Below are 576,716 nucleotides of genomic sequence, written 5' to 3' on the forward strand. Positions count from 1 at the left end.
CGAACCGTGTCCCCTGCATCGGCAGGCATACTCTCAACCACTGTGCCACCAGGGAAGCCCCACCCATTTTTTAAGTTGTATTGTTTTCTTATGGTTGACTTTTTTTTTTTTTTTTTTTTTTGCGGTACGCGGGCCTCTCACTGTTGTGGCCTCTCCCGTTGTGGAGCACAGGCTCCAAACGCGCAGGCTCAGCGGCCATGGCTCAACGGCCTAGCCACTCCGCAGCCATGTGGGATCCTCCTGGACCGGGGCACGAACCCGTGTCCCCTGCATCAGCAGGCGGACTCTCAACCACTGCGCCACCAGGGAAGCCCTTATGGTTGACTTTTAAGAATTCTTTTATATTTTGGATACAAGTCATTTATCAGATGGGTGTTTAGCAAATATTTTCTCCCATTCTGTGGGTTGTCATTTCACTTTGTTGATGGTGTCCTGTGAAGCACAAGTTTTTAATTTTGGTGAAGTCCAATGTATCTATTTTTCCTCTTGTTGCTTGTGCTTTTCATGTCATATCTAAGTACTCATTGCCTAATCCAAGGTCACATTTAATCCTGTATGTTTTTCCAAGAATTTTTATCATTTTAGCTTTTACATTTAGGTCTCTAAAGTTAATTTTTTATATGGTGTGAGGTAGGGGGTCCAACTTCAATTTTACATGTGGATATCCAGTTATCTGAGCACCATTTGTTGAAAATGCTGTTCTTCCCCCATCAAATTGTCCTGGCTTTTTTGTCAAAAATCAGATGACCATTGTGATAGGCAGAAGAATGTCCCCTGACCAAAGACATTGCAACCTAATTCCTGGGATATATGAAAATGAGATATTAAAAGGAGAATTAAGCTTGCAGACAAAATTAAAGTTGGCAAAATCTGGTCTTATAATAGGAAAACAATCCTGCATTATCTGGGTGGGTCCAGTGTGATCATCTTTGTTTGAAGATGGAGGATGAAGACCATGAGCTGAGAAATGCACGCAGCCTCTAGAAATTAGAAAAGGAAAGAAGTGGATCCTACTCTACAAGAAAGGCTTTTAAATATATAATTCTGTAGGCCTGTATTACATAATAATCATGATCATAAAAATAAGCTTTTAAAGTGCATGAAATCACTGTGGAATCCAGAAGCTGAAAGTCTTTCAATTCTTATTCCCTTAGTAGACTGTACTCTCCTTACTCAGAGGAAGACACTTTGAACTTGCTATTTTTACTAAAAAGAATCACATAACACACTCAACTGTAGTAAATTACACTGTAATAAGGTCTGAATTAGTGAAGTTTTCCTATGTCTTAACCAGTTTGTGTAAGATTGCTGCTATAAAAGAGCAATCTAATAAGTATCATATATAATCATGCTTTCCGATATGGTACAATTTCAGGAGAGAGGTATTACCTCTATTTCTAGTATAGGAAAGAACATGGACTTTGGAGCCTGTCATTCCTGGTTCAAATCCAATGCACTTAAAAGTTTTACAACCTGGAGAGAGTTATTACTTTGTCTTTCTGAGCCCCAGCATTCTCCCCTGTAAAAAGGATACCACCTCCCTTGCAGAGTTGGTGTAAAGATAAATGAGTTAATGTGTATAATATATGTTACGCTGATTTGAAAACATAGATCTAAATCGGGGGTCAGCAAACTTCTTTCAATACTTTATGATAGTAAGTACTTTCTGTTTTGCCAGTCATACATTATCAAGACTACTCAACCCTGCCTCTGAAGCACAAAAATAGACATTATGAGCTATTTGATATTGGCTGTGCTCCCATAAAACTTTACCAGAAAAGGCTGCAGGGTGGCCCACAAGCCATAGTTTGCTGACCCCTGATACAAATCGTCCAGCACAGTATCTGGCACACAGTGGGCACTCAATACCTGACAGCTACTATGATCATTGCTTTATTTCTCCCTATCACAGCTAACAAACACAATCTTTTATTGCTCCTGTGATTCATTCACCATTCTATCATTCCCAACTTCCAAAATATTCAAAATTACCTACATTGCTGTTGCAAAAGCTTCTGGGGTCACTCTACTCCCATCATCCAAACAACTGATCATCTTCCACGATGTTACTGGACCTCAGATGCTAAAGCATACAGGAGCTTCAGGACTATTGGTTCAGCTCAGTACTTAAATCCCTTCTATGACCTATCACACAAATGGTTGTCCAACATGTCTAAACACCTCCAATGACAAGGAAACCACTCTACGTCTAAGTGTCCTTTCTCTTGTCATGTAGCTTGGAGTTTTTCTGAAAGCTCTTTATTGCGAGCTTAAGTTCAATATGGTTCAAGGACTTCCCTGGCGGTCCAGTGGTTAAGACTCCACACTTCCACTGCAGGGGGCATGGGTTCAATCCTTGGTCAGGGAACTAAGATCCCACATGTCACACGGTGTGGTCAAAAAATTAAAAAAAAAAAAAAAAGTCCAATAGGGTTCGAGTTGATAAGTATATACTGAGTCCCTACTATGTTCCAGACACTACTACATGCTGGGGACACAAAGATGAATAAGATATGACCTCTATCTCCAACTCTTCACTGGACTGTCTTTGCCTGCTATTCTCACCAAAACAAGACCCATACTCTCCCTTTGGGAGTCCTCCAGGTTCCAAACTCCCAATTCCTTCAACAATTCTTTACAAATTCCCTCATCATTCTTTCAGACTGCCTTCCTCTGGACAGAAGATTCACATATGCCCTATAAAGAAGCCCAGGTGTGGCTGGACAATGGAGAATGGAGCCGACTTACAACTATGCAGATTTAGTGTAGTGTCAACAATCTAAACCATATTTGCCTCTTAAGAACTAACCCAGCCTCATTTAATTAACTCACATCCCTTTAATTTTCCAAATGGTTCTAAAGAATTAGAGCTAAGTGATAGATTTTTAGATGATACGGCAACCATTATTAACATTTTCCTTAAAGAAAAGCAAGATTTACCCTAAATAGCAGTCAGGGAACCTATTTTTAGTTGATCCAGTCTATGGGTGGCAGAATTAATAACAGCATTTCTAGACTGAATTGATCCCCAAAAAAGATCTTTAATTTAAAAAAAATTTTAAAGTAAATATACTAAAAAGGATTAAGGATTGCAATTGTCAGACTGCATGTTTAAAAAAGAAAATAGAATAGAAAATAAGTATCTCTTATATTAAGGTTAAGCAGTGTTTTATAAATATGTTTATGTGATAGATCCCAAAGTAAAATGTGCTTCTTCCTATGGTTCATGGTCAAAAGTTTTTAAGAATCACTGTTCCAGACCATGCCATCTGCTGAAGGAATAGAAGAGTGATTTTCTCTTATATCTTATAAAAACAGATAAATTGGACTTTAGAAAATTTTAAACTTTTGTTCTTCAAAAGACACCATCAAGAAAGTAAAAAGACAACATACACAATGAGAAAATTACAAGTAATGTATCTGATAAGGGACTTATATCTAGAACTATATAATTCTTACAACTCAACAATAAAAAGACAACCCAATTAAAAATGGGCAAAGGCTCAAAATAGATATTTCTCCAAAAAAGATGTACAAATGACCAACAGGCACAGGAAAAGATGTTCAACATCATTATTCATTAGGGAAGAGAAAATCAAAACCACAATGAGATACCACTTCATACCACTTCACAGGACTAAACTAAAAAAGACAGACAGGGCTTCCCTGGTGGCGCAGTGGTTGAGAGTCCGCCTGCCGATGCAGGGTTCGTGCCCCGGTCTGGGAGGATCCCACATGCCGCGGAGCGGCTGGGCCCGTGAGCCATGGCCGCTGAGCCTGCGCGTCTGGAGCCTGTGCTCCGCAACGGGAGAGGTCACAGCAGTGAGAGGCCCGCGTAACGCAAAAAAAAAAAAAAAAAAAAAAAAAAAAAAAAAAGACAGACAATAACAAAGGTTAGAGAGAATGTGGAAAAATTAGAACCCTCATACATTGCTGGTGGGATCATAAAATGGTAAGCAGTTTGTCAGTTTCTCAAAATGTTAGATGATTCAGAAATTCCACCCCTAGGTATACACACTAGAGAACTGAACACCTACATCCACACAAAAATTTGTACACAAATATCCATAGCACCATTATTCATAATAGCCAAGAAGTAGAAGCAACCCAAATATCCATAAACTGATAAATGGATAAATACAATGTGATATATCCATACAATGGAATATCATTCAGCAGTAAAACAGAATGAAGTACTAAAATACGCTACAACATGATCAATCTTGAAAATATTATGCTAAGCTGAAAGAAGCCAGACTCAAAAGGCCAAATATGATTCCATTTATACGAAATGTCCAGAGCAGTCAATCCATAAAGGCAGAAAGTAGATTAGTGGTTGCTAGGGGCTGGTGTGGGGGGAGGAACTGGGAGTGACCACTGATGGGTATAGGGTTTCTCTTTCAGCTGGTGAAAATGTTCTCAAATTAGATTGTGGTGATGCTTGCACAAATGTGAATATACTAAAACCCACTGAATTGTACACTTTAAAGGGGTAATTTTATAGTATGTGAATTATATTTCAGTAAAGCTGTTATAAAAAAATTTAAACCCCTTGACAGTTCTCCTTTACCCAAACAGTTTAGTGGAGCCTTCAAGTTCCTTCAAGTTTTGCATCACTTACTTCCAGCTAAATTTTCAACTCTCATCTCCTGCTATTTTCCCCTGCACCACCTTCTGCCTCCACCCTGAACACACAAAGCCATTTTATAATTCCATGCCTTTGCACATACCATTCGTGCTGCCAAGAATGTCACACTCTGTCTTCTCTTTCTCTTACATATCCTTCAAGACCAAATACTGTTTCCTTCAAGAAATCACCCCTTACTCCTCCAGACAAAGCTGATCATGCCCTCTCTGCTATAAATACTGGTTGATGTATCTATCTGCCTTGCGAATAGACTCTGAACTCCTTGAGTTTACTAGACGGCATCATCTTCAGCCCTAGAACCCAACGCTTGTAAAAACTTAGTAAACGTTTACTGAATAAATGAATGACAAAACATTCCCTCACTACTGACTAGAAACAGTGCTATTTTTTCTCCAACTAGTTTAATTGGTAAAATCCATACAAATGTAACTTGAGCGCCGGCCTTTAGAGACCAATAAAGTGAAATAAAAATACAAATTTGAGGCCAACGCTGAGACTTAATGGAAAATTACTATAAAGTAACATTTCGTGGGGGTTCGTAGTCCAGATAGTTATCATTGTTGACCGAACATACATACTGAAGTCAATACTCTTTTATTCAACATATTAAATGTGTTGTTTAACTCCGGTAACCACAGCTGTGACTTAGTTAACGATCTCAATAAATCCTACTTAAATCAGAGACAGGAAAAAATTATGCAAATGAATTCTTATCTGTTTTTCTACCCAAGGCATATTTGATAACAGATAAAACATACCCCAAATAGTCTCTACTTAATAGTCAAGAAGCCATTTGAGGTTTTATTTGAATCAAAATCAAATACAAAGAAGAGGAGAAGCCTGCTAATATTCACAAACGGTTTTATTTCAGAAAGAAATTACACATTAAAAGGAGACATAGTTAAGAGCTTACACTCATGTATGGAAGTGAATCTAAGAAAGTCAACAGTTATTAATATACAAAGCACATGATTAAAAAAGACAGTAAGAGATAATGACAGAGAGGCTTGCCTTAGATTCATCCACGAAATAATATCTTTTGTTTAAAAACAAAAAGATATTGGTCTTTAAAATAGCTCTTTAGAAACGAGTTCGCAGTTCCAGAGGACTTTAAAAATCAAACCCATCACACCAGGCTCCATGTAGGCTGTATCACACCCATACTCATCAAGCAGGATGGAAACCATTCATCAATTAAACCTTGCAGCTAGACAGGATGTCTTCCACTAATCTCTTGTAAACCCAGGCATCACCCTTAAGCCGCTGCCTCCTGATACCCACCACGTCGGGTTTTTGAAGCTGGCACACTTCTAGCTCAAACTGCATTGTCACTTTGCCAAAATCTGACTGTGTTTGACACTTCAGTGTATAGCTGTGAAAAACAAGATAAGAAGCCAGTTAGCAGGAGAACCATGAATATTCTGTATACTACAAGAGATTTCTATAAGCCTCTAGGAGGCCAGTGGGGAAAATGAACCATTATTTCGTATTAAGCAATATAGTCCTGCTTACAGTTTCCAGATGACCTAGATATGCTTTAGTGATGGAGTATGACTGGTGTTTTCCCAAAAGCTAACCAGGATCTCAAAAAAGAATACAGATGAAAAGGCTTTACCAGAACTCTCCCTTGCTCCAAAGAAAAGCCCTTTTTTCATAGCTATACATGCCATTCATGTTCAAGAAATCTTCCGGCATCCTTTATGCAAGTCTTTCAATGGTGTAATCTGTGAACATTAGGCCATTTCCACAATGTTCACAACAAAGGAAAGCAGAGGGAAGATTAAGAATATTTTATTTTGTGCACTTCATCAGAAACTTCTGTCTTTCATGTAAATAAAGCTGACGCCAACAACCTGTCGGTAGGACACATGTTTCTGAGGTTTTTCTAACAGTAATAAGAGGTTATGATCATTACAACACTTTAGGGCAGAGTTATAAAAGAAAGTCCAATGAGACAGTACATTCCCATGGCTGAAACATATGGCATATATAATTAGAACTGCCACATGAACTACTCTGATAACGGAAAGGCCCTGTCTATATGAAGCCTTCCACATGTCTTAAGAAATAGGTATGGTTCCTGCAAAGTTGCATAAATTGAATTCATGTAAATCAACTTTTAATTTGTTTACATTATATTTTAGTTTTATTTAATTGTCTTACTGATCTTCAATAGATAAATACAAACAGTAAACAATAGGATCAATTCTAAATTTCAGTTCCCTAAATATTTAGGGGCACACGATTAGGCACTGTTCCACGTAAATGGGGAGAAATTACTTGCATCTGTTATGTATTACAAGGTGTATTAAAATATCATTCTTTTTCTTACTAACTTAGTTATGTCCTTTGGGGCTTGATCTATTAAAAATAAGCAGTTGCTATCAGAAATGCCATTAAGGTAAACCCTGTAGTTAAGGTTCCTGATGGGAAGATGAAGCATAGAGCAATTTAGTCATATCAAAGATAAAAAGTGAATTTTCCTCATTGGAAGAAGATAGTAATGGAATATAACCTAGATTAGGGACACCACACCACTGAAAAATTTAGCTTTTGTTATTCTGCTTTGTCACAAAGAAGGTAAAAACAAACAGAGAAGGTAAAAAGAAAAAAGAAGGATAAAGGCAGATCTTCAGGTGGATCAGGAAGTTCGAGGAACAGATTACTGGTGAATAGCCAGTTACCGATCTGATAGATCATACGCTGAAGGAAAAATAATCAAAAGTTTTCTAACACAGATTTGGCGAGAGGTTCTAACGCTGTGGATAAACCCCAAGCATGAAGAACAGGTCAGAGTTAGATGTGATATAGTGATACCTAAAGAAGAAAGCCAGGGTTCACATAAGAGCGCTTGCCAACATTTAGAGATAATGAAAAGTAAAATTACTTTTGCAAAAGATTGTTTCTTGAAATCTTACTCTATACTGACTGTTCCAATTAAATGTTTTTGTTAATCCATCAGTGGCTCTTCTTGTTAGTGCTTTAATAATGAAATTTTAAAGAGACATAACTAAGTGGATATGTTTAGAAATATGAACATCTTAAGCAACCAGAAGAGGTCTGGCTGTCCAGACCATGAGATTGTGACCAAGGAGGCTTTGATGGCAGTTCACTGAACAGTGGGAAAGAGCTAAGGTGAAATAATTTTCTAAAGTACTGAAAACCAGTTCTGTCACATAGAACGTCATAAAGAGAAGGAGTCTATATATATCCTTGATTTGTTTGAGGTGTCTCATAAATTTAGATTACAACTTATAAATATTATTGTAAAGCAGAACATCAAAGAAAAATAGAAGATGCAAAAGAAACTGGAAGAAGTTCAGATTTTCCTATTTTGAAAAGTCTAACTTTGAAAGTGGTGATAATATGGGCACTTAAAAAACTTCTATAGCTGGGCTTCCCTGGTAGCGCAGTGGTTGAGAGTCCGCCTGCCGATGCAGGGGACACGGGTTCATGCCCGGTCCGGGAAGATCCCACATGCCGTGGAGCAGCTGGGCCCGTGAGCCATGGCCACTGAGCCTGTGCGTCCGAAGCCTGTGCTCCACAACGGGAGAGGCCACAACAGTAAGAGGCCCACGTACCGCAAAAAAAAACCCAAAAAACTTCTATAGCTCATATAAAACAAAAGAGAATAAATTATGAACACAGACACTAACATAAAAAGCTTTTTGGAAAAATGAGGCAAGAGAAATATATTTTTTAATTATGTTAAACAATTTATAATTTTTTAATTATATTAAAAACATAGGTTGGGAGGGGAATCAACCTCTGTTTTCTCGAAGTTCAAAAGACGTCAAGTAATAGATCCAAGTGTGCTTCTTACCCCTTTTGTACAAAGTCAACGTGCTTCTTTGGAAGAATAGACATTATTTCATTCAAGAGTTGATCTGGATTCACTAATCTGGTTGTAGTCACGTTATAGTGAGGCTTAAAAAAGAAAAAGAAGGGGTTAAGAAGTAAATCTTTACATCAACACAAAGACCATCCTACCTCATTTAGAGCTCCCAAACTCCTCAACATAGTACCATTTCAAGTGGAAATACTTCAAGAAAAACACTGAAAGAATTTACAACCAACTCTTGGTAAGTTGGATTGAGATGGCACTGGGAAAGCTTGGAGAAATCACATTTATTAATAAGTGCATCCATATCACCCTTTTTATCTTTGCATCTTCCTCTCCTACCAATTTTTTAATAAGTAAATAAATATTAAATAACGTCTATCTCTTTGAGCTCTACCTATTTCCCCCTTCCTACACGGTGATAAAGACTCCTGAAATGTAAACTGTGAGAAAAAAAATGCCCTAGAAAATTTCACTTGTATATAGTTGCATGTGTTTCCTTAATTCTTTCTTGATCATTTAAGGAATTTTACAGAATCCCAGGAGGTGATTCTATGACAATTCTACGAAGGAATGAATATAACAAGTATCCCTTTAAAAAAGTAATGTCAAGTTATTTTTTCTCATTCACTAACAGCATAATTCTCAGAAAAAATTTTTTTAATTAATTAATTAATTAATTTTTGGATGAGTTGGGTCTTCGCTGCTGCGCGCGGGCTTTCTCTAGTTGCAGCAAGCGGGGGCTACTCTTTGTTATGGTGTGCGGACTTCTCATTGTGGTGGCTTCTCTTTGTTGCAGAGCATGGACCCTAGGCATGTGGGCTTCACTAGTTGTGGCACGCGGGCTCATTAGTTGTGGCTCACAGGCTCTAGAGCGCAGGCTCAGTAGCTGTGGTGCACGGGCTTAGTTGCCCCACAGCATGTGGGATCTTCCCGCACCAGGGCTTGAACCCGTGTCCCCTGCATTGGCAGGCAGATTCTTAACCATTGCCACCAGGGAAGTCCAGAAATAACTTCATTCTTAATTAGAATCTATCCATCCATTCATTCAACAACTATTTATTGACGGCTTACTAGGTGCCAGGCACTGTTTTATTTTTTAATTTTGATTTTTAAAATTATTATTATTATTATATTTTGGCCACACCATGAGGCTTACGGGGGATCTCAGTTCCCCCACCAGGGACTGAATCCGGGCCACAGTGAAAGCCCAGAATCCTAACCACTAGACCACCAGGGAACTTCCCCAGGCACTGTTTTAATAGGTTCTGGAGACAGAAAAAAATCCCTACCTTTCTAGCAGTATCTTCACTGTCAAACAAAATTATACTTTCTATGTCTTTCAGATTTCAGTTCTTTTTATAAATAACAAAATGCTGAGGTTAGAAAAGACCCAACTATCTTACTTTTCACTTTAAGAACCTATGACCTAAAGAAGAGCTATAAGTTTCTTAAGATGGGGTTTTTCAAAATGTGATAAAAATAACAACTGGAGTTATACAATATAACTCTAAGTGGTACATGGATAAATACTTTTATTTTAATTTTATATATTTGTTCCAATCAGATTTAGCAAAATATGATTAGAAAAACTAATGACATATGGTTTCCTTTTAAATAAATACAAGTTTTTAAAGTTAGTCATCTTGGGGCTTCCCTGGTGGGGCAGTGGTTAAGAATCTGCCTGCCAATGCAAAGGACATGGGTTCGAGCCCTGGTCCGGGAAGATCCCACATGCCGCAGAGCAACTAAACCCGCGCGCCACAACTACTGAGCCTGCACTCTAGAGCCCGGGAGCCACAACTACTGAGCCCACGTGCCACAACTACTGAAGCCCGCGCACCTAGAGCCTGTGCTCCGCAACAAGAGAAGCCACCGCAATGAGAAGCCCGTGCACCGCAACAAAGAGTAGCCCCCGCTCACCGCAACTAGAGAAAGCCCGCGCACAGCAATAAAGACCCAACACAACCAAAAATAAATAAATAGATAGATAAATAAATAAATCAATAGTCATCTTGATTGTGGTGGTGGTTTCACAGGTACATATATAATGCCAAAGTATATTAATTGTACATTTTTAATATATGCAGATTATTGTATGTCAATTATACCTCTATAAATCTGCTTTTAAAATGCATCATATAAAGAAAGTACCAGATAAATAACAGTGCAGATGATATGCTGATATGCCGACATGAATGTGACTGTCAAATGACTAGAGTTCAGGAACCTCAGCTTCAAGTTATAAAAGGAACAAGTGGCACAGCTATGACAGGCCCCTCTGTCTCTTGGCTTCCAATCCAGGACTTTTTCACCAAATTAGATTGGCTTTTTCAAGATAATAACAAACTGAACACTTTCAAATCACAATTCAAGTGATTCCTTGGTAAAAATAAGAAATAATCCTATTTTATCTATTTAAATTTCAGAGTTTTATAGATTGCTTCCTCAAAGAGGGCTTAACTACATATGATTCGCTATCTTAAAAAATTAAGGTGTTCTTTGTACCATCTTTTTTTCTTTTTGGCCGCACCGTGTAGCATGCGAGATCTTAGTTCCCTAACCAGGGATCAAACCCGTGCTCCCTGCAGTGGAAGTGCAGAGTCTTAACCACTGAACAGCCAAGGAAGTCCCTTTGTACCATCCTTTTAACTTTTCTGTAAGTTTTAATTTTTTAATTTAAGAACGAGGTGTGGGGGCTTCCCTGGTGGCGCAGTGGTTGAGAGTCCGCCTGCCGATGCAGGGGACACGGGTTCGTGCCCCAGTCCGGGAAGATCCCACATGCTGCGGAGTAGCTGGGCCCGTGAGCCATGGCTGCTGAGCCTGTGCGTCTGGAGCCTGTGCTCCTCAACGAGAAAGGCCACAACAGTGAGAGGCCTGCGTACCGCAAAACAAAAAAAGGACTAGGTGTGGACTTCTCTGGTGGCTCAGTGGTTAAGGATCCACCTGCCAATGCAGGGGACACAGGTTCGAGCCCTGGTCTGGGAAGATACCACATGCTGCAGAGCAACTAAGCCCGTGCGCCAAAACTACTGAGCCTACGCTCTAGAGCCCACGAGCCACAACTACTGAGCTCGCGTGCTGCAACTACTGAAGCCCACGTGCCTAGAGCCTGTGCTCCGCAACAAAGAGAAGCCACCGCAATGAGAAGCCCGCGCACCACAATGAAGAGTAGCCCCCGCTCTCCACAACTGGAGAAAAAGCCCGCATGCAGCAACAAAGACCCAATGCAGCCAAAAATAAATAAATAAATAAAAGAACTAGGTGGAAAATGAGGATAATCTCCTAAAGTAAGTCCTTTAGTTCTGAAAAACTTAAAACATTAGAAAGGGTGAAAGATCCAAAGTTAGATAAATCTTCAGATCTTAGGTGTATGCTAATCACAACTGTGGTTCTGCTACATTGGGGTTAAAATGCTCAACAATGACAATAATAATGATACTCGACACTGGAACACCTTATATTTAGAAAGCATTTCATATGCAATATAACATCTCATACAGTCTCATTTATATATCCCAGCTCTGTGAAGCTGCCAGGATAGACATTGTCTCCAGTTTTTACAAATAAAAAAATTGAGATAGTCAGAGATAAAATGACTTATCCAAGCTACACGGTATGGAGCTGAGGCTACAACCCAGGCTTCTCATTCCCAATCTTGTGATTTTTCTCTTACATCCTGGAAGTACTGGGAAATATCTAGAAAGCCAACTAATATCACAGCAGTTCCTACTGAAAAATGCACTCAAGTTCCGAATAATTTACATTGGTGGACATTTTTAGAATATCATCTATTAGTATTTGATAACCACCGAGCTTCTCAATAATGTATATAATTGGACAAGTTTCCTTAATTTTCTTTAATATTTTCAGAGAAATGACACCATGATTTTCATAATCCCAACATCACGGTTTGAAATACCTCACAACTGTCTCCAACTAGAGAACTCTTAGAATAAAAAGATAAAATATGCCTAATAAACAGCCATATGCAACATAAAACTCCAGTACATTATGTAAGTTCAACAAGGCAACAAATACTAATGGAGAAGTCCTATCTTCTCTCACTTTAAGACAGGACATAAATGGGATCTCAGAACATTCTCCCCTGAAGCACCCTTCCACCCAGCAGCTCAGCATTTTTCTTCCCCCAAACCTGCCCAGATTTACTCAAAATGAGACTCTCAGTGCAAAATCTAAACACAGACCCAGTCCCCAAATCATGGGGAACACCACCACCTGCTCTTCCCTCCTTTGGGCCCCACACCTCTTGGAACATGTTTTTATTACAGCAATAAGCTCCGTGGATCAGAGCAACATCCCTGCCTGTTTTCACTGCCACTCTATGAGTTCCTCAAAGACATGAGCTGTGTCTTATTCTTCCCTTTACCTCTTACTTCCCTCAAACAAAAATGTCACTCATTAGATGTTTGAATGAATGCTCAGAGAGAATCCAAGGGAGTAAGAAATACTTTATATCTACTAATCACTTCTTTTTCTTTTCCTATCCCCACCAAATATACTGTCCACACCACTGACACATTAAACATGCTCTAAAAACATAATAGGTCTGTCAAGTAAGGTCCAAACGTCTTAGCCAGCCTATTTTCCTGACCTGTTGCTATTTTCCTCACACACACCACACTCAAAGTTCAAATTAACTTCCCATGCATTCAGATATTTCGTGAGGGCCTACAAAGGTACCCATGTGTCAGGGACTCTCCTATGTACCAGAGATAGGACAACTGACCTCAAGCCCCCATCCTTAAGGCAGTTCCTTATATATGCCCCATGCTTCCCCACCTCCTCTTTTGCCTCTGTGATTAATCCCCCTACATGAACTTTAATATTTGAATTTTAGTTATTTGTTCCTCCAAAGGAGCAACTGTATCTAATTTACCTCTGCAGTCTCAAAGACCACTGCATAGTAAAATGTATATTTTAGGTGCTCAAAAAATATGTATTAGCTAAATGGGTGAATAAATAAATTAAAAATACTAATCAATTCATTCATTCAGTACTTTTCTTTAAAAAGAAAAAGTAGTCCAGTTAGCAGTCAGCTTCCAAAATCCATATTAAAGAATTCCAGTCCACTTACCTTTAGTCTTCTTGGCCCATCTTTGGCCGAGCCCTTCCTTTTGCTCCTGGTAAGCACAGTGATAACCTTATCCAACCCCTTCTCAAGGCTCCCAAACACTTTGGTTCCTTTTCTTTTTGGAGTATCCTCTACATGTACTTGGTTAAGGTTGAGTTCCACTGAGCGACACCTTAAAAAAAAAACAATGAACCCACGAGTAAGAGTTGGACTTCCTGCCTTTTGGGTCCCTCACAGAGGTGCATTTGTCCTGGCTGTTAGGTGCACCTCATTCAGGTATGCCTGGCCAAGCCATCTTACTCTTCCTCAGGGAGCACAAAAGCCATCTTCCACTGAAATGTAGCCATCACCTCTCCCCCAAGTCAACTGCCAAAACTATTTTTCCCCTACCTTTTTTTTAGTGTCAAATATATAGAAAAGTTGAACAAAAAGTATAATAACCATCGACATATCCTTCTAGAGTCAACAATTGTTAATATTTTGCCACATTTGCTTTCTCTACATATATATAATAAATACATTAAAAATATGTACATCAAAGTAATCCATCTGAAGATATCACAACCCTTGGGACTTCCCTGGTGATCCAGTGGGCAAGACTACGCGTTCCCAATGCAGGGGGCCTGGGTTCAATCCTTGGTTGGGGAACCAGATCCCACATGCATGCGGCAACTATGAGTTCACCTGCTGCAACTAAGAGTCTGCATGCCACAGCTAAGAGTCCACACACTGCAACTAAGAGTCCGCATGCTGCAACTAAGACCTGGCGCAGAATGAATGAATATTTAAAAAAAAAAGATATCACAACCTTTTACTCTGAAACACTTCAGCATACATCATCAGTGAATAAGGACATCTTCCTACATAACCACAATATCATCATGATATCAAGAAAATTAATAATAATGCCATAGCATCTAATATCTAGTTCACATTCTAATTCTCCCAATTATCCTCAAAATGGAGCCTGCTCAAAAAAATAGCTATAAAAGATAATGAAAGGTCACTTATGCTGCAGACCTGTTTGTACAAGAGGAATGGGCTTTATCTGAAGCACCCTTTAGGATCTTTAATATTTTAGAGTGACTGCTGTTTGTTAGTGGATGTCTATACTCCACTGGCAGAAGTGTAGGGAGAGATGGGCCCCAGCACAGGAACTGTATTTTAAGTTAAGGTGCCAGTTGTACTGCTGATGAGTCTCACAATTGCACCCTGAGAAAGGCAGTGGCAACAGCCTCAGTAATGGCCACAGACCACGTTCATATAGACAGTCCCTGACAGAATCTACATGATGGTTTACCTTAATTGGGTTTATCATATATGAAAAAAGGAAATCTGGTTACATATACTAAAGAAACTATACAAAACTGAACACTTACCGCCTCTCAGGGCTAATGACACCTGTTATTAACTTCTCTGTTCCTGCTGAATTTACCGGCATTTTAACTGGGGTCTCTTTCAGGCACTGGTTTCTAGCTATTAGAAAAACAACAAACACAAACCATATGTAGCTGACATGCTATAGTTTCCAATTCTCCATCAATAATGCATATATCACCTCATTCATTGGCTCAGAAATATTGTAATCACTTGCCCAGTGATGTTAAGGCTCTAATTCTTTAAAGAAATATTTCCAGATGATTTATAATAAAAACAAAATCATTTTGCTTTACATGTGTGGCTCTTCTTTTTCTTCACTGTAAAACTGAGGCCATGCTTATGATTTTATCATAAATATCATATGAAAAATCTAAATAGATCACATAAATAATATTTCATGATTACTGATTCTCCTTTCTATAAATAAAAGTCAATCTGTATTTATGCCTTTAATGAATATATTACTGAGAGGTGTTAATTCAATTCATAGACCTTTCAACTCCTATCAGGCAAAGAGAATAGTCCCCTGTGAAAGCTGACAAAAGTTATTAAAGAGGTTGTAAGCTTTGGTTATTTTTATATTCCCTATTCCAAAATTTGGTGTTTTATTCTAGTAGGGTATTTGTATCCCAGATAGTTTGTGACAAACCTGCATTAACAAATCTGGTTACTACTCATTAGTTAACTTTTTGTTCATGATCTAAAAGTACACCAATTAGAGATAATAATATTCACTTCATAATAAATATAAGATTCCAAGCTTTTAAAAACAGATCGGGGGTTTTGTTTTGTTTGACCATACAGCATTACTCTCTATGACCATACAGCATTACTCTCACTGGTTCCATAAGGACAAGAAAATAAAATTGATCAACAATATCTATCAAAACAGTTTTCATCTTTGTATACTGAGAGTATACAAAAAATTTGAAGGTGATTAATATGCTTTCATTTCAACTAATGCAAATAACATATGCTTAAAAAGCAGCTTGGCTTCTCCTAGCAATCCCTGAGAGCATTGCTAGCCATTTCTGACCTGCTATATGTTTATTTAGCATGATAAGAAGAAGGAATTTCAAGATGTTTTACCACTGCTTAATCTACACAGCAAATACCTTTTGAAGGTGTACTGTAATGATTTGGTGTAGTGAGTATTTCTCTTTTATGCTGGTTCTTATTAACTGGAGTCTTTGGTTCAGGAAATGAAAAGCACTCGTCATTCTTTACAGCAGACTTAGGAGTATATACATTCTCTTTGTTCTTTAATTTATTGACAGATGCTGTGCATAATACTGGAGTTAATGATTTAGATTCCAGACCATTTGACTCTGTCCAATGCTTGGCAAACTGGAAAATAAAAGTTACTGGATAAAGCACACTGAAGAAGAAAAGTCAATTTCTTTACAACATGCCTTAATCATTTGCAAATTACCTTGCACCATTTTTATTAAAATGAAACACTATCAAAAGAATATTATGGGCAATACCAGGAAATTTGAAAATGTATATTCAGTTCTCTTTAGTACATGTAGATCACTTTAGGCTGTTCTATTGACGGGTAATTTTCAACATGTTTCAGGCCGTATTTAATCAAACATACCCAGATTCTAGGCAATTCAGGATGGGCACATATAAATCCCTAAGAATTGCTTCCCATACCTAGACTGCCAGTTTGTCTCTAATATGTAACAAGAAATAAAAGTTTAGTCAATGACCGGCTCAGAAAAACCATGTTAAAATACGGTAACAGAAATGCTGGATAGAAAATATATTTTAATCCTTTTAAATTTATGGTGGAGCTTGCAAAAAAGATAGGAAAATCCTCAGAGGCCAAACTAAAAATAGGAGCAGGAATTCAGAGATGTAATCAAGGCTGAAACTGTCCGCTGCCCTAAGGGCATCTACCTACTCTCTAGTATAATCTACAGTAGGAGTAGATTAGACCCACCAGGGTGCTAAATTAGAGCCAAAGCTCCCATGTAAAGCCAGGAGGGGGTATAACTAAAATGAAAGGGTGAATTAAATATAAACCTGCCCTGCAAAGAGCTCGGCAAGAAAACGTGTCTGTCCTGGCCATGGCTCTGCAGGAGAAAAGAGTTTCCTTTAATAATTTTAAAGAAGCCACAGGACAGGCTTCACACAGGTTTGGAACCCAAATTCATACTACGTGCATGATCCCCAGAAATTTCAAGCCTAGAATTTGATTTAAAGTAGTCCCAGTCCTAAACTGGTTGTGTTCCAGGAAAGTGACATGACAGAAGCAAACACAATTCCTAGCTGAAAGAAAAGCTTCAATCCAACACAACCCAAGACCTCAACCCTTAATCCAAGCTTCGAAGCATTTGCACAGAGTTCCAAGAAAAATGAGCCTATAAAAAAAAAAAATGCCAAAAGATACAAACACCATGAGCAAAAGTCAGCAGAAAAAAATAAAAGGATCAGACCCATAAAGATGTCATATTGAAATTACCAAGTAGAGAATATAAATATGTTCGTATATTTAAAATAATGAAAGAAATTGAAAACATGAAAAGAGGAATGTTAAAGCAGTTTTAAAAAAGAATAAAAATCTCTAGAAATAAAAAACGTAATGATACAAATGAAAAATTCAATAGACAGGTCAAATAACAGATTAAATAGAAATGAGAAAAAGAATGTGAATGTGAAATAAATCTGAAATGATCTAGAATGCAGTCCAGAGAGAAAGAGATGGGATATATGAAAGACAGTTTAAAATAAATAGAAAATGAAATTTAATGGTCTAACATATGCCTATTCTGAGTTCCAGAGATAGATAATAAAGACGATGAAAAAGCAGCAATTATTCAAGGAATTTTCCAAAATTGATTAAAGATACAAATCCTCAAATACAGGAAACACAATGAATCATAAACAAGATAAATAAAAAGAAATCCATATCTGTATTTACTAGGCTGTACTACTCTAGAGGACACTACCCACAGAGACAGTAACCCTAACAATGAGACTGCAGAACACCAAAATCAAAGAGAAAATCCCAAAAAGAGCCAGGGCGAAGACTAACTAGAAAGGAACCTGACTGACAGAGATTTCTCAATGGTAACAACAGAAGCAAGAAGACAGTGGAATAATATCTTCAAACTACAGAGTGTAAAATAACTGATAAACTAGAAATCAATACAGAAGGAAACTACATTCTAAAAATGAAAGTGAAATAAAGACAATTTTAGCCAATTTAGAAAGAGTGTTTGTCATCAATTGTGACTTCCACTAAAGAAATTTTTAAAGGATGTACTCCAGGAAGAAGAAACATAATTTTAGAATGAACATTTGAGAGATAAGAAGGGTAAGTAGGGCTTCCCCGGTGGCGCAGTGGTTGAGAGTCCGGCTGCTGATGCACAGGACATGGGTCCGTGCCCCGGTATGGGAAGATCCCACATGCCACGGAGCGGTTGGGCCCGTGAGCCATGGCCGCTGAACCTGCACATCCGGAGCCTGTGCTCTGTAATTGGAGAGGCTACAACGGTGAGAGGCCCACGTACAGCAAAAAAAAAAAAAGAAGAAGGGTAAGTGAACAAAAGAAAATGTGAGTCAATCAAATAAATACTGATAGTATACATTCTAAAAATAATATGTAATTTATGAAGTTAAAAATGTATAGAGCTAAAAACAAATTGTACCACAGTTATGCAAGATGTAACTACTGGGGCTTCCCTGGTGGTGCAGTGGTTAAGAATCCACCTGCCAATGCAGGGCACACGGGTTCAAGCCCTAGTCCAGGAAGATCCCACATGCCGTGGAGCAACTAAGCCCATGCGCCACAACTACTGAGCCTGTACTCTAGAATCCATGAGCCACAACTACTGAGCCCTCGTGCCACAACTACTGAAGCCCATGCGCCTAGAGCCTGTGCTCTGCAACAAGAGAAGCCACCGCAATGAGAAGCCCGCGCACTGCAACAAAGAGTAGCCCCTGCTCACCTCAATTAGAGAAAGCCCATGCGCAGCAATGAAGACCCAACGCAGCCAAAAATAAAATAAATAAAATAAATACATTTTTCAAAAAAAAAAAAAGATGTAACTAGTGGAGAAAAATGAGTGAAAGGTCCAAGAGACCTCCGTTTACTACTTTTGTAACTTTCTGTGAATACACAGATTTCAAAACGAAAAGCTAAAAAAAATAGATAGCTAAAATACTTACATATCGATAGTATTTAGTAATCTAAGAGAGGGTGATCAGAGATTAGTGTTCTAAGGATTTCATATGTTTAGAAGAAAAGTAAAGATGCAGATTAACTTTTTATTTGGTTAAGTTAAATAGCATGTTAAAAGATTAAATATTAAAATAAAACAGAAACCAATGGAATGAAGGGAAAAATTGACATAAGAAACAAGAAATATAGGAAAAAAATACAGAAAAAGTGGGACAAATAGAAAGCACAAAATAAGACAGCACATACATGATAAGAACATTAGTAACCAAAATAAATGTAAATTTGGTAAGCTCTCACTTGAAAGACAAAGATTTTCAGTTTGCATACCAAATCTAGCTATATGCTGTTTTTTAAGAGATATACCTACGGGGAGTGGAGGAGGGATGGATTGGGAATTTGGGATTAGCAGATGTAAACTATTATATATAGAATGGATAAACAACAAGGTCCTACTGTATAGCACAGGGAACTATATTCAATATCCTGTGATAAACCATAATGGAAAAGAATCTGAAAAAGAATGTGTGTATGTATAACTGAATCACTTTGCTGTACAGCAGAAAATAACACAACATTGTAAATCAACTATACTTCAAAAAAGTCATTTAAAATCTTTAAAAAAAAAAGATACCTAAAATATAAGGGCATGAAAGGTTGAAAATAAAAAGATAAAAAAATATAAACCAAGCAAATAACAACCAAAAAAATCAATATAGCTATCTTAATATCAGAGAAACAAATAGACTTCAAGGAGAAACATATAACTAGTAATAAAGAGGATCACTATAAATGATAAAAGGTTCAATTCCCCAGAATAAAAATTCTAAACTTGTATGCTAATTATATACCTTCGTACATATATATATGAAGCAAAAATAGAACTACAAGAAGAAAATGACAAACTACCATCCCATTAGAAGATTTTTAACATATCCCACTCTCAAGCAGATAAATTTATGGGTCAAGCAGACAAAATATTAGTATGGATGCAGAAGATTTAACAACAGAATTTAATAAGATTGGTCTAATAGAAAAATAAAGGCAGAAAATAACAAAATGGAAACTAAAATATAATAGAATCAGTAAGGCCAGAAGTTGGTTCTTTGAAAAGACTAATAAAATTGACAAAACTCTGGTAAGACTGATCCAAAATATGAAAGAGCTGCAATAAACAAATACACTTCAGCAATGAAAAGGGGGACATAAACACAGATACTACAGACATTAACAAGATCATAATATCCTCCTGTTGATTTTATCCCAAAACATTTTAAAACATGTATGAAATGGACACTAGAAAAACAAAATTCACCAAACTGACGAAAAGAAATTGAAATACTGTGTAGTCCTATGAATACAAAAGAAATTGAATCAGTAGTTGACTAGCTTCTCACAGAAACATTCCAGGCCCAGATAGTTACATAATAAGTTCTATCATACATTCAAGGAAAATATTATTAATAGCTCTTAAAAACCATTCCAGAGAAAAAAAAAGAAAGAATATGTCCCAAGTCATTTTCAAAGACTAGTTATAATCTTAATGTCAATCAGATACGATTAATATAAGATGGGATGGGCAATCTTAATGCCAATCAGATACGATTACTATAAGATGGGATGGGATGCAAGAACAGGAGAAGAAAGGCTTTCACTCTTTATTCAGCTGTTCCATATTGTTTGAATTTTTTACAAGATGAATGTATCTATGTACTACTTATGTATCAATAATAATAAAGTTTTCAAAAGAAAAAAAATCATATAAGAAAGAAGATAATAGGCCAATCTTATTTAAGAACATAGAAGCAAAAAACCTAAACAAAATGTTAGTAAACTAAACCCAGCAATGTATAAAAAAAGATAGTAATACATCATGACAAACTGGGCTTATCTAAAGAATACAAGATTGGTTTAGCATCAAATCTATTAATATAACATATACTACATTAACAAATGGAAAGAACAAAACCAGATGATTATCTCAATAGATGAATTCTATCCTTTTTTCTGCAACAGAGATTCATAATTTTTAAACAAATCTTAGCAAACCAGGACTAGATGAAAAAAAGGTCTTAATCTGAAAAATATGGGGTCGGGGGGCACAGAGGGGAAAGAGGGAAAAGAAGGATAAGGGAAAGGAGAACAGGGAGGGGGAAGGGGAAAGAGGAGGGAAAAAGAGAGAATAAACATCATATTGAATGATAAAATATTAGAAGCATCATTCTACAATTGGGAAGAACAGAAGAATGCTTACTATACTGCTAGGACTACTAAGTGCAGTAATAAAAAGATATTAAAGGCATGAGAACTGGAAAGGAAGTAACAAAACTGTCATCCATAGATGATATAATTTTCTACAACACTCAAAAGAATATATAAACTGTAAGAATTTAAAAGAGTTTAGGAAAGTTGTTGAATATAACATCAATACACAAAAATCAGTTTCATATCTTTACACCAATATCAGACAGTTTAAAAATGTGATTTAAAAAAACCTACCAAATGGGCTTCCCTGGTGGTGCAGTGGTTGAGAGTCCGCCTGCCGATGCAGGGGACGCGGGGTCATGCCCCGGTCCGGGATGATCCCATATGCGGGAAGATCCCACATGCCGCAGAGCGGCTGGGCCCGTGAGCCATGGCCGCTGAGCCTGCGCGTCTGGAGCCTGTGCTCCGCAACGGGAGAGGCCACAACAGTGAGAGGCCCGCATACCGCAAAAACAAACAAACAAACAAAAAAACAACCTACCATTCCCAATAGCAATAAAAAACAAAAGTACTCAGGAATAAATCTAGTAAAAGATATGTAAGATCATTTTAGAGAAAGTTATAAAATTTTATTGAAAGTAATTAACTAAAACCTAATAAATAGAGAGGTATACTGTGTTTACAGATGGGGGATTTGAGGATATAGACTTCAATTTTCCCCAAGTTGAAGTGTATGTAAAATTTATCAAAATGAGTCTAAAATGTATATGGAAATGCAAAGGAGCAAGAATAGACATTCTTAAAGAAGATGGGAGCAAATTGGCCAACCAGATAAAAGAAATATTATAAAACTAAAGAAATAAGATATATGGTATTTGTACAAATAAACCAATAAAACAAAATATTTCTCAGAAGCAGACACACTTATATAACAACTTGATATGTGACAGAAGTGCCATTGTAGATCAGTGCAGAAAGACTGGACTTGTCAATGGTGCTGGCACAACTGATTATAAGAGGGAAAAATTGATTCCCTACCTCATACCATACAAGAGAATTAATTCTCCACAGACTAAAGACTTAATGTGAAAGGAAAAGCTTTAAAACCTTTAGAAGCAATATATGTGAATGCATTTATGACTTCTGTAGAATGGTTTCTTTTAAAATACACAAAAATTATAAACCATAAAGGAAAATACTGACAACTTGTAACATTAAAATTAATGACTTCTGCCATCAAAGTAAAAAGACAAGTGACAAACTCAGACAATATACCTGCAACACATAACCAACAAAGGATTAGAATTAAAATTAAATTAAGAACTTCCTCAATACCACCAAGAAACAATCCAACAGAAAAATAGGCAAAGGACACAAAAAAAGCCATTTCATAAAACAGGAAAAACCATTGGCTGATTAATATATGAAGAGATAAATAAATAACCAGAAAAGTACAAATTAAAACCACAGTGAGATATCACTTTACACTCACCAGATTAGAAGATATTAAATAACAAAAAATATCAAGTACTGATAAGTCTGTGGAGCAACAGGGACATGTAAATTATACCTCATTTTTTAAAGAGATGGGGAGGGAAGGGAAGGAAAAAAGAGCAGTGAAGTGCTCCAAAATGGAATCTTGGCTTTCTTCAACTTGGAAATAATTGGCTTCCCTTTCATTTATATTCCAACAATCTCCCATTAATATTTTCAATGGCTTAGGAATTCATTAAATTTGCAAGCACAAACTAGATCTTATGTTAGAACCTAGATATTTTTTATAATTGAGGTAACATATTCTACTTTAAACAGTAATAAAAATAACCAACCTGTGGTGTTTGTGGAGTAGCCACACCTGTTGATGAAATGTCTTCACACCATTCATAGTCTATTAATCCAGCCACATAATTTTCATCACTGGCGATCACATCTTCTAGACTCAGATTCTTTGACTATTCAAAAATAGAAGAACTCAGAAACAACACCACCATGATTCCATTTTAAAAGAATATATTGCAGGCACAGGGCAAGGTCCTCGAAGCAGAAACAAATGAGAGACAGTAGACTGAAGGAGATCACCACCGAAAACAGGAAGTCAAAAATTTTTAATTCAAATTATTAGAGGGGCTTCCCTGGTGGCGCAGTGGTTGAGAGTCCGCCTGCCGATGCAGGGGATGCGGGTTTGGGCCCCAGTCTGGGAAGATCCCACATGCCACGGAGCGGCTGGGCCCGTGAGCCATGGCTGCTGAGCCTGCGCATCCCGAGCCTGTGCTCCGCAACGGGAGAGGCCACAACAGTGAGAGGCCCGCGTACCGCAAAAAAAAAAAATTATTAGGAGAATCTCTGACTCTCAAACAAGATGCCTTGGAACATTCTTATGTTATATGGCAATCTACTTAGCATATCATTATCAGATAATCACTATAACACCAGACAAATAACTGTTTTGCAAATCTATAAATAAGAAGCTCTCCGACAAAGTAGATGGAAGGGACTCTGAAATACAGGTTTCTTGGTTGCAAGAACATACTGAGTAGCTCACAATTTCTACTAGGAATAAATTAGACTTATGAAAGATCTCCTGGAGACAGGCTATTCGGGGTCCTATGCTAATAATACCACCAGTCATTTATTTTCCTTCACTCTTCCCCCTCAAAAAAACTAGGAGTACACTAGATATACCCTAAATTCTAAGACTATGGAGTATAGTTGGATTTTTTATTTTTCACTCCTTTCCTTTCCTTCAATATCTAGTTAGCGTGGCCAAGCAACTGTACTTGAATTTCTTACATTCCATCCTTTCTTTTCTAATTTTCTGATTCAAGGACAAATCTTCTCATACCTGAACTATTCAAATGGACAACATGGTCCCTGCCACCAATCTTCCCACCCTCTCAACCAGGGGTGACAGAGTTCTCCAGGGTTGTCAATTACCATCAACTAGAACTAGCTACATGGAGTGCTAGGCTGAGAAAAATACTAAAGCTAAGTCTATGCCCAGTGGGGAAAAGCACAGTGTCGTATGAATGAAGGCTGCCAGGGTACTGCAGTAGATAATAAAAGCACATAAACATCCCTGACTGAACAATCCCATATACAACTGGATGAACTCTGAAAATCAGTCATGTTGGTGACATGTCATGTCCTGCTCAAAAACCCAGTTTCCCATTACTTACAGCACAAAGTGTAACCCTCTGACCTGGCATTTCAAGGTTCCCTACAATCCAGCTCTCAGCTACCCTTCCAGATCACCCATTCACTCTCTTCCTCTTTTACTTTTCCCCCTTGAACTCTTTATTTTAACCAAACAAGTCTAGTCACTGCCAAAAGGATACATTGAGCACATTTAGGTGCCTGAGTTTTTGCTAATTCCATTTATCTTGCCCTGAATTCTGTGCTCCTTCTTTTGTATTTTTCTAAACTTAAATATGGATCCAGTTCAGATCACCCACGGTGACCACTCTCACCCTCTAAAGCCCCTACCGCACACCTCTAGCGCTTAGCTGGCACCCGCCACCTACTACGATGTAGTATTATCTATACGTATAGCTTGCCTCAACTTAACTGTTAGACAACAAGCACTACCCTGTACACAGATTTGTTTCCCAAGAGCTAGCACGGGGCCTGAAAATGCTAATGATGTTGATACGTGGTCTTTTGTGATTCTCAGATCAGATTGTATTATTGTTTCACTGAAAGTGGCATCTATTGATTAACCGCTCAGAATTACTTACTTTCTTATAAACAACACTCCAGAGAAAAAAGAGTGATTCTATCAAGGAGGAGAATAGCACAAAGAGACTATATAGCTTGCTTCAAGCCTTAGTGAGTTGCATAAAGACCAGAAAAAAAACCCAAAATTTGATTTCTACTTCATTGCTTGTCATTAAAATATCTCTTTATTGGCTATAAAAATTGGCTCAATAATATAAATGCCCAAATGATTAAATTATTAGGTAAATAAATGCTCATTAGATGGAAGATAAGAGTAAACATCTTCCCAGATCCTTTCTACTTGGATACTCTATGACTCACATATGCAGATGAATTGAGACCACATCAATCCAGATATAAGAAAATCTAATGGCTTAGGAAAATGTCTAAGACCTTTTAAACTAGGGTCTTAAACCTTAACTGGGGTGTCATAAACCTTAAAATTTAGCTGAGGTTTATTCTAAGTATGGAGGTATCTAATATCTTTCTGAAATTACCTTGATCAGAAGCAAAGTTTATGTTTTTGTGTCCTCTTAGACCCAAAGGTATTGACTTGGGTGTGAGACTTTAAAGGGTTTGCCCTGTGAGCAGGATGAGGGATAGGATGATTCATGGAGTCCGTGGGTAAAAGATCTGCCTGGGCATGGGATATTCACCAGCCCAGTACAACTCTCGAAGAACAGATTAGAAAAACAACCCAGCAATAAGATTATCTCACTTCAGAGATTTCTTTACACAACAGCCCCTTACACTAACACTTTTGGTTCTTAATTTGGTCAAAAGACCAACTACGGAGAGAAGGGAGACAAATTAGGTCTAGCAGGGACAAAAGACCCACTATACCTGCAGCACATGATTGAAGAGAGGTCAAAATTGAGTTGTTAAAGGAAATGACGGTGGCGGGGGGGGCATTCAGCGTTCAAAAAAAGATTATGAAAGAGGTGGCATTTGAACATTTTTTAAAAACAGAGTTTTGAGATCTAAAGAAAAAAATATCACCTCACACACATAATCATTTCTGCTATACTGGATTCCATGAAGAGGGCCAACTCTTTCTCTCTGAGAATGACAAAAGTACAGTTTCCTAATGTTAAAACCATTTAAACTGCAACTTGAATTAATGGAGGGAATATTATATTACAAAGCTCCACACCTATCTGGCAAAGTATTTGGAAGGTGGAATTTTAAGGCATGGGAGATACAAAGAATCACACAGAAAACAGACACTAATTTGATCACTTAGGAATGACATGGTGCTTCCAAATATGTAAGGCTTCTCCACCATTCTAAATGTTCATGACAAAGGAAAATGAGACAAAGACAACAAAATAGAAAAAAATAATTTGGTTATAACTCATACAAGGAATTTGAGTTGCATGAGCTACAGCTGCTGCTCAAAACAAACAACCTAAACCCTTAATATAAGTGAGTATCAAAATATTCACTGAAATACTTCATGTTATATAAAGTATAATATGTCCTATAATTTACATAAATTATATAAACAAGCATACTAAAAAAAGACTGGAAAGATACAATAAAATATAAACTATTTTATCTATAGGTGGTAGTAGCTTTATAGGTAAATTCTATTTTCCTTTAGCTTATCTGTGGCTTAAAATTATTCTACATCAGGAGTTACTTTTGTGGAAAAAAGGGGAGGGAGAAATTTTTTTGTTTTTAATGCCATGTAGACATTCAAAATTCTAGTGTTCGCATTCAGAATTTCCCATTTTCCTCATCAAAAATATTTAGATCATAAAAATGTCTTGCTTGTGGGCCCCTGACATCAGCAAAGTTAACTTCCCTGGCATGTATCCACTTATGAACAAGATGGGCACATGGCAAGAGCAGAAGGCACTCACACAAAAGCTTCTGACATTCACCTTGATGTTTGTGACTGCAGTCGAGTTGGCTTGTCCACAGGAAGAAAGAAGCCTTAAACGAACTGGTTTTCCCCGAGCCTTCTTGGCTAGGAGTAGAAGATAAGTAGCTGTGAGGTGATCATACTGCCACTGGAGGAAAAGAAAATCAAATTGTTTAGAAGACTAAACTTGCTTTTTGAAATAATGTTTTATTTTAAATTAATTTTTTCCTCAATGTAACAAACATTCAGAATTTAGATATTTTTTTTGGCTTTAAAGCATATAATGAAAGACAGCAATCCCCTACACCACTCCCACACACACACAATTTCCACTTCCTAAAAGGCACCTTTGGCTGTTTCTTCTATATTTCTAAATTAATTGCATATACAGCTTTAATTTTTTTCAGCTTCGGATATTATCTCTAGATTTCTTACTATAGAAAATAAGAATTTAGCTCTACTACAACTCCTTCCTTCCCCCGAACATATTTCCCTGCATCCTCCTACTATAGTTTTATAATTTTTAGTTAAATCAACATTTACATTATTATGATTATATAAATAGTATTTGCAACTAAGTAAAGGCAATATTCAAAATACTTAATTGGTACCCTGACCCCAGTGAATCAAAACAGAGGCCAAAATATGAGTAGGTTCCTGGGAAACCCCTGCCATGCCAACTATTAACCTTTTAATTGCTGGATATGAGGCAGGACCGGAGGGAGGTACCAGGCCTAAGGGAGGTTACAGGGCAACAGGGAGGGCACTCAGTGTAGTAGTTATTTACCAATCAGTATACAAATATTCTAGTATCTTAATAATCTGTATGGCCATACTGGTTGAGTATCAGCCCTGCAACCAAACCACACAGGGTGCTATCCTTGCATTTTCTTCTTTTGAAACTTTTTCTTGAAGTTAAAAATAAAAAAGAAGCAGTTAGTCATCTTACTAACTCAACTCCACACTCTCCAACACTCTTCACCTCCTCCCAACATGTTCACAACACATCAGCTAATCTGTCTCCTCCTCTGTCTCATTTTGGAGACATTCCACCTGATGTCTGCATTCTATGCTCCACTCTGGGCTGGCTTCTTTCTCAGCCTGCAACTCAACTGTCGATTGAGGGGTTCCCTTCACTTCTATTCTACAATATACCCCTTGGTTTCCTAGATCCTACCTGTTCCTTTCTCTTCGTTTACTTTCTTGTTTTGGTGGAACATTTCCCCCAACAACTTCCTGAGTGTGCATGAAGAGAAGGTAAATTTTTTGAGATCTTGCATGTCTGATAAATGACTGTATGCTATCCACACGCTTGACTCTGGTTTGCCTGAGTATGGAATTCGAGGCTGACAATAATTTCCACAGCTTTGAAGGCACCGTCTCATGGTCTTCTAGCTTCTAGCACAGTTATCGAAAAATCTAAAGTCTTTCTGATTCCCAAGCCTTTGTGTATGACCTTTTGTTTCTTGTCTCTAGAAACTTTTTTGGATCTCCTTTTCCCCCCTAGTTTTCTGAAATTTCACTAAAACAGGCCTTTGTGTGAATCTATTTTCATCCATTTTGCCAAACCCTAGTTAAGTCCCTTCATTCTTAGAAACTCATACCTTTCAGTTCTGGAATATTTCTTCTTGTACTATTTCTGTGATGGTTTCCTTCCCCTTCTTCTTCTCTGTTTTATCTTCCTGCAACTTCTATTATGTCTATGTTGGACCTTTCTTACCCCTTCTCTTTTCTTTGTGCATCTCTCTGTCTTTAGGTTCTACTTTTGAAAGATTTCACATTACCTTCATTTTCAAACATTTCTACTGAGCTTTTCATTTCTGTAGTCATATTTTAAATCTTCAAGAGTATCTCTTAAAATGTTACTTTTTAGTCATCTTATTCCTATTTCAAAAAAGAAATAGCTTCTCTTATCTCAGAGAATATTAATTATTGTTTCTTGGCTATTTTCTTCCACTCCCTGCATTATCTGTTTTTTCTGAGCATGTTTGCTTTTTCTTCCTTCTCTCCCACCACCCCATTTGTTTTGATCTTTGACTTTCATGTTAGAGGCCGTCCTCAAAAGTCTGGTGATCTTTGGCTGTCTGTCTCTATTTGAAAGCAAAGAGTATACTACGCAGCTACTTAAGACTCTTGTGTAGTTTAGGCCTGCTCATTACCTTATGGGCTTCTCTCTAAGGTGAAGAGACAGGAACCTGGCTCTCTAGAGAGAGAGAGATTTTTTCCCTAGAGATGAGTCTTCCAATATTTTCCCCAACCCCACTGCAATTAGGATAAAATCCTGATCCCAGCATTCTCAGAGTTGAATAGGGAAGAGAGTTAGAGGCAGTGGTTCACTGTTCAGTAACAGGAATTTGTGTGTCAATGCATCCATTTCAGAATGGCTCATCACCCCCACCTGAGCTGCATCTGGTACAAGAGTGCCTCTTGTTCAATGTCTCCAATCTTCTGCTGGAGTGGAGAAGAGGTGGCTATCATACAGCACAAGGCAAACAGAGGGACCTAGCAATCTAACTGCTCCTAATACAGACTTTCAACCAACCTTCCTGTTTCCACCCTGCTCACTTCCCTGACTCCAGAGGTTCCTAGGACCTCTGATTCCTGAGCTTTTCTGGAGCTCCAGGGCTCTAATCAATTTGCTTACTGCCTTTTCCCACTGCAGGCACTTTGCTTTCAGCTTTCTCCAAAGTGCTAGGTCAGCTGCCACTTAGCCATTTTGTAACTTCTAAAATTTTACTGACATTTTTTTTGTCTCCTCTTTTATTCTCTTCATTGTGAATTGTTTGTCTTTTTATTCCTTTACTGTTATTTTAGTGAGGTTTTAGGAAGTGTTGATGTAAACATGTCTGTTCAATCTACGTGAATGACTGAAAGTTTCTAAATAATGTACTCAAGACTTTGAGACCCTCTGCCCTACAAAAGTGTTAAATTTTAATGCTAAATAATATTTTGTGCTATGTACCTCACAAAGTGCACGATCCAAAGAGGTCTACTATCACCTCTGATTTTATTAATAAATTTTATCTGTTAACATTTTAGATGGCCACAATCATAGTATATGCTTTGAAATTTACATAATGGATCTATCAATATAGTGGAAGAAGTATAACACTGTGATAAATTATCATGGAATGTTACCTTTAATCCAGAAAGGTTGGGGGAAAGGAGGGACGGAAAAGGTTTCATGGAGGAGGTACTTGGAAACTAGGTGAAAACTACATAGTTATAATCACTCTCTACTTTCCAGAAGCTATGTTAAAGGTTTTTTCTGGGGGCTTCCCTGGTGGTGCAGTGGTTGAAAGTCCGCCTGCCAATGCAGGGGACACAGGTTCGTGCCCCGGTCCAGGAAGATCTCACATGCCGCAGAGCAGCTGGGCCTGTGCGCCATGGCCACTAAGCCTGCGCGTCCGGAGCCTGTGCTCCGCAACGGGAGAGGCCACAACAGTGAGAGGCCCGTGTACTGAAAAAAAAAAAAAAAAAAAAGGTTTTTTCTGTACCTCCCACATCCATGGTCTCATGGGTGATAGCTGCCTTTTTGAAAGAGATGCCATAAACTGATTACAGACAACTGCTCAGAAACAAGTTGCTACTTGCTTGTCAACAATGGCATAACCCAGGCATTGTAAACAATACCTGGAAGGCGCTAAGGGTTTTAGGTGGAATTTTCTAAATAGGCCTCAGTTTTATAATCCTGGAAACTCTACTTCCCTAGGCAAAAAAGCATCCTTTTAATAACTTTTTTGCCATAGCCACTTCATACTACTTATTAAAATAAGATGCACAGGGGAGTTCTATGTTTAATAACAGATAAATCAACACATTAGTAATGCTTTTCAGGTGATGTCGATCCCCAAGTCTAATGCAACCAATGTCTCCCTTATCTTTTAGGCAGCTCCCTCTTTTGAAAGTCAAATGTCTGAAAGTAAAGCAACAGGTTTACCTGTTATAAAGAAGGTTCCATTTCTAGAAAACAAAAAACATTTTAAAATCCCCAGTTACTGTTCAGGCAAGTTAAATGTTAAAGGACTGCCCGGGCACCTGGGCTGAGGAGAGGCAGCTACTGGAACAGAGGGTTTGAGAAATTGAGGAGTGGCCCACCATCCTTCTCCTGACCTTGCTCCCGAGGCCTTCAATCTTTAAACTTCCACCACCAGAATACATGGGTGTTTGCACTGTAGGGGTGAGAGGAAAGGATCTGTCTTGGTCTGTAGGTTCTCATGTGCACATGCGACCCTCAGCGAAGCCAGATACATAACTGGCTGCTTCACAATCCAGAGCCACTCAAGGCTGGAAGATCGGGGGAAAGTAAGGAAAGCTATGAAGTGGAAGCTCTAGCACCACAGGAGAAAATCTCAACAGGACTATGAGATGGCTCAAAATCATGACACATGAGAGACTCTCACTTCCACATACAAAAAGCAGTTTAAGAATGCTCATGTAGGGCTTCCCTGGTGGCGCAGTGGTTGAGAGTCCGCCTGCCGATGCAGGGGACATGGGTTTGTGCCCCGGTCCAGGAAGATCCCACATGCTGTGGAGCGGCTGGGCCCGTGAGCCATGGCCGCTGAGCCTGCACGTCCGGAGCCTGTGCTCCGCAACTGGAGAGGCCACAACAGTGAGAAACCCGTGTACCGCAAAAAAAAAAAAAAAAAAAAAAAAAGAATGCTCATGTATATAATATAAAAGTGGTAGTTCCATGAGTTGAATGTTTGGGAATAATATTGTTTCTCTCTCTTACACAAAGCTCAGCAGCACCATACCCAGCATGGATCACATTAAACTTATCTCTGTCCTGTCTAGCCAGCCCCTAGAGCTCCCAAGATGCCAAAACAGACCACGGCTGATCTCAAACCTGGTTTTCCCAAGGCTCTTTAAACTGGAAAGTACCTAGAACCAATGTGAATTCTCTGAGACCACCCAGACCAGGATTTTTCAACTTCAACGCTATTTTATAGTTGACCTGGATAATTCTTTGTGGTGAGTGGCTATTCTCTAGGATATCTGGCAGCATCCCTGGCCCCTACCCACTAGATGCCATTAGCATATACACACATCCCCATTGTGACAACCAAAAATGTCCCCTGAGGGGCAAAATCACTCCCAGTTGAGAACCACTGACTTAGACCAATGCTTCACAAGCTTTAATGTATAGATGAATCACTTAGGGTTTATTAAGATGCAGATTCTGATTCAGCAGGTCTGAGGTGGGACTGAGATTCTGCATTTCTAACAAGCACAAAGTGATGCTGATGCTGCTGATTCTAGATCACACTTTGAAGGCAAGAATCTAGAGTAATCTAGGAACTCCTGGCTACACACTGCAATCATTTGGAAAGCTTTTAAAAATTGTGATGCTTATGCCATACCCCAGACCAATGAAATAATAATTTCTGGGGGTGGGATTTAGGCATCAGGATTAAAGTTCCTAGGTGATTACAATGTTCAGGCAAGGTTAAGAAGATGTTGTTTACTCATCCCTAGGACTGGAAAGTAAGTATAAACAGGCATTTAAGAATGAGGGAAAAGTACACAAGAAGAAAAACTATTACTTTCCTCACACGTTCTTGATATTGGTCATGCCTAGCTTTCAGGATAACAGATCTTTAAAGAGATGTAACACCAGAAAACAATCTATCATGCCTTATTATTTTGTTTTCTGTATCAGAAGTAAGAAAACAATTCCCATTTCCATTTCACTTTTAAGTTTGAAAATTATATGTAGACACCACATAAAGGATACTATTTTAAAGACTTTTTTTTTCCTAATGATTCTTGAAATTCTGAGTATGTTAGTTTTAAGATTCAGATTTTAAAAGTTTGTGAATCTCATACCAAATTTTTTCTGGATAAAATGACATGATACATGGGACTTGCTTTGAAATACCCTAGCTAAAAAGGGCAGATGGAGGGTAGTGTTGGAATATAGATAAAATTGGCAAAGTGTTAATAACTGTTAAAACTGGATGATGAGTACATGGAAAACCATTGTTATTATACTAGTCTCTCTACTTTTGTAGGTGTTTGAAATTTTCTATAAAAAAAATTTAAAAAGAAATTTTTTGCATCCAAAATATAGTTTTCTATTAAAGAGCATTCCAAAGAAAAGGTCATGTAATTTTTTTTAACTTGTTTACACGAAAACTTCGAATTTTCATTGTAAAATACTAAGGACCTGACATATCTGGCAGCAGTTCCCAATTCTTACCATCCCCTTTCATTCCATGAAAAAGTAAATTATCATTCTGTTTTCCAGACATGTTCCGTTTGTCTGGAATTGTCATTCAAAAGACGTATTATGTTATTCAAAAGAATTCCTTCATATCTCCTCCTCACTGAAAAAATTGTGGCTTAGTAAAGTTTGGTTAGTTTAAAAAAAATTTGCTTAAGGCCTTTACCTTTCAAGTTAGAAAAGAGAAAAAAACAAATACGATTCATAGGTGATGAGAGACATAGTACTGAACCAGGAGCCATGTTGGCTGCAATCCCTGCCCATCGTGTTAGATTGTACTCAGAGACAGCTGTGAGTGCCTCCATCTCTAGAAAAAAACCACATGTGTCATCTAGAGATTAAGCATCTGAAAGAGCTAAAATGATCCAATACCAGAAATCATGATGATGATTCCATGGTATTTGGTTCATAAGGTTGGGGGTGATACGATGCTACAAGGTTGCTTTCAGGTAAAATGAAAACTGCTTTGTGTTTACCTCATTTCTACAACAGAATCACAGTTCCATGTTAGAGAATTTAAAGTAGTCAAAATTGAAACTCTGTCAATTCTCTGGACTCATTTGTTCTGTTTCTTAAAAGTTTTTTTTCCATTGTCTCTTTGATCAATCTCATTTTTAAAGAGTATATCCACCAGACATCAGAAAAAAGAGTTGAGTGGAAAACACACATAAACATAAAATAAGTGCAATATTTACACCCATGGTAAAATCATAGGTCTGAAAAATGCTATACTATTTTTAATGTACTGATAAAATAAAAAACAATGATGAAACAAAAGATATTACTCTCGAATTCATGCTGTATTTCTTACCAGTGAAATTAAATCCTCCATTGTTTGCCTGTTGTTTCTGTGATATACAGAAAGTTCCGTTACACAATCTTCATCAAGGTGAATAAGCTACAAAAAAATTTTATCAACTTTATTAACAAAAACTTACAAAATATTTATGGTTTTGAAATTTTAAAATTACCATAATTACCTGGCAAAATCAAACACCAACATGTAAAAACAACATGAGTTTGTCAAACTCTTGGGTAAGAATAAACATTCTCGGGCTTCCCCGGTGGCGCAGTGGTTAAGAATCCACCTGCCAATGCAGGGGACATGGGTTCGAGCTCTGGTCCGGGAGGATCCCACATGCCACGGAGCAACTAAGCCTGTGTGCCACAACTACTGAGCCTGCGCTCTAGAGCCCACGAGCCACAACTACTGAAGCCCGCACGCCTAGGGCCCGTGCTCCGCAACAAGAAAAACCACCGCAATGAGAAGACCGCACACTGCAACGAAGAGTAGCCCCCGCTCGCCGCAACTAGAGAAAGCACGCGCCCAGCAACAAAGAGCCAACACAGCCAAAAATAAATAAATAAATAATTTATTAAGAAAAAAAACACGAATAAACATTCTCCGCAATTTTTAAAGATATAAGCAGATAACAATAAGAAGTTCAAGAAGATGATGAGCTCTTTCCCAGCCCTTCACATCCCCCTCATCATCTGATCAACTGTTACAATTCTGCTGTGCAGCCAAGGGACTATATTCTCCTCCCCTACCGCAAGACAGGGACCGGTATTTGCATCACAGAGCAGTCATCTAGGCATCCAAAATCACTGGCAGGACAACAGACTGGGTAAAAGAGTGGCTCAGACTTGTAGCATATCGTCCCCCAGGTTATGTTTGGGTTTAGCACAATCCAAGGAGCCGTTATGATGGTGCCATAGATGCTGCACAATCATCATTACGCTGAAGGTACCAGTAAAGCACAATTTTTAAAAGGAAGAAGTGACACAGCCGCTACACAAACTTTATTTTGCTTAAGGACAGAAATTATCCAAGTATTGTGATCCCTGCATGATGAGACCTCACCAGAGATGGGGCCAGAAATGAGTTCTCAGAACCAAACAAGGATCACTGAGAATGAAAAGGCAGGAAGGGTCTGGCCTGGACCTGGAACAGGAGTTCATAAAATCATATGGGAAAAGAATCATAAGGAATGTAATTTTAAAGTCATGTTTCCAGGGGCTTCCCTGGTGGCGCAGTGGTTGGGAGTCCACCTGCCGATGCAGGGGACGCAGGTTCGTGCCCTGGTCCGGGAAGATCCCAAGTGCCGCGGAGCGGCTGGACCCGTGAGCCATGGCCGCTGAGCCTGCGCGTCCGGAGCCTGTGCTCCACAGCGGGGGAGGCCACAGCAGTGAGAGGCCCGCGTACCGCAAAAAAAAAAAAAAAAGTCATCTTTCCAATGTAAGAATTCGCTTCACAACAGCCCCAATATGGGATGTTTCATTTTCTGCTTTAAGTCTTCCTCTCCAGAACAGCTGAGATGGTTAGCTTCTTCCTCCTCCCCTAAGATCTGTCTCCCTGTGATCCCTACCCACTGTGAATTGGTACAATCTGACAGCTGACAGGCTTTGGAAGTAGAGAGACCTTGGTTTTAATCATTACATCACAAAATAACCGTGTGACCTTGAGCATATTACTACACCGCTCTGAACCTCAGTTTCATCATCTGTAAAACAGAGATGGCACCTGCCTTGCAATATATGTAACCTATGGGGTGTACCTAATACATCACCATAAATGAGTAGGCCCTCAAAAAACTGCTAACTATTTTTACTAACAGTCATAATTCTATTTCCTCTTTGGTATAAGAACTTTCAGAAATTTGAATATTCCTATTATCAACAACCTTTCCTCTCCAAGTTTTCTCTTTTCCAGTTCCTTTAACCACTGTTTTAATGATTAACCCCCCTTACCATTCTGGCCCTTTCTTTAGATCACATAGTTCAGGTTCTCACTGACCTTCAAGGTACCAGCACGTGGCAGAGCAATATCATGACCTTCCCTTGTTCTGGACACCACACTTGTAACATCGGACTCAAGAGAAAGTCATGTTGCCATCACGAAACTAGACGAACAGTACAGACAATGACCTGCATGATTGGCTGGTACAAGCTCAACCTCAAGGGCTAAGGAGAATGGGGAGACCACAAAGGTTTATACTGATGGTTTTATGAAAGTCAAAAATGCCACAAGTAAGTTTTCATTGTGTTGCTTTGACCTTAGCAGCTCCCCAAAATGTAGATTCCTGCTTCAGGAAGGGCTCAACCTCAGACGCCTGGACACTTTACCACCCAGTTGGGTATCTTCTTGTTGATACCACTGCTCAAGCATGAAGGAAATGATTTCTGGGGTTCCCTCCATTATCTTAAGTTACTTTCTTAAAAACCAAAACCTCTCCCCCATAGCTTCTTGCTCTGTAACTTTACCACAAGGTGTGTGGAGGAAAGGAAGGAAGGTAGGAAGGAGATGCTATCTTCTTTGCTGGGCTCCTGAACTGGAAAGAATGAAAAGAGTGGGACAAGACACCAAAGTCTGAAAAATACGGTTTATCTCAAGTTTTCCAAAGGGGCTCAACACTTTAAGTACTCTGAATTCTCAGCCACACATGCTCCAGTTAAATTAAGTACAAAAATGCATATCCAAAGCTAGCCAATTATTTTGGATTATCCGTGCCTACTACATTTCCTGTTCAGTAGGGCAGAAAATAGAACTGAATATAACTTCTATTTGATACAATATTTGGGTACTAGAGCTACGTGTGAAAATGATACAAGGAGATCATACAAAGAGTTACAGAATAGCATCTATACCTTAAATATCCAAGTAAATCTGAATTATTTTTTATAGTTCACTCTTGATAAAACACAATACTGAGGCAGAAAAGCAAATACTTCAAAAAGCAATAATCCCTTATAGCTCTTCTGTATATAACTCATTTGATCCCTGCGACAGCTCTGTAAGGCAGACATGACAGATTAATGACATAACATTTAAAGGCACTCTATAGATGACAAAACAGGATCCAAACATACAGAAGAGACTGGCATTAGAATACCCATATTAGAGGTGAGAAAATGAAGACTCAGAAAAATTTATGCAATTTGCCTGAAACTGGCATTTTTCATCCTAGCCCAGGGTTTTTCCTACCACACCATAATGCCACCTCTCCATGACTCTATTCCAGTAGCTATTCCAACAGAGACCAGACAACTAATGCTCATCACAAAGGCTACAGCTACACAGAATACAGGCCCTGAGTTTGAATTAGTTGGCCTGTCAGATCCATTATATTTTGGAGCCCTTATGTCTGGGTTAAAATCCTGGTTCTACACTTACTAGTTGTTTGACCTTGGGCAAGTTATTTCATGATTCTGTGCCCAGTTGCTTCACCTGTAAATGGGGACAATAACAGTACCTACTTCAGAGGGTTTGTATGAGGATTGAATGAGTTAATAAGAGTTAAAAACACAAAGCCTTTAAAGGTACTATCTAAGGGCTCTGTCTATATTATATTATAGTACTACAGTAGCACACTTTTCTATTATAGTAAGCATTCAATAAATATTAGTAATTATTATACTAAGATGTAAGGAAAATCATATACTTTTTTGGAACACTCAAAACTATGTATCTTACCTTATATTGTGCCCCAATTTAAAATAATATTTGTGTTGTTGAAATCAGAGACTTTCTTCATTCGGGCATCTGTTCCACTGCAAACAGTAGCATATCCTACCCTATTAAGGATCACGGCTGAGAAGACATGCAAAGCCCTCCCACATGTGGAGAAATGATGACCCCCAATGGCTGAACACAGGCATGTGCACCACCCATGTTCTCCACCTCACAAGGGCACGTCACAGCTCCCCTGGCCCTGCTGCTGCGCTGCTCAGACACCGTATACTCTACTGTCCTAGGCTCTCAGTGTTGATGGTTGTTAGCATTAAGTTGCAGCTCTAATTGTGTTTGCTCAATAGATACTAAAGATGTCTTAGAAGGTTAAAGGAAATATGGAGAAGAGAGATTTTAGGGGTTGACAGTCATAGGAGAATCAGGAGGAATTTCAGATCAGGCTGCATGGTCATAACAGTGGGCAGACTAGTGAGAAGGGGTTAAAAACAAACATAGTCTATTTTTCCAAGTATTTATATTTATTGGTATAATTCTTCCAGAAAGCAAATACCCCACAGCTGTATCAGGTCTACAATGTGGCATGTATCCAAGCTATTCTGTTGACCCATGCACATACCCCTCTCCATTGCAGACGTTGTAGTAGATTGTCAAAAAAACATCCCCGATTAACTGAAAAGGCTATTAAAACACTTCTCCTTTAAAGCATTAAAATGCTTTTCTAACTATGTATCTGTGTAAGGCTGCATTTTCTTCATATGCTTTAATCAAAACAACACATATCAAAACAGACTGAATGCAGAAACAGATGAGTACCCAAGTGTCTTCTATTAAGCTAGACTTTAAAGAAATCAGCAAAGATGTAAAGCAGTGCCACTCTTCTCACTAGATTTATTTCTGAAGTAGTTATGTTTAATTTCTTGATTTCCTTATCTATGAAAAGAGGATAAGAACTGTACCAACTTTGATGGCTATACTTTCCATACTAGCTCTGGGTTTTGCCTTGTGGCTTGCTTTGGCCAGACATTAGCAAGCACAATGCAAGCAGAGGCTTGAAAAATGCTTGAGTGTGGGACTTCCCTGGCAGTCCAGTGGTTAAGACTCTGCACTTACAATGCAGGGGGCGCGTGTCCGATCCCTGGTCAGGGAACTAGGATCCCACATGCCACGCGGTGCAGGCAAAAAAAAAAAAAAAAGCTTGAGTGTTAGGGTTTGCCCACTTTCTGGCTTCTTCTGGAATCTAGCTGCCATATCAAGAAGCCCAGACTAGCCCGCTGGACAGTGTGGCCCAACAAATAACCAGCACAAACAGTTGGTCTTCTGAGTGAGGCTTAGACCATCCAGTCACAGTCAAGTCACCAGTTAACTGCAGCCACATGAGTGACCCCAGGTAAGACTCACACAGGAAATGTCTGGCTGAGCCCCAAACTGCTGATCCACAGAATTGTAAATTATTATTGTTTCAAGTCACTAAATTTTGGGGTGGATTTTTATGCAGCAATAGTTCGCTAATATACAAAGTATACATACCCCTTACATAAAATAGATAAGCAACAGAGATTTACTGTATAACACAGGAAACTACATTCAATATCTTATAATAACCTATAGTGGAAAATAATCTGAAAAAATATACATATGCATAACTGAATCACTATGCTGTACATTTGAAACTAACACAATATTGTAAATCAACTATACTTCAATTAAAAAATATTATATATACCCTTTAATAATGCTCACATTTTTACCAAGTTCAAATTGCCATTTGTTAAAAACTATTTTTTAAAACATTAATGTAGGAATAGTTATTAATATAACTGCTTAAACTTGCATAGTACTTTGTGTTATTTAAAGTTCTTTCACACAGACCTACTAGAGAATGGACTTGAGGATATGGGGAGGGGGAAGGGTAAGCTGTGACAAAGTGAGAGAGTGGCATGGACATATATACACTACCAAACGTAAAATAGATAGCTAGTGGGAAGCAGCTGCATAACACAGGGAGATCAGCTCGATGGTTTGTGACCACCTAGAGGGATGGGATAGGGAGGGTGGGAGGGAGGGAGACGCAAGAGGGAAGAGATACGGGAACATATGTATATGTATAACTGATTCACTTTGTTATAAAGCAGAAACTAACACACCATTGTAAAGCAATTATACTCCAATAAAGATGTTAAAAATAAATAAATAAAGTTCTTTCATATATATATTAGACCAGTTCTCACGGTATGGTCTGTAGACCCCTGAGGATCTCCAATCAAAACATCATAGCAAAACAATGCAGAAGCAGGTGAGATCCAAGTGTCTTCTGTTAAGCTAGACTTTAAAGAAATTTGCAAAGATGTAAAACAATGCTAGTCTTCCCACTAAATTTATTTTTTAAATAGTCATTTTTCATAAAAATATTTGTGATAAACTGTAATAGGTTTAGTACTGTTACTTTTAAATGAATCGATCACTAAATATTTTAATAAGTGAATAAGAAGAGCATAAAGGGGCCCTCAGACTTAAAAGTTTGAGAACCTCTATAACCTTATAACTACTCTGGGAAATAGAAAGAACAGGTTTAACCTACTTTTTACAGACAAATATATAGGTTTGGAAAAGTTAAGTAACTTGCCTAAGATTCCCAGAGCACTGTTCACAATCCTGACTACGTGAGAAACACCAGGGAGCTTTTAAAAAATATCCATTAATTGCTGTGGGACAGAGCACAGCACTTTTTTTTAAGGTCCTTGTGATTCTCACGTGCAGGCCCGGTTAGGAGCCACTGTCCTAGAGATTAATGGGCAAATATACAATTCAGTTACAATCTCCCAAACACCAATCTGACAGATAAGTTTACAAAATATATTTTCTTTTGTATTTAGACCACATCATTGTACATCCTGAATCCACACAAAGTTTTTGTCTTTGTTTTTTAATTTTACTGGATTTCATTTTACTTACAGGAGTCTTGCTTTGCCACTCAACAGGACAGTTGTAATCTTGCATGATCCAGGGATGGTTCAATAGATTTTTCACAGAAATCCGTTTCTTTGGGTCCACCTAGTGGCCATCGAGAGGTAGCTGGAGATTAACATTTTAAATAGAAAGCATAGAACACCTTTCCTCCTGAGAACTCAAAATTCATCAGAACAGATGTAAACTTTATCATCACAAAAATGCTGTCAAAGACCTTAAAATGGCCTTGGAATAAATTCTTTTAAAAAGGGAATAGAGGCAAGAAAACTATAGCTACCAACACAGGCTTAGAAGATAAATGTTTAACAAACATGAACTTCATTGGTATGGACATTATTCATGAAGTTAAGTCAATCTATTGTATGATGTAATAGTCTTTTGCTGGAAAACCTATTCACAGGAAATATTCACCAATTTAATATTCAAGCAGGCACAATGCAGGGCATTCACACTGAATATGCAATCTCTACCTCCGATGAGCTTACAATCACATATAACAAGTTGAAAAGCACACCTTTCTTTTCCATTTGTAATTTTCAAATGTGAGGAGAGAAAAATTAATCAACAAAGATTAAGTTTTGGGGAGTTTAGAAGAAAGGATGAGGTGTTTTCAATCTCATTATGGAGATTTGGTGGTCTTGCCCTACTCAAGGTAGATGAGCTTAAGGTAAATTTTGAATAAAAAGTAGAGATGGCTTAATATATGGAAAAACTGAATACATAATAATGAAAAAAATATTGCTAATAAGGTACTCATATTTTTCAAAGTGTTTCCCATTAATCTCATTTTATCCACGTAATACTATGTAGCAAGCACTGAGGCCAAGCTCAGAATCCCCATTTTATAGGTCAGAACCTGGTTAGGTGGCATGCCTATTGCTTGGTAGAGTGGATAACTAGACTTCAGCACTCCTGTCTTTCACCCTTAGAGATCATAACACCAAATCAGTGGCTCTTAACGTGTGGTTCCCAGACCAGCGGTATCAGTGTCATCCGGGAGCTTATTAGAAATGCAAATTCTTAGCCCTGCCCCAGCTCTACTGAATTAGACACTCTCAGGGTGGTGCCCAGCAATCTGTGTTTCAATAAGCCCATTTGGCAATTCTGATACATGCTGAAGTTTGAGAACCACTGCACTAGATCATGAGGCCCACTCAATTGTACATCAGCTCATTTAAGCATTTATTTCATATCTACTATATATCTAATGGAAAAAGAGTGGGAGCAAGAAAACAGAAAACAGTGGAGCAAGAGCTGGTTAGAGAAAACAGACAATGCTCAGGAAAAAGAAAGAAAAACCAAGTCAGCAAAGATATATGGTAGCAGTCTTTTTTAAAAAATGCATTTGCAAAGAAAGCACCTAGTAGAGAATATCTGCAGAGTAGATAACAATGAATGGAATTTTTTACAGCTGATAGATAAATGTAGTAGCACTACAGACATCTTAAAATCAAATAATAACAAAAGACTTCTATTATTTTAAAATAAATAACAAAGATTACCTGTAGCATTTGTTGAAGAAGCAGAATACTACTGGGGGAGAGCCACTTAGGAACCTCATATTTCCCTCTCTACAAAAAACAAAGAAAGCATTTAAGAGATTTAGGTTCAATCAGCCTTAACACAAATTTCTAAGGTTAACAACATGCTGGAGGTTTACTTCCAAGCTTGAGGACTTCATCCAAGTTTAAGATTTCGTAAACATTATTAATAACATAAGAAACCCATTTCTTGCCTTAAAGAAGAAAATCCAGTTAGTTAAACACAATATATTGTCACCTCTAAAATATCCACATATCGGGTAAGGGCTAGAGCACAGATAATGTAAGAGTGGCAAACGTAAATGTTACAGGGCTTTGGAATCTATAGTATGATTAAATGGACAGGAAGTATACACTGTAGTCAGTGCTTTTATTGCTGAAGCAATATTTTAGTTTATAATCCCAGAGGAATTGTCAGTTGACAAAAGTGGGTCACAGAAAAGCATATTTGGTAGGAGGACACAGCCTGTGATTAAAAACAGGTCACATATCATCCGCAAGGCAGAATTCACAATCATTGAGGGAACTGATGAAAGCCACCTTCTAAGGCAAGTACCTCTTTTGGGAATGGAAGAGACTCAGGAGATAAATGTTTATAACCTGTTATACTCAGAGATTACAGTCACCAAGTTATCAACCAAAACAAGACTAGGAGCTTGCTAAACACAAATACGTGATATAATACCTCTTCACACAATCTGTCACACACCCCTCTTTCCCAATTCAAAGGAAATGATAGAATCATTTTTCTTAGCAGAGAACAAATTGTTTAATGATGCTAGGATAACAGGTTAATTATATGAGAAAAATTAAGATTGAACTGTAATTCACAGTCTATATCAAAATTAATTCTACCCAGATTAAAGAGTTAAATGCATACACTAAACCATGAGAATACTTAAAGAAAGCATCGGTGATTATTTTTTAGAACCTGTCTAGGCATGACAGCAATACCAAAAAACTATAAAGATTAACAGATGACAAGATTTAAAAGCTGACATTTCTGTACAGCAAAACACAACTAACAAAGCTAATTAACAACAAATTGAGGGAAAAAACCTTTCCGCCTAAATGGCAAAAGATTAATACACTTCATCACATAAAAAGCTCTCACAGATCACCACCAATCCTCTCCTTCCCACATTTCCCCTTCTCAGCAAATGGCGACTGCCTTACCAGCTCCTCAGGTCAGAAACCCTGGATCTTCTTTAGCTCCTCTTTCCCTCACACTTCGCATCCAATCCATCAGCAAATCTATTGGTTCTATGTTATATATCCAGAATCACCTGTTACTACCTGTATCACACCTGCAGGGTCTCTCATCTGATATATTGCAAGAGGCTCCTAACTGGTCTTCCAGAGCCCATCACTGTCCCTCACAGTCTAGTCTCTACTTACCAACACCAATGTTCTTTCAAAACGTTGGGTCAGGTCATATCACTTCACTATTCAAAACGCTCTAATGGCTCCCCAACTCACTCAGAATGAAATCCAAATTCCTCACTCTGGCTCCAAGGCCCTATGTGGTCTGTAACCCCACATCCACCCCACTCCTTGCTACCTCTGAAACTCACCTCCTAACTCTCTCCCGTACTCATCAAACTATGATCACATCACAAGTCAAACATAGTCCTGCCTTAGGCCCTTTGCACTCTTTGTTCCCGCCGCTATAATGCTTTCCCCAATATCAGCAGAGTTTGTGCCTTTATCTTCTTCATGTCTCCCCTTAAATACCAGTGGTATCATGAGGCCTCCCCAAACCAACTTTATAAATAGCATCCCTGCCCACCATCATCTCTACCTGCCTTTCATGGCACCTTCTTTACAGTCCTTATCCCTACTTGTCATACTACATATTTATTTGTTTATTTTCTGCCTCACTATATTAGAATATAAACTCTTTAATCATAGGGATTTTGTCTGTGCTGTTCACCTAGAAATTGTCTGGCCCTAACATATAAAAGGTGCTCAATTAATATATGTTCCATAAAAGAAGAAATGGGATCAAAGCATACACTCTAAAAGAAAATGGGCAAAGAATATTCACAGGTAATTCCCAAAACAAGAACTTTTAAATGGTTAATAAACATGAAAATATGTTCAACTAAATCTAGCAATAAAAAAGCAATTAGGGACTTCCTGGTGGCTCTGTGGTTAAGAATCTGCCTGCCAATGCAGGGGACATGGGTTTGAGCCCTGGTCTGGGAAGATCCCACATGCTGTGGAGCAACTAAGCCCATGCTCCACAACTACTGAGCCTGTACTCTAGAACTACTGAGCCTGTACTCTAGAACCCGCGAGCCACAACTACTGAGCATCACACATCACACATCACAACTACTGAAGCCCGCGCGCCTAGAGCCCATGCTCCGCAACAAGAGAAGTCTCCACAATGAGAAGCCCGCACACTGCAACAGAGAGTAGCCCCGGCTTGCTGCAACTAGAGAAAGCCCACGCGCAGCAACGAAGACCCAACGCAGCCAAAAAAAAAAAAAAAAAAAAAGCCATTAATTTAAACGAAAATATGATCTACCAAATTGATAAACTTCAAAAAAGTTATCCAGTGTTAGAGTTCGGGGATAAGAGCGCTTATATATACAACGAGAGAGCATAAACTTTTCTGAAGAGTAATTTGGAAATATGTATAAAAAGCATTCAAGATCACATATCCTTGATCTGGCAATTTCACTTATAGCAATTTATCCTAAGCAAATAATTTGGCATACAAAAATTTATTAGTGTTATGAACAGTAACATTCACCACAGAATTGTTTGTGATAACTTTGGAAACTAAGGAACATGGTCTGATGGAATCCAGAGGGCTCCCAAAAATAATCAATGACAAAATAACCTGAATGAGGATCCTGGGTTAGAAATATATCATAGGTCCAGGGAGACAAGGGCAAGCACGCGCGCACACACACACACACACCCAACAGTAATTGAACGAGGCTAGAACGGTGGAGGCAAGTAGGTGAAGAAGGCTTCAACTAGCACCAGCATTGGGGTTCTCTGTTCTTACAAATGAATTGTCTAGGACATAATTCTCACAGAAATCAGTCCAGCTTAACAGTGAGGGAAGAAACAGACAGTATAGATCACTCAGAATCCTAGAACTACATGACAGGCTGGATTTTGAATATGTTAAAGAAATAGTCAAAGTTCCCAGGAAGTGTTATCAAGCAATTTATTTAAAAAGAAAAGGTGTTAACGTTAAAACAACTCAACCTCTGATTCAGCCTCTCTGATGAGAGCAGACAGGCTGACCTACAAAGTGTTTCCTAGGAAGGACAAGAGCTTTCATTTTACAAATGACATTTAATGTTATTAAATTTTTCATTCCCCTTTATCTAAAGCACTCACTAGTACCCAGAGATACCACTCTTATTTATATCTTGCCAGGGCACCTTAACACTTGCCAATGTCAGATGCTGACAGTTTGTTTGTGAATTATAATAATGAAGCCTCTAATTCATTTCTCCTTACTATCCGTCATCCACCAAGCACTGAAGGCTCACTGCTGCCTGGGCTCCAGGTCTATCCCTGGGAAGGGGGGATTTTTGGATGCTTCAGCCACCTCGCTGGGACTCAGAAGCGAGTCACAGTTGCTGCATGGCTGGCCCTGATCTAGTTGGCCCCACTCTCTTAGCTGAGCTTTTCCTTATTCCTGAGACCAAATGCCACTCATGATTCAAATCCTGGGTACCTGACATGTTCTCTTTCTCGGCAAACTGATCAGATGCCTGGTACCTCAAATACTGTAGCCTGCTTTTGCCAGGGTCCCATAGAAAGTAGAGACCAGCCTATTACCTGCTTACACTGATCAAAGGGTCATGATCTACCTGAATTTCTGATCACAACCTGCACAACCTCTAGAGTGTCCTGTCTTGCTTTACTCACTGGTCAGAACCTGCACCTACTCCAGTGGGTCTCTCCTCATGCTGACTGCACACAAAGCCATTTGCTGCTTACTCTCTGGATACCATATGCACTGGGTTGAATAGTGACCCCCCAATATTCCTGTCCACCTGGAACCTGTGAATGCATCCTTATTTGGAAATAGGGGCTTCTGCAGAAGTAATCAAGTTAAGATGAGATCATATTGGGTTAGGCTGGGCCCTAAATTCAATATGACTGGTGTTCTTATAAGAAGGGGGAAATTTAGACACAGAGACACAAACACACAGGAGAGAACACCACATGAAAACAGAGGCAGAGACTGGAGTGATGCATCTATAATCCAAGGAATGCCAAGGATTTCAGGCAAACATAAGAAGCTAGAAAGAGGCAAAGGAGTCTCCCTTAGAGGCTTCAGAGACCATGGCCCTGCTAACACCTTGATTTTAGACTAGCCTCCAGAACTGTGAGAGAATAAATATCTGTTGTTTTAAGCCACCATCTTGTAGTACTTTGTGACAACAACCCTAGGAAACTAATATACCATCTATAAGGGTTTAACTTACTTGCATTACCTCTCTCCTATCATCACCTGCCCACCCCGAGGATAAATCTGGTTCCAGGTTCTAGACCTTTCTGGTCTGCTCCAACACACAGATAACAGGTCCATAACCAGAACTATGTAATAAAATAAATGTTATGCCTTTAAATTCAAAAACTACCATCCAAAACAAAAGCATTCTTAACTAAAAGTAGCAGAATTCTATAGAAATCAGATGTAAAAATCAATTTTCAGACCAAAGCACTGAATGACAAGAGCTCCACGAGCCTGATTCCAAGTTCCTCTTTGCCTCTTATTTATCACCCCTTTTATCTTCCCAACTTGAATTCACGAAGTATCTTTTAATAGATCCCCTGTGCTGTGCTGTAAGTTAGCATCATAGAAGCAATCCTATCCAGAGAGAGGCAGGGAGGTTAAGTAAATGAGAAGTGTGGTGCTTGGCACACTGGAAACAGGCAGAGACTGGAGTCATACATTATGTTTGAATCCTAGTCTGCCTTTCATTCGCTCCTTGAGCTTGTACAAGTTATGTCATCTTTCTGACCCTGTTTCCTAAGAGCAGGCTCTGGAGACAAATTGCCTAAATCCAAATCCAGGGTCTACCACTTACTAGCTGTGTGGATGAGCTATTTAACCTTGCCGTGCCTCAGTTTCCTCATCTGTAAAAAGAAGTATAATAACAGTATCAACTCCATAAATTGTTGCTAGCACTCAATGATTTAATACATATAAAGCACTTAGCACACGCACAGAGTAAGAACTCAATACCGTCTAGTTTCTACTATTGCTGCTGCCTCCACTACTATTACTATTACTACTACTACTATTACTACTGTTACTGTGAAACAAGTATAGTAATGCCACTTACAGGGTTATAAAAGGAATGGAAGAGAATGTATGTGAAAGCACTTGGACCAATGCCTTGCACATAAGAGACAATAAATGTTTGTTCAATTTGAAATAAATAGGAGGGGAAGATAGGGCTACTCAAAAAGGTAGCAGAGCAAAGATGGCATGTTGGTAAAGCCATGCATGCCAGAGTGCTAAATATTCAGTATAGTAAGAAAGGCTAGAGTCATTCTGAGGATGCACATGCCCTCTCAATAGAGCTTTGCCCCACTGCAGCTGCCTCAGGATCTCAGCATTGCCTGGTAAGAACACATCAACTAGTCATGTCCTGCTCACATCACCTCCTGAAACATACCCACCCACTTTCTCCATTTGAACAGAACAGCTCTATAGAGTACTATCGACAAACAAAGCATGAGGCCTGTGCCCCATCACCAAGACCTGACATTCTCAGCTTCATTCTCTACACTGAAGTACTAGCAGAAATAAAGTCCAGAGCTGAGTTCTGCTGCCAGGCTTACCCCAACCTCTTATTTGTACACAGTACTTAAAAACACACAAAGCACTTGTACATATATTTTATCCTGTGCAGTAGGCAGGGATTACTAACTACATTACACAGATGAGGAAACTGTCTCAGCCAGGGAAATCAAATACCTGTTCAACGTTGTAAGGCACTGGTTCTCAACTGGAGGTGATTTTTGTCCCCCAGGGGACATCTGGCAGTGTCTGGAGACATTTCTGATAGTCATAATTTGGGGGCTGCTACTGGCATCTAGTGGGTAGAGGCCAGGGATGCTGCTAAACATCCCACAATACACGGTCCCCCACAACAAAGAATTATCTAGTCCAAACTGTCAATGGCACCAAAGTTGAGAAACACTGTTATAGAGCAATAAAGGGGTAGAGACAGGACTAGAAGAGAGATACAATACTTTTTCCATTGTACCACACTGGAAGTTCTAAGGATACCTAGAAATAGACAGGGAGAAAGGCTCCTTATTTAAATACTGAAAGTATATATCTAAGGATCAAATAGAAAAGGCCTTGAGAGGAACAATTCTGCTGGGGAAGAGCATCTTCACAAAAGGCCCTGTGTTAACCAGGCCTGTGCCCCTTAACCCTGGTTTCTGCTCCATCTTTGGAGAATTCTTGTTTATTTAAGGGCTGATTACCTTGCAAATGAGATTAAGAAACAGGTAATAGAGGGAGAAACCAAGTGGGAGGAGGAAAAAAGATCTGTGTGCTAATAAGTGAGATAATCCTGGGAATACTAATGGGCTTGAAATTGTTTGTTTTTTCATACAGTACTAAGAAAGGCAGGTGATCAACCTCTCCAACACATAATAATAGTACTGCAGTCAACCCTATAATTGTAAAGTATTATCTCATAAAGAGATAACTTGCTCATTTTCTTTAAAATTATAAATTATACTTGTTAGAAAGCAATTTTACTTTCAAGCTACTCAACTTTCATTTACTAAATTAGTTATATTTCCTTAATATTTGTGTACCCAGAACTGGAATACAGTCACGCTTGTCTTTGAATGCAATGACAGCAGATGAATATGCGACATTAATAAGATTAATACTCAGTCTATTAGTAACCATGCTGGAAACTGCAGTTTAGCATTTTGCTTAAAATAGTCAACAAACACAAAAGATAAACAAAGTCTGCCTCTTAAACAAGAGTTACATACAGTGTGTCAAATATTGCTGGGTTTTTCAATCAAACCAAGAACTGAGGGAAGTGTTATTCCCAAGTGAGGAATTTTAGAACATTCTAGGCAAAGATACATACTGCATGCAGGTGATACGACACCTTAATTAGATTCAACCAGCAGACTGTATTACACTGTAACTCGGAACAATAGTTCTGAGCCAAGATTACAATAAATTTCAAAATCTATAATGTGTGAAATTAAATTCCATAATAATGCATAAAAGTCCTAATCTGAATCAATTTTCAACTTGCAAATACACGAAAAACTAAAAAAAAATGAAATTCAGAGTAGGAGAAACAAAGAATATACAGTATTAGTAAATAATATTAATTAGGAAGGCTAAATCTCTATTGAACAAGAATTAGACATTTTTTACCATACTCACTGTACCAAAGAAACATTTGATTTACCAAAAATATCAAAACTTGGATTTAATATCTACTATTAGGATGTAACAATTTTATATTATCTTGGGATAAGTCCCCTCCCCCAAAGGATTCATCCAGGATCCACTAGTGTACTCAAATAAATAAATAAAAGTAGAGAACACTGAAGTTTGTATGTTGGTACACTCATCTCGTATTGGTGAAACAGTACATTAATAATTATGAGCATCAGGAATTCCCTGGAGGTCCAGTGGTTAGGACTCAGCACTTTCACTGCCATGGGCCCAGGTCTGATCCCTGGATGGGGACCTAAGATCCCACAAGCCAAGCAGCGCGGCCCCCCCAAAAAAATATATACATATATACTTACATATATTTATAATATATTATATATTTTATATATATAATAATAATAATTAGGAGCATTAATTCCATGGCTGCCATATGAATGTGAACTCGCAGTAATAGCAAATGAAGGCAAATAAATAGCATAGGAGTTTGGGTCCAGATAGGTTAAAAAAAAAAAAAGCAAGCTTAGAGTTAAGTCAGTAAATGAGGAACACCACAGATACAGTGTAGCTTAATTTCAATAAGGTATTAACAGTCACTTATTTTATCTTTGTGGATAAAACCACAAAATCTTGGTTAAGTGTATCTGATACAGGCTAAAAACCGAGAACACTTAGGGGTGGTCTAGATCTATTCAGTTGTGTTTTTTTAAAAATTTTTAAAAAATATCTATCTATCTATCTGTCTGTCTACCTATCTATCTATCTTTGGCTGCACTGGGTCTTCGTTGCTGCACGTGGGCTTTCTCTAGTTGCAGCAAGCAGGTGCTACTCTTCGTTGCGGTGTGCGGGCTTCTCATTGCAGTGGCTTCTCTTGTTCCAGAGCACAGGCTCTAGGCGCATGGGCTTCAGTAGTTGTGGCACATGGGCTCAGGAGTTGTGGCTCGTGGGCTCTAGAGCGCAGGCTCAGTAGTTGTGGCACACAGGCTTTGTTGCTCTGCAGCATGTGGGATCTTCCCGGCCCAGGGCTCACCTGTGTTGCCTACATTGGCAGGCAGATGCTTAACCACTGCACCACCAGGGAAGACCTCTATTCAGTTTTTTAATCAACAACTTGGATTAGAGACATTTAAAAAATGTACAAAATGTCACAATCCTGGCAAGGACAGCTGATATTACATGAGATCAGAATCAAGATTCAAAATATCAACAGAGGAGAATACTAGGCTGAAACAAACAAGGAAAACTGAATGTGAATAAATAGAAGTCAGAGAACTTATAGCTATTCAGAGATGGACTGGACCTTGGAAATAATTGACTACGGCAATGCTTTAACACTACTGATAAAGAAAATGAGGACAAGTTGCTCTACCAGCGGTGACACCTAAATTGAGTAGAAAAACTGATGCACCATACCTAATATGAATTAGGAGAACTGGTAAATATAGTCCTGGTAAATCTGAAAAGTTGGGATGTCTGGGAACATTCCCAAGTTAATGGACACAAAAAGAAGCTTGGGATGGGGATCACTTTCTGCTCTGGGAGTCTACGATTCTCTTGAGACTAGCAACTACAGAGATAAGAAACAATATCTCATGGTGGTATGAGAACGGGCTCTGAGCTTGACTAGCTGAGTTCAAATCCCAGCTATGCCACTTACTAGCTATAAGACCCTGAGTAAGTTATGTAAGGTCTCTGCCCCTTAGTTTCCTCATCCATAAGAGGGGGACAATAATAGCAACTACCTCACTCAGAGCAGAGTCTGGCAAATAAGAAAAACTCAGGAATGTTTAGTATTACTTTTGTAATAGAATAAGAATAAGCAACCATGTGCAAGGGTCACAAAAATTTGAAAAACACATACTTCAGAATGCTCTATCTCCCTGGAGGAAAACAAAAGGAACTGGGGGAGAAAAGCAAAAAATTTCAACAACAAAAAAAGACTGATGTAGATGCTCTAGGCAGAGGAGACTTCAGCACAACCCAAATAAGCATAGAACTCTACTTCTGTATATCTAGAGATAGAGACTCAGACCTGGCCTGCTGAAGGCACCTCCCCCACTTTCCACATCAGCTTTAGAGATTCAAGACTCACACAAAACTTTATTATTCTACTTTTTAAAAAATTATTACTAGCAAACCAAATTCAACAGCATATTAAAAGATTTATACACCATGACCAAGTAGGATTTATTCTGAAATGCAAGTTTGGCTCAACATACACAAATCAATATATGTGATAGACCACATTTACAGAATGAAGGTGAAAACCATGATCATGTCAGTTAATGCAGAAAAAACATTTGACAAAATTCAATACCCTTTCATGATAAAAATACTCAACAAACTAGAAATAGGAGGAAACTACCTCAACATAGTAAAAGCCGTATATGAAAAATCCATAGCTAACATCATACTCAGTGGTGGAAGACTGAAGCTTTTTCTAAGATCAAGAACAAGACAAGAGGGCTCCCCTGGTGGCGCAGTGGTTGGGAGTCCGCCTGCCGATGCAGGGGACACAGGTTCGTGCCCTGGTCCGGGAGGATCCCACATGCCGCGAAGCGGCTGGGCCCGTGAGCCATGGCCGCTGAGCCTGCGCGTCCGGAGCCTGTGCTCCGCAATGGGAGAGGCCACAGCAGTAAGAGGCCCACGTACCCCCAAAAAAAAAAAAAAAAAAGATATTAACCAAACTTTCCTTGCATTTAGCACTCTAGAAAGGAGTAAATTAAGCTCCAACACAGACTCTTAACTATTCACACATATATAGAATTGTACATTATGCTACTTACTCAAGAGTGAGGTTTGGGAGGAATGATTTCTTGACAGAACAGCTAGTACTTTACAATATGATAAAACAAAGATATGTCCCCACCCACCGAACCCCCCCTCCCTGCCTACCTACCCTTCTGTTTAACTTGCCCCTAATGCCTGGGTATGACTTGAAAGAACTGAATGCATGCCTTCCTGCCAAGTATTCTTCTTACATGTGGATTACATCATTTTAACATCACAAATCAAGAATTATAGCCCTGTATAATCATTGCTATAAAGGAGATATAATTATTCTACAATCAAAGTTTATAGTTAGTAAATCCACACCTCATTTTGTTTTACTAGGTATATATCCACAGGGTATATGGAAGGTAGACTGCTCAAAGTCAGACATCTTTATTGAGACTTTTGCATGATCAAGGCAAGTATTCAAAAATCCTTACAGATTATGAGATCTCACTTCCCAGTTCCCTGACCACCAGGGAACTCCCCATTACAGTCATCCTTTACAGTATAATGGTTTACTGCAATTCCCAAATACTCATCACCAAGAAATCAAGTATCCTTGGAAGACTCAATGTTCACAGAAGGATGTCAATTCCTGCACCAGTTATACTGACATTTGCTTTTGCTCTTATTCAGCTCAGCCATAACTTCAGTAAATTTCCAGGGAGAATAATCCCTAATTTACTGATATTCAATAACTTGGCTGAGAGGGGTTATATTAATTGAGAGACCATCTAAAGAATATGTAGAGTTGACCACTCATTATTCTTGATTGGGGGTCTTCAAAGGCATGTAAGAAGACACACTAGGGCATGGAAAGAATATATTAGGACTTTCATTTCTATCTAAAAAATAAGACAAAAATTAAACTTTATTAAAACTTAGTATATGGATTGGCAATGGCACCCTCACTAGTCCCTACATAAACTACAGAATGAAGTCATTCTTCCTTGAGTGTGACAGTGACACATGACAGGTGACAGTGGCTCTACCTTGCACCACTCTGTGCCTATTGTGAACTACTGTGCCCAGTTAAATGGATTTACAGATCATAGTATCTTGTTTAACTAAACTAAATCTTCACAAAATAGACAACTGGTTTTAAAAGATTCTTGCAAAGAAACCACAGATTAAACGTTGTTTGTTTGATACAAGCACAAGCAAACAACAATAACAGAGCTGACACCTTTACTCTTAGTGTGAGGCCATCAGCCAAAACACAAGGTTAAAAAAAGACCTAGGGGCTTCCCTGGTGGCACAGTGGTTAAGAATCCGCCTACCAGTGCAGGGGACACAGGTTCGAGCCCTGGTCCGGAAAGATCCCACATGCCGTGGAGCAACTAAGCCCGTGCTCCACAACTACTGAGCCTGCGAGCCACACCTACTGAGCCTGTGTGCCACAGCTACTGAAGCCTGTGTGCCGAGAGCCCATGCTCTGCAACAAGAGAAGCCACCACAACTAGAGAAAGCCCGCGCACAGCAACAAAGACCCAACACAGCCAAAAATAAATAAATAAATTTATTTAAAAAAAAAAGACCCAGTAAGATCTAACAAGTGGTCTTGAAACCTGAAATTATCAAGACTATTTGAAATACACTTATGCACATTACTGCTAACAGTGAACCTCAAATCCAAGTACATATGGCTACATTGTCATCACAATTATAAGATTTTTAAAAACAAGGATCCAGAATATGAAAACAAATCTCTACAATTTTTTTAGTGATGTTTAAAGGCAAGAAACAACAGCAAAGCAAATTCCAAGTGAATCAAATATTTAAACGTAAAAAAAAATAAAATAAAAATGCTAGAAGGAAACATGGGAATTTTAAAAATAATCTATGTAGGAAATCCTTTCCAAATATGACAATGAAAGACTGATAAATTTGACCAAAAAAAAAAAAACAATTCCTGCATAGCCAAAAAAAAATCTTAAACATAGAAAAAGGTGACATACTATATTGATGGGATTATGGAGAAATAGGCATTTTCATGCTACTGCTGGTAGTTGTATAAATTGATAGAACTTTGCTGGGAAGCAATTTGGCAATATCTAATAAAATTACTAATTTACATACCCTTTGACCCAGACCTCTTCCAGGAATTTTCTTACAGATATATTCACAATGTACAAAATGACCACTTAGAAACTACTTAAATACCAATTAACCTAGGACTGGTTAAATAAATTAAGGTACATATATACACTGCAATTCTGTGAAGTGTATCTATGAAAAGGTTCTGAGCTCGGTATGAAATGGTGTGATTTCCAAGACACACTGTTAGGAGAAGAAGACAAGATACAGAACAGTGTTCGTGGTATGCTACCATTTGTATGAAAAATCTGGGAAGGGGGTAGCATAGAGAGATAAAATATAAGATTCCTTATATATTATAAACTAATCTGAAAAAAAAATACATAAAAATCTGATATACACTTTGTCACTGGGTAAATAAACAAACTTATGCCAAGAAATTTGAAAAATTCGACAAAATAGACATATTCTTTATGTTCAAAACTGATCTCCTTATCATCCCTGCCATACCAGGAGTCTTCTCCATCTCAGTTGATGGCAGCTCCAACTTTCCAGTTGCTCAGGTTACTCCCCTCATCCCATCCATCAGCAAATTATGTTAGCTATACCTTCAAAACACAACAGATTAGTCTAAACATATATCCTGACTATGTGGTGGCTACATGAATCTATATGTGTGTATAATCTATATATGTGTTAAAATTCGTAGACCTGTTACACACGAAAAATTATTTTACTCTATGTTAATTTTAAAATACATTTTTTTTAAAAAGACACCCAGAGGGACTTCCCTGGTGGTCCAGTGGTTAAGACTCCGTGCTTCTACTGCAAGGGGCAAGGGTTTGATCCCTGGTTGGGGAACTAAGATCCCACATGCCACGTAGCACAGCCAAAAAAAAAAAACAGATACCCAGAATCCAACCACTTCTCACTACCTCAATGACCACCATCTCTTATCTGAAAATTACTACAATATACAATATCCTCCTCACCAGTCTCCATGGTTCTCCTCTTGGCTCCTTGTAGCCTATTTCCTTCCACACAGTAGCCACTGTGGTCCTGATAAAATCTAAACCAGACCATGTCTCTCTTCTGCTCAAAACCCTCTAGTGGGGGCTTTTCCCTGGTGGCGCAGTAGTTAAGAATCCACCTGCCAATGCAGGGGACATGCGTTCGAGCCCTGGTCCGGGAAGATCCCACAGAGCAACTAAGCCCGTGCACCAGCTACTGAGCCTGCACTCTAGAGCCCGCGAGCCACAACTACTGAAGCCCGGGTGCCACAACTACTGAAGCCTGCGCACCTAGAGCCCGTGCTCCACAGCAAAAGAAGCCACTGCAATGAGAAGCCCGTGCACTGCAATGAAGAGTAGCCCCCGCTTGCCGCAACCAGAGAAAGCCCGCGCACAGCAACAAAAGACCCAATGAAGCCAAAAATAAATAAATTAAATAAATAAATTTATTAAAAAAAAAAACCTCTAGTGGCTCCCCATTTCATTTGGAGAAAAAGCCAAAATCCTTATAACAGCTACGGAGCCCAAGGCAGTTGGAGCTCCTGTCCCCTGAGACTTCATTTCCTACGGCTCTCCTCATTTACTCCACTCCAGTGGCACTAGCCCTCTGCCCTCCCTTGACTACACCAGGCATGCTTCTACCTACTAGCCTTTGCTCTGCTTCCTCTGCCTGAAACATTCTCTCCCTTGATAGCCTCTTGACTAACACTCTCACCTCCTTCAAGTCTTGCACAAATCTCACCTCTGACCACCTTATTTAATATTTAATAATGCAACCAGCCCTTCTCTTCCCTCCACACCCCTCCCCATCTGTTCTCCTGATTCCTCTTTACCCTGCCCAATTTTTTCTTTTTTCTAAAGCAAGTATCATCTTTTAATATAATTTATTTATTATGCTTATTATCTTTTTCTACCACGACCACTATTTTTTCCCTACCACTACAATATAAACTCCATGAGGGCAGGGACCTTCCATCTGTTTTATTCACTGATATATCCCAAGCATCTAGAAAAGTGCCTGGCACAGATTAGGTGTTCAGTAACTAGACTGAACTTAAGACTTAAGATTTAAGAATTTCATCCTAAGATGAGTAAGCAGTGAGGGCACTGAGATAATGGGAGGCCAGTTCACCTAGGATAACACCTACAGCCCACAGGGTGAACTCTGGCTTGTAGTACTTGAGTGAAACAGGAAAGAAGCCACTGGAGAGCTTCCAATAAAGGGATGTGACCTGACTTACTATTTTTAAATCTTCCCATAAAGAAGTCACTGGTGGAGATGGACTTTCAAGCACATTCCATAACACCCCAAAATTCCAACCTTATACTGCCCCCACACACACACAAGAAAAGAAACAGTAAAAGGAAGAATACTCCCAATCAACTTTATGTAGCTAGTAAAATCTTGAAACCAACAACAAACAAAATAGTTCTAGAAAGGAAAACTACATATTAATCTCTGAACAAATTTTAAGTCCTGAACAAAATACTGGCAAACCAAATTTAGAAACGTACGTCAATAATAATAGCTAGGACTTCCCGGGTGGTCCAGCGGTTAAGACTCCACCCTCCTAATGCAGGGGGCCTGGGTTTGATCCCTGGTCAGGGAACTAGATCCCACATGCTGCAACTAAAAGAGCCCACATGCTGCAAGTAAAGATCCTGCATGCCGCAAAGAAGATCCTGCACGCTGCAAAGAAGATTTCGCATGCGGCAACAAAGATCCTGCGTGCCGCAGCTAAGACCCAGTGCAGCCAAATAAATAAATAAATATTTTTTTAAAAAAAGATTGTTGGGCCTTTCATTAAAAATAATAATAGCTAACATTTATTGAGCACTACGATAAATGAACTAACTCATTTAATCCTAACAACACTACGTTATGACTACTATCACCCATTTTACAGATGAAGAAGCTGACACACATTATGACTACCACCCATTTTACAGATGAAGAAGCTGACACACAGAGAAGCTAAGTAATTTGCCAAAGTCCACAGATAGAAAGTAGAGATCCTGGATTTTAAAAATACCAATGAGATTCTGATTTAACTGCTCCAGGAGTTGGACCCTATATTTTTTAAAGCACCCCAAGAGATGCTGGTATGCTGCCGGGGTTGTGAACCACTGCGCTAAGTCCATCAGCTAAGGCTTCCCCCGCCCTGAGAGAGATTACTTGGACATAGCCAGGGCAAGAGATGTTTTAGTGAGGATTTAAATATGAAACAAGAAGCAGAGAGGAGAAAACATGATTGGTAAGATCCTTTCCAACAAGGAAATTCTATGATCATGTGTCCCCACACCGTCTTTCTAGAATTCTAGAAGGTATAAGATTTCATGCTATAACACCAAACAGATCCAATTCTACTTCATCTTTGGAGAACCTTGTCGGTCAGTTTATTCTCTGGCATGCAGTACCCCCAGCAGAAAAAGAATATGGGAAAACATATTAGTAGCTTGTAATACTAAAGTTATTTTCAGACCAAAAAACAGAGCTCTACTTTATAGAAAGAGCAGCAAAAAGAGGGAATAACTCAAGAGGTCAACCTAATGTTTTTAGAAAGTGTAACTGGAAAATTGTTACTGAGCTGCCCAAAGACCAAGCCTCCTTCCCACTCCACATCTGTTAACTAAAGCTGAAACTACAAAGCAATCCTAACACTACCCTCCCTGTATCCTGTTGTTGACATGGGGAATGTGGCTCTGTGAGGTCAGGAACTGCTGTCACAGGCAGGAAGCAGAGCCAAGGCAACAACTGCTACCCTGCAAAGTTTAGGGGAGGGTTTGTGAGAAGAGATGGGAGGAAATACGGGCTGTCTTGGCTACCCCAGCAGGCTCCAGGAGGTTGGCCTCCAGCCCACTGCCCCATCCATCTCCCCCCACCAAGGAGAAGCACAAGCACTCACGGTTCCCCAAAACAGTGGCAACAGCTACTGCTAACATGACTTCTCTTTGATCCTGTAGAATCAGAGCTCCTCAGCCTTCAAGAAATTGGAACTACTGCAATTCCATCACTTCCCAAAACTACTCTTGCAGTTTTGGCACTGATTTTAAAGCTTTTTCCAGGGTGGGATACAGGAAAAACTATTAAGTCAAATAAATAAAATAACTGCAGATTGAACTCAGTGCCCTCAGACTTGGTTGTTCAGTAGAGTAGGCAAAGAGCCAACTGGTTCTACCACTTTCAATTCTGTGTGCTACTTTCCAGAAATGAGAGCTGATGTAGGTAGTCTCCCTACCTAAAGGGTGTTAGAGACCTAATGGTCCAGCCACATAAAACTTCTGACCATTTCTTCCCACGTTTCTCCCATCTTACGCCTTGGCTGATACTGCCTACCAGGTATGCTCTCTCCCACAACCCTTTCTGAAGTGCTTCTAACCTTCTTTTAAAGCCCAGCTCAAACCTCACTTACTATAAGATGTTCTCCTAAATCCCACACCCACTCCTGTATTAACTTCATTTAAGATGTTATAAAATGGCACCCCTCACCCTTTCCCCTTTTTAGATAGCCTTGTATCTGTCTCCAACAAGAAATCTGGCAGACAATGATGAAGTTTCATAGATCTTTGTTCACGTCTTTCAGTATCTCATACAAAGAAGACCTTTAGGAAATATTTGTTAAACAGAACGGAATTCAAGCCACATTCAGAGAAGTTGCTCTGCTGGTCTGACTTTGGTTTGCTATGGACACAATATGGTGCTCTTCCTCTTTACATGTCTTCTTTTGTTAGCTTGCTTTGAATATTAACTCTTTAAAAAGAATTTTACTATTTTCCTTCCTATATATGATTTTTGAGTTTTTTTAATTGAATATAGTTTACATAACATAAAATTCACCCTTTTAAAGTGTACAGTTCAGTGGTTCTTAGTATATTCACAAAGTTGTGTAATTTTTACCACTATTTAATTCCAGAATGTTTTCATCAACCCAAAAAAAACCCTGCACCCGTTAGCAGTCACTCCCCACTGCCACTCCACCCCTCCCCCGCCAGCCCCATAACCACAAAACTACTTTCTATCTCTGACATATATGACTTTAACAAAGCTTACAGTACTCTTAACTGTGCTTTTATTATACCTTAAAGCCAAATTTTACCTTCAAAAAGAAACAGTTTCTCTTATTTTAACATAACTATAAACAAAAATGTGATTTAACACAGCAACTTACTAAGGCATCATTTCAGGAGACAAAACAAAAACTCTTACCAGAAAAATCAGCTTACATGTCTACTTTCTCATTTGTTTTTGTTTTGTTAAGCTTCTTACTGAAGTATAATGTTCATATAGAAAAGTACACCTATCATAAGGTATACTTTGATAAGTTTTCAAAAACTGAGTACAAGTATAACCATCATCCAGATCAAAAACCAAACAGAAGCCCCACCATGTCTCTTTCAGTCACTAACCACCTCCAAGAGTAACCACTATCCTGACTTCTAGCAGCATACATTACTTCTGCTTATTCTTGTACTTTTATAAATAGAAGCATATAGTTTGCAACATAGAAAACTTCTACAATGAAATTCTGTGCCTTGTAATACTCACCATAATCTTCTTGTACAAAGCCATGACATTATCATCATCGAATGGTAGAAAGCCACACATAAGGACATATAGGAGTATGCCCATGCTCCAAACATCTGCCTGAGAAGGAGAAAAAAATAATAATTAAAAAAAAATTAGAACGCATTTCAAAATGGCACTACATGGAATCTTCACAGAGCTGGAAAAGAGCTCAGAAATCATCCAATTCAACCTGCTCCTTGTACAGTCTGAAGCCCAGAAAGGAAGGCTTGTCCAAAGTCACCCAGTCAATGGCAGGCCACCCAGGTAGGTCTCTTGACCAGTGACCAGTTCAGTTCAGAGTGACTAGTTCAGTGCACTCCCCTCTAATGCTCAATAGAAAATCACTTCTAGTTGGCTTGGATGGATTCGGCATGATAAGGAAGAAGATGAGATTAAGTCTCTGATTCTTTCTTAAATTTATTTAGGCTGCAGTGGGTCTTAGTTGCAGAATGCAGGATCTTTGCTGTGGCATGGGGGATCTTTTCTTTTTCGTTTTTTTTTTTTTCAATTGCGGCATGCATGCGGGATCTAGTTCCCCGACCAGGGATCGAACCTGGGCCCCCTGCACTGGGAGTGCAGAGTCTTACCCACTGGACAACAGGGAAGTCCCTAGGTCTCTGATTCTGAAAGACAAAACTATAGTACTACTCAGGGTTTATTACATATGAGGATTATGTAAACATGCATGAGGATGTCAAAACAAGTCTTAAAATTTACTGCTGATAATCTGCAAATGTAACTAAGCTATACTGTAAAGTCCTCTCTATGTAGAGACACCTTAATAAAATTCAACAATTGATTTTTCAAGGATCGAGAATAGAAATTAGCCTGCCAGCACAAATAGGCCTACAAATCTCAAAAGCCCAGAAAGGATACAGTAGAAACTAACACGATATTGTAAAGCAACTATACTCCAATAAAATTTTTTTTAAAGGGAGGGGAGGGGGCAAGAAAAAAAAGTCCCAGAAAGGAGCTTAGCCTTTACCTTAGGAAAATTTTAAGAGGTAAAAGGGCAGCATGTAGCATGTTTAAAGAAAAAAAAAGGTGGGGGGAAAGGACAGAGGGGAGAAATAGAGTTAAAATAACTTCAGCAGCATCACACATCTAGGTAGTACCTATACTAAATAACACAAATTTCACACCTAGTCCTGCCTACCAAATCGCATCAAATTATTAGGACTCAACTAGGAAGCCCCGAGTGAACAATTTACTTTCAAGCAAACACCAGATTTTTCTTCCAAGTTGCAGGAGGTCAGAAATTAACCATTTATGCCTGAAAGATATCAAATGCTTCATCTATAAATTGAGTCTTGACGGCATGGCACTCCTGACCAGGGTGTTATAGTCAAGGTAAAGAGACTACACAGGGAAGAGTGGGCTAACATGGCCTCATCAAATGCCATAAGAAGAGGTCAAAAGAGAGATTACATCTGAGGTTAAAGGAAAAGATGAAGAAAATAGTAGTAACATCCCCACAGAAATCTACAAAAGCCTGCTAGAGAGAAAAAAAAGCAGAAAAAGTATTCTTCAGTTAACGCATCAAAGCACCTTCACTTCACTGTTTTGAAATGGATATGAGAATAAATGAATCAACTAAAACCATAAACCAAAGAAAATACAAGTAAATCTATAAGCTACCAACTGCCAAATAAGAAAAAAATAACTGGGGGGAAGAGGGGTTTGAAACCACTTCCTCTGAGAAATTACAAAATGAATTAGAGATGTTTACCATAGAACATTCCTTAAAGCATGATCTGGACCATGAGCAACAGAATAACCAAAACTACTTTTTTTAGAATGAAGATTGCTAAAGCCCCACCTCAGAAAACAAAACCAAAAACTCTAAACATGCACAGCCCTGAGCTCTGCATATTTTAACAAGTGCCCCCAGACAATTCCTTGGTACACTGTCCTTAAGAAACTGTCCTAGAAGGATAGAAAGTTGAACTAAAATGGATAAGAAAACAAGATCCTATAGGAAAATCTTGATGCATTCAAACCAGCAGGGCCTCATCACCAGACCTCTAGGAATCTTGTGAGCATCAGGCATATGATTACCACTCCTTCTGGGAGACTGAATGGAACAGTGAAAAGAGTAGAGGTGTGCAGTAAGGCCTCACTCAGTTCAAATCTTGACCCATAGTTGCCAGCTGTGACCCTGCAAAGGCACTTAATTTCTGAGCCTCAATTTCTTCATCTTCTTATGAAACAGAGTAACAGTATTCGCCCCAAAGGATTTTTGTGAAAGGATCTATCATGTGGAACCCTTGTGCACTGTTATGGGAATGTAAAATGTTGCTGCCACTACAGAAATGAGTATGGCAGTTCCTCAAAATATTAAAAATAGAATTACCATATGATCTAGCAATTCCACATTTGGGTGTATATCCAAAAGAATTGAAAGCAAGGTCTCAAAGAGATATTTGTTTCTATCAGCATTATTCACAATAACCAAAAGGTGGAAGCAATCCCAGTGTCTACCCATGGATGAATGGAAAAATAAAATGTGATATATACATGCAATGTATGTTATTCAAGCTTAAAAAGGAACGAAATTCTGATACATGCTACACAACATGGATGAAGCTTGAAGATATTACACTATGTGAAATAAAGCAGTCACACACACACAAAAATATTGTATGATTCCACTATACAAGGTGCCTAGAATAGTCAAACTCATAGAGACAGAAAGTAAAAGGGGGCTTCCCTGGTGGCACAGTGGTTAAGAATACGCCTGCCAATGCTGGGGACACAGGTTCGAGGCCTGGTCTGGGAAGATCCCGCATGCCGCGGAGCAACTAAGCCCGTGAGCCACAACTACTGAGCCTGTGCTCTAGAGCCCGTGAGCCACAACTACTGAGCCCGTGTGCCACAACTACTGAAGCCCGTGCGCTAGAGCTCGTGCTCCGCAACAAGAGAAGCCACTGCAATGAGAAGCCCGTGCACTGCAACGAAGAGTAGCCCCCACTCAACGCAACTAGAGAAGGCCTGCTTGAAGCAACAAAGACCCAACGCAACCAAAAATAAGTAAATAAATAGATTCTTTAAAAAAAAAAAATTCAAATTGAGGGACATTTTACAAAATAACTGGCTTCCTCAAAGATTTCAAGGTCATGAAGATAAAGAAAGCCTAAGGAACTCTTTCAGATTAAAGAAGACCAAAGAAACACAACAATGCGATGCATGATCCTGAATGGAATCCTGGACTAGAGGGAAAATATAGCTATAAAGGACCTTACTGGTACAATTAACACCATCTGAATATGAACTGTGGATTAAATAATTGTATCAGGGACTTCCCTGGTGGTCCAGTGGTTAAGAATCCACCTTCCAATGCAGGGGGCACGAGTTCGATCCTTGGTCGGGGAACTAAGATCCCACATGCCACAGGGCAACTAAGCCCAAGCGCTCTAGAGTCCGTGCGCCGCAACTACTGAACCCGCCTACCCTGGAGCCCGCGCACTGCAACGAAGAGCCCACGCACCGCAACCAAGACCCAATGCAGCCAAATAAATAAATATTTAATAAATTGTATCAATGTTAAATTATCTGATTTCAATAACTAAAGTGTGGTTATAAAAGAGAGAGTCCTTCCTTTAGGAAATATATACATGGTATTTAATGATAAAGGGGTATGATGTCTCCAACTTACTCTCAGTTGGTTCAAAAAATAATACACATACATACAAACATAGAGAATGATAAAACAAATAGGGAAAAATGTAAACAATTATGAATTTGGCTAAATATATACAGAAGTTCCTCATTCCACATTTGTGACTATTCTGTAAGTTTGAGATTGTATCCAAATAAAAGGTCACCAAAACAAGTTAGTCCCCATCTTCTCATGTTACAAATTAAGTAAACCGGCATATCTCAAAGTTTCTCCCACATAACACCAGTTCCAAAAGATGCTCCACGTAAAAAGTGGATTCTGTAGGTGCATAAAATTGAGACTAGCTGCCGTCTGTGATGTTCTACTCTCAAAGGACACTGTACAGGGCTTCCCTGGTGGCGCAGTGGTTGAGAGTCCCCCTGCTGATGTAGGGGACACGGGTTCGTGCCCCGGTCCGGGAAGATCTCACATGCCGTGGAACAGCGGGGCCCATGAGCCATGGCTGCTGAGCCTGCGCGTCCGGAGCCTGTGCTCCGCAATGGCAGAGGCCACACCAGTGAGAGGCCCGCGTACCGCAAAAAAAAAAAAAAAAAAAGACACTGTACAGGAACATATTAAGATTTGGAGATGTCCTTAACTAAAGAAAACTGTTCAACCTAGCATTTCCAGATCTTCTGACAACTAAACCTTTTTAATTTTATGATACTAATATCAGCAAAACCAGTACTCCAGAGAGTGGAAGGGGCTGACTAGCTCGCCGTAGCCAGTGGTTAAGCAGGCAATGCCCAGGCCTTCTGAGCCTGGGCCTCTTACACGGGACTGCTGGCCTTGAATAGTTGGCTGTGAACAAAGTACACGTTTTCTCTGTGCTAACCAGCATCTCTGAAAACTGCACCTATAATCCTGGCCTCATGTTCTACCTGGCTGGACTAATCAGTCTAAAACTATGGCACAGTTAAACACAAAAGCAACCACAACAAGCAACCACAACAACCAGAAATATATCCTTGTTTCAGAAGTATACTGTGTATTATTATATTTACTGCAAGTTGTTCATTTCACTTATTACTTTACATATCTCACTCTCTGAATACACAGCTCTTTGATTAACAAGTTTATTTCTTACCTCATTTCACCCTCAACATACAATGCCTGACTTACTACAGGTCACCAATAAATGTATATTGGTTATATATTTAATTAATCAGTGAATAATTACCTCTGATCCCAGATATGATTTGCCTTGTATTAACTCAGGTGCTGCATAAGCAAGACTCCCACAGCATGTCTGCAGGTGATAGTCCTTGTTACCCTGCCAATAAGATAAAAATGAAACACTTATTAACTACAGCCCTTAAGAAAATTAAAACCCTGATAAACATTCTTCAGCACAAGCAGAGAGATGCTAGATGAAGAATTACCCCAAATAATAAAAATAAAAGACTTCTGCTGCCAACTCAATACTCTGCCTATGTGCATGCACGCACATGTGGCTTCCTCTTCCCCGATTTCCAATACTACGACAACCCGACACAAAAAAAATCCTTCTCCCCTTAGCTCAGTCAAGCCAGGTTCGTACTTCCTAGGCATCCATTAGCATAATAATCAGCTTAGCATACATCCAAGCACCCATGTCTTCCCACTCCCAAGTACTCAAGGAAAAAGGGTTATTTCTCTATGGGACCCTATCTCCAATATCAAATCTTTACAAATACAGAAGAGTTTCTTTTCCCCTAGAGGGAAGAGAGCAAATGCTACACAGAATAGTGCCTTGGGAGTCTGCTTTCTAGACTCGGTTATAACACAAATCACGACCTGAGCTTCCAGATTGTTCAAATGAGGAATCTGCTCAACCTCCTCTGGTCTCCCACAGAAATATGGAGACATAATGAAAATGATACCACTGCCCAACAGTTATACAGAGTTCCACAAATGGCAGATGACTTGTGAAATTGTGAGATTTCATTTACAACTGCTACACACACCCAGAAGTAAGCTCCTCAGCTTAGGAAAGCTGAGGCCACCCTCTCCCAGCCAACCCCTGCTTTTTGAGATGGTGTCTGTGTGGGTTGAATCTGTGGCAGCCATAAATAAAGGCTAAGGGAGTCTGTCACACACATTCTCCACTGCCTCCTGTGATGAACATGACTTAAAACCAGCATATCTGCTCAAAGTATGCTTTATCTTTATTGCCTGCTGATCAGAAAAAATGCCTTCTAGCATTTGGTTCCCAGACACAAGACTCGACTGACAATCTCTGAAGAGCCAAGGGAAGGAGAGGAAAATCAGAATCAGACATTCAGCCAAAGGGGCAAAATCTGCCTCCCTTTGCATGCAGCTAACTCTGATTGGGGCAGGAAATAATCATGGGACTCCAAAGGGCTGAGACAGGTCTGAAATTTCAACATCCTTAATGAGGGTAGACAGCTCATTTTAGAGACTGTGAATACCATCATTAGAGAACTCGGGAGGAAGCTTCCTACAGCAGCCACACAGGAGAAGTTCAAAGTCACCTCAAAGAGAAGGTATGCTGGAGAACACCAGTACCTAACTATGGAGTGCAAATTAAAGAAATATATCACGGTATAAATTTTAAAGTGCATATGGACTTTTTCCTTCTTCTATTAGAAGGAAAGGGGATTGTCTCTCAAAATGTAACTAACTGCTAGTTATATAACCATTTGGATAATAAAGAACAGATTTGCACTAAATTCCCAAAACTCATATCTAAATCAACAAAGGCATCATCTAGTGGCAACACACTCTAACTGCAAGAACACGGTCAATTCAGCATTCACACCGTAACGGCCTCCTGTCACCTAGGTGCTGTAAATTCTCTCACAGCATACCCATGGGGTCTTCAGCAGGACCAACCCTGGACCCAGAGCAGTTGTTTTCAACCTTGGTTGTATATTAAAATCATCTAGAGAACTTATAAAAACCATGAAATTGAACATTCTTCTCAATGGACGCAACCAGGCTCAATAAAGACTAGGTGGAAGTCAGTGTAAGATAACATACTAAGAAGAACACTGACAAAGGAAATAAATGCATTTTTATCTCTGCACTTACCTTGGGTTTTGCACAGAGACCAAAGTCGATCAGCTTTAATTTATGATCTTCATCAAACAACAAATTTTCCTGAAAAAACAAAGATATTTTCATAACTATATACTGTCTTCCTTATATCACATCCCACCTCTAGCTATTTCTAAAATCACTTTAAGGTTGTTTATATTAAACAGCGTGGGTACAAGAATGAAAATCATTAAAAAAGAATGAAATGACAAGAACATAAGGGAAGAGAAGATGAATGTTGATAACTATCCTGCTTCCCCTCAAGACACATTAGCATAAACCATTTTCTCTTTGGTGCTCTGAGGTTCAACTACGAGCAAACACAATGTGTGCCAAAAGCAAGTTTGAACAAAAAGAGCAAGTCTGAACTCAAATCAAAGTGTTGGATATAAACAGAGGGAATGGATAGAAACAGGGAAAAGGATAGAAACTGCCATATCTTGTTAGACCAATTCTAGGTCCCTAACCCTAGTACCAAATAACATTAAAATCCATGTTCACCATCATGCATATCTGTCAGAGCCTACAGACTTAAGAGTATCAAATTTTTATTCTGTCCTTGAAAAGTTGAGTCTGTTCATTCCACTGAACTGTTCCTTTCTGAAGCATAATGGAATGAAAATTAAAGGAAGATGGTGTCAGGAAGAGAGTATTGAGAGGAAAATACTCAATGACAATATTCTCAAAGAAAATACTACAACTCTTCTTTCCTAGAAATAAAACCCTGAGGTTCATATTCTGCAGCTGACTACAAAGATATTTATAATGTCACACATGATTGACAGAGAAAAAGAATGCCAATAGTAAGTCTAACCAGAAGAGCCTACCAGGAGTCAAAAGTCAAGGAGGAAAAAGAAGTGATACATTAGGAATAGAACAACAACAACAACAAAAAGCAAAGCCCAGACAAATTCTAAACAGAAAGAACATTTGGAAACCTAGTAATGACAGGTAAATGATGTTGAACTCTCAGGTGACCATCTGTGAAGCAGTCACTTACTGGTTTGAGGTCCCTGTGAGCAAAGCCTTGGCTGTGCACGTAAGCAACTGCAGACACTATCTGACGGAAGACAACTCGGGTCTCCTCCTCCGACAGGCGATCCTGGGAAATTATGTAGTCAAACAGCTCTCCTCCAGGGCAATACTTAAAGAGCAATAGTCACATAAATATTGTTACTACTTACAGAAATCACTTCAGAGGAATTTAAAATAAAAAATTATACCTAACTCAGAGATATTATTAATTCAATTTACAAGCAAGGGAACAAACTAAGTAAGGCACATTCAAAAATACACTCTCAGTATTCCAAGAAAGAGAACAACAGCTTTTGGTCTCGAGCAGTTTTATTACCAGTAAGTAGAAGTAGAACCAACGACCACTGTGATTTTAAGTTCATTCAGGGTTTTTATATTTTTATAGCAAAGTATTAATACCCATTCTAATCTTAATGCACTCACATTTAGTGTAGTTACTTGAAACAAACAAAAACCCGCAGCAATTATTGCTTCTCCATTCGGAAGATCAGTGATTTTTAGTCTATACCAGAAAGAACCAATTATACACAAGTTCCTCAGAGGCTACAAAAGAACGGGTACCAGAGCACAAAGCTCTATCTAGGTTTTCCATCCCTTCTTCACCAGAGCAGCTCCACTATTCTGTAAATGGGGGTTTCCATTTAAGATTTCATTTCATTTTAGCAATATCAATTAAAATTACAGATGGAGATAGCCTGTGACCTCATACGTTCACATTTAGGAACTGTTCCTATAGATACACTCTCACATCAAAAAACAATGCACGTTTAAGATCATTCACTGCAGCAGCATAGCTTGTAACAGCAAAAGACTGGAAACAACACGAATGTACTCACACTACATAAAATGGCATTCCATGCAGCCATAAAAAGAAGGAAGAAAAAAAAAAGAGGAAACTCTTTATAAGCTGATATGAAACAATCTCCAATATTAAGTGAAAAAAGCAAGGTGTAAAAGAGAATATACTGATATAATGACTTGCAAAAAGCATTATGCTGAATAAAAGAAGCCAAATACAAAAGAATACACACTGTATGATCCTATTTTTATCAAGCTCTAGAATAGGTAAAACTAATCTCTGGTGATAAAAATCAGGTCAGTGGTTGTTGAGAAGGGCACTGGGATGGTGGGGTAACAGGGATTAACTTCAAGGGTCAGGAGAAAACTTTCTAGTGTAGTGGAAATGTTTTACACCCTGAGTGGGGTGGGAAATACATGGGTATGTACCTTTTTCAAAAACTATGTACCTAATGTGTTCATTTTCTTGTATATAAATTATACTTAGTCAATTTTTTAAATGCTATCCAATAAGATTTACATAAAGAAAACAGCCTACTTTGTATTTTCAAATAAAGAAATACAAAATAGAGTAAAACAGAAACATCAAAAATCTCTATGAATATGCATTGATGGTCTCCAAGCTAACATGTTAAATAGGGGGGAAAAAAGGTACAGAATAATATTATAGTATGTGACCATTTGTATGACAGAAACCAGTAAGCTACACATAAATATATGTGAAAACACATATATATATATATAAAATATACATAGGTATTTCTAAGTACACGGAAAATACATAGGAAACCAAAAAAGTAAGTGATTAACATAAGGGAAAGGAAACAGGATGACTGGGACAGAGGAGAGAGAGAATTTTACTTTTCAATATATACTCTCTCGTATCTTTTTTTTTTTTAATATTTATTTTTTTAATTTATTTTCTTTTTTTTTTTTTTGGCTGTGTCTTAGTTGTGGCACGCAGCATCTTCCTCAACGCATGCGGGATCTTTCATTGCGGCGCAGGCCTCTCTCTAGTTGTGGCGTGCAGGTTTTCTCTCTCTAGTTGTGGACCACAGGCTCCAGAGCACAGGGCCTCTGTAGTTCGCGGAACGCACGCTCTCTAGTTGAGGCACATGGGCTCAGTAGTTGTGGCACGCAGGCTTAGTTGCCCCACAGCATGTGGGATCTTAGTTCCCCAACCAGGGATCAAACCTGCATCTCCTGCATTGGAAGGCAGACTCTCCACCACTGGACCACCAGGGAAGTCCCCTCTCTTGTACCCTTTAAATTTTGTCCCAGGTTCATGGATTTTGGGTTTTTTTGAAGTATTTAATTTGGACAAAAGGATCAACTTTTAAAAAGGCTTTAAATTCACCACTGTAAACCATGTGGGTGGATCTACAGTGTAATAAAGAGAAAATGGCCCTATGTCCAAAACTTTCAGCATTATGAATTTTAAAATGTGCTTTTAAAACAGAGTTAATCTGTCAAAATGATGTGCAGTTACAAATTATTTGGCTGAGACTAAGGAAAATGAAACGAAATGAATGATACATGTTCTAAAGACTTTACATTTCAAGCCAAAAGGGGCAGGTTAAAACCTGAAAGAGTTTGGTTCAAATAACACATACATTAAAGTCTACCTATAGGCTGCGGGTTGAACTGTGTCATTCCAAAAAGATATGTTCAAGTCCTAACACCTGGTACCAGTGAATGTGACCTTATATGTCAATAAGGTCTTTATAGATGTAATCAAGTTAGAATGAGGTCATACTGGATTAGGGTGGAACCTAATCCAATTGTTTGTATCCTTGTATGAAGAGATAAATTTGGACACAGACACAGACACACAGGTAAGACAACACCATTTGAAGACAGAGGCAGAGATGGTGCATCTATAAGCCGAGGAATGCCAAGGACTGGCAGCAACCATCTGAAACTAGGAAAGAGGCATGGAACAGATGATTCAGAAGGAAGCAACCATGTACACACCTTGATTTCAGACTTCTAACCTCCAGAACTATGAGACAGTAAGTTCCTATTTTAAACCACATTTGTGGCAGCCCTAGGCTAATACATCATATAACACTGAAATGAATCCTTCCCTCTAGGAACAAATTCTAACATATTCTGTCCACTAAATTACACCATCCCATTAGGAGGGTATCAGAAAGGATACATTTACAATGTATCTTCAATTTATTATATATGCCTACTTGATCTAAATTGTTACAGAACTCAAACAGGTAAGCCATTTAACATTTAATCTTTCATCAAAAAGAGTCATGTACCAAAATGTTCATTGCAGCTCTATTTACAATAGCCCGGAGATGGAAACAACCTAAGTGCCCATCATCAGATGAATGGATAAAGAAGATGTGGCACATATATACAATGGAATATTACTCAGCCATAAAAAGAAACGAAATTGAGCTATTTGTAATGAGGTGGATACACCTAGAGTCTGTCATACAGAGTGAAGTAAGTCAGAAAGAAAAAGACAAATACCGTATGCTAACACATATATATGGAATTTAAGAAAAAAAAAATGTCATGAAGAACCTAGGGGTAAGACAGGAATAAAGACACAGACCTACTGGAGAACGGACTTGAGGATATGGGGAGGGGAAAGGGTGAGCTGTGACAGGGCGAGAGAGAGTCATGGACATATACACACTAACAAACGTAAGGTAGATAGCTAGTGGGAAGCAGCCGCATGGCACAGGGATATCGGCTCGGTGCTTTGTGACCACCCGGAGGGGTGGGATAGGGAGGGTGGGAGGGAGGGAGACGCAAGAGGGAAGAGATATGGGAACATATGTATATGTATAACTGATTCACTTTGTTATAAAGCAGAAACTAACACACCATTGTAAAGCAATTATACCCCAATAAAGATGTTTAAAAAAAAAAATTTAATCTTTCAGGTGAAATGTACTTTTCCCATAACTATTGATAAAATGAGTGAGAATGGTCTGAATGTTTGTGTCCCTCCAAAAATTCATGTGTTGAAATCCTAACCCCCAAAGATGGTGGCATTAGAAAGTGGGGCCTTTGGGAGGTGATTAAGACATGAGGGCAGAGCCCTCATGAATGAAATTAGTGCTCTTCTAAAAGAGGCTCCAGAGAGATCCCTAGCCCTTTCTATCATATAAGGACACAGCAATAAGGTACCAGTTATGAACCAAGAAGAGCGCCCTCACCCGACCATGATGGTGCCTTGATCTTGGAATTCCCAGCCTCCAGAATTGTAAGAAATGATTCTGTTGTTCAGAAGCTTCCCAGTCTGTGATATCTTGTTACAGCAGCCCAAACAGACTAAGACAATGACCAAATAACTTTAGGTCTCTGGAACATACTACTGACCTCGAGAACCATGAATATTTTGTTGGCTGTCTCTATCACATGGTAGAGTTGACATATATGCTGATGTCTCAAGTTCTTCAAGGCATCAATTTCTGTTTTGACCCGGGGCAAATCACTCTGTGACAAAACATTTCATTAAATGAGCAATAAACCTATTTGGGAAGTGCTCCAAGCATCAATATCACCAACTTTAATACTAAGTAGCAAAAGCAATCAACAGCCTCAAAACAATTTGTTCAACAATATAGAAATAAAAAACAAAACTTATTTGTGTGTACATTTTAAAAAGGCCTTGAGAGTTTTATGAAAGACAAGCTCAGTGTGGGGCAATAGTAAAACATCTAGAAAAATTAAAATAATCTCAGACTCCCTTTAGAAGGTTAGCATTCCAAACAAGGAAAATGACAGAAACACTACTCAGTGTACATGCCTTGGCTACCACTTCGGTCCCAGCAATGTCCATTAAGAAGCATGCTGAGCTAAAAATTGGTGAATGTAGATTAAAGGTATTCACTGTCTCAGTCTTCCAACTTTTCAAGGAGCTTGAAATTTTTCAAAATAAGAAGTTGGGAGACTTCCTGGTGGTCCAGTGGGTAAGATTCCATGCTCCCAATGCTGAGGGCCTGAGTTCGATCCCTGGTCGGGGAACTAGATCCCACATGCATGCTGTAACTAAGAAATCCACATGCAGCAACTAAAGAGCCTGTGTGCTGCAACTGAGACCTGGCACAGCCTAAATAAATAATAAATATTTTAAAAAAAAAAAAAAAAAAAGAAGTTGGTTGGGGAGGAGGGTAAACCAAGTTGAAAAACTTTCAAAGTCCATATTAAAGATAGAAATCCAGATATCCATGAAGTAAACAAGTAAAATTTTATTATAAAAAGGGATTTGATCTAATGATCTGTGGTTTAATATCCAATTATCTAGGGCCATGCAACCAGATATTAGTTCTTAACCAAGAATCAATTGTAACTTTGACTATTTTGATATGATAATTTTTTTTCCTTCTTTTTTGGGGGATGTGGGAGTCTGATGACTAAAACCCTGAAAGTAATCAAAATATTTTTAAAGTCCCAAGAAGTAACTAAAATAAACATAGTAACAATAAAAAATACAAAAACAAGTTTAGAAATAATGAACTAATATCATCATATTGATGATTTAGAATAAGTTTTGAGTACTCATGTGGTAATGCATTTTGTAGTAACAGTTCACATTTTGTCTGCTATTTAAGTGTTTGCTGTGTCCAAGTAAATAAGTCATACTAAAGTTATAACTGAAGTTGAAATTGCTTAAGGGAATTAATCAGTTTTGTAACCAATGTTTAAATGCTCAAGAAAAATGTTTTTTAATACCTTTTTATTAGTTTAATAAATAGAGTATTGAGCACTGAAAACAAAAATATTGAAGGAGAGCCTGAATTGTCAGTTGATAGGTTATTAAAAATAATTTCTGATATAGATCATTGTGTGATTCTGGCATATATTTCAGAAGGAGTTCAAAGAAGTGAGTGATGTTATTATAACAAAACATATTCTCTTTGACTAATTTATGTATGTTAATCAGCACTTCCATCCTTAAAAATAAAGTAACAATTGATATTAAACTCTGTCTCGTCCTAACAAAAAGAGAGACCCCCAAAAAAGTCCAACGTGTCTCATATAAACATGCATTTTCAGTAAAGTGATTTTTATGTTTGATAATTATCAACACATAAAATGTTTGTGCTGTTTTACTCAACTGTATACTAATAATAATTATAATGCTAACTCAATCGCAAAGAATAAAAAACTTTAACCCTCAGAGATTTTTGGTCAGAGGACAAAAAAAAAGATTTAAAAAAAATTTTTTTAATTTATCTCCAAAAAGACAAACAATCACAGATGCATACTAAGAGACTAGTGAATTCTCAGCAGAAAGAGACCAGAACAAAGCATAGAAACGAAACCATACAAGAGATGGTAGAAAGAATTAGAAAAAAAAAGACCACTCAGGATGACTTCAAACACTGGGAAGGGTATATAATGCCCAAAGACCATCAAAAGAGACAGATCCTCCCTTAATAGAAAAATGGAAAACTTTATGCACATTATAGCCAAGATCACAAATTAAATGGGCTGCTTTAGAAGGTAATGAGCAACTCAATCCTAGAAGCATTCATGTAGAGGAAAAAAAGGCTGATTAAGAAAAGGATTTCATAATTTCTAATAATAGAATAAATTTTGAGTAAAATTTATTCTTTGAATAAAATTCTGGGACATAAGATCGATCTATACTATAAAGTAGATCAACATTTAGTAAGGGTATCATGAGAAGATAAAGAAGGGAAATATCAATACCCAGAAATACCTACAAGACTATGAAACAACTGCAGAAAAATGGACCCTGTCAACTTCAAATATGTGCCATTGCCCTGTATTAAAATTAAGAACAAAGTAACTCCTTCCCCAGATTACTTTTTTTTTTAAATTTATTTATTTATTTATTTGGCTGCATTGGGTCTTCATTGCTACGCACAGGCTTTCTCTAGTTGCGGCAAGCGGGAGCTACTCTTTGTTGCAGTGCGCAGGCTTCTCATTGTGGTGGTTTCTCTCGTTGAGGAGCATGGGCTCTAGGCACGTGGGCTTCAGTAGTTGTGGCTCGCGGGCTCTAGAATGCAGGCTCAGTAGTTGTGGCGCACAGGCTTAGTTGCTCCGTGGCATGTGGGATCTTCCTGGACCAGGGATTGAACCCATGTCCCCTGCACTGGCAGGCAGATTCTTAACCACTGCGCCACAAGGGAAGTCCCCAGATTACTTTTTAAAACCATAGATTTATACATAACTGGCTATGGAAATATTATTCTAATAAAAGAGCAGTAACTAGAACATTAGAGCAAATTCAAGTTTTAATTCACAAAACTGATCTATAAATATTTTTTAAGTAATGTTAAACTTACCCCTAGTGCATTTTTATCCATGATTTTTATAGCTACCAGTTCTCCAGTGAGGATATGGAAGGCAAGTTTGACCTTTGCAAAGCCACCTAAGTATGGGAAAATGTATTATGAAGAGAGAAGCAAACTAACTTAAATATCATCATCAGAGCAAACTGAGAACTCAGGCACAAAAAACCTTTCCACATACTTTTATAAGGGTCTATTGATCTATATTTTTCTGAAGTTTGTGGCCCTTTCTTCTTGTTGCTTCCAAAGTGTTGGCCATGATCCTAGCCTCTCCTCATCCAATGACTAACTAAAGACTCTTTGCCATGATAGGATATCTTTAATTTTGCAATGAAGAAGTAGGAAAAAAGGATTCATTCTCTAGAAATTTGTTTTATAATTAACATTGCAATTAAACCTGCTTTATAATTAACATTGCCAGAACACAATATGAAGTTGGAGAGACAAAAGACAAGTAATATGAAATTTCCATTCAGTGTTAAAACTGTAAAAATAAGCAATTATGTTTCAAAACTGGCTCAAAAGCTGGATAAAGGTCTACATTTAGGTATCTAAAAGAAACCGCCAGCTGAGCGCTTCTAGAAAGAAGCTCCTGGTAGTTCCTCCCATGGTCTTCCTCATCTCAGTAAATGGCAACTCCATCTTCCCAGGTGCTCAGGCCAAAAATCCAGAAGCCATTTTTAGCCCCTCGCTTTTGTCTCACACCACATATCCAACCCTCCAACAAATCACACTGGCTCTGTCTTCAAAAATATATTAATGTTTACCTTGGGAGAAAGGCAGCAGGCACTGACTAGAAATTTCTATGTCCTGATCTGAGCAGGGAACATACGGGTATATGTGTACAAAAACTCCATCAAAATTAGTACACTTTGCTTATTTTACTATGTGTTATGCCTCAATATACTATACTTAAATGTACATATGTGTGTATATGTCTGTATACAGAATCTCACTCCTTTCTATACACAGAATCTCACTACCTTCAATTCTATCACCATCCAAGTCACCATCATCTCCAGTATCACTCACCTAAATTATTGCAATAACCTCCTAACATCTATGTTTTTCCATCCTTGCCCTCTCCCAGCCAGTCTTTTCACAACCAAGCAGCCAGAGTGAACCTTAAAAACAAAAGGTCAGACCACTACTTGGCTCAAAACTCTCTAGTGACTTTTATTCTAAATAAAATGAACCACAAGGCCCCTCCTACAATTCTCCTCTCTCTTGCTCCACTTTTTCTTACTAAAATAGGTTGAAGAATTTAAAAACTACATAAGTTAGGCTAAAAAGCTCTTGGCTGCCCAAATACACTATACTCTCAAATAGATGACCTATCCTCTCCAAGAAGAAAATAATTACCTGTCCCAACAGTTTCATATAATTCATAGTATTTGAGAAGTTCATCATAATCTTTCATAGTCCTCCTGGAAGTTTACTCAAAATTATAAAAAGAACCTGTAAGACAAAAACAAAAACAGTACATGATCAAAAAAGGAACTATTAAGAGACTATCTCCTTCATTCTTATTGAGATCCCTAAAAAATAAAAATAGAGCTACTGTATAAAAAAAAGAGAGACTATCGCCTTCATTCTTGTAACTACAAATATAAATAAGTCTTAGGCATATAAATGATACTGGAAAAACTGATTAGCCATATAAAAAAAATGGATTCCTATCTCACACCATACATAAGAATCAATTCCAGATCAAAGACTTAAATATGAAAGGTAAGCCTTTGAAGTTTTAATATAGTATTGTCATCATTTCAGGATAGAAGAGGATCTTTTAAATAGACACAGAAAGTGCTAATCATAAAAAATAATAATAGAGAATTCTCTGGCAGTCCAGTGGTTAGGACTCCAGGCCCTCACTGCCGAGGGCCCAGGTTCAATCCCTGGTCGGGGAACTAAACTCCCACAAGCCGTGTGGCAAGGCCAAAACTAAAAAAAATTTTAAAAATAGATAGATAGATAAATTTTAAAAAGCTAGCATTATTTAAATAAATAAATAAATATTAAATAACACTGAAATTAAGAACCTCTGCATATCCAATGACATCATTTAAGAAAAAAACAACATAAATATGAGAAAATATTTGCAACACTTATAACAGTGGACTTTCATCCAGAATACATATACTCCATCACAACAATATAGAAAAAGACAACCCCACAGAAAAATAAGCAAATGAAATAAAAAGGCATTTCACAAATAAACACAAATAACCAATAAAAAGATGAAAAAAGGCTCAATTTCATTAGTCATCAGGGATATGCAAATTAAGACTCCAATGATATACAATTTTAAGATACATGTAATGAGATACATATTTTATTATGCTTCACAACTTACGTGTGTTACATATACTCTGTTTGTTTGTTTGTTTGTTTGTTTATGGCCATATTGGGTCTTTGTTGCTGTGCACAGGCTTTCTCTAGTTGTGGCGAGCGGGGGCTACTCTTTGTTGTGGTGCACAGGCTTCTCATTGCAGTGGCTTCTCTGGTTGCACAGCATGGGCTCTAGGCATGTGGGTGGGCTTCAGTAGTTGTGGCACACGGGCTCAGCTGCATGTGGGATCTTCCCGGACCAGGGATCGAACCTGTGTCCCCTGCATTGGTAGGCAGATTCTTAACCACTGCGTCACCAGGGAAGTCCCTATACTCTTAAGTATATATCAAATAATTTATAAAAATAACACATACACACTATTATATATGAAAAAGATAAACAACAAGGACCTACTATATAGCACAGGGAACTCTACTCAATATTCTGTAATAACCAGTATGGAAAAAGAATCTGAAAAAGAATGGTTATATGTATAACTGAATCACTTTGCTATACACCTGAAACTAACACAACATTGTAAATCAACTATACGCCAATATAAAATAAAAATTAAATAAGTAAATGAATAAATAAATAATAAAAAATTAGTTGTAAAAGTCTTAGGAGGTCTTATTTGATTTTTGTCTTCCTGAGTTTTAAAATTAACTAGAATTACAAGACACCATGGGGTGAGTACACATGAGGTCATACTCACACCAGCTTTGTCTTATTTGGGGAGGATAAGTTCCTAGTTGACTTTAACTAGAGATTAGCACTGTATCTGGCAGAACTGCTAATGCAATCAGACTATTAACTCTGAACTTTCTTGTATTCATTCATTTATCCATACAGATGTGTTTACTGAGCACCAGTGATGTGCCAGACCTGCACTTGGCACCAAGGCTATAACAGAGAAGAAATATTGTTCCTGCCCTCATAGATCTTGCATTCCAGTGGAGAAGACAAAAGGAAAATTAACAGACAACGAATTAAATAATTATAATTTGTAATAAAGGGCTTCCCTGGTGGTTCAGTGGTTAAGAATCCGCCTGCCAATGCAGGGGACACGGGTTCAATCCCTGGTCCAGGAAGATCCCACATGCTGAGGAGCAACTAAGCCTATGTGCCACAACTGCTGACCCCACATGCCACAACTACTCAAGCCCGCACGCCTAGAGCCAGTGTTCCACAACAAGAGAAGCCAACACAATGAGAGGCCTGTGCACCACAACAAAGAGTAGCCCCTGCTCGACACAACTAGAGAAAGCCCGCGCGCAGCAACAAAGACCCAACACAGCCGTAAATAAATAAATAAATAACAATATGTAATAAATACTGGGGAAAATAAGCAACAGTGGTTAGAATGGGTCACTGAGAAGGTAATGTTTAAGTCAAGATCTAACTCAAAGAATGAGAAGCAAGAAAAAGCAAATCAGCCCTTCCCATCACAACTTGAACAACGTTTCCAATAGGAACTGTGCAGGACCATGTAAACAATGTTTCTATATGAAGCAGTTAAAATGATAATGTTCCTTTATTTGACAGACTGCTGCTTTCTCACCAAGGACATCCTCAGCACTACCTCATTCCTCCCACTTCCTGCTTCCTCAGATACCCAAATGCTGAAATGCTCCTGCTCTTTGACAGTATCCATTCCAAAACTGGTCCTTGGGACTTCCCTGGTGGTCCAGTGGGAAAGATTCCATGCTCCCAATGCAGGGGGCCTGGGTTCAATCCCTGGATGGGGAACAAGATCCTACATGCACGCTGCAACTAAGAGTTCACATGCCACAACTAAGAGCCTGCATGCCACAATTAAGAAGTCCAGGGCTCCCCCGGTGGCGCAGTGGTCGAGAGTTCGCCTGCCGATGCAGGGGACACGGGTTCGTGTCCCGGTCCGGGAAGATCCCGCATGCCGCAGAGTGGCTGGGCCCGTGAGCCATGGCCGCTGAGCCTACGCGTCCGGAGCCTGTGCTCCGCAATGGGCGAGGCCACAACAGTGAGAGACCCACATACCGCAAATAAATTAAAAAATGTAAAAAAAAAAAAAAAAAAAAAAAAAAGAAGTCCACATGCCGCAACTAAACAAACAAACAAAAAACTGGTCCTTGCTTCCCTAGCACAAGCCTAAATCCTGTAAGCCCCTTTCGACTCACTCTTACTGAGATGCCCAAGATCCTAGGGTGTATGGTTTCTCTTGCTGCAGCAAGCTAAGTATACCTAATTGTTTTTTAATCACGGATGTGTCCCTAATGGTCTGTGGTTGATAGGCCTTAACAGGAATTGTTAACCCAAAAAGAATGAGAGGAAGAGCATTCCAGAAAGAGGGAATTTAGGTGCAAAGATCCCAGAGGAAGAAAAGGCTGACATGCACTGAATTTAAACTGCTTTCAGAGGTACCAGGAAAAGGAAATGCAGATTTGGAGCGGGGACAATTGGTTAGGTATATGGGAAAAAAGAAAATTGGATCTCTACCTCACACCACACACAAAATCAATTACAGTAAAGACTGTAAAGTGAAAGACAGACAATTAAGACAGATAAGGCCTTTCCTATACCAGACCCATAGCTAGGAGTGGCAAGAGGAAGAGCATGGAGATAACAATTAGAAAAGCAAGAATTCGAATACAGTTTCATGGAAGCCAAGAAGGAAGGAAAAAAGCAACACTACTAAAAAGAAAGTTTCTAGGAAGTAGATTTCTAAATAAATTTGGAAGTGTTCCTATATAGGTTAAGTAGGTTAAGTCCTAGGACCTGAGTTTAGGTACTGCAAAATGGAGCTTTCTTAGAGGTAGACATGGGGTGCAAGCTCTCTGAACCTATATAGATAGTTTCTCTAAGGAGCTCTTCTTCCTAGGCCAGTGTGACAGGACAGGACTTGAGATTTCAACCTTGGAAAGAGATGCTTCCACACCCCTTAGAAAGCCACGCAGGAATCAGAGGGGCCCAGGGAAGTGGAGGTCACTGAGTCAGCACAGCATACCAAGGGCTCTGGAGTTCACAAAGGGCTTTGAGTCCAAGACCCAGCTAGTGATAAACTCCTTTGCCTGGTCTGACTCCTGTGCACAAATCTCCTTCTGTGCCCTAGCACTGGACTAGGTATGGCACCACAGAGTTCAAGATCCCAGGATCCCACTCTCTGTAACATTTACAAAGATTAGGTAAGTATATGCATAGCCAAATGGGACTTGGGCAAAGTTCTACCTGGAAATGCCTCTCAGTAGTGGAAACCTGGTGCTAGTGCTCATTTCTAGAGCCAGACAGTCTCCCTTCACCAACAGGCAGGGTTTTAGCAAGTCTGCTGAAGGCTCTGTGATTGGTTAAGTGGCCAGCACCATGTTTACTACTTTCAAGTTCTCTGTCCTTCATCCTGGCTCATCCAGAGCTGAGTGGCCAGCATGTTATTAAACCTTAATAACGGTATGACTTTGGAAGACCTAGAGTTATGAGTTCAACCTCAGGACTGTGGTGAGTTTATAAAGGAAAAGACAGAGCAATAGGGAAGGTCCTTGCTACAGTGAAGATGGGTATCTTCTTAAACTGAAGTGGAGAAAAAAAATGAATGAAATTATCAAAAGCCCAAGAGACACAGAGGATTTTTTTTTTTTTAAGATCCCTTTAAATTTCCTTACAAAATGCCTAAAGCACTCTGATTCCAGGAATCATTTTACTTGGAGATAAAAGGTATGCTATTTAGCAAGTAAAAAGTCTTCAAAAATTTGGTCAGTGAAATGAACACTAGAGCAGAAGTTCTGGAAGGAAAAATATCAAAACCCAAGAAAAAAATCAGCTTAAAAAAAAAGGTTTTAGTAGCAATGTCAAAGCTAAAATAGCAAGAAAGATAAAGATCATGGGCAAAAGACATTCTGATCCAATAAACAATATTAGTCATTTCCTAGGAAGAGGTGGCATTGGACCAACTTAATAAGCAGGTGGAACTTTTAATCTAGCTGAATCTGCATGAACAGCGTAGGCAAACAAAGGAAGCAAAGTCAAGTCCTGATAATAGCGGAAAGCTGGTGATATAAAATGAAATATTTCCGCTTCCACTGGAGTGGCAAAAGTTGTTCCAGGCAAGGAGACAGCAGAGAGGACATATTTATTCCCCCTGGGCACCTGAGACACAGGATTAGAAATATCCTTACTAATTCAGAAACCTTTTAAAGGGCATTTGTTACTGGAGCAAATTGGGAATTAAGTGGAACCACACCCCCAAAAGACAGGAATCATAGGACTAAGAATTTTTAAAACAGGAAAAATAGCAGTAAAGGTATAGAGGTCAACACAAGGCTAAGAAACCTTTGGGATCCTGATGATGGAGAAGAGAATGAGCAGGACTTTGGAAATGGGGGAATGTTAGGCTATAAATCTGTTCAGAAAGTGGTCTGCTATAAAAGTAGGCTATCAGGTTCCTTAGAGAGCAAAGCTCCAACTAATGCGGTATTGGGGCATTCAGAACACAGGGGTTAAAGAGGAAACACAAACAGACATTTCAAAGTTTAAAAACCATGAGATGGAGGGAGTTCCCTGGTGGCCTAATGGTTAGGATTTCACTGCCATGGCCTGGATTGAATCTCTGGTCAGGGAACTGAGATCCTGCAAGCTGCACAGCTCCGCCAAAAAACAAAAACAAACAAACAAAAAAAAACATTAGATGGAAATGGACAAAGAGAAAGAAGCAGGCCTTAGGAAGTATAAGTAAGACTCCAAATTGCCACCACTGCACATGCCTAAATTCCATACAAAGGACTGGGCTATTTCAAATTGCCACACTCAGAAAGAGAAAGCAATTAGTATGATGTTGGAATTCATTTTCCCAGACAGGGATATAAGAGTGTCATAACCAACTTCTTGATAGATTTTTCCCAAATGAGTTTTGAACTTCCAGGTTATGGCCTCCAGTCAACTAGCAGAGATCAACTCTCACCAGTGTAAGACTAAATCACACACCTCCTATTTTTCTTCCTTCCATTTTGTTATCTACCCCCTTCCCTCAAATCACACCATGTCTTTAGGTGAGTAATACCAATGTGGCCCTAAATTGTATCTACTGAATCCAGGGAACATCATTTGTGCTACTGTATAAGAAAACTGGTGTTTACATTGCAAAACTGCTATAATGATAGCAGATTTTACTTGGCTTTTAAATTTTGTAGAAGTGGAGCTGGTTCTAAATATTCTGAAGTGCTCTCCCTGTTTATCCTCTAGAGTCTGGAAATACAGAACACAGAAAAGACTTTTGACTGGAGTAACCCACTTGCTGCTAAAGGAAGTATATGATCAGTCAATGTGGAAGACAGCCTCCCAACTGTGGATAATGAAGAAGGAAACTAGACCCCATACACCTGAATGTCCTTCTGAATGTGACTAAGTAGAAGAACTGGAGCTATATACAATTGGGGTCTTGAACTTTTCTGAGGAAAGAAGGAATTGCCTAGATAGTGGAAGAAAATTTATCAGTAAATTTTATAAGATAGCAACAAATTGGGGGCATTTTCCTACCAACATAGTCTTATCTGGGCTATGCTATTACCTGCTGTATAATACATTTACATTATCTAGTGAGCTTGGTATGACACTGATGCTGAGGATATTTCAAATGAAAAGTAAAATACAGAATGGCATATAATGTGGCCTTGTAATACATTTAATTAACATACTGTCCTGCTCCCTTGCAGAGGCTTCTGGGAGCACCAGTAAAGAGGCATTCACTCCCAAAGGTAGTAAGGGACTGATCTGGCCATCTGGTTGGTCCATAGTAGAAATACTGAAAGGACAGATCCACTGGTGAGACACGCCCATGAAGATACAGTAAGGATGTTTCTGATTTATCCCACACAACAGAGATAGAAACCAAAATATGAACAAAAAAGTTAGGAACACTGAGCTGTAAGCAAAACTCCAGGCACTACCTTCCCCCTTTCCACTACCAGAAGAAATACCAATTGTGAAGCTCAAGGATAATTATTCATCCTAGGAGCTAGAGGCCTGATCACTCTCCTGGGACGCCCTCCTTTGGAAGTCTCCCTTTTTCCCACTGGTCTCCCGGTAGGTCACTCCTTTTAGTGCTATAGCATTCGGTGCATATTCCCCTTTTAGTGTTAAGGCTCTTAAGCCACTACTTTGGGAAGGTGAAGGAAAAGGAAGGCTTTGGACTCTGAAAAGGGGGTGATTAGACATAACACATTTCCTTGTTTACTGAACTGCCTAGTAAATTGAGTTGTACGAACAGAAATAACTCGAAACCCTTCTTTGAACTTCTTTCCCGGACCGTCAGTGTCATGGAAACATGTAATGGGAATTCACATTTATCACAGCCTCCTAGGTGGCAAGCGCTTTACCTCACCGATAACCCGGAGGCGGATACGATCCCTATCCCACTTACAGAGGAGGAAACCAGGGGTCGGAAAGGCTATCTCATCCAAGGAACCGTGCTCATAAGGTGGGACTCCGGTGAAGTTCCCCAGTCTCCTGTGAGCCAGGAGCACCCTGGGCCCGAGCCGCCGTCCCCCGCGCCGCGCACGGCCGGAACCCCGGCCTTCACCCACGCGGGACACACTGACCTGAGGGCGGAGGGCCGGGAGGGACTGGGCCAGGCAGAAAGACAGACGCGCCGGCCTGCCGTCCGAAGGGAACCGGTGAGCGCAGAGAGCTCCTAGAAACTTTTTGGATAGCCACGCTCTGGCCGTTTCCGCCCGCCAAGGGAATCAAACCTCGCGCGCCGGAAGGGGCGGGGACGCAGCGGCGTCTGGGCGGTCGCAGCGAGGCGGGGCGCTGTCGCCCTAGGACAGCGAGCGGGCCCAGGGAGTGGGATGGTTAAGAGGCTTCTGGAGCTTGCTGAGAGGTGAGTTAAGGCCTTGGTCTTCGACCTGGAGTGCCCCTCCCCGGAGGGCACGTGAAGATTTTCGTGGTGTCGTGAGCATACAAAGTTTTTACATAATTCAACTTTAAGTTCTCTTTCCTAAAATTGATTTGCAGAGAAGTCGCTAGTAGTCACAGTCTCATTTTCGTCCTCCCCTTGCCCAGTGGCCCTTCTCCCATCCAACAAAAGACAAGTATACCTCTCCCCTGTAAAAATCTTACTAAAATATGTTGCCACGAGGAATAAAACCCCCAGGGGACAAATTGTCCATTAGATAGCTCAAGGTACCAGAAACACCTACCTAGCATCACAGGAGAAGTCCTTCTAATACGTTTTACTGTTTGGTCATTATTTATGTGACTTTCATGGGCTGCATGAATTACTACAATTGTAATGAAAATCCAGAAGGAAAAAAAAATTATAGCAAGAGGAAAGAAAAAAATATTAAGTATAAATTTATATATGTATTTTTTAAATAGACTTTTTCTTAAAGAACGGTTTAGATTCACAGCAAATCGGAGGGGTACAGAGATTCCTCCTAAACCCTCTGTCCCAACCACATGCATAGCCTCCCCCATTATCAATATCCCCCACCAGAGTGGTACATCTGTTACAATTTATGAACCTACATTATCACCCAAAGACCACAATTTACATGAGGGTTCCCTCTTGGTGTTGTACATTTTATGGGTTTAGACAAATGTATAATGACATGTCTCCACCATTATAGTATCATACAGAGTAGTTTCACTGCCCTAAATTTTTCTGCTCTGCCTACCTGTGAAGTGGAATAGTGTTATATGTGTATTTTTATTGCAATGAAGTGTGCTATTGCACTGGATAAAAGATTTTCAAGCAAAAAAAAAAAATTAAACTAAGATAACATTCTGTGGAACCAAAATATGAGCTAGGAGAAAAAAGAGGGAAAACAAGCAAGTTAAAAAGTAAATTGTTTATTTTGTTCGTGTAATTTTTATCGGATAATAGTGGGTATCAAATCATTCTGGTATTTCCAATCCATTGCATATCTTTTAAGGACTTACAGCTTTACTTTCAGAGGTTTACAATAACCAGTTGTTTTAAAAAATATTTACAATTTATCCAAAAATTAAAACCTTTGTGACTATTTAAAATTATAACAAGAGAATGCATGGTGGGAAGCCATTCAGTGTTTATAGCCTGGCCTCCAGCATTATGAGAATACAGCTGAAACGGAAAGGGCTGGATTTTGAAGATGACACAGCTCTAAAAAGCTTGGAGGCAGTGCGAAGGAAGCTTTGTGCAACTCTTGGCAGGAATAAGGGTTAGCAAGGCCTCCGTGGTTCACTGCTGCTAAGAAGGCACAGCAGTCCTGGTCCCCCTGCCATGAGGCAGAACAGCAGTCCCCAACCTTTTTAGCACCAGAGACCGGTTTCGTGGAAGACAATTTGAACATGGGGCGAGAGGAGGGGTAATGCAAGTGATGGTTCAGGCGGTAATGCGAGTGATGCGGAGCGGCAGATGAAGCTTCGCTCTCGCTAGCTGGCCACTCACCTTCTGCTGTGTGGCCGGTACCGGTCTGCGCCCTGGGGGTTGAGGACCCCTGAGCTAGAATAGACGTCTCTATGGTCAAGTAAACATAGAGCCATTCCTCTCTTCCCCACCCGGTGGGGCTGCACATGAGCAGTAGCCACAGTATGGGAAAGATGGAGGAAGAGCAAAGAAGGAAGATCCCTTTGGTTCCAGAAAACCTCCTGAAAAAGAGGAAGGCTTATCAGGCCCTCAAAACCACCCAGGCAAAGCAGGCGCTTTTGCACAAGGAGGAACAGAGGAATGGAAAAGGGCTCAAGTTTAAGCAACTAGAATGGTTTCTACATGATTCCTGGCAGCAGCTATGTGACAGGGTGTGCCTCAGACGACTAGAAGTGAAACCTCATGGCTTGAAAGTGCCAGATAAATATTCTTTGGCCTTTGTTGTATTCATCCAAAGGATTAATGGGGTGAGTTCACTGGTGCAGAGGACCATTGCAAGACTTCGCCTGAATAAGATTTTCAGTGGTGTCTTTGTGAAAGTAACCCCTAAAACCATAAAAACGCTTTGTAGAGTGGAACCTTATATGACCTGGGGATTTACAAATCTGAAGTCTGTTTGGGAACTCATCTTGAACCGTGGACAAGCCAAGGTCAAGAACAAAACCATCCGACAGACAACACAGTGATTGAGGAGCACCTGGGGAAGTTTGGTTTCATTTGCTTTGGGAGACCTCATTCATGAAGTTGCCTTCCTGAGGAAGAATTTTCAGTGGATCTCAGGGGTTTTGTGCCCTTTCCAACTCCCAGTGGCCCATCAGGCTACCAAGAATAGAGTGGGTTTCCTCAAGGAGGTGGGCTTACCTGGCTATCGAGGAGAAAGCATCAGTCAGGTCATCCGGCAGCTGAACTAAACCCAGAATATTTGAAAGCACAGTGCATTTGGAAGCATGTGTTTTTGTTTTATGGAATTGTTACCCAGTATCTTCAAAAAAGATTATTTTCTACTATATCTTCAGAAACTGGAGGGGAAGTGTCAGGGAAAAGATGGTGATAGTCATGGCAGGCACTTTTCATCCCACGCCAGGTCCAAGGAAACATTCCTATGTATTTTCGGTGTTGGTCACCATCCATCTCTGAAACCAGCAAAAGACTCATGCCATGGAGGAGGGATGCTTTGTCACATCTTCTATCCTGGGGTTTAATGTTGGTGAATGAATACCCAAGCATGAATACAAGACAGCAGTGGACCAACCCCAGGGACGTACTTGAGCCTAGGGGTTCCTAGGGCCTTGTTTTAGAAAGAATTGTAAGTACAGTTAGAAGAGCACAAAAGCAGTGCTCGGTTGTCTCTGATGTGAGTCCATGTTCTAACTTCAGTGACAGTGTTGTGAGCTCTCAGACTTACACAGAGCTCTAAGTGTATATGATGGCTTCCTTATCCTTGCCTGCAGCTGGCTTAATGCTTTTCTTTAGCTCAGGATTTTAACCTGTTCTTGGATCTATGAGAAGGGAAGGACACTTTCCCCAGGAAAACATGCAGAAACTCCAATTCTGTCTTGGAAGTTTAGAGTATTTGTAGACCCTACTCAGGGACCCATGCACCTTATGTGAAGAAGTCCCGCACTATCAGGATTGGTCACCCAGGCTCTGACCTTCCTAGTCTCTTCTGGTTCCATGTCCTATGGAAGACCAGAGCTTACCAAGGTAGGTTTTTCCCTTCAAGCCAAATGAGTGTTTCCTTTTAAGAACACGGTGGTAGATTACTGAGTCCCTGTGCCATCTATGACTCAGGGAAATGCCCACCATTTAGTTCTTCCGGGCTTCAGGATGGAATTCTCTGGTTTCCCTGATGATCAGTCCTCTCCTTAAACCCAAATCAGGAAAGAGTGAACCATTTTCTTGGTTTGGCATGGATGAAATTAGCAATATTTGGCCTTCTAGGCTGCAGGCAAGCAGCTTAATTGGACCCTTTCCTTATATATTCTAGACTCCAGAAGTAGTGCCCGCTACCCTGCAAGTGATAATGTAGACCAACACTTGTGGAGATGTTAGACCTAAAAAGAGGGTCTGACACTGCTTGTGTTTGTCATCAGTGTCCACCCCTAAATGGGCCTTCCCTCTGCTCCTGTCACTCACTTAGTTGCCTCAACTTGCCATCTAAGCAGTTGGTGAGGGTGTGCCAGGCCCAGCTTAAGAGCTGAAAACATGCTTAGCTATTGTGTCCCCTGGTCCTTTAAGATCAGCTCTGCTGGGGCTTCCCTGGTGGCGCAGTGGTTGAGAGTCCGCCTGCCGATACAGGGGACACGGGTTCGTGCCCCGGTCCGCGAGGGTCTCACGTGCCGCGGAGCGGCTGGGCCCGTGAGCCATGGCCGCTGCGCCTGCGCATCCGGAGCCTGTGCTCGGCAATGGGAGAGGCCGCAGCGGTGAGAGGCCCACGTACCGCAAAAAACAGAAAAAAAAAGACCAGCTTTGCTGCAGTTTTGGTTCATGGGGCGCTCAAACATGTTACTGAGCCCAAGCTCATACTACTCGCCGCCCAACAGGCTAATAAATGGAGAGACGAGTTGTTGGGGCAAGGAATAGACACTTTATTCAGAAAGCCAGAAAACTGAGAAGATGGCGAGCTCGTGCCCCAAAGAACCATCTTGCCTGAGTTAGAATTCAGGCTTTTTTTTTTTTTTTTTTTCTCCAGGCTTCTTTTATACTGAAAGGGGAGGGCGTAAAGTCAAACACTTCCCGTCAGCCTCTGGAGGGGATGTGTTATTCGTTCACAGGTGAGCCTGGCCAGCTAAACAAAGGTATTTTAGCTTAATGCTCATTACCTGGGAGGCAGGGTTGCCAGAGATTGGCCGTTATGTATAATTTAAGCTTATAGGCAACATCCCTTTACTGATTAACTTGTACTAGAATACAAAATATTCTTCCCTATTACGAACATAGCTGTGAGATTGAATTGGAGGTATTAACAGTGCCTTAAAATGTGCCAGATTATGAGGTAATTAAATTGCTTGGCTCAGGAGTTAACCTGCCAGGATTAGATGTTACAGATGTCACTCTGATACTGTGAAACATTGTAAAATCAGATGACTTTAAAATGATGTGTCAAAAAGTAATGCGAAAAGAGCAGCTGTGAGTGTGGAAGCCCAGGGTTTATATCCTGGATCTGTCTTATACTAAATATGGGAATGTTTCCAGTCTTGCCTGTAAAATGGGGCTAATATAGTCAAGCCTGTCTGCCTCACATGGTTAAGAGTAGTAAGGAAAATTACAGTTTTTTTAACTTAGAATTCTATATAAATAAAGGAGGTTATAAAAATTATTACTAAAAGTATGGTGAGAAAATTTAGATATCTACTTAAAGTTTTTCAAACTTATGTTGAGTGTACATATTCAAAAGAGCTTGAGTATTACTGACTTAAGGAGAGTAATTAGGCTGCAAGACAAAACAGTCCAGTGCAAGGAGGCAGGGCTCTGAGCTGTGGAACCTGACCTGAAAGAAGTGCCTGCCCCTCTGTGAACCTGTTTCCTCAAATGGACAATAAGGAGATTGGATATGATTCTGCTGCTCCTTGTTTCTTGAGTCACTAACTGGGTGGGTCAGGCCATTTGGAATGTAACATCTCTACCAATAATAACACCATTAGCAGCAATAATAAAACCCTCTACAATTTTTTGAACGATTAATGTGCACTTACATGCATCATCTCTATAACCAAGTGTCTGCCTCTCTCACACAGGGTAATTCATGCTATTCATTCTTTTATCAGTCACCAGTGTCTACCCTATGCCTCACCCTGTTCAGGGCAATGCCAGAAAAGGGAAGAAAAGCGATGTGTCTTCTGTCCAAGGAATCTCAAAGACAGAATAGCCAGATCCATAGACAACCAACTTTAATAAAGGACCAGACAGAAGCACCAAATACAAGTGCACTCAGCCATGCTGTTTAGAGCTGGAAATGGGGAGCAATTAGTTCTGATCAGGGGATTGAGGTATTTTGTACTGGAGTTAGGCCTTGAAAAAAAAAGAAAAAGAAAAATTTGACGAGTGTAGAGCATTCCCCAGACAGGAGGAGCTCTATGTGCAGAAGCACAGAGGCAAGAAAACACAAGTCTCCTGGGAGAAAGGTATGTTGGGTGGAGCACAGGAAACAAGGGGTGTGGCAGGAAAGGAAGAGCCAGTAATCAGGGAACCCTTTGTGAAGGGCCTTGTGTGCCAGGCTAGAGTTGGGAGGGGTGCTGACCAGGAAAGGGAGATGAGCAGTTGTGCATTTCAGAGGAAGCCCACGCAGCCACTCTGCCAGCATAAGAGTATCCGAGCCTGGCAAGGCAAGGCGAGAGCTGTGCTTCTCAGGTGGTGGAATGAGTGCCTGAATGTCAGCACCATTTGCGGCTGAGTCATCAGTGGGGACGGTAAGCAAAGGCTTCAGTCTGTTCATAGCAATGCTGTTTCTCTTCTGAGGCCAGTCAGGTTAGCACACCTCAGGCTACAAACCATACCTTGATTCTTATATCCAATCCAAGAGAAAATGGGAAGCCGCACACAGTTAAGTTTGGGGCCATAGTCCTACTAGAAAAGGAGATAGCTCCAAAAAACCTATTAAAAATATTTCAGGAATTTGAATTTGAAAACTACTTTGGGAATTTGCTAAATTTCCTAATTTCGATAATTAAATTATGGTTGTATAAGAGAATGTTCTTGTTCATAGGAAAACATGACAGTGGGGGAGAGGAGGAGGAGGAGGAGGAGGAGGATGATGATGATGATAGGACAAAATGTAGAATTAGTGAATCTGGGTAAAGAGTATGTGGGAATTCCTTGTTCTGTTCTATCCTTGCAACTTGCCAATAACTTTGAAATTATTTCAAAATTAAAAGTAACCCAAGGGCTTCCCTGGTGGCGCAGTGGTTGAGAGTCCGCCTGCCGATGCAGGGGACACGGGTTTGTGCCCCAGTCCGGGAAGATCCCACATGCCGCGGAGCGGCTGGGCCCGTGAGCCATGGCCGCTGAGCCTGCGCGTCCGGAGCCTGTGCTCTGCAACGGGAGAGGCCACCACAGTGAGAGGCCCGCGTACCGCAAAAAAAAAAAAAAAAAAAAATGTAACCCAAAAATGTCAGGAATATGTTTCTTAATTCCGTTTATCCCTTAGCACCTACCACAGGATCTTAACATTACTGTAAATAACAATGATTTATCTCTTGAGTTCCATTCTCTGCTAGGCACTACTAGGGGTTGTATACACGTTATTTCTAATCCTGCAGAGTAGGTATTCTTATTCCCATTTTACAAATGAGGAAACTGAAGTTCAAGAAGTTTAAGTATCTGATAAGAATAACAGCCAGGAATCCAAAGCCCAGGATTTTTCTGCTGTAATTCTCAGTTAATTTTTGTTTAATGAAATATGAGAGAAGTTTGAATAATTTAAGGCACCATACAAATATAAGAGACTTTATGAATTACCGAGAATTATGATGAACACTCTGATCTAAAAAATACACTCATCAATAGGAAAAGGCTAAATGTCAGTGGACTACTGTGCAACCAACTTTTCAAAAGAATTAGGTAATATACTGCCATTAGGGTTGCCAAAGAAAATGGCAGCATGCTGGGACATATTTACACTAAGAAAATTATCCATTATCCAAAATTCAAATTCAACTGAACATCTTGCATTTTTATTTGCTATATTTGGCAACCCTAAACGCCATGAAACGATGTCTGTTTTCTAAGTGAACAAAATAAGCTACTGATATAAACAAAAACACAGCCCCATTTTTGTTTAGAAAAATGTGTAAGTACAGGAAAATGTCTGGGAGAATATACTTTACAGTGTTAACATTCTCTCTAGAAAATGGAATTAGGATAAGGTATGGAAAGAAGATTTAGTGTTTACTTTCTATAGTCTATTTTGTGTATTTTTAGTTGAAATCTTCATTGAGATAATTATAGATTTGTATGCAGTAGTAAGAAATAATGCAGAGAGTTCTGTTGTATGCTTTGCTCAGTTTCTCTCTAAATTGGAAAAAAAAACAAAACTCTTTTTTCTGTACTACTACTCACACTGAACACTTCTGACACCAGTTGGGTGTCTACAATTCAATTCAATTCTGACACTATCTACCTGAAATTGGCATTAGACCCCAATTGTTAAGAGCTTAGTCCCACAAAACTGCTCCCACTTCAGATGCCAATCTGGAATCCAGGCTTCCTGTACTTCTGACCAAGCAGCTATAAATCATGGGTTCTCATGACCCCCTTCTTGAGTTCAATAACCTGCTAGAGCAGCTCACAAAATTCAGAAAAATTAGTTTATTTACTACATTACTGATTTATTATTAAAGGATACAACTCAGGAAGAGCCAAATGGAAGAGACGCATAGGGCAAGATGTATGGGAAGGGGCGCAGAGCTTCCATGCCTCTCCAGGACCGTCACCCTCCCAGCACCCTGATGTATTTAGTACACTCTCCAAAAGCTTCAGTTAGGGTTTTTTACAGAGGCTTCACTATGTAGGCATGATTGATTAAAACTTCCAACCCTTGGGACCTCCCTGTGGTTAAGACTCCATGCTCCCAATGCAGGGGTCCCGGGTTCGATCCCTGGTCAGGAACCAGATCCTGCACACCGCAACTAAAAGATCCCGCACATTGCAACTAAAGATCCCGCATGCCGCAACTAAGATCCGGCGCAGCCAAATAAATAATAAAATAAATAAATAAATATTTTTTAAAATTCCAACCCTCTAATCACATGGTTGACTTTCCAAGCAAAAACCAGTCCCCCATCCTTAGGACCTTTCCAGGATCCTCCAGCCACTAGTCATCTCATTAACAACAAAAACACACTTACCACTTCAGAGATTACAAGGGTTTTAGAGCTGTGTGCCAGGAAAGGGGGAGTGGGGAGGGCAGACACAAAATATGTATTTCTTATTATGTCGCACACCACCAGTGGTAACATTTTGCAAAACAAATTCATCCAAGCTGTTGCATGCATCAATGGTGCATTCCTTTTTATTGCCAAGTAGCACTTCATGGTTGGATGTACCACAGTTTATTTAACCATTCACCTGTCAAAAGCCATCTGGGATGATCACAGTTTGAAGCTATTACAAACAAAGCTGCTATGAACATTTGTGTGCGGGTTATTGCATGCATTTTTAAACTAATTTTTAGATCTAAAAATAATAGATTATATAAAAATGTTATAACATTAATCTGACAAAAAATAAATAAATTGCAAAGCAAACAACAAACTGGGAAAGATTTATAATGTATACATAGACAGAATAAACTGGTAGCTGAGATGGCCTCTGGGGAACTGGTTGACCAGAGGAAAGGGAAGGAAAGGCTTCTCACCACTTTGGCTTTATACATTTTGAATTTTATACCAGGTTTGTCTATTACCCTTTCAAAACTGAATTGTTTTTCAAAGTAATACCTGCAGTTTAAACATAAATTGCAACAGGTATGATTACTTACAATTAAAAAAATCTTTTAATGAATGACCTTCTGGATGGAAAGAAAAAAAAAAGAAATCTGTATGTGGACAGTGGTTTCAGAGCTAGATAATCCTCTCCAAATGGCCTTCACTCCCAGAACCTGGGAACCTGGGCAGGAAGTGTTGCTCTGATTGGAAATAACAGAATTTATGAAAATCACCAAAATTTAGAAACCTGGCCCACCCAAAGAGCAAGATTGTGTGTTGCCCATGAAATAAAGATGCTTCCCTCAAATCTTTACCAGGAGAACAAAAACCAGCCAAGTAAAAGGGTCACAATTATCACAGAAACACTAATCCAGGAAAATAAGTTGTCAGTGACAAAAGTAGGGAAGGAGAAACAAAAGCAAAAATAAACAAATGAGACCTAATTAAACTTAAAATCTTTGCATAGCAAAAGAAACCATCAACAAAACAAAAAGACAATCTACTGAATGGGAGGAAATATTTGTAAATGATATGACCAGTAAGGGGTTAAGATCCAAAATATGTAAACAGCTCGTACAACTCAATATCAAAAAAAAAAACCTGATTAAAAAATGGGCAGAAGACCTGAATAGACCTTTTTCCAAAGAAGACATACAGATGGTCAATAGGCATATGAAAAGATGCTCAACATCACTAATCATCAGAGAAATGAAAATCAAAACCACAATGAGAGGGGCTTCCCTGGTGGCGCAGTGGTTGAGAGTCCTCCTGCCGATGCAGGGGACACGGGTTCGTGCCCCGGTCCCCACATGCCGCGGAGCGGCTGGGCCCATGGGCCCGTGGGCCCTGGCTGCTGGGCCTGCGCGTCCTAAGCCTGTGCTCCGCGATGGGAGAGGCCACAGCAGTGAGAGGCCCACGTACCGCAAAAAAAAAAAAAAAACCACAATGAGATATCACCTCACACGTGTCGGAATGACTATCATCAAAAAGGCCACAAATAACAAATGTCGGTGAGAATGTAGAGAAAAGAGAACCTTTGTACACTGTTGGCAGTAATGTAAATTGGTGCAGCCATTGTGGAAAACAGTATGGAGGTCCCTCAAAAAACTAAAAATAGAACTACCATATGATCCAGCATTTCCACTCCTGGATATATATCCAAAGAAAGTGAAACCATTAATTCGAAAAGACACATGTACCCCAATATTCATAGCAACATTATTTACAATAGCCGATACATAGAAGCAACCTAGGTATCCATCAACAGATGAATGGATAAAGATGTGGTATATACACACACACACACACACACACACACACACACACACACAATGGAATATTACTCAGCCATTAAAAAGAATGAAATTTTGCCATTTGCAACAACATAGATGGACCTGGAGGGTATTATGCTTAGTGAAATAAGTCAGACAGAGAAATACAAATACTGTATGATATCACTTGCATGTGGAATCTAAAAAATAAAACCAGTGAATATAACAAAAAAGAAACTGACTCACAGATATAAACAGCAAACTAGTGGTTACCAGTGGGGAGAGGGAAAGGGGGAGGGGCAAGATGGGGATAGAGGATTAATAGGGACAAACTACCATGTATAAATTAAGCAACAAGGATATATTGTATAGCAACAGGGACTATAGCTAGTATTTTATAATAACTTTAAATGGAATATGATCTATAAAAATTTTGAATCACTATGTTGTACACCTGAAACTATACTATATTATAAATAACTACACCTCGATTTTTTTTTTAAGTGGAGAAGGAAAGGGACCTGAGTAGAGCATTGAGGAAAGAAGGCCAACTTCTAAGACATAAATACTGTGTATCCAGTCCCTGTGGGTGGAGGACTTGTCACCAGAGGAGAGACTGAGCAGGGCAGCAGGGCAGCAGGGAGAATTCTGAGCCCTTTCAGAGCCAGAGGGGACTGTCCCACAGCAGCATCCCAGCACCTTGCCTCTAGCCTGCACACTCTGATCAATCTTCTGGGAGCTGAGAGTGGCCCACGTGTCTGTTGTCCTCCTGTGAAGGAACCTACAAGCTCTGGCTTTCTCTAGTAGTCTGGGAATTTGGTGACTGCTGTGAACACCCCAAAACTGGGATCTTCTAAGTTTGTGAAGCCTGAGGTATAGTTCTCAGAAGAATACATATACCACCTCTGTGATCATACAGCCTTATGCTCACATCTCCAGTAGTCCACTTAGCACCAAGGCTCGTGGCCAACTGGTCGAGTGTTACTCCTCCAGAAAGACTCTGTAACTCTAGAGACCAGAGTCTGTGTCTATGTGGCTTATCCAGCCTAGTACACAGTAGGAGCTCAATAAAGTTTCTTTTTGAAGTACTGTGTGTGTGTGTGTGTGTGTGTGTGAGGGGGAGAGAGAGAGAGAGAGAGAGAGAGAGACAGAGAGAGAGAGAGAGAGAGAGAGAGAGAACTCAGCTTAATTTTGAATTTAAATCCCCATTTTGCTAAAGGAGCAGAAACATAGCCTTTGGAGTCCACCCCTCAATTTCTCCCTCATCCCATTAAGATGATGGAGGTAAGCATCTGACCCTTGGTCATCAGCCCATGCCAGTGGCTCCTGCTACTGCTCTCATTCCTGACAGCCAGGCCTTCTGCCTGGAAGCTCTTTTCCCCTCTGTGCCATCTAAGAGTATGGGAATCAGGGTGCTCCCTCCTCCCAGGCTTCAGCTTTACCTCTTGGGGCTCTGTCCAGAAGGCAGGTCTTGTCCCTCAGAACGCCACTAAGGTCTCCATCATCAGGACTTCCCCTTTGTCTTTTCTTTTTTCCAGCCTCAGGGAAATCTCTTCTCTGTTTGAGGATGGGGTTCAGGAAGCCCTGCTCTCTCCCACAGAGATTTTGTCTATTCTTGGAGTCTTCTCTATGGAAATGCACACATTTTTGGACACCAAAGCAAGAGAGACTCCTTTGATTTTTCTTTCATCTCTGTCACATTCTTTCCATAAGGACAACAAAAAAGGCAGCACCTTGAATGAAGGAGGGTGTGGGGGGATGAGTTGAGGGGAGAGTAGTAAACCACATGCAGAAAGGAATATAGTTAAACATCACAAAAAATGTTATGTTATGTCATAACATAACAACTGAATACATAAACCATTAATGGAAAAGAATATAAAAAGAATGTATATATGTGTATAACTGAGTCACCTCGCTGTACACCAGAAATTAACTCAACATTGTAAATCAACTATACTTCAATTAAAGAAATAAATTTTTAAAAAACTCAATACATTTTAAATGGCATGTAAATAAATGAGCATCCACATCTGCCGAGGAAAAAGTGACATTGTGTTGTCTCCCAGCTCCCATTCAGCTGCAGCACTGTGCCCGAGAGCCGCGACCATCAGAAGAGCTGGTCTTCTGGAGGGCCATCTTCTACAGCCACCAGAGCCCACAGGTCACCCTCCTTGGCTACCAACAGAATCTTAAAATAGCTTTAACTCTCTGTTCAGAAGCTATTCATGCCAGCCAGGATTCCCAGAATCTCTGAAGCTGGATTGGAGTGTGGAAAGCCCAACCTGTTCACTCCGAGGAATATTTCTAGGTTCAGGCAAGGCAGCAGATCCAAGAGCAGGAAGATTCAGGCCAGTACTTTGGGACAAGATGGGCTGCAGCTGAGGCATTTTGCACCTGTCTGCTTGGCCTCTGTTGTGCACTCATTCCTCTGCAACAATTATTGTGGAGCCCTCCTTGCCATGAGTTCGTCACAGAAGAGCTTCCTTGGTTCTGCCTCCCCACCAGCAGAGCTGGCAGAAGACTCTGGGACGTGTGTAGATCTGAACTGAAGGAAAAATAGGAGGGCTGAGGTGAAGAAATGGCCGTGGCCACAGTAAGAAGGCTCATTGACAGTCTTATGAAACCTCCAACCCCATAGTCATGATACCACCATGCCCTTGAGAAGGGCTTGCAGATCCCTTAGGGGACCCTAGGGAGTTCACACACCTTCCACCCCCAAGTTCAGGAGGGGCCTGCACCAGGCTTGGAACCTTCAGAATCGGGGCCTGGATTCTAAGACACTCCAGTGAGCAAGCATATGACAAGTGCTTTCTGTGCATATAGAGACAGAAATGAAAGTGATACCACTCACTCATTAACCCACTAGACAAATATCTACTGAGCGCCTGCAAGTCCCTGCTCTCAAAAAGCTTACCTTCGAGTGGGTGAGACCTTCTAGTGAAATCACATAAATAAGTGATTTCATTTTGGATTGTGACACATGCTGACTAAGAAAACTAAGTAGGGACAGGGGATAGAAAGTGATGCAGAGAGAGAGTTGCTGTTTTATTTTTATTCATTTTTATTGAGGTGTAGTTGATTTATAATATTATACTAGTTTCAGGTGTTCAATGTAGTGATTTAGTATTTTTACAGATTATAATCCATTAAAAGTTATTATAAGATAATGGCTATAATTCCCTGTGCTATACAATATATCCTTGTTCCTCATCTATTTTATACACAGCAGTTTGTATCTCTTAATCCCACATCCCTATCTTGTCCCTGCCTCCTTCCCTCTCCCCACTGGTAACCACTAGTTTGTTTTCTACATCTGTGAGTCTGTTACTGTTTTGCTATATATAGCAGCACTATTTACAATTGCCAAGGTATGGAAGCAACCCATGTGCCCATCAACAGACAAATGGATAAAGAAGACATGGTATATACATATACAATGCAATATTACTCAGCTGTAAAAAAAAAGAATGAATTTCTGCCATTTGCAGCAATGTGGATGAACTTAGAATATTATACTTAGTGAAATAAGTCAGAAAAATACTGTATGATATCACTAATACGTGGAATCTAAAAAATAAACTAATGTGTATAGCAAAACAGAGAGCTGCTGCTTTTGATAAGGCCATCTGGGAAGGCCCCTCTGAGGAGGTGATGAGAGAGCAGCGGTGTGAAGGGCCAGAAATAGAGAGCCATGTGAAGATGGGAAAGAACATTCTACACAGAGGGAACAACAGAGACAGGTTCTGAGCAGGACCAGGCTTGGCATGTTCAAAGGCGGCCCATGTGCCTGGAACGAAGGCAGCAAGAGCAGAGAGGCTGGCAGATAGATGGGGAGGTGAGAGCCACCAGATTGCGTAGGGCCCTGCAGCCCCATGAAGTACTCCAAACTGCATTCCAAGTGTGATGTAAAGTCACAACTGGGGAGTGATATGACTGATTTACATTTTAAAGACCAGAAGGCAGCTGTGTAGGCAATCAGCTGGAAATGGGAAGAGTTTAAGCAGTAAGACCAGTCAAGAAAGCTACTGCTGTCCAAATGGATGATGGTGGCTTGGATTTGGGTGACAGTAGTGGATGATGAAAAGTTGTTGGGACACTGGATATATTTTGAAGGAAGAATTTTCTTGGGGAGTGAGGAGAAGAGAGGAGTCAAGGATAACTCCAAAGTTTATGAGCTGAGCAACTGGGTGAATCGTGATATCATTGACTGAGATGGTTATATATAGGGGGTGGGAGGAGGTCTGGAATCAAGAATTCTATCTGAGGCTTTGTTAATTTTGGAACAGCAAGTAGGCAGCTAGATATGTGATTCTGGAACTCTGGAGTTAGATTGAGACTACAGACAGACTGGGGAGTCATCCGTGCAGAGGTGGTATTTAAGCTTCAGGACTAGATGAGTTGAGTAGGAAGAGAGTGGAGATGGAGAAGAGGTTTGTAAATTGCACACCAGGACATGCCACCACGATGTGGTCAGGAAGAGAAGGAGTGGCTGAGAAGGTACAAGGAGGAGCACATGGTGACTGGGAAGGCCTGGAGAGGAAGTGCATCAAGGAGTGCATCAAAAGCTGCTAGGAGATTAAAAATAAGATGAGAACTGAGAGTTAACCATTTGCTAGGGAAGATGGAACCGGTGGTAACCTTTCAGAAAAGCGCTAAGGGGCTTGCCTCACTGAAGTCAACTGAGGAGAAAATGAAAGGTGAGGACAAGAGTGAAGAGAATGAGAGAATCCCAGCAGGAAACACGTGGCCCCTCCAGCTGCGCGGTTTTAAGAGCCATCCTAATGAAGATACTTTACTGAGGTAGGTGGAGTAAGAGTACTAAAGGGGAAGTTGAGACTCCCAGGGAATAGAATAGCAGGACGCTGAGGCCTGAGGGGCAAGAGAGGTATTAACTGAAGCTGGGTGAAAAACCATGGAAGAGGGGCCACCAGGCACAGAAGTTGTAGTTGAGGAAAGCAGCATTCGGAAACAGAGGGAGGTGGGGAAGAAGCCTGAAGAATAAATCGGGGTGAATTCAATTGGAAGTCATTGGAAGCCAGCAGGTAAGGCAGCCTGGTGATAGAATCCACAGAAGCCAGCTTCCCAGAGCAGGGATGGGTGGAGAATGAATGGGGGTAGGGTATGGAAGGGAACACGAAAAAAATCAGTAGAGCTGTAAGCTGGGGGAGGACAGCAAGTACAGGTGACTCCAGTACAAACCAAAAGAGAAGGTAGCAGGCTGCAGAAATGGTAGAGAGAAAAAGCATAGACATCAAATCCTGGCCTCACCACTGTTTTACCATGGACACAGTGATTAACATTCCTGGGAATTGTTAGAATTAAATGAGGAGACTTTCCTGGTGGTCCAGTGGTTAAGAATCCGCCTGCCAATGTAGGGGACACGGGTTCAAGCCCTGGTTTGGGAAGATCCCACATGACGCGGAGCAACTAAGCCCGTGCGCCACAACTACTGAACCTGCGCTCTAGAGCCCGTGAGCCACAATTACTGAGCCCACATGCCACAACAACTGAAGCCCGCGCGCCTAAAGCCCATGCTCTGCAACAAGAGAAGCCACCGCAATAAGAAGCCCGCGTACCGCAACAAAGAGTAGCCCCCGCTCGCCACAACTAGAGAAAGTCCACGCGCAGCAACGAAGACCCAACACAGCCAAAATACATAAATAAATAAATTAAATTAAAAAAAATAAAAATCATGGTGATTTAATGTAGATTCAATGAGGAAGACATGTCCCGCCTTCTGGGATCTCTGCTGAAAAGTGTTTCTTGTTCTGCTGCTTGAACCTGTGGCTATGTGTGCTGTTACCACCTGGTGGCAGCATGCCCCAATCATGAATTTCTTTGGAGAGCCGACTCCTTTTAAAACGTTATGGACAGAAAGACAACCAGACATTATGGACCTCCTGATGAAGTGCACAGCACCACCTTTGAAGTAGCCTTGCCAAAAAAGCAGACCTGAGTCCAATTCAGGCTCTGGATCCAACTACCAATTTACAGAAAATACAGGAATGAAAGAGCCACATTAAACAACCTCATGAGGATGCAAAGCAGCAAAACCAGAGTATGGAAATCTCTATGGGACAAATGCCTTAGTTTCTTAACAACAACAAAAACAAAAGGGCAAGGAAAAGACAAGGCTGGAAGAGGAATCTTCAGATTAAAAGAGACCAAAGAGGGCTTCCCTGGTGGCACAGTGGTTAAGAATCCACCTGCCAATGCAGGGGACACGGGTTCGAGCCCTGGTCCGGGAAGATCCCACATGCCATGGAGCATCTAAGCCCGTGCACCACAACTACTGAGCCTGTGAGCCACATCTATTGAGCCCGCATGCCACAACTACTGAAGCTGGCTTGCCTAGAGCCTGTACTCTGCAACAAGAGAAACCACCGCAATGAGAAAACCATGCACCGCGATGAAGGGTAACCCCCGCTCGCCGCAACTAGAGAAAGCCTGCGTGCAGCAATGAAGACCCAACGCAGCCAAAAAATAAATAAAGTAAATAAATTTTTAAAAAAAGGACTGAAGAGACAAATTAACATATCACAATAAAAAAAGCGTTCAGGGAAATATGAATGCTGACTGGATTTTGAATAATATTAAGAAATCACTGTTGAATTGAGGGGGTGGGTTGGTCTGGTGGTTATTTTTTTCAAAGGAAGTACTTTAATATCTCTCTTTTTTAAAAGATACATATTGAAATATAGGATGTATATTTGTAAAGATAGGATGTCTGATATTTACTTCAAAATAATCTGCAGAGGGCAAGGGGATGAGGAGCCAAAAGCAAAATTGGCTGTGAATTAATTATTGTTGAAGTTAAGTTATAGTACTTGGAGTTTCATTATTTCCTTGTGTTATGGACCGTATATGTCTTCCCAACATTCTTATGTTGAAGCCCTAACCCCAAATGTGATGGTATTAGGAAGTATTAGGAGATCATGAGGGTGGAGCCCCCACTAAGAGGGTTAGTGCTCTTATAAGAACAGGAGGAGACACCAGATCTCCCTCTGGTGAGGGTATAGAAAGAAGGCAGCTGTCTGCAAACCGGGAAGAGGGCCTTCACCAGAACTTGACCATGCTGGTACCCTGATCTCAGACTTACTAGCTTCCAAAACTGAGAAACAAATGTCTGTTGTTTAAGCCACCCAGTCTATGGTATTTTGTTAGGGCAGCACAAATATATGGTAGTTGTGGTCAGCAACATGTCAGTCACAGGGAAGCTTTTTAGAAATGCAGAGTCTCAGGCCCCACCCCAGACCTATGAGTCAGAATTGTAGTTTAACAAGCTTCCCAGGTGAATCATAGGAACACTTAATGCTTAAGAAACATCAAATTACATTATTCTGGGTTGCCCTGGTGGCACAGTGGTTGAGGGATGCAGGGGATGCGGGTTCATGCCCCGGTCCGGGAGGATCCCACATGCCGTGGAGCGGCTGGGCCCGTGAGCCATGGCCGCTGAGCCTGTGCGTCCGGAGCCTGTGCTCTGCAACGGGAGAGGCCACAACAGTGAGAGGCCCGCGTACCAAAAAAAGAAAAAAAAAATTACATTATTCTTTCTACTTTTGTGTATGTTTGAGATTTCCACAGTAAAAATATAAAAACTAAGAAATTATAAAAAGAAACTTTATAATGTATAGCAAACATTACATCAAAGATGCTCATTAAATATTGGTTGAGGTGAGCAGATGCTGCCCAGATAGCAAATATTTCTAATTTTCTTATCAAAAATAAGTGTATCATAATTTCAGTATGTTATAATTAAAAATACAGCACATATCAATATATTTGATCTTTGCAAAAGGCCTCTAAAGTAACCTTTTGTTACAGATTTCAGGGATGAGTAAAATAAAGTGTAGAGAGACCAAGTGACTCATCCAAGATCTCACAGGTTTTAAGTGGAAAAACTAGGACTTCTAATTCCAAAACCCATTTTCTTTCTACCACTACATCATAATTCTAGGAATTGAAATGTGTCCCAGGCTTTTGTAGTTTGTTTTTGTATAATTTGGTTTGGGTTTTAGTCTTATATATGCGTATTTTTATTTATTTATTTATTTATTTATTTATTTATTTATTTATTTTTGGCTGCATTGGGTCCTCCTTACTGCATGCAGTCTTTCTCTAGTTGCAGCGAGCGGGAGCTACTCTGTTGTGATGCATGGGCTTCTCATTGCGGTGGCTTTTCTTGTTGCGGAGCACAGGCTCTAGGCACGCGGGCTTCAGTAGTTGTGGCACGTGGGCTTAGTAGATATGGCTTGCAGGCGGCTCTAGAGCGCAGGCTCAGTAGTTGTGGCGCACAGGCTTAGTTGCTCCATGGCATGTGGGATCTTCCCGGGCCAGGGCTCGAACCTATGTCTCCTTCATTGGCAGGTGGATTCTTAACCACTGTGCCACCAGGGAAGTCTCTATATGTCTATTTTTAAAGTTTCTTCTTATAGCATGGCTTGTTGGGCCACAATTATTTTTACTTCCCCCTTTGATCTCTACTGACGTTCTGCTGTGAATATAATACAGCTCTGGCTTTTAAATCTTACTTTATTCAAGAGACAATTATCTCAGTCCTTGAATTTATCTCATTCATAAGATCTTGAAACTTGAATACTAAAATGACGGAGTTATGAGAATGGCATCAGTGTTTCATGAATTTGTTTGTATGTTGAAATCACTTGGGGAACTTTAAAACTTCCCAATGAAAAAAAAACTTCCCGATGGCTAGGGTCTCTGAGGGAGGGATGCCGGCATAAATTACCCAGGCAATCCCAGTGGGCAGTCTGGTTTGAGAATCAGTGATCTAGCTATTCTCTTTGGAAGCAATGCTACCTAGGGAACACTTCGGAAATATAGGGGGGAATTTTGATTACCAAAATATTAAAAATGGCTAAAATTTAAAACAATAAGTGATGGTAAGGATGCAGAAAAACTGGATCGCTCATACGCTGCTGATGAGAATGTAAAATGGTGCAGCTGCTCTGAAAAATAGTTGGGCGGTTCCTTTTAAAACCAAAAATGGACTTAACATATGACCCAGCAATTTCACTGTTAGGCATTTACCTCAGAGAAATGATAATTTATTTTCACACAGAAGCATGTCCATGAATGTTCATAGCAGCTTTATTCACAATAGCCCTAAATTGGAAACTGCCCAAGTGTCTTTCAATAGATGAATGGTTAAATAAACTGTGGTACATCCATACCATGCAGGATGGCTAATTTTATGTGTCAGTTTGACGAGCCACAGGGCACCCAGATTAAATGTTATTTCTGGGTATGTCTGGTTGAGATTAGCATTTGAATTGGTGGACTCAAAGCAGATTACATCCCCCACCCCCGCATTTGGGTGGGCATCATCCAATCAACCGAGAGCCTAAATAGAACAAAGGCAGAGGGAGGACAAATTTACCCCTTTTTTCCTGCCTCACTGCTTGAACTGCTGGGACATCTCATCTCCTGTTCTACCCCTGGACTAGGATTTATACCATCAGCTCACCTGGTTCTCAGGCTTTGGGACTCTGACTGAATTACACCACTTGCTTTCCTGGGTCTTCAGCTTGCAGACAGCAGATTATAAGCCTTCTAGCCACCATAATTGCATGAGTCAATTCCTCATAATAAATCTTTCTTTCTCTCTCTCTCTCTCCCCCTCTCTCTCTCCCCCTCTCTCTCTCTCTCTCTCTCTCTCTATATATATATATATACACACACACATACATATCTCTATAATATATATACATATATATATGTACATGTATATATATATATATATATATCACTATATATCTCTCTATCTCTCTCTGTCTCTATTGTTCACCTGCCACCTCAAGGTGGCCTTGGGCAGGTCTCTGCAGCATCTTCCACTGCCTCAGCACCACCTGCCCAGCCCTTGACAATGTTCGGAACATGTCCTCATCCTCATGGAACTTGACTATGAAATGGGCAGGAATTAATGTGTCCATTTTACAGATAGATAAACTGAGGCTCTGAGAGTTGCCTGCTCAAAGCGGCTGAGGACAGAGCAGAGAGTCTGGAGAAAGCAAGATGGGGATGAGGAAGATTTAAAAGTGTAAAGGTGAGGAGAGGAGGAGGAAAGTGTCATTGCTAACCCTCTGGTGGACCGTGATCTCAGACAGATCTCAGAATAATATATTATTGTTTTAACCACTGAGTTTTGGGGTGTTTGTTAGGCAGCAAGAAATAACTATTCTCAATGGCTCAAGGCATCCCCTGCTGGAAAGCAAATACTATTACCTTTAATAAAAAGGTATGGGTACTTTTTATAGGACAAATTTTCCAGCATATGTATGTATGTATAATATATATATACCTAAACATCAAATTTCAACATATTTTGCATCGCCTCCAAAACTCTGGCAAATAGACTGCAAAGCAAGGACTGAGTAAACTTTGCAACAATACAGCCTTAAATAGTCGAGCCATTTCCAATTTTCATGATGTACATGCAAACTGTAATTGAAAGGACCATGGGTCTCAGCAGGCTTCCAAGTCAAGATTGGACTCTATCAACAGGTTAATTCCAGCTTGGGAAACTGGGTACACAAATGGAATTCTTGAGAAAGCCCTGCCAAGGCGATTTGCCTTATGAAATTCTTTTGGCCACTCCCATTGCTGTACTTTGTACCAGACCACCCATGTGGATATGCATATTTCATTGCAAGCCTTCCTGGAGATTGGAGACAAGCCACAGCCACACCAAAAAGCACTAAAAACTAAGTACTACTGACTCCTCTCCAAATCACAGGTACCATTTAGGACTACGATAGCCTGAAAGGGAACTCCTAAGTTTTCACTGCTCTGTAGTGGCTTTCACCTGGAAAGAGAAGAGACATCCATAACTCACTAAGAGATACCCACTGTGAAGTATTCTTGGAGAACTGTGTGGATATGCAGGATAAATAACCCTAGGACTAGCTGTGTGAACTGGGAAACCTCAGAGTGAATCCTGCCTATAGGATTCCTTGCAGTCTTTACCTTACTTGTGATGGTGGTTTGCTGATGCCTACGTGGAAGATCTTCCTTCCCCCTCACTCACCTTCCCCAGCACACAGTGATGATGAACAGCAATTATCCCTAGAAAGGCATATCCATGGCCCAACAAATGCATAGGTATGTATTTGTGGATTCGTCTATCCCAACAGGGGAGAAAATGATGAGGAAAGCAGCCCCTTCCCAATGAAACACTGGAAAATATCATGCAGGCAAAACTCAGTTATCAAAAATATCTCTAATGTTTTGGGACTTCCCTGGTGGTCCAGTGGGTAAGACTCCACCCTCCCAATGCAGGCGGTCCGGGTTTGATCCCTGGTCGTGGAACTAGATCCTGCATGCATGCTGCAACTAAGAAGCCCACATGCTGCAACTAAGAAGCCTGCATGCTGCAGCTAAAGAGCCCACATGCCACAAGGAAGATCCCACGTGCCACAACTAAGACCTGGTGCAGCCTAAATAAATAAATATTAAAAAAATAAAAACCTCTAATGTTTTACTCACCTGCACAAATACTATAATGCTTTTATAAGAATTCTAAATGCTTTGTTGGACAAATAACTGATTTCTTTCAAATAAATGTTATTGCTGCTCTTTCAAAAAGCCTTTTTAAAAAACAAAATAAGGCTTTTTATATTGGAAATTTTGAAATATATGTAAGAATGGACAGAATAATATAATGAACACATACACTCATCAACAAGCTACAACACTTATCAACTCATGGTCAGTCTGGTTTCATCTATACCCCTGCCTACTACCCTCCTGCCCAGATATCGTATCTTGTCATATAAATATTTTAGACATCTCTAAAAATGAGAATTATTTTAAACCATAACCACAATGCTATTCTCACATGTAAAAAAGTTCATACAACTTTCTTAATATAATCAAATATCCAGAGTGCACATTTCCTTAATCATCGCATTTTTTTCCCAGTTTGCTCTAATCAGGATTCAAAGCATAAAGATCTATACTTTGTAATTGGTGGCAATGTTTCTTAAGTCTCTTTTAATATGTAGGATTTTTCTTATTCTTTTTCTCTTGTGATTTTTAAAAGGAAATGGTACTATTTACCTATAGAGTTTGTAATCAAATTGTTTTGGTTTTTTTTTTTTTTTTTTTTTTTGGCTGGGTTGGGTCTTCGTTGCTGCGCATGGGCTTTCTCTAGTTGAGGTGAGCAGGGGCTTCTCTTTGTTGCGGAGCACAGGCTCTAGGTGCGCAGGCTGCAGTAGTTGTGGCGTGCAGGCTCAGTAGTTGTGGCACACAGGCTTAGTTGCTCCACGGCATGTGGGATCTTCCCAGACCAGGGCTCGGACCCGTGTCCCCTACATTGGCAGGCGGATTCTTAACCACTGCGTCACCAGGGAAGTCCTGTAATCAAATAGTCTTTTTGAAGTTGGCTAACTTTTGATTACAAGATGTGTAATTAATTACAGAGTGTCACAATGTCTCATCTGCCCTACCTGTGTCCAAGGGTTCTCCTCCAGTTCAGTAGTGTGATCACAAGGTACTTTTTGGAGGAGACTCTGAGGTTTTACTGCTGGATAAAAGGAAGTCTCTATTTTGATGGGTTAAGGAATTAGAGTTTCATGATCCTAACCTCTGGCTGCAAAAGCAGCCATAAACAATATGTAGATGAACAGTTGTGTTTTTGTGTTTCAAAAAATTTTATGGACCTTGATTAATTCTTATTATTAGTCTCATTTTGACTTTTCTCAATCATTTAAAATGTAAAAATCATTCTTAGCTCACAGACTTTAGAAAAGCAGGCATTGTACTGGATTTAGGCCACAGGAAGGATTTGACCTACTGGCCATAATTTGCTGACCCTTACCCTAGGTCATAACTTCTATACAGATTTTCCCAAATTTGAAATCTGGCTTTTGGGGGGATGGAACTTGGTAGTAAGTTACAAATACATGGGATGGCTCCACTTTAGCTTAAGACAAGAAATAAAGATAATTCTTACATCTCATTTTAACTGTTGGGTGGAGAATGTGTCTAGAACTGAAAACTAAATCCTCAGTTTATTTCAAACATGATTATTATAGATGAGATGAAGTCTTGCGAGAATTATGAAGCCAGGAACGAAAAGCAACTGATCGTGGTCCACATTCTGCAGTTTGATACTTGATATTGATAAATGAATAGAAATCTCCAGCTTCTCTAAATAACTTACCTATGTGAAAAAGACACCTAATATTCTGTTTAAATGAACTTGATGGTTTAGCAAAGTAGCATAGCAGATGCCCAGTAATGAGTGAATGTCTTTGCTTTTAGAAAAGTGATTCTCAACCTTGGCTGCATTTTAGAGTCACCTGGAAAACTTTTACAACTCCAGATGCTGCGGCTGCACCACCATCATTTAATCACAGTCTCTGGAGATGAAAACTCTCCAGAGTTTTGGATAATTTGGATCCAATGTTGGGAGCTACTACTGTAGTATAATATTTAGAATTTCTGCTCTTTTTCCAGGCGCACTGTGTCATGTCCAATATCAAAAGACACAATTCTCAATGTTTACATGATCCTGTGTAGCCTAACTCCTAAGTAGATTCAGATTCTTTGATTATAGACACTTGGCCTTTCTTGCCTTGAACGCGTGTGCCAGCTCCAGGTGAACTCCAGGTGGGCTTCTGGATTCTGTATCTGTAACCTTGGCAACAAAGAATTCTACGTGTACAGATCAATTTTAAAAATAGCAAAAGACTTGAATAGACACTTCACAAAAGATCATATATGAATAAGCACATGAGAAGGTTCCCAACATCTTTAGTCATCAGGGAAATGCATATTAAAGCCAAAATGAGATATAATTTCGCACCCACTGACAATACCAAAAGACTAACAATGCTAAATATTGGCAAGGATAGAGCAACTGGAACTCTCATACAATGGTGATGAGAGCATAAAATGGCACAACTACTTAGATAAACTGCTTAGAGTTTCTTACAAAGTTAAACCCTCACTTATCCCATGACCCAGCAATTCCACTCCTAGGAAATCAAAACAAATGTCCGCTAGAAATGTTCAAGAATGTTCATAGTAGCTTTATTCATAATAGTTCAAAACTGCAAACAACTCCAATTTCCATCAACAGGGAAATGGATAAACAAATTGTGCTACATTCATACAATGGAATACTACTCAGCAATAAGAAGGAATGAAAAATTAATGCACACAAAAACATAGATGAATCTCAGAAACATTATGTTGAGTGAAAGAAGCATGACACAGAATACATACTGTGTGATTCCATTTATATGAGGTTCAAAGAGAGGCAAAACTAATCTATGGTAATAGAAACCAGAGCAGTTGTTTTCTGGGGGATGGGGAGGTGCACAAGGATTGACTGGAAAGGGGAAGGGGAATGAGGGAAATTTTTGAAGTGACAGAAATATTCTAAAGCTTCATTGGACTGGTGGTTACCGTGTGAATACAACTGTCAAAACTCATAGAACTGGGGCTTACCTGGTGGCACAGTGGTTAAGAATCCGCCTGCCAATGCAGGGGAACACAGGTTCGAGCTCTGGTCCGGGAAGATCCCACATGCCGTGGAGCAACTGAGCCCATGCGCCACAACTACTGAGCCTGCGCTCTAGAGCCCGTGCTTCACAGCAAGAGAAGCCACCACAATGAGAAGCCTGCGCACTGCAAGGAAGAGTAGACCCCACTCGCCGCAACTAAAAGAAAAGCCCAGAAGAAAAGCCCGCAACGAGGACCCAACGCAGCCAAAAATAAATAAATAAACCTCATAGAACTGTATACTTAAGAGCAATGCATTTTATTGTATATACGTTATACCTCAACTTAAAAGTCACATAAGAAGAAGGCTGGAGGCCCTAAGACCACATATCATAGTTTCTTGTCTCCAGGAGGCTTCTCGACCTTGGCTGAGGTGAAGATGGGCACGGGCTCTGAACAGCACTCTGACCAAGGCTGGGGTCCCAGAGCTTCCTCCCCACAAGGGCAAGGACCCAGAGGTGGCAAAGTGAAGGAGCGATTGGAGAATATCAAGTAGTGCCATTCTGCACACTGCAGTTCTGCTGGAGCACAGTGTATGTAAAGGGGAAGCTGGGAAACAGAAATGGCAAAGAGACCCTTGAATGCCAGGCTGAAGAGCTTGATCTTAACCATAGGTGATGCAGTCTGCTGGAGGTTTTGAGCAGAGAGCTTCTCAAATAAATGCCTTCTTCTTGAGGGTTTCACTGATTCACCTTTAATTCCTTCTTAATGCCTTTTTGAATTCAGAGGAATTCATGAAACTTATTAGCTGAAGTTCCTTCTTCTGGATTCTATCAAACTCATAACCTTATTCTTCTGACGATGAGCAAAAGCATGAAGGCTGCTGTTTGCTTTGGATTCAGACTTGTTTTATCCTTTTTCAACACCAGGGAGAAGCTTTCATGTAAATTTTCCCGAGGAGCTTACACTCTGGCTCCATTTTCCTCATTTCCAATTCACTACTCACACTCTGCAATCTTATTTTTCATTTCACTGTTCTTAAACCACTCTCACATTGAACCCCAATCCTATTAATTAGGGCTCTGTATTAGTTCATCTAGCAACATGAAACAAATTATCCAATACTTAGTTTCATTAAAACAGTGATAATCATTTATTATCTTTCATGTTTTCTGTGGGTCAGGATATCAGATGGGGCACCACCAGAATGGCTCGTCTCTGCCCTTTGATATCTTGAGTCACAGCTGGAAGACTTGAAGATTAGAGGCTGGAATTAGCTGAAGGCTCATTCACTCACATCTACTGACTGATTCTGGTACTGATTCTCAGTACCAGCTGAGACCTTAGCTGGGATTGTTGGCGAGAACACCTACACATGGCCTCTCCATGTGGCTTAGGGTTCCTTGCAATATAGTTGGGGCTTACAATGGCAAACAGAAAGAGAGAGGTGGAATCTGTACCTTTTGATACCTTAGCATAGGATCTCACACAGCACCACCAGGCCATACTCCACTGGTTAGGGCAGTCACAAGCCCTACCCAGCCTCAAGGGATGGGAACACAGACCCAGTCACATTGCAAGTAGAGAACGTACAGTGGGATAAATACATGGATACAGCCATCTTTAGGGAAAATAATCTGCTACACTCTTTCAGTTTTGTGTTATAGAAAACCCAAGACTAACTGGCTTAAACAAAGAAGAAATTTATTGAGTCACATATGTGAAAACTCCAGGGGTAGGGCTGACTCCAGGTAAGGCTTGAATAAATGTTAAGCTATGTCATTTGAACCCAATTTCTCTTTTTTTTTTTTTTTTTTTTTTGCGGTACGCAGGCCTCTCACTGTCGTGGCCTCTTCCGTTGCGGAGCACAGGCTCCAGACGCGCAGGCTCAGCAGCCATGGCTCACGGGCCCAGCCGTTCCGTGGCATGTGGGATCTTCCCAGACCGGGGCACAAACCCATGTCCCCTGCATCGGCAGGCGGACTCTCAACCACTGCGCCACCAGGGAAGCCCAAACCCAATTTCTCTTTATTCTCTTTAAGCCAGTTAGTCTTGGAGTTTCTGTAACATGAAACTGATAGAGTCTGTAGCAGACTGTTTTTTCCAGAGATGGCTGCATCAATATATTTATCCCATTGCACATTCTCTTCTTGCAATATGATTGATATGCCTCCCACCGAAGGGTGAGGTTATACTTCTCATACGTCAGGAATTTATATTTCTCACATCATAAAACACCTAGAGTCACACAGCTACTGGTGTCTATCCAGTGAGCAACGATTCAGGACTGGTAGAGCTGTGATTCTCTTGATCTTTCTACTTTTTCTCACAAGATGGATGCCCCAGTTCTAGTCATCATGTCTGTCTAGACATTATGTCTCCTTTGCGTCACACATCGCATTGCCACTGCTTGCTATAAAGTAATCGGGAAAGTGAGTACAGGGCAGGGAGCAGGTAAGAGAGAAGAGGGATGGGAATGATGTTAGGTTACCCAACCCACAGTGCCACATCAACCCCAGACATGGAAACATGTCACCTTCATCTGAACAACATGGCTGCAAGTTTCTGCATGGCTGTCTCTTTTGTAACAAAATTGGAGTGCACTTACCATAAGAAGGCTAATAAGGTGCTGGATGGCAAACATGAGAAATAACCACTAACTCCATGTCCTTTTTTTAATTCTGAAAAAGTCTTTTCTTTCTGTGAGAAGCTAGAAGAAACTCTCATGACCTCTTGCTGGTAATTGCCAAATTCTGTAGAAATTTAACTAATTTTCTTATGGGATCTCTCTTTTGCATTTGATGCTGTTGGTTTCTCTCCTTTCTGCAACTCATTTCTTCATTAAAACTCTGTTTCCTTGCTTCTGTGACACTGAGCTCTTTTGGTTGTCCTTGAACCCTTCTGACCATATGATTTATGCATTTGAGAGGCCCTTCTTCCTCACCCTGCCCCCTACCATGGACCTGACTGCAGCCTAACACCTTTCTTATTCTGTCTGCTCCCTTTTTTCATCAAGTTTCTTAACTAGACTGCTCAGTTCAGACATTTCATTCTTATTTCTATAATAAGGAAATTTAAGGTTTTTAATCTTCCTGAAAGTAGAGATTTGGCCCATTCCCATAAGCTTTGTTATGTAGTGCTCTCCCTTTGGTAAATATCTAAATAGATTTTGCTTTCCTTGAATTTATTTTGTCATATGAATAATGCATATTCTGCTTTCTTTTTGTTTGGACTTGCCTGTTGTCTTTTCCTAAAGGTTATGTTTAATGTTTCTGCTCATTCATATGTTGCACACACTTGACTTAAACACACACACTTGACTTCCATCTAGCACACATATAGACCCGCTTTATTCTCTATGTTTATTAGTTTAAATACCAGTGGCACACACCCAGGGATTTCTGAACTTGTAGCCCACTACTGCAAACACTTTGGATGCCCTTGATATACTTCATGGAAGAGATATTGAGGGAGCTGAATCAGGCAGGGTTCTTTGGTTGCAAGCAACAGAAATCAGCTCTGGCTAACTTAAGAAAAAATGATATGGGCTAGCTCACAGAAGTAAAGGAAAGGCTGAAGAATTGAACTCACCCATCACCCACAGGGAATGTTTCCCATCACCCCCAGTGAAATACTCAAATTCATTAAACATAGTGCAAAACAATACCTATTCCTTCCCCTGAGCCAGATACTGTTCTAGGCACCAGGTAGTCAGCGCAGAACATGATGGATATGACCCCTGCTTTTAAGACATGAATGTTTAGCATTGATCTAGACCCAAGGGTATGGCCCTCTTTTCCTGCCACTTTTCAACATACACCCTAAATCTCCAGCCATGCACTTCCTTGGTGCACCAGGTTCTTTAATGCTTCCGTAACTCTGATTATGCTTCTCTTGCTACCTGTCATGCCCTCTCCCACATCTTTACTTGGTGATCTTCTATTCAGTCTTCAAAAATCAAGCAAAATGTCACCACTGTTGGGAGGTTAATAAGTGACTCTCCCCTTTTCCCTGCTCAGTTCAGAACTATTTGAGACGTAGACAGAGGAACTGGCTGATTGAGAGTAAAATGTCATTTTTATTATTCATAAAGTCTAGGTTGGAGAACATGGCTTATGCTTGAAGCCAAATGACTTTGTTAATATTTGGCCCTGGAATTAGTCAGACTTTATTTCTTAATTTTTAAAATTTTATCTATTAAAAGTACTATTTCAAACATTATTTTAAAAATTAGTTTTACCTTATTTTATTAGTCATAGAAAAAAGCATTTGTTTAACCAATGATAATATTTTAGTGAGTGCCATATATTGAATGTATTTTGCTGTTTTTAAAACTTTTAAAATAATTTGTGATATAGATATTTGAAGGTCTATTCTCATTTCAGCTTTATTGGATATTTGTTTTGAGGCTGTCCTAGCTATAAAAGATGCTTCACAGCGATATGTAGATCCAAGACTTTGATATGTATATCGAAACCTGATTTCCTCTTTCAATTTTACACTCCTACTGCTTTTCGTTGAAATTCAGCTAATAAATTCCCATCTTCCTTTATGTTAATCAGTTTTTCCTGCAAACTATTTGCAAGATGTGGCATTACAATAATTCTAACAAATGAGTTTTTAAAAACCCGATGATGCTCTTTATCTCGAAGATTTTAAAACTGGTTAACCATTTTTTTCCCATGTTCTATGTGTGTATATGTAAATTTTATAGGTGACTCTCATTGATTTTTACAATAAAATCATGTTGTTACAGAAGATGCTTCTTCACAATCCTCTCTGCATTTACCTATTTAGTTTTTTCCCCAACTTTATTGAGGTATAATTGAGATATAATAAACTGTGCATATTTGTAGTGTACAATCTGATAGTTTTGACATTCCTGTATACCTATGAAACCATCAACACAATCAAGGTAATGAACATATCCATCATCACCTCTAAAAGTATCCCATACCCTTTTCTAATGCACCTCCTGCGCCTCTCCTCATTCAGCTCCCAGCAATCATTGATCTCCAGTAACACATGAGGTTTAAAGGAACAGTTCAGAATATCTGCCAGGTCCATGTGGGCTTGTGCCAAACAAAAAGCCCTGTCTGTGCTATTCCTTCCTCCAGACGCACCAGGCACAAGTCATAAGCCACTGCTTCTCTGTTTAAGGGGGTCCCTCCACTGGAATGCATGAAACCTGGGATAAGGAGGTTCCTTCCTCAGTAATCCCTGTGATGCTTTGCCCTCATCCTCATACAAAGTCCATAACTCTTCTGGACTCCCACTTTAAAACCACCTCTGTAAGAAGATGGAGGTAACATTACTCAGCAGAATTCCTGGAGGATTAGGAAAGGATTTGTTAAGACTGCTCTCTGTCAGACAAGCAGCTGGGAATAGGGTGTTAGAAAAGTGGGTTTTTAGAAGGTGGTGGAATGTCAGAGATGGAGCTCTCAGAGACAGCTTAAAGCTACATTTTATGTGATATCACCCCACCTGCATTTACTCTATGATAATAAGTCTAATTAGATTTTTTTATAGGTGTATTTATTTATTTTTGGCTGCGTTGGGTCTTTGTTGCTGCACGCGGGCTTTCTCTAGTTGCGGTGAGCAGGGGCTACTCTTCATTGCGCAGGCTTCAGGCGCGCAGGCTTCTCGTTGCAGTGGCTTCTCTTGTTGCAGAGCACGGGCTCTAGGCACGCAGACTCCAGTAGTTGTGGCATGCGGGCTCAGTAGTTGTGGCTCGCGGGCTCTAGAGCACAGGCTCAGTAGTTGTGGTGCACAGGCTTAGTTGCTCCACGGCTTGTGGGATCTTCCCGGACCAGGGTTCGAACCCGTGTCCCCTGCATTGGCAGGCGGATTCTTAACCACTGCGCCACCAGGAAAGTCCCGAAACTTGTTTTCTGTATTACCCAGGTCTGTACTTTTAGGTCTGTATTTTTAGGTCTGTATTTTTCTAACTCAACTGCTGGATTTCCCTAAAGGAAATGTGATACTGGATAGGGATGACATAGTGAAATTGTAAAGAAAAGCACTCCAATTTAAAAGATAGGCTGTGTTCCAGCTAAGAGAGGCAATTGGATCTGTCCTGGGCTTCCCTGCGCTTCCAGCTACAGTGATTCCTGGGACTGGTTCAAAAAGAAATACATTTCCTACAATCCTTCCACCTGCATGGTTCACTCTTACTGAGTTTCATGTTCTAAGGCCAGAGAAGAGAGTAAGGATGGAGGAAAGGAATGGGAGTGGAAGAAAGAGAGGAAGGTTTAGATTCTCAAACTCAAATATTGTCAGAGCAGGGAGGGACCTTAGATAACGCTCTAGTCCAACTTTCAAAACTCCTTTTTTTTTTACATTACAAAATTAAGATATACTTGTAACAGATTGCTATAAATAGCAAATAGACCTTCCTTCCTCTCCTGCCTTCATTTACAGGTGAAGAAACAGCTCATAGAGTAAAGTGACTATGCAATGTCATCTAGTGAGGGTGCCGGGGAAGTTTTCACAGAGACAGACACTGGGATTGAGCTGGATTATTTCCAGTAGAAATGGAAGAGGCTGGAATGTGAGGAGAAGTTTTATTCAACTATCTCTTTTTATATCTGATAAGAGACTGGAAAGAAAAACAAAAAGACTAGGGCTGACTTTAAGTTATATATTGAGTGCTTATTACTATACTGTGCTCAGAGTTTTACATGCTATTTTACTTAATATTACCACTCCCCTGGGGAGGGGGTATAGTTATTCTCATATTAGAAATAAGGAAACTGGGGATCAGAGAGCTAATTAACTTGCCCAATGTCACACTACTAGAAATGTGGAGTAACTAGAACCCAGGTCTCTCTGACCCTCAAGTTTCAATCCTGTGTCACCTGTGTAAATTAAAAACAGGTGCCTCTGCCTCTGGGCACATGAAGCCCTGCACCAGAGCTCATGGACATGGGTACATCTGCTGTGCATCGGTCATGCATTGTGCTCCAAGCTCGTAGCCCTTAACCACTATGCAATAATGGTTTATCAAAAGAATGGTATTTTCATTATGATGTCTGTATTTTTTCCTCTTTTTTTGTTAAAAAAATTTTAATTTGTATACAATTTTGAAAGCTTTCTTTCCATTTACAATTATTACAAAATATTGGCTATATTCCCCGTGTTGTACAATACATCCTTGAGCCTATCTTACACCCAATACTTTGTACCTCCCATTCCCTCATCCTTATGTTGCCCCTCCCCACCCCTCCCCATGGTAACCACTAGTTTGTTCTCCATATCTGTGAGTCTGCTTCTTTTCTGTTATATTCACTAGTTTGTTGTATTTTTTAGATTCCACATATAAGTGATATCATACAGTATTTTTCTTTCTCTGTCTTACTTCAGGATAAGCCTGCATTCATTCTGCAATTTCTCTCTTTCAATTTTTATTCTGAAGTGAGAGAATGGGAAATAGAGATACAGTACCTGTTGACATACTACAAGGAAAGGGAAGAGAGTCCTACTGCTCAAGACACAGTGGCACCATATCTTGGTCAGCAATGAAGAGAACCCTGGAGAACTGTGTTCTAGGGCTATCTTCCAGCATAAACTAGCTATTTGACTTGGGTCTTAGTTTTCTCATATGTAGAGTGGTACGAAGAAGGGATTGGACCAAATGAGTTCTGAGGTTCCTTCCAGCTGTAAGGTCTATGTTTCCAAGAATAGATAGAGGTGCCCAGTGGGAAGATGTTTTAAAATCAGCTAGAAACCTAGCAAGCAAAAAAGAAGAGTAGAAGACAGGTAGACTACAGAGATCATCTAATCCAGTATCTAAAACATTGAAAGGTGGTATCTAGTCTCTGTAGAAATGAGCCCTTGCCTCAATGAGATAAGCCATAACATTTATGGCCAGTTCTGATAGTTAGAATTCCTTATAACGAGTCAAGGTCGCTTTCTTAGTCCTAGCTATGCCATGAGGACCACAGAGCCCATTTCAAATACACTTCCTCCGGACTTCCCTGGCGGTCCAGTGGTTAAGACTCTGAGCTCCCAATGAAGGGGGCATGGGTTTGGTCCCTGGTCAGGGAACTAAGATCCCGCATGTTGCACGGCACGACCAAAAATAAAATAGTCAAATACACTTCCCCAAGTTAGTGCTACAAATATTGGAAAAATAGTGAGTATACCTCCTCAGAGTTATCTCTTCTCCAGGTTAAATGTCCTCTGGACTGCCTCCCTCAAAGGACATGGTGTTAAGTCCCTTGACCCAGGCTCGTTCATTCAACAAACATTAGTCAAGCGTATTACATGTGCCAGGTTCTGTGGAAGTAACTTAGAATACAGAAGGTGAATAAGATGCAGTCCCAGTACTCAAGGGGCTTAAATATGGGCCTGGTTCGTGGCACCCCAAAACAACTACATCAGTAACATCAAAGATCACTGATCACAGGTCACCATAACAAGTATAGTAACTAAAAAGTTTGAAATATTATAAGAATTACCAAAACAGACACAAAGTGAGCTGTTGGGAAAATGGCGCCAATAGACTTGCTCAATGCACAGTTGTCACAAACCCTCAATTTGTAAAAAAACTCAGTATCTGCAAAGCACAATAAAGTGAAGTGCAATAAAACAAGGCATGCCTGTATTATCTAATGGGAATGACAGGCAAACAGAGAAGCTCCTAAACCATTGTACCAACTCTAGTAGAAAGTGTGCAAGTCTAGTGGGAGTCCAAGAGGAGACAGTCAATTCCACCCAGGAGGTCAGGAAGGTTCATGGAGGAGGTGAGACTTCTGCCTCCATAGGTCCATGTATAAATCATTTTGTCTTCCTTTTCATCTAAGGACTTTACCTCCTTCTGCCTTCTTTTCTTGGCATTTCTCTAACACATCCTTTTGGAGTGTTATGTTTCAGGAAAATTTTTAAAAATATATCCATCTAAAATATATATATATATATATTCATCTGCCACCTTAGAAATGTTTTCATAAGAAAAAATCTAGCAGCTTGTGACAAGAATGACTATTTCAGCACATAAAGTCTGAGATAATTTCACCAGCTCCCATTTTTCTGACAGTCCATCTAACCTGGCTTCCTCTCTTTCATCATTCTTCTCTTTTTCTACCTCTCTCTTTCAGTCTTTCTCTCACTCTCCCTTTCAAGGCATTTTTATATTCTCATAGTTATTCCTCGCAACACAGCTTTTTAAAATAAATTCAAAGGGGTTAAGTGACTTGGTAGAGGGCACAAGCTGGGAAGTGGCAGAAGCAGGATTTGAACCTATCTCTTCTGATAAATATTCACATTCAATTACAGGAAATAGGTCACAAGGTTTTTACCTAACCCTTTGCTAATCCAAGAGTGCATATCTGAAAATCATAATCATTTCCATGACACGCCAAAACTCAGGCCTAACTCTCCCATCTAGTTACCCTCTAACCTTCCTGAATAAAATATCCTCTCCTAACTGCTTTTAACCTGTTTCTACTAAATGTACATATATCCAACCATCCAATCATCACTTTCACATTAAAAACTCATCTTCTCACAATGTCCTGAGCAGGTAAATTTATAAAAATACTTTATCTTATCTTGGAGGGATGCAGCATGATATGATAAATACAAAGTTTCCTAAACTTCAGTAATTTGTATACTTCTTTCATGATTTTTATCACATTCTGTTACCAGTTGCATGCCTTCTAAAAAATATTTTTATTTTAATTCATTCACCTTTCAACTTAAATTTTAAAGTAAACTTTAGATTACTATCTAATATCCCTATCCATAAAATCGAAGTTTAGTGTGCTTTTTATGTTTCCTAAACATTAAAATAAAGGCATAACTATTAGTATCCTTAAATGTTTGTTTGTCCTGAACTACTTAAAATAATCTGAGGAGCATGTTGGTAAAACCAGGGCTGTTGCATGCAAAAGTCTAAGGGTGCCATTTGCATCATGGTCACATCACAGCTGTTCAGGGCACAGCCTGTGGATGTACATATTAACCCTGAGTAAACCTTGGGAACTTTAAAAATAGTGGAAAATAAAGAGAGTATTTAGTGGGAGCCTATAAACCTGTGCTCTAGCTGTGGCACTGCCACTGATTTGCTGTGTGACTGGAGGCAATCTTTCCACCTCTCTGGACTCCAGCTTCCAGATCCGAAAAATAAGGGGGTTGGATTGGAGGAGCTATAAAGTCCCCTTTTAGTTGCTATAATCCTTCTTTCGAGTAGCTCTAGTCATTTTGGATATAATTCTGGGGCTTTTCCTAGCTTTTAATCCCAGAGGAAAGCCTTGCTATTATTGTAATTCAGTCAAATGAGTACTTAGATACTGAGGAAAAGAATTTTCTTTGTCCTTTGCTTAGGAGGTAAGATCAGGTAAGTCTTCCAAGATGGGATTCATGTTGGGCAAGAGGGCAGCTCCAGGCAAAACTGTGGGTTTGATGTTATTGTACAGAATCAGATGCTATCACTATGGTTGTAGATATTGCTATTTGTGAACTTTTCCCCCTCTTGACTAGAGAGTAAACTCTTTGAAGGCAAGGACTGAAATCCTCATAGGGCATTAATGCAGTAGGATCTCAATAAATGTTTGAATATGGGAACAGAAGGGAAAGGAGAGGAAGGAGAAGGGAAAATGGGAGGGAAAGAAGGGAAAGGAAGGAAATGAGACCGAGGGCTTCCCCTTTTATTCCTTAGAGTAAGCTAAATCATTTTGGTTCATCACAGGAGTGACACCTAGATGTGAAGGGTATTTTTTCACTATTCCTGCTCCCTGTCTTAATTTTCAAGAATGCACTATTTCATATAGTGGAAATATCATGTAGGGTGTTTTTCTAATCCTTCACTATAGTTAAGACTATTTTGAAATTTCCCTTATGTGTCTTTGACCTATTATTCATAAATGCACCCTATTTAAATGATTTAAATGCAATGCTAATGATTATATATTTCCATTAGTTCATTCATTTATTCTAAAAATACTTTCGAACCCCTACTATGTGTCAGGAATCATGCTAGATATTGTTGAAAATATAATGATGAATACAATATGGTTCATGACTTCAAGGTTTTCATAGGCTATTTTGGGAGACAGGTAAATTAGAACAGACCCTTGACATTTGTGAACTACTATTCATTGTTTCAACTATTCAATTCACAAACAGCCTCAAAGATCCATGACATGAATTTAATTGTATTGAGAATAATTATACTGATATTATGGGCTGTTGAAAGGATTAACTGAGATAATGCATTTTTAAGCACCTAGGATGCATCTATTTTTTAAAATAAATGTATTTATTTATTCTTGGCTGCACTGGGTCTTCGTTGCTGCACGCAGGCTTTCTCTAGTTGCGGCGAACAGGGGCTACTCTTCATTGTGGTGCGCGGGCTTCTCATTGCGGTGGCTTCGTTGTGAAGCACAGGCTCTAGGTGCGTGGGTTTCAGTGGTTGTGGCACATGGGCTCAATAGTTGTGGCTCGCGTCTAGAGCAAAGGCTCAGTAGTTGTAGCATATGGGCTTAGCTGCTCCGCGGTATGTTGGATCTTCCCGGACCAGGGCTCGAACCTGTGTCTCCTGCATTGGCAGGCGGTTTCTTAACCGCTGCACCACCAGGAAAGCCCCCTAGGATGTATTTAAATCAAGAGCACTGTAAAAATCTTGTACAAGGGGACTCATGTGGCTAGCCAAGCCAAACACAGGGTAACTGGGATGGTTGCAAGGAGGAGGGACTATGGGCAGAATATCCATTCTCCAGTTTGGGGGAGAGATGACATATATACATATAACCAATAAAAACATGGAAAAATGGTAGAACATGAAAAAATATATGAAATCAATTGTAGGAATTGTAAAATATAAGTCACAGTCCAACTTCTTACGTGGCACTATTTTTAAAAATCACAAAATATTTATCAAGATTGAAAAGAAGGGGTTTCCCTGGTGGCGCAGTGATTAAGAATCCGCCTGCCAACGTAGAGACACAGATTCAAGCCCTGATCCGGGAAGATCCCACATGCCACGGAGTGACTAAGCCCGTGCACCACAACTACTGAGCCTGCGCTCTAGAGCCCATGAGCCAGTACTACTGAAGCCCGCGCGCGTAGAGCCCATGTTCCGCAGCAAAATAAACCACCACAATGAGAAGCCCGCGCAACGCAGAGTAGCCCCTGCTTGCCACAACTAGAGAAAGCCCGCGTGCAGCAACAAAGACCCAACGCAGCCAAAAATAAATAAATTAATTAAATTTTTTTTAAAAAAAAGGATTGAAAAGAAGAAGCATGAGCACACTGGTGTAAATCCAGTGAAGATCATTCCTCCTGCCATTTCCACCTAGATAAAGTTCTGCTTCCCTGTCTGCACAAATATAGTTGTTCATATCAATACTTACACAGCTTTGCATCACTTAGAACACAAATTTATGACTCATCTTATCTATCAATCTTTGTTAACTCTGATGACATTATTTGAAATTGTCAAAAGAAAACTTTTTTTTTCCTCCCTGGCCTCCTTTCATCAAAAATGTTCTGAGCAGCCTCTGTTCTCTGTCCATTTGTCTCTCTCATTCAGCTCTTACTGTTTTTTTTCCTGCTATTGCTTCTTCCTTGCCTCATCAGAATTGTTTGGTGAGGTTGCTCAGATAGAATGGGTCTCAGGACTTCCCTGGTGGCCCAGTGGTTAAGAATCCGCCTGCCAATGCAGGGGACACGGGTTCGAGCCCTGGTCCGGGAAGATACCACATGCTGCGGAGCAACTGAGCCCGTGCGCTACACCTACTGAGCCTGCACTCTACAGTCCGCGAGCCACAACTACTGAGCCTGAGTGCTGCAGCTACTGAGCCTGAGCGCTGCAACTACTGAAGCCAGCGCGCCCGGAGCCCGTGCTCCGCAACAAGAGAAGCCACCGCAATGAAGAGTATCCCCCGCTCGCCACTAGAGAAAGCCCGTGCACAGTAATGAAGACCCAATGCAGCCAAAAATTTTTTTAAAAAAAATTTTTTTAAGAAAATAAAAAATTAGTGTCTCAGAGACTGGAGAAAGCAACTGGTGTCCTAGTGTGTTTGAAGGTTCAGGACCTTGGACAGCAACACAAGTGCCCTCCCCATTTAAACACTCATCATACTCTGCCTATACAGTCAATAATGAGCAGGAATCATAAATGTGTCTGTCAGGGACCTGCCATAAGACTTAATTTGATAAGTGTTATCCTAGCAGAATAAACAAAGTGCTGTAGGAGACTTAAAGAGGGAGAGATTTAACCTTCTTAAAGAATCTGGGGGGGCTTCCCTGGTGGCGCAGTGGTTGAGAGTCCACCTGCTGATGCAGGGGACACGGGTTCGTGCCCCGATCCGGGAAGATCCCACATGCCACGGAGCGGCTGGGCCCGTGAGCCATGGCCGCTGAGCCTGCACGTCCGGAGCCTGTGCTCCGCAACGGGAGAGGCCACAACAGTGAGAGGCCCGTGTACCGCAAAAAAAAAAAAAAAATCTGGGAAAGTTTCATATAGAAGGTGATACCATACTGGGACCTCAGAGAATAACAGTCATAGTATACAGCTGTTTGAGCTAAAGTGGATCTCAGTTTTATACAAGTTTAGTTTAAAAACAAAGTTTTGCTTAGTGTTTCAGGAGTAGAAATGGCTACATACAACAGAAAACCTAAATAAATAACTTAAAAAACAAGGTAGAAGTTTGTAAAAAAGTCCACAGACAGTTGATATAGAGCTAATATGGAGACTTCACAGTCATTAGAAACCCAAGATCCTTACGTCTTTCTCTTCCACTATCCTTAGTGGTTTCTTTTCTGAAGGGCAACTCATGACCCAAGATAGCAGCTCAAACTTCAACTCTTCCATCTATATTCTAAGCAGAAATAAGAAGAGGGCAATAATGGTACCTCTATTATCTAAGTGAGCCTCTTTTAAGGTGATGTCCTGGAAGTTCACCCTACAACTTCCATTCACAACTCACTGGTCATCCCTAGCTACAAGAGAGATTGGGCAGGGGCTTCCCTGGTGGTGCAGTGGTTAAGAATCCGCCTGCCAATGCAGGGGACAAGGGTTTGAGCCCTGGTCTGGGAAGATCCCACATGCTGCGGAGCAACTAAGCCTGTGCACCACAACTACTGAGCCTGCACTCTAGAGCCCGCGAGCCATAACTACTGGAGCCCGTGTGCCACAACTACTGAAGCCTGCATGCCTACAGCCTGTGCTCTGCAACAAGAGAAGCCACCGCCATGAGAAGCCCTCGACAACTAGAGGAAGCCCACGCACAGTAATGGAAGACCCAACGCAGCCAATAAATAAATAAATAAATAAATAAGAGATTGGGCAATGTAATATTTTGGATGGACACATTAAAGCCCATAACAAAATCAGAATTTTGTCAGTAAGAGAGAAGAGGAGAATAAATATTAGATAGGCAATCTGCAGTCTCTGCCACATTTAGTAAACCGCATAAGTGACCTTGGGGGTCATGTTCCCTGTATCCTAGAGCCTAGCACAGTAAATGAAAATATGCATGAATAAACTGCATTTTGGGGAAATTGTGAGGTCTCTAATTCCTCATGGAGGGTTCTCCTCACTGCACTCTTATTTCCCAGAGTTTGTACTCACTGATTCTTGTTCCTCTCTGAAGTCACCCTGAGCAGATCTGCCTTTTTCTTACAGGGCAAACATTTAGATATCTGGAGACACTTCTCATGCCCTGTCCTCTTCCCCCCGATCTTTACTTTTCCAGGACCATTACCTCCACCCTCTCGGCCATTTCTCATAAGACACGACTCCTGGGTTCTCCCTTTCAATTTGGTTTTATGGCAGTTTTGTTCCAGCCTGAAGCCGGGAATGAATGAATCCATTTCAACCATAGGCAGGACTTAATTTCAGGTACTCTCTGGTCTCCAAACTGACTAAAATAAGGCCTTATAAATTATTTTATTAAATTTCCCTACAATTAAACCTCTTACAAAATAGATGGGGAAAAAAGGGAGACACACGCAAAGTAAAACACCATCCTGAAAGCTGTTACTTGATATTCACAAAATATTACCTCCCCTGTGTTTTATATGAATAGCTCCTGGCATAGTAGAGATTTGCCTTTTGGTTCCAGCTCCAGGTGCTGCTTCCCTGCTTCCCGTGGGAGTTGATCATGCAGGTCATGTACCCCTATCTCTCTTCTCTTCAAAGCCTTGGGTCTCTCTGATTGAAACACTATTCACACACTGTACCATGGGGCTCGCACTCTCTACCCTGAAGAATCAGTGGGAGCTTTTCTAGAAGATACAGCCTCTAACCCAAGGCCTCAAATTTGCCTGATCTCCCATTCAACGTCCCACCCACCTTTGGGTCCAGCCTATCTTTCTGCTTCTGCATTCCTGGATTAACTCTGCTTTCACATATTTTATGAATATATACACCCACTCACGTAACCACCACAGATCAAGACAGAATATTTATTGCTCCCTGGAAGGCTCCTTTGTACTTCCTTCCAGTCAATACCTACCCCTCAACAATTGCCACTATTCTGGTTAGTTTTGCCTGGTTTTGAACTTCAGATCAGTGGAATTAGCCTGTAGGTACTTTTTTGTCTGCTTCTCTCCTTCACCATTATGTCAGAGAGATCCATCCATGTCGTGTGTAGCAGTGTTTTGCTCTTTTCCATTGCTGTGTCGATTGTGGCAAGTGATTCAAATATTTCAATTTGAGTCTAGTATGTGGCCAAGATTGAGAACTGTGGCTCTGGAGTCAGAAAAAACAGGGTTGGAATCCTATTTTCGTGACCTGGATTTGTTCCTGAAATGTCCATCAGCAGGTGCTCTTTGGGCTCGACTAGACATTTGGCCTCACTCAGTTACCATAGGCCTCATTTGGCATCACATTAACTAACAAGGGGCCAAGGTAAGAAACAGCATGCCAACAGGACAGCACCTGGTACTTCTCTTCAGCAGGAGTTCTTGTGGCAATCCAGCGGTTAGTCTTCTTTGGCTCCCCCAGCCCAAGGAGACAAAATCACACCAGTGAATGGGGCAACAGCCTTAGCTTAGAAATGCCCTGTCCCAAATAGGAATCAATCCCTTGTGTCCCACAGGCATAGCTTTCAGGTTCTCTGTGGGAGATGAACCTAGTCCCAAGAGTCACTGTGCTTAAGGTGGCCCAGAGCCATGGCTTCTCACCAGGTTCTTATATATCCTGGGCCAGATGCACTTTACCAATTAGGGGTTATTTTTACTATAAGCAATGCTGCCTACTACTATAGCTGATATTGCACCTTTATTACACTTCCAGGGAGACAGAGCTGTAAAGTTAGCCCAAATTTGTCCTAAGAGAAGGAGAACGTAAAATGCTCTATTCATACCCCCTTCAGCTGACATGCTGACCTTTACAGAATAGTTAACCAACAAGGTTAGGTCTGAAAATGTCCCTGTTCCTTGAGTTAAAATCAGTATTTGGCACATGAAGATGCTTAATAAATGTTTGTCAATGAGCAAATTAATGATAAATAACAACAAAACTACTTGACTTCTACGTTATCTTGGGCAAGTCTTACTTTCTGTTACATCCCTGCTACCTCTTTTGTAAAATGGGAATAATAACAGTTCTTATCTCTATAAGATTGTTGTAAGGATTAAATCAGATAAAGTATGTAAAAGATATTATGAACAGCTACACTTGAACTTTATTATTATAGATGGTGAGAGGAAGCTTAAGGAGAGAAAGGGATTTGCACCAGGTCACAAATGGTGGCAGAAATGCTCAGGTCTCCTTGACTCCCAGCCCAGTGCCTGTCCATAATAGCACATGGCTCCTTACCCAGTTAATGTGTAGAAAATCATAAATCTCAAACCAATTAGTATTTTTGTCCAGGAGAGAAAACGTTTGTGAAGGTCGACTTTGCACGGCAGACTCGTCACCCGTCCTTCACAGAATACAGTCCATTCAGGGTACTTCTCCTAGCATTATGGGTGAAATCAAGATTTTTCTCAAGGGCATGAGAAAAAGTGAAAATTGTGTTCTTAGCTTGCTGCTGATTAGCAGACAAACGGCAAACAGAACCTCTAAGCATTCATTCTTGAAAGCTCTGGTTCCTTTTTCCTTTCCAACAGCCACTGCAGGGAGAGGGATGTAAAAAGCAATATGATCAGAATGTAACGAAGGAACAAATCTCACTAGGAGTCAAATACCATTGTTTTTTGTTTTTTTTTTTTAAAAAAAAAGGCACGATGGCAGAAGCCCAAAAATCAGAGGCTTCCCCCAGTGCTCTCTGAATCCATTCTTTTTAAGCTGTTAAAAACACCCTTAAAATAAACCTGCCATCTTGTGAGGACAGGAAGAAGGTTGCCTGTCTTTCCACCACCATCTGCAGGGCTAGCTCAGCTTTAGGTTTCCTTGAGCCACACTCCCCCGCCTCCAGCCTGTTCTTTACAACATGTCAGGGTGGGGTTGATTATAGTCTTTTCCCCTAACTTAGCAAAATTTAGTTCCAGTTAAAATTTGAAGTGAACCAAGAAGAGACTGTAGAGATTGTAATTCACTTCACAGTGCACTTTATTCTTGTAATTTCTCTTTCTCTAATAAAGTTGACCGCGGGAGTTAGCGGTGCCCACCCACCGCACGGTTGAAAATCCCTCTATAACTTATAGTCTGCGCTCCTCACCTGGAGTTCCTTCGTATCCCAATTACTGTATTTCATATCTGCGGTTCCACATCCACGGATTCAACTAACCGCTGATTCAACAGTGGATTTTATAGTATTTGAGAAAAAAATGCACGTGGAAGAAGATCCTTGCAGTTCTAACCTGTGTTGTTCAAATGTCAACTGTAAGTTCTAACACTGTGCTTGATCCATTTGTATTTATCAGTCTGAGTTTGGCTCAGGTTAGTTTGTAAGTAGGTTCAGGGCTCGGGCTACGTCTAGCATTAGAGCTTGGTCTACTACTGGGGTCATGGCTCAGACTGTGGTTGGTGTCAGGGTTCACCGGGTAGCTGTGAGTAGGGTTCAGTCTGTGGTGGGCTATGAATGTAGTCTGTGATTAGGAAAGAGACCTGTCTGTGATCAGTATTAGGGCTCAGTCCGTACTGGAATCAGGTCTCAGCCTGCAGCAGGAATCAGATTTGTTTGTGGTGAGCGCTACAGTTCAATCCATAGCTGGGTTTATAGCAGGATAGGGCTCTCTTCCAGGAAAGAAGAGCAGGAGGCATTGATCAGGAGTAGGAAACGTCCATTCAGGGGCTGTTAGACCAGAACACTGAGCAGATGGGGAACCAGAGAACCGAGGTGTGTCAGGGGGGATCAAGATTGAGTTGCGACCCCCATCAAAATGGCTTAAATTAAAAAGACTTACAGTATCAAGTGTGGGTGAGAATGCGGAGCATCTGAAACTTTCTTGTATTACGGGTAGGAGGATAAATTGTACAACAATATTGAACAACTGTTTGGCAGTATATATAAAGCTAAGTGTACATACACCCTGTGGTTCAGCACTTCCACTCCTGGAATGAACAAACAACTGTTACATACAACATGGATAAGTCTCACAATATAGCGTTAAGCAAAAGAAGACAGACACCAAAGAGTAGATATTTTATGAGTCTATTTATGTGAAGTTCAAAAACAGGCAAAATTAAAAAAAAAACAGGCAAAATTAATCTGCAGTGGCTAGGAGCCAGAATAGGGGTTATATTTAGGGGTGGTATGTGCAGGAGATGCCTGAAGGAGCCTTCTGGAAAGATGGTATGGTATATATTTTGAACTGAATGGTGATTACACAGGTGAACATATATAAAAATTCACTGAGATGAACATTTGTACACTTTACCACATGTAAGTTATATCTCAATGTGAAAAAAAGAATACAGAAGTGTGGTTGGTTAAAGACTAGCTGGGAGTTAATTCCACAGTCCTGACTTTTCTGCCATGACAATTGTGATGTTACTGCCATGGTTTGTTGAGGCTGGGGGGTAGGCCTGAGGGGTTTTGGGGATGAGAGGGTGCAGCCCTTGAAGCAACCGCATTGGGCAATAATGTAGTATAAAAAGCCTCAGACTTGGAGTCAGAAGTCCTGAGTTTGGATCTTAGCACTCTGCTTAGTATCTAATACAGTGGGAAGCACTGGTGTGTTGTAATCGGTCATGAGGTGAGTTACAAATTATTCATTGGTAATTATAAATCACTGAAGCTTTTAGGAATTTTCTCTCAATTTATTTGAATTCATAATACATGCACTTGGTTAAAAACAAATTAAATCTTATAAAAGAGTATACAGTGAAAGGTCCATTTTCCTCTCATCCTTGAGCCCGAACACCAGTCCCCCATTCTCTCTCTTGAGAGGCAACCATTGTCATCAGCTTCGTAAATACCCTTCCAGAGATATTCTATGCATGTTCATGAATGATTTCCTTGAAGAAAATCAGAGCAGTTTCAAGGTATGCATATAATAATGCTGCTTGCATACTGAATGCTTTATTTTCAAAACTGAATAAGGTTTTCATTATAAAAATAATACATGATTATTTACAAATCGTGTAAAGTAAAAGTGAATGCTCCATCCATTCTGCCATGTCTCACTCCTCAATTCCAGGGTTAACCACTATGAACGGTTTCCTATGTGGCCTTTCTGACAGCTTTAGGCATGTGTAAACATACATAGAATATTACTATAAATAGTAAATTTGCAATCTGGTTTATTTTCATCAACAATATATCAAAGATATAGTTCCACATGAATTGCATATAGCTCTTCTTACCTTTCTTAAAGGCTGTGTAACATCAAATACTTTCCAAAGGTAGAGAAAGAGATGAAGATATGGCAGGAATTACATTGGGGAGTGTGTCCACCTGAAAGCATCATCTCTCAAAATGTTCCAGAAGAAAAAATGTTGAAAGCAGCTGATTTACTCCATTTGCGTCTCAGTTTCTCATCTGCAAAATGGAGACAATAATGAAAGCCCTGATTGCCTGACAAGATTGTCAAGAGGATTACACAGAAGGAGAATGAATGACAGAGTACTTCGAAAACTGAAAAGTGCTGTGCAGATGTGGGAGACTGTTATTCCTGGAAGGGAGAAGGAAGGGGCAGTAGTTCCAGGATCTAAAGTCTAACAACCACCACTAATAATAATTGCTTTTCCTGCCCTTCTTCGCCAAATGAACAGTTCATCTTTGCATAATAATTGTGAACATTTGTTAAGCTCTTACTTTGCCAGGCATTCTTCTTATATATATATACACATATATATATATATATATATATACACACACACACACACATATATATGATATATATTATGAGATAGGTACTCTGATTATCTTCATTTGACTGTGAGGCAATTAAGGCTGACATAGTTGCCAAGTGGCGGTCTTATTTCTGAACTGTGCCAAACTCTGTGCTATTCATTTTGAAGGCTTTTCCAGGCTTCAACTATGTGGTTGGGCTGAGACTTAGACAGTTAGGGATTATGCACTGAAGAAAGAAGGGGTTCATTCCACTGGTACTAAAACATAAAAAGCAACAAATGACTCAAAATCCTGGGTCTCATAGGTAGTCAGTCACACAGGTGGTCACACTGCCGCCTGCTCCGAGACCTTTCTTGACTCCCCTCTGCTAAGTAAAAGCCAAGCTCCTAAGCCTGGTGTTCCAAATCTTCCTTAGTTCAGTCAAATAACCTTTCCAGGCCTTTGTTTTATACTACAGGAACTTCTAAACCTGTCGTTCATACCTTTTTGGGAACCTGTTAGAGGTTAAATTGTGTCCCCTTAGAAAACGTATGTTGAAATCCAACACATACCTCAGAATGTGACCTTGTTTGGGAATAGCATCGTTGCAGATGTAATTCGTTATGATGAAGTCCTGCAGGAGTAGAGTGGACCCCTAATCCAATATGACCTATGTCCTTATGAGAAAATGACCACATGAAGAGACAATCAGGGAGAATGCCATGTGACCATGAAGGCAGAGGTTGGAATTATTGAGCTGCAAGCCAAGGAACGCCAAAGATTGCCAGTAAACCACCAAGGGCTAGGAAGAAGCAAGGAAGGATGCCCCTACAGGTTTTGAAGGGAGAGTGGTCCATCCAATACCTTGATTTGGGACTTCTAGCCTCTAGAACTGGGAGACAATACATTTCTATTATTTTTAGCTGGCTGGTTTGCAATACTTTGTTACCACAGCCCCAGGTAACTAATGCAGAACCTCAGCCATTTAACCCCCTGATACTGCATCAAGCCAAGATGCATCAGGCCTTCTTTTTTCCTGTCCCATTCCTGTTCTCTCGGCCAGCCATAGCATCCTTGGCATTTTGCTAGTACAACACAGACAATCACAGCCATGACATTCCCCATCTCTTCTGGCAGGCAACACACCAATGGTCTGTTTACTTCCCGACACACTCTGCGCAGGGCCAGTCAGGTCCCCTGCCCCCTGCCTCTTCCTGGCTCAGGGCCAGCCCAGCCCCTCTGGGGAGACAGTAGATTGAAGCCCCCTCCTACGTTGCCTAGGCGACAGTGCCTGAGTGCCCCGGAGCCAAGCAGCTGTGGCTACAGGGAAGGGAGGGACCAAGGGAAGGGGGAAGGGAGGAGGAGGACTACAGGAAAGACCTAAGGAGAGTCCTTAAAAGTGGCTCTAGTACAAACGCGGAAGATGAAATTAAAACTGCCTCACCATAACCAGCCTTATAAGGCAAAATGCAAGACTTGAGATGGAGAGGAAAGACTTTACTCAGAGGATTCTATACAGAGTTCAGCTCTGTGGGTCTTTGAGTCCAAACCCTATTGAAGCCCATGCTTTGAGACCTTTTGACAGCATGAGAGATCAAAAGATAAAATTCAGGCAAATGGGGACTGGCATTTTGCATACCAAGAGCAAGTCTTCTATAAACTGCCTTAAGGTGCACGGTAAATGAAGAGAAAGATGCCTGCGATTTTTAGTTCCCCTTAAGTAATGCCTGCTGTGTGGAGGGAAACAGACAGGGTGCTGGTTAGTTGGGGAGGGAGTACAGGGAGGAACAAGAAGTTATACTTGCCCTCAAGGAGCACATTGTCCTTCCTTCAATAATTACTGCAGCAATGGACTTCTATAGTTGCATGCTGGAACATTCCAAGGCAATTTTTCTTAGTCCATGGGGTTAGGTAGGGCTTCAGGGTGGCATGGAACTCAGTCCTAATCAATCAGGTTAACACAGTGCCCTGGCCACAGATTTGTACAGAGGTGGGCACGCACCCAATCTTAGCCAATAATGAGTTGTGAGTCTTTTGCTAGGATTGCTGAGAGGAATACATGTTTTCTCTTCTGTGCTAGGAGCTACCATCACCATCCTGCCACCACATGGAATCTTGCATGAAGCCAACATGGCGGCAATCACAGCTGAGAGATGGAGGAAGATTGGGAGCTGATGACATCATTTGAGCCCCTGAATGAAGCCAATACATTCTATGTTTCTTAACGTGGTTTCTGTTACTTCCAATTCAAAATGTTCAATAAAAGATAAGTTAGAAACTCTTTTAACTGATTAACCAGATTAACCAATGCTTTTCATTCCCTATATAAAATACACTGATTTATGCCCTTGTATACTGAACACTCACAGCCAATGGCTGCTTTTCTGGTATTTTGTCCCCCAAACTGTTTATGTTAGTTGTATTTATTACTGCAATTTTGTTAATTAATTAAATATTAAGTAACTGCAGAAACAGAAGTGCAAAAAGATAGACTTCCTGGTTCTATGAAAACTAAATTAAACGCTTTTGAAAGACTTGATATAAAGTATTTCAAAATTGCTTTGGGTTTAGATATGGATACACACATAGTTAAAAATGAAACAATAAAGATATGGATGGATTTTACACTCATCTTTGGAAGGGTCTTTACGTTCTTTTTCCCCTCTAAAGAGCCCAATGCTGGACATAGTGGATGATACATAGTGGATGAGGAGGAGACCATTAATTGTCTCATAAGAAGCCTTGCAGCTTTGACCTGGGACACTTGGAACATTTACTCTAGGGGGAGCCAGGCACTCTGTAAGAAGTCTATCTATCCTGAGACCACGGTGCTTTTAGGAAGCCCAAACTAGCCACATTGAGAGAAAAAGAGATGCCCTGTTAACTCCCAGCTATTCCAGCCATCTCAGCTTAGGGACCAGAAAAGTGAGTGAGGAAGCCATCTTGGATATCTATCCCAGTTGAGCTTTCAGATGACTCTAGCCCTAGCGAGAATCTGACTGCAACCTTATAAGAGATTCTGAGTGAGAAACATCCAACTGAGCCCAGTTTTCCCTCAGAATCATGAGAAATAATAATAACTTATTAATAATACGGTTGGTTTGTTATATAGCAGCAGATAACCAGTCCTTTGTGGATGAAAGGAAAGAGTTACAAGAAAAAGGAGGTGGCCTCTAATGTCAAATACCATCAAGAGATCATGGAGGATGAGAAAAGGCCATTGTGGTTAGCAACTGAGAAGTCATCATTGTCCTTTAAGCATTGCAGTTTCAATACAATGGTGGGAGCAGCAGCCAAACTGGAAGTGTTCTAGGGCAAGAGAGTGGTACGAAATTGGTAAAATGGTAGATTGGTCTTTTTTCTTTCTTTCTTTTTTAATAGTTTAACATTCAGTGATGATCCTTGCCTGAATAAATTATCTTATTGGAGATTGCAAAATGGTGATTTTCCAATTCTATCAGTCCTTCTACATTTATTAGCTACATTCTTCTATAAAGGAGAGTTTTCCCTCATCAATTGGGAATGAACCTAATTTCTTCCAAAAATGGCAGGTTAAATGTTTCATTCTTTCTCTTTAATTATCAATTTCCTGACAAAGAAGTTGGTGTCATAGTATTTCCATTGGTGCAAATGAGTTTTTTTCTCCTTTCACTCGTTCTCTCTTTGAGTATCATTATGGACTCACATGTGGACTCATGTATCACATTTATTCAATGTGTTACAATCAATTACAGACCAAGTTAGTCTTTAAAGAAGTAATGGAGGATAGGGCTAAGAATGTGGTCAGAAAATTCCTGGAAGAATACACTGGTTAAAGAAATACACACACACACACTCTTATCCTTATCAGTAATCAAAAATGTAAATCAAAGCTATATAAAGGAGAAAAAACTATAACATATTCAATTCTGCTACTGGATATATAACCCCCCCAAATTCTCACAGGTCACAATAAGGGGCATATATGAATATATTCACAGCAGTATTGTTTTTGGTTGTTGGGAGTTGGAGACAATGTGGGTGTCCATAACTGAAGAAGTCCTTGAGCAAAATGTGGTGGATAAGTACTATGCAGTAGTTAGAAGCAATGGACTAGATCTTAAAAACATATTGCTGCAAGGAAGAAAAAAAGAAAAAATATATTTTATAATACTATCTACATAAGAAAAAAACACATGCATCTAAAACAATGGTACACATTTCAAATAAACACCTGCAGACAAAAGGATGTACACTAAACAGACTGGAATGTTTTCCTACAGTGAGAAAGGGGAATGAGGTTGGAAAATATGGATAAAAGAGAATAAAAAATAAATAAACTAATGTGAGAGGCTTTGCAAGTCAGGAATAAGATCAAGTTAATCCCCTCTATTTAAGTAAAAATAAATAAATGACTAAATAAATAAATTGCTACTACAATCATTCTGGAAAGTAAAATCTTTAAAAACATTGACCTAACAATTCTACTTTTAGGAATCTAGCCTAAGCAAATAGAAACTAACACTTGTTAGTGTTGTAACAGTGAGAAAAATGGTCAGCATGTGTTCCTTTGCCCTCACCCACACCCTGCAATATATATCCCCAGGTGTTTCAGGGAAGCCTCAGAGGTGTTTCACAGGTGTTTGTGATATGCTTGTGAACAAGTGTAGTCACGTGGTATTGGTACTTAAATTCATCATCTCCAGCTCCAGCCCCTTCCATTTGGCATTGCTATTTCCACTGCCTTTTCTGGGCACGGTTATGACTGTCACTGTCACTCATCTGGAGTCCTTCAGTTGCTAAGGTTTCAGAGTGTTATTCTGCAGCATAGCCAAGATTATCTTGCTCTTCTTTTGGTTTTACATATTAGAAGTCTATAATTGTGGGACTTCCCTAGTGGCACAGTGGTTAAGCATCCACCTGCCCATGCAGAGGACATAGGTTCCATCCCTGGTCCAGGAAGATCCCAAGTGCTGTGGAGCAACTAAGCCTGTGTGCCACAACTACTGAGCCCGCGTGCTGCAACTACTGAAGTTCCTGTGCCTAGAGCCCATGCTCCAAAACAAGAGAAGCCATCGCATTGAGAAGCCTGCACACTGCAACGAAGAGTAGCCCCCCCTCACCCGCGCAAAGCAACGAAGACCTAATGCAGCCAAAAATAAATAAATAATAAAGTTAAAGTTAGTCTATCATTGTTACAAGTTTTCAGGAAATAACTCTTCCAGTATTTTCTTACAATCTCCCTCCTTTACCAACACGCCCCCAAATTTTTGCAAACCATGCTGGAAGACAAATGCAAGTAATAGATATGCTGGGCTGGAAAGTGAAATGGGAAATGTAAATCAAAACCACAATGAGATACAACTTCACATCAATTAGGATGGCTAGGCTAATATAAAAAAATGGGGGCTTCCCTGGTGGCACAGTGGTTGAGAGTCCGCCTGCCGATGCCCCGTTCATGCCCCGGTCTGGGAGGATCCTGCATGCCGTGGGGCGGCTGGGCCCGTGAGCCATGGCCGCTGAGCCTGCGCGTCCGCAGCCTGTGCGCCCGGAGCCTGTGCTCCGCAATGGGAGAGGCCACAGCAGTGAGAGGCCCGCATACCGCAAAAAAAAAAAAAAGGAAAGTAACAAGTGCTGATGAGGATGTAGAGAAATTGGAAGCTTTGTGCATTGTTGATGGGAATGTAAAATGGTGTAGCCACTGTGGAAAACATTTTGGTGGTTCCTCAATAAGTTAAGCATAGAATTACCATATGATGCACCAATTCCACTCCAAGGTAGAATTCAACAGAATGGAAAGCAGGGACTCAAGTAATACTTGCATACCAATGTTCATAGCAATATTATTCACAATAGCCAAAGGTGAAAGCAACATAAATGTCCATCGATGGAGGAATGGATAGGCAAAATGTGGTGTATACATACAATGGTGTATTATTCAGCTTTAAAAAATGAATTCTGATACATGCTATAACATGGTTGAACCTTGAAAACATTATGCTAAGTGAAATAAGCCAAAGTCAAAAGGACAAATATTGTATGAGGTACTTAGAATAGGCAAATTCGTAGAAACAGAAAGTAGAATGGAGGGAGGTACCAGGGACTCAGGGGAGGGGAGAGTGGGAGAATTATAATAGATACAGAGATTCTGTCTGGGATGATGAAAAAGTTCTGGAAATATATGGTAGTGATGGTTGAATATTGTGAATGTAGTTGCTATGGACCGAATTATGCACCACCCCCACCCCCCCACCCCCGCCCAATTCATATGTTGAAGTCCTAACCTCCCAATGTGATACGATTTGTAGATGCGGTCTTGGGGAGATTTTAGGTTTGGAGCTCATGAGGGTGGAGCCCTCAAGATGAGATTAATGCCTTTATAAGAAGGGACACCAGAGAGTTTGCTCTCTTTCTCCCCCCACCATGTGAGGACACAGTGGGAAATCAGCATCTATAAGCTAGGAAGGGAGCTCTCACCAGAAACTGACCACATTGGCATCTTGATGTTGGACTTTCAGCCTCCAGAACTGTGAGAAAATAAATTTCAGTTGTTTAAACCACCAGCCTATGGTATTTTGTTATGGCAGCCCGAACTAAGATAGTAGCTAATGCCACTGAGTTGTATACCTGAAAATTGTTAAAATGATAAAGTTATGATATGTATTTTTTACCACAATAAAACAAAATGGAAACAAAAAGTGAAAAGGGCAATTCTGGTATCTTGCCTCTCTTTGTAAATCTGCTGGTGCCAATCTTAGGACATTAGTAATTGTACAGTAGTGACTCTAGGCAACTCCCTCAGCCCTTCTGCCTTATATGAATGAGATTAGTGAGGATTAGAGAAGTAAACTGAATTAACCAGGATCGTAGTTCTCTCTTCCCCATCCTGTATTCCCTACCTTCAGGAATGGCACCACTATCACCCAGTTGCCCAAGCCAAAAATCTGTCATCTTTGATTCTCTCTCACCTCCCTCAACAGCTATGTCTTGGTGATTCTACTACCTTAATATCTCTCTATTCCTACCATCTCTGCCTCAGTTTGGGTCACTTTCATCCCCTGCCTATTATGATAGCTTTTTACCTGGTTTTATTACCTCTCTTCATATTCCCTTCCAGTCTATTTTCTACAAAGCAGCCAGAGTCTTTCCAAAGTCTAATCTGATCATGTCACTCTCATTAAACCTTTCAATAGCTCCCTTTAGTTACTTGGGGTAAGTTCAAATGCCTCAACCCGGCACTCAAGACTCTTCATGGTCTTCTGGTCTATTCTTAACTCTCTAGTCTGATCTCTCAGCTCACCACCCAGGCTGTGCTCCAGCCCTATTAAACTTGCGGTTTCCTAAACACATCATGCTCGTCTCTCTTCCAGATCATTGCTGGAGGATGGAAATTTTCAGAGATAAAGGTCACAGGACACAAGGATGTCATCCATTCTTTCTTTAACTGTCAAGGTGAGGCGGCCCAGGGCCTGGCCTGGCCCTCTCCCTTGTTTCTTCCTGTCCTGCAAGGCAGCCTCAGTGGGCTTCTTTAGTTACTAGATCAAACTGCTTTCCTGCCCCTTTTCTTCTAGGGATGGTGGGCAAAACATGTGACCAAACTGAAGTTGTAAGAGCTGAAACTGGAGCTTGGGCTTTGGAGTGGAAATAGGCCTGATTTCATTCAAGGCTGTGAGACCTATCAAAAGAGATAAGAACGCTATAGCTTATGGGCATTCTACAGTAGGCATTGGGAACCAAACCCAGCTAGTAATATGATGTTACCTGCCTTCTCTGCGACCAGAAAGTCAAGGGTGGGATTCAGGAAATACCAGGTGCTTTGGCTGATTATAATCTTAATGTCTTCCCCCAGTCTGCTCCACCTGGTAAACTCCTACTCATTCTTAAATTCTTAACTTCTAAGAATATATCTCACCAGCCTCCAAGGAGATGGTAAACTCTTTAAAGTCCTGGACTGTATCTCTATCAATGTATCCTAGTGTCTAGCATTGGTCACGATTGTATAAATGAAAAGATCATACACTTAGTTAAGTGTTAGGGTGTAATTTTAAATGTATGCTGCCGAAGATTCATCCCCACTTCTCTCATGCGGCCAGCCCACCACTGTAGCACCATGCCTTGTCAACTTGTAGCTCTCTCTCTACCTGCTCATTCCCCAGTTGGTGGCTGCATGTTGGGAAAGGCTGAGCATCATATTTTATTGAAATGATCTATTCAGCAGTTTAGTTGCACTCCTACCCCCACGGCTGTACTTAGAGGCACTCCTAGTACAGGACTGAATTTATTTTGCTCCCCTATGGCTTTGATTTGAGAGTCAGAGAAACATGAAAGGAAAATGGGTTCAGTAACTAACATCAATCACATCCCAATCACATCCAAGGAGAGGAGGGTGCAAGGGGGTCATGAATCTGCAGAGTTCTTCTCTCATAAGAAAACTGTCAGCGCATCTCGAAAGCCTTTCTGCACCTCACAGTCTCTCCCTTTCTTGAGACTAGGCACAGCCGAGTTGGATGGCTTCCTGTCTTCTAACAAGGGGGTTTAAAGAAGAAAGAGGAAGATAAAGTCAGAGAAAGGGGCGAGGGATCAGGCTGGCTTCTGCTCATAATTCAAGATGGGTCTCTAGACTCAGAGAAGGCAGCGCATCTCCATCTGTTTCGTTTCTGCTTCTGCTACCCTATCTGGGTCCACAGGGACTGATTTACCACTGAGACACAGCCCAAGAAGGGAAGGGAGAGTTTCTTTCCTAAGTGTCTGAAAAGGAAAAACTTTGAGGAAACAGCCAAGAGAGGGAGAGGAGAGAAGTCCGTGGCTCTAGAGTGGGGAGAGGTGGAGGAAGGAGGCCGAGGCGGCACAACCCGTGGAATGGGAGCCTGCGGGCGGGCGGGCGCGCCGGCGGGCAGCAGCTACCCGGGACAAGCCCCCGCCAAACTCGCGGGCGCCGATATCGGCGCCACAGGCAGCCGTGGCGGAGCCCCAGGCACCGCCGGGCCTGGGTGGCGCGAGGCCTTGCCCCGGAGGCCCGCGGCCTTACCCCGGAGGCGGACCGGGGGCGGAGCAGCCCCCGAAACTGGGCTCTCCCGGCGGACGGCCCTTAGCCTCCCCGCCTCAGCAGCAGAAGATGCCCCACGGCGCCGCCCGCCCAGCCCGTGAGCCTCGGTCGGCCGAGGAGCTCGCCGCCCATTGGCGGCGGCGGCGCTGCGTCCCCACCCCCCCTCCGCGTCCCCGCCCCCTCCGCTGCCGCCGCCGCTTCCCGGCTCCTCCTCCTCCTCCTCCGGGAACCGCCTCCGTCGCTGCCGCTGCCGCCGCCGCCGCCGCCGCCGCCGCCGCCGCCGCCGCCGCTGCTACCGCCGCCGCCGCTGCTGCCGCCGCCGCCGCCGCCACCGCCGCCGGCCCGGGCCCAGCCAGCGCCCGCCGCGCCGGAGTCGAGTCGCAGCCGGAGCTGCTGCTCGCGGCCCCGCCATGAGCGGAAGCGCCGCCGCCGCGGTCGCCGCCGCCGCCGCCTCAGCAGCCGCGGCCGCCGCGCACTTCCAGCCTCAGTCGTCGTCTCCCAGGCCGGGCCCCGCCGAGCTCGGGCCCCCGCGCCGTCCGCGCCCCCTGCCGCCGCCTCCCCGGCCCGAGCCCGCTGCAGCCGGCCGCCTCAGCCCTCCGGGCCACGGGCCTCTCCGGGCAGGCGCCCAGGGTGGCGGCGCCTGCGGCCGAGCGCCGGGAGCAGGTACGGGGTCCAGGAGCCGGCCAGGCGGGGAGGGGCGTGGGTTGGTCTCGGGTGTGTGTGTTGGGGGGCCGCCCAGAGGCGTGTGGTCCAGCCGCCCGGCCCCGCGGCGGGGGTGGAGCGTTGTCCGGGTCAGGTTAGTCCGGCCCCGGAGCCCCTGTGAGCTCTGTGTCTCCGCTGCGCGGAGCGGCTCACAAAGCGTTTTCCCCCCTGGTGGGTAACCCCCTCCCCTAGGGTGGGCAGGGCAGGACCTCTCTAGGTCTCCTCTGGGCGGCGGAGGAAACGGAGGTTTACAGGGGGAAGTGACTTGCCCAAGGTCACATAGCCGGCGAAAGTCGTAACTTGGCTGGGACCCAGGGTCACTATGGGCCGGCGCGGGCCCGGAGCAGGGGGCGCTGGGAGGAGGAAGAGCCCCTAGCCCCGGAGAACCGAGAGAGATTGATCGTGGAGGAGGGGGCGCTAGGCCTCGGCCCCAGGCACGCCCACCCAGCGCTTTTGGGGCTGGCTTAGGAGAAAGGATCTCTTGCAGGCTGGGACGGAGGAGAGCGGCGGCTGATTTGGGGGATTCGTGGTGTCCTGGGGAGCCGCAGGGGGAGAGACTCCTGTGAGGTTGTCCTCTCTGGGAAGAGGGCTTTCTTGAGTGAGTGGGTCAGAGCTTCAGAAAGTTCTTACTGCGGGGACCATTTGGTCTCTGCCAGGCCACCTTTCCCACCACTGCACGGACGAAACCAATCCAGCTGGAATTAATAGGTGGGAGGCCTGCCTGCTTTTGTGGAGACGCCTGTAAGGTGTCTTTTTCACGAAATGGCCCGAGTTTCGTTCCTGCCCCAAACAAGTGTATATATGGCCCTAGTAAAGACGTCTCTGCCACAGAAAGCCAAATGAGGTTTTCCCAGGTGGTCTGGACCTGTCACACTTGGGGAACCCCCAGAGAAAGCACAGCTATCCCAGGCGTGAAGGGGTAGGAAGTGAGAGGATTGGGACAGGTCACCCACCTGCCTGGCATGGAAGAGGGCCATGTACTGCATGGGATTCCCGTTTTTCTTTTGGGTGGGTTGTTTTTATTGTGGATGCATCTTGGAAAGGGACTTGGGGTTTTAGAGGCAACGAGAGAGAGTAGTGTTATAGTCAATGAAGAGGGTCCTGTGGAGTTAGAAAACAGAAGCTGTAGAATGGGGGAAAAGGAGGAAATTTAGTCATTGTGGGGGAAGGGAGATGAAAGGAAGGGGGACAGTGTCTAGTGTAGAGAAAAAGATTGGGCTGTTTTAAAGAGGGAGCCAAAGGTAATGAGCTTGAAAGGAGTCTGTTAGAGGTGGATGGTATCTTACAAGGTTGAGTAATAGGTATTGGTCTGCAATCACATCATTTTCTTTGAGTAAAGACAGTTGTAAGTACTTTTACATAATGTTTTGGGTACTCCCCATCCCCCCCATTCTCTCTCTTGTTCTAAGGCTGGGGGCCGTAGTATTGTCTTGGAAGTAAGCCTTGACAAAAGAGGGAAGGGAAAGACTAATTAGCAAATGCATTAATTAGGGCTCTTTGTCCAAGATGATTCCTTGTTTAAGTCAGCTGTTTTCTTGCTGCCCTCCCGCACCTCAGCTTTCCAGTTGTGGTGGCTGTTGGCAAGGTTCTTTGGGAAGAGCTGCCCTGATTCAGACAAGATGGGTTAAATTTTTCTTAAAAACTGAGAAAAACATATTTGACAGATATATATATATATATATGAAAATTTACTTGTCAAAGACTTAAAATCAGGGAAGTGCAAATTGAAACATCAGTGACATGCCATTTCACACTCATCAGATTGGCAGAAATTAAATGCTGTGATAACCAAGTGTTAGTAAGGTTATGGGGAAATCACCTTTTATATACTGCTACTGGGAATGTAAATAGATACAGTCACTCTGGAGAGTAGCATAGTGATGTCTAGCTAAAGGAGGGCAAGCAAATCCGTTCACCTAAAATGCCCATTTCTGGGTATATACTTTAAGAAATCTTTGCACACTTGTCCAAGAAAATAAGTACAAAAGAAGTACAGGAATGTTTATTGCTGCCTAAATGTCCACCAATAGGGAAATACATAAATTGTTAGATAGTCCCACACAATTGAATATTAGAGCACTGTGAAAAATAAACTATAGCCACATGCATTAAAATGGTTGAATCTTACAAACATAACGGGCTGGGGGAGTAAATAACAGAAGAATTATTAGAGAATGTTTCCACTTGCATAAAATCTGAAAACATGCAAAATAATATTGTCTGTGTCTGTGTACATATGTAGTAGTAGTATAAAAACATTCATGGTAACAACTAACACCAAATTCAGAGTAGTGGTAACCTCTCAGGAGAGTGGGTGAGGAATGGGATTGATCCAGGGGTACACAGAGGGCTTTAGTTATATCTAGTATTCTATTATTAAACCTGAATCAGATAATTGCAAATTAAGATTTGCTTATCTTGGATGTAGGGTACAGAGATATTTAAATATTTTTCAGATGTTTGAAATATTTCTCAACATGCAAAATAATTTCTTGTTTACATAGCAGAGGGTTTTTGTCCCTTAATAGTGAAACTCTAGCTACAGCATCCAGCCCAGCACAGCCTGTTAGGCATGCTGGCTGATGATCCTTTTCTCACCCCATTCTGACCCGCAAAGCCTAGTTTTGTGATGGATGACTTTTATTTTGGAACAGCTGATAGGCACGTGGAGGATTTCCCAGTCTTTCTAAACTTTCTGGTGGACCTAGGTCAGCAGTTTGAATTTTGTCAAAATATAAGTGCTCCAGGACATTCTGATCTGTCAAATGTAGGGAGGGACCCAGAAATCTGATTCTGAACATGTTCCCTAGTAGATTCTCATGCCCACTAAAGTTTGAGAACCACTGCCTTAAGGTTTCTTCTGACTCTGGGCTGTACTTCTTCTCAGCTTTGCCCAGCCTAGTCCCCAGGCTGCCTTCTGTTGCCCCTCCTGCATGACTGGGACTAATTTGGACCCATGTGACATTTAGCTCTTTTGTAGGGCATAAAAGAGTGATAGGGTTGGAAGCCATTGAATGTTAAACCCTTCATAATCCAGGTTGTGTATTCCTCTTATTTTCATGCAGGTAGCTAAGGGGCCCACCACCCACCAGGGCTGTTTATCAGGTTTTATAAACTTTAACCACTTGTATCACTGTGTATGGTTTTATAGTCAGGATAGGAGCAAAAAAGTGTCTGACTGAGAAGGAAAACTAGCAAATTGGAGAAAGTAAACCGCCAAAGGTAAATGTATGTGATCATGCCTTTCTCTGCAGATAGTGATTGTTTGCATGTTTTAGCTTAGCACATGCGTTTGAAATTCAGCTATTTGAACCTGTAGTCAAAGATTGGGGACTTTAGGAACAACATTATTCCTCTAGATGGAAGAGTTTCCTTTCTCTCAAATTTGCTAGTTTTCCTTCTTTGCTAGACCCTTTTTCCTCTGGTCCTAATATGTTTATGAATGAATTTATATTAACGTGTGAGAATTTCTGGTAATGAAATTTGTGAAATGCTGTTTGTTGTTGGTGACGTTCTTCTTTTTGGAAACCTACTTTGGAGGTGCAGTTTTGCCCCAGGGCTGCTGATTAGGGTTGTATAGGTTGTTCTCAGCACTGGGTGCTTGTTTTGTTTCGCAAGTGGGAGTAGAAACCCATTTTGTGCTCCGCTTACCAAGATGAACACCTTGTGTGGAAACTGTGTCCCCTTAGTGGGGGCACCCTTTTCTAATTCTCACAAAGGTGCTCTGTGAACTAGCATGGCCCTGCGGCTTTGTAACTGTTGGTCCAGCTGTTACCCGTCCATACTCACCACAGGCTCTGTGAAGAGGGCTGGTCACTGCTAGGCCTGAGACTCCAAAAGAGTTTTCTCCATGTGAGCTTTTCATGGGAAAGGGCCTACCCCTGGCTTTTCATTACCATGCTCAGTTGAACCAAAGAGTTGAACCAAAGAGTTCAGCTCAAAATTGTAAAATTTGTTATGGGTCTGGAGAAATTGTACAGAATAAACAATTTGATAAATACCATTATTTATGGAAAGACAATGAGAAAGAAATCATTAAAAAGACAAAAGCATCTGGTAAGTGAAGGAGAGAAAGTAGCTACGCGCGCATTTGCTCATGCAGTCACATAGTGCTCACTTTGAGGGGGAAATACGATACTATTTTTCTCTTCCTATTTCCCCCTACACTAGTATTCCTGAATTTCTTAAGACCTCAGGCTTTTTAGCCAATTTTGAAAATATTTGCCCATTTGTATTTTCCATTAAGCGGTTGTTTACGCTTCCTGCTGTTTCATTTTTTCTTGGAGAGAGAGGAAGGGGGAGTGCTGAACCAAGGACAAGACTGGACTTCCTACTGCTTTTGCAAATAATGGCAGTGTGTTTTTTCAGAACAGTTGTCATGGAAGAGTGCTGTTCTGCGGGCTCAAGGGAGAGGTACAATTTGAAGTGGTTTCTATTGTCTTTTTTATTATTATTTTTAAACATGATTGAGGGTGATGGATAGAGGGTTCCATTGTGCTTTTGCTGCTGTCTTGAAGAAATTGTTTTTTAAAGAAAATGTATGTAAATAAAACTGAAAATGTTTAACAGAACTAGTCTTACGCCCACGCAAGGAGAATAAACAGTTCTCACCTATAAGCCTCACCCAAAGCAGTTTCAGGGTTTTTTTTCTGTTCTTAGTTTAAATGGATATTAGTGCTATTCTAGGGACTGCTTGGGACAGTTAACCATGTTGGGCAGGTGGAGGAGAATGATGGGATTATACTAGAGTTTATCAGTAGCCCCCTCCGGTCATGATATGGAAAGCTGTCACTGTATTGTCTGCTTTTGTGATAAAATATGTGTAGAAATGAGGGAGAGATTGTAAGTTTTGATATAACCATTTGACCCTGTTGAAAGAAGGGAAGAAGTGGTAAAGAGGAAGAAATACATGCACGGAAGAGAGAGCTGCAAGCAATTAAGTAGTAGAACATTTTGTAGTGCTTCTGGGATGTACCTTGAGTTGAAAGTCACCTGTCAGTATCTGTTCTGCTTCAGCACCTTTGATTTCAGTGTTTGCAGATGGTGCTCACTGATCTTTAGTTGAAGTCTGTTTTATTGTCAGACAGAGCTGGAAAGTGAGCAGTTTTGAAGTCTACACTGAAGTAGTAGGGGAGGCAAAGTAAAACAAGTATTCATTTCGTAATCACTTGTGCAACTAGAAGATGGGACTCTAATAATTTAAAAAAAGTATTTTCATTTGGCTTTTAGGCTATTTTATTTTTTTAAATTTTTAATAGATTTGTCTTCCTATGTAGATTTTTGCTGCTGCCTCTATACATGTTTGAGTGAGCACCTACTGGGTGCTGGTAATACCAGTACTAGCCACTGATTCATTGGGGTGATAGCTTCACTGTCAGAGAGTTCATTACCTGAAGTACTGAGAACAGCACAAAGGAGTATGTTTCAGCTCCTGCTTTCTTTTCTCCCCCTTTTCATGCTCCCTTCTGTTCCCTGGCCTTTTGGGCTTGGTGGTGATCTCTCCATCTGTCAGAACAGGTCCTGTCCTTTACTCTCCTCATGGGAGGGGTGCAGAGGCTTTGTAGAACCTTTGGGCTGGACACCCACTAGTAAAACCCCTCACACAATATTGAACCAGACCCGAAGGCCTCCAGAGAGGCCCCAGCTCCTCTTCTTTCGTTGCTGCCTATGTTGCCACCACCCACACTTTGCTGTGGAGCCTGGAAGGTGCCCCCCTCACCCCCAATCATACAAAGAGGCTTTGTGCTCTGAGGATGTTTTAAAGGCGGGATCACTGTAATTATAATTCCCTAAGCACAACCAAGTAATGGGGGCAGACAGGGTAAAGATGGTATCCAAGTACTTGTTGGTAGGGAGAAGTCAGGCGGGGATTAAAAGCATCTGGAGACAGTACCAAAATGGATAATGGAGCGTTGTTGGTAATGCTGACAGGAATGTGTTTAAGTGAGTACATTTCAAGGTTTTAAATTCTAATACTTGCAAGATACGTGAAGCTTTAAAAAGCACAAGACAGCCGGAACTTTTTTTTTCTAGTCTAAAACTGTAACTGAAAAGTACTTTACAGTGGGACTTCCGTGATGGCACAGTGGTTAAGAATCCGCCTGCCAATGCAGGGGACACAGGTTGGAGCCCTGGTCCAGGAAGATCCCACATGCCGCGGAGCAGCTAAGCCCGTGCGCCACAACTACTGAGCCTGTGCTCTAGAGCCCGTGAGCCACAACTACTGAGCCCACGTGCCACAACTACTGAAGCCCGTGTGCCTAGAGCCCCTGCTCCGCAACAAGAGAAGCCACCGCAATGAGAAGCACGCACACTGCAATGAAGAGTGGCCCCCAATTGCCGCAGCTGGAGAAAGCCTGCGTGCAGCAACGAAGACCCAAGACAGCCAAAAATAAATAAATAATAAATAAATTTTTTAAAAAAAGTACTTTACAAGAAGGTATGTAGAAATCCAGGCCTACTTTGTTTTATGCTTGTGTTGCCAGAATGATTGATTGCCCAAGAAAGCCAAATCATGGCATGTTCTTACTAATTTTTTTTTTGTTTGTTTAAGTTTCTAAAAGTTAGCACTGACTGACATCTTGGGAAGCTGACTTCCCCCTACCACCACCAGAAAAAAATCAATGAATCTGGGGATATGTGTTTAGCCTCTTATATCAACCATCTTGTCATGATGTGCTTCTAAGATCTGTTGGCAATCAATCTTCTAGTGAACACTTTTTTTTACTATGTTAACTATTAGTATATTACTTTTACTAGTGTCTCAAATGTCTTTCTTCCTTCCTGCCTCCCTTCTTTCCTTCCTCCCTCCCTCCTTTCCTCCCTCCCTCCTTCCCTTCTTCCATTCCTTCCTTCCTTCTGCTCCCTCCCTCCCTTCCTTCCTTCTTTCTTTCCTTCCTTTCTTCCTTTCTCTCTTTCCTTCCTTCCTTCCTTTCTCTCTCTCTCTCCCTTTTTTACTGACAAATAAAATTGTATGTATTTAAAGTGTGCAATGTGATGGTTTGATATTTGTGTACATGGCGAAATGATTACCATGGTCAGGTTAATTAATACATTCATCACCTCACATAACTACCTTTTTTCTTGGTGAGAATGCTTAAGATCTATTTTCTTAGCAAATTTCAAGTATACAGTACTATTAACTATAGTCACCATGCTGTACATTAGAGCCTCAGAACTTACTTATCTTATAACTGAAGGGTTGTGCCTTTTGACCAACATCTCATTTCCTCCACTCCCCAGGCCCTGGTAACCACCATTCTACTCTCTGTTTCCATGAGTTTGACTTTTATATTAAAAACCAAATTATTACTATTATTATCTTTTTAGATTCTACATATAAGTGACATCTTAAAGTATTTGTCTTTCTCTCTTTGGCTTATTTCACTTTACATTATGTCCTCCAGTTTCATCCATGTTGTTGCAAATGGCAGGATTTCCTTCTTTCTTCATGGCTGAATAATATTCCATTGTTTGTATATACCACAACTTCTTCATCCACTCATTCATCAGACACTTAGGTTCTTTCTTTATCTTAGCTATTGTGAATAATGCTGCAGTGAACATGGGAGTGCAGATATCTTGAGGAAATCTGCCTTAAATTTATCATCACATAAGAACACTGGGTAGTCCATTACAAAGATATTGCCCAAATAATCCTTAAGAAGACTATCAATCTGACAGCTAAATTTTATGAGATTTAAAAATATACAAGGTTCCATTTTATCTGCTTTTAATGAAAAGTAAGGGTGATTACCCCTGTTTTAGGCAAGTATACTGCTCAGCAGTGACTTAACATTTTACCAGCTGTTACTTGGCTGCTTCATTTGTAATACATATTTCTTACAATACATATACATATAACCTCTGACTGTTTACTGCACTGCTCTGGTGGCCAGTAAAAGTAACAATAAAACATTTATTGAATGCCTACTATGTACCAGACACAGTGAGGATTTCAGATTTGATTCAGATATACAACAGTTTAGCAATAGACTCCAACAGTGTGTTAGTTGACCAAACAAATTTTTGGGTTTGAGAACATCAAAATTGCATAAATAGTAGTGATATGATATAATCATTATAATTAACATTGCTAAAGCACAGATCTGATCAGGTCACAAATTTAACTGGCTGCCTTGTAAGTAAAATATTTTTTGGTTTGGCATTCAAGGCCAGCATAATTGGGTCTTCATTATTCCAGTCTCTACTATTCTTCGTGAATATTCTGCAGGGAAGTGTAATGCCCTGTTTCCATGTGTGTGTATCACTTTTTCACCTCTGTTTGTTTGATTGTTGCTTCAGCTTTAATTTTTCCTATCTTCTCCAAATCCTGCTTATTTTTGAATATCTAGATAATAGTGGTCACTTACTGTGTGCTTATTACGTGCAAGGCTCTATTCTAAGTGGTTTACCTGGATTAATTCATTTAATTTTCACTACAGTCCTCTAAGGTTGATGCTTTTATCATCTTTATTGTGCGGATGAAGAAACTGGAGCACAGAGAGGTTAAATAACTTGCTAAAGATGACGCAGCTATTAAGAGTGTTATCTAGGATATGAACCCAAGCCGTCTTATTCCAGAGTCTGTATTTTTAGCCTTCATGCTTTACGTCTCACTTTATAGATAGCCTAAGCAAACATAGCAGTTAAGTTTTGGTAACAAGATTGAACATAAGCAAAGGTGACCACTGTCTTAGCCACTAGAGAGAATTTGCAGTCTTCAGTTTTACCTTTGTTCCTCCTGAGAAATGCACTCCTTTTAAGTTCTCAATTTTTGTGTTAGGATTATTTAATTAAATTTCTTTTTAGTCATTCACTACTTTTTCACATAATAAGGAGTAGGAGTACCTGCAGTGGAGTGGGTTCACCTCAGATCAGGCATATTTAAATTGCTTCTTGGAAAATCTCCCATGTTCTGTGATTCTGAACATTGGTCTTAACTCAGTGCTTGTTTGGTCACTTAAGCAGATATAAAACTTCTCGTAGAAAAATTTGGCCCTATTCAGAATCCCACCTTTTTGTGGATATGAGTACCTCCCTCTCTGAAATTAGTGTAAGAATGGATGTTAGACTTCTTTTTAGCCTTCTTAATTTCCATAATAAACTTTGATTTGTCACAAGCTAAAGCATAAATATATCCCTTTATTCAGTGGTATAGAATATGAATATTTCAGGCATCAGTTGGAGAGCCTGGTGCTGTGTTGATGCTGTCTGACATAGTAGATTATTTGAGGAAAATAATGTAGCATAGTGGTTCCCAAATGAACTACTTCAAACTTGGTTGGAATGCTTGTTGAAAATTCTGTCTTTAGGTGGCCCAAAGTTGGAATCTGAGATTAAATTTTCTCAAGCAGGTATAGTGTTTCTAATATTATTTCGTTTATGTTGTGGGCTTAATAGACATTGGTGGGCCATCCATTTAGAAAATGTTCTATGGGAAAATGGGATTCTAAGGTCAAAACGAGGTACAGTAGTTTTAGACTTTTGGAACATGTCCTGTTTTTGAGTTGAGCACTGCCAACTCAGTCTTTTTCTTTGTTTATGGATAGTTGGAAAAGAAAAATGAATTCTCCACCTTTCAAATTACTAAGCAATATGAGAATTAATTCATAGGAGGAAGATAGTCTTCTATTCAGGCAGGATAAAAGCTGATTAAATCCAGATAATTGAGGAATTTCCACCCATTTACTGGTTTGCATTTCTTTAAGAACCTTAGCATCAGAACACCTCTAGAGTTACAGTATGTTTGGGACTCTAATGGAAGACATTGTTGACTGTCTTTGCTGTATATGAAGAATATGAGTCATGAATTCTTGTGATCTAATTATCCAGTATTTCTATTAAAAACTATGCATATATTAAAAACAGAAATTACTATTCCATGATATTTTTGAGCTTTAAATAAAAGCCACCGTTGTGTGCTTAACAACAACAACAAACAACAACAGTTAAACCCAAAACCCTACAAAGGCAACAAGTCAAAAGATTTGCCTTAAAGTGAATCTGTGTTTAATTCATGAAATTATTAATGTCCATGAGATAAAACTAAAGTCAGAATTTGACTCTAGAATGTTTAGGTAATTCTGTACATATTTTGAGTCTAGCTTTTGGTAGAAGAAAATCTTTAAAAAATGAACTCTGTCTCAATTGCCATAAATGATTTTAAGAAACAATTGTGTGGGTTGGGGATAGAAATCAAACTAGTTTTACCATACCAAAATCTTTTTATAGCACTTTTGAGATGTAAACATGTTCCTTTCTTTTTTTTTCATTTTCTTTTTTTTTTAACATCTTTATTAGAAACATGTTTCCTTTCCAAATAGAATTGTTTGATAGAATAGTTATATTATTTTTCCTGATGCTATGTAATTAAAAACCCAAGGCCCAGATTTATCGTGTCTTGATTAAAACTTTCTTTGTGTGGAAGAAAAGTTATCAAATGGAAAAGGAGCTTTAGAAATTTTGATTTTGAGATTGCTTTAAGAAGGGAGAGGCAAGTCAAGTTGGGTTTGGGCCCCACAGAATTGACTGTGCTACTTCCTGTGTCAGGAAAGCTCAGAGAGAGGGGGCTGTGCTGCCTTGGGGCGGGGCATAAGCCTGGTAGGAGCTGGAAGTGAAACTGGAAGTGCCTTAAAAAAGCAGATCGTTGTGTTAGCCCGAGTCAGGCTGGCTAAGCAGTGAGACAGTAGGATTCTCAAGCACACATGTATATGTCGTTACTTTGGCAGATTTCCTGAGAAAGTCAACATGTTTGCCTGTGACTCAGGACAGACCTGAAGACTCCGTGGAGAAAAATGAGAGAAGAGCAAAGGAAGAGGGGCTTTAGGGTGCAGGTTTTGAAAGAAAATGTCAGCCTTTCAGGGAGGCAGCAGGAAGTTAAAGGTGGAATTCTGGGGACATTTTCCCCTCCCCACAAGCTATGTAGAGGTGGAGCCTGCAGTATGGAAGTGGAGGGTAGATACACTTGTAAATGTTGATAAAAGTATCCTTGTTAGAGCAGAAAAGGTGTATCCCTGCGCTTTGTTTTAAAATGATGGATTCCCATTACAGTATTAGTGATACAAACAGAGGTTAGCTATTCGTACGTAATTTTATTATGCCTGGGGTTAACATTCAAACTAACTTATTTTAAAAGAAAAATGAGAACTTATGATATAATATTGACACCTAAGAGCGGTACATTTCCAGGGTGGTTTAAAGGTAGTTATGTGCTGTCTGTCACGCACAAAAGACAACACTGCTAACATGCTCTGCCTAACTAGGGCATGCAGTGCTGATGTTTTTCCCACAGGAGTGATAGATTTAAATTCAAAGAGGTTAAAAACCACCGCTCTTTTTGCTGGCCTTCCCCCTTCCCATCCCCAGAAGCCACTCATAATACCCTGTGTGTAGATAGGTGCGGGTAATATGGATTGTGGTTAGGTTTATGGCTCAGAGGTAGACCGGCTTCTTAACACTTCAGTTTACTTACGCATCACCCCGGGATCTAGTTAAAAAGCAGATTCCTAGCAAGGGCACAGGTGATGGAGTAGTGGCACTCAAACTTTAGCCTGCATGATAGTCACGTGGAGGGCAGGTTAAAAGGAAGGTTACTGGGCCCCACTTCCTGAGCTTTTGATTCACTGTACTAGGGTGGGGCCTTTTAAACAAATTACTAGGTGATGCTAATGCAGCGGTTGGGGGAGTGGGGGGATACTTTGAGAACCACTGAGGTAGAGTGTAAACAACCCTGAGGAGATTTAAACTGTTCCTCTTGATTTCTTGAGCATTATTTTATAACTGAACTGAAAATGGTGAGAAAAAAAGGTTGCGGAAGGTAATAGGGTGATTAATACTGTTCATGTTGAGCAAACAACGCCTCCTAAAGCAATTCTGTGTGTTTTATTGTGGTGAGTGGTGTGTCTGTCTAGAAAAAAGTCAGTGACAGACCCCATCAAAATGATGATAAAAAATAAAGATGATTACTTCTGGAGAAAGATCCAGCATTATGGAGGGTGGAATTTTAGCTTTCTATGTAAGTTTTTCATTTCTAATGAAGATATTTTACTTCTATTTATGTAATTAATTTTATAAAAAGGTAAAAGAAATCTGGGCCCGCCCGGTACCTTCTATTTACTTCTCCACGCCTGTCCTTCACCCATTTCCACCTGGTTCTCTGCCCCAGGGAAAGAGTTCCCAGGTCTTCTCGTTTCTGGTTGGGTTCAGCCTTAAGAGGAGATTGAAGGGAAGAAGAATGAGGTCAGAATATTTATTCTCTCTCCACTCAGGGTAGCCGGCCTTATATTACCTGGGTTCTGGTACTCTCTGTGTCCTGTCTTTTTGGGAGCCAGAGGGATAATTGTTATGCTATAGCTAGTCCTGTTCATCCCCTGTCGTTTCTGTAGGCCTCACCTCCCAACTTTGTAATTATTACTTTTATAAATAAACCCCCTTCAGATTATTCTAATTTGAGTTTGCCATCTCTTCACTGTTGGGGTAATGACTGATGGACTCTCCATTCTTATTCCTCTCCTTACTATAATCCCAGAGGTAGTGACAGTGCTATTTAGATATGTGTATCTTTCCAGACATTTTCTATACATAGCGTGGCTGTCTAATAAACAAATAAATAAAACACAAGGGATCATATTGTACTTCCTATTCTTTACATTGTTTTTTTTTTACATCATACTATATTGCGACCAGCTTTCTACATCAGTGTAATCTACCTCATTTTTAATAACTGTAATATTCCATTTTATTTGATAATGGATGTACCACAATTTAACCAGTTCCTTATATATTTAACATGACATTTTAAATCATATACTGAATTTTCATTAATACTTAGATCTGTTTCTCATTCTGTTCTGTTGATCTGTCAGTATTCTGGCACCAATATTATATGTTTTACTTATTGTAGTTTTATATGGATAAATGCTTTGTAGGGCATCTCCTTGTAGTTATTATTATTTTGAAAAAAGACTTTTGCCTTTCATTACATGCTTTTCCCCAACGTCCAGATATATATTTTTAAAAGTTTTTGTCAGAATTACTGCGAAAATCCCATTGATACAGAGATTGGAAAAGCATTAAATTTATGAGGTTGGAAATAGTTGATCTCATCGCACTGTTAACATCTGTCAATCTATTAACATGATTTCTTTCCCGTTTTCTTATAGTATGTGCCTTAGTAGAGCTTAGTAGTGCCATAGTATGTGCCTTAGTAGGGCTTTATAGTTTAATTCACATAATGTCAATTCCATAGTATTTTATGTTCTTTTTAAAAAAAATTTATTTATTTATTTATTTATTTTGGCTGTGTTGGGTCTTTGTTGCCGCACGCGGGCTTTCTCTAGTTGCGGCGAGCCGGGGCTACTCTTTGTTGCAGGGCGTGGTCTTCTCACTGCAGTGGCTTCTCTTGTTGCAGAGTGTGGGCTCTAGGTGTGCAGGCTGCAGCAGTTGTGGCACTTGGGCTCAGTCGTTGTGGCTCGTGGGCTCTAGAGCGCAGGCTCAGTAGTTGTGGCGCACGGGCTTAGTTGCTCCGCGGCATGTGGGATCTTCCCGGACCAGGGCTCAAACCCGTGTACCTGCATTGGCAGGTGGATTCTTAACCACCGCACCACTAGGGAAGCCCCTCTTCTTACTTTTGACAGTGGGATGTTTTTCATCATATTTTTTGAGCTTTGCTGATGTTAGGAAAAGCTGTTGATTTTTGTATATTTATTTAAATACCTGCCAATTTCCTGAGCTCTTTCAGTCATTTTAGTAATTTTTCATAGATTTTTCTTGAGTATTCCAGCTGGACAACTCTATTATTGGACAGTGCTGCTAATTTAGACTCCTTTTCAATATTTTCCTCTGTTATTTTTCTTTCTTATTTCATTGGCTACACTGTAACATCCAGAAAATGTCATATTCAATATTTGACTGTAGCATAATGAGGCTGCCTCAGTTGTGTTTCACTGTTCATTGTGGGGTTGACTGTGGGTCTGAAAGCTAACAAGTTAAAGAAGTAGTATTTTTATTTATTAAGTGCTTTTCTTAGAAAGAATAAGTTTGTCAAATGCCTTCTAACTCAGTTATCTACCCTTGGAGGTTATGTCTCTTTTTACTTATTTATGTGCTGAATTACATTAATCAATTTTTAGTATGGAATTATCCCTAAATTTCTGTAATGGAGCTCATAGTACTGGATTGATTTGTTAGTATTTAGGGCTTTGGTATATAATCACAAGAGAGAAGGCCTGTAAGTTTCCTTCCTTGTACCATTCTTGATATAAGGATTTTGGTAGCAAGGAAAAATAGCCTTTCGGGAGGAAGGACAGTAACCATTTCTATTTTGTTTTTTAGCTTATTCCATTCAGTTTTTGGTTTTTGGTGTGGGTATGTGTGTTGGGGGGGGTAGTCAATTTTGGCAGATTTTTTTTTTAAGAAAATTATAAATTCTTTTCCAGATTTAAAAAAAAGTATGAGTGAGTTCATTATGTTCTTTTACTTTTTAAAATTTTCTCTGTAAATGATTTTATGAACTTTCTTCATAAGCTGTATTTTGTTCTATTTTGATGAGATTAAAATCTCCCGGCCTATTTCCTCATCTGTAAAATAGGTATAATGAAAATGAGCTAATATATGTGCCAACTACATAGTAAGCAATCAAATGATTGTTGCTGTTATTTTTTTTTAAATGATTATTTTTATTCTTGGATCTATTATTTCTATGTTTTTGTATACTGATTGAGGAATTTCTGTTCTTTATTAAATTCTGTCTGTACACCTTAAAAGATTTTTAAAATGTATACATTTATTGTCTTCTGATTATAAAAATGCACATTGCAAAAAATTCAAACATTACAGAAATATGTATCAGAGAAAATTAAGTCCCATTATCTGAATTCTTCAGAGATCAATGAGAACAGGTTTATGTGTATACTCGTGTGTGTGTGTGTGTGTGTTTTACTCTGCACGTACATATATGTGTATGTGTATAAATTTATAAAAAGTGGGACCATATTGTATATACGGTTTTGAAACTTTCTTTGTTTCCACTTTATATCTTGGATCCCTTTCCAAGTCAGTATTTATAGACCTAGTTATTCTTTGCTAAAACCTTTATTTGACATGTGATATATTTATAAAACATGCACATCTTGTAAGTTTGCCAATCAGTGAATCATCACAATGTGAACACACTTCTGTAACCAACAGTCAGGTCAAGAAATACAATATTACAGTTACCCCAGACACCTTCCATTGTGCCCCCTACCTCATTCTTTTATAAAATTTAACAGTTTTGTTGAGATATAACTCACATATCACACAGTTCACCCATACTAAGTGTACAGTTCAATGGCTTTTAGTATTTTGGTATATTCATAATTGTGCAGCCATCACTATTGTCTAATTCCAGAATCTTTTCATTGCTCAGAAAAGAAACCCTGTACCCACTGGCAGTCAGTCTCCATTTCCTCCCACCCCAAGCTTAGGAAACAAAGACCTACTTTTCTTTTTCTATAGATTTGCCTATTCTGGACCTTTTATAGTGGAATCATACAGTATACAGTCTTTTATGACTGGCTTCTTTCACTTAGCATAGTGCTTTCAGGTTCATCCATGTTGTAACATATATCAACATTTCATTCCTTTTCATGACCAAATAATACTCAGTGTATGTATATACTACATTTTATTTATTCATCTATCAATTAATGGACATTTGGGTTGCATTCACTTTTGGGCTAATATGAATAATGCTCCTGTGAACATTTGTGTACTAGATTTTGCATGGACATATGTTTACATTTCTTTAAGATACACACACACACACACACACACACACACACACACACACACACACACACACACACACACACACACACACACACACACACACACACACACACACACACACACACACATCACCCCAGGAGTGAAATTACTGGGTGAAATTATAACTCTGTGTTTAACCTTTTGAGGAATTGCCAAACTGTTTTCCAAGGTGGTTGTACCATTTCATTTTCCATTTCCACCAGCAATGTATGAGAGTCCTGATTTCTTCACATTATCATCAAAACCTGTTACTATCTGTCTTTCTTATCATAATCATCCTACTGGGGGTGCATTGGTAGTTCATTGTGGTTTTGATTTGCATTTCCCTAGTGGCTAATAATATTGAGCATCTTTTCATGTGTTACTGATCCATGTAGATTTTAAAAAGGCTTTTAAACTTTCTCTAATTGTCAGAGGCAGAGCTAAATAGTATCTTTAGTGTCCTCATAATTTTTATACAAGCATTTCAGTACATCTATACTTCTCCACTCTTTATTTTTTCTATATAAATATAATCTATAGTTTTATTTATCTGTGTTGTTTTCATAAATTGCATATTTTCTTTTGAGAATGATTTTTTAAATGTTTTCATGTAATTATGTAGCCAGATTTACAATAGAATTTTATTTTATTTTTTAAATTTATTATTTATTTTTGGCTGCGTTGGGTCTTTGTTGCTGCGTGTGGGCTTTCTCTAGTTGCGGCGAGTGGGGGCTACTCTTCGTTGCGGTGTGCAGGCTTCTCATTGCGGTGGCTTCACTTCTTGCAGAGCACGGGCTCTAGGTGCACGGGCTTCAGTAGTTGTGCCGCGCAGTAGTCATGGCGCGCAGGCTTAGTTGCTCCGTGGCATGTGGGATCTTCCTGGACCAGGGATCGAACCCATTTCCCCTGCATTGGCAGGTGGATTCTTAACCAATGCACCACCAGGGAAGTCCCTTTACAATAGAATTTTAAATTGTTTTGCTGTTGCCTTCCATTCTTCGCTATGCAATAAATGTAAATCAATTCATTGGGTGAGTACTGTGAATCATTTCGTTGGGTGAGTACTGTAGTAGTTGGGTGAGTACTGTAGTACTTAGATTATGTTTAAGATTACATGAGTTGATCTATATGACTTATTTAAACATTTCAAAGGTATGGTTAAGATTTTCATTTCATTGATGTAATTCAGAGCTTTGTTTGCTCTAAATTCATCAGGAGTTTCAAGGTAATATTTTCCAGTCAGTTACCCTTCCAGGGAGAACAGCCTGAGGTAGGGGGTTTGCAGAGAAAAATGATATAGTCTGTTTCTTTGTGATCAGAGAGATAAATAGGGAAACCAGATGGACAGACCGGAGAGCATGGTTCCATTATTTGGAAGAATCAACTAATCCCAGGGCATCATATCTACTTGCCTTTGTTCAAATATAATATGTATATATCTGTCTTCATATTTGTGTGATTCATCAGTTCCACTATTCTATCCATGACCCCTTTTCTGAGTTATTACAAATAGTTTTTGTCCAGTGTACTTTGCCTTAGCCAAAAGTTCATATTGAAAACAGTTCATATTGAAATCTAAATGGAAATACTCCTTGAAGAGTCTATAGGGGATGGCCCACAGGATGATATTGTGAGTTTTCCAAGGCATAGGGGCTAGTATTCAATTTCATGGGCCCAGAAACTGGGCTTTTTTCTGCATGTCTACAGGTGATCAGAAGACTCATGCTGTCTAAATAACAGAAGGCTTATATCCCTACTGAAAGTACAAGTTTGTTAATTTGTAATGTGAAAGGGCCTTTCTAATGATTTAAATGCAACAGATAAATATGAATGTCTACTGTGTACCAGGCCTACTTACTGGGTATACAGTAGTGAACAGAAACAGGTAAAACCTCTGCTCTTATGATGAAGCTTGCATTCTGATGATGTGAGACAAACAATAATTAATAAATATATAATATGTCATAAAGATGGTAAGTGCTAAGAAGATAAACAGAGTAGGTAAGGAAAGATGAGCAAAGAATGAAAGGAGCAAGTGCTATTTAAATCCATTGGCCAAAGAAGGCCTCTTTGTTGTGGTGACATTTGAACTGAGGCCTGAAGGAAGTGGGGAGTCAAACTGCAGGTGTAGAAGCCCTGAGGCTTCAAGGGGCAGGAGGGAATTCTGAGCGGCTAGAGGAGGAGAGTGGAAGGAGGTAGATAGTGACCTTCTAGGCCATTATAAAGACTTTCTTTTTGACTTTGTTCTGAGTGAGATGAGATCACTGAGCAGAGAATGTTGATATGATGTGACTTTCTTTTTAGCCAGGTCACTGGCAGCTGTGTTGATAATGGGCTGTAGAAGGGTAAGGATTGAAGGAGGAAAAGCCGTTAAGAGGCTGTTTTGGTTGAGCAGGAGATGAAGTGATTTGCCTGCTTCTTGGTTATAGCTGGGAAGTCAGCCCTCATCTACTTGACCCTTTTTTCTACTTCTGGAAACTGCTTTTGCCAAGATCAATGATGGTGAGTTGATGTGGCCTGTGGTTCAGGCCACATCTCAGTACGTGTCTTACCAGAATTCTCCATGGAATTCTCCCTCTTTCTTGAATCCTTATCTCTTGACTTATGTAATTACATAATCCTGGTTTTCCTCTCACCTTTGTGTGTACTTTTTGTTAGCCCCTTCCCCTCAATCGCTACAGGTTTGAGTTGCTCAGGGCTTGGTCCTGTACCCTCATCTCTTCTGTTTTCTCTTAATGATATCGTTTGTTCCCAAGGATCTTAAATATCATTTATATGCTGAGAATTCCCAAATTTACATTTTACAAGGAGGTCATATTTTACATGTCAAAAACTAAACTTATTATCCAGCCAAAACTGAGGGGGAACTTGTCTCCCCCGCTACCCCCCATTTTCCCCCTCAGATAATGGCATCCAGTTGCTTAAACTGGGAACCTAGGAGTCATTTCTGGCACCTTTGTTTTTCTCCCACCCCCTCCCTCTACATCCTTCACCAAGTCCTTTTCAACTCACCTCCAAAATGTATCTTGTACCCTTCCATTTCTTTCCATCGTATCCATCTCACCTTTCCCCCGAACTACCACTCTAGCCTTTCATTTGGTCATCACACTTCTCTGGCTTCCCTCCCATTTTCTCTGCACAGCAGCCAGAGAGCTTTTAAAAGACTGGGTCACATGGTTACTTAAAGCCATTCATTGGCTTCCTGTTGCACTTGAACTTACCCAGTTTTTCCTTTCCCTCTCACAAGCTGTTTTCTCTGCATAAACTTCTCATTCTGCCCTTTGAGTGCTCAGTTCCTGCTCATCCATTAGTGCTCAGCTTTCCTCTCAGGCTTTTCTTGGCTACCCTGTTAAAGGAGGTTCTACTTCTCTGCTCTCTTATTACATCCTGTTTTTTCCTTCATAGCACTTAAACACAATTTACAATTACTCATTCATGGGTTTGCATATGTGGCCCAGATACTTGTCTTGTCCTTTAGCAGAAGACTTTGGTCTTCATTGTAACTGATCACAGAGAAAGTGAATTCAGAAGAGGCTGCAAATAATTTTCCATTTTGTCTTGGGTGAGTTCCCAGAAGCCCATTCTCTGATCTTCCTTCCTTTTCTATAACCTTTTTTTTTTTTTTTTTTTTTTGCCCAAGACTGGGGAGATCTTTGACAGCTTGTGTTCAAGCCTGGGTTGACTTGTTCCTGGCTTCAGCCAGTAAGGTGTTTTGATCATTATGTTCTTCAAAACTGAACATTTATAGGATAGACCATGACCTCCCTCTTATTTGGCCAGCTCTCCTAATATTAACTTTGGTATATTATCCGAAAGTACCTCCTTCTGACCACAAGTTTGGCATTGGGAAGAATAGAAGGAATGAAGGGGACTCGGGTCCCCCTATCCTCCCCCGCCCCTTTAGAAATTGTCTTCCCTGCTAGACTGTAAGCAGCATGAGGAGTTAATGTCTCCTGTTTTCACCATCATGATGTGCCCAGGGTTTATATAGTGCCTGGCACTTAGTAGCTGCTCCGTATAGAATAAGCATAGAATGGAATTAGAGCAAAAACAGGTAGTTCATCTTGTGAGAATTTCATCTCAGTGATAAGGGGCTTGATGAAAAATCTCTTCCTCTCAGCAGTAGATGCCTCTAGTATCCAGATTTGTGTCTGTCCTCTCCTCTGGGCAGAGCTGGACATGACACGAGTGGTCTTAGAACGTGTTTCTCATTGCTTATTGCCGCCTTCAGGTGGCCCTGTGTTTGTTTGTTTGTTTTTTTCGGTACACGGGCGTCTCACTGTTGTGGCCTCTCCGGTTGCAGAGCACAGGCTCCGGACGCGCAGGCTCAGCGGCCATGGCTCACGGGCCCAGCCGCTCCGCGGCATGTGGGATCTTCCTAGACCGGGGCACAAACCCGTGTCCCCTGAATCGGCAGGCGGACTCTCAACCACTGTGCCACCAGGGAAGCCCGTGGCCGTGTGTTTCTTTATATGTTACGTGTTTATGTCACTGATTAAGCTAGTTGCTTCTCCCAGTCCATTAAGTGTTCCTGGACCTAGGAAAAACCTGTTTTCTACCACTATGTTTTACTTCACTCTCTGAATAAACCCTGTTCTTGTGGTAGGGGCTGGTGTGGGGCAGGCACTTGCACCCACACACTTTGTTGTCACTCTTTTTACATTTACTCCAGTATGTATGTGTATATGATACCTTGACTAAAGCAATAGAAATGAAAGAAAGTTCTTTTTATTTCTGCCTCTGAATTTCCTGTTTGGTTGCTTAAGTTTTAGATTAGGTTAGTTTCTTCCTACTTACGGTCACTTATGCTAGAGAAGTAAACCATCAGTTTTGCAACTAGCACAACCTATTCTTCCTTCCTTCCTATTTATTTACTAACTTATTTATTTTTAGGTGTCATTGGTTTGTAACGTTATATACATTTCATGTGTACATTATATTTCTACTAACGTGTATACTATAGTATGCTCACCACCAAAAGTTTAGTTTCCATCCATCATCATACAGTTGATCCCCTTTATCCATTTCACCCTCCACCCTGCTCTTTCCCCTCTGCTAAGAACAACCTGTTTTTAATATTCTCCACTACCTTCTTTGTTTGTCAGACACCTGCATGGAGTTGTGGAGAAGGTGTGCAGGTAATTAACTCTGTGTGCTGTGTCAGACAATTATGCTGTGCCTATAAATGGGAGAATTGGAATTTCTAATGTATTTATTGGTCATTACAGTTTTTAATTTTCAATATTGTTTTGTAGGCAGTTGATCATGATTTTAATAAACCACAAGAAAAATGTTTTTTTAATTACATTTGTGATCTTTAATTGGAGGCATTGATTTTGGCCCTGAGTATAGTTTTCAGATATTAAGAGGCATGATTTTGGTGAATGAATTGAATTTCTCTGCCTTTTAAGTTAAAAAAAGTTTTTTTTTTTTGCATTAAGATAAAAATTTTTCCTCTGAAGTGTTGGATAGCAATAGCCTAAAAATACATAGGTGTAAAACAGCATTTATGCTGATGTTACCAATCACTGGAGAATCTTGTGTTCACAGATTTCCTGACTAAATAATAATCCTTTCTTTATTTTCTTTTGCAAGAATGCTGAAATCAGTTAAAACTCATTCTTAGCATTTTACATGGTAGAAGAAGAATATGAAAATAAAAATTTCAAAACTTAACAGACCTCTAAAGTGAACAATTATTACTGAGTGGTGGTGGAAGGAAAGGATTTCTGTGTAAGCAACATACAGTATTTAGAGTTAATGTTTTATGTGGTCTGTATGTGATGGAGTATGGAGTATGTACACATACTCTCTAATACACACACACATATATATACTTTTCCTTCCCTCCCTCCCTCCCTTCTTTTCTTCCCTCCCTCTCTCATATGCATCCAAGGTGTTAAATATAAAATAATTCTTCATTCTCAGAAAATTCTAAGGGGATTTGTGATCACACTTATAAAAACATGATAATTGATTTATTCTCACAATACTAAATATTCAAAGTACCAAATGAGGAAATATTCCATCCCCGATGTTTGACAAAGAGGTTTTATTTTTGGACAATAAAAGGAGTTAATATCTTAACACAGATTAGTAAATTTAACCCTAAGAGGTGGCAGTAGTAGTTGAGATAAAGTATTTTCAGGGTGGGCTTTTGCTGGTTCATGGATGCTGGAAGGCTCTTTACCTTAGGGACTCCCCCATCATGTCTCCACCCTTCCCCCATCTTTTTAGTGTGTGGCCACAGAGGGCAATCTTGCTTTCTTAAAAAATATCTTGGGGGGCTTCCCTGGTGGTGCAGTGGTTGAGAGTCTGCCTGCTGATGCAGGGGACATGGGTTTGTGCCCCGGTCTGGGAGGATCCCACATGCTGCGGAGCGGCTGGGCCCGTGAGCCATGGCCGCTGAGCCTGCGCGTCTGGAGCCTGTGCTCTGCAACGGGAGAGGCCACAACAGTGAGTGGCCTGCGTACCGCCAAAAAAAAAAAAATCGTGGGTTTCCGTGGTGGCACAGTGGTTAAGAATCTGCCTGCCAGTGCAGGGGACACAGGTTCGAGCCCTGGTCCGGGAAGATCCCACATGCTGCGGAGCGACTAAGCCCATGTGCCACAACAGCTGAGCTTGCGCTCTAGAACCTGTAAGCCACAACTACTGAGCCCGCATGACACAGCTACTGAAGCCCACGTGCCTAGAGCCCCTGCTCCACAACAAGAGAAGCTACCACAAAGAGAAACCTGCACACAGCAACGAAGAGTATCCCCGCTCACCGCAACCAGAGAAAAGCCTGTGTGCAGCAACGAAGACCCAACGCAGCCAAAAATAAAATAAATAAAATAAAATAAATTTAAAAAAATATCTTGATGCTCTTTTGTTAAGAGACTAAATGTGGTGATAGGTTGGTGGGAAGATATAGTGGACTTAGTGTATATAGTGGATTTGTTTCCCAGTCTTATGACCAAGGAACTTTTGGTCTCTCAAGATTACCACTCTGTTGAGGTTCTGCATTCCAGAAGGGTTGGTGTGAGTAAAGAGAGCAAACCTTTGTTGTTGGGCGTTCTGCAGCCAGCAGTGAGCTAGCTGCCTTGCCTCCACGGCCTGCAAACTTTGTTTTACTGAAAGCTGTGATGCTGATCTTTTTTTTTTTTTTTTTTTTTTGATGCTGATCTTTTTGATGAAGCTGTAGATCTTCTCTCCTAACACATGCATCTGTGCATATACACACAGAATTTTATGTACAGTTTTTTGAGAGTTCACAGATCTCCTAAAGTCCATTGATAAATTTTTTTTTTTAGGGCTGTGGACTTCAATGTGAGAACCTGTGCCTTAAAGATTAACATGAACGAGATTTACCATCAAATTTATACATAAGGGTTTTAAGTTATTTTGAACAAAGACATTTAAACTATTTAAATATTAACGTCTGTGCTCATTTGCAGACTTTCAGAATTCCATGGTGTGAGGTGTAGTTCTTTTGAAAGGATAGGTGCATGCTATTCTCTCATAACTCAGTAAAAAATGAGTTAAAAATTAAAAGATGAATTGCTGAGATTTCCCTGGTGGTGCAGTAGTTAAGAATCCGCCTGCCAACGCAGGGGACACGGGTTCGATCCCTGGTCTGGGAAGATCCCACATGCCACAGAGCTACTAAGCCCGTGCGCCGCAACTACTGAGCCTGCACTCTAGAGCCCGCGAGCCACAACTACTGAAGCCTGCGGGCCTAGAGCCCGTGCTCCGCAACAAGAGAAGCCACCACAATGAAAAGCCCGCGTCTCAATGGAGACCCAACGCAGCCAAAAATTTAAAAAAAGATGAATTGCCAATTAGATGGTTTAAATTCAGTCAGAGGGAGTCTGTTTAAAGCATGTTCTACTCTAAACTGTTACCTATATGTAGAATGTGTGGTTCTGTGAGATAGTTTTATTTTATGTTTGTTTGTTTATTTTCTTATTTTGGCTGCGCCACTCGGCTTGTGGGATCTCAGTTCCCCGACCAGAGGCTGAACCCGGGCTATGAAAGTGCTGAATCCTAACCTGTAGACCATCGGGGAACTCCCTGTTTAGTTTAAATAGGGTTGATTCCTATGAGTTCAGTGTTTCCATGTTCTGGAAGAAAGCAGATACCTGTGATCAAGCTGGTCCTACCTTAATACAAGTTCACCTAGAAGAAATCAGAATTCAGGGTTTTATTGTCTTATTCCTAGAAGGACTAGTGTCCCTGAATTTAAAGAGTTTGGGTAAAATTTGGTGCTCTTAATAGTCTTATCAGCTTGTATCTTATTGTATGATAATCTTGGAGCATGTGAATGTTCATGTAAGTAGTGCAAAAAGCACTTGTACTAGAAACCAGCAGTTCTGACTGTTAATATCTTTCTGCCAGTAAATAATCCTGTGACCTTGGATGGGTCACTTCATCTTCCTGGGCTTTTACTCATGTATAAAACAGGAAGATTGAACTCTTATCACTAAGATTTTCATATCTTATAATACTAAAACACATCCACCATTAAATAGGTAAACACGGTGAGTGGCCAAAACAACCCAGTCTGTTGGTCTTCATAACTGGCATAATGTGGATGTAGCCATTCTGGACCCACGGAGGTGTGGGGCACTTGAGCTAGCTAGGAACAGAAGCAGTGGGCATTCATTAGATTCACTGAGTTCAGTAGGCTGAGAGCTGAATTGCAGGAAGAGGCCAAGAGAAACCCTCAACCCAGGTGGGGAGGCAGTTTCCCTTGCAAGTCAGAGCTTAGGATAGATCATTGAAGAGAACAACCAAGAGCTTGGCATTCAGGAAAGCAAATGTCTGTCTCCCTTGATTCTACAGCAGCAAACATCAGAGTTTGATAATTGATGTTAATGATGATTATGTATACTGAAAGAATTTTAATTTTAATGTTTTATAAAGTAGGAGAATGCATATTATACTTTGGAATAATATCAGTAAAGATGGTAGAAATAAAAATTATTTGTTAAAACAGCTAAATATCAAGAAAATTCATCCAGGTGCAGCCTCTACTCCCTACTGATGCTAGAAAAATTAAAAATTACTGAGCTGACTTTTCTGTGATCTGGTCAACTGGCAATTTATGAAAGAAAAATAGAATTAAGGAAAACAAGTACAGTTTTATTTTTTAAAAATAAATTTATTATTTTTGGCTGTGTTGGATTTTTGTTGCTGCGCGCGGGCTTTCTCTAGTTGCAGCGAGCGGGGGGCTACTCTTCATTGCAGTGCGCGGGCTTCTCATTGTGGAGCACGGGCTGTAGAGCGCACAGGCTTCAGTAGATGCGGCACGTGGGCTCAGTAGTTGTGGCTCACGGGCTTAGATGCTCCGCAGCATGTGGGATCTTCCCGGACCAGGGCTTGAACCCTGACCCCTGCTTTGGCAGGCGGATTCTTAACCACTGCGCCACCAGGGAAGCCCACAAGTACAATTTTAAACTGACTTATTTGCCTCCTAGCTTCCTTCTCCTGGAGATGTTTGAGAGGCTCCTTTGTATATTTGTGCTTACTATTAAAGAAACAAAAGCTTCTTAATTGAGATAAAGTCCAATATTGTATTTGCAGTTACTCAGAAATTTATTTCTACATACATGTGGGAATTGAATGCTGATAAATTTGATTTTTCACATTTGTAGCTGATGAGGTTTAGTTGGATATAACACAAAAGTTTTTGTTAACTAGTTTAAATATGTAATCTTGGAAATCTGCCATCTAATTACAAGATTTAAAATTAATGTATAATCGATACTTAGGTATAAAATGTCTTCCCAGGTTTTAAAAATAGCTGAAGAAAAAAAATTATCTGTGCAATATTGATGTATATTTTGCTTTCTAGGGTTTAAAAAAGTATGAAATCTCTGTATTTGTAATATTGTAGGCACACTTTTAATATTTGTTATAAAAAATTTCAAACATGTACAGATTTGGAGAGACTAGTATAATGAACTCCTGACCAGACTGTGACAGTTTTATTTCATCTACACTTTTACTTGCTTCCCCTATACCTATCTTGGATTATTTTGAAACAAGTTCCAATCTTGGCAGCCATGACACTCTCTTGCCACCTGGTGGCAGCATACCATAGTTTGAAAGTTATTAAGGCCTTTGAGACTATAATTATAAAAAATAAACGACAGGAGAATGAGGAGCTATTGCTTAATGGTTACAGGGTTTCTGTTTGGGGTAATGAAAAAGTTTTGGAAATAGATAGTGGTGATGGTTGCACAACATTGTGAATAAAATCTATGCCACTGAATTATACACTAAAAAATGGTTAAAATGGTCAATTTTATGTCATGTATATTTCACTACAATAAAAAAATACAAAAGAGGGGGACAACCTCATAACAGTATATGATAGCATATAAATACATGAGGAGAGTCAGTAGTATGGTTCTTGTGAAAATAACTAATATATGTTTGTTATGCTGTCTTCTTTTTTTGGGAGAAAGACCTAGTGAGCTTCCAGAATTACTTTGAACAGCAAAACATGATAAATAAAACACAAAATTGGAACTCCTTAGATATAGCGAGGGGTCTGGAAAGCTGCTTCCATCTAGTTGAGCAACTTCCCCCACTCACACCCCATTGTAGGGCCCAAAATGTTTTAAACCATGGCAGATCTCTGAGCAGTTCCTTTATGAACCAAAACCATTATTCACTAGAGTTAAAAGTATTTGTAGCGGAGATCCAGGTATTAGTTGGGTGTTTTAAGCAGTTTACCGTTCAGGTCTAGTTCAACGTGTGATAATCATATACTCAAAACTTTTATGGGAGGAGGGCATGGGACGTAGGCACTTTCTGGAGAACATTGCAAATGATAAGAAAACATGTTTAGTGTTCTAGATGCTTTGAGTTTCAGAGCTGGAAGGAATCTTACATTATTTAGTTCAACCTCTTCTTTTTAAAGATATGAAAACTGAATTCCAGAGAGATGGGCTTGAACAGTGCCTCACAGCGCGTCAGTCAGTGGTAAGGCCGGGCTGTTTGTACTGTACCATCACTACTTTATAGCATGTCTAGGAGCAAGATAGTATGTATTCATTCTGCTTTTTCCCTTTTCTCATGTTCTTTTTCCTGACAATAGTGAAGTTCAGTTACCAAAACAAACCTTTGGTAACCAGAAAATTAAATCAACTAGAATATGCAGTTTTTCTGAGAAGTCTGCTTGGGAAGATTTTGCTATATTTGATCATTTCAGTGTTGCATTGCATGATACTTTGACACAGTTTATCACAATAAACACAAATTTAGTAGCTGCAGAGAGATGGTTTGGGGTAGTAAATCACTGGCTTCACTGAGCTTTAAGACCTGTTCTGCCCTTTCTCTCCCATTAGCTCTCTTTATGCCCCAGGGCAAGTATCTTGACCTCAGTGGACCTCAGTTTTGTGCTCAGTGGAAACTGGTAGAGGTAGATTTTGGGGGGGGAGGGGCGGGCCACACCGTGCGGCTTGTGGGATCTTAGTTTCCTGACCAGGGATCAAACCCATGCCCCTGCAGTGGAAGCGTGAAGTTCTAACCACTGGAGCGCCAAGGAATTCCCTAGATCTGATGAGCTTTAAAGGTTCCTTTCAGCAGTGCCATCCAGAGCTGTTAAGCTGAATGTAGGCTTCAATATTGCAATGAAGAATCACCCTCTTCCATGCTTTTAGTTAAAAAAAAAACTCTCAGGATAGAAGCAGCTACTCTTGGTTGCCCATGACAGTAATTATGCACATAGTGAAAACAAACCCAGTTTTGAAGTTCACATGAATAAATTTTTATTTAGGTCTCAATACAGTTAATAGATTTTTGAATGTGGAAATCTCAAGCTTCTTCTTGGCCTTGGTCCTAAGGTTATTGGGTTTGAAAAGAAAACAGAGAAAGTAAAAGGTAGTTAGCAAGACCATTTCCTTTCTGGGTTTACATTTCTGTTACTTATGCAATAGTTGTTTTGAATCCCAAGCCTGCTAAGGGGGCTCAAAAATTCAGAGTCCAGGGCTTCCCTGGTGGCCCAGAGGTTAAGAATCCGCCTGCCACTGCAAGGGACACAAGTTCGAGCCCGATCCGGAAAGATCCCACATGCGGCGGAGCAACTAAGCGCGTACGCCACAACTACTGAGCCTGCGCTCTGGAGCCTTGAGCCACAACTACTGAGCCCACGTGCTGCAATTACTGAAGCCTGTGAGCCTAGAGCCCGTGCTCGGCAACAAGAGAAGCCACTGCAATGGGAAGCCCGCGCACAACAAGGAAGAGTAGCCCCTGCTCGCCGCAACTAGAGAAAAGCCTGCATGCGGCAACAAAGACCCTGCATGATTAAAAAAAAATTGAAATGATTGTTTAAAAAAAAATTGAGTCCATAAAGTACACTTGTATTTTCTTTGCTTCTCTAAGGGCTTATTCCTTTCCTTTGTTATCTATTTTATCAGGTCATTTTTTACTTAACATTTACTAACATCACATTACCAAATGCCCACACATCTAGGGCTTGAGGTGTGTAGATATTTATTGCTAATTTGGAATCCTTCAGAGATAGCAGAATTTTAGTTAGAAATTTGTCTTCTGAATTCAGAATGAGTATCGTGTTTTTCCGTTCAGAAGTGTTTATTTAACATCTATTATGTGCCCAGCACTGTGTTGGGCTTGGTTTAGCAAAACATTAAGTCATGGCTCTGTTGTCACGCAGCTCCTGGTGTAGCAGGAGAAGCAAAGCGTTGTGATGTGTTTTGACGTGTTATGCAGAGGTCTGTGGCAGCACAGAGGGGTATCTAGATCATGCTATTCAGGCACAGTGATGAGACTGGAGTCAAAATTTCTAACCACACTTCATCACAGAGCTTAATCAGTCTAATGTGCATCATTTAAACTTTATATTGAACGGTTTAGATTTCACTTTTATTTTAATGCAAAGAAATAAACAGTTGTCTCCAAACCATTCCCTTATTCAAAAATTTTTTTCCAAGAAGCATAGGGGAGAAAAAAAAAGCATTTCATATAAACTACTGTACTGAATTCACATTGTCCTCAGCTCTTAAGAAATTGTCAGGAAAATCCTCACTTTGTTTATGAGCCCTTTATATTAACTCCTTGCCCTAAAACTCCAGGAACAGAAAATAACCCTTCATGTGATAAAAATCAGTGCAACATTGCCAGAGCCTGTGCTTGAAGGGCCAGAAGTCCTGCCTGGAGGCTGTTAGCATAGTTAGGACTTTTGAGGGCTGTTTCACAGAGAAACTCCCTGACATGAGTGAGGTCCAGTTGTGCATGTGGACCACACAGAACAGCATGTGAGTTTTTAGTACATCACAAAGCCTGGTGGACTTTTTCTATGCAAGAGCCAAAACTTTGGGGGAAGGGGAGGAAGGAAAACAAGGACTAGTTTAGAGGCAGAATGAGTATGGGAGGACTAGACAACTGAAGTCCTAAGCATTGCACTGTGTGGGACTGGCTCTCATGTTCCACTTCAAGGTGATATGTTTCAAGCCTGGATGAAAGGGGGAAGAATTTCAATACATCTTTTTCTAGGCTGTCACTTCAGGTGACATGTTAAAACTGTGAGTTGTTTTTGTGAAGGAACATGTTCACTGTTGGTGTTTATTGTTTTGTGACACTCCTTGAGATCAGCTGACACTCAGAAGTTCTGAGTTGAAAACCTGGATTAAGGAGTTGTAGCCTGGCTTTCAGAGAGCCATGTGCTGCCGTGCTTAAGGAGAGTCTTTCAATAGCTGGTTCTGTCCCTCTTACCCTCCCCAGGTCTTTCTGGTCTATGGCTTGACTTCCCTGTCTTAGCATGGACTGTTTGCTTACACCTTCTCTCATCCCAACTCCATAATTTATTTGTAAGCATCTTTATACCAGTGTTGTAGCCTCCATTGCTTTGATACATATGGCAACCAGTTATCCAGTCTCAAATTGTGTACACCGTCTGACAAAGGATATCTTGATTTATAGAACTATGAATATGAAAGAGATTGGAACAAGTGATAAATAAGTTCATTTAATTATTCAGTTAATAAGTAACCATTATTAAAAAGAAAAAAATTATGTGAAAATGTTTTCTCTCAAAGTTGGGGACACGTGGCCATGAAATCTACTTTGTATTTCTATTGTCTGTTTCCCTAACCATGTTCAGTTTCTCTGCCATGTATAAATTTTCTCAGAAAGGATCTCATGATTAATTTCTTCCCATCTGGAATTTGTTGTTGTTGTTTGCCTCTACTTGTTGGTTTCTTGTTGATAAGTTGTCTTTGAGTGTTCCTAAGTCACATCATTTGTGTGTACCCTCTCTGCCATTCTAGGGTGGGAGTATCATCATAACATGCTGTCCCATGATAAGAAAGAATGAGGTGGTCCACCCTTGTGGATGCTGAACCCTGGTGAGGCACCATGTGTCCTGGGTCAGCCAGTGTAGTTTAGGAGATTTGAGCCTTTGTGATCTAGGCAGAATTTGCTGGGGCCTAAAGGATAATGCATTAACCAGAGTGTATCATAAGTGATCTTCAGAGCTGGCTGTCAAAAGAAAGGAGAATGGTTCTTAAAGCTATATGAAATCATGCTTTGTTTTCAGGTTAATAAAGAGAAATAACAGCATTTGGGGAGGGGAGGGAGAGTATTCCTTTGTTTATTCAGATTTTACTTTTTTTTTCTTCTGAAAAGCTAAACTATACAGTTGTAGTATTTGTAAAGCCACGGTCTATGTTTGATTTTTAATCAGGGATATGCAGAAAATTTTGTTAGATTAGCAGAATTTTCTGAACCCTGATTTTTCAAAAATGGCAGTTTACTGAAGTATTTTTGCTACAAAGTAGCTGTCAGGTTATTGTCTCTTCCAGGCCTTTATTCTATCAGTGAATTTCTAGTGAATTGAATTCTTTGGACACTTTTCAGCCTTGATTTTTAGTTGAAATTCCTGTTTATCACTATTCTTGAAATCCTTCTGCCTTTGCTTCAGTGAACTGTTCTGTCCTGATCATTCACTGTCTCTGTTTTGTATTTCTTTTTAGGTGCTTTGGTGGCTTTTTCTTTGTTCATGCCTCAAATCTGCAATGGCTAACTGGCAATCTGTGGTTCAAATCTGGTTTGTTGACATGTTTTATTTGGCCCTCAGTGTGTTTTGAAAATGTTTATAGTAGTTGCCAATAATAAAAATATAATATTTTATATTAAGAATTTGAATGTAACTTGGGGGGAAGTGACCTGGCTGCACTGGGTGGCCGTTCCCCTGTGGCAGTGATCCTCAGAGCTGCTCCTCTGGGAGGGGCACATGTTTGCTCCAGTGCTTTGGCTCCATGCTGTGCACTTCACTCGTTTGTTGTCGTCTAGCATCTGTACATTGCATTTGCAGACCATCTTCCATGGTATATTCACCAGGTTCTCATCTGAGGCCTCTCCTCTCCTCTCCACATGCTCTTCCTGAGCACCTCTGCCTCTATCAGTCGCGAAAGCCAGGCGGACGAGTCTGTTTGCCATCTTAAGGAATGTGTTTTCAGTTCAGTGGTTATGCCTGCTTTTCAATGTTTGAATTCATTTCTTCTTTGCATTTTAATGATGTTCTTTTCGTTGCTTTCAGATCTATAAAGTTTGATAGCTTGAAACAATTTTCTGGCTATGTATGTTAATTGAGACTTTTTATCTGCTTGTAGTGATTTCCAACTGTCATTTGAGTCTACCATGTCCCAGCAACTGAGTGGTCGTCGTATTGTGCATATAAACGATATAAAGATTAAATTGCTTTGTTTTTACTTTTTAATTTAAGTATATGTACAGCAGCATTGTCATTTTTCTTACTCTTGCAACTTTCCTACCTTTGCTTTAATACCTTTGTGTAAAAACCTGTCTTTGAGGTTTATACAATATTGCCTTTACCCCTCTTTGTGATCATCCACTAAAACTTCTGGCACAGACATTTCTCTCATCCTGTTCCCCTCAATTCATGAGAGATTTTGTCATCTGGTTCATAGTATTGCTATCCTCACTCTAAATCTTGCCACTGCTATGCCTGTGGACAATCCATTTAATATGCTGCCCACTAGGAGCTTAAAATCTACTTGGAGATAACAAACATAGTAAGTACATAAAAACAGTAAAAGTCTTACATAAAAATAACATTTTAAGTCATCTATAGAAGAAGTGGCATAGGTCTGTGTTTGATAAATTGCTAATAAAGTTATATAAGCAGTTTCTTGAAGGGTGGAAATCTCTTTCAGCCTAGATTCATGTTTCCGTGTAGAGGGATATCACTCCATGTAATTCCCTTGGCCCATCTTTGTCCAGGGAGGAGTGGCTGATCTTATTGGATAATTTGGGCAAGGAACTAGTCAGGGCCTAGCTCTCAGTCCCTCTCCTTTCTCCTTTCCTGGGGAGCAAGGTACCGGTAGCCTGTTCCTCTATGTTTTCCAGAAACTGACCTCTGTGTGGGGAAACCTGTGGTTTTCCGACTGTGACTGTGATTGCGCTGGTGAATTAGCTCAGTTCTTTTTTTAAAAAAATTAATTAATTAATTTATGGCTGCATTGGGTCTCCATTGCTGCACATGGGCTTTCTCTAGTTGCGGCCAGTGGGGGATACTCTTCGTTGTGGAGCACCAGCTTCTCACTGCTGTGGCTTCTCTTGTTGTGGAGCACGGGCTCTAGGTGCGGACCTCAGTAGCTGTGGCTCACAGGCTGCAGAGCACAGGCTCAGTAGTTGTGGCACACGGGCGTAGTTGCTCCGCGGCATGTGGGATCTTCCCAGACCGGGGCATGAACCTGTGTCCCCTGCATCGGCAGGCGGACTGTCAACCACTGCACTACCAGGAAAGCCTGGCAGGTGGATTCTTAACCACTACGCCACCACGGAAGCCCTAGCTCAGTTCTTGGGTGAAGTTTTAGGAAGACATTGTTGCTATGCCTTTAAGTTACATTTAGAAATATGAGCTTTACCTATAATAAAGCTGACAATTTGATCTCCATCTATTTGACTTTTCTGTCTTGTTTCTCAATTATTCCAGAAGTGGGTAGGTAGGTAGGTAGGTAGCTGGGAGGAAGGGATTTTATTTAATGATCCCCTAAACCCCAGTGGTAATCATTGCTAAAATGTTCATAGGGAACATGATGCTAGCTTTTTTGAGGTTTGAGGTGAGTATTGAGAGATGGCAGAATTCAGGTAGGATTTTTTAAATGTGTTGACTTGAGAAATTCAGGCAGATGAAGATGAGTTCAAAGAACAGGAACTTGAACTCAAGTTCAAGCCGGCTTGAGCAAAAGGCTTTGGTAAGATGTTGGTAGTGATGAGACCAGGAAGATTGACCAGGGCAGATTGTATAGGACTTTGAATGCCTGATTGAGAAATTTGACTTTTTAATCTTATAAGTATCAGAAAACAATTGACAGTTCCTATGTAGGGGAATGGTAATGTTAAAGTTATATGTTAGGAAAGAGTTTTATGAATTGATGTTTCAATAAAGTATAATACATACAAGAATATATCATCATTAGTGTCTAAGAGTAGGCTAACATTCAGTGGTAACAGCTATAAGTACCACCTAATCTTCACTGTAAATCATTTTGGAAGCACAAATGATTTAATAGGAAATAATCTTTCTTGAAGGTAGTCATTCCTTAAGTAGCTGTGATTTCTTTGAACAGAAGGCTGCTTCATAAGCTGATTTAGATGGACTTGGAGTCATCTTTTAGCATTAGAATTAACTTCCCAAAGCAAGCCTTTTTGAAGGAGGTGTACAAATTTTTTATTGAGGGTGGTTTTTATGAATGTATGTTGGACCGTTTGTAGTGTCTGACAAAATAAAATGAGATGAGAAAAATAGTTTTGGAATCCATCCAAGGTGATATGATTCAGTGTTAAGAAAGATTTGGCAGAGTAACCCTGAGCAGGTAAAAAGCCTGCTAAATGAAATTACATAAATTACATCTTTACTTAGCAGCTGACGTTCATGGAGAGTTTGGCTATGTGTCATGTGGATGGCTGAGGCCACAATAGGTGCCTACCAGTGTGGGCAGAGACCATTTTGTAACCCCAACAGTACGGTGTGAAATAGAGAAGGGTGCTCGTTTTTTCTTTCTCATAATTTCTTCTACCACTTTCTCCTCTACCCACACCAGCACCCCATTCTCCCACTTCCTAGCCACTATCGTGGTTAAAGGAGCCATGCCCAGCTTTGCCTGGGCTGTGTTAGATTGGCTGGCAGATGGAACCAAAAATAAGTCTGCTCATGGGGTGTCAGACCATGAGCTACTTTAGGAAAAACATGTTTTGGGTAGAGAGGTTAAATCAGTATCTGGGGTTATATAAGTGCTTTGTACGAATAATTTTCATTTTAATTATACAGGTAATACCTTTTTCTCTTTTGTTATTAGTTTTCAATTATGCAAGTAGTGCTTGTAATTGAAGATGCAAACAATATAAAATATGTAAATACCCCCAGTCCCATTATCCTTTTCAAGGATAATTATTGTTAACGGTTTGTATATATTCCCAGATAAATTGGACCTTATTGTATTTATTGTTATGCAGCTTGCTTTTTTTCACTTAACAATATATCTTGGTGGCCTTTCTATGTCAGTAACTTTTAGGAATGCTGTATAATAAGTAGATCATAGGAAGGAATAGCAATGATTTACTTAACCACTTTCATATTGATGGATACTGGTAAGATTTTCCTAGTTACAGACTATGCCAGACAATTTCTGGAGGTCTGGAAAAGGAGGTTGGTACTTTAACTTTTTCTTGGATATATTATAAGAATAACCACTTATTAACCCCCTTTGTGCCAGACACAGTGCTAAATTTTTTACATACATCGTATAAACTTTGCAACAACCTGTGTCATAGGTGTTAACACCCCTTCCCAGGTAAGGAAAAAAATTGAAGCTCATTTGCCCAAGGTCTCACAGCCCATGAATGAAAGAACAAGGGTTAAAACCCAAGCCTGTGTCATCACAAAACCTTGCTCCTTTTCCACTTCTCATTTCTAAGTCTAAATATATTATTAGCAAGTAAAAAAAAATTTTTTTTCTGCCAGTGATGTTGTTAGAATTAGCTTGAATATAATTTTCATGTTCTAATTTAAAATTCACTTCTTGTTTATTTGTAGTTCTGTAGTTTTCCTCTCTGTTGCTTTTCATGCATAGCTCTATTCTGCGTAGATTTGAAATATGGCAATAGGAATTGGCCCCTGTGGCTCATTCTATCTCCTATTCTAGTTTGTGGGTTAGAGAGTAGCGGTATACTATGTAGCAGTATTCAAGACTGAGAGAAATTTCTATTTAATAATTCTTTTTTTAAATTGAAGTATAGTTGATTTACACTGTTGTGTTAATTACTGCTGTACAGCAAAGTGATTCAGTTATATATATATTCTTTTTGTAAAAAAATATCTTCCATTATGGTTTATCATAGGATATTGAATATAGTTCTTTGGGCTATACAGTAGGACCTTGTTTATCCATCCTATACATAAAAGCTCACATCTGCTAACCCCAACCTCCCACTCCAGCCCTCACCAACCCCATCCTCCTTGGCAACCACCAGTCTGTTCTCTGTGTCTGTGATTCTGTTTCTGTTTCATAGATAGGTTCATTTGTGTCATAGTTTATTTACTTTTTTTTTATTTTAATTTTTTATCTGCACTGCACGGCATGTGGGATCCTATTTCCCCGACCAGGGATCAAACCTGCACCCCCTGCATTGGAAGTACGGAATCTTAGCCACTGGAATGCCAGGGAAGTCCCTGTGTCATAGTTTAGCTTCCACATATAAATGATATCATATGGTATTTGTCATTCTGTTTCTGACTTACTTCACTTAGTATGATAATCTCTAGTTGCATCCATGTTGCTGCAAATGGCATTATTTCGTTCTTTTTTATGGCTGAGTAGTATTCCATTGTATATATGTACCACGTCTTCTTTATCCATTCATCTGTCCATGGACATTTAGGTTGTTTTGATGTCTTGGCTATTGTGAATAGTGCTGCTACGAACATAGGGATGGACAGAAGACCTAAATAGACATTTCTCCAAAGACGAAGTACAGATGGCCAATAGGCACATGAAAAGATGCCCAACATTGCTAATTTTTTTTAAAATAAATTAATTTATTTTTGACTATGTTGGGTCTTCATTGCTGTGTGCGGGCTTTCTCTAGTTGCAGCAGGCGGGGGCTACTGTTCGTTGTGGTGCACAGGCTTCTCATTGAGGTAGCTTCTCTTGTTGCAGAGCACGGGCTCTAGGCACACGGGCTTCAGTAGTTGTGGCTCATGGGCTCTAGAGCTCAGGCTCAGTAGTTGTGGTGCACGGGCTTAGTTGCTCCGCGGCATGTGGGATCTTCCCAGACCAGGGCTCAAACCTGTGTCCCCTGCATTGGCAGGCAGATTCCTTAAGCACTGTGCCACTAAGGAAGCCCCAACATCTCTAATGATTAGAGAAATGCAAATCAAAACTACAGTGAGGTACCACTTCACAACAGTCAGAATGGCCATCATTAAAAAGTCTTTGAATAATAAATGCTGGAGGGGGTGGAGAAAAGGGAACCCTCCTACACTGTCAGTGGGAATGTAAGTTGGTGCAGCCACTGTGGAAAACAGTATGGAGGTTCCTCAGAAAACTAAAAGTAGAATTAACATATGATCCAGCAGTCCCACTCCTGGGACTATATCCAGACAAAAACTATAATTCAAAAAGATACATGCACCTAATAATAATTCTTAAGCTTCTGAGGTCTGCATTGTAAAACTTTTTACCTTGTGCATTGCTTTGCCCTCCCCCAGGCCGTGGCACTCTAAGGTAGTGAGAGCAAGAGAGAGGGCATCTCTACCCAAGCAGGGGACGATGTCAGGCCTCTTACCTAGCCAGCTGGGTAGAGGGAACTTTTTTCCTTCCAGTTAGGAATGGCGTTGACACTTGCCCCACCCCCTACCTCTTTGGCTTTGTGGAAGTAAGTGAATCTGAGAATGAGCGTGCTTTCCTACCTCCAGGCCTTTTGCTCAGCTCAGTGAAAGCTCTTCTCTGTACTGTACTGTATGTCCTGAAGCTCTTCCTGCTTGTAAGGGGATTGGGATGAAGTGTGGGGGGAGAAATCTTGAATACTTGATTTTAGAGTAGTGAACCTGAGAGGATCTGTTAAAAACCATTCACTTACAGTCCAAGTAGAACTTCTTGACAAGCTATTTTAGGGTCAACCTCTGATATTTAGACCTTGTTTCCCTTCCTAGGTTGAAAGCTGCCTGAAGATGGGGACCATATTTTTGCTGCCTTTACCCTCCTTCCAGCACCAAGCTCAGTCTGACAGCAAGTAGCATTAATTGGCTTATCACTCATCAGGTGATAAGTGAACAACACTGGATTTTAGAGTGTTGCCCTTAGAAAGGTTTGAATTCAGGTGGAAAGGATTAGTTACCCAGATGGAGGATAAATATTTTACAATTAAGGATGTGCGAATAATTTTAGGCAAGATACAACAGTAACTGACCAAGCTTAGGTAGATTTTCCTCTGAGTTGATTTTATATACTGGCATTTATATTTGGTCTCACTAACATCATCATAGATAACCAAGAATTGATATAAGAAGATATTTTAATTGTAAGATTTGTTGAGAAAAAAAGCAGATAGTATACATGTGACCCATCTGATGCTGGGTGAGAAGTGGCATCTTCGATAGTAAGATTGACGCATGAATTCTCTCACTTTTCTTGCCCTGATCAGCTGAAATGCCAGGAGAGGGAGGGAGGGGCTGGCCATGTGCCACTGCAGCCTAAGTGGACTTTTAAGTAGCCATTCCTGTCCTATTTGCTTCCTCAATGTTTAGCTGTGTAGGGGCAACCAAAAGGGAAAAAGGAAGGGCCTGACTTTTTTGCTGGTGGTAGAAGCTGCTTTCTTTCAGATCTAGCAGATCAGGAAACAAACTTCAAAGATTAGTGACCCAGGTTGCCATGGCAAGGCTAAAAGATGGATGATTATTCATTTTTATATTATTTATTCTTATGTTCCCATTCTTTTTTTTTTTTTTTTGCGGGCCTCTCACTGTTGTGGCCTCTCCCGTTGCGGAGCACAGGCTCTGGACGCGCAGACTCAGCGGCCATGGCTCACGGGCCCAGCCGCTCCGCGGCATGTGGGATCTTCCCGGACCGGGGCACGAACCCGTATCCCCTGCATCGGCAGGCGGACTCTCAACCACTGCGCCACCAGGGAAGCCCATGTTCCCATTCTTTAGTGCTAATCTTATTGTGTCTGTTTCCTGCTATTGATTATGCTTCTGTAAATTAGAATATCTTCCACACATTACAGAAGGAAAAAATGGATATAAATGAATCTAAGATGATAATTCAAAATATGCTATTTAAGTTTATCATTACTATTTTAATAATGGGCAGTCATGTTTCAGAAAAGGAGCTGAGTGGTTTAGCTCTTTCCAAACTGAATTGGGCTGTCTTTTCGTTTGGATCATGAGTTTCTTGTCAGCTTTCCCATGGAGATCATTTAGTACATCCCTGGATACTTTACAATGAACTTTCCCCAATTTTTTAGTTTTCTACTCACTCTTCACATTTTGGTACCTTCCTCATAAAAACAAAACAGAACACCCTGCTACCACTTAGGAGTGATCAAAGCCTAATTTTAGTGGAAGATTCATCTATAAAACGTTATTACACAATTATGAATATACCCTCAGAAGGCTATCTTTAGCATTAGGAGCTGACAGCATTATGTGGGAAGCTTAATATTTAAATGAATTGTTTTGCGATTTTGAAACAGGTGATTTTTTTTTTTTTGAGGCAAGTCAGAGAATTTTTTTTTTAATTGAAGTATATAGTTGATTTACAGTGTTGGGCTAACTTATGCTGTACACAAAGTGACTCAGTTATACACATATATACATTCTTTTTTTATATTCTTTTCCATTATGGTTTACTCCAGGAGATTGGATGTAGTTCCCTGTGCTATACATTAGAACCTTGTTGTTTATCCATTCTAAATGTCATAGTTTGCATCTCCTAACCCCAAACTCCCAGTCCATCCCTCTCCCTTCCCCCTTCCCCCTTCCCCCTTCCCCCTTGGCAACCACAAGTCTGTTCTCTATATCTGTGAGTCTGTTTCTGAAACAGGTTATATTTTTTAAGAAATAAAAATCTCTAAGTCCTGCTAGGTAAGAAAACACAGAATTGCAAAGAACTAGATTATATTTGTTGCCTAGAAAACCCTACTCTTCTTACGAGGGCCTATCTGTTTCTGAAATTTCTATTACTATCATTTTGATACAAACACAAAATGTGACATAATTATGTTGGAGGACTGGGTGAGATAGGAAGTGAAACAGGAGAGATGGAAGAGTTTAGTCGTCTGATAGTGGCATGACAGAAATTCAATAAATAACTCATAAAATTTGATAGCCAAACAATCGTCATATATGCATATTATGTAGGAAAATTGAGGTCAGTACTGGAGGAAATGCCTAGAAGATTTGACGATACTTGCCTCTGGGAAGGGAGACTGGGTTGGGGGGCGCGGGCAGTGGAAGAGTTCTTTTTTCATCATAAACCACTTCATTCTTTTTTATTTTTTAAACTTATGTGCACGTGTTACTTTTACATGATGGCATTTCACAGAGTTGACTGGGAAATGCGTCTTTATAGAATTGGTTAAAATATAAGGTAAATGAAGGGCAGAGACCTTGTCTTATTTATCCCATGTCCCTAGGATAGACTTGACACAGTGAGGGTTTGATAAATACTTAATGAATGAAGCAATTGCAGAGATGAAATTTCTGGAGTATGAATGAGATTAGAACCTTCAGGATAGAAGACAAATGCTCTCCACTGAGCTGTAAACTACATAGAGCAAGGGGTCTTGCTTGCTTTTTGTTGTGTCTTGTACATAGGTGTCTGGTATAGAGTAGGTGCTCAGCAAATGCTCAGGGCTCTCTTTAAAATAGACAATTCAAGAATTATAGCCTTGAAGGCGAGAAGTAAGGGTAGTTCCCTCAGCTTGTGTATTGTTGCATCTATCCAGCTGAAGCATACTCCTTGCCTCACTTGGTTGATCCTTTGTTAGGCATAAAATCAGAGCTAATCAATTTTACAAAGTCTTTGTATATTCAGTAAACTTTTTTAGTAGGGCTTTCTATGTACAAAACTTGGCATTAGGCTCTATAGAGGTTATAAAGATGAATAAGGCTCAGTGTCTGACTCCAAAGAAAATATAGTCCAGAAGGGGAAATCAAATTTCTATGTGTTTAACTATTATGTACAAAACATATTATGAGGCCTAAGCAGCTTGTGTGGGAGAAAGGAGGAAGGCATAATTAAATCTCACAGAGGGTGGGAGGGTAGAGAGACTGATTAAAGTGCAGACCAGGGAAGGGAGGGGATGAATCAGGAAGGCTTCCTTTGCTTTCTGTTCCCCTCTCCTCCCCACCTCACCCCCGCCTTTCACTCTTTTATTTCCTTTCTGCCTTCCTTTGTTTCTGCATTTACCTAGTGCCTGCCATGAGCCAGGAAACGTGCTACCTGCCAGAATTGAAAGATAAATTAAGGATCTTATGGTCTGGTTGGAGAGACAGACATGTAACCAAAAAATTACAGTATGATGAGTGCGATGAAAGAGTTCTAGCAAAAAATTAAGGAGTTAGGCAGTGTCTTACAGGAAAATCAGCAGCCTTGGTTTGAATAGAAGTGTTATTTATAACACCATTTCTTGAATTACAATGTGCCAGGCACTGTGCTGTGAGCATTTTTATATATTTACTCTTAATAATAATCCTCAGAACAACTCTGTGAAGTAGGTATAAGTAGATATTACTCTTCCCACTTTAGAGATGAGGAAGGCATGTGATATGTTAAATGACATGCCTTAGACCACATATTCAGTAAATGACTGAACTATATCTAGGTCTGACTCCAAGGTTTATTCTATTCAAGAAACAACTAGAGGAATCCTTATATATTGCTGGTAGAATTGTAAAATGATACAGCCACTTTGGAAAACAGTTCCTTAAAAGGTTGAGTAGAGGTACATATGACCCAACAGTTCCACTCAAGAGAAATGAAAACAAACATCGACCCAAAAATGAATGTCATAACAGCACTATTCACAATAGTTCTGAAGTGGAAACAACCCACAGGTCCCATCAGTTGATGAATGGTTATCCATACACTGGAATATGTAGTCATAAAAAGGAAATGAATTGATAACATGCTATATAACATGGATGAACCTTGCAAACAAACATTAAGCTAGGTGAAAGAAGTCAGTTACAAAGACCACATTTTATGATTTCATTTATATGAAATGTCCAGAATAGGCATATATACAAGTTAGATTAGTGATTGTCAGGGGCTCATAGAAGGGGAAAAGGAGGTAATGGCCTGGGGTTTCTTTTTAGGGGGTAATGAAAATGTTCTAAAATTGATTGTGATGGGTGCACAACTTTGTGAATATACTAAAAAAAAAACACTTTTAACTTTATACTTTAAATGGACGAATTGAATGGTATGTGTTTAAAACAAAACATTGTTTAAACAAAATAGTTTAAAACAAAACATCCTGAGACTCTGAAATTGAATTTTCTGCTCTAGGTAGCTAGAAGTATCATTACTTATTGTAAAAATAAATAAGCAACTGATCCTCACTTACAGAGTAAGACTGGCTTTTTCCTGGCATGTTATTTATCAACATTTACTTTACGTTAATGTCTTTTTTTTTCCAGCTGCTTTGGGTGTTAGTTGCTGCATGCGGGCTTTCTCTAGTTGCTGCATGCGGGCTTTCTCTAGTTGCAGCAAGCGGGGGCTACTCTTCGTTGTGGTGCACCGGCTTCTCATTGAGGTAGCTTCTCTTGTGGAGCACAGGCTCTAGGTGCACAGGCTTCAGTAGTTGTGGCTCACGGGCTCTAGAGCACAGGCTCAGTAGTTGTGGTGCACGGGCTTAGTTGCTCCATGGCATGTGGGATCTTCCCGGACCAGGGATCGAACCCATGTCTCCTGCATTGGCAGGCAGATTCTTAATCACTGCACCACCAGGGAAGTCCCTAATAATGTCTTAAAGTGTATTATTAGCTAATAGAGTTTGTCTAGTAAGTTTTAAGTAAGATTTCTAAAAATAGTGCAGCCTGTTTTGTAAGTTCATTTGGAGAAAGTTTGAAGCATTGAGGATAGATGTGTAAATAAAGTTGGGTTTTAACAATTGGTTGATACTTAAATCTTTGGAGCAGACATATGGAAATTGTTGGTTGTTAAAACTCGGAACCTTCCTGGCACTTTTCTTCAAAGCCATGCCATAGACTCTGGTATCCCGGTAGCAGTTGTGAAGGCTGCTGCAAGTGATGTGATTAAAACCCAGAGAGATCATGTTGCAGAGTGTAGCAGCCCCCAGGCCAAGTATTGGATAAGGCTCAATATGTTTTCGTGTCCTGCTACAAAATCAGGCACTTAAAAAAAATTCTTTCTGCTAGAGTGAAAGGAAAAGAGCCCTGAATAAGCAGTAGATGGGAGCAGAACCAAAAAATTAGACTTAAGTGCTGAGAGTCTCTTTTGGACAGTAATTACAGTGACAGTTACTTATAAAGTACAGGCAAGTTCCTGGGGGTGGATTTTTAAAAAGTCTACCTGTCTGTCTTATTGTAGAATGAACAAAAAAGTAGCTGTTTGGTTTTTTTATATTATTGATTGAGTTCAGATGCTTTTTAGTATCTATGCCAATTATTTGGATTGTGGTGGCTGGTAGGCTAATTAAGTTTTCAAAAGACTGATTTGGAAGGGTTGTTAATACCTCAGAAAATGGGACCAGATTTCAGAATAATTAATTAAATTTATAGAATACCCACTATGTGCAAGGGCCTGTACCAGTGTCCTAAAGAATCTAAAAGCAGTGTAAGACCTAGCATCTTTTATCTGAATTTTACTGTCTCCTTGCTGGAACTTATAAATCCATCTGCTGCAATGCATAATTGAATTCTCCCTTGCTAATCTTTGGATTATCAAAGAGATTCTGTCTGAGACATGACTTCCATCTTGGCCCACTTGTGACCCTAGTTAATCACTTGACCTCCTTGGGATGTGTGGACAGTAGTTGTTCTAAGCCTTGATCATCATCTCATGTACTTAACTGGTATATAAAAAGCCCTAGGTAGATCACTGAGGCATGAGGTTCAGTCCTTACCTGCCCAATGCTGTCCTTGAGCCAGGCCAGGCGAGTGATTCTATCTATGTCTCTACTCCCAGTTCTCTGTATGTGTTTGGGGGAGGATGGGATGGAGAGGAGAGAGACATCACCTTTGAGGGGTTTCATGAACGAGCCAGGTAAGCGCTCATAGGTTGGTCTCAACTGCCTTCTCCAAGGTACTTTTGTCAGAAGCCATTACAGATTTGGACTGGAGCTTAATAACAAAAAGAATGGAGTAAAAATATCCCTGCCTACACTTAGGCTAACGGTTGCATCTTAGCAGAACATCCTAACAGTTGCCACCAAGATTATTTTGTAGACAGGGTCTCAAAGGAGATAGAAGATAATGGATAGTTAACCTCAAGAATCCTGCTCATGGTCATGGGGGTGCTGTTGGAGTCCTCTTTTTTTTTTTTTTTTGACCTTGCTGTGTGGCTTGTGGCATCTTAGTTCCCCAATTGGGGATCGAACCTGTGCCCCACCTGCAGTAGAATCTAGGAGCCCTAACCACTGGACTGCCAGGGAATTCCCTCTTTTTTTTTTTGAGTCTTTTTTCTTGAGTTTGTTTGTCCTATTTGGTCTAGTATTCCTAGGGATACTGGGAGCTAGCCTTGGAGTTAGGCCCTTTTTTTTTGGGGGGGGGTTTTTTTTTTTTGCAGTACGCGGGCCTCTCGCTGCTGTGGCCTCTCCCATTGCGGAGCACAGGCTCCGGACGCACAGGCTCAGCGGCCATGGCTCACGGGCCCAACCGCTCCGCGGCATGTGGGATCTTCCCGGGCCGGGGCACGAACCCGTGTCCCCTGCATCGGCAGGCGGACTCTCAACCACTGCGCCACCAGGGAAGCCCAGGCCCTTTTTTTAATGAGCAAAAATAAGAAAAAAATTTCCTCCTGTTACCCAGGGATTACCATTGTTAGTATCATGGTGTATATTCTTCTGAACGTTTCCTTTGTATATCTGTGTACACATATACATATTTATTTAACCATCATGAAAGCATAGTATTCATATTCTCTATTCCGCTTTTTTAAAATCTTATTTATTTTTAAAATAAATTTATTTTTATTTTGTTTTTGGCTGTGTTGGGTCTTCGTTGCTGTGCGCGGGCTTTCTCTAGTTGCGGCGAGTGGGGGCTGCTCTTCGTTGTGGTACACAGGCTTCTCACTGCGGTGGCTTCTCTTGTTGCGGAGCACGGGCTCTAGGTGCATGGGCTTCAGTAGTTGTGGCATGCGGGCTCAGTAGTTGTGGCTCGCAGGCTCTAGAGCGCAGACTCGGTAGTTGTGGCACACGGGCTTAGTTGCTCCACGGCATGTGGGAACTTCCCAGACCAGGGCTCGAACCCATGTCCCCTGCATTGGCAGGCAGATTCTTTACCACTGCGCCACCAGGGAAGCTCCGCTTTTTTTTAAGTTAGCATTTAATTTCAGTAAGTTTTCATCTCATCTAATTTTACCATATTCAGATTTTTCCAATTCTCTCCCAAATATCCTTTTTAACTAGTTTATTTAAAGTAATATGCAATCGTATGCACATTGTATCTATTTCCTTTAATTTCTTTTAATCTAGCACAGTTCCTATCTTTTCTTTTTCATTTTATAATAATAATAACACTGACGTATTGAGAACTTCTGCAGAACCAACTTTTGGATGAGCTGATTGCTTCCTGTGATGTCTATCCCTTGTATTTCCTGTAAACTGCCAATTATATCCAATAGTTTGATGGAGCGAAGGAAAGTATTTTTTGCTTGGATGCCAAACAGAGCTTATGTCTGAATTTCACAGTGTATCACATCAGAAGTCACATCTGGTTGGCCCACTGTTAACGATGCCAAGATTGGCCATTGGATTAAGGTGGTGGGATTAGGTCTCTTTACAGTGTGGTTAGGTTCTCCGTGCAACCATAGATAACGTGGGTAGCGTTACTTTGGCACTTTACAAACCCCCATCAACCATGCACTTAATGACTTTAGCCTAATTGGTGACCCTTGCCTAAATCAACAGTTTTATGGGGCTTGCAAAATGATGTTTTCTAATTCTGAAATTCCTTCTGTATCTATTAGCTGGCATTCTTCTGCAATGTAGAACTAGGGCTATTCAGTTACTCTAAAAGGTAGGATAAATGCATGAGTTTTAAAAAGTTGCTATTAAGGGACTCCCAGATTTTCATTGATATGTGTTTTGGTTAGCTACAGTCTTTTCTTGTTGTTGTTTTTAATGCTTAAACTGGTAAAAGTTTGGCCAGTGGGAGCCGCTTTTTAATGCTTAAACTGGTAAAAGTTTGGCCAGTGGGAGCCGCTTTTGGTCCTGTAGAACAGGTTTCAGAAAGCATGTGGTGCTTAGGTTGGTGCTATTGCTCTCCCCATTGTCCACTTTTGTAGCTCAAAACCTTTACTTTTAAATCCTCAAATCTTTGGGAATTTCCTGGCGTCCAGTGGTTAGGACTCCACGCTCTCACTGCCAAGGGCCTGGGCTCAGTGCCTGGTCAGGGAACCAGGATCCGGCAAGCTGCCTGGTGCGGCCAAAAAAAACAAACAAAACCAAAAATGAGTCTAGGAAATGCTTGAGAGGGGCTCACTTCATACTTCTAGATTAACCCACTACTATTACAATGCAAACCCCCATCCTCACATGTGCACATTGAGGAATAATTCTAACAGTGCTCAAAATGCCACATTTTCATGACAACTTAAAGAGCCTAACCACTTTTAAAGAGATGTGCACATTTTGCCCAAGTCTCTGCAGTTCAGTTTTGTGGTTTAATGCCCCTCATTTTTTATACCCAGATTTCGAGGAATATGCATATATCTCAACAATGGTTTTCTGCTGATGTTTATCTAAGAAGATAATATGTTAATGTTTCACAAACTCAGTACAACATTTTTTTTCTTCAAAGCAATATGCAGAAGAGCTTCAGTTATTGATACATTCCAATTATCCTTGAGAGAACATGACATTTGGAAAACCATGCTGCATGTCAACAAAGAGGGTGTGGGTTCTAGATGGGCCTGGCACTAAGAGGCCTTATTACTGCATATGAAGAAATGGTGTTGTCTGACAGTGTCTTAAGGATATAACATAATAGCATGATAATTTGCTACAGGTGTGTTTATTGTGTTTTAGTTCCCTTTTAGGAAAGAAGAAGAGGTAGGAGACATGATCAGGAAGGTCTAGGATACCTAGGTCATGTGAGACCTCATAGACCAAGGAGTAAGGACTTCGTATTTTATTTTGAGTGAGAGACGGAACAAGATTTTCAAAGGAGGAATGACATGATCTGTCTGAACCTTGAAAAGGGTCATTCTACATGGAGAATCGACTGGGGAGGAGGTAGGGAAAGTTCATGGGGAAAGAGTGGAACTAAGACCAGTCAGGAAACCATTGCATTAGTCAGGCTTTGGCTTGGGTAGCCTCAGTGGATGATGCTGAGTAGTTATATTTCAGGCACATTTTTGAAGTGGGACCAACAGGATTTGCCAACTCATCAAATGTGGGATGTGAATTAAAGAGAGGAGTTGAGGAAGATGCCAAGGGTTTTGGCCAGAGCAGCTGGTGAATAGTTCTGCCATTTACTGAAACTGGAGGCAGGTTTAGAGGAGAAGATCAAGAGCTCAGTTTTGGACGTGTTATGTTTGAGATGCTGTTTAGATATCTAAGTGATTTTGAATAGGTAGCAGAATATGGAAATCTGGGTTTCCTTGGGGTGGGAGGTGGGAGAGTCAGAGCTTGGAAGTAAAGATTTTGGTGTCATCAGCCACGGGACTAGTTGGGATCACTAAAGGAGTGAATATAGATAGAAAAGAGAAGTCTGAGGATCGATCCTCGGGACATTCCAACCTTTGTAATGGGAAGATGAGAATCCAGCAAATGGGACTGAGTGGCAGTCAGTGATGTAGGAAGCTTTTGTGAGGCCAAGTGAAGAAAAGGGTTTCACGAAGGAGAGTAGGGTCAGCTGGGTCAAATGCTGCCAGTAGATCAAGAAAGGTTAGGATTCAGAACTGACCATTAGATTTTGCAGTATAGTGGTCTCCGGGAACATGACAAATAATGTCTCTGCTTTACCTCACTACCTTTACCCTTGTGGACTTAAAACACTATCTGATATTCTTGGCAGTTGCTCAGAAACTTCTCCACTTGCCACCGCTGTTTCAACCTCGACGTCTTTGTGTTTCCTAGTTCTAAACTACGGGCTTCATACCCCAACTTGAGCCCTCACTTCTGTTCTCTTCTCTCGATTTCACATACTTGTCTGACTCTTCCCAAGATGTTGCACATCTATTTTCCCTTATAATGCTCCTGATCTGGTTCTCCCTCTGGTCCCAGCACTTTCTGCTAACGATTTTGGGAGTTTGTAACTATTTTGGGTGTGTCATGGACTCCTTTGGTAATCAGATGAAGTTTATAGGCCCCTCTCCAGGAGAATACTTTTAATTGCATAAAATAAAATACATGAGATTACAAAGAAAACCAATCATACTGGAATGTAGTTATCAAAATATTAAAAACTAATTTGTGATAAAAATATATTTGTTATTATATTTAATGTATTAAATAACACATTCTAGCAGTGGGCCTAAGAGCTATTGTAAATTTAGAGTAATGATAAGTGTAAATGATATTGCAGTATACCTCCAGCAACTGTATTATATGAAAATATATGTGGTTTTTATTAGAGACAAAATCGCAGGTACTGTCAATCCTAACGTGGTTTGTTGTTGTATTCATAATAGAGTGGATTTTTTACATTTAGTTTCAAGTTAATGAAAATAAAGATAAAATTTTATTCCCATGTAAGTCTTGGTTAAGAACCTAGAGAGAGAACTATCATGCAGGTGTGAGGAGAGCACTGAGTGCTCACCAGGTGGGGGAGCAAGCCTGGTCTGCATGGAAGCATCCTGCCACATTTCTCATGGGGAGTGGAGGATTCAGACATTGACTTTATGCCTTGAGTAGTAGAGTGCCAGGGTAGGTTCTTGAGCAGGAATAATAACTTTATAAAATGCATTTGAAAAAATCAGAAAACCCATGGTAAACACTGTCATTTAATGTATGTTTGGCTAGATTCTTTCAATTTTCAAAAATTGGCTCCTTTATTTTAGTATAGAAGGTTTCTTCTTTTGCCTCTGTGTGCTTCTTTCCCTGACTAGCTATCCAAAGTTGCTTACGATCTGTATTTTATTCTTCAGGAGTTCAGTTTGAGTGATCTGTCTACATTCTTTTTCTTATGGGGCAGGGACAGCTGGAGAGGGAAACTGGTGCTTTTGTGCTTTCATTTGCCTCTAGGATGCTTCTGCATTGTTTTCCAGCAAAGGGCCCTTCCCTTTGTGGCAAAGGAGTGAATTCTGATATTCAGGGGAAAAAATCAGAGAGAAACCTTGCCCATTTAAAAATTGGGTTCTATTTTCTTCCTGTTGAGTTTTGTTTTTCGGTTTTTTCTTTTTGGCTGCACAGCTTGTGGGATCTTAGTTCCCCAAGGGATCAAACCAGGGTCCCGTTGTGAAAGCACAGAGTCCTAACCACTGGACCACCAGGGAATTCCCATTACTGTTGAATTTTAAGAGTTCTTTGAATACTTTTGGGTATCAGTCCTTTATTAGATACACATTTTGCAGATATTTTCTAGCAGCATGTGGCGTTGTCTTTTCATTTTCTTAAGTGTCTTTCACAGAGCAGAAGTTTTTAATTTTATTGAAGTCCATTTTACCATTTTTTTCTTGATGGATTATGCTTTGGTGTCAAGCCAAGGTCACTTAGATTTTTTCCTGTTATCTTCTAGAAGTTTTAGAGTTTTGTGTTTTACATTTAGGTCTATGATCCATTTTGAGTTAATTTTTGTGAAAGGTGTATGGTTAGTGTCTAGGTTCTTTTTTTTGTATGTGGATGTGTCTATTCACTTATTTTTAATACTCTCTTTTGGAAGAGATTTTTAAGTTGCTAAATAATGTATCTCAATCTTCATCTTTCCAACTACATGGAGTCCACGTTTTTGACAATGGTCCCAAATGGTGGTCTTCCTCATAGTTATTAGATGGTATTATGTGAACTATTTCTAACAAAGTTTCATTTTTCTTACATTGTGTCCAAGAGAAAAACACATAACATGATACGTTAAATACAACGGTTTTGCATAAGAGTAAGATAAATGTCTGTTTTGGTACCTCTTTGAAAGGTATCTAAATGTATGCTTATAATCATCAGTTCTTAGGGTTCTTTTCACCAGTCTAACTTCAGTATTACATGATATTAGACTAATAGGAGACTGAAAGTATAATTTTTACTAACTCCTTGAAACTCATCTACTGAATTTTTTTTTTTAATAATAAAGTTTTTTTTTTTTTTTGGCGGTATGAGGGCCTCTCACTGTTGTGGCCTCTCGCGTTGTGCAGCACACGGTCCGGACGCGCAGGCTCAGCAGCCATGGCTCACGGGCCTAGCCACTCCACGGCATGTGGGATCTTCCCAGACCAGGGCACGAACCCGTGTCCCCTGCATCGGCAGGCGGACTCTCAACCACTGTGCCACCAGGGAAGCCCCTATAATTCAGATTTTTAAAATTATTTTATTTTTATTTTTGGCTGCATTAGGTCTTCGTTGCTGCACGCGGGCTTTCTCTAGTTGCACCCAGCGGGGGCTACTCTTCGTTGCGGTGCGTGGGCTTCTCATTGCGGTGGCTTCTCTTGTTACAGAGCACGGGCTTCAGTAGTTGTGGCACTTGGGCTCAGTAGTTGTGGCTCACAGGCTCTAGAGTGCAGGCTTAGTAGTTGTGGCGCATGAACTTAGTTGTTCCGTGGCATGTGGGATCTTCCCGGACCAGGGCTCGAACCCATGTCCTCTGCATATTGGCAGGCGGATTCTTAACCACTGTGCCACCAGGGAAGCCCTCACCTACCAAATTTTTGACAGAATAGTTTATGTTGTGATTAGATTTGTCATTCTACTATCCCAGGAGATTTTAGTATTTGGGGACATTGTCGTATATATATTCTTTCTTCCAAATTATGGTTGTAGAATATGTTAAATGATGTTAACTGTTATCAGTACCAGTGGGAACTCTACGGTTTATATTATTCTCATCCATAATTGTAACTTTTTGGCACCTGTACCTTCCGCCATCTCATCCTTCCCAGAATTGTCATCCAGTGGCAAAAACTTGTTAAGCTTATTAATATTTCCGAGAAATAGAAATTAGAAAGATCTTTTGATGTGATCAAACTTTTTAAATTGTTTTTTTATGCTAATACTTTGTTGATAAATTTTCTTTTATTGAATTAGTTAAGGAATCAGGCTGAGTAGATTATAGTGACACACTATATTACATATGCTGTCAGTATGCTATATATATATATATATATATATATATACACACATACACACACATATACTGTATGCTACAACTTTATTTAGTATTTTTATTCCTGTGTTTCAGTGAAATTGTTTTCTTATTTTGATCCTTTTTATATTTTATAATCAATGTTATATAAAATGAGTTGGGAAACAACAGTTTATATTGGGAAGTTAAGAATAGTCACTGTCACTGGGATTATTGATTCTGTACATTTGAAGAAATTATCTGGTAAAGTTATCTAGTAAGGATTGTTGTGTGTTTTTTTTGGCTGCACTGCGAGCCTTGTAGGATCTAAGTTCACTGACTAGGGATTGAACCTGGGCTCCCGGCAGTGAAAGAAAGCGCAGAGTCCTAACCACTGGACCTGCAGGGAATTCTCCTAGGACTTTTTATCCTTTGTAGTTTTTAATAATTTTCTCTGTTGTAACCAGTTATTTTCTCATTTTCTTTTTATGAATGCGTAAGAGTAATATATGATAAAAATCTGCCTTTGAAGTCTAAAAGAGTTATTTCAATAAGTGTAAAACCAAAATTTTTATTGTTAAGAAAATGTGTCAAAGTTTAGTTGGCAGCATTCTTTCTCAAGCATATAGAATAATTGGACATCTGATTTGATGGCATTGTAAATTTTATAATTTTATTTGTCAGTGTAATGTCCACAGGAGTGACGGGGGATGTTTTCTTAGGTTCAACTAAACATTTGCACATTCAGACTGGTAAAACCACCATAGGTCTCACTTGGCAACATTTATTCAGAAGAATATAGGACAGAAGCTATAACTTATCAGTAAGACAGTGGGAGTCCTTGCAGCAGTTCATTCTTTCTGAAGTGATCTTCTCACAGCTTAGGTCTGAAGTGCTCTTCTCACAGCTTAGATTCAAAGAGATGAAATCCACATTGTGTGGTGCAGAGAACTCCATGGGCATAGTTTCCAGGATCTTTTGCCAGGACATGCCTAATTAGGTAACATGTCACCATACTCAGAGAAGTTCAAGAACGTGGCTTCCTACTAAGTGGCTATTGTACTTCCAGTCCAGATGCAATTTACTAATTTGGTAATTTCTATCTTAAGAAATGTTGCCAGGTAACATAGGTGGTATGCTGTTTAATCAGGTTAACAGGGATTAACCCAAGGTTGAATTCTCATACATTGGGAGAACGGGTTTTGCTCATCTTTGGTCCACAGTCATGCATGCTGATTTTTCATTTACACCTTCTTCTTTTAGTATCATCTTTCAGAAGGTTTTTCTTACTCCAAGATTATTTTTTAAATGTCATTTGTTTTCCTATTGGTTAGAAATGTCACTTTTGTCATAGAGCAGTTATTAGGAGATAGTTCTTCAAATTAACAAATGGTTGTGTATATTAAAAATGTATTTTTTAAAGTAATAAAAACCTATTTATAATCTTACGATTGTGTATTAGATTGTGTTATTTGTATGCTGAAAATTTATAGGGTCAATTTTTTCCTCAAAGAAACTATGTGTAGTCTGAAAAGCAGTATACTTTTTTCTAAATAGAAGTTTGCCTTATTGAAGGCTGTTGTGCTTTCTTAGGTGGCCTTACTCTGAAAACTAACCACTTAGTGTAGTAGAAAGTGGTGAATTAGGGGTTTGAATAATGGGGTTCTGGTTTCAGACCTGCAACTTCACTGACTGCTCCGTTGTGCAAGTCAGCCTCTCTGTGTTTTGTTTTGCTCAAACTGCATGAATAACAATCCCTATCCTGCCTATTTCCTAGTATTGTTGAGGATTAGATGGGATGATGGATATAAAGGCACTTTTAACTGGTAAAGCCGTTTAAATATAAGGAATTATTGCATCTTAACTTTTCCTCCCTTTCTCTTGTAGGTAGTGTTGGTGCTTCTTTTCAGTGCCAGTCCATCCATCACGACCACATTTGTCATGATGACAGTGACAAGGTGAGGTCCGTGTTGATGTCTACAATGGTGAAAATGCATGCTGCCCTTACATCACTGGATTCACTTGCATAACTGGTCGTAGGGGCAGAAGAGTGTGACTTGGGGGGCACAGTGTTGAGATGCAGAGAGCCTTGCTGGTTTGTGTGCCAGCTCACTAAGACTGCTCCAGAAAACTTGCAGATAATTCCCAGGAGGTGGGCTGGACTCCTGATAACGCATTTCCTTACCCCCATTCCTGTCTCTGTCACTGCGCTTCTTCTTTTCCTGCACAGCCTGGATGGATTATCTTAATATATGAACAGGTGCTCCCAAAGCTGATAACTATTTCATCAATTTGTGTCTGTTTTCAATTTGAAATACCTCAGACATTCCGATTTGGTTTGTTTTGTGGTTGATTGTATTATGGCTTATTCTCATGCTTACTTTTTCTTGGCTGTTTCCAAAGCCCAATTTAAATGTTGAGGAATGACGGTGGAACCTGTCTGATTCATGCAAAAGAATCCTGCTTTGGGCCTTTTTTATTTTTTAAATCAGGTCCAGACTTTTGGTATTTTGCTTCTGTTCTTTTTATCTCTAAAGAAACTGGTCTTTGGGGGCTTTCCAGTACTCATCAGCACCCTTGATGGCCCAGCCCTTGAAGTAGATACTAATGTGGGCTTGGTGTTTGGAACGTCTGGCTGCTGATATTGGATGGGCTTAAATTTAGTCTTTTCCATCATCAGTTTCCAGTGGTCTCCCTCCCATTTCCTGTGTCTTGTATGCAGGAATGTATCAGTCCCCTGGTAGTTTCCCCAGGCAGACCAATCCAAGTGCTGTTTTTCTGCGCTGTTGTAATCAAGATCCTCCTCCCTCATCCTGTTGGAGCTTGATCAAGATGTTGGTTGATCATTGGGATTTTCCAAATGGCCTTTTTGTTCTGTGTGTTGCTCTCTCTGTCTTTGTGAGCTTTGCTCAGTCAGATTTCAGTCTGTTTACAGAGAGAGTGGTATGATTTTAGTATTCCAGATTCTGTCTTATTATGATAATAATCCAGAGGCATGGGTTTAACTTTTAACTTCTTTTAGAAGCAAGCCACTGAAAAAGACTTCTAGACTATATAGTTAGCTCCCTAAAATTCAGTATACCACAGATTTTAGACGAGCATTTGAAAATAAGACTGATAGAAAAGGCAAAATCACTTTTGGTCAGTAATATTACAAAGAATTGTGTTACATCATTGTAAAGATGTTCGGGGGTTAAAATTTCTTTCCGCAGCTAGGTATAATATGCCTCTATCCGTTGTTCATTTACGGTGGAGAAGCCAGACTATTCTCTGTTCTGTCTCCAGGTTTAGAGTCAAGAGATGAGATTTCTGTCCATTTCTGCCAGATACTTTTTATCTACTTTAAAATGTTTTTCCTCCTAATTTCTGAATCTTTGTATGACTCATCTTGTGCTTTTAGGATGGGATCTTTCCTGAAATACATGGGGGGAGGGCAGAGAAATTTTAGGGATTTTTGTCACTTGATCAGCAGATCAAAGAACTGTCAGAGACTGCTCTCCTCTCCTGCCTACCATGCATATATTTATGATGGTTTACCAGAGGGAAATGGAGAGAATGGATTAGGGTCTCTTGACTATATTTATAATTGATTCAACTGATTCAGTCAGCAAATAATATTTGTTGATAGGCAGCTATGTTTCTTGGCACTTAGGGAATATATCAGGATACAAAACAAAGATTGCTGTTTTTTCATGAGTGCAGTCTAACTGGGGGAGGCAGACAAAAAAATAAACATAACACATAAGTAATATAGTATGCTACAATAAGCACAATGGATTAAAGAAATGTACAGCAGAATAAGTGGGATGAGGACCACCATGAGTTGGATGTTACAGATTGCAGCTTTGAATAGGATCATTAGACATCATTCTGGGGAGGAGAGTGGTGGATAGGACAAGAATCAGATCTCTGTGTTTGTAGCAGCTTCTGACTTCTTTCTTTCTATAATAAATGGGTATTGGTTTTGCAAAAGCAGCAACAAAACCTGCTGCCTGATATCTGATATATGCCACTTGGATAGGTATGTGTGTTCTCTCTCTCTCTCTTTCTCTTTCTCTCTCTCTCTCTCTCTCTCTGAGAATTGAAGGGATTATAGAGCACAGCTAATTCAACCCTCTTTTTAAAATAAACTTGCAAGCTGTGACCCCAGTGGGAGAAGAGACTTGTTCAGGAGTCACCCTGGAGTGCTGCAGCTAGATCACATCTTCTGTCCCTGATACAAGCCGTGTAAAGTAATTGTCTAGCTATTCTGAACACATTGTCAAAACACATATTGATGCTTTGCTTATTATTATCCTCACTTAGCTTTCAGGCATGGTCCATTTCTCAGATTTGGGAACAAAAGTTGATTTTTCTTAAACATTGTCTGAATTTTAACTAATTCATGTGTGATGTGGGTGGAACAAAGGAGAAAAAGGGCCAGTCCATTTGTCGGACCTCCATTCTACAACCTTGGAAGTGGTGGCAAGCCCCCAAATTCCATGGTTTGGCTTGTTTTCCAACTTAAGTTTCTCTGCTGCTGTACATCGGCTTGTCACTACAGTGTGGGAAGGAGCTGTTTCCAGCTCTGAGGTTTACTGTTAACTACTGTGAGTTACATACTCTCATGTTCAGTTTATATTGGGCATAGCAATTGACACAAAGCCCTCCAGCAATATTTTTATATTCATTCACAATGTCATACCCTATAATTTCCAGGTAGCAAACACTTATTATATATCAATATTTGAGTACCTATTATGAACTAAGCATTGTTCTAGGCATTGGGGACAGTGTATTGAACAAAACAGACAGGAATCTTTACTCTTATGGAACTTGCTCTCTGTAAGTGGGTTAGGGAGATGGCAAGACATAAATAAAGATACTGTTAGTTCATTTGTGTTATGAAGAATAATAAATCAGGTAAGGGATATAGGAGTATTGGGAGAAGATTACCTTCTAAACACCCTTTGAAATAGGGGTTGTTTTATCCCCATTTGTAGGTGAGGAATGTGAGACATAGATTAAGTAGTTTCCCCAAGGTTACCCAGTTAGTAAGTAGTAAAACTGTGATTCAAACACAAGCTACCTAATTCCAGAGTCTGTACTTGACCATCTGAAGAAATCTGTTCCTAATGTAGCTTTGCCCACTCAACTCTGACATGCTCAGGGGAAAATATCTTCAAGTGGAGAAGGCCCTGGAGAATCACAGTGAACCAAGTCACTTGGCAGGTAATCTTTGCCTGTCAGTTTTTTCTTGCCCAGCTCCTTTTGGCCTCCATTGTGATTCATGACTGTTTGTTACTCCAGGCTTCTCTAACCTGACACCCCTGCCCTGATTCATACTCAGAAATCTGTGCTTCTTTATAAGAAACCTCACATTGTGTGTTGCTGTATTGCACTGATCAAATGTGATGGTTATGTAGAAGCAGTTTAAAAGTATAAAGAATAACACAAAAATGTGATTGTGATAGCATATTTATGTTTCACTTAGATACTGAAGTTAACCTAAATCAGCTAATGTCACCTTGGGATTATTAAGTAGTCATCTTCACAGTGAGAACAAGCTTGACATGGGGGAATAGGTCTGTCCTGAGAATGAGATAAAACATTGAACAATATGATAAAAGGAGACTATTCCTTCAGGTGAGATGAATTAATTTGTAGCCTCAATGGTACACTCTTTCATAGTGGCCTGGTAATACTTCTGGGAAGTCTGGCCATTTGAGAGAGGGAAATGGAGAGTTCTTTCTAAACTGCATGTGAATGGCTCCTCAGAGCAGAAGTCTTTTCTGGACAAAACTTCCTTTTGCTAGCCTTCAGTCCCTTTGTCATGGAAGACGGTACCAATCTGATTTGTGTACAGGTATTCGCACACAGACTGCTTTCAGAAAGATGGGAAATGTGCTATACTGGTTTTTCTTCCATGACTGTATACTTCCTTTTATCTTAATTTTTTAAGTTTTTAGTTTTTTTAAAAATTACATGTTGATTGTAAAAAGATATGCAGCACTACCTTCAATCCCTCTCCCCAGAAGTAACAGCAATTGGAATTTTAGTATTAACCAGATTTTTTAAAGTTATATTTGTGTAAAATATTTTTCATCTTTTCAAACAGTGGTTTTTAGTATATTCAAAGAGTTGTTCATCTATCTCTACTATCTAATTTTAGAACACTTACCACCACCCCGCAAAAAACCTATACCCATTAACAATCACTCCCCATTATTCCTTCCCGCCAGCTCCTGGCAACCACTAATCTTTCTGTCTCTATGGATTTGCCTGTTCTGCACATTTCATATAAATGGAATCACACAATATGTGGCCTTTTGTGTCTGGCTTCTCTCACTTAGCATGATGATTTCATGGGTTTGTCTATGTTGTAGCATAAATCAGTACTCATTCCTTTTTATGGGTGAATAATATTCCATTGTGTGGATCTAGCACATTTTGTTTATCAGTTCCCCAGTTAGTGGATATTTGTTTCCATGCTCTGGTTATTGTGAATAACACTGCTGTGAACATTTGCCTGTGAGTGTGTTTTTGTTTTCACATGATTTTAACAATTTGAGGATCTGCCAAACTTTTCCAAAGTGGCTGCACCATTTTGCATTCCAATTGAGGGTTCCAGTTTCTTCACATACTTGCCAATACTTTTTTCCTGGTTGTCTTTTATAAATTGATTGATTGATTGGTTGCTACTTTGGTTCTTCGTTGCTGTGTGTGGCTTTCTCTAGTTGCAACGAGCAGGGGCTACTCTTTGTTGCGGTGCATGGGCTTCTCATTGCGGTGGCTTCTCTTGTTGCGGAGCACGGGCTCTAGGCACGCGGGCTTCAGTAGTTGTGGCACACGGGCTCAGTAGTTGTGGCTCGCGGGCTCTAGAGTGCAGGCTCAGTAGTTGTGGCGCACAGGCTTAGTTGCTCTGTGGCATGTGGGATCTTCCCAGACCAGGGCTTGAACCCGTGTCCCCTGCATTAGCCAGTGGATTCTTAACCACTGCGCCACCAGGGAAGCCTCTGGTTGTCTTTTAAATTATAGCCACTGTAGTGAGTGTGAAGTGGCATCTTATTGTGGTTTTAATTTGCATTTCTCTAGTGACTAACTATGCTGAGTATCTTTTTATATGTTTATTGGCCATTCCTAAATCTTCTCTGGTCAGTTAAAAAATGTCAGTTAAAAGTCCTTTTATTGTTCTTGCCCCTTGTGCTTAAAAATCTCCCTATGCCTCGTATTATTATTTTATTTATTTATTTCTTGCTTGCTTGCTGCGTTGGGTCTTCGTTGCTGCACGCGGGCTTTCTCTAGTTGCGGTGAGCGGGGGCTACTCTTCGTCGTGCTTCTCATTGCGGTGGCTTCTCTTTGTTGTGGAGCACAGGCTCTAGGCATGAGGGCTGCAGTAGTTGTGGCTCGCGGGTTCTAGAGCGCAGGCTCAGTAGTTGTGGCACACAGGCTTAGTTGCTCTGCGGCATGTGGGATCTTCCTGGAGGAGGGCTCGAACCTCTGTCCCCGGCATTGGCAGGTGGATTCTTAACCACTGGACCACCGGGGAAGTCCATATGCCTCGTATTATATCGTTACATGTGTTCCATTAGGGAAATGTGGGGAAATAGAATATGTCATAAGTAAACATACCATCTTTCAATAGATAACACTCTTAACATGCATTTTTTTCTTCAAATTTTTCTTTGCATTCTCTGCATGGTTAAAACAAAACTAAAGCACTGATTATTTATGGCTGTGTAATTAATTATCCTAAAACTCAGTGGTGCAAAGCATATCTTTTGGTATCTTTCATGGTTCTGGGTTTTCCTGTGCTCAGCTAGGTGGGCTCTTGCTTGGAATTTCTCATGCAGTTGCAGTCAGATGGTGGCTAAGGTTGGAGTCATCTCGATGTCTTCACTCACATGTCTGATGGTTGATGCTGGTTGTTAGCTGGGACTTCAACTGGGGCCCTCAGCCTGAGCACCTATATGTAGCATGGGCTTCCTCACAGTATGGCAGCTTTGATTCTAAGAGTGACTGTCCCAAGAGGACCACACAGGTGCTGTATGGCCTTTTATGACCTAACTTCAGAAGTCACAAAGCTTCACTTCCACCATAGTTACAGGCCTTACCAAATTCAAGAGGAGGGAGCATCAATCCTACCACTGGGGAGGAATGTCTACATAATAAGAAGAGAATGAAGGATGGGAGAACGTATCAATGGCCATATTGAAAAATATAATCTGCACATTATATATACATTAAACATCAGTTAAAATGTCTACATAATGTTCCACCATAAGGGTACATGGTAATTTATTTAACTTGTCTTCAATTGTGGAGCTTTAGGTCATTTTTTAAAAATTGTGCATTTATTCATTCAGCAAATATTTATAAGTGCCTACTATGTGCCAGGGATAACTGAGTCACCAGAGTACCATGGTGAAAAGACTGACAAAGAAGGTCCTTGTTCTTTGGGTGCTTATTTTTTGTGGATGGGACAGAAAATGAACTGTATATGTAAACCAGTAAATAATCAGATACTCTTAAGTACTGTGCAAGTAATTGGGCAGTTGGCTACTCTAGATTAGGTGTTAGGGAAGGCCTTTAAGAAGATGACACTTAAGCTAAGATCTGACAGATGGAAAAGAACAAATCGAGACAATCTGGACCATAGGAGAACATGCTAGGGAGAGGAAACATCTAGTGCAAAGGCCATAAGGCTAGAAATTGAAACAAACAGAAGGAAAGCTGTTGTGCACAAGCAAGGTGGATGAGGGTGGAAGTGGTGGTATGAGATGAGGTTGAAGGGGTAGGCACAGACTAGATCAAGTGGATCTTGGTAAGCCAGGGAAAGAAGTTTCAATTCTGCGTATTATGGAAGCCTTTTGGAAGGTTTTAAGCAAAGGAGTGATGTTATATTTTTTTAAATATCCCTTTTCCTATTGTGATAAGAATTTTTTTAAATTGTGGTAAAATCTGCAATATAAAATTTACCATCTTAACCATTTTTAGGTGTACAGTTCAGTAGTGTTAATAAGTACATTCACATCGTACAACCAATCTGTAGAACTCTTTTGTGTTGCAAAATGGAAACTATATCTGTTAAACAATAATTCACTCTCTTCTCCCCCCAACCCTTGGCAGTCGCCCTTTACTTTCTGTCTCTGAATTTGAGCGCTCTATGTACCTCAGACAAGTGAAGTCATATAATAGTTGTCTTTTTGTGACTGACTTAGCATAATGTTGTCAAAGTTCATCCATGTTGTAGCATGCCTCAGAACTTCCTTCCCTTTAAAGCCTGAATAATATTCCATTGTATGTGTATAATACATTTTGTTTATTCATCCATGGATGGCCACTTGGGTTGCTTCCACGTTTTGGCTATTGTGAATAATGCTGCTGGAACATAGGTGCACAAATATCTCTTTTAGACCCTGCTTTCAACTCTTTTGGGTATATGCCTAGAAGTGGAATTGTTAGATCATTTCTTTCTTTCTTTCTTTCTTTTTTTTCTATTTTTAATGTTTTGAGGAACCACTATTTTGTTTTCCAAAGTGACTGCACCATTTTACATTCCCATCAGGAGTGCACAAGGATTCCAGTTTTTCCACATCCTTGTCACCACTTGTTGTTTTCTGTTTTTGTTTTGTTTAATAGTAGCCATCCTAATGAGTGTGAGGTAGTATCATTGTGGTTTTGATTTGCATTTCCCTCCTGACTAGTGATGTTGAACATATTTTCATGTGCTTAACTGGACATTTGTACGTCTTTGGAGAAGTGTCTGTTTCAGTGCTTTGCCCATTTTATAATCAGGTTTTGGATTTTGTTTGGTTGTAGTTCTTTATATATTCTGGATATTAACCTCTTATCAGACATGATTTGGAAATATTTTCTATTCCGTAGGTTGCCTTTTCATTTTGAAGTCATCCAATTTATCTATTTTTTTCTCTTGTTGCCTGTGAGTTTCAGAATGAGCTCTTCCTTATATATGTCCTAAGATTATAATTGTTTTTCTTTTGTTAGAAATAAGGAAAAGGGACTTCCCTGGTAGTCTAATTGGTTAAGACTCCATGCTTCCAATGCAGGGGGCATGGGTTCGATCCCTTGTTGGGGAACTAAGATCTCGCATGCTGCTCGGTGTGGCCAAAAAAAAAAAAAGAAAAGAAATAAGGAAAAGACAAAATCTGACAAGAAATCCATAACTACTAAAGAAATCTAATCCAAGTTCAGATAGCTAACCAGCAAATTCTACCAAACATTTAAAGGAGGCATAACACCAATCTTATAGAAACTCTTGTAGAGAATAGAAAAAGAGAGAATACTCTGTGATTCATTTTCTGAGGCTAGCATAATATCTGTAACAAAACTTGATAAGGACATTACAAAAAATGGAAAATAACATCTAATCTCACTTAAGAACACAGATGTAAAAATTCTAAGCAAAATATTAGCAAACCAAATCCAACAATATATAAAAAGAGTAGTGCAGTATGACATGATTTTATTAGGAATGTAAAATTGGTTTAACCTCCAAAAAACAATCGAGGTAATTCACCCAGTAACAGAAAATCCATGATTATCTCATATACAGAAAATTTTGATGAAATTAAATATCCATTTTATGATAAACTTTTAACAAATTTGAAATAAGAAAGAACTCCCTTGATTTGCTAAAGGAATCTACAAAAAACCTACGGCCAACATCATACTTAATGGTGAAATGTTGGAAGCTTTCCAGTTTTTTTTGTTTGTTTGTTTTTGCTGTATGCAGGCCTCTCACTATTGTGGCCTTTCCCGTTGCGGGCTCCGGACGCGCAGGCTCAGCGGCCATGGCTCACGGGCCCAGCCATTCCGCAGCATGTGGGATCTTCCCGGACCGGGGCACGAACCTGTGTCCCCTGCGTCGGCAGGTGGACTCTCAACCACTGCGCCACCAGGGAAGCCCAGCTTTCCAGTTTTGGAATAAGATGAAGATGCATGCTCTCACTTGTATCTATTTAGCATTGAACTGGAGGTCCTAGCAAGTGCAGACAAGAGGAAACCACGTGGGAAAGAAAGAAATTGAACAGTCATTTTCTGCCAACAGGACTGTATATGTAGAAAACTGAAAAAAAATTAACAAAACTATTAGAATTAATAATTATATATAAAACCTAGAATAGACCCTAGAACAAATGTGCAAGACCTCTACAGAAAACTGTGAAGCATTATTGAAAAAATCAACAACTCCGGTAAATAGAAGGGTTCATCTTACCTGTTTACAGATTGAAGATTCAATATTGTAAAGATATCAATACCACCTAATTTATCTCTGGATCCCATGCTGCCCAATAAAAAAATCTTAGCTGTCATTCCCATGTGTTAGACTGGTAGGGCACCAGGGTAGACAATCCCAGTGACCAGATACATTGGAAGGAACTGCAATATTTTCCTCTTTGGTAAGCAACATACTGGTATATTTTTATTTTAGAAGTTGAGGGGACTTAAATGACTTAGGTACCTCAGGGAGAAGTTTTTAGTAGGCATTCACAGTTTTCATTTCTGTCATGAAAACAAATTTTAAAGGGCAGTCTTGGAGTCAGAATTCTCAAAAGTTCTTGCTACAAGCAACTACTTTTCGCACAAGTGCTGTACTGTCCCCTAGCCACATGTGACTGTTTAAACAATCCTGGTTAATGCATTAGTTGCACTAGCCCCATTTCAGGTGCTCACTCAGTAGCCATATGTATGTAGCTAATGGCTACCTTTTGGATGCTGCAGATGTTGAACATTTCCATCATTGCAAAAAGATCCATTGGACACCTCTCCAACAAGGCTTCCCACCTTTTTGGACCGACACCAAGTAAAATTTTAGGTGGACTGGGGTTGAGCCACTGCTCTGGCATAATTTACTTCCTGCCACATTAGGTGGTCAGTGGCCCACCTTAAAACGTAACCCACTCATCAGGTGTTTATTAGCAGGGTACCAGATTTTCTGGTTAAGAAAATCAACTAGAAAAGAAATTGCAGTACGAATTTCCAACGATTCAACCTTGAGGTGTGGGGAGCATTGTTTACATGTAGACAGACTTCTTAGGTGAAGCCTTCAGATCCCAGTTAACTAAGATCTCAGCCATTTGAGAAGGGTTCTCAAAGAGTGCCTGACAAAGGATTGGCTGAAGCCCAGGGGGAATTCACATAAGCTTAAGGGTTAGGAACCCTGGAGGACTGTAATAGATATTTGCTGCTGAAATTCAGCACTTGAGGAACCTGACTCTTAGGATTGGACAGCTTCCAAATGGTAATTTCCCTCCCTGTTCCCAATTTTTGTCTCTATTTCCCCCTCTCATTACATAGCCCATGCCCAAGTAAACAAGAAAAGCTGTTTCAGGGTGGTCTGTATTATGTAAGGAAGCTTGTATAGCTGAGATTCTGTTGGAAGATCTGTAATGCTAGGTGAATCCACAGCAGTAAAGGGGGTATTATGGGGGATCCAGATGTTAGAAGTGGATTACATTGGATGCACCTAAAGGTGTGGTTGGGATTTATGACTCTGTACTGTGAAATGAGGGGGGGGAAAACCTTAAAAGTTTGAATGTAATCATCTCCAAATTGGCTGCTTTGGAAGACTAGCAGAGAGGGCTTTGGGAGAACAGTCAGCTAGATAACTGGGCTACATATGGTGGTGTGGGGCTGGGGGAGGGGACTTGTTCATGGGGGCCAGTTATCTCATTCTAGCCTCTCTTTGTCCAGGAGTTGTAAAAACCTGTGATGTTATTGCTGGAACTTTGAATTCAGCAGTTGCTAAGCACCTGCTGTTGTATTTCAGGCTGTAGGTTTAGACCTTAGGGTTACAGAGTCAAAACAGGTCGCCCAGTGTGATATGGGAGACAGATGTTCACAAATAATTACCCTTTCGTGTTATTCATATCAATGCATAGAGGTTCAGAGGGTCCTGGAACATCATTTTAGTCTGGTTCCCTAATTTTCTACAGGAGGCAGCTGAGGCCCACAGCAGGAAGGAGACTGGTTTAAGTAATGCCAAAAGAACCAGAACCTGGGCTTTTGATGATTGGACTGAAATATGATCACCATCCTTGAAGACATAATTCCTATCTGCTTAAAACCCACTTCTTCGATACTGTCCCCTTGACTGCCCTCTTTTCCTCCGATACCATTTAAACTATTTTGTCCTTGTATTTATTGCGCTTTTATGGAAGATCTTACTTCCTCTTTTAGATCTCGAACGTGATTAGGACAGGCACCATGCCAGCTTCGGTCTTCGTACCTATCTCATTTCCTGTCCTCAGCACAATATGAATAACTGTTTAATTGAGCCTTACAGTAGGACAAGTTGGGTTTGAACCTGACTCTCCATTGAGACACCTTGGCCAAAGACACCTTGGCCAAATCACCTCTCTCTACGTCAATAAAAATTCCTAACATTTGGGCCACATGAATACATACTATATTGGGAATTTGAGTGAGGTTAATTACTGTTTGATGGCTGAGTTTTGGAGGCGGTACGCACGGACTTGCAGCAGCACTTGGGGAGAAATATATAGAACTCGTAGGCTCGGCCCGCCCGCGGCCCGGCATAGCGGCAGCCTTTCCGGGCGCCAGGCACGGGGGGCGGGGCGGGGCGGGGCTGCGCAGGGGTGCGGCGCGACGGCTCTGTTGCCGGAACTAGTCCGAGTCGTGCGCCTGGACGAGCGCAGCCCGCCCCGCCCCCTTCCCCCCGCGGGTGGAAACAAAGGGGGCTCCGCGCGCGGAGATAAGCCGAGGGGGAAAGGGGCGGAGCGACTGGCGGTCTCGCGCCCTGGGATCGCGAGGTTTGTTCAGGAGAGGGAGCGGGGTGGGGTGGGAGCGACCGAGACCCGAGAAGTGGGAGGGCCGCGTGCTCGCGCATCTTGCGGCCTAGCGGTGGGGGGTGTCGCTTGCGCGCGCAGCGCAGGGTACTGCGCCGGCGCGCCCGGTCAGCGAGCACCGGGGAGGGGCGCAGCGGGGCGGGGCCCCCCTCGTGCAGCGGTGCGGGGTCGTGCAGCGGCCGGGGCGGTTAGGGCGCGGGGGTCGAGAGGATGGAGACCCCGAGGCGTTAGCCGACTTTTGTCAGCTCTGGGCGTGCAGCCGTCGTTTCTTGGCGCGGCCCGTGTGATGGTGCCGGGAGGAAGGAAGCGCCGTGATAGCGCGTCGGTCGGAGCCTGGGTTCCAGGGTTGAGAAGGCCCGGGAACAGAGGATCTGGCGAGCTGGCCGCTGGCTGGACGAGCGGTCACAATAGGAGGCGGTGGCCCAGCGAGGAGCCGCGGGAGTAGCCCCGCAGGGCGGAGCCTTCCTTTGCAGGTACTGGCTGCCGCAGCCGTTGGTTCCCGCACGAGGGCGGGACGGGCCGAGCCTTGGGCCGTTGGGAGCCTGCGGGGCCGCGCTAGAGATGAGGTTGCTTGGTGTTCAGCGGGGCGCGGCCGGGCCGCCCGGCGCTCTTTGTTCCCGAGGCAGCGGCGAGGAGGTGCGGGCACAGCCCTCGGGAGCGCCGGCCCGCCGCGTCTGGCAGATGGCCTCGCTCTTTCGCTCCCTCCCTTTTTGCTCAGGCGCAGGTGAAATGATGTCACTCAGGACAACGCAGAACCCAGTCAGAAGGGTCCTGTCTCCGTCCTTGTGACGCCGCGGGTTTCTGAACAGGCTGCGTTTTGTTCTCGGGTTGGGAATTCTTCCTTTCAGGGCTGAAGAATGGAAGAGGTTGGTTTTGAGCCGAGAGTTTTTCAAAGTATTGAGGGCCAAAGAGAGTAAAGTTTTCGTTTACGTGTGTAGGACTTGTAAGACCTTGTTTTTTCTTTATGCTGCAAAAATGATGTATACTGTTAACATTAAAAGTTGGGTATGTTAGTTCTTGCACCGTAAATAGAAACGAATAATGTAATATTGAATTGCCTTTTCTCTTTTCTTACGAGGCGCACTTAATATACGAAAATTTAAGTATGCAAATCATTCACAGTCGTTTATTACCTTAGAATTGCAGGCCTTTTTGGATACTATTTGGCCTCGATTGCAGGTACTGTTGTTAACACAATTACCGCAAAATTCCTTTAAGTAGGTAGCAGCCCTGGTAACTAGTCTAAATTTTTTTTAAAAATCCATTCTCTCAGTTCTTAAGAAATCAAAACTTAATGAGGATCTAGGGACAGTTGGGATCAAAGTAAAATTGTTTGTCTTCCATTGGAAGAAATTGGGTTTCTATAGGAGTAACAATACAAGACCAAATATAGAGGTCAGATCAGTTACATTGCAGCTGGCATGTATTCAGTACTTGCAGTAAATAGATGAAAATTACTAACTGGATTTTTAAGTAGGAATTGTATCATTTAATGTACTCCAACTCTTGCTGGCTCATAAACGTATTGGCATAGTATATTTCACTTGAAAACTTATTAAACCTTAAATCTATTCATTATAGGGGTTCAATTTTAAGTTGACATTTGTAATTTTTTGTAAGGCTTGTTTCTAAAAGACTTGGTAGCCTTGAGAGGCTATAGTTGAATAAATTTTGCCACAAATTAGCCACGTGCTCCTCGAGTCCTCATCTGTAAAATATGAGAGTTGGATTTAAATGTTCTCTATGGTCCCTCCACTTCTGATATCTTCTGTGACTCTGGAAGGTAGTGTGTTTCTGTACTTGTTGAGTTTTATCTACCCATCCAATTTTTATAGCTAAACTTAAGTTGGAAGTTATTAATCTGAGTAACTATTGAGAATTTTCTGTACTAGAGCAACCTGAATTTTGAGCAAGGGTGGACAGAGGATGGCACAGTTAGACATAATTGAATATGTTAGCATCATAATGTGGAGTGTAGACCTGTTGTGTCTGCAGTTGCTTTGGATGAGGCTTTTAGTTACATCGCTAGACTGTTTATTTTATTTATTTTTGGCTGTGTTGGGTCATCGTTACTGCGTGCAGGCTTTCTCTAGTTGTGGCGAGCAGGGGCTACTCTTCTTTGCGGTGCACACACAGGCTACTCATTACCGTGACTTCCCTTGTTGCAGAGCACGGGCTCTAGGCGCACGGGCTTCAGTAGTTGTGGCATGCGGGCTCAATAGTTGTGGCTTGCGGGCTCTAGAATGCAGGCTCAGTAGTTGTGGCGCACGGGCTTAGTTGCTCCGTGGCATGGGGGATCTTCCCGGACCAGGGCTCGAACCTGTGTCCCCTGCATTGGCAGGCGGATTCTTAACCACTGCGTCACCAGGGAAGCCCCAGTAAGGTAGTTCTTGATTAGTCCTGTGATTGTTGTGTAGTGTCTGGGTCTAGTCACTAGTTTTCTGGTTGTTTTCCTGCTAACCACATATATCAGGCATCTGTTTTCATGTCGGTTCATCTTTGGTTAAATCATAGTTTGCTTTATGTTTTCTCTCGACAGTGTATGGATTGTAAACACATATTTGAACTCTATAGTTGTAGTCTAGTTAATTTGTTCAGTAAATGTTAGATTCCTAACATCACGTTGTCTATCTGTAGATGAAGCAAATGCTTGAACTCTATAATGAATTAACGAGTGAGATTTGAGCAAGTAGACAAAGAGGGGCCACGTACAGTCTTATTTTTCCCCAGCTTTTCTGTCATTTCATGTTCCTTTTTTTTTTTTTCATGTTCGTTTTTAAAAGATCTGAACAGCTTTCCTTCTCCCCTCTATGTTAGGGGACCCTGTTGTCCTCATTTATTCCTGTTGAATTTGTCCCTCCCTAGACTGAATCTCTTTGAGGGCAAGAAATATTTCTTTTTGTTTTCACAGCATCTAGCACATGGTAGAAATGCAATAAGTATTTGAATTAATTGTGACTTTTATTCAGTAAGACTTACAAAGCACTCAGTCACACTTCATCTTTTCAAATGTGTGTATGTGTGTGTATATATGTATAAATTTTTTATTGATTTGGACTGGTCATGGTCTAGATATTTTCCAAATCCATGTAATTCTTAAGAGATAAATCTTGAAAAGATGGTTTAGAGCAATCTACTTTGAGGTTACCAGCGTAAGTAAAATGATCTTAGACATACTTCCTTCAGGGGAAAATAATCCTTGTGCATGCAAATCTGGATTGTAGAACTGAAGGAAAGAAAAATTCATTAAAAGAATGTGTAAATCTTAACTTTTTCCTAACCTTTATGTTCACTTGCTCAGTACATGTAATAGTTAGAGACTTCCTTAGTTGCACGTGCCTCCCTTCCCCCCTTTCCCATTAATTTTTTGGACTGTGGGGTGAGAAAGGAGGGTGGAGCCTTTCGGCTATTTTCACCAGCCCTGGTTCTGCTCTGTTCCCAGAAAGACATGGGCCCAGTTTGTTGTTTGCCTTAACTCAAGAATGGGAATAATAGTTTATTTTTAAAAGACAGTGTCCCATTGCTGGACAGTAATGATCCTTCCCCGGTAAGTAGTACCAGTTCTTGAATGGTTTAATGACTGCATAATAGTCCGCCAAGCACACATACCATAATCTCACTTAAGAAATACTTATTTGTTAAACATTTAGGTTACTTCTAGTTCCCTTTTAAATTGTTGCTGTAATGTGATGGACATATTTGTGCTTATGGCTTTTCTCATATTTTGGAATATAATCTCAGAATTTGTCAGATGAAAGATCAATTATTCGAACTGTTAATTTGTTAATGAAATCTCCTTGATTACTTTCCAGGAGATTAATATTTGCCATCATGGAAGCAGTGAGAATATTTGGATTTTTAGATAATTTGGATTCGACCTCTTCATTTTTTAGGTACCCAGACTTGGACCTAGAGGAGTAAGGCACTTGTTGGAGTCAACGTTGACCAAGCACCTAACTCATCATTTTTTGGGTTTTTTTTTTTCCCTTTGTCTGTTAGCCTATGATTTGAGTGCCTTTGAGCAGATGGTATGCAGCTTTTGTAACAGTGAACAATTTTTTTTCTGGAGAGTAATGTGGCCATTTTGGAGAAGGCTGTTTGGCCTTTTGAGCAATTTATTTTGTGGAAAGTACATTATTTAATACTGGCCTAGAGATCATACACCTGTATATCCTCTACTTCACTTATCTGAGAAAAATGTAAATGAAGGAAGCTGTCATCAGAAGTGATTTTGGAGGAAGCAAGTTCTGGGACAATATGTAGACCTAAGTCCAATGTTATTTTTAACACAATAACTGCAACAATTTGCCACGGTAACAATAATACTACACTCTTAACACAAAGGTTAAATTGTTGGTTATATTATGGTTACCAAGACAGGGAAAGGCCACATTAAACAGAAGATGTCCTTAAAATAGAAATGTGTTATTGCTTAAAAGGTTAAACTGTTTTCTATAATTCTAGTCTTGTGAAATAGAAAACAGTTATGCTGGGTGAATTAGTCATGTAGTTATATGTAAATAAACATTAGAAATGAGAAGTGTAGGGAGTTGCAGATTCAGTCCCATCTCAGGAATGTTTTCATGGCAGGACTTTTTAAATATAGGTGCATCCTGAGAGAAGGCTGAAGTTACCATGTCCTTGTAATGCTCAGCAGTTGGTAGATTAGGGAAAAATAGAACTATTGATTTTCATATATAGTGTAATCTCAGTAATCTTAACTGAGGGAGAGTTAGGGAAGTAGTGGAAGTCAGAAGCAAGTTACAAGGAAACAAATTTATTTTTAAATGCTTAAAATAGCTTTAAATAGGCATTGTGGAATAGTTGTTCCTTACTAATCCAACTAGATAGATTATAAAGAAGAATGTTACTTTTAAAATTCTTCAGTTAGAAGGTGGTTTAGTGGGTTGAGTCTGAACCTTAGAGCCAGATAGACTTGGCTTCAAATTATGGCTCTGGTGTTTATGAGATGTTTCGCTTTAAGCAAGTTGGTTAACCCTAACTTGCAGTATGTAAAGATCAGAAAGCCCAGCTTGGTTCCTGGCATGAAGTTTACTATTACCAGATTGAGGTTTTAAAAACTGCTGTATTGCTTAGATAAAAAGTCATCTTTCATAATTAAACTAATACAGCTAGAATTTTGGAGAAGAAACTCCTTGAGTGTGGCACAACAGTTTTTATTCTATTATGTACATGTATGTTATGTTAGTTTTCTATTGTGTGTAACAAATAACCACAGATTTAGTAGCTTAAAACACAAATCTGTTATCTCACAGCTTCCATGGATCGAAGTCCTTGTATGGGTTAGCTGTAGAGTCTTCTGTTCAGGGTCTTACTTGGCTGGAGCTGTGAGTTTTATTAGAGACTTGATGGCCTCTTCCAAGCTCAGTGTTGTTGGTGTAATGTGGTTCTTGTGATTATAGGGCTGAGGTTCCCCCATTTTCTTGCTAGCTGTCAACTGGTGACCATTCTCAGTTCCTAGGTGCCCTCAGGTCTCTACCACATGGCCCCCTTCATATGACTTCTCAGAACCTAGCAGCTTAGTCTATAAGGTTGGCAGGAGAATCTCTTTAGGAAGGGCTCAACTTCTCTTTTGAGAGCTTTCTCTCATTAAGTCAGGCCTACCCAAGGTAATCTCCCCTTTGATTAACTTAAAATTCAGTGACTTGGAATCTTAATTATATTTGAAAATCCCTTCACCTCTGTGAAAGGGTTTGTGTAATTTAGGTCATATAATTTAACCTAATCATGGGAATGAAATTCACCATATTTACAGTCCTACCCACACACCAGGGAGGGATGGATTATACAGGAGATATACACCAGAGGTGGGAATCTTGGTGACCATCTTAGAATTCTCTCTTCCCTTCTCTCCCCCTACTCCCCCGCCCCCCCTTCCCCCTGCAAGGACCAGGGTTTGCCAGTTTTTTACACGTATTACTGAAATCTGTTTTCCCAGCCAGCTCTTGTACTAGCAGTTTGTGAGACTGCTTTAGCTATGATAGTTGAAGGTAGATGGCCTTGTTAAAACACTCTTCAAATGTACTTATTGTGCAAAGTGTAAGCTTAAGATTGCAGAAAGAACATGAAGCCTACATCAAGGAACAGAGACCATTTTGAGAAAGGAGAGAACTGCTTTAAAGTAGTAAAAGCACTCCTTACATTAAATGAGTCAGGAATGTGAAACTACTTCTTCCTTTGAAATATTTTCTACTCTTGCCCTCAGATAAACCCAGGGCTCCTACCTCTACTCTGATTTTTGCCTGTATTATGGCATTTAAAACATTATCCTGTAGTTGGCTGCTTGCATCTTTCTTTTTAAAACTAGAATAAGCTCCTTGAGCGTGGGATCCATGTTTTATTTCATTTTCTAACATAACTTTGCTTATAAGAGGAAGTGAGTAAATATTCCTTGATTCAGTCATTCATATTTCATCACAGTGGTAAAGGGTATTGGCACATTCATGTTTATAGTACAGAGAAAAGTTTTAGTTCATGTCCAAAACATTTTGTGGAGAAGTACTAATGAATTCTAAAGTTACTGCCGTCAATTTTGCTTTCAATCCTAGGAAGGTCTTTGGAAGTAATTTTACTGTTAGCAACAGGCCTGGTCATTTATCTGTTTACCAGGCTCGTAGCAAACCAGAAACAAAAATTTATAAAGGGGCTAAAGAAGGTTATTATAAGCAGGATTATTCATGTAATTAGCATGCCACTTTATGATCTGTCTCTGCCTTCCTCTCTGGCTGCTTCCTTACTGACCAGTTACACTGAACATTTTGTAGTTTCTTGACTACACTGTTAGCAATTACCTCTCCAAAGCACCAGTATGGACCATTATCACAGAAAGATACTTTTTTTTGTTTTGTTTTGTTTTTTTTGCGGTACGTGGGCCTCTCACTGTTGTGGCCTCTCCCGTTGAGCACAGGCTCCGGACGCACAGGCTCAGACTGCAGTGGCTCACGGGCCCAGCCGCTCCGCGGCATGTGGGATCTTCCCAGACCGGGGCACGAACCTGTGTCCCCTGCATTGGCAGGTGGACTCTCAACCACTGCGCCACCAGGGAAGCCCGAAAGATACTTTTTTATACAGTGATTTGCTTTTGTTTCTTTTTTATAGCGTATACTTCTTGAAGGTAGGAAATCGTAACTATCTTTTGTTTTTAGTGCCTGTCACAGAATAGACACTTAACATGTAAGGGAATGAGTGCAGCAATGAAACTAAAAACAAGACAGCCTTAAAGACATGGTCTTTAGTGTAGGAACAAGCGGGTACATAAACCTTAACCCCCAAAGGCAGTTCACGCCACAGCACAGTGGAACAGGTGATACTCATGATGTCTGTGATCAAAAATGCTACAGATTAAGTATACTTACATATGAGTTTAAGGGGATTAACTCACAATCTAGTCAAGCATTTAAAACATGCAGTCATTTACTTTGAGGCTTATGATCTTGTCCTTTATTCATTAGGAAGGTTGCTAGGTTTGTGTTGAAACCAGCTGAGATCTCCACAATGAAAATCTTGTTTTCTATACTTGGGATCACTATAGAAATTTTGCCATAGATGTTCTGAAATCTCTCTTCCCTTGCATGATCATTTGGAATGTTAGCTTAAAAAGAGAATGAAAAATTAATCATCGCCAGGTAGACACTAATCTTTCTGTACTTAAGTGATTTTTACTTCAGGTTTTCTTGACATGAAGTCTTATCTGTCATTTAGGGTTTCAGAATTAATGCCAACAGAAAAGATATCAATAGATATTATATGGGAAACATAGGAAGGACTTTTCCTTCTTGAGCAGTGCTATTTTGCCTTTAAAGAAAGTTTTTATAAGTGAGATCCATTGCCAGAGGCAACCTTTGTCATCCTTATATTTGTTTTGATGTTTAAGATTAATTTTTTATTTCTTTTCAGTCTCTGCTAACAAAATCATCAGATACCTAGAAAATCCAGACTGTCCTTCATAGGCATGATTCTCCACATTGGTGCAGCTAGCCATGAACTATCCTTTTCTTCTCCCTCTTTTTCCCAGATATCTCCCGGGGCCAATTCAGCACCTCTACCTGGCCATCCTAACAAGGTGATTTGTGAAAGGGTGAGACTTCAGAGCCTGTTCCCTCTCCTCCCAAGTGATCAGAACACTACCATTCAAGAGGATGCTCACTTCAAAGCTTTCTTCCAGGTTCTTATATATTTACCCTTTCCCTTCATAGGGCTGAAAGCCACAAGATACATTCTAGGTTGTTTCTAGGAAGGCTTGAGACAAAATTCTGAGAATCTTCTTACTTCTTATTTTCTATTATATGTGGGAATAAGTATTCTTCTTAGAGGGAGTCTTTAACATAACTTTTTCAGCCAGCTTTTCTGAAGAATGTTTGTCTTGTCTTGAGCTGCTGTTACTATTTGACCACTTAATATTCTTGTTTTTTTATCTTTTGGTCTTAGTCACTTGTCCTAATAGGTCTAGTTCTGTAGGAGGGTAGAAGATATTACAGAATATGTGAAGTTGTATAGGGAAGGAAAAATGGAAGCATGTAAGGTATTTTTTAAAGTCATCACTACTTATTTGCTTAACATCCAGAGTTTGATAGTAATGCATATTTCAAAGAGAAAACATGGTTACTTGCCTTCTGTAACTTTTTATACCTGTGGGTAAAATGTGTTTAAAAATTTGGTTACATACAAAATGAAAACAAATTAAGGTATGAATGGATTTAAACTGTCATTAGGTTATTAACAAGAATACTAGGATGTGCTCACATAAATCATTGGCTACTACATTTACAATCCATTATTGCTAGAGAAGCAAGTTTTAGTAATGGAATTCGTTATTACCACAAAGGAAACTAAGTTACAGAATTGCTTTTGTATACTAGGGTTGTGGGCCAAGTCATGTAATTGTATACTAGGGTTGTGGGCCAAGTCATGTAATTGTACATGTGTATATAAACCTGAGGTAGTGAGAGTTGCTAATCAAATCTAGGACTTTTGGATAGAGCTAGCTCATTTTCTGTTTGTGTGGGAGTGACAGGTTGGGACTTGGGACTAGTTCTGAAAGAGAAATGCTTGTGACACATTAAATTGGAGGTGTAGGATTTCTGAGGGTAGGTGTTTAGGTGATCTAGGGCTCTTTAATCTGCTTTCTTTGTTAATATTTGTGCCAGGTTCTCTGCTTTGTGTGTATTGTCTCCTTTTGTTTTTAACCGTCATAATAAACTAGTCCTGGATGGTTTTCTAGATGAAGAAATAGGCTCAGAGAATCTCGCTGAGATGCCCAATTACATATCTAGTTGTTGGCAGAACAGAAATTCAAATCCAACTTTTGCTATTTCTTGTCTACTATATCATACCAGCTTTGGATGTTAACAGATAATTCTGTAAACACAGTTCAGTGTATGTTAAGAGACATCTGTATTGAATTGAATGGCATATTGACTGCCATTTTGGATACAGCATTAGCTTGCAAGAGCTTGATCTTTAACAATAGACCAATATAGCTAAGGAAGAAATTGACTTTGTACCGTCGCTACTGCCACTAATAAACAGTTATTTGACACTTTCTGTGTTCTCCAGACCTCCTTTGAGTCTTTAAGTATTAACTCAATATTAACTTTAAACTCAAAGAGTAGCTGCCAAATGCAATAGATTAAACCCATGTTTTGGGACTTCCCTGGTGGCACAGTGGTTAAGAATCTGCCTGCCAATGCAGAGGACACGGGTTCAAGCCCTGATCCATGCCTACATGCCACAGAGCAGCTAAGCCCGTGTGCCACAACTACTGAAGCCCGCATGCCTAGAGCCCGTGCTCCGCAACAAGAAAAGCCACTGCGATGAGAAGCCTGCGCACCGCAACAAAGAGTATCCCCCGCTCGCCGCTACTAGAGAAAGCCTGCATGCAGCAACAAAGACCTAAGCAACCATAAATATATAAATTAATTAGTTTTTTAAAAAAAGAAACCCATGTTTTGAAAATAAAACCAAAAAGTTAGACTCAGTTCCATTGGATGTTGCAGAAAGGTGAAGGGTGTTACTGTTAAGTTTTTATTTATAGTCCTAATTTAACTTAAATCTTACTTTTCTCTAATTTTAGAATAAGGCCCTCAATGTACTTTGCTCCCAAGAGAGACTGGAGATTTTCTTTGCCCACTTATTACCCTCCCACTGTTCCACATGAAGCAAAGTAAATCCTTCTCATATCTCCTTCGAGATACTGTCAGATACCTTCAACCAATTCTGATACCATGATTAGGTGTGATTTCTTAGTTCCAGTTATGGTTCTCATCCTTATAAAACTTAGTTGCCATGTAAAAATGAGAACCTATGCAGCCACGTCGTATCCTCAGAAAGTTATTCCCTTAATGCAGTTTTCTCTCGGCTTTCCTCCAAGTTCCTTTCCTCCCAACTCTTTCTGCTTTTCCTTCCCCCTTGACTCCATCCATTCTAAACAGACTCACCTACCTCTTCCATTTTTTTCTTAAAACACCCTCTTCACTTCCATATTGTAGCTGAAACTAGTCTCTTTTACGAGGACATCATTTTCCCTGTAGCCTTTTCTAAGGGTAAAGAAATTACTGCTTTTTCCTGCTCCAAGCATGGGATTGGGTATGTAGCTAGTAGGTAGGATGCTCAGAGAGGTGAAGGAAAGTGTTGATACACTCCTGGATCCTTGTTTTTAATCACTAGTCTTTGAACAAAAAGCTTATCCTGGTTTGTTTTTTTTTTTGCGGTATGCGGGCCTCACACTGTCGTGGCCCCTCCCGCCACGGAGCACAGGCTCCGGACGCAGGCCCAGCGGCCACAGCCCGCCGGCCCATCTGCTCCGCGGCATGCGGGATCCTCCTGGACTGGGGCACGAACCCGCGTCCCCTGCATCGGCAGGCGGACTCCCAACCACTGCGTCACCAGGGAAGCCCCTCATCCTGTTTTTGATCTCTTTTTTCATCTCCACTACTTACCAAGTTTGTGTCACTGTCCTTGTTTATTAAAGACTTTTGCACTTTGCTGCTTTTTACTTGTTTTTCTAGTCAAAATCTTTCAAATTTTGTATGTTTTTTAATTTTAAAAATTATGAAATATTTCATATATGCAAGTTATAAAATATAAAGAAGACATATGTATAAGTTTTAAAAAACCACCATCTAGCTTAAGAAATCAACTATTGCCAATGTTTTTGAAGCTTCCATATTATATTCAGGTGCTGTCCCAAACCTGTGCCTTGGGTAAACCTCTGTTGAATTTTGTGTTCAGTATCTCTTTGCTTTTCTGTGTGGTTTTTACTACATATAGTATACCTCAATACTATACTATTTAGTTTCTGAACTTAATGTAAATGGTATCATACTTTGTGTATTTTTGCCATTGTGAAATTCATCTATATTGATTGCATATGGCTGTGTCCTGTAGATTCATTTTCCTGCTTTTAGCGTTACATTTATATGAACGTACTGTACTATAGTTTATCCCTTCTCTTTTTGATGGACATTTGGGTAGTCTCCACTTTTCTATTATTATTATTAGAAACAGTGTTGCCATGAATATTCTTGTATGTTTCCTGGTGTACATTTATTTGGTATTTTAATGTTCCTTTAAAAATGATGGCTTTGTGTATTTCTTGCTCTTTTTTTTTCCCCTACAAAAGAGGTTTAAGTAGATGCACATTTGCATCTCTATAAAAATAAGCCTATATTTAAAATTAGAATCAAAGTGCCTCCTGTAATTTTTTAAAATTAAAATTAAGGTATGATTAACATACAGTAAAATTCACCTTTTTCCGTGTACAGGTCTGTGAGTTTTGACAAACACATACAGATGTGGGACCATTACAATCAAGATATAGGATAGTTTCAGCACCCCCCAAAATTCCCTCATGTCTGTTTGCTATCTGCGCCCTATAATTTTAAAATTAGCATTTTCGTGCTACCAACCAATTCAGTGATTGTGATTGAAGATTGTATGCTTTCATTAAAAAGTCATGTACATCATGGGGAACTTGAATTTCAGGTGTGGCACAACCCTTGATTTCAGGTGTGTGTGTGTTTAACATACACATACATTCTTTTAAAAAATATTTTCCATTATGGTTTATCATAGGATATTGAATATAGTTTTCTGTGCTATACAGTAGGACCTTGTTGCTTATCCATTCTATATAGAAAAGCTAACCCCAGCCTCCCACTCCACCCCTCCCCCAGTCCTCTCCCCCTTGGCAACCACAAGTCTGTTCTCTATGTCTGTGAGTTTGTTTCTGTTCTGTAGATAGGTTCATTGGTACCATACTTTAGTGATATCATATGGTATTTGTCTTTCTCTTTCTGACTTCACTTAGCATGATAATCTCTAGTTGCATCCATGTTGCTGCACATGGCATTATTTCGTTCTTTTTTATGGCTGGGTAGTATTCCATTTGATGGACATTTAGGTGGTTTCCATGTCTTGGCTATTGTGTACAATGCTGCTATGAACGTAAGGGTGCGTGTATTTTTTTTTCAGTATGCAGGCCTCTCACTGTTGTGGCCTCTCACCCATTGCGGAGCACAGGCTCCGGACACGCAGACTCAGTGGCCATGGTTCATGGGCCCAGCTGCTCCGCGGCATGTGGAATCTTCCCGGACCGGGGCATCGGCAGGTGGACTTTCAACCACTGCGCCACCAGGGAAGCCCGCATGTATCTTTTTGAATTAGAGTTTTGTCTGGATATATGCTCAGGAGTGGGATTGCTGGATTGTATGGTCATTCTGTTTTTAGTTTTCTGAGGACCCTCCATACTGTTTTCCATAGTGGCTGTACCAACTTACATTCCCACCAACAGTGTAGGAGGGTTCCCTTTTCTCTTCAGGGCTGTGTGTGTATGTGTGTGTGCATGCACGCACGTTTCTTAATACAGCTATTTGATAACTTTATTTTGTAAATTTACTAAAGTTAGGTGATTGAAATTTGCTGATTTATACATATAAAGAAATAGATTTCTGAAAGTACTGTAAAAATGTCTCTTCTCCAGCAAATTTATAGACTTAACAAAAATTTTAGCCAAAAAAAAAAAGAAATATTTTAGAGCTTTACGAAGTTATTCTTTTCCTCCCCATTAATTAATTTATTTACTTTTGGCTGCGTTGGGTCTTCATTGCTGTGCGCACGCAGGCTTTCTCTAGTTGTGGTGAGCGGGGGCTACTCTTCGTTCTGGTGTGCAGGCTTCTCACTGTGGTGGCTTCTCTTGTTGTTGAGCACGGGCTCAGTAGTTGTGGCTCGCAGGCTCTAGAGTGCAAGCTCAGTAGTTGTGGCACATGGGCTTAGTTGCTCCATGGCAAGTAGGATCTTCCTGGACCAGGGCTCAAACCCGTGTCCCCTGCATTGGCAGGCAGATTCTTAACCACTGAGCCACCAGGGAAGTCCTAGAGTTATCCTTAAATTCATAAGATCATCAAAGGAAAGACAGGAACAAAAACTTTTCCAAAAATTGTCATAAAGGGAAATACACCATAAAGATACTAAATCATATTGTAAAGAAATAGTTTCAAGTCAGTGAGTTCCATATTGTTAAAACACGGTGGATGGGAAACAACCTAAGTGTCCATCATCGGATGAATGGATAAAGATGTGGCACATACATACAATGGAAATTACTCAGCCATAAAAAGAAATGAAATTGAGCTATTTGTAATGAGGTGGATAGACCTAGAGTGTCATACAGAGTGAAGTAAGTCAGAAAGAGAAAGACAAATACCGTATGCTAACACATATATATGGAATTCAAGGAAAAAAAAGTCATGAAGAACTTAGGGGTAAGACAGGAATAAAGACACAGACCTACTAGAGAATGGACTTGAGGATATGGGGAGGGGGAAGGATAAGCTGTGACAAAGCGAGAGAGAGGCACGGACATATATACACTACCAAACGTAAGGTAGATAGCTAGTGGGAAGCAGCCGCATAGCACAGGGAGATGAGCTTGGTGCTTTGTGACCTCCTGGAGGGGTGGGATAGGGAGGGTGAGAGGGAGGGAGATGCAAGAGGGAAGAGATATGGGAATATATGTATAACTGATTCATTTTGTTATAAAGCAGAAACTAACACACCATTGTAAAACAATTACACTCCAATAAAGATGTTAGGAAAAAAAAAAACAGTGGATGTTTTGCAGCCCTCATTCTACATGACCTCTTAGTTGAACCCTTGAAACTCCATTACACTGGCTTTCACCACCACACTCCACTCTCCTCTCATCAGGTACTCAACATAAAATGTTGGAGCTTCTCAGGGTTCAGTATTGGGCTTCCTTTTCATTTTATAAACTATTTTGAACAATTTTTGTCAATGCCTGTAACTTCGTTGACGTACCATCTATCTGTAGTATACCAAAAAGTCCTGAATTAACATATCTAGTCTGAGCTTCAGTTGTCTGCAGAACGACTCCATGTGGAGGGATCCCTTGATTCACAGGGATCCCTTGATTTCAGGTTGTTCTTAGCAGCTTTTCTGTTTTTGTTGGTTTCATGGTTATGCTTCAGATTATTTCATTGATCCTTGTTTATAGCTTCTGTGGAACTAAATATAGCATTTGAAAACAGTACAATTACAGCATCAAGGTAAATCAGTTTTTGTGAACCAGTGATGTTCTAAGAAAAATCTAGGACTTAAGGTTGTTAATACATTATTCAGAACTTAGCCAAACAGGCCTCCCTAAACTCAGGAAGCCACTGCTGGGTTAGCAGTTATGGCCAACGAATATAGAAACATAATATTTTCACATGGTATTTTATCCTCTTCATTATGATGGAATTGCAATATGTTATACCACTACATTCCCTTTGCAAGCACTCACTGCACATAAAATTGTTCTGTTCTTTGGCCTTTTATGAAAAAACACAGACTTGGACCATGTCAAAAAGCAAAGTTCTGATTTTTTTTTTTAATGCATGGTCTGGTAACTTTTGAAAACAGAATATTTGAAGTCTCTTTTCCCTCCCGTACCTACAAGTAAAATAACATTCCAGGAGGATGTACTGTTTGAGTGGTTATGAGGTTGGATTTTGTTCTGAAATCTTTTGAGCTGAGGAATCAAAGCTGTGCATTAGAAAATTAAAGTCCTTTGTAAAGTATATGAAACAGGACTATATATATGTTGTGTAGTTCAAAGGCAGTATATTCACTGAATTGTCTTTTGTACATCTTCACTAATAGAAACATATTTTACATAAATTTGAATATAGTTTAAACAAAGACTTCGTTTGTGGAAAATTAAATGAAAGAATGTGTAGAGATCATTTTGTACATTATGTGATTCAAATGTAAAGTTATTAATTATTATTTACAAAAAGGGATCTGTCTTGGTGGTTATTCTTTATTAGCAAGTTGCTTTATGTAGAGTGTTTCAGTTTTCTAAGTGCTTTCATGTCTCTTATTTTAAATGAATGGAATTCAGTAAGTATTTCCTCTCCTGGGCCATTTAAATTTAATGGTTGTGGAATGAGAAACTTAATCTTTTGTCAGATAGAATAAGGCAAATAGAGTCTGGAAGTTTAAAAGAGGATTGGGAACTCATAAATCTTGCTATGCTTATTTATTTGTAAATCTGAGATGAATGGTAGTCCTGAATAATGAGAGGAGAGGGGACCAGATTATTGGAGATTTTATCTCCCCGACTCTAGTTGCCCCCTTGTTCCTTTGAGAAGTCCTTGGGGCTCACTAGTGTTTGCTGAAATCAGAGGCACTTTTCAATCACCATTTTTAATCTAGGACTTGGAACCTGTTTATGCTTTGGGGAAAGTTTGCATTATCTTCAAGACTTCCTGACTGACATATATATAAATATTATTTATATTTTATGTGTGCGTGTTTATACATATGCACGTGTATTTGTTTTTTTTTTCTCCCATGGTATTTAGCATTTAATCATTTCTGATTTGCTTTTTTTGAAACTGTGGAATACTTTCTTATGGGTTGTTTTCACTTCTAATAATGATGTTTTGGTTATAAAGATTTGGTGTAACAGAGGTGTAATCCTGTACTCATTTTATCAGATGCTGAATACTGAGTATAAAAGCTAGCTGGCTAATTTTCTTCTGTCCTTCCTCCCTTGATCCCTGAATCTGCATCCGTATTCTGTACTGTAATATCTCTACAGTATTCTGTACCAGTAGAGACAGTACTAGTACCTGACTTGCCTCAACATCTTACAGGTTTAAGTTGTCAACATCTGGTACTTTCTAGTCAGCCTACAGGCACAGAGTCAGCAGGGACAGGAGGGAACTGCTCCCCCCTGAGATTTCAAAACGTAAATTTTTCTGTAATGGTGAATTTATCCTTAGGGACTTTTCTTAAGAGAGTCCCTTATCTCTTAGTTCAGTGGTTCTCAGAGTGTAGTCACAGACGAGCAGTACCAAGCATCATATGGGATCATGTTAGAAATGCAAAATTCTTGGGTCCCAATCCAAACTGTCTGAATCAGAGACTGGGGAGTGGACCCAACAATCTGGTGTTTCTGATGCATGCAAAAGTTTGAGAACCACTGGCCTAGGTAATAGGAGTATTCCTCCAGATTCTGCTTTGCATTTACTTCTGTCAAGAGTCGTCGTGGTAGCATAATTCTAGATCAGTTTTTATATTAATTTCTAAGTTTAGAGGTTCACAGACAACATGGGTAGTGAAAAATTTGAACCCCAGCCTTGGTGTGAGGAGCTAACCTGTGGTTTGAGTTCTCAGGGATGTGATCCCTTCTCCAGTTCTCAGTACATACAGAGTAGACACTCTGTGCCAATGGCTGACTTCTTCTAGTCTTCCCTTTTATTGAAAGCATAGTACTTTGGAAATTTTGGCCTTATGCAGGGGTCTCAGTGATAGGACCTTATCTTCTGTCCCTCCTGCGAATATCAAAAAACAAACCTGGTTTTCAGTTTTCCTCTTTGTTTCTGGTCCTTGGAAATTTCTCCTTTTCTCTGAATCCAGCAATACCTTTAAATTTTTTTTTTTGTATTTAAACCATTATTTCTAGATGTTTATGTTAGGATTTTCACTTCTGGTCCATGATTTTGTCACAGAAGTCGTTACAGTTACTTTATATCAAAGTTTATTTGATAAAATACTTATTTTATTATACTTATTTATACTTATTTCTGTTCTGTAACTACAACAGTGATCTTTCATGCCTTGTCCTATGTTGATTGTAATAATTGAAAACCAGTAAACATTCTTCATAGTATTAGGATACTTGTATAGTCATTGCAGAACCAAGTAGCATGTTTGGCCCATGGAGGAGGAGTTGTAATCTTTTGACTACCTGTCCTACTCAGAGGATGCTTTAGGTGACAAAACGATATGGATTTGTTTTCATCTTTGTCCTCCACTCTCTGATTGCCTTTTTTAAAAAAAATATTTATTTTCTTTATTTTTTTTGGCTGCATTGGGCCTTTGTTGCAGCACACGGGGTCTTCATCGAGGCGCGTGGGCTCTTCATTGGGGCACGCGGGCTTCTCTAGTTGTGGTGTGCGGGTTTTCTCTCTCTAGTTGTGGCGCGCAGGCTCCAGAGCACATGCGCTCTGTAGTTTGTGGCACGCAGGCTCTCTAGTTGAGGTGCGCGGACTTAGGTGCCCGACCAGGGATTGAACCCGCATCCCCTGCATTGGAAGGCAGATTCTTTACCACTGGACCAGCAGGGAAGTCCCTGATTGCCTTTTTATATTTCTTATGATAAGAGAGCTGTGGGCTTAAGTTTTATTAAGAACTTGTAAGTTCTCAATCATACTGTTTTTGAATCCACATTGTGTATGGTATTTTTCTCAGAGTCCTCTGATTCTTTCTAATTTGTAATGATTGTTTTTCAGACCTGCTGTACTGCCATCACCCTGGGATTTCTTTTCATTGCACTTCTGGGTTACTTCTATTTCTTGGATCCTGTATTTATATATATGTCCCCAGGTGAAGGAGAGAGCATGCACGCATACATAAAAATCAATCAAGTAAAATTTTCTGAATGGATATGTGAGAAGCAACTTTGAATCTTAATACATCTGGCAAGGTCTTTGTTTTTTCCCTTATACTAGACTAATAGTTTGATTGGAGTATAAAACTCTATATTCAACATTATTTTCCCCCAGAAAAGAGCATCTTTTGTTTTCTGTGGGAAGTCTAATGCTAATCTAATTCTTTTTCTTTGTAGGTTACTCCCCCTTTCTTTTTCTGGAAACTAAGAATTTTTTACACAGTTCCTTAGAGTATTAAAATTGATAAGGAATATGATGAAACCATATTGCATATAGTAAAATAACCTTTTAGTAATCCCATGTCACTAAATATCAGTTGTGGTTTCCTGTTACTTTGAGTGAAAAAGTAAGGCTTATTACCATAATCCTAATGAAGAGCTCACTTCCACATATTTCCCTTCACTTCCTAGTCTTTTTTTTTTTTGGCTGTACGTGGGCCTATCACTGTTGTGGCCTCTCCCGTTGCAGAGCACAGGCTCCGGATGCGCAGGCTCAGTGGCCATGGCTCACGGGCCCAGCCGCTCCACGGCATGTGGGATCTTCCCGAACCGGGGCACGAACCTGTGTCCCCTGCATTGGCAGGCGGACTCTCAACCACTGCGCCACCAGGGGAGCCCCACTTCCTAGTCTTTGTCTCCTCTTACACACTGAGAACCTTTCACAACACAAAGAGAAGGGATGGGAGACTTTCTCAGTCATCTTTCCTTATCTCCACTCTTAAAAGTAATGCATTTGTTGTAAAATAAGAATATGCTAACCCACAACCTGAACATCACTGAAAATATGTAAAGGTTGATAGCCTGAGTGTTTTTTCAATACTTAGTTATTTTGTGGATCTGTAGCATTCTCCTCCATTTGGGCAGTGAATTTTTAGAATTCAGAGTTCCATGTCTTAGCTTGCATCAAGCTTTGCGGTACAGGTTTATACATATGAAAGCCAATGATTATGATTGGTTGCTAGCATATTGTACCTCAGAAAGTCAATGTTAATCAAGTCTGTTTTACCACACGTGGAGATCACATTTCTAATGCTTATGTGTAGTTCATGTATGAGTTTGTCAAGTCTTAGTTGTTCTGTTGTTTTGTTTTAATCAGAATATCTAAATATTAATGGTTATTTTTCACTTTCTAAGTTTTAGGATTATCAGAACATAACTGATTTTCTTATTAAAATCAAGGGGTTAAAAACAACTACTTTTAATAGCACCATTAAATATAGGGAGAAAATAAGGTTAGTGTGAGGAAAGTTACAAGAGCATTTGTATATGGTTCTGAAAACTATTTTCTATTTTAGTTATAACAAATGTGAATTATAATACTCTTAAGTATAGAAGGAAAATGACATGGTTTTTTGAATACATCTGCTAAATAATTTAAAATGATCAAAAGTAACCATTTAGCAGTTTGCTTCATTCCCGTCAGTTTAATCAGTTCTGTTTTGTATGCTTATATTTTAAAATGTAACATAATATGTAACCTCATATATTCTTTAGCTAATATTAACATTTTTGTTGTAGCAGCAGGTGCCAATCAAAAGTTCCCTAATGCCCAAATGATTAGAATTTGCAGGAGTAGACTGGAGATAGGAGAGGCTCTATTAGAAAACACACAGCCCTCATCAGACTTTCAGTTAACTTGTAATTTTGACAGTTTTGATGAGAGACTCAATTGGAAAATTGAGTTGTGTGGGGAATCCTGGAGAGTTAATAATTCAGTTAAGTGATCCATACCAATTTTATAGCTAAACCCTTGAAAACTTGAGACTGTGCTTCAACATTAACAGGTATGGGTTTTTAATTATCTACCACTCCCATGATCTACCTGAAATGCCATGTCTTTCCCAAAGATATTCTATGACATTCTAGTTAAGAACTGATGAACTAGATCAGTTGACTGTTTTTTAATGTTTTAAATAAATTTTACTTTGTCCACATAAACATTATTAAATAATAAATGTAATGGCCTTAAATAACAGGAATAAAGAGGCAGGCAAGTGTAATTTTAAATCAAATCAAGGGCCTACTTAAATTATACCCCCTTAAGCAGAAACTGACACGCCGTTGTAAAGCAATTATACCCCAATAAAGATGTTAAAAAAAAATTATACCCCCTCCTAAATTGATCTCTCAGCTAAGAATTAATGCCTAAAATAGTAACTGTTAACTGATGGGAGGACATAGTAGATTTTCTCAGCTGAATTAGCGCTTTAAAGAGGTGGTCAAGTACCATAGAAATTGTTTATTGCCCTGTTGTGTACCTTGTGTGTTGTTACCTGGTTAATTTTATGATATTTTAAAGAAAAGTTAACTTTTCATTTGATATTATTTACTGTGTATCTCCCTTTCCCACCCCACCCCACCCCTCGTTTCTTTTAAAGGTATTTAATTCAGGTTGATAGTGTATTTTTTCCCTCCTTTACACTTTGTGGTAAACATACTTAAACACCTATGCATGTAAACAGTAATGCAAAAATCCTTAAAAGATTTTATTCAGTTGATTGATTTTGTTGCATTGGCAGAGTGAAGATAGTCCAAGTCCCAAGAGACAGCGCCTCTCTCATTCAGTCTTTGATTATACATCAGCATCACCAGCTCCCTCACCACCAATGCGACCATGGGAGATGACATCAAATAGGCAGCCCCCTTCAGTTCGACCAAGCCAACATCATTTCTCAGGGGAACGATGCAACACACCTGCACGCAACAGAAGAAGGTTAGTTGGTTACAGTTACTTATTAAATTTGTGGTCATTGGTAGATTTGTGAATTTTTTTTTTAACATCAGAAAGCATTTTTTCTGTAGGAATTTTATAAACACATCAACACCTTTTTACTTGTACGCTTACACACGAGAAACAACGTTACAAGTTGTTTAGATTTCTACAGTCCGTCATGAGAGTTCATTTAGCTTGTGACTGACAGAAGAAGGAATTGAAAGGCTAAATTGGTTTACCTAAAATCAATCTGTACCATTATATGTGAATTCAACTACTTTAAGGTTTAAGACTTTTTGTGGGCTAGCCTTCAATCCATATTACTGAAAAATGCATTTTATTGTTTATAACTATAAGGAAATATAGAACCATGGTCTTAGGAATGAGCAGCCTCTTTTTCGTGCAATTCTTATCCACTCCATTCTTAGAAATGAATAACCTCTCTCCAGATATTCCTTCTGTATCCTCTAAGGCAACTGGGAGCTTAATTAAGTTTCTTTAAAATTGTGGAGCCTGTGATATGAAGAGTGACTGAAATTTAGTTTGACTTTCAGTCCTGTCTTCCATATAGGACTTGCCCCTTGCTTTTCCTTCCCAGGGGAATACATTTCCTGAGCTGCTTCCTCTTTAGTAGTTGTCTGAGGTCATACCTTTCTTCTTCCAAGGAAATAGAGCATACTTGGGGTGAGACAACTGTTTATATGTCCAGGATGTGGTATTACAGACTAAATGTTTGTGTCTCCTGAAGATCCATAGGTTGATGCCTTAGCCCCCAGTGTGGATGTATTTAGAGATGAGGCCTCTAAGGAAGTAATTTAGGCTGAATGAGGTCATAAGGATGGGGCCCTGATCCAAGAGGATTAGTGTCCTTATAAGAGGAGACTCTAGGAAGAGAGCTCTCGCTAGAAACCAGCCATGCTGGCATCTTGATCTTGGACATAGTCTCTAGGACTGTGAGAAAATGAATTTCTATTGTTTAAGTGAGTCTGTGGTATTTTATTAGGGCAGCCCTAGGAAACTAATACTGAAGGAGTCTTAAAACCCATCATTCATTGTTCCAAATAAGACAAGATAAACCTGTTCCTGAGCTGTATTCTGTTGACACACTAAGACTTTTACATTATCTGGTGCAGTATTACCCAATTATATGGGAATGTTTAAGTAAAATAATGTTATGCCAACCAGGTAAAATATTTTATAGCTGTTAAATGTTATAGCATGAGGAAATAAGGTTGGTTGTTTCAAGGTTACAGCCTGAGCCCCTGCTGTAATCTTTCCTATTGCTTTATGGCGAAATGTGACGTACATTCAGGAGAACTTGTAAAACAAGTGTACACTTAAAAGGATAACACACAGGTGTGCCCAACACCTAGGTTAAAATAGAACATTAAAAACCCTCCTTCTGATAACCCCTGTCCTGTGATTTGTCGTCACTCGCAAACATTTGAGGAAAGCCAACATTTGAGGAAAGCCAACAAAGTGAAAGAAGGGCACTGAAACTCAATACAAGAAAGAACTTGAAGAAACCATTAATAGAAGAAATAAAACAATTAAGAGAATAAACAAAATAGAATTTTAGAATAAGTGTAGCATGAGAGAAGTGGAAGAGATTGTATCCATAAAAATCAACTGGAAATCTTAGTTGGTAAAATTAATAAACAGGCAGAAAAAGCATCTTGGTCCCTGGAAGATCAAGTGAAGGAATTTTCCCAGAATGTAGTGTAAAAGGGCAAAATGGAAAGTGTGGAAAAGAAATTTAAATATAGGCAAGAGTCGTCAGTTCTGAATATGTCTAATCATATTTCCAGGCGGAAACAATAGAAGGGAACAATTTAGACAGAAATAGTACAAAATCATTTTCAAGAATTGAAGAGGGACTTCTCTGGTGGCTCAGTGGTTAAGAATCTGCCTGCCAATGCAGGGGATGCAGGTTTGAGCCCTGGTCCGGGAAGATCCCACATGCCACGGAGCAACTAAGCCTATGCGCCACAACTACTGAGCCTGCGCTCTAGAGCCTGTGAGCCACAACTACTGAAGCCCATGTGCCACAACTACTGGAGACCGTGCTCCACAACAAGAGAAGCCATTGCAATGAGAAGCCCGCGCCACAACGAAGAGTAGCCCCCGCTCGCCGCAACTAGAGAAAGCCCGTGTGCAGCAACGAAGACCCAATGCATCCATAAATAAATAAATATTTTTTTAAAAATTGAAGAAAGACTGAGTGTTGAGCAAGATCTTGGTGAAATTTAAGAATATGCACAAACATTCAGAGATGAAGAATGTTGAACAATAAGAGATCCTCCCTGAATCATACATCATGATCAAGAGGGATTTATCCTGGGGTTGCAAGGATTTTTCAGTATCCACAAGTCAATCAGTGTGATACACAACATTAACAAATTGAAGAATAAAAACCATATAATCGTTTCAATAGATGTAGAAAAAGCTTTTGATAAGATTTAGCATCCATTTATGATTGGATAACTCTCCAGAAAGTAGGCATAGAGGGCACATACCTCAACATAATAAAGGCCTTATATGACAAACCTACAGCTGACATCATACTCAACGGTGAAAACCTGAAAGCGTTCCCTCCAAGATCAGGAATAAGACGAGGATGTCCACTATCGCCACTTTTACTTAACATAGTTTTGGATGTCGTAGCCAAAGCAGTCAGACAGGAAAAAGAAAAGGAATCCAAGGTGGAAAGGAAGAAGTAAAATTGTCACTGTTTGCAGATGATGTGATACTATGCATAAAAAATCCTAAAGATGCCACCAGGATACTACCAGAGCTCATCAATGAATTCAGTGGAGTTGCAGGTTACAGAATTAATATACATAAATCTGTTGCATTTCTATACGTGAATGACAAACCATCAAAAAGAGAAATTAAGGAAACAGTCTCATTTACCATCACATCAAAAAGAATAAAATACCTAGGAATAAACCTACTTAAGGAGTTAGAAGACCTGTACTTGGAAAACTGTAAGGCACTGATGAAAAAAATTGAGGATGACAAAAACAGATGGAAAGATATACCGTGTTCTTGGATTGGAAGAATTAATATTGTTAAAAGGACCATACTACCCAAGGCAATCTACAGATTCAGTGCAGTCTCCATCAAAATACCAATGGCATTTTTCGCAGAACTAGAACAAATAATTTTAAAGTTTGTATGGAGACACAAAATATCCTGAATGGCCAAAACAATCTTGAGAAAAAACAACAGAGCTGAAGGAATCATGCTCCCTGACTTCAGACTATATACTACAAAGCTACAGTCATCAAGACAGTATGATACTGGCATAAAAACAGACACATAGATCAATGGAACAGGATGGGAAGCCCAGAAATAAACCCACGCAGTATGGTCAGTCTGTGGCAAAGGAGGCAAGAATATACAATGGAGAAAAGACAGCCTCTTCAGTAAGTGGTGCTGGGAAAACTGGACAGCTACATGTAAAAAAATAAAATTAGAACATTCTCTAACACAATATACAGAAATAAATTCAAAATGGATTAAACAGCTAAATGTAAGACCAGATACTATAAAACTCCTAGAGGAAAACATAGGTGAACTCTTTCACATAAATTGCAGCAGTATTTTTTGAATCTGTCTCCTAAAGAGAAGAAAATTAAAGCAAAAATAAACAAATCGGACTTAATTAAACTTAAAAGCTTTTGCACAGCACAAAATTCATCGACAAAATGAAAGGACAGCCTACTGAATGGGAGAAGATGTTTGCAAATGATATGACCAATATGGGATTAATATTGAACATATATAAACAGCTCATACAACTCAATGTCAAAAAAAAACTCAGTTAAAAAATGGGCAGAAGACCTGAGTAGACAGTTTTTCAGAGAGGAAGTGCAGGTGGCCAACAGGTACATGGAAAGATGCTCAGTATTGCTAATCATCAGGGAGATGCAAATCCAAACCACAATGAGATACCACCTCACACCTGGCAGAACAGCTATTATCGAAAAGAACGCAAAAAACAAATGTTAGCAAAGGTGTGGAAAAAAGAGAACCCTTATACACTGTTGGTGGGAATGTAAATTGGTGCAGCCACTATGGAAAATAGTATGAAGATTTCTCAGAAACACTAAAAACAAAACTACCATATGATCCAGCAGTTTCACTCCTGGGTAGATATCCAAAAAAACCAAAAATACTAATTCAGAAACATATGCACCCCAGTGTTCATAGCAGCATTATTTACGATTGCCAAGGTATGGAAGCAACCTAAGTGTCCATCAACAGGTGAATGGATAAAGGATGTGTGTGTGTGTGTGTGTGTGTGTGTGTGTGTGTGTTCCACACAATGGAATACTACTCAGCCATTAAAAAGGCTGAAATTTTGCCATTTGCAGCAACATGGATGACTTGGAGGGCATTATGCCAAGTAAAATAAGTCAGAGAAAAACAAATACTGTATGACATCACTTATATATATGGAATCTAAAAAATACAGCTAACTAGTTGAATGTAAAAAAAGAAGCAGACTCACAGATACAGAGAACAAACTAGTGGTTACCGGTGGGGAGAGGGAAGGAGGACGGAGAGGGCTAATATAAGGGTAGGGGATAAGAGGTACAAACTATTAGGTATAAAATAAGCTGCAAGGATACATATACAACACGGGGAGTATAGCCAGTATTTCATAATGACTATAAGTGGAACATAACCTTTAAAATTGTGAATCACTGTATTGTACACCTGTAACTTACATAATATTGTACAGCAACTACAATTAAAAAAGAAATAATAAAAGAAAAAAGAGAGAACCTTCTTGAAAGAATTATTAAATACTGTACTCTAGGAAGTGGAAGAATAAATGTAAGAAGTAGGATTTAATACCATTTGATTAGGAAAGGAAACAAAAAAGACATACTGCTAAGTCTGAATAAAGGTCTGTTGTTCAAAAAAAAAGAAAAAATTTCAGGAAAGATCTGAATGTAAAATGGGGACAGAGCAGAGAGAAGTAAAAATGTGCAATCTAGATGTTTTCAGAAAAATTGAATTATGTGTTTAAAAATTCAAGTGTAGTCACTAGAAGAATAGAACTGGAACATATAGCTTCCACACAATGAAACAGATAAACAACATATATAGAAAATGCAATCCAACAAAAGGCAGGTCAGTGAGACCAGGAGGGAAGAGCTTTGTGCTGTTCACAAGTGATACATCTAAAACAAAGTGACAAAGTAGTACCTATCATAGATATAAAAGTCAACTGAAAGAAATATTTGTTCATCTTATCACTGTTTATTATTTCTAGATTTTCCAATAATTCTGCTTTCTAAATGTTCTACTACAAAGGCATACATAACAGATTTAATGAGAGGCAATTCAGTAAAGACAAGGACCAAAATTGTCAAGGAACTTATATGTGTCAGCATGAGAGCTTGGGTCTTAATTTGTGTTAAGTTTGAGTTATTGAAATTATGTTTGAGTAGGGAAGTGAGAGCAAGAAGCAACAACAGAATAAAACAATATTAAAAGGGACCCTTAAAGTTTGTGGACAGGCTGAGTGTTTTTTCGGGAGATGAGTGATCTGGGCATATATTTTCTATTTTGATTGTAAGGTACACATTTTTTCACATCATAATGTCTCTAAATTGATGGTATAGTATAATCTAATTGGCAGCTTTCCTCCTCTTTTTAGTGATACATTAAACAGTCCTTTAAAATATTTTTACAGGTATAAAGCTATGTACATATACGTGAATTAGTATACATAGATAAATTTTCTTGTTCTTTTCTCTTAGAGAGACTAGAAATAGTGTAGCAGTCGGCGCACTTACCTTCTAAATACCATTCCACAGTCAAAGGAACCAGGGCTCTGGAAAACTGGTTAATTCCAGAGTTGGTATAGGGAAAATACAAGATAAGCCTAGAGCATATTGTCCGTATAGTAAGGAACAGTAGTAAAAGGGCACAGGAGCTAAACTGAATGTGCTCCCATTGGACAAAGTTGAAATAATTTTAACAACAAAATAAAACAATAGTGTGGATTATAACCTAAAGAATAAAATAAATATCCATTAGCCCATACTCATAAATAAGTGAATAAACAAATAAATGGGAGAGAGGGAACAGTTCTTCCTTATGGAATTCCAATTAATACATGTGGAAGAAATGAGGGGAGTAGAAAATCACCATTAGAATATTATAATAGTGATAGCTGAAGGTCCATTCATGCATGCTAAAGTTATTGGCAAAACTTTTAGCAGAAGCAGAATATTTGCATGGTCTCAAAGTATCTCCCCCCCCTCCCCAAGTATTTGGTAATTACAAAGGGAAGAATGGTGATTTTGTAGTAGAGGGTCTTGGCAGAAACCAATTTAGCCAAGTGATTGGTGGTAAATACATAGGCATGAGTGATGCATGTGATGTCATGTGCCCCTGGATACAATGCACTGAAAAGGGCCTATCACCTCTGTGATATCCTTTCCAGTAATGCATAACGTCATGGAGATCATGCGAAAACATCAGACAAATCTGGGTTAAAGGGTATTCTGCAGAGTAAATATGTCTTAAGAGGTATCAAGGTCGTGAAAGACTGAGGAACTGTCATGGATTGGAGAAGACTAAGGAACCATGACCACTATATGCAATGATGGGATCCTGCACTGGATTTTTAGACCGTGAGGGGATATTGGTAGAAAAACTGGGTAAAATCTGAATACATTCTGTTGTTTAGTTAACAGTATGATACCAAGGTTTATTTCCTAATTTTGATAATTATTCTAATGGAAGATATTAACATGAAGGAAAGCTGGGTGAGGGGTACACAAAAATTATATTAAAATTATCTCAAAATAAAACATTAAAGTGAGTTCGAAGGTGGGTGGCATCTGAAAATCAGTGAAATACAGTATGTCAGTTTTGAAGCAGAAATGCAAAAAAGAGTTATGCTGAAAATAAAGATAGAGGAAGCAATAAATGGAGCAAGAACCTGGGGGTTAGTTTTAAGAGCACTGTAGAGGAGTTGATGTTGCAAAGGAGTGTCCCTTTTTCTTTTTAAGACTGGGCAGTTGAGAGTGAGAAGAAACAGATTTAGAGGTGCAGAGTGCAACAATTAAGGGAAAGGTGACCTGTCCTCAGTAAATGCTGCTGAGGTGGCTGTGTGCAGCTGTGTCTTGAAGGGGGCTGTTCGGCCTCTTTTGCCTAATGTGGAGTACATTTTTAATGAGGCCTGCTGCTTTTTCGAATTGTTATGCGTGCTGAGGCATTGTAAAAAGCAGTGGAGCTGAATTGTGGAATTGTAGGGAAGTGGAAGTTGGAAGTCTACTCATGATAACTTGTTATTTGTGTTAAACTATGTCCATGACAAGTGCATGGGGAGTAAAAGTGGTTTCCTTCAGTAACCAGATTCTACCTAAAAATTCTGTATATTACTGGAACATTTATGCTGATGCTATTTTGCCATCATTTCCATTCTCGGCATTTACCCAATTACTCGATTATTTGCAATTGTCAACAAATTAAATGTGTTTTAGTTATTTTATGTATTTTCTACTCTCATTTTTTAAAATTGTCATTTTGGGCATATAGGAACTATGTCTTTTCTATGTGTCTTAGCCAGATAGACAAACATAAAATGCCCATTAGTCATATGTGGATTACAGCCAAGGTACATATGCAAATTAAAATTTGTTCTAAAATGTTTATAAAATAAAGGAGGCAAAATAATAGGTTAAACCATATGAAATTGCTGATATTTGACTATATTTGCCTATAAAAGGATCAATTTTATACAATTAAACCCCCTCCCCCAAAATGACAGTGATTGGCTATTGATTTCTAAATAATCTCAGAGCTGATTATCAATTTTGTTTACTTCTGTTATATTTGAAAAACATATACATTCTATTAAAATTTGTAAGTGTTCAGAGCTGATGATGAACCACAGCAATTCTTTAATACTCAAGCCTACCTTAGCATATACTACTAATGGATTACAACAAGAGACAATACAGAATCCTGATGGATCACAACAGTAAACATTATAACAACCTTTTTGACATTTTTGCTATATTACAGTCCTCCTGTCAGGCGCCAGAGAGGAAGAAGGGATCGTCTGTCTCGACATAATTCCATTAGTCAAGATGAAAATTATCACCATCTCCCTTACGCACAGCAGCAAGCAATAGAGGAACCTCGAGCCTTCCACCCTCCGAATGTATCTCCCCGTCTATTACACCCTGCTGCTCATCCACCCCAGCAGAATGCAGTAATGGTTGACATACATGATCAGGTATAGTAACAGAATGCCCAGGAAATACAGATGCTGAAAGTTGGTAGCAGTTTATTGAGGTTGGTTGTTTTTTATTGTAGATTTCTTCTAATTTTACCTAAAAGGAAACAATTTTACCCAAAATGAAGCTATTTTAGGTAAGTTCATCATTCTTCATTGAGGATTAAAATTTAAATTCTACACAGCTTCCTTAGAAGAAGGTTGAACTTTAAAAAATTAGGATCAAGGTTGTGAAAGCTCAGAATGACTTCATTATAATAGTTGGTTTAAAATGACCAATACAGGATTTATAGCGGATCTCAGACAGCTGGTGGTTTGAGTCTATATTCCTGTTTCCCTCTCCCTTCCGGTTTCTTCTGGAGTAATTCAGTAGGCAAGACAGTTGGGTGCATCTTTGATTACAAGTTTCTCTAGGTCTCCATGGAGATGACAGGTACAGAGCTTCCTTTCCCTTTGTTCCTTCCAGGAACTGAGGGACTAGCTGAGAAGAGGGTTTGCCAGTCCTTAGAGCCTGAGGCCAAAATTGTATGATTTTCTGAGGTCAAAAAAGACACAAATCTAGGGACTTCGCTTGTGGTCCAGTGGGTAAGACTCCATGCTCCCAATGCAGGGGGCCGGGTTCAATCCCTGGTCGGGGAACTAGATCCCACATGCATGCCGCAACTAAAAGATCCTGCATGCCAGAACTAAGAATCGGCGCAGCCAAAATAAATAAGTAAATAAATATTATTTTAAAAAAGACAAATCTAGACATATTCTTATAAAGTTTATGGATTTTAAAGATAAGGAAAAAAAATCTTCCAAGTTTATAGACAGCAGAAATTACAAAGGAAAGGAAATCAAATCAGACTAGCGTTTGATTTTTTTTTTTTTTAATCTACTGCACTGGATGCTGGAAAACAATGAAAGTACCGTATACTGACAGTTGAAAGAAAATGTGATTTTGCTCAGACATCCTTCTTCCTTCAGCCATGTTCTTTCCCTTTATGTTCATGAAACACTTAAAAAAATTAATCACATAATAATAAGTTTTAAAAAGAAAAGTTTTTCCAGACCATATTTTTTGTGGTCATAATCTGATAAAACTGTAAATCATAAGTTTTAAAAAAAGATTTTAAAAAAATGACACTGAAATATTTGAGACAAGGTTGTAAAGGAAAAATCTTCATACCATAGTCAGTGGGACAGGCCAAAGCTGTTCTCCAAGAAATTTTATAAACCTTCATTATGAACACAAATTGCTTGAGTAATTAGGGTGAAATGTTACAGAATAAACCAAAAGGAATTGGGATGAATAACTTACCAGGCAAACAACTAAAATTAATGATTTGAAAATCTATTCTTTTAATAAGGGAAGTAGCACAAAGAAAACCCAATCCTAGTGCTTTGAAAAGTTGGTAAGGATGGCACACCTCTTCTGAGCTTGGTTATAGAAAAAAGAACAAATGTAAAGAAGAGTAGGAATGATAAAAAGATATATCTCTATATGTAGGAAACATTCAAAGAATTTTTTCAGTTGTAAAATGAAAATAGCACCTGTTTCATAAGGGGTGTTGAAAGAATTAAGAGTTAATCCATTCTGAGCACTTAAACTAGTGCAAGTGGTAAGTGCTCAAGTATTGCTTCATTATTAACTATTATAATGAAATTTTATATATAACCCTGGGGGGGACAAAAGAAAACTTGAAGTTCCAAAAATTGACCCAATAATAACAGGAAAATTTGAATTACCACAGAAGTGTGAAAGCTAATCAGAGATTTACCAAGGCACGGTGACAAGATAGCTTCACAGCTGTTTTCTCTAACCTTTAGAGAGTGCTCAAATAATTCCAGGCAGCTTTTTTTTAATAAGTCAAACTCTCTATTTTGTGAAACCAGCATAGTTTTAATACCAAAAGCAAATAAAGATAGTAATCCCCCCAAACTCCCTAATGCATAGGCAGAATTTCTAAATAGATGTTTAAAAGTACACTATAGCACCATATCAAAAGAGTAATAAACTGTGACCAAATAAGATCTATTCCAAGTAAGAGACGATAGTTTTGTATGAAAATCATATCGCATTAGCAAATAATAGAAGAAAAAGCATATGATTATAATCAAAAGATGTTGAAAAGTCAGTTAAAGTTTACTAAGAACTCTAACAAAATAGAGCAAGAAGGAAATTAATTATAATAAATAAAACTAATAGCAAGTATCCTAATCTGTGAGTGACAAATCAGTAACTAGAGAGATACTTGCTCTGTTCGTATTTATTCAGTGTTATGTTAGGAGTTCTACCAAATGCAGAATGATATTGTAATGGATATAAAACATTGAAAGAAATCATTGTATCTTTCTCCCTCTCATTATATAATTGTAGTAGAAGAAAACACAAAATATTCTAGTTTGAAAGAATTTGATACAGTGCCTAAATGCAAATTACATGTACAGAAAGCAATAACTTATGTCGATCAGCTGATGAATAGATGCAATACGGTGTATCTGTGCAGTGGAATATTACTCAAAAAGTAGTGAAGTACTAATTCATGCTACCACATGGGTTAACCTTGAAAACATGCTTAGTAAAAGAAGCCAGTCACAAAAGGCTACAGATTCACAGTTTGTATGATTTCATTTATATGAAATGTCTAAAATAGGCAAATCCATAGAAACAAAGTATGAATGAAGTGATTGCTTATCATTAGTAGAATAAATTAGGATACCTTCATACCATGGAATGAATCTATTACAAAGAATTACTTAGAATTATGCCAGGAATGTGAGTGATATCTGCAAGATATGGTTGAGCAAGAAAAACAAAATTGAGGCAAGTGTTACGTTCAATTTTGTAAAACATGGTGATTAAATATTTGTATACATAGGACTCTGAACATAGAGAAAAATACAGAGAAATATATACTAGGCGTGAGGGGGGTGAGTGCTAAAGTGAAGGGAAAGGGAAGGAGGGTAGAGATGGAACCAAAGAAAGAAAAGGAAAAGACTTAATTTCAGAAAAGATGGTATCTCGTTTATGTAAAGTTACTTATTGAGTCTACATATTGAAAAATGAAACAATTGCATATGTAAACACCAGAACAACACAAGACGTAGAAAACCTGAACAGACCAATAGCTATGGAAGAAATTAAAGGCATAATAAAAAACCTGTCTTTATAGATTACATCTGAATTCTGTCTAATCTCTATAAAGAACTGAAAGTTCCAATTTAAACTGTTCCACATCATAGACAAAGATAGAAATTTTCAAAGTATATTTTGTGAAGCTTACATAACCTTAATAATAAAACCTCAGACAGTACAACAGATGAAAGCGTTCAACTAGTTTCCCTCTTGAATACAGATGCAGATGCTTTAAATAATAAACCATAGCTAGTGTTATACTAAAATAGTCTATTAGCAAAGTTGAAATAATGATTATTAGAGTTTATCCTGGCAGTGCAGGATAAGTTCAACATTAGGAAAACTTTTTTTTAGTTTGTTTTTGTTTTGGGCTGCGTTGGTGCTGCGTTGGGTCTTTGTTGCTGTGCGCGGGCTTTCTCTAGTTGCGGCGAGCAGGGGCTACTCTTTGTTGCCGTGCGTGGGCTTCTCCTTGCGGTGGCTTCTCTTGTTGTGGAGCACAGGCTCTAGAGCGGAGGCTCAGTAGTTGTGGCGCACAGGCTTAGTTGCCCCATGGTAGGTGGGATCTTCTTGGACCGGTGCTCAAACCTGTGTCCCCTGCATTGGCAGACGGATTCTTAACCACTGCGCCACCAGGGAAGCCCAGGAAATGTTTTAAGGTAATAGATTTCATCAACACTCTAAAGGGAGAATGTTTTGTTAATAGATGCAAAAATATAAAATTTAGCCATCATGTCCAATAAAAGGTCTTATAATGGAAGAGGGAGTTTTATTTTCTAGAGCTGGTAGGCAAGGTTATTGAGACCGTCCCCATTGATTGAGGACAATTGACCATACTAGATAAATTATTAATATCCTAAAAGCATCAAAAGAGCTTAAAGATCAGAAGGAATTGCCAGGTCAAAATTTAAGGGATAGTAGGGATGATAGTTATATCCTGAAGGCATGTTGTTCATTTATGCAAACTTGAACTTCAATTTTAAGTCCCATCATGAGGCACAAGAGAACAGGAATCAGAGACCACTGTTTAAGGAGTCCCCTCCTACATAGGTGACCCTTCTTAGGTAAAATAGGCACCTTAAAGGGCTGTATCCTTAGAATAAGAGTGATCAGAAACAAATGTAATTTGCGGCCAAATTCATATCAGACTGTGAAATTAGTGAAAGTACTTGGGATGGCAGGGGCCTAGAAAACATGCAGATTCTCTTTGGAGAAAGAAATCTTCAGGCTAGTTTTCAAAAAATTCAGGGACAGTAAGCAGTAAACAAAGTTAACCAAGTATGTGAGGAAAAAAGGACTACAAATGAAAACCAACAGAAATAGATCTACAGTGAGTTCACATAATCTATTTTCTTTTTTTTCTTGATCTTTATTGGAGTATAATTGCTTCACAATACTGTGTTAGTTTCTGTTGCACAACGAAGCGTATCAGCCTTATGCGTACACATGTCCCCCTATCCCCTCCCTCTTTAGCCTCCCTCCCATCCTCCCCATCCCACCCTTCTATGTCATCTCAAAGCACTGAGCCAGTCTCCCTGTGCTACGCTGCTGCTTCTCACCAGCCAGCTATTTTACATTCAGTAGTGTATATATGTCGATGCTACTCTCACTTTGCCCCAGCTTCACCCTCCAACCCCATGTCCTTAAGTCCATTTTCTGTGTCTACCTCTTTATTCCTGCCCTGCAACTACGTTCATCAGTACCTTTTTTTTTTTAAGATTCCATATATATGCATTAGCATACAGTATTTGTTTTTCTCTTTCTGACTTACTTCACTCTGTATGACAGACTCTAGGTCCATCCACCTCACTACAAATAACTCAATTTCATTTCTTTTTATGGCTGAGTAATATTCCATTGTATATATGTGCCACATCTTCATTATCCATTCATCTTGTCAGTGGACATTTAGGTTGCTTCCATGTCCTGGCTATTGTAAATAGTGCTGCAGTGAACATTGTGGTACATGTCTCTTTCTGAATTATGGTTTTCTCAGGGTATATGCCCAGTAGTGGGATTGCTGGGTCATATGGTAGTTCTATTTTTAGTTGTTTTTTTTTTTTTTTGCGGCACGCAGGCCTCTCACCGTTGTGGCCTCTCCCGTTGCAGAGCACAGGCTCCAGACGTGCAGGCTCAGTGGCCATGGCTTACAGGCCTAGCCGCTCCAAGGCATGTGGGATCTTCCTGGACCGGGGAACGAACCTGCATCCCCTGCATCGGCAGGCGGACTCTCAACCACTGCGCCACCAGGGAAGCCCCTATTTTTAGTTTTTTAAGGAACCTCCATACTGTTCTCCATAGTGGCTGTATCAGTTTACATTCCTACCAACAGTGCAAGAGAGTTCCCTTTTCTCCACACCCTCTCTGACATTTACTGTTTGTAGATTTTTTGATGATGGCCGTTCTGAGCGTCAAGAGGTGATACCTCATTATAGTTTTGATTTGCATTTCTCTAATATTAATTAGTGATGTTGAGCATCTTTTCATGTGCCTCTTGGCCATCTGTATGTCTTCCTTGGTGAAATGTCTGTTTAGGTCTTCCACTCATTTTTTAACTGGATTATTTGTTTTTTTGATATTGAGCTCCATGAGCTGTTTGTATATTTTGGAAGTTAATCCTTTGTTGTTTCATTTGCAAATATTTTCTACCATTCTGAGGGTTGTCTTTTTGTCTTGTTTACGGTTTCCTTTGCTGTGCAAAAGCTTTTAAGTTTAATTAAGTCCAGTTTGTTTATTTTTGTTTTTATTTCTGTTACTTTAGGAGGTGGGTCAAAAAAGATCTTGCTGTGGTTTATGTCAAAGAGTGTTTTTCCTATGTTTTCCTCTAAGAGTTTTATAGTGTCTGGTCTTACATTTAGGTCTTTAATCCACTTTGAGTTTATTTTTGTGTATGGTGTTAGGGAGTGTTCTAATTTCATTCTTGTACATGTAGCTGCCCAATTTTCCCAGCACCACTTATTGAAGAGGCTGTCTTTTCTCCATTGTATGTTCTTGCCTCCTTTGTTGTAAATTAGGTGCCCATATGTGCGTGGGTTTATCTCTGGGCATTCTATCTTGTACCATTGATCTGTATTTCTGTTTTTATGCCAGTACCATACTGTCTTGAATACTGTAGCTTTGTGGTATAGTTTGAAGTCAGGGAGCCTGATTCCTCCAACTCCGTTTTTCTTTCTCAAGATTACTTTGGCTATTCGGGGTCTTTTGTGTTTCCATACAAATTGTAAAGTTTTTTGTTCTAATTCTGTGAAGGATGCCATTGGTAGTTTGATAGGGATTGCATTGAATCTGTAGATTGCTGTATTGTGATCTGTAGATAACAATATTGATTCTTCCAATCCAAGAACATGGTATATTTCTCCATCTGTTTATGTCATTTTTGATTTCTTTCGTCAGTGTTACATAGTTTGCTGAGTACAAGTCTTTCGCCTCCTTAGGCAGGTTTATTCCTAGGTATTTTATTCTTTTTGTTGCGGTGGTAAATGGGAGTGTTTCCTTAATTTCTCTTTCTGATTTTTCGTTGTTGGTGTATAGGAATGCCAGAGATTTCTGTGCATTAATTTTGTATCCTGCAACCTTACCGAATCCATTGATTAGTTCTAGTAGTTTTCTGGTGGCATCTTAGGATTTTCTATGTATAGTATCACGTCATCTGCAAACGGTGACGGTTTTACTGCTTCTTTTCCAATTTGTATTCCTTTTCTTTCTTTTTCTTCTCTGATTGCCGTGGCTAGGACTTCCAAGACTATGTTGAATAATAGTGGCAAGAGTGGACATCCTTGTCTTGTTCCTGATCTTAGTGGAAATGCTTTCAGTTTTTCACCATTGAGTATGATGTTTGCTGTGGGTTTGTCATATTTGGCCTTTATTATGTTGAGGTAGGTTCCTTCTATGCCCATTTTCTGGAGAGTTTTTATCATAAATTGGTGTTGAATTTTGTCAAAAGCTTTTTCTGCATCTGAGATCATATGGTTTTTATTCCTTAATTTGTTAATGTGGTGTATCACATTGATTGATTTGCGTATATTGAAGAATCCTTGCATCCCTGGGATAAATCCCACTTGATCATGGTGATCCTTTTAATGTGCTGTTGGATTCTGTTTGCTAGTATTTTGTTCAGGATTTTTGTATCTATGTTCATCAGTGATATTGGTCTATAATTTTCTTTTTTTGTGTTATATTTTTCTGGTTTTGGTATCAGGGTGATGGTGGTTTCGTAGAATGAATTTGGGAGTGTTTCTCCCTCTGCAGTTTTTTGGAAGAGTTTGAGAAGGATCGGTATTAGCTCTTCTTTACATGTTTGATAGAATTCGCCTGTGAAGCCATCTGGTCCTGGACTTTTGTTTGTTGGAATATTTTTAATTATGTTTTCAATTTAATTACTTATGTTAGGTCTGTTTATATTTTCTAATTCTTCCTGGTTCAGTCTTGTAAAATTGTACCTTTCCAAGAATTTGTCCATTTCTTCATGGTTGTCCATTTTATTGGCATATAGTTGTTTGTAGTAGTCTTTTATAAAACTTTGTATTTCTCCAGTGTCAGTTGTGATTTCTCTTTTTTCATTTTTAATTTTATTGATTTGTGTCCTCTCCCTTTTTTCTTGATGAGTCTGGCTAAGTGTTTATCAATTATGTTTATCTTCTCAAAGAGCCAGGTTTTAGTTTTATTGATCTTTGCTGTTGTTTTCTTTGTTTATATTTCATTTATTTCTGCTCTGATCTTTATGATTTCTTTCTTTCTACTGACTTTGGGTTTTCTTTGTTCTTCTTTCTCTAGTTGTTTTAAGTATAGGGTTAGATTGTTTATTTGAGATTTTTCTTGTTTCTTGAGGTGAGATTGAATTGCTATAAACTTCCCTCTTAGAACTACTTTTGCTGCATCCCATAGGTTTAGGGTCGTCGTGTTTTTGTTGTCATTTGTTTCTATGTATTTTTTAATTTCTTCTTTGATTTCTTCAGTGATCTCTTGGTTATCGACTAGCGCAGTGTTTAGCCTCCATGTATTTGTGTTTTTACAGGTTTTTCCCTGTAATTGATTACCAATCTCATAGCGTTGTGGTCAGAAAAGATGCATGCTATGATTTCAATTTTCTTAAATTTTCCGAGGCTTGATTTGTGACCCAAGATGTGATCTGTCCTGGAGGATGTTCCATGTCCACTTGAGAAGAAAGTGTATTCTGCCACTTGTGGGTGTAGTGTTCTATAAATATCCATTAGATCTGTCTGATCTATTGTGTCATTTAAAGCTTGTGTTTCCTTCTTTATTTTGTTTGGATGATCTGTCCATTGGTGTAAGTGGGGTGTTAAAAGTCCCCTACTATTATTGTGTTACTGTCGATCTCTCCTTTCATGGTTGTTAGCATTTGCCTTATGTATTGAAGTGCTCCTATGTTGGGTGCATAAACATTTATAATTGTTATATCTTATTCTTAGATTGATCCTTTGATCATTATGTAGTGTCCCTCCTTAGCCCTGTTAACAGTCTTTATTTTAAAGTCTATTTTATCTGATACGAGTATTGCTACTTCAGCTTCCTTTTGATTTCCATTTGCATGGGATATCTTTTTCCATCCCTTCACTTTCAGTCTGTATTTGTCCCTAGGTCTGAAGTGGGTCTCTTGTAGACAGCATATATATGGGTCTTGTTTTTGTATCCATTCAGCCAGTCTGTGTCTTTTGGTTGGGGCATCTAATCTGTTTACATTCAGGTTTATTGTTGATATGTATGTTCCTATTACCATTCTCTTAATTGTTTTGGGTTTGTTTTTGTGGGGTTTTTTCTTCTCTTGTGTTTCCCACTTAGAGAAATTTCTTTAGCATTTGTTGTAAAGCTGGTTTGATGGTGCTGAATTCTCTTAGCTTTTGTTTGTCTGAAAAGCTTTTGACTGCTCCGTAGAATCTGAATGAGATCCTTGCCTTGGTTGTAGGTTTTTCTCTTTCATTACTTTAAGTATATTCTGCCACTCCCTTCTGGCCTTCAGAATTTCCGCTGAAAAATCAGCTGATAACCTTATAGGGATTCCTTTGTATGTTATTTTTTGTTTTTCCCTTGCTGCTTTTAATATTTTTTCTTTGAATTTAATTTTTGTTAGTTTGGTTAATATGTATCTTGGTGTGTTTTTCCTAGGGTTTATCCTGTATGGGACTCTCTGTGCTTCCTGGACTTGGGTGACTATTTCCTTTCCCATGTTAGGGAAGTTTTCCACTATAATCTCTTCAAATATTTTCTCAGACCCTTTCTTTTTCTCTTCTTCTTCTGGGACCCCTGTAATTCGAATGTTGGTGCATTTAGTATTGTCCCAGAGGTCTGTGAGATTGTCTTCAATTCTTTTCATTCTTATTTCTTTATTCTGCTCCTCAGCAGTTATTTCCACCATTTTGTCTTCCAGCTCACTTATTCATTCTTTTGCCTCAGTTATTCTGTTATTGATTCCTTCTAGTGTATTTTTCATTTCATTTATTGTGTTGTTCATCTCTGTTTGTTTGTTCTTTAGTTCTTCTAGATCTTTGTTAAACATTTCTTGTATTTTCTCAATCATGCCTCCATTCTGTTTCCGAGATTCTGGATCTTCTTTACTGTCATTACTCTGAATTCTTTTTCAGGTAGATTGACTTTTTCCTCTTCATTTATTTGGTCTTATAGGTTTTTACCTTGCTCCTTCATCTGTGACATATGTTTTTGCACCCTCTCTCTCTCTTTTTTTTTTATGAGTGCGATTGTGATCCTGTCTTAATGGTGGTTTGGCCTGAGACTTCTAACACTGCGGTTTGTAGGCTGTTGGGTAGAGCTGGGTCTTGGTGCTGAGATGCGGAACTCCGTGAGACCTCACTCTGATGAATGTTGCCTGGGGTCTGAGGTTCTCTGCTAGTCCAGTGGTTCGGCCTCAGAGCTCCCACCACAGGAGCTTCAGCCTGACCCCAGGCTTGTGAACCAAGATCCTGCAAGCTGCCTGGGGCACGGTTGGGGCGGTGGGAACCACAACAATAACAAAGTAAAAAATAAAATTAGACTAGGAAACTAACAGATGTTAGGAAGAATATAAAAATAAAAGTATAGATGAAACAACAGCTGGAAGGTACATCAGTACCACAGTAGTAAAAAGGAGGGGGGAAAAGGAAAAAAAGTGGGGGGGAGGCCTTGGCTGTGGAGGGCGGGGCCTAAGCAACGGTGAGGTTTGGGCGGTGGGTGGGGCCAATGCTCAGGACCCACAGGGCTGGAAAAGGCCCTGTGGGGGGTGGGGCTTAGGCTCAAGGAACAGAAAGAACCCAGGTATGCCCCCCACTTCTGGTCTCAGAGGGCAGGGGACCTCACCTGGGAGCCCAGAAGGCTTCCTGGGCTCGAGTGGGTGGGGCAAACTCCCTCCCACCTCTCCTCCTCTGGTCTGGGAGGGCCCCTCCCACCTGCCTCTCCTGATCTCCCTGGCCTGAGGGGCACTGATCCTGTCTGGCCTGCATTTCTCCTCCCCACTCAGTCCCCCTACATCCTACTAGTTCACTTTGGGGTTCCTCCCATCTCCTTGGCCATCAGAGTCCCCCACCAGCAGCTGGCAGGTGCCCTAGTTGTGGGGAGATGCTAGCTCCGCATATTCCCACACAGCCATCTTCTGCGTTTGTTCCACATAACCTATTTCAAACAGCATAATTAATGGTAAAACTTTGAGTGCTTTGAGTGTTGTCTTTTAGAAATAAGTACTGAAACATTTATGAAGTGATAGGTTCCTAGGATTTGCTTCAGCAAAGTACAGGAAGGGGAGAAGTTGATGGGAGTGGATTGGATATATGGTTTTGTGGTTTTGGAGGCTATATGCTAGATATGGGGGTTCAGTATACTGGTATTGAACATGTTTGAAATTCCCCATAATAAATATGCAAATAAGAAAGTAACATTGAAAAATCAAAATAATACAAAGGAAGTTAAGAATCTTTAAAAGATGTTCAAGCCCTCTATGTAGAAGATTGTAAAACTGTCTAAATACTAAAAGATTTGGCTTGAAAGATCAAAATTTGTAAAAACTGTCTGCTTTCAAAACTGACATACAGGGTGAGTAGAATTAGTGTACTCCCAAGTAAATTTCCAGTTAAGTTTTTTGATGTTACTTGAGAAGCTGATTCTGCAATTTCTATGACATTTTAAAGGACCTGGGATTATCCAGAGCAGGGAAAAGCAGAGTATTGCTGGCTGTTTTTGTAGAGTCTTATTGGGATACAACTATGCTTATTTATTTATCTGTCATTTGTGGCTGCTTTGTGCAGGGACCAGGATGGCCCACAAGCTTAAAGTATTTACTTTTCTGGCCCTATATGAAATAGTTGGCCAACTAACGCTCTGGTCTAGAATCTCTAAGGCCACTTGGTCCTCAGAGTATGTCTTGGATCAGCTGATCAGCAGCAGCAGCATCACCTAGACATTTGTTAAAAATGCAGATTCTCAGACTATACAATAGACTTACTAGGTAAGGGATCCAGCAATCTGTTTTAACCCAGGTGATTCTAATGCACACTACAATTAAGAGAACCTCTGGTGTATAATTCTGAAGTAGAACAAGGTGGGTAGAGTAGCTCTTCCAATTATTAGGACTAATTATAAAGCTATATGAAGGTATTTTTGCCAGAATAATTAAATATGCTAGTGAAATAGAATATAAGCTCAGAGATAAACTAACAGATTTAAGAATACTTTATATGTGATATATAACTGCAGATGAGTTGGGAGAAGACAGAAGTTTTAATAAATGATGCTGGGACAATTAGATATCCAAATGAAAACATGAAACTGGATCCTTTATCTCATACCATCTACAAATGTCAGTTCCAGGTAGATTAAAGATGTAAATGTTAATGGCAATATAAGCTTTTAAGAAAGTAAAATGGGAATGGCTTCATGACCTTAAGTAGGGAAGGCTTTCTTTAAGACATAGGAAAAGCACTAACTATACGGAGAACTGTTGATAAATTAAAGAACTTATGTCCATTGTGAGAAATAGACTTAGACATATATTTTGGTCACTTAATTGTTGGCAAAAATGCCAAGGGAATTGCAGGAGAGAAAGGAAGGTCTTTTTCAGTAATGGTGTGAAAACAACTGGATATCTATGTGGATAAATTTGAACCTTGGCTCCTACTTCATATAGTACACAAAAATAAAGTTGGTTTCTAGATTTAAATGTGAAAGATAAAGAAAATAAAATAAAAGAGATGTCTTCATAAGGTAGGCAAAGATTTCTTAAACAGGATATATGAAGGTACTAGCTGCTTGGTAAAACACCAACATACTGGATTTCATTAAAATAAAAAATTTCTGCTCATCCAAAAGCCAGTATTTTAAAGGTGAAAAAGCAAGCCACTGTCTGGAAGAAAATATTCTCAATACTATGTCTGAGAAGGGAGTAGAATCCAGAACATTAAAGATTTTGTATACATATCCATTAAAATCAGATCTAAGATAGGTGCCTGTGAGCATCATTTTTGAAGGTTCATTAGTAACGCAGAAAGACAAGAGTAATAATTGTGTTGAGTCTTAGCAAATATAGTTGTATACATAGAAAAGGAGATTGTAATTTTTAAAAGTACTAGAATTAAAAAATTGGATAACGTTGTTAGATTCGAGAAACATAAAATTAGTAACTTTTCTCATTACTAGCACTTAACCAATTTGACGTGGGGACTTCCCTGGCGATCCAGTGGTTAAGACTCTGAGCTTCCACTGCAGGGGGCAAGTGTTTGATCCCTGGTTGGGGGACTAAGATCCCACATGCCATGTGGTATGGCCAAAAAAGAAAAAGAAAGAAGAAAAAAGGCAGTTTGACATGGAAATAGAGAAAAATAATCTATCAGCAATATAACAAAGTCTACAAACTTACAAAAGAATTTTGAGGAATAAATTTAATAAGAATAATATAATCTTTATGAAGAAAACTAATTTCTTGAAGGTACAGTACTGTAGTAGTGAACATGTAATGACATGTATTCCAAAGAAAAGCTGTAATATAAAATTATGTCCTTTGTAAAATAACATTTAATACAATTAATATAAATTAGGATTCCAGTGGGTTTTGAAACTGGATAAAATTACTTAAGGTTATTTACATAAGAATAAATGTGTGAAAATGGCCCAAAAATAAAATGAAAAGAAAGTATGGTAATGAGAAGAATTTGTCTTACTAGCTACTAACTTTTCTAGTAAGATACTAGAATTGACACAGCACAAATTTGGCAGGAAATAGATCCAGGTATGTTTGGGAAGTTATTGATGGAAAAAAGATGTACTTCAGTTTAGAGGAAAAGGGAGGGTTTATTTACCATTAAATAAAGGGTTTAATAGAAGATAAAACATGAACTGGGAAAATATTTTTGTTCCACGTATCTCTAATTAGAAAGCCAAACTATAATGTTAATGGACAACCTTGTAGAAAGTGGGCAGTGAGCAAAGGCTATAGATTATTTACATAAATATGTAATGGTTAATAAACATATTAAAAGATGTTGAACCTTTCTAATCAGAGAAATGCAAATTTAAAGCAAGCCGGTTGTGATATTGTTTTTTTTCACCTCCCCCATTCTTCTAGTAGGTAAGCATGCTTGTAATGCAAATACATCTACCTGGAATGGAGGTGCTGGGAGTCCTATTGTTACTGTTGAGATTGTGACTTAATCCATCCAGACTTTTGCTAAAGTTTAAAATACATTCACCCCTTTACCCAGTCACCCCTATGAAATAAATGAAACTAATATGTAAGGATATATGTTCAGTGACATTTTTTATGGTTGTATTTGAATTGGTAAAAAGAGTGAATACAACTTGAATGTCCACTAGTATATAAATGATAGGACTGTGTTAAAGTGATGAGTGTACTTGAAATATCTTGTTAGTGTCAGAAAGAATGAATTGCTTTTAATTTCCTTGAAGAGATATCTACAATATTAATTGAAAAAAGTAAGTTGCAGGGTAATATCTCATTTCTGTTAAGAACAAAACCAAACATGACAATAGTTCATGGATAATCATGCTAGCATATGTTTATATACTCATGGAGAATGATGTGGGAGAACACATTATTAATATTGATTTCTTCCAGATAGGTAGCGTGGGAATAAAACTGGCCAGGAGAGAAGGAAATTATTTAACTTTTTAAAAATGCTATCAATACTTTACATTGTTTCACTAGTTGCAATTAAACAAAGTTTTTTTTTCTGTTGAATGTCACCAGGTCATTAGAAGATATGTTTCATTTTTCCAAATGTCCTCTTTAGAAAAATTTTCTGCTCTTAAGAGCAGGCTAGAAGAGTTAATATAGCAATTCATTATTCTCCTGGACTTTTTAAGTCTTTTTGAGGGAAGACTTTAGACCCAAGTCACTGGGTATCATATAGTACTCTTGAAACAGTCACCTTTCTTTTCTTTTGATAAGAATATTTTGGTTGAAACTGTAATACATTGTGAAAATATGTGCAGTGAAGAGGAGAATCAATAAATGCCCAGATCTTAATTTTTAATAGTTGATGTTTTATCCAAACAGTTAAAACTTCTAATGTTCTGTTTTTCTTTCCTTAGCTCCATCAGGGCACCGTTCCTGTTTCTTACACAGTAACAACAGTGGCACCACATGGGATTCCCCTCTGCACAGGCCAGCACATCCCTGCTTGCAGTACACAACAGGTCCCAGGATGCTCTGTGGTTTTCAGTGGACAGCACCTCCCTGTCTGTAGTGTGCCTCCTCCAGTAAGTCTGTGCAGTCCTTCTTTAGAGTGGCTAAATGTGTTATATAAGCAAAACCTGAGAGACTTGTACCTTTTCAGTTTCAAGTAAAAAAGGCAATTTTATTGCAACAGAAATTTCAATAGCACCTGTACAGTAACAGTTTAATAAAATTAGCTTTAAAACTTGATAACGTTTTTACATTAATTAAATTACACATATTTTAATATCCTTTGAAGGTCAAAGCATGTTCCTCACATATCAGCACTTTATAATTAAACCTTGATAAAGACTGGGCTTGGGGTTTTAACATAGGATATTGGACTGGTTAGTAATAAAGTCTCAGAGACTTTAGTGATCAACATTAATAGTCTCAGCACTTACTGGGTTTTAACAGGCACTTTGAATACTTGGTCTTACTTATTCCTCACTATAGGAAGCCTGATGAAACTGAAAATGACTTTAATATCATAAAGAAAAATTAGCTTGAGAAAACAGGGGTTCACGCTCACTTCTTTCTGCCTCTTACAAGCTATGCTTTATCCTTTACCAGCCCCCAGTCTATCCTCCTTATTTCAAAAATGAGGTTGCTGAAAACCAGAGGATTTAAATGACTTGTCGAAGGTCAATAATGTCTTCAAAGTAAATCACTTTGCTAAATCTTAATATAATCCTAATATCCGTGTTTGAATTTGAGATTAAAACAAACACATACATACAAATACCAACACCAATTTAACAGATTAATTTACCCATGCTTGGTTTCTCAGTAATAGATTATAGAACCAGTGTTCTAAATTAGCAGACTAAAATATTGAGAGACCATAAAGCATTTAGTTGTGAGTTGGGCTCTTAGAAATAAAATCTACAAGATTGAAAAGGAGAGCTTCTTGGAAAGTAGTAGTATCTGCTGTATTTTAAACCAAGTGGAAAGAGATTCCTCTTCTGTGCAGCACTTTCCCTCCATTTCATAGGTGTTACAAAAGCTTAAGTAAAAGGTACGTGTTTTGACTGGTTTATAAGAACTATATAAGATCCAGAATAATTACTAGTTACCATTATTTTACTAACAGATGCAAAATACACTAGTATTTCATTGTTAATATAGGTTATTAAAACGTTTTGGTATGATTTTTGGGAGGGATATGGCAGTAACATTTTAATCTCACTGTATAGGTTTTTTAAAATTAATTATATATTCTAATACTTTTAACAAAAAATAATGGTTTCTCTTACAGATGCTTCAAGCATGTTCAGTTCAGCACTTACCAGTACCATACGCTGCGTTTCCACCCCTTATTTCTAGCGATCCATTTCTTTTACATCCTCCTCACCTTTCTCCCCATCATCCTCCTCATTTGCCACCTCCAGGCCAGTTTGTCCCTTTTCAAACACAGCAGTCACGATCGGTAGGTATCTCTACTCTTACTTATATCCTTAACTTTCACAGAATGTTTAGACCTAAAAGACAGATTAATTCAGTAGATGTAAGTTGTTACCATTTAAAAATTATAACTTAGGCACTTCTGTGGTTCTTAAAAGAATTAAGGAATCCCCACTGATACAAATATATATAGATATAATTTATCTAGAATTATCTTGGCTTCTTAAGTTTTTCTAGTTATTTTATATGTCACTTATCTAATCAAATTTATTCTTTCGTATCTGCAGTCCTTTGGGAAGTAAATGTAAAAAAAATACAGTCTGGTTTTTCCTTTCATGTGTTTCTAAAATGGAAAATGAAAATATTATAGAATTATTTATACTCGTTAGAATAATATTTATATTCATTTAGGCAAGTAAATTAATCCTTTGAACCTCAACTGTTTTTTCCAAAGGCTGGTTTTCTACTGTGTTTTGATGAAAAGTATATGAGATAGTCTATTAATATAGTTAACTCTGTCCTGGGGATGGAATGTAGCTGAGAGGCATATTATTTCACCGGGCTGGAAGAGGTAAGCACTGTATCAGTGGAAGGAAAGACACAGGAAGAAGACCCCATTGTTTTTTTAGACAGGCCAAGTTGAACCATCTGAACCATCAGGCATTAAGGGAGAATAGGGGAAAGAACATATAGAAATGGTTAGAGTGCAACTGGAGTGGAAATGGTTGGCCCTGTGAAAGGAGTTTGACGGTTACTCTAGCAGAGCCTGACCATCCTTTACTTAGGATTTATGCCCCATGCTCGGTCTCAGGCAGAGGTGAGAGGTGAGGTTACCTGGCTAATCTGAAAAGTTAAAGTTATTCCTACCAAAAAATCTTTTATTAGAATCAGGATAGGATTCATGCCAGGATGTTCCTTAGGAAGCTTTTCCCGTACCTGGGAATTCAAGGTTAAAACTAAATTTAGTCATCATACAAGCATACATAAACTTCCTCAATCAAGCGTACATAAGCTTCCAAAGTAAAGTGTTAGCAGTTACTTGTATTTGAATACTGTGTTGCCATTTTCTAACTGTGGAAAGAAGTTAGACTAACATTTAAGAATGTATGTTCCCAAGAGAATCAAAATGAAAATATTATCCCCAAAATGTCCTAATAGCCAAAAAGTGGAAACAGTCCAAAAGTCCATTAACTGATGAATGGATAAAGCATGGCATATCTACAGTTGATTATTATTCAACTATAAAAAGGAATGAAGTACTAATACACAAACTACACAAACACAAGATGGATAAACTTTGAAAACATTCTGCTAAGTGAAAGGAGCCAGATACAAGGGCCACATAGTATATGATTCCATATATATGAAATATCCAGAATAAGCAAATCTGTAGCAAATGTGCTTTGCATAGCACTGTGTGCTTTTTGAGCATTGTCTCAGTGTTCACAACGCACTTTTTAAGTAGGCTGTGAACATATCAGTTCTGTAGATGATAGTATTGAGGTTCAGATTATAAGTAATTTATATATAAGCCACATGGCTCATTAGTTGCAGTACCAAGAGTTTGTCTAATGCCAAAGCCTGTAAACTTTCTACTATAGTGTACAGCCTGCTGTGTTCTATTCCATTTAGCCTTATTTAGTTCTCATTTACAATATGTACTGTTTGATTTCATCTGTTAAAGGTTGTTTCTGAAAACCTGATGTAGGTCAGTGTGCCATGACTAAAAAAGTAATATTAACTTTCATATAATTGGCTTACTACATGACTTTTTGTCTTTCCTTCTGTCATTTTTAAAGAACGTTCAAATAGTGAAAAATATTTAATAACATGTTTGAGAGATTTTCTTACTGAAATTCAGTTAAAGGCAGTAAGATTTTACTATAGGCTGTATGTCCACATGTATGAATTTAGATTGATGTAAACATCAAGAAATGCATGACCTTAAAGATGTATTTTGGGGTTTTTGATTTTTGTTACTATAAAGTACAATCTGTTTAAATATTGGAAGTATATTAGTTTGCTTTTTCCCACCCCTCAGCCTCTGCAAAGGATAGAAAACGAAGTGGAACTCTTAGGAGAACATCTTCCTGTAGGAGGTTTTACTTACCCGCCATCAGCCCATCCCCCAACATTGCCTCCATCAGCTCCTTTGCAGTTCTTAACACATGATCCTTTGCATCAGGAGGTTTCCTTTGGAGTAGTAAGTTTTCATTCATTGTTATTAATTTATTACTTGATTACTTGTTTTGAGTTCTGTTTCCTTTTTTTTTTTAATATTTATTTATTTATTTGGCTGCACCAGGTCTTAGTTGCAGCATGCGGGATCTTTAGTTGTGGCATGTGGGATCTAGTTCCCTGACAAGGGATGGAACCCGGGCCCCCTGCATTGGGAGCACGGAGTCTTGACCACTGGACAACCAGGGAAGCCCCTCGAGTTCTTTTTCAGTATAACTCTACATGTTTAGAATTTTAAATGTATTCTTGCAGTCAGTTGGAAAATTATATTTAGAAGTACACCTAAGTGTACGTTTTAAACAAGCTGTCGCATCTGTGTTAACATTTAAGAAATACTAAATACCACTTGAACAGTAAACTTCCTAGGTTTTTAAAAAGAGACTTTATTCGACAGCTTAAAAAGTTGTGAACGTAGAATGATTTAAAATTGTTTTACCATTTTTTTCTCTACAGTCTTACCCTCCATTTATGCCTCGGAGGCTCACAGGACGTAGTAGATATCGATCCCAGCAGCCAATACCACCTCCCCCTTATCATCCCAGCTTACTGCCATATGTGTTGTAAGTTCTGTCTTTTTTATTTTAATGAGTTCTGAATTTTGACATCCTTGAGATTCTCTTTCCTTTATGAACATTTCTGTGTGGTATATATTTAATTTAGAGTGTGTTAGATATTTGTTTTTATTTAACAATATTAAGAGGTCCCCCCCTCTTTCACTTGTTAAGAGGTTGGGGTCGGGGGGACCATTTAAGGGTGAAAGAAAGAGCAAGGACAAGGTAGAAGTTGGGGGGCGTGGGGGAGAAATTTGTGAGCCAGAAGATAGGTTTAACGAATCAAAAGATAGAGAAGTTTAAATTTTTTGCCTCTTTTACGGCTGGCATCACTTGCCACCTTCTTTTGGTTATCGAGCATTTGATGATGCTACTTCTCTCAGAGGAAGAGGGAGAAAGAAGTTGTATTTTTGTGCCTTAGAAATACTCTTCTAGGATTAAGTTTGTAACAGAAACACCCATAGCTTAAATATGACAATTCTTTATTTCTTTCTCATGTAATAAAGTCTAGAAGTAGGCAGTTCAAACATGGTTTGTTAGCTCCATAACCCTGAGGAATGATTCTACTATCTTCAGAATTTTATGGCTTCCTCTGCATGATATAAGATGACTCCTCAGGCTCTAGCCATTACATCCACATTCCAGCTAGCAAAAATGAAGATGGATCTCTCTGCCTACCTGCCTCCTCTCAAGGATACTTCCTAGAAATTGCATGTATGACTCCTGCCTACGCCCCATTGGCCAGAATTTAGTCTCATGTCTGTAACTACCTTCTAGGAAGGCTGGGGAATGTTATCTTTATACCAGAGGGCCATGTGCCTGTATCATACTATTTTGATAATTGTAGCTTTATTGTAAGTCTTAAAATCAGATGGTATAAATCTCCCAACTTCATTCTTAAACTGATTTTATTTAAAGTCTTTTTCATGTCCATATAAATTTTAAAATCAGCAATCAGTTTCTACTTTTAAAAAGTTGGCATTGTGGTAGGGATTACATGAAATCTGTAGGTGAGTTTTGGAAGAGAATTGACATCTTTAACAGTATTGAGTCTTCTGGCCTACTTATATGGTATATTTCTCTATTCATCTTTTAAAATTTATCCTAGCAGTATTTTTACAGTTTATATTATACAGGTCTTGCACATGTTTAGTTAAATTCATCCATAATGTTTCATGTTTTTTTATGCTGTTGTGAATGGTATTTTTTTAATGTCAGTTTTTAATTGTTTATTACTAGTGAAGTCAGTTTCTTTAAAAGGTTGTCACTGATCAACACTGACCATTCTTTATCCATTTAGCACTGGCCTTGTTCTTCTCATCCTGTTCATTGAAATAATGTATTAATGCATTATCAATGCTTGTGTTGCTTATTTTCATTGCAGATCAATGCTTCCAGTGCCACCTGCAGTGGGCCCAACTTTCAGCTTTGAATTGGATGTGGAAGATGGAGAGGTAGAAAATTACGAGGTTAGTAGGTGAAATGTGAATTAATTTGGGGAATTTTGTACGCATTAAAATATTGTGCTGCTCAACTCATTGATGTAATTAAACATTTATTAGGTAAATCCATTGTATATTTCAAGATACAGATGTGGGCTTCCCTGGTGGTGCAGTTGGTTGGGGGTCCGCCTGCCGATGCGAGGGACACGGGTTCGTGCCCCGGTCCGGGAAGATCCCACATGACGCGGAGCGGCTGGGCCTGTGAGCCATGGCCGCTGGGCCTGCACGTCCGGAGCCTGTGCTCCGTGGCGGAAGAGGCTGCAGGAATGAGAGGCCTACGTATCACAAAAAAAAAAGAAAAAAAAGATACAAATGTGTCAAAAATACTGTTCATCCTTAAAGATATTTCAGCATGTACCACACAGTTATGATAACAAAATAGACTTTGGTGCTCTATTAGAATTACATACAATTCCTGTGAAAGAATGTAAAAGAAAATGGTGAATTATGAGTGGATGTTCTGAAACCATGCCAGTTCTGAACTATGGGAACTGCAAATAGAAAAGAGTACATCTTGAAAGACATTTTAACACTGGAATCAACAGGAGTTGATCATTGAATGGTTTGTGGTAGTGTCAGGGTTATAAGTGGGAAGGTCGCAAGAGAAGATGCTTTGCAAAAGGACTACAATAGCTAGTGCAGAAGGCAAACTCAAAGATGATGGGGCAAATAGACAGTGTTGACATTGTCATATTATTTGAGGTTAGGAATAGGACAGACAGTTAAGGGTTGGAAGGCACATTTGGATTTGGAAATGTTGAATGTGAGTGACTATGTGACTGTTTTTGTACTGCCTTACCCCAGCCTCACTCTATTTATGAGTCTCTATTTATGCAGTATGAATACTGGAACAGGGTTTTTTTGTTCATTTTTTTAGGTGAATTGAACCTGGGAACAGGGAGGAAAGACACATATGCAAACACAGTCTTGCAGCACCTTTTTTTTTTGCATGTGGAAGAGATCAGGCCAAATGCTATCTATGTCCTTTTGTAATTTTTAAAATGCCATTATGTTACTTTCTGCATATACAGTCACAATGCAGTGTCCTTTGGATTGCATTCTCAGATTTCTTGAGAAAGGGGCTATAATAATTTCCTGTTTCTACACTGTTCATGCTAGTTTTGTACAGAGTAGTAAGAAAAGGAGTTGGTTATCCTTTAGGCATTCTGTATTAAAATTAAGTCATAAGTCATGTTGCTGAAAAGGACAGCTCTTTGTTAAATCATATACATATCAGTGAAAAAACAGTGATACATACCATCCTAGTATAAGAAAAATATTTTGTGTTTGGCATTGGAGTCCCTTTCTTGTTTTTTTTTAATTTTAATTTTAATTTTTATCTTTTGGCCCCGCCATGTGGCAGCAGGATCTTAGTTCCCTGACCAGGGATCAAACCTGCGCCCCTGCAGTGGAAGCGTGGAGTCTTAACCACTGGACTGCTAGGGAAGTCCCAGGAGTCCCTTTCTAAATTGTATTTTGGGTTGACTATGTTTAATCTTCTGCAAAGTCATACTTTAATCCAGTCAATAGTCTTGTTTACTTTTCTGGTTTTGTCTCATAGTATACATGCCTACAACACACCCTAGTCCAGAGTACTCACCACTTTTTGAGTCTGCCCTATACATCCTTGCTTCAGTGCCTTTATTCCCCTTGATTCTTCTGCTTAAGAACTTTTCCCCCTTCCTGCACATGGCCATCTTTCAAGAACCAGTTAAAAACCTGCTACCTCTGTGAAAGGCATTTCTAGCCCATTCCCAGGTCTATGAGTCTCTCCCTCCTTTTTGCTCTCATAGGTCTTATAAAACAATACATACTAATCATGTCCTGCCTTCAGTTGTCTTGCTTTCAGACCATGTAGGTTTGTTGAGGGTTCAATTATCATTACATTCTCCATCCAATAAGGGTTTAAAATAATGGTCATAAATTATATTACTTGACCTATAGAATATAAAATATAGGTGTAAAAGATATATCACCTCTATCATAAACTTTATAGCTAATTGTAATCAGCATCAATTAAATTTAACAAATTACCATCTACTTAGGGACATGCATGGGGAAGGGGGAGCAATTTATTTAGAAGACACAATTCTCCAAATAAAGCTGCACCAAAAGCAGTGTTGCAGCAGCATCATGTTAAAACACAGTTATCACAGCATTGATTATTGATATTATGGGAAATTAAATTTATTCCTCTCATTGTCCATCATTATTTCTTTGTTACCTATCCTCTTAACCCTGTGGCAGCCTTAAAAAAATAAAAAAGAGGGGAAGCAGCATGCACATGGCTGCCTGATTGTAGGATAAAGCAAATAAGCAATTAGAGCCATTGAAAACTGGGAGAAAGGAGGTACTAGTGTAAAATCAAGCATAATAGCTGCAATGTGTTGAAACATATCAACTGTGTTAAAATCCATGAATTCATAAGTGATACTTCAAAAAATAAAAGAAAAACTCATTGGCCTTATCCTGCCTATTTTATATAAATTAAACTACTGAGTATAGTTTAATATGAGGCAACTGATCAGTGTAGAAGTATTTCATCTAATGAAGAAAGAGTGATAGAATACTACCGTTTTGCCATCTTTAATGAATTAATGGATATAGGCAGTGTTCCATCAGTGCTAACTAACATAACAACTAGACGTGCTGAGCCTTACGATGGAAATAGTAAAATCTTCCAATTTATAGTAAGTACAGGGTACAAGGAAGGCACGTTATTAAACCACATGAGTCAGGGATGGGGAGGTTCAGTCAGCAAAATTCAGACTACGAATTTCTATAGGCCATTAACCTGGTTTCTTTAACAAATAAAAGAGTAAAAAAAAATACTTGAGATGTCAAGCAGTGGTAACATGGATTTATTTGGATCCTAATTTGAACAAACTATTTCAAAAAGTGTTTTGAAAATAATTGAAACAATCAGAGGTACTTGACATTAAGGAATTACTAATTCTGGGGGTGTAATGATGTTAGTGTGGTTATATTCTTTTAAAAAGTGTTTTAGTTTTTAGATTGGTGGTGGTTCTCAACCTGGGGACAATTTTATCCCTTAGAGGCTATTTAGCAACATCTGGAGATATTTTTGTAGAGGCCAGGGTTACTGCTAAACATCCTACAGTGCACAGAAAAACGTCCCACAAAAATTTATCCAGCCCCAAATGTCCAAAATGCTGAGGTTGACAGACTGTCTTAAAGATAACAAACAGAACTATTTCACCAATGAAACACCATGTTTTAGTTTTCTTTCAAAATAATCTGGGGTTTAGGAGTGGACAGTAAAAGATGAAATAAATTAGCTGTGAATTGTTGAGCCTGGGTAATGAGCATATGGAAGTAATTTCTTTATACTATTTCTCTACTTCTGTATGTATTTAAAATTTTTCCATAATAAAGGTAGTTTAAAATATATATATATTGGAATATAAAATTTAAAGAAAAATGCAGCTATGTCTCTCTTTCCCTCTGCAGGCCCTGTTAAACCTAGCAGAGCGACTGGGAGAGGCCAAGCCTCGAGGACTGACTAAAGCAGACATTGAACAACTTCCTTCTTACCGGTTCAATCCTAACAACCACCAGTCAGAACAGACTTTGTAAGTATATTTTCCTGACCTCATTCTGTGTTAAATTTCGTTTTCCACCTTTTGTGAAATAAAAGCTTGGAAGTCAAAGATAACCTGATAAAGATAAGTAGTGACTATTTCATACTCTAGGCCTATGCTGTCCAGTAAGATAGTTGCTAGTCACATGGGGCTATTTAAATTAAATAAAATAAAAGTTAAAATTTTTAGTTGCACTAGCTAGTGATGCTATATCAGGAGATGTAGATGTAGAACATTTCTATCACCTGAGAAAGTTCTGTTGGACAGTGCTGTTCTGGATTTTTAGGTGGCCTAGAAATCTTATGGTTTTTAATTCAAACACTAGAATTATATTAGATTGAAGTTTCATACCTGTAAAATTTGAGGGTTTTACCTGAAGATTCTCCTTATTATAGTATCTTTTTTAATAGCAACTCTGCTAGATACAATTCACATTTAAAGTGTATAATCCAATGGGTTTTAGTATATTCATAGAATTTTGCAACTCTGAATTTGATTTGCATCATCACAATCAAGTTTACACCATTTTCATCACCCGCAATAGAAACCTCATCTATTAGTAACCACTCCCCATTTCTCCCCAACCCTCTAAACCCTGGCTCAGCCCCCTACTGTATCACTTCATTCCTAATTGGCTATACCATTTTACATTCCCACCAGCAGTGTATAGAAGTTTTCAGTTTCTCCACATCCTCACCAACGCTTGTTATTGTCTGTCTTTTGATTCTAGCCATCCTAGTGGGAGTGAAGTGGTATCTCACTGAGGTTTTGATTTCCATTTCCCAGGTGGCTAGTGATGTTGAGCTCTTTTACTATACTTATTGGCCATTTATATATCTTTAGAGAAATGTGTATTCACATTCTTTGTCCATTTTTTAATTGGGTTGTCTTTATTGAGTTGTAGAAGTTATTTGCATATTATACATATAAATCCTTATAAGATTTATGATTTTCAAAAATATCTTCCATTCTGTGAGTTAGTTGTCTTTTCACTTTATAGATTGGCATCTTTAGAAGCACTTTTTTTTTAATGGATGAAGTTCAGTTTATCTGTGTTTTCTGGTTGTTGTTTCTTGTGCTTTTGATACTATCTCTAAGAAACCATTGCCTATTCCAAGGTCATGAAGATTTACTCCTGTGTTTCCTTCTAAAAGTTTAATTGTATTTAGCTTTTACATTTAGGCTTTTCATTTTTTAGTTAATTTTCGTATATTGTGTGAGGTAGGGGTCCAACTTCATTCTTTTGCATATGGGTATCCAGCTGTTCCAACCCCATTTGTTGAATATAATAGTATCTTCAGTATTAAGGTTGTCTTGGATGTTAAGCCGGAAATTTTCTTGATGATCTCTCACTCAGTAAAGCAAAGCACTCCTACTAAATCTCTTAATATCATGCTTTTTTCGAGGTATTGATAGATTATTTTGTTTTAAAATTTAAATATTTTGATAAGTGAGACGGTAAGTGGTTTTGTAGGCTTCGATAGTTGTAACAAAATAGAAACCCCACTTGGTTTTATGGTTAAACAATCTTTTTGCTTTATTTTAGGTGTGTAGTATGCATGTGTGATTTTGAGTCAAGGCAGCTACTTAGAGTTTTACCCTGTAACCACGAGTTCCATGCCAAGTGTGTCGACAAATGGCTTAAGGTAAAATGATGGCATCTGAAGAGAATGACATCGCATTTTCTTTCTTATGCATCATAGTTTCATGTAGAGTAAGTCCATGGTTTGGTGGAGGGTGATTAAGGAGACAAAATTGAAACACAGCTTTCAGTATGATTTCTGCAAATTAAGAGAAAGACCAGTAGAAATGAACTACAATCATCAGTGTGGGAGTGATTGAGCAAAATCTGAAAATGGGTTTTCTGTCCTTGATAATCAATATGTCCTAACTTTCTTCTAAGAGTTTAGAGGGGACCTCACTGGAGGTTCTTTGTCAGAGATTTACATGAGAAATAAACCTCTAGTGCTTTTACATAATTCTGACCATTTTCTCCTTTGTGTATATGGGTCGGGGGGAGTCCAGAGACACAAATTCTAATAGTATGCCAGGGTGAAATTATTTCAGGGACTTCTTATTTTCTATTTTTGATAATAGTAGGATAAAAATGTGATGAAGTAAAATAATTTAGTAAACTTAATGGTTTGTTTTAGATTATTCTGAGTAGGAGATGATAATACTGGCTTAGATAACTTCACGGTTGATGAGGAAGACAGATGAGTTAAAATAAAATAGAATCAGTCCTCTGTGTGAGCACAGATTAAGGGTACCCAGTTTAGTCCAAACTGAATCCTGAAGGCAAAGAGTCTAGACTTTTTAGAAAAATGAGGTTATTATATATGCATAGCCCTGACATGTGAGAACAGAGAATGACCAGAAAATCACGGGTTCCATGTGGCTGATGGCTAGAGTGTGAGGGAGAGAGGCAAGAGAAGAGAGGGGTTCAGAGGTAAAACCAGGAGCCAGCTTATTGCAAAGTCACTGTGAAGTGTGTGGGAGTTTGGACTTGATCCTGAAAACATGTGAGAGGATATGTTTTAGAAAGATCACGGCCACAGTTTGGAGAATGGAATAGAGATAATTTCTGAGAGACAGAGAGATGAAATAAGGATGTTCTGGGCCAGATGGAGAAGAAACAGTAGAAGTTGGATGAAAAGAAGAGTACTTGATATGAGAGCTATCATAATGTAAAAATGAGAGTATTTGATGAAAAATGCTTCGTAGAACGTAAGAGAGCAGGTGTTGCTTAATGTTTCTGATTTTAGCAGCACAGTCAATGGTAGTGCCATTTGTTGAGATGGAGTTTTAAGCCAGTTATTAAATTTGTCTAAACTGGTGATGGGTAGTTTTGTCTGTATGTTGAAACGGACCTATTAAAAAATTATTCATAGGCTATTGTTTTTGAGGTTTGTGGAGTATATTTTGAAAGATTAAATGATTGCTTTGTACCTTCTTAAAGAAACAAAGAATGTAAAAACTATGTGGAAAGTAAAAATAGTTCTATTGCTTTTAATATGTTTCACCGTATAAGTCAAAATTCAAACAAGTTTTCTCTTCTGTGTTTCAGGCAAATCGTACTTGCCCAATCTGCCGAGCTGATGCTTCAGAAGTGCATCGGGATTCAGAATGACCAACTTAAGAGCACAAATTTAATTTGGGTGTTCCTTATCACATGTATATATGGACTATCCATTGAACTTAATCTGTGTGGCTTCCAGCCCTCCCTTTACCAAAAGGGTCAATGGACCTTCCTTTGCACTGTGTGACTTAATCAACTATAAAAGCTTACAATTAGTCTTCACAATTATGGGATTGTTATACTAACCGTGTGATTGGAACTCCAAAGACTTTTTCTTTAGCTTAATTTTGTGTGTGCACTAACATTCCCTGGTTTTCGTGTGATCATTCCGAGTGTTGCTGCAAGATTACAGTGGACGTGATCTTTTAGCATGTGCTTTTATAAAAAGTGGTAGCTCCAGATGATATAGCAATCTACCTTATATAGAGCCTTCAGAAACTGTGAGTGGAAATGAATGCAGCGTATGACTGTTGGTGATAAATGTATCTGTGTGTGTGTGAGAGAGAATGTGTGAAACTACTTGTGTGAGGGCATGGTAGCTCAAGTGTGTATGAGATCCTGTATACCAGCATGTACCAAGAATGTGTGTGTAGTTTTAATTATGCTGCAATGTATAATCTGGTGTGTTATTTAAACAGCACTAGTACTGTACACTGGTTTTTTCCCTTGTGTTTGCTGTTGCACACTGATTGATAAGGGTGCATCAATTATAAGCATTGAATACTCCATCCCCTTCCCTCCCAATGAATGGAATGAGAAAAGCCTTCTTCCTTTGCTTCAGGCAGCTGTCACCTTCTCTTCGTTGGTGATCCCACGTGGGTCACTTAAGGAAAAAAGTGTAACAGATTCTCACTCCATGAACCTGATAGTTTCATTCTGTTGTGAAAAAGAAATTTTTAAATCTCCAACTTGCTGTTTCCAAAAAGAAGGTGCAATATCATACATCATCAATTAGCAATATTAGCATTTCAATCAATGATTTGAATGTTGATACTCTCTTGTTTTCCCTTTACCTTTCCAGTAAGCTTCTTACCGGAAGTACTTGTGATTTTTTTTTTAATGTTTAGATTTGTAGTCTATTCTGAAGATATTTGAGTAATATATTTCTAAGAAATACCACTGGTCCCATGAAGTCTCACCTCCTCTACTTCCACCAGAACAAAATCTGTTAACTCAGCTTGACTTCTGATATGTTCTTTGTTCAAGCTCCCATAGGCAACTAAATTGTTTTCAGAAAACTATATTTCTGTCCTGCCAAGCTCCAGTTCTGAAAGCTGTCTAGTTCTTTTCCCCTCAGTAAATGTGCTTCTCATCGAAATCCTCATTTCCAGGATAGATCAAGTGCTGTGACAGCTCAGGTTCTTTAGACCTGATGTGCTTTGATGTTTTATTGCTTTTCTTTTTAATTTTTGTTTGAATGAGAAAAAGATTAATTTAACAGGTGTCCAGAATACTTGCAGTATAAATGAAGATTTGATTTTTGTATAAAAAATAATGCTGTAAAACAGGAATTGACCTTCATTTAGTTGATCTGAAAATAATACATAGCTGTGTGGGTTTTTTTAACAGGTTCATTGAGCATAATTCAGATTGTTTAAAATCATTTTTCCAGCAATGTTTGGATTCCTCTCTCATTCTTCTAGTGTGCTCAACATTGCCTCTTCCTGCAGTTGATGTCCTTGCTCTGTTTGCAGTAGCACAAGCTGCATAACTCCAGTCGGGACTGTAATGACTTGCTGCCAGCCTCACTCAGCTTTCAGTTGGCTCTGTGTCCGTTTTCTACTCAGTGTTAACTACTTGTTACTGCCGTGCTACTTGCCTTCCCTTGAAGACTCTATAAGCTCATCACAGCTTAGAGTTCAGTAAAGTCAATTCACACAGAAGCACAATTTTGCCCTTTTCCAGACACTGTTGCCTCTATTTAGTCATACAAGTAGGATTTTGTGTACCTTCTGTTTGCCCCTGTATTTGTCAGTGCATCAGAAATACATCTAAACAGTGGTAAAATGCACGTTACTTTTAAATCATTAGAATATCCTCCACCTGTTCCTGATGAATCAAGTGTGTTAAAGACCAAAATTATTGGCGTAATAATCAGCTACATTACAAATCACGTATAGTTTAATCTTTATTTTTTTTAATTAAGAAATCATGTTTAAAATGGCAAAAGCCCATCTTATACATAGACTTTTATATAGCTGCAAAAAATTTATATCTGTACAGATCTAACATAACACTACTACACTCAGTATTCATTTTATTGAAGCATGCAAGTAAAGCACTTTTTCTAATTTATATAGATACCTAATTAACAAGGCACATTGTACTAATGACTAGGAAAAGTAGCTCTTTCCTCCCTCCCTCTGACGAATTCTTAATACCCCTTTTCCATTAAAATTTTGAGAGGTTGTTGGCAATTTAGGAGGCAGCAGGGTCTATTTTGGTAAAATCCTGAATGAATTGTTGCACTCTCGTGACTGATCTGTCTTTGGGAATGTCTTCTTTGCATGGGGCTCTTAAGGATGTGTGCAGACTTGCTTATTAAGTGGTTAGTGCATAATAGGAGCATACGTGCATGTGTTCTGAACCAGCTTAGACTAGACTAGCCACAGTGAGCAACTTTGTGGCTAGCAGAAGAGAAAGAACAGTTGATTCATACCCAGCTGTTGACACCTTGGGTGATACACCAGATAGCAGGCAGATGTTGGTTTGTTGCCTTCTTCCTCTTTCCTCCTAAAACAATTTTGGCTTTACCACCTTAACTCTGCTGTGTTTTTTGTTTTTCTATGCATGAATTACCATCTTTGTTTGTTTGTTTTTAGCTCCCCCTCTTCCCCAAACAGAACAAAACAAAAAACAAGTCCTCCAGGTATCAAGATCTCATTAGGATTTTCTGTCCTGAATTTTTTTGAGAAAAATCTGGAAAACGTGAAAGCATATTTAGATTTTATACACTCTCTGAAATGTGATTTGTTAAGATTCTTATATTTGGGCCTCTTATAGCATTTTGAAAGAGATCTACCAACTCACTTATGAGAATATTTTTCACAGATATCTTTAGGCCTGTTAGAAAGCTATTTTCCCCCTGTTGGTACATTTGGTTACCTCATTTTGCTGTTTCTTTCAGATTATGAAAGCTTACAGGGGTGTATCTTTGGAATCATTTGCTGAGTCATTTCCTCAAATCATACTCCATTGTATCAGTTAACATAGTTTTAAATGTACGTATTATAAATATCTGTAACCAAATCATTTGAAGGCTTGATAAATTTTTAACAAAGTTTGTACATTTTTTATGAAAGTTACTAGTAATGCTTTACTAAGTAGTGCAATGAATTTTTATTTTTAATCCCTGTGCCCAATTTTGGAGTTGAGAGGGTTGTTGGTAATAAATGTATGATGTACACTTAAAACATTCGGTTGTGTTTGGTGTTACTGTGTTAGGGAAGGGTAGGGGTTGTGTATGTTTGGAGGGAGGGGTGTAGAGAGGGATTCTCACAGGAAGATAGAGCTCTTGAGCTACTAGCAGCCAGATTTAACTTTTAGGCAGTAATTCAGATTTTTGTTTCTGTGTTTGTGTATAAACAACTTAGAAACATAAAAGCAACTTGCATTGTAACTCATATGGTACATATTTATATCTTTACAAAGGCCAAGAAGATAGCTTGAGTGTAGGCATACACATGGTGTATAAGCTTATTGAACATTAAGGTTACATAAGTGGGCAGCTAGATTTCTTTCTGTGTATGTCAACTATAAGATGTAGGAAATAAGAGTACAAAAGATAATTGGGGGAGATGCAAGAGGGAGGAGATACAGGGATATATGTATATGTATAGCTGATTCACTTTGTTATAATTATACTCCAATAAAGATGTTTAAAAAAATAAACTGTGGAAACAAAAAAAAAAGATAATTGGGCAGATTTGTTCACATTAGCTATGTCTGACTTGTCAATATAATATGGAAAGAGGAGTCTCTGCTTACCATTTTCCATACATGTTTGTGTAATTGCTTTCCTTTGACTAAAAAAGGAAGAAAGTAAAGCAGTCTATATATATGCTGAAAGTAGAAGTAAAATACCAAAAAAAAAAAAAAATGAGGCTAATAGATCCCAATTCTCACTCTTTCAGGAAGCAGTCCTTTGGCTTAAGGTGATACCCTCAGCCTGGCTCCAGTCCTCCCTTGACAGAAGCATTCAGAAAAGGGACTAAGTCCTGATTGTTTCCCTCATTTTCCCAGCATACTTGAAAGAGTGAGTGTTTGTGTTGGACTTTGAATGACTCAAAACTTGTACTGTCTTACTGCAGAAGCATTTACTGCCCAGTCAGTACCTATGCACTCTCTCCCATCCCCCTTCCTACAATAAGGCAGCGAGGCCTGTGCAGCTGGGTTTGACCAAAGGACTATAAGCTTAGGCCATGGGGGAGCATTTAAAAGCTAGCTCTCTTTTCCTCTGCCATGTTGATGGCATCCCTGGATCCTGAGCCACTGTCTGGAAGAGAGCTGTCCTAGAAAGCCACTGGACTCCACAGATTTTCTGCTAACAATAAGTAGAGGTCCTTAAACTACCCTTCATCAGGACTTCATCTTTGCCAGTTTATTTCCCCCCTTTACAAGTCTTTTTAGTCTTATTCTAACTACATTTTGATAATACTAATCCTCAAATGTGCCAATTAAACATCACTGGCTACAGTTAACTTTTACTAGATCACAAGATCTGATTTGCACCACAGGATAAAATTCTTCTGAGTGTTTGTGGTCAGATCACTATCAAATGTTTCAAGTCTCCTGTGTGCTTCAGACTAATGAACTGTATAGACAAGGATGTCCAATAGAAGTGTAATTAGCCACATACATAATTTTTTAAATTTTAGTGGCTATGTTAAAAAATAAAAAAGTTTTTAAAAAATATATTCAACCTGGCATACCCAAAATATTTCAATATGTAGTCAGTATAAAAGATTATTGAGATAACTTTGTATTTTCTCGTACCAAGTCTTTTAATCCAGTGTATAAATTGTATTTACAATACATCTCAATTTAGCTACATTTCAAATGCTCAAATAGCCACATGTGGATGGTGGCTACCATGTTGGACAGGACAGACCTAGATGCCAGGTTATCTGGTTTCCAACTAATTGAAGGTTACTCTTGATATCCCAAGGCTTCTTAATGTTTTCATTGCATGCCTTTATAAACTACAGTATGATTAGAAATATGTTACTCTTTGTAGAGTGGAATGTAACTCGTTGCTATATTCAAAACATAAATACATAAAAATCAGACTTAGTTCCTGTGAACATCGTATATAGCTTCCCTGGCTAACATTCAAGAACAAAGTTCCTTGTTTGTCAGTTAATTCCCAAATCAAACATTTGCTTATAGCACCTTCAGGATTCATACCTATTTAAAAGATTAACTTGCCAATCAGAAAATTGGGCATTCTGAAGAGAGTAAGAAACTTTGAACCCACACGGAGAGGGTGGGGTGGATCCCAGCTGAGATTGCTTTACATACAGTGCACATGCTCTTAACCTTTTTCATGTGGCTATCTCTTGCCTCCCAAACTGGCAGGAGATATAGGAATAAGAAAGATTTGAAGAAAAAAAAATGAACATAGTGACAGCAAGGGATACTGAATGTCATCTTATATTTTGGAAATGTGCTGCAGAATCAGTATGGATGTTTTCTCACTACAAAGAGGGAGAGAATTAGGAGGAAGGAACCCACATTCCCTTCAGACCTCTGATTCTTGGTCTACACATGGAAACAAAGTATAGCGGCTGGTTAATAGAAGGACCTACAGCCCACACCCAGCACTCTGCCAGTACCCAACCAGGTACACAGTAAAGGTGTTTACCAGCTGCCGCCTTAGCCTCCCTTTCAGTGTTAGAATCCCTTCCCCACAGCCCTCCCTTAATAGGGCTTAATAAGAGATTCTAAAGCAGCCTCCCTCTTCCCACTACCACAGTACTTTCAGGTTTACGTGAGAATAAGCTTTATATTATCCAGCCTTCTTGGTAGTTATTATCTTTTAATAAAGAAGAGTTCTCCAAACATGTGCCAAGTAGGTTTCTGACAGTGCCAACGTAATCCTGGTAATAATAGACATTTCTGTAGTCAGTGCAAGCAATATGGTGTCCACATGTTTTAGTTCTTTCTCTCCCCTTCTGCTTTTGGATATGTTCATACTGGACTTCAGCTAAATGAGAGAACAATAACCTTGCCTCCATTACCAAAACAAAGCCATCCTTGCCAAGAAAAAAATGTACCTCAATCTATGGCGATTCAGGCTCAGAATGCCCCAGTTTGATATCAGTGAGGAGGAACATAGATTGCATTTACTCTAATTCCACAATATCTAAAAGAAACTTGGATCCTCTATCTAATCCAAGCTACTAAATTTTAGTTGGAGCAAATCAGAAAGGAAAAAGTGCAAGGTCAGTCAATTCCTGTTTCCCACAAAATAAGGAGAGATCCAGGTCCTTCCTAAGGAGTCTGCTATGAACAGACTGCTACACAAGTTTTTATTAAGCACCAGCTTAGGCCAGGCAGCTTCAGAATCAGGAGGTCTTAATGTTTTAGTTTTCTATGACTGCCGTAACAAATTTCCACAAATTTGGTGACTTAGAACAAATTGACTCTCTCAGCTTTTGGGCCAGAAATTCAAAATCGGTGTTGGCAGCCTTGTTTTACCCTGGAGGCTCCGAGTGAGAATCTTCCGTGCTTCTTTCTCCTTGGAGTTCTTCGGCCTGTAGACACGAAACTCCAGTCTCTGCCTGTCTATACATGGGTCTTCACGTCTCCCCTGCATCTCTGTGTGTCTTCAACTGAATGGAAGTCCCCACACCTCTACATAGAAGTCAGCTATAGGGGTACCTCCAAGGGAAAGCCAGGTTTGTCCAATCTCAGTAAATTTTTTGAATCTGTTTCAATGAACTCAAAATTCCAGAATTTCTTTTCTTTTTTTTTTTACAATTTATTATTTTATTTTTGGCTGTGTTGGGTCTTCGTTGCTGCGCACGGGCTTTCTCTAGTTGTGGTGGGCAGGGACTACTCTTCGTTGGTGGTGCGTGGGCTTCTCACTGTGGTGGCTTCTCTTGTTGCAGAGCATGGGCTCTAGGCGCGTGGGCTTCAATAGTTGTGGCAGGTGGGCTCAGTAGTTGTGGCTCGAGGGCTCTAGAGCACAGGCTCAGTAGTTGTGGTGCACGGGCTTAGTTGCTCCACGGCATGTGGGATTTTCCCGGACCAGGGCTCAAACCTGTGTCCCCTGCATTGGCAGGCGGATTCTTAACCACTGCACCACAAGGGAAGTCCCCCAGAATTTCTTGTAAAGCATGACCAAAATAATTTTGACTTGGAAAGTGTTGAAGGGGCTCCTTCCTTTATCTTCAGTTCATTCTTGCAGCCAAAGATAAATCTCAGTCATGCTCTCACAGATTGATTCAGAGTAGCACAGCTTCCTAGTATATCCATGAAATTGACTGTGAGAGTTCAATATGAAATGTACCGTCAGGTAAGTGAACAATTAGCAATTTTTTTTAAAGGGGGAGTGAATAAATAGGAACAAGCCTGCATTCTATGTCCCAGGTGTACGATTTGATCCATGAGGGTTCCTTTGTTGAATCAAAATCTGTTGAACCTTGAAAACATTATGGTAAGTGAAAGAAGCCAGATGAAAGGCCACATATGGTATGATTCCATTTATGTGAAATGTTAAAGGCAGATCTGTAGACACAGAAAGTAGATTAGCAGTTGACTAGGCTGACTTAGGAGGGTTGGGGGTGACAGCCAAGGAGTATGGGTTCCTTCTTGGGGTAATGAAAGTATTCTGAAATTGTGATGGGTGCACAATTCTGTGAATATATTGAAAGCCATTGAATTGTACACTTTAAATGGGTGAACTGTATGTGAATTATATCTCAATAAAGCTGTTTTTCAAAAACACAACACAATACCCACCAGAATGTCTATAATTAAGAAGATTAACAATACCATGTGTTGGTGAGGGCATGAAGCAAAGGGAATTCTCATACACTGTTGATGAGAATATAAGTTGGGACAACTGAGTTAGAAAACTGCTTGATAGTATCTACTAAAGCTAAGCATATCCTATAACCCAGTAATTTCTCTCCTAGGTATACACCAAACAGAAATGCATACACAAAAAGTACGTACAAGAATGTTCACAGCAGACTCTAATAGCCCCAAACTGGAAACAACCCAAATTTTTACCAACTACTGAATTGATAAATTATGGTTGATTTTTGCAGTGGTTTTTAAAACAGCAGAGAGAATAAAGTACAAATACACAGAGCAACATGGATGAATCTCAACGAATATATTGAATAAGACACAAAAGAATACATACTGATCATTCCAATTATTGAAATTTCAAAGTCAAGCAAAATGGGTCTATGCCATGAGAAGGCCTGACAGTGGTTATCCTTGGCAGCAGTGGTAGTGACTGAAAGGAGCAGAGGGCACAAGGGGCATCTGGGCTGTTAGGAATTTTCTGTTTGTTAATCTATGTGCTTCTTTGCACAGTGGTTCTATTTGAGAAATTAATTGTAATCTGTGCTTACGATTTGTTCAGTTTTCTGTATATATCATTTTATGAACTTTATTTTAAAAATAAATGGTAGGTCCCACTCTGTGACCCTTTGGTAGAAGCACAGGTATACAATGCACGTGGACAAATGAATTTTTATCTTTTTTTTTTTTTTTTTGCCACATGGCTTGCAGGATCTTAGTTCCTCGACCAGGGATTGAACCAGGGCCCACCTAACTGCTGGACCACCGCCAGGGAACTCCAAATTTTTGTCATATTAAATGAACCATACCAGGTACATCAATACCCCCAATGTTGCATCACATAAAACTTAAGCTCCCCAAATTAAACACTTCCCCATCCCAAAACATCTGTGTTTTGAATTTGCTTTTTAAGTTAAACAGAAAGTGTGAGAGCAGCAACAATATTTCCAGAATATTGCCTCCATGCTAATAAAAGGTAAGTATTTAAGCATGACATCTACACCAGGGGGCACTGTTGTACAAAACCAGGTTCCAAATAAAAGCCTTTTAATGTACAGGTCAGGACTGATGTGGTTATAAACATCCAAAATCTGTTTTAATGTTGCTTTTATTTACAGAAAGCATACATTAAAAAAATCTGTTTCCCCGAATAGTACAGGATCACTACAGCTAAAAGACTCCTTTCTTCAAGTGCCTTTGGCTGTTACAGTCCTCTTCTCACTCCCATCTTCCTGTTTCTCTCTTGAGTTTCTTCTCTCTCCTGTCTCTCTGAGTTTCTTTGGCCTGCAGCTTTAATATCAGGGCTCCCTAGGACACGTCCCTCACCCTCTGGTTTTCTCATTCCGCACCCTTTCTCTTGAGTGACCGCATCCTGTCCTACTGATTCAACTGATCAGTCTCATGACCCAGAGATTCACATCTCCGGTCCCAGCTTCTCTCCAGAGTTTCTGCCTACTGAACATTTCCTCCTGAACTTCCGCCTCCCCGTTCCGAACAGCCCACAGGCACTCAAACTCAGTGCATCCAAATGTGAACTTATCAGATTTCCCCCAAACTTGTTTCTCCTCCTGCATTCTCTGTTTCCATTGCTGACCCCACCACCCACCCAAATAACGCAGCCAGAAACAGAGAAGTCGTCCCTGACTCATCCATCTTGTGCCTCTGTGATATCTAATCAGTCTCCCCTTTGTCTCCTCCCCTTCCTCCACATCCCCCTAGTTCAGGTTCCATCATCTGCCTTTACAAGCTCTTGCTTCCAGCTATGCACCCCACCCCCTCATATTCAGACCTCTCCACAGCCTCCAAAACGAGTCCTTCAAAGTATTAATCTGGCTCCCTTCACCCCCATCCCCACCCATAGCCTCAAACCCTTAAAAGGCTCTCATTGCCTGCAGGACACAGTCCAAGCTTACAGCAGGAGCCCCTCTCCAACAAAAGCCCCATTTCGGTCTGCTGCTGACTGTGGTCCCAGCCTCAATGCTCAAGACCCCTTTGCCTTGTAACTTACCCTCTAACAGTATCAATCTGCTGAAGGTTCCCCAGACACGTCGTATTCTTTCTTTCTTTATATTTTCTCAAGCATACCCCTCTGCCCGGAAGGCCTCTTCCTCCCTTGCTCTCTACTTGAATGACTCAACTCAGGTATCACCAGAAGAACTTTCCTGGTACTGTAAGTCAGGTCAGGTGCTTTAACTCCTGTAACAGCCTGGGATGAGCCATTTCTCTTCCCCAGGGTGTTGTCAGCACTTGTGGGGTTTGTTCGCTAGCCTCTGAGCATCTTGAGTCTGCACTGAGGCATGTCTTTACCTCTAGGGCCTAGCACAGAATCTGGCGCAGGGTAAAGGTTCAAGAAATGTTTCCTGAGTGAAGGAATGGAGAATGGCTCCCCAGCTTGAATGGTTAGGTAGGTGGCTGGTGGGAACAATCACCCAAGGGATGAATCTGCACGAGGAGCAGTTTTGACAAAAGTGAGGACGGGAGACGAGAGCGTGAAGGATGGGGGCCTGGCCTTTTAGACTCCCGGTGAAGTGCACACGCAAGGGCAGATGTCCAATGGGCAACTGGATGACCAGGTTTGGAGCTCTGGAGAGAAGCCTGGGCCATTGGGTTTTGGAAGCGTTCAATTGTGTCAGCTAAGAAGACAAGGCTGACTTCAGAGGCCTCAGGAGGGAGTCTCCTCAGGGCTGGCCGAGAGGTGGGGGACCAACCCTCCCTTCCTCATGAGCTAGAGCATGCTGACCTGGGCCAGGCTCCTGGTGGCTCTGAATGGTGGAAGATAAACAGACACTCCTTTACTCAAACATGCTAGGGAGAGGCTGCCCCAGCTGTCAGTGACTCTCCCAGTTCTGAGAGAACCGCACTTCCTGGATTCGCATGTGGGGTGAATTGGTTCAGATCAACATTGACTCAGGCAGGTGAGAGCCTCGCCCCTCATACTGGCCTCACTCACTAGTAGACCCCGATCAGGAGCAAGCCCTGGCCTGGGCACCGAACACAGATGCCATCGGTTCTTTGACCACCTAGGGTCCAGCAGGGCCAATTCTCCAGAGAGGGCCTTGCTTGCCCCCCAGGGGATGGAGTGTTATGATCCTTCCCGGGAATCCACCACCCAAACTCAACCTGGATCCAAAGGCCATGCTGGAGGAAATGCCCCAGAATTTCTTCACGACACAACGTGGCAGAGAACTCTGAGGTCCCAAGTGACTATTTCATCACGGGCTCTCATCCACTTTGTGAATTGCACAATAAACAGCCACAGGGGCTGCTTGGACCAAATGCCCACAGAGTGAAAAAGTAGGCAACCAGCAGAAGTTGTGGGTTCCAAGCTCCTTTCTCAGCAACCCGCTAGCCGAAAGGTGTGATCCCTTTTGCTGGTCTGCAGAGAAAATACTGCTTCTGGGGTATCTTCTCAGGTCACCATGGCCTTACTTAGTTGACACCCATCCAAAGGGAGGCCAGGGGAGCGGCCATTTCGGATAACGTCATTCACCCCCTGTGTCGGGGTGTGCCTTCCCAGGATTTGGGGAGGAAGAAAAGGACGGTGACTTACTGGCCTCTTCTCCTGCCTCAAGGCCTGGAGAAGCAGAGAACATGTCTGCCGGAGGAGAGAAGAATGAAGCAGAAACACAGAAATGAGCGGAGACAAAAGAGAGTCTTGATGGCTTTTCAGTCCCTGGTTCTTTTCCCACCTGTGTCTCAGCCCTCAGGCTCCACGAGATACCCTTGCATCCTTACGACAAATGTCCAGGGTTTTGACTCGGCTAAGTCCACTCCAACTCACTGAGAATCCTAATCAGTCCTGGAAATGTGCCACTAATTAGCTCTGTGCCCATGGGTAATTTGCTTAACCTCTTTGGGCATCATTTCCTCGTCTGTCAACCGAGGATAATAAGGTTCTTCACAGGATCAAAGGAACTAAATCAGATAATGTAGTGCAAGGGAAAGTGCTGACGATAGTACCACCCACACAGCAGGCTCATGACTGATGACTTTCCCATCGACTCCTTCCCTAAGAGATCAAAGGCCCCACAAAGATCTGGAGAGAAGACTCCAGAGTCATTCACATATTGGTGATGGGTGGTTGAAACCCAGAATTGGATGAAAAATCAGTTCTTTTTCCCCCTAAAAGAGGACTAGAGCATTGAGTGTCTTCTGAAACTGAAGAGGCAGCATCTTTCTCTGTACTATGTTCTTAGGATGGCAGATCTAGATGCTTGCCTAAAGGATATTTTTCATTACCTACCATTCCCTCATTTTTCCTTAAAGTCCCCACCAACCTCCCCATGCAGCACACGTTCTCAGGAGGAAATGGACTTCAGTCCTGGCTCCAGGTGGGCCCTGGGTAGTTAAAGCCAGTGAGGACATTCCATTCCTCTGGGCACAGTCAGGGCTTTGAGGGGCAAGTTATGGTGAATCTCCAGCTCTTCTTTGGAATGTTGGTTCAGAAATGCCCTCTGTCCCCCTGGATGTAAACATGGATGTATGTGTCCCTTCTGGCTACCCAGAGTCATCCTACAGGGATTAGCCTCAGGATGAAGCTGACCCCGTGAAGGCAAAGGAGATTTGTAAAGAAATGGGACCAAAGTTCACTTTCATCTGACTTCTGGCCATGTGAGCCAGCAAAGCCCCTGTTCAATTTGGCTTTTCTGTAACTGGCAAAATAGGATCATAACTGATAGAACCGTGAAAACATCTTCTGGGGTTCATGATTTCAAAAAGATAACCATAAACAGTGCCAGTGTTTAAACAGAAGCAGCACTAGTATTTGAGATGAAGGACAATTTATGCAAATTTCTCCCCAAACATCAGAGTTCTCAACCAAAGTTTTTACCCCAAGGAAATTCCTCTAATCACCTGGATTTAGCTATTACTCATATGTCAATAATGATCAGATTTGTGTCTCTCCTGAGCCTCAGATTGGATGTCCCCTTGGCAGCTCAGAAAGAAGAGAGGTGCTGAAGTTGAAAGGCCTGGGCTGTTGATCAGGTCATCCTTCCAGAAGTTAGCCCTCTCAAATTGCAGTTGTCCGCAGCAGTAATCCTGAATTTCTGACCTTGTGTTAAAACCACATAGGGGTACAGAAATAGTTGCATATGGAGGCCCATGCCTGCCACGGTTACTTCAGCATAAATTTTTAATAACCAGAAAGGCTAAGCGTGAGAGAGGTCAAGAGAAAGACAACCTGTAGTCAAGCTGTTTTATAAAAGAAACTGTGTTACAAGGCAGGGCATTAGTTTTTTGCTGCATAACAAATTATTCCAAAACTTAACAGGTTAAAATAATAAACATGTATTATGTCACACAGTTTCTGAGGCTCAGGAATCTAGCAGCGGCTTAGCTGGTTCTGGCTCAAGGTGTGATTTAAGTGATTCACACTTCAAGGTGTGAATGAAGATGTGATTAATCTGTCAGCAGGGGCTGCAGTCTCTGGAGACTCGACTGGGGCTGAAAGGTCTGCATCCAAGCTCATTTATGTGGTTGTTGGCAGCCCTCAGTCCCTCACTTATGGCCTCTCCATAGGGCTGCTTCACATGGTAGCTTGCTTCCCACAAAGCAAATGATCCAAGAAAGAGAACTCAGGTCCTTCATAACCTGGTAAGCTTATAACCTCATCTTGGAAGTGACATGACATCTCTTTTGCCATATTCTATTGGTCACACAGACCAGCCCTGGCACAGTGTGGGAAGGGACTACTCAAAGGTGTGGCTACTGGGAGGCAGGGATCAGCAGGGGCCTTCTTGGAGGCAGCACATTTCAAGATGTCCCGAGAGGCATAGGAGAACATCTCTAGGGGCACAGGAGAATAATTGTGCATCTCCTGGAGGTCTGGCACCAAAGCCCTAAGCAGCTAACTGCAAAGGAGAAATGTTCTTGATGTCTCCCAATTTATCCCTCTTGAATTAAATACTGAATAATTATGTTACATCACCTTTTCCACCAAAACTTTTACATAAATGAGATGCTCTCATAAACCCCGTGGCATACATTGGGTATGTCCAGTGCTAAGCTTCTCCCAGTTTGAGAAGCAGGGCAGGGGGACCTCTTCCAGGGCTGGTGGGATGGTCTGGGGAAGCCAAAATGACAACTGTTTAGAAGAATCAGCAGCTAAATTAAAAGCCTGCCTGTGGTAGCTCGTAAGCATATGTACACATACACACACATACCCTCTTTCCGTCTCTGTTTCAGCTGAGACCCCAAAGGCTGAGAGTACATGATAGAGGCTTAATTCTCCTGCATCCCAAGAGAGGAGCCAGACCACATATGCAGGACATGCTAAGATGTCCTGAAACCAGCCTTGCTGACATTAATGCTCACCCCATCCAGCCCACAAGGGACAGAGGGCTGGAGAGTTACTGGAGTGCTGGGGCTTCCTGTCCCCTCTCCCCACACTCCCCACAGGGAGGGAGAGATGCTTCCCCTTTACCTAAAGTAATGTGAGAGGAACCTTCAGGGAACAACTAGAGGGCTTACATGTGCCCTCTGGACTTTGGGGGACAGAGGGGACAGGGTCTGATGCCTGGCTGAGAAGTGTAGCAGGGCTGCGTGGAGAGGCTGGGCAGGGCTGCACTGGCAGGAGCTGCCTTACCACTGACAGTGCTGGACAGCAAGCTTGAGAGTGAGCTCCCTGCATTTGAATTTCTAGAAGGATAGAACCCTGAACATTAGCAGCGACTCTCTCTGCAGAGCGGAGTGGAATTAGGGGTCAAAAGGTGTGGAAAGAAACTCTGATGTTTTAATCCAAATACTTCTACATTGCCCAAAATAAACATGTTTATATGTTACCATAAAAGGAGAAAATAAAGGAATTTTTAAAAAGTACATACAGGGCTTCCCTGGTGGCGCAGTGGTTGAGAATCTGCCTGCCAATGCAGGGAACACGGGTTCGAGCCCTGGTCTGGGAAGATCCCACATGCCGCGGAGCAACTGGGCCCGTGGGCCACGACTACTGAGCCTGCGCGGCTGGAGCCTGTGCTCTGCAACAAGAGAGGCCGCGACAGTGAGAGGCCCGCGCACCGCGATGAAGAGTGGCCCCCACTCGCCGCAACTAGAGAAAGCCCTCGCACAGAAACAAAGACCCAACACAGCCATAAATTAATTAATTAATTTTTTTAAAAAAGTGATTCACTTAGGATTAGACCAAAAAAAAAAAAGTACATACAATGAACACATAACAATAAATGGTTTGCTCAAGGGGTAGTACTGAGAAACATTATTTCCAGTGATTTCAGATTTTCATTATGTTGAATTGTTTTACAATAAACACGTTTTATTTTTAGAAGCAGAAAAATATCCAGAGATAGCACTGAATGAATGAATGAAAGCTACCAGAAAGACCAGCTTTGCATCCCTCTTCTCTCTCATTTAAATGCAGAACTCTGACTAGTTGGGTAGGACGGCAGCTGGCCAGTCCCGATCTCTGCTGTGGGGCAGCAGGTGTCAGGCCCAGAGAACTCCTCTTTTCTCTGGCTGCCCACACCGAGGAGGGGGCTTTCAGCCAGCACTGGGAACGGGTCTGTGCTCCTGACCAGCCACCGTGGGGACACCAGCACCTTGAGAGTCCTGGCTGTCTCTGGCTGGGACTCTGCCACCTGCCAGACCTCGCTGCTCCCTCAGTTCTCCCCGTGTGAGCCTGGCTCCCCAGAACCGCACCCACCTGCCCCCTTGCCCCTCCTCCCTCTTCCTCTTCCACTGATCTTCAACCATGGTTAACCTTCTGACAGGGAAGCCGAGGCACCCTGGGACGAGAGTCACCCAAGGTTCAAGCAGGGAGTGAGAGGCAGGGCTGCCAGCTGCCAGCAGAGCCTCTCCCATCTGGTCCGCATCCCTCCCTGTTGGCTCATGGCCACACCCTTCCCTCCTCCAGGACTGACTTGGGTTAATGGGGTGGCCCCAGAGTCAACGTGTCCTTGACACATGGCCAGACTCCTCAATAGCCTTCTTAATGAAACGTGGAAGCTGCAAAGTTCAAGTGGGTGTTTAGTATTGAGCTTTGGCTCATACACTCAGTGATCAAATAGCAATAGACTCATCGAACAAAGACCATAAAGTTCATCTCAGCCTTCTTAAGGAAAAGATGTTTGGAGTCTGGAAGTTTTTCAGTAGGCTGGGCAGGTGTTAGAAGCAGCCTGGGAGTTTTGAGCAGACAGCTGCTGAGTCTGTGAGGGGTACCCAAAGGCTATGGGCTCTGAGCCTCTGCTGGTTCAGCTCTAACTTATGAGCTTGGATTCGGCTATACAGCGTGTTGGGGGACGGCAGCGGGGAGTATGGGCCATGATCTTCCCTTTCTGCATGTCTCCGGGGACCTCCACCCATTCTGCTCCCGACATCTCCATCCTGTTCTCAGGCCTTCAATCAACTTTTGAGGGCAAAAGACATGAGCAGCAAAGGGCTTTGTGTCTTCTGAAAAGGATGTTGAAATGGAACTCAACATATATCTTGTGTTTTCAGAACCTCCCTTTGCTGGCTGCTGTTCTGAGCTCTTGACCTTTCCGTGTGCTCTGACTCACCCCTCTGGCAGGCCGGCGAAGCCTATGGACCTCGTCTCACATTGCTGATTCTAATGTAAAATAACCACAAAGGGCTATAGAGGGAACCGAGCATATGAGAATATAGTTATTAGAATATAAACAAATTTGTGATGTGGAAAAAATGCTAGTTTACTAATGCATTAAATGACACGATCTAGCAATAGGTCTAATTACGGCTGTGCTTTTGAAAAAGTGATGGATGTAAGTGATATTTCAGGGTCTCTGGGACAACCAGAGTATGATGGTGAAAGCATCTGTGATTCTAGTTGTGACAAAGTCACAGGTTCTCTGAAGCATGTGGTTTGTTACCCACATGCTTAACTGAAGGGCAATGTAAATTGCAGTTAGAAGTTAATGAAAATCAGGGTGTAATTTTTTCCTTGCTAAGGAAAAACAGACCCTCTCGGTTCTATCTGTGGGCATCTGACTGTGAGCCCCCGAGTCAAGGCTTGTGCAGTGGGCTCTTTGCCTGGTAGTGCTGGCCTGGGTCTTGCAGCCTGGCTCCCCCTTTATTTTCACCTCTCTCTCTCTCTCTCTCTCTCTCTCTCTCTCTCTCTCTCTCACCCTCTCACCTCCTTTGGCCTCTTCTAAGTGCTATTCATGCAGGGCTAAATGTTACATTTTCCGATTAAGATTGACTTGGCAAGAGGCAGGAATTATGTGTAACTTCCCCGAGCTTTCCATGAGTGTCAGACTCCAAACCCAGGTCTGTCAGTGTCCAAAATAATGTTCTTCCCACTAGGCCTGGGGCTCTTCCCCCCAGAAGAGCAATGCCTGTCCCTGCCTCCCTCTGGCTGTAGAAAGTGTTCATCTAAACAAAGAGTGGGGCCTGTGATAGGGGGATTTTCAAGCTGCCAGTGCACCTTGGGCAGCCGAGCGCTCCCTTGGCCTTGCCTGTCCGTTCTTCAAGCGCTCTGGCCTGGCACACCCCAACATGTGCGGGTTTCAAAATGTCATTTGGCAAAGATTTAAAAATAATGCTCCCCCCATCGTCGGCACTGCCAAAACTGGAGAAAAGGATCCAACCCCAAACCTCTCCCTCCAGAGGCCAGACTTGCCTATGTTTATTGTCTCCGTGTACTGCAAACATTAATCAGACAGCCTTTTTGACCAGACACAGGGAAAATAAAGGTCACACTATCTCCTGCACACAGAGCTCTGAGGCTGAACAAGGCAGACCCACAAAGGCAGATGTCTGCTTCTGCTCTCTTTGCCTCAGATTTAAAAACCTGTTCATTAGACCTCTTTCTGGATGGCTCACCTGGCCCCCATCAACACCCTTGTCACCCTGCTCTAGTCCACTGAGGGATCCAGACGGCCACCTCAGGTCCATTCGTGCATCTATTCACCCATTCACCAAATGCTCCTTGAATATGAAGGTATGTGTGTATCCTGGCACTATGGGGATGAAACCAATCTCAGCTCACAATCATTGGATTAAATTCTCTTTTAAGAAGGTCTTAAAGCCATGTTCTTGTGGTGCATTTTTATTTTTTCTAGAAACACTTTTAAAAAGAAGGTAGCTTGTATCAGAAAGCAATTTATACATAACCTATACATTATGGGTGATTGTTATTTTATTTTATTTTTTTTAACTTATTTTATTTATTTTTATTTTTGCCTGCATTGGGTCTTTGTTGCTGTGCGCGAGCTTTCTCTAGTTGTGGTGAGTGGGGGCTACTCTTCGTTGCAGGGCGCGGGCTTCTCATTGCGGTGGCTTCTCTTGTTTCGGGGGCTCTAGGCGTGCGGGCTTCAGTAGTTGTGGCACACGGTGTCAGTAGTTGTGGCTCACGGGCTCTAGAGCACAGGCTCAGTAGTTGTGGCACACAGGCTTTGTTGCTCCGTGGCATGAGGGATCTTCCCAGACCAGGGCTCAAACCCGTGTTCCCTGCATTGGCAGGCGGATTCTTAACCATGGCGCCACCAGGGAAGCCCTGGCTGGTTGTTATAAATACAAAACAGACAGAGCTTTAGTTCTGATCTGAAGGACTAGAGGGTAGAAATCTGGCCTCCCTCCCCTGGCAGCCAGTGCTCTCTAGGCCACCACAGGGACAGTCCCATGTAAACCCTTGGCTCCAGGAGTTTGTGTCTGGCTTAGCCTTATACCACCACCCTCACAGGAAGCATGCCCCTGCTTCAGCCATCCTTTGAGGCCCAGTGGAGCCTTTCCTGTCCACACTGAAGTGATGCCCTCTCCTCTGCATGGACATACTGTTGCCTATGCTTTTTATTGGATGATGGTCTTGTGATTTTTATGACATTTCTTGCATTCTTGCCTTGCATGCATTTAACGTTGCTAAGTTATTTAATTCAGCTGTGCCTAGGTCTTCTCTCCAGGTTCTGAAGGTGCTTCTTTATAATATTTTTTACATCTGAACCCTTTTTTCAGTTAGCCCAAGCCCTTGTCACTTCATCCCTGAGTATAACCATTTATTTAGCATCAAGTGCCTACTTGATGCCAGGCCTTGTTCTTTTTTCTCTGCTTTATTGAGGTATTATTAACAAATAAAATTGTAAGGTATTTAAAATGTGCACATGATGATTTGTATATGTCTACATTGTGAAAGTACTCCTACCATTGAACTAATAAACACATCCATCACCTCATGTATTTACCAGTTTGTTTGTTTTTCTTGGTGAGAACACAAGTTCTTACTTTTTCAGCAAATTGCAGTTATACGAAACAGTATTATCAGTATAGTTCCCACGTCACATATTAGATCCTCAGGGCTTATTCATCTTATCTCTGACAGTTTGTATACCAGCCTCCATACTGTTTTCCATAATGGATGTAACAATTTTCATTCCCACTAATAGTGCAAAAGGGTTCCCTTTTCTACACATCCTCACCAGCATTTATTTCTTGTCATTTTCATAAGAGCCATTCCAACAGGTGTGAGGTGATATCTCACTGTGGTTTTGATTTGCATTTCCCTGATGATTAGTGATGTTGTGCACCTTCTCATATATTTGTTGACCATTTGTATGTCTTCTTTGGAGAAATGTCTATTCAAGTCCTTTGCCCATTTAAAAAAAAATATTTATTTATTTGGCTGCGCTGGGTCTTAGCTGCGTCATGCAGGATCTTCGTTGCCACACACGGGATCTTTAATTGCAGCATGCGAACTCTTAGTTGTGGCATGTGGGATCTAACTCCCTGATCGGGGATCGAACCCAGGCCCCCTGCACTGGGAGCGTGGAGTCTTAGCCACTGGAGCACCAGGGAAGTCCCCCTTTTGCCCATTTTTAAATGGGGTTATTTGGGAGTTTTTTGCTATTGAATTGTATAACTTTCTTGTATATTTGAGGTATTACCACAGATATGTGGTTTGCAAATATTTTCTCTCATTCCATAGGTTGCCTTTTCATTTTGTTTTTTTAACTTTTTTTTTTAAATTTATTATTTTTTGGCTGCGTTTGGTCTTCATTGCTGTGCGCGAGCTTTCTCTAGTTGCGATGAGCGGGGGCTACTCTTTGTTGCAGTGTGTGGGCTTCTCATTGTGGTGGCTTCTCTTTGTTGTGGAGCACAGGCTCCAGGCACATGGGCTGCAGTAGTTGTGGCCCGTGGGCTCAGTAGTTGTGGCTTGCAGGCTCTAGAGTGCAGGCTCAGTAGTTGTGGCGCACGGGCTTAGTTGCTCCATGGCATATGGGGTCTTCAGGGACCAGGGCTCGAACCTGTGTCCCCTGCACTGGCAGGCAGATTCTTTTTTTGTTGTTTTTTGTTTTGCGGTACGCGGGCCTCTCACTGTTGTGTCCTCTCCTGTTGCGGAGCACAGACTCCGAACGTGCAGGCTCAGCAGCCATGGCTCACGGGCCCAGCCGCTCTGCGGCATGTGGGATCCTCCTGGACTGGGGCACGAACCCATGTCCCCTGCATCGGCAGGCAGACTCTCAACCACTGTGCCACCAGGGAACCCCTGGCAGGCAGATTCTTAACCACTGCACCACCAGGGAAGTCCCTACCTTTTCATTTTGTTGATGGTTTCCTTTCCTTTGCAGAAGCTTCTCAGCTTGATGTAGTGCTGCTTGTTTATTTTTGCTTTTGTTGCCTTTTCTTTTGGTGTCAACTCCCAAAAAAATCATCTCAAGACCAGTGTTAAGGAGCTTAGTCCCTATGTTTTCTTCCAGAGGTTTTACAGTTTCAGGTCAAGTCTTTAACCCATTTTGAGTTATTTTTTGTGTATTTTGTAAGACAGTGGTCCAATTTCATTCTTTTGCATGTGGCAGGCTAGTTTTCCCAACACCCTTTATTGAAGAAACTATCCTTTCCCCATTATATGTTCTTGGCTCCTTTGTCAAAAAGTAATTGACCATATATGCATGGGTTTATTTCTGGCCTCTCTAGTTTGTTCCATTGGTCTATGTCCATTTTCATGTCAATACCATACTGTTTTGATTACTATAGCTTTGTAATATAGTTTGAAATCAGGGTGCAGGATGCCTCCAGCTTTGTTCTTCCTCAAGATTGCTTTGGTTATTTGGAGTCTTTTCTTGTTCCATACAAATTTTAGAATTTTTTTTTCTGTGAAAATTCCATTGGAATCTCTAGAGGGATTACATTGAACCTATAGATAGTTTGGGGTAGCCCACTTAAAAACTGCTTCTTTGGGCTTCCCTGGTGGCACAGTGGTTAAGAGTCCACCTGCCGATGCAGGGGACATGGGTTCGTGCCCCGGTCTGGGAAGATCCCACATGCCGCGGAGCGGCTGGGCCTGTGATCCATGGCCACTGAGCCTGCGGGTCCGGAGCCTGTGCTCCGCAACGGGAGAGGCCACCACAGTGAGAGGCCCGTGTACCGCAAAACAAAAAAACAAAAAAACCTGCTTCTTTGTTTGCTATTGTCCTGGGGGCCTCGTGGATGCAAGCCCTCTTGGCTCTCAGAGCTGGGTGATCTGGGGGACTGTCCTTCGGGTGGCAGCCCTAAAAATTGGGGTGTGGACAAACTCCTTCTAGGGAGGTACTGATGACAATGTTATTGTTGGAGCAACTGGTTGGAGAAGGCAGGGGAAGCGCCCACCAGCTTTCCTAAACTCCAGACTCTGGACTCTAGGAAGGATCGTAGCCAGCCCCTCGTTGTGGGCTAAATTAGAACCCAGACCCTCAGGCAGCAGCTTGTAAAGTAAGCAATCAAACCTCTTTCATGGAAAGCCTAGGAGGTGGGCGTTTTTTTGAGCTCCCTCTGTGCTGAGCCCTGTGCAGGAATAGCTGCGGGGAACGCTCAGGCACGGATAAGGAACGGTTCGTTTGTTTGCTATAGTACTGTGGGTCTTGTGGACACCGGCCCCATTGTCTTTCAGAGCTAGGTGTTTTGCGGGCCTGTCCCTCAGGTGGGAGTCTTAAAAGTTGGGGGGCTAGACACCTTGTTTTTAACCCAGTGAGACCCATTTTGGACTTCTGACTTCCAGAACTCTGAAATATGTGAGTTAAATAATAAGTATGTGTTGTTTTAAGCCACTAAGTTGGTGGTAATTTGTTGCAGCAGCCATAGGAAAATAACATAGAGAAGTGAAGGGGTGTCATGGAGACAACTTGGAGTGGTGGCATGGTGACAGTCTGGAGAGTGCCTACCCAACTCACAACTCCTGTTCAGTGCCAGCCAATATTTCTTAGAGGGAATAAAGGTTCAGAGTTGTCAAATTTTTCAATTTTCCAAATAAGGTGAAAATACAGATTTCTATGTGGAAAAAAAAAGTTGGGCGGCTAGATGTGTGGTGCAAACCATTCACTCCTCATAAGCAGTGAAATCACCTCCTTTCAAAACTAAGGAAATAGAAAGGTTGTGGAAGTGAATTGCTCAAGGTAACAAAACTTGCCATCAGTAATATTCCTTCCTTCCAACCTAGGACTTGCAATAGGAAAAAATTAACTATATGTGTGAATTTTATAAGGCGAGACAAATTGACTATCAAGTTACTACTCTGAATTACACCCAGAAAACAAATATGCCCAGTATGGTTTATGCCGGAAAGATCCTGGTGCTGTAGGAGGTGTCACATCTATGCAAACATTACACTTCAGAGCAAACAGAGGCCTGAAATTGCAAAAAAGAAGCTCAAAAGTTTTGGTGGTTTAAAAGAAAAGTCCCACATACCATGAGGAAAAAATCTGCTTTTTGATGAGGAGTTATTTACTGAAAGCCAGGGCAGGATTTAACCATTCATTTATTCTTTAATTTGTTCATTCATTCAGCAAATGTTCCCTAAACATCCCTTGAGGAGCTTACTTCAGCCATGGGTCAGAAGAGTAACCAGTAAATAAAATCTATGTGAGACAGAATGAACTAACTGGACGAGGCTCCAGTATAGAATTAGGAGAGCATCCAAAAGGAATAATAATAACTAATCTTCCTGGGCACTGACTACGTTCCAGGCGTCTTCTTATTTTCTTTTTTTTTTAAATTGTAAATCGTGTTTTTAAAATTTATTTATTTACTTAATTTATTTTTGGCTGCGTCAGGTCTTAGTTGAGGCATGCTGGATCTTCGTTGAGGCATGTGGGATCTTTTGTTGCGACGTGTAGGCTCTTCGTTGTGGTGTGCGGGCTTATCTCTAGTTGTGGCGTGCAGGTTTTCTCTTCTCTAGTTGTGGCGCGCAGGCTCCAGAGTGTGTGGCTTCTGTAGTTTGCAGCACGCAGCCTCTCTAGTTGAGGCACGCAAGCTCAGTATTTGTGGTGTGCGGGCTTATTTGTCCCGCGACATGTGGGATCTTAATTCCCTGACAAGGGATCGAACGTGCGTCCCCTGCATTGTAAGGTGGATTCTTTACCACTGGACCACAAGGGAAGTCCCCAGGTGTCTTCTAAGTGTATTCGTTTATTTAATCTTCACAAAAACCCTGAGGTGAGCAGTAGTATTCTCCCCAAATTTACCTTAGAAAATTCAGGCACAGAATGGTTTTGTCACTCACCAAAGGTCACAAAACTAAGTGGATTCAGGCCACCTGGCTCCGCAGCTTTCATCTTTCATGGCCTCACTCCAGCTGCTGAGAGGACAAGGCAAGTGATGAGGTCACATCTAAGGGATCAGGGAAGGCTTTGTGAAAGAGATGGTATTTTAGTTAAGCCCTGAAGGTGAAGGGAAAGAGCATTCCAGGTTGAGAGAGGAGATACAGAGATGCTAAAAAAAAAAAAAAAAAAAAATGTATTGGGAGTAAGCATCCGGCTGGCAGGAGTAGGTAGACAACGTGGATGGGGAAGGTGAGGTCTCTGATAAGTTTGCATGTTATTCTGAAGGCGCTGGGAAGTCAGAGTTTTTCTGAGCAGGGAAGTTCTCTATTCTAACACCTTCTATCTATCCCTTCAATCAATATTTGTTTAACATCTAATTAAACACCTGTTTGAACACCTAATATTGGGTGCTGGTAGAGGGGGATCGTTTCTGCTATCAAAGAAGTATACCTTAATTGATGACAGAAGAAATAACTTTTAAAAATTGTATACAAAGCTGGGACGAAGTGAGAGAATTGCACTGACACATATACACTACCAAATGGAAAATAGCTAGTGGGAAGCAGCCGCATAGCACAGGGAGGTCAGCTCGGTGCTTTGTGACCACCTAGAGGGGTGGGATAGGGAGGGTGGGAGGGAGACGCAAGAGGGAAGAGATATGGGGATGTATGTATATGTATAGCTGACTCACTTCGTTATACAGCAGAAACTAACACACCATTGTAAAGCAATTATACTCCAATAAAGATGTTAAAAAAATTGTAGACAACTTAAAAAATATGACACAAAATGTGTTCCAAGGCAGTACATGCTGGATTGTTCAACAAACCATTTTGTGAAATTTGGCAAATTTCAGGGTCTGTTATTTTGTGTGTGTGTGTGTTTTTGAGAAGCATTTCTTCCTTTTTTTTAGTATTTATTTATTTATTTACTTGGCTGCATTGGGTCTTAGTTGTGGCACATGGAATCTTTCGTTGCAGCACGCAGGCTTCTCTCTAGTTGTGGCACGCAGGGTCTAGAATTTACAGGCTCAGTAGTTGCCACACATAGGCTCTCTCGTCATGGCGCGCATGGGCTCTAGAGTGCATGGGCTCCAGAGCTTGTGGGCTCAGTAGTTGCGGCGCTCAGGCTCAGTTGCCCCACGGCCTGTGGGATCTTAGTTCCCTGACCTGGGATTGAACCCGTGTCCCCTGCATTGGAGGGCAGATGCTTTTTTTAAAATTTTATTTATGTATTTTATTTTTGGCTGCGTTGGGTCTTCGTTGCTGCATGCAGGCTTTCTCTAGTTCTGGTGAGCAGGGGCTACCTTCATTGCGGTGTGCAGGCTTCTCATTGCAGTGGCTTCTCTTGTTGTGGAGCACGGGCTCTAGACGTGTGGGCTTCAGTAGTTGTGGTGCGTGGGCTCAGTAGTTGTGGCTCACAGGCTCTAGAGCACAGGCTCAGTAGTTGTGGCGCACTGGCTTAGTTGCTCCGCGGCATGTGGGGTCTTCCCAGACCAGGGCTCGAACCCGTGTCCCCTGCATTCCAGGTGGATTCTTAACCACTGAGCCACCAGGGAAGTCCCTCAGGGTCTGTTAATTATCTCTCGGGCTTGGGTTGAGGGTTTGCAAGGGTAAAGTTGGAGAGCAGTCTGGGAAGCCAGTTGGAGCAGTTTGTGGTGCTACATATATAGCTAGCCCTTGAGCTACAGAACACAGGAACAAAATGGTTAATGTCGGAACCGGCTGCCTCAGCACCTTCACCCTAATCCACATCATGGCTCAGGGAGAGGAGAATTCCTGTAATCAGAGACTGGGAGGGAGGCACTGGCTATAACAGGGGCCTGGTCCCATGATTCAGGGTGAGAAAATTCCAAAGCCTCCCTCCTAGATCAGTCTAATTGTATAGGTATCACTGGGGAAAACTGTCCAAGATTTGGAAATGGACAAGAGAGATTACTAGGTTTCCTTTCAGTGGAATGCTTATTGTTGCCTGCTGGAATCTCTGTCATTTTCTGATTCTACAGGTTTATGCAAATTGATTTCTTATTGACCAGGCTATTTTCCATCTCTGGAGGAGTTGAAGTAAATTTGTAAAAAAGTTTATAGTAATGCAAAAGGTTCTTGTCCTTAGCAATGCAAGTGAATTTTGTCTGGTGAAGATACAATTGATTTCTCCTCTGTAGAAAAGGTAACCCCAAACATATTTTATTGCATGAGAATATTAACCAGTTTTGCGTGTATTAGCAAAACCATTTTATCTTTTGTCATTGCCTCTCTGTTTCTCAAATTCTCCTTTGAAACAGTCTTAACATCTTACTGGTGTCTTCATTAATTAATGGGTACCAGTGTGATACCCACTAACTAATCTTTGACTCATTCATTTTATAACTGTGTAACCGTTATATTTTTACATTTTAAAAAATCATACTTTAACACTGTTAACTCCTGCAGGTTTTCCAGCATCTAGGTTAATCAGAAGAAAGGAATTGCCACAATTTCCATTACTGAGCCAAAAGTAGTTTCCAGAAATTCTAACTGTGGTGCTCGTTGGCAATTCTTTGAGAATCCTAAATGGAGTTCTCAAACAGATGCTTTATGAGAATTTAGAAAGAAAAAGGAAAAAAACATTTACTATTATATTGCCAATTACTGTGCTAGGTGATTTACATATATTATCTCAACCCTTGGGAAATTTTTGAAATAGGTATTATTGTCCTAATTTTTTTTTTTTTTTTTTGTGGTACGCGAGCCTCTCACTGTTGTGGCCTCTCCCGTCGCAGAGCACAGGCTCTGGACGCGCAGGCTCAGCGGCCATGGCTCACGGGCCTAGCCGCTCTGCGGCATGTGGGATCTTCCCGGACCAGGGCACGAACCCGTGTCCCCTGTATCAGCAGGCGGACTCTCAACCACTGTGCCACCAGGGAAGCCCTATTGTCCTAATTTTGCAGGTGAGTAAACAGGAAATATTTGATTAAGTATGGTAGCACTCATCTGCAGATCAAGTCACGTAAGTGGAAAATTACAGTAATGGTTCATGAACCCTGGCAGTTAAAAGGGCACATGGTAAATAAGGGTATAAAATTCAATAAAGATGTGAGTGAAAGGATAACCAGCAAGACTAAAGTCCTAAACAAGAAAAACTGGTGCCAGTGCTTGGGCCGGAGCTCTTAATTACATGGGTACAGCTTGAAGCCTTCTTCAGATATCCTGTTTCTTTAGACCTCATTTAACAACAGACCTGCCCACACACCCACCCTCTGCCATCTGCCCTCCTTCCTGAGAAGAGAGAGTGAATTTAGGGACCACTTCAGCTCCTGCCTTCCTACATCACTCTCAAAGGGATGTGTTGTCCACTCCCACAAGGCAGCCCCACTGACCATGGGGCTGATGGCAATGAAGCAGCTTCTTAGAAAGATTGGATCCACAGATCCACTGCGTCTGTGATACTTTCTCTCTGAATAAGATCTGATGCAAAATGGCATAATGCTAAAATTTTAAACCTGGGTTGTTATATTCTTCTTTAATTGCCTCTTATATTTCATACAAAATAAGTTTATCATTAAGAAGAAAAGGAGAATCTGGAGGGAAAGAGGTTTAACTTATTTGTTTTGATTTTGAGCCATGCTCTAACAGCAGAAACAGAGGCAGAGGGAGAGCAGGGACAGTGCCAGGTGCACTTAACAAGCCCTGGGGATCTGGTGCTGCCCCCGCTGCTCCCAGACCACTGGCTCTTCTCATTCGTGTTTGGCCTGCTGGTCAACAGCCCTTTTTGTCTTCTACTTGACAGATGCCTCCTGCTTTTGGACACTGTCTCTTAGGAAGTACAGGACAGCTCCTGGAGACCCTTCAAGAATAAGATCTGCTGCTTTAGGCCACAAGAGTCTCTTCAGGCCTCATCTCCTCCTCTGGTTCTCGGGTCCTGACTGCAGGTCTCCCTCCACTCTACCATCCGTCTCTTCTATTCCTCCCCTCTGTGTCTGCATGCTTTATTTTATATTCTCATAAATGTGTCCCCCATCTCACACACACAGACACACACACACGCACACATACACAGCCCAGACCAGTGTGTTAGGGGTTCTGCAACTTATTTACAAGTATTTGTTGGTAAAAACCACAGCCTGAGGCTTCCTGCCCAGTTATGCCTGATGCTAACTCATCCCCTCTGCCTCTGGAAGCTGCTGCTGTAATCGTAAACGGGTAGGTGGGAGCCACCTGTTTCTACTTCCTCATCACATTCCGGTGCGTCTGCCCAAGGAGTTTGAACGAGCTTGGGCTTCTCCAGCAGCACTTGAGCACAGTTCTGGGAAAGCAGCCTTCGTTCCTCCCCGGGGCGCCTATTTCCTGAACAGTGGAGAGCTCTCTGCCGGCTGCATTCAGAACCCGCTGATGTTTAAAACAGGTATCGCCATTGCCTGATAAAAGGAGCATCTATCTGTAAGGGCCTCCAGGTCTGTGCAGCGTGGGTGGTTGAGGGAGCCTGAAGCAGCAGCAGGGAGGGGGCCCTGCTCACCCGCCGTCCCTGGAGCACTTCCCGGGGCCTCTATTTTCCCGTCACCATTACCGGAGGAGGCTCAGGTCACTCTGACACAGTGTGGTGCCTCAGGAGCCCTGCCTTCTCCCTGGGCTCCGTCCACAGGTGTTAAAGGTGAGAGGTTGACTTCACCCTCACCTGGCGCCCATGTTGCCTTCTCATCCATAGTCTATGATGATAAGCTGTGACTGATGCCCCTCTGACCCAGGCGCCCAGGTCTGCACTCGGCCCTGGCAACTCACCAGTTGGCTCCCTGTTAACAGCGGGCAGGACGGCAGGCCTGTCGCGCCCTGTTCTTTAGGAATCTCCTCGTTCTTCTGGGCCGCCTGACTCCCGGGCTCACGTTACGCTTCCTTTCTGAAACCCTGAGCTGTTCCCACCGGACTTCCCAGAAGCCTGGTCATGAGGCTTTGGCCATTTCTATTTTTAGTTCTGGGCTCCAAGAAGGAAGGAGGACAGCCAAGCACGGCAGCCTTTCTCTCGTGGAGGCCGAGGGCCTGACGCAGGGCGGAAGGGCAGGGGGCACAGACGGGGCTGCTGCAGGGGTGGACGAGGGTGGGGAGACAGGAGGGCCCTTGTCCTGTGGGGAGGAGGAGATGGGTCCGGGAGCCTTGAGATGGGGCAGCACGTGCTGGCGGCCAGGGAGGGTCCACGTGCCCCAGCCTGCTGGGGTCCATGAGGAGCCTGGGAAGGTCACTGCCAACTCTTAGGAGAGCCATTTCAGGAGGGTGGTGGGGCCTGAGGACAGACCGGGGAAAGTCAGGAACGAGCAGGTGGCTGGCAGACAGAGACCCTAAGTGTACCCCCTTCTCCCAGCATGCTGTCGTGAGGAAGGAGAGGCACAGCACTGACATGCGAGGGGCACGTAACAGGGAGAACTGGTCTGCACGGGTTGTGTTTGGTTTTGCCATAGAGAAACATTCTGGTACTCAGAGAGGAAGCCCTTGGAGAAAGGTACAGACTGAAAAGGTACTGACAAAGCCGAGTCCCCAGATCACGCTGGAGGTGGGAGGCACTGTGGGAGGGCAGGCAGCGTGTGGAACCCTGATGGGCACAGGTAAAGCTGGGCTGGGGCTCTTGGCTCAGCCGAAAGGTAGCCTCTCCTATGCTATCCCCAAATCTGAGTCTTGCCATCTTAAGGGGGCCTGGTCCTGCAGCCCAGGGCAGCCTTGTGAGAAGAATGTGGACCCCTGAGGAAAAGGAAGAGAGGGAGTGTGGCTGGCTGGCCAGTCACTGTGAAGTCCTGAGCCCATTTACTCATGCAGCTGCCCTGAAAGGGGAAACAAAGGGAGAGAACACACACACACACACACACACACACACACACACACACACACACACACACACACACACACACACACGATGGACAAACCCACAGAGCAGGCATGAGTCAGTTTTTCTTTCAGTCACCTATAAGGAAGAATCAGATGGAAGGCAAGAAGACACCCAGGGTCTAAAATAGATCCACCGCCCTTTCTTACCTCCCTCCCATTGCATGGGGGCAAATGCAGAGCAGAAGAAAGCCTCTGACTCGAGGCCTGGGATTTAGTACACCCCAACTAGGTACCTCGGTAAACACTTGACAGAGCTTCCTAACCAGTGCGACTGACCCTCTCAGCCCTGGGAATGAGTGGCGTCTGGAGTCAACTGCCTTGCCTGGGTGCTCAGAGCCTAGAGCTGTGCCAGGCTGTTCGCACAAAAAAAGGCACTCTAATACCTGCTGAATGAATGACTACCTGAACGTATTCATCTATTGCATATTAGAAGAAAGATTTATAACTAGCCTGTTAACCCTACTGAGATCATAAAAGGCACCCTTGAATGAGTGACTAAGTGTATTTATTGTGCCTTGGAAAAAATATATATAGGGCTTCCCTGGTGGCGCAGGGGTTAAGCATCCGCCTGCCAATGCAGGGGACACGGGTTCAAGCCCTGGTCCGGGAAGATCCCACATGCCGCAGAGCAACTAAGCCCGTGCACCACAACTACTGAAGCCCGTGCACCTAGTGCTCGTGCTCTGCAACAAGAGAAGCCACTGCAATGAGAAGCCCACACACCACAATGAAGAGTAGCCCCTGCTTACCGCAACTAGAGAAAGCCCACGCACAGCAACGAAGACCCAACACAGCCAAAAATTAATTAATTAATTAAATATATATATATATATAATTAGCAAGTTAAACCCATGATTTCACAAGTGTCTAGGACAAGGCTAATTAAAAAAAATAATTGATTTAATTTCAGGAAAAAATATAAGTAAAATAACATTACAAGCAGATAGGGCAGTCATCAGACCAAGATGCACCGTTTCCCCCATTGCCTGCATTGCTCATGAGGGCCTTGTCACCATTCTGTCCTGGTTGGGGGAAAGGAAAGAAATTCACTGAGTGTCAGGTACTGGGTATACATTTGCATCAGTGTCTCCTTCAACCTGGTACCAGCCCTCTGAGTATTATCTCTTCAAAAGTACTGTCAGCCTTAGAAAAGTTAAGTAACTTGTCCAAGATCAATCAACTGTAAATGGCAGAGCAGAATTCAAGCACAGCTCTGGCTGACTTCACAGCCCTGCTCCTTTCACTATCCGCCAAGCAAGGAGAAGGGTGAGTCAGTCTATAGCAAATGTTCAGCTTAGGGTAGGAAGCAGGAGGGAGTTTCCTTGGAAGGTTCTCTGTCTCTATGAAGTCAGTGGTGAGTCCATCTGCTGAGCCACTGTGCGGAATTGGATAAGAAATCACCCTGACTTATAGAAAATTAAAAGAACTGGGAAAGGAAGACACTTAGAGAGTGTGTAACACCCATGGCACCCCACGTCAGGAACTAATACTTAATGGATTTGTCCACTGCAAGATACCTTTACACTTATCCCCACATTCAAGGGAAGTCTCAAGTTTTCACAAATCCTCCCCTCCCCTTGGGTAGATGCTCGTGTAGTGGGTTGAATGGTGGTCCGCTGTGTTAGTTAGGGTTCACCAGAGAAACGGAACCAATAGGATGTAAATATATATAGCGAGAAAGAGGTTTATTTTAAGGAATCGGATCACATGATTATGGGGGCTTGGCAAGTCCAAAATCTGATGGGGGAGGCAGCAGGCTGGAGACTCAGGAAAGAGTTGTAGTTTGAGTCGAAAGACAGTTAGGCTGGAGACCCAGGAAGAACAAATATTGCAGATGAAGTCCAAAGGCTGTCTGCTGGCAGAATTCCCTCGTGCTCTGGGGAGGTCAGCCTTTGTTTTATTCAGGCCTTCAACTGATTGGGTGAGGCCCACCCACAATATGGAGGCCAATCCGTGAATAATGTTTGAGCACATATCTGGGCACCATGGCCCAGCAAAACTGACACATAAAATTCACCATCATATCCCCCTGTCAAATTCCTGGAACCAGTGAATGTTACCTTATCTGGAAAAAGAGTTTCTGGAATTAGGTATCTTGAGATGGAGAGATAGATCATCCTGGATCATCCAGGTAAGCCCTTAATCCAGTGACAAGCGTCCTTACAAGAGACACACAGAGGGGAGATGCACAGGACGGAGAAAGGCCACGTGGAGACAGACAGGAGACGAGAGTGATGTAGCCACAGCCAAATAAGCCACTAGGAGTGAGAAGAGGCAAAAAACGATCCTTCCCTAGAGCCTCCAGAGGCGTTGCAACCCTGCCACCACCTAGATTTTGGACTTCTGGCCTCTAGACTGTGAGGGGATACATTCCTGTTGTTTGAAGCCACCCAGCTTGCAGTGACTTGTTACACCTGCCACGGGAAACTAATTCAGCTGGACAATGGTGAGAGGCTCCTCTCCCTCACTTCTGTGCTGTGGTTCCTCACCCTTGCACCTGCACACACAAGGAGTTTCTAGCAATTGCCACCAGTTTCTAGCAATCTGCTTAGTGCCTGCCCCTCCTCTACTTTCTGGGTGCAAGGGTCCCATTGTGCGGGATATTAGAACCAGAATTTAACTGTGGACCCTCTTAAAAATGTACACGGTGTCATTTTTTGGTCTTTGCTGTGGAAGAAGCCATAGGCCAAATGGAAGTAAGGCAGAGGCTGAATTTGACACAAGGAGTTACCAGTCGTTATTTCATCAAAACCATGGACCCAATGCTTAGTTGTGTTTGTATAAGAAAAGATAAGGAACAATGATGTTATGTTTCCCAATCTAGAGTAGTTCAAGTTTACATAAGTGTTAAAACAGTACTAGAAAAATGTGAAGTGAGGCCTGATTTCAAATCCTGCATCTTAAAAGAAAAAAAAAAATTCACACTGCAAAATCCACTTCAATAATCAAGATAGTTCATCAGTATAGATTTGTATTTATTTATCAACGTCTCATATTCTTTGAGTCTGAGTATGCTTTCTCCACATCTGACTTTCTTTTTAAAAAAAAAATCCTCTTTCATATCTTTGATATAGTTGTTCTCACTTTCAATAATCCAAAACATGTTGAATCACTTTTAATAGATCAAATAATCTTCTCTAGACATAAAATCATGAAGATTAAGACTGAGCTGAGGGCTTCCCTGGTGGCGCAGTGGTTGAGAGTCCACCTGCCGATGCAGGGGACACGGGTTCATGCCCCGGTCCGGGAAGGTCCCACATGTCATGGAGCGGCTGGGCCCGTGAGCCATGGCCGCTGAGCCTGCGCATCCGGAGCCTGTGCTCTCCAACGGGAGAGGCCACAACAGTGAGAGGCCCGCGTACCGCAAAAAAAAAAAAAAAGACTGAGCTGACCTTCAGCACCAAAGAGACCATTCTGCCTTTCTCAGGTTTCTTCAGCCTTCTCATAAATACCTCATCCCAACCCATTTTAATTTAATTCACATATTGAGTGCCTACTATGTGCTTGGCACTATGCAAGATTCTGGAAATACAAAGATGAACAAAATAGCTGTGGTGACCCTAATGGAGTTTACAGTGTACTCCCAGTGCCAGCCTGTTGAACTGTCGTGCACTGGAGCAGCGGTTCTCAAAGTGTGGTCTGGGGTCCGCCGGGAAGGGAGGAGGGGTCCCTGAGATGGGCTGTGTGTGAAGCCCAAACATACTGCTGTGTTCATCATAATACAGCCTATTCTCATTTTTTTGCAGTACGTAGGGTCTATACAGCTGTGAAACAGCGAGTTAGTGAATACCGAACTGTTTATCACCCCTAAGAGAAACATAAACTTAGGTTCCTGTGAGCCCCTGGTCACAACATTTTTGTCCACTGGTCAATATATAACCTTGTTTGGTGTGTGTTTCTGTTTAAAAGACACCTTAACGTGAGAGAATGGGAGACTTGTAACCCGTCTCCCACCTACCTCCCTACCTTCCCCGGGAGGATATCATGGCATGATTTCTTAGGCCTTCCAGGTTCTGAGGAGGAAGGGGCTTCCTGCCCCAGTCCCCTCAAAATAGGGCTGCAGAATGTGAAACTCCTTGCTGTAGCCTAGAATAGGCTCCACAGCAGTGGGGTGTCCCACATCTCACACTGCAGTCAACGGGCCCTTTTCGTCTCTGTGTTGTCCTGTTTGGTGTGTGTGACAAGGACCAAGGGAGTTGGCACCATAAAAGTGGCTTGTTGTATCTTTACTCTTCATCTGGTCAGGCCCCATCTTCGGCCTGCTGTGTGCTTGACAACTATGAGCAACCAATGGGCAGCTGTCGCCTGGGTGCCCTGCACAGGGACTCTACTCATGGCTGAGCCGTCCGGCCCCCAGATACCCAGAACATTCTCCGAGTCAGCCCTCAGAGCTGAGCTTTAGTGACAGAGACTAGAAAAGGAGGGAGAGTGCTTTTTAAAATAGAGTTTTTAGTTAAGTGAGGAAAAGCAAACTGGATGTGAGGAAATGGATGGGAATGAAGAGTGGACAGTTAACAAAAAAAATGCTGCTGAGGGTTATGTATACCCTTCATCATATTTGGGAAATGTAAGAAAAATTGTAAGAAAAATTTTGAGTTATTTAAAAATTACTCTTTGGTGGCCCCAGCTGATTTCTCTAATTGCAACACTGCTACAAGTTCAGACCATGGCTTGCTTCATAGTCTGTAAATATATAATGATTAACTAGGAATTTTTGTGCCTGGAGGGAGATCCATGATGCCTAACCCTCTTGAACTTCCCAACCAAACTGCAGAAGACAAGTCTATTATTTTTTATGGAACTGCAAATTCCTTAAGCTTTCTACATATGGTGAAAGGAGAGTGGGCATAATACTTTAGCAGAATTTCTCAGTGGAAATATTCCTGCCATTTGGGGCAGAATTTTTTAGTGTGCAGGACAGTTTCTGGCATTGCAAGAAAGTTCTTTTTACCCAGTGAAACCAAAAGCACCTGTTCTTCATTGTGACGGCTAAAGATTACCTGCCCCCGTACACATTTTGGAATACACCCCTTTTGTGTATGGAATTGCCTCCCTTGAGAATGACTGCCATCCAGGAGAAGATGGAGAATATCTGGGAAATTCAGCCCAAGCCTCCCTCTGCCTAACCTTATACTGTTTACTTCACTCCTGCAGCCACCCCATGTTGATGGGGCCTGGTGAAGGGGCCCCATACTGAGAGGCAATGTTATGAACTAAACGTTTGTGTCCCCCCCAAATTCATATGTTGGAAACCCCCCCCCCAAATATGATGTATTCGAAGTGGGACCTTCAGGACATAACTAGGATTGGCTGAGACCGTGAGAGTGGAGCCCCTCATGAATGGAACTAGTGCCCCTATAACAGTGAGGGGAGGACTTCCCTGCTGGCGCAGTGGTTGAGAATCCGCCTGCCAATGCAGGGGACACAGGTTCAATCCCTGGTCCGGGAAGATCCTACATGCTGTGGAGCAACAAAACCCGTGCGCCACAACTACTGAGCCTGCGCTCTAGAGCCCGCGAGCCACAACTGAGCCCGTGCACAATTACTGGAGCTCGTGTGCCGCAACTACTGAGCCCACGTGCTGCAACTACTGAAGCCCGCACACTCTAGGGCCCAAGTGTCACAACTGCTGAGCCCCCGTGCTGCAACTACTGAAGCCCACGCATATAGAGCCTGTGCTCTGCAACAAGAGAAGCCACCACAGTGAGATGCCCGTGCACCGCAACAAAGAGCAGCCCCTGCTCGCCACAACTAGAGAAAGCCTGAGAGCAACAACGAAGACCCAATACAGCCAAAAAAAAAAAAAAAAAACAGTGAGCGGAGCACTGGCTTTCCCTCTGCTCTCCACCACGTGAAGGTACCACAGGAAGTGGAGATGTCCATAGTCTGCACCTCGAAAGAGAGCCCTCATCAGATCTTCAGCACGCTGCCACCCTGATCTTGGACATTCAGCCTCCAGAACTGTGAGAAATAAATTTCTGTTGTTTATAAACCACTATGTGTTATGGTAGTGCTCTGGTAGTTTGTTACAGCAGCTCAAACAGACTAAGGCATCCCAGGTCCCAAATGGCAAGTTGGGTCAAATCTCCTCTATTTTTGTCATCCCTTTTAACCTGTCAACACCCCAGAGCACACTCCAGATTTCAGCCTAGAGAGGGGGAATACAAGTCAGGCTCCCCTGATCACTGTCTCCCCACCCCACTCCCACCTTCCTCCCGCCATCCAATGGGGCTGCAAGAAGTGGACTTTTCCTCTCTCGCATGAATTTCCCCTGCCTCATCTCCTTGCTGTGGTGGCATTTGACCTCTCCCCATCCCTGGGGTCACAATGGCAGATGCAGTGGAGGAAGACAGGAGAGAGTGAGTCTGGAGGCATTTAAAATTTTTATTTTAGGTGTGTTGCATTCTACCTTTCGAAAATCTTGGTATCACACTTTGGCAGTGGCCAGGGGCTCCCAGTTTGGGAGGGAGGCTGGGGTGGTGGTAAGGTTCTTCCCCTCGCCCAGAGGTATTTCTACCTGCTTCCCCAGTGGACCTCCCTGAATTTGCCTGGCAACCTGAGCCTGGAGGTCCTGCAAAACACAGTGAGCAGCTTCTATGGAGGTGGGAGGAAGCAGTGCTTGGAAGGGGGCTTCGGGATGCTGCTAACAGTCCATTTTCACCTGGGCAATGGTTACACGGTGTGTTCACCTTGTAACGATTCATGAGCTGTACACCTTATGATTTGTGCCCCTTTTTTGTATATGTGTTCTACTCCAAGTGAAAAAAAAAAGTTTAAAATTTTCCTTTGGTCCACTAACAAAACTCCAGCCTTAACTAGAATATAGTAACTCAACCTAATCACCTGAACTTATCAAATTAGCACTTCCCTCTCATACTATCCCAGAAACTTTAAATATTGTGATATTTTCTTTTGTTAATCATTTAAAATTATGTCTATTATTCTATTCTAAAAGTACTGTATGCTAATTATAGAAAATTTAGAAAAGTATAAATAAGAAAATTACAATCTGCAATTTTACCACCCAGGCAACCACTGTTATTTTCTATTTCCTTCTTAGTTTTTTTAATACATACATAAACTTTATATATAGTATATATAAACAGATTTTTTTTTACAATATTAGGATCATTTTATTTAAAAATTTTTGAAGCCTACTTTTTTCACTTAATACATTGTGAACATTTTCCCATAATTTACTATAGTTTGAAAATAAAATTTTTTAAAACAATGCATGCGCATACCTTCTGTTTTTAAAAATTTTTAATTTTTTAAATTTTTGGCTGCCTTGGGTCTTCGTTGCTGCACGCGGGCTTTCTCTAGCTGTGGCGAGCGGGGGCTACTCTTCGTTGTGGCGCGTGGGCTTCTCATTATGGTGGCTTGTCTTGTTGCAGAGCACTGGCTCTAGGTGCGTGGGCTTCAGTAGTTGGGGCACGTGGTCTCAGTAGTTGTGGCTCACAGGCTCTAGAGCACAGGCTCAGTAGTTGTGGTTCACGGTCTTAGTTGCTCCGTGGCATGTGGGATTTTCCCGGACCAGGGCTCGAACCCGTGTCGCCTGCATTGGCAGGAGGATTCTTAACCACTGCGCCACCAGTGGTGGGAAGCCCCAAAATAAAATTTTAACGCCTATAAAACATTTTATACTATCATTATGCTATTGTAGGTCATTTATTCATTCATCCAACCATTCTAGAATGAGTTTATTGAGTACTTACTATCCTCTAGGCACTGGCTAGGTGCTGTGAACACAGTAAGAACAAGACAGGCGTGGTCTCTTGTCATCAAGCAGTTTTCAGTCTACAGGGACAGAGAAATTTTAAAAATTAATTAAACCAATAAAAATCCCAAATGGAGTTTCTCATGGAACTTGGCAAGTTGATCCCTAAAATTTATATGGAAAAGCAAAGAATAGAGAGAATACTAAAGGGTGTCATAATAGTAAAATAGTTAAAATAGTAAAGACTATATATCTGAATTCTCTAAGTTTTTAAGAGGCATAAATGAAGATTGGAAATCCTGTTTGAATTGTGCTTTTTTGAATGTTGAATTGCTTTAGGAATAAAACATATGGTTTAATGACTACAATATGGTTAGTTACATATCCATACTTGTCTATAAAATGCATAGAATATAGATTAGATAATTTTTTACATACGTGGGATCACACTTCATATAGCTTTTTAAAAGATTTATTTATTATTTATTTATTTAATTTATTTATTTTTGGCTTCATCGGGTCTTGGCTGTGGCACACGGGATCTTTGTTGAGGCATGCGGGATCTTTCGTTGTGGCGTGCGGGCTCTTCGTTGTGGTGCGCAGGCTTCTCTCTAGTTGTGGGGCATGTTTTCTCTTCTCTAGTTGTGGTGCACAGGCTCCAGGGTGCGTGGGCTCTGTAGTTGTGGTGCACAGGCTCCAGGGCGTGTGGGCTCTGTAGTTTGCAGCACGCGGGCTCTGTAGTTGAGGCGTGGGCTCAGTATTTGTGGCACTTGGGCTTAGTTGCCCTGCGGCATGTGGGATCTTAGTTCACTGACCAGGGATCGAACCCACGTCTCCTGCATTGCAAGGTGGGTTCTTTACCACTGGACCACCAGGGAAGTCCCTTCACATCGTTTTTTTTTTTTTTTTTTTTTTTTTTTTTGCGGTACGCGGGCCTCTCACTGTTGTGGCCTCTCCCGTTGCGGAGCACAGGCTCCAGACGCGCAGGCTCAGCGGCCATGGCTCACGGGCCCAGCCGCTCCGCGGCATGTGGGATCTTCCCGGACCGGGTCACGAACCCGTGTCCCCTGCATCGGCAGGCGGACTCTCAACCACTGCGCCACCAGGGAAGCCCATTCATATAGTTTTGATGCTGCTTTTTCATTTAGTAATATGCCTTAGGAAGTATTCCATACTGATACATTCCATACTGATACAAAGGAATACTTAGGTAGTCCTTTTAACAAGTACATGGTATTTTACAGTATGGATATTCTATATTTATTTAACCAGTCTCCTAGTGAGAGTTATTTAGGTTATCTCCAATTTTTTAAAGGTGCAATGATCGTAATTGTACATATATCTTTGTACACGTTAGCAGGTATACATGTATGATAGATGACTTGAAGTGGAAGTGAGTCAGAGTATGTACATTACAAATTCTGATAGATGTTGCCAAATTGTTCCTCCAACCATTTATACTCTCATCAACAGAGTATGAGAGTTTTCTTCCCCAACACCATCACCATTATTATACATTATCAGTCCTTTTAGCTTTGTAAGATTTGATGGACAAAAAATAATTCCTCTTTGTTTGTTTTCATGTATATTTCCCTAAGTGCTAGTGAGGTTGAGCATCTTTTCAAATATTTATAGAAATATTTCTATTTCTTCTTCTAAGAATTATGTTTTTCTCCCCTGCCTTTTTTCTCCATTAGCTTGCTTATGTTTTGTCACATCTCTGTAGGAATTCTAGATATATATTACAGTTATTAAGCATTTGTCTGTGGTATATGTTGCCAATATTTTTCCCAGTCTTTTGCTCTGAGGAGTTTTAAATTTCTGTTTAATAAAATTTGTCTGGTTTTTCTTGATGACTGAGTCTTTCCCACCCCATGATTATAAACGTATTGTCTGGTGTTTTCTTCTATACTTTTGTAAATGCAGATCTTGAGTCAATCTGGATTTTTTTCTGAGTATGGGATGAGGAAGTGATTCACTTTATTTTTTTTTTTCCTTATGGCTCCCACTGTCCTAGTACTATTTTTAGAGTAATCTTTCATTTTCCCACTGTTTGGAAATTCCACCTTTATCATACGCTAAATTCCTTTGAATACATGGGTCAATTTCTGGACTCTATTCTCTTTCATTAATCCATATGTTTATTTGTTCTCTGACACTCCATTGTTTTAATTACTGTAGTTTTATAGATTGTTTTCATATCTGGTAGGGCAAATTCTCCACCTCATTTTTTCCCTCAATTTCTGTTTTTTGGTTATTTTTGTTTATTTTCTATTCTAGAAGAACTTGATAAGCAGCTTTTCATGTTCAATTAAAAATCTTGTGAAAATTTTCATTGGGCTCCCCACTGAATGTGTAGATTATTGGGGAAGAATCAACATTCTTCCAGTAAGTTTTCCTCATATAAGTCTTGCACAATTTTTATTAGGTTAGTTCCAAGTACTCAGCTGTCTTTGTGGTTCTTGTGAATGGGATTTCTTTTTCCAGTTACATTTTCTTATTCATTATTACTAGGGATTTTTTATCTAGTCACCTCAGTAACCTCTCATTCATTATAATAGTTATTTTATTTGATCCTCTTGGGATAGCTAGGTAGACAACCACATAATCTACAAATAATAATAGCTTTAATTCTTACTTTCCAATATTTATATGTCATATTTTTCTTGTTGCACTTGTTACAACCTTCAATGCAATGTGAATAGTGGTGGCAATAGCATGAGAGGTTTTTGTTTCACCATCACATGTGAGGCTTGCTACAGATTTTGGTAGTTGTACTTTAATGAGTTAAGGAAGTTTCCAGATATCCTACATGAGAAAAAGAGCTTTTGTCTTGTTTTTTTTTTCAATTAGAAATGGGTGAAGCAAACTTTTTCAAAGTCTAATTTATTTAGTTTTTCTTTTTTGTTAATATAACATATTATATCAAAAGACTTCTAAAGCTGGATCATCCTCACAGTCCAGAGACAAACATTATTTGGTCATTTAGGTATTATTCTTTTCATACATAGTTAGATTTTATTTACTAATATTTTATTTAGGATTCTTTAAGTCAATTTCATATTTTGGTTTGTGCCAGCCTGTGCTAGGCTATATGCTCCCCATTCTGTTCATTAGTTTTTAAAAACGGCAGTATAGCATGTTCTCTTCCTAAAAATGGGTAACTTTTTTTTTTTTTTTTTGTCCAAGAGGCTTGTGGGATCTAAGTTCCCCCATCAGGGATTGAACCCCGGCCCCCGCAGTGAAAGCACCGAGTCCTAACAACTGGACCACCAGGGAATTCCCAAAAATGGATTACTCTTTTTTTTTTAACTTTTTTTTTATATTGGGGTATACTTGATTAACAATGTTGTGACAGTTTCAGGTATACAGCAAAGTGATTCAGTTATACACATTACATGTATCTATTCTTTTTCAAATTCTTTTCCCATTTAGGTTGTTACATAATATTGAGCAGAGTTCCCTGTGCTATACAGTAGAAAATGGATCACTTTTAATTTTAGCTTTCCTTAAGTAGAATGTAACGTTATGTGGTAGAAAAGGCTAGGATGGTGATGTGTTCAAATGAACATATATCAATGAAATCAAAATAAGCAGATTATCAGCCTATATCCCTTGCCACCAATCTGGCTGTGGGGTCCCTGAGCACCAAAAGTATAAGGTTCCTCCTTTATAAAATGTAGCAACAATTTTCTATCCTAATGTAGCTTAGATAAAGTGCAACAATATTGATTTTTCCTTCAATCTCAAGAAACTAAGGGTTCTAAGTATGTTGAGGCCTGTGACTATTAAAGAACCTTAAATCCTCTAGTTTAATCTCTTTTAGTTCTTTCCTCTAAGTAGCATATCAATAAATGTTTTAAATGAACCTGTGTGAAAACAATGTGAAAAGGACTATTGAGATTTTGATTGTAGATTTTTGTTTCTACCTTCAAGAAACTCAGAAGAAAATAATTTTTCTGGTGGAAAATAAAATTATCAGGTAGAATTGTGTATCAAAGACTAGAAAGTAGCACTCAGACACTGACTGTCCTACTTTCAAGCTACTGTCCAGAAATACAGGAAGAGTTTAGAGTCATCTTTTTTTTTTCTTCCTTTTCAGAGAGCCGGGGCTGAAGATTTAGTCTGGAAATCAGATGCCTATTTATCACTGCTCTGTGGCAATTAAACCAAGAGAACAAATAGCTGCCCTCCTCATTGATTCAAACAACACGAGGTACGGAGCTTGTGCCACAGGATGGAAATCAATGTGTATCCTCACCGAGTGTTGTGCTTTCCAGGCCCTCATGTAAGTAACTTAGCAATCAATAGACCTTTATCACTGAAATTGCAATCAGGAAAAAAGGAGAAAATGACAAGGAGTAAGAGGAAAGCTTTGGTTTTAAATCTGTCACATCTGCCATTTTTTTCTAATGTCATTTTTTTTACTGCTAACTACTGGTAGTCACTCTCTGGGTGCTATTTGTTTCTCAGTGATGCTTTCACCACATAAAGAGGGTTAGCTTTTACTTTTTGAATCTTCTGCTTCATAAATGTAGTTTATTTCCAGAAATGCAGTGTTTACTGTGACTGTTTTTATTTTTTCCTTTGCTTCTGAAACATACAGAGCTGCCTGGCTTGGAGTACTTTTTCTCCCAGCTATTTATCTATTGACTTACTACATTGGTGAGGGGAGTGCATTTATTTTGAGTTAATTAGTATCTAAGCCAAATTAACTGGAAATTACCATGTTTATCAATATATAAATATGTCATATAGTGTATTATATTATAACAGAGTTTATTTAGCCTAAAATTTTTATTGAGGCATATGGAAATCCAGATGTTTTAGGAAATCATCATTACATTTCAATTTGGTGAGTTTTTAAAAATTTATTTATTTTATGTATTTATTTTTGGCTGCATTGGGTCTTCGTTGCTGCGCATGGACTTTCTCTAGTTGCGGTGAGCGGGGGCTACTCTTCGTTGCAGTGCGCAGGCTTCTCATTGCGGTGGCTTCTCTTGTTGCTGAGCTCGGGCTCTAGGCACACAGGCTTCAGTAATTGTGGCATGTAGGCTCAGTAGATGTGGCTCGCCAGCTCTAGAGCGCAGGCTCAGGAGTTGTGGTGCACGGGCTTAGTTGCTCCGCGGCATGTGGGATCTTCCTGGACCAGGGCTCGAACCCGTGTCCCCTGCACTGGCAGGTGGATTCTTAACCACTGCGCCATCAAGGAAGCCTGGTGATTTTTTTAAAAGATGTCTATATGTATTCGATTTTAAAATTATTTACAGTTAAGGAATTGGCTTATAAGCACTTTTCAATCAAATGATGTCATTCTTGCACTTATTTTCAACACAGTCTACTTCTAGTTATATCACTAATGAGTAATTTCAATTTGTCTTCTTCAAAGAGAACTTATTATTTTTATTTTTTAGTAGCACTTGTACTTCATTTAAATTCAGGGTCAGATTTTCTGAGCTTCTAGTTGTAACTTCTTTGGGTTTTTTTCCTCATGTCGTCAATGAAGTGTAAGAAATGGTTGTCTCCTAGTTACAAAGGTAATAGTTGCTCTGACTCCCTTTTTTCAAGTGACTGACTTTTTAAAAAATGCACCTTGAAATTACCATTTCATCCATCTGCCTAATATTTGGTGGTTCTCCAACCACATCAACTCTGAAATATTCTGTGCGGCCTTAATGTTACCTTCCAAGGTACTCTCCCACTTAATAATCCAACCATTTTCCCCAATGTTTCTCAACAAAACTTCTCCCACGAGGCTAGTCTCACTCCCTTTTTGTTATCTTCAACCACACTGTGTTCTCATCTAGGAAAATGCTCATTTAAAACGTAAAATAGGCAGATTTCCTGGCAGACTGAGTTTGAAAGAGAAAGGAGGAGAAGTCAGGGATGGCTCACAGGTTACTGGGAGGGTGACAATACCATCACCGATACAGAAGAGGAAGAAGAGGAAAATTCACTGTGGCAAGTTGATTTGAAATGTCTGTGGAACACATCCGAATAAAGGTGTCCTAAAAAGAGCTGGATATTTGGGTTTGGACTGAGAAGACTGGGCTAGACATTCAGATTTAGAAATAATATTAGTGGTTGTTTGTTAAGCCATGCAAGTGGATGAGGTCACACTAAGTGTGTACTAAAATGAGACGAAGGGAAGGCTTAATAGGGAATCCTAGGAAACATTAACTTTTAAGTGGGCATTTGGGGAAGTATAGCAGCCAGAGAGGTTGGAGGTAGGCGGGAAATTGGGAGATGTCATGAAGCCCGGGAAAAAGAAAGTTTTGGGCTTCCCTGGTGGCGCAGTGGTTAAGAATCCTCCTGCCAATGCAGGGGACACGGGTTCGAGCCCTGGTCTGGGAAGATCCCACATGCCGCGGAGCAGCTAAGCCCATGCGCCACAACTACTGAAGCCTGCACACCTAGAGCCCGTGCTCTGCAACAAGAGAAGCCACCGCAATGAGAAGCCCGCGCACCGCAGCAGAGTAGCCCCCCGCTCACTGCAACTAGAGAAAGCCTGCGCATGGCAATGAAGACCCAACGCAGCCAAAAATAAATTAATTAATTAAAAAAAAAAAGAAAGTTTTAAGAATAAAGCAGTGGCCAAAAGTGTAAAGAAGGGGTTGAGAGCATAGAAGCTGGAGGGCAGAAAAGATTATGTGCATGAGCAGTTGGATGAAGTGAGCTGGAAAAGGGGGAACATGGCCAGGAAACACCATGGAATGTTTAACATAAAGTGCAGTAAACTGAAGTCCCTGAGCTTCCACAGAACTTCACTCTCTATGAAATTAAATTAAGTGATGTCTAAGAGTCTGATTGTCTAAGACTTAGATAACTACTATACGTAAAATATTATAAAAAGAGTTCTGAACTGGCCAAGAGTAAAAGTATAACAAACTGGGAGCCAGGAACATTATAAAAATCTGGTGAAACAGGTAGGACAAGAAATGTAGTTGGATGCCTCGGGCTAAGAGTGAGCAGGGTATTTCAAGACAGATACACATTTTATTGAGTGAGTTGTGCCTATCACAAGTCCGTCTCTCCAACCCATATCCCCATGTCCCCAATCTCATGCAAATGTCCTTTAGAGGCTACAAATTCAACATATGCAAATCAGGTCTCACTGTCTTCTCACCTACTCCAGCCCCTCCCCAACCTGCTTCTCCTCTATTTCAGGGAATAGCACTGGAGCCATGCTGTAGACTGAAGTGGAAACCTCTGTCACTCATTCTCTTCCATCGTCATCCCTCCGGTCTCATCTTTGTCATCAAGTTCTGTCCATTCTTTCTCCACCTTCTTTTGATTCCATCTTCTTGCTTTTCATTCCCACCACCACAGCTGCCACTGTATCCAGGTCCTGAAATAGGATTCCTAACTGGCCTACCTTCTTCTAGTCTCTCCTCCTCTTCCCAGTCCACCTCCACAACTCTAAGAAAGCAAATCTGCTCACGTCCCTCCACTGGTTAAAAAAATCTCCCAATTCCAGTGAGGAGAAAGAAGGTCTGACCTCCTTAGCATGACATCATGCGAGGCCCCTGCCAACCTGGCCTTGCCCCCTCACCTTCGCTGTATCGCAGTGACCTTCTGCCTCCACACATCTGTCTTAGAACACCGTGAAGTTTCTCCTTGTTCTTCAACCCACCCGCTCCTTGACGCTTGATTCACTCTAAAGCCTGAGCAAGTCTTGTGCTACTACGATCATAAGCTTGGGTGCTGGAGGAGGGCAGACGGGAGAAGTTGAATATAAGTGATTTGGACCAGCCATAGAGAAAAGAATAGGGGTAGCGGTGCCTCTTGATGAGAGGTGTGATCCCCCCATTGAACTCAGTGCTTAGTAGACTATATTTCTTTTTTCTTTTTTTTTTTTTTTTGCGGTACCCGGGCCTCGCACTGTCGTGGCCTCTCCCGTTGCGGTGCACAGGCTCCGGACGCACAGGCTCAGCGGCCATGGCTCACGGGCCCAGCCGCTCCGCAGCATGTGGGATCCTCCCGGACTGGGGCACGAACCCGTGTCCCCTGCATCGGCAGGCGGACTCTCAACCACTGCGCCACCAGGGAAGCCCTATATTTCTTAAATAAATCACAATTCAAGGGAGACAAGTATACCTAATAGAGCTAACTGCAAGGAATTTATGATCTGATGAGAGAAATAAGACATATAGAATGTGAACTAATGTGATTGATTTTTTCCCATTCATTATAAAACATTGGATTCATTGCTTTACACTCATAAACATATACAGACATTCAAAGATACCAGATAATTAATAATAAGTGTGAAATAAGTAGTCAAGACAAGTCCTACAGGAATTTAGAGGAGGAAGAGATTACTTCGGGATGGGGTGTTCAGATAACGTTTCACAACAGACATAGGACTTGAAGCCTGAGTAGGGTGTACGTAGCAGGAGGAATAGCCTTCTAATTGTGGGGAATGACACAAACAGAGACAGAGGAGGATGTGTTCACGGCAGAAAGATCTGGGTAGGGGAATAATGTTGGTAAGGACAGGAAGACATCAGGGTGTGATTGTGGTGTCCCTTCGATGCCCAGCTTGATCCCCTAGGCATACTTGCATACTTTACCTATCAGGGAATGGGAACCACTGAAGTTGTTTGTTCTTGTTTTTGTTTTTGCTGCGTCGCACGTCATGCGGGATCTAGGTTCTCCACCAGGGATGAACCCGTGCCCCTGCAGCGGAAGCGTGGAGTCTTAACCACTGGACACAATGAATGCAGTCTTTTAAGGAGATTAATCAGGCAATAGTGTGCAGGACAGATTAGAAAAGCAAGGGAATGCAGGCCAGAAGAACAAGTAGAAGCAGTTATCTGGGTCTGAGATGCCATAGATTTTGATTCTAAGACTATTGACATGATAGATTTTTTTTTTGAAGATGTTGGGGGTAGGAGTTTATTAATTAATTAATTTATTTTTGCTGTGGGTCTTCGTTTCTGTGCGAGGGCTTTCTCTAGTTGTGGCAAGCTGGGTTCACTCTTCATCGCGGTGCGCAGGCCTCTCACTATCGCGGCCTCTTTTGTTGCGGAGCACAGGCTCCAGACGCGCAGGCTCAGTAGTTGTGGCTCATGGGCCTAGTTGCTCCGCAGCATGTGGGATCCTCCCAGATCAGGGCTCGAACCCGTGTCCCCTGCATTAGCAGGCAGATTCTCAACCACTGCGCCACGAGGGAAGCCCAACATGATAGATTTTTGTAATAAAAAACTCACATTAAACGTATACACTGATTATAAAACAAATCTTTATTTTTAAGTATGTAAAATTACAAAAATGTAGGCATCTTAGAATTAAGGAAATAAGATGAAGATCTGAACTAAGGTGGTGATGGTGGGAATGAGAAGGGAAGAGTAGATGCAACAAGAAAAAACAAATCTTGAAGAATTTGAGAATTTGGATGTTAAAAGTCAGAGAGAGAAGATTAAAATATGACTCCATGGTTTTTAGTCTGAATGAAAGTGCCAAGTTGGTACCATTAAAAGAAATGGGGAAGTCAAGAGGTAAAAGAACCAAACTAAATTTTATGTATTGAGTTGGAGGTGAGGAAACAGCTAATAGACAGTTGAAGATATGGGCTTAGAACTAGGAAGAAAGGTCAGGCTAGATCTTTCTAGATAATAGATCTTGGATCTATTATCCAAGGAATTAGCTACACACAAGTCAGAATGGAAGGTCTGAGAGTGAATGACATTCTGAAAGGTCAAGCACGTAGAGAACTGGGGCAGAGGTGTAATCGCAAGGGAGTACCCACGTTTCGGGACAGGAAGCAGGGTAAGGAAGAAAACCAGAAATGTTCTGAAAGGTTGAATTAGATTCATTCCATAGTAGGGGCATGAAAGCCACGAGAAGAGGGAGGTTGAAGCCTTATATTCATGCCTAGGATTTATGGGTGCTCATCGTGTGCATTTGGGTGTGCCTTAAGCCTTCACACTGGTGTGCAGAAGCCCACTGCAGTATTCCAAAGCAATGTTCGCTTGGGTCCCCGCCTTCAGCCTTAGCTGGATGCTGACTACTAACTGTGGGCTATTCCTCAGCTCCAGTAGTTCTGGACCAGTACCTTGGCTGGTTCCTCAGCCTTTGTCGAGCAATCATGAAATTTCTCCAAAGGCTTGTTGCTAGTATCATGTGCAGTTAATCTTAGCCAGATCCTATAAAGTCCAAAAGAACGTACTTCCCACCTAGCTCTTTAATGAGCAGTTATTTAAGAATGTAATTTTGTTGACCCAACTTTTTTTTTTTTTTTTTTTTTTTTTTTTGCGGTACGCAGACCTCTCACTGTTGTGGCCTCTCCCGTTGCGGAGCACAGGCTCCGGACACGCAGGTTCAGCGGCCATGGCTTCACGGGCCCAGCCACTCCACGGCATGTGGGATCTTCCCGGACCGGGGCACGAACCTGTGTCCCCTGCATCGGCAGGCAGACTCTCAACCACTGAGCCACCAGGGAAGCCCCGACCCAACTTTTTATAACAGAGTCAAAGTTAAAGGCAAACTAGTTTTTAGCACTTTACCAGTTCAGCTGGAATAGCTGTGCCAGTTAAACTTTCTGAACCCCTATTAGTCAGGGATGACTTAGTTCTCTCTGTCTTACCTTATTTCCCTGGCAGACAGATAAGAAATAAAATTATTTATTGGTTTAAAATGTGATTCTTTCACAGCCCATAAAAATACATTTAAAAATTGTCCAATGAAGGGCAGTATTTCACAGAAACAAACACATAGTCATTGAATTTTTTTGTAGTTTTCTTCTATAATTGGGAGAGCTAGCACAGGCATGTCTCACCATCACAGGAGCTCTAAAAAGCTGATTGGCTGACATGATTAGTAATTGGGAATATGAATTGTGATATATGATCCCGAAATACAAATTTCAAAAAGGCTTCTCTTCTTGTCATGAGTATCTTAATCAGGACGTTTGTAAGCATATCTTTCAATCTCATGCTCTTACAAACCTGAAGTTGACCCATACAGTTTAGATTGTTACTGAATTATTTTCGGCTAGTGTAAACTTAATCCTCACATGCCTTTCCCAAGAGGAACAGAAGTGCTTTCCCCTCTGTGTAGTGAAGCCTCATCAGTGTAACAGGAGCAATTCTCTCTCTTGTGGGGAAGTGCCCATATGACTTGGCTAGGCTGTAAAACATCTGGCTTATGCAGTCATATCTGGTTTGTAAGATGTGTCTTACCTCTTTATATGCTCAAGAGACTGGCCGTTAAACATGTTGTGGCTGGAGAGTCCGAACCGACAGCCAGGAGCCCGCACGCACCTCGCACCCTGAGACGGCGACGCGCCCCGCACCGCTCTGGGACGACCGGTCACTGGGTCACGCGCCCCGGCCCCGCGCCCCGGCCCCGCCGCTGCCGCTGCTGTGGACCGCGGCCGTGGCGCCAGGGGGAGGCCGCCGGCGAGGAGGCGGCTCCCGCGGGGCCCTCAGTGTGCTAGGCGTCCCCGCCCAGCGTGGGTTCGGTGCAGGAGCTGGCTCAGCGCGCCGCGGTGGTGATGGAGGGAAATGCGCACCCGCCGCAGCGGCAGCAGGGGGGCACTCGACAGGAAGGGGGCGGCGGGCGAGGCAGGGGCGCGGGGAGGCGAGCGCCAGCCGCCAGCCGTGGGCCCGGGACCATGCCCTCCTGGCCCACGGGCCCCGCGCCCAGCGCCGCCGAGGCCGGAGACGAGGCGCCCTATCTGGTGAAGGTGCACCAGGAGTGGGCGGTGAAAGCCGGGAGCTTGAAGAAGGACTCGCTGCTCAGCGTGCGCCTGGGCGCCTGGGGCCACCCCGCGTTCCCCTCCTGCGGGCGGCTCAAGGAGGACAGCAGGTATATCTTCTTCATGGAGCCCGATGCCAACAGCAGCGGCCGCCTTCCGAGCATCCTTCCCCCCTCTCGAGACGGGCCGGAACCTCAAGAAGGAGGTCTGCCGGGTGCTGTGCAAGCGGTGCGCCTTGCCTCCCCGTTTGGAAGAGATGAAAAGTCCGGAGTCTGCAGCAGATTCGAAACTAGTGCTTCGGTGAGAGACCAGTTCTGAATACTCCTCTCTCAAATTCAAATGGTTCAAGAATGGGAATGAATTAAACCCAAAGAACGAACCACAAAACATCAAGATACAAAAAAGGCCAGAGAAGTGAGAACTTCGCATTAACAAATCATCACTGGCTGAGTCTGGAGAATGTATGTGCAAAGTGATCAGCAAATTAGGAAATGACAGTGCCTCTGCCAATATCACCATTGTGGACTCAAATGAGATCATCACTGGCATGTCTCAGACTCAACTGAGACAACGTGTGTGTCCTCAGAGTCTCCCATTAGAATATCAGTATCAACAGAAGGAGCAAATACTTCTTCATCCACATCTACATCTACCACTGGGACAAGTCATCTTGTCAAGCGTGCCAGAAGGAGAAAACTTTCTGTGTGAATTTAGGCAGGTGCTTCATGGTGAAAGACCTTTCAAACCCCTCAAGATACTTGTGCAAGTGCCCAGATGAGTTTACTGGTGATCCCTGCCAAAACTACGTAATGGCCAGCTTCTACAGTACGTCCACTCCCTTCCTGTCTCTGCCTGCATAGGAGCATGCTCAGTCGGTGCTGCTTTCTTGTTGCTGCATCTTCTCTCAGATTTCACCTAGAGCTAGATGTGTTTTACCAGGTCTAACATTGACCGCCTCCGCCTGTTGCATGAGAACATTAACAAAAGCAATTGTATTACTTCCTCTGTTCATGCCTAGTTGGCTCTGAGATACTCATAGGTGTGCGAGGCTCCGATGTTTCTGAAATTTATCTTGAATAATGTGATACAAAATGATAGTCTATATCATACAGTACAATGATAATAAAGGCATTTAAAAGTCTCACTTTTATTGATAAAATAAAATCATTCCACTGGACAGTCCATCTTCTTTATAAAATGACCCCATCCTGAAAAGGATGTTTGCTAAGTTGTAACCAGTACACACTTGAAATGATGGTAAGTTCATTTCAGTTCAGAATGTGTTATTTCTAACAAATAAGCAGAATAAAAAGAAAAAAATAAAAATGTTGTGGCTGAGATATAGAGTGGGGTGAGGGGAACAGCTAAGGGAAGGATATTTATTAAACTGAAATATCTAGCTTAATATGGTGATTAATTACTCAGTTTTTTCCGTCTATTGATTTCTTCATCATATGGGCTAAGAACAGGAATAGCAAGTTCATGGCACCATCCCTGCCTCTCTTCCACACACACCCCCGCCCCCACCAAAAAAAAAAAAAAAAAAAGCCCGCATGTCAGACACCACAATACTCTTTTCCATTGAACTCAGCCTCAGACTCATTTTCCATGGTTCTCCAGGCAGCCACTACCAGTTGGTTCAAGTGGGGAATTGAAATTATGAGGTTGGGGATTCTTTGTGGCTTACAGTTTTGGTGTTAGTATCTTCTGATTACAAGGAACAGGGAACCTTAAGAAAAAGAGGATTTATTTTAAGGATACACATAGTTTGGAGTCAGAGAGTTGTTCAGGATCCAAGGCAAGTCAGAGACTGGATTCTCACCCTATGGTCCACCTGTTCAACCTCTCATAACATATCTGTGTCTCTGTTTTTAATGTGCCCTCATTTCCCAACTGGCCAATCCTCTTTGTATTCCACAGTCTAAATGCTTCAGAGAGCTAATTTAACATGCTTCGTTAATTACCATTGTGTCTATTACTAAGCGTAGCCTTGGTGCCAGGTTTTGTCATGGGTCATGAATAGGCAGCCCTTGGGTAGGCAGCCCATGGATACTGGTAATGCTTTCTTTATCTTAGTGGTAGTTATCCAGGTGTGTTCACTTCATGAAAATTCAAAATTCAACACGTGCTTCTTATGTGCAAGTTTCTTTGTTATATTTTAATAAGTTTATTTTTCTAAAAATAGTTGTGGCAAACTGATCTCATTTTCTTTTTTGAAGGCTTTATCAAACTAGTACATCAGGAGAATGTCATAGACATATATGTTCATCTTAAAGAAGACATCTTTTAAAATTTCCTAAGACCGTATGTGCAGTTCAGAGAGATGTGGGCTGGATAGTAGAACAGTTATGTGAATTCTTAACTAGTGGAACAACTTATCCAAAAATTGACAATCAAGATCAACCTGAAGATAGGTTTCTGTCATAATGTGTGAGGGTTCTGTTCAGTATAGAGAGGAAATACAGGCTAAGCATGTGGGATCAAGGGCTGGGCTCTTCTGCTTAATAGCTGTTTGACCTTAGGGAACTTTTCTTTCCGTGCCTCAGTTTTTCTATCAATAAAATGGGAGTCTGCATCTTAAGATGGCTTAGAGTACTGAGTGAACATAGTGTTCAGAAAAGTGGGCCACTAATATGCAGGGAGAATTTGTAGAGTGGCAGAGTACTTTATAATTAAATCACCAAGTTAAAGAGCAAGATAAGTCCCTGTTAGAAGAAATGTCCCCAGAGTGGCCAGATGAACATCTGTCAGGGATGCTGTAAAGAGGTCCCTTCCTTTAATGAGAAGGTTGGATTAGATGATCTCTCAACGTCTAGGATTCTTTGTCAGTTTAATTGTGCCCTAAATACTTGAAGTTATAATTCTGCTTATGGAGTAATTCTATAGAATTACTTGCCAAGAGGAGATGGGGGTCACCCATAACAAAATGGGCATGCTTTGGAAACATCTGAGGACTTGGAAAGCCAGTAGCTCATCTTTCCAATGTTGGGTGAAAACATGAGAAAGATACATAGCCACAACCTAGAGAAAAACACCGACCTGTAAAACTGAAGAAAGAAGAAAGAAACAGAGATTTGGCTGCTTCGTTTGGTCTTTAAAACGAACATCTGCCTTTACACATCATCTGAAATATACATTAGGCCCAATAGGAATATACACCTTCAGTAATCTGCCAACAATATCAAGGTAACTTCCTTGCTTTGTTTGCAAGAAGTTGTTTGCTAATTTTTTTAAAATCTGATTTTATTATACTACAAAGCCATCAGTACTTTTTTTGCAGCCTGTACAGCCCTCAGATTAAAGCCAAAGGCAATCAAACCAAATGAACAAAACTTAATGACTTGAGGAGTGGCCAAGATGGTGGAGCAGAAAGACCCTGAGCTCACCTCCTCCCAGAGGCACACCAAAATTGCAACTATTTATAGACAAAGTATCCATGAGAGCAACCTGAAGACTAGCAAAAAAGGTCTTTTAAGAGCTGACAGTTACAAAGAAGGAACCACAATGAGAAGGGGAGAAGGGACAGAGATGCAATTAGTCAAGACTCATGCCCACCAGGTAGGTGACACGGGAATGGGAGGATAATTACAATTGCAGAAGTTCTCCCGCAAAAGCAAGGGGTCCAAGCCCCACAATGGGCTTCCCATCCCAGGGATCCTGCACTGGGGAGACAAGCCCCTGGAACATTTGGCTTTGAAGGCCAGTGTAGGGAGACCCAGAGATCCGTGGGAAATAGAGACCCCACTCTTAAATGGCACACACAAAATCTCACACACTCCAAGACCCAGGGAAGAAGCAGTAATTTGAAAGGAGGCTGGATCAAACCCACTTGCTGACCTTGGAGAGCCTCCTGAAGAGGCAGGAGGCAACTGAAATTCACCCTGGGGACATAGATGCCAGCAGCCGCCATTTTGGGGAGTTCAACCCACCATGAGGACACTGGCACTGGTAAGCACCACTGGAATCCTCCCTCTAGCTTATTAGTGATGGAACCTACCTGCCCACCAGCCAGTCAGCATCCTCCTAGGATGCCCCAGGCCAGGTGTCCCAGATGGGCAGGGACACGACCTCACCCACCAGCAGAAAGGACCCCCTGAGGCCCCAGCCCTGCCCGAGGACACACCCTCACCTGCCAGATGGCCCAGGACCCAGCCCCACCCAACTAGTGGGCCTACACCAGCTCTGGAACCTCCAGCCCCTCAGTCAGAGACCCCAGGACCCAGGTCCACCAGTGGGCTGACACTAGCCTTGGGAAGAGGCCTCACCCACCAGTGGGGGGACACCAGCCCCATGAACACCAAGACCCTCCAGCCAGCTGTGTCAGGACCCAGTGCATTCACCAGCAAGCTAACACCAACTCCAGGAGCACCAGGGCCCTGGCCCTGCCCACCTGCGGGCCAGCACCAAATCTGCAACCCCTGGCCCCCACAGCCAGAGACCCCAGGACCCATCTCCACCCATTAGTGGGCTAGCAGTAGCCCCAGGACCTGGCCTTGCCCACTAGTGGATGGGCATCAGCCCTGGGACCCCCCTGGGCCCAAACCCCACCCACCAGTGGGCTGACCAAACCCCAGGACCACACAGACCCACTGACAGCCATGTCAAGACCACACCCACCCATTATCAGGCCAGCATCACTCCAGGATGCCCTGGGTCCTGGCCCTGACCAATGGGAGGACAAAAGCAGCTCCAGGACACTTTGGGCCCCTCAGCCATCCATGTTAGGATCCGGCCCCACCAAACACTGAGCCATCACCAGCGTTGGGTCACCTGGGACCCTCAGCCAGCCATATCAAGAAGCAGCCCCACCCACCAGCGTCCCACACCAGCCCCAGGACACTCCTGGGCCATGGCCCTGCCCATCAGTAGGCCAACACTAGCTCCGGGACCCCCAGCCCAGCATTCAGCCACTCTGGGACCGAGCTCCACCCACCAATGGGCTAGCACTATCCCTGGGACCCCCAGGCGGGATCTGTAGACAGTTGCCTCATGACCTGGGCCTGCCCACTGGTGAGCTGGCACCAGGACCAGGACACCCCTCGCTGTGCAGTCAGCCATGCCAAGACCCAGACTGAACAAAACAGAGCCTTACAACCAACTGGAATGACAACCAGCAACACCTGCCAGCATGTCCACAGTAGTCAGCCGACCACAACAGAAGGTCCCAAGCAGCCCACATAAGAGGGCACCCCTAAAGCAAGTAGCTCTGGTAACCACAGGAGAGTGTGCTGCCAGGCCCCATAGGACGTGTCCTGCATAAGGTCACTTCTCCAAGATTGGGAAGCATAACCAACCAACTAAATACATAGAAATAAAAACAGGAAATTAGACAAAATGAGGCAACAGAGAAATATATTCCAAATAAAGGAAAAGAAAAAACCTCCAAAGAAGAACTAAGTGAAGTGCAGATAAGCGAATCTACTTGATAGAGAGTTCAAGGCAATGATCATAAAGATGCTCAAAGAAGAGCCTCCTTCTGTCTCTCTCATCCTGTAGGACCCTTGAAACATCCTGCAGGTGGCTCCTATCTTGTGGGAATGTTATTCACAGAAAATCATATCACCTTGTAAGGCCTTCCTCTGGTCTCAGGGAAGGTATAAAGGAAAGCAGGAGGGGCTGGACAGAGGGGTCAATGGTTGCCTGGAGAGGTGGCTATTGACAGAACCACAGGTGGGGAGGAAGCTGTGCTAATTAACTGGATCTGGCTCTACAGCTTCCTTGGTCTCCTAAGCCCAGGATGATACCTGCCTCCCTCAGTGTGCTCTGGCTAAGCTTAGAAATGCTTCCTTAGGAGGAGACTGAATAAATTTGAGTTTTGAAGTCAGAGGCCCCAGATCTGAATACCAGTTAAGCCACTTCCTGGCTGGGTGATTCTACCAAGTTAACTTATCCTCTCTGAGTTTCAGTTTTCCCATCTGAAAATGTGTGTAAAATCAGAACCTCTCTCTGTGGATTTTTGGTGAGGATTAAATGAAAAAGTTCTGAGAACTGTGAAAATATAAAATGAGTACTAAATAAATATCGTTAGTTGCTGTGGGGGAAAAAAAGATGCTCGAAGAACTTGGGAGAAGAATGAATGAAAAGAGAGAGAAGTTAGAAGTTTTTAACAAAGAGTTAGAAAATATAAAGAAGAACCAAACAGAAGTGAATAATTCAATAACTGAAATTAAAAATATACTAGAAGGAATCAACAGTAGATTAGATAATATAGAGGAACAGATCAGTGATTTGGAAGATAGAGTAATTACTGTCTGAAATTACTGAAACTGAACTGAAAAAAATAATAAAAAGAAATGAGGACAGTTTAAGAAACCTCTGGGACAACATCAAGCATACTAACATTCACATAATAGGGGTTCCAGAAGGAGAAGAGAGAGAGAAGGGGGCAGAGAAATATTTGAAGACATAATAGCTGAAAACATCCCTTCCTGGGAAAGGGAAAAAGACATCCAGATCCAGGAAGCACAGTGAGTCTCAACATGATCAACTGAAAGAGAACCACACCAAGACACATTGTAATTAAAATGGTGAAAATTAAAGATAAATAGAAAATATTAAAAGCAGCAAGGGAAAAGCAGCAAGTTACATACAAAGGAACTCCTGTAAGGCTATCAGCTGGCTTTTCAGCAGAAACTCTGCAGGCCAGAAGGGAGTGACACAATATATTTAAAATGATGAAAAGGAAAAACCTACAACCAAGAATACTCCACCCAGCAAGACTCTCATTCAGATTTGATGGAAATATCAAAAGTTTTACAGACAAGCAAAAGTTAAAAGAGTTTGGCATCACCAAACCAGTGTTACAAGAAATGTTAAAGGGACTTCTCTGAGCAAAAAAAGAGAAGGCCACAACTAGGAACATGTAAATTACAAAATGAAAAAGCTCATCAGTAAAGGCAAATAACTACTTTAAATATAATTGGACTAAATGCTCCAATCAAAGACATAGAACGGCTACAAAAACAAGACCCACATATATGCTGCCTACAAAAGACTCAGTTAAGATCTAAAGACACACACAGACTGAAAGTGAGGGGATGGAAAAAGGTATTTTATACAAATAGAAACAAAAATAAAGCCGAGGTAGCAATGTTTATATCAGACCAAATAGATCTTAAAACAAATATCGTAACAAGAGACAAAGAAAGACATTATATAATGATCAAGAGATCAATCCAACGAGAAGACATAACAATTGGAAATATATATGGACTCAGCACAGAAGCATGTATTTACTTATTTTAAAATTTATTTATTTATTATTTTATTTATTTTTGGCTGTGTTGGGTCTTCATTGCTGCACATGGGCTTTCTCTAGTTGCAGTGAGTGGGGGCTACTCTTCATTGCTGTGCACAGGCTTCTCATTGTGGGGACTTCTCTTGTTGCAGAGCATGGGCTGTAGGTGCGTGGGCTTCAGTTGTTGTGGCACATGGGCTCAGTAGTTGTGGCTAGCCAGCTCTAGAGCACAGGCTCAGGAGTTGTGGCGCATGGGCTTAGTTGCTCCGTGGCATGTGGGATCTTCCCAGACCAGGGCTTGAACCCATGTCCCCTGCACTGGCAGGCAGATTCTTAACCACTGTGCCAACAGGGAAGTCCCAGCAGAGGAGAATTTAAATACAAAGAGCAAATATTAATAGACATAAAGGGAGACATTGACAGTAAAACAATAATAGGGGACTTTAACAACCCACAGATAGCAATGGACAGCTCTTCCAGGGAGAAAATCAATAAGGAAACACTGGCCTTAAACAACACATTAGATTAGGTGGACTTAATAGATATACATAGAACATTTCATCCAAAAGCTGCAGAATACATATTCTTTTCAAGTGCACATGGAATGTTCTCCAGGGTAGATCATATGCTAGGCCACAAAACGAGTCTCAGTAAGTTTAAGAAGATTGAAGTTATATCAAGCCTCTTTCTGATCACAAACCTATGAGACTAGAAATCAACTGTAAGAAAATAAGTACAAAAAACACAAACACATGGAGGCTAAACAAATACTACTAATCAACGAATGGCTCACTGAAGAAATCGAAGAAATAAAAAAAAAAATCTGGAGAAAAATGAAAAGACAATGACCCAAAATCTACAAGATGCAGCAAAAGCATTTCTAAGAGGGAAGGTTATGCTGATAAAAGCTTACCTCAGGAAACAAGAAAAATCTCAAATAAACAACCTAAACTTAGACCTAAATGAACTAAAGATCAAACAACACCCAAAGTTAGTAGAAGGAAAGAGATCATAAGGATTTAAGCAGAAATAAATGAAATACAGACTAAAAAACAATAGAAAATATTAATAAAAACTAAGAGCTCATTCTTTGAAAAGAAACAAAATCAATAAGCTGTTAGCTGTTTCATCAAGAAAAAAAAAAAAAGGACCCAAGTCAATAGAATCAGAAATGAAAACAGAGAATTTACAATCAACACCATAGAAATACAAAGGATCATAAGAGATTACTATGAACAATTATATGCCAATAAAATGGACAACCTAGAAGTGTACAGTCTCCCAAGATTGAATCAGGAAGAAATAGAAAATATGAACAGACCAATTACCAGTAATGAAATTGAATCAGCAATTTAAAAAAATTCCAACAAACAAAAGTCCAGGGCCAGATGTTTTCACAGCTGAATTCTACCAAACATTTAGAGAAGAGTTAACATCTGTCCTCCCAAGCTATTTCAAAAAATTGAAGAGGAAGCAACACTCCTGAACTCATTCTGTGAGGCCAGCATCACCCTGATACCAATACCAGACAAAGATATTACAAAAAAGAAAATTACAGGCCAATATCACTGATAAACATAGATGCAAAAATCCTCAACAAAATATCAGCAAGCCAAATATTAGCAAACCAAACCAAATTCAACAATATATTAGAAGGATTATACACCATGATCAAGTGGGATTTATCCCAGGATGGTTCAAGATCTGCAAATCAATCAATATGATACACTACATTAACAAACTGAAGAATAAAGATCATATGATTATCTCAATGGATGCAGAAAAAGCTTTTGACAAAATTCAACATCCATTTATGATAAAAAACTCTCCAGAAAGTGGATATAAAGGGAATCTACCTCAACATAATAAAGGCCATATATAACAAACCCACAGCTAACATCATACACGTGGTGAAAAGCTGAAAGCATTTCCTCTAAGATTGGGAACAAGAGAAGGATGCCCATTCTCACCACGTTTATTTAACATAGTATTGGAAGTTCTAGCCACATAAATCAGATAGGAAAAAGAAATAAAAGGAAGCCAAATTGGAAAGGAAGAAGTAAAACTGTCACTATTTTCAGACGACATGGTACTATACATAGAAAATCCTAAAGGCACCACCAGAAAACTACTAAAGCTCATCAATTTGAATTTGGTAAAGTTTCAGGATACAAGATTAATATACAGAAATCTGTTGCCATTCTATATGTGAACAGCAAACTATCAGAAAGAGAAATTAAGGAAAACAATCCCATTTACCATCACATCAAAAAGAATAAAATACCTAGGAATAAACCTACCTAAGTAGGTAAAAGACCTGTACTTGATAAGACACTGATGAAAGAAATTGAAGACGACACAGATGGAAAGACACACTGTGTTCATGGATTGGATTTTTTTTTTTTTGGCTGTGCCACACAGCATGCAGGATCTTAGTTGCCCGACCAGGAATCGAACCCGTGCCCTCTGCAGTGGAAGCACAGAGTCCTAACCACTGGATCGCCAGGGAATTCCCTGGAAGAATACTGTTAAAAGGACCATACTACCCAAGGCAATATATAAATTCAATGCAAGCCCTATCAAAATACCAATGGTACTTGTCACACAACTAGAACAAAAACTTTTAAAATTTGTATGGAAACACAAAAATACAAACACAAAATAGCCAAAATAATCTTGAGAAAGAACAAAGCTGGAGGAGTCATGCTCCCTGACTTCAGACTATACTACAAAGCTACAGTAATCAAAACAGTATGGTACTGGCATAAAAAAACAGACATATAGATCAATGGAACCAAAAAGACAGCCCAGAAATGAACTCACTCTTTTTTTTTAAGATTAAAAAAAAAAAACAAATTTATTTATTTATTTATGGCTGTGTTGGGTCTTCGTTGCTGTGCGTGGGCTCTCTCTAGTTGCAGTGAGCGGGGGCTACTCTTCATTGCAGTGTGCAGGCTTCTCATTGCGGTGGCTTCTCTTGTTGTTTCTCTTGTTGCAGAGCATGGGCTCTAGGTGCATGGGCTTCAGTAGTTGTGGCATGCAGGCTCAGTAGTTGTGGCACACAGGCTTAGCTGCTCCACGGCATGTGGGATCTTCCTGGACAAGGGCTCGAACCCACGTCCCCTGCATTGGCAGGCGGATTCTTTTTTTGTTGTTTTTTTGGTTTTTTTTGCGTTACACGGGCCTCTCACTGTTGGGGCCTCTCCCGTTGCAGAGCACAGGCTCTGGACCCGCAGGCCCAGTGGCCATGGCTCACGGGCCCAGCTGCTCTGCGGCACGTGGGATCCTCCTGGACCGGGGCACGAACCCGTGTCCCAAACCCGTGTCCCCTGCATTGGCAGGCGGACTCTCAACCACTGTGCCACCAGGGATCCCGGCAGGCAGATTCTTAACCACTGCGCTACCAGGGAAGTCCTCAAGATTTTTTTGATGTGGATCATTTTTAAAGTCTTTATTGAATTTGTTACAATATTGCTTCTGTTTTATGTTTTGGTTTTTTGGCCGCTAGGCATGTGAGATTTTAGCTCCCCTACCAGGATCAAACCCACATCCCCTGCACTGGAAGACAAAGACCTAACCACTGGACCGCCAGGGAAGTCCATGAACCCACTCTTATATGGGCAATTAGTCTATGACAAAGGAGACAAGAATATATGATGGAGAAAAACAATGTCTTCAATAAATGGTGTTGAGAAAATTGGGCAACTACATGCAGAAGAATCAAATGGGACTACTTTCTCATACCATATAAAAAATAAACTCAAAATGGATTAAAGACTTAAATGTAAGACTGAAACCATAAACTCCTGAAAGAAAAATAGGCAGTACTCTCTTTGACATTGGTCTTAGCAATACATTTTTTTTTTCATATATCTCCAGGCAAGGGCAACAAAAGCAAAAATTTAAAAATGGAACTACATCAAACTATAAAGTTTTGCACAGTGAAGGAAACTATCAGCAAAATTAAAAGGCCATCTACTGAATGGGAGAACCTACTTGCAAATGATATATTCAATAAGGGATTAATATCCAAAATACACAAAGAACTCATACAACTCAACATCGAAGAACAAACAACTCAATTTTAAAATGGCCAGAGATCCTGGATGGACATTTTTCCAAAGAAAACATACAGATGGCCAACAGGCATGTGAAAAGGATGCTGAACTTCACTTGTCATCAGGGAAATGCAAATCAAGACCACAATGAGATATCACATCACATCTGTCAGCATGGTTATTATATAAAAGATAACAAATAACAACTGTTGGCCAGGATGTGGAGAAAAGGGAACCCTCATGCACTTCTGGTGGGAATGTAAATTGGTGCAGCCACTATGGAAAACAGTAAGGAGGTTTCTCAAAAAATTAAAAATAGAGCTACCATATGATCCAGAAATTCTACTTCTGTATATTTATCTGAAGAAAATGAAAACACTAATTAGAAAAGCTATATGCACCCCTATATTCATTGCAACATTATTTACAATAGCCAAGATATGGAAACAACCTAAGTGCCCATCAAAAGATGAATGATTAAGAAGATGTGATACACACACACACACACCCACACACACACACACACACAGGACTATTACTCAGCCACAAAAAAAAAGAATAACATTTTACCATTTGTGACAACATGAATGGATCAGAGGGTGTTATGCTAAGTGATATAAGTCAGACAGACAAAGACAAATATTGCATAATTTCACTTATTGTAGAATCTAAAAAACAAATGAAAGTGAGCCCATGCGCTCTGGAACCCATGTACCACAACTAGAGAGAAGCCTGTGTTGCAACAAAGAGCCCACCTGCCGCAACTAAAATAAAAATAAATAAATAAATAATAAAAATAAATAAATATTTTTTAAAATTTAAAAAATAAAAAACAACATTTTTCCATTTTGAAACAGCGGACTGAACATCTTTTTTTTTTTTTTGCGGTACGCGGGCCTCTCACTGTTGGGGCCTCTCCCTTGCGGAGCACAATCTCCGGACACGCAGGCTCATGGGCCATGGCTCATGGGCCCAGCCGCTCCGCGGCATGTGGGATCTTCCCAGACCAGGGCACGAACCCGTGTCCCCTGCATTGGCAGGCAGACTCTCAACCACTGCGCCACCAGGGAAGCCCTGAACATATTTTCACACCCCAAAATCTCACTGAAAAGGCAGAAGAAGAAAAAGAAAAATACAATAGAAGATTATCCAGGAATCTAAATACCAAAAACATCCAAATAAAGGAATTTCTCTAAAAAAAACAAAAAAACAAAAAACAAATGAACAAACGTAACAAAACAGAAACAGAGTCATAGATACAGAGAACAAACAGGTGTTGCCAGAGCGAAGGGGGCTAGGGGGAGGAGAGAAATAAGTGAGGGAAGATTAAGAGGTACAAACTTTCAGTTACAAAATAAATGAGTCATAGGTATGAAATATACAGCATGAGGAATATAGTCAATAATTAGGTAATATCTTTGTATGGTGACAGATGACAACTAGACTTATCATGGTGATCGTTTTGAAATGTATAGCAATATTGAATCACTATGTTGTATATCAGGAACTAACATAGTGTTATAATTCAATTATCCTTCAAAAACAAACCAACCAACAAACAAACTCATAGAAAAAGAGATCAAATTTATGACTACCAGTGGTGAGGGGAGGGGAAATTAAATGAAGACAGTCAAAAGGTATAAACTTCTAGTTACAGGATAAATAAGTACTAGAGATGTAATGTACAACATGATAAATATAATTAACACTGTTGTATGTTATAAATGGAAGTTGTTAGAAGAGTAAGTCCTAAGAGTTCTCATCACAAGGAAAAATGTATTTTTTTCTATTTCTTTAGTTTTGCATCTATATGAGATGATGGATGTTCACTAAACCTATTGTGGTCATCATTTCATGATGTATGTAAATCAAATCATTGTATTGTACACCTTAAACTTATACAGTGCTGTATGTCAATTATAACTCAGTAAAACTCGGAAAAAGTCAGCAAATTATTATTTAAAGTAAAAAAAATTAAAACTTAATGGCTTGAGATTTTTGATATGTATTCATACTGTTAACTAGCAAAGTAACAGAGATCCAGAAATGTAATATTTACCCATAGAAAAGTGATCTTAAAAAGTCAGGAGGGGGCTTCCCTGGTGGCGCAGTGGTTGAGAGTCCGCCTGCCGATGCAGGGGACACGGGCTCGTGCCCCGGTCCGGGAAAATCCCACATGCCGCGGAGCGGCTGGGCCCGTGAGCCATGGCCGCTGAGCCTGCGCGTCCGGAGCCTGTGCTCCGCAATGGGAGAGGCCACAACAGTGAGAGGCCCGCGTACCGGAAAAAAAAAAAAAAAAAAGTCAGGAGAAAATGCCCCCTACAGCTCCTTGCTACAACTTCATCTCAAGAGAACATAGGAGAAAATCCTAAAAAGGGGTCACTTTATTTAGAGTTAAATGATTCTATGAACACAACCATTCAACTATATATGGAAATATAAAATTCTCAATATTGGTCAAACAAACACAAAATCTCCAAGTGGCTTAATAAGTGTACAAATTCTCAAAATTGTATTTCCTATTATTACAAGTATTTATATTTCTAGTTATTATTTTCCTAGCTATAATCTTAAGCATTAAATATTTTAGACTTTTTTTTTTTTGCATTACGCGGGCCTCTCACTGTTGTAGCCTCTCTCGTTGCGGAGCACAGGCTCCGGACGCACAGGCTCAGCAGCCATGGCTCACAGGCCCAGCCGCTCCGCGGCATGTGGGATCTTCCTGGACCGGGGCACGAAGCCGTGTCCCCTGCATCGGCAGGCAGACTCTCAACCACTGCGCCACCAGGGAAGCCCAAGCATTAAGTATTTTAGAAACATATTATACTTACAATATACATACAAAAAAGTGCATATATCTTAGGTGGACAATATGAATTTTTACAAACTACACATACCCATGTAATAAGCCCCTAGATAAAAACTGAACATTAACACTGTTTTGAAATTCTTTATTCACTTTCAAGAGGAAAAAATTAATGTTCTATTCTGGATACTTGGTGGCATGCCATGTAACTTTAAAAGCAACATACCCATCTTGAACATCTTCTGGGACTTTCTATTTTTTTTGTTTTGTTTTGTTTTCACATTTATTTATTTATTTATTCGTTTTGGTGCACAGGCTTCTCTCTAGTTGTGGCTCGCGGGCTCCAGAGCACGCGGGCTAGGTAGTAGTAGCATTTGTGCTCTCTAAATGTGTTGCGCGGGCTCTAGAGTGCGCAGGCTTAGTTGCCCCACAGCATGTGGGATCTTAGTTCCCAGACCAGGGATCAAACTCACGTCCCCTGCATTGTAAGGCGGATGCTTAACAACTGGACCACCAGGGAAGTCCCCCGTCTGGGACTTTCAATATCACTTGTGGTAGACAAAATAATAGCTTTCTAACGATATCCGTGTCCTAATCCCCAGAACCTGTGAATATGTTTCCTTACATACCAAAAGAGTCTTTGCAGGTGTGATTGAATTAAGGATTCTGAGATGGGAAGATTATCCTGAACTATCTGAATGGATCCAATGTAATAAATTATAAGGGTCTTTTTAAGTAAAAGAGGCAGGCAGGAGAGTCAGAGAAGGAGATGTGACAAGGGAAGCAGATGCCAGAAAGAGCATAAGGCAAGGAATGTGGGTAGCCTCTAAAAAATGGAAAAGGCAAGGAAGCAGATTCTCCCCTGCAGTCTAAGGAAGACAAAACTACTGATACCTTTGTTTTTTTTAATTGAGAAATAATTGACATATAACATTATATTAGGTTCAGGTGTACAACACAAGGGTTTGACATATGTATATCTTATGAAATGATCACCACAATAAATCTAGTTAACATTGATCACCACACATAGTTATAAAATTTTTTTCTTGCGATGATATCTACACTGCTTCTTTGATTTTAGCCCCTCAAAACCCATTTCAGACTCCTAACCTCCAGAACTGGAAGATAATACAATTGTATTTTTAAGCCACTAAGTTTTATGTAACTTGTTACAGCAGCAGTAGGAAACTAATACACCATCTGGAGTATGGTGAATCTGTGTCCAGAATCATATATCTTATTGCCTATCTAATAGCTTCATGTGGCTATCTCATAGGCATCTCAAACCTAACATCACAAATTAAACCTTTATTTTTTAACTCCCCAAACCTGATCACTCCTTCAGCTTTTCTCATCTTGGTAAATGGCACCAATCACCCAACTACTAATGCCAGACATCTGGAAGTCAACCTTGTTTCCTTCGTTTTCTGTCATCGTCTCATACCCAATCTATAATGAAGTTGCAACAATTCTACTTCCAAACTAAATATCATATCGATCCACTTCAAATGAGTTTCACTGCCACCATTTTTTTTACAATTACTTTTATTTTATTCTCTTTAATATGGAATGTGTGCATATACTACAAAATACAAAAGATATAAGTAGGAATTCAGTGAAAAGTCTATCTCCTCCCAACCCTTCCAGATGCAATCAGTGGTACCAGGTTGTTTGTATGTGTATGTTTGTGTGTGTGTGTGTGTGTGTGTGTGTGTGTGTGTGTTATCTTTCAGAGGCTTTTTTTTCTTCCACTGCTACCATTCTTGACTCTCACCCAATCCCTTCTCCACAGAACAGCCAAAGTGATATTTAAAAAAAGAAATCTCCTGGCACTTCCTTGCATGAAACCCCTTAATGTCTGTCCTTTTGTGGCTGATATGATCTTTTGGTGGCTCCAAGCTAGCTGCAGGGGAACTAACAGTTCACAACTATTCTGCAAATTAAAGCATCATTAACTGAAATACATCAAGTGCAAAAGTTTGATTGGACTTGAAGTTCACTTTATAGCAAGAACCGTCAGTGAATTGTTAGGCTGTTTAAATAGTTTCGCCTGCGATAAATTCTTTAATGGTTGTAAAAAAAATATTTTAATGTTCTGTATCACCAATTCAAAGCTTCTTGTCAATGGTGACTAGGAATTCGAAACGATCATTAGAAAGTCTTCATCAGGAGCTGTGTGAGGCCTTTCCCCACAGTTTCTTGGCCACCTCTGTGCTCCTCCCTGGAGCAGGAAGGCCTGGGTGTTCCCTGCAGGGGAGGCCGAGGCTGAGCTCATTATAAGGATCAGCTGGTCTCTGCCTTGCCTGGGTCATCATCAGCACTCCACTGAGCCCTCTAGCAGACACGGTTCTGGAGTGGCACAGCTTCACTCAGGACAGGGCTCTGGGTCGACCCCGAGACGACCGTATTGTTTTGGTCATGCCTATGAAATGACTGCGTGGCTGGAAGGCGTTAAGAAATTGCATCTCGGGCCCAAGGCCAAAACAATTGCCTCGTGCGGCGCTCGGCTTCCGAACTTTCGCGTGGCACGCAAACGAGCCCCTCAGGGGCGGGACACTGGCCGGCCGCCCGGGGCTGTGCCACGACCACGGAAGGCACCACCCCGCCCCGGCCTCCTCGCACAGCCAATCGCAGAATTCGTCCCCGCTTACGTAAGGCACGTCGGCAGATTCGGGTGGGAACGCAGGGCGCGCGGGGTGTGCGGGGTTGGGGTCGAGGCGCGTCATCGCCCGCGGGGTCGAGTGGCGGAAGCCAAGGGGGCGGTCTCACGCCAGCCTGCTTTACGGCGTGGCGCTCAGCTCTTGTCCACGAGGCCCGGCGGCGGCAGCGGCAACGCGGGAGGAACGGCGGATCGGCGCCTGGTGAGAACCGCGCGCCCGCCGGGGACTCGGGGGAGGCGGGCTCGGGGAGCGCAGCCTCCGGGCCCGCACCCTGAGGCCTCAGCTCCCCGGCCAGAGGCTCCGCACCCGGCCCGAGGCTCCGCACCCGGCCCGAGGCTCCGCACCCGGCCCGGGCCTGGCTCTGTCTCCCGCGGGCCTGCACGCCAGGGCCGCTCTTTAGTTCCTATGTGGGCTCAGCCTTTGGCCCGTGGAGCAGACGGGTTGAGTGCGGGCTCCGGGCGAATAACCGGGAGTGGGGCGCGGGGTGTTAGAGGGAGGCCAGCTGCACTCCATCCCACCGGCTGTCCTGAAAGATAGCAAGCATCCCGTCACGGAGGTGTGCAGGAGAGGGCGGAGAGCTCCATGACGGACAAGTGGCCCCGGGGTGTAAAGGGTTGGACTGAAAGATCATCTTGAGGGTCTGCGCCCCACCCTGACTGTATTCTGAGTCTGGGCTTTCTTGGAAGCTTGATATGCGTTTATTTTCCCTCCAATCCGGAGCACACTTGTAAAAAAGCACGAAAAAGTTTTTTTTTTTTTTTTGAATTCTAATGGAGAAGAGGGGTGGGGTACAGCTTGGCATTTAGAGATAACTGGTTAACCCGGTTGTGGGAGCTCAGGAAGAAGTCACACCAGAGTATAGCTCAGGATAGAGTTGTGAATTTCAGACCCTCCTGATTCCTGTGTCATCCCGTCTGCACTGAGGGAAGAGAGTGATACATCATATGTTCCCTTCATTTCCATGGTGCCTGGCAGGACCAGGCATAAGGAAGGTTCTCACTCATGGGTGTTTATGAAATGAACAGACACAGGCAAACACTGGATATGGGCACTATCTTGAATGCTGATTTGGTGTTTGGTTCTGGTAATTGTTAACTGTGATTTGGGGCAAGTAAATTGGTTTTCACTGTACCTCATTGTGCCCATTTGTGAAATGGGGCTAATAAGATAGGGCTGTGAAGATGAAGTGAGTTAATGCTTGTGAAGCTCTTAACACAGTGCCTGGCAATTGTTTACTTTGATGGTTTCCTCTGCTCAGAGACTGCTTGAGCCAAGTGTTTGTCTTTTTCTATAGTTGAGTGGGACAACAGTATTTATTTTTCTGGACAGGGTCACTCACCTTTTGTCAGTATTAATAATGGTCAGTCTTGAGTTGAGAGAATGCAGGTTTCTCAGAGATTGCCAGTGAGATCAAGGTGAAGTTGTATTTTTCGGGTATTTTTCTGGTTTTAGTGGCTCTGGTTACTAACTATTAGGGAATTGAGTGAAATGGATGTAAATATCCAATCCATCTGCTTTCTGAGCTTTAGGCTTTAAGGACTGTGGACAGTGCAGCTTCAGTGTCCATTTAAAAGATTTCTTGTTTTTAATAAAATATTTCAAATATGCTGAAAAGGGGGCTTCCCTGGTGGCACAGTGGTTGAGAGTCCACCTGCCGTTGCAGGGGACCACGGGTTCATGCCCCGGTCCAAGAAGATCCCACATGCCGCAGAGCGGCTGGGCCCATGAGCCATGGCTGCTGAGCCTGCGCGTCCGGAGCCTGTGCTCCGCAACGGGAGAGGCCACAACAGTGAGAGGCCCGCATACCGCAAAAAAAAAAAAAAAAAAAAAAAAATGCCGAAAAGGACAGAACAATACGACACTCTACCAATCATCAAGATTGAAGACATATTAACATGTTACCATGTTAGTTTCAGACCTCTACTTATGTTATTTTAAAAATGTTTACATAGACAACAAAAACCCTTTAGGCCCTCTTTTCCTTTCCCTTCCCTCCTCCTTCAGACGTAACTACTTTCCTTAGTTGCTGTGTAATTTTATTACAGATCAATAAACAACATACAGTAATGTTTTACATATTTTAAAAAATGGCCCTTTTTTATCTTTTTAGAATTTTCTGTTTTCCTCTAATGTTATGTTTTTGAGGTTTATCAGTATTGACACATTTAGACATAGTCCATTTGTTTTCATTGCTGCCTAGGATTCCAGTGTGTAAAGAAGCTAGTTTTATCTTGTTTTACATTGCACTTTATGCAACTTAAATCCTCCTATCATAGTTTAAGTCCATTATCTCACATTTATTCATTCCATACTGATCATGGAGACTTTGGTTACAGTTCTTAGTATAAAAATAGATCCTTGGGGGGCTCCCCTGGTGGCGCAGTGGTTGAGAGTCCGCCTGCCAATGCAGGGGACACGGGTTCGTGCCCCGGTCCGGGAGGATCCCACATGCCGCGGAGCGGCTGGGCCCGTGAGCCATGGCCGCTGAGCCTGCGCGTCCCGAGCCTGTGCTCCGCAACGGGAGAGGCCACAGCGGTGAGAGGCCCGCGTACCGCAAAAAAAAAACAAAAATGGATCCTTGGGCATGACATTTTAATGGTTTTTTTTTGTTTTTTGGGGGGGATCTTCCCAGACCGGGGCACGAACGCGCGTCCCCTGCATCGGCAGGCGGACTCTCAACCACTGCGCCACCAGGGAAGCCCAGGCATGACATTTTATACAGAACAAATAATAATGTATACTAGGCGGAGAAAGAAAATTTGTTAATTTTGTTCCTGGTGCTTCTGTTTGGGAAAGTGAACTGGTAAAGATCTATTATGTGGCCAGGTGTCATGTACTAGATTGTAAGTTCCTAAAAATCAGAGGTGAGGTCTTTCTCAGCTCTGTCTCTCAGTTTTTGTTTTGTTTTTTGGCCATGCCACGTGGCATGTGGGATCTTGGTTCCCCAAGCAGGGATCAAACCCCCGCCCCCTGCATTGGAAGTGTGGAGTCTTAACCACTGGACTGCCAGGGAAGTCCCTCTCAGTTTTCTTTACAGTGCTCTGCACAGAGTCAGTTCTCAATAAGTGTTTGTGACATTGGTCATTTTTACTTCCAGGGCTCTCATAACCCTACATATATTTGAAAAGTTGATGGCCAGCAATTTTCAAAATTGCACTTTTAGGTTTGATATTTCTAATGCCTTTTAACTTTCCCATTTTACCACTTAATTCAGAAACATAATTAAGAGCAGTTAAAAAACAAGGTATGCAACAACAGTGTAGTATAAGTTACTAATTGCATGATACACACTCTATGTATTTATAAAATATATTTGTATTTATATGTGTGAAGAACTGTGTATTTATTTGTATATGCATAGTTTATCTGCAGAAGGATAGATAAACTAGTAATTCTAAGCATTCAGGGAGAAGAACTACATGTCTGGGAACACAGATGAGAAGACGTTTTGCTCTATAGCCTCCTGTGCCTTTTCAGTTTTAAACCATGTGAATGTACTACCTAATAAAAAAAAAGTTAAATAAAATTTTTTTTTTTTCTTTTTGCTGTACGCGGGCCTCTCACTGTTGTGGCCTCTCCCGTTATGGAGCACAGGCTCCGGACGCGCAGGCCCAGTGGCCATGGCTCATGGGCCCAGCCGCTCCGTGGCACGTGGGATCCTCTCGGACTGGGGCACGACCGCGCGTCCCCTGCATCGGCAGGTGGACTCTCAACCACTGCACCCCCAGGGAAGCCCAAGAATTCTCCTCTTAACAAAGGATTTTTACCATTATTATTTTTTTTCCTAAGATTTAACTTTATTCCTTAAAAAAGTTTTGGCCTTAGTAACATTGTTTTATTTTTCATAGTTTGTGTATATGGCTACCTTACTTTCAGTTTTGGTATAATAACTTTTGAGTTACTTGGTAAATACTAAACATTTTAGAATTGCCCAATGGAAAGTTTACTATTCTCTTAAAATAAATACAAATTTATCAACCATGAATGATTTGCTTTGCCTCACCCAGCAAATTAAATATCACCAACAATTTATTCAGATCACATTTAATGATGAGTGGGAAAAGATTTATGTACAAGAACACTTAGGACAACTGTTTTTGGAAAAATATTTTTGTCTCTTTGGTTAGGTAGTGCTTAGATCTCACAAATACAACTCACTTGACAGAATGCTCGCTTCACTATCTTACAAATGCTTTCCATTGGGTGGAATTAGCTCTTACTGGAGATTATAAATTCTGAATGGGCCTAATGATGGGCAATTTGTGTGATTATAGAAGTTCTAGCCTACGAGAGATGAGATATCAACAGCAGAAGGCTACTGACGAGATTTCCACTGAGTTTCAGAGTCTGCCCTGATTGAAAAGGCAGCTTCCCTTTTATTGGCATCCTTACTCAAGCTTCTCTGGATTCCTGATTGCAAATTCTAAATATTGATACACTTCCAGAGACATAAGCATTGAGATCAGTCCGTGAAGTGAAATTTTACATTGATATAAGGAAGTTTTAAAAGCTCCTTGAAACATAGCTCTTATCCCTTGCCCCTGGTTTTTACTTTTTGAAAGGAGGGTATAGAATTGTGGGGGGATGGGTGGGCAAAGGAGTTGAGCAATAGTATATGTGTATATTATGGGACCACAGTGCTCAGAGGGAGGCAGCCACGAAGAGGGGTGGAGTAAGGAGGAACTGAGGTTTACGCGAAGGCTTTCCAGAAGAGATGACACTTAGCCTGAGTTTTAAAGGATGAGGAAGAATCCAGGCAAGAGGGAAAGGAAGTTTTAGGTAGAGGAGCTTGCATCTACAAAGGCACAGAGATATGGAGACCCACTGGTTGAACTGCAGGCACTTTGGCATGGCTTTGGTTCAGAGTGAGGATAGTTGTAAGGGGACAAATGGTTGGAAGGATGAACTAGGTCCAGATCAGCAATTTGCAATTTATCCATAGGTGGTATATCCTGTTTAGCAATGTAATCAGATTTATAAACTTTGGAAAGATCACCCTGAAAGTTTTTGGGAGGCAGGGCAAGACTAGAGACAGGCAAACCACTTTGACAGCTGTTAGAATAGCTCTGACCTAAGATCAGGGATTGGACTAGGGGATGTTCTGGTGGGTGGGGATGGAGAGGAGATTGATTTGAAAGATATTCATTCCGGAGGTTGAACTGACAGGACTGAGGAGGTACAGGGTGAGGAGCAGAGAAGACAAGGAATGCAAGGCATTTGGATGAATGGAAGTTCATAACAGAGTTAGAGAATAAGGAAGGAGGAACAGATTTGGAAAAGAAAGTGAGTTCAGTTTGGGACAGTGACTTTGACGTGCCTATGGGACCGGAGATAGCTGGTAGGTATTTGGAGTTGTCAAGTGTGTAGGTACTGGCTATGGATGCTAATGAGGCCTTGAAGGTAGGGGTTTTTGTTTCATCTTACTCATCTTTTCCTTAGCACTAATCACAGTGCTTTGTATATAGTGTGTAGCATGAGGGTGAATAGCTCACATTGCTTATAGGATGTGATCTTGAATGTTGGGGAAGTAATTTCCTCTCTTAAGACTTGTGTTTTTCTCTTTCTGTAAGTGGGGGAGTTGAACTAGATCAGTGGTTCTCAACCAGACTTTCGCTCTAATCTTGTATGTTGGGATCAATTGTGAGGAATGGCAAGTAATTTTTAGTTAATAATAAAGAGCTGATGTTTGCTTGCCTTTTAAATGAGAGTTGATTTATATTAAACTGTTTTTAAATTGCATTCCAGCATGCTTTCTTAAGAGAAAAGGGTGGAGTCATAGTTGGTCTGCTGGAATGTCATAACTTGATATACCAGTGGGTGTGTCACACAGAAGTGGGGTGGAAAAGTTAAGAATCACTATACTAAATGGTGCTTAAGGACTTAAGACGGCAAAATTTTACGTTTATATCTAGGACCTATTATTCTGATTATAAAGAATTTTTATTTTTTGTGTCTATAATGTCTTTTAAATTTATTTTTTACTGAAGTATAGTTGAACTACAATGTTGTATTAATTACTGCTGTACAGCAAAGTGACTCATTTATACATATATATACATTCTTTTTCATATTCTTTTGCATTATGGTTTATCATAGGATATTAATTTTTATTTTTGCAACTTCAGGAACTCTATTTTAAGAACCTCTCAAAAAGAAAACAAGTCATGGAGAAGAAGGAGAATAACCGAAAGCTTCGGGTTTGTGTTGCTACTTGCAACCGTGCCGATTATTCTAAACTCGCCCCAATCATGTTTGGCATTAAAATGGAACCTGAGTTCTTTGAACTTGACGTGGTGGTACTTGGCTCTCACCTGATAGATGACTATGGGTAAGATGAAAGCATTTTCTTATGATATTCTTCATTGCAACACGATGTACCGGTGAGAACTTTGGTCTTGGAGCTGTGTGGACCCGGCTTCAAATCCCAATTCTACCACTTAGTTTTTAGGTAGCCTTGGAGAAGTTGCCTAGCATCTCTGAGCCTCAGGTTCCTCAGTTATAAAATGGAGTGAAAACTTGTGTTGTAGGTTATTGTGAAGAATGGAGATAGTGACATAAAGTATCTATACAGGGATGCTGCCTGTTAGATGGTTGGTAAATTATAGCTATTATTATTATTACTTTTATTTGGTATTACATCCGGAAATGCCATTTATAAATATATGTTGTGTGACTATAATGTGATTCTATGTAATCTGTTTTGTGAGTTCTAATGCTAATCCTATATTAAAAATGCATATAAAGTAGTAGATATGGAACAAGATTTTAAAAATCTAATTGATCCACAAGATAAAGTAGAATTTTATAATACCGTTACCATTAATTCTTACTTTGGAGACATTAGGTTTGTTATTGATCACACTCTAAATATGAAAAACGAAACTTGGGAAATCTTTGAGGGAGCAGGTGTATAAACCAAAGGTGAACATTTTGTTACATGTAATAAAGTGGCATTTAGTACACCCTTGTGGCATGAAAACATTAATGCAGCCTCCAAAGTATTGAATATGAAAGAAGCTTGTGTTAAGGTAAAATTGTCTTTTTAAATGTCCTTTAACAATAAGATAATAACAGCAAAAACAAATAAAAACCTGCCCCCCAAAACCAGTTTAGCAATTTGCTCTAAGAAAATACTTTTAAAGACAAGAGAAGAAACTTATGGAGAGCTCAAAAGTTCACAGATTTTTAAAATGTGAAATGAATTCTGGCTGTCTAAGAAAATCCACTTGGGTTTTCTTACATTATTGAACAGAGATAGGACAAAGTAAAGGAGAAATTTTAGCTAGAGCCTGAGGGGAAAGTCTAAGTGTGTTCTTTTACTTCTGTGAGAAAAGTTTGGCAGAAGACTAGTCGGGGAGAGGCTTTCAAGGAGATTGTGGTAGGTTTCTTATCTGCCTACCACAGTAATTAAGCGGGGAAGGTAGTATTTGTCAGGTGAGACTGCTGAAATGGAAACTTGACTAGTACTTAATGGAAATGTATGTCTACAGTGCATTCTAGCACAAGAAATTGGTTGCTTCTGGGGAGAAGAACTGGATAACTGGTAAAACAGAAGTGAGAAGTAGCCTTTTCACTGTACAAGCTTTTGTATCTTGAGTTTTGTTTTATTTATCTATTTATTTGTTTATTTATGGCTGTGTTGGGTCTTCGTTGCTGCATGCGGGGCTTCTCTAGTTGCAGCGAGCAGGGGCTACTCTTTGTTGTGGTGTGCGGGCTTCTCATTGCGGTGGTTTCTCTTGTTCCGGAGCACGGGCTCTAGGCGCGCAGGCTTCAGTAGTTGTGGCACGCGAGCTCAGTAGTTGTGGCTCATGGGCTCTAGAGCACAGGCTCAGTAGTTGTGGTGCACGGGCTTAGTTGCTGTGGCATGTCCATTCTAAATGTCATAGTTTGCATCTACTAACCCCAAACTCCCAGTTCATCCCTCTCCCTCCCCCCGCACCCCCTAGGCAACCACAAATCTGTTCTCTATGTTTGTGAGTCTGTTTTTGTCTTGTAGATAGATTCATTTGTGCCATATTTAATTTAATTTAATTTAATTTATTTGGCCACACCATGCGGCTTGTGGGATCTTAGTTCCCCGACCAGAGATTGAACCTGGGCCGTGGCAGTGAAAGTGCCAAGTCCTAACCACTGGACCACCCGGAAGTTCCCTGAATTATCTATTTTTTCTTGATTCAGTTTTGGTGGGCTGTATGTTTCTAGAAAGTTGTCCATTTCTTCTAGGTGGTCAAATTTGTTGGCAAATAATTTTTCATAGTGTTCTCTTATGGTTTTTTGTATTTCTGTGGTATCATTTGAGATTTCTCCTTTTTCCTTTCTTATTTTGTTTATTTGGGTTCTCTCTCTTTTTTTCTTGGTGAGCCTGGCCAGAGGTTTGTCAATGTTGTTTACCCTTTCAAAGAACCAACTCTTGGTTGTATTGATTTTTTTCTATTTTTTAATCTCTATTTTATTTATTTCCTCTCTGATCTTTATTATTTCCTTCCTTCTGCTGACTTTAGGTTTTGTTTGTTCTTCTTTTTCTAATACTTTTAGGTGGTAGGTTAGGTTGTTTATTTGAGGTTTTTCTTGTTTTTTTGAGGAAGGCCTGTATTGCTATAAACTTCCCTCTAAGAACTGCTTTTGCTGCATCCCGTAGATTTTGTATGGTTGTGTATTCATTGTCATTTGTCTCACGGTATTTTTAAATTTCTGTTTTGATTTCCTTATTGACTCATTGGTTTTTTAGTAGCATGTTGTTTAGTCTCCATGTAATTGTTTTTTTCTCATTTCTTTTCCTGTGGTTGATTTCTAGTTTCATGCCTTTGTAGTCAGAGAAGATGCTTGAAATAACTTCTATACTTTTAAATTTGTTGAGGTGAGTTGTTTTTTGTTTTTTAAAAATATTTATTTATTTATTTTTGACTGTGTTGGGTCTTTGCGGCCGCACCAAGGCTTTCTCCACTTGCAGTGAGCGGGGGCTACTCTTTGCTGTGGTGCGCATGCTTCTCATTGCAGTGGCTTCTCTTGTTGTGGAGCGCAGGCTCTAGGGGTGTGGGCTGCAGTAGCTGTGGCATGCGGGCTCAGTAGTTGTGGCTCATGGGCTCTAGAGTGCAGGCTCAGTAGCTGTGGTACATGGGCTTAGTTGCTCCACGGCATGTGGGAATCTTCCTGGACTAGGGCTTGAACCCGTGTCCCTTGCATTGACAGGCGGATTCTTAACCACTGCGCCACCAGGGAAGTCCCGAGGTGAGTTTTGTGCCCTAGTATGTGGTCAATCCTAGAGAGTGTTCCATGTGCACTTGAAAAGAATGTGTATTCTGGGTTTTTTGGATGTAAAAACTGTCCTGAAAATATCAGTTAAGTCAAACTTGTTCTATTGTATCATTTAGGATCTCTGTTGCCTTATTGATTTTCTGTGTAGAAGATCTGTGCATTGATGTGAGTGGGGTGTTAAAGGCTCCTACTATAGGGCTTCCCTGGTGGTGCAGTGGTTGAGAGTCCGCCTGCCGATGCAGGGGACACGGGTTCATGCCCCGGTCCGGGAAGATCCCACGTGCCGCGGAGTGGCTGGGCCCATGAGCCATGGCCGCTGAGCCTGCGTGTCTGGAGCCTGTGCTCCGCAACGGGAGGGGCCACAACAGTGAGAGGCCCACGTATCGCAAAAAAAAAACCCAAAAGTCTCCTACTATTATTGTATTCCCATCAATGTCTTCCTTTATGTCTGTTAATATTTGTTTTAAGTATTTGGGTGCTCCTATGTTAGGTACACATATGTTGACAAGTGTAAAATCCTCTTCTTGTATTGATCCTTTTATCATTATATAGTGTCCTTCTTTATCTTTCTTGATGGCCTTTGTTTTAAAGTCTGTTTTGTCTGATATGAGTATTGCAACTCCTGTTTTCTTGTCATTTCTGTTTGCATGAAACATCTTTTTCCATCCCCTCACTTTCAATCGATGTGTGTCCTTTGCCCTAAGGTGGGTCTCTTGTAGGCAGTGTATTGTTGGCCCTTGATTTTTAATCCAGTCTGCCACTCTGTGTCTTTCAATTGGAGCACTCAGCCCATTGACATTTAAGGTAATTATTCATACATATGTATTTATTGCCATTTTAAACCTTGTTTTCCAGTTGATTCTATGTTTCTTCTTTGTTCCTTTCTTTTTCCTTTAATGGTTTGATGATTTCCTTTTCTTTTATGCTTGTGTTTTCTTCTTTTTGGTTTTGTGAATCTGTTTTATGTTTGTGATTTGTGGTTGCCCTGTTTTTCAAGTATGTTAACCCCTTCCTATATTTGCTTGCTTTAGACTGATAGTCATATAGGATCAGACACATTCTTAAAAAAAAAAAAAGCAATCTACATTTTCTTACTCTCCTTCCCCACATTTTGTGATTTTGATTTCCTTTTTTACAACTTCACGTTTATCCTTTTGCCGTTCCTTGTGTTTATCGTCACTTTCACAAATAGGCTTTTTAAAAAAAATCTGTATATTGGCTTAAGTGATTTACTTTCCTACTGTGATTTCCTCCTTCCTATATCTTCTTGCTTCTTTTCTATTTAGAGAAGACCTTTCAATATTCCTTTTAGGATAGGTTTAGTATTGCTGTATTCTTTTAGTTTTTGCTTGTCTGAGAAATTCTTTATTTCTTCTCCTAAATGATAATCTTGCTGGGTAGAGTATTCTAGGTTGCAGATTTTTCCCTTTCAAGACTTTGAATGTACTTTGCCACTCCCTACTGGCCTGCAGTGTTTCTGTAGATAAACTAGCTGATAGCTTTATGAGGGTTCCCTTGTAATTAACTCTTTGTTTTTCTCTTGCTGCCTTTAGAATCCTCTCTCTAACTTTTGCCATTTTGTTTTGTTTTGTTTTGTTTTGTTTTGTTTTTTGTTTTGCGGTACGGGCCTCTCACTGTTGTGGCCTCTCCCGTCGTGGAGCACAGGTTCCAGACGCACAGGCTCAGTGGCCATGGCTCACGGGCCCAGCCACTCCGCGGCATGTGGGATCCTCCCGGACCGGGGCACGAACCCGTGTCCCCTGCATCGGCAGGCGGACTCTCAACCACTGCGCCACCAGGGAAGCCCCAACTTTTGCCATTTTTATTATGATATGTCTTGGTGTAGCTCTGTTTGGGTTCATCTTGTTTGGGACCCTCTGTGCTTCCTATATCTGGATATCTGTTTCCTTCTTTAGGTTTGGGAAGTTTTCAGCCATAATTTCTTCAAATACATTTTCAATCCCCTTTTCTCTTTCTTCTTCTTCTGGAATTCCTATTATACATAGATTGGCATGCTGTATATTATCCCATAGGTCTCTTATATTGCTTTCTTCGTTTTTTTGTTGTTGTTGGCTTTCTGTCTGCTGTTTTGATTGGATAATTTCCATTATTCTATCTTCCAAATCACTTACTCTTTCTTCTGCATTATTCATCCTGCTATTCTTTGCTTTTAGCTTAGCTTTCATCTCGGCAAATGAACTTTCTAATTTTTCTGGGCTCCACCTTATAGTTTTTAGTTCCTTTTTACAGTACTCTGCATTTCTGTGATAGCCTTTCTTAATTCCTTCAGTATTTTCATTACCTCCTTTTTGAACTTGGTGTCTGTTAGACTGAAGAGGTCTGTTTCATTGTTTGTTCTTTCAGGGGAATACTCTTGGTCTTTTAACTGGGAGTGCTTTCTCTCCTTCTTCATTTTGCTTATATTTCTTTTACTCTGTGAGTTGAGGTGGAAAATTATCTACCCTGGTCTTGGAGGGCTATTTATATGTGGCAGCGTCCCTGCATAGCTTGTGTGGATTTAATTTTTTTTTGCCGTGAGGGCTGTTTTTAGTTTGGATGCTTGCCATCTCTTTCCTCAGCATGTGCTCACTGTTATCCCCTTGATAGGGGGTGTGCAGGTGTACGGCCCGTGTGCGCTCCTGGGAAGGTGAGGGCAGCGGGTGGCACCTGGTCGAGGGATTCTTGGCAGCAGTGGCAGCAGGCCACGCATGCTCCCAGGAAGGTGGGGGCAGTGACCAGCGCCTGCTCACAGGACCCTCAGCGGCAGCAGCGGTCTGTGCCTGCTTCTAGAGTCCGAGATGGTAGTGGAGGCTCTCGCCTACCCCTGGGGCTCATGTAGGCAGTGCCCTGCCGCTGGCTAGTGTGTGAGCAGAGAAAGAAGCTCCTATGGCGGTCCCGCCCGTCTCCTTGTGTGCCACCCAGCAATGGCACCCTGCCTCTCTGGCGGGCCCAGTCCTTCTCCCATATGACACCCTAGTCCCCTCAGGCTGTCTCCACGCAGCCAACCCCAGTCCTCTCCCCGGGGAGTGACCTCTGAAGCCTGAGCCTCAGCTCCCAGCCCCCACCCGGCCCAGCGGACCAGCGTCTCAGGCTGGGGAGTGTCGGGCAGCAGCACTGACATTTGGTGCAGGTCCCTCTCCCTTCTACCCTCCACAGGCCGGTTGCTGCGCTCTCTTCTGAGGCTCTGAAGTTCCCCCTCCCATCCCGGCTGATCTCCCCACCAGTGAGGGGACTTCCCAGTGTGTGGAAACCTTTCCTTTTTTTACTGGTCCTTCCCAGCAGCGCAGGTCCCATCCTGATTCCTTTCTCTCTTTATTTTTCTTTTTTCTTTTGTCCTCCCCAATTACATGGAGATTTTCTTGCCCTTTTGGAAGTCTGAGGTCTTCTGCCAGCATTCAGTAGATGTTTTGTGAGAATCGTTCCACATGTAGATATATTTTGATTTAAACATTTTGATATGTATTTTCTGTAATATCTTCCATAAGATGTTACGGAAAAACCCGAATGAACTTTTTGGCCAATCCCATATTTGTGGAGAAGGTGAACTCCACATCCTACTCCTCCAGTTTGATCCGATCTCAGCACATTTTTTTAAGAGGCTAGGGATGTTTCTAAACATCCTACAGTTCATGGGTCAGCCCTCCACGACAAAGAATCTGTCTGGCCTAAAATGTCAATACTGCTGACATTGAGAGACCTTGCTCTATGGTATTTCCCCCACAGAAACATGAAGAAAATGATGGGAACAATGTTGTATTTTGGTCTGAAAGGTTGGCTTAATCATTAGCTAAGTGACTTGCTCTCCTATTAAGGTTAATGTCAAATAGGTGGGATTCAAATTCATGCTTAGCAAAATTGCACATGACTTCATGACTCCATGACTTGGTATTTCAGGAATGCTTGAGAATTTTAAAGTCATGCATGCAAAAATCTGCTGTACTTTCTTTTCTGTGTGTGTAAGTAAATAACCTTCTTTCTCTCTCTTCTTTCTCTCTCTCAACACACAGTATTTAACACAGATAGAGTGCCCTGCACTGTATGCTCAACTGGTGCTCATTGCATTGTGAAGACTTTCCCAGACCAACTAGTTTCTCATTTAGAGAGGGTTAAAAATGACTGTCGTAGACTCAGAAGGATTAATATTCTAATAACTAAAGGAAGTTGTGCTGGATAGAAAGTGAAAATAAAAACAAATTAAGGTGAAAAACTTAGAATAAGACTGTCAAACATGCTAATTAATTGTGGAGGTGGGAGTATCTTCTCTGGAGGAATTGAGTAATTTTTAAGTCTAGTTGACTCTAACAGAATAAGTATCTTCAGCACAATTATGCATAACTTTGGTATCTCAAGACAGCAGATAGTTGGCACTCTTTATGCAGCTGTCTGAGCATTTTTCTGCAGGAAGAGACATGGTAGGGGGACCATCCCAAATGTAAAAGCTGAGGAGAAAACTTAAATCCCTCAAGGATCAGATTCCTTCTGCTATTGGAGAGGTGAAGTTTGAGAACTGCTAATCATATTTCTTTATACTTTTAATATGCAACAGCACAAAGAAAAATAATCAGAAAACAACAACCGATAGATCATTCAACTGATTTTCATCTGAGAATGATGCTTCCAAATTAGAGACAAGGTTATTTAAGAGGAGGAGGAGAGATACTATCAGTAAAGATTAATGAGAAGATTGGTTGTGGTGGTGTGGGTACCATGACAGCCCCTACTGCTGTGAAGAGGTTCAGTTTGGGGACTTAAGACAAATGCACTGGATCAAGTCTAATTTCATTTAGAGATTATATCGGTGGCCTAGTTTTGTTACAGTCCCATAGTTTTTGAAAATGTTCAAGTTTGGCAGCAGTTCAGACTAAATACTTAAAACATGTTTGTTTAATACATGTTTAATACAGAACTTAGTTTAAAAATAAACTCAATATTTCAGTTTAATTCAGGGCTTAGCAAATTCTTCAAGTATATTTGGTGTTATGGGACATAGTGTTTTGTTTTTTGAGATGCTATTTCAAGGGAATTCTGATTCTGGTTCCTGATTCAAACAGTTAGGTATGAACATTCTGTAGGCGGGACAGTCTCAGAATTAAAGCTATGTTGCAATCTTAGAAGAAATACTGGCCAGAGGTTTCCAAATTTGGTAAAAAAACAAACGAAAAAACATCGATGTACAGATCCAGAAAGGTCAACAACCCCTAACAGATAAATACTAAGAAAACTACCTGTAGACAAAATCATAGTCAATTTGCTGAAAACAAGAAAATCTTGAAAGCAACAAGACAAAAATTACATTTCTTACAGGGGAACAATGATATGAATGATAACTAACTAACTCACTGTCTGACAGTGGAGGCCAGAAGACAGTGGAGCATCTTTAATGTGCTCAAAGGGGGAAAAATAACTCCTGTTAACCCAGAATTTTTTATCTGTGAAAATATCTTTCAAAAATAAAGTTGAAGAGAAAAGCTAAGCAAATTATCACCATCAGGTATATACTACAAAAAAATGCTAAGGCAGATTCTTCAAACTGAAGAGAAATGATACCTGTTGGGAACTTAGATCTACAGAAAGGAGTGACTAGAAATGGTAAAGTACATGCATATATATAAAAGAAAGAATGTCTTTAAAAAATAGACCTAATTTTTTAGAACAGTTTTAGCTCTAACAGCAAAATTGAGCAGAAGGTACAGAAGTTTCCCGTATACCTCTCTTCCCCTATACATGCATAGCATCCCCATTATCAACATCCCCTACCACACTTCAGTGGTACGTTTTTTACAATTGATGAACTTCCACTGACACACTGTTATCACCCAAAGTCCATAGTTTACATTAGAATTCAGCTTGGTGGTGTAAGTTCTCTGGGTTTGGACAAATGTATAATGGCATGTATCTACCATTATAGTATCACACAGAGTCATTTCACTGCCCCCCAAGTCTTCTCCTCTACCTATTCATCCCTTCCCCCCAACAGTCTCCTGGCAATCAGTGATGTTTTCACCATTTCCATAGATTTTTGCCTTTTCCAGAATGTCATATAGTTGGAATCACATATTATGTAGCCTCTTCAGATTTGCTTCTTTCATTTAGTAATACGCATTTAAGTTTCCTTCATGTATTTTCATAGCTTGATAGTCATTTCTTTTTTCACTGAATGATATTCCATTGTGTGGATGTATGATGGTTTATTTCTCCATTCCCTTACTGAAGGATATTTTGGTTGCTTCCAAGTTTTGGCAATTATGAATAAAGCTGCTATAAACATTCATTTTGCAGATTTTTGTGTGACATAAGTTTTCCGCTCGTTTAGGTAAACGAAGGAGCATGATTGCTAGATCGTATGGTAAGAGCATGTTTACTTTTGCAATAAACTGCCAAACTGTCTTCCAAAGTGGCTGTATCATTTTGTATTCCCCGCAACAGTGAATGAGAGTTCCTGTTGCTCCACATCCTTGCCAGCATTTAGTGTTGTCAGTGTTCTGGATTTTGGCCATTCTAGTAGGTGTGTAGCAGTATCCCGTTTTAATTTGCATTTCCTTGATGACATATAATGTGGAGTATCTTTTCATATGCTTATTTGCTATCCTTATATCATCTTTGGTGAGGTGTATGTTAAGGTCTTAGGCCATTTTTATTTATTTTTAAGTAAATTTATTTTTTTTCATTTTTGGCTGTGTTGGGTCTTCTTCGCTGTGCGCGGGCTTTCTCTAGTTGCGGCGAGCGGGAGCTACTCTTCATTGTGGTGCGCGGGCTTCTCATAGCAGTGGCTTCTCTTGTTACAGAGCATGGGCTCTAGTATGGGCTTCAGTAGTTGTGGCACTCAGGCTCAGTAGTTGTGGCGCGCAGGCTCTAGAGCGCAGGCTCAGTAGTTGTGGCGCACAGGCTTCATTGCTCCGCAGCACATGGGATCTCCCCGGACCAGGGCTCGAACCCATGTCCCCTGCATTGGCAGGCGGATTCTTTTTTTTAAAGTGAAATGTGATTTATTTCAATGTTTTTTTAAATTTATTTTTTAATTTTTGGCTGTGTTGGGTCTTCGTTTCTGTGTGAGGGCTTTCTCTAGTTGTGGTGAGCGGGGGCCACTCTTCATTGCGGTGCGTGGGCCTCTCACTATCGTGGCCACTTTTGTTGCGGAGCACAGGCTCCAGACGCGCAGGCTCAGTAGTTGTGGCTCACGAGCCTAGTTGCTCTGTGGCATGTGGGATCTTCCCAGACCGGGGCTCGAACCCATGTCCCCTGCATTGCCAGGCAGGTTCTCAACCACTGCGCCACCAGGGAAGCCCGGCAGGCGGATTCTTAACCGCTGTGCCACCAGGGAAGCCCTTTAGCCCATTTTTATTTTTATTTTTATTTATTTATTTATTTTTGCAATATGCGGGCCTCTCCCTGCTGTGGCCTCTCCCGTTGCGGAGCACAGGCTCCGGACGTGCAGGCTCAGTGGCCTTGGCTCATGGGCCCAGCCACTCTGCGGCATGTGGGATCTTCCCGGACCGGAGCACGAACCCGCGTCCCTTGCATCAGCAGGCGGACTCTCAACCACTGTGCCACCAGGGAAGCCCCTTTAGCCCATTTTTAAATCGGGTTTTTTATTGTTGAGTTTTAAGCTTAGGGGTCAAACAAGAAATCCTAAGGGAAATTAGAAAATGTTTTGAATTGGATAATAAATATTGCAGTATATCAGACTTCCCTGGTGGTGCAGTGGTTAAGAATCCACCTGCCAATGCAGGGGACATGGGTTCGAGCCCTGGTCGGGGAAGATCCCATGTGCCACAGAGCAACTAAGCCTGTGCGCCACAACTACTGATCCTGCGCTCTAGAGCCCATGAGCCACAACTACTGAAGTCCGTGCACTGAGAGCCCATGCTCCGCGACAAGAGAAGCCACTGCAGTGAGAAGCCTGCGCACTGCAATGAAGAGTAGCCCCTGCTCACTGCAACTAGAGAAAGCCCGTGCACAGCAACGAAGACCCAATGCAGTCAAAAATAAATAAATAAATTTAAATTAAAAACAAATATTACAGTATTTCAAAATTTGTGGGTATAGATTAAGCAGTGCTTATGGGGAAATTTATAGCTTTAAATACTTATGTGAAAAAAGAGAAATATAGAGTCAAGGATCCATTTCCACTTTAACAAACAGGAAAAAGAAAATTAAGCCCAAAGTAAGTAGAAGGGAGGAACGGTAGAGTGGAAATCAATGAAATGTAAGAGTAGATTAAACAGTAGAGAAAATTAATCGAGGCAAAAGTTATTTCTTTAAAATAATAAAATTGACAAGCTCCTGCAGAACAAGAAAAAGGGAACACAGTATTTACCAATATAGGATAACAAAGAGGATATCATCTTGATGTTACAGCCGTTAAAAGAATAAAAGGAGAATATTAGGCCAGTAAATTTGACAGTCAATTTAGATGAAATGGACAAACTCCTTGAAAAACACCACTTACCAAAATTGACAGAAAAAAATAGAAAATCTCGATAGCTCTATATTAAAGAAATTGAATTCATTATCAAACACTTCCTATAAAAATAACTTCCTACCAAGTTGGCTGCACTTTTGAATTCTATCAAACTTTTAAGATCCTATATAAACTTTTTCAGAAAATAGAGGAGCCATGGGACTTCCTAGATTATTTAATAAGGTCAGCATAATCCTGATATCAAAACCTGAGAAAGACATTATAAGAAAATTCAGATCAGTATCCCTCATGAATTAGACATAAAAATTTTAAACAAAAAATTAGCAAATCATATCCAGCAATATACAAAAACAGATAATACGTCATGACCAAGTGGGTTTATCTCAGGAATTCAAGATTGATTTAACATTTGAAAATCAATTAGTGTGATTCACGTATTAACAGAGTAAAGTGGGAAATCAAATGGTACAGATGAACCAGTTTGCAAGGCAGAAATAGAGACACAGATGTAGAGAACAAACTTATGGACACCAAGGGGGGAAAGTGGGGGTGGGATGAATTGGGATATTGGGATTGACATATATACACTAATATGTATAAAATAGATAACTAATGAGAACCTGCTCTATAGCACAGGAAACTCCACTTCACTGTACAGTAGAAACTAACACAACATTGTAAAACAACTATACCCCAATTAAGAAAAAAGGCGGTGGGTGGGGGGACCAACACATTCATCTCAATAGATATTAAAAAAGCATTTGACAAAATTCAACAACTAGTTATGGTAAAACCTTTAGCAAACTTGGAATAGAAAGGAAATTCCTCAGTCTGATAAAGACCACCTGTGAAAAACCTATAGCTAACATAAAATTTGTGCTTTTCTCCAAAGATTGGTAACAAGGTAAGGACATCCACTTTCACCCTTCTCTGTGTACTGCATGTAACAGCCAGTGCAATGAAACGAGATATAAATAAAGGCACAAGATTGTCTTTATTTACAGATGACATCATAGCTTTTGTAGGAAAATCCAAAGGAATCTATAAAATGACTACTAAGGCATCAGTATGATGTATGTAAAGAATCCTTCATGATCTGAGAAAATATAGTGTTAAATGGATTAACTAGATTACAGAATTGTACTATGATGTGTTCTCAACCATGTTGAAATACTATGCATAAAATGGCTAGAAAGAAATCAAAATGGTAATACTGATATTGCCGAGTGGTAGGTTTATGCATGATAATTTTCTGTGTTTTCCAATTTTTAAACAATAAATGTATATTTAGAAAAAAAAGTCGGATCTTTTAAAATCTAGTCATAACAGGCAGGAAACTTTAAGGCATTGAGAATTGCTGTTGTTACTGAAGCATGAAACAGACCTGAAACTGCATTTCACAGCCAATTTAAAAACCTACATTTTCACCCCAGTCAGAATTATGCTGCATTAATGGTAACATACAAAGAGAATTCAGGAGATAATTTCCATCATTCAGAAATTTATATTATAGTGACATGTCAGGTATCCTGGTTCCATACTACTTTTTTTAATGAGCTCTGCTTTTATAAGTAATTTTTTTCTATTAAGTAGCATATTTCTTTTTAAAAATTTATATATATTTTAAAAAAGAAACAAATAGTTGTGACCACTGTAAAATTTACTCTCTTTTCCTGATAAAAACATTCTCCCTCCAATATTTCTCCCTCCAGGTGCTCACTGAAGGGGGCACAAGTGAGACCTCCCAGGTGCGGGATGTGTTGATCTGGGTGGTGGCTAGAGGGGTGTTTGTGTAGAAAAATTAATTAAGTGATCTGTATATTTATGGTCTGTGCTTTTATTTTTGTTTGTAAGTTACACTTCAGTTCATTTATTTTAACAAGGAAATTTTGTGAAATATTTCTCCCTTCAGGGTTAATGTTGATGTTTTTATAGCCCTATACTTAAGAACATGCTCTCACATTGTTATTTCTCTCCTGCTTTAGAAACACATATCGCATGATTGAACAAGATGACTTTGACATTAACACCAGACTACACACAATTGTCAGAGGGGAAGATGAGGCAGCCATGGTGGAGTCAGTGGGCCTGGCCCTTGTGAAGCTACCAGATGTTCTTAACCGCCTGAAGCCTGATATCATGATTGTTCATGGAGACAGGTTTGATGCCCTGGCTCTGGCTACATCTGCTGCCTTGATGAACATCCGAATCCTTCACATTGAAGGGGGGGAAGTCAGTGGGACCATTGACGACTCTATCAGACACGCTATAACGAAACTGGCTCATTATCATGTGTGCTGCACCCGAAGTGCAGAGCAACACCTGATATCCATGTGTGAGGACCATGATCGCATCTTGTTGGCAGGCTGCCCTTCCTATGACAAACTTCTCTCCGCCAAGAACAAAGACTACATGAGCATCATTCGGATGTGGTTAGGTATGTATCAGACTTCATTCAGTCTAATGGTTGCTTTTGTCCGAAAGTTCGGGTATGCTTCTGTCCTTTGGAAACTACTGTGGGTAGAATGTTCCATTAGCAATCAGAAGGCCAAGGTTTTTAGTTCATAGATCTCGCCCAATGGTATGACTTCACCTCTCTGAGACTCACCTTTTCTATAAAATAGACTTAATGGATTGAATTTTTTAAATGGAATGCTTTTAATCCATTAAATATAATGTTATAGGTGAATATTAGTTACAGGGACCGATCCTGATATATCAAAAAGGAAAAAAAAGCAAGCTATAAAATTACGTATAATGATACATTTTTATAAAAACAGTAACGTAGAAAGGTCGGTAAGTATGTGCACCAAGTCATTTATAATATTCACTTCTGGTTAGTAGAATTAAGGTTTTTTTTTCCTTTATTTTGCTTTTTAGCTCAATGAAACAAATTGTTATTTTTAATTTTAATGCCATTCTTATGGGCTTGTTGGAATACTCAGATGAGATAATGGATGTTGAAAGCAGTTATAAGGGATTATGATTATTATTAAAAAGCAGAAGTCATAGTTGTACCATTAGAGATTGTTACCTCTGTAAGTAAGCCTTAAGGTCTGAAATCTTCAATGATCAATGATCTAGATTCCTGGAAATTATTTTTGCTACTCAGAGGCAAAGAAAATAGGTTTACACACAATGTCTATTAGTTAATTTATAGTGAGAGTACTATTTAGAGGGCCAATCAGGACTAATCGTCTATTTAGGTATTTAGGACTTTCCTCTGTGAAGAGGTAGATCTGTTGAATAATGAAGTTAATAGTAAATTAATTTGGTGATTGTGTAATCAAAGTGATTGTGTATATTTTAAATCCAGATCACATTAGAACAGGAAATAAATTGGGTTTTTCTACTATATAAGTTAATCCATTCTATATATTTCTTATCCTTGGACAGATTCATAGCTATCAGGGAACCTGTCAAGATAATGCTGATGCAACAGGCTTCTGTCTCTTCAGTCTCCCCTTTCTGCATGCTTCTAAGTAAACATTCTTGCATTCTGTTCTGATTATAGTGTTAGCTCACTATGTCTTCTGAAAAACTTTGTATTTCTGAAAAACTTGTAATGAATAGAAAATAACCCTTATAAAGCAGAATACAGCAAAATTGTACTTGCAGGGCTTAAGGTTCTCCTTGGAACCTTTTAAGCAGTTTGTGAAAAGAAGAATGACGAAATAGCAAAAACTAGATTTTTTTTTAAACCAGTGGGGGGGAAAAAGACATTGAGCCAAAGCCACCTGTCCCTGGCAATAATACCTTTTGTGCAAAGCCTGTACCTGCTTCTCAACCTGCAATTTCTGACGTTATCCTTCTGCTTATAAGAAAAATAGTATTGAGTAAGCCACTCAGAACATGCAGCTTTGTAACCAAAACATTAATAAATAACAGTCCTAATAAAAATATTAGCAAAGTTAAAAAGACATGTTACATTCCTAATATTGAAAGAAATACCACAGTAAATATAGAACTTTTTGACCCAAAACCAAGTAATGGTACCGTAATGGAAACGGTTGTGTGGAAGGGCTGAAGCTGCTGAGTTCTGGAGACAAAGGCAGATAAATGTCAGAAGTCATACATCGAGGACCAGGTGCAGGCTTTGCACAAAATGTATTATTGCCAGGGATGGGTAGCTCCAGCTCATCGCTCTGTGTTTTCTTTTTCACTGTTCTTTTTTACTACTTTGAACAAAAATTTAGTAATTATATCCCCACCCCACCCCCAGTTTAGAACATGATATGGGACCAGTCATTTTTTAAAATAAAATTTTGGAGCCTGTAGTCTTTTAAATCAAATACTACTGAAGATTCTTAGTAAAAAATTTCTGTTACCATTAAATCATAAAAAGTAACTGCTGGGCTTCCCTGGTGGCACAGTGGTTGAGAGTCCGCCTGCCGATGCAGGGGACACGGGTTTGTGCCCCGGTCCGGGAAGATCCCACATGCCGCGGAGCAGCTGGGCCCGTGAGCCATGGCCGCTGAGCCTGCACGTCTGGAGCCTGTGCTCCGCAGCGAGAGAGGCCACAACAGTGAGAGGCCCATGTACCACACACACAAAAAATTAATAAATTTAAAAAAGTAACTGCTACTGATTGAATTTGGATTAATGATAAACATAATTCATGATAAAGTTGATCATTAAAATTAATATCACAAATAAATATATTCTTTCATTAAAAATAAGTGAGTAGGGGGCTTCCCTGGTGGTGCAGTGGTTGAGAGTCCGCCTGCCGATGCAGGGGACACAGGTTCGTGCCCCGTTCCGGGAAGGTCCCACATGCCGCGGAGCGGCTGGGCCCGTGAGCCATGGCCGCTGAGCCTGTGCGTCCGGAGCCTGTGCTCCGCAACGGGAGAGGCCACAACAGTGAGAGGCCCACGTACCACAACAAAAAAAAAAAAAAAAAAAAGAGTAGAAGAAAACAACAAAACAAACAAAAAAATAAGTGAGTAGAGCTCATCTTCAGTTTTATAGGATAATATAGGCCCTGTTGCAGAATTCTTTGTGTTATTTGGCATGGCACTGTCCATCCAAATCTTTTACACTTTACATTTTTGCTGAGGAACTGTCCTTGGGATCCCAGCCTGGGGATGAGTGAAGCCTTTCTAGGCCTTTGAACAGAGTTAGAAACACTGGTGGTTTGTTGAATCTGGTGGGCGATAGTGGGGAAATGCCTATGCATTATACGAAATTTATTTCATGCTCAATCAATCTCTAAATGCCCTGATTTGCAACACATTATTACTCATTAATATTGCTGATAATTCATTAGAAACACTAGTTAGAAATTGGGAAGAGTCACATTTTTCTAACGCTTTGAAATATTGTGAACTTTAAGACAATGAAGTCTAGTGTCTACTATTTAAAATTATGTATTTTGTTTGTGGTAGCAAGCACCTTTGTAAAACGTTAAGTTCCCTGAAGAATCCTTGGACTTGTTGCTGTAAGTTCTTATCCTTTGATCCGAATTTGGATGCCCTGCTTAGAATGTGACAAATTGTTTTTTCCTCAGAATTTTAAAACATAGACTTTGGGGTCTTGCTTTTTAGAATTTGCTTCTTCCTCCTTTAAGATTCTTAACTAATGAAGCAATGTGGTTTGATTTTTCTTTAAACAGGTGATGATGTAAAATCTAAAGATTACATTGTTGCACTACAGCACCCTGTGACCACGGACATTAAGCATTCCCTAAAAATGTTTGAACTAACATTGGATGCACTTATCTCATTTAACAAGCGGACCCTAGTTCTGTTTCCAAATATTGATGCAGGTAATTTAACTTGAAAATGAAAGTATGCCACCTACCTTACCAGTTTTATGTTTCTATTATGTCTTCTTTTGACCGACCTTCCTATCTTGCTCATCTTATCATTGAAGGCCATTCTATTCTGAAATGCATTCTGATTTTCAAAGGATCACCGATTTTGCAGTAGATTGAGGAGTTTGTGATATTATTAAGTCTAGTAGAAACTTAATAGGAAAGAAATAAATACTTAAAAAAAAATCTCAAATCTCCATTCTAGTTTCATGTTTAGTCTCTTCCCTCCAGTTTCCATCAACGAGAAAAATGCAATAGCCAAAACTATTTTTTTTTTTTTTTAGATTCCATATATATGTGTTAGCATATGGTATTTGTTTTTCTCTTTCTGACTCACTTCACTCTGTATGACAGACTCTAGGGAGGGAGACACAAGAGGGAGGAGATAATGGGGATATATGTATATGTATAGCTGATTTGTTATAAAGCAGAAACTAACACACCATTGTAAAGCAATTATACTCCAATAAAGATGTTAAAAAAAAATGCAATAGCCAAGAGATATAAACCTTAGAAGCTGAAAGAGTGTCTCTAGGAAAGTAATGATCCTACTGACTGCAGTAAAATAGCCATTATTTTTATTTCTTGTTCTCTTATTTATGTTAGCTATACCTTAATTTAATCTTGAGCTTAAGCAATTTCGATCTCTAGCTCCCAACCAGTTGATCCTTAAGCCTAACCTGATTGATCACCTACTGGTGGATGGAACCAGTGCTAGTAAGACCTTAGGTTAATGGTAGGGATATATAAATGGGAAATGCCAGAGCAGGGCCTGATACTGAGGGATTTTCAGATACTGGTTATTATTAGCTGATACCACTCATTGCTGAGCTCTTAGGCATTTTTTGGTAAAGGAGGCAGGATCCCTTCTCTGCAGTGCCAAGATGTCACCATCTTGCACTGAAAGAATCCTTCCCTTAGTGTGTCTTGAATAATCTTTTCCGTTAGGGGGAACAAAGTAGGGTGTTAGTAGGAAAAAAACTTTAAGACCCCCAACCCAGATTTCATCCAGGTTATGTATCAATATTTCAAAAACCTTAATATTTATTCTTTTCTAATCCCTTAAATTTTTGCATAAATATTTATAATGTAATTATATCTCTTCTTCAGTATTGTCAGTGATATTGTTTGTAATATACCTTCCTTATTGTATATACTTTAGAATTTGAGATTTTTTACCCCTATGAAAGGAAAGGGTCCCAGGAATGCCTAAATCATGTCTGCCACTCGCCTCTCCTTTTCACAGGGTTTTTGATAAAATATACACAAGGAACAAGAGGGAAATAAGAATCAAGGCATCACTTTCTCATTATCTGAGTTAGTGCCCCATTCCCTAATGTAGGCTTTTCTGGAAAACAGGTTTAGTGCCTGTCGTATAGGGCCAAAGAGAAGCCTTCAGTTGAACCCAAATCTGAACCTTGGAATAGTAGCAGCTTCTGGCGTGCCCTGCACTACACGAGTTCTAGGTAATGACTGGCATGTTCTGGCAGGAGAGAAGTGGCCGGGCCTGCTCTAAGGAGTTAGCCCCTGAGTCTGTTGCCTGCCTTGCCATGGAGAAAGTTAAAAGGAGAACACATGCATGCCCAGCTTCTGTTAAATTCGCGGCTCCTGCACACCAGTGGACACAGTGTGGTCGTCGTCCTGCCTTGTAACTGATCAGATTAGCCTCCTTGCCCGCCTTGGTCACAGCCACTAGGAAAGGGTGAGTAGAGAGGCAAGCAGAGGGACACTGAATATCGTCTCCCCCTCATACATCTGTAACTTTTCAAAACAAAGTCATGCATGTAAAGTAAAATATCAGCCACAGTTTCAGAATCTGTATTTGCTTAGAGCTTGTTTAGTCCACGTAAGTGGGAGCGCTTGCTGTCCCATCGAGCTGTCGTTACTGTAGATGTGAGCATAGCTGAGGCAGAGGCCCTCTGATCGGCTTGGTACGTGGAGCCCGAGACCTTTCCATTTAGGAACTCCTGGCTTAAGAGACAGAGACTGTTGGCCTGTCTTGAGCCTCTTAATTGGTAAGGTAAGAGCTTTTACTGGGGTGTTAGTATTTGCTTTGTGGAGTGCTGTTTGAAGAGACCCACTGCTGCTGTTTAAAGTTTCTAGACGAGTTGAAACACAGGGCTGACCAGATGTTTTGGATGTTCATCATTCATGAAAAGATCAGTAATTAAAAGGACTGTTTCCCTAATAACTGTTATGAGTTTTTATGAGGGATATTTCTTTAAGTGGGGCTATACTTGCCGATGAAAGTTGTTCCTTTATCTCGTAAACCATTTAACAGTTGGTTCTTTTCATTTTCACAGGGAGCAAAGAAATGGTTCGAGTGATGCGGAAGAAGGGCATTGAGCATCATCCCAATTTTCGTGCAGTTAAACATGTCCCATTTGACCAGTTTATACAGCTGGTTGCCCATGCTGGTTGTATGATTGGGAACAGCAGCTGTGGGGTACGAGAGGTTGGAGCTTTTGGAACACCTGTGATCAACCTAGGAACACGTCAGATTGGAAGAGAAACAGGTATTTACCTTTGCTTATATTTCAACTGACTAAGCTTAATACATTTGTATGAGTTATTATAAAGTATGCGCGTATCAGTGCTGGCATGTGTGTTTATCAATAAGTGAGTGAATGAGGTTAATGACCATTTGTAGCTGAAACGTATAGGTAGCACACATTGATTACCATATTTTTTATTGTCTTTGTAATATCAGAGCTAAGAATTTCTTAGTTAATTATGATCTTTGATGGCTGTGTTTAAGAGAGAATGTGGTTGAATGTGTTATATGAATGCCAGTCTTTCGTTTTCCTGTGCCCAGTAAAATGAAGAAGGGAATCAACAATAATTCTTACACTTTTGGTTTGAGTAGTGGGGGTGTTCTTTCCTGATACGGAGTACCCTGAGGACGGAATAATTTGGGAGTGGGTAGAATTAAGAGTTCTCTAATGGCCATGTTAAGTTTGAGATGCCTATTAGATATGAGTGGAGATGGCAGGTTGGCAGCTATGTTGTTCCAGGGAGAGTTGAAGTTGAAGATACAAATTTGAGAGTGATGGCGTATAGATGGTGTTTAGTTAGGATATCAGTTCAGCTGCTGTAACAGAGAGACCCAAAATAAGAGTGCCTCAAATAAGTTAGATTTTCTTTGTTTCTCACTGTAAGTCATCAGAGACTTAGCCTCCATCTATCTTCTTGATGGTTGCTCCATCTCTTGCTGTCAAGTGCACATTTTAGCCACTGGGAAAGGAGGAGAGGGGAAGATGTCCTTCCCTCTAAAAGCACAACTTGGAAGTTGCAAGTATTTCTTCATACATCCTATCAGAATGTCGTCACATGGCCACATCCAGCTGCAAGGGTAGCTGAAGAATACATATACCCTTTAGCTGGGTGATTAGATGCCAAGCTAAAAATTCTGCTACTGTACAAAGGATATTGAGGATAATGACGCACTGTGCCAGAAATGGTATTTAAAACCAAGGGATGAAATGAGATTACCCAGGGGGAACATGTAAATAGGGAAGAGAATGGAGCCTAGGACCAAACTCTGGAGCCCTTCTGATGAGGAGGGAAGGGCCAGGAGGGAAGACTGAAAAGGAACTGCCAGAAAACCGGGAGTGTGATATTATTAAAGCCCAGAAAAGAAAGGGTTTCAAGGAGATGGTGTTGAATGATGCTGAGAGTTCAAATAAGATGTGAACATTGGATTTGGTACCAGGGTCTTCTATCAAAAGCAGTCTGTCCTGGGACTTCCCTGGTGGCACAGTGGTTAAGAATCCACCTGCCAAGGCAGGGGACACGGGTTCGATCCCTGGTCCAGGAAGATCCCACATGCTGCAGAGCAACTAAGCCCGTGCACCACAACTACTGAGCCTGTGCTCTAGAGCCCGCGAGCCACAACTACTGAGCCTGCATGCAACAACTGCTGAAGTCTGCACGCCTAGAGCCTGTGCTCCACAACAAGAGAAGCCACCGCAATGAGAAGCCTGCGCACCGCAACGAAGAGCAGCCCCCGCTCACCTCAACTAGAGAAAGCCTGCCTGCAGCAACAAAGACCCAATGCAGCCAAAAATAAATAAATTTATTTTAAAAAAAGATTTCTCTTAAAAAAAAAGGCAGTCCTTTCTGCCACCACACTTACACAAACACATGCCCCTCTATCCTTTCCTTCTTACCTTCTTTACATTGGAGGGTGTGGGGTCACCCCTGCCTGTCCACTGCTCTGCCTTCTACCTGTGTTCTAAATCCCCACCCCTCTTGGCTTCTCAAGGACGTTTCTCTTCCATGTATCTTTAGCCTCCTCGGCATTTAAACATGCCTAAGTCTCTGGTGTCTTCAAAACAAAACAGTACAAAACAACCTCTCCCCAGCCACCACCCTTATGCTTTTCTCCTCTTCATAGCCAAGTCTATTGAAAAAACATGTCATTGTCACTGTATTTACTCCCTCAAATTGGTCAGAAAATGTATGGAAAGGAAGTGACTGCATCAACAGCTGACTGGCCAGTTGACTAACTGGCAACCTGGCCTGACCAGTTGATCCCACAACTGGCTGAGTAGATGGAAGGTAGGGCAGATGGAAAGAGTGGACACGCTGGATGAACAGATGAGTGGCAAGTGGATACTGGATTAATTACCTTATTTATTCCAATAAACAAACGAGCTTGATTTATTCTCTTTGGGAGTAAAGGAACCTACGGCCCTTTACTTATCTGATATATGGAGATCTTGCTGAGAGTGCTTTAAAAGGTATAAAGTAGAAAAGTTCGTCTCTAATAGAAGACTTGTTTGAAGCCTTCTGGGTTATAGGGCTACTTATGAGCACGACACACTGCTCATTTCTATATTCTTTGGTTTCTCCCACTTCCGAATCACTATACGGCACTGGATTTACCTAGGGGAGAATGTCCTTCATGTCCGGGATGCTGATACCCAAGACAAAATATTGCAAGCGCTGCACCTTCAGTTTGGTAAACAGTACCCTTGGTGAGTGTATACTTTTAAAGTGATTTAAAACAGGAGCTGTTTTGGGCACCATTTTCAAGCTGTGTAGTCACCCTAATGGTGCTCTCATTCTGCATCCTTAGAGGTCCCTATCTGCTGGTGAGACAGGGCTTGCTAATCTACCCCCTGTTACTCTACCAAGGGTTCCAGTGGAGAATAATTTGTCTCAGTTAATACAGCACTTCTGCTAGGAACTACTGCTTAAGCCTAGTTTGAATTTCTGTAAGTATTAGAAAGTAATGTAACGATTTTCTTTATAAATAGTATAGTTCAGCATTTTAATTTAGACTATCCTTTCTGTTTCAAATTAATCAGATTTTCCTTTATTTGATTCTTTTTTTCTGAAAATAATTTTTTCCTTACAAAAGTAAAGATGAAAACCAAAAAAGCAAAAAAAATTTTTTTACTGTCCCAAACTATGATATATTCTGAAATTGGCTTAACAAAGATAATTTTTCTTTTATCTTACAGGCAATTTGTTAATGATATCTCAGGAGGAAATAGTTGTATTGCAATCAACAATGGTTTTAGATATTCTATTGATAATATGAAGGTATTTAGTTAGAGTGTGGCTGAAGAGATCCAGATGTTGTTATTTTAAAAGAAGAAGCCCAAACTATTTATTACCCGAAATTTCAGATTCCAATAATACTGTGTCCTCAATATAATTTAATATGTACAAGAGAAACAATTTAATTGACTTTTTGGACATTACAGTTCAAAGATATATGGGGATGGAAATGCTGTTCCGAGGATTTTGAAGTTTCTCAAATCTATTGATCTTCAAGAGCCACTACAAAAGAAATTCTGTTTTCCTCCTGTGAAGGATAACATCTCCCAAGATATTGACCATATTCTTGAAACTCTAAGTGCCTTGGCTGTTGATCTTGGTGGGACGAACCTCCGAGTTGCAATAGTCAGCATGAAGGTAAAATAACTCCTAAGGTTTTAACTTTATATCCCATACGAGTAGTTGATTTTTAAAAAGTGTGGTTGGAAGGTAGGACTAGAAACATACACAAGAGCTTGTAATCATTTGCCCACAGTATTGACTTTTGGTTCCATTACAATGTGTGTCTCACTATTTTACTAATCACTAACATTTTTTTTTTTTTTTCCTGGTACGCGGGCCTCTCACTGTTGTGGCCTCTCCCGTTGCAGAGCACAGGCTCCGGACGCGCAGACTCAGCGGCCATGGCTCACGGGCCCAGCCGCTCTGGGCATGTGGGATCTTCCTGGACTGGGGCACGAACCCATGTCCCCTGCATCGGCAGGCTGACTCTCAACCACTGCGCCACCAGGGAAGCCCTCACTAACATTTTAAAGAAGTAAAGTTCTCAGGGAATCCAAGTTAGTAGACTTGAGTTGACAATGGGAGACCCATTAGGCATCAGAGAGAGCATCTGCCACCCAGGAGACCTGATATTCTATACTTGGTAACAGCTTGGAGCATGGAGTATGTTGATTACTCTCACTACCCAGGGGAGGGCGTCTGCAAATGGTGAGGGGAATTGCTTCTCCTCTAGATCATGATTTCAGTTGCATACAGCATACCTTCAATCTCTTAACCAAACCAGCACCACAGTGTTGACAGAACCTTTATAAAACACCAAACTGTCCATGTTAAAATGATCTCTGGGGCTTCCCTGGTGGCGCAGTGGTTGAGAGTCCGCCTGCCGATGCAGGGGACACAGGTTCGTGCCCTGGTCCGGGAAGATCCCACATGCCGCAGAGCAGCTGTGAGCCATGGCCGCTGAGCCTGCGCGTCCGGAGCCTGTGCTCCGCAACGGGAGAGGCCACAACAGTGAGAGGTCCGTGTACCGCAAAAAAAAAAAAAAAAAAGATCTCTGATGACTTAACAAGGAAGAATAAACCTAACAGAAAAATCTTTGTTTGAAGCATTGTAGATGTGTGAAGTTTCAGGAATCCATGAGAAATACAGAGGATTTTAAACACAAAGTTGTTTAGATCAAATAAAAGCAAAACAAAACATAATTTTAGTGAAGACAAAGACCTCCTTTATAAATACTCTTTAAAAAGTATTAATAGAAAAATATTTTCTTAACATAAAGATATATTCCATATCAATGGTGAACACCCTCTGTAGCGGCATTTCTAGAGGTATTCCTATTAAAATCAAGTGGAAAAGAAGGATGTTTTCTGCACCATTTAACATAATTCTCAAAGTTAGGAAGGGAATAAAGCAAGGAACGAATAGCAAAAATGGCGATTGTGGACAGGGTAAAACAAAAAATGTTATTTATAGACAATACGAATAAACCAACAAGCTTGTAGAATAACACAATTGAGTAAAATGGCTAGATATGATAAATATATAAATATCAATACCTTTTTACTTATATGAAATTGTAGGTAAAGATTTGAATTTTTCTGTAGGTGAGTATTTGTCAACCCTGATTGCATATTTGTGTTACCTGGAAGCTTTAAAAAATATATGGATGCCTGGCTCCCACCCCTGACTAGTTAGATGCCAGTCTCTGGGGGTAGGGACTAGGCATCAATATTTGTTCAAAGCTGCCCAGGTGATTCTGATGCACAGTGAAGGCGGAGAAGCACAACTAGGTTTATTTTTAATGACAGTCATTAGTGACAGCTTTAACCCTTGTAAATGGACAAAAATCCATTAATAACAGAAGAATGGAAAAAGTGATCCTATTTAGAACAACAGAACTTATAAAATAAAGTTTTCTGGTTTCCTAAACCAGAAAACTATATGATCTATAAAAAGAAAATCTAAAAACTTTAAAATATAAAGGCTTGAAAAATATCCTGGTTAGGAGTGCTGAGTATTTTTTTAAATGTCAGCACTTTCCAAATTGAATTATGAGTTTAACGTAATTCTAGTCAATTTCAGTGAGGCTTTTTAAAGTTTAACCACATTATTCTGAAATTTACTTAAAATAATACACAAGTGAGAAGAGCAAAGAAATTTAAAAACAAGAATAATTAGGAGGGACTGTCCCTGATTGGTATTAAAACATATCACTAAGCACAGTAATTTAAACATCATGGTTCCATACCATTATTGACTTCAGTTATGGCAGATGATTAAAGCTTAATGACTTAGGATATTTATTTAGTTGCTTCAGTATTTAAACAAGGAAATTTTGTCAACCTGAAAGAGTTAAAAATGACCTTCTAATGACGATTCAGATTAGCCAACATTCACCTTATGTTTAAGAGAGGGCCCATCTGGTTGGCTGTGGAGTTGTCATTGCTTCAACGGCCATATGCTAGGTTGTCTTCCCAGGAAACTACCTGAGTGTATCCCAGGGCTGGCCCAAGCCAGACAGTGGATCCCTTCCGCAGCAGTCATCTGACTCTGCAGTACTGTCCTAGAGTAATGTCTGATTTATTGTGAAAAAGGTCAAAGATTCAGTGTATGCTCCTTAGCTGAGACCCATGAGACAGATCTGTTTTTTCTCTTTCAGGGTGAAATAGTTAAGAAGTATACTCAGTTCAATCCTAAAACCTATGAAGAGAGGATTAATTTAATCCTACAGATGTGTGTAGAAGCTGCAGCAGAAGCTGTAAAACTGAACTGCAGAATTTTGGGAGTAGGTGAGATTGTAAATTACATACCTAAGCAATGTTCATTTTAATGTACAGTTTGCTGAGTTCTGATGCATGATGGAACATCAGGTCACTGTCTGCCCTGTGTGTAGATGGTTCCAGGTCCTGTCTGTGGGCCCCAAGCATGGGGCCTTCCTGGGACCCCAACAAACATTGTGAGAGAAGCATTGATGGAACTGTCAACCTATGGGGAGCCACAGATTTAGCTCAGAACTGCCTTACATTTCCTTGCAGTCCTTGGTAATGTTTGTTTTAGGAGATCTTGGGTGAATTAGTGTTCCAAGCCCAGAAAGTCAGCACACTTTTCTGAGATTGCTCATTAGAATCATTTTCCTTGTGTTTGTGGTGGAGCCCAGGCATTTCCACAGGTGGCCGTGTAAATCCTCGGGAAGGAATTGTGCTGCATTCAACCAAACTGATTCAAGAGTGGAACTCTGTGGATCTCAGGACCCCCCTGTCTGACACTTTGCATCTCCCCGTATGGGTAGACAATGATGGCAACTGTGCTGCCCTTGCAGAAAGGAAATTTGGCCAAGGAAAGGGCCTTGAAAACTTTGTGACACTTATCACAGGCACAGGTAAGAGGAGTAGAGACGGCTGCTTCAGGAGCTAGGGTGTGTGTTGGGGCACATGCCTTTACCACTCAGCCAGGCAGTTTACAAGTCAGCTTTCACCTTCACTTCCTGCTTGAGTAGAGCCTGAAGGTTAGAGTGAGGGCCCGCCCAGGTCTTTTCTGAGCATGTGCCCCGCCCTGTGCGTGCATTGGCCTTCTAACTTCCCAGGAATTGTCTGAGCTATTCAAAGCCCTTATTCCCCAAAGCTTCTCATTGCTCATTCTCCAGGATTTCCTCCTACTCTCTTTGGTTAGTATATTGTTTGTCACAACTGTTGTCCATTGCCCTAGGCAGTAGAGACTAATAACTATATTTTGCCTTTAAATGTTTTTGATGAGTGCCCCCTGGATAGCCCCCTCAGCCCTGGGAAAGTTCTGGGGTAGGTGAGATAAAGGCAAGCCCTTTGAGCTGGTCCTCTGGGAGCCACCAAGCAGGTCAAAACAAACCACCACAATTCTTTGAGAAGAAGGTTCATTCTGCTCTCTCCATATTGCCATCTGTACTGGCAATGTAGGCTATTATTCTAGGCCATCGCCAAGCTGGGGGGTGAGGGGTGGGCGTGATGGGACCAGAAAATGCCAGAAATGTCTTACTAAGATTCAGCCGGTTTTTTCTTGATTAATTGTTCCCCTGGTTGTTGTAAAGTTTTGGTTAGTTTCCAGAGTTCCAAAAAACTCGATTCTGACAGTTTTTGCCAGTTTGTTCATTGTTTTAGTGAAGGGATGGGCTTTTGGAGTTCCCTACTCTGCCACTTTTGCTGATGTCCCAATTTGTTTTTTTTGTTTTGTTTTGTTTTATTTTGTGGTACGCGGGCCTCTCACTGTTGTGGCCTCTCCCGTTGCGGAGCACAGGCTCTGGACACGCAGGCTCAGCGGCCATGGCTCATGGGCCCAGTTGCTCCGCGGCATGTGGGATCTTCCCAGAACCGGGGCACGAACCCGTGTCCCCTGCATCGGCAGGCGGACTCTCAACCACTGCGCCACCAGGGAAGCCCCCAATTTTTTTTTTAAATGAGAAGACGGGCTCAGGTAGTCAGTGTTTGAGGCAGCACTTGGTCCCACATATGCCTAACTTCAAACCGTGCGTGCTCTTTTTTTTGTTTTTAATTAGGGTATAGCTGTTTTACAATGTTGTGTTAGTTTCTACTGTACAGTGGAGTTCCCTGCGCTATCCTAATATGTATAAAACCGTGTGTGCTCTTAAACTCCACGTTATACTACCTCCCTAATGCTGAGCTCATGCACTTCTCTTAGTCTCGGACACAGTTTTAGCAAGCTTGGATATCATTTCCTAGTTCAGAGCAGTAATAACCTGCAAATTAGAGGAGTGAGGGTTGATGAGTAGGTGCCACAAGAAGTAAGAGATGGCAGGACAACTCTAAAATGCAGACCCTATTAAAGCAAAACGCCCTTTACCCCTTACTAGCTCCTCAACTCCATAACAAAAAGTACTCATCAATATTCAGAATTATTGAATCATAGATTTTTAGACATGGTGGCATTATGAAGAGGCAAAACCATGTTTCATATTCTCTGTTTAAGAAAGCAGGTGGGGGCTTCCCTGGTGGCGCAGTGGTTGAGAGTCTGCCTGCCGATGCAGGGGACGCGGGTTCGTGCCCTGGTCCGGGAAGATCCCACATGCCGTGGAGCGGCTGGGCCCATGAGCCATGGCCGCTGGGCCTGTGCGTCCGGAGCCTGTGCTCCTTAACGGGAGAGGCCACAACAGTGAGAGAGGCCCGCGTACTGCAAAAAAAAAAAAAAAAAAAAAAAAAAAGCAGGTGGTGTATGAAACCTTTCAGAAAGATTGTCTTATCTTGGGTTTCTCCCACAGCAGAGCCTGAGACAAGGAGTTCAGTGTAGGTATTTTATTTTGGAGGTGATTCTGAGAAGCAGGAGTGAGGGAGTGGGAAGAGTGGGACAGAGCAGGGGAGCCATTAGAGGATGTATTATCAAAGTTGCCTTGAGGACAGTGGGGGTTGAAATCTACCCAGAGTTGTCTACTTAATCTGCTGGCTCCTGTCTCTCCTTGGTTGACAGCTGCTTCTGGGCAACTGTGTGTGCATGGCTACTAGGCTCTTACTTGAGTGTTGGAGAAGGCCTTGGTGAGAACCAAGTTGAAATCATAGTGAGCCAAGCAGATGCAACACAGGGCATTGGAGGATCAGCTAAAAATATTTCCATACAAAATGATTCCAGGTAAAGCTTTGGTACTTAGTAAATTTCAGCTATCTAGGAAAGTAGGCACCATATAGAACCTCACATTCCAAAGCTTTGCTAAACAGAGGAGGCGTTGCCATAGCAGTTTTCTGTTTCAGGTGCAGAGCCACTTCAGTGATTGTCGTCTCTCACTATAGGAATTGGCGGGGGGATCATCCATCAGCATGAACTGATCCATGGCAGCTCCTTCTGCGCTGCAGAGCTTGGCCACATTGTGGTGTCCCTGGATGGGCCCGACTGTTCCTGTGGAAGCCATGGGTGTATTGAAGCATATGCCTCTGGAATGGCCTTGCAGAGGGAAGCAAAAAAGCTACATGATGGTTGGTTTCTTTCACCTGAGGAATTAAATAGCCAAATGGTAGACAAGTACTTCAAAGTAGATATTCCAAAGAGAGCTGAACGCTGACACCAGAACTTTTAACCTTTTCACTCCCTAGAGGAAAATCAGGGCTCCACATACTGCAGCTCAAAGTCTTCTTGGTCCTGACCCGTATTAATACCCTTCCTCTCCAGCACTGGGAGGGCCGGGGTCTTGAGCTCCAGGATAGCAGGGGAGATGTCTTTCATTTTTGCCTTCTCAGCCCCTAGCACAGGTTGGGTACTTAATAGAGATTTTAATGGAGAATTAAATGGATGAACATATTACAGTTTTTCAACTGAGAGGTTTATTTGAATTACACCTATTTCTGGACATGTTATTAATGTCAGGATGGTTTCTAGTCTAATTCAAGAGGGAGTCGTTTAATATCATTACAACATGGTGTGTCAAGTGGAATGAGAACGATGGCCAAGGAACATAGATGCATATAGGAAGGACACCAGTGTTCCCTCCCCGCCCTCTCCATACAGGGAAGGGAGCGTTAGGGTGCTGTCCTGGGAGTTGAGAGTCAAGAGGGTAAACAGAATTATTGAGGCAAGTTTGGATGAGCCAGGGAGCATTTCCAAGCATAGGAAACAGTGGTGTTGGTGCATAAGGGCAAGGCAGGGTATAGTGTAGCAAGAGGTAAGCCAGGACCAGCAGCTAATGGAAAAACCACTGAAAAATTTTAGGGTAAAGACATAGATCCAAATTTTAGATTCTTCACCACACTTTTTTTTTCTAGCGGGAAAATGGTAGTTGAATGGAGGCTGGCTTTAAGGGGGACAGTTCTAGAGTGACTTCCAGTTTTCTGGGTGGACACCTTTGGGGGTGGGGACATGAGAGGAGGAACAGGGCTTGGCAGAAGCTGACGGTTGGGAACCAGTGGGACATGCAGGTGGGAGCGTGCAGGAGGCAGCTGGCTGCAGGGGTCTGATGCTCAGGAGAGGGGACAGGACTGAAGTCAGGATTTGGAATCATGGGCACTGAGGTGGCCATTAAACCTGTGAATGAGACTTGCAGTGAGGTGAAAGTCCAGGGTGGAATCCTGTGAAATGTCAGCACTTGAGGGCAGGGAGGAAAACCAGGAAAGGGTAAAGTCACAGGAACCAAAAAGGGAGTGTTTCAGGGAGGGTAGTGGGTAGTGTCAAGTGCTGAGTAAGAGGAAACCAGAAAGTTAATTGGCTTTGACCCTGAGGAAGGACATCATTTGAAGCCCTGAAAACAGTGTTTATTTTTCAGTCTCATTTTTATCAACACCCCCCCCCACTAAGGAGCCTAAATGTTTAGACAATTTTTCCTAATCATTCAACCCCATGAAACTTTAATACCACAGATACATTGTTTATCTGTTGTTACTGTCTGTATAAAAAGAGTAAGAATTTTTTTGCCCACAAGAACCAGTTTTTGCCCCCATGGGGGTAAATGCATATCTTAAAGAAGTTCAGTCAAGTGGGAGCAGAAGCCTAACTACCCTGAGTAGGAGCAGAAGTGAGGGTTGAGAACGCAGGAGGGGAAGGGTGGAGGAGCCCTTACAAAAAGGCCTCTGGGGAGAGAGGGAGAGATGAGCTGTGAAGCCCTGGTGGAGGGGCGAGAGAGGGAGAGCAGCGGGATTTGCGAACACAGACCTGTTTATAAGCTGGGGCAGAGGAGTAAGGGAGTTCTACCTGGAGGCATCCTTTATCTGAGAGGTCAGAAATGGGGAAATCTCTTGGTAGCGGGAGCTGGGATAGACAGTCTGAGGAGATGAAGGCTGAGAAGGGCAATGAACGGGAATGGGAGAGAGTGGCCAGAGCAGCTGTGAGGGCCCCTGGAAGACAGGAGACCACCACTTGGTGTCTAGGTAACCGTCTGCTTGGTTGGGATTTTCTCCCATCAGAGCCCAAGTTAATAGCAGATGAGGAAGGAGTTTGAATCTGGGTTGGTGGCTGGCAGTGTGAGGGGCAGAAAGTCAAGGACTACAGATAACTACAGAAATATCTACCATTCATTTAGCATTTACTCTGGCCAGCACTTAACTTGAGTACTTAAGTCCATTTTCTCATTTAATCCCTAAAGGAATCCTGCTAGGGTAGGTATCATTACCCCAGTCTTAGAAGAGAAACACGTGGAGGTGACATGGGCAGGGTAGTGCAGCCCATGGTGGTAGAGCTGACAGCTGAACCCAGGTCTGTCCGTTTCTGAGGTGCTGTGCCTTCCTGCCACTGTGGGTCACTGGCAAATAATGCAGCCTTGCATCTGGCATAGATAAGGGAGGAGATGAATGCAGAGGAGTTCTGGTAATTTTGGGGAAAAAAAACACTTCAAGATTGTTTAATATGGAAGGGGGAAGTGAAGGAGGCTCTGGTCAGAGTTGAGGATTTCCAGTTAGAGAAGTTCTGGATGATGTATAAGCAGGCAGCAAAGCCCTCTGGCAAATGTATATGGATATTTACGAATGATAAAAAGCTTTGCAAATGTGAAAAGAGATTATCATCTTCCCACTTGGAGGCTTGCTGCCCACAGGCATAATTATGAGCTTGGCCTTCCGAAGCTCATGAATGACTGCTTCTCCTTCTCACCTCTGCTCAAACAGAAGACCAGCTCTTGGTGGAAGGGATGTCAGTGCCAAAAGACGAAGCTGTGGGCGCACTCCATCTCATCCAAGCTGCGAAACTTGGCAATGCAAAGGCCCAGAGCATCTTGAGAACAGGTGAGCACGCGGGTCTGGGCAGCTCTGACAGCCCAGGGCTCCGACAAATGCCCAGCCCTCAGGACCAGTGCAGAGGTAATTTTCCTACTTACTGTTCAAGGTATTTGGCAGTGTTACCTTTTTAAACAGGTTTTTGTTTTGTTTTACAACTATGAAAAAACTACTTGTTCATTTTCTGGAAATTTAGAGAAATACAGGAGAGTAAGAAAAAGTATCTTTTAGTTTTACTGTTCAGAGATATCAACTATTAACATTTCCTTCCAGTCTATTTTTTTTTACATAGTTGAGATCATATAGTATAGTATATGTACAGTTTTATACCCAGCTCTTTTCATTTCAAAGTATCACATAATCATTTTTTCATATTAAGGATAAATCATATAAACAGCTTTAAAAGTACTGCTTCCATGAGGTAGTGTGAACGAACTATTCCTGGCTGGTGCTCTTTTCCACCTTCCTCTTTGACTTTGGATTTGGCTCTCTCCCCGAAAACTTGTTTTTAATTTTTGTTTTCCTGTAGCTGGAACAGCGTTGGGTCTTGCGGTTGTGAACATCCTCCACACTATGAATCCTTCCCTTGTGATCCTCTCTGGAGTCCTAGCCAGTCACTATATCCACACTGTCAAAGACGTCATCCGCCAGCAAGCCTTGTCCTCGGTTCAGGACGTGGACGTGGTGGTTTCGGATTTGGTGGAACCTGCCCTGCTCGGCGCGGCCAGCATGGTTCTGGACTACACGACTCGCAGAATCTACTAGTCCTCCGAAGAGTGGACGTGGACCGAGATTCAAGAGCTCCTTGGCAGAATCAGGTTGTCTTCTAGATGAGCATTTCTTAAAAGGCAAATTTGGTATTTCAATTTATTTGGCAGGCGACTTTGGCAGAGTTTTTGCTTTTAGTCTCTTCCAGAGTCACTTTTCCCAACCCGTTTTTGTAGATGCTGCTCCTTGTGCGGTCATTTCAGCTCAAACCTTGTCACAATCTTCTGTGCCAAAAGGAGCTACAGTAGTAGCCGAGGAAGCCTTAGGACTCTGCTTACTAGATGTACCACTTAGACCTGCAGGCCTTGCTTGGGGTGTGACCTTGATACTGGAGTTTGGATTATTAATCCTTCCTCCTCTGACCCTAAGTTCAGAACACAGAAAGGGATCCAGTCAGGGAACAGAAGGAAATCTCACCATGAAGGGCTTAAGTAAAAACCTTTTTAAAGCAGTTTTATTGAGGTATTTTTTAAAGTGCACAACTTGGTTGAGTTTTGACATATATATACCTATGAAACCATGGCCACGATCAGGACATCAGGTGTATGTATCTCTCACCCCCAAACATTACTTGTTGAAAGATGTTATTTGCTATTACTCTCTCAGAATCTTGAGCAACTTTAGATCAGGGATCTGAATTACAGTGGCCTTAGTGACCTTGTCCTTATCTTCTTAAGGGCAGCTGAGAAGCCACTAGGACTTACAGCCTCTGAAAGATTAACCATCCCACAAGGATCGTTGCTACTGACAAGCAGACACCTCTCCCTTCAATAGCTTTTCATACTATGTTGAATATGACCCTGGAGTGTTGATTAAGGCAGTGTTTGTTGTGTGTCATACCTAGAGCCCACATCTGTGAAATCTGGATTCTGGCTAAATAAGATTCCACGCTCGAATTGGTGTCAAGATAACAAAGGCCAAGGTTCTTGCTATTAATTTCAACCTGGAAGAAATACTGATAGCCACCATTTATTAAGTGCCTACTGTGTGCCAGGCTCTGAACTTGGTGCTTCATATGCATTATTCTAAATTCTCACAACCAGTAAGGTAGGTGTTTTAATTCCCATTTTATAGAACCCCAAACTAAGTCAAGTGGTGTGCCTAAAGCCGCGTGGCTAATGAGTCTTAAAGACAGGGTTTGACCCGGGTCCCTCTGTGTTTTTTCTGCTAAGCCACACAAACCTCTCTTCATATCAAAAACTTCCAAAGTGCAAATATATTCTAATTTATTCCAGGCTACCAAGAGCTTTCACAAGAATATCTTATTAGCAAATGAATCGATTCATCCTTGACACTATCTCTCAGTGGTGAATTTAATAAAATATTCCTGTATGCTGTGGTAATTTTGCCAGTACAGTATTTGGTCTAGTGACAGGTTTTTATGGGTACTTTTAGATGACCTTAAAAAGGACATGCATATGTTTTTCAGATTGTTTATTATTTTAGGAAAACCTGAAGGTTTCTACAGCATTATTTCTGTGTTCACGTATAAAATGAAGGAATCAAGTTTGCATTTGAATTACTTCCTTCCTGGTGGGTTAATGTGAAAAGCTAGGTTGGCTGATTCTTAGAACTCTGTCAGCTCTGAAATAATCTCCAGGTCCTGGTTGATTCCTGGGAAGGAAGCTAGTTGGCTTGGCCATCAGTGTCTGGGGCAGGTCGGTATACCATGAAGGGGCATCAGCTGTTCTTTGATAAAACCTACAACCACTGCATACACCAGACAGTTGCACTGCTACCAAGTTTCATACCAAATATTTGGAAGGATGGTATTGAATCTAAAACCAAATCTTAGTTTTTATTAAATTCATGGAAAGGCTAATATATTCCAACATAATTATTACATATAGCTAAATGATCACATCTTAATTTATTTTAATATAAATATTTTTATTTTACTGTTCTGAGCCAAATTCTAAAAAAATAAATGTATTTCCTTGTGGAAATCCTGCCATTTCTGTATTTTGTTTTGTTCTTAATTAGCTCATTAGCTAAAAGCATTCCCCTTCCCAAAAGAGATTTGTTGTGCTCCTTACTTTCTGAAGGTCATATAACTTCTTTAAGGCATTTAATATTGATTTAACAACCACCCCACCAAAAAACTTTGTTAATAGAAAGCATTGTTATATAACTTTAAAATATATATTGCAAAATGATCACCACACTGTCTAGCTAATATCGTCACAATACATAGTTAAGAGTTTTTTTCCCTTGTTAAGATCTACTTTCATAGCAACTTTCAAATATGCCATATAGTATTATCAACTATAGTCGCCATGCTGTACATTACATCCCCATGACTTATAACTGGAAGTTTGTACCTTTTGACCCTCTTCACCCACTCCCCACCTCCCAACCCCCCACCTGTGGCAACCACCAATCTGTTCTCTCTGAGCTTGGTTTTGTTTTTTTAACATTCTACATATAAGTGAGATCATACGGTATTTGTCTTTCTCAGTCTGATTTATTTCACTTAGCATAATGCCCTCAAGGTCTAGCCATGTTTCACAAATGGCAAGATTTCATTTTTTTTCTAATGGCTGAATACTATTCTGTCATATATATTTACACATTTTATTTATCCATTCATCCACTGATGGACACTTAGGTTGTTTCCATTACCTTGGCTATGTAAATAATGCTGCATGTAAGAGTGCATATATATCTTTTTGAGTTAATGTTTGTGTTTTCTTCAGATAAATACCCAGAACTGGAATTGCTGGATCATATGGGAATTTCATTATAATTTTTTGAGGAACCTCCATTCTGTTTTCCATAGTGGCTGCACCAGTTTACATTCCCACCAGCAGTGCACAAGGGTTCCCTTTCTCCACCTCCTCTCCAACACTTATTTGTCTTTTTGATAACAGCTATTCTAAGAAATGTGAGGTGGTATCATTGTGGTTTTGATTTTCATTTTCCCTGGTGATTAGTGATGTTGAGCACCTTTTCATTTACCCACTGGCCAGCTGTTTGGCTTCTTTGGATAAATGTCTATTCAAATCCTCTTATTTTTAAATTGGATTGTTTTTATGCTATTGAGTTGTATGAATTCTTCACATATTTTGGATATGAACCCTTCACTGTATGTATGATTTGCAAATATTTTCTCCCTTTTAGTAGGCTGTCTTTTCGTTTTGTCGATGGTTTCTTTTGCTGTGCAGAAGCTTTTTAGTTTGATGTAGTCCCAGTTATTTTTGCTCTTGTTGCCTTTGCTTTTGGCATCAAATCCAAAAAAATCATCACAAGACTGATGTCAGGGAGCTTATACTGCCTGTGTCTTCTAGGATTTTTATGGTTTCAGGCCTTATAGTCAAGTCTTTAATCCATTTTGAGTTTATTAATTTTTCCAATCCATGAGCTTGGGGTCTGTCTTTAGTTTCTTTCATCGGTGTCTGATACTTTTCAGTGTACAGTTTTTTCACCTCCTTGGTTATACTTATTCCTAGGTGTTCTATTCTTTTTGATGTAATTGTAAACGGGACTGTTTTCTTCTCTTTCTGATAGTTCGTTATTAGTGTACAGAAATGCAACAAATTTCTGTATACTAATTTTGTATCTTACAACGTAATTCATTTATTAGTAGTTATTAGTAACAGGTTTTTGGTGGAGTCTTTAGGGTTTTTTTATATATAAAATCATGTAATCTGCAAATAGTGACAGTTTTATTTCTTCCTTTCCAACGTGGATGCCTTTTATTTTCTTGCCTAAGCGCTCTGGCTAGTACTTCCAATACTATGTTGAATCCATTTAAAATTTGACATAAAAATCAAAGTGGTCCCAAGAAAGAGGTTTGAAACTAAATACTGAGCACTCACTGAGTTTCTGAACCAACTCCTTCCTTTTTATGAAGCCCCATGTGAGTAATGTAGGCATTAGAAACAATCCAAAGCTACTACTGCCACCTCAAAACTTAAGAGGCTTACACGGTAATCATTTTCTCTCATGGTTTCTGTGGGTCAGGAATTTTGGAAAGGCTTTACCTGGCAATTATGACTCAGGGCATCAGATGCACGTGCAGTTAGACAGTGGCTGGAGCTGGAATAGGAGGTTGGAATAGGGCTGGCCATGCATCTCTCTTTGCTTGTAGTTTCCAGGTCTCTCCACGTTGGTTGATTTGGGCTTCCTCATAGCATGGTGGCTTCAGGATTGTAGAACTTTTTACATGGTGGCTCAAGGACTACCAGCTTGTGTGTTCCAACAAACCAGCCATAAGCTGTGTTGCCTTTTACAACCTAGCCTTGGATGCATATAGCATTACTTTTGTCATATTATCCAGTCACCTCTTGATTTCGAGAAAGTCAGACTTTACTGACATCTGATTAACGGCCACATCCACCCTCAAGAAGCCCATCCTGTGTGGGAGGCAAGACAAGTCCAAATGACACCAAGACAATATCAAAAGGTAAGCTGTTGCACGTAGAGGGCCATGGGAGCTCAGGGGAAAGGAAAGGCATTACGGAGGTGGCCTTTCAGCTAGTTCTTAAACCAGATTTCAACATTTTCAAGGGCATTAAGCAAGGCCCAGGAGCAACTAATGGTTGGTGAACAACAGCAAGTGATTGCTTGATTGCAAGCAGAGGTGGCTAAAGGGGAGGAATAGCAAAGAGGCCAGAAATGCGGGCCAGATCAAGGAATGCCCAACTAAGACGCTTGGAGAGGGGAAGGTAGGCAGAAAAGTAAATGTTCCTCTCCCTTCCAGACATAATTACCATAGGAGAGATGGTGGACTTTCCTTCTCGGCAATGGCAAGACCTACCCCTGCTCCACCTCCTGAATGTGGCATTACATCAATCTCCAACTTGGACTAGTATCAGGTAACCATTAGTAGCAGATTTCTGAAATACAGCTTTATCAGTCACTCGAACCATCACCTAAAATGTGACAGGTTCTGAGAGCAAATAATGAATGTGTTGATGCCTGAATGGAACACAGTCTCCTACAGGCACCTATTGTGTGGATCAGTGTGGTCCAGAACATTCTATGATGATGTAAATGTTCTATAATCTGCCCTGTGCAGTCCGAATGCTACCTAACTACGTGCGGCCACAGAGCATATGAAATGGAGCTAGGGGCTAGAATTGTATTTTTAATTCTGATTGACTTAAATAGCCACCTGTGGCTACTGTACTGGCCAGCAAGGTCTAGATGAAGGACTTGACAATAGAAATATTAGCAAAGTGCTAAGGATGGCACAGATCCCAGTGTGTGCTACAGGGATTCCGAGTTAATGGGGCCAGCCACATTCATGCCATCCTGACTCAGGTTTACTGGCTGAATCCAGAGGAGTGAGGGTCTCACTAGCTTTATTTCCCAGAGAGACCCCTGCTGAAATATACTATCCAAGATCCTACGGTAAGGGACCGTGACAAACAAGAGCCACCTGGGAGAAAATGTCTAGGGTGGTGTGGGGATTCAAAGCTCTATCTTTGGTGGGCAATAAGGGTTTAACTTTTAGCCAAGGAACTCCCTTTTCAATGGAAACTTCCACAGACTCCTACTATAGACAACAGACTCCTACTATAGACAATAGAAACTCAGAGCTATTTTAGTTCAAGGCAGGGGTTGGCACCCAGTGGCTGTGCCTCAGCCCTAGAAAGGATAAAAGGAAATTCCTCACCAACCTCACTCCCAACTGCAGCATATCTTGTGGTCAATAATGAAGCTTCATGTTTGTTTATTGTCTGAAACAGAAATTTATTCTCAGAGTAACGCACGAAAGCATAGGTTGAGGCTGCCATTGGGAGGCTTCCCCTCCCTTCCTCCGCCACCTCCCCTCCTCTTTGAATGCCAGGGACAACACAGTTGAAGGAAACATGCAATCACAAACAATGATCAACTCTAAAGACAAAAGGTTTGGTCCAAAAGAACTCAACATAATTAATCCAATTACCGTGAAGAGCTTCACTGAGTAGGATTAAGATATTGCAGATGTAGTGTTTCCACAGGGCGGCTCTTCAGTGCACCAGGGGGGCCTGCTTGAGGGAGATGAGGACAGAACGCATGCGGGAGACATCTTTGGCCTGCTTGCTGGACTTGGGGTTAAAGTCACACAGCCGGGCCACCCGCTCCCACTCAGTGCCTGGGGACGACTCTTCAATGTCATTTACAAAGGCTTCTTCTGCTGCCCTGGAAGCAACAAAAGATGTTGGTTTAATGTAAAATCCTTGGTAGCTACCTGGCAGCTGCCCTGTTATGAAAGCAACTGCCTCTTTATGCCTGACTTGATGGCATTCTGGTTTTCCAAAGAGTAACAGCCCCTGGCCCAGGTCAGACTCGGGAGCATACACATGGCCAGCTTTCCTAGGCACAGGGGGCCCGGACTGCTGTGTAAAATGTTGGAATACAGGTGTTTGGTTCAGGACTCACTCTCTCTGTTGATACAGAGAATTTAAAAAGCCAGTCCTTAGCCAGCTACTCACCGCCTTCATTAGCAAGGGCAAAGCAGCAGGCTGGCCAAGAACTTGAACAGCAGTTTATGTTGGGCTGTACTGAGTTTCAAGTAAATTTAGAGACCTCCAAAGAAGTCCACAGGTCACTGCACAATAGCCTCTGGATTTATTCCTAAGGCTGGAGAGAAATAGGGCAGCTCAAAAGGAATTCAAGACAAAGCTCCCATGCTAGCAGGCACTAGAGACTAAAGCCATTCTGGAAGGGGTTTGTTAGGACATTCTCCTCAGCCAAAAGTTTGCCATTTTCCCTCCAGCCGGGTACCATGGGCCTCTTGGGGCACTCTGGCAGGGGTGGGCGCCCAATGGCTGAGAGCCAAGCAGTGTGAACTGCTTTTTGGTAGGATGCTGCTCCAACATTTTTTCACACCAAGGTCAGCCCATCCCCAGTTGGGAGCTAACTTGTAAGAGCTACAGCCTAAAAGGACAATGCTAAGAGGAGGGAAGACACACTACTTCATCTACTCCAACAGGCATCACAGGCAAAGCGAAAGCAATGGAGATGACTGGTCTGTGGGGACAGAGGGGTGGCACTCTCACAGGGATGGCCGTGGCAAACACCGCTGAAGCCCAGAGCCACTACAACACTGCGACTTCATGGCACACACAGGGGCAGTGAGAAAGGTTTACTTAACTGTTCTAGGCTGTAGCAAGGATGGTTTATGTTTGTGCTTAAAGGTGAAGAGAAGAAAAGAAGAAAAACTTTAGGTCAGATACAGAAAATGAGAATGAGCTCAATGCAGATGGTCAGTAAGCTAGACATGCCCTTGCCACTCTGTACTCTTGGGGACGTGCGGCTGGCTTTGCTGGGCCACCCTGCTGCCCAGCAAACCCAGACTTGACTTTTCCAGTCTCCATTTCTACTCCAGAGAGAATGTGCAAAAAGTAAATCCAACACCACCTGTAAGTCCAGCATTTCACAAGTCTCATTGCAAATGCACCCACGGGCCCAGGAAACCCAGCTCTATCTCCTAACGGGATGAAGGGCTCAAGGTCATGCACCGTAAGAGGCTCTACAGACCTGAGCCTGTTGTCTAGTCTTCCCACAAGTTCCTCACTTCCTTCATTCCACCCTCATCTCCCTTACATCAAAAGGCTAGTCCTAATTTTCAAGGAGGAAACAAGCAATTCAGCAATACTGCTTTGACAACAGAAATCCTTAAACCAAAACAAAACAACACTTTTCCAGAGAGGTTGCAGTTTTCTTTAGGAGGAAAAGCCACAGTGGCCTGTGTCATACAGCTCTGGCTATCTCGACCTCAAAGCTGGGGGTCTCTTTATGCCAGAGTGGGGGGCAGGGCATCAGAAGCTGGCCACTAAACAACAATTTCTGGTAGGAGACCACAGAGGAACAATTACAGACCCCACGGGAGACTGCCGCCTCTGCTGACTCTTCTGCCCCAACCCCACATTCTTCAAAGGAACCCAGTGTAGAAAATGCTGCTTGCACTGGTTCCTAACCCAGGGCTTCTTCCCCCTCCCCAGGTGGGGACACTCCCCCTTCCCACCTGGGGCAGGGAGGCAGCAGTGGCAGCAGCAACAAGAGGTCAGAGCCCTCCCCAGTCCCAAAGCCTTCCCAGACGAGATCACGAATGACTCACATTTTGAAAGTGAATTAGCTTCCTTCCCTCCAAACCCCAAAATGAAAAATGGCAACCAGAGTTGCAGGGAGTCGTGGTTCTGTGAGACAATCAATGGAACATTCCCGCAGCTTATCAACTCTTAGGCAGCCCCCACAGTGCCAGTTTGAAATAATTTTAAAAGCAAAGCAACTTGTGACATAAAAGGAGCATTAACTATAAACAAAAAGTAGGAACAATCAAGACAAGAAAAGGAATTAGTTTTGCAACATACACATAACCAATCACGTCAGCGAAGGGTTGTTTGTAGAAAGCTTCATCTGCCACCCTAGACAGCAAGAGGTCCAAAAGGCAGGCAAGCAGGCAGGAAAAAAGAGAGAACATTGAGAAGCAGAAACATCTCAAATCCACAATAGAGGCACGACTGTGCTCTGGGGAGCTGCTCCCAAGGCTCCATCCTAACTGAGTGAGGCTTCCAGCACCAGACACTCCAGCAGGTGAGGCTTCCTACTGGCCTTCCCCGCAGGATTCTCCAGGGTAAGTGCTGCCAGCTTCATCCCCAGGCCTTACCCCAGCAACCACCAGCATTTCCTAGGTACCCACTTATGGGCTGAGCCCTCTGATAGACGTTGTGTCCATTTCATCCTCAACCCCAAACAACCCAGGACGCTGAGTGTTCTCCCCGCACTTTACAGATGACGTGATAGGGAAGGGAGGCCTCGAGATGAAGCAACCTGTTTGGCAACAAGTAGCAACAGGGGTGGCAGAACTCACAACCAAGGCGGTCTGGCTCTTTTCACTGTAAGTTACTGCTGCTCCCCAGCTGGTGTGCGCTCAGGAGGCCACGCCTCCTTCCCGCCAGCCTCAGTAAACACCACGGGGCACAAACGCTGCCAGACGCCAGGAACGCTAGGGCCCAAAGCCAGCTTAATCTTGGATTATCCGACTACTGCTTCCCCACACTGACTAGCTGGGACCAACTGCCAGTATCCTGGGAACATAGATGGTCATTTCAAAATGCCCACCTTTGAAAAAAGAGGAGCTGGAGGCAAGCAGTGAGAAGACCTGCAGACAAGGGTCCTGGCTCTGGCGTACTGTGTGTCCCTGAACACAACCGCCAGTCCGCTCAGTCCTCGACTGCTTTGACAACGTACAGCCCAGAAGCCAGAACTTCATCCCCCCTTCACTCTCACATGGGAATGGACCAAAATGGCAACTCTGGGACAAGAAGGAAAGGGGGGCAAGCTGGGTGGACAAGTTCACAAAGCAGGGGACAGGCTGAATCCCTGGGCCCAGCCAGCCCCCCTCATCCAGCATGGGTGGGCAGGGAACCTCCCTCAATGAGTCTTACCCTCTCCTTTGCCCAGTGGGTTTGGGGCACAGGAGTGGGAGGAACCCTTTAAGGACAGTCATGCCTGGTCATTAACCTAAGCTCCCATATTTATTTGAAGGGAAATTCTAGTAATTTTATTTTTAAACTCACATACCCTTGCTTCTCTCCCATTCTGGTTTATACATAGGAGGTGTTTTGTGGAAATTTAAAGAAAGCAAAAAGAACAGCCTGATTGTAACTCCAAATAAGTCAGCAGGAAAACAGAGTAGTTTGTGGGCACAATGAGTGGGAGGGAAAGGAAAGGCAGGCCAGCTTGTAAACCCATAATCCTTTTAGTTTACACACAGGGCTAAACCTAGTCAATTTCAACTTGTGCTTGCCTCTGCTGGGAGAGAATAAAGGTTTAATGACTCTTGTTCAAAGCATTACTGAGACAACAAAAGCTTGCTGTCAGGCTTTTGCTCCTTTGCAGCTAGCCCGAGAGGAAGGAGCTGTTGGTGACAGGACAGCACAGCTCCATCGAGGCTACAGCCCCAGAACAAAAGGGAAACCACACACGAAAACTCAGCTGGCCCTTCCACCTACTTAGTGCGGACTGAAAGCAGCAATCCTCAGTGAAGGCAGGAAGGGGACTCCACACCTGGAGGGTCAGCCTGGTTTTACCAAGTACTTCGGAGCAGATGCACGGCCTGAGGCAACTCGCCAAGGTAAATAGGGCCTCACAGGGTTCCTGCACCAAGCACCCATCCATCCTTCTTTAGAAATCTGAACTTGCATCTGGGGGAAATCACCCTGAATGAGCACAGGATTAAGGAACCTGGACCTGTCAGCACTTCAAACTGACCACAATCTCACAGCAGAAGCCCCGGCAGCTAACGCTACTACCCTCAGCAACTCAACCCCGACCAGAGGGCCGCCCCACCATACTTGTCACAAAACTTCAAATGGAACCTGACAGGCACACATGCCCCATAGGAAGGTGGCCAGGACAGAGGCTCGAGGCAGTGACAGAACCAAGAATGGGCAACGGGAGACAGGTAGTCGAAGGCTGCTGCACAAACAGTCCATCTGTTCTGCCGTAGCCGCCCCACGACAGCAGAAACTGTCTGGCAAAGAGGTTAGCTCCCTCTCTTCTGGCAGATTTCCACTTAAGAGCTGCCAGAGACAAGGGTACTTAAACCCACTCCTGCCTCTGAGAACAAGGACCCAAGCCTCTTTACCATGAAAATTACAAACAGCCCCAGGCCGAGTCTAACCTATCTTTTACACTTAAGTGGGTGGAGTGACTATGAAGTGAAAGCCAGTTCCCAGTCTCCAGTCTCACAGGGGAAGCAAGCCCATTGGCCTGTGCCCAGGTGAGCAGTGCTGCCCCCATCTCTCTTTCTGAGCTGCTTCCAAGTGGACTCTGAGCACGGAGCATTTAAAGACCACAGCTGCTGGTCGGTGGTGAAGGAGAATGACACTGTTTACTCCCTACAACTACTTAACCTTCAGTAAGTGAGTAAATTCTGAAAAGAGCATTTTTAAAAAGTCAACTCAAGATTTTCTTAGACACAGATAATAAGCACCCAGAGAACCCTTAATTCTGAAGTCACTGTGTTGGAAAATCTTGGCTACCTAATGACGAAACACACATCCCTACTACTGGACCCTTTGGGGAGCAGCCCTCAGAGGCAGGGGATGCGACATGACTGAGTCTATAATCACCTCCAAAGTACTAAGATCCTGGAATAGTCCTGAAAGTGGCCTTTCATTCCAGGGTTACATTTTTTACACGTGGACTTGATCCCGTGAGATGACACTTCCTTCTGCAGAATCATACCATTACAGGCAGTGCATACTAACCAAACTCTCAGCTGCAGAGCTAGACTCACTACAACTAGTGTGGCAAAAAAAACAGGCTGAATTACTCACAAGATCCAAGAGACTTGTAACCCTTACGTTTCAAGTATATTTTTGAAAACCTGCAAAGACATTTCACACTAAAAGACGCGGCAGCCGAAAACCTACACTGGCTGGTGGAAACGGACCTGATTTTGTCTTGGCAAACGAGCTGTTCTAGAAGCAGTACGGACTGACCTGTTATTCGCTTTCGTCTTCTGTAGCTGCTCGTCCTGCCTCGCATACCACTCATCCAGCTCCTTTATTGCTTTTTCTTTCCACTCTGCTTCCTGCTTCCGAGAATTGGCATCTTTGAAGGGAAGGAAAAGAAAGACGATACAAATGAGGCGAAATGCAAATTGAAGTCCGCTTCACCGTGTATTTGGGCTTATTAATCTCATGCTGTGTGCAGGCGCGTGTGTGTGTTGGAGGGAGAACACTCGGGAGGGAAGATAAAATTCTCTTTTCCCTGATTGTATGTCCAGCTCTCGATCTCAGCAATTCTATCCAAAGTGTTTCACCACCATTTATCCCAGTCCACCTACACGTTAGTGGATCACTAGTTTGGGGTTTTTTTTTTGAGGTGGGGGAGAGGTGGAAATACTGACTTTTAATTTTAAAAAAGGCTTTTGGGACACCAACTGGGGAAAAAGCAATTACAGGTGATTCTTTAATGATGCTGCCAGTTCAGGGTGGACTATTCATATTAAATAATCTTTTAATAAAATCTCCTCACAAACTATATTCCACACAGGTTGGACAATTAATGGTAGATGCACATCTATGAAGCAAGGAGCTATGAGAAAAATTATCAGAGGTAGAGATGATTCCAGAAGCAGGAAACAGTAGGGTATAGATGGAATTGAGGGGAGCACAAAATATCTACTCCCGCTTAGGCCACAGAGCGAGTCTGTGGCAGAGCTAGGGCAGAACTAAAGGAGAAACTCCAATGCGGAGAACTGTGGGGGGAGAGGTGAGGGTCGTCATTAACAGCTATCCAAAAGGTTCTAGGTGAGAGAGAAAAAGCACACCTAGCAGGTGTGCCAGATTGGGTTCTCACCCACAAAGTTTCTCAGGACTAAATACGAGTTTCCCTAAGATACTAAAAGAAACTTGTCAGTAAATGGTAGAGAGAAGGAAATACAGGTCATACTTTTGCCACAGTTGACACCGGAAGTCACCCTAATACCTAAACTTTAAGCACATTCTTAAGGATGTCCTCTCTGGCAGGTGTTTTACAGACATCTCATTTAATCTTTACAACAATCCCAAGAAGGTAAACTAGTCCCATATTCAGCAGTGAGAAAAGCTACAGCTCCGCAAGTTTGAGTAACGTTCGCAAAGGTTATAATAAGTGGCAGAGCCAAGATGCACACCCAGGTCTGACTCTAAAGCTCACACATTCTTACTTCACTGTGCTGCCTCCAAAGAGAGGGACAAGGGACGGAAAGGGAGGCAGGCCCAGCAACAGTCACAGATGTGACCAGCAGATGGGCATCAGTGATCCAGAGCCCAACCTGTAATGAGTGTCCTTGAGGAGCAAAGTACAAAGCAAACAACTTCTTGAAGGGAAGAAAGTAAGCATTCAGGGGCAATTTTAGGGCCTTTGCAAGAAAGGTCTTGTAGTAACAACCTGCAGAAGACTTTGTAACTACTAGAAATAACCTAGTAGCAGCTAGAAACTCCCGCAAACTTTCAGATTATAAAGAACTTTTTACCCTGTTATCTAACTTATCAGAAGGTGACATACTGGCTCAGGAGGAGAATTATTTCACTCAAATTTTCCACTGATGACTCAAGTATACACAGTAAACTTGTGATGTGTGTCTGTCCATGGCATTAAGTGTATGTGGAATGGAGGGTGCTGTGATGCAGGGAGAGATGCTGTGGGCCGATGGTGCCCTGTGGACAAGAAACTGAAAAAACTTTAAAGAATAAGGTCTCCTTTTCAGGAGTTGTGAAATTACTTCCAAAGAATTACTTTTTGATTGGAGAGTATTTTCTTTCTGTATAGTCTAATGATCATTTTACTGCATAAAATAGTTCCTTTAAATCGTCTTCTTTTATAAATTTATGAAGTGACACTGGCAATAAGAATTTAGAATTCTTAAACACTTAGCTTGATGGAACAAAGATCCAAGCTGTAATACAGCGTCTCTGAATCTGGGAGGGAGAAGGGAGAGGAGAGGGTGAAAAATCCTCTTAGAGAGCAGGGTACACTGACAGCTGTCTTCTCTGGCCATACGCATTAATGTTCACAGAAAATTATTGGAAAACGTAGCACACAGCTAAGCTTAAGACCATGGACATTGCTTCTCTATTTTTAGCATCTTGCACTTTCTCACAGTTCTTGCAACAGAAAAATGTGAAACTGCAGAAACACCTAATTCACGGACCAGTTTAATTCGATTCTACTGGAATGCGAGGCCAAATGTTTGACTTCCCTCAGGAAGGCAACATGAGTTAAGAAAATAGCACTTCATGGAATATTCCCAAAGGGCCCAATTTGATAACTGACAAAGAAAATGATATTTTTCCAGACACCAAAGTGTATGCTCCTCCACGGAGAAGACAACTTTGCTAAACTTTGGGGAAAGAGAAAAGATAAAGCTGGGTTCTGCATCATGAAAAAGACTCCAGTAGTACTAATACCTGCTAAGTCTTGCCTCTAAGTCTACTCAGAAGAGATGCTCAAAGAAGAACAAGCAAGGACCAAGGCTGTCTGCACCATGAATACCTATCTTCATCTTTCTAAAGCTGCACTATCCAGTACAGTGGCTACTAGCCTCATGTGGCCATTTAAATTTATTAAAATTAAATAAAATTTAAAACTCAGTTTCTCAGACATAATAGCCACATACAGTTAGTGGCTACCATACAGAACAGCACAGATATAGAACATTTCCATCATCAAAGAAACTACTATTGGATACTGCTGTAAAGGTTAAACGTAAGTGTGCCCTCTGTTCTGAAAGCCACAGAAACTGGGCTGGAGAGACACTAATGGGCTGTATTATCTGGGTCAATTCCTTTCCTATTTCTAGGTGTCCTTTCCTATTTCTACACCATCTAAGTCATGTTTTCACTAGTTCAGCGATTCTCAAGAAGGAATAATAATGCTGACACTGTGGTAACATAGAAGCATGTTGCTATTTCTAGTTGTACAATAAAATATTTAGGCATGATGTATGTGGTGGTGTCTATATCTTAAAGTGAATCAGGAAAAAAATTATGTGTATATTCACAATACACATATAAATGTATGCACATGTTGAGTGTATAAAACATACACATACATGCCTCATTTATACAAAGACAACCCAATATGGCAAAATGTTCATTACTGAATCTGGAGGAAGGGGCACACGTTTGTTTTACTCTATTCTGTGTCTGAAATTTTAATTAAAAATTGAGAAAAGAATACCCTCTGGATAACACACCCCCCCCCACCTCTGCCACACCTTTCCAACCCACGTGTACAGATACCAAGTCTCTTCCGATCTTGACCAACAGCTGACACTCCATGGAGAAGGCTCTTCAGCAAAGGCCAGGCTGGCTAGCACTGATTCTCAGGCTCAGCCTGCCCCTCAAGATGGCGTACACTAAATGCGATGCGGCTGAAGGGATGGGTATAGATTCTGAAGCAGAGCAGACTTAAGCTGAAATTCTGACTCCACCACTTACAGCCGTGGTGATCCAAAAACTTACTCTTCCTCTGATCCTCACTTTCCTCACCCATAAAAAGTAAAAACTTACAGGAATATTAGGGTAAGAAAACCAAATTGTACATATTACCTAACATCTTTCACATTTTCCTCTCAAGCATTACTTTAAATCCAGCCTTCAAATGGTAAATGGACTGTGCAGTCCCTCACATGGATATGCTACCTTCAGGTTTACAAAGCACTCTCATAAATACCATCTCAGACTACCCTTGGGGTTAATAACACTGATCTTACTTCACAGATGAAACAGATTCTGTAAGGTTTGAGCAACCAAGTGCCCACAGCTGATAAGTTACCGCTGGGCCTGGAGCCCAGTCTTTCACTCCAAGTCCAAGGCTCTTTCCACAGCACCACTCTGCCCTTCCTGAGAGGAGAGATGCACTGTGGCTCTCCGGGCTGCCCGAATCCCCACACAGCGGCCTGTGATTAAGCATCTCCATGTGGTGGCCTTGTGACCTTGTTGGGAAAGATACCTTCCCCAAAACTGTACAAGAACATTATGGCTAATTCATGTTAAAAAGGGATAAAAGTAGAGTCAAGGTCAACTATTCCACTGAAAACAGATACCCAAAGACAGAAAGGGATTCCTTACCAAGGGCTTCCAAGCGTTCCGTTTGCTCTTCTCTCCATTTACGGATACTTTCAGGCTCTGACTGCAATCGATCCACTTGTGAAATAGCTGCATAACTGTCTGTTGGCCCATTACTCTCCTTAACACAAAACACAGTTGTGCTCTATCAGTACCAAAACCTCCTCCCAGAAATGCGCTTCACCCAAGTTAGAACCGCTGTTTATGTGCAACACTGATGGCTGTGGTAAATGTAAAGGATTACCTTACGAGCACCACCACCACCTTACGTGCCAATAGGGAGCTTTCAACATTATGCATTCAATCCTTGCAATCCACAAGGGAGCCTGAGTAGTTCTTATCCTGTTAATAAATGGGACTTGAGTGGGAGATGGGAAAGCTGGGGAAGTGAGTAATGGACTTACTAGGAAACAGTGTGATCAGTTTTATTTTCCTTACTTGACACAGAGATTGTGATATCTTCAAAGTAACAAAGGTAAATACACAGCACGGCAAGGCCTAGAATCTGACACTTCTAAATGTTATTATACAATACAGGGAAAAGTACACTTCATACCACCTAATCAAAATATAGTGAATTCTAGGAAAAAGAGAGTCCAAAAGAAAATGTATAGTTACTACAGTCACACCAAAGAAAATAAAAAGGCAGGCCAATGTGAGTCACAGCGTATGGGGAGGGGAGGGAGACACACAGGTTCTTTATAGTGGTTAAGATTTGGAAGCTAATAAATAAATTGATAAAGATTCAAAAAGAATCTAATCTTTATAGAATTATCTCACCTACTGAACTAGGGAATATTACCAGCTTAACCAGACTATAAACAAAGATGGAAAGAAAATTATTTACAGTAGTATTTATTAGTAACTAACTTATTGTTAGTACTTTCCATGTTTCAGCCACATAAAAGCTTTATCTCCCAAACACCTTACAAGTCAAATTTTTATTCCCATGTCAGCAGTTGGGGGATTAAACTGAGGCGCAGAGAAATGACATGTCCAAATTCACAGCTAGCAAGGGATAAAGCCAGGACTGAACCCCATTCCATCTCACTCTAAAGACCAAGCTCTAAACCAGGGACTGGAAACTATAGCCAGCTCAGCCACCTGTTTTTGTAATTAAATTTTACTGAAACAGAGCTATGCCCATTCGTTTACATACTGTCTACAGATGCCTTCATGTTACAGCAACAGAATAGGTTGACAGAGACCTTATGACCCACAAAGCTTAAAATGTTTACTATCTGGTCCTTTACAGCAAAAGTTAGTCCACCTTTGGCTTAAACCAATTAGACTAATCTCATCCTTCCTGACAGTTAACTGGTTGAAGGGTGGGCAGAAACCCAGGCAGAAGCAAAGCACCACGCTATTTCCCCAGGCTACAGTGATTACTTCCATCTGGTCAAGAGGGAAACACAGGACTTTTGAGTGGTTGGGAGAAACCTCCATGTTGTTCTAGATAGTATGACATGCACATGTGAGACCCGGAAGTGCTGTAGCCATTCTGCCACGTGAAAGAGTATAAAACTGCACACTCAGCTGGCAGAACCAGAGTCCTAGAGGAACTGAGTCGGAATCCAGGTCCGAGGACCCCTAGCCTATCTCAGAGTTCTTTCAATTATATGAGCTAGTGAATTCTCTCTATTTAAGCCAATGCAAGTTGGGCTGGTGACCAAAAACTCAGTGATACAGAGGGAAAATAATGGTAGTTGTCACAAATACCAGCCACCCCCCACCCTCAAGACAATCTAAAAGCTGAAAAGTTCCAATGCTGCCCCACCACATACTACCTTTGTTACTTTTAGACTCCTGGTTTAACCTCTGTATGCCTCAGTTTATTCATCTGTAAATGGGAATAACAATAGTTCAGGTCCCTCAGATTGTTGTGAGAATTAAAGAAAATTCAATATAAACAGTGCTTGACACTACATGGCACAGTGTTTAAATCAGCCACCGGGGCTTCCCTAATGGCACAGTGGTTGAGAGTCTGCCTGCCGATGCAGGGGACACGGGTTCGTGCCCCGGTCCAGGAAGATCCCACATGCCGTGGAGAGGCTAGGCCCGTGAGCCATGGCCGCTGAGCCTGTGCGTCCGGAGCCTGTGCTCTGCTGCGGGAGAGGCCACAACAGTGAGAGGCCCGTGTACCGCAAAAAAAAAAAAAAAAATCAGCCACCACTGCCACTGCCACCACCACTGCCATCATCATGAAGGGTCATTTCTTGAGAATAAAGTTGGTAACACTAGGGTCAGGTCAATCACATTTTAAAAGACTACTCTATCAATGTTACCTCTCTTCAAATCCTTCCACTTTGGCAGGTAACATACCAGTAACTAATACATCCAGGAAAGTCAAAGGAGTGGGATCCTTTCCAGGTCAGTCAATTCAAATCACAGGAAAGGAAGACTCTCAACACTATCATGCATCATAATCAGAGTACTCTGTACCTGGTAGTATTCGCCATTCATGATTCCTTCAACAGCATCTGCAAGACATAAGATTTCAATCTGTCAATCAGGGCTGGTCATATGCTGGGCCAAAGGGTTACAGAGTATGACACAGTGCTGTAAGTACTCTAAGTTACTATCCCTGTGCTAGGTACCAGATAAACAATGGACAACTTTCTATTTAATGAAATCAAGATGTGCTTACACAAATGACTTCACCAAAATGTGGACAAATCTGTCCAAAAGCTTTTGATAATTGTCTTCTGGCTTAGAGATAACACTTAGAAGCCCGGCAGAAGAGCCTCACAGAGCAACAGTTTCTCTATCAAAGTTCTAAAGAAGGCAAAGGATAAGGGTGGCCTGGAATCCTTCACAGCGAGCAGAGATATGCAGCTTCATATTTAAACCAAGGTGCTTTCTTGGGGTCAGGACTCTCCATCCTTTGGCTAGAACAGGTTTGGCACCTGAGGGTCTACACTTGCGACTTCTTACTAATTCCTCTAGTCTACTTGGAATTAGTCCAGAACAGTAAGCTTTGGGCATACCAAATTAAATTAGTGTTTTCAAGGATGCAAGTTACAAAAACTCAAATTGTATACAATCTGATCTTATTGGCACAATTAATTGTTCATGAGCTAAATGAGAAAGTCCATCTCAGAAATATGAAAAATGTCTAAGACTCAGATTATCAATCCATACAGTTCAAAATGGTGGTCCACAGGCTGAACATATTTTATTTAAAATACAAAGCACTAAATCAGGAAATTTCACAAAATCAGGATTCCCAGTGTGTGTGTGTGGGTGTGCAGACAGAAGATCTGGCAACACTGGGCCTGCATTCCTAAATGAAGGCAGGCTTTACGTGCAGCATGCTCTGGACAATTTGCCAGTCCCCACTAGCCCCATTTTTTTTTTTTAACCCATTCTGTGTGTCACTAATTCAGTTACCTGACTGGCCCAATAAGCATGTGTTTCTAACCCATGCCCTGACCCAACAGCCGCCACTGATACAGCCTGTACCAGGCTGCACACCAGCCCTTTGGAGTGGCTGCTCTGCCTCCCCTTGAAAGCTTCAATACAGGCACCATAAAAATGCAGCGTCCACCTACATATTCTACGTATTCTCTATCTGTTGGCTGACCCGTATTTACTGCCTACTATGTAGGACTTACAGTATTTTGTCCAATTGTTTTCAAACTATGATGACCATGTTATTGCATGGGATGGGAGAGGGAAGAGGAGAAAAGAGATGAACCTAAAAGATATAAGAACCCAAGTAGTAAAAGGAATGCAGAGCAGCTAGTGTGGGCCACCATCACAAGGCCCTCAGAAACATCAGAGGTTTTCCTAGAAGCCAGAGGCAGGGTGCTCTCAGTTGCATTCTTTCCTTTGAACAGGCAAAGATTTCATCAAACCACTCCAGTTTTCTTGGTTCCTAACTAATTAAACCCAACTTGAACCGCCTATTTTCCAAATCAACCTCGTTCTCTTGCTTCTCCCAACTACCCTCCTCTTAGCTTTGGGAGTACTGAAAACTTTCATTTCCCCAGCATGCCTCCCTGATACCAAAACATTGTTTTAAAAAAAAGGAAAATGGAGACAGAAGAAAATGCCACATAATTTCATTACTCAGCCTATTGGTTTCTATTTTTTTACTTTATCTAATGCATACACATAAAATTTCTTCCCGCAAAATGACTCCTATAACAGATGCTTTTTAGTAATCCATTCATCTATATCATTAAATTCTCAACTTTTTTAGTATGAAAACACCTACTACTTACTGCTTCCAATGTGCCAGGCACAATGTTAAACACTTTCTATACATTAAGTTTAATCCTCACAACAAATCTGTATGTATCAGCACTTCACAAACGACCTTAAAATACATGTAGGGTTGGTTCCTTGAGAGGTAAGTAAGGTGTTCTTGAAGGGGCAGATAATAATAACAGTATTTTCACTCTTAAATTTATTTTTTATGTTTAAGATATGTAAGAAAAACATTAAATGCATGTATCATGAGATAATCAGCATTTAAAAAGTGGTGCAATACCTGGGCAAGCAAGAAGTCAGAGGAAGGATCATCAGATAACCTGAGGCATGAAGACAAACCACAGGATCTAAGCACTTACCAACCCATCACAGCTCTGATCCATGTTTCACTTGCTGGTTATCTATCAATCATTTCAACATATTTCTCGTACTTTTCTTAATTTCCTTACTTGTTTTACTCCTATGCTTTATTTATAAAAGTACAAAAATGAGTTTCTTGTAGTTTTTGTTAGTGGCTTTTTTCTACTTTAAGCTGTTTCTGTGCCACCTATCCCTATCATTTTTAAAATATTCTATCAAGTTTTGAAAATGTAAATTTAGCAAAAAACTAATAAAAGTATTTGCAGGGGGCATATTCAATCCTTCCTCAGCAATAAATTTCTTGACATAGAACTGATGGATCACAGAATATATATTCTAAAGACCTCTAAACACCAGACATTTGCTCCCTTTGGTCCACCATTTGTATTTCCAGCATCGCCACGAGTGCCCCATTTTTCAGACCTTCATTGCTACTAGAGACTGAGTTTTAGCGTGTTTTAAAATTTTTGCTAATCTGATAGCAGGAAAAAAACCCTTCAGGTGGCTTTGTTGTGCCAGTCTTCTGTGGGTGATCACCTGACATTTGATTTTCTTCTTTACTAAACTGCCTGAGTTTTGCCCATTTTTCTGCAATCTTTTGACTTCTAAGTATTCTTTCTGTATTATTTGTTTTCTCACATTGCAAATATTTTCCCCATTATCTTTCTGTATGGTTTACAATAGTTAATGCCTAGAACTACTTAACTTGTATGAGACACTATCAGGTTTTTTTTCCTTTATGATTTCTCTGTCTGCATTTATGATGAAGGCCTTTCCTACTCTAAGATAAACATTCACTTTTCTTCTGGTACTTAAAAAAGAAAAAAAAAGCCTCTCTTTAATCCACCTGGAATTTATTTTTTTTGAGTAAAATTTAAAAAGTGAGATACGGGACACGGGTTCGAGCCCTGGTCCGGGAAGATCCCACATGCTGCGGAGCAACTAAGCCCATGTGCCACAACTACTGAGCCTGCGCTCTAGAGCCCGAGAGCCACAACTGCTGAAGCCCGCATGCCTAGAGCCCATGCTCCACAACAAGAGAAGCCACCACAATAAGAAGCCTGTGCACCGCAACAAAGAGTAGCCCCTGCTCACCACAACTAGAGAAAGCCCATGTGCAGCAACGAAGACCCAACGCAGCCATAAATAAGTAAGTAAATACTATTTTAAAAAGTGAGATAATTTTAAATCTTCGGGCCTACAATGGCTAGTCTGGCCAGGCCTACGTTTTGGTTAATATATTACAACTAACACACCAACTATCCAGTTAATATTTATTTCAACCCAGGGCCACTGTCAGTAGGAGAGACCTTGGTCACTACCCCAGACACAACATCAGAAGCAATTCTCATCCCATAGCTCTTTCTAAGTCGCATGTTGCCTGTCCTTTAGGTCTGAAGACTCATCCAGACTCACTGGCAAGTGCTTTGAGCTTTTATTAGTTACTGTACTACTGTACTGACATTCAACTGGCTCAAATCAAAGGATCATCTGTTGCTATAGAAACATGTAGAAGAAAGGCCACGCAGGGCCTTGATTTATTAGGACAACTAAGCTAACCAACTTGATGCCCCAGAAGGAAACTTTCTAGGGCATCTCTAGAACTCCAGACACAAACAAGGGCCAGAATAAGTTTCCAGAGATGAAAGACTCTTTATCCCAAACCCACCTTCAACTTCCCATGTTCCCCAACCAATGGAAGTCAAGCAGACCTGGGTCTGAATTCCTGTGGAGTCATGCATTAGCTTGCCACTTTAGGAACCTGGCTTAACTTCCACAACCATCAGTTCTCACCTGAAACAGGATGACACTACCACTCTGCCTGCAGTTACTGCATGGATCTGAAAGTACACAGAGAACCTGGGGCACAGCAAATGTGCAGTATCACTAAGGATCATGCATGCAATTTCCCCGAACTTCCCTCTGCTACCAAGAAAATTACTCTCCACCTCCAGAAAGCTTTCCTTTATGTACCTCTCTTCCTTTGATGAGTGCCTCACTGCCATACTCTCTCAGTAGCTCCTTAATCACCTCTCTTAGCCTCCTCCATCCTCAGCCCTCATGATTGAGGGCTTTTCCTCGGCTCTAGACTCGAGCTGCCTCTTTCCTGACCGTTTGTTCTTACTCAGTATCCCCAAGCCACTTCACTCAGCTGGTTACCTCCCACCTCTAAACTAATGTTCTTCTCCGGATGTCCTAACAACTGAGGGCGCCATCCAAGGCTCAGGCCTAGCCCCTCCTCCATGGGAGTCTTCCCCAAGGCTGGGAGAGTTTAGGTATGTTCCTCTCTCCTCTCTCCTGCCTATATATCTCTGTACGGTAACACATCAGATACAGAGCTCCCTCGTAAAAGCTGTGTCTTCAGCACACCCCAAAGCCTATAGGCTTTGTAACACCTTTCTCACCTCACTCCCAAGTAATAATAGGCAGAGACTGTGTGTAGTCATAACATACCAGGTTCTGTGTGTAAGCACTTTATGGGTGCTCTCCAATATAATCCTAGCAATCCTGTGTGGTGAGTATCCGCACCTTTTACAGAGAAGAAAACTGAGGCAGGGCAGTGGCAGCGATGGTTATGTAAGTTGTCTGAGACCACAAAGCTAAACTCACATTCAAGCAGTCTAGGACAGCACAGAATCTTAACCCCTAGAGAGAGAGAAGAAAAGAGAAAAAGAAAGAAGATAAAGTGTCCAACTAGTGCTCTAATCCTCAAAGGAAGTGCTGAGCATTGCACTATTTTTTTTCTGACCACTGCACTATTACCAACCTCAACTACACTGTCAGAGATCTGGCTTTAAGTCACTAAATGCTTAGTTCACTAAGAAAGTCCTTCCTAGGAACTAAGTCAGCAATTATCCCTTCCTTCCCTTTGCTGAAAGCTTGATGCAGAAGGGATCTGTGTGTCCAGCTCTATTCTTTCCCTTTTACCCCTCCCATCACCAAGATCTGCTGGTTCTATACAGGACCCCTGTACCTGACATTTTTGCACATTCCTTTGTACCTACTGTGTGCCGGACACCCTGCTAGGCACCAGGGATACAACAGTGAGCAAGAGTCAACACTGTCCTTCAATCAGGACAGTCTTCTATGAGTCCTGATACCCCCAACTGTCCTCCCCAGGGCAACCACAACTGCCTTTCAGAAATGACAATCTCTTATCCCACGCCACCCCTGCTTAAACAACTGCAACAGACTATGGCACAGTCTAAGGTGGGGGGACTTGGCGCTCAGCTATTAACTTGCCCTTTTTTCTTAAGCAAGTCGTTTCTCTGCAGGACTCAGTTTTCTCCTTCTATTCAATGAGTGAGATAAACGAAGGATCTAAAAATATTACCATTCTCAGGCAAATGCTGAAGACCTCCCGACAACAACAAAGAAACCCTAATCACCTAAAGCCAAATTCATTTTCCGGCCACAGCCTAGTTCAGCCCAACCTGCTTGCTATAAATTGCATTTTCAGGTATACTACCCATTCTCCTGTAGATTCTTATTGGGCAACTGATTTGCTCAGGAGGCAGCATGATGTAGTATAAAAATTCAGGCTGCAAACTAGCGGTCTCCCCACCCCCACTCCCCAAATAGGTTCTGCTTGGCTGAAGACTTGAGATTTTGGAGTCCGAACGGTTTTACGAAGACCACTCACTACTCTAGTGCACCAAAGCCGCAGTCTCCAATACTCCTTATTACCTCACAGCCCGCATGTTTCTCTCATTTATGTTACCTGCCTGGCCCCTTAAGGTCTGAGTTTAGGGTAGCATAAACACCTCTATCTGTCCCACCTGTACCTTGTTCTCCCTTAGCTGGAAAGTTTTTTAAAGAAATGAAAAGCCGCGTCCCGTTTCTTCTAGCTCATTTCCTACTTCCCTATACGATTAAAAAGGTCTCTTAGACTCATCCTTTCCTCCTACCGCCACAATCCAAAGCACTGCACACAGGTAAGGCATTCAGAAGTCAGACTGGCAGCCTGCCACGTGCTCGCTTTCTCTTTTTTGCTGGAGCTTGGCTGGGGAAAGGCCACACTACTTTTTCCCTTCACCTCATAGAAGACCGATCCAGGCTAATCTCGGGTTCTGCTTAGGCAACACTGCCTACCAAAGCTCTTCCCAGAGGAAGGAGAGCTCCAGAAGTCCTAGCAGTGATACCTTCCACAAGCGGTAAAACTCTTGCCCTCTTTGGCCACAGTTTCTCCAGGGCTAGACCATCTTTCTCGCGTTCCCTATTCATTCCTCCTTCCCCCACCCCAACATTCTGTACACCTTAAGTGCTGAAACACTGAACTGCATTGCCATTTTCGTTTCTGTCTCGAAAACGATACCACGATTCTTTTTTTTTTTTCCCGGCCTTCCTTCCTACTAACTGGTCTGTGTTAGGCTCAGACTGGCCTGTAAGTCTGGCCAAAGTGCGCCAATGCGGCTGTGCCTCTGAGGCCAGGCTCAAGGCACAGCAAATGCTCAATGAAAGATACCTGCATTGAACGGGCTTCTTCGGGCTCCTCAGCTTATCCTATTTTCTTGACTTTTTCCCCCGCCCGTGCCCGGGAGCGCTCAAACACATTCACAGAACGGACCAGGCTTGCCGAGCCTGCGTTTCTGCATGACTGAGCCGGGGTCCCGTTTCCTTTTTGCTTCACCTCTCGCTCAGCGAGATACAAGACTTACACGGAGCTTCTCAGACCCGCTCCGGGCCGAGTTTCCGGGCAAGTGCTCCCGCCCCGAACGCGCCCGCACTCACCCGGACCCCCCGGCGGCTCGCCGTGCGGCTGGGGCCCGTGGGCGCCGCCGTCCAGGATAGCGAAGGCCTCGTCGTTCTCTATGCCCGCAATCTCGCTCTCCTGCTGCGCCAAAAAGGCCGCGGCAGGGTCCTCTTCGCCGGCCACTCCGTTCCCCAGCGCGGGGCCGCTAGCGTGGGCGCCGAACGGATCTAACTCAGCCATGGCGGGCAGTTCAACAGCACGGTCACCGACGTTGAGAGACACACCAACCGACCAGCCAACTCCGCGCCCGGCAGCGGCCGCTGTGGTGGCGACGGATATCAAGCGGGAGGAGGGAGAAGACGGAAACGGAAACCCTGCCCCAATATCCGGTCGGTCTGGGCTGTGTTGGAGAGCCGAAAAGGTAATAACCAATCAGAGGACAGAAGTGGTTCAAGAGCTAACCAATCAGCCGGAGGAGGGTTGGGCCCCCGAGTGAAGCTCGTGACTCGGGAAACACCTGCGAGGAGGGTGCCGAGGACGGCCGGCCCCCGGCAGGCGGAAGTGCTGCGTGACTTAAAGCAGCTTTGCCTGACCCGCCTTTGTGGCTGGACCGACCCGGGACCGCCACCTCACAGAGGACTCTGAACCGGGAAGTGAGGTGAAGTTAGGGCGGCGATGATTGGCCGATTGCAGAAGAGTCAAGCCACTTAGGCTTTCTGAATCTCAGTTTCCTCATTTGTAAAATGGGAACAAGAATACTGCACTATCTCCCTCCCAGGATTACTGGGAAAACTGACTCCTTTTACGGCTGTGTACTGGCTTTCTAAAAAAATTTTTGTTAACCCATTGACCCAGTCTGGGTTGTTTTCTCCCCTAGAGCCGCCTGACTTAAATGTAATCAATTCAAATACACTCTGACATTTCTCCCCTATAGTATTGTTATAAAAAGGCGAATATATCTCCTTATACAAAGCCCTTTTGCAGCCAGTACTCTTTTCAGAGCTCGACAGAAGTTTCTAGGGCTGAAAAATTCCTTAAGGATCATCGGGTTCGTGGGGAAGCTGAGGCCCCCATGAGGGGTCAGTCCCACAGGGAGTCAGTGGCCAAGAGGAAACCCTGGTCTCCTGGGCAATCCCGAATGGTACTAGCCACAACATCTTATATGTGCGCACCCTTCCCACCTAAGGACAGCAGGAACTTGCTTAGAAAACAAAGTGCTGTCAGTATTTCTTTTAAATCAGGGACATGTTAATAACATGGCTAGTTAATTTTGTCTACACCCTAGGGAGGATAATCCAGTGATTCCAGTTTCTCGTGCTCATGTTGAGGAGGGGCTTATCCACTGGCCAAAAGAAGGACCTTTCTCCACCACCACCACCCTAAAAAGTCGAAAACAGAAACAAACCAAAAGAACCAGCCAGAGGTCAAAGTTGCCTCCAGAGGTAGTCAGCAAGGGACAAGAAAGTGGGTCCTAAAAATATACACTAATCTTTGTTGACACAAAAGGGTAATTGCTTCCTTAAAGCATGTATTTACCTTTAAAGTCGTTTAAAGTATGAAGTGTAGGAAAGTTTTGAAGAAAATCATTTAAGAAATTTAAAATTTTAGGGCCTGCACCTGACTCAGTTTCCCCCCTCTTTTTGTTTTAATGCTCATCCCTAACATAAATGGACTCATCCCTAACAGAAATTGGCAACAATGCATGAAGTAGTTTCACATTCCTCTTCTCTTTGAAACAATATATCCTGCCCCTGTTAGGAGGATAAGGGACGGGGACTACCCTGAGAGGGCCCAAGGAAGACAACTTTTGGTTGCTCACAGCAGTAGTAGCTGAGGGACAGAGAGCATTCTCTCGGGGGCAAGCGCATAACTCTGGGGAAGCTGTCCTGAGAGTCACTTGCTAGAGGGGGCACCATCTCTCATCATGCAAAATCAGCAAGTGTTTATTCACTCAAAATTGAGGAAATCAGCTCGTCGTTTAGGGATGACTTCACAGGGGAGGTGGCTTGGAGTTCAGTTATGATATTTGGGTAAGGTTTAGAAGAGTTACTCCTGGCGCCCTAATGTTACAATTGTGCAAGGTTTCATAGCTTGGCATGTCTGGGGGACAGAGAGTAAATTAGTTTGGCTGGGCCTGAAGGGCTTAAGTAGAGGAATAATTGAAGGTAAATATGGAGACATATGCTGGGGTCTTGAATGCAGTCCATGCTAAAGAGGCTTATTAGCAATAGGAAATTATGGAAGCTTCCAGAAAAAGGAATGCTTTGATCAAAGTGCTGCTTAGGAGGTTAATCTGATCCCTGGGTGCAGGATGGATGGGAACAGAGGCTGTGGGAAAGAAGTTGAGGAATGGCATGATGAAGGTCCAGGCAGGGCAGTGATGTGGACTTCGATGATCTGGGGAGCACTGATGGGAAGTCCCTACCTACCACAAGAGGTAGGGACTGGGAGAGTTGCAGGGGGAAAGGATGAGATCATAAATCATACCTGAAATCACCAAAGCCACTAGTTTATGCTCTCTGGGGGAGTTCCAGTAATTGCCAGGAGACAGAGAAGATGATTTAGGTGATATCCAGAAGGTGGCTAGAAGTATACACAAGGAGGGGAGCTCCTGGCTGGAGTGGGAGAGATGGGGAGAGGGAAGTACTGGGTGACACAGCTGGGAAGAACCCTTGGTTCTAGGGAGAGGCAGAGATTGGACTGTGCAGGGTCTTTCCTCAGCACTCTGCCAGAGCCAGACCAAGGGCCACACAGTGACGTCTGATGGGTCTTGGTTGAGAGGTTAAGACACAGACCCTACTCTCTAAAGCCAAAAAGTATCTGATCCAGAAGAAGGGTGGTAAGAAATGCATACAAATTACTCTAAGATAGGTGCAAATGGTGATGTGGTATGGGTGTGGAGAGGGCAGTGGTGAGCAAGCAAGAACTGAAAAGACGGAAGGGAGGCAAGTCACATTTGGTTGAGAAGTCCTAGAAAAGTTTCATATGGGAGATAAGTGCAGTGTCTATCTCTCATAGCTTGGCATGTTTGGGGGACAGAGAGTAAATTAGTTTGGCTGGGCCTGAAGGGCTTAGTAGAGGAATAATTGAAGGTAGATCTGCTGGGGTGAGGGCAGGGGCCATGTATGCCTTACTTATCTTTGTATTCTTAGGGTCTAGCATTATACCTGGCACATAGCAAGTGTTCAATAAACATTTGTTGCTGGAATGGAGTGGCATTTGAGATGGATCTCAAAGGAGAAGGGTTGTGAGATATATATGATGGAGAGGAAGAAAGGCAGGCTGTGCTCTGGGAAGTGATTTGGCTAGGTGATGGAAGATCAGGAAAGTAAATGGATACAGCTGAAGAAAGTGTGTTGGAGTCAAATCATGGAGCACTTGAGAGCCCAGGTGAGGATTATTACTACATTTGCAGAAGCTGTGGGGAGCCTTTGACGGATCTTACCTGGCCAATGACTCTGTCAGAACCCTGTTCTGGAAGAATCTTCTGGCAGCTCAGGCAGTTAGCATGGCAGAGGGTTCTAAAAACAGGGAGGACAGTTAGGAAAGACTGCTGCAGGGGTTCAGGAGGGAGATGCAGGGGGCCAAGGATGATATTCTAGGAAACAGCAGTGGGCTCAGGTGGAAGGAAAATAATGGAGGTAATATACATAATATAATACTTGTAAGTAATAGCAGAGAGAGGAGGCACAGAGAGAGAGAGGAGATTCACAGATAACTTTTATAGCTTGTGAAACCATGAACAGAAATAGCCACAACAGGAAAAGCCGGTTGTGTGGAATGGAAGGAGATGAGGCAAATGAAGAGTTCAGTGTGGACATATTGAGCATGAGGGACCTGTGGGATATTCAGGAAACATTCCAAAGGATATTGGAAATCTAAGTCTGAAGTTCAGGAGAGAGGAGGATCTAATTCCAGCAATGGTGGGCAAGTTGTTCTGGGCCAACTCTTCTGCTGAAAACAGCTAGAAGATCTGGGCAAAAAGTTTTAAAAATCTCTTTGAAGGCATCAGAGGACTACCAAAGCAGTGAGGAATTGTGGGCCAAAGTTCTAGAAGGGAAGGGAAGCCAAGAAAAGTGAGCCTAACATTTGGAGCCATTTTTCCTCTCAAGGAGACTGTTAGTTGTAAAAGCAGAGGCTGAGAAGCTGAATAGTTGAGGGCCTGCCAAGAAGAAGGGGCCCTGATAAATGTACCAGGCTTTTTGTTGGGACCCCAAAGGGCTACCTACTAGGAATAAAGGGGGAAAAGGCCTTGACTGAATAAAATCGATCCAGGCTTTCTAGTGCCCTTACCTTAGAGCTGCCTGCCAAAAGCAAGAGTAAATTCTCTCTGACAGAAGAAAATTTCATCCAAAAATAAATAAGCACAAAAAGACAAAACATGTTCAGAAATATTTTCAAGGACAGGCATACGATAGAAATTCCAGAGGATTCAGATAATGGAGTTATCAGACCTAGACTTTAAACTAGCTATGATTAAAGACTTCAAGGAATTAAAATAATGAGAATTTCAGCAGTTCAAAATTTTGAGAACTAAAATTTACAGTATCTGATATTAAGAGTTCAATGGAGAGGTTTAATAGTGGATTAGACATAGCTGAAAAGAGAATTAGTGAACCAGAAGACAGAGCAGAAAAATATCCAAGCAGAAACAGAATCAAAAGGATGAAAACCACAGAAAAGAGCATAAAAAACATGGGATATGAGGGACAGGTTTTATAATGTAATTTTAGCAAGGAGAGGACTTCCCTGGTGGTGCAGTGGTTAAGAATCTGCCTGCCAATGCATGGGACACAGGTTCAAGCCCTGGTCTGGGAAGATCCCACATGCCACAGAGCAACTAAGCCCGTGCGCCACAACTACTGAGCCTGTGCTCTAGAGCCCGTGAGCCACAATTACTGAGCCCGCATGCCACGCCCACTGAAGCCCGCACGCCTAGAGCCTGTGCTCCACAACAAGAGAAGCCACCACAATGAGAAGCCCACGCACCACAACAAAGAGTAGCCCCCCGCTCACTACAACTAGAGAAAGCCCACACGCAGCAACGAAGACCCAACACAGCCAAAAATAAATAACTAAATTAATTAATTTAAAAAAAATTCAGCAAGGAGAGTAGAGAAAGAATGGAGCAATGTTGGAAGAGAAAATGGCTAAGAATTTCCCAAAATTGGTAAAGGAAATCAAACCACAGATTTAAGAGAATCACCATGAACTCCAAACAAGATAAAAAGAAAAAAAACCAAAAACGCTCCCTAAAAGAACTGTTTAAAATCTACATGCCTCTTGTGCATTTTAAAATTGACATCTAATTTTTTTCATAACTTAATTAGTTGTAAGGGATATAATTTCTCATATCTTGTAATAGTGATCCTTTCAAATAAAATCGTTGCATTGCTCTTTTAAATGTATCTGGTAGCATCTAAATACCATAGTGATTTGATACTCACCATAATCCATTAAAAAATGATAAAGCTTTTCATTAATATTAAATTTCAGATTCTTACTTTTTCTCCATAACACATACTACCATTCCAACACTTGCCCCTATCATACTTCCTGGTAACAAAAATATGTAATATAATTAATTTTAAAATATCCTATGACCATAAGGCTCTGAATGTTAAAATTTTGTTTTGTATTGACATCATTATTAGTAGTATACATTTAACCAAAGCAACAAAATATACCAGAAAATTTTATAAATAATTACTAAATATAAAAAGTAAAATTTTATTAGAACTTCATGTCTTAAAGATCTTGATGGGCTTGTATTATCTATTGTGTAATTAGAATTTAGTACCTTAAAATAACAAACATTTATTATTTCACATAGTTTTTGAGGGTCAGGAATCTGAGGGGCATCTCTCATGAGGTTGTCTCACGTGGCTATTGTCAGGAAGTGTCAGTTCCTTGCCACATGGGCCTCTCCAAAAGTTTGCTCATGACACAGAAGTTGACATCCCCCAGAGTGAGTAATCCAAGAAAGAAAGAATGACCAAGACAGAGGCATGGTATCTTTTTAATAACTTTATTGAGGTAAAATTCACATACCATACAATTAACCCATTTAAAGTATACAATTCAGTGGCTTTTAGTATAGTCACAGAACTGTGCATATATCACTACTATCAATTTTAGAACCTTTTTATTACCCCCCAAAAGAAACTTTGTACTTTCAGTCTCCACTTCTCACTACTCTCAAATTCCCCAGCTCTAGGCAACAACTAATTTTCTATTTTCTGTCTCTGTAGAGTTGCCTATTGTGGACATTTCATAAAAATGGAATTATACAACATGTGGTCTTTTGTGACTGGCTTCTTTCATTTAGCATAATGTTTTCAAGGTTCACCCATGTTATAGCATGTGTGAGTACTTCATGCCTTTTTATGGCTTAATAATATTCCACTATATGGATATACTACATTTATTTATTTATGAGTGGAGCATTTGGGTTATTTCCACTTCTTAACTACTATGTATGATACTGCTATGAACATTCATGTACAAGTTTTTGTGTGCATACATGTTTTTATTTCTCTTGAGTATGTATACCTAGGAATGAAATTAATGGGTATGTATACCCAGTATATATATTACTGGGTCATATGATAACTGCATGTTTAATCATTTGAGAAATTGCCAGACTGTTTTCCAAAGTGGTTGTACTATTTTACATTCCCACCAACATTGTTTGAGGGTTCCAGTTTTTCCACATTCTCACTAATATTTCTTATCTGTTTTTTTTTAAGTTATTATAACCATCCTAGTGGGTATGAAGTGGCATCTCATTGTGGTTTTGATTTGTATTTCACTGATGGCTAATGATATTGAGCATCTTTTCATGTGCATGTTGGCTATGTGTGTATCTTCTTTGAGGAAACGTATTCAGATCCTTTGCCCATCTTTAAATTGCTTTTTTTCCCTTTTATTACTGAGTTGTAAGACTTCCTTATATATTCTAATACAGGTTCCTTGTCATATATGTGCTTTTCAAATATTTTTTCCATTTGTGTCTTTTCACTTTCTTGATGGTGTCCTTTGAGGCACAAAAGTTTTTAATTTTTATGATGGTTCTTTATGTTTTTGGTAATATCTAAGAAACTACTGGCTATCCAAGGTCATAAAGGTACCTATGTGAGACTGACAAAAGTTTTTTAAAAATTCAAATCAGGAATAAAAATAGGATCACTGAAGAGTCTAAAGACATTATAAAGATCATAAAAGTATATACAGACAATTGTATGTTAATACATTTGAAAATGTAAATGAAATAGAGAAATTCCTAGAAAATACAACTTAAAAATAACACGAGGAGAAATAGAACTGAATATTCCTATAACTAGTAAAAACATCTTAATAAAACACTTCAAAGAAAATTTCATTTGGCTTCATTAGTGAAAATTCCAGTCTTCACAAATTCTTCCAGAGAATTTTAAAAAGGAGAATACACTTCTTAACTCGTTTTATGGGAAGCATAATCTTGATACAAAACCCAACAAAGACAGTAAGAGAAAGGAAAATTATAGGCGAAGTCATTCATGAATATAGTTGAAAAGACCCTGAGTGGGAGTAGGATGGAGTAAGCACATCCCTCTTGGTCTTTCCCACTGAATGCAGCTATAAAACCTAGCCAGAATAAACGGAGCAGAAGCTACCTGAGGACTCTGAAAAGGACTCTGGCAAATTGGGGAAGACCGAAATATGGAGCTCTGAACTGGCAATGAGCTCACCATTTTTTATCCTCTGGTCCTCTGCCACTTGACTGCAGACATAGGCACAGCTATGAAAATGCATGGCAGAGTGGGCTAAGTAAAGCTCTAGCTTTCACTTTACTCTGGCTGGCAAATCAAAAAGAGTAACCCTGGGGAACTGAAGAGTACAAGGGAGATCATAGAGAGTGAGGAGCTTGGGAGAGTGACACCATAAAAAATTGTTTACAAATTCCTGGGCTCAGCCCTTACCTGTAGTTTGGTTGACCTGGTCTTAGTCGGCATATAAAAGACTTACAGAACTGAATTTACCATCATCCAGGTCCCAGACTGGCCACTGGGTTGTGCAAACATGGGACAGATCCAAATACCATTGCAAAATCCTTGAAGATTGAAATGAAATCCCAACCACAGCTCACAACAGGTCAGTTGGAACTTATGTCCTGAAACTAATTAGGTCAATTGCATACTAATACAAAAACATCAACATTCTTCATAGGATTTAAATAAGACTCAAGTCTCATGTCATGGTATTCAAAATATTTATGATACAATCTAGAATTACTTGGCATATGAATAACCAGGAAAATCTCAACTCACAAATAAAAAGTCAATCAACACATGTCAATGCCAAGATGACTTAGATATTGGCATTATCTGACAAAATCTTTACATCAGCTATTATAAAAATGCTGTAACAAATAACTGTAAACACCCTTGGAACAAATGGAAAACTAGAAAGTTTCAGTAAAGAAATGGAAAATATAAAGAATAACAAAATGGAAATGTTTGAACTGGAAGATTTTAAAAACAAACTTAAAAACTCACTGGATAGACTCCAAAACAAAATGGAGATGACAGAGGTAAGAGTTATTGAACATGAAGATTGATCAGTAGATATTAGTCTGAACAGTGAGGGAAAAAAAGAAAAAAGCTGACAAGAGCCCCAGGGACTTGTGGAACCACAACAAAAAGTCCAACATTCGTTCCATCAGACTCCTAGAAAGAGAAAGGGTGCAGAGCTGGAAAAAATATTTGAAATAATAAGAGCTGAAAACTCGTCAAATTTGGCAAAGACATAAATCTACAGATTCAAAAAGCTCAGTGAATCCCAAACAAAATAAAGCCAAAGAAATTTATATCTAGACTCATGATAAAACAGCTGAAAGCTAAAGAAAATAAAAAATCTTGAAAGCAGCCAGACAAAAATAACACATTACTGACAAGGGAACAATGATTTGAATGAATGTTGAATTCTCATCAGAAACCATGAAGGCCAGAGGAAGTGGCACAACATTTTTGGAAAAAAGAACTATCAAGCTAGAATTTTATATCCAGTGAGAATATTTCACCTTCAGTGAATATTTCATGAAGATTTCATAAAGATAAAGTCATTCTCAGGAGGAAAAGTAAGAGAATTCATGGCCAGCTGACATATTCCAAAAGAAGTGCTAATGAAAGTTTTTCAGAGAAAAGGGAAATGACACCAAAAGGAAACTCGAAACATCAGGAATGAAGAAAGAGTGACAGAAATGATAAATATCTAGGTACATACAATAGATTATTATTTTTCTCTTGAGTTTTTTAAAATATGCTTGATATTTGAAAGCAAAAAAACAACAGTGTCTGATGGGGTTTTCAGTGTTTGTAGGTGTAATATATAAGACAACTATAATATAAAGAAGGGAAGTAAAAGGATCTATATGGCAGTAAGGTTTTTATATTCCACTTGAAGTAGGAAAGTATTAATTTAAAAAAGACTATTGGGAAAGGTGGGAGGGAGGGATAAATAAGGAGTTTGGGATTAACATATACACAGTACTATATATAAAACAGATAATCAACAAGGACCTACTATATAGCACAGGGAACTCTACTCAATATTATGTAATAACCTAAATGGGAAAAGAATCTGAAAAAGAATAAAATATATGTATATGTATAACTGAATCACTTTGCTGTACACCTGAAAGTAACACAGCATTATAAATCAACCATACTCCAATATAAAATAAAAAAAAATTTTAAAGACTACTAAGTTCAGTATGTACATTGTAATCCCTAAAGCAACCATAAAGCCTTTATACAAAGAGATATAGTCAAAACACAATAAATTAAGATGGGATACTAAAAAATTTTCAAATAACCCAAAGGAAGACAGATGAATGAAAGAGGGAAAAGGGGGAAAAAATAAAAAGACCTAAATCCAAATGTATCAATCAATTGCATTAAATGTATTTTAAACACACCAATGGAAAAAAAACCAGAGGTGGTTAGAACGAATAACAAAACAGGAACCAATTGTATTCTGCCTATAAGAAACTCACTTCAAATATAATAATATAGATAGATTCAAAATAAAATGATGAAAAAAGATATACCATGCAAACACTCATGTCAGACAAAGTAGACTCAAAGCAAGGAGAATTACAAAGGATAAAGGCATATATTACATAATGATAAAAGGATCAATTCACCAAGAAAACATTACAATTCTAAATATGTATGTAAAGCAACAACAATCTCAAAATACATGAAGCAAAAAGTGACAGAAGTGAAAGGAGAAACACAAATCCACAATTATAGTTGGAAAAAGTACAATGTATGTTCTCTGATTGTAATGGAATTAATGTAGATATCGCAAACAGAGCGATATTAGGAAAATTCCAAACCTTTGGAAATTAAACAACACACTTCTAAATAACTCAAAGTCTCAAGGGGAATTGGAAAATATTTTGAACTGAATAAGTGAAAATACAACATATAGAATTTGTGGGATGTAGTTTTTAGAGTGAAATTTATAGTATTAAATGCTTATATTCGAAAAGAAGAGAAGTCTCAAGTAACTAATCTAAGTTTCCACCTAAGAAACTAGAAAAAGAAGAGCAAAATAAACTCAAAGCAAGCAGAAAGAAAGAAATAATAAGAGTATAAACCCATAAAACTGAAAACTGAAAAATAGAAAATTAATGAAATTAAATGCTGGCTCTTTGAAAAAATTCAATAAATCTCTCACAAGACTGGCAAGAAAAGATAGAGGACATAAATTACCACTGTCACAGAATGAAAGGCCTGGCAAACATTAAAAGGATAATAAGAGAATATTATGAACAACTCCATGCACATAAATTTGACAATTTAAGTGAAATGGACAAATTCCTGAAAGCCATAAGCTACTCAAACTCACCAAAGATGACACAGATACCCTAAATAGTCCTATAACTATCTAAGAAATTGAATTTGTAGCTTAAAACCTTTCATGAAAATAAACCTCCAGACCAGATGGCATTGCTGGCCAGTTCAACTAAATATTTAAAAGAGTAAGACAAATTCTACACAATGTCTCCAGGGGAAAGAAAAAAGAGAGAAATACAAAATATCGTAAATCAACTATATTTCAATAAAAAGTTTTTAAAAAGAGAGAGAGAGAAAAAGGAGCACTTCCCAACTCATTTTATGGGGCAAGCATTACTCTGATGCCAAAAGTAGACAAAGGTAGTACCAAAAAAGAAAAGAAAACTGTAGATCAACATCCCCTAAGAACAGAGATGCAAAAATCCTACAGAATGTTAGCAAACTGAATCTAGCAACATATAAAAAGAACAATATATCATGACAAAATGTAGCTTATCCCAGGATGCAAAGCTGGTTCAATATTTGCAAAATAAATCATTAATCCACCACATTCACAGTCTAATGACTAAAACTCACATAATTATATTAATTCACACAGAAAAAATATTTGACAAAATTCAACATTCATTTTTTATAAAATCTCAGCAAACTAGGAATGGAGCAGAACTTCCTCAGCCTGATAAAGGACATCTATGAAAAACCTATTTAATGGTGAAAGACTGAATGCTCTCCCCCTAGGATCAGGGATAAGTCAAGGATGTTCCCACTCATCATTCCTATTCAACATTGTACTGGAAGTCCTAGCCAGCACAGCAAGACAAGAAAAAGACATAAAAGGCATACAGATTAGAGAGGAAGAAATAAATGTGTCCCTATTTGTAGATGACATGATTGTCTACATAGAAAATTTCAAGAAATCTACCCAATAAACTCCTAAAATAAGTGAGTTTAGCAAAGTTGCAAGGTATATGGTCGACACACAAAAATCAATTGTATTTTTATATAGTACTAGCAGTGTATTATTAGAAACTAAAAAATTGAAAATACCGTTTATAATAGCTCCATATGATAACTTTACAAATAAAAACCTGAGTGAATATATAGTGGATGGAATCTGGTAATATTTTAAAGAAATTATATAATTACTGAGGCTAATAATTATATAAATGTATATTGTATTTTATATAAAAAAATATATGTAATATGTCATAGGCAAGTTAGGTTTATCCCAGGAATGGATGGATGGTTTTACATTGACAAATTAATAAAAGTGAATTGTCCTAAAACAAGGAAAATACATGCTCATTTCAATAGATTCAGAAAAATATTTGATAATTCAACATCTATCACAATAAAATCTTTTAGCAACTTGGAATAGAGGGAACTTCCTTAAAAAAAAACAAGTCATTATTTATACATGATATAATTGTGTACATGGAAACTATGGAAATATCTCCAAATAAATTATTACAAATTCTTTCTATATTCTGGATGCAAGTCCTTTGCCAGATAGGTGATTTGCAAATATTTTCTTCAATATGTGGCTTGTCTTTTCATCCCCTTAACAGTGCCTTTCCCAGAGCAAAAGTTTTTCATTTTGATGAGGTCCAATTTACCAATTTTTAAATGGATCATGCTTTTGGTGTCGTATTTAAGAAATCTTTGCTTAACCCCCAGTTACAAAGATTTTGTCCATGTTTTCTTCCAGAAGTTTTGTAGTTTTACATATTACATTTAGAGCTGTGATTCATATTGAGCGGAGAGAAGATATTTACCACATGTACAACTGATAAAGGGCTCACATCTAGAATATCTAAACATCTCCTACAATCTGCTAAATACATAATGAATATACAGAAATCAACTGTATTTCTATAGACTATAAAAAGAGGAAATGGATTTTTAAAAGAATACTATGTATTTTTAAAAGAATATAATATACATAACTATATATATTTTAATAATATTTGTTAATTTTAAAACATCAAGTACCTAGGAATAAATCTAACAAAAGTTGTGTAAGACCTCTACAAAGTATAAAACTTTAAGAGGAATTAAAGAAGGCTCACCAAAATGGAAACATACCAAGTCCGTGAATTTTAAAAACTGATATTCTAAATATACGAAAATTTCCTAAATTGATCTGTAAATTCATTGCAATCACAACCAAAATCCCAAAAGTTTTTTTGGGGGGGATCTTGACAAATGAATTCTAAACTGTATAGGATATGTTAAAGCTATAGAAATGGAGGCTGTGGTATTGGCATAAGGTCAGACGGATAGACTAATGGAATAAGAGAGCTCATAAGCATGTCCACCCATGTATGGACATGTGATTTACAACGAAGGTGGCACTGCAGAGAAGTGGGAAAATTGGTACTGGGACAATTATATATCCATATGGGATATTCGTGTCCTCTGGGTAGAGAATGGTTTCCTCAAGTATCACGAGCAGTAACTAAAAATGAAAAGACAAATCAGACTAACTAAAATTAAAATATATCATTATGAGTGAAAGGGCAAGCCACAGAGTGGAAGAAGATATTTACCACATTTGAAACTGGTAAAGGACTCATATCCAGTATATATTAAGAATTCCAACAAGTCAAAAAGAGAAAATAGTCAACCAAATAGAAAAAAGCAAAGATTTCACAAAAGAGGAAATCCAAACGTCCAATAAACAGTAAAAGGTGCTTGACCTATAATTATCAATCAAGAGAATGCAAATTAAAACTGCATGGAGATAATACTTCATAATCTGATCGGCGATAATAAAAGTCGGACAATACCAAGTACTGGCAAGCATGTAGAAACAACAGGACTTCTCATGTACTGCTGATGGCAATGTAAATTGGCACAATCACTTTGCAAAATAGTTTGGCATTATCTAGAAATGAAGACAGCAATTCCACTGCTAGGTATATGTCCAGATAAACTTGAGTACACGTGCACCAAGATACATTTACAAGAATAGCATTGCCTGTAATTGTCCAAACTGGAAACAACCCAGATGTCCATCAACAGGAGACTGGATAAATGAAAGGATATGTTCATATGACAGAAAACTATACAGAAGAAGGATGGGAAGAACTACACCTACATAACAACATGGATCAACTGTGAAAACAATTTGACTGAAAGAAGCCAGACACAAAATAATTCACACTGTACAATTCTCTTATGTAAAGTTCAAGGACAGGCTAAACTAATCTGTGTATTAGAAAGGCTTACTTAGATGGTAAACTATATAGAAAAGCAAGGAAGGCATTATCATAAAGGTCAGAGGGGAGAGAAGGGATATAATCAGGAAGGGGGCCACATAGGAGACTTTTGAGGTATTGGCAATATTCTATTTCTTGAACTCAATAGTGGTTACATGGATATTTACAATAATTCGTTAAGCTATACAATTATGTATTTTCACTTTTCTATGTGTGTTATATCCCTAATAAAAAAGGTTTTAAATGTTTCTTACAAGTCTGAATAAAGCATTCTAATAATAAAATTTTTTAAATTTATTTTTGGCCACACTGCACGGCATGTGGGATCTTAGTTTCCCGACCAGGGATCAGACCCATGCCCCCGGCAGTGGAAGCACAGAGTCTTAACCACTGGACCACTAGGGAAGTCCCAAATATTGTTTTGATTTTTTAAATTTTAATTGTAATTTTTTTGGCCATGCTGCACGCTTGAGGGATCTCAGTTCACCGACGAGGGATTGAACCCGGGCCCTCAGCAGTGAAAGGGCGGAGTCCTAACCACTGGAGTGCCAAGGAATTCCCAATAAGCGTTCTAACTTACAGTTGATATATTTACTTTTGCTCAAAGATATAACACTGTTCTTTTGAAAGTAAACGTGGGGGACTTCCCTGGTGGTGCAGTGGTTAAGAATTCACCTGCCAATGCAGGGGACATAGGTTCGAGCCCGGGTCCGGAAAGATCCCACATGCCACGGAGCAACTAAGCCCGTGTGCCACAACTACAGAGCTTGCACTGGAGAGCCCGCGAGCCACAACTATTGAGCCCATGAGCCGCAACTACTGAAGCCCGCGTGCCTGGAGCCCGCCCCGCAACAAGAGAAGCCACCGCAATGAGAAGCCCGCGCACAGTGACGAAAACCCAATGCAGCCAAAAATAAATAAATTATATAATAAATTTTTAAAAAAATTTTTTTAAAAAGTAAGTAAATGTGGAACTTTTTATGTCATCCTTTAAATGCTACCAAATATGCAAATAGACCCAGGAGAATGGGAGTGCTTTCTTAATACTGAGAATAGTGAAAATGCAGAGAGGACATGCCTGGTAGTGGATATTTTCTAACATACTTTTTAAAATCTTAAATATTCTAAGATAGATGGCTAGGTAGGAAGGCATAGAGACTTGTCATGATTCTGTGGCCTGAATGAAATAATACATAGAGACTTGTCATGATTCTGTGGACTGAATGAAATAATGAACTACAACTGTCATGTTTCTGAGCCAGGCTATCTTTGTTTTGACTTCACAGAACTCTTCCTCAAGAGTAATACTTTCTCTCCTAACAGTTGAGCACAGAAGAGGCAAGGTTATTAAACAACTGTAATCAAAAATAAGCCCCTGAAAAGATACCCAGCATCATTAGACATCAGGGCAATACAAATCAAAACCACAATGAGATGTTACTTTCTCCCACTAGGATGACTATATTTGGGAAGACAGATAATAAAAAGTGCTGGTGAGGGCTTCCCTGGTGGCACAGTGGTTGAGAGTCCGCCTGCCGATGCAGGGGACACGGGTTCGTGCCCCAGTCCGGGAAGATCCCACATGCCGCAGAACGGCTGGGCCTGTGAGCCATGGCCGCTGAGCCTGTGCGTCCGGAGCCTGTGCTCCACAACGGGAGAGGCCACAACAGTGAGAGGCCCACGTACCGCAAAAAAAAAAAAAAAAAAAATCACTAAAAAATTAGAACCCTAATACATTGTAGGCGGGAATGTAAAATGATGCAGCTCCTCTGGGAAACAGTCTGGCAGTTCCTCAAATGGTTAAACATAGAGTTAAAATTTGATCTAAAAATTCTATTCCCATGTATATACCCAAGAGAAATGAAAACATATGTGAATACAAAACCTTGTACACAAATGTTCATAGAGCACTATTCTTATAGCCAAGAAGTGGAAACAACCCAAATGTCCATCAACTAACTGATAAACGGATACATAAAATGTGGTATAACCTCACAATGGAATAGTATTCAGCTGTAAGAAGGAATGAAGTACTGGCACATGCCACGACATGGATGAACCTTGAAAACCTTATGCGAAGTGAGAGCTAGAAAAAAGGTCGTATTTTATATGAAATGTCTAGAATAGGCTAATCCATAGAGACAGAAAGTAGCTTAGTGGTTGCCAGGGGCTGGGAAAATGAGGGGGTTGGAGTGTTACAGGTAAGGGGTACAAGGTTTCTTTTTGGAGCAATGAAAATGTTCTAAAATTGATTGTGGCAATGATTGTACAACTCTGTGAATATATAAAAGCCATTGAATTCTACACTTTAAATGGGTGAATTGTAGTATGTGAATTACACCTCAATAAAGCTTTTAAAAATATGTCATCGTACCATTGTGCTATTTAACATTTCTGAAAAACCCAACTTGGACCAAAATACCCCAGTTTCTAACACCAGATTTCACACCTTAGCAGAAACACTGTCTAGAAAAGCCAGAAAAATACAATAAACCCTTCTTTGGATATTGGTGTCTTGATGAAAGGAGTCTTTGCCGACACTTCACTGACACCAGTTTATACCCTTATGTGGCATCCGGGGAAGTGCATCCTGGGAAGATTTGGGATGGTTAAAGTTTGCTCTGTGTGTGTGTATGTAAAATGTTTGACAGATAATTTTGAAAGGGAAGATGGGAAAAGGGAGCTAGAATGAAATCTCCACCACAGGTGTATTCTCAGATCAATTTTAGGAAAAAGTTGAGGATCTGGAAACTGATTCCCTTAAAACTATGAATGTCTGAATTTCCCTTGGAAAGACTTCATGTACCCCAGTTTGAAGACCTGGATTGCAGTACAAAAGTCATGTCTTTCAAGACCATAATCTCTGCTATGAATTGCTAAAGTTCCCCTAGCAACAAAAGAATTGGACTCTGATTCCTACATTCAGCTGTGTCAGCCTCCTCAAGGTGATAAACCCGGATGCTTCAGCCTCATGGTCTAATTTTAACGTGGGAAGGAGGAAGGAAAGGCCACATTGGTTAATATATCAAATTATAATCCCACTATGCTAAACATCTCCCATTTTAGCAAGTACTCTAGTGATTCTGCTGCAGATGGGAGTGCCCAATACTGTCCAGTACTGCAAGGAAAAGAAAGAATGCTGAGAAAAAGACAGAGGACAGTGTCATCAGGAGACAGTTTGGTGGCATGGTGGGAACAGAAGCCAGACTGAGTGGGTTAGAGATTGGTCTGGAGCCAGAGAGCAGAAGCAACATTTAGGAAGCTCAGCTGAGGAGAGATATGCACAGATAGCAAGAGGCGGACCTCAGAACTGAGGAGGGTTTGTTTTCAGAGAAGGAGAACCTTGATAGGAGAACCTTTATGGGATGAAGAGAAGACATCAGGAAGGGGATGTGGAGAGAGATGGGCACTGGGGAGCCTGAAAAGTTGTTAGGTCACAGAATGGAGAGACAGGGAGGGGGGCTTCCCTGGTGGCGTAGTGGTATAAGAATCCGCCTGTCAGTGCAGGGGACATGGGTTCGAGCCCTGGTCTGGGAAGATCCCACATGCCACGGAGCAACTAAGCCCGTGCGCCACAACTACTGAGCCCGTCCACAACTACTGAGCCCATGAGCCACAACTACTGAAGCTCGCGTGCCTAGAGCCCGTGCTCCGCAACAAGAGAAGCCACCGCAATGAGAAGCCCGCGCACCACAACAAGAGTAGTCCCTGCTCACTGCAACTAGAGAAAGCCCGCGCGCAGCAACGAAGACCCAACGCAGCCAAAAATAAATAAACAAAAATTAAAATAAATAAATTTATTTTTAAAAAAAGAGAGACAGGGAGGGGTCAGCTTTGAATCATGGAAGGACACCTCTTCCTCTGAGGTGCAGAAAAGAAGCAGAAGCTCTGGGGGATAACGGATTGTTTATGGTGCTAGGTAACTTGACCTCTATTTCTTTGGAGTTCTGGTGGCAGAACGAGAGGTAAGTGGCTGAGAAGAAAGAGAAAGGAAGGGCCGGGCCCCAGGACACCAGAGAAGGTTGGAGAATCAGCACTAGGGAATGGCATCTGGTGTCATAAGAGGTGACTCTGAGGTCAGCCAAGCCTGCTGGGGTGCTGACGGGGCAGCTGGGCTTAGCTGCGTGGGTCTCTAAGACCCTGTTCTTCCAGCTGGGGGATGCAATGAAGTGAGCAGAGGCGGGGGCTGCCCAGGATTGGAGAAGTGAGAAACGTGGGAGAAGTTCCAGGGGAGAGCGTGTCAGCTGTGACGTCCAAGGTCCTGGCCTGCAAGGAGGAAAGTAAGACTTGGGCAGAGGGGTAGGCTTTGAAGAGGGAGGCCACCTGTCAGCGAAGCCAGGAAGATGCTTCGAGGCAGGTGGAGTAGGACTGAGTGGGAAAAGGCAGGGGATGGAGCAGATTTGAACCATGAGGATATGTAAAGTATCCTGCACTGTATAATACAGTCGCCACTAGCTTTGTGGGGCTATATGTATGTAGTGAGTCCAAAATGAGCCATGCTGTAAGTGTAATACACACTGGCACAGGGACCTGCACAGAGAGGCCTCAGTGGCTGGTGTGTGTGTGTGTGTGTGTGTGTGTGTGTGTGTGTGTGTGTGTGTGTGAACTGATGAGTGGACAAGTAAATTCATGAATGAACGAGTGAATGGGTGAATGAGGATTATATATAGTGTTCGAGGACATCCATCGTTGAGTCAGTTTCTTCTAAATTGTTGAGGATTATACGCAAGTACACGAATGAAAGGTAAGAGGGAGTTAGAATTGAGGAGAGCTCACTAAGACTTTGAGGTAGGGAGTCTCAAAGAACATTGTATGGAACCTAACTTAATATAAAGACCCAAGAACCTAGACCCTTGCCTCACTCCTCTCTTTTTTCTTTTTAAAAAGTACTCCCACAGCACTTTAATATATGCCAGGGACTGTCCTAGGCATTTTGCACATCACATCACCCTGTTAGGTAGGCGCTCTTATTGTCCCCCTTTTACAGATAAGGGAACTAAGGCACAGAGATGTCAATAGCTTTCCCAGGATTACCCAGTAAGTGATGGAACTGGTATTTGAACCAGGCCATCTGTCCCCAGTGTCCAGACCCCTAACTGCTACACCATCCTGTCTCTCATCCCGTCACCTTATTGCCAATCTTCTCTCCAACAGAGATGCAGTTTCCTTTTTCTCTCGCATTACTCACCTCTCTTCCACCCCCAGCTCCTCAGAACTTGTATTCCTGGAGTAAGTTCCCAATGAACCTTGTTTACTGGAAACAATTGTAAGTAAACCCCCAACTTTCCCACAAATGAGACACAAACACACCATAGCTGCGTGGCCAAACACAACAGCCAAGTAACCCTGCCTCCCCTCCCATCCCAACCCCACTCCCTTTGCCCGCATCCCTGAGCCTGGCTCACACTGCCTTCCCTCTCCCCAGTCCGGGAGGCTCCTCTCCCAGACCTGAGATTGGCCCTCCCCTGCCTTCCTAGGCAGACTCAAGGGAAATGAGTGTTGGAGGAGTCTGAGGCTTCACAACTCTAAGTAAATGCTTTAACTGTCAGTCTAGCAGATGCCCGCAAGGTGACTACAGGGGTATAGAATAGGGGGCCTTCCAGACATCACCTTGGCCAGTGCCTGGGAGATGCCTCAATCTCACCCACCAGGGATTCCCTTCCAGTCTCTGCTTGGATCTCTCCAGTGACGGAGTAGCCCTGAATTTCCACCTACTGGGAGCCACTACCCAGGAGATGCCTTGATCCCACACATCAGGGACTCTTCCAGCCTCAGCTTGGATCCCTCCAGTGACAGAGTGGCCGTGAATTTCCCCCCACTGGGGGTAGCTGTAGCCCAGCATCTCCACCTTTAGGGCCAAACAAAGACTAAGAAGGAACCAACAGGCCATCTTCTTCTCTTTCTCGCTCTCATTAAATTGTGAATAATAATGCATTTACTTATTCTCCCACTTAAAAAGCCATTTAAATCCTTTGAAGAATCTTGCAAGGTAGCTTGGCTAGACAGCAGGCAGGACAGTCCAGGGCCTCTGGTGGGGGGGCCAGGGTCTTCCACTCACCTGCGTTTTGGTCCAGCATGTAGGCGTTTGGACTGATGGTGTAGTCCTTTGTCTGGACATCACTGGCTGTGGTGACACCTCCACATACAAACACCTTGTTGTCTCCAATGGAGCATATAGCATGGGACACATCCAAGGGGCAGTTGTTGGGCAAGAGAGGCACTAAGGTAGTTGTCTTGTTGGCCTTTATCTTCTGCAGGTTGATTTCCACACTCTGCCGGTGGCTGTACACACAGAGGATGTTGTCCTGATGAAAAGAGAGCAGGGGCCGGTGGTTGAACTCAATGGGGAAGGTGATACACTGGACCACGTCCCCAGAGTTGGTGTCAAAGCAGTCCACCACCCCGACCCGGGAGATGTAGCCCTTAACCAAGCACCGCCCAGTGACAATGTACAGGTTCCGGTCACCCTTGGTGATCACGGCTGTGCCGTCCATAGGGATGCTCATCTTCCCTGCCAGGTACCAGGCCTCCTTGCGCTCATCATAGCGATAGATGTTAGAGACATACCTCCTTGGGGCAATGCTCCCACCCACTGAGTACACTGTCCCCCCGCAGGTCACCATGGTGTGGAAGACAAGCCCAATTGGCAGGTCGGGCAACTTGGTCCAGGAGTTGTCATCCATGTCATACCGCCAAGCCGTCTTCAGCCCTGAAATCTGCTCAGTGGTACCACCAGAGATGTAGATGTAGCGACCAGCAGAGGTGGCACTAAGTGCTGCTGCCCGATAGGGCATTTCTGAGAGCTTCAACCACAGGTTCTCCTGAATGATATAAGCAAACACTCCATCGTTGAACTTGCCGTGGGCCTTTTGGCCACCTAGGATGACCACCGAATCAAGCAGGGCCCCTTTCCGCTGGTAGCTCAGCAGGCTGGTTGGCCTCTCCTGCCTGCGGTCCACAAGGACACTCTCAATCAGGGTTGCGTGGGCTGAGCTGTCCTCCATGCCCGTCAGCTTGTTGCTGGCAGACATCAGCGTCTTGTTGGAGACAGCATTAAGATTGATGTAATTGAAGAACTTCTTGAAATACTTCTCCCGCTCATCCTTCCGGAAGTATACCCAATTGATGAGTGCATTGAGAGCCTGGTCCTCATTGAGCACATGCAAGTTTTCATCTCGGAGCAGGCGGCTGAAGATGACAGGTGGACAGCGCATGAACTGCATGGAGGCCTCAGGACTGGCCCAGTAGTGGAAGTTGTCGCGAATGCCAGAGTAGGCCAAGTCTGATATCTCTTTGAGCTCAAAAAACTCAGCCAAGAAGAGGTAGCGCAAGCAGTTGGCACGGCGGATGGACTTAATCAGGAAGTCACTGCAGTGAATTCGAAGGCGTGGTGTGTTGAAATACTGGGCCCCACGAAGCAGCTCCTCCACATTCTTCTCTGAGATTACCACCCTTCCGCTGTAGAAGTAGTCCAGGAGCTGGTCCACCGTGGTCGGACTCAGGTAGTTGGGGTCAATGGTGATAAAGAGCTCATCAGTGGTCTTCATGTTGTGGTTGGAGATGAGACTCTTCACCAGTGGAGAGACCGCGGCCAGCACGTTGCGATGTGCAAAGAAGACATGGTGGTCCACAGTCAGGGCCATGTCCCAGTACTCTTTGCGCTTTCTCTGTTTGTTCAGGTTCTGAAGCACGAAGCTGTTGTAGTTTTTCTCGGTGAACTCCAATTTCATGGCGCCTCTTGCTGGCTGAGGCAGAAGATCTGCAGCAGGTACTGGAAAACAGACTTTCTCAGGCCTTTGGGATTCAGACTGATGGTTGTTTGCAGAGCAGTTGATCAGGGAGGAGTGGGGGTGGGAGAGAGGATGATGTCACAGAGTGGATGAGGTCATCACAATGCAGGGCCCCCAGAGGCCTTTCTCAGAGGCACAGGGCTTTTCTCCCCTCTGATGGCCCTGAGCTGCCAAGGCCAGATGCCCTGCGAGGGCCTAGTGTCAGGGCCGAGAACTCAGGAGGAAACTCAGAGATGGGTCACAACTCCCACCTGGGACCTTCAACCTCAGTTCAGGGCTGCTTCCGGAATGTCAGAGCCAGTTTGGGCAGGGATGGTGTGGAGAGGGTTAGGAAGGCCGGGGGTGGGGGGAAGGAAAGGGATTATTAGATCATCTAGAAGAATGTACATTGCATTGTACAGGAGGGAAACTGAGGCCCAGAGAAGAGAAGGGACTTGCCCAAGATCACATAGCCAGTTGGAAGCAGAGCAGGGCCTGGAACCCAGGCCTTCTGTAATGTAGGATTTTTCCCACCCTTCCAGGATGCTCAGCTTTCCTCTGTCTCTGATTCTCAAGCCCCAAAGCACATTCCTCTGCCAAGGCTCCTGGATATCAGAGAAGAAAAGCTCTGTCCTTTGGCTTCTGACCTTTGTGGTTACAGATACCATTCTTTATAAAATAGAGGGAGAGGCAGAGGCCACTCTCAGGAGCAGGGACACAGGAGTAAGCTGCATACTGGGGGGGGCCTTCAAAGCCCTGATTATTTCAGTTCCACCGAAAACTGAGACATTCTCTCCACATTTCCAAGTCTCTAGCTTGTAAAATATTGGGGGTTGTGATGGGTCTGCTCTCTCCATCAAGTGTGGACTTCTCTCTAAACCTCCGTTTCCTCCTCTGTGAGATGGGAATAATAATAGTACCCGCTTCAAAGACTAATAAGAGGGCTTCCCTGGTGGCGCAGTGGTTGAGGGTCCGTCTGCCAGTGCAGGGGACACGGGTTCGAGCCCTGGTCCGGACCGGGAGGATCCCACATGCCGCGGAGCACCGAAGCCCGTGCGCCACAACTATTGAGCCTGAGCACCCTAGATCCCGTGCTGCGCAACAAGAGAAGCCACCGCGATAAGAAGCCCGCGCACCGCAACAAAAAGTAGCCTCCCCCCCCCCCCCCCGCTCACCACAACTAGAGAAAGCCCGCGCACAGCAACGAAAACCCAACGCAGCCAAAAATAAATAAGTTAATTAATTAAAAAAAAAGATTAATACGAGTTTACAAGAGAAAAGGACTATAAGTGTTAAGCACAGTGTTTGCCTCGTAACAAACCTTCAATAGTTGCTAGCCGCCATTACTTTAATATTACACCAGTTCGCCAAACTCCGGCGTCCCTGGCTGGCTGCTCCCTTCGAAAACCCGTGTGGTGGTTCCCAGTTTGCAGTGGTTGGGAAGTCTGCAATCCCCATCCCCTCCGGCCGGGCTCCATGCGCTCCCTCGGCCACGCGGTGGCGCTAGAGGGTCATCTCCCGCCTGGGAGCGGCGCACCGCCCCCCACCCCCTCCTCCCTGTAGCCGGGCCTCCTACAATCAACACAAAAGACAACTGTGCCCATTTTCCAGAAGGGGGCATTGAGCCCCAGACTGCGGGCGCAGGGCCGGGCGGCCAGAGAGGAGCCATCCAGACTGGGCGTTCCCCTCGGCGCCCCGCGGGGTGGGGTGCTCGCGGGCTCGGCCAGCTCTCACGTCCACTGCACTCCCCGCCTCCGAGCGGGCGTGGGTCCCTCGGGGTTCCCGAGGCGCGGCTGTACCCAGGAGGGGATAAGGACCAGTCGGAGCCTCCCACGGAGGAGGGCCGGCTCCTGCGGGCCCCACCCGGACCAGCCTTTGGGGGTCCCCAGGAAGGGGCTCAACACGCAGACCCTGGCGGCCTTGGCGTGGTCGTGCAGCGAGGACCTGGCCTCGGGCCGCGTCCTTGATCTCCTCCAACCTGGGCCCTGAGCCCCAGTCCTGACCCTCAGGCCGTCCTTAGCGTCCCTGCTAGGAAAACTGCCATTGCAGCCTGGGGAATGTGAGCCTGCCAGGTCTTTCCCTCCCTCGTGTAGTCAAGTTCTCATTATCATTCACTGTCTCCCCCTCATCCTTTCATTCCAGACCTGGCTTTTTCTTAATTCGAAAATTATTTTAAAGTACCTACCTTTTAATGCTGAATTTGTTCACCTTGATGTCTTCAGGGTTAGAGGCACTCAGTCTCTGGAGATATGTGTCTGCACAGGACTAAGACTTTCTGTTTTCCCCAAAGGAACAAAGCTTGGCTTTCAGCCCCTCCACGGACTAGCTGTGTGGCTGAGGTGAGTTCCACCTGGTCCGTTCTCTCCCTGTGAGGATAATTGAGCTCTAATTGCTTCTCCTGCTCTGATCTCTGGAGAGGGGTGGCGAGAGGCAGCGGTGACTCAGGCGGAGGAGGATGAGGTCTCTTGGTGCTGCTGTCAGGCACTTGTCACTCCCATTGGCTTCCAGGCCTGCCCACCCAGGCTCAGGCCCTGGTGCTTCACCACTCCTTTGCCCGCACACCCACTTTGGTGGAGGAGGTGGCCATGCCCCTCTGTTTTTGTTTCAGGTCCCAGAACACCATGGAGGGAAGGTCTTTCATCAGATGCTTCCTTCCAGTTAAGAAAGCTGGGCTTATGGGCTGTCATGGAGACCTGAGAGCATCCAGTAGACTTAACTCCATGTGCCAGACCTTGTACAGATGGACAAACTGGGGACCAGAGGGGGGAAGGGGCTCGTCCAACTCAGTTCGCAGAGCTAGGGCTGGGAGCCAGGGTTCCCAGCTCCTTCCTCTGCCCTCTGGCTGCAAAGGAGAGCCGGCAATCTGGCTTGTCTTCTCCTCCTGTTGAACTTGTGGGAGTTGCCATCTTTAAGAAATCCATTAAAGAAGTTAGATTTGTGCCCACCCGCTCAGCCAGCTTTGTTGTCTGGCTTGTCTTCAGCCTGGAAATCTCCCCTGGTCAGCTTGTTCCTTACTCCAGCCAACTGAGGAAACAGACTCCAGCCTAAAGAGGCTGGCAGCCTGCCAGTGTCCACCACCTCGTTATGTATGTGTGTATTGGGTAGAGTGTGTCCCTAGGAGCCCCAGGAAATTCAATGACTGGTCATTGAGTTTGTGTTGTTCGTGGTAGCTGCCTAGGTGTGGCCAGAATAAGACCTCATCTCAAGGCCCTCAGCTGGCTCTCTTTACTCCATCCATCCTCAGCTTCCTGCCCAGCTCAGCATTTTCTGTTCACGGAAACTCCCTAAGGGAGGGGACTCTAATATTCTAATCTTCTGGGGACCATCAGCTGATATATCAACTTGTTGGGAAGCCCTGAAGAAAATGAAGGGTATGTTTTAAAGATACAGATTTGGCCTGGAACTAGAAAGGTCAAGAAGAGTCTTTCCTTATTTCCACCTGTTTTATACCTCTGACAACTGGCTTTCTCACTTCTATATATTTCCAACTCATAACAGGGCTTGCACATAGCTTTGGCTTGCCGTGGCCTTAATTCAAACTCGTGGCATCCGTATTTTTTCAGTTCCACTGGTAAATTCACTCCATATTTCTTGGCTCAAATTCCCAGTCCAAGGCCAGCCTAGGGATTGGCTGCCCTTGGATCACATGTCCACTCTAGACCAGTCAGCTGTGTGATGGTAGGTCACGTGATTCAAAACATAGCCACCTAAGGAGCACGGTCTACAGGGGAGAGGTTGGAAGTATTCAGAATCTTGAGTTACCTAAGATGGGAACTCAGAGTTATGGATTACCTTAGTCACTGATACAGAATCGGGCATGAATCACATGGGAGTAAGATATTACACAAACAAAAAAGATTTTATCAATATCCCTGGGTGAAATGAAGGGCACAGAATGAGCCTGTGTTCACAGTGCCACAGAGACCTTCAAAGACTGGCCTGCACAGACTCCCAGCCCTGCCTATCTCACCACCTGGAGATGCCACAGTTTCAGGGACACACAGCTTGGCACCTGGGTTGGTCCCTCCCACATGGACCACGTGAAGTCATTATCCAAGAGGACTTTGTGTAGTTTGAGGCAAAACACAGAACTAAATTAGCGACGCTAAGCCCCCGCATGGGAGACATCTTCCTGGAACATTTGGGCCTGTCACACATTCCTGGAGGGAGCAGCAACACAGCTGCCAGGAACACGCCCCGGGCTCCCACCCTGTGCGCTGGGGGGAGGGCAGAGGCTGGAGGGCTTCCTCCGGGGGCCCTGAGTGAGCTCACCCTCACCCCCACGCTCACTGACTTCATCCTCCAAGGCTGCTTGGCCAAGAGCCCAGGCGGTGTGAGGGGCTTTCTCCCAGAACAGGCCCTGGGCCACCAGGCTGAGTGGGGGATGGGTGAATCGCAGGCCTAGCCCAGCTCCCTGGAAACCAAGGTGGTGCTGGGGGGCGTATTGAACTCTGAAATGCCCGTGGATTTTAAGAAAAAAGGGAGGGTGGTGGGTGGGCAAGGGGCGGTGGAAGGTAGAAAAATGCAAGGAAGTAAAGCTTTTTTCTCCATTTGTTCTTTGGCAATCCCACCAGAGAATTCCAGGAGGCGTGCAGATGACATCATGGCTTACAACGGAGAAATCTCAGTAATTCTGTGAAATGGAGCCCCTGCCTACCCCGTGTTTCCGATGGAAGCTGCTTTATATTTATGTGTTTAAAGCTGTATCTTGTGTCACATTTAATGAGGGTTTAATATTCTTAAATATCTACCAAAAGTAGATTACAATGCATGAAGGTCACATAAAATGAACTTCATTTTCTCAGCATCACAAACATTTGGAATACAGAAAGTCCAGGGATGGATATTATAAGTAAGAAAGGTACAAAAGGAGTTTGCTTAAAAAATTTTTTTAAAGTTTACAAATTGATTTCCCCCCCCTCCAAAGTCCAAATAATTGTAGTCTAGGGAACCATCAAGGTAAAGGCTTCAAATGCTCATTTCTTTGGTAAGAATGAATTCATGCAGAACTGTAAAACCGAGTGTGCGCTCAAGAGACTCACAGCATCACACGAGCAAGCACATACACCCACAGGAACAGACACACAGCTGAGTTTTTGTTGTTCTAGGCACTTCAAATCCAAGTTCTTACGTCTGCCACCTGCCCGTTACATTGGCCAAATTACTTCTTTGGAGGCAGGACATTTTCTTCAAAGAAGCCCTGGTTGACGACATTCCCTGCTGGGAAGTATCTAGCCACCACGAAGGAGGACCCATCACCTGCAGATGCCTTCCCCACTCCCATCTTCTTTGTATTCTTCCATACCATGGCAGTGAAATGTCCTGTAGGGGAGCAGTCATGGGGAGAGGGAAACAGATTAGTTAGCAAAGCCTGGAGAATGATGCTGCAAGGGACTCTTGAACCCCTGTGCCGTCCTGCCATGCTGTGAGAGGCTTGGTCTTCAGCCACCGATCAGAGGGAGGGGACACAAAACACGGACCAATTTTCTAATGCATCGGGTCCTCTCAGTCAGCCACAAAGACCCTACTCATCTCACTCTCTGATGCCCAAAGGTTTCATGGTCTCCCAGAGATCACGGCAAAGCCCAGAGACCCCAACAATTAGGATGCCACCCTACCCGGCACCTGCTTCCACCCCTCCCCCCGAACTGTACTCTTCAAGGTCACCAATGATCTCCATGTTCCTTCCCAATGGTCACCTTTTGCCTTCATCTTACTTGACATCTCAGGAACATTAATGGAGTCGACTCCTCCGCTTTTCAAAGGACTCTCCTCTTTTGGTTTCCTCTCTTGGCATTCCTCCCATGTCACTGCCTCTTCCTCTTCCTCCTCTATCTCACTTGTGAATATTAGAGGACCCGCATTTCCCAAGGCTCAATCCTGGGCTCTCTTATCTTTTCTTTTTGCACTCTTCAGGCGATTTCATCTTTCCCTGGCTCCCAAATTTCTTTCTCCAGCCCAAATCTCTCCTCTGTGTTCCAAACACAACTACTTACTTGACATTTCCACTTGGATGAGTCACAGGCCTCTCAAATTTAACCTGCCCAAACCTCACTCTTGATTTTGGTCCCTCCCATTTCCATGTCTGGTACCTCTGTGCACAAAATCCTCAGGGTGGCTCTGTATTCCTCCCTCCTGCCCATTTCCTCACAACAACCCATCATTCAATCCTGAAGAATCGGAAGGGTAAACTGTGACAAAGTGAGAGAGTGGCATGGACATATATACACTACCAAACGTAAAATAGATAGCTAGTGGGAAGCAGCCGCATAGCACAGGGAGATCAGCTCGGTGCTTTGTGATCGCCTAGAGGGGTGGGATAGGGAGGGTGGGAGGGAGGGAGATGCAAGAGGGAAGAGATATGGGAACGTATGTATATGTATAACTGATTCACTTTGTTATAAAGCAGAAACTAACACACCATTGTAAAGCAATTATACTCCAATAAAGATGTTAAAAAAAAAGTTCTGAAGAATCTAACTCCAAAATACATCTCTAGTCCACCCACTCCCCAAACTGTGGTCTCAACCGCAAACTTTTCTCACTTGGGACCACTGCAACAGCCTTCGCCTGGCTCTCCAGAAGCCACCCTTGCTGCCTCAATTCACTTTCCACTGACATAGCCAGAGTGATCATTTTGAGACATAAGTCATATCTGTTTACTTCTCTGCTTAAAAATCCTTCCATTGTTTAGTCGTACCTAAAACGAGAGTGAATGCTTTGCCCCAGTGGCCTCGTTTCCATTCCTTGAACACATCCGGTTATTTCTGACTATAAAGCCTTTGCACACACTGGCCGCTCTATGCAACGCTCTTCTGATGACCAGCGTTTTCTTGTCCCTTAGGTGTCAGCCCAAATGTCACTTTTTCAGGGGCTTCCCTGGTGGCGCAGTGGTTGAGAGTCGGCCTGCCGATGCAGGGGACACGGCTTCGTGCCCCGGTCCGGGAGGATCCCACATGCCGTGGAGCGGCTGGGCCCGTGAGCCATGGCCACTGAGCCTGCGCGTCCGGAGCCTGTGCTCCACAACGGGAGAGGCCACAACAGTGAGAGGCCCGCGTACCGCAAAAAAAAAAAAAAAAAAAAAAGTCACTTTTTCAGAGAGGCCTTTCACAATCACTGTTATTTCCTGAACACCTCCCTCCCTTGAGTCTTATTGCACCATTTTCCCCTTCGTATCATTCTTACCATTTGCAATGGTGTATCTGATTATTTGCTAATTGTTTGGCTCCTTCACTAGGCCATGAGCCCCACATGGGCAGGAACCAAATTGATTTATTCATCAAAGTACATGCAGTGCCCTGGCACAGCCTGACACATGGAAAATGTAAAATAAACCTTTGTTGAATGAATGAATGGAATGCATGAGTGAATGAATGAAAAGCATATGGAAGAACCATCTTGGACTAAGTTCTGCCACCACTGGAAATGCAGGCTTTCTACAGTTTGAGCTCTTTGAGACCTTGACAAGTTAGAGCCTCCTTCAGTTCCCCCTGCTCTGAGCCAAATAGCCCAGTTCCTTCTCAAGCTACTGCCTGCCCCTCCAGGTGCTTCTGTGGCTTGCCAAAGCTTCCCAGCATCATTCTCTCACTGTTCAGGCTGCCTGCCCCTCACTCACTGGTATTTTCAAACTGCTAACATAGCTTAGCTTCTAACTCCCCTCCTGCTTTGGGGTCAAAGAGCTGATGCTGTAACATACTCTTTGCTCAATGACCATAAATTCTCATCTCCTGGGAGTAGAGACTGGGAGTTCATCCTTTGCACCTTTCTCATAGAGATCCTTTGACAGGTCAATGGGATATTTACTGCCATGTCACAGAATGGCATTCATTTTCGAAAACAACCCCAAAGATATTATATTTCCTCTTTGAGGGCAGGCACCATACCTGTCTTATTGACCATTGGGCTTGGCACATAGTAGATGCCCAATTAATATCTGATGAAGAAAGGAAGAGACAGAGGGAAGGAGGAAAATTGTGATCAGAGTAGCTAAGCTTCCAGTGGCTGGTTAGGAAAGAAAGAGGGCAACTGCTTTATACCTATTAAGATGGAAATTATTTAAAAAACAAAACCAAATAACAAATGTTGGTGAGGATGGGGAGAAATTGGATCCCTTTTGCTTTGCTGATGGGAATGTAAGATGGTGCAGCCACTGTGGGAGACAGTACGGCAGTTCCTAAAATAATTAAATACAGAATTACCGTATAATCTGGTAATTCCACTTCTAGGCATACACCCAAAAGAACTGAAAGCAGAACTCAAATATTTGTACACCAGTGTTCATGGCAATATTATTCACAACAGCCAAAAGGGGGAAAGAAAACAACTGCCCGTCGACAGATGAATGGATAAACAAAATGTTGTATGTATACACAATGGAATATTACTCAGCTTTAAAAAAGAAATAAAATTCCAACATATGCTACAACATGGATGAACCTTGAGGGTATTATGCTAAGTGAAATAAGCCAGACACAAAAGGATAAATATTGTAGGATTCTTACCTATATAGGTAGAATAGTCAAATTCATGGAGACAGAAAGTAGAATAGTAGTTACCAAGGCTTGGGCTGGGGGTGGTAGGAAAGGATAAGAGTTATTGTTTAATGGGTTTAGAGTTTCAATTTGGGATGATGAAAAAGTTCAGCAGATGGATGGGGGTGATGAGTGCACAAGGACATGAATGTACTTAATCCCACTGAACTGTATGCTTAAAAATGGTTAAAACGGTAAATTTATGTTAAGTGTATTTCACCACAAAATAAAGAAAGAAAGAGAAAGAAAGAGGAAGAAAGGAAGGAAGGAAAGAGACAGGCTGGTACCCACACTCTTCCATTCAGGGAAGAGACAGAGTTGATATTTCCCATTGTGTCTTGTATTTGGTAAGGACTAAATAAACCATCATTAATTAAATTGTGTTTTTCCCCCTATAAATGAACTCCATTTTTATAATTTTGAAATTTAGGTATAGTTTATTTCTTTGTCTACATCCCTAAAAGATTTGAGTTTACTAAATTCTTTATGAAAATAAGCAAACATAAACACTAATCAGTAGGGTTAATGCGATACAATCAAAGCAAGAATTAAAAGAAAACAAACACTAAGTACGATTATGCATCCTGACCACTTATCCTTAACCTCGTGTTAACTGCTGCTCAATACACTTTGATTCTCACCTCAGAAAAGAAGAAACACTACCTTCCAATTCACCCTTGGTCCTTACACTTTTTTTTTTTTTGGGTCCTTACACTTTTGAGTCACATTTCTTTCCCATCTCCAGGCTGTCAGCAGGTGTCATTGCTTCTATAGACTGTCTTGTCTTTTCTTCTTCTTCTTTTCTCTTTTGTTTTTTCTAATTTGGCCACACCATGAGGCATGTGGGATCTTAGTTCCCCAACCAGGGACTGAACCCAAGCCCCCTGCATTGGAAGCATGGAGTCTTAACCACTGGACTGCCAGAGAAGTCCCTTAGACTGTCTTTTCATTAAGGCTCAGGCCCTTTTTCATATAAGGCTTTTCTCCAAGAGACCACATGCTTTGGCCACTGACTCACCCACTCTCTCTGTCACCCAGACAAGGAAGAGCTGCCATTTATCCACTGGTTGCCAAGAAAATATTTACAGACACCACATGCGCACCAGCAGTGTGAATGCCCGTGGAAGCCTATTCCAAATAGATGAGACTAAGTAATCCTTCTTCTGACTGGAGAGGTTTCTGTCTGCAGAGATAATTAAGCCTGGGTATTTAGAGATGAATTAAAGGACACAACTTCCTTAGCAACCATCAGATACACACTGGTTTCTAACCCTAAACTACTCACAGCTTCCTTCTTTTTCTTTTTTTTTCCTAAAGGGATCACATCCTCTTTCCTGCTATGGACCCAAACTTCCTAGAATATGCATTTGAAAAACAAGTTGAGTAAGTTACAGTACATCCTTGCAAGAGAATAATGCATAAGAAAGAGGAATCTCTTTCTGTATTGATACGGAACAATCTCTGCCAAGCTGCTGTGTGGACAAAGCAAGTGCAAAACAGATCATCTATCTGACACCAGAGTATAAAAAAGGGAAAAGGGAGCATTTACACAACTGCTGGTTCAGAACATCTCTAGAATGATCCACAAGAAACTGGTATTACTGGTTGGGAGGGAAAGCGCTGGAGGCCAGGAACGGAAGGAAGACTTGCCACCTTATACAGCTTGCAAATTTCATGTCATATAAAAGTATTATTTATTCAGAATAAACAAAGCCTACTCATTAAAAGAAAACATAAAGGGACTGCAGGAAGCTATTTTTCTCCGCTCAGCACAAAGCATAGAACTGTGTCCTTCATCACAAGACTTTGACCCAGGTGGGGTGCGGTAGGGACAGATTATAGGATATTTCAAAGGCCTTTGCACCTGCAACATGGACTCAGGTCAGGGAACCCCTGAACCATGGTGCAGCAAGAAGCAGCTCTGGGGGAGGCTGACTCATGGGGGATGGGCCTGAGCATCTTTAAGGGTCTTGCGAGACCCGCTTATATCACCACCCAAAGCTGTGCTCCTGTCTGAGGATCAGGCTCTGTGTGACCCAGGCATTGTCCACTGGCACCTGGGATGGCATACGGGCTGGAGGCTCTGGGGTTTTCCTCTTTAGGGCTGCGAGATGTGGGGCAACAGACAGGATCACAGTGGGTCAGTGGTCACGGAAAGTTGAGTCCCATCTCCAGTTCTGACACTTGAGAGATTCCCACCTTGGAGCAGGGGCCATGTAAAAAGCATCAGATTGAGGATAGAAGGTAAACAGGAGTCTCTTCCCCTTTCTGGGCCTCAGTTTCTCTTCTGCAAACGGGTGGAATAAAGCCCCACCTTCAAATGGTGTTGCAGGGTTACGTGGCCATGGAGGCAGAGATGCTTTTCACCGTCAAGTGGCGTGCACACACGAGCAACGCCAATCACTTGCTCTGACACATGTCTGATTGCCCAAGAATCTTGCTCAACGGAAAAGGACGTCCAGACGCTGTGAAATAAAACGTCTTCTGGACACTGATCTTTATGAAAAGAGGACCAGGTTCTGCCTACACGTCCTTAATCACTGGTAGGAGGTTGTCACTGTTCCCTCCCTCACCTCTCAAATCTAATTGCCACAGAACCAGCAATTCTCATTCAGGGCCTGACAGTGGCCTCCTTGTCCTGCCCCGCAGGGCAGACGCTTCTACCTCTCCCCACACGACTGCAAGAACCCCTGCCCAAAGGGGTGAGCACAAACCACAGGAAACGGTGACTGGCTCTGAGAACATGTCACTTCCTGCTTCTGAAGAAGCCTCCAGGGGGTAAGAAGCCATAAGTGGCTCCATCCATGGGTGGGATGGGGTGGGGCAGAGGAATGGGGGGTGGACAGAGAACCCCCTTTCCAGTTTCCCTGGTGCCTTCTGGTCAGAGAAATGCACAGCCCCTTCCAACCCATCCTGGGCCCCGGGTGCATGTGAGTCGGTCCTGAGGAAAGACAGGAGCCTGGTGATCGCTGCTGAGGGGCAGGGGGGAGCCCAGAGCTTGGAGCGGCTGCCCGGGGCTTAGTAAGCTAACCATTTACTGCTCACCGGGGAGGCCTATGCAAAGGCTGATGGTCCCTGGCCAGTTCCCTGCATCTAAATACTGGCTCTCAGAACGTCCCATAGAGGCCTCCGCTTTGTCCCTCTCCCTTGGGGACAGGGAAGAACAGGGAGTCGACCCTAGTTCACACAACTAATAGTGCCAGAGCTGAGACTAGATCCAAGCTTTCTGCATTCCAGGCTCTCCTGAATGACAAACTCGAGTATAAAGGTGAAGGGAGAATGCCTGGGAGGCTGTGAGGAGTGAGGTGCAGAGAGGAAGGATGTGAGGGTGTGGGGGGAGGAGGGAGCTCAGACCAGAAGAGCCAGCAGCTTGGCCGTTTTCTCAACAGCCCCAGGAAGCCACTGGTAGCTTAATCAGGAGAGCAGCGTGGGCAGAAAGGGTCTTAGAATATTCTGGCTGCTGGGGAGCAGGCTGGAGCAGAAGCGGGATGACAGGGTAAAAGCGCTGAGGCATCACTCCTGGAGAGAAACACTCAGCAACCTTTGAAATCCACAGCCTCCTTATATCACACTCCAGTCAGGTGAAGAGGTTTGAGCTGGTGGGACAGGAATTGGCAGCTTGGGCGCTCTTGGATGGAGGGTGTGTGTGTGTGTGTGTGTGTGTGTGTGTGTGTGTGTGTGTGTGTGTGTGTGTGTGTGTGTGTGTGTGTGTGTGTGTGTGTGTGTGTGTGTGTGTGTGTGTGTGTGTGTGTGTGTGTGTGTGTGTGTGTGTGTGTGTGTGTGTGTGTGTGTGTGTGTGTGTGTGTGTGTGTGTGTGTGTGTGTGTGTGTTGGGAGAGGTGTTGGGGAAAGAGGGTTTTGCCCTCTGGGCAAAGTCAAACCACAGAAATATGGAAGAGGTGAAACAGGAGAGAAATAATTGATTTTCAGAGGGTTAGTTCCTCTCTGAAGTCAGACCCAAACTGCAACCCAGCCCAGGGCCGGGTCACTGGTGTGACCATGTCACTCACCTGTCCCGGAAGTGAAGCCAGGCTGCTGAAAGTTGTAGTTCTTTATTTCACTGTACCATCTATCAGCCACCTCCTTTCCTGTATGGAAAAGAAAGTTTAAAACTCAGCAGCAAAATCAACCGACTCCCTATTCCTTCCATCTCCTCCCATTAACCCCAAAGCACCCATCCCACAGTTAGACGTCTCATAAAGCACCAACGAGCTGACATGGGGACTCCTGCCCATGAGCACATCCAGGCTGCAGGGAGGGCCTTGTTAGGGGTTGGAAAGAGCCCTGGCCTGAGGTCAGGGGACCAGCATCTGTGTCCCTGCCCTGACACTAATTCACTGTGTAATCCTGGGCAAGGCCTGCCCCGTTCTGTACAATCGGGTTGAATGCAACGTACTCCAAGGGTTTCTAATGATGCTCTGAGTTTCTGGGAGACCACACCTTCATCCCACCGCAAGTCTGGCTCCTGAAACACCCACAGGAGGAAATGTAATTGGGCCGGTGGGTCAGGGTCTCCCCTGCAGGCAGAAGGGTACTCCCCTGGAGCATCCACTGGTCACAGCATTTCCCTGGAAGCGGCTGATCTCAGGGCCAGAGAGCTAGGAGCCTTGGACCTCAGAGCAGTAAGTCCTGAACTTGAATGAGTGCACCGATCACCTGGGGCTCTTGTTAGAATGCAGATTCTGACTTTGGAAGATCTAGGGTGGAGCCCTGAGTCTGCATTTCTAACAAGTTCCCAGGTGCTGCTGCTCATCCGTGGACCACACTTTGAGGAGCAAGTCCTTCGAGAACAGTGGCTACACAGCGGCCGCAGCTGGGGAGCTGTTCAAAATTACTGATGCCTGGGGCCTGCCACAGGCTGACTGTATCAGTGTCTCCGGAGGAGAGATCCAGGCACTAATATTTTTTGAAAGCTCCACAAAAGATCCCAGTGTGTAGCCATGGTGGGGAACCACTGCCCTAGAGATGTCCTACCCAACCCCTCTCTGTAGAGATGGGGAAACTGGGGCCAAGGAAGGTAGCAGATTTGCTCAAAGCCACACAGGGAGCCAGCACCAGGAGCCCTGTCTCCTGCCGGCTCTCTCCCACCCCTCTCCCTTCTCCCCGCCAAGGCCCACAGTCTGAGCCTGGGGAGGGGCTGCGGGCCTCAGGCTCCTGCTTTCCCCGGGAGCAAGTGCACACTTCTCCTGGAGGGACTCGGCCCCAGGGAAACCAAGAGGACTCCCAGGGCCTCCCCGGGGAACTCCCAGGAATGTGAGGCCAGGGAAGGAGCAGTCATTCTCCCGCGGGAGTTTGGAGAAAGCTTCAGAGCACGAGGTAGCTCTCTCCAGCATTTTTCCTAAAAAGCCACGACAGCCTTGTCAGAGCCAGGAAGCTCAAGAATGTTTGGTCAGTGTGGTGGGACCACCATTCCAGGCTGTGACCTTGGATGAGAAATTGTCTTTCCCATTATTACTTTTTCCAGCACGGAAAAAAGCTCTATTGCATTTTTTCTCGTGAAGAAAGTTAATACACAAGCACTGTAAATATTTTCAGAAAAACGTGAGGAACGTAAAACCCTTCTGAGGCTGGGGATGCTTCAGGGCCCGCAGGGTCAGGCTGAGACTCAGCCACAGAAACGGTCTGTCTCCCCGCCCTCACTCCTCTGCTGGGAGCTCTTCTGGAAGGGGGGTGGGGCTGGGCAGTCTGACTCATCTCTGTGTCCCTGGCAGCCAGCACAGGCCTGGCCCTGAGCTGGCCATCAGAGACCTTGTGGTGAGCTGCAGTCAGCTCCTGGGAGCAGACAGACAGCGCTGGGGTTCTCTTCCCTTTTTCTGGGCCTGTGGCTGCATCACAGCGACAACACCACGGAGGGCGCTGGGGCCAGGAGGGGCGTGCATGCTGGATGTCCTAGGCCCGGCTCAGGCAGGAGCGGGGGAGCCGAGAAACGACTCACCTGTCTGATCGTAGGATGCCCACGCCAGGTTCTCCCCGCACTGGCCACGACTGGACTCCGGGCTGTGCTTGAGGATCCTCGTGCTGGCCAGGGCCTCTGAATACCTGCCGGGGTCCACGGTGCTTCCTTAGAGCGAGTACGGCTCAGGGAAGCCCCCAGAGTAGGAGCCCTAACCTGGTGTGGCTGAACTTCCTTCCCTGCCCTGGGCTCGCCGAGGCCATCAGGAGCATCACACCTGCAACTCGTCCAAGCCCCCACTCCAGTCCCATTTTACAGAGGAGCACACTGAGGCTCAGAGGAACAACGGGACCTGCCTGGGTAAGTGGCAGAGTGGTTATTCAAGTCTGGCTGTATTTGCCCCCCAACCCACGTCCCTCCTGCCTTCCAGAGCCCATCTGGGACTGCAGCAGGGGCAGCACCGGGAAGGGCCCGAGTTGCCCGGGGCCCCGGGGGGACTCACTGCTGAGCCTCCCGGTTGAGCTTCTTGCAGAGCTTCAGCGGGGCGACGCCATGCTGCTTCCGGTACTCATTGTGGGCCTTCAGGACCTCGTCATTAAACTGCTTGGAAGCTGCAATGATTTCAAGATGGAGACTGTCTCAGCGTGGAGAAAAGAGCCACGGAAAGTACGCCAGCAGGCTTCAGAGCAAAGCCCAGCTCAAACCTCAGCCCACGTGCCCAGGCTGCTGCCCCGGTCTCTGCACACTGATGCACCCTGGACTACGCAGGGCCCCATGGGGCATGTTAGGCATTTGGATCTTTATCCAAGGCAATGGGAAGCGACTGAATGGGGGCGGGGAGTGAGCTGAGGAGAGCTGTGTTTCTGGAAGACCCTGCTGGCTGCTGAGTGGGGGATGGGCTGGAGGTACAGAGCAGATGGTGGGAGGCAGGACAGGAAGCAGCAGGACTTCTGCAAGAAAATGTTTGAAGGAGACTGGGTAGCTCAGAGCGGACCTACAGTGCATGGTCAGGGGGACTGGCAAGGGCTGGAGGTGGGAGCCCAGAGAGAACAGGCCTGGCTGGGGTTGAGGGGTGCCTGCACTGTCCCGAGAGAGAGGGACAGATGAAGAGAAGAGGACCAACCAGGGTAGGACAGCATTGGGAAGCAGAGAGAGGGGAGAGTGTGGAAAACAACGCGGTGGTGGGGTGGGATCAGCTGGGCTCAGGCTTGCAGGTGAGGGAAGAGGTGGAGCCTGTGTCAACTGGGTCACAACCTCAGAAAAAGCAAGGCCAAGAAGTGGTGAAGCCAAGGGTAGGCCAGGTCAGCAGTGGACAGAGGTCCCTTCAATTCGTATCTGAAATGGAACCCCATCCATCCCACATCCTCCATCCATCTCTCCACCACTCATCCATCCACCTATTGATTCATGATCTAAGCATCAACATCCAACCACCCATCCATCATCCATCCAACCCCAGCCCATCCCTCTGTACATCTGCTCTCTGAGTGCCTCCTCTGGGCGAGGTCCCATATTGTACGCTGGGGGTCCAGAGACAAATCAGCCGTGTCCTGCCCTCAAAGAGCTCACACACAGAAGGGAGACAGCCTTGTAAACAGACACTAGCCAACAGTGCGGTAGGGCCAAGGTGCAGGTGAGCACAGGTCAAGAGGAACTCAGAGAAAAGCAGCCTAACATGGTCTGGGAGACCAGGAAGGCGACCCCTGATTTGAGGCCCCACAGAGGTCTGGACAGGAGCTGGCCAGGCTAAGATTGTGAAGGCGCAGAGCGCAGCCTTAGGAATCTGGGAGTCCCCCCTCTCCCCCCCCACCCCCCCTCCACCATGGAAACAGCGGGTGAGCTGGGTGAATTATGAGCGATGGCCACAGAGGGTCCATAACACTGAGCTAGTCCCCTCTGGCGGGAGCCTGCCCCTGAGGCCTGGCCACGGGCAGGGAGGGTGTAAACCGGAGGATGAAAGAAGCACCCCTCTGTCCACTAGCCTAGGTCACCTTCACCAGCCACCTTTCTCCTCCTCTGCTGTCTTCCCCCAGAGGCCGTGGAGATGAAGCAGCAGGGGTCCTCTTCCCCTCCCTTAGCCAGATCCCTCAGGTCTCCTGGGCCTTCAGATAGAGTCCCACTGGGCCTCTGAGGGGATGTGAGGGAAGAAGACCCAGGGCTTGCCGTCCGGAGCTTTGGGCTAGACACCAACCCAGCAGAGGGAAGGAAACTGCAGGCTATGCCAGTGGTGGTCGAGCTTTCCAAGGGGTTTCCAAAATATTGGACAGCGAGTGGTCCTGACCTCAAACATTCCAGGGCCCGGCAGGGCAGTCCAGTGGGGTCCAGTCACAGTAATGTGGAGTGAGACAGGGACAGGGGTGGGAGAGGGATGCTGAATGCCAGGATCTGGGAGATCTGGGTTGACAGGCAGAGATGGGGAGATGCTGTGACAAAGGCGTGGAGGTGAAAACCCTGATGATGGTAACTGGGCACAAGGCAGAGGGTGGAGCTGCCACCTGAAGTCTCAGGCCTCTGTGGCCAAGAGGCCGGCCAAGCCCTTGCTGGAACGAAAGACAAGGATTTGGGGTTTATTGGAGGGAGGGGGGAAAAGGGAAGATGCTGTCTAATGGGTATAGAGTTTCAGATCTACAAGATGGAAAAGTTCTGGAGATCTGTTTTACAGCAATGTGAATATACTTTACACTACACTAAAAAATGGTTAAGATGGTAAATTCTATGTCATGTGTTTTTTACAATTAAAAAAAAAAAGATTTTGGGTTTAGCATGTTCCTGTGGATAATGGAGTCACAGAGGCTTTTAAAGAACATCTCAGGGGCTTCGCTGGTGGCGCAGTGGTTGAGAGTCCGCCTGCTGATGCAGGGGACGCGGGTTCGTGCCCCGGTCCGGGAAGATCCCACATGCCGCGGAGCGGCTGGGCCCGTGAGCCATGGCCGCTGAGCCTGCACGTCCGGAGCCTGTGCTCTGCAACGGGAGAGGCCACAACAGTGAGAGCCCCACGTACCGCAAAACCAAAACCAAAACCAAAACCAAAACAGAATATCTCAGGTGCAAGTGGCGGGAGCCACAACAACTCACGGGAACCGCACTGGGGCCTCGCTGACAACACGCTAAGGAGTCAGCTGGGTGGCGTGGCAGCCAGAAACCCACGGGCTCCGGGGCGATGTGTTGCACAAGCCAGTGTCCAGCTGGAATGCTTCACCCAGCCCAGGCCCCACCTTGCATTAGAGGCAGTGAGAATCTGAAGTGTGTTCAGAGGTGGTGATGAGGTGAAGGAGGGGCTGGATAGGTGGTCTTATAAGGGATGGTTGCAAGTACAGAAGAAGATCAGACTTTGGAAGACACCGTAGAGGGCCCTGCTGAATTCTGGGGCCGCACAGGGCAGAGCTGGGGCCAGTGGGTGGAAAAGCCAGGATGACAGATTTCAGCTCAGCCTAAGAAAGATCTTTCTCTCCATGAACGCTTTCTGAAGACTGAAAAGGCTACCTCGCAAGGTAGTGAGCTCTCCAGCACTGGGGACAAACAAGCAGGTGATGCCTCTCAGAGGGATTCAGGCACTGAAGACCCAGTCAGATGACCTTTAAGTCCCTTCCAACCCTGAGATCCTATAAGGTCCCATCAGGGTAGGGGTGAGAGGAGGCAAGATGACCGACTGACCCCAAACTTCCAGGAGTTCATAGCTTGTCTAACGAGTGATCAAGGTAAGTGTATGTGTCCATGCAAGGGCAGGTGTGGATACACACACAGTGGCAGAAGGTCTCTATCTGAGTGACAGACCTGGCCAGGCCCATTCTAACATCCCTTCCAGCTCCTATGTCCCAGGCAGGCCACGGTGGGACACTACGGGAGATGCATGGGACTGAGTGGCATGGGCAATGGTGACCACAGATGTATCAGGGAAGGCTCCCTGGAGGAGGTAATGAGGAGGCAAAAGCGCAGAAAGGGCCAGTGTGGAAGGGACCTGGTGTATCCTGGGGCTGTGTGGAGGAGGTGGAGATAAGGGGAATGGGTGGGTCGCTAAGGTGAAGCCCGTTTAAAGACAGCTCTGAGTGCTGGGGTGAGATACACTGGACTCTGGAGTGCTCAGGCCCTGCAGTCTCCTTGGCAGAAGGGACATAAGGCTGCTAAAAACTAGGTCACTGCATTCCCAGAATGTGGGAAGTAGTGAAACAAAAGTGAAAGTTCCTGCGCCCAACCTAAGCTTGTAGCCCAGAAGCTGAAGCCAGTCATTGATCCCAGCAGAGCCAGTGCCCTGGGCCAGGGTTCCTAGGAAGGGGTCAGGAGGGGTGCCCTCTCTCCCTGCCCCTGGCTGGGAGGCCTGGCGGCCCCATGACCACACCCCTGGCTGACTCACTGGTCCCCTCTCACCACGGCAGCCAGTCCCAGTCCAGGCGGCCCCTGTGAGCAGAACCTCAACCTCAGGGAAGCAAGATACCACTGATGACCACACCCAGAAAGAGGCACACCTCACTTCTGAAGAGAAACCTGAGAGCAGATAAACATAAGGAAAAAAGGAGTCAGAGAAAACCCACCCATCCCTGCCTGATGCAGGGAGAGCCCTCAGAGCCACCCCATGGTTGTGGGGGGAGAAGAAGGGAGGGATTATGCCCTCATTTTGTGGGAGGGTAAACTGAGGCTCAGAAGTCACACAGCCTCAGGGTACCAGCCTGGAATGAAGGAGGACCTTTCTTCTGCTCGATGGCCAGCCATTCTAGGTGCCAGGCCTGTGCAAGATCTGATTTACTTCTCACCACCATTGTGGGAGCTTCCACTACTGTACCCATTTTTTGGATGAGGAAACTGAGGCTCAAGAAGGAAATAACCTGTCCACATTCCTACTACTGGTCCAGAGGTAGGCCCACGAGGAGAGAAACCCTGCCCTTAACCCCACCCCACCCCAAGGGTCACGAGACAGAGGAAATCATTGAGAAGAGAAAGATAGGGCCACCAGTCCCAGGAGGAGGATCAGCCTAGTGGGGTTGGCAGCCGCCTTCAAATCTCTGAGGGGAAAGAAGAGGAAGAAGGAAGAGGAGAAAAGAACTAAGATTTCTCAAGAGCCTCCTCTGTGCCAAGGCCTTTATAGACAGACCGTCGTGAGGGGCCCCAGAGGAAAATCAGGGGCTGTGGAGTAGAAGCTCCAGGGGGCAGACCTGGGGCTTAAGGCCAGAGCTGTTGAAAGGTGGAAGGGGCTGCCTGGGCCTGGCTCCTGCGGCTGAGGGAAGGCGGCTGGCCAGGGCGGTCTCTGCCGCTTGGAGGGTGCAGGCATCTTGGGTGGGGCTGGACTGGGGGCTCTTGAAGGTTCTTTAGGGCAGAGCTTCTAACTGTTGAATAAAGAATCTAAGGAGGTCCGTGCCCCTCCTCCCTCACAGCTGGTGGCTGCGACGGGCTCCTCCCTCAGCATCCATCCTCTTCGGAGGCCTCCCAGAGCCCAGCTGACTCATTTCTCAACCCTCGCCAGACTCCCCACCAGAGAGGCCCAGGACCGTCAGGGGCCAAGGCAGGAATTATGGACAGGCCCCTCTGGTCCCCTGGCAAGAGGCTAGAAGGCCTTTGGGGCAAAGCTGGTTTTGTTTGGTCCCCTGGCAAGAGGCTAGAAAGCCTTTGGGGCAAAGCTGGTTTTGCTAGTTTATCAGGAAGAAAGAATAAAAAGTTGATTAAAAAAACAAACATATGGGCTTCCCTGGTGGCACAGTGGTTGAGAGTCCGCCTGCCAATGCAGGGGACACGGATTCGTGCCCCGGTCCGGGAAGATCCCACATGCCGCGGAGCGGCTGGGCCCGTGAGCCATGGCCGCTGAGCCTGCGCATCCGGAGCCTGTGCTCTGCAACGGGAGAGGCCACAACAGTGAGAGGCCCGCGTACCGCAAAAAGAAAAACAAAAACAAAAACAACCCAAACAAACATATATACACTAATATGTATAAAATAGATAACTAATAAGAACCTCTGTATAAAAAATAAATAAAATTCAAAAAACAAACAAACAAAAAAGCAATGAGTTCCAGATGAGTAGCTCTTTTCAGCTTGGGTTCCAGGAAATTCAAGAGGCAAATCCCAGCTCTGCCTTTTACTAGCTGGGTGACCTTGGACAAGTTGCTTCATCCCTCTGTGCCTCATTGACTCCATATACAAAATGGGGATAACAGTATTCACCTCACAGGGTTGTTGTGAGAATTAAATAAATTAATATTCGTAAATGCTTTAGAACAGATCTGGAGCAAAGTGAACAACTATAGTTCAACTAAATGTCAGCTATAATTATTATCATTACTGTTGGGCAGAGGAGTCCAAAGTTCCTCCTGGCCTTGGGGGAACCTGCTCCCATCAGATCCCTTCCCAGATTTTAACAGGAGCAGGGCTGCTGGTATTTAACCTGGCCTTGATGACCTCTTTCAGTACCTCTGAGCTCAGATATTTACTGAGTAAGTGAGCACAAGAACAAATGAATGAGATTCTCACACCATCACTGGGTAACCCTGAGGACGGGATCCTTCTCATTACAGAGGAGGAAACTTTGGTCTTTAGGACATGTGAATTGCCCGAGGTCACACAGTGAGCCCACATTAGAGCCAGATCTAAGAATGTCCCTCCTTTGCCCCGGATCTCACACACTTTCCACCTTACATACATCTTCCTTTCCCTAAGCAAGAATGACAAGGATGTCCCAGTGTATCGGCTGCCCCTTTGTGATGGGCAATAGTCACTGAAGGGCTGAAGAAGCCAGGGCAGAGAGAGCGCTTGCTCTCATCAGCAGACAGGTGGTCCCCTCTCCAGCCCTGCCTGCCGCCCCTCAGGCCTGCCCGCCAGCACTGGGCAAGTCCCCACCTGTGTGAGAAGGAAGGATGACATCTGTGGTTTTCAAAATAGCTTCAAGGCAGGGAAACCCTTTCTTTGAACCTTTCTTTGGAATCAACAGATGAAAATGGTACTGCTGGGACTGACCTGGCCACATGGCCTCCCCCTGCAGAGGTGTGAGGGCCCTGCTCCGTAGAAAATTCGGATTAGTTGGTCCCTGAAGGTCTTTCTGCTCTGATAACCTCTGGGGCTGGGAGATGTGGGTCAAGGGATAAGAAGATTCTTAGAGACAATTAGAGGGTGTGTGGATGTCCCTAAGGGCCAGAGTCCAGGCTGAGAAACAGGATGACAAGTGGTCATTGTGGTAGAGGGGACAGCACCCAGCTGGGAAGTCAGAGAGCTGGGTACAAATCCTAGTTTGTCTACTTATTGGTCAGGGTGTGAGCTTGGGCGAAGTACTCAACCTCTGTAAATCTATTCAGCTGATAACAACTGCCTCACAGTGCTGTTATGAAAGTTAGTAACACATGTGAAATACCCAGCTCCAAGCCTGGCACACAGCAGGAGCAGAATAATTGGTGATCACTCTTATTAGGGACTATATTAGAGGCTTTCACTGAGCCCCAGGGCATTGCCTTTCTCTGCCCGGCTGCAAACTGAAGCCCAGCAGGGAGACCAGGGCCAGTGGCCAGACCTGGAAGTCTCTGAACACTGGGCCAAGTGACTCCTGGAATTTAAGCTGTTTTAGTTATGTGACATTTTTCCAGCAATGCCCGCTACCCCAACAGCTCTGGGGTATATCTGAGGTTGAAGATTAAAAAGAGATGGGCTCCTATGCAGGGATGAGGAAACTGAGGCCCAGAAGAGGCAGGTTCCTTATGAAGGTCTTTGTGGAACCACAGAAAGCCCCTGGGTGGATACACGTCTGTGATGCCGCCTGTCTTTTGGGCACAGACAGCCTCAGGCTGGCGGCCCGGAACATCAAGGTTTGGGCCCGTGTCACCCAGAAAAGTCATTTTCTCTTGGGGACCCTTAGGGGAGCCAGATACTATCCAGGGGGCTCAGAGTCTTCGGGGCGGTGGGGGGGGAGAGAAATAAAATGCATGTGACTAAGGGCCAGCATTCTGAAAGGTCCCTGGGTATATGTGGAGGGTAGGCATGGGAAGGGGGGTGGAAACTGCCTGAACCACCTCTAACCTGTCTTCCACCACCATCCTGATCGACTCTGCACCTCCAGTCCTGGAAGGTGTCATCACCTTCCTGCACCCAGATTCATACCGCTGACCTTTCCTTCTTATTCACAGCAAGTTAGTCACCAAGTCTGCTCGAGGCTACCATTTCAAAAATCCATCCCCGCTTCCTCTCCAGTCCCTTAGATGTCTCTGTCATCTCTTGCCTGAGTAACTGCAGCAGCCTCTCCCTGACGCCCACCTCCACCCTCTTCCCATCTGATCCGCCCTCCACCCTGGAACAGCTCTAGTCCTGCGGCTTTGAGATCGATGCTTTTCAATGGTCCCCCCAGGTCCCATCGGAAAAAGTCCAAAGTTGCAAGACACTCTGGGGTCTGACCACCTCTTCCAGGAGCCTTCACTGGACACTTGGGCAGAGATTTTCCCCTCCCCTGAGCTCCCACTTCTCTTCACCTGTACCTGTCTTGTGGCTTAGATCACTTTCCACCTCTTACTGGAGCCATGTGGTGCCTGTCTATCCCCCCAATCCGCTTTATGGTGCATTTCATAATCCACATGAACACCCCTGAGGGCAGGGGCCATGCCCGCCGCAGCACTGGGTCCACAGCTTGGTACAGAGCTGATAGATGGTGGAATGGAAGGATGAGAGGGAGGGAAGGAAGGATGGAGGGAGGGAGAGAGGGGGAGAGGGATGAATGAACAAATAGAAGATAGGCACCCGGCAGTTCTGGAAAACTGTTTCTTAGGGAAGAAGCCAGAAACAACTGATTAAAATGTAGCTGTAGAGAATTTGTGGATTTTCTCCTAATCTATAGAGAAAGGAACTGATTTCCCAAGTAGGGATCTCAAAGTGCCCTCTCACATCTTCCATGCTCCTGTCCCCGCCCTCCTCTCCCCACACCCGCCACCTATCACATTCTTCTTTAACTGCAAGTCACCTTTCCATACTGTAAAAGACCCTGGGGATGATATAGGCCATCCTCCTTGTATAGATGAGGAAACTGAGGCACAGAGAAGGAAAGGGCTTTGATTGAAATCACACAGCAAGTGATTAGCAGAGCCAGGGCTGAAAGCCAGACCTGTAACTACAGATAAGGGCAGGTTAGGACCAATGCCAGAGAAAACTACTTACTCCCAACACTGGTACCTCGTAAGTCCAGATCTTGAGGACAGATTCAAGAAGAGACCCAGCCTTACCCATCTGAGGCTGACAATCTCAACTTCCCATGAAGCAGGACTTTTGAACTCTGTTCAAAAGCTGTTCATTAAAAAGCCTCCTGTGAGGCAGGAACTATGCTGAGATAGACATGCTTCCTGGCTGCCAAAAGTGAGGAGTCTGTGGGAAACTGATCTTTGGCTGGGTAGTGTCCCAACCTGACTGCTGGGAGGGCTGCAACAAAGAAGACACCAGGTGGGGAAATCGGGGTGGGCTCCCAGCACAGGAGTTGAGCCTTAGAAAGACGGGGAGGATTTTCAACTTCACCGAAGTGGGAGAGGTGGAGTGCTGGTGGTGGTGGTGAGCGCTGGGAAAGGGAACCCAGCGGAAGAGCTATGCCCAGAGCACAGCTGAGTGCTGGGGGAGGAAAGGGGCTGAAGAATGTGTACTCTTTTCACCTGCAGACAATGGGATGGAAGGTGTTAGGGAATGACGGCACTTCACCGGGACAGCCACCTGGTGAGGATGGGCCGCGACAGGTCAGAGAGAAAGGGGAAGCCGTTGTTGGCAACCGTGTGTAGCCTGACTGAGTCTGGCACCGGGTAGGGGTGGAGGGGCACTTAAAGGAGGAGAGACAACGACCGAAGAAAAGGATGCTCAGAGCTGTCTTTCGGAGGGTTGGTCGGGGCAAGCTGTTTTGCAGGAAGAGAGGCTGTCACAGTTCTGTGGCTTTTTCCAACTCTAACCCTGTCCTGAAACAAAGCAAAAGCCACGCCTTGGCCGGACGCTGAGCGCTAATCCCATCAGTGCCTGGAAGCCCTCCCTGACGCAATCTCTGGCTCGCAGACAGGAGGACCCTCCCTCGGTCTCGCCTTCCTACCTCTCTCCCGAGGGCCCGACGGCCACCCCGGCTTCCTGGCTGCCCCGGAAATCGCCCGCGTCGCGAGCCCCTCCATCCCGCACCCAGTGGTCCCGGAGCGCGGCCGGAACCGTGTCGCCCCGGCGGAGGCTGTCGACCCGCTCCCCGGGGATCCAGCCCACCGCGGGAAGAGTGACAGTGAAGACCCCGGAGCCTCGGGCTCCGAGCCATCCCCGCACCCCGGCCCGGCTGGCACGGCGGGCTCACCTGATTTGCCCATGGCAGGCTCCGCGCGCTCTTCGGCTCCCGCTGCGCTGCGCTCCCTGCCGGCCCCGCGCCGCTCCGAAAGCCGAGGAGGAGGCCGGGCGGCCGCAGCTCCTCCCCCGGCGCGGCCCGGCCCCCGCCTTATAAGGCAGCGGCAGCTGCAGGAGGAGGCGCCTGGGGCCACGCCGCCGGCTGCCTGGAGGAGGCACCGCGCGCCTTCTCGCGCTGCTCCCGAGAACTTGCCCGGAGTGGGGACCCCAACGACCGCTCAGGGCTCTCCAGGTGCGGACGGGGAGCCCAGGGCGTACTGGATACCTGTCCCTCTCGGGACACTGAATGGGGATGCAGAGGGAAGCCCATGTTCCTGGTAGATGCTCACCCTGTTCCTGGTAGATGCTCAGCAACTGATGCGCTACGGGGACCGCGGGGCTCACAGTCGAGGTGTGAGGGTCGGTTCCGACCCGCGTCACCAGGGGTCGGTGCTCTTCCCGCCGCGGCCTGACCCCCACAAACCCCTAAGGCCCCGAGCATGCCGCCTTCCCCTCCCCAGTGACCCCGGGCTCCGAAGGGCATCTTCGTCCTCTCCCCAGCACACACCCTCTGGTGCGAGTCCAGGTGGGAGATGGGCACTCCCCAACCCTCCTGCGTGGCCGTCCCAGGGAGGCTCCTGCAGCCCCGCTCTGACCTGTCCTCTTGTCCCTCGTTGCCTGTCACACCAAGCCAAATCCCCCACCCCTGAAGTCAAACTAGACTTTTTTGCGGGATTGGGAGGGCTCGCCAAGCGGCTTGCGGGATCTTAGTTTCCAGACCAGGGATCCAACCCGGCCTGGCAGCGAAAGCGCTGAGTCCTAACCACTGGACCGCCAGGGAATTCCCCAAAGTAGACTTTTTGATATTCCTCAAACATGTTCTGAGATTCCTCGCCTCCTTGCCTTCCTCAGGCTGTTCTGTCAGCATGGGCTGCTGGCCCATCTCTGCCCATTCAAGTCCTACCCTTCCCTCAGGGCATATGGGTCCCTTCAACTTCCAGAGGTCCTGACCTTTTCTGGCCTTGGGGCAGTGGTCAGTACACACCTGGCACTGGGGAGACTTGGTCTCAGTCACAGCCCCACCCTGTGTGAGAAGAGTGGGGAATAAAGACATAGCCTGGGGCACCTGTGTGAGATTCCCCAGAGTAACCCCTTATTGGGGAAGGGGCTCAGTAAACCCTAATTGAAGGAAGCTAATTTTAAGACCTTTCAATAAGTGGGCACTGAAGTGAACTGACTTATTATAAGGGTAGACCTTTTTTTTTTTCTTTTGTTTTTGGGCTGTGTTGGGTCTTCGTTGCTGCATGCGGGCTTTCTCTAGTTGTGACAAGCGGGGGGCTACTCTTCGTTGCGGTGCACGGACTTCTCATTGCAGAGCACGGGCTCTAGGTGCACAGGCTTCAGTAGTTGCGGCGTGCAGGCTCCGTAGTTGTGGTGCACGGGCTTAGTTTGCTCTGCAGCATGTGGGATCTTCCCAGACCAGGGCTCGAGCCCATGTCCCCTACATTGGCAGGCGGATTCTTAACCACTGTGCCACCAGGGAAGTCCCTTAAGGGTAGACTTTTTAACACCAGGGGCTTCAAATATCCAGTAGGGCAAGGCTGGGCACTGCCCTCTTTATTCCCTCCCCTACGTCAGGCAAATACATTTACTGTAGTTTCATACTTTCAAACAGCATCAGAGGGGACCAAGTTGCTGCCCACTCTAAATCCAAAGAGACTTCTGGTGCTAGGTGGGGGTCTAATTCCCTCTGTTCAATTCCTCTCCCATTTTGCCAACAGATCCCCATTGAAATGACCAAATGAACCCAGTAGGAAGAATTCCATGTCACCTCTAGAATCTCTAGAAGGTGGTTTCCATTGTAAACAAAACTTCAAGGTGGTGCATGGGCTGAGAGAGCTGAGCACAGTGGAGCCACTCACTGCACGCAGCCAGAAGCCCTTGTGGGGACCAAGTTTCACTCACATCTCCTTGTATAGAGTTGAGGGCTAGAGGTGAGAGCCTGAGAATGGGTGGGGGACAGGATCCTAAGTAGTGGCATCTTTGGAGTCTGTGTAGGGTGGGATGCTGTGGGCTTTAGAGCTGGCTTTAGCAGCAGGCACGGGGCAGGGACAGTGTGCTGAATGTCAGTGCCAAAGTTGACCCCCTACCAAGGGCCCTGGGCTGGTTGGAGGGGGAGTCGCTGCCTAGCTGGCCTCAGAGAAAAGAGATATGGCAACAAAAGTCATACGGAAAGAGTGTTTGACCCAAGTTATTTTTTGTTTGTTTTATGTCCTATTTAAGAACTCCTTACCTACTCCAAGATCATGAAAAGTTTCTATATTTCTTCTAGAAGTTTTACAGTTTTAGCTCTTACATTCATTTTGATTATGGTGTATGGTGTGAAGTCAGGGTTGTAGTTCTCTCTCTCTTTTTTTTTTTCTTATTTGGCATATAAATATCAAATTGCTCCAATAAAATTTCTTGAAAAGATTATTCTTTCCCAATTGGCCATATATATATATGGGCTCTCTATTCTATGTTATTGATCTGTATACCTATTTTTACTAATATCCCACTGTCTAGATTACTACAGCTTTTTAATGTCTTGAAATCAGATAGTGTAAATCTCCCCGTTTTTTCTTTTCAAGGTTGTTTTGTTCCTTTTAAGTCCTTTTTATTTCCATGTAAATTAAAAAAATCAGCTTGTCAATTACTTTAAAACAAAACAACTAAAAATAGCCTGCTGAGATTTTGATTGGGATTGCCTTGAATTTATAGATAAACTTGGGAAGAACTGTTACCTCTTAACAATATTGAGTTTGCTGATCCACCAGCATGGTATATCTTTCCGTTTATTTATATCTTCTTTAATCCCTCTCAGATATGTTTTGTAGAATGTTGGTCTATAGTTAGTTTGCTATTCTTGTAATGTCTTTTTCAGACTTGGGTATCAGGGTAATGCTGGCCTTATAAAATAAGTTGGAAAGGGTTCTCCTGTTTTCTGGAAGTTTGTATAGAATTAGTATTATTTCTTAGATATTTGCTGCAAATCATCAATGAAGCCATCTAGGCATGGAGGTCCTTTTTTGGGACTGTGGTTTAAATGATAAATTCAGCTTTATTAATGGATATAGAATCTTTCAGATGATCTATTTCTTCTTGAGTGAGCTTTGGTAACTTTTTCTTGGTGGTGGTGGTGGTGGTGATTTTCCTCCTTAAAATGACCCCCAAGTGAAGTGCTGAAGTGCTGTTTAGTGTTCCTAACTGCAAGAAGGCTGTGGTGTGCCTTAAGAAGAAAATGTACATTAGATAAGTTTCTTCCAGGCATGAGGTATAGTGCTATTGGCCATGAATCCAATGTTGATGAATCAACAGTATATATTAAATAGAATGTCTTTAAACAGAGACACACATAAATCAGGGTTATTATTGATTGTCAGACAAAAAAATGTGACTAGAAGCTCACAGGAACCTAACCCTGTACTTTCTCTAGGAGCAATGGTTCAGTATTCTCTAATTCAGTGTTCCCGGCAACTTTATAAAGCATAATTACTGCAAATAATGAGAATCAACTGTACTATTGATCTCAGAAAAACAGCTTTTGGGTTCATTGATTTTCACTATTGTTTTCCCATTGACAATTTCATTAATTTCTCTTTATAAATATATATGTGTGTGTATATATATATATACACACACACACACACACACACACACACACACACACACACACACACACACACTTACTTTGGGTTTAATTTGTTCTTCTTTTTCCAGTTTCTTAAGGTGCAAGCTGAGGTCACTAATTTTAAGCCTTTCTTCTTATTTTAAAATAGTTAATTAATTAATTTTTGTCTGTGTTGGGTCTTCGTTGCTGCCCACAGGCTTTCTCTAGTTGCGGCAAGCGGAGGCTACTCTTCATTGAGGTACGTCGGCTTCTCATTGTGGTGGCTTGTCTTTGTTATGGAGCACAGGCTCTAGGCGCGCAGGCTTCAGTAGTTGTGGCACACAGGCTCAGTAGTTGTGGCTCGCGGACTCTAGAGCACAGGCTCAGTAATTGTGGTGCATGGGCTTAGTTGCTCCACGGCATGTGGGATCTTCTGGGACCAAGGCTCAAACCCGTGTCCCCTGCATTGGCAGGTGGATTCTTAACCACACCACCAGGGAGTAAGCCTTTCTTCTTTTCTAACATAAGCATTTAGTGCTATAAATTTCCCTCTAAGACTGTCTTTAGCTGCATGTCACCAAATTTGATATGTTGTGTTTTCATTTTCATTCAGTTCAAAATAATTTCTGACTTCCCTTATGACTTATTCCCTGTGACTTATGGGTTATTTTAAAATGTTATTTAGGGACTTCCCTGGTGGCGCAGTGGTTAATAATCTGCCTGCCAATGCAGGGGACACGGGTTCGATCCCTGGTCTTCCCAGACCATGCTGCGGAGCAGCTAAGCCCATGTCCCACAACTACTGAGCCCATGTGCTACCCGCACGCCTAGAGCCCATGCTCCACAACAAGAGAAGCCCATGCACCGCAATGAAGAGTAGCCCCTGCTCGCTGCAACTAGAGAAAGCCCGCGCACAGCAACAAAGACCCAACACAGCCAAAAAAAAACCAATGCTATTTAGTTTCTAAATATTTGGGAAACAATATTGTTTAATGATTCTAATCTTTTGTTACATTTACTGAGAGTTGTTTTATGGCCCAGAATGTGACTTATCTTTGTAAATATTCTGTGTACCCTTGAAAAGATTGTGTGTTCTGTTGTTATTGGGTAGAATATTCCACAAATGCTAATTAGATAAAGTTGATTATAGTGTTGTTCAAGTCTTTTATATCCTTACTGATTTTTTGTCTACTTGTTCTATCAAATATTGAAAGATGTTGAAAGTTTCAGCTATAATTGTAAATTTGTCTGTTTCTCCTCTATATTCTAATCAGTTTTGCTTCATGTACTTTGAGCCTTTAAATAAAAAGGTAATGCTCCAAATAAAGAGCACAAATATTGACAATTCATGTATCATTTTGATAAACTGACTCCTTTGTCATTATGCAAGGACACTATCTCTGGCAATACTCCTTCTTGTGAAATCTCTACATTGTCTGAAATCAATATAGTCGTTCTAGCTTTCTTTTAATTAGTGTTAGTAGGTTCATTTAATTTCCATCCTTTAACTTTTTCTTCCTTCTTTCAGCAACCCAGAAGACTACTGTTTTACATAGCAAAACACCATTTTGCTTTAGTGTTTTATAGAATTATAGCCTTATTGGCATAAAACTTGATATTGACTTATTTGGAAGGTTGTATATATTGACTGGTATACAAAAGACAAAATTTGCACACATAGGCAAAAACTGTGTACTTTTTGCTTTATTGCAACATTGTTCACACTAAATCTAATACATGTGAAGTACTTAGAACACTTCTTGGCAATATTAAGCACTGTAGAAATGTTTACCACCACTCCATTCTTTAACTTTTAACACAGCTGTTTCTTTACATTAAAAATGGCCAGCTTGCTTCCCTGGTGGCGCAGTGGTTGAGAGTCCGCCTGCCGATGCAGGGGACACGGGTTCGTGCCCCGGTCCGGGAAGATCCCACATGCCGCGGAGTGGCTGGGCCCGTGAGCCATGGCTGCTGAGCCTGGGCGTCCGGAGCCTGTGCTCCGCAACGGGAGAGGCCACAACAGTGAGAGGCCCGCATACAGCAAAAAAAAAAAAAAAAAATGGCCAGCTTGTAGTTGACAAGATGTATTTGGGTCTTTCTTTTTATCCAGTCTGACAATATCTGTCTTTTAATTTGTATTAAGACCATTTCTATTTGATAACATTATTTTCAAATTTCTATGGAACAAATACAAGGTTGACCAAATATTAGGCCTTAAAGTAAACCATGATAAATTCCCGAAAGTAAAAACTGTTCAGTTAAATTTTCTGAACACAATATAATAACACTAAAATTTAACAAAATATTAACTGAAAAATTTTGAGCTATTTAGAAAATTTTAAAAATCCCTCCTAGAGCACAGAAAGGTGAAGTCAAAACAGGTGTTCAGAGATGAATGGCAATTAGAATACTCAGTTAAGAGCCTGGGGCATGGACTTGAAGTCATGTGGCCCAAATCCATGTTCTGACTCTGCTGCCCACTGACTGATTGTGATCCAGGTGCTTGAAATGAAGACAGTAATACCTATCTTAGAGGATTTTTTTAAAATTAAACGAGATGCTACTTAAAAGCATGCTTTAAAAATCATTTATTTTTGTGTGTGTAATATTTCACAGTCCCAATTTAGATACGTAATAAGGTAACTTTTTCTCTGTATAGATCTAGTCCAAATTCTGCTGATGATAGAAAACTTAAACTTGCATATTGACAGAAACTCAGTCACATCTATTTTAGTCTCTTGGGGGTAAATATTCAAGCAATCCAGAACCTTTCCTGGCCCCTCTCTACACCTCTGGGTCAACTCTTCCAGACTCAGATTCTTGGGCAGGAGCATCTGTTTGGCTGATACTGAGTCACATGCCTTCACACAAGCTTTCAGAAAGAGAACAGAGGAATGTCTGCCCCCCTTCAGCTTCCATAGTTAGATACAAGATCTTTTACACTCATACAGAGACTTCTCTACATGCTGAGCAGCCGAAACCCAGAAGATGTCTACCATATCTCCCTTTTCAGAAAGGGAAATTTTGTTTCTGTCCTAAATGTTTGCCCAGAGTGTGCTGCACTCCATGATTCAGCCTTTCTCAGTGTCTAAAGTCTTATATTCTTATGAATTCTTCCCTAAACTATGGTTTAAGATATGTATAATGCTTTAAGCCCTTCAGCCTTTGGGTCTTGATCTGCAGAGTTATTTGGAATAAAAAGTTCATTGTAATAGTTCAATGGGTAGAAGGGCATGGCAACTAGAAAAGTGGGGGAAAGAAAAACCTTGGCAGAAAATCTCCTTATTTTATTGGGTTAGGCTGTCTTTGTTATTGTTGTTAGAAAATATACGGGATGCCGCCAAAGCTGTACTTAGAGGAAAATACACAGTATAATAAATATGAGTATAGCTTTGAATTAGACCTAAGTTCAAAATATCCCTACTCTGCTACTTACCAGCCATGTGACCTTGGAGAAATTATTTGATCTCCTCAAGCCTTAATTGCATCAACTGTAAATGATATTAATAATACTATTTCACTCAGAGAGAGGTTGTGAGAATTGCATGAGGTAATGCATTTAAAACACTTGACCACTATGCTTGTGTGAAAGGAATCCTTGGACAATCTTGAGAAAATGGTCTAGGAACCTTCTTGGTCATTTTTCACATAATTCTTCCAGTGGGAACCGTCAGTAGAAGAGCATGATACACAAGGCTTAAGCTATACTAGTTCCATGAGATAATAGATGTAAGATATAACCAAGCATGGCGTGTTTGCTAGATTTTACATTTTGCTGATTTGTAGTATAGTATTCCTGTTAACACACAGACCAAGTTCATCTCTCAGTGTTCCAGATGGAAAGAAAAGCTGTAGTTAGATGACATCACTGTCAAACTTGGATAAGCAAAGGAAGGTAAGGTGGAAGGGAGAGAAGCAGTCGCCACAGCATATCAATGGAGCCAAACTCTAGATGAGTCTCTTACCATATCCCCTTCTTAAGAGAGGGGACACACCCGACTCTCTGCCCAGAGCTTGGAAACCAGTAAAGAGAGAAGCTTCACCATCAAAGGGCTGAGAAAAATGTCTATAGATAGTGACTTATTACTTTTTTTTTTCTGGCTGCACTGGGTCTTTTCTTCATTGCGGTACACAGGCTCTCCATTGTGGTGCGTAGGCTTCTCTAGCTTCGGCACACGGGCTTCTTTAGTTGTGGCTTAGTTGTCCTGCGGCATGTGGGATCTTAGTTCCCCAACCAGGGATCAAACCCGTGTCCTCTGAATTGGAAGGCGGATTCTTAACCACTGGACCACCAGGGAAGTCCCCGTGACTTATCGCTTGATACTTCTTTGATTTGAAAATAAAGGGACTTCAGGGAAAATCCCTTCTTACTGATAACTGTATTGCTGTAGACAATGTTTGTGTCCTACTGAAATTCATATGTTGAAACCTAATCCCCCAATACGCTGGAATTTGGAGGTGGGGTCTTTGGGAGGTGATTAGGTCATGAAGGTAGAGTCCTCATGAATGGGATTAGTGCTGTTATAATAGAGACCCCAGAAAGCCAGCAACCTATTTTTTTTAATATATAAATTTATTTATTTATTTTTGGCTGTGTTGGGTCTTTGCGCGAGGGCTTTCTCCAGTTGAGGCGAGCGGGGGCCACTCTTCATCGCGGTGCGCGGGCCTCTCACTGTCGTGGCCTCTCCCGTTGCGGAGCACAGGCTCCAGATGCGCAGGCTCAGTAGTTGTGGCTCACGGGCTTAGTTGCTCCGCGGCATGTGGGATCTTTCCAGACCAGGGCTCGAACCCACGTCCCCTGCATTGGCAGGCAGATTCCCAACCACTGCGCCACCAGGGAAGCCCAGCAACCCATTTTAAAAGCACCCAAGTATAGACTTATTTCACTAGACACATGATCAAATTCATTTTATTATGAGGATTTTGTCCCTTCTTTACATGCGACAGCCTGGGCTGCTTTAGGAAGAAAATGAATACTCACGTTGAGGAGGGTACTTGCTCTTGGGCAGCTCCTTGCTGATGGGGAAGGTGAGCTGGATCCCGAAGCCTGGTCCTCTGCTTGGGAGGGGAAGTGTTCTGCCATAGTCTGAACAAGCACAGCCCGTAACTCTGCTCCTGTCTGGAGCGCTACAGGCTGGGAGCGCGTTTGTGTGACTCAGGAAGGGGCAGAGGGCCTGGATCCTTTCTAGGTCGTGGAGGGGTGGGGATTCTCGGGGAGCTGGGGAGAGAGTCTGGGAAATGTGGGCATGAGGAAGGGCTATGAGAGGAGGATAGAGAGGAACTGAGAAGGCTGAGTGAGGTCAGGAAGGTAGGCGTGCTCAGCGGGACCCCTCCAAAAGTTTAAATCAAGAGGGAGGTGCACTGGAATGAGGGGGCAGATACTGTCACATCTCCTGTCCTCTTACTTGGCATTGCCCTGTTGTGCTGGTGTCTTCTTTCGCTCCATTTCCTTCCCTAAATTGACTCTGCGCCCTGCTCTCTGCTGGGAAGGCTGACCTGTATAGTTGCAGCAGGCCCCCTTGTCCTCTGGCTTCTGACAGGGTTCAGCAACAGGGGGAGACCTGAGGGCGGGGCAGGACGCCTGCTCTATGCAGCACTCCCCCTGGGCTCTGGTAACAACCTCACTGATTTGGGCCAAGGGGTGGCTAACAGCCTCATGTTATAGCTCATGCCCTGCACTCTTCCTGTGGTTTCTTACATCCTGCTCACACCTTTGTAAATAGTCCCTTTATTAAGCCTTCCTCAAATTATCCTGATTTGGGTGGGCCACCTGTTTTCCTGCTGGGTCTTGACCAACATAAATGCCTCCATGACTCCTTAGTAAAACTGCGGCTCACGTCTCCAGCAGAGGCCAGAGGGAGATTGTCCAGGGAAACAGTGAGGCAGGCTCCAGGCATAGGACAGCTGATGACCCGGCGAGGTTCTGGCCGAGATGCAGCTTCCACCTGCGGACCATCAGGCAGGGAAGTGCCAACCAGCAGGCAACGTCCCAGATGTGAAACCATGGTCCCGGGGTAACCACCTGCGTTCCCACGCACACAGAGGAAGGACCCTGCCCCAACTAGGTACAGAGACAGCTCTAGAAGGATTCTGCGCTCATTTGTAGAGGCAGGGGAAGGAAGGTGCATTGAGGGTGACTTTTTCCTTTGTTTATATTTCCAGGTATTTGGGGGAACGCACACAGATTATTTTTTACATTAAGAAAACAACAGAATTTCATTTAGGAAAAATGAAAGAGTGGGTGGAGCTGGGGGCAGGGGTGTTAACACACTTTCCCATGTGAAGGCTTCCTGCCTTACCCTTACCCCCACCAGCCTAACTTCCTGAGAACCTAACCAGACCTTAGACTCAGCACGTGCCCTCTCTGTACCGTTTTCTGTCACAGAAAGGGCAGGAGAGCTGTGTCTGTTACGTTTATGATCCCTGTTGCTCCTTGGACCTGTCAGACCCCACTCAGGTGCCTGCCTTTTCAGCCCGACCTGATGCTGAACCTAGTTCACTCGGGCCACTCCTGGTGTCCACCTTCGCGGAGCTCTCCTGCATGGCTGGCTCCATCCCTGAGAAGCACAAATCCTGCCCGGCTGCCTTGTGCTGGGGAAGGCCCAGAGCTGGCCTCAGGCTTGGCTCTGCCCTGACTCGCAGTGTGACCCTGGGCTAATATTGCTTTCTGGGCCTACTGCATTCTGTGTACAAAATGGATGTCTGCTCCCCAGCTCCAAGATTGCTGGACTGGGGAAAGGAATTTCCTTAGGAATGATCCCTCAGCATTCCCTTTCCCTCGCCTGGCAAAGCTCACATGCAGCTGGGAGGGAGGGCGACAGGAGCAGGTCCTCTGGTCCCTTTGAGAAATACAGTTCCCTCTGTGGGAATGTGTGGGTTCGACTCCCGTCAGCCAGGGCTAGAGCAAAACCATTCAATCAAATGAAGGAAAAGAAAATGTCTTCTACGGATTTTGTGTCAAGACTATCAGCGTTGTTGGCGGGCTTAACTTTCTTCCAAAGGTGGAGCTGAAACAGACCCAGGCTGAACCCTGAGGGAGGGTACCAGGCCGAGGGGAAGCCTGGCACCCAGCCAGGCTCAGTTAATGTTTCCTCCGTAGAGTCCAGGATGTTCACAGGACAGAGGGGAAGGGAGCACAGCCCCATCACAAGATCAGTGGGTGATCTTGAAGGTCTCTCTGGACACTGAAGTTGGATGGCCACGGTCCTACGTACACCAGAGCTATCCAGTCAGCCAGTATAGCGGGGAAGGCAAGGCCAGAGGCTTTGGGTGCCATTCTGGTCTGGCATTCAAGGCTGCACACATGACCTGCCTTATACCTCCCCTCACCACCCCTCCCCAAGTTGTCAGCTCCACTGTGCTGCCACTGGGACGGACCCAGACTCTCCTGCTTCTGTATCTTTGCTGAAACCGTCCCTTCTACTTAGAATGCCGCACCTCAAAGCAATCTGGCGGAGCATCCCCATTTCCACCAGGCCCAGCTCAAATCAAGCGCCTTGGGAAGCCTTCTGTCTGCTCCTTATTAGATTTTCTCTCCCTCTCCTCACACTTCCCATGACACATTGTACAATTAGGTTACCTATTCCTGTCTTGTACAGGCAAACCATAGCTGAGGGCAAGACCACTCAGCTCTTGGTTGACAAGTTTTCTTACTAGAAACTAATGTCCCACAGTTTGTACTGAAGTCATCCTAACATCTGTGACTGACGCCACTAGTGACACCATGATAAGCTCACCGACGCACTGAGAAGTAAGCCTTGCCTCTGTTGGATGCAAAAAGACCATCCCTGCCACGCCCCTACTCTAAGCAAGCATCTAGGCCAGAGGAGGTGAAAGAGGCCTTTGCATTGGATATGGGATTGAAGATTTAAGATAACCAGGACAGAGGCCTGAGAAATGAAGTGAGGCTGTTTAAGTAACTGGAGGAAAGCACTAAAGTTATGAAATCAGCCAGCCGTTCTTATGGGGTTCCACTACCTAGTTAGACATAGGGGTCCAACTAAAACAGCCAGGGGCAATTACTGGAAGAACAAAACTTTTCATATTTATACTCTAACAAGTTGAGACTGTAAAAAACTGGCTTTATCTTAAGGCGAATGCTGTTGGCGGCCTTGACCATCTTACTCTTGTCCTCCTGCACCTCGACTTGGTTGGGGCAGCAGTGTGTGCAGCCCCTGACTAGCCAGCTACAGCTATCCTACTCCTCTTGGCCAACTGACTTGGGTTGGGAATATTACCTGATCCTGAAGGAAATACAAGGGACAACTGTTGAGGGATTTCTGAGAGATGTTTTTTCTTACTCGTAAGAGGCGCTGGCAGGAAAAGAAGGCACCACGACTCTCATCCCCTTTTTTCCTCGCTCAGAACGCTGTGCTTGAAGCTCGGCTTGGAGTGGAGACAACCACCAGGAGACCATGACGGAGCCCTCAAATGACGATTTGGTGGCATGAATGACATGCATTGGCCGTCCCTGGTTTACAGAAAAATGACTTAGGAGGGACTCACAGTTTAGTGTTATCCAGCGACAATCAAGTCCTAAGCCCGGGTCCCGGGTCCTGGAGCCCTTGGGAAGCTCCCTGATAGAGCTTGCTCTGGAGCGAGGCACCCAGGAGGCAAGCAGAATCTTCCCCAAGTCGGCTTGCTTCTCTTTTGTACTGATTTAAAATTTCTGCACTCATCACTCTCTCCTTTTTGTTGGCACTTTTGCTCTGTGGATAACAATTACTTTATTATCAATCACTTTGGATAATTCCCTTTTTCAATAGGTCAGTCTCACAGGGACCCTGTTGGTTGTTCCTGGGCTCTGGTGGCTGACAGTGTGACAGCTCCAGGTGTGCGCCCGGCCTGAGGGCGAGGCATAGCTGTGTGCTCCCAGGCTGAATTGGTTTGGGGGCTAACGGCCTGTGAGAGATGCACACACCCCAGAGGACACATCTAGCAGAAGGTTTCTTCTAGGAACTGCGCTGTTTCCTGTGAGAAATCCATTCCATCTGGTTTAGGTGGGGCTGAAGCTCTCCTGATTTTCCTTCTCTGCCACAGAGGTGAGCGTGTGACCCAGGCCAGGCCTATGACTCTCCTAGGGTCCATTCCTGTCCAATTACTTCCTGTAGGCTGGATAGGGGGCCATCTCATCTGTTTCCTAGAGACTTGGCCTCATCACCCATGGCCATAGGAGCCTCTGAATCTTTCTCTGGAGTCCCCTTTTCATGCAGTTACCTCACCTGCTAAACTGTCCCCATCCTGCAGAACCATTTTCTCCTGGACTTCCAGGCCCCCATCCCGCTACTAAGCCCTGGCAGAATTACAGGGGCACATGGGCCTCATTTCTCTCTCTCCCACAGCCCCTCTGACTCCCACAGGGTCTCTGCTAGCCTGCTTGACACACTTGGGCAGAGCCAACCAGCAGGGGCTCTGTCCTGCTTCAAGGCCAGGAAGCCACTGACACCCTGTCCATGAGGCAGCCTGGCTGTGATCACCACAGCCACTGGCCAGTGAGGAGCACCATCTCCTGAATTGACCAGCACTGGGCTTGTTTGGCCAGTGACTATCGTCAGAGTTCTCATAATTGTGTGATTGTGTCCTCAGGGCAGGACCAACCTTTAGATCTTTTCCTCCCTTGATATTCCCTCTCCCCCAAACCCAAGCACCTCTCTCATTCTACTGCTTTTTTGCTTGTTGTTGTTGCAGTACGCGGGCCTCTCACTGTTGTGGTCTCTCCCGTTGCGGAGCACAGGCTCCGGACGCCCAGGCTCAGCGGCCATGGCTCATGGGTCCAGCCGCTCCGCAGCAAGCGGCATCCTCCCAGACCAGGGCACGAACCCGTGTCCGCTGCATCGGCAGGCAGACTCTCAACCACTGCGCCACCAGGGAAGCCCCTCTACTGCTTTTATAATAAGAAATTTAGTCAGTCCTGGCTATTGTCCTATCCTGATGAGAAAGGGCCTCTGCAGTATACTGTATCATTGTTCAAAATACTCATGGTCCCACCCCCAGCTTCTTCCCTACTGCCTCCTGCCAACACACACACACACACACACACACACACACACACCAGAAGACGATAAATCCCTACCTTTTGAACTCGGGAGTGACTTGCTTGGGCTGGTAAGACGCAGGCAGAAACGACAGTGTCACTTCTGAGCAGAGACCTAAGGGCCAGTTGTGGTTTTCTTCGCCTCCTTCTTCTCTTTGTGAGGACACTGGGTGGGTCCAGAAGCGAAGACAGTATAGAGAAGAAGCGCAACTGACCCACAGCAGACATGTGATGGGAGCAAGATGGAGGTTTGGGGCTTTAGCCTCTGCTGACTGACAGAACCTTTCGGGCCTGCTGACCAGTTCCCTTTTTCCCAGGACATATCCTGGGGCTGGAATATTGGGCCGAGGCAGTGGGGAGCAGAACTCCCTAGTCTGTTCCTGGTCTTGGAGGGCCTGAAGCTCTCTCTGTCCTGAAGACCTAAAGCTGGGGTCTTTGTACTTGACTTTCTGCCACAGCCTGGCCTCTGGTCATGCCTGGGTCTGGTCTGACCAGCTCTGTTCCATCTGCTCCACTTTCCCAGGTTTGGAGTAATAACACTCCCATAACTTCTTATTCCAAAGCAAACGACATAGCTTGCCCAAGAGTGATCAGTGGTTTCATTTAAAATGTGCACATTGCTTGGAAATACACATAATCATATAAAATTATTTTATTAAAATAGAAAAGCTTTCCAGTATATTGCATTGAAGACATTTATATAGAAAAAGCAATTGCAACAAACATGCTACATCACCACTGAGAAATTTTGAAAGCTTTAAGTGCCCACTTTTTTTCTTTCTTTCTTTTTTTTTTTTTTTTTGCGGTACACGGGCCTCTCACTATTGTGGCCTCTCCCATTGCGGAGCACAGGCTCCGGACGCGCAGGCTCAGCGGCCATGGCTCACGGGCCCAGCCGCTCTGCAGCATGTGGGATCTTCCCGGACCGGGGCACAAACCCGTGTCCCCTGCATCGGCAGGCGGACTCTCAACCACTGCGCCACCAGGGAAGCCCTAAGTGCCCACTTTTAAACATTTTGGTATAATATGCATATCCCTATATTTTTCAGAAGGTACATATAACACTGAAAAAAACACTTCATGTAAAATCTAAGCTTAGGTGCATATAAACAAGAAGTATTACACTGAATAGCTTATTTCAAACTGTGAAACACATTCAAAGTATTCAATTTCTTAGACAACATGCAAACATTTTCAAACTTAGATTGACACTTTTAAATATATAAACCACAATTCTTTATAATTCTATGTCAAAAAAGAAAGTCAAACAGAACACTTATCTACACTGTGCATATCACAAAAAGCAAATGTGTCTTCATGAACGGAAAGTACTGGGTTAACACACATGATTGTCATTTTACAAATATGGCTATTCACCTTCTTCATAATAAAATAGAAAAATCATGTATTATTTACACGAACTACTAATTATTTCACTTTTTGGCCATTACATAAGTAGCAGCAATTGGTTTAAAGGTCGATCTTTAAAAACTCTAAATTTAACTTGGATGATACCAAAGAATATACATCTGGTTAATATAAAAATACATAATACAAGTCGCTTTGATGGGCTATAACTTCTCCCTTTCACAAAAGTCACAGACACACATTAGGAACCACTGAGACTGTCACTTACACAATATATTATATGAGTGCCATTTACTTAGCTTGCTTTTGCTTACCACATTAAATGGATTCCTGAATTAGATTTCTGTAAATTAAATTTGCCTGATGATTTATATGATAATTCCAAAGATGCCTTATCTTTATTTCATACTCTAATAGCAGTGGCTCTTTGCTCTGACCCCTCACTTCTATACAGAGTAGGGAATATCTGTAAACAAACACACACTCTAGGGGCACTTTAATACTAAAAAGAACTTGGAAATGAAGTTTTTGTGATACGAAGCCCACAGTAAAGTGAGCTATATTTCTACAATGTGATCATCTCATTTACCAATGATATAGAATTTGTTTTAGAGTGGGGGACCCAGCTAATGAGCAAAATGTAAATTGTAAGGCAGTGATCCGCCAGAAGGAGACATCCTCTTTTCATCAGTATTTGGAAGAATGTATTGTAACATTTGTAGAAACAAAACAAAACCCTTACTAACACTGGTGATTAAGAAAAATACTGTGTGGTGCATAGAGGTTAGAGGTGACAAGCGCTTTGACTTGGCCACTATTCAACTATAAACCAGCAGTCCTGTACGTCTTTTCCAAAGTAGAAAGATTAGATCGAGGAATATTTTGCACTTTTCATGGGCAGTCAGTTGTGTGTCCAGACCCTGTGCAAGGCGAGACCCAGGATGAGGAGGAAGAGGTGGGAGTGGCAGGGAGGCTGGGCCCTGGCAGCGGCCGAAAGCACACTGCTGGACACCTGCACCTGAGAAATGATGAGGGCGGACAGAGGGACGTGGGCCGCCAGGGTAGGGCTGTCGGAGTTGATAAGGGATTCGATCTTCTCTGCTTCCTTATTGCAAGCCTCAATCTGGGAGAGGATAATCAGATTCTTTTAATATAAAATCACAGAATCCATGAAAAGGTCAAGTCAGACAAATTCCACAAATATCCTAACACCAGGAATAGGCTTTCTCTTTGTCCTTCTTTTCTTAGCCAAAGTAACATTTTAATAGTCTCAATTTATTACACAGAAAATAACTGCATCAATGGAAATCAAATGAAAAAAGCCATGACCCACACTGCCACTGCCCTTTCTTTTCCCACAATCCTGTTCACCCCTTCTCCATGCTTAGAAGTTATCTTTTCAAGCTTAAACATAGTCACAGGGAGTGGCCTTTCAATGCCCACCGACACATCAGGAGGAAAGCAATTAGACTTAATGAGCTTCCTAACTGTGGCAGTTTATAAATGGCTGTATTCACCCCCTTCACTGGAGCCTTCACTATGTTGACACTGAAGCTTGGGCCTCCTGAGTGAAGTTCACCTCTAGATTGTGAGCTGGCCCATAAGACCAGCGCTGGTGGGCTCCTCCTCCCCAGTGGGGGCACAGCCCTCGGGAGACAGGAGTCGGTCCTGGCTTTGTTACTGCGTGACCTGTGTCAGTCCCTGCCTTCCCTGGGCCTCAGCCGCCTCCTCGTCTGGATGATGAGCAGATGCCTTCCATCTCTGCACGCTCTGAGTCACAGCATCTCAACCTCTGCCCTCTCCCACTCCTTTGCGTTCTGTTGGCCACTGCTAACCTAGTGCAGCTCCGCCCCTCAGAGACTGCCATGCTTTCCTTCCTCCTGCCCTCACCCCCTCCCAAGGCCTCCATACTTGAAAGTAACAGGATGCTTGCACAACATGTGCTGAGCCCCACCTGCAAAGCTTTTGGATAATGATCCACAGGAATGATCAGGATCACAATTTCTGATTCGATGCTGAAGTATCCAAATACGTCACACTGTGGGACAGACACATGCATGCGGATCTTCTGAAGTATTTCCAGAACGGTTATTGGCTTTTTGTTTGCCACCTAGAGAGAGAAAAAAATTCATTACCTGAAAAAAAGAATTCCTTATTACTGCCCAAGCTGCCTTGCCACCTTGCCTAAGCCACAGAGGCTCTTTTAACCAAGGAACCCCTAAGTGCGGGGCCCCAACAGGGCCTTGCTGGCTGAATTCTAAAATATCCACAGAGCCCATTCCAACGGGTTTGTTGTTTTTGTTTTCTGACTGCTGAGTTTTCTGGCTGAGATAAACACTCTCACGAAGAGCTTTTTTTTTTTTTTTTTTTCTCCCGGTACGCGGGCCTCTCACTGCTGTGGCCTCTCCCACTGTGGGGCACAGGCTCCGGACGCACAGGCTCAGCGGCCATGGCTCATGGGCCCAGCCGCTCCGCGGCATGTGGGATCTTCCCGAACCAGGGCACGAACCCGTGTCCCCTGTATCGGCAAGCAGACTCTCAATCACTGCGCCACCAGGGAAGCCCCAGGAGCACTTTTTTAAGGGACAGTTCTGAGTTGGACGCCACAGGAAAATAATTAAAGCCTTCCTGTAAAAATACAGGTGTTTTCATAAAAATGGACATAATTTTCTAGGCAGTGGCAGGTGTTGGCTGCTACATTTCTAGAGACGAGTCTCTAAAACAGCAAGCAGAAAAAGTGATGATACAGCAAAGGGAAAGAAGCAAAACCATCAGAGGAATGTGGCCGGTTCTGGACGCAGCCCCCGGCGGCACGGGGACCATGTGAGGGCTGGCAACCTTGAGACCATCTGGGCGTGACCAGTCCCTGGCTGCCTCGTCTGCCTCCACTATGCCGGCAGGGGACCTTTTCTGAGAAAGGCCCGGGCTGATGGATTGCAGAGCAAGGTCACCACACAGCCAGGCTGTAGAGGGAAGGAGCACAGGACGGAGCCAGACACCTTGAGTTCAAACCCCAGTTCTCCTGGTTGTGAGCTACTATACGGCCTTGGGCAAGTTGCTCCTGTGCAAATTAGTTTCTTCATCTATAAATGACATGACTCATTCTGTCTGTAGGACTACTGACAGGTTTATCGATAAGGTTTCAACAGTACATAGCACATAAAGCAACCTACCTTAGCAATAGTATCCAGTTTTTCTTTGTCAAATAAAACTCTTAACATCCCAGCACATAACGGGCAACAAGCACCTGTATAACAGAAACCATTTTATGTGTGTTCAGAATTAGAAACAAAGAGAATTCATAATAGTTGGTGAAATGACCAGCCCTTCATTTTGTGCTGGGAAAGTCACAGCAGTCCTTCCTGATGACTGCACTTTTAGATATGTTCCCTGACCAACCTGGAGTCTTATACTCTATACATTTACCGAAATCCTTCCTCCATCCTTGCTTTCCTCCTGTGCTACTTCTCAGGTGGGGCAGCTGTGGTTTAATACAGCACAGGGAGAGCTGGCCTTTCAAGACAGGCAGGGCCTAGACCCTGCCCTGCTCAGAACTCACTGTGTGATCCCGGGCAAGTGTTTCCTGTCTGCGAAACACAGGAGCAAGTGTTTCAGGGATTCCATGAGTGTTTAATTCAAATTTAATTTTAAAAATTATTTTAAACTGTTAGACCATAATAAAATGTCAGATCGTGGTCTCCAGGAGGAAAGAGGCTTTGTTCTGCTCACTGCTGTGTCCCCAGTGCCTAGAAGGTGTTTAGGACATAGTGGAAGCTCAAGAAACATTTGCTGAGTTCATGGACAGAGGAATGAACTTGTTAGGCTCCAGGTTAATCTGTTCTGTGCAGACTTGGGATAAAGTCTCTTCTGACACCTCTGTTTAACCGCAGAGTATGAGACTGTAAGGTAAGCTGTTTGAAAATTGTCACCACTTATAATAGCCTGTACGAAACAAGACTTTCTTGATTATATGCAACCAAAACAATTAAATTAGATGCTAAGGCCAATCTAAGACAACAACCATCTTCTGTTTTTCTCAATTTCAAATGTTTGTGTTCATCAAAACTACTTCAATTATTCATTCATTAGTAACCAATTCCTTATTCATTAACTTTATATATGCAAACACTATGCATTTGAACTAATAACCATAATTCTAGCAATTAAATATTGCTGTTTATCTATTGGTGTTTAAGGCAGGATTGAAAAACGTTTTCCACATTGTTTTAAAATCACCAGACCAGATGATGTCTAAGGCAGATCCACAGCTTTTTAAGGTTGGCCCAGAGTAATGCATCTAATCAGCATCAGCTGGAGTCAAGACTTTCTGAAAAGTTTAAACACACTAGTCATCTCTCTTCTCAGTGACTCACTCTCTGGAGACAGATATGCAAATCCTCCCACTTCCACCCCTGCCCCACCCCAAATACTGCCAGCCTACCGGGTGGGATGATGGGTTTGCATTCGGTTGCCGAGAGCGAAGGACACTTCACAGCAGCACACTCAGTGACAGAACTGTGCTCAGAGAGGACCCCGACAGCCTGGCAGGGCCCATAGTAATCGACCGCCACCCGGTCCGAGTAGGCAGCACACACGCTACTGTAGGTCTCCCCGTTGTGCCCGCAGATGGGCTCTGGGGCTCTGCAGAAGGGCTGAGGGCAAGAAAGCACAGTTAGCCTGTAAACCTCTGTGGTGCACTTTTCCTAACCAAGAGTGCAGAGTAGGTCTCCCTATTTTCAGGAAGGAAGAAAGACAGTATAAATTTTTGGACCCTCTGAAGTAAGCTCCTGAGGTTGCTAAACATGGGGTGGGGCTGGGGGCAATAGGGCTGTCCCAAGATGAATTGAAGAGATTACTTTTCTCAGCCTCTCTGGGACTTGGGTACTCATTCTCTATGAACTGATATGAGATAAAAATCCTCCCTCCCTCCAGACTTCCGTTATTCCAGAAGAACCTGTTAGAAGAAAACAAGACCAATCTTCATGCAAATTCAGAGGCCTTATCATTTCATGCTGGGATAAGGAGAGGGAAGAGTGGAGAGATCAGGAGAGCAGACAGACTGGCTCCATGAGGTAGGTTAGGAACATGGAAGCGAAAACTTGAAGCCAGGAACAGGGAACAACAGGAGGAGAAGACTGGGAATTCAGAGTAAAGGTATCAGTGCACTTGGAACATGATCTCTGAGGGGAAACAAGCCCAGGGGGATGACCTGAAGGGATTTTCCGACAATGAAGACCAGGAAATGAGCAGCCAGCAGGTCCGGTGTCAGCCAGCTGTGGGCAGGGGGTGCTGGCCCAAGGCTGGGCTTCCCCCAGGCAGAGGGCCCAGCCCATAGATCAGTGGTACTGTGGGAGGCCTCAGTGGGGTTGTCCTTGGGGTTATTTTTAACATGAATACAGATTTCACGGCCCTCAAAGACTGAAAGATAAACTGATGTAAGACAACATTAAGTTTCAGAGAAATTTTCAGTCACTTTTCATACCTCAGGTGGGACTTCAGTGGGAAGAGTGGGGAAAGAGCTCTTTTCTTCGTTGTTTTACCTCGCATCCTTCCTGGGCTGTTTTCTAATGAGGGCCTGCAGAACTAGGGGAAGTGAAGATGCTGCTGACCAATGCCAGGGGTGTGAGACTTTAAATTCTTTTCCTAATGGTTGGCGGCAAGAAGCCTCCCTCTTCTTGCTCTGTACACTAGATGTGCAAAGGTTCACACATGAGCAAGGGGGCCCTCCAGTGTTAGGAAGAAAAGCCAGCCTCGGGATGGCTCATTTTTGGTGGAGGACTGAGTGCTCTAGATTTGACGGGATCCACAGCAGACCCTGAAGGGGTCTCACTGCTGATTCATGTGTAAAAGATCATAAGCTGATTTCATGCTCAGTGTACTTGGGTTTGTCAGGTAAACAGTGGTACCTGGCACGGGCCTTTGTATAAGAGGCTCTTCCCCCTCTGGTACAAAGTGCAGAGATTGCTGTGCTCCATGTGGTTTGTATCACAAACAGGATCTCGGACCTGGTCACAGGTGAGCTGTCTTGGCAAACACTCATATTGGCTACATCCAAATTTATCAAAAGTTGTCAGGCAGACTTGTGGTTTGGGTATGCATCTGAAAAACACAAACGCAGCACCATGAGCCAGTGTCGTAAGGGACCATGGTGGGGCCGGCAAAGCACTGACGGGGCACAGGAGGCTGAGGAGAAAGTAAGAGAGCAATCAGAAACAGTCCCTGTGCCCAAGAGCTTATGGAGAGTGGGGAGTCGAGCGTGCATGTAAAGCAGGCTATCAGGTAGAAAATCACACACCAAGTGATCGTGGGAATGAGTCATTCTGACTGGGGAGCCTGGAGAAAGCACCGGGAGGAGGTAGAACCAGGAGGATGAAGGCCTGCCAGGCTGAGGGAGCAGCAGAGCAAAGGTGTGATGCCTGAAACCCTGTGGTGCTGGGGGAGAGGGCAGGGGACCCCGAGAGCAGGAGCAAAGTATGCTTGGGGTGGAAGAGGCATCATATGAAGCCATCAAATGGGCTGGGGCCCAATGCTGGAGGCCTTCTCGTTAATAATAAATGGAGCATTTTCAGAGGCTTAATTATCAGCTTGGCTAATATGAGTCTATCTTAAGAGAAGGCTTCACAGTATGTGCTTAAAATTTCAGGTTTCTGTGCTTACAGGGCTGAGGACCTGATACTGGCTGGTAGTGAATCACTGAGAGAATGCCACCCCCTGAAGCTGGGTTTTCCTAGTAATACCTGAACCTTGCTCCATTCTCAATCCCTGAACTTCTTCAGAGGGGTTAGGGAGGATGGTTCTTTTCTTCTTTAGACTCTTTTTGTCTCCCTCATTTCTATAAAGGGTATTTATAATTTTCTATAACAAGATAAGACCTACGAAAATGTTTAGCTTTTACTGGGTATTTGAAATAATAAGATATACAAATATTAGTCTATAAAGTAAAAGGAGAAGAATGTATTAGCTAGCATCATATAATTTCAAAGGAAATTGCTTCTATTCTTTTTAGAGATAAGCTTCCTGCACTGAAATCACCACCACCACCTTCACTACTACTAATGTGGTTGCCTCTTCCGATGGGATTTAAAATTAGGATGCACGTAAAGAGAAATTAAGAAAACAATCCCATTTACAATCACATCAAAAAGAATAAAATATTTAGGAATAAATTTAACTAAGGAAGTAAAAGACCTGTACTTGGAAAACTATAAGACACTGATGAAATAAACTGAAGACGACACATAAAGATGGAAAGATATGCCATGCTCATGGATTAGAAAAACTAATATTGTTAAAATGGCCATGTTACTCAAGGCAATCTACAGATTCAATGCAATCCCTATAACAATACCAATAGCATTTTTCATGGAACTAGAACAAATAGTTCTAAAATTTGTAAGGAAACACAAAAGACCCTGAATAGCCAAAACAATCTTGAGAAAGAAGAACATAGCTGGAGGTATCACTCTCCCTGATTTCAAACTATATTACACAGTCATCAAAACAGTATGGTACTGCACAAAAACAGACACATAGATCAATGAAACAGAATAGAAAGTCCAGGAAGAAACCCATTCTTATATGGGCAATTAATCTATGAAAAAGGAGGCAAGAATACACAATGGGGAAAAGACAGCCTCTTTAATAAATGGTGTTGGGAAAACTGGACAACTACATGTAAAAGAATCAAATTGGACTACTTTCTCACACCATACACAAAAATAAATTCAAAATGGATTGAAGACTTAAATGTAAAACCTGAAACCATAAAACTTCTAGAAGAAAACATAGGCAGTATGCTCTTAGATATTAGTCTTAGTAATATTTTTTAGATATGTCTCCTCAGGCAAGGGAAACAAAAGCAAAAATAAACAAATGTGACTACATCAAACTAAAAAGCTCTTGCACAGCAGAGAAAACCATCAACAAAATCAAAAGGCCGCCTACTGAATGGGAGAAGATATTTGCAAACGACATATCTGATAAAGGGTTAATATCCTAAATATACAAAGAACTCATACAACTCAACATCAAAAAAAACAAACACCCAATCAAAAAATGGGCCAAGGATCTGAATAGACATTTTCCCAAGAAGACATAAAGATGGCCAACAGGCACATGAAAAGATGCTCAACATCACTAATCATCAGGGAAATTAAAGTCAAATCACAATGAAATATCATCTCACACCTGTCAGAATAGCTATTATCCAAAAGACAACAAATAAGTCTTGGTGAGGATGTAGAGAAAGGGAAACTTCGTGTGTGTGTGAGCGCTCACACACACACACACACACAGAGGAATATTACTCAGCCATAAAAAAGAATGAAATTTTGTGACAACACGGATGGACCTAGAGGGTATTATGCTAAGTGAAATAAGTCAGACAGAGAAAGACAAATACTGTATGATTTCACTTATATGTGGAACCTAAAAAACAAAACAAATGAACAAACATAATGAAAGATACAGAGTCATAGATACAGAGAACCAACGGGTGGTTGCCAGAGGGAGGAGAGTGGGGAGAGGAGAGAAATTGGTGTGGGAGATTAAGAGGTACAAACTTCCAGCTGCACAAGAAAGGAATCACAGGTATTAAATGTACAGTATGGGGCATATAGTTGATAACTACGTACAATAATATCCTTGTATGATGAAAGACAGTAACTAAACTATTATTTCAAAATGTATAGAAATACTGAGTCACTATGTTGTATACCAGGAACTAACACAGAGTTGTAGATCAATTATACTTCAAAACTAACAAACAAACTCATAGAAAAAGATCAGATTTGTGGTTACCAGAGGCAAAGGGTGAGGCGAGGGAGAATTAGATGAAGGTAGCCAAAAGATACAAACTTCTAGTTATAATATAGAGATGTAATGTACAACATGATAAATGTAATTAACACTGCTGAATGCTATATATGAAAGTTAACAGAATAAATCTTGAGAGTTCTTAGCACAGGAAAAAAATTTTTTTCTATTTCTTTAATTTTGTATCTATATAAGATGATGAATATTCACTAAACGTATTGTGGTAATCATTTCATGATGCATGTAAGTCAAATAATTGTGCTATACACCTTAAACTTATATAGTGCTATATGTCAATTCTATCTCAATAAAACTAGAAGAAAGAAATTAGAATGCATGTAGTAATAATTTTACAGAAATTTAAGACATTTGAAGAGAAATAATGAAAAAGAAGAACATTTAGAACTTCACTATCTATTAACATTGAAGGAATGAGAACAAAGAATATCAGGAGAAATTTGGTAATTTTGGAAGGAAAAACATTACCAATATGAACGTACAGAAATAAGAGGATCAATAGGAAAGGCTGAGACTCTGGGGGGTAAATTAAAATAAACACAATCAGGGCAGGGACTTTGTCTTGCTTACTATTGTGTCCTAGTGTTTAGAAAGATGCCTGGTATATCAGTAGATACTTGATGAATGACTATAACTTTATTTATTTATTCTCAACTTTTTGTTTTTTAAACAATTAGTTTTTGAACAGATAATACAAGCCCATGTAGAAAGTGAAAAGACACAAAATCATATACAGTGAAAAGTAAATCTCCTTCCTACTCCTTGTGCCCCAGCCACCTAATTCCTTTCCCCAGAGGCAACCATTATTATCAATTTTTATTTATTCTTCCAGAGATATTTTATGTAAGAATAAGCATTTATATATGCTGACTCAAAAAGTATGTGCATTTAAAATTTTGGTAGCCTTGGACAAATTGCCCTCCAAAGAGGATGTACCAATCTTCACCCCCAAATCCTCTTGTATGGGAGTGCCTACTTGCCTACATTTTGTTATCAAACTTTTTACCTTTACCAATCTGGTAGACAGAAAATGGTACACAATTGTAGTTTTACTTTAATTTACATTTCTCTTAATATGAGAAAGGTTAAGCATTGTGGTAGATCGGCTAGATGATCATTCATCAAATTCATTTAATTTTCTTCCTGGGCATATATCTAGACTACATTTCCCAGCCTCCCTGGCAGTAGTTCTGGCCAAATGACTAAGTTCTAGACAATGGAGTGTGGCTGGAAGTAGAGATGAATTTTTAAACTGGCCTATAAAAGCTTCTCAAGAGCAACCTCCATCATCTCCCTTCTCGTGTCTGCTGGACAGAGGAGGACTAGAGGCTGTAGGAGCAGAGTTGCTAGATGGAAGGATCCTAAGTCTCTGAATCACATGTAGAAAGCCACCTGCTGAACACCCAAATGGACTGTATTTGAACTTCTACTATGTTAAAGCACTGATATTTTGTATACAGTAGCTAGAGTTACTCCCCGCCAGCTAATATAAGCATCTTTTCAAGTGTTTAAGAACCATCTGTACTTCTTCTCCTATGTTTACATCCTTGGTCCATTTTCTATTGGTTATTGATCTTTGCCCATTTTTATACTAGGTTGTTCATCTTTTTCATATTGATTGGTAGGGGTTCTTTATATTGTAAGGACATCAGCCCTTTCTCTGAGATTCTTCTCAGTTTGTCATTTGTTTGTTACCATGCAGAAAATTTTCATTTTCATGTAGCTGCATTTTTCAAACTTTTCTTTTATATTGATTTTGTATTATACCCAGCCAGCCCTTTCCACTTTGAGATTTTATTGTTTTATTATAAAAGCAAGCCAACCTTATTCAGAAAGGTTAGCAAATAGAGGGAAACAAACAAATACCAAAACAACCCTCAATTCTACCTCCCAACACAACTATATTATCCTTTTGACTTATTTCTTTATAATGTTTCTTTATGTATAGCACCCTGTCCTCTTTCCATAGCAACTCTCTGGGCTTAGTTTTCATGATGTAAACTTTGCTAGATGGGTGACCAACTCTCTTTGCTAAAAGAGAATTTAAACTTGTTAAAATAAATTTAACACACGAGAAGATCTTTCCTTCCCTTCATGCTGCACCAGGATTTTCAGGATGGAGAAGTAGTTGCTTGTTCTCCACAAAACCTTCATAAGGCAAGGACTGTGGCACTGGGACATGTCCTGCTCAGCTCTCTGAGGTAGTCAGTGAAAACTCCAGTTCTAGAAGCTTGAAACCTAAGTGAATCATCAGGACCCTCATCCTGCAGCCACCACAGGCAGAAATCCATCATTAAGGCAAGGTCAACTGCACTCTGAGCTCCTGAGGAAAATGCAGAGAAAGGAGCCCCTAAACAACTTCATAAAATACTGAAGTTACACTTCCAGAGATTTCTCATGTCCCATCCCTACAATGGAGGTAGGTTTTAAGTAGAATGTTTCCTATTGCCATCAGGCATAAGTAGCTAGTAACAAGAATGCATCTACTTCTCTTGTCTCAACTGCCACCTCTCCTTGCCTCACACTTTGTTCCAGTCTTACAAAACTGCTCTAGCTCCCGGCATACACCACGCTCTCTCCTCGTTTCCAGCAGCCAAGATCTTTGCTCCTGTTACTCTCTCTACCTTCACCAGCACCACCTTTCCTCCACCGTAAACCTTGCTGTCAGTCTCCTCCTCGTTTTTCCAGCCAACTGTCACATGCTCTAGAGGCTTTCCCAGGTTCCCCCAGGCTGTGTAAACTGCTCAACTTCTGGGTCCCCAATCAAAGCATGTTACCAAGCAGCTTTACCTGGATCTTTCCCTCTAGACTCCAACTTTTCAGGGCAGAGATCACCTTAATTCATCTTTGTATTTTCACTGTCTGGTATAGAGTAAGTGGTGACCTTCAGTTGAAAAAGATAAGGAGGCATTTGACTTACCTTTGGTTTTTTGGGCAGGGGTTAGGAGTACATGGATCTTTTGAGATGCATGATCCAAACTCAAACTGATGGTCTTGGAGGCCCACACAGCGAGCAATGCAGGCACTGGGGTAAGTGCGTCCATTCTGCCCACACACAGGGACAAACTGATCTGCACAGTTACAGGGCAGACCTGAAGGGAGGAGAGTGCCTTAACAATGTGCATTTGTACGGTCCCCTTCCCCTCATGTTTCCTAATTAAGGCAAACCACTAACAAGCACGCAGAGGTCTCAGGTTAAAATACAATTTTAATAAGTCAGAAAAAAAATCCTTCCAATCTCTGACAGTGTTTTTAAAGGTGGCAAGGTTCTGAAAAGCCATTTGTCTGCATAACGACTTTCCTTTGTTCCATTTATTGCCAGCTAATTGAGGGCCTCCGGATCTTGATTCCAGGGGTAGAGACGAACAGAGCTATGGGTAGGAAAAGTAAAGAATGTTTCTCCCAATCTGGTATATAAAATCTGAAATTTAGATGTTTGATTCTGGCTTAGGGGATTTCTAGAATGTTAAAGGATAATATCAAAACCAAGACAAATAATGAAGGTTGTAAATGCCTCACATAGGTTCCTTCCATCTCCTTAGGGAGGGGGAAGAACAAGAAGGTAGTAACTTGGGAAATTATTGTAACTTGAGACTTAAGAATGTTCATGAACATCTCCTTCTGAGTCCTGTGTGGACTGGGGCACTCTCTGAATCCCCCCAAATGTGGTATACTTTGTGGCCAGTAAAATCTCCTTAGAGTCTGCTAGCTAAATAGTCATTAATGTAATTTATCCCAGGACACGAGGGGCTACACACTACAGGGGAAAAGCATCCTGCTAGTTGTAAAGTTCAACTTCCCAAAACACTTAGATGTAAGTAAATAAATAAAAGTCTTCCGTGTACATCCTTAGTTCATTTTTCATCCCCACATCATTTTAAGTGTTTCTCTAAGCAGAATGAATTGTCCTCATCAGACCAAGCAGACAAAGGATAAAAATAAAGGACAACAACAACAGAAGAATAAAGCAGCAAAGGCTGGTACTCATTAGGGTGGATAGAGGATGGGGTGGAGCTAGTCCTCCCTCTACTTCCTCATCAGTCTGCCGTTCACTTCTTATTTCTGATCTCCTTTTTATTTCCAATGGGCTGGAGATACAAGGTTGGTAAAACCCTATTCTGTTCTCTTCCTACCCCACTCCATGTGTAATACCAACTCCATGGAAGGAGAATCAAGCTGCTGGTGCAGCAGCAAGAAATGGAGTAAGGGCAGCTACCTGGTTCCTCTTCACCCAGAGCCAACGGTATTTCAGATTTGGGAAAAAGCAGATACCAGCAGATGCCAGCCACTGTGCTGTTGCTGTTGACAACCGTAGCTTCTTTTCAAGAAAAGAGCATCCCATCAAGCTAGGTTTTTCACTTATTGCAGCTGGTGTGAGCATAATACCAGCAGCATAAAGCAAAGGAAAGTCAAGAAAGTCGTATTCTTGACCGATTGTTCACAAAAATTCTTAAGTTTCAAAATTACAATAATTTCCTGAGTTACTTTCCTGTTTTTCCCCATCCCTAAGGAGATATGAATGGAAGGAATCTATGTAAGGCGTTTACAACCTTTGTCTTTGTCTTGCTTTTGTTATCACCCTTCAACATTCCAGAAATCTCCCAAGCGAGACTTGATACATTTAACTTCTAGATTTTATATAGTAGATTGGGAGAAACACTCTTTATTTTTTCTACCTATAGCTTTGTTTATAGGGGTCCCTACCTATATGAATTCAGTAAGACAAGGTAGGACAAGAAAGAAAGTGGTAATAAAAACATTAAAACAGAAGCAAATTTAGAAAATACATGGACACTTTAGACCATAATGGTAGGGATAAATGGGTATTTTAGCAAGTAGAAAAATTACATTTAACTAAAACCATCCCAATCACTGGCCCTGCTCTTTTTGATTCATGGAACTCTAAAAGGACCCTAAGAAACCACTTAGTTTAATGCCTTCAATTTATAGAGGAGGCAACAGATCCAGAGAGGAAAGTACCTTGCTCTCAGGTTATGTATTAATTTTACTGTGAAAATTTGCAGTTAAGGCAAGACCAGAGAAGCTGCCTTGAAGGGAACATGAGTACAAAGGGATGAGGGCAGCTTCTGGGTGACCATGGTTACCTGTGAAGGTACGACGGTCATCTTCTGAGCTGTGCTCACTGAGACACAGGCGGGTAGAACACACCAAATTACCAGCAAAACAAGAACAGATATTGCAGTCAATATTAAAGGAAGTTCCATGACCTGAGAGAAAGAGAAATAAAATGTTGATCTATGTAATGCATTTATAAATAAATCATAAATTAAAAAATGTAATAGTTTAAAGAGCTTTAAAATAGAAATTCTTGAAAGACGACTTCTGAGTACACAAACTAGGGAGTTAAATTTCTAATACTTATAGTTTTGTATTTACCTCCCACCATACCCCTCCAAACCCCTAATGTGCTCATCTCACCAGACTGCTCCTTATTCTCTGAGAATGTTCCTGGCTACCTCTTTTGCCTCAAGTACTCATTCCTTTCCTCCTGGAACTTTATTCATCTTTCCAGGACCAGTCCTGATGCCATCTTTGGGTTGAAGACTCTCCTGATGCCCTGGCAGAAATGACTAGCTCCTTAAAGTACATACATTTGGTCTGCTCCTTTTTGTGGCTCAAATTCTCTCCCTTCTTAGCATGCAAAGCATGACCTCAATCCCTCACCCCAGTTTCAGCTCCACAAGGCACTAGTATGTTCTTTTGTAGAGAATAGGCATTTAATCAGTGAAAGCTTATGGAAGGAATGAACTTGTCTATCTTCAGATGTTTTCTGTGATTCAAGGTACATACATTACATTTTAGAATATGGACTAAGCAATGAATACCTGACTTGCTGGTCTAAGCAGAAATTTGCAAACCCTTTTTAGCCAAAAGTACTCTTCTTAAAATAAAATCTCACCCAGAAGAGTAAAGCAAGAGGCATATGAAAGCTGAACTACTCTGGTTGATGGGTAGGGGGATGGACATAGAGGTAAGGGTAGCAGAATGAGCACGTGTAGTGCGGAACACATTCTCAAAAGTGGTATTTTTTCATAATTTTTGAGGTTATATATTGATATGAACAGTTATTAGGGCTATAAGCAAAAGATGGTTAAGGAAACAGTGAGAAAGCAAGACTCTTAGACTTTTAGGGAAGGCGATAAAGCAGGGCACCTTTTAATGTGCTCTCTCGCAACCACGAATCAACAGTGTAGTTTCCATCCCCCAGTTTGCTTTGCATGACGTCAAACTCTGAGTTTTACTTCTGGGAAAGGGGCAGAGGGGAGAGAGACTGTTGAGGAAGGGGTGGGGAGGGGTAGACCTGTGTCCTTGCCTGTGGAGGGCAAGGGCTTTGGAGTCGAATAGGCCTGGGACTGAATTCTGCTTTGGTCACTCACTAGGTGGGTGACCTCTCTTACCATCAGCTTCTTTACAATAGCACCCGTATCAAAGAGCAACTGGGAGGATTTAAGGAGATAACACAGGCCAAGACTTAGCATAGTGCTTGGCACACAGTTAAGAGTTCAAGTGTTAGTTATTATTAGCTATTAGTCCCTTCTTGATGAGGCTTCTAAGAGGGTTCCTTAGAAGTCCTCATGTTCTGTAGAGTTGAAAAATACTTCCCTGGAATATCTGCTTTGTAGACTTTACTTTCTGGTGAGAACCCATCCAATGTTCTCCCTACAAAATTAATATAACTAATCTCATGTTAAAAACAAAAACAGTTCAAGACTCACTTTTTCTTTTTCCTCCAACAATACAAGACTTCTGAAGGTCTATACAGTGCATCTCTATACAGTTTTCTAAGAGTCCACTTTGCCCGCATGAGCAAATTTTATAACAACCAACTTCCCCTGCAGATGATGGCACTTGGATCAGTGTCCCTTGACGGACAATAAAATCAGATGCTTCTCCCAATTTGCAACCTGTATAGACAAAATTAGCTGAGAGAATTGGTATTGTTCTCTGATATTGTTTTATAACATTAGATACACTTCACACAAGTCTTATAGGTACTGTGTGGCCACTGAAGATTATGTAATAGAACTTTCACTAAACTAAGGAACTGCTTTGGTTCACTGGCCAAAAACATATCCTCTCAAACAAAAATTCCATGTTCTGTGAGATGGTGGTGATTAAACGACATGTACCTCAAAGTTAGCAATAGTTCTGTACAAAAATGCTATCAGATATGTAGTTTTTTATTTCTTTAGGCTTATCAAATGTATGTTAAAATCACAGATATTTTTAAAATGGAGTATGGCGACTGACTAGTTTTAGAATAATCTTGGTCAGAAAACTTTTAGTGATGGAATACAAGTACATCTTAAATTCAAAGAAAAGTTGAATACTTGATTGGACTTAAGGAAAACCCATTTGTTTCCAAATTTAACAAGATTTATTATGATGCTATAGCTGATATATTATAGCATTACACAAATATTATACATGGTCTTTTGAGACATCATGCTTATTAAATCTTTTGTTCCTTTTTACTTCACACATGTTTAAAAATGTTGATTCTAACACGATAAAGAAACATTTTCAATTGGGAAATAGATAAAAGAAAGCAACTATATTCTAAAGGGACCCACAGAGAGATAAAGACCATAAAAATTCTATGGGATAAAAATTTTTCAGCCTTAAGATCATGTGCATTTCAGCACAACATTAAATTTATGAAGATAATTACACATCCGATTGAGAATGCTATTTCTCCATGTTTTAAAGGAGAGAAAAGAAAAAACACGAACAATGTGCAGTACATCTTCTCAAACATTACAGCATAGAAGACAAAGTACAAAAAGCTGGCCCAAGGGTCTTTCTTCTTTTGTTGTCAAGAACCCTATGACTCGTTATGAGAGTCTGGTTTTGGATTGAAATTAGGTTACAATCAAAATGACTATTGAAAATTACATTTGTCTTTGTCTTTTTCTGCTTACATAAATAATACATGTTGGAAAAACCTTGAACATTATAGAAAAACATAATTTAGAAAATAATCTCATTCCAAAGATAACTCCTGTGAAGAAACAGCAGAGGCACGTACTCATACCCACCCCACACCCCACCCATCTACCTCTTACCTTGAACACAAGAGTATGGAAGGCAGGGATCACCAGACGGACACCCTTTCCGGTTTACCTCACAGAGCTCATTAGCGGGGCAAGGATTTGGGTTACAGGGATGAGTCACTTCTTCTACAATGTTACCCAAAGTACTTGGTCCTGAAAAAACAAAAACAGATCAGTTTAACCAACCCAAAAGAGTAACAGAGGTCTATAAATTGTCTGAGTTAATGACATCTGGAACAAATGGACAGCTCATGAGGACTGATTCTAGTAAGCTATCAAAATACTCAGATTCCTTGATCATTTGTGCATTTAGCATAAACATACATTCATTCATTTGTTATAAATAAATGTTATTGGGTGCCTACAATACACCTGGCAAGGTTCTAGGTACTGGAGATACAGTAGTGAACAAAATAGACAAATCTCTAACATAGAGTTTACATTCTGATCAGGAAATAGACAATAAATAGACACTGTGTGTGTGTGTGTGTGTGTGTGTGTGTGTATCTATGTAAATAAAAAGTCAGATAACAATAAATAATAAGCAATGTAAGGGGATGGAAAGTAACAGGTACATTTTCAATAAGGTAGTCAAATAGCTTATGTCTAAGGGATAATTTAGCACATTTCACCATAAATGATGATAATTTATTATGGTAAGATGGACCCTATACCATGATTATATTTCTTGTTAAACAATGACCAAGGAAGAATCTCATTTAATATACAGTCATCCCTCAGTATCTGTGGGGGATTGGTTCCAGGACCTCCATGGATACCAAAAACTGAGGATGCTCAAGTCCTTTATATAAAATGGCATACAGGGGCTTCCCTGGTGGTGCAGTGGTTGAGAGTCCGCCTGCCGATGCAGGGGACGTGGGTTCGTGCCCCGGTCCGGGAGGATCCCACATGCCGTGGAGCAGCTGGGCCCGTGAGCCATGGCCACTGAGCCTGCGCATCTGGAGCCTGTGCTCCGCAACGGGAGAGGCCACAACAGTGAGAGGCCCGCGTACCGCAAAATAAATAAATAAATAAATAAAAAAAACCATTTAAAAAAAAAAAAAGCATACATAGTATTTGCATATAACCTAAGTACTCTCTCCTGTATAGTTTAAATCATCTCTAGATTATTTATTTATTTTAATTAAATTAATTAATTAATTAATTTTTGGCTGTGTTGGGTCTTCATTGCTGTGCGCGGGCTTTCTCTAGTTGCGGCGAGCAGGGCTACTCTTCGTTGTGGTGCGCGGGCTTCTCATTGCGGTGGCTTCTCTCTTTTTTTTTTTTTTTTTTGTTTCCGATACGCGGGCCTCTCACTGTTGTGGACTCTCCCGTTGCGGAGCACAGGCTCCGGATGCGCAGGCTCAGCGGCCGTGGCTCACGGGCCTAGCTGCTCCGCGGCATGTGGGATCTTCCCGGACCGGGGCACGAACCCGTGTCCCCTGCATCGGCAGGCGGACTCTCAACCACTGCGCCACCAGGGAAGCCAGGGGTGGCTTCTCTTGCTGTGGAGCACGGGCTCTAGGCACATGGGCTTCAGTAGTTGTGGCTCGCGGGCTCTAGAGTGCAGGCTCAGTAGTTGTGGCGCACAGGCTTAGTTGCTCCATGGCATGTGGGATCTTCCTGGACCAGGGCTCGAAACTGTGATCCTTGCATTGGCAGGCGGATTCTTAACCACTGTACCACCAGGGAAGTCTATCTCTAGATTATTTATAATACCTAATACTATGTAAATAGTTGTAAATAAAATGTAAATGCTATGTAAATGGTTGCCAGGTATACAGCAAATTCAAGTTTTGCCTTTTGGAACCTTCTGGAATTTTTCTTTTCCGAATATTTTCAATCTGCAAATGCAGAACCTGTGGATATGCAGGGCCAACTATATGTGTGATATTTAAAAAGAGTATTGAAATTTAAACAAAAGCATTTCTTTAAGTTTCCTCCCACTGAAAAAGTTTGCTTCTACACATATATTTGACTGCTGTAATAGCATCCAGGACTGTGAATACATTCATTTTGCCTACTTGATTTTAGGCCAGACTCACCCTCTAAGGCTAACAGAGGTAGAGGGCTCTTGGAGTTTATCTCATCCAGCCCAATCATTTTATAAATAGGGAAGCTGAGACTCAAAGAAGTGATCTGCCTATGATTCTAGTCTAATGCTCTCTTTTTTTCTATACTGGTCACTAAGGCTAAGGGACACAGTTTGTTTGTCTTGAGAAAATATAGCAGACATTTTCTGCTATATATAGCAGGATGGCAATGGGCCCACAGATAAAAACATCTCTCCCAGTTTCCCTTACAATTAGGCGTGGTTTTCCCTTACACTAGGATATGGTGGCTAGAATTACAGTAGTCATGTTGTGACGATAAATACATGAAGTAACCTTGATGATGGAAGCCAAGCACTAAGGATGGTGGAGAAAGAAAAAGGAGGCTAGGTTCCTGATGATGGAGCCACTATAACAGCCCTGGACTATTTACTTCTGGGCTTTCTTTTGCTTCTATCTGTTCTGTTATTTGCAGTTGAACTTAATCCTCTCTAACACAGGAAAACAAAGCTAGCAGGAGCTGAACTCACTGCCTTTCCAGCTAGCCCACAGCACTAATGCCCCCTGGTGGCAGCCTAAACACTTCCCTTACCCTAACTGCATGGTGTGTATGAGTTCTACTTGTTAATCCCTGGTTTCCACCACACATAGTCACCTCCTGCCAGGAAGCTTAGCTCCAGAATCCCTCAAGAAGATACCAACTTATTCTTCTAGCTCTTGGCAGGAGTATTTGGCACAGAAAAATTCCATTTTTCATGAACTAACCCAGACCATCATTCCTTACCCCCTATTTGGTGGATAAGTCCAAGCCAACACCTGGCTCAGGTCCACTGATATTCCGACGACAGAAAGCTGAAGAATCCCTAGGGGAAATTCCACTTCTTGGTCAAATCATGGCAAGGAGACGGCAATGATAAAGAGCTGGTTATCTGAGTATGCTGGCCCCTGATTCACCACTTAGAATTCCTGATTGATAACAGTTCACTACCTCCTCAGACTGATATAATAATTGCTTCTCTGTACATATTTTAAGGTGGGGGGGATTGACATATACACACTACTATATATAAAATAGATAACTAATAAGGACCTATTGTATAGCACAGGGAACTCTACTCAATACTCTGTAATGTCCTATATGGGAAAAGAATCTAAAAAAGAGTGTATATATGTATATGTATAACTGATTCACTTTGCTGTACACCTGAAACTAACACAACATTGTAAATCACCTAGACTCCAATAAAAATTAAAAAAAGAAAAGAGAGAAAGATGACAATTCTACCCTGAGCCAAAGAGGCCAAGCAAATAAGAGTCTGCAGTTGAGGTAGTATCATTAAACCACATGTTCTTAACAGAATGATACTCATCCAAAGCAAACAACAAGGGCAGAGACAGAAGGGAGAAGCCTTTGAAATTAAAAAAAACAAAGTACTTACTGAGATATGTATCCAAAGGTATACAGTTCTCCAGGTCATCTGTAGGTGACAGAAGCTCACAAATACTTTCAGCTGTGTGGTCTTCAGGGAATTTGTTCTGGTCCCCACATTTCTTCAGAATCTCCACACAATCTGATCTTGAAAAGGAAAACACACACAAATTTAGGGTTTGAGGAACTGCCTCACGTTGTCTAGCCAATATCAATTCTGTTTCAGTTTTCATAACTCAACAATGTTTCACACTTTATAGGTGTAACTATGACAAAAGAGAATAGGAGTGATAGCAGACCTTATTAAGTTGAGGAGTAAGTAATGTATTACCATATCAAAGCATGCCTAACTTTCTCCGACCTGACATCAAAGGCCTTGCTCAAATGTTACACTCATACTTACTGTTACTACCATCAGTGTGGCTTTTCACTGTCTTTGAAAGGAAATGAACCTAGGCTAATCTGATTTGCTCTTTGCAAAATCATACATTGTCTCAGGACCTTATGCATGCTTGCTTCTTCCTTTCTTCTTCTATCACTCCCTTCCTGCCGTTCTCTTTTTAAAAATCTGCTTTGTTATCAACATTAAGGTGTTTGGCCTATAACAACTGGAAAATCCACTACTTTAAAATTTTCTGTCTTCAATAGGGATTTGACATCTATAAAATTTCTGTGCTAAGAGTCTACAAATTTCCCACTTGTTGCCTCTTGCTTGTCACCCAGTAGTTACCCCTCATCTCTCCCCTACTCAGGCCACCCTCAAGTCATGTCAGAGAACAGATCCGGACGCTATTCAAGGTTGAAATAATCTGCAGTCAGTCATCAAGTGCCCAGCAGCACTGAGCCACAATACCAACACCTTAAGGGCTGGATATTACCTTGGTTTTGGAAAAAAAGATGCTCGAAGAGCAGCTGACACAGATTACTATGTAGTTAATGCTTTTGGTTTCACCCACCATAGCAGCTTTCATCTTTATCTTAGATCCTTTTTTTTTTTGTCTTCCTATTTACTTTTTAAAAATTTTATTTTTTATTGGAGTATAGTTTTATTTATAATGTTGTGTTAGTTTCAGGTATAGCAAAGTGATTCAGTTATATATATATATATATATATTATTTTTCTTTATATATATATATTCTTTTTCAGATTCTTCTCCCTTATAGGTTATTACAAAATACTGAGTATAGTTCCTTGTGCTATACAGTAGGTCCTTGTACTTTATCCTAGATCTTAAGCAAACCATTCACAAAATGTTTTAGGAACAGGCCCTAATGACTATATTTACTAAGTCTTTCACTCATCAAACATTTTTGGAATACCTATTGCATATTAGGATTATGCTAATCCCTGAAGAGGAGAAAAAGAGGAGAGAGGAGATAAGAAAAGAGAGGTACAAAGAAGAATAAACTCCTCAAGGAGAGCAAGGTCTAACAGAATATAAAACAAGTACACAAATTAAAATATACAAATAGAATTGTGCATTGAAGATATGCAATGTTTCTTGAACTAAGTTCCATAAGAGAAGTACAAATAAAGGTCTACAGAAATTTGTAGTAAGGATAAATTACTATCAGCTGGAGAAATCTGGGAAGATTCCATAGGAATGACTGGTATTTGAGAGGGGCTAAGAAGGACAGGCAGTGGGCGAGTGGAGATGGAAGAGTATTTTCAGCAGAGGAGGAAAAGCATTTAACATGTGGGGGTGATGGGCAAAAGGAAGTGGTGGGAAAGAAAACTAAAGATAGGCTATAGGTAGAGATCATGAAAGGTCTGAACCAAAACCAGAGAGTCATTATGATGAAAGAAACTTACTTGCAAATAATACTTCCCCGGGATTTACTATGACAAGGTTTAATCTGCAGTGAACAAGCTATTGCTTTCCACATTTCTGGCTGGCACTTTTTAATGTCAAGAACAGGTATGTTGATAAATGGCATCTTTATGCTTCCTTTCTCCCACAGCTTCATGTCATTCATGGCTCCTTGATCTGACTGAGCATTGCAACTCCTGAAAAGTTCTGTTGGTCTGAAGAGAAAAAAGTCCAGAAGGAATCAAGAGGCAATTACTTTCTACAGAGAAACAATGTGTAAAATCTTGACATGCTAATGCATCAGGAAAATCTGATTTTTTTTTTAAGGAAGAAAGTACATACAACCTATCAAAGATTGTCAGCTTTGAATATATGAAAATTCAATGTAGACACAGACACTAGCATTAAGACTCTAATTGCAATTTTTCTTTATAATATGGATTTTTGTGAGGCAGTTAAAAACTTTAAAACACTGTGGACAGGACTATCATCTCCAACTATACCATTTCTTTCATTTCACAAAATAAATATTAAAGTCCAAGTTTTAAAAATTGAGGTATTATTTATAAAAATAAAATTTACAGATTTTATGGTTAGTTTGATGTGATTTAACAAACATGTACCTTTACACAGGAATATCCAAATCAATAAAGAAGCATTTCCATCATGTCAGAAAGTTCCTTTGTGTCCCTGTCCAGTCAATGCCCTCCCTGCTGACTGCACCCCAGAGGCCACCACCATCTGTGCTTAGATCACCATCGATTAATTCTGCCTGTTGTAGAACTTCATATAAATGGAATCATACTATATGTATTCTTTTGGGTCTAGTGTCTTTAGCTAAATAATCTTCTTGAGATTTACTTATGTTGTTATACATACAAATTGTTCTTTTTATTGTTCAGTAGTATTCCATTAATAAATGTACCACAATTTGTTTATCTCAGTGGTTCCCAAACTTTTTGATCTCATGACTCATTTACATTCTTGAAATTATTAAGTTCTCAAAAAGTGTTTGTTTATGTGGGTTATATCCACCCCTACCCATCACACTGTAAATCAAAACTGAGAGATTTTTAAAGTACTTATTCATTTAAAATGATAATAAACCCATTACATGTTAAAGCAAAAATTAGTGAGAAGGGTAGATCTGTTTTATAGTTTTGAAAATCTATTTCATGTCTGGCTTTATAGAAGACAGCTGCATTTTCATATCTGCTCCTACATTCAATCTGTTGCTGTATCATGTCTTAAAGCAGCTGGAAAACTTCACTCTTCACTCTTTTAAGAATGTGAGTGAAATAGGCAAATAACATCTTAGTATTATTATAAAAATAGTTTTGATCTCAAGGGGTTTTGGGGACCGCAGACCACACTTTGAGAAATGCTGGTTTATTCATTCACTGTTTTATAGACATTAAGGTTGTTTCTAGTTTTCATATCTCTTTCCCCTGGCTATGAATGGCATTTTTGGGTCCTAACTTATTAAGAAACTGCCAAACTGTTTTCCAAAGTGGTCATACCATTTTACACTCTCACCAGCAATGTATGAAACTTCTAGTTGGTTTACATGCTTGTCAGTCTTCTAATTTTAACTATTTGGTATGAGGAGGCATCTCGTTGGGGTTTTTATTTGCATTTTGCATAACTAATGGTAATACACTTTTTCATATACTAAGTGGCTCTTTCGATGTCTTCTTTGATGAAGTGTCCTTGAAAATTTTTTGCCCATTTTTTAATTGGGTTGTTTGACTTTTTATTATGAGGCTGTGGGAGTTATTTATATATTCTGGATACAGGACCTCTGTCAAATGCACGTGTGTGTGTGTGTACATGTGTAATATATTGAATATTTTTTCTCAGACTGTGGCTTATCTTTTCAAATTTTAAATGGTGTCTTTTGGTGAACAAAAATGTTTACTGTTGAACTCTAGTTCATTAATTTTTTTCTTTTATAATTAGTGTATTTTGTGTCCTGCCTACAAAATCTCTGGCTATATCATGGCTATCAACATAGTCTCCTTTTTTTTTTTTTCTAGAAGCTTTTATTTTTAGCTTTTTTTTTTTTTTTTTTTTTTTTTGCGGTACGCGGGCCTCTCACTGTTGTGGCCTCTCCCGTTGCGGAGCACAGGCTCCGGACATGCAGGCTCAGCAGCCATGGCTCACGGGCCCAGCCGCTCTGCGGCATGTCGGATCCTCCCGGACCGGGGCACGAACCCGTGTCCCCTGCACTGGCAGGCGGACTCTCAAGCACTGCGCCACCAGGGAAGCCCTATTTTTAGCTTTTATGTTTAGTTCTACGACCCATCTTGAATTAATTTTTGTGGATGGTATGAGATGGAGGTTAAGGTTTTATTTTTTTTCATACAGATATTCAGTTGTTCCAGCATCATTTGTTGATAAGATGTTTCTTTTTGCACTGAATTGCCTTGCTGCCTTTGTTGAAAATCAATTTATATGTGTGGGTCTATTCTTGCCTATTTTCTCATTGATCTATTTGTCTAAACTTATGCCAATATTATATTGATTTAATTTCTTTTTAAAATTAAAAAAATTTTATTTATTTATTATTATATAATTTATTATTATTCTTTTTTGGCTGCACCACACGTCTTGTGGGATCTTAGGTTCCTTGACCAGGGACTGAACCTGGGCCCTCGGCAGTGAAAGCACAGAGTCCTACCCACTGGACCACCAGGGAATTGCTACATTGACTTAATTTCTATTGCTTTATAATAAGTCTTGAAATCATGTACTGTAAGTTCTCCAAATTTATTCCTTAAAAAAAATTGTTTTAGTTCTTCTAGGTTATTTGTCTTTTCATATGAATTTTAGAATTAGTCTGGCACTTTCTATTTTAAAAAGCTGGTTGGGATTTTGATTGAGATTGCACGGAATCTAGAGATTGGTTTCAGGAGAATTAACATCTTAACAATATTGAGTCTTCTAATCCATGAACATGGTACTTCTCTCCATTTAACTTCTCTCTTCAAAGTTTCCTGGTTCCTAGTGTAGAGTTCTTGCACATCTTTTTGTTAATCTCTAAGTATTTCATATTTTTGATGCAATTGTGTATATTTTTTTTTATAAATTTCATTTTCTAATTGTTTGTTGCTAATATACAGAAATACAATTGGCTTTTGTATGTTAAAGTTGTACCCTGTGACTCTGTTAAATTCAAGGATTTAAGGGGAGCTTGTATGCAGATCGTTGGGGCATCTCCTTTTGTGGTTCCCTCCTTTCTGAGATTTTCCAATTTCATATCCAGCCACTCTGGCAGCCACAAACTGTGATCTCTTAACTTCTCAGCCCAAGACTGCTGCTTTTTGCTTGAATTCTATATGCCATGTCAGGGGACTGAGAGTGCCCATGAAGAAAAAACTGGATAAATGTGGCCCCCACTCAGTGTGGCTTCTATCTTTCATGAGATGTACTTCCTCCTGCTTTTGGTCACTCTCAAATGGCTTCAAAACAATTATGTTTTTATATTTTGTGCAGAGCTCATAATTGGTACTGACAGGAGTGGCAGTCTGATACAAACTGCTCCACCATTACCAGAAGCTAGAACTATGTGCAAATTTAACTTGAAACATTTCATAGACTTCAAATTTGCTCAACCTCTAAGCCAGGTCCTTATTGGCTAACACTAGTTGTAAAGATACCTCAATTTTCTTACTCAAAATAATAATCTGAATACTTTTAAGAGGATCGGATGTGTGTTAGCTTGAGGTGAGTATCCTCTGAACTTCCTTCTGCCTCAACTGAATGATTCTCTTCCTTTTTGTGTTCTTGATCTCTGGGCTGCAGCTCATAAAACCAGCCAGTCTCCTTTTCTTTAGAAACTCTCCCTCTCTGGCTTCTCTGATATGGCATTCTCTATGCTTCTGGATGCCCTTTTTCTGTTTTCTTCATTGCTTCTTCAGCCATTAATTCAGTTCTTGGCCCTTATTTTTCATACCTTAACTGATATCTCAGGGAAACACCTATTCAAATTGCTTCTGTAAAGAAAGTTTTTGTATGAAATAGGGGACTCACTGAGTGGGAACTTCAACCAATCTGAAGGTCTTTCAAAACAAATTGTCCGGGCTTCCCTGGTGGCGCAGTGGTTGAGAGTCTGCCTGCCGTTGCAGGGGACACGGGTTCGTGCCCCGGTCCGGGAAGATCCCACATGCCGCCGAGCGACTGGGCCCATGAGCCATGGCTGCTGAGCCTGCGCATCCTGAGCCTGTGCTCCGCAGCGGAAGAGGCCGCAACAGTGAAAGGCCCGCGTACCACAAAAACAAAAACAAAAAAACCACAAATTGACCGTAAGAGGGCATTTGGATGAGCAAATTGCTCACAGTGTTTTATTCTGCAGTGAATTATTTCCACTGGTGGTGCAGCAGAAGGGAGAGGGGAAGAATGGTAGACTGAAGGCAGAGGAGACTCTTTGAGTTCTAGAAGTTTGAAGTATCTCGAGATTAGAAGGGACTTTGTTACAGTGCTTCCTTTCCCAGGGGTGATTTACAAGATAGAATATAGCATTTAAAGATGAAATGATAAAGGTATACTACTTCCTTTTAACTTAGCAGGAACAAAATCAGAGTAAAATGATCTTTTCACTTATTTAAAAACAAGGCAATTAATGATAAAATACTTCTATTCCACGTATAGTAATTTGCTCCTACCTGTTGTTAAAATTAGTACAGTAAGTAAGATTTCTACAGCCCAACTGGCAAGGTTCCCGAACATCTGCTAAACAGGTCAACATGGACACTTCCACTGGATTATATTCACAAAAGCGATCAAACTCTTGCCAACTCTGTGTATTGCCCCAGCTCATGCTATAAAGTTTAGTGCACAGTTCCCTGAAACAAAAGAACAAATGAAGAAACGTACAGATGAGCCAAATGAATAAATATTTGATTTGCATAAAACGTGAACTCTATGAACTGTACTTTAGAACATAAACGAAAAAAAAAGTACAAAAACCAAAAGACTAAGATCTATCTTCTAGAATTTAGAGCCTGAAAAAGTCATCTTTTATATGAAAAAGTTAGCTTTATTATCCATCTCTTTCCTTTTTGCTATGGTTTCTAGAAAGCTCAGTGCTAAATTTAATGTTTAATTATAGTATTGTACATCCTTATTCTTGGCACAATTATTCCCCTTTATATTTCTGATCTCTCTTTTACCTTTACTTGAAGTAAGGTAAAGCATATGGTGTTGCCTCCACAAAGATATAGTCCACTATATTTATACTTCAATCACAGGAGGCAAAACTGTGACATGATCCTCAGACTCCTTTTTTTTTTTTTTTTTTTTGCGGTACGTGGGTCTCTCACTGTTGTGGCCTCTCCCGTTGCGGAGCACAGGCTCCAGATGCAGGCTCAGCGGACATGGCTCAGGGGCCCAGCCGCTCCGTGGCACGTGGGATCTTCCCGGACCGGGGCACGAACCCGCGTCCCCTGCACTGGCAGGCGGACTCTCAACCACTGCGCCACCAGGGAAGCCCCAGACTCCTTTTAAAAAGCATATAGACTTAGGGTTCACTGGATTCTCCCTGAAAAAGTATCCCCAAGACACTTATATTCCTTAAGATATACCAAGATAGCCTACATGTAAAGGCTTTATGAATTCCAAAGCTGCTATAAACTATTGTATATAGTAATATATACTATATATATATATATATCTCTCTATACACTATTGTAGTACATATGCATTTTTATTTCAGTACTCGATGATTATAAAGCAACTTCAGTGCATATATAAAGCTAAAATAACATCAGTATCATTTCCAAAGTGCTTTCACACATCATATTCATTAGTTTAATTTTTAACATTTATAAATGTAATAAAAGTGTCAAAAAAAGTAACACATAATATAAAATTTTAATACTACCGGAATATGCAAAATCACAAGTAGAAATTCTCCACCCCTGTCACATTTTGACTCTCATAATTACCCCTATGAGGAGGGTATCTTTACTTTTATAAGTTTGCTCATTCACTCTACCAGCATTTATTGAGTGCCTGTTTTGTGTGAGGCCCTGTTGAAGGCAATGGAAATGCAGTGGTGAATAAAAGAGACAAAGTCCCTGCTCTCAATTGAGCTTACACATGATGGGGATGAGAAAGCTGATATCAAGATCCATTAGGTAGGGACTTCGCTGGAGGTGCAGTGGTTGAGAGTCTGCCTGCCAATGCAGGGGACACAGGTTTGAGCCCTGGTCCAGGAAGATCCCACACGCTGCGGTGCAACTAAGCCTGTGCACCACAACTACTGAGCCTGTGCTCTAGAGCCCGTGAGCCACAACTACTGAGCCCACGTGCCACAACTACTGAGCCTCTGTGCCTAGAGCCTGTGCTCCACAACAAGAGAAGCCACAGCAATGAGAAACCCGCGCACCGCAAAAAAGAGTAGCCCTGCTTGCCACAACTAGAGAAAGCCTGCACGCAGCAACTAAGACCCAACGCAGCCATAAAAAAAAAAAAAAAAAAATCCATTAGGTACCTTGATCTGGAAATCAGTCCTTTCTTTAGTCCTAACTTTCTGAATGACCTTGGACAGATTGTTTAACATCTCAGAGTTAGTTTTCTATATATATACAAGAATTATACAAATTGACATCAGTCATAAGATGATACCAGTCATCTTGTAAGGTTTCATGAGGATGAAACAAGATGAAAGTGAAAGCATTCAGTAAACCATAAAACCTTACATCAAGGTAAGAGGTGCCACGTTTCTTGCTGAAATTCTTCTGGGAATACACAGCCAGTCCTATCTCCAGTGACTACAGGGCATAAACTCTTTTGTAGACATTCAAAGAAGTACTCAGCATCCCTCCCATATGTACATTTATTAATTCCTATCAGCAATACAATTTCCTGAATTATAGGGCCAACTTAACTTCTCTTTTAGCCCTTCTGTTAATTTTCTTTGGATGTTTTCCAGATTTTTTCATATCTTTGATAAAGTCTGATGAGCTATTCTAGGCACAAGTTTTTGCTAAAGTCCATCCAATTTAGAAACCAGAGGAAAGATCGTTTCACTCCTCGTATGTCATATTCATTTCAGGATATTCTAGTAATATGTGGTACCTTTTCACCCAAAATATCTCTAATAAAGCAAACTTCTGTTTCACCTGTGTTAAACCTTTACCTTATCTCCATTTATTCTTATCTCTAGATTGTGTTTCCTCCAACCTACACAAATAGTATTGCCAATTTTTTATCCCTAGGTGTATCATCCAAATGAATGCCAATACACTGCTGTCTAACTTTGGATATAAGTGCCAGCCCAGGTTATTCACCAACACATGCAAAAAGTTGATTAAGTTCAAAGTTTCACAATTTAACAAAAAGAATATCCCTTAGGTGTCTGGTCAAAACATCTCCTAAATTGTAAGCTTACTTGACGATAACCTCGAGGGTAGAATTCATATTGCATCATCTTTAAATATTTATTGCCCTGCCAATGCTAAACCTCCACACCGCAAAACACAGTGCTTTTAGCTCAATGTACAAAAACAATGTTCTATATATACATCATGCTCAATAAATATCTGCTGGATGAAAGAATGATTTTATATCTTCTAGACTCTTAAGACTACACAGTGCAAGAACATAACACACATTTGCTAGACTTAAATTCATTAATTAAAATGCTATTTTCTACTGTTTTTAATAAAGGAAAATGAGGTACTGACCTACACGTTGAAGTGTTTGCTTTAGAACAACAGTGCAATTTAGCGCCATCAAGGCCTGTAGAGGGAGGAGGGTGTACAGTGACTCCAGGGTGAACAGATTGTGAGCTTTCAAGAAAACACTGCCAAAGTGGATCCTGAGGCAAAGGCTGGGTCTTACAACCCTCGATGAGGCCATCAACAATCTCCATTTCTGTTTTCTTAGACATCAGAATTCTCTTGCAGGCATTTTGGCAAGCATGATCTTCAGCTCTGTCACAGCAATATAAACCTACATTTTCAGAATATAAGTGGCTTAATTAGCTGGTTTTATGTCATGCATTGCTCAGACAAAAGGACCCAGTGGTGTACTGGAATCTGTCACTACTCTTGAGTCATGTCAATTTCTCCAGTATACTAAGCCTACCAAATTCTCTCTCCATTACTTTGCAATATAGCAAATAAGTGAAAAGCTAAAGGTAGACTAGGTATTTATTCCCAGATTCACCACTGTGCCCAATCATGGGATCTCCAGCACTATTCCTAGATAAATGAAAGGTCCTCTTACACCTAAGAGGTCCTTACATGCAAGGCATTTTATGTTCCTGGAAAGGGTATTGTAGATCAAACTGGAATTATTTCATGCTAGAAACAGCTACATAAAAGGGATTATGTTCTTGACATAACGAGAAAGATGACTAATTTTAATAGCAATAACCACAAATACTGTATTTCATTATATTCTGGGATATAAAGCTTTTACAAATCTGTGCAAATGAATTAATCTAAGTAGTAATTTAAATAATACAATTAAAAACTCTGACAAGATATCAGTTTGCTTCTGCCCTTACTTTTCTATAAAAAATCAGAAAGCAAGAGAACACTTTCAACAAGTCTATAGGATTCAGAGGGCTTCTTTGAAGTAGTTTTCTTAGGAGTTTGACTTCTTAAGAAGCTTATTCAGGCATATCTGTTATCTGTCTGTAGCTTTCTTTTCCGGATTTCCTATGTATTAGCACAGACATTTGAGATGGTTGTTCTACCCTTAAAACATTTTTCCGCCTTTTTTTTTTTTTTTTGAGCTGCTATCTGTCAACATTGTTTCAGCAGCACCTCTCTATAGCCTAAATGTCAGTGAACACAGATCTGCCTTTAAAATGAATGAAGGTTATTATGGCAAATGCTTCACCCTCTGATTTTCATCACACAACCACACAAATGTCATACGCCTTAGAGTTCTGCTTTAGATTCTGGCCAAACAAGGCACATAGCACTGCTTCTGAGTTTACAAAAACAAGTCGCTCAATATCCCAGTGTAAATCAAAACATTGGCATCTGGCTTCTGAGTCTTACAAGTCTCTTGCCAGTTTTGCTTAATTAGTCAGTTCTTAAAGTCTGATCATCTCTAAATGAACAAAGTGGATTATAGGCTTTCCAAAGCTGAGATTTTGAAGACCCCATAACATGCAAGTTCATTAGGAGGCCCTAATTTTTTAAAAGTATCAGGATCTCATTTATATTGATGTTTTTATTATAAAAGTAATAAATTTCATTGGTAAAATTCAAACATTACACATCCATATAATGTGGAATAGGTATATAACTAAAAATGTACCTTACTATACACATTTAGTTCTGACACTTGCTTTTTTTTTGCTTATTACATCTTGGACTTCTATAAACATACATCTTTTTTTTTTTTGTATTTAAGTATAGTTGATTTACAATATTGTGTTAGTTTCACATGCACAGCAAAGTAATTCGGTTATACATATATATGTTGGGTTTTTTTATTCTTTTCCATATGTTGTCACAAGATATTCAATATAGCTCCCTGTACTATACAGTAAATCTTTGTTGTTTACCTATTTTGTATGTGGTAGTGTACATCTTAATCCATACTTCTAATTTATCCCTCACCCCACCCCCCTTCCCCCTTGGTAACCATAAGTTTGTTTTCTATGTCTGTGAGTCTATCTGTTTTGTAAAAAGTTCATTTGTATTATTTTTCAGATTCCACATATGTGATATCATTTAGTATTTGTCTTTGTCTGACTTACTTCACTTAGTATGATAATCTCCACTCCATCCATGTTACAGCAAATGGTATTATTTCATTCTTTTTTATGGCTGAGTAATATATTCCATTGTGTGTGTGTGTGAGTGTGTGTGTGTGTGTGTGTGTGTATGTCACATCTTCTTTATCCATTCATCTGTTGATGAACACTTGGGTTGTTTCCATTCCTTGGCTATTTTTTTTTTAAATAAATCTTATTTAATTATTTTTGGCTGCATTTGGTCTTCATTGCTGCGCATGGGCTTTCTCTAGTTGCGGCGAGCAGGGGCTACTCTTCGTTGCGGTACACGGACTTCTCAATGTGGTGGCTTCTCTTGTTGTTGAGCACGGGCTCTAGGTGTGGGGGCTTCAGTAGTTGTGCCACGAGGGCTTCAGCAGTTGTGGCTCGTGGGCTCTAGAGCACAGGCTCAGTAGTTGTGGCACATGGGCTTAGTTGCTCTGCAGCACGTGGGATCTTCCTGGACAAGGGCTCGAACCTGTGTCCCCTGCATTGTCAGGCGGATTCTTAACCACTGTGCCACCAGGGAAGCCCCATGCCTTGGTTATTGTAAACAGTGCTGCTATGAACATTGGGGTGCATGTATCTTTTTAAATTAGTTTTCATCTTTTCCAGAAATATACCCAAGAGTGGGATTGATGGATCATATGGTAACTTTATTTGTAGTTTTTTAAGGAACCTCCATACTGTTCTCCATAGTGGCTGTACCAATTTACATTCCCACCAACAGTGTCAGTGGGCTCCCTTTTCTCCACATCCTCTTCAGCATTTATTTGTAGACTTTTTGATGACAGCCATTCTGACTAGTGTGAGGTGTAGTTCTTTTCCTTCTCTCATTGTAGTTTTCTTTTTTTTATTTATTTTTAAAATTTATTTTTGAATTTTATTTCTTTATACAGCAGGTTCTTACTAGTTATCCATTTTATACATAATAGTGTATGTATGTCAATCCTAATCTCCCAATTCATCACACTATCCCCCATCCCCCGCCACTTTCCCCCCTTGGTGTCCATACGTTTGTTCTCTACATCTGTGACTCTATTTCTGCCCTGCAAACCAGTTCTTCTGTACCATTTTGCTAGGTTCCACATACATGTGTTAATATACGATATTTGTTTTTCTCTTTCTGACTTATTTCACTCAGTATGACAGTCTCTAGATCCCTCCATGTCTCTACAAATGACCCAATTTCATTCCTTTTTACGGCTGAGTAATATTCCATTGTATATATGTACCACATCTTCTTTATCCATTCGTCTGTCGATGGGCATTTAGGTTGCTTCCATGAGCTTGTTATTGTATATAGTGCTGCAATGAACATTGGGGTGCATGTGTCTTTTTGAATTAAGGTTTTCTCTGGGTATATGACCAGTAGTGGGATTGCTGGGTCATATGGTAATTCTATTTTTAGTTTTTTAAGGAACCTCCATACTGTTCTCCATAGTGGCTGTATCAACTTACATTCCCACCAACAGTGCAAGAGGGTTCCCTTTTCTCCACACCCTCTCCAGCATTTGTTGTTTGTAGATTTTCTGATGATGCCCATTCTAACTGGTGTGAGGTGATACCTCATTATAGTTTTGATTTGCATTTCTCTAATAATTAGTGATGTTGAGCAGCTTTTTTTTCTTTTTTTTTTCGGTATGTGGGCCTCTCACTGTTGTGGCCTCTCCCGTTGCGGAGCACAGCCTCCGGACGCGCAGGCTCAGCAGCCATGGCTCACGGGCCCAGCCGCTCCGCGGCATGGGGAATCTTCCCAGACTGGGGCATGAATCCGTGTCCCCTGCATCAGCAGGCGGACTCTCAACCACTGCGCCACCAGGGAAGCCCCTGAGCAGCTTTTCATGTGCTTCCTTGCCATCTTTATGTCTTCTTTGGAGAAATGTCTATTTAGGTTTTTAGCCCATTTTTGGATTGAGTTTTTTTTAAATATTGAGCTGCATGAGCTGTTTATATATTTTGGATATTAATCCTTTGTCCGTTGATTTGTTTGCAAATATTTTCTCCCATTCTGAGAGTTTTTTCATCTTGTTTGTAGTTTCCTTTGTGCAAAAGCTTTTAAGTTTCATTAGATCCCATTTGTTTATTTTTGCTTTTATTTCCATTACTCTAGGAGGTGGATCAAAAAAGATCTTCCTGTGATTTATGTAAAAGAGTGTTCTTCCTATGTTTTCCTCTAAGAGTTTTAGAGTGCCCAGTCTTACATTTAGGTCTCTAATCCATTTTGAGTTTATTTTTGTGTATGGTGTTAGGGAGTGTTCTAATTTCATTCTTTCACATGTAGCTGTCCAGTTTTCTCAGCACCACTTATTGAAGAGACTGTCTTTTCTCCATTGTGTATCCTTGCCTCCTTTGTCATAGATTAGTTGACCACAGGTGCGTGGGTTTATCTCTGGGCTTTCTATTCTGTTCCATTGATCTATATTTCTGTTTTTGTGCCAGTACCATATTGTCTTGATTACTGTAGCTTTGTAGTATAGTCTGAAGTCAGGGAGCCTGATTCCTCCAGATCCGTTTTCTTCCCTCAGTACTGCTTTGGCTATTTGGGGTCTTTTGTGTCCCCATACAAATTTTAAGATTTTTTGTTCTAGTTCTGTAAAAAATGCCATTGGTAATTTGATAGGGATTGCACTGAATCTGTAGATTGCTTTGGGTAGTATAGTCACGTTCACAATATTGATTCTTCCAATCCAAGAACATGGTATATTTCTCCATCTGTTTGTATCATCTTTAATTTCTTTCATCAGTGTCTCACAGTTTTCTGCATACAGGTCTTTTGTCTCCCTAGGTAGGTTTATTCCTAGGTATTTTATTCCTTTTGTTGCAATGGTAAATGGGAGTGTTTTCTTAATTTCTCTTTCAGATTTTTCATCATTAGTGTACAGGAATGCAAGAGATTTCTGTGCATTAATTTTTTCTTTTTTCTGAATTTTTGAGTTTTTTAAAATATATATCAGGTTCTTATTAGTTATGTGCATTAATTTTGTATCCTGAAACTTTACCAAATTCATTGATTAGCTCTAGTAGTTTTCTGGTGGCATCTTTAGGATTCTCTGTGTATAGTATCATGTCATCTGCAAACAGTGACAGCTTTACTTCTTCTTTTCCAATTGGTATTCCTTTTATTTCTTTTTCTTCTCTGATTGCCGTGGCTAGGACTTCCAAAACTATGCTTAGTAATAGTGGCGAGAGTGGACATCCTTGTCTTCTTCCTGAGGAAGAAGGAAATGTTTTCAGTTTTTCAACACTGAGAATGATGTTTGCTGTGGGTTTGTCATATATGGCCTTTATTATGTTGATGTAGGTTCCCTCTATGCCCACTTGCTGGAGAGTTTTTATCATAAACGGGTGTTGAATTTTGTCAAAAGCTTTTTTCTGCATCTATTGAGATGATCATATGGTTTTTATTCTTCAGTTTGTTAATATGGTTATCACATTGATTGATGTGCATATATTGAAGAATCCTTGCATCCCTGGGATAAATCCCCTTGATCATGGTATATGACCCCTTTAATGTGTTGTTGGATTCTGTTTGCTAGTATTTTGTTGAGGATTTTTGCATCTATATTCATCAGTGATATTGGTCTATAATTTTTTTTTGTAGTATCTTAGTCTGTTTTTTTTTTTGTTTTTTCTTTTTGCGGTACGCAGGCTTCTCACTGCTGTGGCCTCTCCCGTTGCGGAGCACAGGCTCCAGAAGCGCAGGCTTAGCGGCCATGGCTCACGGGTACAGCCGCTCCGCGGCATGTGGGATCCTCCCAGACCGGGGCACAAACCCATGTCCCCTGCATTGGCAGGCGGACTCTCAACCACTGCGCCACCAGGGAAGCCCCTTAGTCTGGTTTTGGTGTCAGGGTGATGGTGGCCTCATAGAATGAGTTTGGGAGTGTTCCTTGCTCTGCAATTTTTTGGAAGAGTTTGAGAAGGATGGGTGTTAGCTCTTCTCTAAATGTTTGATAGAATTCACCTGTGAAGCCATCTGGTCCTGGACTTTTGTTTGTTGGAAGATTTTTAATCACAGTTTCAATTTCATTACTTGTGATTTGTCTGTTCATATTTTCTAGTTCTTCCTGGTTCAGTCTTGGATGCTATACTTTTCTAAGAATTTGTCCAATTCTTCCAGGTTGTCGATTTTATTGGCATAGAGTTGGTTGTAGTAGTCTCTTAGGATGTTTTGTATTTCTGTGTTGTCTGTTGTAACTTCTTTTTCATTTCTAATTTTATTGATTTGAGTCCTCTCCCTCTTTTTCTTGATGAGTCTGGTTAATGGTTTATCAATTTTGTTTATCTTCTCTAAGAACCAGCTTTTAGTTTTATTGATCTTTGCTATTGTTTTGTTTCTATTTATTTCTGCTCTGATTTTATGATTTCTTTCCTTCTACTAACTTTGGGTTTTGTTTGTTCTTCTTTCTCTAGTTCCTTTAGGTGTAAGGTTAGATTGTTTGAGATTTTTCTTGTTTATTGAGGTAGGCTTGTATTGCTATAAACTTCCTTCTTAAAACTGCTTTTGCTGCATCCCATAAGTTTTGGATTGTCGTGTTTTCACTGTCATTTGTTTCTAGGGTTTTTTAAAATGATTTTTTAAAAATTAATTAATTTTATTTTTGGCTGCACTGGGTCTTTGTTGCTGCACCCGGGCTTTTCTCTAGTTGAGGTGAGCGGGGGCTACTATTTGCTGTGGTGCACTGGCTTCTCATTGCGGTGGCTTCTCTTGTTGCAGAGCACAGGCTCTAGAGTGCAGGCTCAGTACTTGTGACACACGGACTTGGTTGTTCCATGACATGTGGGATCTTCCCAGACTAGGGCTTGAACCCGTTTCCCCTGCATTGGCAGGCGGATTCTTAACCACTGTGCCACCAGGGAAGCCCTCTAGGTATTTTTTGATTTCCTCTTTTGATTTCTTCAGTGATCTCTTGGTTATTTAGTAACGTATTGTTTAGCCTCCACGTGTTTGTGTTTTTTACGTTTTTTTCCCTGTAATTGATTTCTAATCTCATAGCATTGTGGTCAGAAAATATGCTTGATACAATTTCAATTTTCTTAAATTTACTGAGGCTTGATTTGTGAACCAAGATGTGATCTATTCAGGAGAATGTTCCATGCGCACTTGAGGAGAAAGTGTAATCTGCTCTTTTTGGGTGGAATGTCCTATAAATATCAATTAAATCTATCTGGTCTATTGTGTCAGTTAAAGCTTGTGTTTCCTTATTAATTTTCTGTTTGGATGGTCTGTCCATTGGTGTAGGTGAGGTGTTAAAGTCCCCCACTATTACTGTGTTACTGTCAATTTCCTCTTTTATAGCTGTTAGCAGTTGCCTTATGTATTGAGGTGCTCCTATGGTGCACCATAAATATTTACAATATTATATATAATTGTTATATCTTCTTCTTGGATTGATCCCTTGATCATTATGTAGTGTCCTTCCTTGTAACATTGTCTCGTAACATTCTTTATTTTAAAGTCTATTTTATCTGATATGAGTATTGCTATTCCAGCTTTCTTTTGATTTCCATTTGCATGGAGTATCTTTTTCCATCCCCTCACTTTCAGTCTATATGTGTCCCTAGGTCTGAAGTGGATCTCTTGTAGACAGCATATATATGGGTCTTGTTTTTGTATCCATTCAGCAAGCCTGTGTCTTTTGGTTGGAGCATTTTATCCATTCATGTTTAAGGTAATTATCGATATGATGTTCCTATGACCATTTTCTCAACTGTTATGAGTTTGTTTTTGTTGGTCGTTTTCTTCTCTTGTGCTTCCCACTTAGAGAAGTTCCTTTTGCATTTGTTGTAGACCTGGTTTGGTGGTGCTGAATTCTCTTACCTTTTGCTTGTCTGTTAAGCTTTTGATTTCTCCATCGAATCTGAATGAGATCTGTGCTGGGTAGAATAATCTTGGTTGTCAGTTCTTCCCTTTCATCACTTTAAGTATATCATGCCACTCCATTCTGGCTTATAGAGTTTCTGCTGAGAAATCAGCTGTTAACCTTATGGGAGTTCCCTTGTATGTTATTTGTTGTTTTTCCCTTGCTGCTTTCAATAATTTTTCTTTGTCTTTAATTTTTGCCAATTTGATTACTATGTATCTCGGCATGTTTCTCCTTGGGTTTATCCTGTATGAGACTCTCTGCACTTACTGGACTTGGGTGGCTATTTCCTTTCCCATGTTAGGGAAGTTTTCGACTATAATCTCTTCAAATATTTTCTTGGGTCCTTTCTCTCTCTCTTCTCCTTCTGGGACCCCTATAATGCAAATGTTGTTGCATTTAATGTTGTCCCAGAGTTCTCTTAGGCTGTCTTCATTTCTTTTCATTCTTTTTTCTTTATTCTGTTCTGCAGCAGTGAATTCCACCATTCTGTCTTCCAAGTCACTTATCTGTTCTTCTGCCTCAGTTATTCTGCTATTGATTCCTTTTAGTGTATTTTTCATTTCAGTTATTGTGTTGTTCATCTCTGTTTGTTTGTTCTTTAATTCTTCTAGATCTTTGTTAAACATTTCTTGCATCTTCTCGATCTTTGCCTCCATTCTTTTTCCGAGGTCCTGGATCATCTTCACTATCATTATTCTGAATTCTTTTTCTGGAAGGTTGCCTATCTCCACTTCATTTACTTGTTTTTCTGGGGTTTTATCCTGTTCCTTCATCTGGTACATAGCCCTCTGCCTTTTCATCTTGCCTATATTATTCATCTTGCCTATATTACTGTGAATGTGGCTTTTGTTCCATAGTTCTTCTTGCTTCTGCTGTCTGCCCTCTCACTCATTGTAGTTTTGATTTGCATTTCTCTAACAATTAGCAATATTGAGCATCTTTTCATGTGCCTGCTGGTCATCTGTATGTCTTCTTTGGAGAAATGTCTATTTAGGTCTTCTGTCCATTTTTTGATTGGGTTGTTTATTTTTTTGATATTGAGTTGTATAAGCTGTTTGTATATTTTGGAAATTAAGCCCTTGTTGGTCGTGTTGTTTATAAATATTTTCTCCCAGTCCACAGTTGTCTTTTCATTTTGTTTATGGTTTCCTTTGCTGTGCAAAAGCTTGTAAGCTTGAGTAGGTCTCATTTGTTTGTTTTGCTTCTATTTCTTTTGCCTTGGGAGACTGATCTAAGAAAATATTGCTAAAATTTATGTCAGAGAATGTTTCTCCTATGTTCTCTTCTAGGAGTTTTATGGTATCATGTCATATAATTAAGTCTTTAAGCCATTTTGAGTTTATTTTTGTGTATTGTGTGAGGGAGTGTTCTAACTTCATTGATTTACATAATACATCTTCCAGTATGTTGATTGTATAATGTAGTTGTTATAGAGATATATAATTTATTTAATCAACTTTAATCAATATCCTATTGGTGGATGTTTAGGTCATTTTAAATTTTTCTCTATACCAGCAATGTTGTAGTAAACATCCTTTATATGTATAGATGTATTTTTGAAAATTTGTGAGTTTTTGTGAAGGATAATTTCTGAGAAATAGAATTGCTAGATCAAAAGGTATGATTATTTGAAAGTCTCATGGGCATAACCCAATCTTCCCTCTTAAAGTATCCATACCAGTGAATTTTCCCACTTCAGAATAGAGAGTGCCTGTTTCTTCATACCCTTGACAGCCCTGTCTTTCTCGGCATCTTTTAGCTGTGATGATAATGTCCAGTCTGCCAAATCTAAAGACCAAAGGAAGCCTGGTATTTCCCAAATGACCCAGACTGTAGATATCTTCAAGAATTTACTTCGTTTTTTTTTACAAATTATTTTACCAAAGATTGAAATGAGAGGAATATGTGGCTTTTACTTACTATCTGTTGGGTTCCTCATTGGATAAGATTGGGTATAATTGTTTACACAGTGTATTAATTGTGGACTAATAGAGGCACAATAATTTTCCACTGCTTTGATCTGAGAAGGACCAGGAGAAGAGTCTGTTCGAAAAATGGCTTGACAGTATTCTCGGCAGTTTGTGTGATGGCCTGCATAACTGCAACAAACTGAGCCCACTAGGGGAAAAAAAAAGATTACATTGAAATGAAATCAGCTATTTGCTAACATTAAATCATCATAATAATGATGGAACAATATGTGTCTTTTTGAATTTCAGAAATAAAACCATGCCATAGAAGACACGTAGTTAAAGTCAGCACTACTATAAGCATGGCCATGGGGACATTCAGGCGCTCACTGGTCTGAGAAAGTCATTATTTGTCAACTTATAGTCTATAGTGCGGTGGTTCTCAGCAGGAGCAGTACCAGCCCCTGGGAGAATTTGGATGCATGTGGAAGTGTTTCTGGTTTTCATGATGACTTAAGGATGACTGCTGGCATTTAGCACATGGGGGTCAGGGCTGTGCAACGTACAGGAAAGTCTCATATAATCGAAACTGTCTCCCAAAATGCTAATAGCACCCATGTTGAGAACCACTGGAACAGCTTCCTTCCACGTTGGATCTGTGGAGATTCATAAACAAAGCAAACCAAAGCAAAACAAATCAAACATATCAAAATAAAACAAAACACCAAATACCTCACATTTATAAAATAGGACCAGTAAAAACCAAGAGATATCAGGACCACTTCATAAATTTGCAAATTATATAACTGTCCATCTTGAAACAAAATCCCTAAAGTTCTATACTGTTTGAAAATCTCCAAGACTATGCCTAAATTGAAAGTGCTCACCTCAAAACTGATATGACTTGCTTCAACACTGAAAAGTAAAACCCACATTTGGAATAAACGATTCTGGACGTATGTATTTTTAAAAATCAAGGTGGACTATTTAAGGTATCTGGGAAGAGCAGGATGAGTGGCTGGGGGTGCAGATGTGGGATTTATAATGAAGAACAAGAGGTCCTCATAGGAGAGGCTAAGGGGTCTGTGGGAGGCTGAAGGGAGCCAAAAGGGTAGAGGTATGGCTGGAAAAGGTTAAGAAAATGGCAGGTAGGAAACCTCTGATAATAATTAGTGATGGTTATAGAGGAACCAGAATCCGGTTTCTGGTGGATTCCACAGACCAAGGAATGAGCAGGGAACTCAGGCGACTTCCAGAAATAATGATAATGATAAAATCATATACAAATGAACTAAAGTAGGACTACACTGATAGCAAGACAAGCCTCTTTCCTGGACAAGGAAACTGTTTCATACCTATTGTGCCAGCTAAGTTTCTGATTTGAAATTACTAACAAACTTACATTGTTCATTGCTGAATTGTTCATTTTATTCACAAAGAACAATCATTAATGGCTACATTTATCATTGTCAACCTCAATGAAGCTAAAACTGGGGGCAGGGGTGAGGGATGCTGAGGACAGAGGAGACAAGTGAGAATAGGACAAAGATGTCTGTCTTCTGATGCCCCAATTAGGCTGGCTTCCTCAGTGTGGGAGGATATAGGATTATGTGCTAAAGACTATCTGGAAAATCTTGAACTAAACCCCAGTTAGAAAGAGTAGAAGATAAAGTACAGACAGCTAATGTTTCTTATACTTTAATACACCCCACTGCCAAGCTCATGTAACAACTCTTTACTCCTCACACGTGTTTCCCCATCTCCAACTGCTCTCGCTGTTCCCTTCAGCTGGAATTCCCTTCCTCCAATCTCTACTGCTCACATCATGTCCATCCTTCAAGGCCCAGTTCAGCTACCAACTCCATGAAGTCACCTCTAAGCGCCCCTGCAAGATGTGATCCCTCCTTCCTCTGAACTCCCGTGGCACCTTATCAGTAACTCTATCCCATACCCACCATGTCCCAGAGTTCTTTGTGTACAGGTTGTGTCCCCCACAGGTGTGCATCTGCCCTGCACAGAGCAAGTAGTCAGTGAATAACTGCTGAATGAACTGAGAGGCAGCCCTCAGCTAGTGCTGCAATTATATTACGTTATACTACGTGGGAGTGTTCAACTTCTGTTTATATCACGTGGGAGTGCTCAACTTCCTGTTTATCCAAGTGGGGCATGATCTTCCTCTAAAACACCCAGCACTGATATCTGCTTTGTAAATCTGTAATTAGGACATGGGAATTGTTAGAATTCATGAATGGCCCAAACACTCCAGAGGAAAGAGCCTATCAGAATCCTGCTGTGCACATTCCTTCAGACGGTTTAGTAACAACCTAAGTTATAATGTCAGAGTTTTGGCAATATTTATAACAGCTAAATCATATTCTGTAAACCATGTTCTTCTCTTTGGATTGCTTGTATAACCATCAACAATATACTTACTTTCATTTCTGCTAATGCAACTGAAAAGAGCATTCTGTAAATTAAAGGAAAAAAAAACAGAAATTAACAACCACATAGAATTTCTAATTTTATTCCACTTTTAGAGTTATATGGAAATCAGGATATCAAACTATTTAATCCTTCTCTAAATCCAAGATTAAAAACAAAGAAACTATGATATAGCATTCTGGTGAAAAGAGAAACCATCTTCTAATACATTTTGGGGATCAAGATTATCACCCAAGCCATAAGCTGACCACATTATAGCAAACCAAGTTTATGTAAAGCTGTACCAATGTGTGTATGTGGGGAAAGTACAATGTAGTAATCTCAATTGTTTCTTGTAGAACATAAAAAAGCTTTCAGATAATAATATAATAAAGGTTATTTAGGAAATACATATTTCATATAACCACTGCATTTTAGAGTTGAAAGGACCTTGGAGATCACCTCTAATTGTTCTCAAACCTGGCCATGCACTAGAACACCTGGGCTTCCTAGGCCTTAACCCTAGACTACAGAATTGGAATTTGGGAATGAAGCACAGAAATCTAAATTTAAAACAAGGCCTCAAAGATGATTCTTATGCAGCCATCCTGGGGCCAGAGTTGGGGAATCTCTCTACCATATTACAGATAAAGAAACCATTTCCTTAGCAGGGGAGAGACTGCCCCAGCTCACAGAGCAAGTCAAAAGTAGAATCTGAGACTAGAATTAATGTTTTTAGATCTCTTAGATCACTGTTCAGAAAATATCACACTGTGTTAAAGTCATTGTAAGGAAAATAAACAAAACAAGACAAACAAAAACTTCCTTGTACAATGCTATTTGGATAATCAGGGCTTGTAGACTATGATTAATATCACACTTGGAAGAGAATAAATTCTTAAAAGAATATGGGCATAAATAAAAGGTAGATGGAAAACAAGGACACCCTTATTAATGAATAGAGATGATTTTGGCTTTTATTTGCAACTAAATTCCAAGCTGGCTACGTGATCTAGCCTTATTAAAGGATCAGCTTTACTGACACTTAAAACCTAGCTTCAAGGATCCGTCTATGTAGTTGTGTAAAGCTGTACTGCATTTTCTCTACTAAATAATATTCTACTGTAGGAATAAACCACACTTGATTTATCCAAAGCAAAACAAAATACCCAGGACCCATAGATAAGGGCTAATGAATTCACCCAGTATGAATTCTTTCTGTTAGAGATCTCATCAAATAATATAAAATAGTGAAAAGTAAATATTCTTGGTATTCTTTAATAGTGGTCTTTTTTATATTTCTCTTCATCCATGTTTCTTTGTTTTAGTTTGACTTTTCAGCTACCCATTATAGGTAGCCCTCTATTTTGGTTCAATGGTTTCAGGAACACTTTCAATAAAATGATCTAAATCAATATTAAAAAGTCATCTGCTACCATGACTTCCTTGGTGGTCCAATGGTTAAGACTCCAAGCTCCCAATGCAGGGGGTCCGGCCTCGATCACTGGTCAGGGAACTAGATCCCGCACGATGCAACTAAAAGAGCCCTCATGCTGCAAGCAACTGAAGATCCCACACGTGGCAACTAAGACCTGGTGCAGCCAAAAAAAAAAAAAAGTCATCTGCTACCAACTTTCCAGCCCCTCTTAACTGGGTGAATAAAATTCTCATTGCCCTTCTCTTTTCTTTTTTTTGTTTGCTTTGCTTTTTTTGGCTGAGCTGAGAGGCTTGTGGGATTCTAGTTTCCTGGTGGAACCAGGGCCCTCAGCAGTGAAAGCACGGAGTCTTAACCACTGGACCGCCAGGGAATTCCCTGCCATTCTCTTTCTAATATGCAGGTTGTTCCTCTTGTTCCTCTTGTTCCTCTTGGTTCCTCTTGGTTCCTCTTGGTTTTGGCTTTTTTGGCCTTTTTCCTAAAGAAGTATGTTTATTATCTTGGTGGCCGTCCTGGGTTACATGGCCTGATTTCCATTTTTGTTATTCTTCCAGTTACTCTTAAAGTCTCTAGAGCTGTGGTTTTCAAGTGGAGGTAATCTTGCTTCCCAGGGGGCATATGGCAATGTCTGGAGACATTCTCGGTTGTCATAACACGGGGGGTTGGGGTGTTCTACTGAACTGACATCTAGTAGGTAGAGGAGTCTAGAGATGCTGTTAAACATCCTACAATGCATAAGACAGCTCCCCTACAACAAAGGATTATCCGGCCCCAAATGTCAATAGTGTCAAGGTTGAGAAATTCTGCTCTAGAAACTTACAAATTTGTTCAAGCTTGATTTTTTTTTTAATTTGATCTTAAAAATAAAAGAAATATCACTCTGGGTCAGCCTTGTGGATCACTTAGCTTCAGAGAGAGGTACTAAAGGACACAAAATCTGAAAAATGTTGGAGATCAGCTAATCCAACTCGTTTGACAGAAGCCAGAGTCTGAGGCCTAGAGAGGAGAACTACTTATGGACCCTAGCTTTCACCCATAAATGGGTTGGCAAACTATGGCACCCAGGCCAAATCTTGCCCGCTGCCTGTTTTTGTAAGTAAAGTTTTATTGGAACACAGTCACACCCATTCATTTACATATCGTATATGGTTACCTCACACTATAATAGGAGAGTTGAGTGGACAGTAAGCCTAAACTGGCTGGTAAGCCTAAAATATTTGCTTTCTGACCCTTCACAGAAAAAGTTTGCTAACCGTTGATATAGAAGGGCTCAGCTGTCTCTCTTGATGTCACATCCAGAGCTCAGAGATGTTCCCTAAGCATTTCTCGTTTCCCTTAATGTTCACTGATAGACCTTGCATGCATAGCGTTACTCTAACTTGTTGAACTAAAAACTTTTATATTTCCACGTGGCAGCACCTCTAGTGTTAACACCATTTTTACATCTCTTTCTTTATCTTTACCAGTTTTAAGGTTTCAAACTATGGTCCTTATAGGGAATAGACTGGCGGTTGCCAAGGGGGAGGTGGGTGGGAGAGCGTTGGATTGGGAGTTTGGGGTTGCATGGTATATATACCATGCAAACTGGTATATACAGAATTGATAAACAACAAGGTTCTATTGTATAGCACACGGAACTATATTCAATATCCTGTGATAAACCATAATGGAAAAGAATGTATATATATGTATAACTGAGTCACTTTGCTGTACAGCAGTAACACAACATTGTAATTCAACTATACTTCAGTAAAAAATGAAATTAAATTTAAAAAAGAATGGTCCTTCACTCAAGTATACTGGTATTTGATGAATTCATCAATTCTCTGTTGCTTACTTTACACGCATCATGATTTTATCATATCCCCCTCTTTGATAAAAGATTCTTAACCTTAGGTAACTCTACCTAAGGTATAAACTATAGGTAACTCTACCTTTTCACTGCTAAAACTACTGCTGACTAGTTTGACAGGGCTTAAGACACACATGAGTTACAGCCCTGGCTGACAGTTTCTTCATTTCTTAAGATGGTCCATCAGGGTCTTAGCTAGTCAATTCTTAAGTCTTTCAAATGTCTGATCGCCATCTAGTGGCAAAAGTAGGCAGTAACTGAGGGTTTATACTCAGTTGGGTTTATACCAAGCCTCTTTTTTTTTCCTGTTGCGGAGCACAGGCTCCGGACTCGCAGGCTCAGCGGCCATGGCTCACGGGCCCAGCCGCTCCGCGGCATGTGGGATCTGCCCGGACCGGGGCACGAACCCGTGTCCCCTGCATCTGCAGGTGGACTCTCAACCACTGCGCCACCAGGGAAGCCCCCAAGCCTCTTTTGATCTTCTGCCACCAATATTAATACTCAATGTGACTCCATATAGCAGCTCCCTCACCCCACTCATCTTACTCTATAAATCAAAATTACAGTGTAACTGAGGTTAGGATCTACAAAAACCTCAGAGACCCAAAGAACATGTCAGTATGTAAGCGTTGACAGCAAGAGACCTTCAAGTCCCAAAGCCTTCACTATACAGCTGGATAGAGATGTACACAGTAAGCAAAGGGCAAAGGCGGGGCTAGAACCCAGATTGCTCTGCCAGTGCTCTCCCATGACACTATCCTGTGGGAAGACTTTGGATTATCATTCTGAATGCAGCCAATGCAAGGCTGAATTTATGTCCATAGAGTAACCTATTTTAAGTCTATTTTTTAAATCAACATCTTAAATTGTGAAAAAAATCATTTTCTTGAAGTATTATTATTTCCCTTAAAAAATTTTGATCATGAAATCTTTCCTCAGGCAGCTGCTTTCATTAGCCAGTTCCCTGCCCTACCTAAAATGGTTTTTGAGAACTGCAATAAGCCCTCCCACCTGTGGCCACACCTAGCAGAAAAACTAAGATACAGAGTGAAATCAAAGTCAAGGGAACCCTATGTGATCCTTTATGCCACGCTGACCTTCCTTCTGGGGGGAAGAGCCATTGGGGTCCATCTGCGAGGTAGACTCTGCGGCTCTAACCTCTTGCTCAGAACTTGGCTCTGCAGATTTATTTTCTGACCTGGCCACTCACTTTTCTACTTCAGTGACCCCTTCTGGCATTTCTCCATTTGTCCACTTGTCTCAATACTTTCTCTGTCCACTGCCCTTCTACTACTACTGGTCCCTCCAGCTTCCCTTTCTCACCAATGATGAGGATGACAAAAATGAAACAAACATTTCACATGAATCTTATTAAAAACAAACAAAACCAGGTTTGAATCTTGGATATTTTAGTCACTTCTGGACAAAGACCCAAAAGAGTACATTCTATGAACTGTTATTAATGTTTCCTATTCCCAAGGCTACTAGTTAAAAGGGGCTGCTTTGTTCCTAAGGTCTCAATAAATAAAATCTGTTTGCTTTTCACAGATGGACTGAGAGTTCTCCCAGTTTGAAGTTTTGCATGAAGAATCTAGCTTATTAAGTGCTAAGTTGGGGCTTCCCTGGTGGCGCAGTGGTTGAGGGTCCGCCTGCCGATGCAGGGTACATGGGTCCATGCCCCGGTCTGGGAAGATCCCACGTGCCGCGGAGCAGCTGGGCCCGTGAGCCATGGCCTCTGGGCCTGCGCGTCTGGAGCCTGTGCTCCACAATGGGAGAGGCCACAACAGTGAGAGGCCTACGTACTGCAAAAAAAAAAAAAAAAAAAGCTAAGTTGGAGAGATTAAATAATTGATCTTTTTTTTTTCTTTTTTTTGGCCACGCCGTGCAGCTTGCAGGATCTTAGTTCCCAGACCAGGGATGGAACCCAGGTCATGGCAGTGAAAGCACCGAGTCCTAACCACCGGACCACCAGGGAATTCCCCAATAACTGACCTTTAAAAACATGTTTTTTAAACCTCCACAAGGTATTTTCTCCTTGTTGTGGACACCATGGCTTTTTAGTAAAAAAAAATCTAAGTGACTAGAATATGTAAAGGAGTTTAATAGGACATGGATATCACTAAACAAATGACTCTTCAGCCTCCCAAATAATAAATGTCATTTCAATAGTGGGATAAAAATGAAACCCAAAACTGAGATAAGATTAATAGGTCCAGACTGCTCAGAGAAGTTTGCTCATTATCACCCAGAACATCCAACCAGCTGGAAGCAAATTCACTGGCAAGTAATACCTGCAGAGTAACATAAGGTCTAGAACACAGCTTACACAGAGTATGTGTTTGTGGCAAATTGACTGCAGCAATGGCCCCAATTTTTTACATTTCCCTGTATCTATTTCTCTCACACTAACTCTGGACTTAGTCATGTGATTTGCTTTAGTTAAGTGGACAGTAGCAAGCATGAGGTAAGTAGAGACCTGCACATATACTTGCATGTTTCCACTTCTTTTCTTGAGCCCCTGCCACCACCATGGGAACCTGCCTGAGCTAGCCTGCTAGAAGGCTGGGAGAGACACATAGAGGAGAGCTGAGCTGACTTAGCCAAGGGCATCCTAAACCAGCCAGACCCTGGCTGACTTGCCAGCTGACTGCAGATGCACAAGTGAGCCCAGACAGAAGCAGCTAGGCCTGCTAAATGCATGAGAAATAATAAATTATTATTAAATAATAATAATTCTAGGCTATGGAGTTTTGGGATGGTTTGCTACACAACATTGTGATTACAGATACAGTATTCAGTGCTTTCTCTGTTCATTCAAAGAATGCCTGATTCATAGACATTTACACAGAGTTTTCGCATAAAACTGCTATTTACTCTGAAACAAAGAACCTTATGTACTGTCCAGAGTGGGAAAACTTTCTATTAAAAAATTCTATCTATAAAAATACTAACTGTAGCACCTATTTACAGGCAACAAATTTTTGTTCATCTTTTAAGTCTTACCTGCTCTGTGAAGACTTCCCCATTACCCTGGGAAGGGATTTTTCCTCCAGGCTTCAACGTGTCTTGCACAGACTTCTAGCAACGTACTTGTCTCACTGTATTGTAATGGACTATTTGAATTTCTCTCTTCCCATGGACTAGGCTATGAACTTCTTACAGACAGTGGCTAAATCCTTCCATCTTTGTACTCTGAGAACAGTGCCTGATACATATTAAGTGTATCAACTCAATGAATGTTGAAGGAATGAATGAATGACATGCATGCAAAGACAATTGAGACAATGGACTCTGTCCTAGGAACTCAAGACTTTAGCATTAAAAAGTGACTTGAAAACAAAGACTTACACTATACGGTGACCAATGCTATAATAAAGCATGTCAAGTGTTTATAAATAGCAACTAATTTTGTGTGTGTGACGGTAGAGGGCTGAGCAGGAAAGGTTTTAAAGAGGAACCATCTAAGCCAGAATTTCAGTAGGGGTTATGGCATGCTGGGGTGGGGTGGGGGTGAAGGGGAGTTCTGATTTGTAATATTTGCTGATATGTGTGGTATAAATGCCCCCATCACAGCTGCTTTTCAAGTTAAAAGCTGGCTTGCCAAATTCCTGAATATTTAACAACCAGTTCTCCCTAGCTGGTAGGAGCTGCCTCCAGCCTACTAATGGATGGGGATGATAGGATGGATTCAGGGAACAGGAATTCCAGGAGGGCAACAGGTGGTACAACTACAACTAACAAATACAACACATGGTAATCTGGGAAGTTATAAGCAGTAAGCTGCTGAAGCGTCAAGGAGGGAAGAGTCGGGGGCTAGGTCGAGAAAAGCTTAAGTATACCAGGCTGAGGAACGTGAACTGTATCTTACAGGTGAGCCACTGAAGAGCTTCAAGGAAGGGAGTGATACGACCATATTCGGTCTTTAAAGAGGTCACCCTAGGAGAAGTGGAGATAGTAAATAAGAGGAGAAATTAGAGACAGGAAAGCTAGTTGGGCAGCTATTGTAGTCGTCCCCCAAAGTGGTATAAAGGCCTGAGGTAGGCAGTAACTGAGCATCTTAAATTGGAAAGGAGACCAATTTAAGACATATTCCAGAGGCAAATCTTTAGAGCTTAATAGCCAGTTTTTTATTTTTTGTTTTGTTCTGTGGGAGGTGGTGAGAAAGAAGAAAGAGTAGACAACACCTCTTAGGCTTTTAGTTTATGTGTCTGGGAGGACTGTACTTAAACAACCAAGCAAGAAATGCAAGAAAAATGGTAAGTTTTTGTTTGGGGATGTGTGTATGTGTGGTGTTGTGTAGCAGTAGGGTGGAGGGAAGAAGAGGTAGGGAAGGTTAATAGTCAGTTTGGCTGATTTGGAATGTCAGTTGAACATCAAAAGAACACATATCCAGCAGTGATTCAGGAGAAAAAGAGGTTAGCAAAGAAGATTCTGGAGTTGTCATCATATTGGGGCAATTAAAGCTATGGGAGTAGATGAGATTGCCTAGGGAGAAAAACCTGGCCATTTGGATCAGACCAGGTCACAATCTAATCAGACTTGATCAGATTTCCCTTTTGGGATGATCTCATTCAGGTGACTTATAAGAAGAATGGACTGCAGAGGAAATACACTAGCTCAAGGAGACTAAATGGGAGCTATTCCCTTCCCCAGTACAAAGTATGACAGAACAAAACAACATACAAATGGAACGTAATCAAGGTTTTATACTATCTCAAGCCAGTACTGCAGGACCTAATAGGTTTCGCTCTTTTTGGAGCTCATCAGCTGCAGGTAACGGCTCAAATCTAGTCTGATACAGCATACCTGTACAGCATTTTACCATTTACAAAGCCTCCCATTCACAGTCTTCTACTTACCATATTCTGACAATTCTTGGAGTTTCCTTGGTACTAAAAGAAGCTTTACATTTAGGTGCTGAAGGCTCTGCTGAGGCAAAGTACCTCATGATTCTTTTTGCTAAAATCCCCAAGCCAACTGTCCAAAGCCTAGGCTGTCATCTGCCATGTAAGAAGGTCTACTCTATTCCTGGAACTACTGTGGCACAGATCCAATCATACCGAGGCACAGAAGGCCTCTAGCTGTCCAGAGAATCCTGCTGGTCCTACATCCCTGCCCTCCTAGGTCTAAATTTTTAGGGCTATTTTTTCATCCCTTTTCTTTTATGCTTCTGGTAGTAAATCTAGAGTCAAGGTTAATTTGAGAGAAAAGGAACAAAATAAAATTAAAACATAGAAATCTTTAAAACAGAACATTTTATTGCGACATTTCCTGAGGATACACTGGACAGCCCATACAGACATACATAAATATGCACCAAACACTGGCATCCACGGGTACCACAAAGTGTGTGGTAAGCCACCATTTGTGTACAGAAGGGTAGAAGAGGACTATATATACATATTTACTTTTATGTGCATAAAATATCTCTGGTGACCTTAGGAACTGGGTGGCTGTGGTATAAGAGGTAGGAAAGAGACTTTTTATTGTATACTGTTTTGAATTTTGAACATGTGAATATTCAAAAAATAAAATTTAACACATACCTGCACTCTTATGCATTTAGCTGTGTGTTGATAGGATAGTGCTGACAGAACTGAGCCTGGCACTCACAAGGCTGACCATCTTTGTTTCTGTGGTTCTTAGAGCCTCTTTTTAATATCCTCAGAGTCTTAATTTTATCTCAGCATTCTCAGACAACCAGAGCCCCAGGACAGAACATTATTTTAGTTTTCTTTAGCAACAGTTTAGTTTAAAACTTAAATGGATTAAGCTTAAAAAGAAAAAAAAAAAGCAAATCCTCACAAAAATATCTCCTACTGACTTTCCTTCATAGTTTCTCAACTTCCTTAATGAAATAACATCAAATAACTGGACTGAAGAAAGCTAGGAAGAAAGGAGAGAATTGAAAATCACATTTCTGAAAACAATATAAAGAAAAGCGCAGAGAAGGATCTGTGAAAGAAGGAATAAAAAAGTAAAAGCACAAAAGTCTGAGGACAAATTTGCAACATTGTATTTCAGTGGCTCATGCAGCAAATGGAAAGGTATATATATTTATGGCCATTATGTCAGAGAACGGCAGGTAAGGTGTGACATAAAGGTACGAAATGGGTTTATGAACCTGAAACTAAAATTTGTCTCATCATGTTACAGACACTGCCAGGTCTCTGGAAATACACCAGCCTCATATCATCTTGATGTTTATTCTGACATTCAAGAAAATCACTATCAACAACCAATTTTTGTTTTTAACCACCGTCTTGGTGGCTAGAAGAAAATGTTTTCAGCCAGCTATAGACAAAGACTATGCAAAAAGTATTACACTAGATGTCTCACACCTCATGGAAAACATGATTAAGTTTTTACTTTAGTTCTAATCAGCCAATTTCCCCTAGTATGGCTAAACTAGTATGGCTCTAGTTTATATCCAGCATTTGTTCTGATTGTTGGTGCCGGTCATTCCAGTTGTTTAATATTTTAAATATCATCCCTGGTCTAGTATCATACATCCATGAGTGCATGTGGCCTGATAAATACTTCTAGATGGGCCAAGACCAAGCCTGTGAAAACGCATGGCTAACCTAGAACCAAGCATGCCCATGACACTTGAACACATCTGTGATGGAGTTATCAAGCCACTGGTTGATTTTGATAGCTCTAACCAAATGTGTGTGATTCTGAAAGAAGTATTCTCAATTTCTGAAGGAAGTACTCTTTCATAGGTATGAGTCAGAATAAGAGAACTGCAAAGATGGGAGAAGAGCCAAATCTCCTGTCCATTGCAGAAATCCCCTCCACAATGTATTTATCCAGTAAATCTTTGCTTTGAACACTTTCACTAATAAGAATTTCTCTTTTTCTTGGAATATCTCAATCTAATATTCTCATTGAATGTCAGATCAGTACATGGCTCCTTCTCTTTCCATTCCCTAAAAACGATTTTCAAAATCAGCTATTTTTTCTATATTTTTTCTTTCATAAAGCTTTCTTTCACTCTCAGCGTTCAAGGGTTACTTCATGGTTGACTTTGGGCATGATCCCACCTCATCTTTAGTCTGGTATTCCTAACTACCTCTGAGATATGGGTTTTTACACTTAAAAAGACCTAACAATATACTTCAATTTCTTTAAAATCCCTTCCCAATGTATATGCTATCTTTGCTGTGTATTTTCTCTCTTTTTTTTAAACTCAATAATAAATTATTACTGTTTTATACAACCTGTGTTTTAACTTAGTCACTTTGTATTTTTATTGTTCTCATTTTCCTTTGCATCTCAAATAATTATAGATATTTTAGAACTTCCTTTAAAGAAGGATTTCTAGCAAGGGTCCAGTACTGGCGATTCTCTGTTTTTGTCGTATGGAAATACCTTAATTTTGCCTTCTTTCTTGAAAAATATTTTTGCTGGATATGATAGTTATTTTCTCTCAGAACAGTTTAGGTATCATTCCACTGTTCCTGGCTTCCTCTATTGCTACTGAAAAATCAGCTGTTGACCTCCTTTGAAGACAATGTCTTTTTTCCTGACTGCTTTTAAGACCTGTGGCTATGAGGTCTGTCCGTAACGTATGGATTTAAAAAAAAATCCTGCTGGAGACTTCTTGGGCTTCTTTAAACACTGCCTCTGTCCCATATTCTTTCTTCTTCTTTGAGTATTCCAATTAGAATACTTCCTCTATTCTCCATGTTCCTTAAACTCTCTTTCAGCCTATCCTGTGCTGCTTTTCCATATAACTTCTTTAGTCCTATCTCCCAATTCACTGTTTTTTATATTTCCCTGAACATCATCTCCTATATTCAATCCTTTATAACAAATCCTGAATGACGGACTCTACCTTCAAATCTCTGATTTATTCCCAAATACTCGATTTTATTGCTATCATCCTAGTTGTGGGCCTTATTTGTTTTTAGCTAAGTTAGAGGAACTTGGGGGATCTAAAACTTAGCCTGCACATACCTAACACTTGAAGCTTTCTAAAATATTGGACTTTTATTTGTTATGTTGGTCTCCTATCACAGAATCTTTATCATCTCCCTCTACTAAATAATGGGCTGAGCCCCAAAATATCATTTTTCCAGGATCTGGTCCCACTTTGCCTATCCAAGCAGATTCTCAGCCCAAAATAGGCCTATCTTCTTTTTCACCCCCCACCTCAGTCATGTGCATTTTTGCTAACATGCTGTTGATCCAGTCTTCTGACCCAAATTATACCAATCCTTTCAGGCCTCTCTTTTGCAAAGTTTTCCCTGTTAACTCCCAACATGCTCAGTCTGCTTTCCAATTTCCTTGAGTTTTTGCATGTTCAGTACATATTTTAACTATCCTGACTCAGGTATAATTCTTTAGTATTTGAAGTTGAGCTATATGTAGCTTAACCATAATTCTAACATAGGTCTGACTTCAAAGTTTGTTTTCTTTCTTTTTTTAAGATAATTTTATTTTATTTATATATTTTTGGCCATGCTGCGCAGCTATGAGGGATCTTAGCTCCCCGACCAGGAAACGAACCCATGCCCCCTGCAGTGGAAGCATGGAGTCCTAACCACTGGACCACCAGGGAATTCCCGAAAGTTTGTTTTCTTTCTAATGTAATAAAACTGCCTCTCACTATTCAATAAATATTTGTTGATTTGCCTAAAAAGAAACCAGATACTATAAAACCAGACATAAAAATGCTTTACATTTCACTAGTTTATTTTAGCTTGGTTGGAACAAAACAATCTTAAATGGCATAAAAATTTTAAACTTTATTCATGTAAGTAAATTTCTCAGGAAGTCCCCTTGAAGGGGATGCTGCAGCAGCTTATCAGTAAAGATAAACATTAGCTCCTTCAAATATAACCGCTCATTCTCTGAATCTCTAGTCAAACTGCACAACACCATCCTTCAGGGTAAATGTTAACCCCTAAAGTTGTAAGCCTAAAGGAACAGCTTACACATCTGGAAGTTCACTTCCAGGGACCACTCCAGTGTTAAGGAAAAGGTACCAAAAGCCTAGTTTTATAAATTATTCTAATGTTGATAAGCAACTAATCCAGTTAAAATAGGCTGCACTACACCAATATTACCCAATTCACTTTATAACAAATAGCCATTATGTCTAGACTAGACTTTAACAATTCAGTGAGAGTGACTGTTATTTGGGGCTTATAATGCAGAAACTTCTTTCTGTGTTAAAGTGCTCTTGTCTCTCTTTTTATTTCTAAATAACATAAAAAATCAAATTGAATCTTGAATTATCTTGAATAATTTGTACAGTTTTATATATATATAAAACACACACATATATATAAAACACATGTATACTTTACATATATGTATTACATATATATGTTTTACGTTTATATATATGCGAAAGAACCTTCTTGGCATGTATATTTTTGGAAGATAGTTGCTTAATTCTAGGCCAAATAGGGGAGGATAGACTGGAAAAGGTAAACTACTCTTAGTATTTCTCTCATAGGACAGTGTTTATCTCTCTTACCTTTCCTGTCCCGTCCTTCATCAACACATACTGGCAGACTTCCTAGGGCAATGCAGAAATCCAGACAAGAGAAGGAAGCACACTAAAATAATGGAGGACAGGCTACAGGAGATGGACAGTGTCAGACATCATGTGGGAGAAAAGAAGGAATTATCACAGTTAGCCACTTTGTTCAAGAGAAACTAAAACTAGTTATTTCAAAGGTAGAGAGATAAGAAAAAAAAGAAAGATCTTTTACTTCTTTGTAGAAAGGCTCTTTTCAATAAGAACAGAGAAGAGTTGCAGTTAATTTGGAAATTTGTCTTCAGAGAAACAGATATAACTTAGCAATAGTACAAAGGAACAAAGGATAAATAAGATTTTTCCAATTCCAAAATATTAATCGAGAGACATAATTACAGGCTTTGAGAAAAGAAAAAAAAATCAGAACTATAATCTAGAAGCAGTTAAGAGAGTTGTTCTATCTTTCTTCTCCAAGAGAATACAGACTATTAAAAGCAATAGGAATCTCAATGTTTATACATACAAATGATGAATGAGGCATATGTGCTTAAGTATGCTTAATTACACGGTCTTACACTATAAAAAATAATATTGTCATACTTAACAATGAAGTTCTAGGAACTGAACAAAGTAGTCCCAGTGAGGAGCTTTATCACATTAGGGACAATCTTTTGTACATATTTGCCTGATGTGAAATACCTCCTCTACCTCTGCCCCTCCTCAACCTGTTCCCCCCCACACCCAATCTAGATACCACAGTGCTTGAAACACCACCATTGGGAGACAAGAGTCCTTCAGATTTAATAGCCTTTGTAATTTGGTATGTACCTTTCCCCCCAAATGTTAAGATGCTAGGAAAGTCTGAAGCTACTCACACTAGCAATGTGATTTTGTTTCTTCCAATTAGAGGTAGTTGATAAAAGTGGATACCTGGATGGATCAAGGTATAGGAAAAGGGGCAAAAGAGGATATGGAACCTAAGAAAAACTATTTTACAACCTTGGATACAACCAGTTGCTTTATTATGAAAACATTATAGGTTAAATCCTCTGTATATGTGATTTAGGCATTTCTTTCAAATTAACGTTTAATTTCAACACGTTAATTAAAATTATAACATTTCTAAAAAAAGGTAAATGACATTTTTCTCAACGCCGTATTTTCTGTAAAGTAAAAGGCAATTTATTTAACGATGAATTCATTTTTAAAATTTGAGTGATTTTATCAATTCTGATAACATCTAATTAGTCTATCCAAATCTGTTAAATAAAATGCATACCTCATATTCTTTTCTGCAAACTCTGGAAATATCATTTTTTGAAGATGCCTAAAAAATAACAAATTTCTGCATTAATTTATTTAATCCACATTAAACAAACATTAGCTCCAGATATGCTAGAATTTCACTCTAACTTTTATGGCTTTAATCTCACATAATGACACAGTCCTTTTGTTATTTCAGAAACTAGATAACTTTGAAGGAAATGTAAATCAGAGGACTTTTTTTTTAAGCTGAATTCCATTCTGTAGCAAATTTTCTTGTGAAGCTCTGAAGCTCTGCTGCAGTGAATTTTCTTGTGAAGCTTTGCTAGGGCATTTATAGTTTGCTTTTTCTTTAACCCTTCATGTTTTAAGTTCCCATATGAGCCAAGATCCATATATAACAGAGGAGACAACTAAAGAGGGAAAGGCAATGCCAGGCAATTAATAAGTTATTTTTATGTAATTTTCTTAACAAGTTTATGTAGAAGATATTATTCCTTCTACAGATGAGGAAACTGACACACAGAAAAATAGAAAGTTATTTACTACATTTAAGTATACACTTTCTATAAAAAACAAGCCAAAACAAATCTGCTGAGGGGTGGCTGTTCTTCCACATGATGATAATCCTCATTTAGAGACGGAGTTCCAGAGCCATGGACTCTGGTTCCTTGTTCTATTTCCTCCTGTTCTATCACCTAGGCTCATGCAATTCTGAATAGACCAGCTGATGAGGACAGGGAAAGTAAGAAGCAGAATGGACTGGCAACTATTCTGTGGCCCACTAGATGTACTATAGCTCAAATGCTCTACAACTCAGTTTCGTCTCAATGCCTGGAGAAGAACAGCAGATAGCTAGGCTATGTGCTGCCCAAAGAGTGTGGCTCAGTGGTCTGTATGAAAGTGAAGGCATCACCATGTCTCATATACTCCTATCTAGAGACCAGTCACTAGAAGGAGAAAATAAGAGAAGGCTTTCCCGTTTAGTTTTAGGGACACTTAAATTTCCCAGTTTTCCATACTCCCACCATTTGGAGTATGAGGAGCCAGGAGACCAGTTTTTCCACAGCACTCTGAGGAACCACTATGAAAATATACAGTGAGGAAGAGTTCAGGGGCCTAACTTGAATTGGACCTGAGATATATCAAATCAAAGAGAAGTCATAATTCACTGTAGGAGTCAGGCTCACCTTAGGGGCAGAGAAGGTATAAAAGAACATACTCAGAGTAAACCCATGATGAACGACAGAGGGAAGATGAAAGCAAAATAAGCCAACTGTGTCAACTGCTCTCATCCAAATATGCCTGAAATTTACAGGACCATTTGGAGTCATTCAGCACTGACTAAGCATGACCATAGGCAGAATACAAAAGGCCTTGATTCCTATCATATTCTTTCTTTGTGTGGCAGATAGAAGTTAAGAAAGAATAAGAGAAGGTTGAGGGTCTTACATGCAGCAGCCATAACTGAAAAGGCAGCATGTCTAAAAGGAAATGGTCCATGTAAGAAATGCTAAATTTGCAGCTTTTATGGGTCACCTCTCCAAAGATATGAGGTAGGCTAGGTCCAAGACACAGCCGAAACTGAAACTCTACTCCACGCTGCTTAAGAGCCTGATTGCCAAGTGTTACCTGCTTGCATGCCTGTCGACACTCCAAGGTAATAGCCAGTTCACAGCAGCCTAAGCCAACCCAGCCATCAGACTTCTTAAACACACCTTAAAAACAAAATGTTCAAATGTTTTGGTCATAAGTAGTGACAAACACAAATAGAGTGCCAAACTGGTTCATGGATACCACTACAAGTCAAAGCAGGTGTCCATAAGAAAGCTAGCTTAGATAGCAGGGTCTCAAAGTATGAAGCCCCTCCTCCCACCCCTACTCTCAATGCTATCAGTCTTCTCAGGGTCCCTCACAGCATAATTACCAGGTCCTTTGTTTTTTTCCCTCTTCTCCCTGCCCACCCTAAACTCTCTTTAGCTCATTCTCACTCTTAGGTAAACAGAATCTCTAGAGGACATACAGGCTAAGGAAAGCAATGAGAGGCTTTCTTCACCTTTGGACTATGAACCAGAAGAGGAAAGGATTCCAATTTAACTTAATAAGCCAACAAACAAAAAAGGGCATAAGTATTATTGTATTCCAACATTCAAAATATTAAATACCTAGAATAGCATAAAACATATGATGCTGTTTAAAAACTGATACTTAGTAAACAGACAGGAACATCTCCTGTGAGCCATGACTGACTTTGATGGGTATACTTTATTGTGGGGCAAAATGACTATTCTGGTTCAATTTATGCATAGCTCTATTTCTCCAACCAAATTACAGTGATACCAAAAGGTGATAAAATTACAAAGTGTTCTAATGCAATTTTCAGATCCCTTTTTGCAATCATAAATGTCAATGAATAACTCCTAGGATAAAATTAGGAGATACAAGTAATAATTATGAAAAAAGAAAAGATTCACTTGTAGGAATGCTGCAAAGTCCTTCTTATCTCTTTTAAGAAATGCTTTATGCTGCTTCCATATAATATATAGATCTGCAAATCCACATGTACATTAGATTATTATTTCCATTTTTTAAAAATGTCAGGGATTCAAGGCAATATGTAACATAGTTCTCTACACGAAACTAAGACCTAATATAACAAATAGAAGTATTCTGCTGAAAAACAAACCAAAGCAAACAAATGGCCCATGGACAGACAAAGCTCCCAAAATATAATCATAAACCATCCCAATTGTTAAAACTGGCTAAAAATCCTGCATATCATAAGCTTCTATAACCCTACATGTTTTAATGGTATAAAGGGCAACAGACTCCCATCTAGTCCCATTGCCTAGTATAGTTAGTTTCCTCTCAATCTTTGCTGCTTGCTATTCAGAATCACTCATATTCTAGAAAGAATTTTGAATGGAATCAATGTAGGTCATAAACTCTGTGAACTTTTACACCATAATGCATTTTACTGCTGTTTTCACATATCCAGTGCCTCTTAGAAAATATTAAATTATTCAACAAGCATTTACATTCATTGAACCCCTATTATGTACAAGGCACTCTATTAGGTATTTTGTGGGCTATGAGATAGATAAAATATATGATTTATCCCTTTATGAAGATTACAATTTGGTAGGAACAATACACACATATATATAATTGCAGACACTAGGGAGAGGGATAACTGGGAGAACAAGCAAGGACGTGTGCAATTCTAGGAAGCAAATAGTCCACTTTGTTTGAAATGAAAACTTCAAACAGTGTGAGAGCCTTCAGAATTCAGAGAAACATAAGATATAGTCCCTTTTTTTCAAGGCACTGGCTTTAACCAGGACTGGAAAATGAGCTTTAATCCTAGGAGACCATGAATACCAGGCTAGGGAGTTTGGCCTTTATTCCGATGGAAGTGGATATCCCCGGAGGGATTTTTTTTGAAGGGGGTGAGGAGGACAGCTATGGTGTATTGAAACACCAGTTACAAGGTTATTGCAATAATCTACCCCAAAGGTGTAATCATAAAGGCTTGAACTAGGAATAGTGAGGATAGATGCAAGATTTTACAAGAAGAGAGTCAATGAGCTAAAAAGAAAAAGCTATCAGAGATAATGACTTGAGGGCTTCATCTAGAGTGTCATTCACAAGAGAAAGCAGTTATAAGATGAGTTTGGTTTTGAATTGGCAATTCAGATGCCACCTGGATGCATAGATCCAGGTAAAGACGTGTAGAGGTCATGAACAATGACTTGGATTTGAAAGTTATCTTCCCAGAGCTGATTAGATAACAGTTCTGGGAAGGAATGTGGTTACCAGGGTGAATGTGGAGAGAGAAGGGAAGAGGACCACACACAGAAATAACTGTGGTAGTTATGGGGGGGACGGTGTGTGGGGGAGGTGGGGATAAGAGAGGGCAAAGTCACAAGGCCAAGGTGAAGTCACAAGGAGGGAGTGGTCAATCATATCAAGTGTCACAGGGAAGTCAAAGAGAATAAGTACTGAGAAAAAGCCATAAGATCTAGGAACCAAGAGATCCTGGTGATCTTTCAAAGACCAGTTTCAATAGAATGGTAGAAGTGGAGACAAGAGTACCATTAAGGACTGAGTGAATGAGAATTAATTATACATTTGAAAATTTGGGTGCCTACAGGAAGGAGAGGATAGAAATTCAAGGGTAAACATTAGGTTACAGGACTATGACACAGATTTTACAATCACAAAATAAGTTTCAAAAAATAAAGCGCTAAATGTTGCAGTTCTATTGCTTACCTGGCAAAGATGAATTCATACAACTCCAAATTTCAACCTAAAATTGTAATCACCAAAAGACTTTTATGTAGATAACCAGTTCCTAAATATGAAAATTTCTACAGAAATTATGTATAGCTAATTTGATTATGTTTGTGTCTATACAATCAATGATCTAGAACTATATGAGTATCAACCAGCTATTCAGGGAAGAAAAAACAGAACTGAGATGTAAAAATGCTGCTTGCTGCTTTCCCATCTTTCCATCTGAGAGTACTAAGGACAAATATGGTTACTCAGGATGCTTACTAGGATAACTGTTTTCAAGCACAGAGATAAAAGTGCCTGTTGAGTGACTAAAGGAAAATATGTCAGTCAGAACTGTTTGATCATCAACCTTCCCCCCCATTTAACCCAAGCTACCTTATCTAAGGAGGCTCCCTCATGCCAGCTCAGACTTTCTTAGCCTGGCTCATGAGTATCCCAAACGCTGAGGATGGCCCATGCATTAGAGGCATTTTAAGTTACATGCATGCAATACATTCAGACAGGCATGCAATGTATAATATACCAGAAAATGGGAAGACAGAAGTAATGGGAAGTCACACATTTTCCCTTACCCCAAATCCAACTTTTTAAAAATCAAAATATATGTAAGACTTAGTTATTATGGTTTTCATAAAATTGTCAAAATATGATAATAAGTAAAATTCCCAATTCCAGATAAACTATTATAATGAAATTTAAAGACTGGAATATGTCATATACCTACATCATAGGTATAAAATAAACAATGAAAAACAATATTCTATCTAGCAATTTGTGTGAAGATCTTTTTAAAGTACCTAGTTAAATCTAACATTTTACTTTGACCACAAACCCCAATCACACTGAAAGATTTGCTAAATCTAAAGTAACTCATTAGAGTGCTTCATTAGACAAAAGCTTCCATAGTTCAGTTAAATAAGACCTACCATTGTTTCAGGGCAATAATCTGGGGCTCGCTGCAACAGATGTTTTAGTCGGGATTCACTTTTTGAGGAGAATATCTATTTGACAAAAAAAAAAAAAAGTTTTGTGGCATTTTTTCAATAAGAAAATAGAGGAGGTAAACTTATCCTCTAGATTTATGAATTGTCTAGAATATTTTCCAATTTCCCTTTATAAACGGAAAACCTTTGGAAAGATCTAAATTAAGGTGAGGTGATATTTCTTGAAAGGTTGGTTAGCTTGGCAAATAATCAACAAAGTCTAAATACGGCAAGTCTAATGATCAAAAATGGAGAAAACCAGCTGTTAACCTGTTAGGGTATAGGGGAGAAAAAAAAAATAACAGAAAAGGAAGAAAAAACAATAAATCTATTCTAAACTGTCCTATAAACTGCTTTTAGTCAACTGACCACAATGAAAAATAGACTATGCCATACCCTTTATATTGGTGAAGAACAACTTTGTGAATAGCACGGTAGCAAAAACTTCTCCACAGAATTCCATAAAATAGAGACAAAGCCATCTTTTAAATAAAGCTGCTGAGGGGCTGACAAGTTCACTCATCAGGCTAGTTGGCTCACTTCCAAATACAACTTTAATTAATGCAATTGTAATTTGATGTCTCTGTAAATTTAAATCATTACATATATTATTACCTGCAAATAGTCAAGATTGTAAAGTCTATGAATGCTAACGACAATGAAAAAGGATTTATCTCCAGTTAGTTTTTCTTTCTCTTTTTTTTTTTTTTTTTTTTGCGATACACGGGCCTCTCACTGTTGTGGCCTCTCCCGTTGCGGAGCACAGGCTCCGGACGCGCAGGCTCAGCAGCCATGGCTCACAGGCCCAGCCGCTCCACGGCATGTGGGATCTTCCCGGACCGGGGCACGAACCTGTGTCCCCTGCATCGGCAGGTGGACTCTCAACCACTGCGCCACCAGGGAAGCCCAGCCTTTGTTTTTATAACACTGATACCTCTGAAGGGTACAGGCAGTTGTTTTGAGGAATATCCCTCAATCTGGGTTTGCCCTATTGTTTCCTCGTGATTCCGGTTATGTATTTTGGGCAAGAATCCTACTTAAGATACTGTGCTCCATCATGTCAGCAGACACACGTTAATTTGTTCCATTATTGGTGATGTGAACTCTGAACACTTGTTTTAAGTGCTGCCCAGCAGATTTCTCCAAAACAATTATACTAAATAATATCTTCTACAATTATTATGTAAGCTTACCTGCTCACATACATCGCGGCACATTTGGTTATCCTTTGAATGATTACAACACAGTGCACCTAGGGAGAAAAAATAAACACCTGATGTTGCCTACTGTTAAATAAACATGATGATTAAGCTAAGCCAGATGGTTACACAAACCATTTATTCAACAATTATTACTATTACTATCCATTTTAACTCAACAAACCTTTGCTGAGTACCTATTTCAAGTCAAGGACGGTGCTGTGTTGGAGAATGTGGTTTTTGCCTTCAAGAAGCTTACAACCTAATAGGGGAGACTGTCATTTAGTAATAGCAGTTACTAGGTACTGTGTACTTTCTATATGCCAGAATTTTACTGCTTGCTTTATGTATTATCTCATTCAACCCTCACTATTACCCTATGGGCTATATTCTATTATTATACCTATAATGTAAGGTTAAATGATAAAAAGATAGTGAATTTTGTTTTGGACATGTTACATGTAAGCCTCCATTATCTCAGTGAAGTAGAGATTAGGTCTGAAAACAAAAAGGATTGAGATGGTGTTGGGCTTGAGGTGAGGTTGTAGAGGTCTGGAACAGCCATCGTAGAGAATAAAGAAGGCAAATATAAATGTTTCTCAAACTTCTGTTCTATGAAACACTGTTTCATGAATTGTTAATATCTATCCCTCAAGAGAAAATGTTTCATGTTCAAATAAATTGGGAAACAAAGGATTAAAAAATTAAAGAGAATTCTTTTCTGTAGGATTTTATGTAGGCTTTAATATGTTAATATGCATCATTAATCTCCTAAAAAGGGATCTAAGTAGACAGATTTCTCAGAGCACAGAATACTTTTTTTCATGCCACGTATTAACATTTCAGAATGCCAATTTGAGAAATATCAGAGAAAAGGAAACATCTGCCAAGCAGCATTATGGGCCCAGAGAAATTAATAAATTGGTGATAGAGATAATCAGCAGGGACATGTTACTATTCTAGAGTGATGCTGACTGGAAAAAAAAGATACTACATTGATCAGTGCCTGTTTAGACTGCTAAGTCAAAAGAGACAAGGACATAAAAATATTATATTTCAGGCAGCTAGATCAATACAATGGTTTTATATATATATATATATATGCAACATAATCTCTTTAAATGAAATCTATATAATTTCAGTATACGTGAAAGCAGAGCTTTTTTGATTGAAGGTAGGATTAGTATTGGGGAGAAATGAATGAATAAAAAAGGTCCTCTTTAGCTCTTACCAACTCCTTTAAGTTCAAAACCAATCACTGTTAATCCATAAAACAATGACAGGGTATATGATATTACTGTGATATATAGTGATATTATAGTGATATTATATCACTATAGTTTAGTTTCATAAAAGACTATTGTGGGGCTGGCTTTCTAATACTATGTGGGAAAAGCTGTCTTAAAGTTCTAAACATTTGACTTTAAAATTCTGAAAAACATATAGAAATTCCATTACGTTTCAGAAATTTTAAAAATTCCTTGTTTATAGGCTGTAGTTGCTTTCTTAGAAGCTACTAACTCGAGGGAGGGCCCAATCACTCATGAGACTTTCTCACAACACCCCTTCTCCCCTGCCATGCCACACCATGCCGACCCCCTCTTCTAAGATTCTGTTATGCCCCCAGCCTCATTAGAATGGAGAAGACAGGCAGGAAAAAAAGGGGGGAGTCTCCTGTGTGATACTGATGTGCTCTTTTGAAGTGCTCAAGTTGTTGCCACTTTCTACTATCCTCCAACAACAAAGGTCACACGAGGGCAGAAAATCCAGCTGATCAAGAGCAAAGATAGCTCAGGATAACATATGGTCCCAATAAGCACAGGCTTAGCAAAAAGTAAACAGTCAGGCAGACAAGAGTCTGACTTGGGCCTAAGGATTTTTGGAAAAAAGTTTCTTGGAGCAAAGGTCTATTTAGAACAGAAACATAAAACATGTCATAATTAAAACTCCAATAACAATGAAAGGTTTTATTAAAAATATAAAGGCCTGTTTTTTTCCTATTTAATGGTGAAGGTCAAATTTATAGTGGAGTGACCACCAAAGTTAAAATTTTAAAATAATTCATTTTTTCATTAAGAAACCCCAAAATTTGGAAAATAAGAAGAAAAATGACCTAATATTCCCACTGTCCTGCCAGAACGTGTGTTGACATTTTGACATATTTCCTTCTAGTCTTTCCAAAAGTCTTCTGAAATTTCTGACAAAATGGGATTAAAGAGAGCAGCCTGAAGTCTTCTGGTAATAATGCCCTTCCCCCTCCCAACCAAGCATTCCTCTGTAATAGTGCATTTCCTCCCTTGAGAGGACTGCCACCCTCCTAGAACAGGCTAGGGGACCTACACTCCATCACATTTTCCACACTTTATTTTTAACCTTAGTCATCGTTACGTTTTTCTTTCTTTGAAACAACAAAAACTTACTAGAATCTTAAACACTGCATATTTTTTAAGAAATAAATATCTACAAATAGATATCAAGTCATATGCCTTCATTAAGAATGAGGGCAGAGGATTCAAACGCAATTAATGTGGCAATTAAAGGTCTCTGTCTTTTTTAGAGCTTTTAAAATGGATTAATTGGGTCACTGAACTATTAGAGTGCAAAAAAACTCTCCAAAGCCTAATGGTTTATACAAGAGAAGACATTGTGAATTCTAGAAATGTTTTGTTTTTATAATTTAATTCTAACCTAATTTCTAGCTCTTCAAGAATAGTTTAAAACTCTGGTTATTTTCATAAAATGGAACTGAGCAGATAAAGGTAAATTAGTTCAAAATAACACTTGATATTGACAGGATGAAAATAAATAGCACAGGTGTTATCCTTATTAGAGACATAAGGAAGAGCGTCATATTTTGCATTCTTATTCCAAAAGTCTGTAATTATAAAATTAATAAAAACCAAAAACTGATTACTAAAGGCCATGTATATTGGGTTTAAGAAGGTATTAATGTAACCTAGAAATATGCGAGTAGAATCATCCAATAATTAGAAACATCAAGGTTTGTCTGCTGGTTTGGACCACATGTCTACTAAAGATAGGCAAGTAAGCAGGAAGCACATGCTCCAGCCACAAGGGAAAAATGCAACTTCTAAGACCAACCAGCATTTAAAAAAAACAAATACACACCCTAATCTAAAGCTAAAATATTCACAGAATTATAGGATTTTTGAAGTTAAAAGAGATTTTGCCACAGAAGCCTCCCAAAAGCTGTAATTCAATTTGGTTAATGAAAAGCCAGTCTTGTTTTCTTTTCTAAAGAAAATAAAGATTCCTTCTAATTAATGTATTCCTAGAGAATTACTAGAACAGAATATATATATCCTGCACTATTGAAGGGGAAAAAACTAAATCCAAGTTGATAGCGGAAAACAGTCATTTCAAATAAAAAAGACAGTCATTTCAAATAAAAAAGATACATTAATTTTAAAAATCTCATCTTACTTTTAATCAAATGTTTTTTTCTATAACGGCCTGGAAATTGACAATCACTTTAAAAACATTTAAATGACAACTGCAACTTTAACTTATAAATGCATTCTTACAATTGTCACATTTATCCCTTCAATGATATATGTTTGTGTATATACATAAAATATATCATCAGCCAAGGAAGAGCCAAACAATAAAATGATTATTTATATACCCACCACCTGGATTCAACACTGCTAACATCTTGTCATACCGCTTTATTTATCTAGACAGATGGATATCCTTCTCCACTGCTTGCCTCATACTGCACTGCTACAACAGCCAATTATGCTCATTCTCTTCTATTATCAATGAGTGCCAGATTAATTTTTTAAATAGACCTTTCATGATGTCACTCTTCTAATCTAAGGGCCTACAGTGGCTTCCTGCTATTCCAGTTCTAAATTTTCCAAGTCGTCTTCTTACCTCCCCTTCCCTGATCTTCTATTACTTTTTAACAAGGAAAGCCTACATTTACCTTGAACACAGCCTTCTGCCTGAAGTGCTTAGTGCCCTCTTTCCTGCTGACATAAATCCTAAACATCTTTCAAGGCTGAAATCTCATCTCAACTCTTAGTAAGCCTTTCTTCTCCAACAACTCCAGGCTATGTTGGTTTTTTGGTTATTTAATGTCTTACGATTCCAGTCAGAACTGGAAGCTTTAACACTTAACTCTAATAATTTCATGTGTGTACTAATGGTATCTCCAGATTGAACAGAAACTTCTTGTACCCATTTAGCACAGTGCTCAGCTTGAAAATTTGTATTTATTCATTGGTTAATAATAATTTCCTATTTATACAATGCCTTTTTAATTAGAAAATAAAGTACAAAAAGTTTATTTCTCCCACTATACCACTGCCATACCATATTTCACACGGTGACCAAGCCATGATTTAGCAAACATCATATGAGTTTTTGACCCAGGTCAGAAGATAAGCTGGACCCAATCATATGCACAGGCACAGAGGTATACAGCCAGTTGGTGGTGGGCTCTGCAACTATAAGGTCAAGATGAGCTGGGGCTGAGGAAGTTTTATGGTGTGCAGAAACCATTAGTAAAATGAGGAAGCTGGTTGGTGGAGAGTGTGAAATGCAAGAGATGTACAGACAAACTCTATGAGAGGTAGAGAGAGACTGTCTCTAAAAGTAGTCTTGGTTGCTGGCAGCTTTCCAGTTCCCACAGCAGTTCCTGAGGTTGTGCTGTGCTCAATTTCCTATGCTTGGATTTCCATGTGTTCCCTGTTAGATGCTATATAACTAGCTCCCTAATCCTGAGCAACCTTGGTTTCTGTTCTTTTGGGGGTCAGAAGAGCCTTAACACATTATCATTCATAATTATGAAACAACTAAAGCAAATGACTCCTCAGATCCTCCCTGCAGATGCTAATACCCAGTACTCTCAGATAATTCCCTTCCCCATTCTATGCCATAGGACACCCACCTGTAAAACAAGGGATCTGAAAATATTAATGTCTGGCTCCCAATGGTATAGTCCATGGTCAAAATGTTTCTCTTAATACTTTTCTTGAAGTCTTCTTCATGTAATCTATGTGCTCTACGGCACCCGTTACTTGACTAAATCACATTTTTCCTCAAATACATTCAGATTTAGAATATAAATGGATACGTACTAATATAACCACATAAATATTAGCAGTGTAGATATTATACACTTTTTGGTGATATTTAATGTCTGATGTTCTCACTAAACCTTAAACCCCGCGAAAGCAGAGACCATGTCTGTTTTTGCTTACCACATTATATACCTAGTGCCTATCAGTGTCTGGCACTATTAACCCCTTAACAAATATCTGCTGAATGGAATACTTACAGGCATGAAATTAAGTTTAGAAAGCAATGGACCAAGGGGAGTTATTCCTAATATCCATCTTAAACACATACAAAAACGGAAATTTTGATTCTCTTCCTGACTCACCTGCCAACCCTCCAACTTGGTCCTCCCCATCTTCTCAACCTCAGTAAATAGCATTACTTTTCACTAAGTTGCTCAAGGTAAAAATCTATAAATAATCTTTACTGCCTCCTTTCCTCACTTCCCACATCCAATCCAACAGCAATATATCTTGACTCTCTCCTCTTCTATCTCCACCACCACTCTACGGTAAGACATTATCTCCTGCTTCGACTACTAAATGGGCTTCTAGTAGCTCTGCTTTTACTCCTACCCTATTACGATCACTTTTTTCCATTCAGCAGCCCGCGTGATCTAAAATAGAAATCAAAGCACTTATCTCTTACTTAAAAGTCCATTGGCTTTTATTTGCATATAGAATAAAATCCACAGTCCTTACGTGGCTTTTTGCAAGGCCCAGCACCATCTAGCCCTGGTTTACTCTCCTGCTCACTATGTTGCAACCATACTGACCTACTGTTCTTTCTTGCCTTAGGGCCTATGTACTTCCTGGTCTCCACCCGGGCCTTTTCTAAGGACAGCACCTTCGGTCTTCAGATTTCAGTTCAGAACCTTAACTTCTCAAAGAAGCCATTCTTGTCATCACTATGTTAAGAACCACTCCCCTCTACGCCAGGGGTCCCCAACCCCTGGCCATGGACTGGTAGCCCATGGTCTGTTAGTAACGGCCCCGTTAGGAACTGGGCCGCACAGCAGGAGGTGAGTGGAGCGTGAGCCAGTGAAGCTTCAGCTGCTGCTCCCCCACTGCTAGCATTACCGACTCAACCATCACCCTCCCCCTGCCCCCCACCCCGTGGAAAAACTGTCTTCCACGAAACCGGTCCCTGGTGCCAAAAAGGTTAGGGACTGTTGCTCTACGCTACCATCTATGTATTTTCTTCACAGCATATTTAACCCTACCAGAAATCATTTTATTTAACTGTTTATTGTCTGTCTCCCCTCTGCTAGAGTAAGCCCCTTGAGAGCAGCAACCCTGCATATAGAACAGTGCCTGGCATATAGTAAGCATGCAAATATTTTTTGAATAAACAAACCCCTGTAGTATCTGTTTTGCTCTTTTAAAAAAACACATTTATAATAAATAAAAACCACCTCCTTGATATTGTCCCACTTTCTTCCAGAAGTGGCATATGGTGAAAAGTATGGTTAATGAAAGACTGTTTAAATCTATGGATATAAGATAGAAACTTTTAGTAGCACACCAGAATAAACTGTCATATCTGGTCTACCACCAACTGTAGCTCTTTGTACAGTGTGGGCCAAGATAGTTCTTAGGGAAGAGAATCTGCTTCTTATTACATTCCTCCAGATAGGCGGTTGCTTTTTCTAACTTAAAATTCATTACATTCTTTTTCAGGATTCTAGGCTATTACATAATTTCTTAAATGTCAACTTATTGAAACCTAGCCCTTAATGTTACATCTTTCTCTCTTTTGTACTATTAGAAAATATCTTAAATAGAAACAGAGCTAATATCAGGTGCCACGACACACAGATCCTGAGACTGCAGCATAGGGTTCCATCTCATCCTCCAAAGGGAACACTAGAGGTGCTGGGGAGGAGAGCTGGGGGTGTTGAGGAGACCAGAAAGTACACAGGATAGGAAGTGTGGCATTACTCCAATGAGGAGGGTGTGGCCAAACTTCACAGGAGAAAATAATAATTGAGCAAGTCAAATGATTCCTTCCCTCACCCCCTCTCCCCCAACAGGAACAAAAATCTCCAAGTCAGAACGGATGAGACTTGTGTAACGCTTTATACCTGAGGAGACAGGAGTACCCAACTTTGGATGGGGTAAGGAGATGGGAAAGAAGACTCTCTGAGCAGGAATATAAGTCAGGCCTTCAATGAAATACAATTTAATATTGTGTTCTTAATTTTTGTTTAGGATTGAAGAACGTTTTCCACAGTTTATACAAATCCACAGTGGAAGCCTTTGTCCATTGTATTACTCAACGTCCTTTATGTAAGGAACCAGGCAATATATGCCTAAGAATTTAGTACAAGGGACAAATCTCACTTTTACATCAAACTTGGAATTTTTCTTCTTACCAAACAATGCAAACTCTATATTGTCATGGACTTTTTGAATTGGTAGGGCCTTTAGAAATCATCTAGCCCAGAATTTTCTAAAGTGTGCATTAGGTGTTATGAAGAAAAAAAGAGTTCTTTAAGCAAACAAGTTTCTTTCTTTCTTTGCATAATAATTTTATTGAGATATAAATCATGTTAAATTAATAAAACAAGGAGGCCATCAGACTGAGGCAGCTTCAATGCCTCAGTAGCCTACCTAAGCAAGCCAAAACCTAAGCCTATAGTGCCCCAAGGTTAAGAAATCAGAACCCTAAGGACAATCAATCGCAAACAGCCACCTGGACTTTCCCAACTAAGGCACCTGCTCAAGCTATAACCAATCGAATATTTCCTTGCTTTGTTTCCACCTCTTTCATAATCCCCTAGCTCCTGTTACTTCCCATTTGGCACTGCCCAATTCAAATCAATTTTTGCTCAAACTCTTAACATTTTAATATGCCTCAGTTTATCTTTTAACAATCATATACCACAAAATTCATCCTTTTGAAGTGCACAATTCAGTTGTTTTTAGTACATTTACAGAACTGTGCTCACCACTTTCCAATTCTGAACATTTTCATCACCCTAAAAGAAACTCCATACCCATCAGCAATCAGTTCCCCATTTCTCTATTCTCCCAGCAACAAGTTTCTTTACTACAGGAATACTTGCGAATTATTATGAATCTAACGTGTTTGTGAATTTACAAGAGAGGGGTACAGTGTACAGTGTTTCCCAACCTTAAGAGCTAACATTTCAGTGCTTACTATATGCTATTCTAAATGCTATACACGTATTACCTCAATTCTCACAATAAAATCTATGAGAATTTCTGTATACAATAAATGTGGATACTAAAGCACAAAGAGACTAAAGCTAACTAATTTGTTCAAATATTCTTAACTATATTCTACCCTGCTATCTCCCACAGAATTGACTAGTTGTAGAATAAGAATGGACGACTAATTTTCTAATGAACCATAACTTTGAAAGTGCTTTAGTTCAATTTCTTTAATTTAATGAGAAAAATGGGACCCAGAAAGGTAAGCTGATTTAGCCACGAATACACAGCATTCTCTCTCTCTCTCCTTTGATTTGTCTAATTAACAGCTTGTTAGAATCCAATTATAATTAACTATCTAACCCCAGGTTCCTGACAATCCTCTCCTTTCTTCAAATACTCTTGACTTAAAAAAAACAAAAAAAACCTTTAACATTGTAAGCTACCTTATAACCTTGAGACTGATTTTGCTCTTTCTAGGTGTGTCTCCCTGTAAGCAATGCACTTCTCCACCACTTTTGCATGTATAAATCCCAGCCATCTTTTAATATCTAGTGCAGTTGGGGCATCACTCAATTTTCTTCCTGCCCTAGGTGGACATCATCCATCATCTCTCTCCCTCTGTGCACTCACAGCCCCTCATCTCCTCTGGACCCTTCTGCCTTGAATTCGAGCTGCTCATGTCTTGTTGCACCCCACCTCCTAGCCAGAGCTGCTGGAAAGCAGGAGATGGCAACAACTCCTAAAAGCCCAGCACGTGAGAGACATTCAATAAGCACTGAACAGCTTGCTATCCACTAGTGGTCTAATTCCTCTAGAGCAAGAACTAAACTTTTCTCAAGCCAGTAAGCCCCCAAAGAGTCAGTTTACTGAATTTTAATCTGTCTCCTGCCAGAGCCCAGCGCTGTCTTGGACACACAGCATACCCACAGCGAACGGCAGCAGAATCGGATTTAGGAGGCTTGGATCTATTCTCTTCTGAGACTTCAGAAGTCAGGCAGGCTGCAGGGCCCATCAATGCTCGCTGCCCGAGGTCGGCCTTTCTGAACCGCGGGTCAAGGAACAAGCAACAATAACTGGCCAGGGCGGGGGTAAGGCGGCGGCACCTCATAAATCCTATCCGACCCTCGCGACGATCCTGGGCAAAGGCATTCACTCTCTTCGTACAGTGACCTGAACCGGGTGAGGGGATAAGGGCTGAGCTGGGGGCCCCTGCTCGATGGGTGACAGAATAAGGCCTCGAACCCGGGTCACCGCTCCCAGTTCAGCAGATCGGGGAGGGGAGAGCGAGCGTGGAGAGGGGTCCTGCTCGTCCCGCCTCAGCTCCTCCTGCAGCCTGCTGGGACCTCCGGACCCCGGGTCACCGGACTTGGGCCGGGTCTGGGGGTCGCCGGCACCCCCGCCCCCTGCCCCGCGCCATCTTGGAGCGCTGAGGCGGCCGCTCCGAACCGCCCCGAACCGCTGCTCCAGCAGTTACTCACCCGCACTGCCCGGGTCCAGGCCCCCTGCCACCTCCGCGACCCCTGCCACGGCCAGGAGAAGCAGTAGCGCGCCACGCGGGGAGGCCCGGACGGTCGCCATGTCCGGGCCGGGGGCTCCGGAGCCGCGGGATGCTCGGACCCAGCCTGCCCGCCGCCGCAGCTCGCGGAGGCCCCGCCCCGGCGGCCTGAGCCCTTGGTGATTGGCTGCGGCGTGCTGAAGCCCCGCCCCTCGGCCGCACAGACTTTCCAAAACCTGCTGGGGGCGGGAACCTGCCCGAGACCCGGGCTCTTTGTTAAGGCCCAGCTGTGTGTCGGCTTCTGCCGCGGAGTACCGCAGCCAGCGTTCTCCAAGAGGGGAGTCGTAGGATGTAAGAGCTGGAACCGCCCTTGGAACGCCTGGTCCTCCCGAGGTTTGCAGATGTGGTCACTGAGGCTCAGAGAAGAGACCATCTGCTCCAGGTCACACTGCAAGTTCGCCTGAGAACTGGGGCATAAGCCAAGGCTGAACCAAAAGGACTTGTCCCTTTCACGTACCTTCAATGGTCTTAAAATCCTTTCTGCCAGACGCTGCCTCACACCCAAAGAAGGCGTGCCACCCGGGACAACTCCTGAAATTGGAGGGAATCTGCCGCGGACACGGTCCCCTGACAAGGGCCCGAGGCCCGAATTCGCCACCAAAGCTCTTTGGCACGTGTAGCCTCAGTGTGTCTTTGATGTTCTAGGTACCTATTCCTATCAGAAAAATGTGGGGAGAGAAATGCTTGTGTATCTAAATATGGAGAGCCTTGAATGTCAGGTTGGGTTTCGACTTTTAAAAGACAATTTGGAGGTGGGTCCCCACTCCACCCCTTACCCCCACAGCTCCTGTGGGGTATGTTTGAGAGGATTCACTTGCTATCAAATCGTTTTCCACCCTGGTCCCTCTCTCCCTCCTCCTCTCCCTCTCTTTTCCGTTTGTGAATTATGTTAATACCTTTTTCCATTACCCTTCCTTTTAAAAAAAACATAACCACAGTTACATTTTAAAATACCTAATGTTAAATATCCAGTAAGTTTACATTTTCGTTATTGTCTCATAATTTCCTTTTACAGTTTTTCAAGTTCCAACCAATGTCCATATACTGAAATTGGTCTGTATGTCTTTTAGGTATCTATTCCCTCTCTTTTAGGTTTACAAAAGGAAAACATGAATAAGTTACAATAATCTTTCTAAAACATTTGCTGTGGCAACAATTCTCTTGCTCCTCTGAGAGGCCGCCTCTTTACTTACAAGATAGAATGATGTACAGTTATTCGACGTGGTGTCAGAGGTTCTCAGCATTTAGACCCAGTCACCTTTATCACTTCATCCCACCTTACTCCCCACTCCTCCCCAGGAGAGAAGAGTCAAAAATCCTAGAGTTGCACTAATATGGTAGCCACTAGCCACATGTGGCTGTTGAGTACTTAAGATGTGGCAAGTCCAAGTTGACATGTGCTGGAACCAGATTTGGAAGACTTAGTATGAAAACAATAATGTAAAATGTTACGAACATTAATTTCACCTTTTTTTTTAACTTGTTTTTGTTTTACATAGGCTTTATTTTTTAGAGCAGATTTAGGTTCACAGAAAAACTAAGCAGAAGGTACAGAGATTTCCCATACACCCCCTTTCTCAGCATAACAACATATGCACAGACTCCTCCACTATCAACATCCCACACCACAGTGGTACGTTTGTTGCAACTGATCAACCTGCATTGACACAGCATTATCACCCAAAGTCCATAATTTACCTTAGGGTTCATTCTTGGTGTTAACACATTCTGTGGGTTTGGACAAACGTATAACAACATGTAGCCACCATTATTCTTTTTACTTTTTTAATGTGCCTTTTAGAAAACTTACAATTACATATGTGGTTCACTCTGGCGTTTACATAGTTCTGTTGTACAGTGCTGGTGTAATTATCTTTCATTCTAAACAAAGGTTAATGCTTAGAGGTCATCTTTAAAATGGAACTTTAAAAAAATGTTACTGGCCAATGATTTTGTCCTGAGCTCAAAAACATCTTTTAGATAAATAAACCCCATCAAATCTTTTGATTCATCTTTGTGTAGTATAATTTCCCCATCATTTTACTTTTAATTTGTTTTATATTTAAAGTAAGTTTCCTGTAGAAATCATATAGTTGGTTGCTTTTTTTCTTTTTAATTTAATCTGACAATTTGTCTTTTAATTGGAATGTTTAGATCCTTTTGATTTAATACAACTATTGATACGGGTGAGTTTAAATCTATCTTGCAATTTGTTTTCTATTTTCTCCATTTGTTCCTTTTTCCTTTTTTCCACTTTTCCTACCTTCTTTTAGAATAATAAAGTGTTTGGAGTGTTGTTTTTATGATTTCATTTTATCTTCTCTATTGGCTTATCAGCTCTACTTCTTTGCTTTATTTTTCAGTAGGTGCGCTGGGGTTTATAGTATACAGTTTAACTTATTACACTCCACCTTCAAATAATAATCACTGGGCTTCCCTGGTGGCGCAGTGGTTGAGAGTCCGCCTGCCGATGCAGCAGACGTGGGTTCGTGCCCCGGTCTGGGAAGATCCCACATGCCGCAGAGCGGCTAGGCCCGTGAGCCATGGCCGGTGAGCATGCGCGTCCGGAGGCTGTGCTCCGCAACGGGAGAGGCCACAACAGTGAGAGGCTCACGTACCGGAAAAATAATAATAATAATAATAATAATAATTCATGTCAAATGTAAGAACGTGACACCAGTATACTTCCATTTTCCCCTCCCATCTTTTGTGCTAATGTTATCATACATTTTGCTTCCACACAGTTATTATTTTGCTTTAAACAGTCAATTATTTAAATAAGAGATTATAAAATGAGAAACAATGTGTTTTAAATTTATTTATTTATTGGCTGTGTTGGGTCTTCGTTGCTGGGCGCGAGCTCTCTCTAGTTGTGGCGAGCGGGGGCTACTCTTCGTTGTGGTGCATGGGCTTCTCATTGCAGTGGCTTCTCTTGTTGCAGAGCACAGGCTCTAGGCACGCGGGTTTCAGTAGTTGCAGCACGTGGGCTCAGTAGTTGTGACTCTTGGGCTTAGTTGCTCCACAACATGTGGGATCTTCCCAGACCAGGGCTCAAACCCATGTCCCCTGCATTGGCAGGTGGATTCTTAACCACTGCACCACCAGGGAAGTCCCAACAATGTGTTTTATATTTACCCACATGTTAAGCATTTCTAATGCTCTTCATTCCTTTATGTAGCTCAAAATTTCTCTCTAGTATCTAGAGGAAGAGAAACATTTTTATTAAGAACATGGCAAGTTTTGCTGATTTTAATTAACTAGGACCCCATACATTGGTTTTGGGAATTTATGCATAGTAAATTCCTGAAGTTAATCTTTAATGGAAATAATTTTTCTGGGTTTATTTAGCCTAAACACATTTTCTTATCACAAATTGACCTATCTTGATAAGGGATAGGTCCATTTTGAATTCTTTAAGACTTTATAAAGTCATATATATATATATATATATATACACACACACACACGTATATATGTATACACACACATATATATGTATACACACACATATATATGTATACACACACATATATATGTATACACACATGTATATATGTATACACATACATATATGTATACACACACACACATATATATATATGGTGGGCCAATTTTTTGAAATATTAATATATTTTAAGTATATTCCCAGTAATTTCTTTACTAAAACTAGACATGAGAGCAAGGCATTCATTTCCTCAGGGATGATTATTAGAGTAGAGAAGTAGACAAAGAAGATAATTCCTAGCTTTTTGGTTTTAAAAACAAGACATCTGAAATTCCCAGAGACAGTGGTTTTAAGAGTAAAAGCTTTTGAGATATCAGAACCTAGCCCAAAAGGCTGAGGGTATAAAATATTTTTCTGAACAATGGACTTGTGAGAATACCGTGGTCAGTCAATACAATCCCTCCACCCCCATCATTCCCCAACAACTTGACTCCCTCTGATGGGGGAGGAGGAGAGCCACTGGAGAAGGGAGGCTACTGTGGGCTGGGACACAGAACCCCAGAAAGGCTTAAGAATGTGAGATAAGAGGGGATCTGAGCCTCGTTTCCCATGGAGCTCAGGGAAGTGACACACCTCATAAAGTTCCACTGCACTGAGCATGATGGAAGTGTAGAGGAGAAATGGCTGCAGGTATGTACTGTTCCTCGCTCCCCACCTAAAGTGACACAGAAGAGGAGCTGAGTGTTTCCTATGCCCTTTGAGAGGGGCAAGGCAGGAGCTGAGAGCCTGAAGATGCCTCAAGATCAGAATGAGGAGGCCGTAGCTGGTATTTGCATGGTCTATACACTGGACACCAGGTGAGAATGCAGGTGTCAACAGGGATTGATGATGACAACTGAGGACCAGATGTCCTGCCTTCTTCCTCAGTCCCAGTTGGTGGGTTTGACTCTGTATTTTCCTCTCAAAACTCGGGAGGGGGTTGGGGAGAGGCCTTGACTAAGCTGAGATCCTACTGAATTGACTGAGATTAAGTTTAGTCATTCAGCAGGAAGGGGACTCGCAGAGACAAGTAGCTGTCCATCAAAGATTTGTTCAGCCCTTCTAGAAATTGTCGCTTGGAAGCAACTGCCCAGCCAGAGCAAACATTTTCTAAGTGCCATCGTGTTCTCTGTTGATTTACTAACTGTGAATATGGCCTTGGAAAACAAAGGATCCCATGACCTGGAGCAGAATCGGTGTATCTGAAAGCCCCGTTGACCCCTATATTGAGATCTCACAGGAGGGAGAGAAGCCCTAATGCCAAGGCATCCAACACCAACACGTTATACAATTTAGCATTGTGACCTTAGTCTGTGATACTGGTACAATATCCTGCCAGCCTCCAGTGAGCCCTCTGAAGATATGAGCTTGTGAGTATGAAATTGTCCCCATTCTCTACTTTTCTTGCCTACTTATTTCATTAATTTTCAAACTTAAAAAATATTATTTTTATTTTTTAGCAGTGGAATCCTTTTTCCAACAAAATCTTAGAGTCCTGCCATACAAAATAGAAAAAAGCTGTGTTTTAGTGCTACATTTATTTTCTAAGTTCAAATTTATAATAATTACTAATAATTAACTGGTTCCAAGATAATAAATGAGAATTCAAAGATAATAAATGAGACTTTGATGAACACAAAAACTTGAAATCTGGAATTATGTATGATAATTGCAGTCACAGTTTGGGCTTCCATTTCTGTATTTTGTTTTGGTTGCCTGCTGTAAGAGAAAATCCTGATTGATACAGATGAGTAGTTTGCAAAGGGTCATGGTTTTTGAACTAGCCCACCTTGCAGTCTCAGACTACTCTTTGTTCAAATTAAGATGGTACCTTGAAAATGAAGTACTGAGAGATTTTAATTTCAATATTGACTAATGAACACTCATGTCCATACCAAAACCTGCACACGGATATTTATAACAGCTTTGTTCATAACTGCCAAAACTTGGAAGCAACCAAGATGTCCTTTAATAGGTAAGTGGTTAAATAAACTGTGGTACATCCATACAATGGAAGATTATTCAGCAATAAAAAGAAATGAGCTATTAAGCTACAAAAAGACATGGAGGAAACTTAAAAGCATGTTACTAAGTGAAAGAAGCCAATCTGAAAAGGCTACATACTAAATGATTCCAACTCTGTGACATTCTGGAAAAGGCAAAATTATGGAGACAGTAAAAAGATTAGGGGTTGCCAGGGGTTAGAGGGGGAGGGAGGGATGAAGAGGCAGAGCACAGAGGATTTTCAGAGCAGTTAAAGCATTCTGTACAAAACTATAATGCTGGGTACATGTCATTACACATTTGTCCAAATCCACAGAATGTACACTGAGTGAACTCTAAACTATGAACTCTGGGTGATGATGTGTCAATGTAGATTCACTGATTGTAACAAAGATACCTTTCTGCTGCTGGATGTTGACAGTCGGAGAGGTTGTGTGTGTGTGGGGACTGGGTATATGGGAACTCTCTGTACTTCCTGATCAGTTTTGCTGTGAACCTAAAACTTCTCTAAAAAACAAACTGTATGATTTTTTAAATGCCCGTTAGACATTAAAAATAAGAAAAAATATTGATTTACTAATAATTTTGGATAACTGCTCAAATTCCTTGTCATAAATGTAGTCAGAAGTAACACCCCAAATGTATGGTTAATCCCAACACTATTTATAATGTGACATTATTACTGTGTGACCAGTTACATGTTCCCTTGTTATTGTGCAATTGGCTATGACACCATGATGAGAACATGTACCAAGCAGATGATTCTGAGCCTTGCCCAACACTTAATTGGGAACAGTGCACATCTGTACTCCCTGGTACAATTATAAATGAGCACTTGAGCATAGGCTTGGATTAGGGAAAAGATCAGTGCAGAATTACACTTTTTCTAATTGACACATTTAAAGAAGATAAAATAAATATGAAGAGATGGCAGGAAAAGATTTATTCTGAGGTCTATGCAAAGGAGTCAACTCAACAATACACATGCTATTGTGGTAGTGGCCTCTTGTGTGCCAAAACTCAAAACGTAAGTTTGCATGTGTCCATGGTCTTACTACATATTAAAAGTCATTTAGAATATATATACATATATATAAAAGAAACTCAAATCAAATACTTGCAGAACCCAACAAACCTCCATGTGGGAGAAGTTTGATTCTTGTTTGATCAGACCATATTATTCAAGAGTTTTGTGCGATGTATGTTCGAATATGTCTCTTTTAATTCTGATAACCCTCTTTCTCTTCCAGAATAGTGAATCATGCCCTCTTCCCCAGCTGGAATAAATATGTCATGCTGTTCTCTTTTTGTTTTGTGTAATCATGATGGTGTCTTATGTTTAATTCTAATCCATCCTAAGTTTATGGTAGCGTGTGGTGTGATGTATGGATCAAAGGCAAACCTTCATTCAATTGAATGTTGCTGCTGTCCCACTATTTATTAAAAAGTGCTTCCTTCTTCATGCTATTAATTTTGACCTGACATATGTATTAGATTCTTATAGTTGGAATTTTCTGGTATCTCTGATAACCACTGATTTTACAAAACTTTTAAAAATAGCCACTTTTAAAAACATTCAGTAATTGTTACTTTGTAATAAGTTCAAATCTGGCAGGAAGATTCTAACATCATTATTTTCAAAATTATTTTTGGCTGCATTGGGTCTTCGTTGCTGCACGACGTCTTTCTAGTTGCGGTGAGCAGGGGCTACTCTCCGTTGCGGTGCACAGGCTTCTCATTGCGGTGGCTTCTCTTGTTGTGGAGCACAGGCTCTAGGTGCGCAGGCTTCAGTAGTTGTGGCTCGCAGGCTCTAGAGTGCAGGCTCAGTAGTTGTGGCGCACGGTCTTAGTTGCTCCACAGCATGTGGGATCTTCCCAGACCAGGGCTCGAACCCGAGTCCCCTGCATTGGCAGGCAGGTTCTTAACCACTGCACCACCAGGGAAGTCCTGTTCAATTATTCTTCACTAGCAATTTATGTAGTTGAGTACAGTCTTCTGGGGAATTTATTTGTTGTTTGTTTGTTTGTTTATTTTGGCTGTACCGGGTCTTAGTTTCAGCATGTGTGATCATCGTTGCGGCACTTGGGATCTTTAGTTGCAGCATATGGACTTTTTAGTTGTGGCATGCATGCGGGACCTAGTTCCCCTAACCAAACCCAGGCCCCCTGCGTTGCAGCACGGAGTCTTACCCACTGGACCACCAAGGAAGTCCTGGCTTCTGGGGAATTTAAAACACTAAATAACTTTGTTTCTAAGCCCAGATTTCCTATTGGCCTTACCGCAGACACAGTGAAATTTGAATCATTGTGGTGGGGGGTAGAGACCAGGAATATGCATATGAAAGAAGTTCTATTTGTTACAAGTTGAGAGCTTCCCCCTTAGAAATTAAGGCCATTGTTTTGTATTTATACTCTCAAGCCCCTGGTCAGTCACTCCGCCTTCCTTTATACTCCAACAACATGCATCATTTTTTCCTTGACACAGTCTGTCATGTCTGGAATTATGTTTTTTCCCAATTATTCGGTACTCGTTACTACTGCAAATAGGATATTATTTCTGTTCTGTTCTATACTGATGGTATGTAGGAACACAATTGATTTTGGGAAGTTATTTCTGTCTCCTTAACTTTTCTGAACTCATATTACTGATAATATTTTTCTGGTTAATTTTTAGAAATACAATTTTGTTTTCCGCAAAACTTTACATCCGTTTCTTTCTCTGTTATATTTATGCCTCTAATTTTGCACTTAACACTGTTGTATCTATTTGCACTTGCACTTGACTGCACTTTTAGAGCTATTTGAAGTGGGAACGGCTGGTTTCTGGTCTAGCATGGAAGAAGCTTGGAAGACACCACTCTGTACTAACAAGTGAAAAGCTGAACAAACTGATAAACCAAAAATTCTTCTTAGACCTGTAAGAGAAGAGAGGTCACAGGGCAAACTGCTGCCCCCAGAGTGGAGAGAGCAGCCTCGGTTGCCGATGCTGGAGGACCTGGCACACGCCGGAGTTGCTTCCCTGCCTCTCCCTTCAGACCCTTGGCCCTAGTCGCACATCTTGCAGAGCCTGCTACTCAAAGTGTGGTCCGAAGGGCAGCAGCATAGATGGCATCACCTGGGAACTTGTCAGAGACGCAGAATCTCCAACCTCACCTCAGACTCAATGAATCCGAATTGGCATTTTCACAACATTCCCAGGTGAATCAGGAGCACGTTAAAGTTCCAGAAGCACTGATCTCAGGAGTTTGCAGAAATGTCCACCAGATGGCGGGTTTGCAGCAGGCACAGGTATCCAGAGCCACGATCAGCCCACCCAAGTCTCCTTCAAATAGTGCCCTAAGTGGCCTTAGAAATTTGGAGCCATTGCTCATGATCTGTGAAGGATGGGGAGAGAACCCAGAGGAGATCCCTAATCAATGAGCGGCAGTTTGTGGGGTGTGAGCCATGAACTACTCCTCTCTGGGCTTTCCCCAAGGTGTTTTTACACTCATTGTCTAGTGAGAGGGATGGGCCATAAGCTCTTATTTTACAGACAAAGGAATTAAGGTCCAGAGAGGGAAAGAAACTTAGCCAAGCGCTCAGCAGTGGCAAATGGTGTTGGAGGTGGAATTGGAAGGCAGGTTTCTGGCTGCCTGGCCTGGGCTGAGAGCACCTCTAGATGGACAGGGCAGGATGGTTCAGCCCCAGTCTATGCTGACCTGGCTGATCCTTCCCTGTCCTCTCCCACCCAGTTGCTCTTTGAACAGCTCTCTTGTTTTCTCTGGGAGTGATAGAAGCAGCTGTTGTAATAATACAATAATTTGGAATGTTAATGGGCTTTTCCCAATACTGAGGGTTCTGGAATTAACCCCCAGGGGAACAAAGCATCAGACTTAATTGGGAACAAACAGGACAAGCCATGGTCCCCAGACAGTCGCCCTGGGAATCTTGATGGTCCCTGAGTCTATGGCCAGGACCAGCTATGAGCCACTGACTCTTAAATGAACTTTCATCCCAACCCATTTAGTTTTGTTTTTTTAGTTATAAGAACAAAGAGTCAGCTTCTGGTTGCAGAGGATCTTAGATTTCATTGGCATAAAGTAGCTATGATGTGACGTCACCGTGGTTATGCACAAAGCCAACAACTAGCCAGCATTTCTAGAAATGCAAAGCTCTTTCCTTCTAGATTCTTAGATAGAAGATTCCATTGCCTATGTAACAAGGGGAGGAGGGCCAGTTTACTTTTTAGTCTTACTCACATGGTCCACAACATGAATCTTGGGAGACTCCCTTCTCTACACTGGGTTCCCACTTCCCCAGGAGGACTGAGGAGTTTGGAGATCATGTGTTCTGGCAGCGTGGAATTCCATGACAGTCACTCAGATAGGTGTTTCTTTTTTTTTTTTAATTTAAATTTCTTTAAAAAAATTAATTTTTATGGAGTATAGTTGCTTTACAATGTTGTGTTAGTTTCTTCTGTACAGCAAAGTGAATCAGCTATACATATACATATATCCACTCTTTTTTGGGTTTCTTTCCCATTTAGGTCACCGCAGAACACTGAATAGAGTTCCCTGTGCTATACAGTAGGTTCTTATTAGTTATCTATTTTATACATGGTATCAATAGTGTATATATGTCAATCCCAATCGCCCAATTCAGCCCACCTTCCCCCCTTTCCCCCTTGGTATCCATACGTTTGTTCTCTACATCTGTGTCTCTATTTCTGCTTTGCAAATAAGATCATCTATACTATTTTCCTAGATATACAAGGCAACATTACTCAGGTGTTTCTGACATACAGAGGTCTTCACAGAAGCCTTTACATCTTTGTTCCTTAGGCTGTAGATGATGGGGTTGAGCATGGCAGTCACCACCCCATAGAAGAGGCAGATGAGCTTGCCTGAAAGGTCCTGTTTATCTGTCCCCAGTGGGTCCTTAGACTTGGGCTTGGCATACATAAAGACAATGGTCCCATAGAATATGATCACAACTGTGAGGTGGGCAGAGCAGGTGGAGAAGGTCTTTTTCCTTCCCTCTGCTGAGGGGATCCTTAGGATGGTAGCAATGATGAACACATAGGAGAAAAAGATGAACAGAACTGGGATGCCCAGGAAGATAATAACTGTTATCCTCAGACTGATCACATTGATGGAGATGTCAGCACAGGCCAACTTCAGGACAGCCAGGATCTCACAGGTGAAGTGGTTGATGACATTGTCCCCACAGAGGGCAGCTTCACAGCCTGGGATGTCTGAACTACAGAGTTGGTGATACCAGCTGCCCAGGAGCCAGCAGCCATGGGCACGTAGGCAGCCTTGCTCATGACCACAGAGTACCTCAGGGGGTTGCAGATGGCCACGGAGCGATCAAACGCCATCATGCCCAGGAGCACACACTCTGTGGCCCCCATGGCAAAGGAGAGAAACATTTGCCCAAAACATGCTGAGTAAGAGACGGTTTTCCTGGGGGTCAGGAAGCTGTCAAGGATGAGGGGGACTGAGGAGGTTGTGTAGCAGATATCCAGGAAGGAGAGGTTCCTCAGGAAGAAGTACATGGGCTTGTGTAGGCGTGAGTCCAGGATGGTCACCAGGATGAGGACCCCGTTGCCCAGCAGGGTCACCAGGTACATGAGCAGGATGAGCACAAAGAACGTTTTCTCCAGCCTTGGGTGGGCTGAGAGGCCCAGGAGAAGGAACCCCACCAGGGGGGAGGTCTGACTGGACCTGTCCATGGTGCCTCCAATCTATCACCTGAAGGAAGTCTCTGAGGTCAATCTCAGCACTCTCTGACTCCAAAAGTGCCTGGGCAGCGGCAAAAATCTTCACCCTGCTGAGCAACTGGAGAAGAGCTCTGACAATTCTGTCATGTCTAAGGGGTTCTAGAAAAAATATAGTAGAGATCAGTATTTAACTTGTTTTCAGTAAGAATGAAGAGTTAATGTGGATTAACTCATCTGCAGGTGACAATTTTTAAAACTGGGCAAATGATTTTTTTTAAATAAATTTATTTATTTATTTATTTTAATTTTTTTTGGCTGCCTTGGGTCTTCATTGCTGCACGCAGGCTTCCTCTGGTTGCGGCGAGTGGGGGTTACTCTTTGTTGTGGTGCGCGGGCTTCTCATTGCGGTGGCTCCTCTTGTTGCGAAGCATGGGCTTTAGGTGCGTGGGCTTCAGTAGTTGTGGCACACGGGCTCAGCAGTTGTGGCTCGCAGGCTCTAGAGCACAGAAAACTGGGCAAATGATTTAAAATATCTGTGTAAAGCACTGGTGAGGTAAATAATACAACAAAGAATCATAGGGTCATAACTCTGGGGGAAAAAAGGAATTCAAGGAAGTATATCCAGCATTTGAGGTTATGTTTCAACTAGGGCATTTGCAGCTTCTGGAGGTGGCCACTGAGAGGCCGAGAAGCACTACGCATAGCCTCGTGGAGGTGGGAACAGGTTTTGAAGTGCAAGGCCCACTGTGAAGGGCTCCTAACTAAACCTCCTCCCTTTGGTAGGGAACCCAAAGGGCAGCACCACAGGAATGAGTGAATCAGAAAGAAACATGCATTTACAAGTGCTATAGCTCAGCTTCAAATCAAGCCCTGAAATTGGATTGAGGTGGTCCCAAATTTTTGATGCTCCCAAATACCTAACAGAAGCAAACATAAATCTACCTTGAAGGAAGGCACAGTGGTTGAAAGTCCGCCTGCCAATGCAGGGGACGCGGGTTCGTGCCCTGGTCTGGGAAGATCCCACGTGACGTGGAGCGGCTGGGCCCGTGAGCCATGGCCGCTGAGCCTGTGCGTCCAGAGCCTGTGCTCCGCAACGGGAGAGGCCACGACAGTGAGAAACCCATGTATGGAAAAAACAAAAACAAAAAACAAAACAAAACATAAATCTACCTTGAGGGAAGGCAATATCACCCAGTCTCTAAATCATGTCTACAAGTAATTTTGCAAATACAACATCCGGCACACATTGAAAAAGAATAAAGCACACAGGAGACAAGACGACATAAATGAAAACCAAGAGGAAAGAAAAGAAAATCAAGCCTCTTCTCTTAGGGGGAGGTGGGAGCCTGCAGTTCCTCTTCCCTGGTGTTGCCTGTTGAGAGAATTAACCCAGACACAGCGCCAAGGTCTTAACCTCCGGTTGATCCTTTTGTACATTTGGGGTTCAAGTGAGCCTCTTGTGCACTGTGGCCAAGTTGAAGGAGAGTTTGACTGAATGTCCCTTCTTTTCTTCATTCTCCATCTGCCTCACCAGAGGCACTGGTTTCTCCCTAAGACTGTTCACAGAGCCCTGAGTCCTGCTCAGTCAGGCCTTCTTTCTGGGAAGCTTGAATCTCTCCTCAGACTTCTAAGAGCTCCCCAAACTAGGATTTATTCTGGACCAGTGAAAAACTGTAGGTGACACTGAGGATGTTGGGCATTTGGTTTTATTTGCTCTGTATCGAAAATATTCATGAACTTCCCAGATCTCCATCTGTTCAACTGCTCTCAGTCATCCAGCCCCTGCCTCAATTATACGGGGGCACTTCCTGCCTGGGGAGCTCTGAGACACCCCTCTGGCGGTGCTCAGCACTGTAGTTGTGACCAAGTCAGTGTCACAATAATTCAATTCTCGTGGACATATTTATTGAGCATCTGTGCTGAGCCAGGCATAATTCTAGGTGCTGGGATCACAGCAAAGACAGTCACAGCCCGTAACCTCAAAGAGCTCAAAATCTAGTAGAGGAAATAGTCATGCAAATAGTCACACACACAAGTGATTATATCATCCTCATCCTTATCAACCCAAACGATCGCTCTGATGCTACTGACAGCAGGCCTTAGGATCTATTTCACAATCTGCTCTCTTTCCAATGTGGAAAGCCCCTTGCTGCATTCCTCACAGTCCTCTGGCCTGCATTTGGCTCCCTGAATGACGTGGGGTGCTGTACTTCCTGGCAAGGCTCACTGCACTTTGAAGTAGTTCCCCTTTGATACTGAGCCAAAATCTGCTCCTTTGCAACATTAATCCCTCTTCCACAGACAGCCCTCCAAGTGTCTAGAAATAGCTTGGCTTCAGCATGAAGATAAACAAGATTCCATCTCCCTTTTCCTCCCAGGGCCTTAAAACAGATATATCTCTCACACGGGCAAATGTGCCAGCCAGGAACTGACTACAAAGGCTGGTCAGCACTGACAACGGCCCCCAGCTTGCGGATGGCTCACGTGCCGCCCCGCTAGGTGGATGTGTGTGCTGGGGCGGTAAATGAGTCCCAGGCTGGGGTTTCACTCTACGTCAGCCAGCCCTCCAACCTCTCCCCAAAACCTGGATCCTGTGAAGAAGATATTCCCGCCATGTCATCACCACGAGATCCAGAATCGTGGCTCATTATTGTCGCTGGACTTTGGATTCTTAACCACAAAACAAGAAACAGCACCACCCACACACCAGTCTCAATCAAGAAGAGACAACTGTGTGAGAAGAAGGTTAGGACTGCGGGGTCCCAGGCAAGACCTTTCCCCTCGACACAAAGTGGGGTGAGGGCAGAGGACCTCAGAGACATTTGAGGTTTGATGGGTCTATCTGACTCTGTGAGAATAACATCATATCAGTGAAAGGGCTTTCCATCTCCCCTTTTCAACTCCATTCCATTACAATCAAGTCTGGTGGCCAAAATGCAGCCGCATGAACGAAACTTTTGGTGTGATCAAATCCTGTGCTTACCTTTATAAGAGACATGGTGAGCAAGAAGGATCTCCTTCCTAAGAGTTGGGAAGAGGTCACATGTCAGAAATAGCGATACCAAGTGGGAAACATCAGGGTGAGGGCTCGGAATGTGTGACAGGTGAAGGGTCCAGCCAGTCCTCTGCCCTCCACCTGTCTCCTGTGTTCAGGGTGCAATCTCCAAAGAACTGGCCATCACCCTTGGAAGATCATTTAAATTCCAGTCTGTTCTTCGGGACCATTTTAGTCCTTGAAGTCATTTAAACTTTGGAAAGTGAGTTGACTCAGTTTAGAAACTTTGTATCCTTCTGGGATTGCATCTCCAAGATCCAATTGTGTTGAAGGCACTGGAGGAAGTTTACTGCCTGCTTCCTTTCTCCCTCCCTCCTTTTCTCCCTCCCTCCCTTCCTTCTCTCTGAACATCATAATCCCATTAACAGAGTCCAGCAGCCTGCTGGTCAGAACATGACTCACTCAGACGTCAAGTCTTTTCTCCTGTGCTGTAGTCAAGCCTCATTACCCCAAGTCTGTGTTTACGCAGTGGTTTTAGGGGTCTATATTCTCCTCTGGATTTTCAACTTGTTGGATTAGGGCCCTTGAAATAACCTGCCGTGTTCTTCCTGAATCCTCACTTGGCATCCATCTAAGTCACTGTCCTTTCAGCAACCTATCATCTGCACACGTGCTCCCAGACCTTACGGTAGTCACGGACAGAATGTGACCCAGAACAGGGATGGGTCCAGAAAATGGGTACCCTCCTTTATCCAGCAAACGATTATTAAGTGTGTACTACGTAGAAGGCAGAAATGTGCCGAGAATCACGATCTAGAGACAGGAATGTGAAAAGAAAGCTACCAAACAAGGAAGGAAGTGCAGGCCAGGGAGAATGCCCACGCTGATGTAGCAGCCCAGAGGAGGCAGGGGCCAGACCTCCTCGAGGAGGTGAGCCAAGGTCCGTGGTGTGCTGGCGCTGGCTCGCAATTGTGCACATCTCTTCCCAACTCCGATTCAGTGACTTTGTTGGTAGCTTGAAATGGGCCATCCTGCCATCATCAAAAAATCTAGAAACAATAAATGCTGGAGAGGGTGTGGAGAAAAGGAACACTCTTGCACTGCTGGTGGGAATGTGAATTGGTTCAGCCACTATGGAGAACAGTATGGAGGTTCCTTAAAAAACTACAAATAGAACTACCATACAACCCAGCAATCCCACTACTGGGCATATACCCTGAGAAAACCATAATTCAAAAAGAGTCATGTACCAAAATGTTCATTGCACCTCTATTTACAATAGCCTGGAGATGGAAACAACCTAAGTGCCCATCATCAGATGAATGGATAAAGAAGATGTGGCACATATATACAATGGAATATTACTCAGCCATACAAAGAAACAAAATTGAGCTATTTGTAATGAGGTGGATAGACCTAGAGTCTGTCATACAGAGTGAAGTAAGTCAGAAAGAAAAAGACAAATATCGTATGCTAACACATATATATGGAATTTAAGAAAAAAAATGTCATGAAGAACCTAGGGGTAAGACAGGAATAAAGACACAGACCTACTGGAGAACGGACTTGAGGATATGGGGAGGGGGAAGGGTGAGCTGTGACAGGGCAAGAGAGCGGCATGGACATATATACACTAACAAACGTAAGGTAGATAGCTAGTGGGAAGCAGCCGCATGGCACAGGGGTATCGGCTCCATGCTTTGTGACTGCCTGGAGGGGTGGGATAGGGAGGGTGGGAGGGAGGGAGATGCAAGAGGGAAGAGATATGGGAACATATGTGTATGTATAACTGATCCACTTTGTTATAAAGCAGAAACTAACACACCATTGTAAAGCAATTATACCCCAATAAAGATGTTAAAAAAAAAAAAAGAAATGGGCCATCCTGGGAGTGTTTATATCACAGAAATCATCAAATGCTCCAGATCAGGGCTTTTTTGACTTGGAGATGGCAGTCGTTAAATATTCACCAGTACACCACTGGAATGGAGGAATGTCAATCTGCCCAATGAAGGGGAGTGGGTAATCATCCCAGGCAGAGGGGGCTGCATAACCAAAGACACAGAAATGAGAAAGAGCCCCAGGAGTGAGGAGTGACCACCAGTGCAGTGTTGCAGGAGCACAAAGGGGCTGCTGATGGGGAGGAAGGCAGGGCTGGACCCAAGTTGATCTTTTGGGACATCCTGAGGAGTTAGGACTTTCTTCTGTAGGGGATGAGAAGGCACTTAGAAATTTTAAGTAAAGGTCCGACACGATGAAATTTGCATCTTAGGTTGATCCTTCTGGGCACAATGTCGAGGCAAGACTGGGGGCAGGAGGACAAGGTCTAAAGAGACAGGGAAGCACTTCAGGCAAACAAAGATAAGAACATTGACTGGGGAGTGACTGCATGGTGAAGATGGGGAGATTCAAGAAAGGTTTGGTAAGTACAAAATATAATAGTAGATTTTGGTTGGATATAGCAGGGGGGAAAGAGGATAGAATCAATATTTCTAGCTCAAGTGATGGCTGGGTGATGGTGACACCACCAAAGTGGAGAATATCAACCAAGTTTTTGGTTTTTGGGGAGAAGATGAATTCATTTTGGAGTACAGTGTGTTTGAGGAACTTCCAGCTAGAGATGGGGGAGATGTCTGAGCTGGAGACTCATCAACTTATCCATCACTTAGGGAGAGTGGCTGGAACCCTGGAGATGCTAGCACTGCTCTGCTGTCTGTAGATACAAGTCTAAATGTACTGCCACGGAAGATTGTTGGGGGCCCCCTGAAATGCAAATTCATAACATCTACATGGTTTCCTTGACCTCTGGGCCACTAGGGACCCATCCACTCTGTCATGAGAACCCTCTGAGCAAGTGGATTCTGAGGATAGGAACAAGGTTCGCTGCTTGCAGAGGAGAGAGTAAGGCCACAGAGACCAGTGACCCAGAGGAGGTCAGCAGGGGTGTGGACAGTCAAGGGTCAAAAGTCAAGAGTTAGGGGAAAGCAAGGACTGGAAGAGCAGTTGTCTCCAGAGCAGAGGAATTACAGGCAGCTGTTCTGATCCTGCATTAAAAAACACCCTCCTTCCTCCTGGATTCCTTAGAAGGAATAACTGGGACCCCAATCCTAGGAAAAGTCTAGATAGACCAGTGCTTCTCAGACAGTAGCATGCATCAGAATCACCTAGAGGAATTGTTAAAACACAGACTGGAAACACATAGGCACACACGCACACACATATAGGTGCATGTGCAGGCTGCTGGGCCCCATCCACAGAGATTTATTTAGTAGGTCCCGGGAAAGGCCCAGGAATCTGCATTAACAAGTTCCCAGGTGATGCCGACGCTGCCCTCTGTCACACTGAGTAGCCCAGGGTTAGGCTTCTTACTAACTCAGTGTGTAGGGTCTCAGGGCATTGAAATTTGAGGTATTGCAGAAGATGTTTCTCCTCATTATTCCTCATTGTCTAGGGAAGGCTCGGACAGACCAGCCAAGGGAATACTGGGTTTTAACCAGCCAAGAGAAAGCTTTGTGTGTCAGAAATCTCCTTTCTACGAGTGTGTTTGTGTGTATGTGTGTAAATGTGAGTTTGCCATATATAATTGGACCAAAGGGGTAGTCTGAACTCCACCAACCCCAGCATTTCCTGGGAGGCATCTGTTTATTGTGGCTTTCTAAGGACAAATGTGGACGTGACACCCCACGAGATTCATAAGGTCTGTAACCAGATCCCGGATCAAAACACTTTGAGATTCTGTTGGGAGTCATGAGTAACAGCACATTCTCTGTAAAGGTGGAAAAGAACCACCACCATTTTGAGATAATACCAGGGCTGGAATCAGGTGCTATAAAGGTCAGAGAGACAGAACTTCCCTGAAGAGGGAGAAGGGAAGGGGAGGAAGGGAGAGGGACCAAAGCACTGCCCCTTCACGGAGGGGAGCCCACTCATGCAGCAAGCACTCAGGGGAGAGGTAAGTGTATAATTTCTCATGTCTGAACGCTGGATCGTCTAGACAGTATTTGCCTGATTCGCTGCTTCATTCCAGGAAGCACCACAGTCTCTTTCTGAGGTCCCTTACATTGTTTCCATGCTCTGTACCACGAGGCGCCCTGGCCACAGGACTCACCTGACTGACCAGTGGACCCCTGTCCCAGGGGCAGTCAGCATATGGGCTGTCTGGTGGCTGATACTGGATGATGAGTAACCAAACCCCTTAGTTCTGTCTCTTACAAGCTTGAACTCAAAACACCAGGACAGAGTCAGCAGCTGGTGTAAGGAAGGAAGAACAGGAAGGAGAAACCAGAGTAACACAAAGAAAGCGGGTAGTGAGGAGAGGCCTGGCCTGTGGGAGCTGAAGCTGAGTCTCAGGGACAGTCCCTGTGACACACCCGGGGCAGTCCCCCCTGGAGTTGGGGGACAGAGAGTTCTGCCACAGAGGGACTAGCAGGAGCCACTCAGATCCTGATTGACAGTCCAGTGCCTGTTCAACCATGAGGCCCGACTGTGCCACTGTCCCCCATGAACCCCAAGACATCCCCTAACCCTTGAGGAAGCCCAAGCGTGAAGGAGGGGGAGGCTCCTGGCATTTAGAGAGCAGAGGTCAAAGATGCTAGACATCCCAAATACGAGTCACTGCAGCCCAGCGAAGGAGGGTCCTTCCACCCGCCTTCATCCAAGTATCCCTCGTACCTACTTCATGGGGCTTGGGGAGCATTAGATAAGATTAAGAAAACAGTTGTAAATTAATGGCAACCCATATTAATATTAATACCTCACCATTATCTCAAATACAACAAATCAAACTGGCCATAAACTCCCTCAATCACAGAAACTATCTCTTAGTCGTATCTCTATTTCTAGTAACCAGCCTGGAGCTGGGCACAAAGATGTAGAGAAACTGTACACAGAAATGTCAGAGACAACGCTGTAGCCACCCTACCTCCACCAGCCCAGACAGGCTCTCCTCCTAACTTCCTCCAGGTCTTTCTTCCCGTTCACAAGATCTGGGAATTTACCCATTGTTCATTTTCCTCTCTTCTGCATGTCCCACCCCAGATCTATCTCTAAATCCTATCATTTCTTCCTCCTAAACGTCTCCCAGGGCCACTCTCTCCTCCATCCCTGTTATTGTCACCCTGGGCTAGTTCTGCCTGCTCCTCCCGTGACCAGCCCCCTGGACAGCTTTGTGACATTCTCAGTCTTGCCTCAGTCTCTGGATGTTCCCACTCTGCTGGACATTCTCTGAAGGCAAAGACTCGCTTCTGGCCATCGTGTCGCCCACTCACCCCTACCCTTTGGTACCTGGCACAAGGCCTGGCACACATGACATGTTTGTAGCATAGGGATTGTTCAGAGTGGAGGGCAGGCTGTTGGGGGAGAGAGAGGGTGAGGGAGGCGGGGGGGAAGAAAGAGAGAGAAAGAGAGAGCGAGCGAGAGCGAGCGAGCGAGAGAGAGAGAGAGAGAGAGAGAGAGAGAGAGAGAGAGAGCGCACCCTGGGTCACCCAGTGGAGGGGAGGAGATGCCTAGGTGGCCAGGAATCTGTCCAAAGTTCCCAGGAATGTTTGAATTCACTGAGGCCCAGCTCTTTTTCCCTTCGAGCCTCTTTTTAGGGCCAATGACAGAGCCAACTGTTGGCTCCTGGACCAATTGTGATCAAAGCCCGGGAGAACTCTGATTACCTGGCTAGAGAACATTCTAAGCTGAGGTTTCCATTCCTAGTGAGAGGGGAGTTTTGGGTAGACTTCACAACATTGTCTAATTGGATCTATGAGGTGAAGTCTAAATTCCGAGCCTCTCACCAAACTTTAAATTGCTTCTGGGATAGGGCCTGGCCCCAAAGCAACCCAGCTCTAAACTCCTGAGAGAGTCATCGTGGGACCCTCTGGAGAGCAGTACGGAGCACAGAGAAGGGGGTACTGGCCCAGGGCTTGGGCAAGGCTTGCCCGCCCACCCTGCAGCGCCATCTCCTCTGGGCTGGGGTACCGGGCTGAGTCTCAGCCTTGAGAGTCAGCCCTCGTCTCCTTGTCTCATTGAGCCCCAAGGGCAGGCAAGGACACTGTGAGTAGCTGTAGCTTCTGTGCACTGCAAGCTGTGGCTGCACTTTGGAGCCCTCTACACCCAGAAGACAGTCACTTCTCCTGGCCCCTGGTAAACTGGCAAGCAAGAGACCCAGCCTACATGGGACCCTGGGTACTGCCGGGTGACCTCTACAGCTAGTTCTTCACCAGCTGGGAGGAAAAAAGAGTCTGATGCAAAGAGGGCTGAGCATAGAGGAGGCAGGGAGGAGGGGTGAGGGAACAAGGCAACTGTTTCCAAAAGCTCTGAAGGTTGCTGTTGTAGCAAGGGAGCAGATGTGTTTTGCATGAGCCCAGGAGGCTGACTTAGGACCAGTGGAGGAAGGGATAAGTTAGAAAAGGGCACATATCAGGTCCCTGAAGAACTCTAATTAACAGCCCAGACTTCCCGACAACAACACTGGAGACCGTGAGCACTCCCACCATTATTCAAAATGTTCAAACAGAAGCCAAGAAATCACCTCCTGAAGACAGGACCCCTGTAACAACAGGTGGGTTAGAGAAGAGGACCTGATGGGTTTAATATCTGAAGATTCTGCCAAGCTTTAAATTCTGTACTCCCTGACAGTAAAGCAGCCTTTCTCTAAAATTGATTCTGCGTCCCTTAATTCCTGACATCCTGAGATAACCTCTTTTGGACACTGTATCATTACCAAGTAGAAAACAAGCACCCCTTCTTCAGGTCCACGTGCAATTCACAAACCTCTCTTGGCCTCAGTTTCTCTACCTTTAAACCAGAGATGGTTTAATGGCGTCAGTGATTCCCAAGACTGGTGTACATCAGAGGTACATGGAGAGCATTTATTTAAAAGAGAAAACCAAAACACTGATCTTTAAGACCATCTACAAAGGTAGGACCCAGCAATCTGAACTTTTTTTCATTTTCTTACACTATATTTTCAATTTTTTTGGTTTACAATTTCTTCCTCTAATTCTTTTTCTCTTTTTTCTTCTTACTGAACTATAGTAGATTTACAATATTGTGTTAGTTTCAGGTGTATAGAAAAGTGATTCAGATATATATATATGTATGTATATATATGTCTATGAATATATATGTGTGTGTGTATATATATATTCTTTTTCAGATTCTTTACTGTTATAGATTACAAGATACTGAATATAGTTCCCTGTGCTATACAGTAAATCCTTGTTATTTATCTGTTTTATATATAGTAGTATATATCTGTTAATCTCATATTCCTAATCTATCGCTCCCCCTCCCCCACTTTTCCCCTTTGGTAACCGTAAGTTTGTTTTCTATGTCTGTGAGTCTGTTTCTGTTTTGTAAATAAGTTCATTTGCATTATTTTTAGATTCCACATATAAGTGATATCATATAATATTTGTTTTTCTCTGTCTGACATACTTCACTTAGTATGAAAATCTCTAGGTCCATCCATGTTGTTGCAAATGGCAATACTTCCTTCTTTTTTATGGCTGAGTAATATTCCATTCTATATATGTACCACATCTTCTTTACCCATTCATCTGTTGATGAACACCTGGGTTGCTTCCATGTCTTGGCTATTGTAAATAATGCTCCTATGAACACTGGGGTGAATGAATCTTTTCAAATTACAGTTTTCATGTTTTCCAGATTTATGCCCAGGAGTGGGATTGCTGGATCATATAGCAACTCTATTTGTAGTTTTTAAAGGAATCTCCATACTGTTCTCCATAGTGGCTGTACCAAGTTACATTCCCACCAACAGTGTAGGAGGGTTCCCTTTCCTCCACACCCTCTCTGGCATTTATTATTTGTAGACTTTTTGATCATGGCCATTCTGACTGGTATGAGGAGATACCTCATTGTAGTTGTGATTTGCATTTCTCTAATGATTAGTGATGTTGAGCATCCTTTCACGTGTTTGTTGGCAACCTGTATATCTTCTTTGGAGAAATGTCTGTTTAGGTCTTCTGCCCATTTTTGGATTGGGTTGTTTGTTTTTCTGATATTGAGCTGCACAAGCTGCTTGTAAATTCTGGAGATTAATCCTTTGTCAGTTGCTTCATTTGCAAATATTTTCTCCCATTCTGAGGGTTGTCTTTTTGGCTTGTTTATGGTTTCCTTTGCTGTGCAAAAGCTTTTAAGTTTCATTAGGTCCCATTTGTTTATTTTGTTTTTATCTCCATTTCTCTAGGAGGTGGGTCAAAAAGGATCTTGCTGTGATTTATGTCATACAGTGTTCTGCCCATGTTTTCCTCTAAGAGTTTTATAGTATATGGCCTTACATTTAGGTTTTTAATCCATTTTGAGTTTATTTTTGTGTATGGTGTTAGGGAGTGTTCTAATTTCATTCTTTTACATGTAGCTGTCCAGTTTTCCCAGCATCACTTATTGAAGAAGCTGTCTTTTCTCCATTGTATATTCTTGCCTCCTTCATCAAAAATAAGGTGACCATATGTGCATGGGTTTATCTCTGGGCTTTCTATCCTGTTCCGTTGATCTATATTTCTGTCTTTGTGCCAGTACCATACTGTCTTGATTACTGTAGCTTTGTAGTTTAGTCTGAAGCCCAGGAGCCTGATTCCTCTAGCTCTGTTTCTCTTTCTCAAGATTGCTTTGGCTATTCGGGGTCTTTTGTGTTTCCATACAAATTGTGAAATTTTTTGTTCTAGTTAAGTGAAAAATGCCATTGGTAGTTTGATAGAGATTGCACTGAATCTGTAGATTGCTTTGGGGAGTACAGTCATTTTCACAATGTTGATTCTTCCAATCCAAGAACATGGAATCTCTCCATCTGTTTGTATCCTCTTTAATTTCTTTCATCAGTGTCTTACAGCTTTCTGCATACAGGTCTTTTGTCTCCTTAGGTAGGTTTATTCCTAGGTATTTTATTATTTTTGTTACAATGGTAAATGGCAGTTTCCTTAATTTCTCTTTCAGATTTTTAATCATTAATGTATAGGAATGCAAGAGATTCCTGTGCATTAATTTTGTATCCTGCTGCTCTACCAAATTCATTGATTAGCTCTAGTAGTTTTCAGGTAGCATCTTTAGGATTCTCTATGTATAGTATCATGTCATCTGCAAACAGTGACAGTTTTACTTCTTCTTTTCTGATCTGGATTCCTTTTATTTCTTTTTCTTCTCTGATTGCTGTGGCTAAAACTTCCAAAACTATGTTGAATAACAGTGGTGAGAGTGGACAACCTTGTCTTGTTCCTAATCTTAGAGGAAATGGTTTCAGTTTTTCACTATTGAGAACAATGTTGGCTGTGGGTTTGTCATATCTGGCCTTTATTATGTTGAGGTAAGTTCCCTCTATGCCTACCTTCTGGAGAGTTTTTATCATAAATGGCTGTTGAATTCTGTCAAAGGCTTTTTCTGCATCTATTGAGATTATGATATGGTTTTTCTCCTTCAGTTTGTTAATATGGTGTATCACATTGATTGATTTTTGTATATTGAAGAATCCTTGCATTCCTGGGATAAACCCCACTTGATCATGGTGTATGATCCTTTTAATGTGCTGTTGGATTCTGTTTGCTAGTATTCTGTTGAGGACTTTTGCATCTATGTTCATCAGTGATACTGGCCTGTAGATTTCTTTCTTTGTGACATCTTTGCTTTTGGTATCAGAGTGATGGTGGCCTCGTAGAATGAGTTTGGGAGTGTTCCTCCCTCTGCAGTATTTTGGAAGAGTTTGAGAAGGATAGGTGTTAGCTCTTCTCTAAATGTTTGACAGAATTCACCTGTGAAGCCATCTGGTCCTGGGCTTTTGTTTGTTGGAAGATTTTTAATCACAGTTTCAATTTCACTGCTTGTGATTGGTCTGTTAATATTTTCTATTTCTTCCTGGTTCAGTCTCAGAAGGTTGTGCTTTTCTAAGAATTTGCCCATTTCTTCCAGGTTGTGCATTTTATTGGCATATAGTTGCTTGTAATAATCTCTCATGATCCTTTGTATTTCTGCAGTATCAGTTTTTACTTCTCCTTTTTCATTTCTAATTCTGTTGATTTGAGTCTTCTCCCTTTTTTTCTTGATGAGTCTGGCTAATGGTTTATCAATTTTGTTTATCTTCTCAAAGAACGAGCTTTTAGTTTTATCGATCTTTGTTACTGTTTCCTTCATTTCTTATTCATTTATTTCTGATCTGATCTTTATGATTCTTTCCTTCTGCTAACTTTGGGTTTTTTTTGTTCTTCTTTCTCTAATTGCTTTAGGTGTAAGGTTAGGTTGTTTATTTGAGATTTTTCTTGTTTCTTGATGTAGGATTGTATTGCTATAAACTTCCCTCTTAGAACTGTTTTTGTTGCATCCCATAGGTTTGGGTCATCGTATTTTCATTGTCTTTTGTTTCTAGGTATTTTTTGATTTCCTCTTTGATTTCTTCAGTGATCTCTTCATTATTTAGTAGCGTATTCTTTAGCCTCCATGTATTTCTATTTTTTACAGTTTTTTTTCCTGTGATTGTTATCTAGTCTCATAGCGTAGTGATCAGAAAAGATACTTGATACAATTTCAATTTTCTTAAATTTACCAAGGCTTGATTTGTGACCCAAGATATGATCTATCCTAGAGAATGTTCCATGAGCACTTGAGAAGTGTATTCTGTTGGTTTTGGATGGAATGTCTTATAAATATCAATTAAGTCCATCTTGTTTAATCTGTCATTTAAAGCTTGTGTTTTCTTATTTATTTTCATTTTGGATGATCTGTCCATTGGTGAAAGTGGGGTGTTAAATTCCCCTAGTATTATTGTGTAACTGTCGATTTCCCCTTTTATGGCTGTTAGCATTTGCCTTATGTATTGAGGTGCTCCTATGTTGTGTGCATAAATATTTTCAATTGTTATATCTTCTTCTTGGATTGACCCCTTGATCATTATGTAGTGTCCTTCTTTGTCTCTTGTAATAGTCTTTATTTTAAAGTCTATTTTGTCTGATATTAGAATTGCTACTCCAACTTTCTTTTGATTTCCAATTGAATGGAGTATCTTTTTCCATCCTATCACTTTCAGTCTGTAGGTGTCTCTAGGTCTGAGGTGGGTCTCTTGTAGACAGCACATATACGGGTCTTGTTTTTGTAGCCATATAGCCAGTCTATGTTTTTTGGTTGGAGCATTTAATCCATTTACATTTAAGGTAATTATCAATATGTATGTTCCTATTACCATTTTCTTAATTGTTTTGGGTTTGTTATTGTACGTCTTTTCCTTCTCTTGTGTTTCCTGCCTGGAGAAGTTCCTTTAGCATTTGTTGTAAAGCTGGTTTGGTGGTGCTGAATTCTCTTAGCTTTTGTTTGTCTGTAAAGGTTTTAATTCTTCTGTCGAATCTGAATGAGATCCTTGCTGGGTAGAGTAATCTTGGTTGTAGGTTTTTCCTTTTCATCACTTTAAGTATATCCTGCTACTTCCTTCTGGCTTGTGGAGTTTCTGCTGAGAGATCAGTTGTTAACCTTATGGGGATTCCCTTGTATGTTATTTGTTGCTTTTCCCTTGCTGTTTTTAATATTTTTTCTTTGTATTTAATTTTTGATATTTTGATTAATATGTGTCTTGGCATGTTTCTCCTTAGATTTATCCTGTATAGGACTCTCTGTGCTTCCTGGACTTGATTGACTATTTCCTTTCCCATATTCGGGAAGTTTTCAACTATAATCTCTTCAAATATTTTCTCAGACCCTTTCTTTTTCTCTTCTTCTGGCACCCCTATAATTTGAATGTTGGTGTGTTTAATGTTGTCCCAGAGGTCTCTGAGACTGTCCTCAACTCTTTTCATTCTTTTTTCTTTATTCTGCTCTGTGGTAGTTATTTCCACTATTTTATCTTCTAGGTCACTTATCTGTTCTGCCTCAGTTATTCTGCTATTGATTCCTTCTAGAGAATTTTTAATTTCATTTATTGTGTTGTTCATTATTGTTTGCTCTTTAGTTCTTCTAGGTCCTTGTTAAACGTTTCTTGTATTTTCTCCATTCTATTTCCAAGATTTTGGATCTTTACTATCATTACTCTGAATTCTTTTTCAGGTAGACTGCCTATTTCCTCTTCACTTGTTTGGCCTGGTGGTTTTTTACCTTGCTCCTTCATCTACTGTGTATTTCTCTGTCTTCTCATTTTGCTTAACTTACTGTGTTTGGGGTCTCCTTTTCGCAGGCTGCAGGTTCGTAGTTCCCGTTGTTTTTGGTGTCTCCCCGCAGTGGGTAAGGTTGGTTCTGTGGGTTGTGTAGGCCTTCTGATGGAGGGGACTGGTGCCTGTGTTCTGGTGGATGAGGCTGGATCTTGTCCTTATGGTGGGCAGGACCATGCCTGGTGGTGTGTTTTGGGGTGTGTGTGAACTTATTATGATTTTAGGCAGCCTCTCTGCTAATGGGTGGGGTTGTGTTCCTGTCTTGCTAGTTGTTTGGCATGGGGTGTCCAGCACTGGAGCTTGCTGGTCGTTGAGTGGAGCTGGGTCTTAGCATTGAGATGGAGATCTCTGGGAGTGCTTTTGCCAACTGAGAGCTCTATTACATGGGGCTGGGAGGTCTCTGGTGGTCGAATGTCCTGAACTTGGCTCTCCCACCTCAGAGGCTCAGGTCTGACAACCAGCTGGAGCACCAAGACCCTGACAGCCACACAGCTTTTGGGAAGTCTGAGGTCTTCTGCCAGTGTTGAGTAGGTGTTCTGTAGGAGTTGTTCCACACGTAGATGTATTTTTGATGTATTTGTGGGGAGGAAGGTGATCTCCACGTATTACTCCTCCACCATCTTGAAGGTCCTCTTGGCATGCTTTTGAGGTTCATTGGTTGTAAAATGTATCAGTAGTTTGCTTCTTTTTATTATAGAATAGTATTCCATTGTATAGTTGTACCACATTGTGCTTATCTATTCACCCATTGATCAACATTTGGATTGTTCCCAGTTTTCGGCTATTACGAGTAATGCTGCTATTTAACATTTATATACACAACTTTGTGTGGAATTGGTGGGTTATATGATACAGGTGTGTTTAACTCTAAGAAACTGCTAAACTGTTTTTCCAAAGTGATTGTAACATTTTAAATACCCATGAAGCAATATATGACAGTTCCAATTTCTCCACATCATCACCAACACTTGGTGTTATTAGTCTTTCCAATACAGCTCTTCTAGTGGTTGTGCAATAGTATGTCATTGTAGTTTTAATTTGCATTTCCCTGATGGCTACTGATATTGAGCATCTTTTCATGTGCTTTTTAGCCACTGACATACCTTTTGGTGAAGATATTTTAATTGGGTTGTTTGTCTTTTTATTATGTCATATGTAAGAGTTCTTTTATGTAGCCTAGATATAAGACCTTTATCATATATATAATTGCAGTCCTTTTATTTGTCTTTTTATTTGTCAGTCCTTTTTATTTGTCTTCATTTTTTATGGTGTCATTTAAAAAGCAAAAGTTTTAAATTTTGTAGCATATTTTAAAATTTGGTGTCTTATTTAAGAAATCTTTACTTAACCCAAGGTCACAAATATTTTCTCCTATGTTTTCTTCTAGAAGATGTATGATTTTAGGTTTTACATTTAGGTCTGTGATCCATTCTGAGTTAATTTTTTGTATGGTGTGAGGCAAGGATCGCATTAATTTTTTACTTATGAATATCCAACTGTTTCAGCACAATCTGTTGAAAAGACTATCTTTTCCCCCATTGGATTGCTTTGGTAACTTTTTTTTTTTTTTTTGCAGTACGCGGGCCTCTCACTGTTGTGGTCTCTCCCATTGCGGAGCACAGGCTCCGGATGTGCAGGCTCAGTGGCCATGGCTCACGGGCCCAGCCACTCCGCGGCATGTGGGATCCTCCCGGACCGGGGCACGAACCCGTGTCCCCTGCATCGGCAGGCGGACTCTCAGCCACTGCGCCACCAGGGAAGCCCCCTTTGGTAACTTTCTTAAAAGTGAACAGATCATAGATATAAGGACTAAATTCTGGACTTCTTTTTTTTTTTGTCATCTTAAAAACATGGAATGTGCACTTTCCCAGACTTCAAGATTTAAAGTCATATCGGCAGCTCTCCAGCACTGGGCAGCAGGAAGCTTATCCTGCCTACTGATGAAGCAACAAAAGTTTCAGGCTTCCTAACTGACATTTACAGGGTGCCTTCAAGTAGTGAGTGTCGTGTGAGGATCTAGAAAGCATGATGAACAAAACAAACACAAAACCAGAGACAGAAAGAAATCGACTAGAGAAAATGGCACTATTTTGTAGCTAAGGCTCTAGAGCCCACAAGCCACAACTACTGAGCCCACGTGCCACAGCTACTGAAGCCCGCATGCCTAGAGCCTGTGCTCTGCAACAAGAGAAGCCACGACAATGAGAAAGCCCACGCACAGCAACAAAGACCCAACACAGGCAAAAAATAAATAAATTTATTTTTTTTAAAAAAAGAGTATTTCTCAAGTGCAGGGAGGATTCTTTATATGAAGTGTATGTGCATACAGTCTGCAAGTTAGGAAAGTTTCTTAAACGCTATGCTTCATTTCTCCATTTGTAAACTGCAGCTACTAATAGGGTTATTAAAAATTACATGGGTTAATACATATTAAGTGCTTAGAAGATGATCTGGGACATAATGATTGCTCGAATAAATAACAGCTATTATTATTAAGCATGCACTTTCATGTACATGATGGTGAGCTTTCTACTGAGAAACTTGGCTTAAAACAGCAGCATAAGGGACACTGGAATAGATAGTCAAAGAAACTGACAACATTGCTCTAAATCTACTTTAAAAAAAAAAAGTAAGGCCTTCTGTGGTGGCGCAGTGGTTAAGAATCCGCCTGCCAATGCAGGGGACACGGGTTTGAGCCCTGGCTCGGGAAGATCCCACATGCCGCAGAGCAACTAAGCCCGTGCACCACAACTACTGAGCCTGCCCTCTAGAGCCTGTGAGCCACAACTACTGAGCCCTTGTGCCACAAGTACTGAAGCCCACACGCCTAGAGCCCATGCTCCGCAACAAGAGAAGCTACCCCAATGAGAAGTCCATGCACCGCAATGAAGAGTAGTCCCTGCTTGCTGCAACCAGAGAAAGCCTGTGCGCAGCAACAAAGACCCAACGTAGCCAAAAATAAATAAATTATATATACATATATTACTTAAAAAAAAGAAAACAAGTAAGAAAGATCCCTCTCTGTCTGAGGGAAGGATGGAATAAATGTTTCTTTAAGTGAAAAAAGTAATATGTATTCATTGTAAAATGAACAAACAAATCAAACACTACAAAGATGTAGAAACTCCCAGTACTTTTACCCAATTTGGCATTTACCATTTAAGACTTTTTCCCATTTATATATTATGCATTTTCCCACCTGTGTGGTGGTTTTGTTTTGTTTTTTTAACAAAAATGGGATCATACCATCCAAAAAAAAAAAAAAACATGGAATGCTTCATGAATTTGTGTGTCATCCTTGTACAGGGCCATGCTAATCTTCTCTGTATAGTTCCAATTTTTGTATATGTGCTGCTGAAGTGAGCACTGGACTTTCTATTCTGTTATATCTGCTAACTTTAAACTATGGCTATCCCCAGTCATGTTGGACTTTTATGTCAAGAGACCAGCAGGCAAGGAAAGGAGTCACTATCCTAGTGGCATATAACTGATCCTGCTCATGAGGAGGAGATAGGGCTGCTTTTACACCAGGAGGGCTATTATGGGCTGAATTTTTGTGTCCCACCAAAATTCATATGCTGAATCCCTTAGAGTCTATTACCTAGGAAACCCAAACAATGACCACTGTTTTTAACAATAGGACCACATCACAGAGCTTCAGAAGCAGGTTGTCTGATTTTCAAGAGAGCCACCATTTCAGCCCAGAAGTTATTCCATTTCAAGAAGAACACAGCTGTGGAGGTAGAAAGACGACAGCATTTCACACACACACACACACACACACACACACACACACACACACAAGAATGTGGCATTGCATGGAGAAAAGGCACTGTGCATTTTCCACTTTGAGGGGGCTAGGTGTGAGTATCAGGTTTCAGAATAATGCAGGAAGCCAAGAATTTGTACAAACTAATAGTACAACAAAAGGCAGCTGTGGGATTGTGGTTGGTTTAGAAGTAGTGCTCACAACTGTGGAGCAAACAAAACTACCCAAGTTGACCCAAGAAGAGCATGGTGTGGTGAATTCCAAGACGTGATGGACACTGCAAAGTTGGGATTCTAATGTGTCTAAAATTTGCTCTGTATAGTTCTAGAATTTCAATTAATTATTGAAAACTACTTCTCAAACTTTAACATGCATATAAATCGCCTGAGAATTTTGTGAAAATGCAGATTACAGTTCAGTAAATCTGGAATGGGACTGGAGATTCTGCAGTTCTAACAAGATTTCAAGTGATGTTGCTGGTGTTAGATCACACTTTGAGTAGCAAGTACCTAGGATATTCTGGTAGAATTAGTCTGGCACTGGGGCTGATTCATTCATTTGCCTAATTGATATCTGTATCCTTGTTTGAGCAAGAATTTTGAGACAGCTAAAATATTCAGATGTACATAGTAATACCTAGAGCAACCACTAGAAAAATAAGGCAAGGAGCTACAGCTAAAAAGCCAATACATAAATTAAAATGGAATTAGTTCTAAGAATTATTCAATTAACCTAAGAGACTGGAGGAAAATAGGAACAGATGAACAAAAAGTAGATGTGATAAATAGAAAACAACAACAAATAGTAAACTAAACCCAACTATTCAGTGATTACATTAAATAGAAATGGATCAAACTTACTAATTAAAATACAGAGACTGTCAGACTGGGTAAAAAAGCAAGTCTCAACTGTATTCTGTCTAAAAGAAGCATTTAAAAAATAAAGACACATACAGGTTGAAGGTAAAAGGATGGAAAAATATATCAAGCAAACAGCTGGAGAGTTATATTAGTATCAGATAAAGTAGATTTGAAGACAAAGCATATTACCAGAATAAAGAGGGACATTTCATAAGGATAAGGTGTCAAATAATCAGGAAGACATAAAATCATGAATGTATATTCACCTAGTAACCAAGCCTCAAAATAATATGAATGAAAAACAGACATATTTAAAGGGAGAAATAGAGCCACGGTCAGAATTGGAGATTTTCATATCCTTTTCTCAGGAATTGATAGAACTAGACAAAAAAAAGTCAAAAATTAATTTGCTATGGACCATAGACCTAAACATAAAAGCTGAAAGAAACTATAAAGCTTTTATTATAAAACATAGAAAAACATCTTTGTGATTGGGGGGTAGGCAAAATTTTCTTAGAGAGGATATGGAAAGTAATAACCAAAAAAAATGTTTTAATGATAGAGTTCATCAAAATTTAAAACATCTGCTCAGCAGAAGACACTATTAAGAAAATGAACATGCAAGGCACAAACTGGTAGAATATTCACAGTACACGTATCTGACAAAGGACTTGTATCTAAAATATATAAGAACTTCCTACAACTCAATATTTTTTAAAAAAACAACAGAAAACTATAATAATGGACAAAATGTTTCAACAGATAATTCACAAAGAAAGATACAGGAATGATCAATGATCACATGAAAAAGTGCTCAAGGTTACTTGTTATCAGGAAAATGATGCAGATGAAAACCACAATGAGATACAACTACACATCACCAGAGTGGGTAAAACTTTAGACTGACAACGCCAAACGCTGGCAAGAACGTGATATGAGAACTCTTGTGGTTTTTTGTTTTTTTTTTTGCGATACCCGGGCCTCTCACCATTGTGGCCTCTCCCATTGCGGAGCACAGGCTCCTGACGCGCGGGCCCAGCCGCTCTGCGGCATGTGGGATCTTCTTGGACCGGGGCATGAACCCATGGTCCCCTGCAACGGCAGGCGGACTCTCAACCACTGCGCCACTAGGGAAGCCCTCTTGTGCTTTTTTTTTTTTTTTTTAATTAGGGTATAATTGCTTTACAATGGTGTGTTAGTTTCTGCTTTATAACAAAGTGAATCAGTTATACATATACATATGTTCCCATATCTCTTCCCTCTTGCGTCTCCCTCCCTCCCACCCTCCCTATCCCACCCCTCCAGGCGGTCACAAAGCACCGAGCTGATATCCCTGTGCTATGCGGCTGCTTCCCACTAGCTATCTACCTTACGTTTGGTAGTGTATATATGTCCATGCCTCTCTCTCGTGAAAAAGAATTTTCTAATACTCTAGAGCTCTGCAAATATGGAGTAGGTCATTTGGGAATGTAGTGGGCTCTTCATCATTAGAGGAAATCAAGCTGAAACTGAAAAGCCATGCATCACTGTGGTGCAGAAAAAGATCTACAATGGAAGACAGAGTTGGACTAGATTATTTGGGGAAGCATGATCATGATATAATTCTGTGTAACATACCTAGAAGCTTAGCCAAAATGTTCAAGGACTATTAATGTCCACTGATTCCTGTGTGGACATTCACCAAGAGGGAATGATAACAAAAATATAAAATAACATAACATAAAATAGATGTTGTTTAAGAGTACAAACTTGTGACAAGTAGTAAATAACCCAGTGATCTAATGCACAGTTCAGTGAATATAGACAGCAATATTGTATCATAATTATGTAATAAATATCACAACAGCAATCATATTACAATATGTAAATGTATCAAAGTAACACATTGTACACCTTAAATTTACATGTTTTATGTCAAATATATTCAAGACCGAAAAAAAAGAAAAAAGCACTGCTTTTAGTTATCTAAGAGAACTAGATTTCCAGAAGCTGTGACTCACTGTGGATTTTTGGAGACAGTCCTCTGTTTATCTTCATAAAACATCAGATTCAAACTATTAGGAACATATCAGCATTTCCAGATCACAAAATTACCTTGGAGACCTCCCCAAGGTATCTCTCCATGTCCAGTGTCCTTTTGTCCTTAAAAGCCCAGCTAGATTCTACATCACTTAAGAAGCATTTCATGACCCCTGTTCTATCAAAATGAATGTCCTTTTGGATGTTCTGGCCTCTCCTGAATCCTTCTGCTTCCCTTCCCTGACAGGTTGTGTGCCCATTTAAGCCTGGGCCATGGGTCACCCCTGTTCCTCATGGGAATTCTCACACCCAACAAGTGTTTTGATGGATGGATGGATGGATATTCAGACACAGACAAATAGATTGATGGAGGGATGGAGGGATAGAGGGATGGAGGGATGGAGGGATGGAGGGATGGAGGGATGGAGGGATGGAGGGATGGAGGGATGGAGGGATGGAGGGATGGAGGGATGGAGGGATGGATGCACAAACGGACAAGACAGGTAGCTGGACAGATAGATGAATGGAAAGCCCTGGAGCTAGCATTGCTCATGAGAAAAGAGATCTTGGGAACAACAGGAGTATGTTTTCTGTGAAAATGATCTGGAGAAACAGAGTGAGTATTCACAACTAATGATTTCCCTAGTACCTAGCACAAAGTGGGAGAACACAGAGCAAACTTAAAGTCACTTTTCTGGCCAAGTTTAATGAGATGAACCGCCATATAGGACACAGAACCACTAAAATGAATATGTTATGTATCTTGTCTCTGATTGAATGCATTAAATAATCAGAATCTTCACTTTAAACATTGTAAATTTGATATTCTATGACCCCAAAGTAATTTCTAATTTTATTTCTCTTTTTTCTTGGAAACAAATAGAGACTGTGGACTTTCACAATGGTTTTTCAATCACTCAGCCAGACTGGAACTCCAGACCAGATGCCCTGGACCTACATGAGACAAAGGATGTTGAGTTTGGATCACTGAGTATTTTATTTAGTTGAAAGATGAGACAGACCATGGAAAGTGCCAACCAGACAGCCTCTGTGACAGAGTTCATTCTCCTGGGCCTCTCAGCCCACCCAAGGCTGGAGAAAACGTTCTTTGTGCTCATCCTGTCCATGTACCTGGTGACCCTGCTGGGCAATGGGGTCCTCATCCTGGTGACCATCCTGGACTCCTGCCTACACAAGCCCATGTACTTCTTCCTGAGGAACCTCTCCTTCCTGGACATCTGCTACACAACCTCCTCAGTCCCCCTCATCCTTGACAACTTCCTGACCCCCAGGAAAACCATCCCCTTCTCAGCATGTGCTGTGCAGATGTTCCTCTCCTTTGCCATGGGGGCCACGGATTGTGTGCTTCTGGGCATGATGGCGTTTGATCGCCATATGGCCATCTGCAACCCCCTGAGGTACCCTGAGGTCATGAGCAAGGCTGCCTATGCACCCATGGCTGCCAGCTCCTGGGCAGCTGGAAGCACCACTGTCATGATGCAGACATCCCTAGCAATGCAACTACCCTTCTGTGGGGACAATGTCATCAACAACTTCACCTGTGAGATCCTGGCTGTCCTGAAGTTGGCCTGTGCTGACATCTCCATCAATATAATCAGTATGGTGGTGGCCAATGTGATCTTCCTGGGCATCCCAGTTCTGTTCATCTTTTTCTCCTACGTGTTCATCATCGCTACCATTTTGAAGATCCCCTCAGCTGAGAGGAGGAAAAAGACCTTCTGCACCTGCTCTGCCCACCAAACAGCTGTAGTCATCTTCTATAGGACCATCCTCTTCATGTATGGGAAGCCTAAATTCAAGGACCCCCTGGGAGGCAGACAAACAGGACCTTGCAGACAAGCTCACCTCCCTCATCTATGGAGTGGTGACCCCCTTGCTCAACCCCATCATCTACAGCCTGAGGAATAAGGAGGCGAAGGCCGCTGTGAGGAACCTGGTAACTCGGAAACGCTTCACCCAGTGATGCTGGAGGGGTCCTGCTGGTTCCTGTTCCCTGGTTTCTCTTACCTGAGGGTCTCGGAGGATAAGATGAAGGGCTAACTTCACGCAAGTTTACATAGGTAAATCTAATTACACGGAATCTCATTACACCCAAGAGTTTTGTGTGAACATAAAGCATTTAATATGAATTTTCCCCTCATTCTATAGGCGATTCTACAAAAGTATATTTCTGTTGATCAAGCCTTACAGTTCTCTATATCTGTGATGCATAGTAAACAAATTGATAACAAGGAAAAGTAACCCTTCAAGATTTATTGTTTAACTCATGAAAAGCTCAAGTCTGTAGGGCCATAATTCAATTACTCCTTGGCTCGCCCTTTGAACATATTTGAAAGGGTTCTTATTTTTATGTCACCTATGTCAACTCTTCCTACTCCATTATTAAATAACAGTAATATTTTTATCCTTATCCTCATTGCCTCTTTCTCCTTATTGTCATTTAAATTATTAAAACTGTTTCTTGAATCATTCTCTTCCTGTGTCTTCAAAATTAACCTCTTTCTCTTGTCCTTAACCAAGTCCCCCACCAGAAAATCATTTATATCTTTGAAGCAGAGAGGACAGCAAGGTGTGGCGAAACTGATGCAAAGGTCAAAGGTTCAGGCCTTTTTTCTTTTCCCTTTTTTGAAAATGTTATTCATCCCTGGGTTCTTTCCCTAGATATCCTTGGCCTCCAAGGGTCATCAGAGTAATGTCAAAACTGAGAGGTACCGAGGAGAATCAAATGAATTCTATTAACCACCTGACCTGGCTTGACCGAGTGTGCAGCCAAGGGGTGACCATCGCTTGCTTTTCTACCTAAGAAACCCCAAAGCCACACGGTAGTCAGAGGGAGAGGAGGTGATGCTCAGAGGGAGGAGGAGACGTCTAAGAATCACCTACATGACTGGTGAGGAATTCCAAGGCAGCTCCCTAGAGTAATTAATCTAGACATCTAGTTAAAGAATGAGTAGAATAGAAAACCTCTGACAGTTGATACCAATTTTTAATCCAACAGAGAGGAAACTAACAATCGAAACAATCAGCCTTTGCTGAAAAACAGTCATTGCAGGAAGATGGTGAAAGCATTAAAGAAAATTCTCAGTGGTTTTCTCAGCAGAATTCAAGAGGGTAGTGAATCAATAAAACAAGAGAAGTCTATAAAAAAAGAAGCTAGGAGAAAAGATAACTGGGAAATAAGAACTTTTTCTTAGGGGAAAGATTCCACTTACTGGATCAAATAAAATTCAGTAGAAAGTATTTAAAAGTAGATGGCACAATTTTTTAAAATGAACTTTAAAATTAAAAATAACTTAAATTCCTCTCCTAGACTTCAGAGAGAAAAACAAAGAGATTTAAGTTATTTGAGAAAAGATGAGAGGCATGGGAGATAGACCAGGGGGATCCATCATGAAAACATGAAGAGAAAACAGAGCAGACAAAAGACAAATAATAACTAAAGAGAAAAAAACACATTTCACTGAATAGAAGTTTTAGATATTTTGTTCATAAAATGTTCATCAATCACCAGATAAGAATTGTAGCAAAAGACACACCTACCTAGGATAAATATTCAAGGATAACTTTTGATGCCTATATATACCAAAATAGTTCTATAGACTTTTACACAGAAGAAAAGCATATTTCCTAAGAAGGAATGAGAATCTGACTGCCATTGGCCAGCTGTTCTGCAGCCCTAAATGTAGACATCAGTGGAACAAGGTTTACTAAGTTGTGAGGGAAATGGGCTGTGAGTCCCGAGTTCTACATACCCCTCATCATTGCACAGATACGAGGGTTAAAAAGACACTTGCTGTCATGTGTAAACACAGAAAGCACATACCCCTGCAATCCCTTCCTGAAAAAAAATTTATTTAGAACATTCTCCCAACAAACAGTTAAAAATAAATAAATGAAAGGATGTGATGGATATGCCATAGAAGAGACAGTGGAGAATGATGAAATGCATAAGACCAATGAAGTTTAGTCAATTCTTATACCAAATTTGCAAAGACAAATCTATGAAGGAATTAGTAGCAATCATGTCGAGGTAAACAGTAACAAGAAAGCAATGATGGAGCTCCAGTTACAATTCTAGATGACTTCATCAAGCTGGGAAATGGAGAAAGAGAAGCAAAGGCCACTGAAGGCTTCATCTTACAAAGGATATGGTGGGAAGGGATTCTTATAAATACAATCCATTGCATTGATACTGAAATGCAACAAAAGTCTTAACATGCTTGTTGAAAATTTACGAGTCAATACCAGTAGACAAGTATTAGAATTCTTTCTTTGAAAGAATCCGAGGATTATGAAAGAACAAAGAAAGTTCATCAAATGAAAAAACTCATTTATTGAACCTAAGTAGATTTAAATCATTGTACAGTAAACAAATAATACACATTACCCAGTGGGTTTTTTTTTAGGAATTTCAAGGTTTCTAACATTAGGAACATTAGGAGATCAATTACTGCAACCATTTTGTTAACAGATTAAATAAGAAAAAGTAATCCCATCCACAAATGTTGAGAAGTCATTTGGTAAAATCTAGCATCTATTTCTGACTTTTTAAAGTAGTGGACTTGAATAGAAGAAACCATCCTTCGTGAAGAACAACAGCAAACAGCATACTTGACGGCAGAATACCAACGACATGCCTACGATGCATGTCTGGATTAGGACCTCTGCTCTCGATGTCTGCATCATTCTAGCTAATTAAACCAGATCAGAAAAACAAATAAGGAACAAAATATAGAAAAGAAGAAAACTATTCAGTAAGTAAACAGATGTTGTTTACTGAGGAAAAAAGTTTAATCAAGTGCAAAACTACTACAACTAGTAAGAAAGTACAGTAGGGGGGTTGTATATAATTCACACCAGTCACAACTTTAAAACACCTAGGGAAAATACATAAAGAAGTTTGAGTACATCATATATTTACAATGGTCATGCATTAACAGAAGATATTTTAAAAAGATGTTTCGGGCTTCCCTGGTGGTGCAGTGGTTGAGAGTCCGCCTGCCGATACAGGGGACATGGGTTCATGCCCCGGTCCGGGAGGATCCCACATGCCGCGGAGCGGCTGGGCCCGTGAGCCATGGCCGCTGGGCCTGCTCATCCGGAGCCTGTGCTCCATGGCGGGAGAGGCCACAACAGTGAGAGGCCCGCGTACCGCAAAAAAAAAAAAAAAAAAAAAGATGTTTTCATTTTGGAGGGAGGAAAAGCCCTGAATGTAAACTTCAGGGCAGTCTAGAGTATCCTCCAAGTACCCTCATTCAAAGCCTTTTTCCCCCTTTCTAACAGGTTGGGATGACCCATGCTCCATCCATTTTCCCATCCCTAGAGCAGGTCCATCCTATTTGTTGGGAAAAGGTCCAAGCCCTGGGCTTGGAGGCAAACACAAAGGCTCACTCATCAAAGGTTCTCAGAAGCAAAGAAAACCAGTCTCTACTCCAGCCCTTGTTTTGAAGATAACCAAAGAGTTTAAACCAGACCACTGACAAATGGAGTCTTTCAGAGCTCTGCGTACGTGCAAATTAATTTCTACCTGATTACTACTGGTGACCATTTCTCTCAATTTAGGATGATCCTTAAAATCTTCAAGAGAGTATAGTATCTAATGAAGGTTATCACAAAATATGACCTAATCAAACATCACAGATGATCACAGACAACGTGTCTAGAACATAATCACCCAAACTGCATTTAAGGAATCAGAGCATTTAAGGAATCAGAGCATTTCAGATGCCGGACGGGGAACGTGTCCCCTGTGGACACGACCAGGTGGGAAAGGACCAGGACCAGGTCCTGGTGGAAGGACCAGGTGGGAAAGCAGGAGCTAACTGCCTCTTCCTCCTCAGCTCCAGCCAACTGCTGCCAGGCAGGAATGCAGAAAGGGGGTGGGGAGGGAATGCAAAGAGCTGCTCCCTTTGCTGCAGGCTCCACATTTATCTCTGGTGTTTGCAGAGTTGAGTGCTTCCCATAATTCTTCAACAGTATAAGTATTATGAGGACCAAACAAAATTTGTTCCTCAACCATTTTTGGCTATGGGTTGCAATTTACAACCTCTGCTAGAAGCACATGTAAATCACAGTATTGTTGGAGTTCCTATGGATGCCGTCACAGAGGTCACTTACATCTTCACTGTGCATCTATTGTTTGGGGAGGAAACTGCCCTCTCACTCTTATCATGTGATTCTAGTGGGGCTGCCAATTGTACTACACCAACGCTTGGCCACAGCAATCAGTCTAAGGGAAAGCATATGACCTAGGTCAAACTAATCAGAACCATTCCCCAGCATATTTCAACTGGAGCAAGAAGAAAGGGGTCCTGTATTAGCTTTCTATGCTGCATAGCAGATCACCACTTAGTAGCTTCAGACAATACACATTTATAATCCTGCCATTTCTGTGAGTTAGGAATTCAAGCAAGTCCTCTGCAAGGCTGCAGTCTAAGGTGTTGGCCAGGGCTCAGTTCTCATCTGGAGACTCAAATAGAAAAATGTGGATTAGGCTGCTGACAGCTCTCTTCCCTAGCACGTGAGAAAGTCTGCTAAAAATGAAGCCAGGAAAAGACAAGTAGAGATAAGAACCATATGAAGAGACAGAGAGTCCTAATGACATGGTGAGTCCCTAATTCCAGCTGTGCCTGAGACTGAATCCACCCTTGAACTTCTCAGTTGTATGAGCATTAAAGTTTGTATTGGGATTATGCTGGTTGGAGTAAGTTTTCTATCTAGAAACTTACAAAGTCCTGACAATTACAAAGCCCAAAGCAAAAGCATCTTTACAAAGTCACCCTCTCTTGCTGACCACTGCATACTCCAACTGCAATCCTATATTTATCTTACATGGTAGATAATTCCCAATTGAGATACAAAAAACTGCAAACTAGTCTTGGTCAAATTCCAGGCTCTTTTTCAAATAAAACAGAAGGAATAAACTCTTTTCAGGCCTGCACTCCCCCTGAACATTGATGCCAAAATGCTAAAATACAAAAAATCAATAAAACAAATAGAGTAATATACTTAGAAGATAATACACTGTGAGAAAGTTGCATTCATCCCAAAAAAGCATGGATAGGGTGAACATTAAAATTTTACCACATTAATAAATTAAAGAAGAAAAACCAAATGATCATCTCAATAGATGTAGAAAGTGTTTGATAAAACTCCATGTCCTGGGACTTCCCTGGTGGCTCAGTGGTTAAGAATCCGCCTGCCAATGCAGGGGACACGGGTTCGAGGCCTGGTCCGGGAAGATCCCACATGCCTCAGAGCAACTAAGCCCGTGCACCACAACTACTGAGCCCATGCACCACAACTACTGAAGCCCTCGCGCCTACAGCCCGTGCACCGCAACAAAGAGTAGCCCCTGCTCGCCACTCGCCGCAACTAGAGAAAGCCCACGCGCAGCAACCAAGACCTAACACAGCCAAAAATTAATTAATTAAAAAAAATTCAATGTCTTGACAATAACCACTCTACTCCAGCCAGACACCTCAGGAAAAAAAAAAAACAACACCCTTACCCCACCAGCAAAGGTTGAGCAGACAGCCTAGACTTCCATTCTTACCAGGCTATGACAAGACAACCCAACCACTACCCTGTCAATGTGGTATCAGAGGAGGCTGGATAGGGAGGTGAGATGTTTGTATCTGCTGGGCAGTAACAAGTCCCCACCCCAACCCACAGTGTCAGTGGAGACCACATGGGAAGCTCCTTCTCCTTCCCACTTGGGTGGTATCAGAGGGGGCCTAAAGAAGGGTCAGGACTTGTGCCTGTGCTAATGAGGCCACCCCTTCCCACAGTGTCAGTGGAGGTCGTGGGAGTAGTACTAGGCACTCCTGCCTCTGCCAGGCAGAAGGGAATCAGCAGAGCCCTAGTAGGGAGCTGAAATTCCCACTCCCCACCCAGCAGTAAGGAGGATCCCCTCCTCCCAGGAATACAAGGCTGGTTCAATATTCAAAGATCAGTCAATGCATCTACCATATTTACAGGCTAAATAGGAATAAAATCACATGATTATACCAAGTGAAACAGAAGAAGCTTTTGAAAAAACAACACTCATTCATGATAAAAACTTTCAGCACTGAACTGGAAGCCCCAGCCAGGGAGGCAGGACAAGAAAAAAAGACTGCAAGTCTAACGTTTTTGAAGGAAGAAAAAGAAACTGTCATCATTCACAGATATTATTACCTACTATATAGGAAATCTAAAATAATTTAGAGATATAAGTATTTAAAAGAGAGTTTAGCAAGGTTCCTAGACAAAATCAATGTTAAAAAAACCCAATTGCATTTCTATATTCCAGCAGCAGATTATGAAATATTTTTAAAGATATCGAGAAATATAAATATAGATATTTATATATTAAGATATAAATACCACCATACAGGGGTAAATCTAGTAAAACAGCTCCAAGACTTTTATGCATATAATTATAAATTATAAAATGTTTTGAATGATATTAAAGAGAGAAATACTTCTCATTCATGGGTAGGAAAATTCAGTATTATAGAGATGTTAATTCTCCCCAAATTGATCTCTATATATTCAGTGTAATCCCAAATTTTAATCCCCAGAATTTAAGAAGCTGGTTCAATAATTTATATGAAAGAACAAAAGACCAAGAACAGGCATGAGGTATTAGAAGTACTGGAGGGGGGGAATAAAGGGGTTTACCCTACAAGAAATCAAAACATACAATAAAGCAATATTTATTAGGGCGGTGCAGCATTGACACAGGAATAGACAAACCAATGGAAAAGAGTAGAGATCCCAGAAGCAGATCCATTTATGTTGGGAGACTTGATATACTACAGAGATGGTACTGCAGACTGGTGGAGAAAGGATGGGCTATAAACACAACTAGGACAATTGGGAAGACATATGTGTACCAGGAGAAAAGTATAAAATATTTATAGCAGCATTCAGTTGGGAAGCAACCCAATTATCCATCAAAATAGAACGTATAAATAAGCTGTGCTACGGTCATAGAATGGAATGTAGCAATACAAAGTAATGAATTTATCTACACTTATAAATATGAATGAATCTCGCAAACATAATATTGAATGAAGAAACAAGTCAAAAAGAACACCTACAAGTGATTTGATTTTTAGAGTTCAGAAAGAGGAAAACCTAAACTACATTGTTTAAAGATGCATCCATGGGTGATAAAATTCAAGAAAAGCAAGGAAATGATTATAACAAAAGTAAGGAGTGTGATTATCTCTGGGAGGAGGGAGAGAGAGAGAGAGAGGGCTGGGAGTGGGAAGGAATACCCAGGAAGATTTCAAGGTGCTGGCAATGTGGCAATGTTCTACTCCTTAAATTAGGTGGCAATTGCTTTATTATTCTTTAAATTTAAAATATGTGTTTTATATACTTTCATATGCATTTACATATATGTGCTATATTTCACATTTTTTAATTATTTTAAATACCAAAAGTTTTAAATACTGCAATGAGATGTCACTTCTCAACTATCAGTTTGGCAAAGACCAAAAAGTCTCAAGACCAACATATTATGTTGACAGCGTATGAGAAAACAGACATTCTCATATACTGATAAGACCTTGTAAATTTGGCAATATCCATAAAAATTACAAATGTACATAAAACATATATTTTTACCACATGTGCTAAATTATAAATATGCAAGGATGTTTGTTGTAGCACTGATTGTAATAGCATAAGACTGGAAAGGACTGAAAAATGTAAATGTCCTTCAATATCAGACTGGTTAATTAAATGATTATCTATATTTACAATGGAATATATGCAGACATTTAAAAGAATGAAGCAGTACTACATATGTTTTCTTCAAGGTATATATCTCCAAGGTATATGCTAAGTGAGGAAAAGCAAGACAGTATGTATTTGTGCTAACTTTATTTTGGAGACAAATTTAGCACAAATACACAATGTCTTACTATCTTGCCTTTCTTACTTAACAATATGCATAGAACACCACTGAAGAAAAAGCATACAAGAAATTGCTAATATTGTTTGCCTTGAGGGAGAAGAATTGGGTGACTGGAGACAGAGGCTTAATTTTATTACACCTCCTATACCTTATAAATTTTGTTCCAAGTACAAGTAATACCTACTAAATAACAGTGATGATAATCATGATGATGATGATGATGATGATGGTGATATCAATAATCATAAAGAGAATTAGATGTACTGAGATTGAAATCCCAGCTCTGCTGTTCACAAGATGTGGTCTTTGGTAAATCGCTTAACTTTTTAAAGTCTGTTCCCTCAAATAAAAAAATAGGGCGATAATAAATACAACCTCCCAGGGAAGACTGGAAGTAGATACTTAACATACGTGCATTGCTGGATTTTACTGTATTTACATAATGTGTGTAAAATGTTTGTCACAGTGACGGGCACGTGGGGGAGCTCAATGAATGTAGTTAATTCTGCAGTCGCTGCTACTGTTAGATATCTGTCTGCCTCCTCATCTTGGGTGTCTAGGCCTTCACCTTGCGGACAAGGTGCTTGGCCCCTAAAGCGAGCACTGGCTTCTCTGAGACCCTGGGGAAGGCTCAGGAGGAAGCTGGCATCTGCTGTGCCCGCCTCTCCATCTCCAGTTGGCCATATCCCAGTCACTGCCTCTAACTGCAACGGACGGCGGGGATGTGGAGCCCCTGAGTACGCTGGAGTCCCCAGGTATGCTGAGCCCCAGCACCCTGTGCACACTCGACATTCCAAAGTTTAAATTGCTTCTGGGACTAGCAGTGTCCTTGTAGGAGTCCATGGCTACAGCTTCAGGACTCCCTTCACTGCTGGGGAAAATGGACCCTTGGGATTCCTCAGCCTCAGACAAGGATGACAGGTCCTGTACGGGAAGAGTCTGTAACTGAAATACCCAGGGCTCAGCCAACACAGCTGGGAGGAAGGACGTGAGAGAAACACCCACCAGAGCCTAAAGTTCCCACAAGGATTCAGGGGGAAAAAGAAGAAAGAGGGTCTCAGAGGTAAAGGAAGTCAGGCAGGGGAGTGTCTGGGTCTTTCCCTGGCATCTAGGGTCTGGTCCTGGGGTGCAGTGAGGAGTTGAGAATTGTGTCTGGGATCAGGAGACTCAGAGAGGCGGCCACAAGCAGGACACAGGTGGGGAGAGCTGGGCTGTGACGGGGACAGAGGTGGTTGGCCATGCCTTCTGCAGAGCATTTCCCAAAGATGTACTTTCCACTCCCCTGCCTCTGCTCTGAGAAACCTTCCCGCAGCTGATGCTGGAGCAGGGAGGAGCAGCTGAGAGGCAGTGCTAGGCAGTCCATCCTGCTCTCCAGGGCTCACCACTTTCCAAGCCCCTGCCCTGCCCTTGCTGCTCCCTCCTCACAGGAACCCAGGGAGGGAGGCCCATAGGATTCCAGTCATCCCCCTCCTGCAGAGATTTCTCAGAAGAATGGTCTTCCTCAGGGTCAGAGGGTCAGCAGACCCAAGCCTGGTCCAACCGGTTTCCAGTCTATGGCTAGTTCTTTCTGTTTTTCTCACTTTCCTTTCATAATTGCTAAGATTTTTTCCCCCTGAATACCAAGTAACTTGTGCCCATTGTATTAATATTAATGGGGTAATACTGAAGAGGTACAAAGAGGAATCCCTCCCCTACTGATTTTGCTATAATTTCCTTCCAGTAACTTTAATCCACACATATCATTTACCTAATTGAGATCATAACAGTGTGTAAAATTTTGTATTCTCCCTTTTCATTTACCATTATAGTGGAATAATATTCTGGTGTAAAAAATCACAAATATAACTTTAATTATATATTAAATATATATATATACACATATATATATATATATATATATAAAAAATAAGTTATGTTCCATTATATGAAGTGGCATAATTTACTTAGGCATTTCTTTTTTTTTTTTTTTTTTTTTGCAGTACGCGGGCCTCTCACTGTTGTGGCCTCTCCCGTTGCGGAGCACGGGCTCCGGACGTGCAGGCTCAGCGGCCATGGCTCACGGGCCCAGCCGAAACCCGTGTCCCCTGCATCGGCAGGCGGACTCTCAACCACTGCGCCACCGGGGAAGCCCTACTTAGGCATTTCTTGATGGACAGTTATTTTGTTTCCTATTTTCACTTGCAAATATTGCTATGTAAAAGCCTTTACTGTGAGACATTGGCCCTCTACTCTCATTGATTCTGTAGAATTATTTCCCAGAGGTGGAATTGCTAAGGTGATGGGTATGCAGGTTTTTCAGGTTTTTACTTTTTCTAGGCAAACAGCTCCTCAGAAAGCTGTATGAACATGTAAGGGGCTTTTTGACTACACTGAGCTACCTCCACTCCTCAGCTACCTGCTGGCTCCAGAGACAGGTAGAGGGGACCACTAGCCAGGTCAGGTCCTCGGGACAAGCCAAGGAGCCACACCTGCACGTACAGCCCCACAAAGGTGAAAGCTTCCATTCCTCTACTGGGCTGTATGAGTCAGAGCTCTTTCTTTTCTTCCATCCTGAGTCCCCTCCAAAGCCTGACACAGCCCTACTTTATCTCCCCTACACACACACACACACACACACACACACACACACACACACACACACACACACACACACACACACACACACACACACACACACACACCCAAAAGGAGTGGGCAGCCACCTTTACCAAAGACTGCTCCCAGCATGGGATAGTCCACAACAGAGTTGGGATGCCCAGGGAAGCACCTGATTCAGCCTTCTCAGGATGCACATGGGGAAACTGAGACCTCAGGAGGAGAAGGGACTTGCTCAAGCCACAGAGAATACCCATGTCATGGGCAGGGGCGGGTCCCACAGCTCCAGTCTCGGTGTGCAAGGTCTTCCTAGCTGTTCAGTTCACCCCGATTGAATCAACTTTTATTCAGCATCTCCCATGTGACAGGCACTAAGATTTCCATGGATGCAGCTCTCACGAAGGTCAAATCCTGTGTATCACTCACGCCCACACCGCATTGTTCATGGGCAGGACTTTCTGTGTGCACAGATTTGTCTGCTGGGAGTGGACACGACGGCTTCTCTAACAGAAGCCACTTTCCTTGGCTTCTGCCAGCACAGCATGTCCTTGTCACTATCAAATTTTGTTTGTGACACTGACCATAATGTTTACTTTTCATTTCCTGGAAGAGCTGGGAGGAACACTGGGAGGAATGTGGGATACGTTGGGGCAGAAGTTCATGGCGGGGCACACAGAGTTGGACCTGCCTCGAGCAAACAGAAACATCCTCATGTGCTGAGGGACTCGGGGGGAGGGTAATAGGCTTGCACAGGAAATACAATGAAACCCGTGATTGCATAATGGGGGAGCGTCTCCTGGATTAGGTCAATGGCTCTCTGCCGGTGCAACTCTGCACACCCCTCTCCTCCCAGAAACATTTAGCAATGTCTGGAGACATTTTTAGCTGTTACAACTCAGGGAGTAGGTGCTACTAGCAACTGGTGGGTGGAGGCCAGGGATGCTACTGCTAAACATCCTACAATGCACAAGACAGCCCCTCACAACAAAGAATTATCCAGCCCCAAATGTCAATAGTGCTGAGGTTGAGAAACACTGGATTCAATTCAGGGCAGGAGCTGAACCGCCTGACAACATATCTGACATAAACTCTTCCACCATGAGTGAAGCAAAGGCATGCTGAACAAAGAGAGGGATCAGAGAATATATAGAGCTGCTATTGGAGAGACAGGAGCTTTCAAAAATCTGTGCACTAAGACATCAAGGCAACTATTTGGTGGAAAGAACTCAGAATTGGAGCCTGCAATCCAACCCCAGAGTGAAAATCATTCAACCCCAATCTGTCATTCAACCCCAGAGAGAAAATCTTCCACTCCTCTGAGCTTTGGTTACTTCATCTATAAACCTTGAATGACAGTATCTTCTTCTTGGGGTGTTTCAAAGAGTGTGGCACAGAGTAGATGCTCCTTAATGTTTACCACTCATCTTCCACCACGCCCCCACTCCTACACACACACCCGCTGCAATTAAGAAGGAGCTAGAGGGCTTCCCTGGTGGCGCAGTGGTTGAGAACCTGCCTGCTAATGCAGGGGACACGGGTTCGAGCCCTGGTCTGGGAGGATCCCACATGCCGCTGAGCAACTAGGCCCGTGAGCCACAACTACTGAGCCTGCGTGTCTGGAGCCTGTGTGTCTGGAGCCTGTGCTCCGCAACAAGAGAGGCCGCGATAGTGAGAGGCCCGCACACCGCAATGAAGAGTGGCCCCCGCTTGCCACAACTAGAGAAAGCCCTTGCACAGAAACGAAGGCGCAACACGGCAAAAATAAATTAATTAATTAATAAACCCCTACCCCCAACATCTTCTTTAAAAAAAAAAAAAGGAGCTAGAGAAATATTATCAATGAGGATTCTGAATTTAGAGTCTGAGCTATTGCAACTAAGAGACTAGAAATCCTCTACACAAAGGCATATAGGTCTCCCTATAAGCTAGTTGCTTGTACGGAACCCAAGGATGGGGTCAGAAAGCCAGAATATTACACAAGAATAAAATATAGCATAAAAGGACAAAGGAAAAACATTTCTTAGTTACCTCTGGCTAAGAAGTTCACCAATATTCCAGGGAGATGAGTTTAGAAATTAATGCTGTACAGCCTACTATCTGGTACGTGTAGTCTATATGGTTATTGATCACTGAGTTAACTGGTTAGTAAGCTGCACAGTTGTCAGCCCAGAGTGTGTGTTCAATCACTCCAATCAATCCTTGTGTTGACTTCATAAAGTTCCTCCCCATATAGGAAGCTCCCCATATATTGCTATCAATCTGTATTAAACTAGGCAGATTCCAATGCTGACAACGTCAAGTTTGTGTCATTTATGGTAGGCAGACTGGAGAAGTCATCCTCCGTGTGGTTGAGTCTTTACCTGGGCTTGTCTCTGTCTGGAAGTGGATTGACATTTTATACAAGTTTTGTAGTCAAAATTTAAAGAGGCTTTAAAATTTACTTGTTCTAAGAATTGGATCAGCTTGGGGATTTTCCTCCCTGAGAATCTAAGAAAACTCAGATTAAATGAAATGTCTATACATTTACATTAAAGAGAAATCATTCATAGGATTTTCCAGCCACTAGTCATAATGCGGAGGAAAATCTCTCCTTGACTGGGGATCAGGTCCGCTGGGGTCAAATCCTGTCTCTGTCACCAACTTAGAAGGCTCAGACAGGTCACTTCCCTCTCGAGGTCTCAGTTGCTTTTATGGACAATGAGAGGATGTAGCAACTTCGGAAACACCCCTCACACACCTAGACTACTTGAGGCCCTCGCCCAATGCTGGCCCGTTGTAAGCTCTGCTCCAACTCTGACCTTCTCTCATGTAAGAGCTGAGGACACCCTGCTGTCTCTTTCAGTTGTTTTTCTCTAACACACATATGCTCTCCTATTACACAGCAGGAATGACCGCATACCAGATGCCTGGGACTCTTTTCAAGAAAGCCTGATATGCTACTTTTGTAATTTGCTGATGACAGAGGGGACATCACATGGAAAAAGCTAATCAGACCTCCCCCCTGGTGGGGTTCATTCTCCTGGGCCTCTCAGCCCACCCAAGGCTGGAGGAAACATTCTTTGTGCTCATCCTGCTCATGTACCTGGTGACCCTGCTGGGCAACGAGGTCCTCATCCTGGTGACCATCCTGGACTCCCGCCTACACAAGCCCATGTACTTCTTCCTGAGGAACCTCTCCTTCCTGGACATCTGCTACACAACCTCCTCAGTCTCTCTGGTCCTGGATGGCTTCCTGGCCCCCCAGGAAACCATCTCTTTCTCCACCTGTGCCGTGCAGATGTTCCTCTCCTTTGCCATGGCAGGGACAGAGTGTGTGCTCCTGAGCGTGATGGCGTTTGATCGCTACGTGGCCATATGCAACCCCCTTAGATACCCTGGGGTCATGAGCAAGGCTGCCTATGTGCCCATGGCTGCCAGCTTCTGGGCTATTGGTGGTGTTGCTTCTCTGGTACACACATCCTTGGCAATTCAGTTGGCCCTCTGTGGGGACAACATCATCAACCACTTCACCTGTGAGATCTTGGCTGTCCTGAAGTTGGCCTGTGCCGACATCTCCATCAATGTGATCGGTATAGGGGTGACCAATGTGATCTTCCTGGGGCGTCCCAGTTCTGTTCATCTCTGCCTCTTATGTCTTCATCATTGCTACCATCCTGAGGATCCCCTCAGCTGAGGGGAGGAAAAAGGCCTTCTCCACCTGCTCTGCCCACCTCACTGTGGTGATAATATTCTATGGGACCTTATTTTTCATGTATGGGAAGCCCATGTCTAAGGACCCTCTCCTGGGGGTAGACAAAGAGGATCTTTCAGACAAGCTCATCTCCCTCTTCTATGGGGTGGTAACCCCCATGCTCAACCCCATCATCTACAGCCTGAGGAACAAGGATGTGAAGGCCACTGTGAGAAAACTGGTGAGTCAGAAATCCTTCAGTCAGTGTTGTAGGAGGAGTCTTCTGTGGTTCTCACCCCCATGGAAGAAAGGACTTCAATCATTACAGCTGCCATTCTAAAGCCAAGTCAACTTAACTGGAATGATCTCTTGCCCTTAAGTCCATTTTCAGGGAATGTTTAACTTTTCAGAGTGTATTTCCTGAGTTTTGGCTACATGTCTGACATTCAACAGATGTCAGACAATAAATCCTCTAATTGAATGATGAAGACATTCTGAAAACATGTTAAAACCAAGGAGACAGGGACCATTAGAGCAAGCCTAATGGCCCGTGTTGTGCCTAAACTGCAGAGTTAGTTCAGAGACATAAGATGGCTCTCACAGCAGCTTTGCCACCCCTGTTGGAATCACAGGGAGAGTCAGAGGAACAAGGAGGAAGTGGACATTTTCATCTTGGACTGCTGTATACTAGATTGAGTTTGCCTGAAATGCTCAGAAGAGACAAAATTTGCCACATTGAAAGACTCTGGGTGAGAATAACCTATTTTGATTAAATAAATTTCTTTTTTATCTATGAGAAAATTGAGGCTATATTTTTCTTGATGCACTGCACATTTTGAAACACTGCTAGTCAATCAAATTAAATTGAAGAAGGAGTAGAGGGTTTGAATTTGACATTTATCACTTAACAGCAATTCCCAATAGAAAAGTTAGTATTCTGTTACATAATAACTCACATTCTGGAAAAAAAAATAGATGACAGGTAGATAGATAAAGAAAGAAATAGATAGTGGCTAAATATGTTTGAAGACTTTGGGGTGGGGGGTTAAAGTTGCCAGGAATTCTCAGAGCCTTTAATATACTAATGTACACTGCAAATGTCCAAGAGACATAAAGTCTGTAGCATTTCCTGAGCCTCCATAGTTTAGCACAATAAAACTGGGAAGCATTTTCTTACTTATGACCTTGGGCAGGTTGCTTAACATCTCTCAGCTTATTTCTTCATATTTTAAAAACTTAACCACTTTATTTTATGTGGATTAGATAAGACACTATAAATAAGTCCTCTGTAAATAGTAAGCAACATAGAAATGTAAGATATTGCTAGAAGTATTATTATGAGTGCTGCACAGTGCTAATGTGCCATGTGGAAGAGAGCAAGATATAGTTCCTATCTAGAACAATAGATACAAAAGATGGATGAGACATTTGAGATGGCAGTGGATGAACAGAAGCGGTTTTATAGCAAGTTATATTAAATTCTGAGAATACTGGAAAACTAAAAGAGAATTTAGAAAAGGAATCCAATTTTGAGAACATAGTAGATCTTGGAAACTTTTGCTTCAAGTGATATTTACGTTTTCTTATATTTATTAAAAATGAATTGTATAAGACAGGGATGCACATTTTGTTAATAAAATTTCACTGTCTTATGTTAATCAGTCATGTTTCTGATTTCTACTTTGCAACAGCAAAAAAAAAAAAAAAAAAAAAGGACTTCCCTGGTGGTGCAGTGGTTAAGAATCTGCCTGCCAATGCAGGGGACACGGGTTCAAGCCCTGGTCCGGGAAGATCCCACATGCCGTGGAGCAACTAAGACCGTGCACCACAACTACTGAGCCTGTGCTCCAGAGCCTGCGAGCCACAACTACTGAGCCCACATGCCACAACTACTGAAGCCAGTGCGCCTAGAGCCTACGCTTGCAACAAGAGAAGCCACTGCAATGAGAAGCCCGCACACTGCAACAAAGAGTAACCCCAGCTTGCCGCAACTAGAGAAAGTCCGCAGCTTTGAAGACCCAATGCAGCAATGAAGAGCAGCAATGAAGACCCAATGCAGCCAAAAATAAATAAATAAAAAATAAACCTATTAAAAAGAAAAAATCTTGCTATTGCAAACATACAAGAGTGACATCTAGTGGCCATTTAGGCAAACTTCAGACACTTGTGGAGCCGTGCAACATCATCCTTAGATGAGGCTTCAGAGGTCTTCTTGTTCAACCAGAGCTACATGATGCATGGAGTTCCTCTCCAATATCCCTGATGCCAGTCATCCAGCATCTGCTTGGACACTTCCAGTGACGAAGAATTCAATCCTTCCAGATTCTAGCTGTTTCATTCAGCCCTACTAGCAAATTCTTCCTTGAATTATACGAAAATATATCCTCCTGTAGCCTCTACCTTCCCATCCTAATTCAGCTTTGTGTCTCCACATGAAATGCACCTAATCCCTTTCCCTCTGACATATGAAGATAGTTCTTCCCGAGGATATTCCCCTCCAGCCCAAACAGCCCCAGCTCTTCCTCCTGTGCCAAAATCACCCAACATTACCCAACTGGAGGTACCAAACTGTGTCTACAGCATCATCTCGTTTATTCCGGCAATTGAAAGGATGTGATATTTCTGAAAATACCTTGGGAATAATAACACTGCTAAGCTAACTCTATTTCCCCGGGGTAACTGAGATCAGACTGACGTTGAGAAACACCGAGAACAAGTCTACCTTCTTAGTAGGCTGTCCTCTACTTTCTTTTCCTCTAATGGCAGCTGTATCCTTTTATATTACAAACTACATGATCCTGATGTAATTATTAAATTAGAAATCACATAAATTGTTTTCTCTAGGAACAATGTCTAACCCTACTCCAACTTCACATTTCTTGCCTTTCAATGTCAGTCACCTTTCTTCTAGACGACGCTTTCAAAAAGAACAAGATGCATTAACAGGAACAAGAAGAGACAACCAAACGGAGGAAATTTTTCACTGACTTAGGTCATCAGTCTTTCTGAAAAAGTATTGATATGATATCATACAATATAGGAACTCATTCCTAAAATCCCCCAAATGAAAATGACTAGAATGGATAAATTCTTTGGGGGACAGGAATACTATCACATTATTATACTTATTCAAACAAATGTATTATTGCAACTTTACAGTTCTGGATCTGTGCTTTTTCAGGCTTTTATTTTAGTGACCAAATCCCCAATGAAATCTTTAAGCTGAAACTTCAAATATAAAGTGGATCTGCTTTGGCGGAAGCAGGGCAGGGCTGGGGGAGACAGAGGAGGGAGGCGGGCTCCACCTGTTCAGCCTGCCCTTCATCTCCACCCCCCAGGGGTCCCCCAATCCAGATGGACCACCCAACTCAATTATGATGCATGCCACTGTAGCCAAGAAAATTAAACACTGTAAAAGCATATTTTTGCTCTACTCTCAGAAATAAATGTGAGAATCTGGGGAAAAATTATATTCTAAGAAAATATAAATTACCCAATTAACCATTTAAGATTTAGACAATCTTAAAACACCAACTATCTAAGTAGAAATTGAGAAATTGTCAAAGATTGACCACCTGAACATGTTCTAGGCCCAGGGAGTTTCACAGGTGAATGCTATTAAATAAAAGGTTTTAATACTGTTTAAATTATTTCAGAGCATACAGTGAGAAAGATATCTTCCAGATTCCTTTAACCAAGCCAGCATAACAATGATACTGAAACATGAAAAACGTGACAAAGAAAGTACAACTGAGAAAACCAGAGACCCATCTCACAAATGTATGTGTCTGTGTATATACATATATTATAGGTATTATACATATATAATAGAATTCAGCAATACATTAAAATAATGTCCAAGTGGATAAACCAATGTCCAAGTGGATTTACTTTTAAAGCGTAAAGGTGGAAAAATTTAAGGATACCTACTGGGATAATTCATCACATTCACAGGTCAAAGGAGGAAAAAATAACCATTTCAATAGTTCCCCTGAAGTTATTTTTTAAAGTTTAACAAATTTAATTCTGAGTTTTATAAAACTTCTAATAAAATAGGAACAGGTGTGTTCTTTAACAAAATTAAAATGTCTCTAATTTTAAAAGTCTGCAACATGCTTAATGATGAATCAGTAGATCAAACCCATTACACTTTAACACTGTTCTGGAAATACCAACCATTGAATTAGAGAACAGAAAGAATATAGAGTGAAAATAGAAGAAAGTGGGGAATAATTTTATTATTATTGATAACTTATATACTAATAATTTTATACCTCGATGAAACAGGAAAATCGATTGAAAAGCAATTCTTCTAAAATAGGAGAATTCAGGACTTCCCTGGTGGCGCAGTGGTTGAGAATCTGCCTGCCAGTGCAGGGGACACGGGTTTGAGCCCTGGTTCGGGAAGATCCCATGTGCCGCAGAGCAACTAAGCCGGTGCGCCACGACTGCTGAGCCTGCGCTCTACAGCCCACGAGCCACAACTACTGAAGCCTGTGCACCTTGAGCCTGTGCTCTGCAACGCCACCGTAATGAGAAGTCCACGCACCGCAAGAAAGAGTAGCCCCCGCTCGTCGCAACTAGAGAAAACCTGTGCACAGCAACGAAGACCCAAAGCAGCCAAAAATTTTTTAAATGTAAATAAATTAATTTTTTTTAAAAATAGGAGAGGGCTTCCCTGGTGGCGCAGTGGTTGAGAGTCCGCCTGCCAATGCAGGGGACGCGGATTCGTGCCCCGGTCCGGGAAGATCCCACATGCCACAGAGCGGCTGGGCCCATGAGCCATGGCCACTGGGCCTGCGTGTCCGGAGCCTGTGCTCCGCAACGGGAGAGGCCACAACAGTGAGAGGCCCGCGTATTGCAAAAAAAAAAAAAAAAAAAAAAAGAGAATTCAATGAAGAAGTTGGTTATGAAATTAACAAGCAAAAATCAAGTTTTTCATACAAACAGTATGCAGGAGGAAATATTATGGGGGAAAAAGAATTCATCTATATTAGCAATGAATTGGAGGGCGGGAATACCTAAGAATAAAGTTAAGAATCCACAATACTTACATGAAGAAAAGCATAATACTCTATTGAAAGAATTCAAAGGAATATTGAATAAATTGAAAAATATAACTCAGATAAGAAATCTTGCTAGTGTAAACTTCTCAAGTTCCCGAAATTAATACAGAAATTCAATGCAATCCCAGTCACTAACAAGCTAACTCTAATTCACACAGAAATAAATTATACATTATATATAATATATATAGAAAAACATGTCAGAACAGCCAGAAGTATTTGGAAAAAGACCAACAAGGGGAAATTAGTCCTACTAGATATCAAAATGTATGTAAAAGTAATTTTTCTTTTCAGTTTGGTACTAGTGGAGAAATAAATAGATCACTGGAACAGAATAGAGTCTAGAAATAGACCCAAATATATATGGTCATGTAATATGTGATAAAGTCAATGTGCTAATTATTAAGCTATTGTCTCTCAGCTCCAAAGCTATCCTTTTATACTATTCAGTTTTATGTTGCTGGGCTGGGATTCCAAACCACATTTCTGCTTTGCCAGCTGGCTCCCTATAGGTGCTGCCCATAGGAGGCGCTAGAGGGAGAGTGGAAGGCTGGAAAAGGAAAAAGGGACTTGCTCCTTCTGCTTTGCTCCCTATTCCCGACCTTGTGGCCCCAC

At 41.4% G+C, this 576,716-nt stretch overlaps 9 protein-coding genes, 3 long non-coding RNA genes, 1 other non-coding gene and 3 pseudogenes across 33 annotated transcripts; 7 read left to right on the top strand and 9 right to left on the bottom strand.

The window, feature by feature from the left end:
• Positions 1-5,540: 5,540 nt before the first annotated feature.
• Positions 5,541-83,809, bottom strand: MELK (maternal embryonic leucine zipper kinase). 7 transcript variants are annotated; one of them, XM_060153397.1, is made up of 20 exons: positions 83,681-83,809; positions 76,148-76,243; positions 74,780-74,865; positions 71,841-71,957; positions 67,660-67,803; positions 66,654-66,722; positions 64,801-64,893; positions 59,942-60,040; positions 42,106-42,174; positions 40,589-40,687; positions 39,865-39,960; positions 33,977-34,063; positions 26,959-27,087; positions 26,081-26,131; positions 23,188-23,310; positions 16,080-16,311; positions 14,964-15,060; positions 13,588-13,756; positions 8,472-8,575; positions 5,541-6,020 (listed from the first exon to the last, which is right to left on the bottom strand). In XM_060153397.1, the coding sequence occupies exons 2-20, from the start codon at positions 76,203-76,205 to the stop codon at positions 5,843-5,845; spliced, it is 2,100 nt and encodes a 699-aa protein (XP_060009380.1). In that variant the 5' UTR covers positions 76,206-76,243; positions 83,681-83,809; the 3' UTR covers positions 5,541-5,842. The 7 variants fall into 7 exon arrangements, with proteins under 7 accessions (XP_060009380.1, XP_060009378.1, XP_060009379.1 ...); XM_060153395.1 differs by having other exon boundaries at positions 26,072-26,131; XM_060153396.1 differs by lacking the exon at positions 83,681-83,809 and adding an exon at positions 77,142-77,249 and having other exon boundaries at positions 26,072-26,131.
• Positions 83,810-85,637: 1,828 nt separating this feature from the next.
• LOC132522848 (large ribosomal subunit protein uL30-like) lies at positions 85,638-86,402 on the top strand (annotated as a pseudogene).
• A 51,996-nt stretch (positions 86,403-138,398) lies between these two features.
• On the top strand, positions 138,399-262,128 carry RNF38 (ring finger protein 38). Of its 9 annotated transcripts, none has more exons than XM_060154833.1 (13): positions 138,399-138,514; positions 190,668-190,738; positions 210,627-210,776; positions 223,088-223,281; positions 231,337-231,550; positions 246,216-246,383; positions 247,598-247,768; positions 249,785-249,946; positions 250,435-250,541; positions 251,917-252,001; positions 255,506-255,627; positions 257,183-257,282; positions 258,704-262,128. In XM_060154833.1, the coding sequence occupies exons 4-13, from the start codon at positions 223,175-223,177 to the stop codon at positions 258,764-258,766; spliced, it is 1,299 nt and encodes a 432-aa protein (XP_060010816.1). In that variant the 5' UTR covers positions 138,399-138,514; positions 190,668-190,738; positions 210,627-210,776; positions 223,088-223,174; the 3' UTR covers positions 258,767-262,128. The 9 variants fall into 9 exon arrangements, with proteins under 9 accessions (XP_060010816.1, XP_060010817.1, XP_060010818.1 ...); XM_060154834.1 differs by having other exon boundaries at positions 210,627-210,674; XM_060154835.1 differs by lacking the exon at positions 210,627-210,776.
• LOC132523523 (uncharacterized) lies at positions 252,071-287,119 on the bottom strand. Its single transcript, XR_009541551.1, has 3 exons — positions 286,983-287,119; positions 282,186-282,342; positions 252,071-252,309 (listed from the first exon to the last, which is right to left on the bottom strand). It is a non-coding gene; the product is annotated as an uncharacterized LOC132523523 (long non-coding RNA).
• On the top strand, positions 261,808-365,033 carry GNE (glucosamine (UDP-N-acetyl)-2-epimerase/N-acetylmannosamine kinase). Of its 3 annotated transcripts, XM_060154824.1 has the most exons (14): positions 261,808-261,936; positions 262,849-262,970; positions 299,894-300,079; positions 330,382-330,584; positions 343,919-344,370; positions 347,545-347,697; positions 350,049-350,261; positions 352,637-352,724; positions 353,460-353,670; positions 356,195-356,324; positions 356,693-356,914; positions 359,304-359,486; positions 362,100-362,216; positions 362,737-365,033. In XM_060154824.1, exons 3-14 carry the CDS (start codon positions 300,029-300,031, stop codon positions 362,970-362,972), a joined length of 2,259 nt encoding a protein of 752 aa, XP_060010807.1. In that variant the 5' UTR covers positions 261,808-261,936; positions 262,849-262,970; positions 299,894-300,028; the 3' UTR covers positions 362,973-365,033. The 3 variants fall into 3 exon arrangements, with proteins under 3 accessions (XP_060010807.1, XP_060010809.1, XP_060010808.1); XM_060154826.1 differs by lacking the exons at positions 261,808-261,936; positions 262,849-262,970; positions 299,894-300,079 and adding an exon at positions 324,342-324,457; XM_060154825.1 differs by lacking the exons at positions 261,808-261,936; positions 262,849-262,970; positions 299,894-300,079; positions 330,382-330,584 and adding an exon at positions 339,800-339,857 and having other exon boundaries at positions 362,737-365,032.
• LOC132523524 (uncharacterized) lies at positions 295,281-307,144 on the bottom strand. The gene is made up of 3 exons (XR_009541552.1): positions 306,975-307,144; positions 295,790-295,871; positions 295,281-295,700 (listed from the first exon to the last, which is right to left on the bottom strand). It is a non-coding gene; the product is annotated as an uncharacterized LOC132523524 (long non-coding RNA).
• LOC132523083 (pro-neuregulin-1, membrane-bound isoform-like) lies at positions 307,153-308,535 on the top strand (annotated as a pseudogene).
• A 584-nt stretch (positions 365,034-365,617) lies between the features above and the next one.
• On the top strand, positions 365,618-377,405 carry LOC132523526 (uncharacterized). The gene is made up of 2 exons (XR_009541553.1): positions 365,618-367,792; positions 376,566-377,405. It is a non-coding gene; the product is annotated as an uncharacterized LOC132523526 (long non-coding RNA).
• Positions 368,648-388,159, bottom strand: CLTA (clathrin light chain A). Of its 2 annotated transcripts, XM_060154838.1 has the most exons (6): positions 387,839-388,159; positions 380,975-381,012; positions 378,536-378,653; positions 374,417-374,528; positions 370,060-370,095; positions 368,648-369,104 (listed from the first exon to the last, which is right to left on the bottom strand). In XM_060154838.1, exons 1-6 carry the CDS (start codon positions 388,038-388,040, stop codon positions 368,933-368,935), a joined length of 678 nt encoding a protein of 225 aa, XP_060010821.1. In that variant the 5' UTR covers positions 388,041-388,159; the 3' UTR covers positions 368,648-368,932. The 2 variants fall into 2 exon arrangements, with proteins under 2 accessions (XP_060010821.1, XP_060010822.1); XM_060154839.1 differs by lacking the exon at positions 370,060-370,095 and having other exon boundaries at positions 387,839-388,157.
• A 3,121-nt stretch (positions 388,160-391,280) lies between these two features.
• GLIPR2 (GLI pathogenesis related 2) lies at positions 391,281-434,421 on the bottom strand. 3 transcript variants are annotated; one of them, XM_060153405.1, is made up of 5 exons: positions 434,321-434,421; positions 424,560-424,668; positions 424,100-424,203; positions 422,175-422,252; positions 391,281-391,321 (listed from the first exon to the last, which is right to left on the bottom strand). In XM_060153405.1, exons 1-5 carry the CDS (start codon positions 434,331-434,333, stop codon positions 391,296-391,298), a joined length of 330 nt encoding a protein of 109 aa, XP_060009388.1. In that variant the 5' UTR covers positions 434,334-434,421; the 3' UTR covers positions 391,281-391,295. The 3 variants fall into 3 exon arrangements, with proteins under 3 accessions (XP_060009388.1, XP_060009386.1, XP_060009389.1); XM_060153403.1 differs by lacking the exon at positions 391,281-391,321 and adding an exon at positions 414,339-414,956; XM_060153406.1 differs by lacking the exons at positions 391,281-391,321; positions 422,175-422,252; positions 424,100-424,203 and adding an exon at positions 414,890-414,956.
• CCIN (calicin) lies at positions 407,829-409,595 on the bottom strand. Its single transcript, XM_060153402.1, has one exon. It carries the CDS (start codon positions 409,593-409,595, stop codon positions 407,829-407,831), a length of 1,767 nt encoding a protein of 588 aa, XP_060009385.1.
• Positions 434,422-448,706: 14,285 nt separating the features above from the next.
• Positions 448,707-521,929, bottom strand: RECK (reversion inducing cysteine rich protein with kazal motifs). 2 transcript variants are annotated; one of them, XM_060153407.1, is made up of 21 exons: positions 521,801-521,929; positions 512,053-512,111; positions 510,803-510,877; positions 509,850-509,886; positions 507,210-507,295; positions 505,594-505,641; positions 491,547-491,580; positions 489,124-489,321; positions 479,283-479,550; positions 476,259-476,438; positions 471,597-471,809; positions 469,794-469,930; positions 466,316-466,456; positions 464,966-465,154; positions 463,334-463,456; positions 461,149-461,320; positions 455,303-455,495; positions 453,838-454,048; positions 452,570-452,643; positions 451,351-451,506; positions 448,707-450,519 (listed from the first exon to the last, which is right to left on the bottom strand). In XM_060153407.1, the coding sequence occupies exons 1-21, from the start codon at positions 521,898-521,900 to the stop codon at positions 450,298-450,300; spliced, it is 2,916 nt and encodes a 971-aa protein (XP_060009390.1). In that variant the 5' UTR covers positions 521,901-521,929; the 3' UTR covers positions 448,707-450,297. The 2 variants fall into 2 exon arrangements, with proteins under 2 accessions (XP_060009390.1, XP_060009391.1); XM_060153408.1 differs by lacking the exon at positions 489,124-489,321 and having other exon boundaries at positions 479,283-479,337.
• A 9,886-nt stretch (positions 521,930-531,815) lies between these two features.
• On the bottom strand, positions 531,816-533,077 carry LOC132522852 (olfactory receptor 13C7-like; annotated as a pseudogene).
• An 18,375-nt stretch (positions 533,078-551,452) lies between these two features.
• Positions 551,453-551,558, bottom strand: LOC132523984 (U6 spliceosomal RNA). The gene has a single exon (XR_009541749.1). It is a non-coding gene; the product is annotated as a U6 spliceosomal RNA (small nuclear RNA).
• Positions 551,559-555,862: 4,304 nt separating this feature from the next.
• LOC132522853 (olfactory receptor 13C7-like) lies at positions 555,863-556,823 on the top strand. The gene is given in 2 exon segments (XM_060153409.1): positions 555,863-556,672; positions 556,674-556,823. Coding segments are annotated over 2 exon segments (960 nt in total).
• A 13,516-nt stretch (positions 556,824-570,339) lies between these two features.
• On the top strand, positions 570,340-572,010 carry LOC132523528 (olfactory receptor 2S2-like). Its single transcript, XM_060154845.1, is given in 3 exon segments — positions 570,340-570,963; positions 570,965-571,287; positions 571,992-572,010. Coding segments are annotated over 3 exon segments (966 nt in total).
• The last annotated feature ends 4,706 nt before the right edge of the window (positions 572,011-576,716 follow it).

This window comes from Lagenorhynchus albirostris, chromosome 7 (genome assembly GCF_949774975.1).
Source record: "Lagenorhynchus albirostris chromosome 7, mLagAlb1.1, whole genome shotgun sequence".
Lineage (NCBI taxonomy): Eukaryota > Metazoa > Chordata > Mammalia > Artiodactyla > Delphinidae > Lagenorhynchus > Lagenorhynchus albirostris.

Coding starts and splice junctions, on each gene's coding strand:
- MELK (XM_060153395.1), bottom strand. CDS start 76,205: ATGAAAGATTATGATGAACTTCTCAAATACTATGAATTATATGAAACT. Junction 23,311..26,071: donor GAAATGATTATGTGTGTGAG/GTGATATTTTTT, acceptor ATTTTTGAATAG/TCAAAGAATCTGAGTCTAGA. Junction 8,576..13,587: donor ATGGGCCAAGAAGACTAAAG/GTAAGTGGACTG, acceptor TTCTTTTTTAAG/CCTCACTATAACGTGACTAC.
- CCIN (XM_060153402.1), bottom strand. CDS start 409,595: ATGAAATTGGAGTTCACCGAGAAAAACTACAACAGCTTCGTGCTTCAG.
- GNE (XM_060154824.1), top strand. CDS start 300,029: ATGGAAATCAATGTGTATCCTCACCGAGTGTTGTGCTTTCCAGGCCCT. Junction 344,371..347,544: donor CATCATTCGGATGTGGTTAG/GTATGTATCAGA, acceptor TTCTTTAAACAG/GTGATGATGTAAAATCTAAA. Junction 356,325..356,692: donor CTGCAGAATTTTGGGAGTAG/GTGAGATTGTAA, acceptor GGTGGAGCCCAG/GCATTTCCACAGGTGGCCGT.
- RECK (XM_060153407.1), bottom strand. CDS start 521,900: ATGGCGACCGTCCGGGCCTCCCCGCGTGGCGCGCTACTGCTTCTCCTG. Junction 505,642..507,209: donor GTCGACAGGCATGCAAGCAG/GTAACACTTGGC, acceptor GTTATTTTTTAG/GCATCTTCAAAAAATGATAT. Junction 461,321..463,333: donor TGACCGTCGTACCTTCACAG/GTAACCATGGTC, acceptor TCCTCCCTTCAG/GTCTGCCCTGTAACTGTGCA.
- RNF38 (XM_060154833.1), top strand. CDS start 223,175: ATGCGACCATGGGAGATGACATCAAATAGGCAGCCCCCTTCAGTTCGA. Junction 223,282..231,336: donor CCTGCACGCAACAGAAGAAG/GTTAGTTGGTTA, acceptor GCTATATTACAG/TCCTCCTGTCAGGCGCCAGA. Junction 246,384..247,597: donor TCTGTAGTGTGCCTCCTCCA/GTAAGTCTGTGC, acceptor TTTCTCTTACAG/ATGCTTCAAGCATGTTCAGT.
- GLIPR2 (XM_060153403.1), bottom strand. Junction 424,204..424,559: donor CTCAACCGGGAGGCTCAGCA/GTGAGTCCCCCC, acceptor GGACCCCGGCAG/GTATTCAGAGGCCCTGGCCA. Junction 414,957..422,174: donor TGGCTTCACTTCCGGGACAG/GTGAGTGACATG, acceptor GCTCCCCTACAG/GACATTTCACTGCCATGGTA.
- CLTA (XM_060154838.1), bottom strand. CDS start 388,040: ATGGCTGAGTTAGATCCGTTCGGCGCCCACGCTAGCGGCCCCGCGCTG. Junction 381,013..387,838: donor CGAGCCGCCGGGGGGTCCGG/GTGAGTGCGGGC, acceptor TATGTCTTGCAG/ATGCTGTTGAAGGAATCATG. Junction 370,096..374,416: donor AAGACGAAAGCGAATAACAG/GTCAGTCCGTAC, acceptor TTCACCTTTAAG/CACAAACATAAACCATCCTT.